This window comes from Idiotropiscis lumnitzeri, chromosome 18 (genome assembly GCF_059441095.1).
Source record: "Idiotropiscis lumnitzeri isolate Australia: NSW breed Sydney's pygmy pipehorse chromosome 18, RoL_Ilum_1.0, whole genome shotgun sequence".
NCBI lineage: Eukaryota > Metazoa > Chordata > Actinopteri > Syngnathiformes > Syngnathidae > Idiotropiscis > Idiotropiscis lumnitzeri.
The window spans coordinates 12,743,737-13,263,794 of record NC_142408.1 but is presented as its reverse complement, the minus strand read 5'-3'; the positions used below and the strand labels follow the sequence as shown (position 1 = coordinate 13,263,794).

The 520,058-nt window shown below is 39.9% G+C and overlaps 9 protein-coding genes and 3 long non-coding RNA genes across 18 annotated transcripts; 7 read left to right on the top strand and 5 right to left on the bottom strand.

Moving 5' to 3' along the window:
* Positions 1-4,141: 4,141 nt before the first annotated feature.
* LOC148319581 (uncharacterized) lies at positions 4,142-7,618 on the top strand. The gene is made up of 3 exons (XR_015839826.1): positions 4,142-4,251; positions 4,384-4,507; positions 7,182-7,618. It is a non-coding gene; the product is annotated as an uncharacterized LOC148319581 (long non-coding RNA).
* A 38,004-nt stretch (positions 7,619-45,622) lies between these two features.
* On the bottom strand, positions 45,623-367,311 carry dcc (DCC netrin 1 receptor). Of its 3 annotated transcripts, none has more exons than XM_088281223.1 (29): positions 366,779-367,311; positions 271,453-271,800; positions 262,882-263,169; positions 251,415-251,565; positions 248,620-248,756; positions 222,718-222,872; positions 219,629-219,749; positions 195,024-195,303; positions 179,565-179,719; positions 177,088-177,236; positions 173,190-173,328; positions 165,082-165,131; positions 144,387-144,528; positions 138,675-138,785; positions 137,393-137,587; positions 134,157-134,252; positions 126,702-126,940; positions 124,950-125,088; positions 119,801-119,908; positions 118,716-118,910; positions 118,500-118,532; positions 115,013-115,081; positions 108,357-108,519; positions 102,830-103,053; positions 102,512-102,628; positions 95,535-95,684; positions 88,928-89,236; positions 66,377-66,525; positions 45,623-49,518 (listed from the first exon to the last, which is right to left on the bottom strand). In XM_088281223.1, the coding sequence occupies exons 1-29, from the start codon at positions 366,897-366,899 to the stop codon at positions 49,429-49,431; spliced, it is 4,623 nt and encodes a 1,540-aa protein (XP_088137349.1). In that variant the 5' UTR covers positions 366,900-367,311; the 3' UTR covers positions 45,623-49,428. The 3 variants fall into 3 exon arrangements, with proteins under 3 accessions (XP_088137349.1, XP_088137350.1, XP_088137351.1); XM_088281224.1 differs by having other exon boundaries at positions 102,830-103,047; XM_088281225.1 differs by having other exon boundaries at positions 195,024-195,183.
* Positions 58,421-66,333, top strand: LOC148319580 (uncharacterized). The gene is made up of 3 exons (XM_088282038.1): positions 58,421-59,702; positions 59,748-60,238; positions 66,280-66,333. Exons 1-3 carry the CDS (start codon positions 58,421-58,423, stop codon positions 66,331-66,333), a joined length of 1,827 nt encoding a protein of 608 aa, XP_088138164.1.
* On the top strand, positions 85,225-87,290 carry LOC148319579 (E3 SUMO-protein ligase ZBED1-like). Its single transcript, XM_088282037.1, has 6 exons — positions 85,225-85,281; positions 85,418-85,538; positions 85,628-85,767; positions 85,858-85,935; positions 86,234-86,921; positions 86,974-87,290. Exons 1-6 carry the CDS (start codon positions 85,225-85,227, stop codon positions 87,288-87,290), a joined length of 1,401 nt encoding a protein of 466 aa, XP_088138163.1.
* Positions 367,312-422,015: 54,704 nt separating the features above from the next.
* mbd2 (methyl-CpG binding domain protein 2) lies at positions 422,016-452,481 on the bottom strand. 2 transcript variants are annotated; one of them, XM_088282125.1, is made up of 8 exons: positions 452,392-452,481; positions 452,071-452,253; positions 449,336-449,495; positions 440,440-440,580; positions 437,912-438,002; positions 437,664-437,841; positions 430,674-430,819; positions 422,016-422,569 (listed from the first exon to the last, which is right to left on the bottom strand). In XM_088282125.1, the coding sequence occupies exons 2-7, from the start codon at positions 452,178-452,180 to the stop codon at positions 430,702-430,704; spliced, it is 798 nt and encodes a 265-aa protein (XP_088138251.1). In that variant the 5' UTR covers positions 452,181-452,253; positions 452,392-452,481; the 3' UTR covers positions 422,016-422,569; positions 430,674-430,701. The 2 variants fall into 2 exon arrangements, with proteins under 2 accessions (XP_088138251.1, XP_088138252.1); XM_088282126.1 differs by lacking the exon at positions 430,674-430,819 and having other exon boundaries at positions 452,071-452,471.
* Positions 452,482-456,311: 3,830 nt separating this feature from the next.
* c18h18orf54 (chromosome 18 C18orf54 homolog) lies at positions 456,312-466,562 on the top strand. 4 transcript variants are annotated; one of them, XM_088281423.1, is made up of 15 exons: positions 456,312-456,403; positions 456,740-456,875; positions 458,838-458,988; positions 460,017-460,184; positions 460,966-461,083; positions 461,157-461,220; positions 461,299-461,485; positions 461,836-461,921; positions 462,564-462,672; positions 462,753-462,845; positions 462,973-463,030; positions 463,126-463,183; positions 464,271-464,411; positions 465,196-465,248; positions 465,571-466,562. In XM_088281423.1, exons 2-15 carry the CDS (start codon positions 456,741-456,743, stop codon positions 465,761-465,763), a joined length of 1,614 nt encoding a protein of 537 aa, XP_088137549.1. In that variant the 5' UTR covers positions 456,312-456,403; position 456,740; the 3' UTR covers positions 465,764-466,562. The 4 variants fall into 4 exon arrangements, with proteins under 4 accessions (XP_088137549.1, XP_088137551.1, XP_088137550.1 ...); XM_088281425.1 differs by having other exon boundaries at positions 465,558-465,746; XM_088281424.1 differs by lacking the exon at positions 464,271-464,411.
* A 1,366-nt stretch (positions 466,563-467,928) lies between these two features.
* Positions 467,929-470,934, bottom strand: spag16 (sperm associated antigen 16). The gene is made up of 3 exons (XM_088282194.1): positions 469,981-470,934; positions 468,935-469,039; positions 467,929-468,576 (listed from the first exon to the last, which is right to left on the bottom strand). Exons 1-3 carry the CDS (start codon positions 470,932-470,934, stop codon positions 467,929-467,931), a joined length of 1,707 nt encoding a protein of 568 aa, XP_088138320.1.
* Positions 470,935-471,497: 563 nt separating this feature from the next.
* Positions 471,498-487,198, top strand: wdr91 (WD repeat domain 91). The gene is made up of 18 exons (XM_088281156.1): positions 471,498-471,753; positions 474,304-474,440; positions 475,020-475,199; positions 475,283-475,490; positions 476,233-476,315; positions 476,555-476,664; positions 478,852-479,026; positions 479,154-479,336; positions 479,436-479,635; positions 480,941-480,995; positions 481,090-481,185; positions 481,340-481,434; positions 481,596-481,749; positions 482,904-483,012; positions 483,225-483,337; positions 483,428-483,535; positions 486,386-486,475; positions 486,660-487,198. The coding sequence occupies exons 2-18, from the start codon at positions 474,318-474,320 to the stop codon at positions 486,822-486,824; spliced, it is 2,247 nt and encodes a 748-aa protein (XP_088137282.1). The 5' UTR covers positions 471,498-471,753; positions 474,304-474,317; the 3' UTR covers positions 486,825-487,198.
* Positions 479,722-480,797, bottom strand: LOC148319574 (uncharacterized). The gene is made up of 2 exons (XR_015839827.1): positions 480,050-480,797; positions 479,722-479,973 (listed from the first exon to the last, which is right to left on the bottom strand). It is a non-coding gene; the product is annotated as an uncharacterized LOC148319574 (long non-coding RNA).
* Positions 487,199-488,024: 826 nt separating the features above from the next.
* On the top strand, positions 488,025-493,161 carry LOC148319572 (uncharacterized). Its single transcript, XM_088281157.1, has 3 exons — positions 488,025-488,898; positions 491,149-491,327; positions 491,412-493,161. The coding sequence occupies exons 1-2, from the start codon at positions 488,308-488,310 to the stop codon at positions 491,305-491,307; spliced, it is 750 nt and encodes a 249-aa protein (XP_088137283.1). The 5' UTR covers positions 488,025-488,307; the 3' UTR covers positions 491,308-491,327; positions 491,412-493,161.
* A 2,503-nt stretch (positions 493,162-495,664) lies between these two features.
* thap1 (THAP domain containing, apoptosis associated protein 1) lies at positions 495,665-499,306 on the top strand. Its single transcript, XM_088280572.1, has 3 exons — positions 495,665-495,890; positions 496,545-496,737; positions 497,718-499,306. The coding sequence occupies exons 1-3, from the start codon at positions 495,820-495,822 to the stop codon at positions 498,111-498,113; spliced, it is 660 nt and encodes a 219-aa protein (XP_088136698.1). The 5' UTR covers positions 495,665-495,819; the 3' UTR covers positions 498,114-499,306.
* Positions 499,307-500,444: 1,138 nt separating this feature from the next.
* Positions 500,445-508,965, bottom strand: LOC148319570 (uncharacterized). Its single transcript, XR_015839705.1, has 3 exons — positions 508,877-508,965; positions 502,423-502,506; positions 500,445-500,515 (listed from the first exon to the last, which is right to left on the bottom strand). It is a non-coding gene; the product is annotated as an uncharacterized LOC148319570 (long non-coding RNA).
* Between the last annotated feature and the right edge of the window lie 11,093 nt (positions 508,966-520,058).

Here is a 520,058-nt window from a genome sequence, read left to right as displayed (position 1 = left end):
CTTGTTGGCTTGCTCGGTCTTATCTTTACTTAAATAACGAATAAATGCAAGAGGTCAATTGTGGCCCACAATAATGTGGATTAAAAAACACCAGACTTCCATAATTAAGTTTGTGACTATGGAGATGTTAGTAGTCTTCCTTAAGCAGTTCAAATTGTTAGTACTTGTACAAGAGAGGTGGGGCACAACCTGGTTGCCAGCCAATCACAGTGGAAACGCAGACAGACGCCCATTCACACTCACATTCACACTTTACGGGCAACTGAGCGTCTTCAATTACCTTGCACGTCTTGGAAAGTGGGAGAAAGTTGGAGAGCCAGGAGAAAGCCCACACAAGCGCAGGGAGGACATGCAAATCGAACTGGGATCTCAGAATCTCTGAACTGTGAAGCAGCTGTACTAATGACTAATGCTGTTCACTATTACTAGTTAATAAATTCAAATTACAGCAGTGTCAAACAAATCTAAACATAACCATCTTGCTCCCATCCTTGGATAATGGTAAGACATAATCATGTGTGAGGTCTTTTGTGTAGAAGCAGTTATTTTTAACATCCTAATCCCCCGGTAATATGACTGTAATCCTCCTTTTGTTATCCACCCTTTCAGGGCAAGAGAGCAGTGTCACCACGAATGAAGTGTGATTTAAACCCAAAGATCCTATTAGAACTCCTGACAGGGTTTTCATCTTCATGGTTCACAGACAATCTCTACTGAAATGTTCTCACCAGTGCTAGATATTCTAACCTGAGAAAATGTATTTGGATTTAGTGAAGCAAGAATTCAAGAAGCTGCATGACATTTGTCAAAGCTCCCCACCAACATGTCTTCCCACTGGTGATGAAAAGATTTAAGCCTCTGTCTGTTGGTACCGCAATGAAGGAATTGTCTTCTGATTGGGGAAGATTTAAGAAGCTTCATGAGGCATCAACAGGGAGCGGTGAGGATTATTTGAACCATAGTGGAATCGTATTTCTTTTTTTTCTTTTTTTAAATTTTTTTTTTGAGTGACCTAAGGAAGATGTGAAAGAAGGGAGGCGTTTGCTTTTTGGCTCTTTTGACTTTAGGGGCGTCCATAAGTGCATCAATGTCCAACAACACAAAATCCTTCCTCTCATTGAAGCTCTTAAGATCCTTCTTAGGAGCATGCAGTTGAAACCATTGAACTGAAAGCAGAACTGCAGATAAAACGGTCAAAAGAATTAACTAGACAATTACCTAACCCAAAAAAGGAAATTGAATGTGTTTATCGACAGAGGTGGAATAACACAGAAGAGGAGTTGAGGGAGTTTCCAAAAATGTGACAGTGCCTTATATTGACACCTGCTGGGTGAACACTGACAGAACAAACGTGTAACCCAGGGGTGTCAAACTCATTTTTTTGTTGACAGGCCACAACAGTTGGAAGAAGTGCCTGGGGAGAGTGAAGTCTGAGCTTCCCTGCTAAAACTTCTGCCACCGCGACCTGACCAGTAGATAATGGATGCACAATTATAACATACACTACAAGTACCATCTTATTAAACAAAAATGGATTCTCTAAATTGGGCGGCACGGTGGCCCAACTGGTTAGCACGACGGCCTCACAGTGAAAGACAGCATCGGGCGTGGGTTCAATCCCGGCTCCGTCCATCCTGTGTGGAGTTTGCATGTTCTCCCCGTGCCTGCGTGGGTTTCCTCCGGGAACTCTGGTTTCCTCCCACATTCCAAAAACATGCATGGCAGGCCGATTGAACACTCTAAAGTGCCCCTAGGTATGAGTGTGAGCGCGGATGGTTGTTCGTCTCTGTGTGCCTGCAATTGGCTGGCAACCAGTTCAGGGTGTCCCCCGCCTACTGCCCGAAGATAGCTGGGATAGGCTCCAGCACCCCCCGCGACCCAAGTGAGGTGAAGCAGTACAGAAGATGGATGGATGGATTCTCTAAATTGCCCATAGGTGTGATTATGAGCGCTAATAGTTGTTCGTCTTTGTGTGCCCTGCGATTGGCCGGCAACCAGTCCAGAGTGATTCTCCAAAGACGTCTAGGATAGGCTCCAGCATGTCCGCGACCCGCGTGAGTTTACGGAATCAGATAATGGATGGATGGACAATTTATTGGTTCATAAATAAAAAGCCATAGATTCAAATTTACCACAATTGAGCTTGACATGTTGGTGTTGCTCTCGGGATGGATGAAGTGCTAGGCCAGTTCAACCAAATTGAGAATGGAATTAACCCGTTCATGAAGTGATTCGATTCATTACATTCACGATTAAATGGATGGAGTATCTGTTCACCAAAAATCTACCAATCTACCTCTCTAAACTTTGAGCCCAAGAAGAGTGCTGATCCAAGATGCAACTAAGAGGCCCATGATCACTCTGGGTGAACTGGAACTGGGTGGGGGAATCTGTCCGAAGTGGTAAGGGGGGAGGTAATAATGTAGCACGCCCCAATTTTTAGTTTTTAAATTAAGAAAAAAGGTTAAAATACCGTATGAATTCCATTCCACTTCATGATTGTGTCCCAAATAGTATGCACAAGATATGAAAATGTTATACCTTTATCCATAAAGTCTGAACTGTCACAATAAGTCATAACATTTAATGGGCAGAATATTTTGGTAAGCCACTGCGTGTGCACCTGTGCATCTTATATTTTCACAGGATTGTTTGTGAGTTAACATTTGAAGTTCTTGGTGTTCTTCATTGTGTGTGTTTTATTGTCGCATCATAGAATTTGACAATATAATCCGGTGGTCACTGAGGAATTGTCCATGCCTTCCACACGCATCCCAGTCCTGTCAGCTGGTTTAATCCCGGCCGTGAAGTTTGCGCTGTGGTGCTGATCAGCTGCTCGGAAGGATGTGACTACGAGTCAGTGCAGTGTGTGACATCATATTAAAGTTTTGTAATGCCTTCCGTCTGACAAGTCTGCAGAGGGATTTTGTCTGCAACAACCACAAAAACTTTTGAAAACACGTACACACACCTGTTAAAGTTGTCATTAAAACAAACTAAATCAGCCACTGAATAGGAAGTTTAAACTAAGCATTGCTACAGACATTTTAAAAAAGGCAAATTAAATTCATGAAAAATTATTTAAAATAAGTATGAAAGGAATTGTAACTCAGTTTCTTTAGCTAAGTACATTATGCGTACAATGTACGTATATTGATATGTATGTGCGAATGCATGTATGTGATAATCAGTCACTCTTGTGACCATGACTTAAAGTAACCCTCAATTTTTTTTTACTGCACAGAGTTGTTGATCATAACAGCGTATGTCAAGTGGGGCACCAGAAGTGTCCTGAGTGATATTTTGGTGGCAGAAATTTGGCCTAAACTGCTCAGATTATGTCAAAGGGCTGGCCCAGGGTAGACAGTTGGTCTCATCCATCCATCCATCTATCCATTATCTGATCCGCTTCTCCTCACAAGGGTCGCGGGGGGTGCTGGAGCCTATCCCAGCTGTCTTCGGGCAGTAGGCGGGGTACTCCCTGAACTGGTTGCCAGCCAATCACAAGGCACACAAATACAACCATCTGCGTTCACACTCACACCAAGGGACAATTTAGAGCGTTCAACTGACCTACCATGCATGTTTTGGGAATGTGGGAGGAAACCCGAGTACCCAGAGGAAACCCACACAGGCACCGGGAGAACATGCAAACTCCACTCAAGAATGGCCAGAGCCAGAATCAAACCATGCAACGCTGAACTTTGAGGACATCGTGCTAAACCAGTCATACACCATGCCGCAGAGTTGGACTCAATAATGAAATAAATATGTGAACAGACAAAATTAAAACCTCTGAAACATATTATATTTTTTTTATTTATTTGCAAGATGATGCAAAACACTGCAATTCTTCCATTTATATTTACAACAAAATAACGCTCCTCGCAGGGCAAATTTCAGAAGCTACTAAATTGTTTATCACCACCAAGCTTTCACTGACATTAATGACAGTAATACAATATTACTCAGTCTGGAAAAAAAAGTTGTTGCGTTCAACTCTATGAATGAGCAAACGTTCAGTAGAACATTTGCAGGCCTGGTAGCCAATGACAAGTGAGAGACAATGAACGAGAAAAGTGAAGAGGAGGGGAGGAGTTAAAAGAGCAGATAAAAAGACAAGAATAGAGAGGCATAGAGTCGCAGATAAGAGTCAGAAAAATAGAACAGAAAAAGATGAGAGAAGAAGATGAATAACGAAGAATAGGGAGAACTGAGATAGGGAGAGTCTCAACTCCTTGGAAAGCATGAGTAAGTAATTTAACCAATCGACTCTGGATTTAAAGGGCTCTCAATGCAACATTTCAAATGCACTAAAACAAGTAGTGCGATGACGAACAGATGTAAAGTAATATCTTCATGCATTTCCATGTTGCTGCCAAGTGATGAACGTGGCTCGGATCCACGACAAACAGAAGCTGAAGTTCTTCTGGGAGCGGAGGATCAACCAGCACATTCAGCAGATGGTCGAGGAGGAGAGCCGCAGGAAGAGCAGCGCTCTGACAAGGTCAACGCCGTCTCGTATTCATCTATAATCGGTTCATTTTTGGATCAGCATAAATTTATTCTCGATGGGTCATTAGGAAGATCTAATAAGATCCAATTGAAGAGCTTTAAGCAAGTTTGGGTTGTCGAAAATTGACAAAGTAAGTAAAATACCACATTGCACTCGGAAGTATTGGTTTAAAAATATCTCTATTGTGGTGGTTGAATATTGCTGTGGTGTCAATCTGGCAATCTGGTTTTTCTAATTTGTTTGTTGGCTTGGCTTGATTATTTAGCTCCATTTCACAACACCACTGGGATAAGGTAGGAGAGCCACATCTGATGAAATCTCAAGACTTTAGCATACACTCAACAGACATTATGTTTGGCACATTTTATAATCCAATCTGACGCAAGTAATGTATGCCCCAAAAAACATTTTTCAATATGATAATGATCTGATTTGAATGACATCGTCTGAAAAGTTAATGTGTGAATAAAATATGAGTACTATTGTGCTTGCAGTTTTCAATGATGGAATGCAAACTTATTTGCTTGTATAACAGAACAGAAATACTATTAATCCCAAATTTAGTATGCAACTTTAATAATTGCTATATTTAGTGTCATTCTTTACATTGTGCTGTTATGTGAAGAAGCAGCTGATGAGCATATTCATAAATACCTTTCAACAGTTTTTCAATATTTCTTTTGGAAATGTTATGTTTTCTTTCATAAACCTTGACATGATCATAAAAAATAAACCGTCATTCGAGCGTCGCAGCTCTATTGGTTTTAGAAATTGTCTTAGTGATGTTTACAGCTTGTCTGTCTGTCAGCACATAGTAGCCTGGGAATGTTGATTAGGGGCGCCGGGCGATACATTCGAATCCCCCAGATCAGTGCGAATATCCGAGGACAGATGAGTAGAATGATAAAGATTAAGTGAGATGTGATGGTGCGCGATGACAGATTCTCACTGACATAACAGTCACAACAACGTGGCTCGAGATACCAGTACCGTATTGACTTGTGCTTTTTTTATTTTTGCAAACTAATTATGCCTGACAGCAGTAACCTTAGATCAAGTTGCAGTAGATGCCTGTCGATTAATCTAAGCCCCCAACCAAGAGGTACTGTGTCAGGGTAGATGCGTGCCGCAATTCTTCTCCTTAAGCCCGTATCTCATGGAGCGGCGACTGCTTGTGAGCGTTTGTGCACGTAGCGAATGTTCGTTAAAGGTTGCATTGGATTGCAATGAAGTTCGCAAATACTTTCTCTTGTCGCAGACATTTTGATAATGTTCAAAATTTGATGCAGACAAGTAAAACTGTTTCCGAACTGCTTGCAGCTGTCTTTGCAATTTTTGGCAACCGTTAAGAACTCTGATAAAAAACAAAAAAAAAAGAAAAACGTTCAAACGTCATTGCTCAGTGAGATAGCACCAAATAATGAACTAAGCATGACAAAATTCTCCATTAAATCTGTGTAAAAATATTGACCGTTGATTCTTTACACAACTTAGTTACAGTATACATGTGTAACATACGTATATCGTTGGCGTCGGGCCAAAACCTGATATCTCAATTTGGTAATTTATTTTTACAAAAACCTATATTACCTATATTGCGCATGTGTGGGTGTTCTTTTTTCCATTCTTTTTTCCCCCCAAATATTATCTTAAATGTCTTACACTCTTGGACAATGCACTGTTAAAGTCCAGTGTCCAGAGAGGCGGCATATATATCTGATGCATTATTATTATTATTATTATTATTATTATTATTATTGATAGTATATAGCTGTTTTTTTTGTTTTAGTTTTTTTAGAAAAGCACAATATAATTTTGGGAAAATGTATAATGCAGACAAGCGCAACAGTAACTGTTGGATCAGTCTGAATTCCAGTATTATGCAATAAAAATTCCAAATCATTGGTCTATCAATCTGATTTAGAAGCCTGGATCTGGCAGCTCCGACTGAAATTTGCTTTCTGTTGAATTAGAACAAGGCTACTGTATATTTAGAGTGCTGTGTTACCCTCAAAGTGCTCAAGGCAAAGCACTTACATTGGACAAATGATAGCAATTGCGATAAGTCACGCTGTCATGGTTGACAAGTAAACAACTCATGAAATCGCAAAGAGCAACTTCATGCTCATGGATACTTCAGAATTGATATAAACTCATGCACACAAATAATAATAATAATAATAATATTCCCTTTATTAGTCCCACAATGGGGAAATTCGAGATTCGAACCCAGGCCTCCTGGGGAGACTGGGTCCTGAATGCGGCGCCTTAGACCACTCGGCCATCCTGGCATTATTATTATTATTATTATTAAATAAAGCAAAGAAACAAAAAAACTCTAGAAATGATGCAGGGAATCAAATATGCAGATTCTGTTTTCAGCAGCTTCCCTCGCTCCAACCCATCATCACCACATTTTTTTGTTTTTCAGCCAGCAGTGAGGTTTGCCACAGAGCCAAATCAATGTCTGTAGAAAAGTGAGCTGGCAGAGTGGAACAGTATCACACACATAAACGGCAAGGTTATTTCATGTGGTGCCACTGCAAGCTGGCCATTTCCATTTGCAGGTTTAGTGTTAACCAATGGACGGCCATATTGATTGCGTCCTACTGGCAAGGATTGTGGAGTCTGCGTGTTAAAAGAGCCTCTCTTCCGCTTTCTTCAGGCTGAAGGGGCAGTGGTTAGTCAAGTTGGATCAGAGGAACGAGCATCAACAAGGGTTTTTTGAGGAGAGAATCAGGCGATCTCAAAAAGCTCAGCAACGGTTCACAGAGCTTGATTCTCCTTCACCATGATCCTGAAAGATCCAGACTCAACCAAAAATACATCCAATGTGCCCCAGGTCAGCTTTGAAGTGGAGAAGGTGCCTGTCGGAAGATAACACACACACATTGAGCTCTAGCTGTCTCGCAGTTACAAGTCTTGTAAATTGCAAATTCTTTGTCAGTACTGGACTGTGCACTGCATTTGTAGCGATGAAAAACATGTTGATCCCAAGGATGTCAAAGATTACATAAAACTTGATGGCAAGGATGTCAAAGATGAAATAAAACATGTTGATGCCAAGGATGTCAAAGATGAAATAAAACTTTGAAAAATTTGCACCCTGTGTTATTTATACTTTTTATTTTTTCCAAGGTCATAACTGTTTGAGTTTCAGTGACTTCCTTGATTTGGAGTTGTATTCAATGTTTTTGCCAGAAATGGGCATTTCGTCCCTGGGACAGAACGGTCCATGCATCCGGGACCCATTTTTGGGGCAGAGGACGCAGGATGGAAGTTTTGTAAAAAAGACGGATTAAAGAAGGCCAGAAGTGGGTTATAAAATTAAAATATGTGCAGTCGGAGCAGAATGAATTCTTGTAATGTACTGTCTTTCTCACTCTCGCTCGCATTGCCAAACTCCAGCGGGCGAGCAAGCTGGAGATGGGCTGTGTGAAGAAGCAATTGAGAGCCAACATAAGCATTTCATTTGAGCAAAGGGATAAAGTTCAATAAATACAGCCATCTCGACAGTGTGACGTCCGTCCGAGCCCATCAGTGAATTTGCCTCACGTGACAACAAGAGTCAAGGAAGGTACAATGCACTCCCAGCATGCTTTGCAGCACTAAGGAGTGCAAATAGCATTTAAAATGCATGTTTTGTGTCAATTATAATTCTTCAATCTTTATTTTATTGTTTTATTATTTGTGAGTATGCTCTTCAGCTTGCTGTTGAGTCATAATTTCAGTTTTGACGTGACACCATCATGACAAATGACTTCCATACACCTCGTTGTTGAATGAATGTAACAAAACGTAAGCTTCTTTTGTTGCTTTTAATAATATAAGTGCAAATGTCCTACACTGTCTCATGAGCATCACAACATAGCAGCTATGGTTAAGTACAAATTCATTTCTACGGCTTAGTATAGCCATTGTGGCTTTTACTCAGGTGTTTTGTAGCAAATTTTGAACGGAATGGCTTTAACAAGACGAAGACGGAGGATGATTACAAAAAAAAAAGGACGAAAGTGTAAGAACAGAGGGGTATCCAGGTTGCGGACGGAGGACGTGGGACAGAATGGCAGAATAGGGTAAGTGCCCATTTATGGTTTTTGCCATCACATTATATACACTGCATTGTGGATGGGAATAGCAGAGAAACTTGTTAGCAAATATGTGACATTGGCTATTTTACATTGCAAACAACCAAACCATGATACAATATATTTGCAGATGATACAGTTTTATGCATCAAGCACACATAACAACTAAGTACAATACCCGTCAAATGTTTGTTCACGATATTTTCCATTGAATAGCAAGAACATGAAAGTCAAGATATATACAGATCGTTGAATATGATTAAAATGTGGTTCGCTAATCGAACTCCTCAAAATTAATCGAATATTATAAGCAATTTCAAAGTCAAACTTTTTTTTCAGGGTACACGAAATGTACACTTAACTGTATTTGAAAAAGAGAAGTTCAATTTCTAGTCAAATATCAGGAGTGACCTCGTTTATAATCACATCACACAAACATCATCAGTCATCCATCAATTCACAATTGTCACTGTACATTTTTAATCTCTTAAAATTTTTAAATGCTTTGGAACAAGGAAATTGAAGGCTGCAATTCTCTTATTTACAGAATACTTCTCTCAGCATTTAATGATAGAAGGCAGCAGTAGGAGTAAAACTATGCAGTAAACACTGTTTACTCATTTTTGGGAGCATCTGCAGCAATGAATATGAAATGCGTTGGGAAATAAATGTAAAAAAAAAAAATGAAGAAAGATTTGTTGCCTGCTTATAGTAATCAAACAGCGTGCATCATTTTATTGTGGGTAACTGACCCCCACCTACTCCCCATAAAATACATCTTTTCAGACTGCTGTACATAAAATCATCACAGGCACTTTTTGTGAAATCTCCACTGGAGGTCAGCATTGCATTAAATTGATCTCTGATTGAGACAATGTTGGAGAAGTAAAAACTGCAAAAGAAATATAACTTTTAAGGAGATGGAAGATTCAGCTACAATTGCACTACCTCAGCACTTAAGGAGTTTCTGTACACCTGATAAATAGACAATGAGTGTGACTCAGAGTCACAGGAGCTGGAGACTATCATGGCCAGCCAATAATACTGAAACACATTCACACCAATTGGCAATTTAGTGTCTCCAAGGAACCTAATATTTACACCTGGGGTGTCAAACACAAATGCACAGTGGGCCGGAAAGTAAAACATGAACAAAGCCGCGAGCCAGCATTTAATTTTTTAAAAACAATATAAATGCTGATTTTTTTTTTATTGAAAATCTTTATTATAAGTCGTTTTATTAATGCAATACAATGTTTAGTTGATAAAATTACTATTATAATTTTTAATGTTACTATTATTGTTTTGAAATGGTACTATTATCATGTAGAATGTAAAATGGCATAGTAGTCATTTGGTATAGCCTCGTGGGCCAACTATAATTATGATTTATGCCATTGGAGAGCCACAGCATATTGTTATGAAGGAGCAATATGAATTTTATATATATATATATATATATATATATATATATATATATATTCTCCGGGTACTCCGGTTTCCTCCCACATTCCCGAAACGTGCATGGTAGGTTGATTGCACACCTGAATTTTGAGTGTTCAATTGCCGCTAGATGCGACTGTGAGCGCGAGTGGTTGCTTGTCTGTTTGTCTGGGTTGAAATTGATTTTTGACCAGAATGAGCTTTTCAAGTCCTCACCGCTGCCATTGGTGAACAGGAAGGACAGAGATAGCCATAAAGGCTCAGTTGGGTAGATATGGATACCACAGAATGTGCTCTAACCAGTCATGCCTTCACCAGATAAAGATTCGTAAAGCCATTTCCAACATAGACAAATTGTAACTTCCCTAGAACAATGGCCCAAGTATATTTTTCAGAATACTTAAAAAAATGTTTTTACCTTACTCAAAAAGTTCATAACACCGTATATATTAATATTTTTATTTCATGAAAAGAATCGCGTAATGTGTTTAACTCAGGCTGTAGCCGATTTTAGCAGAGGTGGCTGGCATCATCCGGAGATGTTTAAGGCATATTTTTGTCAGAATATGACTTGGGCCATCATTTTAAAAAGGTGTCAATGATATCCTGATAACATAGTATGATTATTAACATTGAGCCCCTTCAGGATTGATTCCTTGGTTAGTATGATTCCTAATACTCTTGCCTTCACTCTGTACTATGGAAACAGGGTTTACAGCTAATGCGTCATACTGGTTTGCGGTAATGTCATTTTAATGTACTACTTCTAAAATTAGAGTGGTGAATATATCAACAAAGCTCAAATAAAAACATCACTTATCGCTATACTGTACATGCATTCTGTTGTTCGGAAATCTCCACAAGAATTTATAACATATCTTATTACACAGTTTCCAGTTAGTGTCAAAATGTACTTGCAATGTTGAAGCAGTTGGTTGCATCTTATTGTCGACTCCCCATTTAGGCTGCGTATTTATTACGTACTAATATTTAGACACAGTCTGCTATCTGCTTGATTGCCCTCAAGCAAATTGCATCACACAATTTTACAGTCACCTGCCCATTCGTTGCAATCAAATTAGTATTACACTTCAAGTCAACGGTTTTTACATTTTCCGGGCCAAAAGAGCAGGCAAATACTGTATCATCTAGAAAGGTCCAACACAAATACGGTTTCTCAATCGCAACAGTGCTGCCGCAAAATGACAATGCCACCAAGAATTTGGTTACAGACACGGGAGAATGCATACAATTCTGCCCAATTTAAAAAATGGCAGATGTCAGTTAGGTCTGCTCGCTGTTTCCTTGGCAACTTGCTGTTTCACACAATAGAAATGGGGAAAATGACCAAGAACACAATAGACATTGTTCTACAGACACACTTTAAGGATATTATTATGAATAAAAAATTGGCTTATTTTGCTAAAATTATTTTTGGGAGACTTTATGGGATTTTAAAATTCAGTCAACTTTCACAGAGGGGCAGCAAATATTGCAGCCTAGTTAAATATCACAATGACAATTACACAAACATTGCTTTCACTAAACAAATATTTTTTTATTTGAATACAGTACTTATTTAATGCATTATGACAGCTTAAATCAAGAGGACAACCAACAAATAAGCAAAATTATGTGACAACAAATTGTAAAACAGAAAGCAACAGAGAACACGAGAGATTGTATTCCTTCCTGCAATCAATTGTGACTACTTGATGCTAATAAACCGATGTCAATAGCTTAAAGAAAATAATACAGATAATTTGAAATGGTGATTTAGTGCAAAAAATAATTCTGGAAGGAGGAGGAGTATCTGTTAATTCTTCCAGAAGAGCATTTGTGAGGTCTATATCTGGTTTAGTTCACCCCCAGCAGACCTTTGTTGGATCATTTGAGCTATCTTCTCATTGCCTTTGATTTTTTTTAAAAAAGTGGAATAACTCGTTAAGTGCAAAAAGGAGGTTATCATTTTGTGATTCATAAAAAAATACTTCTTATTTCGACCGCTAGAGGGCAGCAACACATAGATAAACCACCAAACGGTAAACATGAGTCATTTCCGGGCTTTTATTTCCTCCTACAATACAATGACTTTTAACAAAGGCCATATGAAGTTCCCTCCTGTAAAGTGTGAGTTGCACAATACCATGACCTCACCTCAACCAGACCCATGAGATTACCGAGCATCAGTGTCGGACCACACTTGTGTTCTCGTGGCAGAATGGGAACATCCCTGCAGCAAGGTAAAATGCTGTTACAGGAGCAGAAAATTACAGACCAACAATGAAAATCACACGAAGTTGTTTTGATCTAGATTTCAGTATATCTTTGTCTCTCTGAAAAGGGAAACAAGTTATTTGGCAGAAAAAAAATCAACAATTTGAACGAGTCCCATCGGCACAATGTTGAAGTCCCCATTGCTCAAATGTAAATATATTATACTAACCCAAGATGTATTTTAATAAACCAGTGCTTTCTATTCAGATAATATATTTGGATTACTCAGCGAAAAACAAAAACCGATGCTTTCTTTCATCCTGTGGTGGAAATGTGTCACTTGCTGAAAAGGAAGATGTGTCGTCTGGTTTTAAGGATTTAAGGGATTTTCTATAGAGATGATCTACATACGATTGCGCATATATCAGTGTTTCCCAATGAGTTCAAATCTGCTTGAAGTCCTGTTATGGGGAGGTGGCATTTAGGCTTTTTCCAGTTTTGGAAATGACTTTTTCAAACTGAAATATAATATGCTGAGACCATCCTGATACCTGCCACTAGGGCACAAGCTGCTCACGAGCAAGGTGCACTAAAGCAGCAGGAACGAATTTGTGTTTCAGTTTTTCTCCAAGACATACCCTTTTATTTACTATGCTGGGTGTGGGGGAAAGACAGTTTATTAACAAATATTTTGTTATTGGAGATATTTCCAGTAAATGCTGTAAGAGCCTTAGGAGAATTGTGAAAAAAAAAAAAATCTATACAAGCCGCTCCAGGCTATAAGCTGCAGCTTTCTATGTTGAAAAAAATTAGTTGTACAGAATGATTTTGTATTGTGAATGCACATAAAGGTACATAAAAAGATTATTAAAAACAGTGCCTTTTAACACAGCAACAACTTTGCTAATTAAAACAGAACAGACCCAAGAGAAAAAAAAAAAATCAAGATTTATTTCGCGTATTCTCTGAACTATAGAGCGCCCCTACCAGTGAAAGAAAAATCAACAGAAAAGCTGCATCGTTGTATTAGCCGCACAGTTCAAAATCTACACGGACTCAGAGCCTCCCGAAAAGCAGAAAAAGACAGGCAGACATGGCACTCAAAGACGGGAAAGTTAAGTCTTTTGACATGTATTTTAGTTCCAAAAAAATAATATTACCAAAAATATTGATGTGAGTTTTTCACTTGAAGGTTTTGCAACATTGTCACATCTCAGTCTTTGCAAAGTTCTATTACCAAAAATGCTTATGTAAGGTTTTTATTTTACGTTTCTGCAGTGGGTGGCACGGTGGCCCGATTGGTTAGCACGATGGCCTCACAATGCAGAGGTCGTGGGTTCGATCCCAGCTCCGCCCTTCGTGTGTGGAGTTTGTATGTTCTCCCCGTGCCTCCGTGAGTTTCCTCCGGAAACTCCGGTTTCCTCCCACGTTCCAAAAACATGCATGGCAGGTTGATTGAACACTCTAAATTGCCCCGAGGTATGAGTGTGAGCGCGGATGGTCGTTTGTCTTTGTGTGCCCTGCGATTGGCTGGCAACCAGTTCAGAGTGTCCCCCGCCGGCCCGACGATAGCTGGGATAGGCTCCAGCACCCCCGCGACCCTACTGAGGAAAAGTGGTATGGATGATGGATGAATGGTGCTTTATGCCCCGCATGTCCTCACCGTGGACAGCAAAAAGCAATGTGCGAGTATATGGAGCTTTACCGGTGCAACTTCTCACTTCCACATTTCCTCATTGTCATATAAATCAGCGACGGAGATTTGAATGCTTTTGTTATGTTGAATTGGTCAAAGCTAGGTAGGGATGTCCACATGAATTTTGGTGCCAATTGATCACTGTTTTTGGACGTTATAAACAATGTAAGTACAATGATTTTTAATGGCGAGTTTGTAATCGGTACCTGCATGACTGCCAAGGAGACATAGGGGGGCGTGGCCATACTCCTCATTAAAAGTATGTTTTTCAAATTGTCACAAAATGAATGGATGAAAAGAAAAAAACAAATTTCAGTTTCCTGATCCAAAAGTATATATAAACTGATCTTGTTAGTGAAAATGAGGCCATCCTGGTGGCATGATCTCTTTAAGGGGAAATTCAATCAACACTCTCTTGTGTATAGTGGACCCATGCTTATTTGGGGTTCAGCATTAGCAAATTCACCTATTTGCAAATTTCTGTGGGAAAATGTCCCCATTACACTCAGCAAACCTCAACATGTCAAGATATTGTGGCACATGGAGAGAAAAAAAATCATGACTGGTTCCATGTATGATATTTGTTGTATTGAAGTGTGTCTTTAATAGACACCAAACAGTTACTGTCGGACGTAAACACCAAAAAAGTACAGAACTAATGTCTGCTCACCAAAACTAATGTGGCAGAAGGTTGTTGTATGCGCATTTAGCCGATACAGACTCTCCCATCCATTCACAAATCTAACGACAGCCGTGCTAGATTTGTGATTGAAAGTCAGCGGATGAGAACAAATTAGGTGGCGACAGCCGTGTAAACTGAGGCGGCATTGGCTCACAATAGATTTGGCAGATTTGGACTGGACTAAACATGGTATCAAATCTTGTGGACTCTGTAACAACAGCACACTAAACTTGAGCATGCACTAATTATCAAGCTGGTTACAAATTCTGAGAATTGACAATCATAAGGGGTCTATGAAATACAGTTTTTGTGCCACGGATGCCACTGCAGCTACTTTACTTGAAAGCGATCTGATATTTAAAAGGCCACATTTTATTTTCAAATATTGATGCCACGCTGAAAGTTTTTTTTTTCATTACATGTTTTTTTTATATAACAAATTCCATCAATTCAATATTAAATTGAGTTTAGGGGAACCACATTGGTTTTTAGATTAATTCCCATATAACCAAAAATAACAGAAAACCTCTTTAAATCAGCCATTAATTCAAACGATGCTACACTTGGAGAGTTTTGAGTTAGACTTTTAAGGCTTAGTGGATAACTTTAAAAAAAAAAAAAAAAATTTCATTAACTTTTTTCAAATACACAAAGTACACTAACCAATTCTTATCTGCACCTTTATTCTTTAATCCACATGTGAATTGGAGTAGGAGTTAAAGTGTGGTTTTATAATAAAAAACACGTCCAGCTTATTTGCTCCGACCCAACTCGGTCTGCCTTTTTTATAACATGCGGCTTCAACATCCGATGACAGCACAATATTGCCCCCTATTGGCACAACTGATAACAGCATATTGTTACAGTTGGAACGTCACAAAGAAAATTAGCTACAGGGGTATACAGGTCGCAAGGTTTAATAAAGCTTTAAAAAATGTTTTAAAAAATACCTATAGCAAAGAATGAGAATGATGTTTGCACAAGGAGATGGTAATTTTCGAGTCAGACAAACGTGGGACTGGAGCACAATTTTTTCTGTTAATTTCTGTATATTTTGAACGCACTGTTTGTCAGAGTTAGCACCAAATTGCAGTCAGTGGCCCGTATGGTTAAGGAAAAAGCGGGCAGAAATTGAAAAAATTCAAAAGGGAAAAAAAACAAAACATGGTCATTTGGCAGCTTGTGAGGTGTGGTGATCAGATAATCAGGAAGATCTGTCAAATTTGGATGATGATCCTGATCATTTGAATCTGTCAGGTCTTGGCATAGTAGTTGAGGCGGAGGACCCAAATGCAGCAAAGCAAGGCATGGGGTGGCTCTAACAAGAAAGTGTTTAATTTCCAAAAACTACAAGGCAAGTAACTAGGAAAATAAAAATGACTTAAGTTTAAAACATCCAGGATAAAAGTAACAAACAAACACGAGGAAACTTGGCATGGACAACTAAAATGAACAACGAACCGACAAAAACTGAAAGCAAGCAGGAAACTGAATACAAACAAATCAATGAGACGAGGAAAACCTGGACAAGACACAAAGGGATGGCGGGAGCTGACTCGTTAACACTGGGGCTTGCGTAAACGAACACAGGTGGACATAATAAGCATGACGACACAGAATACACAAGAACACAAGGCAAAACTTGAAACTAAAGTAAACAACATAAATCAATAAAACAGATCAAGACGGAATCGAGTGTGTGCAGCAGGGAGAGACGGAAAACATGCAGGAAAGCCGCCCTTGAGGAACCGATGGAGATAATGCAAGGTAAAGAAACCAAGCACACGCAGACATCAAACACCTTCACAATATTTCGTTGACTGTACTTAAAATAACATAGACAGGAGGTTTTCATTATTTAATTCTTCTGTGGCAACACAAAGACGTTGGCAGTCTTTGTGGTTATCCTTTTGGGACATAATGCTGATCTGTAGACAAATTTTCGACATTTTTGGTGGTCACTGTTTGATGTGATGTTCGCATTCCTGGAAGGGGGTCCTCATCAACCGGTCGTATTATGTCTGAGGTGCTCAGATAATCTCAATTCAGATCCCCACACACATATTTTCTGTCATTTGCATCTTAAATATTTGTGGGTGAAATGTGCATTAACTTTAGGACTCAGTTGCTAACACCAGATAGCCATGACACTTTTCATCCACGTTGCTTTCGTTGGCATTGCATATAACCCGGATTCACACAACTGCACATGTGTACCCCAGACAGACATACAGCCAGCGGGGTAAAGCACGAGACAAGGCCGTTTCAAGAGAAAAGCAATGCAAATATATATAGAAATAAACGACACGTCGACTACTTTAATAAATTGTCGACAATTTGGATCACAGATAATCGACTAAACTTGGCAGCCCTAATGCGCAGATAGTTGCTGAGTGCTTCTGAAGAAGGACCAGAAACGGGAGCCTTCAAATACCTTTAAAAATACTTCCTGCCGCTTTGGTAACCCAGATTTATACACCAAAAAAAAAAAAATTCGGGTAGGTCGCCTATCTCGCTTTCCCTCGTTTGATGTCCCAAAATGTCCCTCAATGAACATTACCTGCAGAAAAAGGAACACTCCATCTTTGTTGCTTTTATTTACCCAGAAGTACCTAAACACACATTAAAAAAGGTCGCCCCTCGCAATGGAACACAAAGCTTAGTTGTTTTTTTTCTTTTCATATCACCTTGGGGGTTCCGTACTTACCACCCGAAGACCGCTTGGACTGCTTCCAGCTCTCCCACGACCCAAATGAGGAATGATTACCAGTTTAGAAAATGAATGGACGGCTATGCGATAAGATATTACTCTTTTTTTATTTACCCACATTTGAGCTTCTTTTATTGGCTACATTGCATCACGTCGCAGTTTGCGATTCAACTAGCTTGAACTCGGCTTACCCGCCACACGCGAAGATTTTTGCTCGTAATTATTTTGCATGATCATTATTGAAGATTGTCGGTTGGTTTTGGGCCCCATTATCTGGAATAATCCACATCTCAAACATAATCTTATAAAACAATCTCACTAGACAATCTTATAAAATATAAGTGATCTGGCATTTGACATTCCTCGTAATGGGCAAGATTCGGACAAAAAAACAACAACCAAAAAACAAAAAAAAACAGCCTTGAGCTGGGCAGTCCGGGTTAGAACGCCAGAGGCCCTTTTTTGGGGCGGCAGTCGGGAGAGACACATTAAAAAAATGGGTTAGATTAGCAAAGGCCGGAGGTTGATTTTAGTCCGGACCATGAATCGGCCCTCGTGCGTGTGATGAACCTACTCCAGAAATGTGCAAACGACAAAAATTGCCTCATAACCCATCAATAGTATCACTACCAACCATTTGCGAATGAAGAGAGGTGAGGGGGCCGACAATTTTTTATGAATAAAGCAGGAGTGTCGAGGCCGGAACCGTACCGAGATAGCGGCCGGAGGGCGGGGGACTGAGTGGAAAAAAAGGGTCAAATGCCCAGCTCTGCTGGTTATAGTCATCCAGTCTGGTCCAGATTCCATTGCTAGTTGATCTGATTTTTCCTCAGCTCACCTAATCTTAGACTTTAACCGACTAGGGATGTATCAATTCAGTCAATCTCTGATCCGGTTCCATTTACGATTTTCAGTTCCCGATTTCAAGTCGATTCGATATTTAAAAAAAAAAAAATCACTTTCATGCTTGTCTCTGTGCGCTCGTGTGGTTCTGCACCCATCTACATATTGAAATATGCATTTATGTTTGACGCAACCGTGTAATTGTCTAGTGTATTTTAAATGAACCAAAAACTACACTATGTTGAGTTGCACAAATACTATTAAACAACCTATAAATACTAAATAAAATATATTCTTAGAAATATATTTTACTTTACTTGGGCTCCAATCCATTTTTTTTTTATGTCAACGCGACTGAAATCGTGAATACAATTGAGGAAATGTACTGTGCTGTACTGGGTGAAAACTGTCTTTGTCTTTTCCGAGACGCTCTCTTTCTTAGTCGGCATCGGCAATCAGCATTCACAAAAACACCACCGAAAATGTCAACTCTTGCTTCGTCATGTCCTTGGGCTCCATAGTAATCACGGTCTTCTCCCTCACTTTATTCTAATACCTGATCACCCTTTGCCTTGAATTGATAAAGGCTGAACAGAGAATCTCTTTGTTGCTCATAGATTTTAAAAACAACAGCACACAACCATGTTCCATCACTACACAGAATGCATTGCAATGTGAACAACGGTGTTTTGGCAAACGCAAAAGAAAATGAAAAAATATTTAAAAATCTTCCATCTTAAAGCTCAATGAAGTTTCGAGGCTGAAAAGTAAAATGACATTTTGTTTCTCGATATGAAGCTACTATTTTGTAGAACTCATGCTATTTTGTTGAAAAAAGGTCACTCCAAACATACAGAATTGACTCAACACCTCTGCACCTCCATCCTGGGGCTGTGCTCTGAGCCTGACCCCATCTAGCGCTTCTTCCATCATGAGTTTTAGGCCCCCGACACAAGGTCTGATCCATCTGCTGTCTCGTGCCAACGCCAGCGGTGCCTTTTGATTTAATCATGAGCAGTATGCCTCAGTGCCTCTTTGTGTTTGTGTTAACCTGTGTGTAATAGCCCGGCAGTTGACTTGGTGTATTTTGATGAGCTCTGCTTATTCATTTGTGGCATTTATTTGCATCTTTGAATTCAGGGAATTTTTGTTGCTGTTTTTTTTTTTTTTTTTTTAACGATTATCATGCATGTGCGCACCACCCTACATGAATAGAATGTCACTATCCGGATGTGGTGGCGCAGCCAGGAGGAAGGTCCGAATTGATCTTCAAGATGCCATATTCCTGTGACTATTATTTATAAATGTATTATAATGATTTTAAAGCATTGAAGAGAAATTCAACATGCACACTATATTTTGTGTTGCACACCACGCACAACCGTCATCATATCACAATCACTTGCTCAAGTGAGACTTGAACCATAACCCTGCGCATGCAACACACACACGCACGCACACGCACGCACGCACAGAGTCAAGCCGAGTCTTCGGCCACAGCTCGGTTTTTCATCCAATATTTAATGGTCTCTGTGTGCGTCCAGAAGTGTGCAATTTTCTAACAATTGAGTACTGTGTGGGTCACCTTTCTTTCTCATGATCATCCTTTTCCCACATGTTGAGATCTTGCAAGGAGTGACAGATTATGTTCACATGAGCCAATGGTGACTTCTGATGATGAGCGAAAGAGAATCTCTTCCTCCCACTGACTTTGACTCTAAAGTGAAGAACCAGCTTCGAAAATGGCCTGATTATTGCTATAAGTGAATCCTTCTTTGAGAAAACAAGCCGGAAAATTTTATCTTAAGATTGTTTCATGAGCCCCACTTCACTACGTCTTCCACCCTGAATGAGTCTTGGTTGGAATTGTGTTAGAATATAGATATCACGTAAAGAATAAGTTCAAATGGTATTTGAAATGTGTAAATATATGATCTGCATGACTTGCAATATTTACTCCCACAATTTGTATCAATACTCTCTTGCAATCTTCTCAAATGTTCTCACAAAGAATGTGGATTCACGCATCAACCAGGTAATGTTCTTGTCCTGCTGCAGCATATTCCTGCTGCTACCTAATCTCTCTGAAATGAACAGGAAGTGAATGTGACAGCTTTCTGTTCAGCAACTGACAGCCAATTAGCCCAGTTTGCACAATGAAATGAAAGAGACTCTATTCCTGGACCGTGAATTGATGTATAATGCCAAATTGTTGCATGCCTTAGGATAATATTACTCTACTTTATTTATGAGTATCCGGGATTGAAAAAGCATAGAAACATGGACGATAATTAACTATGTAAAATTTCCTGGTAATTAATTCAACTTTTTAGCCTCAAATGCATTAAAATATAATTGCAGTTGTTTGGTGCCTGTTGCTAATATATGGCATGCAAGGACAGAACAAAGTGAATGAAATCCCATTGTTAAGTAAGGGCGAGAACCAAGTACCTAATTACTCCATGCTGAAGAAAAAAATGAATAGATAAAAAAACATGGGTGAGGCCTCTGAGTTGACTCAATTGTTGTGCTCTAGTTCGCAGCCCTCCGTAATGTACATCAAGCAAGTTCCTGCTGACCCTGGCAAACCCGAATGGTGGTTGCCAGAGGGTTTGTTCACATTATACATTGTTTGACATGTAAAATTCTAGATACTGTATGTGTGGAAGGCAGCAAGGTGGATGACTGGTTAGCAGAATGGCCTCACAGTTCAGACGTGCAGGGTTCGATTCTGGCTCTGGCCTTCCTGTGTAGAATTTGCATGTTTTTCGCGTGCCTGTGTGGGTTTTTTCAGGGTACTCCGGTTTCCTCCCACATGTGTGTATATCAGTGGCAAGCTGTGCATTTCACACATAGGCCTTCAGTGAAGTCATGCTTAGTACTTAGTCACACTTGTCCCTCCTTTGGCCATTGTGGTTTAAAAAAGCATGAATATATTTTACATTTTTGGACCGTCGCCAGTTACGGGATAAAAATTCTCACTGAAAATTAAAAACTACGATATAATATGGCATCAATGTGAAGAACATGATCATGATATATATATAAATATATATATAACTTATAAAATTAGACTCAGCCACTGAGCCTCTCCCATTGGCTCCCAAGAACACTCCAGCAACATAAAGGTGGCTATCTTGTGACGTTTGGCTTCTGTGTCGGTCTGTGGCAATTGACTCGTTTTCGACATTTTTCATGAGGCAATTTTGGAGCGGTCACGTCGCATCGGTCTGTTTTGTGCTCCTCTCAGAAAAATTATTTCCTCGTCTATTTTGAGATCTTAAATGCAGTGGAATGTCCTCTGTTGCCTCATTCCCAATTTGATGATTTTCATGCATTATTTTTCTGTTTATCGCAATGCACGGTGGGATAACTCATCTTTGACTAGCCAAAAAGTGTTGAAAGCTAGCTTGCTATTTTATATCGACCAATCTGATGTAATTTTGAGGTATTTGGGGACATTCAGATGACGATTCATCAAATCTGTTTGATGCAGAAGAAAACGATACAATGCCAAAATGTGTGTCGCCTAACCGTGAATCGGAAGGGGGGGTGGGGTGCGGAGCCGTCCATCAGGATAAGCCAGCAGTCAGTTGCCAGCAATGGTGTGGGAATCCAGTAGCCAAATAAACAACAGCTAGATAGGGGTTTCACTGCAAATATACACTTTATGGCAGTCGAAATTGTGATGTTTTATGGTCTGTCCATGGCCACGCATCACATATTTGTAAACATCCAAAGACTTGGAGTTTTTCTCTCCCGTGTTCAGATGTGTGTCTCCACTAAGTACAGATGAATATCTGGCCTTTGGATATCGGACCACTTTGAAACGTCTTCCTCCCACTCTGTAATCCTAAAAGTATCGGAGAGCTTTTTCGTGATCCTTTCCAGTCAGTCCACTTGTGTACGTGATCTCAAACTTTGCTATTCTGCAGCAACAATGCATGTGCCTTCCGTTGGCGTCACATTTGTTTAAAAAATGGGTGTATATGTGCCCTTCGTTGACTGGCGACCAGTCAGGGGTGTTTTTCGCCCGTCACCCAAAGTCAGCTGCGTCAGGCTCTCGATTTCCACAATCCTTAACATGATAATGAATATACAGATGGATGTGCACAAATTAAAAATAAAAACGTAGTTAAAATGAATTGTTGGAGCTTAAAAATGTTCCTCCTTCAAATGTGGTTTCAAAAGTTATATTTATGTCTTTATTTCTTTTGCCATATCAAGTTAAGATGGTCTCAAATGTTTGATACCATTTTACAATTATTGATATCCTAACTTCCGCATGGCTCAACTTCTGAGGGTTTTGAGTTACAAGCTGTCCCTCTGTTGAATTTTGTGCTTTGCGTTACAAGCCAAAATTTAGTCAGCTTCAGATAAGCTTCCACTGGAATGAAGTGGGAAAAAAAGCCAGAGCCACAGTTGCTGATGCACTTTCAGACGTTTCTTGAGCAGGCCAAGTAATCAAGTGAACAAATACGAAATGAAAACAGTTGCAAGGAGCATGGAAGGACACGAAAGCTCTTCGAGGCACACATTAACACACAAATGGACTACAATGTGGGAGTGAATTTTAGCTTAAATACACCATTGCACTCTCTTATTTATTTATCTAATTTATATATTTGTCTGTATTATTGTTGTATTGCACTGGAGAGGGGAGCCCTCTAATCTCGTTGCACACTTGAGTACAATGACAATAAAGGGATTTCTAATTCTAATTCTAATAAAACTTGTTTCTTCACATTCTCATCATGTTTTTACAGACGTGTAAATGTAAATCATACAGAATTTTGTAATACTGTCATTGCGTGAAGGTTGAAGAGGAGGAGGACCCAAACGCAGGGAAGCGAGGCAGGTGTAACTTAAATAGCATTTAGTAAAAAAAAAAAAAAAAGTACAAAACAAATGGGAGCAACAATACACAACGGCTTGACTTAACTGGAAAAAAAGTACTGAAAGTAAACGGAGAACTAAATACCGTATTTTTACAGCCAAAAGACGCGCCGTATCAAAGTACCAGTTGAGGGTGCTATTTCTGTATTTGATACATAGATAGAACACACCGTATCATTGGCGCAAACAAAACCGAGCAACCGAACAGTCGTGCTGGCTGCTCAGTCGCGCAAGCGTGTTTTTAAAATGGCAGCGGGAGTTCGGTGGTACTTAATTTTAGCTTTTAACAACGTGCTGAAGTTGTCCTCATCCAAAAATGCACCAAGTCCTTGTCTTCTGTATCCAAGATAAACAGCTGGACAGTTCTCCATCAAACACGAGAGTCATTATCAGTCTGCCTCGCCGTCTCGTTGCCGCGCAGCCCCTCAAGTGGGATGCCGACACAATGCCGGTGTGAGCAAGTCACTAATTAACAAATGATGTGCGGTCACGGTGTTACATCAAAACTAAAACTATCACCCCAAATCAACTGAATAGCATAAGAGTGTAGGCCCAGCAAAATTCCGCCTCCCAGCCTACCATACAATTCCTTAGTTTACATGCATGCACACTAAAACAGAAGATAGCATGGCTTGCTGTTTTTAAAAAGGCAACAGGAGCAAAACTGAGTTTGGTTGTATTTTATTGAACTATTTAACAATGTACTCACATTATTATTAATCAGTCATCATCCACAAATCCATCAAAATCGTCTTCTGTATCAGAAATAAACAGCTGAGCAAGTTCTCCCACAAACACGCCAGGTTCCCTCTCGTCATTGTCAGATTCCCCGTGTCACGTGCGGCTCCTCATGATGCCGGCTTTTGCGAAAGCCCTAACAACAGAGCTAGCAGACACGTTTGCCCATATAGGGGCATTGGGGGCTGCTTTGCACTGGGGGCGTGCCTTTGCGTTGTCATTCACGCCCATCTCCCCTCTCACGTCCGCATACTGTCGTTAGCCACGCCCACCTTCTCTCTATATAAGCAGTGTGCAGGCAGTTAATGTTCGCAGTCAGCCCAGCGGTGCACTTGGTCCACATAATGGGCGCTCCGCCTCAAAAGGCTCCCTGGCTTTTTTGGACAAGTTTCAGGACGGTACAAACAAATTAACGCGACAACGAGGAGCACCTGGACAAGACGCGAAGGGTTGAAAGGACCTGATTGGTAAACACTGCGGCTTGGGTAGACGAACACAGGTGGACACAATGAACATGATGAGACACACCAAACACATGGAAAAAAAACATGAAACCAAATACTAACCCAAAAAACCACAAATACAGATAATGACAAATACTGAACTATTATTCTTTATTCACAACAACAAAAAAACCCTCAATTTTAATTAATGGCATTTCAATCAATTTCAATGCAGATATACAGATAAATTGTGTTACAAGATAGATCACAAATTTAACTTGCACTGTATATCGTTGATGGAACAAGCAGAACCCACAGTGAAAGTCCTTGTGAAGCGCATACGCTGATCTGATATGCAATATAGAAACATGACGGCCTATCACAGGTACACAAATATTTTACTTGCATTCCTACTTTTCCATGCAATCAGATATGACAGAACTGTTGGAAATATGTCATTTTTATCTCATGACAGTTACCCTGAATTCATCATGAGCTGTGAATAAAACCAGAATCACCTGAATGGTTCAGGCTTATAAAACTTAATTAAGTCCATTTGTCGAATTATGAAAATGATGAGAACGGAAGTAAAAGATATGCCAGAAAAGTAAGGAGAAAAGCCAGACAGAGACTGTATGCAGCAGAGAACTGATGAGGTGGTGGAAGCTGATATAATTTGCCTGTCAGAATTAATTAGGACTAAAATGGTGACACACATACACACCATGGCATTAATTCCAGAATCTCATTTCAGATCTGATTAATTACTTTCTCACGCTTGACGAAGGAAATCAGCACAAAACTGAGGGGATTAACACACACACACACACGCACACCCACCCCCACGCACGCACACACACGCACGATCACATGCACATGCAAGATGTGAAATAAATTATTCATTTAGTTTGGCACTTTTTATTTCAAATTGAAAACCGAACAGTGACATGCATGGTGTAGATGCACCAGAAAAAAAAAATGGCCAAGGATGCGGGAGGTAAGAAAAGGTAAAATGCCAGCAAGCATCCTGCTGCAAAATAACTCAGTAAGGAGGCAATTTTTGCGTACCTTTGCACAAAAAAGAGAAAAATACACAAGAATTTAGTCATTCTTATTTTAGAGGCCTTTGATGGAAGCATAACACAGACATGGTATCAAAACATCTTGAAATCATTTTAAATTGTCACTCAGGTCTGCTGAAAGCCAAGTTTGAAAGTTGCTGAGTAAATAATTTACTTAACAAATGTCAACCCCTTTTTAATTTAAATCAATGAAGTTGACATAGATTGCATCTGTTGCTCCAAGCTGCTCTGCCTCAACCTCGAGCCAAAAACACTCAATTAGCAAATAGTCAATGTCACTCTCTAAATGAGACAAGTTGTGTGTTCAAAATCCAAAATTACAATATTTATACATTTTCTCATTATTTTTTTTTTTAATTCAATGATGAAAACATAACCATAGAAATGCAGACAATAATTCACGCAAAACTCCACAGATGGCCTTTGGCTTATTTCTTAGCCAGCCAGACAGCCACAACCTTGCACCTGCTCACACTGTAATTGTTCTTCTAGCATTCTTTGTTTTTTTTTTGTTTTTTTTGCCCCACTTTTGACTCCAGTGGATGATTTAGAAGCGCTCATGTTGTATCTTCTTTTAATCTTTTCTGAAAGTGATCGACTCAAAAACCACAATCTGCATCTTGGAAAATGCATCTGGCAAAGAACTAGTCATGGTGCTCATGGAGTCCTTCCACCATCTGCTTTGGACACCGTGTTTGTACATACAGTACTGGCCCGCTTTCTTTCCTTTTGCGCTTCATCTTGAATCTTATCGAGAACAAGTTGATAGTTCTTCTTCCCATGGGCAGTCATACTTTGGGAAATGTGCCCAGTTCTGCCTACCACTATCACTATGTACTGTTTGTTTGCTTTCCTCTGAGCCAAAAATAATCAAATGGAACTCTCAAATGAATTGGTGAGACTCAAAGCAGGGATTTTCTTTTGTCTGCCTTGAACACCCTCTTGGCAGTCTGACGAGAGCAAACAAGAAGGGCTTGAATCATTCAGAGAAACTGGAAAATCAATTACGCACAATTTGATATATTTAAGTAAAGAGAGTCCTCTGGATGCAGCAGAATGGGATGTAGCAAGTTTTGACTTTGCTGGATAAAAATGGAATTGTTGATATGGTTGGAAAGTATACACTTAATACTTTTCACAGACTAACACTACCGTTGTTGAAATCTTCTTAAAATGCTCGTTTGGACCTCTTTTCAAATGTTCGCATTCCACTCCGAAACGCTATCATCATCTTTTATTTATCGAGTCATGACAATTGTTCATGTTGTCCAAGTTTTACCAAAAGTCAAATTTTAGTGACCAGGTAGAACCAAAAAAAAAGAAGGACCAAATGCATACATATTTTAAAAATTAAAACAGGAAATTAACAAAAGACTTCTAAAATAATGACACTACCCGCTAAAAGATTAATAAAAAACAGAAAAAGAAAGTCACCCAAATAATGAAATTGTGAGTGACTCCCTGACTTCAACAGCGTTGTCAGGAGTGATGGACAAGGTCTCAGCATCCTCTCCCTTATTTGTCCACTGAAAGTAAGCTTCACACCACTTCATTCAAGTCAAACGTATTGATGTTTACAACTTTAAAGTGAAGTATAGTGCTTGGAATGATTTTTTTTTTTATTCCGGTTTGTTCAAAGCAGTCTCCATGGTGGTGTTATTTGGAGTGTGCAGTGATAGGTCCTCTCTCTCTTTTCCTGTAGCTTCAAACAGTCAGCTGACTTTCGCACATCAGTCAAATAGAATCCGAAGGACCACCATAAAATCAATTTCCAATTTACCATGTGCCATTTACCAGGTGTTTGGCAATAACCAACCATAAAAATGGATTCTGAAAACTGCACGCATGCCACATTGCGACCTTGTGACCTCACGGCTGTCATCCCAGGAAATGATTTAGGGTTCAAATATTTGAATTGTATGATATCTGACTAAATCTGTGGTAATAAAGACTGCCACTGACGGTGTTGGGATGTGACAGAAAATATGATTCAGAGTCGCATAACAAGAAATAATGGCTGTGAGATTCCTTTAGCAATACTACATCCCCGATGGTAGTGAGAAAATAAGTAATATGGCTTCATATGCACTTTAGGGAAACACAAAGAGACTTGAAATTAGGGGGTGAAAATAGAAAAGAGAGTGGGTGGCACAAACAGACCCTGTGGGCATTCATAAAAATAAAACTTCTTTGGAAAGAGGAGCAGACTGAGCAAGAGAAATGACACTGGGTGGACAGAGTGCAAGATAGCATGCTAAGATGAAAATGAACCTCGCTACATTACAGATCTAATCAATGCCCGTGTCAATTTGGGACTGAAATCCAATTCGAACTACTATTTGCGCTGTATATCGAAAAAAAAAATCTAATACTATCATTCAATTCAAACACTGTTCTCAATGCTTTCTTTGATCCTTGGATACAATTCTTCTGTAAAACACAACTGTTGAATAAAACCATCAAAATTGACTTGGCGTAGAGCAAATAAACTGATGAAAATAAATTTGCCTGTCGTATGCGTTTGTCCATCGCATGTGCAGAGGTAAAATGATGTCCGCCACAGGTTGTAAATAAAACGGCATTCACTGAGATACTGTCACTTGAGGAGTTGAAATTGAACCCAGAAACAAAAATACAAACAGGAAGCATGGATGGCCGCAGAAAGCATGGAAAAAGGTTTGACATCTGACAACGGGTGACCAGCAGGCATTTTTGCTTAAAGTGTAAGTTATGTGATTTTATTGGCCATCAATCCTACTCAGATTTGTGCTCTATATATAATTTACAAGTGATTAAAGCAAAAATCACTTCAAGTCCTATCTTCAAAACGCTATTGATGATTGAAATTTGAGGCAAAATCTTGATTGACAATAGTGATGTGTGGTAGTGCATATTTTGGTATTGAGCCGATACCATAGCAAATAAAAGGCCAATATCGATACTTTTCAACAGTTAAGTTCCATCAAATTGCTGAATCTTCATTAATTTTCATGACCTTTAATTGTTTTTGTGTGATGTTTTTTTTTCAGTTTTAAAAGAGAAGTCAACCCCAAACGTTTCTGTACAAGAATATGCTCTGTACCAGGGGTGGGCAAACTTTTTGATTGGTGGGCCACAATGGGTAGCAAAATTTGACAGAGGGGCCGGACCAGGAGCAGATAGATGGAGTGTTTTGGTAACCTCACCTCATCGGAGAAAATAAATACATTTAATTTTAAATGAAAGTGAACAAAAGAATTACAACAATAAATATGTGTTTGAAAAACCAAATATTTAGAAAATAAAACATTAACAAGGTTTATTAATTACATTTTTCTAAGTTCCGCATGTGGCCCCTGTGCCGTAGTTTGCACACGCATGTTCTATACAGTCCCGCTAGTTAAAACATGCTGAAGAATATTGCGTTTGTGGAATACGATTTAAGCAGCAATATTCATAATTTTGTATCCAACTCAAGCGGCCATTTTGTCACTTGTGTCGTCTGAAAATGACATCACAGTTGTCCAGGGCTCTGCTAACGAGCAATCATGGCTCAGCTTCAGAAAACAGGTATGCCTTGATTGGTTGTTAACAGTGGATTTTGCTGCTTAACTCATATTCCACAAACACAATATTCAAAATGCTGTGTTTAGACTAGTGAAGGAGCATAGAAGATTTTATTGCAAATATTTTTTTAGGGGTTATCTTCTCCTTTAAATAGTTAAAATCCGGGACTTACTGTTTATATGACATCGTTTATTGGTTTTTAAATAGATGTGCAAAACTGCAAAGACAAGAACATCTTCATAGCAACCATGTGTGTTGGGCAATTTGCATGTGTCACATTCAAACTCTGCAGATACAAGTGCATAAATGATCCTAACTATTCATTAACTCCATAAAAGGGCAAACTCCCCCTGTGCCGCAAGAGGTTTGGGTACCTGTCAAAAAAATTTGGGTCCCACCACTTCAATGCCGCAAATTGGTCATACTATTTTCCAGGGCCGCTGACAGTCATGTGCGTTTAGAATAGTAATCACTTTCTTCCCCTTCGGTGCCCCTGAAAACCACCATTGTCAAAGCAACAAATACTTAATAGGAGAGTTTCAAATTGGATTACGGTGAAGCGACATGGTTGGTGTGATGAAGCCAAAGGTTGCAAAAAACTTTTGTCTACCAGGAAACTACAGAAAGACAGTTATGACACGTGGAGTATATTAGTGGTCCAAAGTGCGCCGAAAACTCTGAGTGGCACTGCACTCAAACGTGCTGCCCGTTGTGAGTGCATCTCAAAATGTCTCCTGGAACTTATTTGTTTAGCTAGATGTTGCATATTTCACACCTTCTGCACATTGTCGGCATACTTACTGAAGCTCGTCTTTGACGCAGCGAGCTGGACACATGCTCACACTCTTGGTTACAGGAAAGCTCCAAAATGTGGACACTTGCAAATAACAGTAGAGGTTTAGGGTCAAAAGTAAATGTTCAATTTGTAAATCAGACAAAGCCTCGCTATCTTGGTAAATAAACTTTTCTGTGAAGAATATATGGCATGCCCGTGACCCTCTTGAGGATAAGAGTCTTGGATAATGGATAGATGGATGGAAATGGAAAAGCCGCAAATTTATTGAAATTAGTTTTCCATATTTAAAGCAATTCCCAATTCATTTAACCTCACAACATCATTTGAGGCATACTGATCTTTTTTTAAATTTTTTTTTCCCCACACCAAGACTTTGAAAAGAAATTGTTCGGTGTGCCTTCAAGTTTAAAGCCCCATCAGACAGGAATAACCTTCCTCATTCTCTTCAATCAATAACCAGTTTTCATCCTTTCAAATCATCTTCATGTATTTATTGTCAAACATCCTGTTCTTGTTTTTGATTTCAATTTCTCACTCAACTCATTTTATTTGGAGATACTTTCTACCTACAGTTGTTGACGTTATATTATGTATATACAGTGCTCTTATGCCTTAAATTGTGTATGCTATACATGGAACATGTACATTAGTATTATAAGTGTATAAATGAATGTTATGAATTATTGTGGCTCGTGGGAGGTTAGGCTTAGGGGAGCGTCAAATGGGAGTGGTTAGGTGTGGGTGTGCCCGGTATGTTTTTTGAATTTGAATGTTTTGTATTGTGTTGTGGATTTATTCTGAATTTACATTTATATATTATATAATGGTATTTGTGTGTTTTATAAGGACCCCCTCGGAAATGAGATGATACATCTCAAGGGGATATTGTTTAAAGCAAAGCAATATTTAAAAAAAATATTTCTATTTTAAAAGTATTTTCAACATTTTATGCTGTTACAAAAACAAAACAAAAACAATTTCAATGCATTTGTAAAGTCCATTAAATTTTATACAGATTTTTGATAATGAGTCTCAGTCCCGAGCCCTCACAAATTGCAGGGGTCCACAGTATTTGTGAAAGCATTGATACTTCAAGGATGTCTCTATATTTGTAGAGTATGTTATACTTTCTTAAAGTGAAAAATTCACGGCAGGGTGTGTTGTTAGAAAGGCTGAAGCATATAAATCCATCAGTTCATACGTTTGACCATTATGCGCTTCACACAGCGATGCATTCACTCCTCTCTCTTGCTCGCTCGCTCAAAGCGTGCGCGCTAGCTAGAGAGAGTGTGATCCAGTATATTACAAGATTTCAATCTGCTCTGACGGCAAATATTTTTATTCTATGCACGTGGTACTTACATTTTTATTTAGTATTTTAATCTAACAAAATGTCCATCCATTATCTATTCCGCTTCTCCTCACTAGGGTTGCAGGGGGTGCTGTAGCCTATCCCAGCTATCTTCGGGCAGTAGGCGGGGGACACCCTGAACTGGTTGCCAGCCAATTGCAGGGCACACAAAGACGAACAACCATCCGCACTCACACTCATACCTAGGGGCAATTTAGAGTGTTCAATCGGCCTACAATGCATGTTTTTGGAATGTGGGAGGAAACCGGAGTACCCGGAGGAAACCCACGCAGGCACGGGGAGAACAACGCCACACAGTATGGCCGGAGCTGGGATTGAACTCACGACCGATGCTGTCTCTCACTGTGAGGCCATCGTGCTGACACGTCGCCCACCGTGCCGCCTCTGACTAAATGTGTCCATGCAAATATAGCTAATGGACAGCTCATTCATTCAAACCATATCTAAGAAGCACAATGACACAGCTACCTCTTTGATCTTCACAATTCTAATTCGTTCCTGTTTGTATGAGTGTGTTGAACAAGGTTGGTATATGTGTGCATTTTAATTCACAAAACTCTGACTGAGGACGGCATGATAAACAAAGACTACTCGACCATGAACACTGTGTTTAAAGATGTGGAAGTAACAATCATGGTTATTTCTCAATTCAAGTATCATAGATCCCATTGTAGAAAACATACTTTATATTCTGCATGTAGCTCAAAACACGTTTCGTTGAAGGATAATTTGAGTGTATGGAGGCATGACATTTCATTAGTTGCTTTTTGCGCTTCACATTCCGGTGGTCTTTTGGTTATTATGATATATCCTATTTGATTGCTTTATCTTTTTATTTCGCCCGCATTGTAATCATCCTTCGGCCATTCACCAATAAATACCAAAACCAAATAGAAAAAAAGTAGACTATGAATATGCATGTGTATATACTGTAGGTGTCCACAGCTTACGCCTTCACAAATAGATCATTCATCTTCCTCAGTGTCAGGTTCTCACTTGCGGGCTGTAGTCAATATTAAAGGTACTTCATTAATATTCCATTTTGCCTTGTCGCTGTGGGTTGTGTGTGTGTGGTAGGGTAAATCTCGGCAAATATACAAAAAATAATGTGCCGAGTTGGATTCAAAATGATTTAAGGCCACATTTTTTGCGCTACAGCAGTAGTGTCTGCAGCGTTAGCTTATTTCTATCACGCTGGTACTGTAGCTCGCCTCCCAACAACACTGACACAGGCGATTCTTGAGAACGAGCGATTATTCCTTTCACATCTTCTGCGGTGGTCATGACGTGCACACGCCATCACGGAACTTGCACACGCCGTGAGAACTACATTTATTATGCAATAGAACAGTACAAATGAGACGCACATCGTCGACAAAGTCAACAAAAAGCACAACAAATAAATACCTCGTTGGCTGCTTGCCATGAAAAGAGGTCAAATGTCCGGTAATCCACGAAGGAATTCCTTTTAGTCTTCTTTTAGCGTCCTTTTGACATCAGCCTAACTTTGAGCACGAGCATTAGCATTAGCAACAGGTGGGCATGCGCAGTTGAGTTGCAATTCATGTCCTTGGCTCTAAACTTCCCGTAACACCAACATAAGAAATAAAAGTTCCGGACATAAAAACAATGTGACATTATTAACTGTAATTAAGATATTAACATGTTCCCTTCTTGTTACATTTAAGTAACATATCACTTATAAACACATGAAATTATGTATTCATTTCCAAACATAAAATTACCCAATTTCTGACTTAACTAACAAACTCTAAATTTTTATTTTCAAATCTAAGAGCTGTGAGCAACACTTACATGTACATTTGTTCAACAATCAAGAGCAGGGGTGGGCAAAATTTTTGATTGGCGGGCCACAATGGGTTCTAAAATTTGACAGAGGTGCCGGACCAGGAGCAGATGGAGTGTTTTGGTAACCTCAACTCATTTGAGAAAAAAAATATATTTAATTTTAAATGTAAATGAACAAAAAGATTACAACAAAATATGTCTGCGACACACCACAGTATTTAGAAAATAAAACATTAATAAGGTTTATTCATTACATTTTTTTCAAGTTCGGCGGGCCGGATTAAAACATTCAACAGGCCGCATGTGGCCCCCCGGCCATAGTTTGCCCTCACCTGATCAAGAGGAACTTTGGACCATTGCATTTTACGGAACTGTTTCTTGTTTCTACATCTTTTGAGGTTGTATAGGGCATGTTTTGTTTTTTTTTTGACGCCAATCAATTGTTCATTTACTTCAATCATTGTGGTTGTTGCCCTGATGCATCATCTTCGGTTAAGTTTTAATTGCCAGGCAGAAAATATTTTTTGTTGTTGATTATAGCATCACATTCAGACCTTAAAAAGCAGGGCAGTGGATTTATTTTGGGATTTTAATTATATGAAATGCAATGCAGAGCATGTAAAAGCACAAGAACAGAAACACAATTTCATGCTTTTGTAAATACTTTGAATATCAATATACGGTCTCAAATTTGTTCTTTGCACCTCCCTCCCTGTGTCCTAATAGGAACTATAATTTTAATGGAATCCATTCAGTAACAGCCATGGCTTTAACGTTAACACTTGCACATGACACTCCATCTAGCTCTATGATTCGAAGTCAAAAAGAGAACAGTGATATTATAGCTCATCATTTGAAAAGTTTCCTGGCTAGAAAAACAAAACAAAAAAACCCCAAAAACAAGCATCTAACGCCTACCTAACAACAAACGATTAAGGATCAACTGCAGCAAACGAGGAATGTAATAATAATAGTCTGTTTAGATGTGATGTATTTTTATACAGTATGTACTATTTTATTTATTTTTTTAATTTTCTATTGATTTTTATTATAAATAGTCATATTATAGGTTTCTGAGAGAATTTGTAGTGTAAAAATAAATTTAAAAAAATTATAGAAAGTATACAGAGCGCACAAGTAATGATTTAGATTGTAAGGAGGACAAGATAAAATTTTGCTTCCTTCTTCCCCCTACTCAAACTTTATATAGAGTCTTTGTTTACTTTTGTTTAGATTTTTTTTTGATTATTGTAAATAAATAAAGATCCAATCAAATGTTACAGTTACATCTATATGTATAACGCTAACTTCGCAGTTCTCCATCAATCACTTCTTTCTCTCATATCGCCACGGCCACGGCCATCGCACGTTCGTATGCCACAAATGTCCATTGTGTCGTGTTTGTTTTCTCTGTTTAATTCATTTGCAGATTACACTGTGTAGCACTGATATGACGCCACACTATTTACATTGGACATTGTTTCCACCAAAATATCCCAGTGTATAAACACCAGATCAGGGATTACATTCTAAACAGGACAACACAGTGAGATGAACTGTCCTGCACCACTTTTTGGGAACACAGAATTAAGACAATGTACTGGCGTGTGTTACATGTATGCATTTATCCTGCTCGAAGCTAGCATCTCTGTCAGGTGACAGGAGAATAGCAGCAAACAAAATCACAGCAGAGAACCCAACGTCATTCAATTAGAAGCCACTGAAATGCGGCAAACGGAGACACTGAATTTTAAAAAACTCAAGAGTCTGTATTTAAAAGTAATGTTTCTTTACAATATTACCGTCTGTGTAGAGCAGTGCTTCTCAATTATTTTCTGTTACGCCCCTTCGAGCAAAAAGACTCCACCACCCACTCTCCGCCGTACCAATAAATAATAGCAATTTCGTTGCAAAACAAACCTCCACCGTAGAGTTAATACTCACTACGCACAATGGGCAATGAGAGCAGCACTGCCAACTACTGGAGTGGATGTGCAATGACACTTTGTAGTACAGAGTAAAAAAAAGCATGTTCCCCAGGGTCACACACGCCCACCTCAGCATCACACCGGTCGCCCCACTATTGAGAAGCACTGGTGTATAGTATTAAGATGCAAGTGCGAGAAGATTGGGCGACAGTCTTAAAAACTGCAGTATCCTGATTTTTGTGCCGACGCAAGCCTCAGTGAGTGCACTTATTTGAGAATTTGGTGGATCTCTCTGCACCATATCGAGGGTGTTTCATTTGACATGCACCTGGCATACATGCCAATTTGGAGGCTGAAAGTAGACTAAACATTTTGTCTGCTGGAACCACATAAGTCTTTCAGGTAGTGTCATGGGGTTTTGGTGAATTCCATCAAGGTGCAGGCGGACAGATTCTGAGCTCTGTGGACGTGGATGTCATCATATTTCATTAATAAACATGACAACGGTGTGCTTCAAACCCTCTGAATAACTGCAGAAATAAATTAAATGAATGCATTATTATGACTATCATATTAATTTTGTGTTTTTGAAATCAAGCCACTGGCTTTTAGAACTTTGGAAAGTCTGGGATCCGTCCCTTAATGGGGTGGGTGGACAAATGTCATGATCACTTTTGTTGATTTAGGTTTTTGACTTTAGTTTCATGTTTTGTCTTGTGTTCCTTTGCGTCTTCTATCTCATCAGGCTTATTGTGTCCACCTGTGTTCATTTTCCTAAGCTCTTGTGTTGACCAATCAGCTCCCTCCAAACCTTTGCGGCTTTTCCAGGTGTTCCCCGTTAATTTGTTTGTATTTAGTTTCCTGTTTCCTTTCAGTTTTCAGTCGGGCCATTGTCCATGTCAGTTGTCAAGTACCACCCCCCCCCCCCATGCCTACTCAAAGTTCCTTTTCTTGTATTAGTTTGGTTACTTTGATCCTTTTTTTAAACTTTGATATTTTTGATTTGCCTATTTCTTTGTTTGCCTTTAAGTTTTCTTTTGGTAATCAAACACTTTTTTGTTAAAACCACTCACTGCCTGGCTTCCCTGCATTTGGGTCCACCACCTCAATTCTCCACCATGCCAAAGCCAAAACTTGACACAAGGGCCACAAGAAGGCACTAAAGACAGGGCAGCCAACACAGGTACAGGTGGGAGAAGCGAGTGGGGGTTAGCAACAGAGTCTGGGTGAGGTTGCTGAGACCGCTGGAAGAAAAATTGCAACATGCATGTACACTGTCCTGTTTGAGTTTCAGTGCAGATGTGCATGAAAAAAAAATAGTGACATGGTTATGATTTTAGGCTGTTTATGATTTAAAATATAATGACAAATCCACTATTTACCAAATTACATTAATTTAAATTAAGTAAAAATCTGCTGAGAATGGGGGGTAGGACCCAAAGTGCTCCACTTCTTCCCACTCTCTATTGAACATGTAAACTAAAAAAAATCATCATCAGGCTAGATTAAGAAGACAGGGTTCGACGTTAGGAGTGGAAAATAAGAACTGGACTGCATAAGATTGAATTGGCATATAAAGACATAGACCATCGTTAGGAACTAATAATCCCGTAGCCCGAATCAATAGTCTGCAATAGAGGGTTGACCCTCAGTCCAACGATTCACAGGTCCAATGTAAGTGTTCAGAGGAAAAGTCCAACGGTTGGAAGGGAAATGGTTTGGATGAGTGAATGGGCTGTGAGCCAGTTGAATGGGGAAAAATGACAATAAAAGACCGGCTGCCCCAAACCGTAGCCTCCTACCAGCCCAACCACAGCAATGAAGGAAAGGGTGCGATTCTACTCGGGCGGCCTCCAGGCCTCAGGCCTAGACTAGGCTCGGAGTTCACAATCAACCTGGCCAATTTCGTCAATAATCAGGCAGTTTGCTCCTTTACTTCACTCGGAGGTTCTGACTGTTGGCCCATGGGCTGTCGACTATTTTTGTGGAATTGGCATCCATTTTTGAAAAAACTGTCTATTTCCAAGATAAAGTGTGATCTCACTGGCTTGCGATTTAGGAAAAATGTATTTGTATTCCCATACCAAGAGGGACCTTTGCATCATGACTTCAAGTCCAAAGCCTATTTTTGGGGCTGAACCTCATTACTACGTTCAACAATTAGAAAGGTAATTTTTACAGCACAATACAAATTGCAAACTGGCAAGTTCATCCATCTATTATCTGTACCGCTTGTCCTCACAAGGGCATGCTGCAGCCTATCCCAGCTTTCTTTGGGCAGTCGGCGGGGTACACCCTGAACTGGTTGCCAGCCAATCGCAAGGCACACAAAGACGAACAAGCATCCCCTCTCACAATCACACCTAGGGCCAATTTTAGAGTGTCCCCATTAACCTACCATGCATGTCTTTGGAATGTGGGCGGAAACCGGAGAACCCAGAGAAAATCAACGCATCCGCGGGGAGAACGTGCAAACTCCACACAGGAGAGCCGGAATCGAACCTTGCACCTGTGCACTGTGAGCCCATCATGATAACCAGTCGTCCATCCTGCCGCGGGAACCTAGCACGTGTTCTTTAAATCTACTTGTGATATTTCATTTTGTATGCAGGAGATATTGTCAAAAATTAATTAGGCCGTCAATTTACTACATCGCCATACCTTTAACTATAATTAATAAAAAAATAAAAAAGATTATGCACTACTTTATCAAGTGATGGCAGTCCATATTCTGTCTGGTAATGGGAAATTACTTATTTCATTGGTTGGTGATGCCAGATAATTTCATATCTAGGTCTCATTGTAAATTTAATCCAGTTACAGCTTCGATAGCTATTTGAGTTCAACACAAACCAAATGTGGGTTATCATTTCCAACAAGCATTTGCTTTGATCGCCGCTGGTTGTTGGTTTGCTTGGTTGGTATGTGACTCAGAAAAATTATGCATGTACTGTATTTGAATTAAAATGACTTCCATGACACTTTAATGAGCAGTGTCAGATTTAATTTTGGTGCAAATCTGGATAAAAATGCAGTATGATGAATTCATATATCTTTTGGCTGTTTGAGTCATGCCCTAGAATAATGAAAAAAAAAAAGTACATCCCCATCATTAATGTTGTCCTGCATGGACCACACAGTGATTATTGGTTTTATAGAGTTAAGATTGATGTTGAAGTGTGTAAATTGACTTATGTTCTTTTATTTTCACATAATTTAGTTAATCCTTGTTTAATCTTAACACACTAGTGATAGCTATTCTCGTTGTGTTTCTGTTCTGCCTTCTGCCTGTTAATAACTCTTGATGACAATAACAGTTAATCAGACAGGTGACTTGAGTTGTGTTGCCGTGACATTTTCCTCCTGGCTCGGCATCTTCCTATTATCTACCTTCACTCTGGCACAAATATCCAGGTGGGATAGTTAAGACCGTAGAGTCACATGGGTGAGGCAGCCGCCCCCTCTGTTGTCGGCGACCATGGCTGTAGTATAAAGAAAAAGAACCATTTCAAACAAATTACACCTTCTTCTGCAATCTTGCAGAAAATGCTCCATGGCCTTTTCTAGATCTTCCTGGCATTCATTAAATTGTTAAACTGTGAATATGGAGTCTTCTCGTACTTCCTGTTAAAATAATATTGCGAGCATTAAACATGGCAAAATGTTTGATGCTCTCAAAGTGTTGTCAGAGAGGTAGGTCCTTCATTTCCTTATGCGTCTCACTTTAATGTTATCTTGTAATGTCAGTCTTTAGCATTGGACTTCCTTGTTGAGTTTCTCTCCTTTCATCTTCATCACTGAAAGATGTCATTTCTGCTTCGCCATCATGGACCCATCTCAAACAGCAATGGCAATAATAACTCTCTAACAGGGTTATGCTCACATTGAAAGCTCCCAAATGGATAATAAAGAACAGAGTGAGACGTGCACTCTGCAAATATGATGTTAAGGGAATTGCACATTAGAGAGAAGCTGTTTTAAGTCAGAATCGACAGGTCAACTGGAATGGCACTTAGTGACGCACAGAGGCACCAAGGCCAAACCATCGTAATCTAATCCCAATCATACAGTCATAGATGCACACCATTTGGAGATGCTGGATTTTTATCATCAATATTAATGCATTAGATTAAAAAAAATACATTATTAATGAAAGAACAAAAAACAGTGACAATTAAAATATTAATCTGGAGCTGCAAAATCTGATGGAAAAAGGAAGCCATGCTCAAAGTTTTGTGTTGTCAGGCGAGAGTTCGGCTCTTCCTCATTCATTTATTGGTGGTTGGCAAACGTTTTAATGTGCATACCAATAATAGTCCAGAAGAGTGACATATCATCTTGCAAAAAAATGATTTGCAATAAAAAGTTCTATACCCCTTGCTAGTCTAATCATGGCATTCCGATTATTGTTGAATTTGTGGAATTTGAGTGAAGCAGCAAAATCCACCCGTTTTTAGCCATCGGCTTAAAGCGGCCATTTTGTCATTTCTGTATACTGAAAAAATTACATCACATTTGCTCTGGGCTCAGGCAACGACCAATCATGGTTCACATGTTTTTCATAAACGGAGCCATAATTTATGAAGGGATTATTGAAGCTTGGGCTAACCGTTAGCCATTTTAGCTGCTAATGTGTCTGCTTGCACTGTTCGAGGTTTCATAAAAGCTGGCATCATTTCTGATGAGCCGCACTGCAACAAGACTGACTGACACTGACGAGAGGAATCCTGTCATATTTAAGGAGGGGATGAACATTACAAGATTTCATTCTGCTCCCAAGTGCAAATATTTGAATTTTAGTGGTCAGACAAAAACCCACTTCCGGTCTTGCATCCGTCATTTTTATAACACTTCACATCTTCCGTCCTCCGCCCCACAAATCCATCCGGGAAGTACGGAGGGACCGTTCCGTCCCAGGGACAAAATGCCCATCTCTGCATGCCACTATAATATCATGCTGCCTGAACAGTAAATCCTGGTGGATCTTTTCTGTTTCTTTACTACTACAGAATAAGTGTCACAAATATGTTGCAGTAAATGAAGATACTTGTTGTGAACATGGTGTTGCAAAAAAAAAAAAACAACAACAAAAAAAAACATATCATTGGTTATTTGGCTACATACTTTAAACTCGGGGTGGGCAAACCTTTTGATTGGCGGGCCACAATAGGTTCTAAAATTTGACAAAGGGGCCGGACCAGGAGCAGATGGATGCAGTGTTTTGGTAACCTCACCTCATCGGAGAAAATTTTTTTAAATGAAAGTGAACAAAAGCATTACACCAATATATATGTCTTTAAAAAAACCACAGTATTTAGAAAATAAAACATTAACAAGGTTTATTCATTTAATTTTTTTCGAGTTTGGCGGGCCGGATTAAAACATTTAATGGGCCACATGTGGCCCCCGGGCCGTAGTTTGCCCACACCTGCTTTAAACAGTATATTCAGGAAAAGACAGAGAGGAGAACCTGACCTGTTTTTATTGCAACTTTCAGCTCATCTCATTTGGGGTCACCTCAGTGAGTCCCTTGCATGATGTTTGTCAGTTTTTAAAGCTGATGTACTTCTTCATTCAACAATTTTTTTTTATCTTATCTTGAAGTCTGCATGTGCTGAGTTATCGACTGCATAGCAATCAAACACTCGTAAAATGGTAAATATGGAGATAAATGATTGGACAGCAATGGTATGAAAAGTAACTTGTTGATGCTTTATTGAAACTGAATTAGAAATACAATAACATGTAATTCATCATAACCATCATCTTACATGGAAATAAAATACACAGAGTTATACACATTTTGCGCCCTGCATGGGAGAAAAATGTAAATGTGCAACTGGTGCCTTGCAAGTAATCACTTTTGAATAAAAAAATAAAAATAAAAAATAGAAAGAGCCCATCACATATTCCAGAGACATACTAAGTACTGTGGCTGCTGTAAATCAAGTGGCGTGCGTGTGAAGAAGAGTCCAAATTCAAAAACCAAGTGTTGGGCACATTTTAAGATTTTAGTCTAGATCTGTGGAGGTTAGGCCTCTATTTTTCACCCCCTCCCCCAAACACACAGAGCGTTTATTAGGCGAAATGAAGCCTAATTCTTTCCAAATCCAGTTGTAGTCCAATGTATTGTGGACAAACATGTGCTAGATTGATGGATAAGACCTGCAATTGCGGGCAGGACGCGCTACACATCTACTGGAAGCTCTGCTCACCTGAATTCCCTGGAGCAAATGAATTAACTCAAAATAAAAGGAAGAAATAAAAATGGTCAGTCTTGCTGTCATTTCTTATGAAAGAAAAAAAAAGCACAAGTTGTTTGTAGTGTAAACCAAGTTTTGATTGCCACTCAGATATGAAACTACACACTGATTATTGGACTAGTGTCCTGAAGTGGTGTTGATTGTTTTCCTGAGAGGTTTTAAACATGCAGAAAAGCTAATAATGTTGTTGTGTCCAATTGAGGTGCCACTTTTTCCTCCAGTGTAACTAAATTAAGAGTCGAGGCTGGTGGGCCAATTCCAATCCCTTTGGTACGCCGAGATTTGGTTTATCACAGAGGTCCATAAAGTCTCTGCATTTGTGCTTCAGTGCACGGCCTCCCCACGGCAGCGAGATCTTGAGCAATTTTGGCCCACAGGTTAGCCTTCAGCGCTCCCTGACCGTATAAAAAACAAAAAACAAAAACCTGCTCTTTACCTTCATACACACAGCAAAAACTGCTTAATTTAATCCCACTTGAAACATGAAGCATAAAGTGGAGCGAGTCATAAATCCGTCTCACAGACAGTTCATTTGTTAGGCGTGGCAATGACGTGTCGTCATCGTCAGTATAGACGTCCCCATAAAATAAGGCGATCGAAAAGCCTCACCTAGTATCCCCAAAATAGTTCTACACGAACCGGAGTTCCCTAACCCTGTTCTACACCAATCAGCAGCTTGTGCTTCCACTGTTTCCATCTGGACTGCTTGAGATATATATATCTATATATATATATATATATATATATATATATATATATATGGCTGTCCAACAAGGGTAGGTGGGGGGAGATGGTCGTTTATACCTGAAGTATAAAATCCATTTGGATGGAACAGAATTAATTTAATATTCTGATAATATATATTTGGTCAAAAATTCTCCTCTGTGTATAATTTTAGAGAGAGTGGAAAACAAATAACCAGCATGCATTTTTTTTTCTATTGAATTCTCCTCACCTATTTTCACACATGAAAAGTAATTAACCCCTCATGGTAGCCCCTGTAGCATAGCAACGGTGGCATACGGACCACTGACTTTAGCGCGACTGGGTCAGTCTCCACCCCGAAGCTGCTCCCCATTGGGAACACGTGTCCAAAGTGGAAGGAGACTCTTTGAAGAGACAGCAGATGGAGGCAGCTAACACTGATGCAACCCTCGCTACAGTTCAGCTGCATATTTCACAATTCTTGCACTACGTAATACCACTTGTCTATCAAGCCATGAGAATGGACGCTACAAATTAGTTTTTTTGCAGGTCCAAGCCAATGATGACACTTGATTAATTATTTCCATGTAGTTGTTTGGAAGGACGAGGTTTGAAACCATAGCAGAACACTCATTCTACAGATACAGAGAAAAAAAATCCACTCAATCTTCTTTGGAGTGATTCATGAAGGCTGGAGTAGTCGTGTCTGTTTTCCTTTCGACTTTTCAAATGGTGATTGAGAAATTGGATGCTGGGTATGACACTCATTATTGTAATGACTAGCATATTGTGAATGGCTGATAAGAGGCTCAATTTCTTTTGATCTCATCAGCAAGGTAAAACTCTGGGCAGAATAATTTTTACCTTTCAAGTTCATTAACTGTGTGCACCTTAAAAAAAATCTAATTCCGACATTTGATTGACCGCTGCAAAACTAAGGTCGCATTCGCATTTCACAACATCCAGCATTTTCTTTGCCGTATTTATCTAATGGATAATAATCTGCTTTCTTCACCTTCCCCACAATTTTAAGATTCCCATATCTCTCAAGGACATCTTTCTATTTTTTTTCAGGATATTCTCTGGCGCAACAAAAAAAAAATAATGTTTGGGGTGACAGAATTCCTTGACTTAAACATCAAGACCATTCTGTCGCTTTTCATAAAATCAGGTAATTTGTTCTTCATTTTGTTTATACCAATGCGTTTCTTATTGAATTGTTCTGTTTGATCTACTACATTTTCCACACTCTGAATCAAGTCAATGACCCTTCTTGGCTGATTTCCCTTCACGGGAGGCATTTCACCTCAATCTCTTCGGATCCTTGGACAGTTGTTGACTTTGACTCGGAAGACTGTCTGGGGTTTGCGCAGTCGAGATCCTACACAGCTGACCTAGACGTCTCCTCTCGTCTTTTCTCTGATCGTCTCTTGGTTCCATTGTAGACAGTGAAGTGCTGTAGGCTTAATCCTTAATCATGACAAATTCTACAGGTGATTCTGATTCTGTTGATTGAAGTTTTCGCAGCCTGTAACTCCTCAGCACAATGGCAAATTCAATTTTCCTTCGCTCAATTCTGTTGCCGATAACTTTCAGATGTTGCTGCTGTTAACGTCCTTACTCTACTCACCAGGAATCAGTTGCTCCGATGTTAACGCGACTCTCACGGAAGCAGATTTAGGTGCACCTTACAATCCTCCATGTCGGTGCTTTCAACAAGTGCTTCATCATCACTTCTTCCTGCCTTCAGGATTGCAGCTGTGAGCTCTCTTTACCGCAGGCATGCTTGAACAACAAAAAGTCTCTCACCTCTTTATCTTTCTTCGCCTCATCTGTTATTTTATTCAATTTCTCTCTTCCGATGTTTTTTAATTTTTTTTTTTTTTTTACCCAAGACAGCAATCCAATCCTGCCGTCATCATTTACTTCAAATTTCATCTTTAGGCAAGGTTAGAGCTTATTTAACTTTAACTTTAACTATTCTGTCTGCTTCTTTGCTTGTCTGGTGAATCAGCTTTTTGCAGCGGACTTCTCCGTTTTGACTGTCTTGCCCTGGACATTTTACGCAGTTTTGACCTCACAGACTTTACAGATTTACTCCAGTATGTCTACAGCTTTCCACCGGACTTCCAATGCTGTTTTCTACACACTCGTGTATCAACTGTGTGAATTATACACACGGCTTGGATTTACAAGAGTCGTTGGCGGTGATCGGACAATTTTATGTATCCTTCCACTTGATTGTTAATTTTCAGGTTACTTCTCTCTAAAATGGTAGCCAAACGTTAAGTTTGAAAGCAATCAGTTGACTTGGCTTTGCCATGAGATGCGTGTGCTCCTTCAACTTCCATTGTCATTATCCCACCGATAATGCCTTAAATAAAAACATACAAATAGATGAGAAAAATATAAAGTTGGTTTTGAAAAGGTGACACTGCAAGGGGAATATTAACTAATTTGGGTGATTATTACCAAACAAATCCGGAAGACCAACAGTGACTCTCAATGAGCAGAACATTTTGACTTTTGAAGATGAAGACTTGACCAGGTCACATTTTAACTCTATCTTTTTAAGTGTTCACACTTCTGCTTAGATCGTATTGTCATTACATTTGGATTGATTTACATGGGAGGAAAAATCATCATGACTTTGATAGAAAACCTTTATTTATTCATCAAGGAATGAACCATTGAAATAACATATATTTTTTTTATAAATATGTAAAATATATATAAAATATATAATATAAAAAAAAGACCATGGATCTGTTCTACAGTGATTTATAAAACCCGCAGTTGTATCCAACATCGTGGATAGAAACAACCTATTTCATCCAAAACACATCTCCATGTCGTCTCTTGTCCATTCAAATAAAGAAAAACACTAAACTATTGCAGTCACAAAGCTAATTTGGTTATAATGACTCAATGATTGAACTTTTAAAAGGATGACGTGAAACTATTTACTCAAAGCTGCCCATCTGCCAGCTTCTCTGTTGAACACTGATGTTCTGGATGAAATGAAGTAATTGTCTGTGTGTGAGGGAGATAAGCACAATTTTAATTTGGCCCTTTCACCATAGTGGAGTCCAATTCTTTTCTTTTCTTTCCTCTTTCTATTCAGACACATTTACTTTCTTCTTGCTCATCACCACACTGATTCTGTCTTTTCAGGGGCGCGCACACCAAAATCAGACCACGTTCTTTGTCCACCTCTGGCCAACTTGACTTTGTTAATGTGTTTTTTTTCCTTTGTATGTCTCCCCTTTGTAACAACTAACATCTTCCACTTTAGATTGAAGTGTCCAAAGGAGGAAAAAAAAAAAGTTAATGAAATTGATATTTTTTCTTTTTGAGCTGAGCACCCCTGTTCATTCAAGCAGGTGTTGGAGGCTCTCTCTCTCTCTCTCTCTCACACACATTAGTGCTGTCAAGTGATTATTTTTTTTAACTAATTAATCACAAAAAAATTCTCTGATTAATCGTGATTAATCACATTTCTCAACTACAATTTTTTGTGAAGCTTGTAACAGATATTTACTTGAATAATATCTTGGAATTGATGCAATATCACCGAATATGATTCTAATATATATATATATATATATATATATATATATATATATATATATATATATATGTATACACACACACACACACACACACACACACACACACCCACACAAACATCATGCACAAAATTAAAATAAACAAATAAATAAATAAAAAAAAAAACAATAATATACCCGTGACTGCAAACTTAAAATTCTTTTTTTTCCCCCCTCGGATAAAATATTAGATGAGGTATTCAATAAGACGAACAAAACATCATTTCGGGAGTCACACCGGTCAGGGTATGTCATTATTATACATATTTTATTGTTATAAAGGAAAACTGCATAGATGTGAACCTCAATCTACAAAGTTTAGACCAAAACAAACATAAAATGGTGGTGACTGTGTGTCCTCAGAAGGGACCACATTTGGGGCAAACCATTTTAAATTTGGAGTAAATAATGTTTGGAATATTAGATACCTTATAAGGCAATAAACAAACAGAAATCAACAAAACTCCAAAGGGCATTTTTTTCCTCTTTACTAAACAAAATGTACATTTGCAGAAATATCACATGGTTATAAATAAACATTTTAAGGATCACTCATAATAAAGTAAATGATACAAATAACAATAATATATTAAATTTGATTATAAAAAGTTACTGCTACTCTAGTGGAGCTATACACAGTAAAAAAAATAATCAGCAGAGGCCTGTAATGTACTTCTGCTGAAGCAACATGTATCTCTACAGTCAAATACACAAACAGGAGACAAAAAAAAAAGAATCAATCTTAATATCTGACTGATAAAGGGAAGCCTTCATAGCATGAAACAGACAGGTGTTCAATGTCAGCAACACAGGAAAAATTATGTTTCTTTTCCAAAAATAACTACAGAATCTATGATATCATCATTAAGAAATACATATTCGGGGCCATGTTTTTTTTTTTTTTTTTAATACATTTCCGTTCTATTTTATGTCTGCCATCACTACAACTACTGTAGTTTTTTTTTTTCCTCATCAGTTTAAACCTCAAAACTTCACTGGGGATTTCCTAATCCTCAACTGTCCTGACAGCTTTAAGTTTGGCTTTTCTTTCCTTTGGACTCTTCATGTTCACTTCAATGAAATCCATCGAAGAGACTTGACAGTCATTCAGTGTGCGGGTTCGATTGTTGTCAAAAATATAGCCTACAGTATGTTCCTTTTGTGCTGTGCTTCAAAGGTAAGAGATGATTCTCTTGGATTGGCCACAAAAGCTGAGAAATCGGCTTCTGTAACTTCTATTTTATGACAAGGTGAATATTGTCATTGGGGTTCAAGATTTACAAACTCAGAGAAGACCACCTAAGAGATCATTTTATCAACTGTCTGATGTGGTGTGTTGCAGCCTTTTTGCTGGGAAATAATTTTGAGCATTTATGATCATCTGCAGCAGCTTCTCTTTTCTCACAATCTAGTTTTAAACCACATTTCTCTCTTATGTAGGAAGTCCATCTACATATTTGGTGCCCTAAGCTTTCAGTCTGATCTCCAAACCTTTCAAGCACTTCTATCTGTAAATGTGAATTCTCAGCATTTAGATTTTTACAGCAATCGATATAAAAATTTAAGAGCCGCAGAAATGACGACCAAATAACAAAATCCATCACCCACAACAGACTCTTCCCCACCTTTTCTTAACATCTCGATAATTTGTTTTTTTCTTGTTGTTAAAATACAATTTTCCTGCACCGCTGTCAGACTGAAGAGGAGGCGGCGTATGACTCGGAGCGGAATGTAAGCGCTTAGCTTACACTGGATTCATCTCCCAGAGCAGGTTGATGAGTTTGATCCCCACACTGCCTGCAAGCCTGCCCTCTGTCACCTTTCATCCCCGCATCCATTCTGCAGAGATGTTACCTTTCTAACGCCTCCGTCCCTGGGACTTTTCCCTGCCGCTGTAACGGCCCAGTGAGCGTGAGCTTGAATCATAATGTTTGCAACGTCTTTATAATGAATTCGCCGCCTCGTTCCTCTGTGCCCCGCTCACACATGCGAGCCACCTCGGAATATCAATGCAGCTCCTCTGCCTGAGCGCACTCAGTCTCCCGCAGGATTCTCCTTTTTCATCACACTGAGATAAAGGTCTGTAAATTACAATATGGAGAATAGGGTGACACAGTCAAATATGGAGAATACTGATGGCTTGTTTTCGTCACCTCACTTGATTAATGAATGACTTGCCATTTTAAGTTTAAAGAGCTTTTTTTTCTTTTTTTTCTTTCTGGAGATATGCACTGAAAAAAAATGACTCCCCTTCTCAAGTTGCTTAATCACACACTCAAGTACCAAACAAATGTTCACTTAAAATATTTTGGGATGTTTTGAAAAATAGCCAAATTTTAAAGATTGCTGCAAAAACCCATGCCGAGTGCTTTTTTGTGAGACTTCATAAATGAATCTTCTCGGTGGCAAGACGAAACAAAAAGCCAGGCTCTGCTAATGACCCGTTTAATTGGACACATTTCCTTTCTGCTGTCAATACAAAGCAGTTTAAAGGACCTAAAGGTTGGATGCGCTCTGCTCTCCTTTCCTGGCTGACCTTATTTAATAAAGGTCACACTGAAACCAAAATACTGCAGAATGGAAGAGCAAGTGTCACTGTTACTGCATGACAAAAAATTGCACCAACAATTGTCCTTATGTTCTTTCTACTATTCATTTTCATGCCGTGTCATGACTAAGAAGCTGGGGGAATGTGTTGGTGAAAAATACAATTTGTGAAATATCCTTCATGTTTGTATTCAGATTTCATTTTTATCTTATTTCGGAAAAAAAAAAATTCTGGCCCCCTCTGAGGTGAACTCAAATTGAAATTAGTGACCATTCGGGCACTCAAGACTGATTGTGGTACAATGTTTGTTCATGTCATTCAAAATAAATTAATTAAGAAGACTCCAACGGAATATGCACCGACAAATGAGTGAAAAGTAAAAAAATAATCAGTCACCATATTCACACTCATCACTACTGTTTGGAATTAACCTTAGGCCCAATCGCCACATAACATTCAACTGACAGACTTGTGTTTGTCCAAAGTGAGAAAAACACCAAGTATCGTAAAATTTCCTCCATCCTGATGGGCTTATTGTGTTTCAGCAACGGCCAGTACAAAACTGTCAGTGAAAATGCCAGCCTCGAATTTTAAAGGAAGGCTGCCATGAGCTTCCTGTTTTTGGCAACAACACTTTACCTGTCAATCCCCTTCACCGAGTTTGTCTGGTCTCACGGGACTAAAGGCTTGGTCAAAAGCAGTGAGAGATGATAGTCTATAGATGCTTTAGCGACATCTTTCGGCACAAACAATAAAGAAAAAAAGTCCAGACGGATAAGAGTGTTGTGTCCAGCCAGAGTTCCAGTATTCAAAAAAACAAAAAGTGCTCCACAGTTGGAAGGGAATTGATCGATGAAACCAAGTCAGATGGAAAAAGGCCCAAAAATGTCAGCTGGCTTCCAAAAGCAAAAATAAAATCTCCAAAAAGCAGAAAGTTTTGGTGAAACTTGAAAGAGTATTTCACACTGAATGTTCTGTGAGGCAAACTGTATTCACATTACATAAATACCGTGTATGAAGGTGTGTTTGCGATCGTATAAAAAAAAAAAAAAAAAAGGAAAATGCTCCCGAGGGCAATCATGAAAAATAATTGAGGTACAGTCACAGTAACTGAGTTGCAGAGAACTCAGCAGAGGAGAATAACGAGGACTTAATAAATACCACAAAGAAGAAAAACAGTAAAGATCTTAGAATTGTCTTCTTTTTCTGTGATAATCCCCCGCCCCTCGTTTCTTTAAGTCAAGATGGTAGGCATCGGATTTGAAGAGTTTTCGGTTAGGTCAAAGGGAGTTTGAAGCCACTGAGGAAGCCCCTCCACCACTGTCTCGTTCCTCGAGTTGATGATGTGTGATGTGGTTTAATCCAGTACAAACGGAAGGTCATAGTCCCCAGTGGCATCTTCAAACTCAGATGCTGCAGCTGTTTGTGAACACACTGACATGACATCAAAGCTTGGAGAAGGGTTCCTTCTCTGGGGCCAAGGGCTGAAAATGGAGGATTTAGAAGGCCGAGCCGGTAATGGCATTTAGCTGCTTCATCAGCCCTTCTAAACTAGCCATCTGCTCCGAAAGGTCGTCCTGCTCATACACCTGAAAAACAGAACAGGAAAAAGAAATGCTGGATGACCGTGGACATGACACAAACTGTTGTTGGAGACAGTACGATGCAAAAGTATTAGGCCACCATTTGTTTAGTTAGACAATTCAATAATGACAATCCAGAACTTGAACGTAAAACACAGACCTCCTCCTCTCGAGGCTGAATGTTTAGTAAAAGTCACATCACAGCAACGTTTAAAGGTAAGGTAAAGACGTCTCAAATATTTTCAATCATTTGTTTACAATAGCTTTGAACTGTATTAGGTGTTTTTGGCTGCAGAAAAAAAGTCACGTCCGTTCCACCTGCTCCACTGTTAGAACGTTAAACAGAGTAACCTGTATAAAAGTGAACAGCTAATCCTGTCTTTTAAACCACTAAGAACCTTAGCATTCACAAGTCTACAGTGAGGATGCTTGTATAGTAGAGCAATAAGTTAGGTACACCTATATACGTAAATGTCCATACAAACACAGATAATCAACATTTAATATTTTTCCAATATAGTAAACATTTTTTCTTAAAAACCTTTGCATTCAGTGTCTGTTGTGTTTTGTGTTTGGGGAAAACCAACATCCACCCAACGGATCTATTTCCCACACTTTTGAATGCACCACGCACAGTACATTCTTTTGGAGGTCAGGCAGCTGTTCCCTGTAGCCTTTCCGCCTTATCCCCACTAGCATCACATGTCCTTCCAATTTTAACGCACGACACTACACTGAGGGCAACACAAACATGGTGGGCGGCCAATGATTACCTGACTGGTGTTTGCTGCGGGGACTAGCGGGCTCTCGCCATTGGTCCAAAATGCTGCTGCTTGCCTTTTGACTGGTACTCGTAAGAAGGAGCACATAACTCCTACTCTGGCGTCCCTTCACTGGCTCCCATGAACATTTTAGAGTTCTTTTTAGGATTCTATTTGTTTTCAGATCTTTCAATGCTCTCGCCCCTACCGTATTATTAATTACTTGTATATTAATTATTTCCTTTATTATTTCACAAAAGAACAAGTCTATCATTATGGCCTTATTGTTTTTGTGTGCTGATTAAAGTTTGACAGATACTAGTGCTACTTTTGCCACTTTTGGTTGCATTTAAAACAATTCATGTTTGTCCACAAGACTCAATATCGCCTAGTGTTAATTTTTATCAGCCATTTTTAAATTTAGTCTTAGCCTTAGATCAGTTTGAATCACACTTTTTAGGTTTTTATATCACATTTAGTGAAACTCATTCCACTTTTATTTAGTCAGGTTTTGTCATAGACACAAGCAACTGGGACATGCAAAAAATTACAATATATACAATATATATATATAGATTGGATAAAAGTATCAAAATATAAACTCTGCAAAAGAACTTGGGCTCAACAATGACTGCAGAGACAAACAAAAGCAACAAGACATGGGATGAAAACGAACCGACTCGGACTGCAAGAAAGTAGGGAACTAAATACAAACAAATTGACGAACCAACAACAAACACCTGGAAAAGGCTCAAAGGGTTGGAGGGAGCTGATTGGCTCACACGCTGGACCGGGATGACAAGCACAGGTGGACCCAATAACGTAACGAGACAAACAGACAAAGGAACACAAGGACAACATGAAACTAAATTCTTAACCAAAACCAAAATCAAACTCAAATTAGACAGAACATGACAAACTATCGGTCAAGCATGTTAGGCTTTATTTTAGTCCAAAAAAATGTTCTGTTATTTGTCTAAATTTGGTCAACAAAATAAGACGATATTTAGTCTGGTTTTAGACAAGACAATGAATTTTTCCCCCAGCAGATAATGTTGAACATTTCCGTGTATGACAACGTTGGTTAAAGTTGCTTTGAATTAAGTGCGCTTAGTTATTTCATTTTATCGAGATGTATTGATTGAGTTTTAGTTTTTATTTTGCATTCATGTTGAGCAGCCCAGAGATTAGTGTTACTTATAATTCATTTGCAGTTCCTAGATTAGCTCATACTTCTGCCTGCTTTAACTAAACTTGCAATCACAGTACAAGTACAAGTATAATAAAGATAAAGATAAAGATAAAGATGTCCTTTATTAGTCCCACAATGGGGAAATTTGAAGTGTTACAGCAGCAAAGATATAGATCACACAGAGTCGGCGGCGTAATGTAGCCGTTAATGTATAACATTAGCAGCAGACATTCATAAAAAGCATGCAAATATACACAGTATAAACGTATCTAAGTGTAAGGAAACACTCCTAATGCCTGTCCATTATACAGAGGGGGAAACACTGTAATGATAAAAACTACTGAATGATTGAAAATACTGCAATGATAAAGATATTACACTGATAAAAGTACTGTAATGGTGAGAGTACTGAAATGACAGGAAAGTACTGCAATGATAGAAAATACTGCAATGATAAAAATACTGTAATGGTAAAAGTACTGCAATGATAAAATATACTGCAATGATAAAAGTACTATAATGGTAGAAGTACTGCAACGATGGAAAAATACTGCAATGATGAAGTATTGTAATAGTAAAAGTACCGCAATGATAGGAAATACCGTAATTATAAAAGTACTGTAATGATAAAAGTACTGTAATAGTGAACATCCTGCAGTGGTAGAAATACTACAGTGATAGAAGTATTGTAATAAGAATACTGTAATGGTAAACAAAATACATCATTGGTCGATGTTTAAGTACACCCTTGGCTGAAAGTAAAGTAGTAGTGTATATTGCATTCTAGGACTGCACAATTGCACTAATGCCCTCCTGTTTGTAGGCCTGACCCAATGTTCTTGTTAAAAAGCCTGACAGCAGTCGGCAGGAAGGAGCGGCGAAATCTCTCTTTGGTACAGCGAGGGTGTAAAAGTCTGTCACTGAAGGAGCTGTAGAGTGTTCTCAGAGTGTCATTGAATGGGTGGGCTGGTTTGTCCAGCATTGATGACAGTTTTGCCGTCATCCTTCTGCCCCCCACTGAGTCCACAGAGTCCAGGGAGCAGCCCAGGACAGAGCTGGCCCTCCTCACCAGTTTGTCCAGTCTCTTTTTGTCTCGGCCCGAGATGCCTCCTGCCCAGGAGACCACTCCATAGAAGATGACTGATGAAACCACCGAGTCATAGAAGTTCCTGAGGAGTGTTCCCCGAACGCCAAAGGACCTCAGCCTCCTGAGTAGGAAGAGTCTGCTCTGACCCTTCCTATAGAGAGCGTCTGTGTTGTCGCTCCAGTCCAGTTTATTGTTCAGATGAACACCCAGGTACTTGTAAGTTGAGACCCTCTCAACGTCTGTTCCCTGGATATTCACTGGTGCAGGTGGAGAGTGCCGACGCTTGCGGAAATCCAGTTATATATATATATATACCAGTTAACACAAATTCAACTTCATACATATATATATGAAGTGGCTACTATTGCGACATACTACAAGCTAGTAAGTTAACCAGCATTGGCTTTGTGCCCACATTCCTTTGCCTTGACAAAAATCAATTAAGATTTTTTTCCTCCTCTTCAATGTAGCGAACTGTGTCCAGATATCAGTTCTTCCCTTTCTTGCGGGCACCGTACAAGGCATGACCATTCATGCTTTCTCCATGGTTATTTTGCCATAACTGGAAACTTGCCACCTAGCATTACTTTGCTGTGTATTACACAGGCACTCATCTCCGAGTTTTATTTTGCCGTAAATCACACGAGAACTCACCATCTGGCGTTATTTTGCCGTGAATGCGCGAGAATTTTGTGAGAGCGATTATCAAGGCCTTTTGGCGTCTTTGCTTGTAAAACTAAAATGTCCATAGATTTTAGTCCAGTCTTTATTAATGAACTTAATTTTTGTGTCTGTCAGACCCAGTTATGACTTATTAATGGGGTTTTTAGTCTGGTCTAGTTTAGTTTTTGTACGGTGAAAAATGTGCATTGATGAAAATGTTTTCGTTTAGTTTTCGTTAACGAAATTAACACTAATGAAGCCTTGTCTTTTAACATAAAGCGCATCAAGGTATGGTGGTATCAGAATTTACGATCAAGTCTGATAAGGCTGCTTTTGTATGCTTGAGGGGCAAAAAATAATTTTATAGCAGACAGTTTTTTAAAAGCCATGTTTCGTGTGGCGACAAAGGTCTTTTTATCAATCTCCTGAGTTTCTGAAAAATACCAGTGTATCTGAGGACAGACCTTTCACCACGAGCGGGCCATAAAGGGCCGTGCCCGCCCAAAAAGATGCTTGCAATTTTTGAGGCATTTATTTTCTAAATAGAAACACTTTTTATTCATATTTTATTTTATCACAGTAGCTATTTGTGTTGCGCTATACTACTGATGAGTTGCATAACACCAAAAAAATTAAAATATTATAATAATAATACTTTGGGAATAATTTTAATAATTTCTGATGTCAACATATATGTTGGTGACTATTGATTGCAGTTTTCGGCCATTAGGCGATTGGTTTCCTACACCACTGTTGAGACTCTTGCGTCACAGTACGGCAAATGAGGAGGGATTTTTTACATTAATGTCGGCAACTAAAAACACATTTAAAACCTTTCAGAAAAGATCCCAAGGGTGCCACAAAGTCTTATTCTAATTTTCTTTACTTTTTTCCTTTTAACCTTGGAGCAGACACCGGTTCAAATGCGTAAACCTATGGACGCAATGTCAGCGCATCCGCCATATTGGATGTGGCTATTTTATTAGCCATAAAATCGGCAAATAATATTCATAAAATTGAGTTAGAATGACGTAATATAATCAAAAGCAACAATTCTGTATTAATAATGTGAGTTCACATCTCCAAGAAGCAAGTCAACGAGGCATGTTCAATTAGCTTCACTTTGCCACATCCAAGACGGTTGCTGTGGCAACGTACTCAACAAGGCGTCCTGTTAACGTTGCGTATGATTATGCTTACAGTTATCGCAAAGGACGCCACTCAAGCGGTAGTCGACACAAATATATGGAGCAAAGTAAGTGCTGTCTGTAAGGGTATTAATAATAATTGACCCTCCATGCATTTTGCGTGCCCGCTTAAGGCTGAGCTCTGGTGACGGGTCTGTCTGTGAAAGTTGATTTCTACCTGCTCCATAATATGTGCCATGTGGTTGTGGACATCTTTCAAAAACAGAGCGACACACATTACTGCCAGAGTGACAGTATGACAAAACCAAACCACTCAGGAAACAGTGACACTGCTCTCTCTTAAATGGAGGTCAGCAGAGAATGAAGGAAAGGAAATTAACATACCCTGCACACCCTCAGTAGCTTGTGAAAATTCAGCTTAATCCATCGTCTCTTTTCTTGCCCAATAAACACACATTGGATGCCATTTTTACATGTCTTAGTTCCTGCTCAGACGTTCTTTGCCATTTAAAATTAAACTCACTGGGCTTTGAAAATGTATTCCCTCGCATACAGCACCATCACAATTGTTATTCAGTCTGTATATTTTTTTTTGTCAAAGTTCTAGTGGTGTTGGACTTGAAACAGCTCTAAGAAATATAATTGAAAAAAAGTTGACTTCATGCTGACAGTGATGGATGTTCAATCATAACAAAGGCTGAAATGAACCTCTGGGATTTTGAAAGAATTAAAAAAAAAAAAAAAACATTCAGAAATAGCACTTCATGTGTTAAATCACCGACACAATAGTAATCATGTCCATGAAGTTTGCAAACCTGCTGGAAGGAACGGAAAACGTTGGGGCAACCTACACTTCAAAACTCTCAATGTTCTAAGATTGCGTGTTAATTATGTGTCAGATTAAGCTCTTGAAATTGTCAATTCTGAGTGGGCTGGTTTAAAATCTGCCATCTCTACGTGTGCGTGTGTGTTTGTGTGTGTATAATTGTGTGACAGGCAAGTATTAATCACTTACAAATGCCGTAAGAGTGCAGTTGTTATGCCAATCCGGTTGTCCCAGGAAAGAAATGAATGTCTTCTCTACTATTTCCTAACCAACATTTCAGACTTTTGATAAAAGACTTATTTAAAATGCAAAAGGACGAGAATTCAAAATGCATGATCATGTCCAAGCACATCAATGCTCAATGAAGAGGTCCCTCATTATACAGCATGGATCTTTAAATAATGTCCTTCGAGAAATATTAAAAGTACTAGAGCTGGGAAATGATGGAAAAAAATATTCCGATTATTTTCAAAATTTTTGAAATCACTATTAGTAAAAAATCATTTCATCAATTCAACCACCAAAACTCAACTACTCAAACAGCCATCATACTCTAATAACTAGGCATCTCAAAATGTTTCACACTTAATGATTGAACACGCTATTCTTTTTGTCAAGTACAAAATGACCTCATAAATATCATGTGAAATTCAAGCCTCTTGCCTGTTTCATTCTTTAGCATCCACGTTTGCTGCATTGTATCTTTGCACAGATTAAAACCATGTGGAAGGGTCCCTTTTAGATCATTATCATTTATTTGGTCTCAATTTGTTATGTTGTTATTTTCATAAATCTTGGGACTTACTGGGCTAACCTGGGACCTCGGCCATCATATTCGGTACCATATTATCACATCAATGTGTTTTGGTACAACAATAAAAGATTCTGTGACACCTTGAAAGCTAAAATTTAAATATAACAAGAAAGAATGACCAGAAATACATTTGTTACAAAGTAAAATAATAATATACTAAAATAATAGCGATAAAAAGAAATATTCCTGCTGTGCGCGCATTGGCCTCTTAGGGGCAGTTCGGTGCCATTGCTGGATGGAGTAAACAGAACGAGATAGGAGTAGAAGAAAGTTGAGGTTTTTGTTGTGGTTATTAAGACACCTGGGAGCTGTTTAAGATATGGCAATGTTAAATTATTTGCTTGTTAAAATGACTTTCGAGAACTTCTTTTCGTTTCATCAAATAAAAGGACACATGTACTCTTTCTTTGTTTAATACACAGGGTGTGCCCGTTTAACCGTCCACCTTAGTGAGTGGCACTATAAAAAAAACCTCATGTAGTCTCGTGCCACTGTCATACATTGTCCACTTCCGATGGAAGTAATAGCAGTGTTACTTTTTGATTGCAGGTATTGACCCATAACTCATTATCGATTGGACAAAACGCCAAATCACTTTGTCTCTGATTGCCAGCTGACCTGGATTCACTTGCTGTCATCCAGCAGTGCAACAATACAAAACCTAGCGATAAGGTACGTATGAATAACTGGAAAAATTCAAATGGGCACATTTTTGGCGAACATTCATTTATCTTTTTTTTAATTTTTTTTTATAAAAGTGTGTTGTTTATTCATATTAATATGGCATAATTGTAATGCACTGAAAAATTAACATCATTCATGGATAGTAGCTCTTAAATATTCTAGCTAAAGCTCTGTACAAATAAAATCCAATTTAGACAAGGAACAGGGTTTTCAGCAGTTACTTTTTAAGTGCGTGTGAACCTGTGACCCCTGTTTGGATCATAAACTGAAGCACAAGCAATTGCACGCAAAGACAGAGAAGCTAAAACAGAGAAAGACTTTTGAAGTCATCCTCTCATGTAGAGAGGCCCACACAGTGTTCCACGTTTGCAAGACGTCTGAAATAACAGCAGTCAAGAGTTTAAACATTCATCACCTGCCAAATACTGGATGAGATCTAAATCACCAAATAGAGATAACATTGTGTAAACTTGCCAAGTTTACAATGGATTGGATAAGTGCTTATACTGAATGTCTATGTTTGAAATTGGTGGCAAATAGGAAATGTGAATTTGATGACACTTTGGATTTGGCTTGAAATGACTTTTTGAGTTTGAATTAGGTAAAAACTGACAAGGAATATAGAGTATCACTTGTGAAATCTAACATTTTTATTATTGTAATACTACTACTCCAATTGCTAGTACTACTGAACACAATAATTTGTAGAGCCCTTTCCTCAAACCTAAAGACACTCAACATATGTCTCACAAAAAAATAAAGAAGCGACAACAACAACAAAAAAATCTCAAGCCTGACACAAAGACCCAGCTACTCAGGGTTAACCACATTAAGTGAGGTCGAAGTCTTCCTTTGGCCATGGTGTGAGAACTTGCAGATGATAGCTGGCTTTATGGGCTAAAGTTTCCCTTTCTAATGCTTTTAATTTGTTTTTGCACAGCCTTTATTACTTTAAGTCTGGATATCCGACAATATAAAGGATACAGCACAGTGTTACTTCTCCCCAATAATGCTTTTTTTTCAATATAATGTACAGTTCTTATTTTTAAGGTGCAGACAATAAAATATAGTTAAAATAACTTGGGCTGGAACAGAATAATTGCATTATCCGTCATATTAATGTTTCAAAGAGAGTCACGTAATGGATTAAATTAGTAAAACAACGTCCCACTTCACAAAAACAAACAAATTGTCATGATCCGCGTCAGGCATGACAGGGGTTTTTGTATTGTTTTCGTGTCATGCGGTTTTGTTATTGTTTTCGTCACCTCCCTGCCATGTGCACTTTGTTTTTGTTTTGGTCAGCTGTGATAGCGCCTCCCCTCAGCACTCGTCCTCACCAGCCACGCACCTGTTCCCCGTTACCCTCATCACACACCTGTTTCCCATCTGCTCCCCTGATCACTCGGACTATTTAAGCTTCCCATACCGACAACGCAGTGTCGGGTCATTGCCGCACTTTCCGGACTTCCACGACCACGTTTGTTCCTATCAAGTTCATGCTTTTGTTCACGTCCTCGTTCCCGTTACGTCCCTCAGCGTTTTGCCCCGACTTCTGTTCCTCGTCCTCCTTTTCTGTTAGTCACGTTTTGGTTGCCCTTGTTCCCTAGCCCCATGCCACGTTGTTTGTCTTTGTTTGTTTCAGTTAATAAATTCCCTTCACGTTACTCACCTCTCTGCCTCCTCGCCTTTTGGGTCCACCTCCTCCTCGCTGTAAGGCGCACCGTGACAGAATGACCCGACCGAGAAAGAAGGACCCAGCGAGGGGCTCGCGGCGGCGTCATGGACACCACCGCACGGACAACCTCCCTCAACCTGCCGATCACCTCAGCGCCACGTCTGCTACACTCCCCTCGTCTCCAGGTTACGTCATCGATGGTTTACCCGTCATTCCACCCCATCTGATCATCGACTCGGATCACGAGGACGATCTCGAGTATTTCTACCGTCTTCCAGACGCCCAGCGCAACCCGGACTCAATCAGTGACCAGATTTCTGAACTTCAGGCCCACCTTGCTAAACTGGAAGCTCGCATGGCCCAGAAAGAGGAGGAGCTGCTGACTGTACTGGCAAGGAGGGAGGAGGAGAACCTCGCCCAGAAGAGGACCCAGGAACTGGAAGCTCAGATCTCGGAGCTGCAGGAGGATCTGGAAGCGGAGAGACAGGCTCGCAACAAGGCAGATGAGGGGCGCAGAGACCTTGGAGAGGAGCTGGAAGCTCTCAAGACTGAGTTGGAGGACGTTTTAGACTCAACTGCAGCACAGCAAGAGCTACAGGTCAAATTTGGAGAGAGCGAACAGCAGAGGCGGGAGATGGCTGACAAGTTGGCCAAGATGCAGTCGGAGCTGGACAATACCAACAGTCTGCTGACTGAAGCCGAGGGCAGAAACATCAAAGTCAGCCAAGACCTGTGTTCAATGGAGTCGCAGCTGCAGGATGCACAGGAATTGCTTCAAGAGGAGACCCGCCAAAAGCTGAGCCTCTCCACTCGCTTGCGGCAGCAGGAGGATGAGCGGAACGCTCTGCGGAAGATGCTGGCTGAGGCAGAGGAGGGCAAGAGGAACGCGGAGAAGCAGGTCTCCTCACTTCAAGCCCAGCTGATCGACATGAAGAGGGCTGACGCTGATCAGGTCCCCCGTCGTGGCTGCGCCCGGCCCGAATGCTGCGCCCGGCCCGCAATCACCTCCACGTCAGCTGCAGCAACCCATGTCGCCGCCACGTCAGCTGCGCAGACCATGCCGCCTCCACGTCAGCTGCAGCAATCTACGCCGCTTCCTCACCAGCTGCAACCTCCAGAGTCCTGTACCGGCTCCTCACCAGCGGCCGAGCCCCCTTCCGGCGCCTCGGCCGAGTCCCAAGTACCCGATCCAGCGGAGCACGCTGTGTGTCCGTTTCAAGTCCAGGTTCAGGCGGAGCACTCCCTGCGTCCGTCCCAAGTTCACGTCCCGGCGGAGCACGTCCTGCGTCCGCCTCAAGCTCATGTCCCGGCGGAGCACGTCCTGCGTCCGTCTCAAGGTCAAGTCCACGTTCAGGCGGAGCACGTCCTGCGTCCGTCTCAAGATCAAGTTCACGTTCAGACGGAGCACATCCCGCATCCGTCCCAAGTTCACGTCCCGGCGGAGCACGTCCTGCGTCCGCCTCAAGCTTATGTCCCGACGGAGCACGTCCTGCGCCCGCCTCAAGTCCATGTTCAGGCGGAGCACTCCCTGCGTCCGTCCCAAGTTCACGTCCCGGCGGAGCACGTCCTGCGTCCGCCTCAAGCTCATGTCCCGGCGGAGCACGTCCTGCGTCCGTCTCAAGGTCAAGTCCACGTTCAGGCGGAGCACGTCCTGCGTCCGTCTCAAGATCAAGTCCACGTTCAGGCGGAGCACGTCCTGCGTCCGTCTCAAGATCAAGTCCACGTTCAGGCGGAGCACTCCCTGCATCCGTCCCAAGTTCACGTCCCGGCGGAGCACGTCCTGCGTCCGCCTCAAGCTCTTGTCCCGGCGGAGCACGTCCTGCGCCCGCCTCAAGTCCACGTTCAGGCGGAGCACTCCCTGCGTCCGTCCCAAGTTCACGTCCCGGCGGAGCACGTCCTGCGTCCGCCTCAAGCTCATGTCCCGGCGGAGCACGTCCTGCACCCGTCGCAAGTTCCTGTCTCGTCGACGCTCGACGACCAGCCGCCGATCCACGTTCCTGTCTCGGCGGGGCTCGACGGCCAGCCGCCACTCCACGTTCCTGTCTCGGCAACGCTCGACGACCTGCCGCCAATCCACGTTCCTGTCTCGTCGACGCTCGACGACCAGCCACCGATCCACGTTCCGGTCTCATCGACGCTCGACGACCAGCCGCCGCTCCACGTCCCTGACTCGGCGGGGCTGGACGACCAGCCGTCGCTCCAAGTTCCTGTCTCGGCTGCACCCGGTCCGCCGCCGCTCCAAGCCTCTGCCTCGGCTGAGCCCCTCGACCCGCCGCCGCTTCTCGTCTTAGCCTCGGCGGCGCACTCGATGAGGCGATCTGGGCCTCCCGGACGCCCGCCTGAATGGCCACAGTCGGACTCCCTGGTTTGGCCTCCCGGACGCCCGCCCGAATGGCCACGACTGGACTTGCGGGTTCGGCCACCCGGACGGCCGCCTGAATGGCCACGAAAGGACGCGCTGGTCTGGCCTCCCGGACATCCGCCAGACCGGCTTCGATCACGGGTCGTTGACCCACCGCCCGACCCCTTCCGCCCACCCTCGTTTTTGGACATGGTTTTTCTTTTTGTTTTTTTTGTGGGACGTCTGGAATCCGTCCCTTAAGGGGGGGGTACTGTCATGATCCGCGTCAGGCATGACAGGGGTTTTTGTATTGTTTTCGTGTCATGCGGTTTTGTTATTGTTTTCGTCACCTCCCTGCCATGTGCACTTTGTTTTTGTTTTGGTCAGCTGTGATAGCGCCTCCCCTCAGCACTCGTCCTCACCAGCCACGCACCTGTTCCCCGTTACCCTCATCACACACCTGTTTCCCATCTGCTCCCCTGATCACTCGGACTATTTAAGCTTCCCATACCGACAACGCAGTGTCGGGTCATTGCCGCACTTTCCGGACTTCCACGACCACGTTTGTTCCTATCAAGTTCATGCTTTTGTTCACGTCCTCGTTCCCGTTACGTCCCTCAGCGTTTTGCCCCGACTTCTGTTCCTCGTCCTCCTTTTCTGTTAGTCACGTTTTGGTTGCCCTTGTTCCCTAGCCCCATGCCACGTTGTTTGTCTTTGTTTGTTTCAGTTAATAAATTCCCTTCACGTTACTCACCTCTCTGCCTCCTCGCCTTTTGGGTCCACCTCCTCCTCGCTGTAAGGCGCACCGTGACACAAATAAAATAACACTACCTTACTAACACACACATCTTTATCAGAAAAATGAAAAAAAAAATATTTAAAAAGTACATAAATCTTATCGTGGTAGACCTCCACGATCTTCGCCAGACCAGGGGTGAGCATTTTCCCATAAAGTCATGTCAGAAACCAAAAAGTTGACTAAGTTGACACCCACAACAAACTCATCTCAGAGGAGTTCAATATTAATTTGATAGTTTTATATAAATCATTAATATAGTACATACTGTACATGAGTGGTTCACACTTGTTGTCACCCTCGGATCAAGGTTATTTTAGTTAACGAACAAAAACCTAAAACTAACATTGAAAAAAATATTTTCGTGAAGGTAATAAAATAAAAACAAACCTGCTTTAAAAATACTGAAAACTTAATAAAAAAAGCTTAGTAAAGTAAAGTAAATCAATTTTTCATACATGAGCCTTTGGGGTTGATTTTAAATGCAAATTGAAATAGTATTAATTTGGCATTAGCCAGAAGGAGGACATTCGAACAGTCCTCTGGGAGTTAGTCTTGTTAATGTGTGTCGCACAGAAGCGACATCGGCGAGTTTGACTTTTGGCTTGAATGGCTCCCCTGGTTTTGTCAGTTAATTCATCCCAAACGCAGTGCTCGGAAAGAGGTGCATTCAGCATATATATCCATCCATCCATCCATTATCAGTGCCGCTTATCTTCACGAGGCTCCCGGAGGTGCTGGAGCCTATCCCAGCTATCTTCGGGCAGTAGGCGGGGTACACCCTGAACTGGTTGCCAGCCAATCGCAGGGCACACAAAGATGAAGAAACATCCGCGCTCTCACTCATACCTAGGGGCAATTTTGAGTGTTCGATCAACCTATCAAGCACGTTTTTTGGAATGTGGGAGGAAACCGGAGTACCCGGAGGAAACCGACGCAGGCATGGAGAGAGAACATGCAAACAAACAAACCCCCCAAAAAAACGGGTCTGTGTGCTGTGAGGCCATCGTACTAACCAGTTGTACATCGTGCGGTCGAATAATCAGGTATTAAGATAAAAATACAACTATTTTTTTAATAGTTGTAAGTACAAAATAATAAACTTGATTATGAACATCCAACCGGCTTTCATTCTTAATATTCAACATTTTCCATTAATATTTAAACTGCACGAAGCAGTACACTATTTTTTTCTTCAGAAAGATTCATTTGATTTTTGGACAAATCTCTCCCCATACCTTTTGGTCCATGAGACAAAGAGAAAACACGAGCCACATACTGTGTATGTCACAGTTTGTGTAGAGTTGTGCATGTGAGCAGTAGAGAGTGTGAATGGATAAAGGGAAAAGACAAGAGCAATTGTAGAGACAGAGCAGGAAGCAGACAAAGCAAAAAAAAAAAAAGAGCTGCTGACCTTTAACACTCCCCCTAAACGCTCAACAAAATCTTTTTTTCGACACCTATAACTTCGACTTTCTTTACCTTCGCAACACCTTTTTTCTCCTCTTCCTCACTCTTATCTGGCCCTCTCGAAGAGACCCTCTAGTCCTGTTGTCATGGCAACATACGCATTCTCTTTTTTTCCCCTCCATCATATCATTGACCTCCTACTTCCCTCCTTTCTAGACTTTCCTGACTTCCTTTTTTCCATCATTTTTTCTCTTCTACTTTTTGTCGTCATGGCAACCACTTGTCCTGTACTATCGTCATTGAGTAGATATGAATATTTAACAAGTTTCGACATCCAGCATCCCATCACTTCATCTTGTTATTTTCTCTTTACTTTTCGCTCTCCTCTCCCTTGTTTTCTCCTCTCTCTCAGTGTTTTCTCTCTCTCTCTCGTTCTCCCTGTGTGTGTGTGTGTGTCCACACACAGTATAAATGGTGAGTTACTTTTTAGGATTGATAATGATCATTCGACAAAGCTATAGGTCAAAACGATTTTGATAAAATATTTCATTATTAACATTAACAATGGCTTTTCAATCAATAAACAAATATTGATTAAAGGTGCATCTATTAAACAATGTAATTTTTTTCATTGGATTTTATTTCATTTTAAAACCAACTCACCTTTGCCGATTCAACGAAAAAACTTGCATTGCTATCAGAAATAAATTAATTCATATTCTTGCATGAACAAGCTATTTCTCTTTTTATACACTAATTTACCTTTTTATCAGAATAATCTGGTATTTTTTCTGCATGAAAGTATTAATGTAAATCCTTTTTTAAAAGTGCTTCATACATATACACAAGTATTAAACTTTTATATTTTCACATTAAATTAAACTGCTTCAGAGATTAAAAGGTATAAATATCAGCTGTATGTAAGGGAATTTTTTTTTTACCAGAGGCTTCCATGTACTTTTTCAAAAACATCAGTCGGTCTGATATGTTGTCTTGCAGCGAGACACTTCTCTGCGTGCTCTGCAATAATAAATTAGTCTTTCAGCAAGATCAGATTTATGATGAATTTTTGAATAAATAAGGCAGAAACGAATTTTTGGACTGTCACATTACATGTGTATGGAATCTGCCGGTGTTGATTCTTCACAGGTTTCTTGCTGTTAGTATTGCATTGCGCTGGTCGAGGTGCATCCACAAATTGTGTTTCTGTTATATTTCATTCTGAATTTGATCTCCTTTCTTGCAAAATGTTTCCACATAAACGAACGAATTGTTTTCCTCGCCGTCATGACCCATGTTGTGTGCTTGACATAAACGGCGTGCATAAACATAGTTTTTTAGTTTTTTTTTAATCTCTGGATTTATGTAAATCAAACAACATAGATTAAAATAAATCCACATAGATCATAGAAAGGAGGAGATTTTTAAACTAAAGTAATGTGTTACGTTCCGTGGAAACACTTTGGATTTTGTAAGAAAGATTGTCCTGACAGGACTGTTGCCGTATATGCCAGACAAATGCTGAATGAAATGTAAAGGGAACACGATTATGAATCAATACAAGATAGTGGCAATGACCAAAGAGGAAAACTCAATTATAAATCTTCTACTACAGAAAGAATTACTTGTTGAGAGAATGTTGAATAGTGTTTAGAAATATGAAATAAATGGTGTCATTGATGTTTTAATGTCCAAAAAGAATCAGTTAGTGTATAGAAAAAGAACTATCTTATTGTATTTCACTTTGTTTATGATAGAAGATTAAGAGAACTAGCTTGTTGTCATATCAGTTTTTTTTGTTTTTTTTTACATTTTGGAATTGGTAAAGCTAAATTGGTATGAAAATAAAATCCAATAAATGGCATTTCATTGTGTTTATTGGATTTATCTTTAATTCGTATAAGTTAATTTCCAGAAAAGCTGTTGTTAACGTATCAAAATCACCTTTATCATATCGGATTGTATTGTTCTAAAACAGCAATATGTCGCAATGTGTCGAATCGCCAGGCCTTATAATGATACGCATCGTATCGCCAAGAAATGTATCATTACATCTCTCTCTCACGATATATATATATATATATATATATATATATATATATATATATATATATATATATACACACACACACAGACATATATATGTATCAGAAAAGTGTAGTTTACTGTAATTACTTGAGCATGTTTCACTTGCCTGAGAATTATGGTGGTCTGCTGCTCTATTACCAACCAAAAGTAAACTCTTGGTACTTCTATGGTAGATGACATAGTATTTCATTCATAAATATGACAACTGTGGGAAAATCCCTCTGAATCATCGCACAAATCAATTTATTGAATGAATAATTATCATGATTATCTTTTTATGTGCAACCCTCCTGACCGCGCAGCACAATTATCGATGGTGGTGGGCGGGTTGCACACGGTCGCACGATTGGAAGTGCAAGGCGGTCTCCAATTACCCGCGTCACATGCGGCCAACTGCGACCCTTGTGTGGATAAGTGGTACGGATAATGGATGGATGTGCGGCCGACTATCATCTACAAGAGGAGATCTTGCATTTTACCTGTATAAAGGCACTTTTGCACATGCCAATTTTCATGCATGGGCCCCAGCAAGTCAATTTCTGCTTCACAATGTCAATGACTGCATGCGGCTCGAGCGCCCTGATTTTAAAGGGAATGAGGGGAGCCACTTCGATTGGCTGAGAGTCGTGTACGTTCCATCCCACAACGTCGTGTGACGGCACAAACGCCCCTTTTCCACCTCTGCGAAAGAAAGAAAACTCCACCTGTACGCAGTTAAGACATTTAATTTGGGCACGATAACACGGTGCTAGGCAAATTTGGCTTGCTCTGCCCAACCAATCAGAGAACAGCAAAATGCTAAAGTTAATGTCATAATGTGAGGATGAATTCAAATCTGATTGATTTATGAAACAGTCCCATCAGAACTGGTGAGTCTGAAGGCCCTGGGCATTTTAGATTAACATGGCAGCACAAAGAGGCTGAAATCGGATTGGACAAAAGTATAAATATATAAATAAATAGAAATAGCTAAGAAAAAAAAATATTATGAAATGAAGAGATTAAACTTTTGTGAATACATTGATAAAAAAAAGAATATAAGAATTCAGGCTGTAAATGTAGGTCACTTCTTTCGATAGCATCTCGGCCAGCAGAAAATGCCTTGCTAGTCCTGCTCGCCCACCACTGCAATAGAACCTCTCGTCTTTTTTTCTAGGTCTCTGCCTCTTTTTTGGCTCGCTTCTCAAGTGTACGCTCTCTTCCTTCCGCTTTATTTCATATTCTTTATATGCACTGTTTCTCAATTCATGTTCTTTAAGTCTTTTGGTCTTCTTCTTAGCCTTCACTACTCCTTTTTGCCGAAACCAACCTAGATTACCTCTCCAGGTTATGAGCCATTCATCAACATTTGTAATATTGCTTTGGTCTCGACTTACGTTAGCAGCTGAATCCTCCGTGGGCTTTGTTCCTCCTTCCTCTGGTATGCCGGGCGCTGTCGGAACTGACACTGGAAGCAGAGGTGAGCGAGCCTTTCCAGCTTGACCTAGAGAAGCTGTCTTCACCTGAGGCTTTGGAAGGCTTCCAGCTGTGTAAAAAGGGAAGATATTTGACTTCAACACACCACCTAGGTAACTCTGGCCAGAAAAATCAAATTGTTTAACATCTTTTATTTATGATATTTAGGTGTGTATGTTTTTGTGATTGCAAAAACAACAAAAACAAAGAATAAGTAGCAAAAGGTAGAATTATATCCAACGTGGGAACATGAAATCCCTTTTGAGTCAGAGCAATAAGTGCTTTGGAAACAGACTGATGAGTGAGCTACTTAAACTGCTTAAAAAAATAAAATGAAAAATATAATAATCAACAGAGCATAATGATCATACTTTCACGACCATAAGGCGCACTTAAGTCTTAAACTTTTTACAAAATGGATGGGGCGCCTTATGTGTGAACCAAGTTAGAAAATCTGTAAATGTTTCTTGAGCGTTCCGGTTGACTGACTGGGAACATTTTTGCTGCCTTATGTATGTGTTCAATACAGAAATAGCACCCGTAACTGAGATGGTGTGCTTCAATATGGTGCACCTTATGGTCGCAAAATATGATTAACTCACACTTTCACCGTATCCAAGTTGGGAAAACCAACAACTGTGAAATTCACCCATCCACACAGTTTCTGAAAATCAAAAGCGGCAAAACACTTTTTAGGAAAGACTTTGCAGACATTTTGGATGATACCAAAATTATTGTTGTTTCAACCTCAAATAGTTTTTTGGTAGTGAAGTTACATAAAGTCAAGTCAAAACTTTTTATACTGTATAGCCCTTAATCACAAGAAAGTCTCAAAAGGCTTCACATGTCCACATTTGACAAATATTAATGACATCCCCTGATTTTAACCCATAAAAGGTAAGGAACAACTTAAAAAAAAAAAAAGATCAGATTTTGTGATAGCGTCCACAGAAACTACATTTCCCAATGCAGCTCTAAACTTTCAATACATTCCTTCTGTTTGCCGTTACGTTCTTACCCATCTTGGAAGCTGGAAAGAAAGATGCCCACTAATTGTCTGATAAAGCAGTTGCCACCCCACAGGCTTGCATTGTGAGGTCACTTTTGTTCTCTCTTGGTACTTATGATTGTTCTTTTGCTTAAAAAGAAACACGGTCAGGCACTGTATCTTGCACCTTTTCTTAATTAAAAAAAAAAAATGTGACAAGTGCTGTAAGCTCGAGTGTATTAAGAGGTGGTTGGAGGTCTGCGTGGGGTCAGGGTTAATTACTCAATATAGTGATTTACCCGATTGTAAGATGATCATCGGACTTTGACCATGCATGTATATTTTCTCCATCCTAGTTTAACTGTTGTTAGTTTACGTAGTACAGTGCGCTGATTGTCAGTTGCTAAACTCTTGAAACGGTTTTCCAATGTGGTACAGATGGAAAATAATTTTTTTCTGATTCTAACGTCACTGCAGCATCATTAGCCAAAGATTTGAGTATTGTGTTTATTTATACACATTTATCCTTGTTTCCTTCCTTCTGTTTATCATTGCAGAAGCAGCCTGAGCATTTTTCCAAGGCTCTTAATTGCAACGTTCCTCACTCTTAGCACTTCATAACATTGAAAATGACCCATAACTTGTATTTATGCCGCCGTATTAATGGGCATCAGTTGTTTCAAATAGGCATCGAAGTGCGAGGATTTCCAGTGGGCATCTGATGCCGGTTCAACATCAATTGAGTGATTTTGATGTAGAAATGTCATCACTGGGTTGAGCATCGAGGCGGTTCCACAGGCTTGCATGAATCGAGGGACCCCTGATGTACAGTATCCTACGCGAAACATACAATCTGACGTGGACCAATCTCGATCATCTTTACATATTGATTATAGTATATTAAACTTGAATGTAATTCCACTTGAAACATAGGTATAAAAATATTATTTATATATTTTTAAATATATTTATATATATTTAATATTTTTTTCAGGATTTGTAAAAGGTTGCAAAGATGTTCACAGACAGTTTTTAATGTCGTGAAGTTTTTCTTCAAAGTTGTTCAACATTTCTTAGCAACAAGAAAAACTGCAACCTTTTACAAACCCTTACAAAAGCCCCAAATTTGCTATGTTTGCAAGCATGTAAGCCAGAGGTGGGCAAACTTTTTGATTGGCGGGCCACAATGGGTTATAAATTATGACAGAGGGGATGCGGATGGATGGAGTATTTTGGTAACCTCACCTCATGAGAGAAAAAAAACATTTAATTTTAAATGAAAATGAACAAAAGCATTACAACAATATACATGTCTTTGAAAAGCCACAGTATTTAGAAAACAAAGCATTAACAAGGTCTATTCATTTAATTTTTCTCAAGTTTGGCGGGCCGGATTAAAACGTTTAATGGGCCGCATGTGGCCCCCGGCTGTAGTTTGCCCACGCCTGTGAGATTTTAGCTTTAGGGACATGGTCAAACAACTTATTAAAGTCAACAAAGCACATGTAGACATGTAGAGCTGGTCCACTGTTCCATGGCCAGGACGAAAAGCACATAGCTCCTAATCAATCTGCGATTCGGTTTCCCGATAAAAAGGTCGGCCAATTCAGAGGCCCCGTCTCTTAAAGAACAATTACAAAATTTGTTAAAAAAAAATCTATGATGGAGTTTTCTTACTTTAATTGAGCTTGCTACAGTTCTCTGGTGGTTAGCTTCATTCTAGAGCATTTTTATTTCATTTAGAACAATTTGTATATTGCCAAACTCGCTCGACAGATATGGCCAGTAGGTTGCTCTGAGTCCCAGCACTGCAGTGGTGTGCGGGAGAGGTGGTGCGCAGGCACAGGGCATCGAAATTAGTAAGGGCACTCAATCAGCATGTCACTTAAAAAAGAAATTTCAATGGTGATAAATGGCACACCACACTACAGAGTTTGTGGATGTCTAAGGGAATGGTGCCCCAATGCACGTCGCATACTGTCCATCGCTGCATCGATTAATCATTCAAAAAGCAACCCGTTACAGTGTCACGTAACTCATCTTTTTTTCAATATTTTGCGCATCCAGTGGGGTTCTTTTATCTCATACTTGCCACCGCTAATGTGCAAGTCAATTGCACAAAATCCTCACTGGGAACATTGAAATGTATGAAAATATGGTTTATTCATCTTGCAAAAGCCAGTGCTGGGACTTGGGATGTTTTGTCATGCTGCAGCCGATATGAATCATGATGAATATTTTTTGCTTTATTTGAGCTTTGTTTGTTTGATAACGGGTCGCAATGACTGTTAACTTCTTCAGCCGAATTCAAGAATCGTGAAACGTTGCTGACCGCTGTCATAGGTGATAATTATTTAGCAACGATGGGTTACTAATGGTGACTCGAATTTATGCCTGCATTAAAACCTGAGTGCCGCTAAAGCAGGCGTGGGTAAACTATGGGCCGGGGGCCTACGTTTTAATCCGGCCCGCCGAACTTGAAAAAAATTAAATGAATAAACCTTGTTATTGTTTTATTTTCTAAATACTGTGGTTTTCCAAATACATATATTGTTGTAATGTTCACGTTCATTTCAAATTAAATGTATTTTTTTTCTCCGATGAGGTGACATAACCAAAACACTCCATCCATCTGCTCCTGGTCCGGCCCCTCTGTCGAATTTTAGAACCCATTGTGGCAATCAAAAAGTTTGCCCACCCCTGCTCTAGAGCCACCACATCTGTTTTCAGATTATTTTCAAAAGGCTAAACAGATGAAAAACCTCTTAAAGTTAGTCTTTCATATGAAGGACGCTACCTCTAGAGAGTTTTGAGTTTAGTTTTGAAGCTTAGACATTAATAGCACACACATTGCAGAATATGGTGTGCATGTCCATTTTCTAAATTCACGTGGAAATTGGAAGAGGTACATCACAAAGTAAAATAACTACGGGGACAGGAATTGCAAAGAATGAGAACGTCCATCCATCCATCATCTATACCGCTTCTCCTGTCACGATCCGTCGGCTGCGTCTCCAGCGACTGGGCGTGGCCCGGCGGCTCCGCTCCGGGAAGCGGCCACGAGCGAGACGCGCTCCCGATCGCCACAGCTGAGTGTCATTAGGACACCACTCAATGGACTACTTAAGCAGCCGACGCGGACATACCCGCGTCGGATTATTATCCTGCGTTGCTCATGCTCTTGCTCATGCTCTCGTTCACAGTTTCTTCTGCTCGCGATTTGCTCTTGTTCTGTTGTTTGCGTTTTGATGTTTTGTTTATCACCAGCTACTTATCGGCTCGCTTTAAGTTTCTCGCCTCAATTGGATTTTGTCTTCACCCTTTCGTGGTAAGCATTGTTTTTCGGTCTCTTGCGTTGCAAGCGTTTTCTGTTGTTTCGTTATCCTTTTCCTGGAGTGACTCGGTCTCCCAGCGTTTTGTGTTTCGCCTATCTGGCGGTTGTACTCATAGAACCCTTGCGGTTACTAAATTTATAGATATCTACCTCATAGTGATTGTTGTGTATTGCTTGACGTCCTCCAATAAACATCCTGTTAATCCCTACCTCCTGAGTCTGCGCTTAAGGGTCCACCTACCACCGCTTTCCAGCCTCGGCACACAGAGACAAACAACCATCCGCGCTCACACTCATACCTAGGGGCAATTTAGAGTGTTCAATCGGCCTACAATGCATGTTTTTGGAATGTGGGTGGAAACCGGAGTACCCGGAGGAAACCCACACAAGCACAGGGAGAACATGCAAACTCCACACAGGATGGCCGGAGCCGGGATCGAACCCACGCCCGATGCTGTCTCTCACTGTGAGGCCATCGTGCTAAACAGTCGGCCAACGTGCCGCAGAATGAGAACGTAATATATTAAAATAAAATACAATAATAAAAGGAACTAAAATTCAACGATCTTCATGTTAACTTTCTACAAAGATAAAAATGAGACTCATAAGGACAAACTAACCACTTAATTTAAGTACCAATTTGTAGACTATCGGGTAAAATCTACAAATGCTGCACACGCAGAGATGAGATGAGTTGTGGGAAGTTCGCCCTGCTTTGCGTGTCGCAGTCAGCATCCAGGTCGGTTGAAGAAAGATGGCAAGAAGAAGTTGAGAAAGAACAAGGGAAAAAAAGTTACACGTGGTCTCGCAGCCATACTTGGAGTTGCCGAGCAACTGGGGGATTGTGGCAATATTCAGAGACGTGCTGTGAAGATGACATTTACAGTTCTTGTAGTTGCCCTTTTGGTCACATGCCCCAGGAATTTTTGCATTTCACAGACTACGTATGCACACCGTCAATATTTCTGCAACATGTGGAATAACGCATATGCATACAGAGTTACTTGGAATATCCTGATTGAAATGACAACATCATGATGCAAACAAACTATATATATATATATATATATATATATATATATATATACACGCACACACACACACGCACACGCCCACGCACACACACTTTTCAGCTGTAAAAAGTGAAGAAACTGCAACTGAGTGGACCACAGAACAGAAAAAGAGGGCCACATTTGAAGAAGGGCATTAAATGTATGCATAAAAACAAGTAAATAAAACAGGGCAACATGGAGAAGTAAATGATGATGCGAGTACAGAGAATCATTTTTCTGTTACAGACTCAGGTCAGTCACAACACACTTTCCTCAGTCTTGTCAAGATGATGATACATATGAAGAAAAAAATGTATATATTTTTTGCTAAGAAAACAATTTTGTCTGTTTGAAAACATCTGTTCCAGATCATTTGAAGATGACAACAGAAAGGCTTTGCCCTAAAAGACATTAGAATAAATGTGGTACATTTGCTCAGATGGATGAGAGATCATTTTCCAAAGAGTGGTTTCCACAAAACAATTGTGGAGAAAAAGTGGTAGCATGAATTATAGTACTGGTCTTTTTTGTCTTCAAAGGAGCAGCTGTCATCTTTGTCTAGCATTGGAGAAAATTAAATCCATGGAGTTTTGATCCAAAAATGGGGTTCTATGAACCTTCTTGTGATCTGAAAGGACTTGGTTTTGAAGAAGGCTAAAATTATTCCCAATGCAATGTACAATTCCGCAAATGAATCAGAAATGTGGAAACTGGGCAATGCCAATCGCACAAGCAAGCAGAAGAAGATTGCCCGGAGAGTGAGCAACAGATAGTGGACTGAAACTACAACAGGAAATGAATAGAGTGACAATAAAAATGGTGAAAAGCATAAAAATGGAAAATAAAGACTGCAGTGTACGCCTGAAGAACTTGGTCACCTTTTTTAATTTCCTCCTAATTTGAATTTGGTCGTAATTGAAGATGATCAAGACAGACAGAAACTAAAAAAAGAATATTTCGACTTATTATAATCACAATAATATGAGCCATTCAATTATTTTTTTAGCCCCTTCAAGTTCGAAAGAATGACGATCCTAAGAAAAATATATCTCAGGTCACACACTTCCATATCATAAGAGCGAATGACCAATCTTAGAATTTATTTCCGTTAAAAATAATTATTTAGACCTTGTGACTGTGGAGGCTGTATCATTTTGGGAAAATATTGTAAACAAAATAAATAAATAAATAAATAATAAAAAAATGTTTTATCCCAGAATTCTTTTGCCCCAGCTGTTATTTCCAAGTGTTATTACAGTTGTTGTATTTCTTAGTGAGGATTGTACAACATTTTTGTGTCATGTTGATGGCTGCCAGGATGGCCGAGTGGTCTAAGGCGCCGCGTTCAGGACCCAGTCTCCCCAGGAGGCCTGGGTTCGAATCTCGAATTTCGGCTGCCAGGATGGCCGAGTGGTCTAAGGCGCCGCGTTCAGGACCCAGTCTCCCCAGGAGGCCTGGGTTCGAATCTCGAATTTCCCCATTGTGGGACTAATATAGGCATTATTATTATTATTATTATGTTTTCAGCGCGTGTCACCTATTAAAAAAAAGAAGAATATGCTTTGACGCAAGCCACTATAGCACTTGAGTGTTGTCATGAGTGTGAAGGAGATACCAGCAGCCAGGCCATATCATCAACTTGAATACTTCATTCATCGAGGTCGGGTGTTGCTTCAGTGATTCTTTCATCGAAGAGCAACTGAAAGTGTTCCAAATATTGCTGCTCTTTTTGTTCTATCCAATCATTTTCTGTTCTGCTTGTCCTCATTAGGGTGGCGGGTGAGCTCGAGCCTATCCCAGCTAACTTTGGGCAATCACAGGCTAAAATTCACATTCACATTCCCACCCAGGGATAATTTAGTGTCATCGATTAATCATACATGCGTGTTTGGATAATGAGGGAGGAAATGGAACACAAGAAATCTGAGACGAGATTCAAACTCGACCATTGTGCCTCATCCTGCCACTACTTATTTAGGGAACATTCTGCTCACTGCTGTTGAACGCCCAAGTCCCTGACTGTATCGGCAGGATCACTTTGATCTGATTCCACATAACTGACATTGATTGATCTAAACGACCATGTTCATATGCGACTAAGTGGACCGTCAAAAAAGAAACGGAAGTCTGAGCCCTGCAGTTATTTGTCTGACCGACTAACCGTCAATTCATCCGTGAGCACAAATGGATTTGACAAAAGAAAAAAAAAACAACAGGACAAACAGACAACACTGTATTAACAAGGATGACTTGATGATAAACATTTTCCACACATAACGTCAAGATGCCCTGCGATTGCAGTTTTTCAGGAATTTTAATGAATCTGAAGGAGATAGCCCACTTCTGGGTCTGTATTCATTTGGCACTACAAAAAAAAAACTTTAATATGTATAGAAAAGAACACATTTGTTCGATATATTCTGAAAAAAAAACTGTAAATGTTCATGTTTATGAATATTCTATGACGAACTGGGTTTGTTTTTTAGTTTATCTAATGCAACCACAAAGTAAGGAAAAAATATTGACTTATATGTTCCTGTACATGAGTGCAAGAAGAAGCACAAAGGCCTGCTTGAAATTGCTGCTCTGTGACAATGCAGACTTCTGGGATTATTCATTTTGGCAAGTCTTGTAAATGTAGCGTATAGAACAATGTAATTTTTCAAGGCATGGCGACAATTAATGAGATACTCGCGTAGGAATGAAAGCAAGAATGGAACGGTGACAGAGTAAATATTGAAAATCAAAGTCGTGGAAAAAAAGAGCCAAAACGGTTGGGATTTCTTTCGTCTTTTTCTGATAACCTGCACAGCCCCCTGATAGCTCAACAAATCCCCAGGCTTTTTGTACCCACAATCCCTTCCACCTCTTCCAGCACAACATTCATTCTCATTCTGATCAATAGACATCCATTCTTGCTCTTGCGGACAGTCTTCAAAACAAAGAAATACACCGACAAAGAAGATAGAGTTGGATTTTAGACTCCCACTGTCCCCCAAACGCGCAGAACAACAACAACAACAAAAACTGAAGTTGTCCAGGAGATACGGGCTTTATCACAGCAGCAAAATATCCTGTGAAAGACGATTTTCTGAATGGCAAAAATGATTCTAATACAAATTGCAATCCTAAATGGAATTTCCTCACTCTATTTTATCAGCTGACAACTTTTAAAGCAGCCACTGATGGCGTGTTGGTACATTTGAGTGACTTTGGTGCTGGCGGTGTGAGTTCCCCGCAGTGATGGTGTGAATGGGGGAGTCGCGAACTGTTCTCTGTTGACCAGTCCAATGTGCGGTCTTTCTTTTGCCTGAAGTCGTTATCTTGAACAGGTGAAGTGGTACAAAAAAATGGTTTAAGCTCTATAATATCCAAATGCTTGTGTTACTTGGTGCATTTTGAATCATACATTTTCACGCGTCTTTTTCATGAAGCTTTCAGACTTTTTTTTTTCCAAATAATTTCCTATGATGACACAGAAGGCCGGATGAAATAACGTAAATATTTGGTAACTGCTACACACACTGCATATATACCAGCCTAGTTCCCTAAAGCCTAGTTCCCCAACAAGAATTTAAAATTGTCGGCAGACTTCCAAAATCTGAGAGACCCCACACGTGAGGAGCAGAACAATTGGGGCTAAAATCGGACTAATTATCCTGCCGTGTGAACCAGGCTTTAGATGTTACACAGATACTGCGTCATCTTGATTTTTGCCTCATAATTTGAGTTTTTTATTGTTTAAAACAGGCTAGCCAATCGCAGTCGCAGTTTGACATGATGTCACATGGGTTACACAGCCAATTGGGTTCATTAACACGGGATTTCACATATTTTGGTACAAGTAGTCACCAAGAGCACATTTCTTCAGACTTATTCCTTTGTTTTCTTTTTATTTCACTCTGCTTGAAATACAGTTCATGCTAAATCCCGTGTATGTGTGAACATGTCGGAGGCCTCTACCGTGCCCTCCAAGGATATGCGGCCTGGTGAGTCGCCCAGCTGACTCCATTCATTCTAATGAGCATCATTTATCATCTCCTTGACATTCTCCAAAATGTTCTCACCAAAGGCCTCACCAACTACACTGTTAAAACTTCGTGGACACTGTTAAAAATAGAATGTTGGTATTGCATTAACACCACCCAGTAATAAAATAACCTGTGCTGTCACACTGATACGTCATTAAAATGGCTTGTCACCTGTATTCGACTCTGATTGGTGTCCATTTGAAATAATCCCACCCCTTATGTAATGATTGAAATTGTGTAGTTAGTCAAGAGAATATTCCATACCAAAATTTTTCGCCATACACAAGATAGAATCAAACTTTCTTACGGCAGGCAAAACTTTCATGACTTTGCAGTTTCTGACCTATTAAAAAAAAACCCTAATAACTTTTTACCACTTTAGTTTTTCCATGTCATATTTAATGTTTTAAGTTCAAAACAGATTGGCCAATCAGAGTTGTGTTTGTGCTAGGCGGCCAATCAGGTTCATTAAGACGATATTTCACATGTTCTGGTTGAAGCAAGTGCTTCAACTATATATTTTTTTTTTTGGACTGGCAAGTAACACACCTGACTGCATTCAGTCTAACGAGTGTCATTGGCAGCTACTCGGCAAGCAATATGCCTCTTCTTCAAAATGCAACGATGATATGAAAACCCAATAGTCTTTGACGGAATTTAATTTCATTGAATTTTTGTGTGAAAAGTTAATGTCTGCATTTTCTAAGTCCATGGAATTGTTACTTTCTTCCCCAGTCTGGAAGACAAGGCCTCACCAATTTGTGAGCGTATTGAGGCACACGTTACTTTGTCCTCACAAGTATAGCAGGGGTATCCAAAGTCAGGCCTCAAGGGTTGTTGTTTGCCTGTTATCCATCATCTCCTTGTCCTCCCTTCCGTCATTTGAATCAGGCGTGTTGAAGTAGGCAGACAAAACAGGAAAACAGGCAGGACAGAAACCCTTAAGAATTGAAGCTGGACATGCCTTCGGTGGAGCGTTGTCCTGAACACTCTCAAGTGTCATCATAACTGCACAGTGCACACTTGTGGGTTTTGAACAGTTAACACTTTTATAAATTTTAGTTTCCCACCACGTAGAGTGGGTGGCTATGGAAATAGCTCATTTGTGCAAATAAAACAGAACATACACACTTGTACGTATATGAATCATAAGCGTAGGTGAAATGCAGTGAAAAACAACACAAATGTATTCTTCCAAGGTTTGTCTTGTTTATTGTCTTATTTTTTTAAATATTCCCTGAATAAAAAAACAGAACATCTTCACTTTAAGTCTTTTTATATGTTGTCCTTCATGGCCTCCAGCTAATAGCTAAGTTTTCGCTCAAGTTTACCGCTCTCGTTTTTTCTTGTCTGAAGCAGAAGTGCAGTGCATCAATCAAAAGACCTTTACATCTCTGTGACTGATCTCATGACAAGGTTTTTGAGCAAAGTGGCTTTAGTATGAATGAGGCGATAGTGCTTGTGCTCATCAACTGTCTGCCAAGCTAAATAGTAAGTGAACTGTAGTTGCCAATATGTGTTCAAAATAATGCTCCATTGTCTGACAAATATTGATTTCTTTCCACAAGAGTTACTAACAAAAGTAATGAATAATGATTTTTATCCAGTCGCATGAATGCAATTTCGATTCAAAGGTCATATTGGCTACGTTCACACTGCAGGGCGTTATGTCCGATTCAGATTTTTTGCCACTTTTAACGTGAATGCAACACATTCATGTTGTGACATGATTGCGCCCAAAGCACGACGTCAAGTGACGTGCACCAAATAAAGTCATAAGGCAGTATTTTCAGAAGTAAATATGGTCATTTTATCATCTTATATCACCAGATGAGCAAGGCGGTATGAGGTTTAAATATTTTGGGGAACTGAAGCAACTCTTCTCAAACTCCACATTTAATGGAGATGTACAATACAATGCAATGCAACTTTTTTTATATGGCACATTTCACAACCAGAGCTGTAACAAAGTGCTTTCCTTATGGTGTCATTTAAATTGGCGGGAAATTAGCACACCTATTGAAAGACAAACAATAGATACCAGAAGAACAGCAGAACGACAGTCTCATGTTGAGTTAAAAGCTAAAGAATAAAAATGTGTCTTCAAACGAGTTTTAAAAGTGGACAGAGAGGGGCCGTGCCTAACATTTAATGGAAGCTCATTCCATAGGGAAGGACCGGCATCAGAAAAGGCACAATCCCCCCTGAGGCTGCGCTTAGTCCTCGGTACCTCCAGCAGTATTTGGTCCGCACACCTGAGGCAGCGGGCAGGTGGATAAAGGAGGAGGAGGAGCTCGGAGAAGTACCCTGGGGCGAGGCCATTTAAAGATTTGAAGATGAACCTAAGTACCTTAAAGCGAACTCTAAAGTGCACTGGGAACCAGTGAAGAGAGGCCAAGATTGGGATTATGTGAACCGTCTTCCGAGATCCAGTTAAAAGGCGTTCAGCAACATTTTGCAACAGTTGGAGGCGCTTGAGGGAGGACTGGTTGACTCCAAAGTAAAGAGCATTACATTAATCTAGCGACCCGCTAGATGTATTAGATTTTCTTCCTATTTCTGGTCATTTGTGCATTGCTCTTCCACCTCTGATTCATCCGTAATTATTTCAAGTCTCCCGTCTATTATCAGCAAAACGGGCATCCACCAATGACAGATTGACTGTACGTCAGTCTGACCGTATGCCATATTCGTATCTCCCAATGAACATAGGACATTGGCACAATCTGATTAAACGCTCAGAGCATACCTCAAAATGTAGCCGAAAAAAATGTGTTTGTATGGCAATTCTGCACCTGTTGTCAGATCAAAATTCACTGAAAAAAGCTCTAGAAAATAAAACACTTTCTGGGTAAATCAGATTGTATTGCAGCAATCTAGTGTTGTAGGTTCCACATCCACAGTAGAAAAAACCTCATGAAAGACAGTTTTATGGTGTCTGGCTGCGCCTCAGGGGATTTGTCAGTGAAAGGTGGAGGTGGGGGGAGATTGGCGGATCGTCTGCTAAGAGAGGTGGATATATTTACCAGACACGTCAGACTGAAGGTGTGAAATGACTGCCGGGGGTCACATCAGTGCTGTCTGTCTGTTTTTCTGGGCCGAGGTGAAAGATTGAAAGATACAAAGCACGATGAGGTGAGGATGGAGGGGGAGGGCTTATTGATCCTGAGGATGGTTTGAAGTAAATACAGTAAAAGATTAAAAGTATCTTCAAGAAGACATCGCGTCTCTCGAGGCACAGTCAGCTTCAACCGCTCACAGAGGAGTTTGGTATTTCCTTGTCCTCGGCTTCTGTGTATTTTTGTCTCTTTGATCCATCCATCCATTTTCAATAGCTCTTGTCCTCATTACGATCGCAAGGGAGATGGAACATAAACTTTGGTGGAAAGATGGAGTACACCCCAGTGGGACATACCATGTTGAAAATTGACTTTTGAACTTAGGTACAATTTAGACTTTTCAATTACATGCATGTAACATTTTGGACTTTGGAAGAACATTCTTTTCACTGTAAGGAGTTTAGAAATGTTACATGTTCTGTAACTTTACATTAAGGGGTGATGGAAATATTAATAGTGCCACAACAAGGCATTTATATTTATATTAGTTTTCCATATAAATCTTATTAAAGCATAGATGCGTTTTGTGTCACTTGACCAATCTGCCAGCAATATACTCAACAGCCTGTTTTCCATTAAATCTGTATCCTTTTTGCCAACAGCGTGCATGTTCATGTCATATCACTTTACATGATGATTCTAATAAAGCCCTGGTGTCAATCTACGTCACGTTGTACAATATCTGGCTTGAAGCATGTCTGACAATGTTTTGAATTCATGACAACAACAATGTAACTGGAAATGAGATATGCATGTAAACGGCTCTTGTCGTGCATGCGTATGACTTTGGGTAATTGACGAAAAACAAAGTCATCAATTGCCAGTCAGGAAAACAGGGGCATAATTTGCTATAAAAATTTGATATGCATATTTATGGGGATGGTGGATTTGCGGCCAGACTGATTTCCATAGCGTGTGGTTAGAATCTTCACTTTGTTACAAAATGATGAATATGCTAACCTCCTGGCCTTATCTCACACCCCCAGAACAACTGCAATGTTTTTTTTTCTTAGTATTGTGTGTGATTTGAAAATGTCGATAAAATGCATGTATATCCCGTGTATGTCAAAATGCTCCTCATAATTCTTCATAATAGCAGACTCAGTCTCCAAAGGTGGGAGGTGGGATGAAATTCACATAACAGCCTCTTGTTGTGTCTGAAAAGTCTTTCCAGACAGATTCAGATGATCCCATTATAGTTTCCAGCATTAAACTGCACTTTTGGCCCATGGTGAGTGAGCAGCTTCCCAACAATTTTGTTCCGCAGATGTTTGCTTTTGAGCAACATGTTCTTTTATTTCCTTCTTTAGAATACATACGATATGCTCCAGAACACCCACAGTCTGATAATGATAATGAAATGGATGGATGAATACATACAGCAAATGGTGATGTTATAGCTCTATGATTTAGCTAAGCAGACATTTTTTATAATAATGAATTTTATGGGTCGTGTTTTCATGCCCAGCACGAGTCTAGCCCAAAGTGCAGACTAGCTGTGCACGTTTTCTTTCTCATGGTATTTTCCGAGACGGGTGAAGGTAGAAAGGAGTGTTTGCGCCGCTGTGGGAAGTGACACTGCCCACTTGCCATCCAATGAAAGCGGCTTCCCTCATTCTCTTTAGATTCAGTCGACATGGTATAAGGACTTGATGGAGCGCAGTGGGCGGGTAAGGGGGCGTAGGGGGCTTGGGGGTGGCATTCACAGCGCCCGGGCTCACGTTGATCGGCTGATCAATAATAGATTAATGTGCATGTTGATGAGAAATTCTGTAGGCATAGAGGGGGCGTATACTTTGAGAAAGGTCCGTCCACATCCTGAATATAAATGTGTAGAACAAATGGCAGCCTCAGTTGTACCTTTCATTGTCATAACAGATTCTGCACACTGGTGGCCCGGACTTTTAGCAAAGTGGTTAGTGGTAGAATTTACAAAAATAGGGCCCAACATGTGAAATCAACTGGTACTGGAGTAAATGTCGCAAATGATGTTTCAGTACAACAAGTCATATTTGGTAGTTATCAACAAGCGTCTGGCATAATTATAGCGGGATATTTGAGCACTTTTCTTGACAAAATTGGGAGCTTTCATTGGTTGGTTTGGTGTGCGCCGTGTCTCAGCAGAAGGACATGCTCACACACGCAAGGACGCTGGGGAGGCGTTGGCATGCATGGTGGCACTTGAGCATTGTCCACAAATATTCAGGGCTTTGGAAAGGCCATTCCTGAAGATAATTATTACTTTTCTTTAACAAGTCCAACCCCAGCGTTGTCCGTTTAAGATAATTGTCACGTCGGAATACCCAATTGTGTCCAAAAAAAGCACCTTGAGCATGCGGCTGCTTAAGGTCATTTAAAGCCTCACATTGACTCATCCAAACATACTTTCTGTCCAAATTGATCAATTTGTGTCTTGTCTGGCCAAAGAACTTTTTGTCCCAACGACATTTGGCTTCATTTATATGGGCAGCTGCATAATTTGGTTTATCTTGGTAAAAATTTCAGAGCATGGGCCTTTTTTCTTGGTCAGCACCCTCTCAATCCATTGAGATGTAAAATTAACTTAACTCTGGACCAAACTCGGCAGCACACTTCTATTTCCTGGTTTGACATGAGCGCTGGCCGTCGACAGTATATTACAAGGGGTGGCCAACCAGTCAGAGGCTGAGAGCCTTTTTAATCTGTTACTGCAGAGTCACATCATTCACATGGGCAGACTAACTCCTCCTCCTATACTGTCCGTCCCTCACTCCTTCATGTTTTGACAAACGCCCCTTACAATGTAAGGTTTTTCAGCCTGAGCAATGTTCCAAAAAGGTTGATAGTGTGCTTCATAAATTTGGGTAACATACCATGTCTACTTTTCTGCTTGACCTTTCAAAGTGAACAACTTGTGCTTGAGAAGTTCTGTTCTCTTTGGAAATTTATAGTTGATGTTTGCATGGAGTGAACTAAAATGCCGCTGAAGATTTGAAGCCTTGAAATGCTCTAATGATACCTAACATATTAGGCAGAATGTCTTGCCATTATGTTCAACAACAACTGTGTCGTTTGTGTTAAACCATTGAAGCACAATTTTAATTTCGTACAGGATTTTTTGATCCTTATTTAATTTTATGTGTACTTCACTTTAATTGAATCCGTTAAGTCCAGACATTCTACCTCATTTAAATCAAAAGCCCCAAATTCAGCCTAGCCTAGCCCGAGCACATACTGCATTTGCACGACCATAGGGCGCACCCAAAAGTCCCACATTTTCGGCAAAATGGACAGGGCGCCTTATAATGCGGAGTGCCATATCTGTGTAGCAAGTTCCAAATCTATACATTTCTTGAGCTCTCCGAATGACTGACTGGGAACATTACACAGCGTGCGTTAGCACCCTCTATTGGTTAAGTTTGAGACCACAATCAGTTGACAACAGACTAGTTAGTACGTACGTGCGGAAGAAAGCTGGCTAAATGGGCGGCTGTCTACAATGTTGTAGTCCGTCTTATTATGGATGTTATTGCAAGCAAGAAACATCAAAGGTTAGCCCATTACACAACTGACCCTGCCGCCCCCCAGACCCCCCCAAAAAAAAAAAAAAAAAGGCGGTGCCCAGTGCACATCTCTCTAAACAGCCATGTGATTGGCTGAGGCTGAAGTACTCCCAGAATGCTTTGCGGCACTTGGGATATGAATGGCATGAGAGATACATGTATTGTGTTAATTGTATTCTTATTCCTTGTTTTGGTTGTTTCATTGTTTGCTAGTATGCTGTTCAGTTGATGTTGGGTGATAGTTTTAGTTTTGATATAATACAGTGACCGTACATAGATTGTTGAGAAAGTGACTTGCCTACATTGGCATTGTGTTATCATGCACTGCGAAGTTAGTGTGTCTGCTTGAACTGCCGGTTGAGTCGTCACAAAATCCCGCGTCATGTCTGAGGGGCCGCATGACGTGTTTGAAAGAGGACTTTAATTAAAATAAATAAATAATGTAAGTTCATTAAATACTTCAATAAAGTACAATCAATCTCAGTTTTGGTCCCGCTGCTTTGTTTTGCTAGCATTCATGCTAGCTTGTGGTTTAGCATGCAAGGTATATTTTGACATGCCTATGCTCAATAGTACGGCGTGCCCTATGTATGTTTTAAATATAGAAATAGCACCCGCAACTGAGACTGTGCCCTTTAATACGGTGCACCCTCGGGTGTGAAAATTTGGTAGTTTTTTGTTTATCTTCAAGTTTACTTGAAAATGTCAACTTCTAGTGACATCAGAAGAGAGTCCACCTCCCATTCAGGATTATTTTAAAAATGTCTAACCATGTTTCTCTTACTCCCACCTCTCCACAACAGTTCAATTAAACCGAAAAAAACCCCATCCCTTTCACCAAGACAGTCGTTCACCCCAGGATAAACATAAACAGGACTAAAAACAAATTCTGCTTTATTCTGCCTTGTTAGGAGACGTTCTGTGCGCTCAAGGATGGGGGGAGGTGTCGGTATTGGAGCGCCCAGGAGGGTTGTGGGCTGGTGGAGGCCTTTGATGGTCCTTCTTAGTGTCTTTAGACCAGATGAGAATCGCCGCAGGCTTGCCTTTTCTATGCGATGGGTTCCTTGGAGCTGAAAATCAATGTTAATCTGAGGCCACCTGGGCGTGTAAACATAACCATAATGAAAGTCCACGCCCACACACAGTTGTAATATACACCAACAGAATCCAGATATGTAATGCATCTATGACTGCACGGGTAGACACACAGTCCAGTGATTTCCGCTCACATGCAGCAGGTGAGAAGAAAGGCTGACAGCAAGAGACACAAAAGAAAAGGAATAAGATACTGTATTTGTTGAGGGAAAAATAAATAAGTCTAATGTTGAACCACCACCATAGTTTATTATTCAGAGTACTTTTATTGCCATTTAATCTGCAAATTAGCAATTGCACGCCAATAGACACATAATTCGGCTAATTGAAAGGCACAAATGTGTAACTTTCTGATTTTCCAAACAGAGCCATTTGGTTTTACAGAGTCAAAGAGGGACCTGTTTACAACATAAACTGCATTAGGGACCGCACTCTCCCTCCTCGAACACACACTATGAGGATAGTGCGCAGGCGCCATAGTAAATTACAGAGCCTAATGTTCATTTTCTTGACTGGTCCGACTTAGAACGAAGAAAAATTGCAAGAAAACCTGCAAAATAGCAAGGTAAAACTGCAATAAATACAGCTATGAAAATTCGTATCAGAGTGAATACACAATAACCGAAGCGCAACGTAGCGAGGGAACACTGTATATGCATTGATATATATATATATATATATATATATATATATATATAGTCTTTCATGTCATGTCATGTGTCATTATCCACACCGGTTATCCTGTACAGGGGTGCGGAAGGGTGCTGGAGCCTATCCCAGCTGACTACGGGCGAAAGGCGCACTACACCCTGAACTGGTCGCCAGTCACCCACGCTGCCCACACACAACTCAGGCGAGTGTACCACTACACCATCAGTGACATATATAGTCTTATTTACATTATAGTTATCGGTCCATTTTTGGTGATATCGGACTGAGGTGTCATCATTTATTCCCCAGTATTGCTCAGTTATCTCATATACATATATGTCATTAGTATTCATAAGAGTAGCGATTATCCTGTATGTCCTTTATTAAAATTTGTTTAATGAAAGTGGGAGAAGAATGAGTGAATGAGAGATTATTTTTCCACATTGCTTGTTACTGGAGAATGTGAGTCAGAAAGAACAACATAAAGAATGTACAAAGTCTGGGATCATTTCACACTTAAAAATATAACAACATAAATGAAGCCAATGTGCCAGGTGTCTATTGCAAAACACTGTCTCAAGTCACCCAAGGATAAGACACAAGCAGCCGGTGCACTTCCCTGAATAAAGGTAACAGAATAAACACAAACACAATAATCACACGGCAGCTGTCATTTGCCACGATTAACACCGAGTAGACAGCGTAGCTAAAGGATTATCCAACTCGTGATGGGTCCAGCGACACCGAGGCGTCGATGCGCGCGCCGAGCTTCCAGGGCAAAACCCGAGTCGGTGCGCGTACTGCTTTAAGAAAGTCACGTGACCACTACCAGACCCGTGTCGACACAGCGGTCGCGCGCCAAACTGAGAGTATAAAGACGCGCATCTGTCAACAGGATGGACGCTCAAAACAAGCATTGAGTTATTGGCGCGTTACTTTGCGTTAAATATCCGCAAGATGGAAGACGTCACTGGAAAACGCAAGTTTTCTGCTGTGTGGGACCATTTCGATCTTGTCTGTGAAAATAAGGTGTTGTTTTATGTTGACTTCCTTGTTTCACTGTCTTACTCTCATATTTTCTAAAAGTTCGGTTATTTCATGATTATTTTGAAAGTAAGTCTTAGTTTATTATTCATACTCTGTTTTTCAGGTGAAATGTCGCATTTGCGGCAGCGAACATTCTTACACCAACAAGAGCACCTCCACAATGCTGAGGCATTACAGGGCAAGGCACGAGAATGAAGTTCCTGGTAGCTCCCGGATAAATACAGGTATGCAAACATTATTTTGCTTTGTCTGACTCTCTTAATGGAGTGGTTAGGTATCAGTCATTATTAATGATTTGTGCTTAACAATCAAGCTTCCCGGAAGGAGCTGCTTGATAAAGCAATCCTGAACTTCATTCTCAAAGACTGCCAGCCGCTCAGCATTGTGGAGAGTGAAGGGTTCAAGGAACTTATTCAAGTCCTTGAACCCTCATATTCTTTACCATCCAGAAAGGTTTGTTTTTCCTAAAGTAGTAGTTGATAAAGCCAGTTATATTCCATCAGTATTTCTATCGTATTGATTTGCTTTTGTAACAATTTTCAGACCATCAAACAGATGGTAGACGAAAAATACCGGGAGGAACGGGAACGAGTGAAAGTGGAAGTACAGCAAGCTATGGCAGTGAGTATAACGGCTGACATGTGGACATCTGTGAACATGGAGGCTTACTTGGCGCTGACCTGTCACTACATTAATAAAAATATGCATTTGTGTACATCAGTGTTGGGAGTTCAATACTTTCCACAAAGTCACACTGCAGACAATTTGGCCCAGGTCAAGAGAGCTGTTATGGAGGACTGGGCCATAACTAACAAAGTAAAGTGTTTTGTGACCAACGCTGCTCCAAACATGATCGCATCTATCAAACAGCTCCAAATTCGGCACATAATTTGCATTGCACATAGTCTAAATTTGTTAGTTAAAAAGTGACCAGATCCCCGCACTGAAAGCCATCAGACAAAACGCTAGGAACATAGTCACTCATTTCCGCTCCAGCACGACAGCCAAGGAGAAGCTCATTCAGGTGCAGCAACAGATGGGACGACCAACACTGAAACTGATCAATGAGGTGCCAACGCGCTGGAACAGCACATATGAAATGTTGTCTAGGCTGCATGATGAGAGGGAACCAGTGTGGGTATCTCTGGCCTCTCTAAAAACAGATTTGACTCCACTGACTGCTGATGAGTTTAACACCGTGGGGGAAGTACTTCAAGTGCTTGCCCCATTCCATCAAGCAACAGTGGAGTTGTCTGGAGAGAGGCGAGTTTCAGGATCGAAGGTCATCCCGATGATTAAAATGCTCTATCTCGCACTTGAGCGTCATGCTTCTACCTTGCAGACACAGCCCGCCATACAGTTACATGACCACCTCAAGCGTCGAGTCGCAGACACTGCTTCCAATCTGGAGTCTTTAAGTGTGTTAACACTAGCAACACTTCTAGACCCCAGATACAAATCACTAGGGTTCCGTAGTTCCTCCCGGTGTACAGAAGCAGTCACTAGGCTGCGTTCAGAATGCGCCCGAATCATTGGGCGCACACAGGAGGCCCAGCCAGGACCTTCTTCACTGCTGACTCCGACACCATCAGGTTCTTTATCATTATGTAATTTTTATTTCTGGAAAATGCGCTAAAATCCTTTTTAATTTTTTTTCAGACGACCTGTGGCAGCACCTCGACCATGAAGTTGGCCAGATGATGCGCAACCCCACTGTTGATGCGCACTCAGAGGTGCAGCGCTATCTGTCAGCAGGACACATTGCATGTACGGAAGACCCTCTCTCATTCTGGAAGTCCATGGAGCCCACATTCCCTCACCTATTTATATTGGCCACACAGGTGTTGTGCACACCGGCCTCTTCAGTGCCTTGTGAGAGAATCTTCTCAAAGGAGGGGGAAATTGCCTCAAAAAAAAGAAATAGACTGAATAACAAAACGCTGGAGAAACTAATTTTTTTAAATAAAAATCTTTAATCACAATGAGTCCATTGTCATTCACAACACTTTTACTTGGGCATTCAGACAGATGTTCACTTAATTTATCAACTGCGTCTCGAATATCAAAGATTTTTTTTATGAAATTGCGTGTATGTAAAAATAATGTGAAAGCAAATGCCTAATCAGAATCAGAAATCCCTTTGTCATTGTACTCAAGTGTGCAACGAGATTAGAGAGCTCCCCTCTCCAGTGCAACACAACAATAATTCAGTTAAATATATAAATTATATAAATAAGAGAATAATTAGTGTGATGGAAAGTAATACGAAATAGGAGATATAAAAACACATCACGTCGCTAATCAATGGAATTGGATAAAATTAGTTTGACAGATCAGTGTCAGATGACCCTGTCAAATGTTTCCTGCAAGTCCACCAGGTGTCAGTATTCAGCAACACAGTGTCAACGCAGTGTCAATACATTGTGTCACTGTATCGAAACGATACAGGATGCCTCATCTACCCATCACTACAAGGAACTCTGAAAAACTAAAATATCAAAAAGTGCAAAACAACAGACACGAACAAAACACGACTGAAAAAACTAAACTTGACGAGACAGGCAGGAAGGAAGGACGCGGACCTGGACACTGACAGCGACGGGAAACAAAAGACAGGGACAGGGACAGGTGACAGTGACAAGAAACAATGGACCAACTAGAAATAAAATCAACCAGGGAACTAAATACAAACACAGTAACGAGACAACGAGGAGCACCTGGACAAGACACAAAGGGTTGGAGGGAGCTGATTGGTTCACACTCGGGAGTGAGACGACAGGCACAGGTGAACACAATCAGAGCACAAGACAAACACTCAACAAGGAAACACATGAAACTTAATACCAACTCAAAAACAACAAATATAAATCATGACAGGAACACCCATAAATGATACCCTATCCACGCATTGTCACTGAACTAGAACTAATCGTACCACAATTGAAAAAAAAGTGCTATGTTGAGATGATTTAAATCAATAACGCCGGGTCTCATACACAGCAAAACACCTGAAGTACGGCCTCCATATTTAGAGATTATCCCAGTACACACAATCACAAAAGGATGGCCGAGTGGTCTAAGGCGCCGCGTTCCGGACCCAGTCTCCCCAGGAGGCCTGGGTTCGAATCTCGTGGCTGCCAGGATGGCCGAGTGGTCTAAGGCGCCGCGTTCAGGACCCAGTCTCCCCAGGAGGCCTGGGTTCGAATCTCGAATTTCCCCATTGTGGGACTAATAAAGGCATTATTAAGAATTATTAAGAATTAAAACCATTTGCGCTCCCACTCACACCTCAGGCCAATTTAGAGTGTTCAATCAACCTACCATGCATATTTTTGGAACGGGGGAGGAAACCGGAGTAGCCGCAGAAAACTCAAGCAGGCACAGGAAGAACATACAAAATCCACACGGGAAGGTGGGAGCTCAAGATTGAACCCTGCACCTCTGAGCTGTGATGCAAATATGCTAACACATCAAAATCTGTGCCTCCTATTTTGGAGATTATTTAAAAAAAAAAAAAAAAAACTCCACACTGTGTACCTTCAAACACAGCGAGGATGTGTAGTAAAACAATAATAGTAAAATTAAACGTGCAAAAAAATATATTTGTACTCACTGGACTGTGGCAGCATGGAGGTGTACACCTTGGGGTCGATGGTACTCATTGGGGGTGGCAGAAGTGGATTTGTGAAGCTTCTAAGTGGATGAGTTGGTCGCACACACGCAGTTGGTATAGTCCGACTTGCACCAGCCTGGGATTCCTCAGATGCAACCGCAGTAGAGGCAGCAGGGGCCCCAGGAACCGGTCCGATACCGGGAACATGTTCCCCAGCACTCACCGAGGAGCCTGGTAAAAGGGGCGGAGGTTGTTGAGGTGGAGACTGCTGCTGAAGAAGAGGATTGGTGGAAGTATCCGTTGATATGACTGACGAGAAAGGAGATGAAGCAACACAGACAAATGGGGGGATCAGTGTAAGAGAGGAGGAAGGACAAAATATAAATGACCTAATAAGCACAGAAACAGGAAACGTATTTAAAAACAGAATTAGTGAATATATCAGTGCAGACTGGATATTTTGGTCCAGTTCCTGAGAAAAAATTGTTTCGTGGAAGTGGACCTTTCGTCCAAGGGATGGAAACGGTCCGTGCATCCGTCATAGATGGACGACCATATGTGGGATGAAGGGTGATTTTCTTTTTTTTTAATGATGGACTTAGCAAGGCCGGAAATAGGTTTTCGTCTGTCCCTTTAAATCTCCCTCAAGGACCACGTGTATAGAATTCAAATGAAATCTTATATTGTAATGCTGTTGCATGTACTGGCCCTTTAAGTTTAACAAATGCACATTTTCCTTTAATAATAATATTAATAAATTTGATTTATGTAGCACTTTTCAAACACCCAATTAAGGATTGTAAAAAAAAAAAAAAAAAAAAAAAAAAAAAAAAAAAAACCTTCAGCCGGGAGGACCGATGTGGCTCATTGGTGTACTCGCAAGACAGCCATTTAGAGTTGAGTGTGGGTCTCCCGGTACCAGTGGCGTGGTCAGTTAATGACACCTCTGCAATTGTTTTTATTGATATATTGATTGAGTGATTGACTGAAATGGATCTGGTTGACATGATCATCATACTAAGATTTGAATGAATCACTATGATTCTCGTATGAGCATTTGATTCCTGCCTTTAAATTTGTGCGTACGTGTTGCATGATGGCACTCCTGCAACTGCTAAAAGGCGTTGTGGATGGAAGAGTTGAAAAAAACAAGGAAGGTAGAGAGCGTTCAGGGAATGCAAAGATTTCCTGGGCCATGATTATGACTGAGTAATAAGCCAATTTAGATTCCCTAGCACGGTGCTCTTGGATTTATGTGCTCAACTGAGTCCAGTTTCAGCAACACACTGTTGATGGGCCACAATTCTTATTTTGGCATCTACTTTCAAGCCAGAACACTTCTTTAAACTTTCCTCCCTGTCGTAACCACTCCATTCACTGTAGCTGTGACCTCCTACAACCCGTTACGTTCCCTTTCACGCATTGTGACGCGACCGAGGCCACCAAATAACATGCCTTTTCTCGCATTTGCTGCAAAGATAAGCACATTGAATGTAAAGTTTCTTCCTTTTTATTTTTCTCTTCACCATAATTCAGCCGACACATTGTATTGATCAGCATTTATATGAGGGGAGCTTTGCCTTGGGTATATGGATGCGAGGGTGGGATATAAGAATGGTCCACGTGGTACTTTAATAAACGGGCTGTAACATATCAAGGTAAGATTATTCACAAGTGTGCATTGACACATTTTGATAGGTCGAATTATTTTTTGTTATGCACCATTTTTGGCTTTTGTGCATCCTCACTTGAAGGTGGTGAAAATACTGCACACTGTTCGTGGTGAGGATCGGTTAATGTTATTTTATTGAAAAAAAATACAGCGACAAGTGGCAATTGAGCTATAGTGAGTGAACAGTTATTCTGTTTTCTTTAGAACTGCTTTGGTTGTATGGCTAATTCGCACAGGCTGACCGAGGGTGGGTTTTTTTTTTGACATGACGCCGCCAGTGTGGCCAACATGGCACAACGTGGACTGCCAAATTCCCATACACGGTAAAACAGTAAACACTTGCCCCAGCACAAAACTGAAAATGCAATAGTTCAGCCTGCCGAACACCCAGCAAGGTGCAAATGCGGTCCAAAACATGCATGATGAAGCAGATTTGCTCCGACATGGGAATGAATTTGTGCCTGTTTTTTAAGCTTAGCGCACTGGCTTTTATTAAAATAGGCCCTTTAGAGTTTCTCACATTTTAGTCATCTTTCATTATTTCCTCAAAATGGTACCACTTGAATAAAATAAAATGGCCTGAACTATCAAACAAGCAAAACAAAAATATGACCGCTTTTTAACCACAGGACGAGCATCCACCTTTCACTGAAGCCCAAATCTCACTGAGCGGTGAGGGTTTGCAAGTGTATGTACGAAGCGGATGTTATTTCAATTTTAATCATCTTAAACAGTTTTGAAGTTTTGTTTAAAGATTTGATGCTGTTCAACATTTCCTTCGATGTTTAAGAGATTTACCAGCCCCTGCATGTTCACAACATAATAGTTGCTAATATAGCAAAGCTCATAAATTTACGTTAACACTACTTCAGCCTGATGCTAGCTAGCAGACGGTATGTGCCAGGTGTTATTTGGAAAACTTTATCCATACTATGATATTTATTACAAGCTGAGGGTCAAATCGTAATTATACAGTAAGAAAATATTTTTTCACCTACTGTGTTACATGTGGTTTATTGTTGTTGGGAATAGGTGATGTTCTGTTAATGCCGAGCGCTGTTATTTCAGAGTTCCTCAAGGTGTCATTCTGTGAACGGTGCGTGAATGGGAGAGAGCCTTGAGGCGGCCGGATGGGAATCGTTATCGAGTCAAACTGTCAGACTGGGCTGAAGGCTCTCAAACATTCCTGCTACCTTTTGAATTATCTGCATGTTGTCAGTGTGCATTTTGAACACCCGCGAAGATGTTCGTCCAGTTTTGTCAACAAAATCTCGCATAAAGGCTTGTGATCATTTCTTATGTTAAGCTCGTTGTCATCTAATTGTCGTTATGAAAAAAAAAGGGTCATGAAATATGTAGAGGTCAGCCCCCCCCGTCCTCCGGCTGCTATCTCGGTACAGTTCCGGCCTCCACTCGCCGGGCTTATTCATAACAATCGTCGGCCCCGACGCCGATCCGGCAACAACCACTCGACCACCCCCACCCCCCCCAAAAACATATTTTGTGAATGACGCCACCGCAAGAAAGATGCTTACGGCGGAGGTTTATTTAAACATCATTAGCTTGCTAATTTACTATTCAAAGACGCCTACCTTATTATGGGCTTATACGTCTTCTTCTTTGTCTCCATGAACATGCCCAATGCAAGTAAGCACAGTTGGGCTTGTAGCAATTGTGGTATTTTTAGAAAACAACTTGCCATCAAGTATAATTTTGTATTCATGTGTAACTATGCATATGAAAATGCACTTTTTGAATCCCAGAATGTTTTACATTTTGGACTAATGTTCATGTTCTTTGTACATAAATATATCGTGTACATATACGTTTGACATCAAATTTCTTTGTCACGATGACGTAAGCCATTTAAGAGTTCCGGACTGAGAGCCTCTGCTAAATTGCTAACGTAGCCGTCGTCTTATTTTATGTCTAGATACATATTGATTGAAATACAATATTTCTATTCATAGCTGCTGGCTTTCTGACCTAACGCGGTTCTAACCAGACTTCTGTGAAAAAACGACTGTACACCTAAGCACTTATTTGGGTTTTTTTTCCGACTCTGCATTTCAATTTAGCAATTAGCACGCTAAGGGACACGTCGTCCGCCTCCTTGGTTAAAACGCTCCGATTTAGTGGTGTAGTTTATTTGTCACGACGCAGATGATCCGCAGCTCGTTGCCGATACTGGACATGGACTTGCATAATTGCACAAATACAAATAAAGTCCGTACTCCTGTAGCGCAAGATAGCTTGGCGCCTGGCATTCAAGCAGCGGCAAAATAAATTACTTCTGGGATGCTTTTTTTTCCTTTTGTAATCAGTACAGCACTGGCTATTGTGACCTGCTTGATGAGCATGTGGCACAAGAGCCCTTTCAAAAAATGCAGCTTTGACAATCTCAAAATCGCGTTGTCTGAGATTGCAATTTCGGTAAAATTAAAAAAAATGTCCTTCATGTGGACCTGCTGTGGACTGTTAGCAGCATTTTAGCAGAGACATTTGTTGAAGGAGAAAAATCTGTGCCTTCATGGTTGCGCATTCTCAGCAGCATGCATGCACCCGCAACCGGTTTTGATTGAGGGAGCATCGCTGCTCTTTGACTGTCACCGCTTGATGGCTGCGGAGCACTTTTGTTTTTTGCACCGATGGGTAGTATTTTTCACAGCCCAGTTTTGTTCAACGGAGATGTTGTCGCTGTTGGACAGTCTGCATTGTTGTGACTGAATAATATCGTCGCTGAGTGCAGACGTGTATTTAGAACTGAGAGTTGTCACTTGGAATTGAAGAATGCAACTGGAGAATTGAACTAGTCATTCTGTATGTATCTTACTCGACAATGGATGATACAGCAACTTGTTTACTTCCACAGTTAGCTTGGAGCAGACGGGTGCGACATCATGCATGCTATGATCATGATGTCTCTGATCAACTGGTGAAAGGATCTCTTCTTTCATCTACAAGTTGTATAACCGTTTAAGCACGGCGTATGATGGAATAGTTAGGATTGGATTATAACTGTCATGTTCGGTGACTAACATTTGTTTTTTTCCAGTCCCTGGGCCTGGTGGATGGGCGGAGCCTCCAGTGCACACCTGCTGGTCATTCCAATCAGCAGGGTTTATAGGTGCTGGAGAAGTGGAAGTTAGTCGCCGGAATATTGTGGCTGCTAGTCTAGTTTTGCTTGGTAATCGTGTGCTTCTGTCGTTCGTCACATTACTTATTCCCACATGTGTAAATTCCCGGTTTTAGTACGCTCCCTTGGTTGAATAAAATTCAGTATTTTGCTCTTTTTTGTTTTGGCTCTGCTTTGGGGTTCGAAATTCTGTGCACACGATCGTGACAATAACGTCATTGTTTTGTTTTATCTTCTGTTGTATTACTGTTATTTTTTGCTATATATTGTGTAAAGTGCTTTGTTATAGCTGCAGCTGTTGTGAAAGCGCTTGATGAAAATTTCTGCCATGTGCACATATGTGACATTTGACCCATCAAAGCTAACACCCACTTTATTTGGTAGCTTCAAGGGTATAGATAATCATCGAACACAATATCCTGTGGGTCTTGAAAATGTGGGCATTTTCTAAAATTGCGGCAGTGAATTAAGAAAGATTTTATTAAATCGTGTCTGCTTAACCACATTGTAATATGACCATTTAATATGAAAATATACAAACAACCATTGCATTCTTCCTCCTTAGACTTGTTGAGCACTCAAACAAATGAATTTTTGTCTAGCTCTTTGTCAAAGACAAATGGGATTAGATAAATCTTGGTACAGAAAATTGATGGAGGGGATAGAGTAAAAACAATGATTATGTGGACAAAACGGAGGAAGTTGAAAAAATATCACAGACTGAATTATCCATTATGGTTCTATTTTCCGCAGATAATACCCCAGGTAAAAGAATTAATCAAATTAACATTACGTCTGTGGACTGCACGCTACGCACCAACCTACCTCAGGCTATTTTCCCCCCAATTTGACTCAATTAACATTTTTGTCAGAAATGTAAGTATTTCACTCAACAATTGTGAGTGGTCAACCCATCATTAAGATGACAGTATAAAGAAATGAATGAAAGGTGTCTGACAGAGCCCCCACACAAACATATCGGGGCCCAAATTGGGAGTGGGTACTTTCCATACCGATGTTAGTCAGCAAAAGTTGGAGGTTTGAATGAATTTATCAGCGGCTTGTGATATCTCCCACAGCCTGGGGCTTTTTATGTCATACAAGTCGTGACAGACAGAAAGCTCAAGTATCGTTTTGTGTTCCCCTTGACAGTTAGTTGAAACTGCGTTTTGTTGCCAGTGATCAGTTCTCCCAGGGTGTCAGCTAATTGAATGACTCTGTGGCTTCTCATTGTTTCTCAGCTGTCTCCAAGCCATTGATACAAGGTGACAAGGAATTAGGCAATTATTGAATTACTGCTCTCGACTGCCTCATTTAGCTCTACAGTAAAATTGTCCCAAATAAGATAAGAAGCATGATAGGAGGAACACTCTTCGAAACAAGGTTACTCATTCAATTCTATTTATAGGACTTTATTTGGCGCGTAAAATTATTGTTTGGTTTTGAATTGGTTGGATTTTGTGATACACAAATACAAACATTTTATCAGGTAACATTGACTCGTTGTTATCTTGAAATCAAAATCTGCCAAAAAAGGAAATTTCCTTCTTCAGTTTCAACATACAGTATAATAAAGTTTTTGGTTTTTTTTTTTTTTGTCAAAAAGCCAAACTGTATTTTGGAAATAAAGACATTCTGTAAAACACACATTGTCAAATACAATGTGCATTTTTCTTAAAGAACGTTGTCAGTAACGTAAATTGTTCGTAACAATGGTCAGTCATTACCTGAAGTTCAATTGTAATATTTTATAATAATTGGTTTGTGTTTTTGACTTTCATGACCTTTTGTGGTTTTACCTTGTGTGTATCCTCTTTCCACAGTCAGGCTGGGGAAAGGCATCGGTCTTAAACTGAATTTGGTGTGGGTGAAGCTGCACGAAGGCGAAGGAAGTATACCAGGATACTGAGAGGAATCAAGAGATGGCACTGGAATGGCACTGACCACCGCTGAAAAACAAAAGGACATTGGTCAGTACAAACTACAACAAACATAAGATGATGCAATATGTCTCATCCAGTCCGCAAAGGTTTATTGTGTGTGATACTTTTAAAATAGATATTTGCGATTCTGACTAAAAATTACAATAACTAATGTAAAAACAAATATTAAGCGAAAAATTATACATACCTCACTAAGTACTACTAGAATTATCAGTGAAGCCAGTAATGGTTTACTACCATATTATGTCGCGATTATTTATTTATTTATTTTGGTCACGAGAAGCTTATCGAGTTACTATTTAAAGAGCAGTAATCAGATTAAAATTACATATCATAGTCACTATGTGTTGGCTGGAAACACAGTCATGACTTTTTGAGATTGTGTCCGCTAAAGATGAAAATATTAAGATTCATTGTACAGTGTGCTCATAACAAAATGTTATTTAGTTAAAAAAAAAAAAAAACTACATCAAATTTGAAGAAACATTTGGAGTTGCAGTATGTTATATTCAAGCTCATAGAAAATGTTACCAGACTGTACAAATCAGAGACCTTCTACCACCTATCAAAGAAACAAAAATTAAATGTAAAAAAAAAAACAAAAAAAAAAAAAAAATTCCAGTGGCGCTGCTTTTCGGGATGACTGAGTTTTGGTGTTCACACTTAGAATAATCTCTTAATGAGAGTTGTAACTAAGCATTTACTTGCCTTAATTCACTGTTTTCCTCATAACATGCAATTACAACATAAGATTAGGTCAAAGTAACAAAAGTAGACCTTAGAGTTGAGGGTAAATGTGTGTTCGGAATTGTTTTAGTTTATTTTGTGAAACCACTCCTTGCTTCTTTAATGCTGTTACAACCGGTTCAGTGTTAATAAAACATGTTAAAAAAATCTAAACGTTTTATTTATAAACAAAGTTTTGGCATTAAAGTATTGATAGTTAAATATGTCAGTCAGGTCAAGAAAGATGCACAATCAAAGTGTTTAATCTTAATTTTTTCATCTTGTAATTAAAACTTGACTTTTAAACATAAGTGCTGAAAATGCACTTCCATTGAAGTGCAGGCAGATGAATATTGCCTTTGTGGAATATGAATTAAGAAGCAAATCCACAATCTTTCATCTGTCCATTTTTAAAAGTCGTTTGAAGACGCACTTTTTATTCTTTGGCTTTTGACGCAACTTGAGCCTGTTCACTAATTCTGTTGTTTTCTGGTGTCTGCTGTATTTGTGTTTGTATCATGAATTTGTATTTTAAATGATTACTTTCGCTGTTTTTTGTTATTGAATGATGCTATTTTATGCCATACTCTGTTAAGCGCTTTGTTACAGCTGCAGCTGTTGTGAAATGTGCTATACAAATAAAGATGTTTTGTATCTCAAGGGCCTTGTTCAGCCACTTGCTGTCGAACATTTTTGAGTTGACTTCCTCTTTAATTAATCAGTATAGTGACACAACTAATTATTTTATGACAAATCAGAAATGGAAAGAAAGTGAGCACTTATAGTACTGTTTTTGTATTTCTATCGAATTGGCACTGTTTTACAATTTAATCTAGACTACAAATTTAACATGTGAAGCACTTCCAATTGGATTTTTACGTATGAAAGGTGCTATACAAATAAATTGTGATTTGATTGGATTACTGCACAATGACGACCTGTTGGATGGCATCTGAAATGGATCAGCACGATAAAATGTTATTTAATGAGAAAATATATCTTTTTTGAAAAAGTCCCAAAAGGATCATGCCCAAAAAGCTTTTGCAATTACACTGTAAAGTGCAAGCAGAGGGGAGGTTTATTGGTCTCCAGGTCTGATTCCACTAAACTCTGATCAATACACGTATTGATTGGAAATGATTGATTATTTGAAAGCAGCAAGGCTGTGATCAGCAGCTTTTAAGAGATTGTGTATTGTGAGGGATATATTGATCACTTTAAGCAAAGCAGAGTTTGATTACAGCAGTAAAATGACCACAGATGTTATTGACTGAGATTATTGATCAGATTGAGACAGTGGGGCAGGTGCAGGTTGATGGAGATTTGTGCGTTTGTATGTGTGAGCGAGAGACATTGTCAGAGTGGGTGACTGAAAGCTTAAGTTAAACATGGAATATATCTTGGAAACAGAAAAATGGAAGAGAAGAGAAAGGAACCCATCAAATGAATTTTCTGCAAAGAAAGATAATGTGAATTTTTAAGTAAAAATGTATGAACTAAGACTTTTGGGTCTCTACTTGTAGAATTCACTGTTGTCGTTACAACTGCTAGATAATGATAGCAAATCTGCAAATAACAGTTGATTTGTCCCTCAAAAATATTGTTTTGATTAGAAATCATCCGGTATTGATTCGACTAAATGGCAAAATAAATGTTTTGTTGATAAATTGTTTCTTTGGGTTATTGTCATTGCTTTTTCTATTCGTTCTAATTCATATTGAGAAATTATGACAGTATGTTGTTCGGTACAGTGGACACTGGGTGGCAGCACGACGGTGGCCGAGGAAGGTCACAACAATTGCAAAAGCCAAAACACTACAATGAAATACACACATTTTTGAAAAATCCACGACGGAAATGCAAAAGCTACAACATAACAACATTGACCCACGGCGCTATTTCAAAATCTACAACACAACGGAAGTGAATGAAACTCCCGCGGGATGGGAAATTATACTGTAATTCTTAAAATGAACCTAAAAGTGTACATACAAGTATATATGTATACACGTTTAGAAAAATCCCTTTTCTTTTTTATTTGTTGTTATAAGCATGACAAATCCAGACCTTGAAGTCCTTTGTTCTTTTATCACCGACAGACTATTAGGTTGTTATTTACCTGACGTGTTTCGGCGACAGTCTTTCGCCTTCTTCAGTGTCACATGATGGTGTCTTGTGACTCGTCTTTATCAGCTGATGCTCGATGAAGGCGAGACCCACTTGTAAATTCTGACAAGTAGGTCACGCCCTCCACTGTCCGTTCAACCCCTCCAGGATGCTACACTTGGTGGTAGATGTTAATCGAACTTCAGCTGATAAAGACAAGTCACATGACACCATCATGTGATCCTCGGAAGAAGTCGGAAGACTGCCACTGAAAACATGTCAGGGAAAATAACAACCTAATAATCTGTCAGCGATGAAAGAACCAATGAGTATAAATAAGAGTCAGAATGTACCTTATTCAATCAGAACTCCAGCCCTTGCATTTTGGTTTGCGTGTTTGGCGTCAAATAATTTCTAAACATAACATATATATAATAAGATGAAACTGTAAGCATTAGTGGGATAGTCCCATATGCTTTGTATTTAAATGGTTTATGATGCTGCGTGCTCCATTTTTTTCCTCTGGAAGTTCCAAATACTTAATTGTTATTTATATAGTTGAGTATTTAGTTTACTAGTTAGTTAGTTTTACCAAGTATTTTTGATTCACTACTTGATTAAATGATAAAAAATAAAACTATGCCAGGATAATATTTATATAATAATAAAATAAAACAAACATAAATGACAAATGAATCAATTATTATGCCCATTACTAAATAATATAATACTTGTGATCAAAAATCTGTCCAAATAATACTACCTTTTGTGTAATCACCGCAACAGGTTTAAATGACAAATTGCTTCCAAGCCTTAATATGAAACAAAGCCACACGGTCATGCCTCACATTCATCAAACTGACGAGAAAAGCGAGGATATCAAATAAAAAGTCCTCTGACAGAAGTTTACTTTTGAGAAAAAGATAGCAATGGAATGACAGAATGAATAAGATAAGGGGAGGTTGAGGGCAGGTCCGCGTGTGGGAAGCCTCGAGGCTTTCCTACGTCTGGATGACCCACATATCACTGGCACACTTATACGAACAGCCAGTATGGCATGTCGCGTTGCAAAAACTAAATAAGTCACCCACTGAGTCACACATTGCAAAAATAACAGCATGGGGCTGTAACCTGATTGCTGATATAACCTGATTGTATTTCTTACAACAGCATCGAACTACAACAGCAAAACAAGATGGTGAGAATGAAAATGAGATACGGGAGGACAGGAATCTTTGAGGATACGCCGAGAAAGTGGGAACAACACGATTACGAGTGGAATTTGAAAGTGGCAAAGAGTGAAGTGACAAAAAGAGAGACAAGGCATGGATCATATATTCTATGAAGACTGAAACTTGATAGATAAGTGGAAGTAATGAGCGCGCAAGAAGGAATCCAGACAAGAAAATCTTGTCACCAGGGTGTCTGGCATAATTTTTTTAGTGCTGATTATAAGGATGTGAAAGGGGGTTCTGTATATGGTACACAACAGTATACAAATCGTGAACAAGGTCATAACTGGATTTTGAAAAGAAAATGTCCAACTTTCAAATTCACTGGTGAATGCAGAATAAATTGTAGGAGCTCCGTGACAGTAAATGACATCCATCCATTTCCTTATATAGCTTATCCTTGGGGTTGTGCAAGATAAAGCAAGACTGACTGCCTCAGATGTCAGTGTCATGGACATGCTTGAATATGTTTGACAACTTGTCTTCTCAAACAACAGCTTTGGACAGACTTACATAATAGAACAAAGTGAAAGGACACTTGAGCCGGCTGAACATGAGAACTTCTATAATAGGTGTGCTGCATGTAAAAATGACATCAATACTAAAATTCACCCCTAAAAAACTCTGTCTGATTTAAGAGCTTTTTTGTGATCAGATATGCGACGAATCTGCGAACACGATCACCTCCACAGAATAAAAACAACCATGCCAGTCGCTTCTTTACTTAGACAGGCTGACGTAGATAAGAGCATAAATGTGCAAACAAACCTCGTTGGGAGACTGCTTGTAGTTTTCTGACATTTTGCTAGGCTAAAGTTTTGTTCAGTCTCCGGAGGCAGCTTCCGGCCGCCAGCTGGCAGCCAGGCATGGATATTGCCCCTTCAATGGCAGTAGCCGTTGCGGTGGTGTTAAAAGTAACAGCACTGCTCAAGGCTGTAATTAGTTTTAGGCCGCTAAACAGACGAGGTTAGCAGAAGAGTTTCTTACCGTCGAGATATGCGGCTCGCTGCAGTTGAGTAAGTTCATCAGCGCTTGCAGTAGTGAGGGTCATGGTACGAGCGGGTGTCAATTTCGGATGAACACCTCATCAACCACGCCTGGGGGTATGTTGATTAATTAATTCATTGATTTTTATTAACCTTCTGCCTCGTGGTGCGGTGCTTCTTTTCTGGGCCGTTTCGAAGGTCAGGTAGCGAGATTCACGACAACCCTGGTTGAAATTTCAAAGATGACTTGAAAAATCCAGCACGCCAGTGCAAGACCCAAGTGATGGATGGATGGACATACTTAGAAAAAAAATCTTAGGTACCAAAGCTCCAGCGAGGTGGCTGACTCCACAGCCAAATCGCACTGGAAACTTCGTTTGTCTTTTTGTGTATACCCTGCTCAACTGTGTGCATGGGTGGAGTTTTCTTTCTTTTGTTATTTTCCTAGACTTTTCACAGGCAGTAATGGGTGTAAAGGTAATTTACCGTCATTGTGCAATACTTTCTAAAACCAATTTATCAAGTGTGTCGGGGTTGTGGCAGCTTTGTGCGCCACAACGCCCTGAGAGGCGCATCCTGGTCCTAAACATGGTAGACTAGACTTGCGACCGCACCAAAATGAAGATGCGCTCATTTTTCTGCCAAGCGCACACATGCCTGCCTAAGAAAAGAGGACCCTCTGTGTTATTGAAGTAATCAGCATCTATCGATACATGACTTTCATATTATTTCAGAGTGGCATCTCTGTGTTTTTTAAGTACACACCAAAAAATAGTATGATGAAATGGAACTTGTCTGTTGCCATTGACCAAATGAGATTGGAAGCCATGGCATACGCTTGTTGCCAATGACCTCCAGCCACAGTCCTCTTAAAATATGGAATGAGAAATCACCAAGGATACACTGCCTCAATCACTAAACTAAAATGGATTTCTTGTCCCCGTAAACTAGTGGCACAGGCGTACACATAGATGCCCTTTCCTTAGTGCCAAAGTTGATTTCTATCAGTTCTCCAGATGAAAACGAGACTCATGTAAACACGTCTAAGCTACCTTGCCAAGCACAACGTCAGAACAAATAACCCACAAAAGCATTGATGATGCAGAACTGCGGTCGGTTTTTCAGAATATGCATCTTGATTGGCCTAAAGGCTCAGGTCAACAGGATTATATTGTGAGGTTGCAGCTAGGTGACACCATCGGGATGCTCCTCTGATACAGCAGCTACTTGTGTACTTCAAGAAATAAGCTATAATGTCTTACAACCAAATACAAATATAGTAACAGAAAATATTAGGAATTTAATATCGTGAAACTTTCTCCATGAAAAAAAAAATCAACATCCTAGATAGAGAAGAACATTCTTACAGTTAGAAAACTAAATAATAATGAAAAATAAACATAGCTAAATACAAATTCAATCAAGAATCAGGCAAAAGACAATATTGCAATGCTGAATTCTGACACGATCAGAGAGCATTCCTATAAATACAAGTTTTACCGGGGGAAACAAGGGAAAATGCAATTGACAGACCAATATTGGAATACACTGTGTTTGTCGAGGGACAATTTTTTTTAAGTCGATATGGAACTGCAAGACATGGTTTTTCTACACCACTCCAAAATGAAAACATCAGTTATTTTACACCACTATCTCTCATAAAGAGTCACTTTCACTGTAAAGGCAGAAGATTTTAACGCAAGTACTGAATTGGATCTCATTTGAAAGCTCTCTTTGGTCACAAATAAATGAGCACAAAGCGAAGTTACATTACAGTACGTACGTGTGTTGCTCGGTTGAGAATCCATAGGAATCATCATTTTGCCTCGTGTTCCTCTCCTGGCAGCCAAGGATCTTTCCAGAGTAGAAATACAGCTTGACGTTTCATCACCGTCCGCTCCTGTAATGTTAAAACAGCCTGCTATATTTCCCTTAAAAGTGTTGTTTGGGACACAACATATTTTATCATTTCAAATCATTATCAAAGCTGATCCAGGATTATGAAATATTGAAATTGCTTTAAATTCAATTAGTTATCTTTTTGAAGTTTCCTGTGTTTTAATGTGCTTTAGGAGAAGTGCCAAATCTAATCGATATGTACCTGAGTGGCTACTCTTGCTGCCCATCTGGCTCTCTGATTGGCTGTGGGCAACCTGGGGAAGGTCCTGGCAAGACTGGATGGGAGAATCGTGCCCAGATGGGGCCACACTGGGAGCTTTCTCAATGTTCTTCATCTCCATCTCCTCATGATGGATCCAGAGATCAGGAGGTCGTAGATCCTTCTGGCTGCCCTTTCTCTTACTGGCACTGTGGCTGGCTCTTTTCCTCCAAAAAAAAAACATTTAGTGAATGTGGATGGCTGGAATGTCAAGTGGGAAATTGAAAGGATATTGACTTGAAAATGAGTACAGCATAACAGGGTGGATCAAAGATTACTCTGTAAATATTATGACAAAAGAAGCAGAATGTTATATCCAAATTGCTTTGTGCATACTAGGTGTCTTTATTGAAATGAGCAAATTAATAAAACAATTCTTAATACAGTGGTTCAATTTTTTTTCCAGCGCCACCCAATTGCAGTGGAATATATATATATATATATATATATATATATATATATATATATATATATATATGTATATATATATATTCTGTAAAAATATTCATGATATTCCCGTGCCCCTCATAACCCCGCCGCCCCCCCTAGGGAGGGAACTCCTCAGTTTAAAAAACACAGCCTTGATCAATAAATTCTTAAAAAAAAAAAAAAATCAAGAAAATTAATAGTCTGTTGCTTGTAAAATGACTTTCACATTTAATCCAATTAGGTACAAATTCAATTAAAAAAAATGTGTTACTTACTCCGTTATTTATTATACACAATAATGACTGACAAATGATGAACAACCATTTGGGGTGCAATTGGAAATTCATTCTGACCGACTCTAACTCTACTCTAGTCTTTGTAGCTCCTCTTTATACCCTTAGAGGCACTCTTCTTCTTGTTAAGCAAAGCCTTCAATTCAGGGGTCAGTCAGAGTGTGTTGTTGGTAAAAAACCTTAACTTCTCTGCACTGGTCAGGTTTTTCAACACAGAAATTAATATAGTCAGTGATGCAGTTGGCTAGACCATCAATAACATCCACATGTGAGCTGCACAATAGGCCTCAGTCTGTGGTGTTAAAACAGTCCCTTAGCTGCTCACATGCCACTTTAAGTGCTGGGATCTCACTTATCAATGAGTGCGTAGGATTCCTACTAAAGGTGTACATAAACCCGGATGTATGATAAAATAAAAAAATGTATATATCAGACCTAATCAAACTCTATCTTGCACACAGCTGCAAGAGATTTTCCTTTGATGAAACACAGAACGTTGTTTCCACCCTCCTCTACATGCCCAACTCTAACCATACATGATCAATGCAAAGCAGGATTGAAATGAATGAACCGTTTTGGCCAATGCTTTGTAAAGTGTGAAAAATGCCAACAATGCTAATCAGTGCAGCGGAAACAAAGAAGGGAATATTATTTGGTGGCCTTGGTCGCAAACAGAAAAAAACAAAACAACAGATGTGATAGTCAAGACAAGGAGAGAAAAAATTTGAACAGAAAACAAAGAAAAAGAGAATTGTAACCCATCCGCAGTGTTGCAGCTACTTTGGTGAGGGCGGGTGTAGGTGCACACTCACACACACGATCGGACAAATCATTCGGAACGCAAATGTTGCTGAACTGAAGAAAGTCTTCAGCTGACGTAATTTCTGTACGTCTGTTGCACGCGATTAAAATGTAGTTTAGCGACATGCAGTATATATTTCCATTATTTTCTGAGCGAAAACTGAAAATGATGTCAGATTATTTTAATCATGTGAGGGAAATGCACATTATCAAATTATGGGCCCCTATTCTCGTTGCGGGTGCAAGTTTTGTGGAAAGCACAGTCTAAACTCTAAAGGGTTTTTCTTTATGGTCCTGTATACGCAAGGGGGATAACGTCCACACAGCATTGAGTGAATGACGTGAGAAACTGCTAGAGCCATTAAAACTGTCATTTTTCAGTTTTGTTGCCTGTCCAGCTTTAGTGGGGGCATTTCCCTCCCGCGATTCATCCCGGTCGTGTCATTACTGGCTGGAGAGACGCACCTTCCAGCCACGCACCGGTTGCTCATCGCGATCATTAACCACGGACTATTTAAGGACAACCGTGCCGACTACTCGGAGTCGGATAATTCCACTTGCTCACGTTCATGTTGCCAAGTTTCAAATTACTAGACGTCGCGCTTTTTTTCTTCCCATGTTTCATGATCTTTGTTCTCGCCGTAAGTAATTTCATTGCTTATAGTTGTTCATCTCGTTCCTGCTAATCAGGTGAATTGGTATTCCTTGTCCTTCAGAGGCAAGTGATTTTCGTTCGGTTCTTTTTCTTCGTCCTGTTTTCCACCAGCGTCATTTGTTGTACTTTGTCGGTCTCGCGGCTGATTTATTTTTTTGTTAAATAAATATTTATTGTGAAATAGATTTTCTGTCTGCGTTTAAGAGTCTTGATCCTGTCCAGAAATTCTGGAAAACAGAACAAAAATGCAGTAAAATGCAGAGACACAGTCCGACTTGGTGTGAAACTTCAACATATTTTCAAAATAACACATGTGGGTTGAGTAAAAAGGCAGACTGCGTACGGCATTGCTGCAGTGACGTGTATAAAGAAACCCTTACTATGCGGTGGAGTATTTCCTTTTGGTATTTTGCTATCGCCAGTAGAGTTGGGTGTAACGGGGTATATTGTGGGTTGGAACGGAGTGTTTTCTAAACTAATCCTCGCTACATCCCAAATTAGCATTAAAATCAGGGCGATGCGGTGCGCATGCCTGAGTACGCCGTGCTTGACAAGCGGAAACATAAATTAGACTCTAAAGTTCGTGTGTGACATTGGCACGTATACTGCACCATCCCCCCTATCGGAATTGGCCGTGCGTGTGACCTGGGCAATTGGAGACCACCTTGCACGTCTCAATCGTGTATCTGTGAGTGAAAAGTCCCGAGGTATGTCGTATGACCGGCTGCTGATTGCTAGAGGCTCAATGTTTATGATTCAGAGCTGCTCTTTGATTTTCCCATGGGTTTTCTTCTCCCCACTTTCTGCCATATTGTGTGAAACCCTCCATGGTGACAATAGTGTTTGGTGTGTCCTGGTTCAACCACGTCTTGGTGAAACATATGGCACTGTTTTTTTTTTTTTTTTTTTTTTTTTTAATCCTGCTTCACCTTGATCAATGCTGATAACTCGTCTATCTTATTGGGCAGAGAGCGTGGTTTCCCAAGGTAAGAGTTAGTTGAGATGGATTATCTCTCTATCTCGCTCTCTCTCATTCTGCCTCCCTTTGACATCAGCCCTACGGCCTCTTATTTTCCTCATCTCCATCAGGATCTCTGATTTTTTCGGTAAGGAGAAGTCCAGTGGGTCAATAGCAGCTACGAGGAGTAAACGTTAGAGCACGGCTGGGCCAACTTTTTGATTGGCGGGCCACAATGGGTTCTAAAATTTGACAGAGGGGCCGGACCAGGAGCAGATGGATGGAGTGTTTTGGTAAGTTCACCTCATCGGAGAAAAGAAAAACCCATTTCCTTTTAAATGAAAGTGAACAAAAGCATTACAACAATATATGTCTTTGAAAAACCACAGTATTTGAAAATAAAACAACAACAAGGTTTATTCATTAAATTTTTTTCAAGTTCGGCGGGCCGGATTAAAACATTTAACGGGCCGCATGTGGCCCCCGGGTCATAGTTTGCCCACGCCTGCGTTACAGGAATGAGTAAAGCTGCAGGGCTCACCCAAACACACTAAAAAAAAATACAGCGTTAAAAGAATTGCATGAGTTTGCAGATTTTAATCCCTTATTTTAGAATTATTTACGACTATAAATAGGCAAATAAAACACACAAGCAAGGACTACAAACACATGAATAAGGATACAAACGATGGAGATGCTGCCTAATTGGTACCGGGCAAATTCTTTTTCAAAAAAATAATTTCAGCGTAGCATATATATAGAACATATAAGCCCTCACCCCAACGCACACAATCATCGTTACCTTCTGAAGGTGGATATACTGAAGACGAATATGCGTCTGAAGCATCCCCATCAGTGAATGATTGCCGTCAAACAAAATCATGTATTTGTATGTACCAGTCCGCGAGTAGAGGACCACTGAACAACTATTTGCAATAGTTTGAATTCAATAAGCATGTCTTTTCATATATAGCTACCGCACTATTACTTGTATCATAAACTGTACATGTAAAGAAGAACAATTAGCATGAACCAAAACAATAAACAAGTGGCTTTACCTGTAGCTTGCAATATTTTGAACATAATTTTTCATGTTCTCAAATTTGATTAATCAAGACTGGTTGAATCTTTGTAAATTATTTTCTTGAAATTAAAAAAAAAAAAAAGATTTTGTGCATCAAAATATTGGTCTGTCTGTGTGTCTTTTGTAAAGATTATTGTAGTTATTTGTCTGATATAGTAATGAGTTGCTACATGTTCAGCCATTTGACTGCGGGAAGCTGAAGGGCTATTCCCTGGATGATGCACAACATTGAATTTTACATGCTACAGTTATACATTATGTTGTGCCTGAAGGCAAATGCACCCAGGTTAACAGGAATATAGACTGTCAGACATTTCCATCCATCAGAGATAAAATGGGCCCAGATCATTGTTGTTGAGTAGAATGGATATCGGCAAGGATGGTTCTAGGCCAGAGAGATATTTTCTCTCTACTACCAACGGAAACGTCATTAATGCCATTAAAAATATGCTACATGACGTTCGTTTGGATAGCCAAAAGGAATATAACACCCCATTGAATGAGAATGAAATTCCATTCAGATTCAGTCTTTTTATTCTGATTGGGGTGTTCATATGGAGCATTTTCATTCCGTTTGGTCATTCGGATCCTTTCTAATCGGAATATATAGCTCCATATAAACCCAGCTGGAGAACAGAGTGGAAGTCAAACCGTTAACCCACTTCAGTTTGACAAAACACCACCATAATAAGCCCATCATAAGGTAATCGGATTTGAATAGTAAATTAGCCAGCTAATGATCAATAAATAAGCCTCTTCCATTAGCATCTCTCTTGCAGTTGCGTCATGCACAGACGTTTTTTTTGGAGGGGACGGGAACGGGTTGGGGGGGCGACAATTTTTACGAATAAGCCCGGAAGGGTCGAGGATGGAATGGTACGTAGGTCGTGGTTGGAGAGTGGGACATGGACCGGCAAAAAAGGGTCAAGGGTCTAGCTCTGCACACACACATATATACATATATACATACATACATTCATGCACACACGCACGCACAGAGAGAGAGAAGGAGAGAGACTTTTTGAACGAAATGCTAATGTTGATGGGGAAGTCCGAATAAAAGAGAATTTGCCAAAAAAGGATTGAACCAAAACCTTGTTTTGTGGATAAAAAACATTTGTTTGAGTCTGCCTGGTAAAAAGGGCAAAATAGCTACAGTATACAAAACCGTCTGGGCCTATCATTTGCCATCTGGTGTTTTACATTCACAGATGCTTGCTGACGTCTCAAAGATGAAATCAATGTCTTACTTGCGCTGTTGGGCGGAGGAGCGTCGTGTACACATGAGCGCCACAATAACCACGACGACCACAGTGATGGCTCCCACCGAAACCACAATGATGACCAAGAGGTTACTATTATTTTGCGGGGTAGCACTGCCATGTGGTGGATGCATTTGACCGATGGGAGAATCTGAAAAAGAGGAAGCGTACATTGACATTAATATAAGACCATAAAGAATTAATGCTGTAAATATTTCTATTGTAACTATTACAAGAACAAATACATACTTAGCATACAAATTATAAATAAATATAGTGTGGTTGTCATTCAGAATTTTTTTTTTGCTTTGTTCTTAACAACGCTGTAAAGTCTTTCAGCATCACAATACTCCAAATGACCAAGTGGACGCCTTGCATGGCAGCTCTGCATCATCATTCCCTCAGTGTACGTGTGTGTGTTTGTGTTTAAATGAGTAAAGTAACATCAATTCATACATTAATAAAAGTCAAACCGACAGAGAGCCACAACTTGACTGATCAAGCTCTGTTTGACTGTTTTTGGTGTTGCGACTGTCACCTTGAAAAAATGTATTTAGTCACTGTATGGATAACATGATTTGAAATGCAAAATAAATTCATTACAAGGTAATTTGTTGCATTCAGCTGATTTATGACGATCGTGCGTTACATAAATATGACACCCTGTTTTGACTCTTAATTTATTTATTTAAACATTTTTTTTCTTATTAAAAATCAAATAAAACAACCTTTTTGACTTAACAATTTCTCTTGCAATTTTTATCTGGCTATCACTTCACATAAATGGACTGTTTTTTGGTTGTTTTCTTTTTTTTATAAAAAAAAAGGAAAAAGCAAACAAAGAAAAAAAAACCCGTCTTTCCAGACTTTACTTATTGTAAAATAAATTTTTCAATCAAACGGAATACAAAGGCATCAACTATTCATGTTGTAATAGCAAAACTCAACCTGTATAATGTACATTGTTTCCAAATATAACAATTACATCTGACCTGTGATCAATCTTTTAATTTGATTTGACAGGCTTTAGCGAAACTAGATAACACTGTGGACAGCACAGTGTGCAACCAACCTTAATATTTGTGCTTTTTACCTAAAACTCAAAATAGTGACTGCATATCCAGCTTAATAAAGTGAATATCTCTCTGTCTATGTCGTAAGGCAGTGGTTTCGACCCTTTTTGTCTTGTGTACCCTCGAACCTTTTTGTCATATCCATGAGTATCCTCATACGTGTTGATGATTCTCCAAAAGTATTGATTATTAAATGAAAATCTCCTTGTTACTTTAATTTGAACATTCATGTCTTTATTGTCTTATATTTAACTCAAACGTAAATAAGTTGTCATGAAAATAAATACATTTAAAATATGATTCAAAATAAAGCATAAACCTGCTTTTGTTATATGTTCTCTTATGCCATTTACCACCCCAAAAAATGCCCTTCAAGTAAGTCCTCTATAGACACTAATCCTAAATATCAGGAACACCTGAACACTGAGCAATAATAATATTCAGACCTACAATAGTATATTACATTATTTTCATCAGACATTAGAGATTTAATGAGATACTTGAGTTGACAAGCTTTTGTTTTGACTTTGGCGTGATTGTGCCACAGGTTATTGATCTGAGAAATAAATTAAATGTTTCCACGTAGCGACTGCGATAGGCTCACATTCCCCCATGGCGTACCCCTTGTTGGGGAACACTGATGTAAGGTATATGGACACGTGATGAGCCGTCAACGCGCTGAAAATGTGACACAACACATACGTGATGTCACTCCCTCAGACGGGAATGTGAAGTTGAAGATTCCTACGAAGCCTCACTTTATTCAAGCTTTTAATATCAGAGTTTCCCTTTCTTGCATGTTGCACAGTTTTTTCTTGAGTGCCTTTAGTACTACAGTGTTAGGAATCACTGCGATTGGCTGGCAACCAGTTCAGGGTGAACCCCGGCTACTGCCCGAAGATAGCTGGCTGAGGCTCCATAGCGGTACCGTTAATAGATGGATGGATGTTAGAAATCAGGTGCCCGTTATTCAGGTTTAGTTCATTCTCTCTCATTATTACAACATGGAGGTGGCTAAATTCTGATGTGACTGTCAAGTAAAAATAAATATATTGTGTGGAGCAACAGTTGGTGATATTTAATGTGTAATCAGACGACAGGTCTGTCAGATGTTGCATTAGTCATTACAGGAAAATATGCATACTTTAGTGTATCAAAGTAAATAATGGACAGAAAAACCAGCTCATTGCAAAAACCTCCTTCCCTGTTGACATTAGAGTCTTAAACAGTTGACTTGTGATTCAATGGTGACAGTTGGCTGTTTTTATCTCCATAGTGACATAATTACTTTATTCATTGTTGTATCTCTGTCACGTTTGCAGATTTATTTTTTCTTCCAGACCAGTATTTCGGAACCATAGCACACTTTCGATTGCTTAATGATGGTCGAGCGGAAACTTGGTGCACACCAAACAAGAACTGAAGGTCTGGATGCAAATTCTGGTGCATTTTTGCTCAAGTTTGAAGGTGACCGATGAAATATTCAGGTTGGCACTAAAACAAATGTAAATACCAAGTAAATGTTCCCAAAAACTTTATACAATTTCATTACATTAACTTTGTCTAATTAGGTAACGTAGGAGGGACCGAGACACATATCGGGATGTTAAGGAGGTGATAGTAATCTCTATGTGTAGATATTAATTTACTTGGCCTTTGAGAAAAGAGAGATAAAATGAGAACACAACAATGAAATCCTTTTGGAAAGACATGAAAAGTATGCAGGAAAGTTCGAAAGAGAGATCAAGAGTGTCAGCAGAAACAAAGCATGAACAGGGTCAAAAACTGCAACTAGAATGAAAAGATGAAATAATCCAAAAGATAAAGAGGAGCAATGGTGGAAGAAGGGACTGAGAAAAGACAGAAATGATTGTGACGTGTTGAAGAAGGCAGTTCTACCTATTTCACTGTTTCCTTGAACCCTCCGTCTTTCGAAAGACACTTGTCTCTTTCAATGAAGACCACTATCCATCACATCTTACAACTAACAAAAATGGGAGTGCAATATAATGCTCAGGTCCTGAAAACAAGATTTCATCACCTTTTAATCTTAAATTGTTTCGACCTTTCATTTCATTCCAGAGCAACACAATGTAGTAAATGTAGATAAACATAGTAGCTAAAAATGTCTAATGCACAATGGTTACATTGCTATTTTTTTCCCACCAATACCGAATGGCATTTTAGCCTTAGCAATGCGTTTAGCCACCAAGTAAATTACATTTGTTGACAATTCAGAATCAGATTTGAAGGCTTCATTGACACATTGCAGAGAATATTGTGCAGAGCAAGCTTCGTTTGTGCGTGGGCATCACCTGTCGCCCTACATCCATATCTCGGGTAGGTCTGAGCTTTCAAGAGAAGCACTCTCGTGAGCTGAGGTAGTCCAGCACTCAGTAGTGCGCACGTGTGTGTCTGTATATTATTTCTCCAGCCGTGGTATCATAAGTGATGGTGTTATGAGGCATATTTATTCAAGTCAGACTAAGTAGGACTTCACTGAAGGCTTATGTGTGAAATGCCCGGCCCGCCACTGGTCTGTAAAATGCAAATTTATTTTTCTTCTTGGGCATATAGGCTCCTGTGTTGAATTCTCACAAGTTTTTACATTTTCCAAATATGTCTATTAATTTTTCGAATTTTGCTACCTTGTGGATTCTATTATTAGCGTTATGCCATCGAGACAACTTGACTTGGGTTGAGTCAGTTTAGAGCGATGTAATGGAGAGAATACGGTCACCTTTCAAATTAAAATGTTTTTCAGCCGAGGGTAATAAACTGGAAGTACTGTCAGCTGTTTTTTTTTTTTCAACTCAACTCAACACAACTGTATTTAAAAGGCACTTTAAAACAAGTGTATCTGAACTTCTGTACATGGAGCAAAAGTAATTCATACAACAACAAACAATTAACTAAATTAATAATAAAGACGGTAACAAAACAATAAAACCAAAACAGACAGCAGCGCATGTGACGTGGGCAATTGCGCACCACCGTAGTGTGCCTGTGTGTGACCCTCCCCCAATAGTTGTGCCACACCGTCAGAGCGGAGCTGTTAAAATATGTTCAAAATGAAAAAATGATTTTACATTCAGTGAATTGATTCCTATAATGGTTCAGAGGGATTTATTTATTAATAAAATACTATAACATCCACCATACACGCCATTGGCGCGCCAAATTTGTCTGCCTGCGCCTTGATGAAATACACCAAAATTGCATTACGCCACCTGCACCATGAGTTAAACCTGCTTTTCCAGATTCAAAAATCGAGTCCACTTTTTGTAACTACATTTGCAGATGCGCCAGGGGACGCGGCAGGAACGCCCGGTGAGGCGTAGCGCGTCTATCAAATTCATGCTTTTTTTTACGCTGAACACAAACTACTTTCTGTTAAATTATTGGGGGCAAGGCAACTCAGTGTGCCAGAATGTCAAGAGAGGCATAACACTGTCCTCAAACACGGTGGATTAGACTTGTGCTGGCACAAAAATGCCCGTTTTTACACCGGGTGCACAGGTGCCAGTCTATCAAAATAGGGCCTATTGAATAATTAAATATGAATGTAGCTCTAACGATGCAAAAATGTCAAATACAATACGGAATATGCATTTATAAATTATATCTATTAAGCTACTTTGTTGAAATTTCTTTTAGTGTTCTTCGGCTTAACATCATAATGTCTTTAATTAAAAATGTTCATGAATACATTTACCCTTCTACCTCAAGGTGATTTATTCCGAAATGTATTAGTTAATGGTCTCAGCAGTAAAGAGCTCCCGGATGTCCTGTGAATAAAAATTGGGAGAAAGTGAAAACAGTTTCGGTCACTCTGTCCTTCAGCAGAAAACTGTGCGCCTGCGCGGGGCTTCCAACACGCTCATATTAGAACACAACAGGTCAGATCACAGTGACTGTCACATTGCTGTGACCTGATAGAAACAGTCTGAGATGAACGTCTCAACTGGTAGTTTGTCAGCGAGAGGAAAGCTAAGCCACATGAAGACAAAGACGTGTTAAAGATGAAATATGGTCGACCTGAGGAATGAGCCTTTGACCTCAGTGACCTGGCATCCTCCAGGCGTAGGAGGGCTCCGGTCAGAGAGGATGGATTTATGATCGCCTCTGGCAGTAGCACCACCAACAAAACCGACAAAACATTTGTCTCAGGACACACACATACATGCGCACGCACACGCACACACACAAGCACACAAATCAGATCATTCTCAACAGCCCTGCAGTAATACTCTTAAAATAATACCAGCTACAGACATTGACTTCTGACCTCCATCGATTCGCTTGTTTTCAAGCAAGACCATAAAAAAAACAAAGCTCAAAATAACTTTTTTTTTTCTTGGAGGAGCAGTTTTGCTAGTCGATGACTTCATTTGAGGGGCACCTTTTCAAATTGGTAGGCGCAATTTTTATTTATTTTTTTTTGTTTGTAAATCTTGATTCACTTCTAGTATTGTACAGACAATAATCCTTAAGAAGGATTGATCAGCCTCCAAATAAACAGCTGGACTGACTTGGAATTCATGTAAATTGCACCACACAATGACCATCATACATTGTGGCAATGTGCTTAAATTATGCAGAGATATTCTCACTTAGTATCGGGGCTCTTTATCCTGACTGGACAACACACCATCTGCAGGAAGTGTGTCAAACATAGCACAATTACTCGACAACTATTCTATCATATCATACATCAATCTTTTTAGAATTGATTATCCTATCGATTAGTCCATTGATTACTCGAGTAATCGCCACCTGTCTTTAATTTGAGCCTTAAAATAGATTATATGTCACAGTATATGGTACTTTTTTTAATCCTACCACCCATACCATACCAACCTACGCTGTGTTTTGTGATTTTATGTTTTTAACTTAGCATTTTAACTGTCTTTTGTTTTTATGTGTAATTATTACTTTCTACACAGCACTTTGTATCAAGCAGTGGTTGTTAAAGTGTTCTATAAATAAAGTTGAGTTGAGTTTGAAATCCAGTGAGTAGTGATTACTTTGTAGAAAGATCAGCCAACGGCAACATTACAAAAAAATATACATCGTATGATCGTTAAGTCTGAAAAGGCAAAAATAGGATAATAACTGTTGCTGTAATAATCATTAAAAACATCATAAAATGATGACATTTACATACAAAATATAGTTTCAGAAACAAAACTATAATTTATAGCATATCGTATGATGTTGCTATTTCATTATGTTGATAAATTATTGGTTCTGCAGGTCACCACATTTCCTCCACTAAAACTTACAATGATAATAACTTGTAACAATTAAAAATGTAAATGTATGCAGTTAAATCACTGATTAATGAGATTTCATATGCCCCCCAAACTACCACTACAAATAGAAAGTGAGGCAAACAGATTGTAAATAAGCAACCATATAGTGCAATTCCAGCACATTTACAACTACACATAAAATTAGATCTGAGCGCTAATCCGAGTCTTAATTTTAACATTACACTGTGGGTCTAATTCAGAAATATTTTGGTTAACACAATCCAGTTCAGTCAAGTTCCTTGTGTATATGTTTTACCATTTATGCTGCTCCTGTCAATTAGGTTGCTATCAGATGGCCAGTAGGAATGGTCTCCGCCTCCTCGACCTGGAAGACCCAAACAAAACAGAAGAATTAAAATGATATTCAATTTCTGTTATCAAACCACAACGGAAATGGTGATTTATATTACCTAAAAGGGTTGCATTGTTGATTGATTAAGAGTTGCGGTCAGCTATATTAACGGATTTTTGGCATGTCTGTTTTTAATGCCCTACACTTACTTTGGATTTTTTGTTGTCATCCACACAATGTCAAAATTATAAATTTGGGGCTCTATTTTCGTGGACAGGTGCTCATGCCCGCGGTGTACACTGGCACATCAGTAGTTTTGTGCCGGGGCAAGTGCCGTTTACTGTGTTTGTGAATTTGGCAGACAGCGCTGCGCCTCGCTGCGCATTCTGGCAGACCGAGGACCTTTTCCATTACAGCCTGATCAACTCACAATTTGTTGACTGAAAGTATAATAGAGTTTAGATAAGGTGAAACCAAGTTTAAGTTGTGGTGCAGGAGATGGGTGGAAGGCTCTCTCCAAGTGGCGACTTTGCAGCAGCCAATTTTACATCATCTACAAGTGGAGATCTTCTTGCAGTTCCTTGTGAATGTACTTTGAGCATGCTGATCTGCAAGGAGTCCATTATGCTTCAACATGTCGACAGTGCGCCGCTAAGGAGCTGAATTTATTGGAAATGAGATGAGCCGCTTTGATTTACTATGAATCAGGTTGACTGTGTTCACTCCCACAACGGCGCAAAATAGGACCCACAGACTGAAACGTATACAAAGATTAATTGAAATCTTTGAGTAAGTAGTGATGTAGCTTCTAGAATTCCTTTCTAACTTGAGGCCATGTCCTATTAACTTCTAGTTACTGATCATGGTAGTCTGAAGTTAGTACTTTCTGCTTGCCAGCAAAAACTCCAAGATCAGTCAAGATAAACAAAAGAACTAAAGTTTGATAAATAATAATTTTATTGATTTCTAAATACAAAAGAAAAAGGCAACATAACTGGTTTGTTGAGCCAATTTATGGAATTATATAATGCCCAATGTAAGATAATCATATTATTTTTTGACAAGAATATTTTTTTTGCGACCAAGAAAACAAGAGTTAATGCAAAAGGAATAGTTGTACTGAATATCAAGTGTAAGTTACTGTATCAAATTAAGCATCATCTATTTTGTTTTGGATATGTTTTTCTATCAAAGGGTACATGGTGTATTATATAAAATAATTTAATTTGAACTCAAATAAGATCATATAGGTAGCAACCAATACCGGGAACAGCACTGAGAAATGTATTGTGGTCATGGCATTTTGTACAGAGCAGCTGCATGGCAGTTCTTTGAAGTGTAATCATTACGATTCCTTTGTTCTGATGTATAATGCCGACTCTAATCCATTTCTCTTCTGGGCTGAGAAGGAAACCGGCCATAAAAATTAAGCTCTGCATTTCAAGAGAGATTGGCATACGTGGTGGATCGGATTCTATGTTTTATAGCATGTAAACTGGATTATGAAATGGATTTCTAGCTTCAACTCAAGTAAACAGCGTAATAAAAACAAACATAGTATTGTGATCATTAGGTTTTTGCAGTCCATGTAGAGAAGGCATGTATCCAGAAATGAATTCTGTATGTGTTGAAGCACATTCAAAAAGTTTCAAGCATATAAGAGATGGCAAGCAGTGAAAAAGAGACTATGGAGAGTCAATCAAATCCAAGAACCTCCGGCATCCACAATATTAAGATAAATATTGGGAAAATGATGGCGGTCCTATGGTGTTGTCACTCGTCCTTTAGTAGGTGATTGGTTTCACCACACGAGAGAAGAAATAACGATACTTAATCATCATACACGACAAATTTATGGTGCATAATTAAATTAAGTTAATGAGAATGAATAAATAACTATGTGTGTGAATGCACATAACGAATACGACTACTTTAAATTCATATTAATTAACTTTTTTTTTTAAAAAGTGCGCCTCAAAGCATGCTGGGTATTCCGACTCCTTCAGATTATCTAAGGCTCAAAATAAGCATTTCGCGCCTCATCAAAATGGAGATGGTCCCAACATGCTTTGCTGGGCTGCGCATGCGCGCCATGATGCATTTAAACGACAAAGCACAAATAGTCTGCAGGTTGAGGTAAGATCAGTGCTACTTGGGCCGCAGCAGCTAAATTAGCAACAAGCTTTGGCAGGCTATCAGTGCAGCTTAACACATTGCAGTTTTTCTCTAAAGTAAGCAATCATAGCCTCCATAGCTACACTTCTGACAGATATTGTTCTCACATAGGGATTATGAGGAATAATTAGCAGAAGACAGAAAACCATGCTAAGTGCTAAGCTAACCTAATGTTATCGTGAAATACCGGAATTAAGTGCTTGGGTGATGGAGTCCACTTTTCACAGAAGTCTGGCTGGAATATATGCAACTTTAAACAACAAAATAGCAGACATTTTCATTGAAAGTGTCTGGAGACAAAATGCTAAAACATTACTACAAACATTGCTAAAAACGACCGGAAATTGTATTATATGTATGTATGTCAGATGGGAGGCGTGGCCTCGAAAGATTGGCCTGGATTAAAATGACATTATTATTTTATATATATATCAGTATTATGTTTTGACATGTTTTCACAATACAGTCCCAAGTTTAGATTTTTTTGTTTGAGAACTGCACAATAAAAATGTCAAAATATGTAGACAATCATGCCTTTTTTGGTTTACATTTCATGATTTCTATTTTATATAGCAGTTCTCATTGATACAGGTCTGTTTAATGATACCTCAAATAAAGTGTGAATTTTAAGCAGCCAAAATGTGCTGTATAATATTTTCTAGAATAATTGAAAATATCGACATTGTGGTATATTGTTATTGTTGTATAAAATGGCCTATAGCGTATATTGATTTATTTTATTTATTTTTTTTATCACCCAGGTGATATAGTTCCCGATTTCGGGAAAAGGCTTCATAATTTCTACAAACGAGTAATTCCACAGAATGTCACACAACATCGCAAATGAAAACACTATGCTTTTGAAGTTACTCCAGTGGGAGTCTTAAAGTTTAGTCTTGCAACATCGAAGAAGCTGCCTCATTAGCAGCACAACCCAATTTGTTTGCAGTTTTCTGGAGCTGATGAAGAGAACCCGAGAGCAGAGCGCCTGTTAAGATTGAGCTAAATTCAGCTCTCTTAAATTGTCTCCCATATATCGGCATTAATAATGACAAAAAGTTCTCCATCTACTTTTTAATCCTCCATGTTTGAAGAAAAAAAAAAACATTTCCCTTCTTCAACTTTCTGTGTATTCTATTTTTTGTTGCTTTCATTTTCTCAAATGATTCATCCTCTTATCTTATCTCCTCTTTGTGTCCTATTGCAGTTATCTTGACAATTTTCCTACTTGTAATCCTTCTGCATTCTCCTGAAGTCATTTTCTAAATCTACCTACCTTGATCATTGGCCATCTTGTCTGGATGCTCGACTAAAAAAAATGAACAAAGAGTGTTTTAAATAAAAAGACAGCAGCACATTCATAGCGAAAAAGTTTGTACTGTAGTTGCACACATGCCACAAATTTTCTACAGTTTTGTTGTCCACTGTAGAATGGCAAACACTGTTTTTCTTATCTTATATATGGATCCTCAAAGCTTCTATTTTGACATACCTTTGGCTGTCCTAAAGTGGACAGATTCCGACAAAGGCCCAACTCCTTTGGTGTTCTTAGCTTGGATCCGGAAGTAATACACTGTGTCAAGGTTTAGATCAACGACCTGATGAGTCAGCCGGTCGCCACTGATTATTTCCATTACCCAGTCATCTATTGGCATGTTTTTTTCCAGGGTATAGTACAGGATGTAACCTGCAATGGGTGAATACAAATGACCACATGTTGATCAAACATGGAACATATGATGTGGTTAACACACAAGTGTGTCCATGTGTAATATTTTGTACATTAACAGGTAAGAGAAGGATTATCTGAGCCATTTCTCCGCAGGTGTGCTGGAGCAAGTCCCAGCTATCTTCGGGCAGTAGGCGGGCTACAACCTGAACTGGTTGTCAGCCAATCGCAGGGCGCCCAAAGACAAACAATTATCCACGCTCACAAACACACCAAGGGGCGATTCCGAGTGTCCAATCAACCCGTGTTTTTGGAATGTGGGAGGAAACCGGAATACCCGGAGAAAACCCACACAGGCAAGGGGAAAACATGCAAATTCCACACAGGAAGGCGAGAGCCGGAACTGAACCCCGCACCTCTGCACTGTGCTAACCTGTTGGCCACCCTGCCGCCCGTAATTTAAAATGATACTCAAAATATTTTTTTCAGTGAGAAATACACTATTCTTTAAGAATTTAAATTGAAGGTAAACAATTTGAGGCATAATGCATAAAAAAATAAAAAAGAAAAGAAAAACTAAATTACCTGTTATGTGTAAATGGCAAAAATAATGATCTCAGGGTTTTTGCAGTACAGCGCTGCAATTTCTGGAAACAGTAATTCATTCAATGGAATAGTGCGGCAGAGCTCATTAAAACAGATTAAATTGTCCAGAGGAAATGTGTGTGTGTGCGTGTAAAAACACACTATACACAAAATGGCAACTGAACACTTGTACTCTCTAACAATGTTGATTTTTTGAGAAGTACTGTATGTCGGATCTTACCATTCTGTGGGCTAATCAAAAATCATAATAACCACTCCTCATAGACGTAATAACTATTTGTAATGTTATCTTGAACACTCACCTGTGATCCGCCCATTTGCCTCCATCGGTGGTTGCCAGCTGATTAAAATGGCTCGGGGCCGTCCCTCCCGACTGATCACTGTCAAGTCTTTGGGAGCAGAGCTCGGAGCTGCCAACAAAGCATGAACACATTATGAAATCAAGCAAGATAAAACATGTTTCACTCTCATAAATTCCATGCTTGAGCTGACATTTGATTTGAATAAGCTAACTCAAATTGAAGGAATACAGTACAATTGGTGGGCATTCACGTGATCATTTGAATTACCGTACTGTATAGTTTACATTAAAAGTAAACAATATCTAACTATAGCAAGCCGATGCTGGTAAATAGAAAAAAAAATAGCCTGGCTTTAAAACGCTAACAAAGAGCTGTATTTGATAACTGCTGTGCTTGATTTTTTTTTAGTTATGTTGTCTTTAGTCAATCAACCTTTTAGAATAAGTCTCTTCAAGGGGACATTCTTACGTTACGCTACACTCTGGATAAAGAATTACAGTACAGTTATAACTACTTGTCACACTCTGACTCAAACCAAAGTTTTGTACTTTTGTAAGTGTGTGTGTACGCTGGGTCAGGATCTCATACCAGTGTCATGCAAATAGAGAGTAGTCAAATGGTAAACTTGTGCACTACAATATTGTATAAAACACATACAGTAGTAAGAAAATGAAAAAACAGTTTTTGTCACACTTTTAGCTACATTGTGCTGCTCCTTTTGCAGTGCAAGCCTTGGCCACACAAGGGCACTTTAAAGCAGATATACACAGACAAATGAGTACTCCTCTGCACCAATATTAATATTTGTTTTTTTAAAAAAGAATAAAACATATGTCTCTGAGTCTTATATCTGTCTCCATGTGTTGCTCGTTATGGCTGCTGCTTGAAGGGTTAGAAACTGCGGCATGAATGTGTCAGTTAGCCCATCTATGACATTTTCCAGTATGTCTACATGACGTTTGTGGCTATGTGATTGTTTTAAAATACTGTACGGAAAATATCCACTTTGTTTTATGTTTAGTTTGAAAGTAATCTTCAAATGAGAGTGTGATTTAATAGCTTGAAGCCATTTTTGAAGTATTGTCCACTATCAACCAAACTGCTTCTTGTGATGTGGGTTGATTCGAGGAACAGCCATCATACAGTTCTTAAGTTTCAAGTTTGTAGTTGTTTCTGATCAACTTATATTGTGCAAATTTGAAAACAAACCCATTAGGTGCGAGATGATGTCCTGAAATTTCATCAATTATTATCAAACAAGAATCAACTAAACAGTAACTGAAAACATCTAATTTGGGAGGCATGGTCGCCCGTGTGCTCAGCGTAAAAACAGGGGTAACTTAATTTTTGTGCCGTTGCGTCAACTGTGCTTAGGGCGCATGACTCATTCTATAACTTGGTAAGAGAAAGTAGTTTGCTCTCAGTGTAAAAATTGGCGCATCATTTTTGTGCTGGGGCAATGGTCTTATTCAACATGTTTATGAATTTGGCAGACGTACCACGCCTCACTAGGCGTTCCTGCTTGTGACCCCTAGCAGATTTGCAAAATTGGTTCAAAAAGGTAGATTGGATTTTAGACTCATAAAAAGCAGGTCTAAATGTTTGCACTGGTGGTGGAACGTGATTTTGTTGCATTTGAACGAGACGCAAGCAGGCGCAGACGTGAAACGTGGATGTCATGTTATTTCATTCATAAATATGACACCAGAGTGGGATCCCAGTGAATCATTACAGAAAATAATTCATCCAACAAATAAGAATCAATGTCATCTTAAAAATAATTAAATGCAGCCCTGTCACTACTCGGGCTGGGGTCACACTTTGACCCACAATTGATGGTGCAAGGCGGTCACGTCTCATGCACGGCCAATTACATCATCCGCAAGGGGAGACCTTGCAGTTTACCTGCCAATGTCATGCACGGGCCGCTGCGAGTGCATTTCTTTTTCGGCAATGTCAATTCCGGTATACTCAGGCCTGCTGTGCCTTCGACCGACCTGATTTGGATGCAAATGAGGGATGCCGCTAATTTAATAATGACAGGGAAGAGAGTGGAGTAATGTCAAGGTTGCCTTCCTTCCCGGGCAAATCAGGGAATGTTGATTCAGGCTAAACAAAAATGTGTCTAAGGAGTAATTGTAACATAGTGGTGTCAGACTTTTACCATAGTGCCGCTGTTGCATGATTTTGAACATTTGACCAATTGGAGCAATGCAAGTTGTTGGAGATGCTCAGTAATCTGATTTATTATGGAGCATATTGGTCTGGCCTAAGTCAAGCATTAAGCAGTTAATCAGTGTAAATAAATATGTGACAAGTATATTGTTTGGAAACGTCTGTACCCAATTCCAGAATATGCAACACAAACTACTGAAACAGCACATCACAAGTCATAAAAATGCTTTCTTCATCGCAGAATTCTGCATGTCACAGTTCATCAAAAATGAATCGTGTGAATCGTCAAAACATGCTCATTAGGATTTCACATATGCTAGCCAGCAGAATCACAAAGATGGCATCACATTGAAATGAGGTCAATAACCCGAACACACTGCACTGAACACGAAGTCACATTAGCATGTCAGCAACCATACAGCATGAAGGTGGCAGACTAAGGCATATTCTAATGGTTGCATATATTCATATTTTATGATACTTAATAAGGGTCAAATGAAACTAGGTCTTAATATTGTAAAGTCAAACATGCCCTTTGCTCAGGCAATGTTCACTGTCTAGCACAGCACTTCACTGCAATGTCGTAGAAAAAGTACTGTCACCTTTTGTCCTCGACAGTGTATGAAGTTAAATAATCTAAACAAGTGCTGCCAAAGCAAATGTGTTACACTTCCACTTGTATATCTAATTTCCAACTACAAAGTGTTCAAATGGATTGACAATGACTCCTCATTTACCTACTGATGACGCAGTCTTATCCAAAGAAACTTGTAAGACACCACAATTAATAAATGAATATATATATATATATATATATATGGTCTACAGTTTTGTAATTGTTCATATTAAAAATACATATTCAAGTGAGAATAAATATATGAATACAATAAACATCAAATATATACAAATATATATTTGTTTGAGGAGATAGGCCTGCCGCTGCTCAAATCATTGATGACAAACTTTTAATCGTTAAGTACACGTTTTACCCGTCTATTGCCGGCTATGAGTTGAATAAATTCATTTTAATGGCATTTCAGACAATATTTGATCGCTTGGCTGATTGCAAATGGATCTTTGGAACAAGACCCCGCAGATTGATTCTTGTACTTTGTTTGACCAAATTACTGAATATGTCCCTGTAGCTATAGTGAGAACATAACTTTTTCGGGTCATTTGTTAACTCACGGGTGTGATCGATCTACAGTACACTAGTATAGTGTCGTTTGAGAAAAGTTGTATTCATAATATTGTACTGAATTTTGTATGAGGCACTCTGGTAATGCAGCGGAACAGGCTGCTGCCTTTCATGCAGACGGCACAGTTTTGATAAGTGGTCAGTGTGACAATATTGAGCAACTGCCTGACTCAAGCTTGGACAAAAAAAAAATAAGAGAGTTGTGTCAAGATGGACATCTGGCGAAAAGACTGCTATACATGCGATAGCATGTGGGCCACTCGCTGTAGTGACCCAAATTGTGATGAGTCGAATGGCATTTTCTGTATCAGACATCATATGTGGCAAAGGAAGCAGTGACAGATGAATTGGGTCCAAATTTTATAGCACCGTCAAATGTGGGACCCAGGCCTTTTTAGAAGGTAACTCCACAGTAATGTGGAAGCAAGGTCATCATCATCCAACATTAGCAAGTGATCGCAGGAATACAATTTTTACCATTTGAGATTTTTCAAACTCACGCCAGAATACTATCATCAATTTTATCGCACCCTAATAACAATTATGAACACGTGAAATGAGATGCAATAAAAATGCAATACTTCACATTTTGCAAAGATGTGACCAGTGAGTGCTTTGGAAGAGTATGTGCAGAGCCGGGGTGCAGGGAGTGAGTGTGTTGCGTCCATCTGCTCCTTCTGAATGTCAATGTATTCCAGCACACCCCACGGGAACTGGAAGGGTAATGCTGTTCACGCTTAATTGGGTGACAAATCCCACCAACATGATTGTAAACACCCTGAAAGGGATACCTTGACATTTTGATTTCAGTCAGTTCCGTGTTTCATTGTTGTAGACAATTGTCGTGCTGTTGCTGCAGGGTGGTACGGGGAACGCCAAACTCATGGTTTCTGTTAATCCTTATAACTAATCACTTTTCCGATGGGCAAACACAGAATAGGAGCAAGTTAAACATTTGAATGATAGTAGGAGCACTTTCTGAAGCTGCACCACATCACAATTTTCAGATAAAATCTTCAATAGGGAACCTTTGAGGCCTGATTATTCCCTCAGCGCTATTTCATTGAAATTAGGGGACACTGCAAATGAGAACAAAAAAATTACATTGCTCCAATTGAACTCAAAGTGGAGAGAATTAAAAGGTTAAAAAAAGTTAATGGTCCAAGGTGGATGCAAATGTTTTGAGAAAATTCTTTAGACTAATTTGTGCTTCAATCGTTAATGAATGTTATGGAATTGCCATCATCGTTCTTTGAGGAGATCTGTTGTGAAGTATATCGTCAAGACCAGGGGTGGGCAAACTTTTTGATTGGCGGGCCACAATGGGTTCTAAAATTTGACAGAGGGGCCAACCATGAACAGATGGATTACGTGTTTTGGTTTTCTCCCCTCATTGGAGAAAAAAAAATACATTTAACTTTAAATGAAAATGAACTAAATGATTACAACAATATATGTCTTTGAAAAACCACAGTATTTAGAAAATAAAACATTACCAAGGCTTATTCTTTTTTTTTTTTCTTCAAGTTCGGCGGGCCGGATTAAAACACCTAACGGGCCACATGTGGCCCCCGGCCGTTGTTTGCCCACCCATGGTCAAAACCAATGTTCCTCCCCACACGCACAACAACATCATAGCCCATTTCAAATCTTACTATTACCATGAGATGGACACATTGAATTGGTGGCTTTCTATTTTTTTTGGGTGGGGGAGGGCAAGCAAGAACAACATACCATACCTGTGTGTGGGTGCGCGCGTGCATATATGTAATGTACCTGCTTCATAGGTGGTGGCATGTGCTGTCATACTCCAAGTACTGGATTTCCGACCTTTGGTCACCATCACGGCAAATTCGTACATCGTGTTTGGTTTGAGGCCAGTGACGGTATGACTGAGGGTGGTGGTGTCTGCAGACTGGACAACAAAGGGAACATCACTTAGCCGTTGCGTTATTACAACACAATGGAAGAATGCGCAACATCACACAACTGGCTTCTGTCTGTCTTCTGGTGGTTATTGCCCAAATATTTGTGAATATCAGCCAGTGGCTGAGTGTCTTTTGGGGAGAATACAGATGAGAGGATTCAGTACTGTACAGACGTCCGAGGCCACCATTAGATGTATTGTTTTTGCAATGCTATAAATGAGAATGTTTAAAGTGCAGCATTTTCCAAGTCCAAGTGTTCCCATAATTGAAAGCAAATTATGTTGGCTACCTTGCCAAAGAACAAGTAAACACAATTTTGTGCTTTCAACTTCTCAGCCAGATTTAATTGATATTTACTGTCTACTGTTTACTTGAATAGAGATGGACAACCAAAATGTCGTCATTAAAAGAAAAGCCAATGCATAACTCTTTGTTGTTCCTGATTTGTGCATCAACATGAGAGAAGATGAGAGTGAAATCAAGACATTGATTCATCATACTTGAATGTGACGGCAACAAAGATCGATTAAGAGTAGTTTACTGTTTTGCATCAATAACAGCTTTTATTAGTTACTTTCCCACATTTGAGAAATTGTGTTTTTTTTTTTTTGTTACGATCAAGAGGAAGCCAAACCCCAAAGATTCTTCGCAATAAACTGTTCTATGTTCCTTCACTTATCTTAACATGGCATTCTGATTAATATTGCATGTGTGTAATATGAGTTAAGCAACAAAATTCACACTATTTCGCCATCGCAGGGGGCGGCCATTTTGTCACTTCTGTCGACTTTAAATTACATCACAGTTGATCAGTGCTCAGCTAACAACCACTCATGGCCCAGCTTCAGAAAACAGTTGGTCCTCGATTGGTCATTACATGAGCCCTGAGCAACTGTGATATCGTTTAACGGGTGGATTTTACTGCTTAATTAATGTACAACAAACGCAATATTGATCAGAATGCCATATTTTGACTCGTAGGCCTGCATAGAACATATTCTTGTACAGACAAATTCAGGGTTGACTTTCCCTTTAATATTGGCAGTATTGGAAAGCAATACACCATGTAAGTAATAAATGAAGCGCGTCCTTATATAACCTTAGATTCCACTACATGAAAATGTTTTATTTTCCGACTGAAAAAAACATCTTACAGAGAGAGAGAGACACATAATAAAGCGGCACCAATACCACCTGTTTTGTGGTGCTGCTTGCACACGTATTGGTGTGATAAGGATACAAACGCTTTGTTTTGTGTAGCGAGCCCACAAGGTGGTATCGGAATGAAAAATGTTTTGCGTCCATTGATAATCAATTACAGAATGTGTGCATACTATAAACAAAGCATATGGACAACTAAGCTCTCTTTGTGGCACACAGGAGCCTGCAGAAAGCATGAATAATGCCAATTCGGCTCGACAATGATCAGTCCCTTGGCAGAAAGCGTGAAATACGGAGGAGAATGTTTCATATATCACATGAGGGTTTTCTGCTCTGCCAAGTCTAGTGTCATTACAAGTCTGTTTTGATCACTCCAACTCAAGTCTGCAAAGATATTACACTGGAAGGAATGGAGAATTTCTGCACTGTGTGTGTTTACCTTGTACTTGCCGCTGGTGGAGTAGCTGGTCTTCCACTTGACGGAGTAGTAGCGGACCTCAGATGACTTCTGATTCTTGCTCATGGAATTGTCAGCCCACGAAACACGGACTGAGTCCGAGGATAGAGCCACAGCTTGGACCCCAACAGGGGGTATCATGGGTGTGCTGGTGTCTGGCATGGGAGTGGGGTATTTATCAAAGAGATGGAAAAGGTCATCCTCAGATGGGTCAATGGGGTCTGATGCGGGGTTGGTAATATGACCGGGTCGTTTGAAGTATATCAAGGGAATATGCAGTGTAATTAATGTTAGACAATGATTTATATGAGTAAGCCAGGCATATATTCATGGGTTTTTTTTTTTTGGGGGGGGGGGCAAAGGAAATACATGATTATTTGGTAGCAACATGTAGGGATGTTAGTTCAAGAAAAAGAAAAGGATGAAAAGGATGCAAGATGTAGATGAATGAGAGAGGGAAAGGAATAATGGAGAGAAAAAGACAATAATAAGAAGACAGTTGGAGAAAATAATTGCCATGATCAGCGAGAAGTAAAGACACACTGAAGACACGTATCAACAGTGTAAATTTTAACTTACTAAAGCGATATGACTCATCAGATTCTATAGTGGTGGTCTAGTTCCCGATTTTTTTTTTCTGATCGTAATATGATTAAAAAATAAGGTCAATGTCTGCTTCTGTGATAGCAAACAACAGCAGTGTTGGGTGATCGCAAACCTTTTAATTAGGCTTTGCCTTTCTTTGACAAACTTTGAAATAGAAGCTTTTGAAAAGAAAATGTAAAGCCCAACATTTCTTCACAAGGTTACATTAGAGCCATATCATGAACGATGAAAGGTTTGTCGTAAAAATATTGTTTTCAATCTTTAAAAATTCAATGTCAAGAAACTTCTAATGAAACACATCTGTTTGGATCCATGTCTTCAGACAGTCAAAGAGCATGCTTCCTTCATGTGCACTCAGACTACAGAAGCCATTTTTTTTAATAATAGAGTGATAAAATAAAATGTTGAAGGTGCTTCTGATTAAGAATCCGTTTTGTATTTTCCTAATTTCACGATATTATAAAAACATGTTTCTTTATCTTCCACATTTTATGTTTAAATCTTTCGAGGCTGTTTCTGAACCACCTGAACATTTTACAGGAGTTATAAATGTGACTTCCCAACGAGTAGTAAGCATCAGTGAGGAGCACCTGAAGGAAGCCGAATATAAAACAGACGCTATGACAGATGTCATCATAGAGCTGGAATGAGCAATGCACAGTGGAGAATAAAATATCAAATGGTCTGCTTATTCCAGCTCTTTCTAGCTCAGATCACTAGACAGTCAAACCTAGTGAAATAAGAAACACAGTTAGAGACAAAGAAAATAGCTATGAAAGGTAATGCTGGTTCGGGTTCACAGGATTTAATTGGTAATCGGGGTTATCACAAGAGTCTTTATTTATGCTATAGCTAAGAACAACAGAAACATTTTAAATGATACAGTATGAGAAAGAGCGTATTAAGCCGACGATTGGGGCAACGCTTCTGTGGCACAAAGAGAGGAGCTGAATTGATTAGGATAGACTTGAGCTTTTCTGTTCAACTCATCAGTGGGGTAGACTGTGTTAGTAAAGTCACTTTTGACATAAATGACCAATTTAGCATGCTGCCGAGAAGCCCCTGCATGTTATTTCAGGGCTCATTGTTCCAGACCACAACATAACAAATTGAAGTGGAGAAGCAAGCACACTGGCAATGCATTTTGGGAGTACTTAAACATTACTTTTTTTTTTGGTGCAAAAGTCTGTAGATAAACGGAGGCACTATGCTTAACCCAAGTAAACTAATTTTGGAATGATAGCCTGTACAGTATGCATTCGTGACTGAGACAGGAAAGGACTTGGCTAACCATAAATCACACGTGTATAAAATCCATGTTGTCATCTGGAACAATCAAATCATTTCATTAAATGCTGCTTGCTTCTGTGCATACAAAACTATATTCTCAGAAAAACAAGCGGCGTCCTCAGAGAGTAGTTTGGCAGCTTCCTTCTCAGAGGGAAGCTACACACATGGACAAAATAATAATAATAATAATAATAATAATAATAATAATAACAACAATAATAATACATGAAATTTGATTTTAAATTGTGATTCAACAGAATTATTAATTACCATAAAAAAAACACAAGAAACAGGCCTAGACAAAAATGATACCACTAACTTTTTATTTTGTTGTACGACCTTTTGAAGCAATTACTGCAATCAAATAAATTTTGGAAACTTAGATTGAGACTTCTGCACCTCTCAGTAGGGTGTTATGACCTACTCTTTATGATAGTGCTTCTCAAATTGTTTTCTTCTTGCTGGGGGGCCGGAAAATAAAATAGTTGAAAGGCACTGCTTTCTGAGCAATTGATCGATTTGAGTTAGCTCAGGTTGGAAGTGTTCTTTCTCTAAAACTCATAGAAAGTTACTTGAGAATAGTCCAATGTTTTGGTTTGAACCATTCTTGTAGCCTTTCCCTTGAACTAGTTTGTCTATAATTTTTCAAAAATAATTTTCCTTCTTATCTCCTGAGACAAGGCTCTCACTTGCTTCCTCTGGCCCATGTTTAGTGTGGCACACACCATGTCACCAAACAGCACAGACACTACTTGGCACCCTATAAATAGGCCGACTGACTTCATTTAAGTTTCAAGCTACCAGTGATGCTAATTAGCGGACACACATTGGTTGAACATGTCCTCATGGTCAAATCAATTTCCATCTTTTCATGGGGTACCACCATATGTGTTCTTGCCTGTTTGATGAGTGTATTTTTTTTAAATAATTAATTTGGACCACAGTTCAAAACCAATAACTGATTTTCAAAGCTTAATTCTCATTAACTTGTGATCTTTATGACTATTTTGATCATTTCTTTTCATTCTTTTATTGTTATTTTCTTCAACAGCGGGGTACCAAAAATGCTGTCCAAGTCTATCTATCTATATTGTAAAAATTGTTTATTTTTTTCTGCAAATCTAAAAAAAAAAAATCACCAATACAGTATTGGATATTTGATATGGAAAAATGCCTTCAAAATAAATGTTTCAAACCAGTTGAGAAATAATGTCATATGATGACAGCATCAGTTCTTGGACTTGACATTGTGTTTGTGATGTTAGTCCTGTTGCGACCAGGCCTTAAACCAAGAGGATCAACCTGAATCTGCAAGAGAGGTGTACAACACCAGACGTGACAGCTGACTCTGAAGGAGGTACACTCCAGCAGTTAAAATGGCCTCACGAATAAAGCTTGAGTCAGGACAGAATACAGATGAACACTGCACTCCTCCTGCTACTCCTCATTCCTTCTGCCACATCTCTCATTATTTTCTACATCGCTTTCTCTTGCTCTTGTCCCCATTCCTCTTCTCGCTGTTTCACCCATCCTTCTTTTCTTCCCCTATCCCTCGCTCACTACCCCTTCATCCAATCTGCCAACAACTAATTTTACACTCATCCTTATTTGTTCACTTTATATTTTAACTTTGCAGTCCTTCTTTCTCTTTCTTTTTTCTTGTTTAATGTTCTTTCTACATTTCCTCAGGTGACACAGCCTCCCTCCCCACCTGTTCCTCTGCCCCATCTTCCCTGCGAGTGCTTTTTAAAATGCTGTCTTGGTAGAGAGTGTGTGGTGAGGCGAGGACAAGACAGTCTATTAATGAGGATCCCACTGCAAAAAAAGACTGTTAAAGCCCTTATAAAAAAAATAATCATAAAAAATCCCCAGACACTATAAAGTGCTTCAGCTTGTCCTGGCATGACAGTATTAAAACTGTGCTTGTGTGTCTGTGTGTGAGTAAAAGGTGAACAGTTCCAATGGAACATTTGACAGTTTTTTAATTTTAAATGCTTGCTTATCCTAACATTATTAGCTGAACTAATTAACGCTTCCACACAGGCGGGTGATTTCACCTGGCCCATGTAACAATGCTTGACTCCAGAGCCTTAACTTAACTTAATTCAACTAGTAAGTGTGCCAAGAGTGCCATAGAAGACCAGGTAGAAGCAAATAGAAAAGTATATCATGATGTAACGGCCTAGCTCTGATCTAATAATGTGTGCCAAGGTGGCCGAATCTAACTGAAACATGTCTTTAATATTTTTTTCCATTACACAATAAGAGTAAAATGTAAAGCATACATATTTTGTTTAGGCTAACAGTAACATAGCAAGTTTTGGTGCCCGGTTGGGGGATTTCTGGCGTTAGGATCTGGCGAGTTTTGGCAATTTGGGAATGTCATAGACACAATTATTTGCAATCCAGGTTATATTTTGTTTTCGGTTGAGTGACATTGTATAGTTGAGTTATTTGTTTAGTTAGTTTTTTATTTGTATGCAACTGCTTGGCTGCAGTTTTCAACTATTTTATAGTTACATTTATTTTTTAGCCATACAGTCGTTTAAGATAAGAGAAAATCTTTTTGCTCCCCAATGTCATGCAGCTTGAGCTGTTAAATATGAACATAATTTAAAATATACAAGATATCAGCCATCACCAAATGGCGGCCCGCGGTCCGGATCCGGACAGACAGATGGTTCGGACTGGACCCATGACCAATCTATGATGATTTTTTTTCAGGGCGCATTCGCAAACGTTGACGCTGCAATTCTAATTAATACGGAAAAGGCGTCACTGATTTGAGCCAATCAAATATTTTGTTTACGATCCACTGCCAATTGCGCAGCAGACCGGAAGAGAGTGCATCTGACAGTATGCCTTGCTAAAAAGTTAGCAAGGTCGATGCGTGTTGTTTTAAATGAATGGACGGAGAAATTTAATTGCGTTCTGGCTGCAGCAGATTCAAAACCAGTGTGCATCATATGCTCCAAAACCGTCGCAACATGGCGAAGCACCACTACGAAACACAGCACCGCCCTTTTGTGCAAAGTTATCCGCTGAAGTTTGAGGTGAGCGCACGCAAAAACATCGAACTTCGAGTGCAGTATAACATATGTTTACATTTTCGTTTACAGCCCAGCGGCATGCAAACGAATGTTCACTAAAAATAAACTAAAACATTCAGCGATGGGGAAGTTGTGAAGGAGTGCTTAAATGCTGTTGCACAAACACAAAAGGAAAACACAAAGGCCAGATGTGTGAAATAATCTACAAAATCCCAATGGCCCTGACTCCGTTCCAACCCAGATTTAAGTCACTGGCAGGGCAGTCACAAACTAATTTTTCTCATTAAGAGAAGTTAAAAACATATTCAAAAGAAAAGGTGGTGTCAAAGCTCATTTTGAATTATTTTTTCATGAGGACAGCCATTTTTATTGATTGTGTACTGAACATCTTGACCTGTTTTACTTGGATAATTAGGCTTTCTGTTTTTTTTTTAGGCTGATAACTCTTTGATTTAAGAAAAAAAGGTAAAAGATGTTAACTCAGTGCTTAGCACTTGATATATTTCTGCGGGAGATATTTTACTGTTTTTTTCTGCAAGTGGCACCCTTAAGTTCCTGGAGCCACATTTTCTTGAATGTGAAATAAACGCCTTATATTTGTTTGACTGGCAAAGGTGTTTAATGGGAACACTGCTAAATATTTAGTATATAAGTGCGCTCTGTTGAAAATGACTCAATATTGAAACTATATAAAAATGTGAACATAGGCTAGACATTAAGGGAAGTTGGACTTTTTTTTTAATTGGAAGAAATTTCACTCGTGGACCTCTGTGACTTTTAATTGACTACCTCTGCATTATATGAAGGTATTGAGAGAGCAAATACACTTAATGTTAATGGGAAATGCCCAAAAATGATTGAGATGTAGCAGCTTCCACTCTTGTGTGAAATCTCGTCTAGTTTATGCCAGAGGTGTTTGATGGGCTTCGGTCGAGGGCTCAGTGCAGCCCAGTTCAGTTCTTCCACACCAAACTTCAAGCACATCATTATCGATACTGTTTGGTGGATAGTCTTGCTGTAGCAGAAAAGCGGCTTCCCCAAACTATTGTTACAAATGGAAAATTACAAATATTCTAAAAGGGAAAGAGGACAGCTGAAGTTAAAAAAAAAAGATTACTTTTACATGTTATCATTACCTATTAATAAAATTGACAAAATCTCCACATACGCTTCCAGTACTTTGAAATCTCTTTGAAGGAAAGGATCATACACTCTCAAAGTAAGTCGTACTTTATCAAAACAAATCGTGATCCCACTAAATTATATTTATAAAAAATGTTTCACTTTAAAATGTGTCGTCCTTGAAAGGTATTTTACATCTTGTATCGACTCCTTGTACTCTTGTTCCTGTAGCTCTGCGTGGGGTAAATCAAGGACTATTTTTAAATACATTTTAATGCAGTAATATTAATTACAGCAGTGCTTTTTATGAATCAATTTAGCATTGCTTCTAGACATATAAAATGTTCATTCATTATATTGTCACATTTTTATTGTTTAATAAAACCCTTGATTCAGTTCCCGGGGATTAACCTGCATACATTTTTTTAATTGCTCCATAAAGTGATAACGTTGCTTATCAAATGAGGTTGTTGATTCCCAAACTACTCAGCGAAGAAACAAAAAATATCTCGAGCCTTGATACATGATTGTATCGGCAAAAGGACTAGACCATTCAAGTGAATCAGTGAATTTGTTTCCTTCGGGTCGTTGTTTCTTTGTCTGAATTTAAACACGAGCTTCATTACTCAGTCCAAAGGAAAAAAAAACAAGTATGAGTAAAGGTCATCATAAATAATGAAATGTAATGTTAGGGACCGTGGCACTGAGGTGGGTGGCCTCTAATTATGTTTTTGTTTTCTCCAGATCATCCTACCATCAAGCTAAATTTAAATCCCCAAATGCGATTGTGAGCCTGATAAAGGACTTATTTCAGCTTCAGGCAGCTTTATGAATAGAGAACTGCTAGAAGCATTTTATGTTTCATGCAGCGCTTCTTCTTCGTTCAGAAACAAGGAAGACAAAAAGAAGAACACAGACTGCTGGTTATGTGAAGTAAAGAGAAGCATTTGAAAAGCAGCGTTCCAGTGTCACCATAATAAGTTGTCACTCGTCATTAAAGGAAGGGGAAAATGTCGTTCTTGGAGTTGACTATTAACATGCAGACATTATAATATTCTCATACAATTGATTCTCGAGATGTCAAATGTTAAATGTCAGAAAAACAAATTGCCTGTAATATGAAGAACGGTTTGATGAAGGAACAAACGGCGTCTCTGCCTTCTTTCTTGAACAAATTGTGTGTTGTTCAACATTGCACTGTACATTTTCCTGCTATAATGTAATTTAAGTTGCTGTGATCTTGACATTTTCACTGCCATTAATGCGACTGTTAGGATCCGCACTCAAGGTCCTCATTATATTTTTCTCAACAGCTAAAATGCATTAACTCGTACACCACAGTAAGCGTGATTATAAATATCCTTCCTACCTGTCAGAGATCGAGTGACAGCGCTCTCATACAGAGGAACTCCTTCTCCAGCGTTATTGAAGGCCTTCAGGGAAATCACATAATGTGAGCTCGGCTCTGTCAGACAGAAATAAGGATGGAGAGAGCGCTTAGGTGACATTCCGCTCATGCACTTATGGAAAACACTTTTGAAGTCATTTGCTTCCTTAGCTTTGATTTACTTTGTTTTTAACAGCAACTTAATACGACAATTTCTAGACTGTGATGGACAAATAATGGGCAATTCATTAATTAAAAGACAGCGGAAATGAAAATCAGCAAATTACTGATGGAAAAAAAATAGTGAGATGAGTAGGTTTATGGAGGTTATTAGTATTTGGACATATTTAGTTTTTGTATCCATTTTCATCATGAAAAGAGGCAATGAGTTTGTCAGTAGCATTGTAATTGATAGAAAATAGGCAAATTTTCTTCTTTAACGCATTTAATGACGTGCCTAACCACATGCAATTTGCCCAGTCTAAAAGTAAAGTCTTATTTGAAACATGACCTGTTTAAAACGCTTCCTTTGCTCAATATATCTGAGAGATGGCAGCACAAGCATGTTACGATGGGAACGAGTGATTGTCATGCAGTGTCTTATTATGGAGGCATGCTCATGAAGTGATGATGCAGCATGTTCTCTCCTAAGCGTCCAACACTTGCATCAGTTAAACAAACACCCTCTCGGCTCCCCGAGCGCTTCACTGCGTGCATTAATGAGCAACATGAATTATAAATGCCATGTACATACTGTACGTAGACTCCCTCCACCCTGCGCATGCAATATGACTCTTTCATTACTGTTCCATTATAGACCCGAGATGGGAATTTGCATCTGCGTAAAAGCATTCACACAATTTGTTAACGGCTTTTCGGCATGCAAATTGCTTGTTGCGTGCGAAGGAAGGGATGATTTCCACCTCAAGCAGCTCTCTTATTAAATTCCTCTAAATTATTGATTCGAATTAAATAAGTATTTCATCATCACACTTCATTTACAACACACTGGGCTGCTATGTCAATATTGGCACTTCTTGGCAGGAGCAGGTTGATTTATGGAAAGTGGAAAAACATTGTTGATTAAATATTTGCTGTTGATAAGTAGGCTGTTGTTGCTGATGTGTGCAATCATTAAATAAATCAATGATTTATTTATACAACAAAAGAAAATGAGAAAAGCATTTTGACTGCAAAGGCAAAAAAACACAACAACATCCTAAAAAACAAACTGAGTAAATCATATACATAAGTATTGAACACCCAGCCATCTCTGAGAGTTTCTATGTACATTTTTATAGTGCCTCTGCATCACATGGCACTTAAATGCAATAACACACAAAATAACACGCGCACACACACACACACCCATATACATGCCAACACAAGCTATCACTTTAATCACCACAGAATAGGAAAAAAAACTCATCAAAGTGGGATGCCCCAACAGGTTAAGTCTTCTAGAACCTGGCAGGCAAATGCTGTCAAAAATGCTACTAAAAGTATTAACAAACACAAACCACCACCATTGATTTTTCTAATGCTTACACCAGACCATAAAATTATGTATTAGGTTTACAAATCCTTAAATTATACACTCAATGTTGAATTTCATGATATTCTCAGTTGCTTCCATGATGGCATGAGTGGCGGTTCTGCAGTCAGAGTTAGAGAGAGAGCTAATCTTTAGTAAACCAAGCAAGTCCGCAACAGTATAAAAAAATATTTATAGGCTGGGTCACTTTAATGTTGTGTATTCTTACCATTTCAGGCCATTAGGAAATACAACATATGTACCATAAAGACAATTAAAAATGAGGCAGATATTGTGATAGGGCCAGTTGAACCATTTAAGTGAACTGAAGAGAAGCAAGCTGCGAGTGATACAAGATCCTTACCGGTTCCAAAGCAGCCTTGATTTTGGTTTATGCATCAATAAGCACTTGACCTTCAGGTTTGTTATGTAAAAAAATAAAAAAATTAAAATTAAAATAAATAAATCACGTTAAAATTAATATTTATTTAACACGGGAGGTACATAAAACATTGTCTTTATGAAGGGCAAAACGTTGTAATTTATGTCCTTTATGTCCAATTTTATTGGATACAATGGAAATTTATCTCATTAATGCAGCTAAAAAAATAGTCTGGATGCATCAACGCAAGCTAGCATTAAGCAGGATGCTATTAGAATTCATCACGTTAACCAACATTTATTGACCAGAAATCTTACCTTGCAACAGTGTAATATTGTTTGGGGTAATCGCTTATCATCAAGGTGGATGGTGAATTCAATGTAGCGTATAACAGTGTAATGGTTTTGGGGCTGCCAAGATTGGACCACTAATCACGATTACGTCGATGACCAAAATCGTCGAAAATTGATTTAATAGTTGAGGAGTTTTCTATTTTGTCTGTTTGTTACGCAGATAGGCAGTAGTGGTAATCCGCCAAATAATATATGGCCATCAATGCCTTGCTTTTATTTTGAAGTTGCTCCAGGCAGCGGGTCGCAGCGTAACGGCTGACTTGACACATCTTCTTGGGTGCTGGGTCGAGTTGGGACATTTAGATTCCCATCACAAACTTGTTGCCGCAGATATCAACAACACAATGTGGTCATGTAATCAAGTTAAATTGCTAATTATCCTAAATAATTACTTAATTACGCTGACATTGTGTTATACGGTACCAGTTGCCAGCGTTTTGTGGAGAACCCTCGCATGACTTTTTCAAAGGCAGACTGCTAATTTTGATGCTGAGAGCCGGACATAGTTGTCATTCCAATTATTTAACAAATCAGGTGGACTCATATGTGCTCTTTTAGCCGGCAGAATTACCACTGTGGTTCTAATGTCGCAAAGACCAAAATCTATGGGGAGGGTTTTGTCTAAAATCTCACATATAATAAATTAAGTCATAGTAAGTAAAATTTACAGAATAGGTAAAAAAATATGTCAGTAATAATACTTAAATGTACTGTGAACTTAATTGTCTTTATTATTAATTTGTACATACTGTATAGCAGGGGTGTCAAAACCAGGTTCTCGAGGGACACTGTCAACAGTACCCCCGTGCAAGCTTGCTTGGATTTGGAAGTGCTTGCATATCAGTCCATCAAAAAGTAACTCTAATGCCTTTTGCATCGTCACTGTATCACAAGTTTAATATAGTACTGTATCATCTTTGAGGTATGTCACCGTCCTCCCTCTTCTCACCTAAATTTTCAATGGAGTAGTATCTCTGCTTGCTGTCCACTCGAACCGTCTCTGCATAGGGACTTCCGACCCCGTAGCCAATGATGTAACCACGGACCAGAATGCTGGGACTGAGGGGAGGAGTCCATGACATGATGATGCTGTTGGGAAGCGGCCTGACATGCAGCGAGCTGGGCTGGTCCGGAACCTGACTCTCTGTAATAAACAAATACATTATCATCAAAAGTGGGGAAACGTTTTGGGTTCCTGTGGGTTTGCTCATCGTATATATATATATATATATATATATATATATATATATATATATATTTTTTTTTTTTTTTTTTTTTTATTGCGCTCACATGGTCTTAGTCATGGTTAGCCTCGCTCTGTTCATCCTGTGTTAGTCAATCAACTTCTTCCTCAAGTTATTAATGGAAATTTCATTTGTGTGATTAGTCTGATTGTATTTAACTCCTCTTCATGGCTTTTTTGCTCGTCTATTGGATCTGCCAGCAGGTAACACGCACTAGACAGATGTGACGTTGAATAAACACTGTATGTGCCTTTCTTTTATTTTGATTCAAAATCCTGGCTTTACACCTGCCTCCAGCTGCTACAGCGATCAGATGCTAACACTGTTAGCCGAGTATTAAGCCCCAATAAATCTTGTCACTTTGTGTTCAAACTCTCCATCAGGTCATATCACATTAGTCTTGTTTTGGGCAAGAGGGCCTTCTACTTCGTTGATTAATAATCCAATTAGATGTGTGGCTCCGCCCACCACTTTGGTAACACAGCTCCCTTGATTTTTATTTTTTCCCCACAACACTTTGCAGCTCACAATTTAGTCATTTTGATTCTGCCTTATCGCAAATAAAATAAAAACAAAAGTGATGCTCAAGCCAAAATAAACAACTCTCTTTGCAAGGGAAGCAACAGTAGCATTCGAACCAAAAGCTATTTTGTTTACATATAATGTCTGTCTGAAACAAAACTATTCCTTGGGAACACTTTTTTTTTTCTAACAAAGCAGCTACACCATCTCGTGCATCATTTATAAAACTCATTAATTATGTAGAATTGGGTTGGATTTCTCCTCTCCATTTCATTCATTCCGCCTCCACTCCCAAAGTAAAGATTCCATCCATTCATGTGTCGTGCCCTTTAAACAAGTATAAATATTTATGAGTGTGTTGGGATAGTGGCGGTATTTACGTGTTGTTTCACAGATCACTGAACTCACACAAACACCAAGACGCTCACAAACACACACATGCATATTAGCTTTGTCATTTCTCACCATCCAAATCATTCTCGGGGGTCTCAGCTGCATACCACTCACTGGATGGACCTGTTCCATTCGTGGTCATGGCTGCGACCTGGAAACTGTACTGACTGCCCTTATCAAGACCTGGAGGGAGAAATTAGATATGAAAATAAAATCATGCAAATCGATTAGATTTTACATGTGCATTTATTTGGAAAAACAGATAACGGAATATGTTTCATCACGAGTTTCTTGTTTTTTCCTTTTCCAGTTTGGGTCACCACAGTGTCCACCACATTCTTTTTGATCTAACACTATCTTCTGCATCCTCCTCTCGAACACCAACTGCCCTTGTGCCTTCCCTCAATATATCCATCAACGTTCTGTTAGGTCTTCTTCTAGCTCTCGTGCCTGGCAGTATAATCCTTCAAAGAATATATTCACCATCTCTCAGTTGGATGTGCCCAAAACTTCTGACGCTGCTGTTTCTGACTTTGTCCTTAAAACATCTAACCTTGGCTGTCCTCTGACAGAATTTCTAATACGACCCAACCTACTCACTCCTAAAGAAAATCTGAATTTCCGCCAGCTTTGGATGTTTCCTGTTGTCTCTTTAGTGCCACTGTCTTAAATTTCCTCCTAGCAGAGACACTTCTTTCACATTACACACTTGACACTTTGCTCCACTCATTCCAACATGCTTGGAATTGTTTCTTTACCTCCTTACCACACTCCCCATTTAAAGTCCTCCTCTTCTCTGTGTAGCCTCACTCTTCGACCTCCGTACATACATTGTCTTATTTCTGCTAATCTTCATTCATCTCCTTACTAGAGCATGCCTCCATTGTTTCTATGCTTCAAATTCGATCACAAAGTCATCAGCAAGCATCATCATCCATTGGGATTCCAGTCGAACAATCTGTCAGCCTATCCACTATTGCAAAAAAATAAGGGACTCAGAGCTGATCCCTGATGCAGTGCCACCTCCATCTTAAACTCCTTTGTCCCATTCACAGCCCATCCCATCACTGTTCTGCTAACCTAATACATGTACAGTACTATTCTGACATACTTCTTTGCCACTCCTGGCTTCCTCATAGAGTTCCACAGTTTCTTTCTGGGTACCTGAACGGAGGCTTCCTCGAGTGCTACAAAGACACAATGCAGCTCCCTCTAACTTTACCTGTAGTCCTCCATCAACACCCTCATGGTAAATAATGTGATTGCAGTACTCGCAGTATGCACAGAACCCTGGCAGAACATCCGAGGTATGAAAATAATCATCACTTTCATTACTGGAATATCAGAGCAGGAAATAGTTTAGAATCATGTCATTAGTCCTTGAGGCACAAGATACAATATATTCAAAGACGTATCCAGTGAAAAAGTCCGTTTCATTTCTTAAAGATGCATATTTTGTTGATTAGCTTCTTTGGAACGCTGAATATCACAAAGGCTCATAAATAGTAAGGGTGTATTCAGCCAAACAGCATGAAAAAAAATAAATAGATCATCAAACTTAGAGCAGCACCAACGAAACAGAAAAAAAAAGGAAAAACAGTGAAATGTTCACATGGGAAAAAATTGGGGATATCACGAGCTTCTTTTACAGACCGATTGTGCAATGTATCGAATAGCGTGTTGTTATACGTTGACACAAGTATTAATGGTGGCCCCCGCTGACAAAATGGTGAACATGGTGTCACATTCATCTATTCATTCCTTTTTCATCCTGCTTATGTTCACTATTGTCACGGTAAACCAGAGCCTATCCCAGCTGATTTTGGGTGAGAGGCAGGCACTCGGGCACACACTGTATAAAACAACCATTCACACTCACATTCACATCTAAGAGCGATATAAACGACTGCATATTTGTAGGAAGCGTACGTGCACTGGGTGTAAAAATGGCGCATCTTGATTTTCACGTCAAGGCAAGTCCAGTTTACCATGTTTGGGAATTTAGCAGCCCACACTGCACCATGTTGGGCGTTCCAGCGGATGAGGGCATTTTCTTTTACATGTAGCCTAGACTTTAGATCAGCTTGGAGCAGGTGGTGTAACGCGATTTTGGTCAATTTGATGGAGGTGCAGGCCGATTCTGTTGGTGGATGTCATTGCATTTTGTTCATTAATATGACAACAGCGTGCACTGAACCCACTGAATCGTATAAATAAATTATTTGAATGCATTATCGTCTTTAATATATTTAATATATTAATATATGGCACACTTTGCATTCTCTGCAAGCGGGGATCTTCTTGCAGTTCCTTGTAAACATAATTTGTGCATGTCGATGTCATGATCCTGTATTCCATTCTGTATTTTTTTAAGCCTGGTGGGTGGGCGGAGGCTCCAGCACACACTTATTTGCCATTTCTATCAGCTGGCTATTTAAGAGCTATTTAAGATGGTAGCCGGAATATTGTTGCTTGTTGTATGTTATCTTGAGGTCCATCATGTGTTTATATTCTACCGCTCTTTTGCTAGTTGTTGCCTTCTTTTTTTTCTCACCTAAAAATTTATAAAGTTCCTTGCCTTTCTTTTTTCCTATATGGCTAAGTTTAATTGTTGTATTTTTGCACTTTAGTTTTTTTTTGTTGGTTATCATTTCCCCTGCCTCATTTCGCCCATCCACCTATGTGAGTGCATATTTTCATTTCCGCATAAGCCTTTTGCTGACAAAGTTTTTTGTTTGTATTGTTTCAACTACAGCATGCATGGTTGTTAGTCTTTGTGTGCCCTGCGATTGGCTGGCATCCAGTTCAAGGAGTACCCCGCCTACTGCCTGAAGATAGCTGGGATAGGCTCCAGCACCCCACGCGACCCTTGTGAGGAGAAGCGGTACAGATAATGGATGTCTCAACTCCCTATGTTCACTAGCTCTCTTTTTTAAATACAAATACTGTTTGCCATAGGATTGTGTTCTGGCACTGCAATGGGGTGCAATATTCTGAGCACATGATCAACTCAATTCTAACAGTATTAATAAAGCACTTTAAGACAACCACCATAGTATGCAAAGTGCTGTCCAAAAGTAAGTCATATAACAAAATAAAACAAATAATGTAGACCGTAAAAAGCACAAGAACAGTAACCCTCCCCCAAAAAAAAAAATAATAATCCCAAATGCCAAAGAGAAAAATTAGTTTAAGAGTTTTTGTCAGGTTGTGTGGAGGCTGAGGAAGAGGAGGACCCAAAAATGCAGGGAAGCGAGGCAGGGGAACCTTAGATGGTATTTGGTAAAATACAACAATACAAAACAAATGGGAGCAACAAAACGCAAGGAGTTGACTTAACTGAAAATAAAGCGAGATAGGCAGGAGGACAACTGACGTAGACACTGACATGGACATCTGACAAGGACGATGTACCGAATAAACTGGAAAATAAATACAAACAAATTAACAAGACAATGAGGAGCACCTGGACAAGACACAAATGGTTGGAAGGACCTGATTGGTTAACGCTGGGGCTTGGTTTGACGAACACAGGTGGACACAATAAACATGACGAGATAGAAGACTCAGGAACACAAGGCAAAACATGAAACTAAAGTAAAAAAAACTAAATCACCAAACTGACATGACAGTTTTAAAGATGGGAAGGTAGGGGGCTTGCCTAACGTTTAGCGGGGAGGTTATTCCATAGAGATGGATGAGCAACGGAAAAGGATTAATCCCCTCTGAGTCTTCGCTTCGTCCTTGGTATCTCTCATAGTGTCTGGTTCGCAGACCTGAGGCAGGCGTGTAACGGTTGAGGAGTTCAGAGAGGTAAGGTGGGGCGAGACTATTTCAAGATTGGAAAACAAATAACAAATCTTAAAAAGATCTATTAAATGTACATCGACCCAGTGTCGGGACACTGGAGTAGGAATTATGTGCTCCCTCTTACAAGTATCAGTCAAGACACGAGCAGTACTATTTTGGACCGACTGGAGACCAACTGGAGACAACTGCACTAATTTGCCGGTCCAATCCAGTTTAAGATACAAGTTTGAGACTGTTGGCTTTAGATAAGGAGCCAGGAGACCCAGGTCACCAGGATGAGAAATACAAGGGCCACTGGGACCAAACACCATAACTGTTTTCAACGCCATCCAGGTCTTGATTTGCTCCAGACAAGAAACAAGTGGCTTCAATGATAAAGCGTTTTTTTTTTTTTTTTTTTTTTTTTTTGCTCAGCTGGACATAGATCTGACAGGAAATAAAATCTTTCCTGAAGATGGAACTCAAAGGGAGCAGATACAATGGAAAACGATATAGGCCCCGGAATTGAACCCTGTGGAACACCACAAGACAATGGAGCAGTGTGGGACTCAGAGCAACTAAGTCTAACACAAAAAGTTCTGTGAGCTAAATAGGCTCTAAACCACTCATGGGCGCTACCACTAATGCCCACTTGATGCTGCAAATGAGCCAACAGAATACTGCGAGCCACCATATAAAACACTGCAGTTAAATCAGCCAAAACCAGACCCACATTGTCTCATTTGCCAGGAGGATGTCATTAAAAAACTCGTAACAGGGCTGAAATCAAGTTTTTATGCTAGAACGGAGTTGTGTTGTCTCGAATATAGAGGGCAAAGTTTCTTCCAATTACATATTTTTACATAATTATTTTTTTATCGTTTTTCTTTTTTCCCAATATTTTTTTTCAATTGGATGGAATTATTATAAACATACTACATATATCTACTTTATACTACTCTATAATGTTGAATCTACAATCAGCAAATCTTTTGGGTGCCGAAAAAAGATTTGTATCCGGGCAGTTTAAATGACTATAGCCTATATTAATACTACACAGATCATAGAATAAATGCAATTTAAAAAAAAGCAAAAGAAAATCCCAGAAAAGTGGTCAATCATGTATTATAATTATGTAATTTTCAAATGGCAAATAATCCATGTCCACTTGGTTGAAATGGAAAAAAAAAATTGCAAAATCGAATAGTGCACTTTCCTCTAATGACTACATTGCCCTTTTTGATATTCATTGTCATATTTTCAGACTGTGATTTGAAGAGATAGTCATGTTTGTCGATTGTCTGTAAGGGGAAAAAACATCCCTCTCTGAAAAATAAAGTTAATCTCATTTGTATCTGTCGTTCTCTTTTTATGTACTGAGACAACAAAAAATGTTTTGAATTGTGCATAAATAGAGCATGAATAAAGTTTGTGTTAATCAAATCTAATCAGATGTCGCAGGTGTGATTACTGCTGATGATCACAAGACATACATCTCCCACCCACACGTAAGCACACGCGCAAACGCACACACTCACACAGCCACAAACATGACACCGGGAAATGAGCGTACATAATGAAGAAGATAACCTCAGTCAAAAAAAATAATGAAAAGGAAGATCAGTTTCATTTAAATCCTGCAAATCTAAATTGGAAAAATAGCTGGTGGCAGTATGAAATACACACACACACACACACACAATACACCTACAGTGTGTGTAAATGTATGCAAATGAATATATACTTCAAATGAAAAAACAAGAAAAAAGAAAAGCACATTGTGAACCCAATTCAAATTTCAGTAAGCCCGAGGCTTCTAAATGTTTTGTCGTAAATAGTTCCTTAGCATTTTTTGTTTCACATGCCTACGAGAAAGCTTAAAATGCTCACAACACCTCAAACTCCTCCAATTGTTATTTTAAGATAAAACTCTCGTCAATGTGTTGTAAGCAACACTTTTATTTCCAATCCTAGACAAAATTGATTGATTCTCACCTGTGAAAAGATACCAGAGGTTGTTTGGTTCAATGGCTTCCTGGTCTCCACGGCGACCGGTCTTCCTATATTTGATCTTGTAAGCGCTGATGAGGCCGTTCTGAGCGCTGCGTGGAGGTGGCTGCCATGACACTTTTATACTCTGAGAAAATTGCAAGACACAAGAAGAAGTGTGACTGGTCAACATGATCATGAGATGTTGTGATCTTTGTGAATCACTCAAAAACAGTTGCATTAAAAACAACCCCAAAATTGAAAACGCAAGAAGCTTGGTCAAATTGACCCAATTGGTGGATCGGTCCATTTTTTACCCACAATAGTGTTACTGTTTTTAGAGTGTTGGATTGCAGACACTCAAACCGAAATTAATTTAAACTTTCCATTTATTGACCTGATACCGCTAAAAGAGAGTACAGTATTACATTTAGACACTAACAAAGTAATATACCTTTCAATGACCTTTCAAATTTTTTATTATAAGAGTAACTGAGTCTCATAAGGCGTTACATATTCGGGACCACAACACACATTTAATCACGTAATTGCGAAGAAATAAGAGTCATTGTGCGTTTTAGATATGATTTTAATGAATTTTGTGCCATCACTGGCAGTATGTAAAACAGTGGGCATTCCGATTGGCTATTAGCAATCAGAATTAAAAAAAGTATGCCTTTCAGCCAAAGATGTGCAGTGGCTGATGGAGACAATACGCCACATTAAAGTAGAGTCAGATGCAGACTTTAAGGGGCGGCACGGCGGACGATTGGTTAGCACATCTGCCTCGCAGTTCAGAGGTGCAGGGTTTGATTCCAGTTCCGGCCTTCCTGTGTCGAGTTTGCAGGTTCTCTGGGTACTCTGGTTTCCTCCCACATTCCAAAAACATGCAAGTTAGGTTGATAGAATATTCTGAATTGTCCCAGTTGTGTTTTTGAGCATGGATGGTTGTTCGTCTGTGTGTGCCCTGCGATTGGCTGGCAACCAGTTCAGCGTGTACCCCGCCGACTGCCGCAACCCTTGTGAGGAGAAGCGGACCATGTAATAGATGAATGGATGCGCACTTCGAATTAATTTGAATTTTTTTTTTTTTTTTTTAATGAAAAAGAAAAAAATGTACTCAGGTCAGTTTTAGCGACTAAATACATATTTTTGCATTTATTACACATCCCCTATCTTTAGCTAGCTATTTTGCTAATCTAAATGAATTCAAGTATGTTGATCAGTTCTTTGCTATTTTGCAGTCTGGGATTATTTATTTACTGGACAAAATACCAGTTTCAATATCAATATATATATATATATATATATATATATATATATATATATATATATATATATAGCATTTTCTTTCCTAAGGTGTCAAAATAATTATTACATAAAAACATTCCAGATTCAAAAACAAAAAAAAAATAACTTCAACTTGAGTAACTCATTACTCTACAAAGACAGAAATATTGTAAGGAAACGTATGACTTTCATATGCATTTTATTACAATATATTACATTTTGGAAGTGACTTTCCCAATGCTTTTTGTTAGTAAATAAATCCATTTTAATGCAGTAGTAGTCAGAGTTTCACTTCCCATAATTTTATAGTGGACATATTCTGTTTGTTCAGTTATATGTTGAGTGAATGCTAATTGCTTCATTTGCATGTTAACAACACACCTCGACCTACGCTGACAAGTACACACAAACACGTGTGCATGAATACAGACACACAACCCCACACACAACAGATGTTTGCCAGGGCCCAAGTGTGCAATGCTTTGAGACAGCTGCTATCAGCCATCCCATACTCAACGGCTTGGGCACACTAATGAATTAAGACTAATGGATTACAAAATGTATTAATCAAATAGATAATTCACCCTTTACTCTGTGGTTCTTTATGCATGCTTCTCCTTTATTACAGTCTGTCTAAAAGGTCACATTTTCCATTTTATTAGAGTTATGCAGCTTCTACTTGGTGTAAGTGTGAACACATACCTAATCATAAACAGAAGTTGGAGGAAACGTGAAGTGAATATAAATAATTAAAGATGCAATACAGTGGTGTCCTGGGTTTTTTACCTGTTTTTTTTTTTTTTTTGTCGCCTCTGTTTCTCCCTACTGGGCTTGGGCGGCTATTCCTTCCTGGCCACGCCCCTGCAACTTTAGGATCCTGATCCGGCGCACCTGCAGCTCGACAAGCTCATTAACACCCAGATAAAAGCTCAGTGCAGCCAGGAGTCAGGCGCCAGATTATCCCGCTTCAACCGGGGTACTTTGCCTCAAATCTGCAATTATTTGAGCTTGCTTGAACTTCTGCCATCAGTATATACTAACTGGTTTCCTTGTGTTTCTCGCGTGCTTTTGCCACGCGTCCTGCCTGTCCGCCTAAGCCCCGTGTCTTCACCATCTTCGATCGTCGAATCTGGGTTGGTGTCTCCGAATCCACTTGCATTGACCGCATACCTCTGGACCACCTGCCGTCAAGACCTTCTCCAAAATAAACCCCTTGTTAACGCTACCACTGATTCCGAGAGCTCTTGGATCCTCCTCTCAACTCTACGGTTACACAAGTGTAATGCAATGCATCTCGTATACAGTATTTATACACTAATAAGTGTTTATAGCATCAAAATGATGAGATGGCAAATAATGTACATTCAGCAGAAACAAAATGACTAATCAACGCAAGGGCTTATAGTTGTAATAATTAGTGTTGTTCCAATACCGATACAAGTATCGTTATCGGTACCAATATTGCCTTAAAACACTGGTATCGGATCGCCGAGTACCAACCAGTATGGTCCTGATCCCGGCTATCGTCATTGGTATATGCTTCAAACGCTCCAAATTATATTTATATTTATATTATTATATTATTTATTTATTCTATGTACATTAGTCCGGAATGTGAAATATTCGAGGGGTTAAAAAATTGCATTTTCATATACACAATTAAACATAAATAGGCTTCAAATTTCAATCAAATGTAATCTTATGACCCTGCGCAGATGAAAAAGAAAACCATAAGTGATATAACGTGATCAGGGCATGTATCTTGTGATGGTGTTAGGTGGTCATATTGAAGATTTGATTTTTCAAAAGTATCGGTACAGTATCGTTGTCGGCCGATACTGCACAGCCAGTTAGCGGTATCGGTATCGGGACGTGGTATCCGAACAGCACTAGTAATAATTTAAGGTGACACAATGGCAACAGTATCTCTACTCGTGGAATAAAAAAAAGATAGTCATTCGATGTAGGCAGCGCTTTAGACCTTCTCTTCACCCAATTTACACATTTTATACAGTAGTCTAATCTGGTACTCTTCTTTACCTGGTGCAGTGAATTGTAAATGAGCTTTCACTTGTACAGTAATCCACCACTACTCGCAGGGTGCCAGGACCGTTAACAATGAAAATCTGCAAATTAATGATGACTACTGAAATGCATTGGGGGGAAAAAGAAATTACAACACCCCACAAATCAATGAACTGCACAAAAATCCCTAAAAAAGGACCCAAAAAAATTCAAAATTAAAAAGAAAATGGAAAAAAAGGTTATTATGCCTTCATCTGTTGACTGTAGAGTACTTTTCATTACTGACAATATTCTATATACCAAACAAGCATGTCCGCTAATCTGAACTGTTTTAGCAAATTGCTCTGTTTTTGTTATGTTAACACAGCCGGTTAGCTCAGTGTACATAGGAGTTTGTCCAAAGATAACTGGTTATTTATCCTCAGGGGCATCCACATTTTGAAGAGCCATATACGGTACAGAAATATCAAAGGAAGCAAGGGCTGCATTGACTACTTTCATGTAACGCTAAATTAATTCGTCTGTGTACATATAAATAAGTGGAACTGTATATATTTTTTTATATACTATGTAGTTGGGGGAAAAAAAAAAGCTAAGTATTTTTCTTTTAATTTCGTCAACACTCCTGCCTTGCTACTCAATATACAAGGCAGGCACTGTAGAACAATGCAGGCAAATAACACAAGCCGGGTCAATTGTTGTTTTAGTTTTCGCTGTGAAAGACGAAGAGAGTGATGCCTACATTTCTAATAAATACCATGCCGAAATATTACATAATAATATTTAACACGCCCATTGACAGTGCGAATGCCTGCATTTCACACTACAGTCTGGAGTGCAACCAGCGCGAGAAACAGAGAAACTGTGTATATATATATATATATATATATATATATATATATACACACATACATACACATACAAGATTTTAATTTGGCTTTGCAAGAAATGCAAATTATTTTTGAAGTAAATAAAACGGTCAACTGAGTTAAAATATTTAATCACGTCAATTTGTTTTTAAATTAATCTCGAGTTAAGGCTTTAATTTTGACAGCCCTAATATATATATATATATATATATATTATATATATATTCTGAAATTGATCTGAATTGGACAAGGTTTTTTTTTTTTTTTACAAGCGTATAAATGATGCTGTTGCAAACATTTTGTATATAACACATTTAATACTGTTTGCAAACATCTGTTTGCAGGTGTCTGGAAAAAAAAAACACACCCATGCAGAGTGATGGTGTCTGTTTCTCTCCATCGGTCCAACTAGCAGTTTAAAAATCCAGCCAATGTCATAGTGACAGGGGCCACCGAGGAATTCATTAGCATTTAGCGTGCACCTGTTCCCTGTGCGTCTCCTCACCCTGCTAATTGATTACAGCAGAACTGATTATGGTGGGGAGGGGGGAGCAGTCGAGATGAGAGGATGTTGTTTGCCAAATACCTCCATATTCGTCGGACCTCTGCTCCCCCAAACACACAAACACACGCACACACACGCACGCACGCCTCCTAAGGCCTGGCATCCCTGTGTGCTTCATTAACTAATTAGTCACTTTGACAGCACACAGTTGGATGTGTGGTCTCCATGGAAACAGTAGAGAAGTTAAATACATGTTGGAACAACTCCGACAGAGGGACGCAGTGGCAAACCATCCATGAAGGAGAATGGAGAGCATCTGTATCGGGAGACCAAACATGTCACGAGTGAGAAGAGGTTAACTCAATTTCTGACATAATTACCCATAACATAGCACAATACACACTCTTTGGCTACGTCAGGTTAACCTAGTCCCATCTATGCAGGAGTGTCTCAAGCGCCATTTGGAACACGTTTTTGGAAAGGAAATAAAATCTAGACCACATAGATTTAAAGACCTTAAATCTTCAGGACTGAATTGTTGTCAAACCAAATTAAAATGTGTAACAACTAAAGCTAATCCATTATCAGTTGGAGAAATGGCAGGCATTAGGGTTGCAGTCATTTTGGGTCATCATTTTGTACGCTAACAGGGAATCCTCAGAATAAAAATAATGTGTTTCATGACTTCTATTGAGAACTATACTCTACAACCCATGAAACCAAACCAAACAGAAACACTGTAGCTCTTTTTCTTGAATAATCTTGATATGCTGATTCTTCCAGAAGACCGACAGTAATGCTTTCATTAGAATCAACAGTTATTCTGGATAAGCAACTCAAAGCCTTGAACAAAACCTCACAGAAGTCACTTAGACCCGATGAATATCCATTGGATTTTAGGACTAATTGACTGAGTAGTAAAAAAATCCAAGCTGTTCCCACTGTACTATCCCATAAGAACAACGCTGTTATGAAAGTACAGTTCAGACCCAGTACTACCATTCAGTTATTGGCCACTGTTGTGAATTATTTCAGATCTAAATAATATCACCAAAAAAGCACTGGCATCAAAAATTACAAGTATCTGCCCGACAATACCCTAAATCAGGGGCGGGCAAACTTTTTGATGGTAGGCCACAATGGGTCCTAAAATTTGACAGAGGGGCCGACCATATACAGATGGATGATGTGTTTTGGTTACATCACCTCATTGGAGAAAAAAAAATACATTTAATTTAAAATGAAAGTGAACTAAAGCATTACAACAATATATATGTATTTGAAAAACCAAAGTATTTAGAAAATAAAACATAAACAAGGGTTATACATTTTAATTTTGTCATGTTCGGCGGGCCGGATTAAAACATTTAACGGGCCGTAGTTTGCCCACGGCTGCCCTAAATCAAACAATTGTTCATCCACTGAATAGAAATGGTATAGTGCTCACCCAAAGCTACTTCTTATTGTGTTTCTAAATGAGATAAGCTCCTCAAATGTTACCCCATTTTGCAGTATTTTTTTCAATCTTAAACAGAACCCTGGCTGATAAGACAAAACCCAAAGTTAATCTTTATGCAGATGATGTATTACTGTGCTTGTAAAATCATTCCATTGAACAGGAATCTTTTGAAATCTATTTCTAACATCTCTGCAGTTTCAAGTTGTACAATGCATTGAAATAAATCTGCTATTCTACCATTGGCAAACAAACTCTGGCAACCTGTCTGGAATCACAAGCCCATCTCCCTATATGCACTCGCAACATAAATTATCCAGGCATTTAATGTCTCCCCTAGCTCTCTGACCTATTTAGTCTCAGTTATACCCCACTCATTAAAAATAAAGATGCCTTTAAATGCATAACTGTTTGCCGCTCACTTTTATTGGTGGCAACTCGCAATAGCAAGTGTTAAAATGACAACTCTACCACGTTAACTACTTTGTTTTTGTTGTTTCTCACTTCTCCCAACTGATAAATTGTTCCAAGGAATCAATTAACGGCACATTTTATTGGAAAAAACAAAAAGCCGAAAATCACTCGCATCAATCAAACTTTATTCATACAGCACGTCACATACAAAAAAATACATAAAAAAATGCTTGTCGCATGAACACATACTCATGATATTGACCATAGAACGTAAGGCTGGGTACAAAGCATCCAGGTGAGGAGAGAGCAACTCACAGGGTCGCATGCAACAAGAACAGGTTGCAGCCGCAGGCAACCGGCATGGCGGTCCTGGCTTGAAAGGCGCACGGCACAACAACAAGCTCAAAGGATCGATTCATATCTGTTTATTGTTCACATCGATGGCTTGGCAGCCTACCAGGAAATAAAATGCATGCTTTTCCCGCTGGTTAGTCTTTTACGGATATCAATAGAAGACTAGATAGACCAGCGTGTTGTAGTAGCCCACCTAAGCAAAGCTAATTTTAGATGGGCGCAACGTTTTCATCAAAGAAATGTACTAACCAACTCCAACCAAAACTTGCTCATTTAGCAACCACTCTTTGTTTTTGAGCTATGAACACTAAAGATTTTTTAATTCTAACCTTATGAAAGGTGTTTCGCCGACACTTTTCCTACACTATCTTAGCATCGCTGTAGGCACTCTAAAACCCTAAATTTTATTACTCTGTATCCACACAAGTTGTATCTATCGGTTGGTTGTGTAAGAACGCTGATCAATTGAGTCGTGTTTAGTAGCGCTGGAAGTTGCTCATTGATGTGCAATTTGAGCTGGAGAAAGATGAAAGGAAAGCTTTCAGAGTAAATTGAAAAGTGATGAAACGCACTTGTATTTACTATTCAGTGTCAGGAAAAGAAAGACATGCGAGGAAACTTGTCCTTAACCTATTCGTTTTGTAGACACTAACCCATATTATTTACAACGTACCGTATTTTTTACGGCTATAAGACGCGCTGCATCAATGGCGCGGCACCAGTTGAGGAGGCTATTTCCGTATTTAATACATATACTAGGCGCGTCGCACAACAAGGCGCAAGCTATCTCGCGCAAGCTAAATCATCAGTGCTCATTCCAGTAAGAGATCGCTGCCAGAGGCATCACCTCAGACCAATGAGAGATGTCATTGAACAATAAGAGATCACTGTCAACAACATTGCCTCTATTAATTGATGTCATGGCAACACGTCTACTAGACAACATCCGGGGAGGGACTTCACTGGTCACCACTCTCCTTACAGTCACGGTTTCAAATCAAAACCAAAAAAACTCAGTATACAAGCAAACAATGAAACAAAGATGAATCTCTCATGCCATTTATATCCCCAAAAGAAATAAAAATAACACAAAACGATTACAGTAATGGCTTCTTGGGAGCCACTCAGCCTTAGCCAATTACATGGCTGTTTAGAGAGATGTGCATGGTGTGCTTTGGGCTTTTTGCAGTCTGTATTCTAAACCTGTGACGTTTCTTGCTTGCAATAACATGAATGATAAGACAGACTACGACATTGTGTACAGCTGCCCTTTTGTCCAGCTTTCTCCTACACCATCACCCAAACACCAAAGTCACATAATGTATTAGTCACAGTCTATTCGAGGCATGGAGGACTCAGACTTTGACCAGCGGGGTGTGCTAACATGCACTCCGAATACCCCAATGGGTAAAAGGGTCGATGGCCGAGAGCGATGCTCAGTCAGTCTGTATAATAGGTGTGTTGCATTACAAGGCGCCTCGTTTGTTTTGGGGAAGATTTGGGACTTTAAAGTGCGCCCTATGGTCCCGAAAATACAGTATCTGTTAAAATACCGTATCTGTAGTATTCATTGTAGTCATCATATCATGTAACAATATTGCTGCTCATGTTCGTAGTCTTGTCACTGCCTATTAGCAATATCTTATTTCATATTGTCTTTATATATTTTTAATATACTACTTTTACTGACATTCCATGACCCTTAAAATTTACATGCTGTACTTTTTGCTCACTTTACGCTTCTGGTCAGATGCTTAACGGCATTTTATTGTGTCAGTATGTATGTCTCTGTGATTACTGTAAAGTTGAATCGAAAAAAAAAAATAATAATTTGAAGAAAAAAAAATCATAATTGTGAAAAGAGAAAAACCCTAAAAAGAAGAGGGAATTAATTCAGTTTGGGTTACTACTCTGGTTTAGTAAGCAGACCTGCACTGAGAATGGCATGCCAAACACATCCAACCGACTGTGTGCCTTCCAAGCACATACACACACACACACACACACTATCAGGTGAGTAAACACTCAGAATTCAATCTGTGATTGTTTGTTCATGTCCTCCAGGTGAAAGCTGCAATCACACCAAGCATGTATATGTGTGTGTGCGTGCGTGCGCACGCGTGTGTGTGTGTGTGTGTGTGGGTGCGCGCGTGTGTGTGCACGTAGCTGTTTGTGAGGGTGCAAGTGCGTGCCTCTGGGTTGCAAGGGCATCACATGAATGGTGATCACATGGATGGTGGACACTTTGCACTGCCATTCTGCATTCATGAGGTTACACACAAAAATGTATGTTTTATGAGTGTAATCCTATTCAAAAGTACAATATCTACTTACAGTATCGGCCTGACTGTGTGGTCGAGATGATGCAACGAGTACAATATTTTCAGGAATCTATGTGGACAGGTAGGCGATTTAAGCACCTACTAAAAATACATTTCAAATTGTACAATTCCAAGAATTGAACATATTTCAGAACAATTAATGTAATGCGGAATACAAATGCTATTGTTTCATTATGCTTTTCTTTGCCAGCATGTCAAGGTGGCTGAATGGCATTCCAGATTATTAACAGTTTCAAAATGTTGGTCTCATGTTGATCAGGTCGGGATTTGTTGAGTAGTGTCTCAGATGGATTACTGTAAAGCACTTTATCTTGGAGTCAGCCAATCCTCCACTAAGCATCTCCAGTTGCTCCAAAATGCTGCTGCTCGCCTCTTGACTTATGCTCATGAAAGGGAGCACATAGCTCCTACTCTGGTGTCCCTGTACATTTTAGAGTTCTTTTTAAGATTATATTATTTGTTTTCAAATCTTTCAATTGTCACGCCCCACCTTAACTCTCTGAGCTCTGAGTTTTGTTCAGCATCTGCCTCAGGTCTGCAAACCAGAGGCTATTAGAGGTACCGAGGACTAAGCGAAGGCTCAGAGAGGATCGAGCCTTTTCCGTTGTCTGTCCCTCTCTTTGGAATGGCCTTTCACTAATTGTTAGGCAAGCCCCATCGCTTCCCATCTTTAAACCTCGTCTTAAAACTCATTTTTATTCTCCGGTTTTTACCTCAGCATGAGACTTGGTTTTGGGTTTTACTGTTTTGTCCTTTCACTGTCTGCCTTTTTTTATTAGTTTTATTGTAGGACTTACTTTTGCTCCATGCATAGCACTTGGCATACAGCGGTGATTGTCTTGAAGTGCTTTATAAATACAGTTGAATTGTGCATTTAAAAAAAAACAACAATTTGGCAATCCAATTTGGATTAGCAGCGGAGACAGTATCAATTAAAAAAAAGTTCATGTTGAGCAAAGTATATCATATCTGCCTTATCAAGCAATGACTCGAAGCATTGTGAACCCAGAAGCGTCTATTGCTGAATATGAGAACATCCACCAACTTGGATCGGAAATACATATACTAATGTTATGTGCACTAGAGTTGACCCACCGTGTGTCAATGTTCAAACTAGACGTATTTTATCATTTTAGTCTCTCGATTATGACTTCAAATGTCAGCACGCTGTAGGCTGAGACTTGGAGCGGGAGGGAGCTTGTCAGCTTGAGTGTTCTTTTTCTGGTCGGTGGACGAGGAACCACATTTTTAAAATTTGAATGATTCTGAGACAATTGAAAGGTTAGTCTCACTTAAATGCCTAACCCTACAGACAGCCATTCTTGTTCATCGCGGTGCAGCATGCAAAGACAATGCCACCTTCGTTCAAAGCTTGCTCACATTTGGAATTGCTGACATAAAAGCCGACCAAATAACGGGATGGCTTTTCCCGCTGGTTGATGTTAAAAGTAGACAGCACCTCACCAACATGTATTTGTCATTGCGGAAAAAGATAGCCCAGGATTTGCTAATTTAAACAAAGAGTAGAAGACAAGCAGCAAAAAAAAAAGAAAACCGGTGCCTCCCATTCTAACGGCAGGGCAGGACCTTGAAGAGTTTAAGCTCGGTCATGAGCTGTAGTTCCACAAAGGCTGCTTCATTTCTCTATTGGCCCACTCCTCAGGTCACCACATTTATTACTTCTTCCATTTTCCCAATGCCATTTACAGAACGAGGCGACCGAAACTGCACTCAAAGCCTCTCCTGCATCCTATATCAATGAGACGCCACTCTCAAATAGAGCGTTTTTCTATTCAAGGCCAAGTTGTGGCACTCCGCGACAAGGCATTCTGTCATCATACACCTATCACACCTACGTAAAAGATAGTCTTTTATTATCATATAAAACTATACATGTTGCTGAAACGTGTGAGGAAGCCAGAGTAGCTATAGAGAACCTACATGAGTGCATGTGAACCACCAACTGGGGGCACTCATGTTAACCACTGTGCTCACCTGCATGTTCAACATTTAATTGCTTCACTGATTATGCCAACCGGTTAATCATTATTCATCAATGCATAATAGCCCATTTATAATTAATTGTGCAGTGCCCTCCAGAAGTCTTTTTTTTGTATGACGTAAGGGTGAATTCTCATCTTGATGCCAAAATTGCCAAGACAACATCTTTTTGGGCCATTTTGGTGAGGTCCCAGGTGATGATGGTGGTCAGGAAGTGAGGCTGTGACTTTCTTGAAGTCTATGATCATCGCTGTTGCCTTCAGGGTATTAAGCTCCAGGTTACCGTCTGAATGAATATGGACGTTTCGCTTTCCTCACCTCTCTGGTAAAATGGTATTTTGCCTTCATGTTCAGTATGTGCTTCTGTTTTCACTTGTGAATGCTGCCTTTTTCTTGACTAATCCATCGAAGCTTAACTGTGAACTCTCGCCGCCCTGAACACTTGCTAGTTGGTTGTTTTCATAGATGCGCATAGCTCATCCTCAGTCCATCTCTTCGAAGTCCTTATAACAGCTTCTGAGAGGTTCCACCTCTTTTTGTATGCCGATCAGATGGACCATAACGCAGTGCCGGGCCGTGCATTTCACACGTAGGCCGACTTGTATAAATTTCCCCTCATCATTTATGACACCACGGCTGGACAAATAATACAGAGAGAGACACTTGCGCACGACTGAGTGTTGCACCACTTCGACTCACAAAAGAGCTTCTCTTGAAAGGACCGTCTTGAAAATGTCCTTGCAAGGATGATCATATGCAATCAAATCCACATTGTTCCCTCTTTCTGCCATTGTGGTTGAAAAAAAGCAAGAATATATTTTACATTTTTGAACGGTCTGCAGTTATGACGTTGATTCCGCATCACGCTGCCCCCTCACAAGTGAGTATCCAATCACAAGTCGCATTCATCACCTTCAACGGAAGGCCAGCGAGAAGGCGCACTGTAACCAACTCGTGATCTGATTGTCTATCACAACTATCAACTGTAAGAGCCGTTGACACACACAGCACAGACGCCTGCCGGTAAGAATCTGAAGGCTCAGTGAAAAAGAACGGGCCGCTATATTATGAAATCTGCCTAGCAACACATGATAGCTGAATTCTAATTGGACAAAAAATATCTTCTAAATATAGAATATTTAAATTAAATTATATAATAATTACAATTATTATCATAAAAATATAATGATTTATTGATTATGCAGAGAAGGCCTTGACCGCCCACCACTGCCATAACGTGATGTGAAAGTACGGGGCACAGCACAGTAGACTCCGCTAACTGTAGTTTAGCAGTGATGCTGCATGTTCTCCTCACTGGTTCATTGCGGTAGTTCAAGGCTAAGGTTTCTCTTGTTGAGGTTCACAAGTAAAACTATGGAGTCTGGGGAAGCTGCGCAAATATGCTTCGTGAACATGCAATCAGCCTCATGCATGTCAGCGTCCTGACGGATGTAAACAGGTGTGAGAATGAATGAGAAAGGCTTGTTGTTTATGAAGAGATATTTCAGAGCAGGAGAGTAGTGTTGGGATATAACAGTCGTCACAGGCACACATAGTAATTTTTCATTTTGCGGTACAGTCCACGCGAAACAGAAGAAATCCCAAAATATGTCTGGGATCTTCCCACATAGGCATCTCTCAGTGAGTCATTAAGCACAAGAAGAGGAAAAGTCTCTTGCCGGTTCATCCATCTAGTCTAAAGTGATTGGAGAAGTACATTCCAGGGAAGGACTTTCGTGTCCTTGGCTGCGCAGTTGTCTGACCACGCAAGCTCGCTTTCCTATTTTACAGCATTTTTTATGCTTCTCAATTGTTTTGTGTTATGCCTGTCTCTTAGTGTCATGGTCTGTGTTTGTTGTTTTTGATTCAGTTATTAGCGTCATGTTCTTCCTTGTGTTTGATGTGTGTCTCTTCTTAAACCAGATTGTGTCCACCTGTGCTTGTCCTCCCATTCCGGAGTGTTGACCAATCAGCTCCCTCCAACCTTTTGTGTCAGGACCAGCTGTACCTCGTCGTCTCGTTACTTTGTTTGCATTTAGTTCCTTAATTGCTTTCGGTCCATTGTCTCTGTTATTTGTCCTTCTGCTTGTCCCGCCTTGTCAAAATAAGTCTAGTCCTTGTGGTTTGTACTTTTGATATTTTAGTTTTCTTCCCCATTTCCTTGTTTGCTTTGTTTCTTTACATTAAATTTCCATTTGAGTTACAACTGGCTCGCTTCCCTGCATTTGGGTCTTCCTCTATGCCAAATCCCAAACACTTTGGAAGAGGCAAATATTTCGTGACCCCCAACCCAATTCTCTGCCGAGAGTATGAATAGTATTGAATCCATATCTCTATGGATGTTTTGGGCATAGTCAAGTTGGAACAGGAAAGGAGTCATCTCCATACTGTGTAGGTCCGTTGCCGCTAAGGAGAACACATTAGTATTCTGATGGCTTGCTTTCATTTAGTATTTGAAGACAAACAGGACATGATTCAATTGCACTAATTGATTGCCATGTGTATGACATTGCCATAATTGTGGCAATTAACCTGATATACTGTTGGTCTTCTTGTGGAAGACTTTCGTGTCATATTTATAACACATTACAGACTCGATTTTTAATGGCTTTCATTTGGTTAACCTTGCATTCACTTGAAGTTGTTTACCAATGTAAACTTTTTTTATTACTTCGTTATTAAATGACTCATATAAACAAAATTCAGACCTGTTATTTGCAGTATATTTTACTTAACATGCAAACACAAAAGCAAATTTGATGGTAACATATTTGTTTAATATATGGAAAGATGGTTTGTGAATTTGTCTTCTCTTCTGAATTATTATGACAGTGTGGGCCATCTTTTTGCAATTGAAATTATTTTTTTAAAGTCTGAAGTCAGAAAAAAGTAAATTTAAAATATAGATTTGTGAAGAAACTTGCCCAACACTGCTTTTAATTCTAATTATGTGCTTTCCATTATGAAGACGCCAACGTTCCAGTTGTATGGTGACATGTATCTGAAACACAATTTGTCAACTTTAATGCTCATTATCAGGTTTATCAAATATGAATGAGAGCTTGATATTTGCTAATTACTTTTGGGAAAGGCTGATAGGGACAAATAACTATCAATATTGACTTTATGTCGAATATAAAGGTAGATTAAAGTAATTTCAGTGGGATGTTTTCTTACTTGAAATGGGCTGAGTATCTCACAGAGAGTCGACAGGAAACCGATTAAACTACTTCTGCTTGGTCGTAAAAGTTGCTTCCCAGGGTTAAATTCATAGTTTAATAGATGTTTTCACAATCCCATCCTGATCCTGACCCTAAAAATGTCCAATGAGATAAATACCCTGTCTGGACTCCCCACGAGAATTCAAAGCAAATTCCCATAGACGAGCGTATTCACCCAAGCATGGAACAACAGCAGCCGCTTCAACCGTAACGCTCCACTGAGTAGAGAAAAACTTCGGCAAATGCCAGATTTGAAATTGATTTCTGAAAAGATGGTTTGATTGGGGCAACTTATAAACAGCAGGGGGATTCAAAGTTTGCTAACAACTGTTTGAGCTAAATAAGTCAACGAGTGAAACTGTTCGTGCTGCATTTGTCTTATTAGGAGTTGAATCCTGTCTGATGTTTAGTTGAGCCATGGCCTATGGGTGGCAAAATGTTAATACAGGATGCATTTCATTTTAATTCATATCAGCTGTGTCCTGATTAGTCAGGGTCCATTTTTGTGTAGTTGTCTTTGTGCTTGTGTTGATTAGCTATCAAAAGTCTGGCTCTCTGTAGCTCAGCTTCCATTTGTCAATACATTCAGAATTCTTGTTTTACAGTACACAGGCACTTTTTTTATTTTTTTTTGCAATTTTAATACCAAAAGAAGTGATCTGTACTGTGCTACTTTGTTGCAGCCATCCACCATGGTACAAACCTTAGTTTATGTCACAATTTGGCTTGGAGGATGACCCAGATGCAGTGAAGCAGGATTACCGGGTGGATTTGATTTAATTTAAAGTAAACAGGCAAAAAAAAAAAGTACTTGGATAAACAAAAGACTGAAGTACAAAACAATAAGAAACAAAGTATCAAAACGAACACTTGAAAACTGGACTTGATCTAAAAAAAAATAAATAAAAAAAATTCAGAGTCAGGGCCAAAAGGAAACAGTGAACTAAATACAAAAAAAAAATGAGGCAATGAGGAACACCTGGACAAGACACAAAGGGTTGGAGGGAGCTGATTGGATGACACAAGGGACCAGGAGACAAGGACAGGTGGACACAATAAACTAACGAGACACACAAAGAAACGCTAGGCTAAACATGCAACTAAAGTCATAAACCAAAATCAACAAACCCAGAACACGACAGTTAAGTTATTAAACAAATGCGTGTTTTAGACAATTACCAATGAAAAACCATGATGAATGTACTCCATTGCTGCTTTTTGTGTGCTTATTTAGTTATACTGCACACGCTGTTTTGCTGATGTGATGTTCAGATATTTTCATAGCTTCCACAAATTATCATCATTCTTGCTAAGGAGCATGAGGTAGACATGCAAGCCCAGACCTTCACACTGGGTTTAGATGGGGTAGACATGGACTGGGTAGCTGGATTAATACAAGACCAAAACATCAATTAGATATGTCATGTCCTGTTATTTATTATACACTGCAGGGCATAATGCAGTCCCCTCCAAAAGTATTGGAATGGCAAGGTCATTTCCTTTGTTTTTGTTGTATACTGAAGACACCTGGGTTTGAAATAACCCAAAATTAATATCACACAAAAGTTCAGAGTTTCACATTTTATTTGATGGTGTTAACCCAGGAGTGGGCAAACTTCTTGATTCCTGGGCCACAATGGCTTCTAAAATTTGACAGATGGGCCGGACCAGGAGCAAATGGATTGAATGTTTTGGTAGCCTCATCTCATCACATAAAAAAATATAGATGGCATATAGAGAAAACATATGCTTTCATTTTAAATGAAAATTAACAAAAACATTACAGCAAAATATCTGTATTTGTATTTTATATATCTGTATTTGATCTGTGTGGATTTTTTTTATTTTGAGAACACTCACCTGCGCATCACTTGAATTAACATTTAACATTGAAGGCTTATTGCAGTAATTAAAATAAAACATCAACAAGGTTTATTCATTTAATTTTTTCATGTTTGGCGGGACGGATTCAAATATCTAACGGCCGCATTTGGCCCCCGGGCTGTAGTTTGCCCATGCCTATATTAAGCAGTGGTGGACCTGTCTGTAAATTCCGCCAGCCTGCTAGTAAGTCATCATCAGTCCATCATTATTTATTTATTAATTTATTTCAGGCCGATCCAATCCCTCACTTATTTTAACCACGCTTCCATCATCGCTATTTTACCTCTGTCCGAAACAAACATTTACAAGGATAAAAGAATACAATTTTATTCATTTCGTATGTACATGCTTGAGTCAATATCCCATGGCATTATGGGAAAACTGCTGAAGGGAAATCACGCACTGCAGACATAATAAAACCCTAAAAATGTATTTACTTTATTTTCAAACATACTGGTATAATGTAGGCCTTAATTTGAATTGTTTTGTTGTTTTTTCACTTGCATGCACAAGTTAATAACCCTGTGACATTTGCAAATAGGTCAGTCAAAATTTTTTACTCCACATTAGCAGTTCCACGCTCCCAACATGTCGCAAAACAATATTATTTAGGTCGTTTTGCTTTTTGGGTTAGTGATGGTTCGGTTGGCAGCCGAAAATCGCCTTTGTTGGCGTTGATTCTGTCAGTTTTTCAACGATTCGACCAGTCGCCAATCCGCCAGTGAAACGGCAGTCCGTCAGTGACAGAGTGACGGATCTTCAGTCGGTTCTGACAGATTGGCCACCACTGATATTTACTACTGTAGATGGGTTAAATAATTCATGACATTGAAGTTTGTTCTTTCTGAGGCTCTCGTGACTCCATACAGGGATTCTGGTCGAAAACACTTATCTAATTTCCCGTAGCTAAAGTGCCATCAGATGATCCATCTTAAGATGCTGTACTTCTACTACTACCACCTGCTACATAGATACGATGCACTTGGAATCACTTCAGCATTTCATTACTTTTGATGCATCTGACATTGTTCTTTCAACAATATGGCAACATCTGCTGGGCCTCCAGACAAATATAGACAAAATTTGGTGCACATTGTGTGCATGTACGTTATTAAGGCTGGGACAGGTGTGCAAATCCCCTTTTCATTTTGGTTCCCAGAAGAAAAGCTTGCCACAGCGACATCGCACATGCATGAGCAGAGATGCTTGCAGTTTAAATATACCCAGGCCAGCTGGGACACTCTGGCTGAAAGAAATGCTGGTCCTGACCATTCTAGGAAAGCATTCCAAATATGATTCGCATATGGAAATACATGCAGTAAAAACAGGTTTTTACATTACACGGAAAACAAACAAACATTCTGAAATTATGTTAAGCGACAATCGACAAAAACACCTTCTGTATAACACAGTTTGAATTCTCATTACTTAATCAAAGCAACAATCTTGTTTTTGTTGATCTGAACTCAATCCTGTGGAAAGAAAAGCCCATTCACCGTTACTCCACATCAAACTGCAGCTCTGACATCACGCATCGATCAGCCCTTTAAGCAGAGAAATATCAATCACATGCAGGAAAGTAAGCGGACAGAAACTAAATGAGGTCAGCGCTCCACAGACAATCTGAACCTCCTCTTTATGGACATGAATTATGAGCCGTCCACATTATATTTGGAACCATTTTTCGTATTCTCTGATACTGCCTTGCACGGATTAAATATACCATTGTCAAAAAAAAAAAATACACGGTTGCAGAGGAAGGCCATTTATGTTTTTAAATTAGACCTCCTGTATTACGCAAACAGTTACCAGATAAAAGTACAAAAATATTGAAGAATTACAGCCAGGCATGACAACGGGTCAGATTTTTGGGGAAGAACATTTCCCAAGACTTCACATATTTAAAAGTATCAGTCTGATGTATTTTGAGCGAAAATTAAAGCATGTTCACTTTATGCTGTATAAGAAATGAGACTGCCACCTTCTCCCATGAAATGCTCGACAGTACAACTTTTATAGAGTTAATAATAAATGGAAGAGTAAATAAACAGTACTCAATAGTAGCAATCACAATAGTGCCCAAGAAGATATAGTGTATAATCCTCGCTGCTACATTCCAATTACTTTGCAAGGAATCAAAAGGAATGAGGATGGGAAGGAGCAACGGGGGTTTAAAGGGGTCTCATTTTTACTCTTTGCCTGGACGAGTGTCTCCAAGGCCTGCTTTGGTTGTTTTGCCATGGGTCTCAGGCTAGCCTAGAGTTAATCACTGTTTATTTGTTGTGATTTGCCGTTAGCTATGGTAGCCAAGTAGTGTATTTTTTATTTTATTTTTTTACCAGAGGATTGTTCAGATAATTACTCTAATAGATAATATATTTTGCTGTGTTAAATAACATTATGCATCTGCAAGTACAACACAATTGTTCTAGTTCTAATTTTGAATTCTTAATTTAATTATTAGTCAAGATTCTATCAACGGCGCTTCCGTGTAATTTAAAAAGACCAGAAAATATTGAGCTTCTCAACATCATCACTCACCAAATTCAGTCTGGAAAATTGTGTCTACTATTCCAACTTCTGAATTGGTGAGAAGTCTTCTTTTCACTTTCTGAATACTTTGATGTACGACAGCTAACTGCTCCTACACGTCACAAACCAATCAGGTAGCAGTATTTTAGTACCTTCCCAGAGAAAGGACTAGCAATGCATTTTTGAAAATTCAAGGCTCCCGTCAGGCATCCTCACATGTTTGCAGTTGACTGATAATCTCTGGTATATCCACATGTTCCATCCATTATACCCGCCCCAAAATTATTTTCACATTGGATCTCTACGATTCAGGTAAAGCCACCAAGTTGGGTTTTCAAAAAGGAAACATCCATTCCAAATCTGATTGTTTGTGCGGGGCGGTTCTGTCTCATTTACAGTAAACGAGCCATGGGTCACAATGCCGTTCAAGGCTTTTGATACCATGATGACCGGGAGCAAATCTTAAAGTCTTATGAGAGGGAAACTGTCATTTTCAGTCATGGAGACAGCATTTCACCACCAATCCGGTAAATTAGAAAAACTCCGAACGTTACAAGAAGCCACAATTGAACGTAACACATCCACAAAACATAAATACCGCACAGAATCCAGGAGTCAGCCACAGGGCTCACAGTGTGCGAAATCATGAAGCTTGGGAATTAACAGCATGATAACTCAGTGGATCTAATTGTTGCTGAAAAGAACGTGCGGATTTTTGGCAGGGTTGAGCATTTGAGCATTTCTGAAGAAATCAGCGTTTGTGGACAGATGCCCCTTGCATGGCCCAAGACCTCTAATCCACGTTTCAGCTACTGCGTGTCCGCCAAGAGGATTATTCCATTCCCTTTTTATTATGTCTGAGTTTGGCTATGAATGCTGATTTTTAGATTCCATCAACCTTCAACCTTATGCATCAAAGTGAACATTAAAAGTGCATGGCAACCTATGAACATTTGTGGTGGATATCAATCAGTAAAATGAGGCTAGTTCACAAGAGGGGAACAGTTGACAGATGGCAATGTCACACTTGTAATGTCAGAATAAACAATCAATCACAGCCTGTAAAATCATGTTCATCGTTTGTGTAGTTTACATCAAACTCAATTAAAAGCTCCTGTCAGCTGGAAGTCTGTCAACATACACACTAAATTTAAATAAAGTTCATGTTGAGACGCATAGCACAAATTTGCATGTTTAGCACATAAGTGGTGGTGCTAATTCTGTGTAGGATTTGACCTGATCATTCATAATTTGTGCGCTAAATGTTTCTTTGACCCATTTATCCATCCATCCATCCTTTATCGGAACTGCTTCTCCTCTCTAGGGTCGCGGGTGTGCTAGAGCCTATCCCGGTTGTCATCGAGCAGTAGGCGGGAGACACCCTGAATTGTTTGCCAGCCAATCGGAGGGCAGACATAGACAAACAACCATCTGCGCTCACACTCACACCTAGAGCCAACTGAGAGCGTTCAATCAACCTGCCATGCATGTTTTTGGAATGTGGGAGAAAACTGGAGTACCCAAAGAAAACCCACGCAGGCACGGGGGGAACATGCAAACTTCACACAGGAAGGTCGGAGCCAGAATCGAACCCACGACCTCTGTACTGTGAGGCCATCGTGCTAACCAGTCGGACCACCGTGAAGCGCTTGAGCCATTTATGGAGTCAAAGGTTCAAAAATCCAAGTAAGGTTATAGTTTTCACATAATAATACCCACACAAATTTAAAGAAACTGTGGAAAATAACGCATACTAGCAATATATTTAACATTTTCTTGAAAATATTTGAAATTGAATGTCATCTTACCCTGGAAAGCACAACTTCTAAGGTGATGTTCTGGGGAGGAGCACTGGGTACTGCAGAGGAGAAAAAATACAAGGGGTGAAAAGTTGAAATTATACAGTATATAATTGCAGCAAACTATTAAAAATCAATTCTGCAGTCAAGCATCTGTGCATCTAATTTTATAATTTCACAACAAAATAAGTTAAAAATAAAAATCCGGGGCTGGGGTCAAAAAAGTTATGAGCAAATATACATATGAAGGAGAATGATTATTTTCGATTTGTTTGAATAATTGTAACGGTGGAGATCTGTACCATCGAAGCCAGACCTACTCGTGCTTCGCCACCTCGTCACTGTCTTGGAAGTCGAGTTTTCTGACCAATAAGCTCAAAGCCCATGCTGCAAACTCAGCTGCCAGCACTTATATTTTGAAGGCTCCTAGGAATAAGGTTTTACTAACGTGCATTTGTGCCGTGAAAGCTGGCATCTATTTCATGATTGAGATCTCAATGACAAATTACTTTACTCGTAGACATGTTTAAAACCTCGACACTGATACTGAATTCTCATGAAATGATGAACACAAACGCAGCAGAAGCACATTCAACACATGACAAATGTAATCTCCTTGCTCTTCCATCCTTTAAAAAAAAAAAGCACATTCCAAGGTGCAGACATCTCCTGTTCATCATTATTCATGCAACATATCAAGAGAAGTCCCTTGTACCAGCCAGCTACAGCAGCGTGCAAGTGAAATTGCCTTTCTCGGGGATGTCGAGTGATGGTATTCCGTTTGCAAGTATGTACGTCCCTTGTGTCGAGGCCTCGTATAAAAGTCTGGTGTGGTGATGGGCTCTGAGGTTATGTTGGTGCTGTCACCCGAATACAAGTAAGGTTAAGGGGTTGAACAGAGTCAAGCAGATAGCACTGTAAGATTAAACCTCATTCCGTGACACCTTTAAGAGGAATAGCAGATAGCTACTTAAACTAATGGTTCCATTCTCGTTGCAATCTTGCCTGCCTCTAATGTCAGAGGCTGCGAGTCTGAGTCCAATTATGAGTCCACTGCAGCAATGTGCTGTGCAGCGACATTGCTGCTGTGCCTAGAATGGGAATGAGTGGGTGTGGAGCGATGCTGAGCGAAGTTTATTTACTGAAAAGAACTGAGATGAGAATGGATAATTTATTCTGTACACTGATAGAGAATGGATAGGAGCACCTCAGAAATGATATAACATCTGAACACTTCATAATATACTGTGCAACGAAATATTCATCTGTAACATGCACAATTACATTGCATATATAAAATTTCTTTGTTATCCAAGGAGAGAATAATGCTAAACACGCCTTTCTCGCAGTCAGGAGATGTCGGTTCACATCTTAGTTGTAATATGTCTGTGTGGTGTTTGTATGTTCTCCTCGTGTTTGCGTGGGCCTTCGCTGGTTATTCCGGCTTCCTCTCACAAGAAAACAAAACCAGACATGTATTTTAGGTTAATCTAGACTCTTAATTGATTCTAATATGATGGGATGTGGGTGGGAAAGTTTCTGATTTGTATATGTGTGCTGCGATTGACTGGCGACGAGTCCAGGGTGTATCGAGTCACTCGTATGCATAATGAGGACATGCGGTACATAAAAAAAAAAAAATGGCCGCAGACGTATTCAGGGGCTTTGTAACTATTATAAGTATTGTATTTTTATAACCATAAGGCGCACCTTAAAGTCCTTATGTGATTTTCATGAGCCCTCTGCTGACTTGCAGCATTTCCTGCCGACGCGCTGCTTATATAATGTCAATGTTAATCGGGATTTCCCGGCTATTACACAGTATGTTACCACCCTCTGTTGGTCAAAGTTTGAGATTACACTCACTTGACAATAGATCAGTGTACCGTATGTACGTGCGGGGAAATCTGGATAAAAGGGCCACTGGCCATGATGTTGTAGTCTGCCTTATCATTGATGTTATTACAAGTAAGAAATATCACAAGTTAGATTAACCATTACACAACAGACACTGCCCAAAGCACACCACTCACGACATGTCTTTAACCAGCCATCTGATTGACTGAGGCCGAAACACCCCAAGAATGCTTTACAGCACTTGGAATATGAATGGCATGAGAGAAGCACGTTTTGTGTATTGTATTTCTTTGTTCCTTGTTTTGGTTGTTTCATTGTTCGCTAGTATGCTGATCAGTTGATGTTGGGTGATAGTTTTGGTTTTGATGTAAAACCGTGACCATACATAGTGTGGTGACTAGTGACTTGTCTACATCAAAATCCATGCTTTGGTTAAAAATAAATAAATAAATAAATAAATAAATAAATAAATAAATAAATCCATGCTTTGGTTCAAATGTTGGATTTGTGCTCACGGTTTTTGATTTAGTTCACATTCAAATGGACTCAAACATATTTAGAGGTCAAGAAATTGAAGCTATTAACTCTGTCTCTTGACAATCCACAGCTGTGATCACTGTGAGCTGAAAGTCATGCCAGGTCATAAAGCATCATCCACATCATAAAGCCTTCTGAGAAAGTACCACAATGTGCAAAGCTGTTATCCGAGTGAAATGTGCTAACTTTGAAGAATCTCAATTATGAAGCATTCTGTTCTGATAACAATTTTTTTTTATTTACCAAATAAGTGTAGCAATATTTCTTTACAATATTGATGACTTATACAAATTGTTAAATCATAAAAGTCTATCTTTCTATCTATCTATCTATTTATCTATCTCACCTCAAAAAGATACACAGCAATGACATCGAAATGGCATTCAGACTAGATAAGTGTTGGCGAATGATATGTAGGCGAGGGAAGATAATCAGAACCGAAGGGATTGATCTACCTGAAGGCCGCATAGCAGATGTGCAGGAAATACAAATCCCTTGGAATTCCACAGGCAAATTGCAATCATGAGGAGGCTGCTCAAAGTGCGGCTACATCCAAATACATAAGGAGGGTGAAGCAGATCACGAATAGTCAGCGAATTGGCAATTATAAGATCCAGGCCATCAACCATCAACACCTAGGACTTGCCGGTCATCAGATATCCAGCTAGTATAATTTATTGGCCATTGGAATAGATGCAATCCACTGATATAGAGCCAAGAAACCTCCTTACAATGCACAGAGGGTTCCACCACAAGTCAGGCATTCTGAGGCTATATAGAAAGCAGAAAGAGGGGAGCCTTAGACGAGTGAGCGTCCAGTACACTATCCAGGACCCCAAGAATATGTCAAGATGGTGGCCCCCAGGGATGACCTGCTACATGAATGCCTCAGGCAAAAGACGCCCAGTAAGTAGAAGGAGCCAGATGGACTGTCATGGAAAGACACGCCCTTGTGTGGCATGTACCACCGTCAGACTGAGGAAGTGGCTGACCTCCAGAAAACATACCAGTGGCTGTAAAAGGCTGGACTAAAAGACAGCATGCAGGGGCTAATCATGGCAGTACAAGAAGAGGCCCTTAACACATCAGACAGGAGCCCAGGTGCAGGCTGTGCAAAGAAACCCCAAAGACAGCCGCAGGTTGTAAAATGCTGTCTGGCAAGCCATACGTGGAGTGGCATAACCAGGTAGCAGAAATAGTGTACCGGAATGTTTGTACCAAACATGGATTAGAGGGGTGGCACGTGGACAACTGGTTAGCACAATGGCCTCACAGTGCAGAGGCCGTAGATTCAATTCTGGCTCCAGTCTTTCCAGTGTGGAGTTTGCATGTTCTCCCCATGCCTGCGTGGGTTTCCTCCGGGTTCTCCGGCTTCCTCCCACATTCCAATAACATACATGGTAGGTTGATTGAACACTCTAAATTACCCCTAGGTGTGAGTGTAGATGGTTGTTAGTCTTTGTGTGCCCGGCGATTGGCTGGCAACCAGTTCAGGGTGTACCCCGCCTACTGCCCGAAGCCAGCTGTGATAGGCTCCAGCACTCCCCGCGACCCTTGTGAGGAGAAGCGGTACAGATAATGAATGGATGAATGGATTAGAGGTTCCAGAATTGAGATGACAGACAACTCCAAAGGTGGTTGAGAACAACCAGGCCAAGGTCCAGTGGGAATTGTAGATCCAGACTGACTAACTGGTGACGCCCAACCAGCCTGACATTGTGGTGGTGGATAAACATTATAAGACAGAAGTTGTAATTTATGTCCCAAATGATAGTAACATCAGGATTAAAGATCCATTTTTTTCCCCTTTTGGAGTCATTTAATCTTCTTTGCTCGATTTGAGGGTTTATATGAGTGGATGTCGGTCATATTTGTCATCTATGGGCTTATGAAGCAGCAATTTGAGACTCATTTATATAAACTCATTCACTGCCATTGACAGTTAAAGAAGCCAAAAAGTCCATTCATTTTACCTGGGCTGGTAGTGAACGAGTAAGAACCATAGAAATAAACTAAAGTTGACTTTCATTCAGGTCAGGTGTCATTTTCACCCAAATTATCACAGTGATAGATTTCTTTTCTGTTAGTCAGTAATGTTTTTAAGCAACACTTCAAATTTCATCACTTTAAATTTGATTTTGCATTCGTGGTGCTCTTTCAAATGTTCTGTGGTGAGAAATTTCAGAGCTATTTCAAGTGTAAAGCAGCAGTATCGACCACTTGTTCACCTGATACCAACAACATCAGCAATATGTGAGTGAGCACACAATTCGGGATCTTAATAAAATATTGCAATTTTAGTCACGCGCAATATCTTAAATGCCACTATTTGGAGGTGAATTGGGTCCTATGTCTCTTGGCTGGCCGGGAAACGCTGAGTGATTCCGGAGTCTGGGCCTCTCTGCTGCCCCTCGCGACCTTTTCATAAGCAGACGAAGATGGATAGACAGTTGAAATGAACACTGTCTTACCACCTACCTGATTAACTGTCCACAGCTTATCTATTGATTCAGCTGCTCATGGCATGTGTGTGTGTGTGTTGGGGGGGTTAGGTGTGCGTGTACAAGTGTGTGCTTGAGTGCACCGAGAGTAATTAGGCCACAAGTCATGGTTATCACAGAGCCACAGATGGGGAGATGCACAATACAACCACTCAGTATCTGTGCTCACTTAGTCTCAGATCATTGTGTCGTGCTACTGCAGCTGGACAGATGACTACATTATCTTTCACTGTCTATGCATGCAAGTTTATTTATGACAACATTACTTTCTAGGCACCACTTAGGTCTACAAATGTATGTCTGGGTCGATATTGTATTCATTGCAAATGAAAAAAAGCACAATGGCATTTTCCTTTATTGAATTGCAAAATATGAGGCTCTTATGCTATAGTATTCTTACAGTTAATTGTGAACCAATGACAAAAATAATATAATTATAATTGATATCATATTTTCCAGATCATTACGCACACCGTATTAATAGGCACAATATCAATTAATGATTTTTATTATATCATACGTACGACTCACCGCCAGATTAAAAGGCACATTATTTTTGTGAAGCATTGTATGTTAAATTGTTTATTCAAATTGAACCATGGGTTTATTTGATAGATTTATTGCTATTTTGGTCGGTTCAGAACAGACATGAAATACCGGGTAGCACCGCTTGTCTCACTTGCTTTTGTACATCATACAACTACATAAGGGTTACTTTGAGTGGAGGAGAAGATCCAACAGACAAAAAAAAAAAAAAACGAAAAAAAAATCACCTGTCAACAGTTGGTTGGTATGCTAGTTGACAATTCAACAGCTGCATACACGTCAATGCATTTCCATTATTCAGCCTTTTTTGCTCTGTCCCGCCTGCTGTTGGAAGCTGGCCGTGTCATTTAGCTCACGCTGGTCCGGTCTGACATTGTAAAATTGAAGATATGCCACCAGAAAAGATCCGTTTAAGTTGGTTTTAACCACTTAGTAGGAATAAGAGTACATTTCTCATGATTCATAGATTCGAAAGCAGAAAGTAGTTCAAGTTGTGGTATGACAAAAACGTACTGCTAGCGATTAGATGCGGATGAGAATAGAACTGCAAATATAAATGTTAAAGTAAATAGCAAAGAGATACATTACGTAGAACGAACCAGTATGACAAAACATATATAGACACCTTGGTATTAACTGCAGATAGGAATGACAACATGAACATAATAGGAAGTAATTTAAATTAAAGACAATACACTGAAAATCGACATTCTCCCATACTTAGGTTGCGCAGCATTACAAGGTGCACTGTCAATATTTGAGAAAATTAAAACATTTAGAGTATGCCTTATGGTCTGAAACAGAGAAAAGATTGTTTTTGAAACCATGCTTGTGAACAATGTTACTCCAGTTGTCCTGTACTGAAGACTAAAATGTACAAAATCCGTCAAGTCAAGTTAGGAATTGAAACAATATGCAGTAAATGGGGTTGTTTGGTTTTACACTGAATGCACATAGTTCTACATTTTAGCCTTAAAGTTTTGTCATGTCATCTACTTGTAGAGAAAGTTAGATGGTATTTTTTTCAAAACCATGTGATTATTTGAAATAAAATTAAAAATTACTCAGTGCACGAATTCTCTATTTGAATAGCTGCCACATTGACATTCATGAATGAATTTGCATGCAATCCCTCCATCCAGTATCAGGTCACAAAATCTAAGAAATCCACAAAAGACAACCCAACTCTGCACACTCTCTTGATTTAAAAAAAAAATGCCTGATACTGTGATACAATATACTGAAAGCTACTGGATTTTAAATCTTAATCATCTAAGAAGCTGCTTTACAGTTGTATTTGTGGCTAAATATTTCAAGTCTCTCCTATTTCAATATTCAAAGTCAGTCATTGTGAGAGTACAAAAATGTATATTCACTTTACTGTTGAATTTTTCATTCTTATTTTCATTGCTGACTTTTGTTGATTGGGAGTAAGAACGGTTGGTCTAGAACGGGGTGGGCAAACATTTTGATTGGCGGGCCACAATGGGTTCTAAAATTTGACAGAGGGGCCGGACCAGGAGCAAATGGATGGAGTGTTTTGGTAACTTCACCTCATCAGAGAAAAAAAATACATTTAATTTCAAATGAAAGTGAACAAAAGCATTACAACAATATCTTTGAAAACCCCACAGTATTTAGAAAATAAAACAATAACAAGGTTTATTCATTTAATTTTTTTCAAGTTCGGCAGGCCGGATTAAAACGTTTAATGGGCCGCATATGGCCACCGGGCCATAGTTTGCCCACACCTGGTCTAGAACAACTTAGCCTATCAAAATTTCTTCCTACCACTTGCATTCCAATATCCAAGTGTATTAAAGGTCAGCGACATTAATAATAGGATCGCAAATAACAATACTAAGTGAGAAAAAAAAATATTTTTGTTACAATTAAGAGAATATTTTCATCCATGTTGAGCAGGTAAATGCAGAGAGCGGGGCCGATGGGGCGGTGGCCCAAGGCTAAAATACCTCAAGGGACCCCCGCACCCCCAACCGCTTGGTCGGTGTAAATGTATTAGAGCACGACACCGGTTATGTCCCGTGAAATAAAATCAGAATGAAAATCCGCTTATGCGCAATAATCAATGTTTACACCTGCCACCCACGCCACCTGTTGACCCCCTCTCGAAATAAAATGTCTACAGTGGTTCACAGGCCCCTGATGTTCAACTGTCCAGGAATGTAATAACTTGACTTCATATAGTTGTATAACTGCTACCCATGTTCCACACGCATAAAATACTTTAAATCCCAGTTGTAAGCAATATTGGAAGGACATATTATTTGCATATAGAGAGGAGAACAGAGGTGCATGTGTGCATTTGGGTGTGAACTTTATGAGTGTCACACTGAGAGGTGCTTAATTAAGAATCCAGAGTCCCCAGTGAAACGACTGACAGCAGAAGAGCACAAGATTCAAATGTGCACGCATGCACACACTTATACATCAAGACACACATACACACACCGACTGACCCAAAAAATCCATCGACCGTGGAGCTCCATATGATGATACCTTGTACTGACACCAAAAGCTTAACGTGGGGTATGAAGGCTTCAATGGAAGGAATTCGAAAACAGCATGGATTGCGTACTTCAAAGATTTCAATAAAATGTGTAGTATATCCATCAGCAACAATAGATTAAAAAAAAACAGAGGTAAAGCACTCACCATCTGATTGAGTGGTGACAATGATGTTTTCGGAGGCAGCGCCGGGTCCAAAGCGGTTGATAGCCAAAACAGAAACTGTGTACTGTGTGAATTTATTGAGTCCCTCCATCTTGTAGTTTAGTCCATTGACATCGACACTCTGAACACACACAAATAAAAGTAATTGGACTTTTTTGGGTGGATTTAGTATTTACGGACACATTTTTGAAAAGAAGTTTGTAATACAAATAATAAAAGGAAATATGTCACTTGGGTCAGCAGTGATATATGCGGATACAAATCACATCTAGATTGTATAGTGTTGTGTCGGTCGCATCACGAGTGAGTCAAAAGAACCTTTTGAGCAATGGTGGGCAGTAAAGGCCTTTAAGGCCACCTCTGCTGGCCTAACATAATCACAAAATCATCATCATATTCTTCACATTGATGTCATATTATATGCGAGTGTTGAATTTTTAGGTGAGAGTTTTTATCCAATCAGAATCCAGGTAGCTTGTGTTGCCAGGCAGATTTCACAATACCAAGAGCACAATCTGTCCGAGGCCTTCAGATACAATTCTGCGGGCATCTGTTGAGTGTGAGTGAGGGGGCTTTTACAGTTGACAGACAGTTGCGATAACCAATCAGATCACGAGGTGATGACAGTAAGGCCTTCTCACTTGTCTTACGCTGATGGTGATGAAGGTGTTTTGTGATTGGATACTCACTTGTGAGGGGGCAGCGCTATGCAGAATCAACACACCCGGAAGTTGTAACAGGCGACCGTTCAAAAATTGAAAATATATTCTTGCTTTTTTTTAATCACAATGGCCGAAGGAGGGAAAAGTGTGGATTTAATTGCAGATACACTTGCGAGGCCATTTTCAAGACGGACCTTTCAAAGTGAAGCTAGGTTGTCCAACACTCACTCAGTGGTGCGTAAGTGTGTTTATGTATATTATTTGTCCAGCCGTGGTGCCATAAATGATGGTAATATGAGGGGAATTTGTCTTCATATCTCGTTGACCTCGTGGTACCATATGTTCCGTCCCGAAACCTTCGCTCACAAAATGCTGGTCTTTTAGTGATCCCGCGAGCCAAAAAGAAGTCCGCAGGTTCTAGAGCGTTCTCTATTCGGGCACCAATGCTTTGGAATGCACTACCCCTCAGGTATTAGAGGCGCCACCTCAGTAGAAATATTCAAAACACTATTAAAGACGCATTTATACTCTTGTGCATTTAGTTGAACTATTTGTTTACTGCCGCTTTTTTCTCTTTTCTGCCCCCTTTTCCCCCGGCTGGGGGATTAGGTGACGGTGACCCACTAGGAAGTTTAAGGCATTGACCAACTGGGTATGCACCTGTTCCAGTGATGTTGGCTTCCTGCAGCGCGTCATTTGATCAATTTATTTATATAATTTATAATCTTATTTAATTATTTGTTGGCCTGTTTACTGCCACTTCTTCTCTTTTCTGCCCCCTCTTCCCCTGCTTGGGAATTAGGTGATGGTGACCTGCTATGACGATTACGGCACTGACCAACCGGGGAGGGACCTGCTCTGCGGAAGTCGTCTTCATGCAGCGCCTTTTCTGATTTCCTTATATTTCAGCACTTCGTTGAACTACTTGTTGGCCTGTTTACTACTAATGTTCTTTTTTTTTTTCTGTTCCCAATTCCCCGGCTTGGGAATTAGGTGATGGTGATTCACTTGGAAGTGGCTGTTCTGAATTTACACTACCTGACCGGTACAAGATCGAAGGCTCATCCTTGGATATGCTGTCATGGAGATTACGGCCCTGGGTGAGGACCCACTCCATTGAAGTCATCTTCCTGCAGCACTTTATTTGATTGACTCTCACATTATCTCATCTAACATTGTATAGCATCATTGTATGTGTCAAATGTTGCCCACTTGGCATCCATTGAAGCCTGGTCATCCTGGGAGGGGGATTCCCCCATCTGTGGTCCCTTCTCAAGGTTTCTCACTTTTCCCCCAATGGGTTTTGAGTTTTTCCTTACCCTCCTGGGGGTAAAGATCAGTGGATGTCGATTGTGGTTATGTAAAGCCCTTTCAGACTGTCTGTGATTAAGGGCTATACAAATAAAATTGACTTGACTTGACAAGTCGGACTAAGTATGACTTCACTGAAGGCCTACGTGTAAAATGCCTGGTCAGCCACTGCTTTTGAGTGAACATAAAGTGATTAGAAAAACCAATAAAAAGCCAGCAACAGATGGGGGAGGAACTTGATTGCAGCACCAAAAATTTGAATCACGCGAATCGTGAATTATAGCCAATCAAAATGTATGGAAGCTTTCACACAGGTAAAAAATCATTTTTAGGGGTATAAGCGAGTGCAAATGCCCACCATGCACCACCAAGCAATAAAAATATAGGTAACACATTATAATATGTAGACACTAATAAAAGCATTAGCTAAATACTGAAGTCATCATTTATAAAGCATTTTTCTGACTTGAATAAACATAAGCATATAGTTTGTGAATACCTTATTATAAAGTTTTACCCCTCATCATTTTCCAAGGTACCATCTGCTATGTTCTTTTTCTCATGTCAAACTATTGTATACAGTGTGCAGTTGCACGCTGAGTGATTTTACAGCTTTCAATGTGTTGTGGATCTCAGCATGACCTTTGTTCTGTCGATACTATTTATCTAAATGACAAATGTAATCACTTTGAATTATGTGATAATTAGGTATTTCCAAATCATATGCAAACAATTATTCATGTCAGAAACATGCTTTATAAATGATGACTTCAGTATTTGCAAATGCATATTAGTGTGTGTTTATTATAAAGTGTTACCAAAATATAGTGCAGTACACATATATTGCTGCAACAATTCTTAACCGTATTTATAATTTCACATTTAACTGTGGATGCAACATAAACGAGAAGAGTAAGAACCGTGCAGGTTACATTCAAATGAATGTGAGCGAGATATTGATTTCTGCAATGATCCAGAGGGTTTAATGCCCGCAGTTGTCATAATTATGAGTGAAATCCGCAGGGTTTAGAATCTGCCTGTGGCCCTACAGCGCCAGATTTAGATGAGGTCATAGCATTGACATAGTTTAGACTACTTGTACCAAATTTGTATCAAATTGTCAGATGGGTTCCAGCACACACGCCTGCTATCCTCGTACGGAAGAACGGTCTGACAAATATAAGAAGGCACAGGGAGGATTGCGCCTACATGAAAATTAGGACATTCCAGGATTTCAATTCAAATCTTTGTAAAATTTTCATTTTAGTTGGCAATCAAAAAAAAAAAGTGACTGGTAATTAAAATTTTAATTACAACTCAAATTAATTGTAAAATTCCAGATCAGATAAAAAATTCAAAATAGATAAATGGCCCACATGACTAAATGTGATTTTAATATTTAATTAGTGGGCTTTACATGACCCAGAAGTTTGGTAACTGGCATGAGTAAAGATATGTTTCGTTGCCCGCACAATCAGTCGGGATCACAACCATGTTGCATCAAATGGTCAATCAGGCATATTAAACAAGAACAAATGTGTTTTAAGTGTTATTATAATTGGCCTCATGAATTACGTCTGACATGAACGATATGCGTTCACCGCTCTATGTGCGATCACATTGTTTTCAAAACATTCACATCTACATGGAAGATGAGTGGATTAGTACAAGGGTCCGGAAATATGCACGGGTATGCCCCGAATTCTAGCTTTTTTATTTTTTAGATAACTGTGTGTGTGCAACTATGGCTTGAATTCAAAAGTCCAACTTCAACAAATTCTTTGGGTGAAACACTCATTAATCATGAATGAATGTAAATGAGACACATAAGAGCAATTGAGTATTTCAAACTACAGAATAGGGTGTGATTTCTAAACTGAATTGCATGGAGAGTGTAAGGTGCTGACCTGTTCTTTGCTTGAGAGACTCTCAGTCCAGAGCACTCTGTAGCCCAAGATTGGGCCGTTTGGCGCTCTGGGGGTCTCCCAATTTATCTGGACGGAGGTTGGCGAAAGAGCTTCAGCACGTAGTGACTCTATCCTACTGGGTACCTGGACTGTAGATGCAAAACAAAGAACGTTGTTAAACTAAACAAAGAGTTACAATACACACTTACAATAAGATATTGCGCAAAGAAGGTTGGCAGGTTGAATGATGTGGATTACTCAACGGTAGTGATGGGTCCAGCGACACTGAGGCGTCGATGCGCGCGCCGAGCTTCCAGGGCAAACCCCGTGTCGGTGCGCGTACCGCTTTAAAAAAGTCACGTGACCACTACCAGAATCGTGTCGACACAGCGGTCGCGCGCCAAACTGTGTTCATTAGGAAGCGCATCTGTCAACAGGATGGACGCTCAAAACAAGCATTGAGTTATTGGCGCGTTACTTTGCGTTAAATATCCGCAAGATGGAAGACGTCACTGTTGATGCGCACTCAGAGGTGCAGCGCTATATGTCAGCAGGACACGTTGCACGTACGGAAGACCCGCTCTTATACTGGAAGTCCATGGAGGCAACGTTCCCTCACCTATTTATATTAGCCACACAGGCGTTGTGCACACCGGCCTCTTCAGTGCCTTGTGAGAGGATCTTCTCAAAGGCGGGGGAAATTGCCTCAAAAAAAGAAATAGACTGAATAACAAAACGCTGGAGAAACAAATTTTTTGGAATAAAAATCTTTAATTACAATGAGTCCATTGTCATTCACAACAATTTTACTTGGGCATTCAGACAGATGTCCTCTTAATTTATCAACTGCGTCTCGAATATCAAAGATTTTTTTTATGAAATTGCGTGTATGTAAAAATAATGTGAAAGCAAATGCCTAATCAGAATCAGAATCAGAATCAGAAATCCCTTTGTCATTGTACTCAAGTGTGCAACGAGATGAGAGAGCTCCCCTCTCCAGTGCAATACAACTATAATTCAGTTAAATATATAAATTAGATAAGAGAATAATTAGTGCGATGGAAAGTAATACGAAATAGGAGATATAAAAACACATCACGTCGCTAATCAATGGAATTGGATAAAATTAGTTTGACAGATGACCCTGTCAAATGTTTCCTGCAAGTCCACCAGGTGTCAGTATTCAGCAACACAGTGTCAACACAGTGTCAATACATTGTGTCACTGTGTCGAAACGATACAGGATGCCTCATCTACCCATCACTACTCAACGGAGTGTGTGTCTGATGAGCTTGATGCTTCCTCTCACTACAAGCCTCTAGTGCTGACTTTTGATTGAAATTTCCAAATTCAATTTGATTCGAGGGCGGCACCGTGGTCCGACTGGTTAGCACGATGGCCTCACAATACGGAGGTTGTGGGTTCGATTCCAGCTCCGGCCTTCCTGCGTGGAGTTTGCATGTTCTCCCCGTGCCTGTGTGGGTTTCCTCTGGGTATTCCAGTTTCCTCCCACATTCCAAAAACATGCATGGCAGGTCAATTGAACACTTGAAATTGCCCCTAGGTATGAGTGTGAGTGCGGATGGTTGTTTGTCTCTGTGTGACCTGCAATTGGCTGGCAACCAGTTCAGGGTGTCCCCCGCCTACTGCCCTGAGACAGTTGGGTTAAGCTCCAGCGCCCCCCCCCGCAACCATTGTGAGAAAAAGCAGTATAGATAATGGATGGATGGATGAATTTGATTTGATACAATTTGATTTTCAATTCACGATTCAAAGATTTCACGCAATACCAATTTTACTTTTGTATGGAAAACATTGTCAGGATAACTAATGCTCCAATTAGAACAAACTTCTTGCTGTAACTAGGAGCATTATTAAAAATATTAATATTACATTCAGGATTTAAGACAACAGAGTTCCATTAATCATGTACGTTTTATATCACTTGACCTTATCAAAACAATAAAATGTGCCTTCATGTTTGTTGGTGTGCAGCCTTCACTGCTTCCGCCGTTTTGTTTTGATACACGATTTCCGCATTGCGACAAGATCATTCGTGACACATGAAGACACAGAGGTTTATAGGGACAAAATATCGGTATCGATATTTGGCTATGAAAAAAAAATCGATTCAAATCGATATATTAATTTTTTTCAAACCAGCCCTACAAGCCTCATTCTAGAGGCTGCTGAGCTTCAGTGTTATGAGTTAAACAAGGAAATTTGTCTTTTGCCAACTCTGCCTCTAACAACTAAACGGGGGCGTCAACTGAAATTCAAATAATCAGCTAAAATTTGCTTATGTAAAGTATTTTCTACACCACGCAAGCATGTGTCCACAACAGCCACATTGTAAACACACACTGTACCTGCTGCTAATATCTGCGTTTGTCTTTCTGCACAGCAGGTTAGCCCCTCAGTGTAGTAAACACACAGCAGAAATAGTAACAAAAACTAAATAGATATTTTTGTCTTACGGTCTGGTTTGGTAGTGATCCTCAAAGGGCTGGAGCTTTCTCCTGGTCCAGCGTCATTGTAAGCGATGACTCTGAAGCTATACCTCTCCTCTGGCTTCAGGTTGGAAACCATCAGGTCCAAAGACTCAGGTTCTGACACATTTACTGACCTCTCCCTGTCGCAGAAAAATAATAAAGATAATTTTGTTATTAGACATAGCAAGATAAAATTTCTTCCTCAAATAAGTTTATGTCGTTTCCTGTGCATTTCGGGCGCAGGTAGGTGGCCTTGATTGTCTTGGATGATCTAATACACCCTTTAGCCTGTTGAAAATCACATAATCAATAAACGATTTTGAAATTCCATAACAAGACAGCTACATCATATTTTGGAACAAAGCAGTAATCAAGGCGTACTCTATTCAATCCCCCAGTAACTACAGTTAATCCAACAATTACAGCACCACTGCATTTGCTCAATCCACTAATTACCAAAGCTGAAATGAAGAAAAAAATAAAAGCTGCAAATGAGACCGTTACGGCTACAGGATGACTCAAACTGCACTTCTTGCACTGACTCAAGAAAAAAATGATTTATTCAGCTGATTCACTTGCAAAATTGTGGATCAAAAATACAAGAATGTTTTAAATTAGTAGATTGTTAACACTGAACAGCATTGTAATGACAGCGTAGTGTAAATGACTGCTAACAGTATAAGGAATTAATTTCTCAGATGTCACTGCTGACAAGAAAGTTAAGCGTTCATGTCGGTTGATGACACGTGAAATGAGAATGTGAATATCATCGTGACCAATCTATCTCAGTCAGCTAGCTGTCTGGACAGCACAGTGCTCAAGTCGAGAATCCAATAATACGATGATCTATTTGAAAGATTATTGGGTTGCAAAAGGCAAATAAATTGGAAATAAAAGACCAAAGACGAATAAAACTCTTTCATCATCACTTCATTACCTTCTTTATCTTTGCTTTTAATTTCTGGTGTAGTGCTTTATTTGAAACAAGAGTTGGCCTAGGAGTCACTGCACTAATTAGCCAATTAAACACAGGTGCGTTGAAAGAGCTAAAACAGGTGCATTGGCACACCCATTCAGTGCAGAGACATTGTTGCTGAGTAATTTTAGGTTGTTTCCTGCAGCTGTTACAGTTTTGAATTAGTCAAGTATTTAATTATTTCAAACATTGTGTGATGTTGATGATTTAAAATTTAATGTAATTAATTAAAAAATAACATTATTTGGGCATATTCTAAATGTATTCCGGACATCCTTTCTTTAGATGACACACTTTGTTTAGGTTTAGATGTATTTCAAAAAGCAAAATTACTTAACCTGGAAAAGATTCCCATTTCATTTCTTTAAGGCTCTCATGGTTTGTGTTTGCTCCAGTATTTAGTTTAATCTTTTTCCTTGTGTTTGGTGTGTGTCTCGTGTTAAACCTGATTGTGTTCACCTGTGCTTATCGTCTTACTCCCTAGTGAGAACAATCAGCTCCTCCAACCCTTAGTCTTGTCCAGGTGTTCCCCGTTGTCTCGTTACTTTGTTTGTATTTAGTTCCGTGTTTGCTTTCAGTTCTGGCTGGTCCATTATTGTTGTTTGTGTCTGTTGTCCAAGCCAGTCTCGTTTTCGCAAATTAAATCAAGTCCTTGGTTTCTTAATCCCTGTTAAATTGTACTTTTCTATTTTTTTCCCTTGTTGACCTTTTAATCTTTAATTAAATACAATGTATGTTACTCTTGTGTTGCTTCCCTGCGTTTGTGTCCTCCTTACAAACCTTGACAAAGGCTTTCAACCCTCACAAGTCAAAGCCGCAAAAAATTGAAAAACAAACCAACAAAAGGTTTCATAAAAGTTTGAAAAGCTGAGTTGGCCTCATGTCCTCCATTTTTCTTCCTGTCCATAAAGCTTGGACCAGCACTCGAAAAAGGAAAAGCTTGACAATTAGACAGGATGGTCTGGATTTATTTATTTTTTTTTTTTTCATAAATTCAGTTTTTTCAGGTTTTCCTTTTGTGCGGTGTCTCTTGGCAGGTGATTGTGCTCACCTGTGCTTGTCTAACTTTTGCAAACTTTTTAATTGATGGGACAGTGAGTTCTAAAATTTGACAGAGCAGTAGCAGATGGATGGAGTTTATTGATAACCGCACCTCATCAGAGAAAATAAATACATTTAATTTTAAATGAAATTGAACAAAAGCATTACAACAATATATGTCTTTGAAAAACCACAGTATTTAGAAAATAAAACATGAACAAGGTATATCCATTTCATTTTTTTCAAGCTCGGCGGGCCGGATTAAAACGTTTAACGGGCCGTGTGTGGCCCCCAGACCATAGTTTGCCCACACGTGACCTATAGGCTGCCCTTGTGTCAACCAATCAGTTTCCTTTGCCACTCGTCTTGTCCAGGTGTTACTCGTTGCCTTGTCAATTTGCTTGTATTTAGTTCCCCTTTTTTTTTTACGGTCCTTCATCTCGCCATGTTTTGTTTTCTTCTTTTAAGGCTTGCGTTCAAATTGTGCCAAAACAGATTTGGGGCTTTTCATTGAAAACATTATTATGGACTTCTAAAGTCAAAGCAGCCTATGTCACTAAATAGTAAAGTGTTAATTCACACTTATCTTTGCGCAACAAAAGTAAAAATAAATGACACTGATCAATGCAATATTTAAAGAAGGCTGTTAATTAAATGGATGAAGTTGCCATAAGAGTCTATTTTCATAAATATGCCGGACCGGATGTGTTCATCTTTATAATAATGAGAGTACTTGTGAACAAAAGGGCATGGATGCAATTGCAGGATTTTATTCCCCAAAAATGAATTGCTTTATTAAAGGTTTTGGACGGCTCCTCTTCACGTTCACTATTTTACCGGCAGTACTTGGTAATAAAGGTACAGTTCCAGACAATGTATTTAGGAGTTTACTTTTAAATTAAAGATTTATTTTGATCATAAAAAATGCAGATTACCATTTCTTGATCATAAATCACTTTTTTTTCCTCCCCCCAAAATTAAAATCCTGAAAAATCAAGGGTGGTAGGGCTACGGGGGAAATAGGTGAAAAGCAAAAAGGCTCGAGGACCGGTGTCCTGCATGTTTTCAATTTCTCCGGCTGCAACACACCTGTTTCAAATGAGCAGGCTACTTACCAGGCTTCATTTATTCAGCCTGTTCTCTATTTTTTTATTGTTACAACCTGCCTTCCAAGATAAAATGTTTTTGATTTAATATTTTGTCAAATAAATGACCCACAAAAAATGTGATTTACTCCAGTGCAACATTTTTTTTTCTACCTCATTATGCATTTTTAAGCAAGTTCGACATACTCAGGAGCAACTTGTAGTCCGGAAAATATGTGAGTTTTGTAAATGTAAACTGTAGGCCGAGAGTAGAAAAAAAAAAAGCACTGTCATTATTTAATTTCTTTTGCGAACATGTTTTTTCTATTTTAGTTTTAGTTATTCTGTTAGTTTTCATTAACTATGACAACCTTCACTGTACTGAAATCACTTTGTACTCACCACCTTAAAATATTTATTAAGTCAAACAATGATTAATGGGATACAGAGTAGTACCTCTTATGCCGGACAAGTTACACATTCTGAAAGTTTGACTCATATCTGTGAATATGGCCCCAAAGTCAAAACTCACCAGACCCGGGTTGTTCATTCTGCTGATGTGATTTCAGCACCCACTGTTATCGTCAGTAAAGGACAAAAAAAAAAAAAAAAAAAACACAATCTAAGCCCAACGATAGTCTTGGGTACACATGATCAAAGTGCATAAAAAAAGAAGAAACACGACTCTTACACATGAAATGTCATTATCAGAACTTATTAATGTGAGTACTGAGCGTCAAACGCTAATCGCTAATTGGATGCTGACTTAATATACTCAAATACAGCAGAAGCAGAGGAGAGATAGTGAAAATGTGAACATAAATCTCTAGGTTCCTGAACCCATATTATATTTACAGCTTTGAGCTGCAGCTCAAAGGCAAAGCTGCCAAGCTGAACGTGGCGTTAACCAGTGGATCTTTTTTGAATATAGCATGAAGTAAATTGACCTTTCAAAAGTGAATGTCTAAGGTCAGACCGCAACCTAAAAAGTAACCACTGACTGGCTGTTTGGATTTCTCACTTAAAAGTATGACTATAGTTCAATTGTCACCTCAATGCCGAACAAGTAGAGCAAGAGGAAATATTGTAACGACAGTGACTATATAATGACATTCTAATAAATTAAATGCACCCATTTAAGTAATTAATTTACAAATAAGCTGTTCATATGCATTGTACGATATGCACAAATATATTGCACATTGAATTTTATTTTTATTTTCATGCAATTTGATATCTCATGACAGGTTTGCAACAGGCAGCAAATCTGTAACATCTGTGATGTGTTCTACACATCCCTTCTCCACTTGCTCAGATAGAACAGGTCAAGCATCATGAAATGCACCGAGGTTGTGAATCAGCAGCTGATCATGAATATAATCTTCCCTCGCGAAGACGATGTGAACCATTTGCGCAGTTGAGAGGCCGTTAGCTTCCCATTATTCCGTTACTTCTCTCAGGCCACCTGCCATGTAGTCGTTGATTTGTGAGTCATGTTCCTTGTTTTCTGGAGTGAACATTTAAACTATGAATATTTTGAAGGTCAGTCAGTGTTTGCTTGTTGGTCTTCATCAGTGCTAACCTGATGAATACAGTAAATGGTGTGTTTATTTTTATTTTTTTGCGATAGCCAATCAGATGACAAGTTGGTAACAGTGAGCCTTCTTGCTCAGGGGGCAGCGCTATGCGAAATCAACACACCCGAAAGTTGTAACTGGCGACCATTCGAATAACTAAAATATATTCTTGCTTTTTTAAACCACAATGGCCGAAGGAGGGAAAAGTGTGGATTTAATTGAAGATACACTTGCGAGGCCATTTTTTAGACGGATGTTTCAAGAGAAGCTAGGTTTACATTAATTGTCCAGCCATGGTGTCATAAATGTGGTAATATGAGGGGGATTTATTCAAGTAGGACTAAGTAAGATTTCACTGAAGGCCTACGTGTGAAATGCACGGCCCGCCACCGAATTGTGCTAGTGCCAATAGTTGGCGTTTTCTCCAGCTGTATATAGAAGTATTCATATAAAAATGCTATCTGACCTGGGGCTTTTGGAAATATTCAACAGCTTACATTTTTTTAAAATCAAAATTAATAAGATTAATTAATGCAATGTTTTGCTTTTTCTTTGGTTTATTGTCCATTTTTATTCCAATCACACTATTTTAATGAACAACCAAACACTTGAATATTGATTGGACTTGTCTATGACCATTACAAGTGGGATATGAGTTCAGTATATTATTTTACAATATATTAACATAGGGCGGCATGTTGACCCGACTGGTTAGCACGATGGCCTCACAGTGAGAGACAGCATCGGGCGTGGGTTCAATCCCGGCTCCGGCTTTTCTGTGTGGAGTTTGCATGTTCTCCCCGTGCCTCCGTGGGTTTCCTCCGGGTACTCCGGTTTCCTCCCACATTCCAAAAGCATGCATGGCAGGTTGATTGAACACTCTAAATTGCCCCTAGGTATGAGTGTGAGCATGAATGGTTGTCCGTCTATGTGTGTCCTGCGATTGGCTGGCAACCAATTCATGGTGTTCCCCGCCTACTACCCGACTATAGCTGGGATAGGCTCCAGCAACCCGTGACCCTAGTGAGGAGAAGCGGAACAGATGATGGAAGGATGGATATATTAACATGGGACGCTATTTATAGATGTTTAAATATGTTGTATTAAACAATAAATTGTCCATGTCACAATGAACAGTTTCTCAAATTGATACACATTAACCGAGTATTTAATGGATTGCGCGTTACACTTTGAAACACTTCCGGTTGAGGTCAGCCACGCAAAATTGTGATTGCAGCGCATAATCATGCCAAGTCTCTGACTTGCGAGCTGTGAAGTGTGCATGTTGTGTTTTTTTTTTTTTTTGATTCATATTGTTTTTGATTCACTTGGATTATGCTGCCATGTTGCGTTGCTGACTTTTGTATGAACCGACTGGAGGAAGGCGTGTGCCTGTTTCGGTACTCCAAAGATTAAGTTTTATACCAAAAATAGGGAGACGTAATTGCACCTTCTGGGAGCTGTATCGATCGAAAGCTATTCATAAAAGAGAAAGTAAAAAAGGTAACAACAAAAATCTACTAACACACATTCATAGCCACTAATCATATTTTCAGGAGAAGCCGCAGAGTCGGAAATGAAGATGAACGTGCAGTGTTGACAGGCATGGTTGAGATTTGACGATGAGTACATGCCCTCAGCTGAACCGTCTGACTCCAAGAACTTTGCGAATCAGGACGTCGAGATCACACATCGGTGCACAGATCACAACATACAAATAAAAGTGCTGGACAAACTACTAGTACTAAATTGCACACATGTAGAAGAAATCATTATTATTTGTAGGCATAAAATTTATTCTGCATCATTGGATGCTATGAAAAGGCAATTTAAAAAAATGCTGAAATTGTAGCCATTGTAATCAATCAGTGGTAGTGACCTTATTTCTGACAACATAAAAGAAAAATTTACAGTTTGTTTGTTATGTATTTTAACGGAAGTATAACTGGTCAAATTAGTAACATGATGAATGCATTTGTTCCTGTTCTCTAAATAAACAAAATTATGACAGTTTGATCTTTTTTATAACTGCATACCAACTTTTTATTCCCCCTGTATATTTAAATTAGATCTATTCCAATGATTTCAAGAGAAAGAAATTGACATCGGGTATGCTAAACACGTATGTTGATGATATTACGATCAAGTATGCATTGGAAATAGCTCACTGAATACTGCTTTACTGCTAACGGACTCCTTATTGGGACAGATTCTGGCTCAGAATTAAATATTGACAAACTATAATGTGATGCATATAAAACAGTGACATTTCATGCTCGTTGTAGATTTTTATAATCATGTATGCAGACGGCAAAGTTATATGGAAGTATATACAACACACAACTCTATAAAAATATCCTCCTGCCTACAAGCATAATATAATGCAGTTATGAATAATTAACATTTCTACTACAAAATTATGACACTCTCAATCAATAAAATCTTTATAAAATGGTAAACCTCACTCCTCTCGTCACTACCTTTCAATATAAGCTTGCTTGCAGAAGAACTGAATCGGACTGTAATCATGTCTACATGATCCATCAAATTACAGGGCATGTTTTAATTCAGTTTTCTACATTAAACACTGCTATACCCTTGGCTTTTGAATGCTGAAAGATTCTTTTAATTAACAAACAAAAACAGAGCAACCAATACTTACACACAGATTGTCATCGACATCGTCATAGTCTGAAGACGACCCCATTGGGTCAGTAACGTCACGCAACGAACTGTGTCAAACTCGCCGGGGCGACCAGTGGGCTGACACAGCTCTCGAAAATATCGGGTTTTCGGCAACTTTACATTACATTGTCATCATCAGCATCCTTGGAATTTTTAGATTATTTTGGGGTAAAGCCTACTTAAAAGTAATAATGTTGCAAAAAGAAATATGATTGCACCATTAGTAATAACACTAACAATACTACTACTACTGTAGTAGCGAACAGTGTCAGGTGAAGCGACGGCCCGATGATACGGTTGTGTACCAAACGTCATTTAATAATGTGCGGCAGTTTGTTTCATCCCGGAATTCAAATCGCACAATTTTAAGTGTTTAACTGCGCAGGATCATTGGCTGCAAGTGAGGGGATAGCATAAACAGGGCCTATTTCTACCTGCTTGTTTAAGACTGAGAGCTTCACTGCTAAATTAAAAATAATTTTATAGTGGATATGGCTTTTACATGTATCTGAAACATGGATAATAGGTGGTACATTGTTTAGTTAGTGATTAATGTCTGTATTGGGTTTCGTGCTTTAATCCATTGTGTTTCTGTGGTTAAATGTATTTCATACATATATTAGTGCAGTTACATGGAGACAATGGAGTTAAAATCTGTTCAAGGAGAAAAAAAAGTAAAATTTCCTGTAGTTGTTAATGAGGGTTTGATCATTTTTACATGTTAATCATGAGTGCAGAGGGTGTGGGATTGATCCGGCCTTCCTGTGTGGAGTTTGTATGTTCTCTCCGTGCCTGCGTGGGTTTCTTCCGGGTACTCCGGTTTCCTCCCACATTCCAAAAACATGCATGGTAGGTTAATTGAACACTCTAAATTGTTCCGAGGTGTGAGAGTGAGCGCGCATGTTTGTTCGTCTTTGTGTACCCTGCCATTGGCTGACAACTAGTCCAGGGTGTACCCTACCCGAAGACAGCGAGGGATAGGCGACCCTTGTGAGGAGAAGTGGTTCAAATAATGGACGGATGGATCATGAGGTATTTGACTTTCAGGTCTTTTTTTCTGGGAAAAAAAAGACTGAAAAGAGTGAGAAAAATAAAAAAAAAAAATAAAAGGAAAATAATAACAACGGTCCAGAATCCACATTCGGAATTGGTACACCCCATTCACGCATGGGATAAGCACAGCAAAGAAGAAAACAATTTACAACTACTACTACGAATGATAATAAGTATAGGAAGAAAAAAAGAGTAATAATAAGAAAAATTGTCCTATTCATGACACTTTACACAAAACCAATAACAATCAACAAAAACAGTAAGAAGGCAGTTGAGCGTAAAGTGCCGAATCCATGGTTGCATAACCACAGAGAACTAGTGGAACTGCAAACAAGTTCACAGAGGGAACCATGGAAGACTCAATGAGGGATGGCGAAAAATTTGCTCCATAAACAGAATCCAATCGGCATGCCCGAGGAGCTGCACGGATATTCACAGCAGTGCGGCAAATGACGCCAGAAAAGACCCAGTGCTGGAGGTGGATGGCAACTGCGACTGATGAATGGGAGAAGGGTAAACAGGACTAACCACAGTATGGCAAATGATCAGAGCAAACCTAGAAAGGAGGTAGTAGTCCCGGCCAGGAAGAGTTAACTACACCAAGACAGATGTAAGCCTGTTTGGGTTCCACCAACAAATCCAAATTATCAACACTGAAAAATAAAAAAAAAATTGAAAAATACACACACACACCCACCCCCCCCCCCACACACCCCTACGCGTCAATTTTTTTAACAAGCAATTAAGACTCATCTTGGCCTAATAAACAATGTAGTTCTGTGACGTAGCGCTGACGCTGGAAAAACTCCAACGCCTTATCGGATCTTGCGAGACCGGAAAAAAAACATAAATCACGCGAAATTTAGGACATGCCTGCGCTTGCTGTGCGGAGTTTAGACAGGTTTATAGAACCAAAAGCATCATGGCGAGTGGTAAAAATGACGCAAATTAAATTCTGAACGGCAAGTTTTTTTTAAACTTACCTAATGGTGTCATAAGACCAATGTCATTTGTGTGTATTGCCATCGTGTACTGAACTACCATCACGGCACGTCCAGTTTAAAACACCATTTGATGGCCAAGCACACCGCTGATGCCAATTCTCCAGCCCCTTGTCAAACCCAGGCATCCATGGATAATTTGCGACAGAAACCGATGGATGGATCAACTAAAAAGAGACTCGTCGAAACCATAGCTAAGTGGGTGGCCACTGCGTGTTAGCATGGCAGAGGACGAAGTTCTGTCTGAAATAATTCGCACTGCGTCCAACGACTGCATTTACGAATTGTCCTCGAGATACACCATTGCAACCCGGATTCAAGACTTGCAGGAAGCGGAGAAGGCGGAAGCAGTCACGCTCACCGGACTTCTCTCAGTAACCACAACTACCTCGGTGTGACAGCCCATTATTTTGACCCATTTCATTTGCACTTTGTTGGCATTTTATATTTCTTCTATTACTCCAATTTGATCCCTTAGAAAGGTGGTGAGATGCTGTTTTGCATGACTTTCTTTGTGTGAGTCGAATCCAATGCTTTGTTCTTTCAATATAAAAAAAAGTATTTGCATAAAAACAAAAAAAATCAATTCAAATATATTAAATTCAATAAAATATTGGGACAAAAAAATAAAGGGATTTTTTTTTTACAATGAATAAAATGTGCGATTAACTACGAGCTTATTTTTTTATTTATTTATTTTTTTAAATATGGTCTATAATGATGAAACCAGTTTGAGGGGAGATTAAAAAGATGGTCTCCATCGCCACTTTCCATTGTGACACTGCACTATAACTAGAGGAGAGGCTGAGCACAAGTTTCTATGAGTAATTCAAGTGCATACTAAGTACACGTGCCTACATATCAACCATAGCACTAATATATATATATATATATATATATATATATATATATATTATTATTTTTTATTTTTTTGGGACAATATTATAAAGCCCAAGGCCAGAGTTACATTCATCACATGTGGAGTTAACATGCGTGGCTCGGAAAGTTGTATAATTAATGATTCAGCTTGGCACAGGATAATTATATGTAGCTGGTATAACCTCAGAATTGCACTTGTCAAGATCTTGCTCAGAACTATCGCATCCTTCTCATTAATGCTGAAAAGGTGAAGGAAAAGAGTGGACATGTGGAAGGTTCAAATTAAGGGGTAACACTTTTTTTCATCCAGGTCACAAAAATTAGGAAAATCTTAATTTTCATTGACAATATCATATTCACATTAAAATACATTTTTGATCATCATCAGAATGTATTGATTCAACCTGTCCTTCCATCCACGTCTCCATTTTCCATACTGCTTTCTTTTTATTTTTTACAATTTGTTCATTATTTTTTTTTTAGTAAATAAACATTCCCCATATTCTTTCTCCCTTTCTTTGTTCTCAAACAATTGTGGATTTTATTTTAATTAAGTATAGCATTTACACTCTCTTTCTTTCTTTCTCCCTCGCTTCCTCACTGCTCTCCTCTTTCAAGCAAGTTATTAATACTGACAAACGCATGTGTATCTTCTGCCAAGCTTTTGCAGCTGACAAACCCGCCCGTCTTTTTTCCACCCTGAATATTTACGACTGACAGATTTTGTGATGTTTCACAGTGAAAACTCAAAGGCTCTTCAGTCCACTCTAACGCTCAGATTCCTAAAATGCTGCAGGCTGTTCAGTCCCTCAGGTAACAAAGCTTAAAAGCCTGGATGTGAAAGCATTCAGCTGGAGCTCCAACTGTCAGAGGTTACCATTTAACATCAGCGGGGGACTTGCCAATGTCACCCAGAGGGTTTTTACTAAACGTTCAGAGCTGCTGTGTGCAGCAGAGCAGTAATGAAGGGATATAAGTACCGTCTCTGACAAACCGTTAATATACAACACTTACACTATCAGTTCTTTCTGTCAGCAGCTTTCAGACACACAGGGTTCATACACTTTCAAATGCATAGCACAGTCAACTACTTGTTGGAGCAAGCCAAAGTCATTAAAACCAGAAAGACCTCACAACTTTTCCCACAGTATAGTACTTTACAATTCCCAGGGTACATGAGCCATGCCCAACCACAAATAGTGAAAAAACTCAAGTCTGGACCGGTCCGCGGCATGGAGGTTGGGGGCCAATGATTTAATGGTGAAAAAAAATTAAATATCTACTGTAATGTCAATTAGAGAACATTTGTTGTGCAGACCTCAAAAGTCAAAATTAAATACTCTGTGAAAACAGATGAATAAGATCACTGCTATTATAAATATTTATATTAATACTTGGCACTTGCCTATCAGTCCCCCGCCCTGCGGCCACGACCTCTGTACCGTTCCAGCCTCGACCCCCTGGCCTTATTCATAAAAATTGTTGGCCCCAGACCCCGTTTCGTTGCCTCTGCTTTTAAGAACATAGACGGTTCCAGCCAAACTTCTATGAAAGTGAAATCCATCACCCAAGCACTTGGAAGCAATGAATAATGACTTTGGAGTGACTTCACAAAATATTTAACCACAGTGGTAGCCAGCTGAAGCTCACTGCTAGCTATCTGGTGAGAAGTACGTAACACAGCGCTTGCCTCGACCTCAACTCCCCATGGTAGGTGATGTGAGCGATGCGCATGAGTTGAGCCCAGTGAAGCATCTTGAGACATCTAGATGGTTGATTCTTAGTTTTGTGATGAGGTGCAAAATGCTAATTTTGCCCTGCAAACTGCAAATGCAAAACCGCTTCTTTAGAGCCTATCCATCCGTTCATCCTTCCATCCATCAATACATCTGTCTAAAAACGATACACTTGCTGCAGTATGATCAAAGTGTTAAATCAAAGGTCAACACTGTCAATGCTGGCCCAACATTCTTGGATTTTTCAGTATGCACCACAAATACTTTCCTCGCCCCTGCCTAAACCAGTACCCATGATCTCCAAACCAAGAGACTCAAACCATTGATATAAAACTTTGATTACCGTTTCATTTGCAGACTGCATTTATTTATCGCCCAATTAATTGAAGCTGTTAAGTTCTCCTCATGCATCCCAGCATAGCACAAGGCTCTTTTTATTGCTCTTTTGAACAGAGATGGTGGAAAGTCAGCATTAAAATAGGCCCAGGGGGGAAATCATCTGAGAACCGTATTGATAGCTCTGCTCTTGGCAAATTAAGACAACAGATTTAGTTTTATCAAGGGTAACATAAGCATTATCTTGTTTTCTTTACCTTACTGGGGAAGTAATAGTGTCATGCCTCCAAATCTGTGCTTATATCAGTGCTTCTCAATTATTTTCTGTTACGCCCCCCCTAGCAAGAAGAAAACAATTTGCGGCCCCACCCCACCACCCACTTTCCATCGCAACTATAAATGATACAATTTTTTTTGCAAGACAAACCTACAGTGTAGAGCAGGCGTGGTCAAAGTACGGCCCGGGGGCCACATGAGGCCCGTTAAACGTTTTAATCCGGCCCGCCGAACTTGAAAAAAATTAAATGAATAAACCTTGTTAATGTTTTATTTTCTAAATACTACGGTGTGTCAAAGACATATATTTTTTTGTAATGCTTTTGTTCACTTTCATTTAAAATTAAATGTATTTTTTTCTCCAATGAGGTGAGGTTCCCAAAACACTCCATCCTTCTGCTCCGGGTCCAGTGTCAGGCTCGCCTTGCGACGAGGAGGGGGGAGGACCCAAAAAGCGAGGAAGCAGGGGAAGGTGTAACTTAAAGGGGATTTATTGAATGGCTCAACAGGGACAAACAACGTGGCAGGGTGAAAAATAACAAAGGCCAACTAAACCTGACTAAACTGGCAGAAGGACAAGGAACAAAACGAGACGGGAACGAACTAAGCGGACAGGGACAGAAGACCAGGGCTGAGAGCATGAACATGGCAGGAAACAATCGCGGTCGTGGAAGTCCGTGAAGTGCGGCAATGACCCGACACTGCGTTGTCGGTCTGGGAGGCTTAAATAGTCAGAGTGATCAGGGGAGCAGATGGGAATCAGGTGCGTGATGATTGACGGGAAGCAGGTGTGTGGCTGGCGAGGGCGGGTGCTGAGGAAAACGCCCCCACTCAGCTGACAAAATAAACAGAAAAAGCACATGGCAGGAAGGAGGTAAGAAAATAACAACAAAAACACTGACATGCCCGACACGGGTCATGACATCCGGCCGCTCTGTCAAATTTTAGAACCCATTGTGGCCCACCAATCAAAATGTTTGCCCACCCCTGGCGTAGAGTTAATACTCGCTGTGCACAATAGCCAATGAGAGCGCCACTGCCAACTGCTGGAGTGGATGTGCAATTACACTTCATTGTAGTGCGATGGAAAAAAAAACATGTTCCGCAGGGTCACACGTGCCCCCCTCAGCATTGCACCGCACCCCGCCCCCACACACACACACTATTTGAGAAGCACTGGCTTAGATGGACATTGATTTTGAGGTTATTTTCATTCTGTTAGAGAGTGAAACTGGAAAATTTGCAGTCATAATGGCTTGATGTCAGAGGAAACATCAGTCAGAGGTTACTCATGATGGAACCTGGTTCACAATTCGCCCATTCTGTGTTCAATAGGTCAGGCCTATGTGTGGGCCAATCGTGTTCTTCCACACCAAAATTATCCAATCACGCCTTTATGGAGGTTGCTTTTCTGATGCACAGGCATGCTGGAAAATAAGAGCTTCCCCCCTAACTGTTCTTACAAAGGCCTAGCATTTTTCAACTTGTTCTGGAAGGATGCGTACAAAAGGAAATATGGTGCACTTTTTCCCCAAATTAAATTTTCACCTCCTTAGCAAATCTTTTTTTTTTGTTGAAGCGAGAGAGCTTATCAACTTACAAGAGTTGTCCCCTGACTGTTTGATCTGATTGTTATTCCTCCAAAGGACAGTGACAACTGAAATACTTTATTTGCTGAAAAACTGCGTGAGTCATGGAAAACTGTCGAGGCACAGCTCCACTCATCATCCTATGTAGTACGTTGGATTTCCCACCATACATGTACCACACACGTAACACATGATATCGACAAAATGTTGCTTAAGAATTGAAAATGACACTGAACTAAATCAAACTAAATTATAGATGCAGCATTTTTGTGTTCAAAGTGTTGTGACTTTCCCACTATTCCTATAAAATATTTCCCACAGAACTACACTTTTCTGAAATAATCCATTCAAGAGAGGGGGTGGGATTACGTTACAAAACCGGTCAATATCTGGTGTGATCACAAAGGTCCACTCTAAATCATCCAGTTTGATTGTTTGAGCGCAGGAGAGCAGTTTAGTAAATGAGTCAGTATCTCATGTGACCAACAATTGTTTCATGTAGTGCAAGAAATAATAATTTGCGTCGTCTTGATTAGCCATTCATCTATGACTATCACCATGTTCCAGCATTATAACGCATGGCCCCATGTTGCATAGATCAATACACAATTTCTATAATTCAAAAATGTAGTTCTTGCATGGCCAGCATGCTTTCAGACATGTTACCCAAATGAGCATGTGGGTGGGTGAATACGACAACTCTAGTTCCAGCCAGCAATTTCAACAATAAAGTAAGTGTTAATTTCAGCAAATTTATTAATAAAACGTGCAGTGGCCAGTGTATTGGTGACCCGACACAGCGCTGGAGGTAATGTTGGACACTGGATTTTTTTGTTTGTTTTTTTTTTTTTTTTAATATCCAGAACACTCTGCACTCCAGCCATGACGAGTTGCCGTTCAGTAGTTTCCGTAACAAAATACGGACCATACGTACCATTTAGCAGTTCTGCTAACAGATTTAGACAGATTTCCAAATGATATTTGAGAGAAATGGGATTTTTGTTTACCGAGAAAAGGGCTTGACTTTTTGAGTTCAGCAAAAGAGCAAAAAGTTAATGAACAATGGAAGCAAAAATCAATGTGTTCATATTTTTGTTGGGTGTATATAAAGTCTATGTGTTTATGGGATGCATATTAAAAGTACACAGGCTGGAAGTTACAAATGTAGAATCAAAGATAAACGCAATCAAGACAAATAAAGCAGTCTTACCTTTCAATGCCATCTTGGGAATAATAAACGCCATAAGTCTGTATAGATCCTCCGGTGTCCTCCGGGGGCCGCCAGCTGAGTCGGACAAACCGGCTGGACACTAGGACAGGGACCAGGTCGCGGGGGGCAGAGGGGAGGGCAACGCCTGGGCTGGGGGACACTGGTGGGGGATCAGAGGAGGAGGAGTAAGTCAAAGGGGTGCCAGAAGGAGCAGGCGGAGCAGGAGGTGGGCGGGGAGGAGGAGGTGTGTGGACAGGTCTATACTGAGTGGGTGTGGCTTCTGTGAACAGTTCATCCAGGGTAGAGGGAGGGACGAGATGCAGGGGAGGACGAGGGAGAGGACCACAGCGGGAAATGGAGGAGAGGAGCGGCAAGGAGGTGGCAAAGCAAAGTAAACACAAAAGGATAAAATAATGGATGAGAGGAACAGATCAGGAACATAAAAGACATGGAAGAGACAAGAAGGAAGAAAAAGGAGGAAGAAGAATAATGGTAAAGAAGAACCCAGACAAGAAAAACGAGTCGCAGAGTTTTTTTTGCATACAAACAATAGTTAGAAGATATTCAACAATTTAAAATAAACATACAAACATAGAATTGAATCATCTTTAAAATTGTCACGGGACATCTCCAAAAGCTATAAATGTCTAAAATTTAAAGATTAATGCAAAAGACAAAAATAACATTAACAATCATTGATAGATGTTCATTGCAAATATTTAACATCTGAATCCAGTTTTTAACAGTTCATTTAAACTCGACTTGAATATTTCTCATATCCGATGATACCGTGCTTATCTTTAGCATGCGCACATGCTATGAAATGAATGTAAACGAGTACACACTGGGAACAAACAAGTGACAACACGAAGCAGCATGATTTTATGCATGGCTTGCTATTCACTTCAATGCTGGCAGATATCCATTCCATACCTGATTTTAATCGACATATGGATGTAACCTAATCCCATGTCTTTTTTATTGATCTACGCCATCTTTTTGCATTTCTGAACTAAATTTAAAAAAATCCCAGTTGTGTCACTTGACTCTTGTAGTGCAAATCAGACCATATACGATTGAGACTTAATTCAGATCTGACCTGTTTCCATATTTTGCTTCTTTTTACGCTCATTACAATGGTTTGACACGTGTGATTTCACCTATTTGTAGATGTTTTAATAATTACTATTTATTCATTACTCATTTATTTATTTATGTAATTTCACATATTGTGCAGCCAAACCCCATTTTTCATGGAAAACGTTTAATGGTGATATATCATCGCGTAGTACTTCAATTTTTGGAGAAGAACGAGACTGCAAGATTGTCCGCACCATCAAAATCACTCTTCTGAAGCAGATTTTCCTATACGCTAATGTATTATGCACTTCTCTGATTTTCTGGAATCTATGCTTAAAAAAAAAAGCAAGTATTACCTGCAGATTCATTTTTTATGTTCATTCATCCATCCATAATCTGTACCGCTTCTCCTCACTAGGGCCGCGGGGGATGCTGGAGCCTATCCCAGCTGTCTTCGGGAAGTAGGCAGCGGACACTCTGAACTAGTTGCCAGCCAATTGCAGACACACAGAGACGAACTACCATCCACAGTCACACTCATACCTAGGGACAATTTAGAGTCTACAATCAACCTGCTACGCATGTTTTTGGAATGTGGGAGGAAACCGGATTACCCGGTGGAAACCCATGAAGGCACGGAGAGAACATGCAAACTCCACACAGGAAGGCCGGAGCCGTGCTGCCTTTATGTTCATTCAGTTTTTATTTTTTTATTCGGTGTTAATACTCGAACCCACATAAGAAAAGGAAGATATGACATGTCCTTTTTGAGCTGCTTGCCTATGGCGACACTAAGGAGGGTCAAATTCGTCAGCGCAGTTTGTGTGTGAATGACAAGAAAAACTACAAATTTTCAAATGTGATACACTGATAGCACAGACATAGAAGAATTGAAAAAGGAAACCTTATGAAAATCTGTTGAAAAATGTGCATGTTAAGACCCATTTTAAATGTCCACACATTGCCTTTGATGGGTCGGTCAACAGCTGGCATATCCAGTGTGCAATCGGAAAATCAATCCAACACCATAACGTGACTCTGAGTATAAATACACTTCGAGGGGCACTCTGCTGCACGCTGAACGTTCAGAAAGTGAGAGTGTTGTAGGAACATGCCATTCGGTTAATCCGAGTGCCACAAGATATGACTGGCCAAATGTGCTTTTGCCACTCCGACCGGGGACATGAAGGCGAAATAATAATGTGCAAGGAAGATTGTGATGAGTGTTGTGGGCTGAGGGAAAATGTAATCGAAAAATTCGCTATAGTAATCATTGTGACAGGCCGACTCAGAACGTAATTACATCACAATCCGCATCATTTTCTCTAAAAACTAATTGTGGTGGGAATCCAAATGCAAGTTTTATAGTAATGTTACCTTGTTGTGTTTTCATGCTGGTTGTGCTGGTGGTGTGCAAGTGACATCGGCAATTGGAGACTTCCTTGCACCCGCGATCGTGCGCCTGTGTGAGACCCCCCCTACCAGCAATAATGACGGTTTAGTAGTGATTTATTTATATAATTATAACTTCCCCAACGCACCTCTGCAGAGCGCCAAATTTCTCAGCCTGTGCTTCGATAACCACCTGCGTTTGTAATTAGACATGCTTTTTATGAGCATAAAATCTAGTCTACCTTTTGTAACCAAATTTGGAGACGCGCTGGAGGGCGATGGAGTAATGACAAGTAGCCCATTTCACAAACGTGCATTACTCCGCCACAAAAATGACAACGCGCCCATTTGTATGCCGAGCGCAGACTACTTTCTGTTACTAAATTGCCGGATAAGTTGGGGACAAAACAATTCAGTGCTCCGGAACACCCAGAGAGGTGCAACACGGCCCCAAAATTGGTAGACAACAATTGAGCTGTCACGTAAATTTTGTGCCCATTTTTACGCTGAGCACACGGTCCACAGTCTACCAAAATGGGAAGTTGGTGGCTGCAAGCGGTGTCGGACAACGCATGTGACTGCTTGGGAGGCAACCCCGAGACATGACAACGCAAGCTGGATGGTAAGGCCCTAAATTTGTTATACTAACACCTTTTGTTTCAACGGCCTGAAGCTAATTTTTGATATTAGCCGTGCTGTTATCCGACAGCCGGGGAGGGAAGATGGGGCGTGTGGTCCAGGGCCGCCTGCTGGCAGCCGCCGTCTGTCTCCTGAGAGTTGCGACGACTTTAGTTTTGCTAAATTTCCAAAATATAACTAGTCAGGGTTCATGTGCACATTCTTACACTGGTCCGCTTAAGCCTGTGTAAGGTGAGAAGAGTTGGGCACAGTATTTTGGATTTTGCATAGAGAGCATGTTTGATGTCAATATATGCAATCAAACTATTGTGCAGAACACTTTTATACTTTCACAGATTGAAGTGGGCAAGAGTAGTAATGTGCATTTACATTTTGGTGGCCTCCTCACAAGTGAGTATCCAGTCACAAGACGCCTTCATCCCCTTCAACGTAAGGCCTGCGAGAAGGCTCACTGTAACCAACTCATGAGCTGACTGGCTATCGCAACTGTCTGTCAACTGTAAAAGCCCCCTCACTCACACTCAACAGATGCCCGCACAATTGTATCTGAAGTCCTCGGACGAATAGTATGTGCCACTGGTACTATGAAATCTGCCTGGCAGCACAAGAGAGCTGAATTCTGACTGGATAACCTAAAAATACAACACTAGGATATATATAGGTATTTTTTATATGTTTTATTTTATATTATATTAACTTCTATTATAAATCGAATCATAATTTCTTGATTATGTTGGGCCAGCAGAGAAGGCCTTGGAAGGCCTTGCCCGCCCACCACTGCCCTATTCTCTTTTCCTGCATGGTGTAAGGAAGATGGGGATTTGCCCTCAATTATTTGGGAGCCTATTAGTTGGTGCTCATGTCAGCACAAAGAAGGTAAATATCATAATGAAAGTTGCAATTAAACACGTATATTTGTCTGTAACTGAAACCAATGACGTCTCCATCTATCTACCTATCTATTTATCTATCTATGACTTTCAATTATCTTATTTTTCATAGGTGCCCTTTGACACTCTGGAGACCAAACCGCATTCTACTTCATGTCCATAGCCAATTGGGAAAGGCTCCATCTTGCCCGTGACCCTAATGAGGACAAGCAGTACAGAAAATGGATGGATGGATAATTGTGTGGGGAAAAACAACACACACGCGCAAACCAAATGAAGCAGTTGAAGATAAAAGTGACATTAAACATCCCAGGGACTGCAAATCTTTTCTGCATCATTAACTGATTGAAATCCAATTTGCTACTAGCTTGAAAATGTTGCTTAATTTCATCTGAACATGACACTTCAATGCAACAGGATGAGGACACCAAGACTGTAATAGAAGAGAAGGAAAGAAAAAGTGATGAAAGTGACAGGAAAAAGGTAATATGGGAGAAAAGCTGTTTGGGATGATAAGACATAGGTAAAAAAAAAAAAAGACATTAATTTCAAAATAGCTTGATAAAAGGACAAAACAAGAAAAGACGGGAAAGAGTAAGTTGTGATCAGTGAAAATGAACGTTAACACCACACCTCGTGTTACTGTGAGAGGACACTGCAGGGTGTGAAAGGTGGATTTGTTCCTGCTCGGCGAACCGGCCACAAAGCCAAGGAGGCTCTGAGTAGCAAGCAAAGTGCCTCGTCCAGGAATGGATGAGTAAGTAAAATAAGAGTCAGACACAAGAGTGTGGAAAAAAAAGTCGCAATGAATGTTAACACAACACTGCAGTCCATCTGAATATAAACAAGACAAACACACACATGCACACAAACAAGATCCTGCTTTCCCATCAGTATGTTGACTTTCTACAAGCTACTCTGCATTTATATTGTTTCTGCTGCCTGAGTGAGATTTAGGGGAGTTTGCTTTCCATTGGGGGGTTCAGGATACCAAAATGTGTTACATTGTTTTAATTTTTCGTTATTTAAGAAAAACAATCAATGCAGTGAATAGATACAACATTCGCAAAAAATAAAAACAAAGCAGAACTGAATACGATAATAAAAATTGGATTCCCAAAACATTGTGAAGCTCAGCTGGAGAATGTTTGTGTTGTGACTACATGTGGTCTAGTGTTTTTTTATTTTATTTTTTAAATTTTTTTTTATATATAAAGAAACTAAGAAATTCTGTGATTATAGCAACTGCATACATAAACAATTTGATCCTCATGATGATTTTTCACATTGAAATAAGGTCCACTTATTTCTAACATACTGCATTACATATTTCACTTCAATGATTCACTTTCCATCAGCCTATCCATTTTTCTAAATCAGTTATTGAGATATTTACGTATTCTGAAGAACATATTGATTTTAATGTAAAATCTAAGTGCTTCTCAATTCATACTACTCAAAAGAAGTATCATTTGCTCATCTGGTGTTGGTTCTCTTTGTTAAGCTCTCTTTATGCAGAAGAGGCTGCTGCGCTTGTTCACTCTCCAACTTCACCCTGCTTCAAAATTCATACTTCTCTTTTTCTGCCTGCACTCAATTTCAGGGCTCATTTCAGCCAGCTGCCGTTAAAAGCCAACACACAAATGCACACACGCACGCACACGCACACATACCTAAATTCTGGTTAAATTCCGCTAACATATTTATTCCCGTAAATCTCCACCACTGTGGGTGACTGAACACCATCTCAGTGTGCGTGTGTGCGTGTGCATGTGCGTGTGTGTGAAAGTGCGTTTATATGTGTGTGTAGATGAAAGTTAAATGGATGTAAAATGAAAACGATTTCATCGCCTGGAGGTTGTTGGTCTGCACTTGTACATACGATTTTTTTCTTCCTTCCAGGATTCCTTTCCTTTGTTTGATGGTTTTTTTTTTTTGGTTTTTTTTTTTAAACAGAAGAATTAAAACTCAAAAAATAATGAAGAAAAGAATGGCCCTTCCTTTGTTTTTGATATGTGATTTAGAATAATTACAAGGTTATAGTTACTGTTGGAAGGCATTCAAAAAGTGTATAATTTTAGCTATTAAAATACAACAAAAACAAAAACAACTGAGAAAAAAAAACGTATATACCAGGGTTATTTAGAGATTTTTTTTTAAATATTAAAATAAAAGTTTTGTAATAATAGCACAGCTCAGCAGCAAATGGCTACGCGTCACATCAGTGTCACAATACCATCAACATGGAAAATGACTTTCTGAAATGTAAAATTTTCTCAGAATAAGTTTCTATTGTTTTAAATTATAAGATGAATTTAAGTTGAATTTACTACACTATGTTTTGATGATTCTAAATGTAGGTACACTGAAAAGTCTAATCCCTCAAACCCATCCCCTTTCTTCTTTTTGAATTATCTTTCCTGTGAATATTTTCCGGCCACTGATGGTGTCGAGTGACATTTACTTGACTGGCGCATGCCGTGCGGGTTCTATTGCCCGCTCGGTGACGTTGTGAATATGATTATGAATGGTTGTCTGACCCCATGTGCCACGTAATTGACAGGTGACTAATTTAGGATGTCGTCTGTCTTTTGCACAAAGTTTGCTATGATAGGCTCTAGCTCCTTGCCGTGAACAGGATAAGTAATAAAGAGAATAGATGGATGGCGTGCTGCAAGCTTTTGTTCATTGACCCAAGCAAAAGATGTTTTGGTCTGTGTGGCAGTAATTTTCCATAAAAGCTCTGGGCTTCATTGACAATGTCAGCGTCATAATTCCTGGCAAGCATCACGCCATTGTGCATCGGGACCCCTGATGCTATGACTCTGAAAGCAAGAATTGGAGGCTGCATCTTCAACCAGGGAAGCATCATCACCCTGTAATGATCCAAGCTCTCAGTGCACCGAATATCTTCATGTGTTCGAACTATTTTTTTGGTTTGGGTAGGTCGGTCGATAAAGTCGTCGGGCTTGACATGCATGATGATGACTATATGACAAGGCATTTAACAATTGAGTTCATTTGCAGGCATTTACATCCAGATTTGAGTAACATATCCTTTGTTTCGATCGATCCTGTTTTTCATGCGAGCGTAAGTATTGGAACACATGACTGACCAGTGTTTTTTGTGGCCCAGGTGTGTCCTATTATATTATTTATTCAAATAATGCTGACTGTCTAAAATCCATGCATCATTTGTTTCATTCAAATTCAATTGGCAATCACCAAATTCATTATATTGGTAAATTATTTTAAATCTAACACTTAAAAAGGAAACGCCGGTTGCTTTGTCATTTTTTTTGTCTCAGCTCATAAATAAATAACACAGGACTTGGGTTGAATTTAGGATTTAATTGGTGATGTTTACGTGAGTGGAAGTTTGAACTCATGAGGCTAAGATAGCTTGTAAGCCGGCACCCCAGTCAGTCTGAGCCACAACCACAATCCATCAAATGATCAATCAACCATATTACATCAAGGACAAACGTGGTTGAAACGTTATTGCAATCGTTGAATGCATTTTATCTCATACGGAAACCACTGCTGCAGTCAGAACCAGTTTGTGAACATTTTTCCGTCTGCTCGGTCCATTTACACCATTCCGAATGTACTGATTGTGTTCAGACACACCCCACACACAGAACCACGAAAAAGTCTTAACACCCCTCGAACCTTTTCACATTTTGCCAACTTCCAACAACAAATGATATATGGTTTTCGAAATTTTGCCCAAACAAAAATGTGGAGAAAAAAAAAACTAGTGTGCATTTGGATTGAGCCCCCTTGTGTCAATCTAGACATTGACATTTTTGTCTATTTTTCTTTGCAAAACAGCTCAAGCTTAGCTCAATTGGACGGAGAGCGTTTCTGAACAGCAATTCTCAAGTCTTGCCGGAAAAGCTCAATGAGATTGAAGTCAGAACTTTGACTGGGCCATTCTAACCGCATGAATATTCTTAGAGCTTAACACCATTTCCATTGCAGCTCTGGCTTTATGCTTAAGGTCATAATCTTGCTGGAAGATAAATCTCTTTTTACAGCCTCTGACAGGTTTTCTTCCAGGATTACTCTGCATTTAGCTCCATTCATCTTCCCATCAACTGTGATCAGCTTCCCTATTCTTGCTGCAGAAAAACGACCCCACAGGATGATGTTGCCACCACCTTTTTTTTTTACAATGGGGATGCTCTGTTGAGGGTGATATTTGTTTTTGCATCACACTTTGTTTTTAGTCCAAATAATTCACCATTGATCTAATACCTGTACAGTGCTTCTCAATAATTACTAGATACCCTCCATCCCCAGAAAAAAGAAAACATTTTCCCAACCGCACACAATTTCTTTATGGCCTTTATTTGTTCTTCTTTTGTATAACTAGCTACAAGGTGAAATTTAGCACCAATATTTTAACACTAGAACAATTCAGGGAGAACCGTAATGTTAGTCCCGGTTCCATGAGCCTCTTGTTTATCAACGTCGAACCCAGGGGTGGACAAACTTTTTGATTGTTGGGCCACATTGTGTTCTAACATTTAACAGAGTGGCCGGACCAGGAGCAGATGGATGGAGTGTTTTCGTAACCTCCCCTCATTGGAGAAAAAAAATACATTTAATTTTAAAGTTTTTAAATTTAAGTGAACAAAAGCATTACAACAAAATATCTGTCTTTGACACACCACACATTATTTAGAAAATAAAACATTAACAAGGTTCATTCATTTAATTTATTTTTTAGTTCGGCGGGCCGGATTAAAACGTTTAAGGGGCCGCATGTGGCCACGGGGCCGTAGTCTGCCCACGCCTAGTCTAACCCTATTCCCAGGTCACACGTACCGCCTCTGTCCCACCCCCTATTTGAGAAGGGCTGGTCTTGTATAATCAAAACACCTTCTTTCACATATTTCCCTACATGGCAAACGTGACTTCTTAGGGCAGGCCGTTCTTTCAAGAATGTCTTTCATCTTGTCACTCCGCCATGAAGGCTAGATTTGTGGAGTGTTCAATTTACAGTTGTCAGACTTCACCACCTGAGCTGTAGTTGTCTGCAGACTGCTTCTCTTACCAGTGTGTACCTTTTGCTTCATCTTTCAATTGATGTTAACAGTCATGCTTTGGTGGGTTGGTCTTGTGCCATGCTTTTCCATTTTGGAGGATGACTTGAATGGTACTCCTTGAGATCTTGGGTAAGACTTTATCGCTGACCTAGCTTGTGAGTTTCTTGGTCTTGATGATGTTTTTCACTCGTGTTCTCGAACAAACTATTGACGCTTTCACAGAACACTTACTGAGAACAAATTCCACACGAGTTGATTATTCACTAATAATGTGACTTCCGAAGGCAGTTGATAGCATTGCATTGTATTTAGGGGTATCAGGGCACAGGGGGATAAATACAATTGCACACCACACTTCAGATTTCAGATTTATATTGGCTTCAAACTTGGAACCCCTATATCATTCATGTTCCACTTCACAATTATTTTCTGCTTTTTGTTGGTCAATAACATAAAATCTCAACAAATTATAATCAATATTGTGAGTATAAGGTTACAAAACAAGAAAGAGTTTAAGGGATATCGATACTTTTTCAAGGAAGTGTACACACAGCTCAACCATGTATTGTTGCACAATGTTGGAAAGACGAATCAAAGAAATGGCCCAAAATGGGCGCGTCGGGTTAATTTTGCCGGACCGTCTTTCATCATCACTCACCTCCCTTCCCTCATCGTCAGTCCATCATTATTTCAAGCTGACCAAATCGTTATTTAAACGGTGCTTGCGTCATTACTTAATTCCAGTTCATCACCGCTATATTAGGACGGATAGCCAGTCCATCACTCCGTGATCGTTATTTGAACCAACAGCCAATCGGCATCGAGAACGTCCTAATTACGACGTTACACGGACAAATAGAGTAAAAGACATATTGACAAAAACACACACAAACAGTGTGATGATTGTTAAAATAAAAACAATAAGGGCCAATGTCATGGACAAAAGGTATATACAACACAGCCGCCGGCTTCCTTTACTAGCCAGAAAAAAAAGAAGAAAAAAAAGAGCAGTCTTTGAGAATGGGAACAAAGATTTAGCAGCACAACCAGACTGACTAGCGATGTTCAAACTTTTCATTGGTCGGTTGGAGGACGAGGACACCTTCCTCTGCTCCACGAGAAGCAACCCCAGTGTATTCGCTTCCATGAACAAACACTCACAAGAGACACAGCATGTGTTTCCGTCAGTCATCAGCAAAACTCAAGTCCATCAGATAGTGACCCGGTTATTGACGATTCCAGTGACGGAAGTAAACCCATTTCCGTCAGTGCTGAGTGCATCAGTTTTTCAAAGGTTTCCGTCATTTAAAAAGTAAAAGATTGTTTCAGAGATTTGCTTTTTTGCACATCCTTGTAAGATATTGATTTGTTGTAAAGTCTTGGGTTACATTTTAATAATAATATATGATAGTATAATTTTAGGAGACCTTTATACATCTAAAACAGAGGACAAATTAGTTTATAAGCCGTAAAACATAGGTCTGTTGTTGTTTACGTTGTTTCAGAAAATGAGCTTGGTAATTCTCCAGTGGAGTGTTTATTTAGATATAGTACCAGTGGAGACAGCTAAATATGCAGTGCTGCATAAATGAAAAGAAATGGTTTTTATAAAATTGTTTTGTTTTCTGTAATTGGATTTTTTTTAATGCAATGAAACAAAAACTGCTACTCGTCACAACATGACACGGCGTCCTATTTTTAAATTGGACATAAATTTAACATTCCACATTTAATGTTACGTAAATGTAAGTTGAAACGGAATGTGAATTGCAGTTTGTTTTGTCTGGTAGCAAATCATCCAGCATGTTTTTCCCCCCGTTTCTAATGTTGCTCAAATTGCAAAGCCTTTTCCTGTAACATGGCAAAAAAATAATGTAAGAATCATATCAACAAATGTTTTGTCTTTGTGCAGGAGGTAATTATGAAGGCCCACTATTTGGTGCGGATCCAAATTAAAAGTGTTTAGTTTTGGCAGAGGTTTGCACTCTACTTCCTTTAGTGCCAATCTGGCAAAATACTTTTTCCTTGTCTAAAAGCTGCATCCATAAACATTGCATCTCGAAATTTTATGCATGCATTAATCCTTTTAAATCCCCTCAATTGGTACTGACTGCATTATGTTAAAGATGATGTCGCAGTTTAATTATGTTGCTATGACAACCTGCAACACAATGTAAGGTTATTATGTGCAGTGGAATTCTGGCACAGCCGATACTGTCGGAGTTATGTTAATATGGTACCTTAATGTTCACATAAATCAAAGTGATTCACAATGTCTCCTCAGTGCTCATTCACCCGTTTATACTCATATTCACACACTGCTGGTGTTAGCTCGTCATGAGCAATTAGAAGCTCACTGCCCAAGTCAAACAGCCATGACATCCTGTTAACTGCTGTGTGCACAATTCCATACGAAACCATATGAAATGTTACCGTATAGTAACAGTAATGATTATTTGTTCATCTGTTTGGCAGTTAGCAAGCTACTTTCCGGTTCATGGAGGTTCAACTGCCCCATTCACTAGAGCAAAAAGTGAACAGAAATTCTTCATCCATGCCTTTATCTGAACAAAAAAAATAAAATAAAAACGAGTGCACCAACCCTCAAATTTAGTGACAACACAATTCTGCAACTCAAGTCACCGACCCACAACCACGTATCCAGACTTATGTTTGACATCCTTGCTATATTAATTAATTATGCCATATATTTGAATTGATTGTGTGTTAGAGCACAGAGTCATCCACAATGGGAGGTTTGTTTAGCTCTGGCTGGAGGGATGCTAACATGGGGGACGCCTCCGCCCGCCTGGGTTGGGATTGCCCCTGTGAGTTATTTATTTATTTTTATTTTTTTTCAAAGCACTTATGAGCAGTCAGGACCAGAAAGGTCCATCCATCCATTATCTGTACCACTTGTCCTCACTAGGGTCGCGGGGGGTGCTGGAGCCTATCCCAGCTATCTTTGGGCAGGAGGCAGGGGACACCCTGAACTGGTTGCCAGCCAATTGCAGGGCACACAGAGACGACACTCATACCTAGGGGCAATTTAAAGTTTTCAATCGGCCTGCCATGCATGTTTTTGGAATGTGGGAGGAAACCCACGCAAGCACGGGGAGAACATGCAAACTCCACACAGGAAGGCCGTATCCGGAATCTAAACCACAACCTCTGCACTGTGAGGCCATCGTCCTAACCAGTCGTCCACCGTCACCAGAAAGGTCTTCTGTCCAAAAGATTCCAGCCTTTAAGTGCAGCCATGTCAATGTAATCAGCCCAATGCCTTAAAAATCAGCACAGCAGACCAATGAACGTTATACTTTATTAACAATGGAACTGCTATTAAAGCTAATAAAATATCATATCTGTCCTCCCATGGCCAATGAGCTGGCTCTAAATGACTTCAGCATTTTCTACATTCTGATTAAAGCAAAGCTCAATTATTGCACCTAACAATCAGCTTCTCATGTGAGTTGGAATATTATGTTTTTTCAATGTTTATGTCATATGAAAAGATAAACATTGATTCAGAACTGCTCCAGATTAAATTTGTGGCATAGGTCCATGCTGCTGTGTCACTTTTTTTTTTTTTAATATTATTGATGGTTGCAATAATTGTGATGGGATTGTGGTGGTTAAATCAGGCACGTCCCAACTGAAGACACAGCAAGGCCTGCTACTGGCTTATGGCGGCTCAGCATTTATCAACTGACACTATGATGAATGAGGGTGGCATAGCCTGTTGTTTTATGACAAAAGAATAAGTAAAGTAAAAGTAATCAATTTGCAGTTCATTTGCACAGGATACCATTTTTTTTCTCCACACAGTTGGTTTTTAATTTTTCTGCAAGCACGTTCCAAAGCGTCGAAGAGCTCAGTGTGAACGACAGTGGTCAGTCAATAACTTTGCCATGCATACACAAACACTCAACATGCTGTCTTCCTCCCATGATGAGTGATGGAAGGGAATGAAGGCAAGGTGTTTCATCACAAAGAAGATCAATGTTGTCAGTGACAACATACGCACACACAATATGGTGACAAATTCAGGTGGAGGCAGTGAGGTACAAACCTTCAACCTCTACCCAATTGATTTTCGAGGACGCAAATTCATACACGTATACACACCCACACACACTCCAAATGAATGACCTTCTATTTACTACAATCGATAAAAGCAGGCATTGCAGAAACATCAGTCCCATGAAAGGGGGGAACATGAAAATTTCCCATCAACCATGGCTTTCCTCTTTGGTGTCTTTTGCAGTACATGAATGATTGGAATATAATGGCAGAGTGGCCTTGGCCTTTTATATATATATATATATATATATATATATATATAATAGTAGTATTTTTTTCTTGGTTATAAATACAGACGATAAAGAAATCAATCAAGAAATTTCCACTTAATAATGAACAACCAACTGTTTTTATTTTTTACACAATCCAAATTTAATACTTACTTTGAATCTGAGCATTGCAGCACACCATATTGCTCTCAACACATCTCTCCCCATATTTTGCTCTACAAGACCGAGAGACTCCAGTAGCGATTTTGCCAGCTTTGTTAAAAAGTGATCCTCATGAACGGCAACTGTGTTAGGCTCTCAGAATCAAAGTGAGCAGAGTCATTTAAACTGGCTTTGATCCGAAGGCCTTCGCTGTCTTGCTACTATCTAACGCTGGAGCGTCACTAAGCACTTGCAACAGGCGCCGTACAATACAGTGTCAGCAAAATTATAGTCGATTTCCTTTTAGCGGCCTTAATTAGCGATTGAGAATTATTTTAGGAAGACATTGTGTTGCTGAGGTCAGTAGGAGACGAGTCAAGTCAGCTGCACAACACGCTGCCGGGAAAAACTTCAAAATAAAAGCATTCCAAGGAATTATTGACAGTATATTATTCGCTATGGTAAGGTTTATTTTGAAGTTGGGCTCCTGAACCCGTTGCTGGCAGGTTATAGCGACGCATAGAGCATGAGCAGTCATTGCGACCAAACGTCTCTTTATAATGCCCCGTGAATAAAGATAATTCCATGTCGGAAGAAAAACTCTTTTGACTCATTATGATTCTCAAGTGGGATAGAGTGATGCTGACCACCCCAAAATCACCTTGACAAATTGGTCTGAGTGCTCAAGTCGGAGAATGTCAAAGTGGCCTTGCGTTCTTCCATTTTTTTGTATGCGAATGTTTTAACGCTCCGGACTTGAAATCATAAACTGAGTCAAAAAAACTGTACACGCAAAAAAATATATTTGTGGTTTTTATATTGGAAAATCAGACACTTTTCATGAAAATCAACCCCAAATCGCCATAGAAATTAAAATTGCAGCCTTCAAAGAAGAGTAGGTTGACTTATTGTCTGACTTTCTAAAAAAAATAAATAAATCCGATGAAAAACAAAACTGTCATCATTGTCTTTGGATTGTCATGGTCCGTTTTGTCTTGTCATGTTTATGTTTGTTTTTGTCCAGCTGGAGTGGGGGCGTATCCTTCCAGTGCTTCGTTCCGGGTCATGTCATCATGGCTGGAGAGACGCACCCACCAGCCACGCACCTGTCACTCGTCATGTTCTTTATTATGGGACTATTTAAGGACTCCATGCCGACAACTCAGTGTCGGAATATTTCTCTTGCGCATGCTCATAATACCAAGCTGCAAATTACTAGACGTCTCATTTTTGCCTTCCGTGATTTCTATCCTTATTCATTCGTAAGTCTTTTCTTTGTTAATTGATTATCTCGTTCGTGCTCTTTTGTGAATTGGATTTCCTTGTCCTTCAGCGGCAAGCGATTTTCGTTTCGTTTTTGTTCCTTGCCTTTTGCAAGCCTTTTTCGTTCCCGTCGTTATTTTTCTGTTGTGTTTTCCACCAGCGTCATTTGTTGCACTTTGTTGGTCTCGCGTATGAATTATAGTTTTGTAAAATAAATATCTTTGTTAAATTCATTTTCTGTGTCTGCGCTTTTAGAGTCCTGACCTTTTTCCAGAGATTCTGGAAAAACATAACATGGATGGAATAAAGGAGGATTGCTGTTTATAAAGACTTGAGGCTCTATTTCATCAATGGTGCACATGTGTTCAGGCTAAAAAGTGCATCTTTTATCTTTTATATATATATATATATATATATATATATATATATATATATATATATATATATACGATGGCCTCACAGTGAGAGACAGCATCGGGCGTGGGTTCGATCCCAGCTCTGGCCATCCTGTGTGGAGTTTGCATGTTCTCCCCGTGCTTGCGTGGGTTTCCTCCGGGTACTCCGGTTTCCTTCCACATTCCAAAAACATGCATGGCAGGCCGATTGAACACTCTAAATTGCCCCTCTCTGTCTGCAACTGGTTGGCAACCAGTTCAGGGTGTCCCCCGCCTACTGCCCAAAGATAGCTGAGATAAGCTCCAGCACCCCCCGCGACCCTAGTGCGGAGAAGCGGTACAGAAGATGGATGGATGGATATATATAGTAGATACAGTGGTTGTACTATAGTAGCTACAGGGGTACTTGAAATACTGTAGCCAGTGCACAGTCAGCAGCAGAGAATTGACTCCAGGTATGACCGTTTTTACTTTCACGCTTTGAAGACATTTTCTGTGTATATTCTATTTTGTTCTATTTTCAATATACGTGTACTCTCAGCTATTCAGATGTACCGTATCTGTGAAGGTGAAAGGAAGGTACAACTCAGTCTGACTCGCTAGCCGTATCAAACAGGTGTTATAGAGTGGGATTTCATTAAATCTGTCGTCTCGGGGTGCTTTGAAGCCGTTTGTGGGTGTCGCTGGGTGACCGCTTTTTGCACATTGAAATGACACTCAGCAGGCAGAGAGCGTCTTCAGCTCGCAATTTGTATTGATATTTTGGAGTCAAGTGTGACATTCAGGTGGATAGCGCACAGCCCAGCTGCATATTTAAAGGTCTTATTGTTTTAGTCTTTGCTAGTTGTATTACCAAAATTATTTGGGCAGCGATTTATAATTTTAAGCAAATGTCATAATGACTTTAATTTGTGTCGCGTTTTAATAAATAATATCTAATAATAATGATATATAATAATACATACTGTGCTATGTCAGAATGTGAAGTTGAGTCTGAGTTGCATGAGTTATGAGGAGTCTGCGCTGCATGCTTATATTTCTGCTCTGCTGAGTGGCTACCAAACAACGGAGGTGTCATTGCGTAACAATTGCTATTTTCATGGGTTGCACAGGTGGTATCATGCTATTGTATTTCTGGTTATTTTTTTTTCATCATATTTGCCACATACTGCACAGAGGGGGTTTCGTACATGGTCTGTTTTTGTTTACTCATTTTGCTAACTTGTAGGTTTAATATTAGCGTCACGTGACCGAGAAAATTAGCATTTTGACATGCGTCACAATCATGCAAGTAAAACATGACTGTACGACGGCATTAATAAGCACGCTAAAAAGATCATGTAGTCCTGAGACGGTTGGTCAGCTGCCATAAATGCACACTAAGAGAGAATACTTCGCTAAACGTTGATTGAACATTGAATGAAGGTTCATGAAACAAGCAACGGTGCTGATTTGGGCTAGCGTCTTGTGCAAATAAGCATTTGGAAGGAGCAATTTTGCACATTACACGATGGCACAATATAGCTACACACACAAAAAAAAAATGTTTTACCAACAGATATTTTGAATTGTATTTTTCCCCTTGTAGGCTTGCTTTATTTCATTTGAACATTTAACCAAGTGAATTATGTTTAATCAATGTATATATTTTTTTAAATTTGAAAGAGATTTTTTTTAAAAATCAATCAGTTAAGAAAAAAGACTTTTGAAAGAACGAAGGGAAAAAAATCAATAATTATCAACATTACACATTATTTAATTATTAATATTTTATTTAATGTCTATTGATCAGTTTATTTTATATTTTATTCACTATTATTATATATATTTTTAAATACAGTCAGTCTTTTTTCTATGGGTCCTGAATTTGAATTATCAAAAAATAATAATAATAATAATAATTTGCAATATAGAGCACAATGAAATACTTAAGTCGGGAGAGAATTTTCAGCCACATTGCTCAGCCCTACAAAGAAGCTAATTACCTGTATCTTCTAATATAAACCCTATCACAGGACATTAACTTGTATCTTTATACCATCGTACTATACTGCGGTCTTATCATCAAGCAACTTTAATATGATGTTCCTTTTCCAAACACACACACACAGTCAGTCAGGAAAGCAAGACGTCTTCATTCTCACACTGTCAGGCAAACACTTAATATGTATCACTACCTACACACACTAAAATGAAGACTAGAAGGTCTATTGTCACCATGGTAACAGACAGAGGGCCCACACCCCCCGTATATCCCATCCCCCTGCAGACGACACACACAAGCACACTCCCGTTGAAGATTGGAATGTTTATGTGCGTGCACTGTGTGTCCATGTATTTAGGATGACTGAGTAAAAGCATTTCCGTGTGTGTGAGAGATAAAGTGTGCGTTTGTGGGTGTGTGTGTGTGCGTGTATGCGATGGCTTTACTCAGGTCAGCCACTAACAGTGGAATACAAATCTGTCATGGATGACACACTTTCTCATCTCGCTCTCCATTGCGCTTAAACTCGTCCTGCCCTTCGCTTGACCCTCCTGTTTCGCTCTCTCATTCATTTCTCTTTCTGTCCATCTCCGTACCTCAATCGTTCCAAAATCCACATCTGAAATTCCTCTGTTGGGTCTCTTCAATTTTCTATGTGCTCCCTATTTTAATACTGTCCATTTATCTATTCAACCTGTTCCCCAAACAGACCACTTTCACAAACCACAAAATGATCTACACAGAGGTCCGTTTTACTTCTTCTGAAGCCACTTTATTTCCCTTTTTATGATGTACATTGCACACACGTTCAATTTGCAATTTTTGAGATTGCGCAGCTGCACCCAAGCATAAAACGTGGCGCATCGTGTAAATGCGAGCCTTGTTGCGCCACAATTTAGTGACTGAAAGTCCGTCAAAACTTGACCATGTCTAACTTTTGGCTCTACGTAGACAACTAATCGAACATTTTGATGAGTTAATCAAGGTGCAGGAAAACACAAACACGAGCACCGCTGACATGTATAATAAATATTTGATCAGCGTGCATTAAAACCTCGGAAACATTGTACTGTTAGAATTGAATACATCCATGATCTGAACAGCTAATCCTCACAAGGGTTGCACATATACATTAGGATTATTATTATTAAAGTTTAGAAATCATCCCACGAATTGCGGCACAGCTATGGCCTATGGAGGGGGTGACAAGTGCCCACTTCACACTGCAGATCTGTGATCTACCGGGCCGAATACTTCGTCATACGCCGCGGAGGTCTCTCACTTTGCTCGCTTCGACCTCTTGCCGGACTCAAGCAAATCAATTCCACTATGTGAAGGAATATCGGTCTGCCTCTTGTGCGCTGCATACAAAGGAAATAGGAGCCACTTCATTGGCAGCGAATCGAGTCGGTTGTGTTCTCAACAATGACGCAAAGTACATTTTTTCAAATGCGCCACGCTGCACCAGCATGTGTGCGTCTGTGCAAATATTAAGTCAAACCCGCCTTTCAAGAGGAAGTTTAATTGTCCATTTAGGTGTGATAATTCTTATACTTTTGTTTTAAAATAAGTAAGCTGATAAAAACATCCATTCATTATCTGTACCACTTCTCCTCACTAGGGTCGCGGGGGGTGCTGGAGCCTATCCCAGCTATCTTCGGGCAGTAGGCGGGGGACACCCTGAACTGGTTGCCAGCCAATTGCAGGGCACACAAAGACGAACAACCATCCGCGCTCACACTCATACCTAGGGGCAATTTAGAGAATCCAATCAACCTGCCAAGCACGTTTTTGGAATGAGGGAGGAAACCCGAGTACCCGGAGGAAACCCACGCAAGCACGGGGAGAACATGCAAAGTCCACACAGGATGGCCGGAGCCGGGATCGAACCCACGACCCCTCCACTGTGAGGCCATTGTCCTAACTAGTCGCCCACCGTGCCGCCCCTGATTAAAAACAAATAATAAAAATCAATATGCCATAATACGCATAAGTGCTTAATGAATGGCATCACTGTGCATTTATGTGAAAACAGATCATGGACTGTATGCATATCTTCTGATGAGGTTGGCAAAAGGAATCTACCACCCCTGTCAATAGGAATTCATTCCATTCATATTCTGCCCATTTATTCAGCTCGAGGTGTTTATATTCCATTGCACTTGGATTGCATTCCGTTTCATTCTAATCGTAATAAAAGTCTCCATGTACACCCAGCTATTGGGATCCCATTAAAAAAATTAAAAATAATACCCTTGATATTCACAAAGTCAACTGACAGTGAACAGATATTATCAAAGAGAGTCATTTATTTCAACCACCCGCCTCTGAAAATATATTCATCATTTGTCCCGCTTTTTTTTGTACCACTTGTCTTCCTTAGAGTTGGAGGGGAGCTGGCGCCTTTACATGGCGTTGTCACATGTTACTAGATAAGAAACAAGAACATGATTGACGCATCCACTGACCAGTATGAATGCACTAGGGATACTCAATTGTAATCTTTCGATCCCAGCATGCACAAGGTCACTCTCGTTGGCTGATGCAGTTCACCCATCGGCGAGTAACCTCACATTCCGCATAACGTGAGACGGAAAGCATAGTTCAACTTCCCTATCTCATTGAGTCCTTTGCCTCACTCTACTTCAATTTCGCACCAGCTCTCATAGCTCACAATATCTCCTGCAGGATGCATTCTTTTAAGCCTGGTCCAGATTTCACATTTCATCCAGACCAGGGTTTAAATGAGACTGTACTGCAGAAGGGTCAAGAGTGGAATGAGGAGATTGTAGAAGAGAAAAGAGTGTGGCTCCTATATGAATACATTAACTTGCACTTGAAATAATCTCTCTTTCTCTCTCTCTCTCGTTCTCTATCTCTCTCTTGTTCTCTCTCTCTCTCTCTCTCTCTCTCTCTCTCTCGCTCTCTCTCTCTCTCTCTCTCTCTCTCTCTCTCTCTCTCTCTTTCTCTCTCTCTCTCTCTCTCTCTCTCCTTCCCTCACTCGCTCTTCTATTTTTGGCCCATCTGCAACACCCACTAAATTCATCAGTAAATGATGATTACAAAAAAAATGGTACAGCCTATTAGAATTTATAAGATACTATGCAATTAGTCTCCTCGGGCGCTGACATACAGTCAGAAAACCATTTAGACTAAAATTTCCATTTATGGCCAAGTTGAACAATTTAATGAATATACATGCACTGTGGGCGAAAGCTAGTGTAGGAGCACATTTGGGCAGAGTTGTAACACCCAAAATCAGTCTTGGTCTTAAAACCATATTCTGAAGGTCTTGGTCTTGTCTCAGACTCCTCTCCCAAAAATCTGTATGAAGATAGTATTTCACAGCCCAAGTTATAACACAACCACCGGTGACAGGAATGACTAGTAATGTTCACACTTCTTTTTCGCCTGACAGAGGACCAATCCTCTTCTCCACTCGAAGCAACCCACATATAGTTGCGCAGCGAACTAAAGGATCCGGGACTGAGTCTAAAGCAAGCATAACACCTCTAAATCTATCAAATAAACCATACAAATAGAATAAAATGAAATACAATTTGACAAACAATGCTTCAGGAAGATTATCTGCCTCATAAATCAGTGCACCTATGAATAAAAATGTATATAACCAGACAGGTAATTGATATTACACCTAATAATCCAGTGCGTCAAATGGTCTGAAAAATCTGATAATAATCAATATTATAATGCTAGAAGAATACAACAAAGAACACATTAACATTTATTTTACAAGGTTTTGCTGACATCGCCGAGTCAGCTTTCAACAACAGTACATAAACAGATGAAAAATAGTAGCGGGGGGAATAAATAAAGCACAATGAAATTGACACAGAGATGCATAAATGTCACCTGCAACGCAATCGCACAGTGGAATGATGATGGATATCACCTTCGGCCTTGGGAAATACTGTATTTAGCTGCAAAACATGATCAGTTTAACATATATAGAGTGCATTTTTGTTCATAAAAATGTAATTGTAGTTTGGTTTAAATCAATTAGCAGAAGATGTTCTGAGTGCATGTTACAAATAAATGCAAAAAATATGAACACAATAATGGAGACTTATTTTTAATTACCAGTCTCACGACAGGCCAGCGATGTCACAGCTCTGTGTGTTTTATTCCAGCAGCCTGCACCTGCTGCTATGTGCCAGTGACAGCACTATTGTGCCACTGTTGCCATGACTTGACACAGTCAGGTGCAATATATTTATTACATCTGAATAAGGCGGCACAGTGGGCGACTGATTAGCATGATGGCCTCACAATGCAGAGATTGTCGGTTCAATTGCGGCGCTGGCCTTCCTGCGCGGAGTTTGCATGTTCTCCTCGTGCCTGCGTGGGTTTTCTTTGGGTACTCCGGTTTCCCCCTACTGTAATGACCCGTTCGGTCATGTCAGGTTTTTGTTTGTCCCGTTTCGGTCATGTCATGTCTTTGTTTTGTTGTCCCAGCTGAGTGGGGGCGTTTCTTCCAGCGCTTGTCCCCTTCTCGTGTCATCATGGCTGGAGAGACGCGCCCACCAGCCACACACCGGTTCCTCATTCAGCGACGCAGCTGTCTCACATTGACTGATAATCACCCGCACTACTTAAGCGCTCAGGACCGACGGCTTGTTGTCGGGACTTTGCTTCCTTTGCCTGAATGTCACGGCCGCTTCCTGATATCGGTCTCGTTCTCGTTCTCGTTCACACTCTCGCTCATAGAGATTTGTCACTGTCCCTGTTTCCTCGTCAGTTTTGTTCAGCCTAGTCGCGTCTAGTTCCTTTTTCGTTATTTTGCACTTCGTCACGTCTGTTTGTTTCTCCCAGCACCTGGTTTGCCCTCTTAAGTTCACAGTTCACTCATTAAATTCTCTTTAAGTTACCCTTGCCTGGCTTCCCTGCGTTTTGGGTCCTCCTCCTTCACCTCGCTACAAGCGAGCCTGACACCTACATTCCAAAAAACATGCATGATCGGTTGATTGGACACTCTAAATTCCATAAAGAGCGGATGCTTGTTCGTCTTTGCGTTCCCCGCCTACTGTCCGAAGACCACTGGGATAGAATCCAGCACCCTCCGACCCTTGTGAGGAGAAGTGGAACAGAAAATCGATGGATGGATGGATGGACATCAGCATAAAAGATCAGCACCAAAGAACACCTGTGAGCTCTTGTAGGACCCATTTAGGGAGGCACTGTGCTATCTGCCTCACCTTAAACGATTTAGCTGCAGTTTTATGAGATCAGCAAAACCAAATATGTAACACACAAACATTAAATACTATGGAAATTTAGAGTGCATATTAAAATTGTTGGAATACAAACACGCATTTTCCAATACAATCCTCCTAAAAAACAAAAAAAAATCTAGCAATTTAGACTATGAAATCATATAACTTTTTGGATGGGAATCATTATAAAAACACTGACCAGAAAACTAAAACTGAATAAATTTTATTTTATTCATTATTTATTTATTTTTATTTGGGGGGGGGGGCAGGTGAGGCATTGCCTCCTCCCTTGAGCGCATGTCCCTTCAGTGCAGAGAGGAGTCATTTCAGTTGGCATAACCTGCCGTTTAGGTCATTACATTTTGCAAGGACTGCAGCTGGCCCACCACTGCGTTTTAGGATATTTTATTACATTGTAGTTATGGTATAACTAAAGAATGTGTAGGCAATAGTAAACCTGAGGCGGTGAAGTCAAAATGTTGTGTTTGCATGGAGTCACAGGTCCGTATGTCTGTCTGTCTCAAGAGTCACTCAAAGGATCAAGTGGCCTGCAGTTGTCAAGGGTAACAAGGTGGTATGCTGACATTCACACAAACACACAGAAACACTGTGATTTCTCATGGGAACACTGATTGGGCACTGTGCAGACTGCTGGGTTGCGCGTTTCCCGTGGCGGTAAGAACCAAGTGATAACAACATCCATCTGACCCTCCTAATGTTTCCCTGTGTGTGTGCATGTGTGTGCGTGCGTGCGTGTGTGTGCATGTGTGTGCGCACACTTATATGTTGCCATCTGTGCCACTGGCTCAGGGGAACAGCAAAACACTGGAGAATTATGAAAAGGAAAGAAAGAAAGAAATAGTACAGACAATGCATGGAGTAAGAAAAAAAATATTCCTCGAGATGTAAGATCGCAGATATGTTATATATTTAGTTTAAGAAAACCTATGTCTATATAATAAAATAATAAAAAATTAAAAAAGCATGTTGTATGTGATCGGTGAGGTGCAGACGTTATAGTAGCAAAATACTGGACACTTTCTGATACAGTCCAAAAGCGGAGCCATGGACAGAAAAGCCTTGACACGGCACGTGAAAAATTACATATGTACAAACATATTTCATTCCTTCTGCTGCTGACAGCCCCCATAGATCGTATTTATGTGCTGTTTCATATGGGGAAGATAAAATGCAATATTTTTATTTTGCTTTCATCCCCATTTTATTCATTTATTTGTTTATGTATTTATATGTACTTATTTGACAAAAACATTTCTCTATCTTTGCACTTTATTTGATAGAGATTTGCACTCAGATCAATTTATTGAGATAAAGTTTGGTTGATGAAAAATAATCAGCAGTTTATGCATTGGCTTACAGTAGCTGCAGTTTGTGAACATATATTTTTATCGGACTTCTTAGTCAGCTACTTGAGAGCAAGAAACTGGATGGAAATAACACAAATGTGGCAAAACAGTTACGTCCTTGTGCAACTACTTGGAACTGCAGATCTTCATCCCTGAAGTCCAATTATTAAGTTCTAAGTAATTAAGTGGAGAAGTGGAGATAGCACATGTGTTTTTACGCAATGGCCTGAGTTGTTCCTGAAAAATGATGTGAAACCTCTAAACCCCTGGTACTGTTTGACGCAAAAGACCTTAACAGAGGAAACACACACTTGCATGAAAGTCAACCTAAGTCAAATTGGACGAACCAGCCACAATATTGAGTTCGGTACATTTTCACAATAATCTAATAAACTTAAAACAAGAGCCCCGATCCACCATATGATAAATATTTGTTTTAATCATACTCTGAACACTACAAAGTAGAACGAATATATTCTATATTTTGGAGTATGACTGAAGTTCTATTATACTCAATGTTCGGAATAGCTCTGACATCAGGTGGCCACTGAGTGCACACAATATGCCGAATAGAATGCACGAGTAGTTTACTTATGAAATAAAAAAAAAATAAATAAAAAAAAAGTTTGGTCTACCCTACCTACAATGTATTAAACTTTTTGAGATCATGCCTGTGTGATAAAGGTTCCACTAAAAAGTGTGAACAGTCTGAAGCACACTGGGGAAAAAACCTGAAATAAAGGTGAATTGAACAAATTGATGAGGAAATTATTCCAAGCTGGAAATTGAGATGACTAATGGTTGCGGCTTGTGAAAACACAGCTTTAATCATTTGTATGTTTAGAGTTCCTACCTGGCTCTCGGAGCAACAGTTGAGCCATGGCCTGTGAGCTGCCGGCAATATTCTCTGCAATGCACTGATAAAATCCTTCATCTGACTTGACCAAACCCAGAATTTGAAGGTTACTGCCATCCTAAATGACAAAAAAAAAGACAAAAATATAATGAACCAATAACGGATAAATGGAGCTTGTTAAACAATTAGACTGGAGATGGTGATGATACTAACCTAATAAAACAGAACCAAAAGATATTAATTCACCAAGCTACGAAATAAATTGTATTATTTTTCACTCTAAAATGACTATATTTGGTCCCAGTAAACAGAGTAAAATTTAAGAGTAAAATATTCACTGTATAATTGACTATGAGAAATGTTCGTCATTTTAGAGTAAAACGTACTTGTGTACTCTGTTATCCGCTCAGTATGCTGTAGTTGTCATGATCCGTCTGATTCTCGTTTCAGCAGTGGGCGTTCCCTCCGCGCGCTCCCCGTCGCACGTCACCGGGCAGACGCGCCCAGCCGCGCAGCTGACGCTCATCACCTTGCTGATTACCCTGACTACTTAAGCCGTCGCCGAGGATCGCTCGGCGTCGGATTATTATCCCGCAATGCTCACGCTCATGGTTTATGCTCACGTTTGCTCCTTGTTATTCCGTGTCTTGATTTCTCCGTTCATAGTGTTACTTTGTTCAGCTACTTTTCGGCTCGCCCTTGGTTCTCGCTCTCGTTATTTGGACTCATCTTTCCCTTTTGTGGTAAGACCATTTTATCGTTTAGTAGTTTATCCTTGCTGTGCAAGCGCTTTAAGTTAAATCTCGTTTTCTGTTCCTGGTGCGACTCGGTCCGCCAGCGTTTTCTGTTCCCGTCGCTCGCGACGCTTGTAATTGTGTATATATATTCCTAAATCTATGTTCTTCCCTAGTCCATATCATAGTGTGGATATGGATTGATTGTTCTCTGTCGGTCCCAATAAACATCTGGTCTGAAACTCTTCTTGTGGTCAGCGTTTGTGGAGTTAACCTTTCGCTTCCGGCTTCGGCCGGACAGCGACCCTATCAGTAGTAGTATGTACTGTAAATAAAAAGCAGTTTTTTCCACATGTAAATGTTATGTGACTACGTCCCCCTAAACCCCATGTAGTAGTTGTTACTGCTTTAAAGGGGACGTCAACCCCAAATTTTTTTACAAGAATGTGTTTTATGCAGTGCCACTAGTGTAAACACATCGTTCTGGTTAATATTGCATATCTGGAATAAGAGTTAAGCAGCAAAATCCACCCATTTTTGTACATTTCAGCGGGTGTCCATTTTGCCACTTGTTGACTGAATGTGAAATAACAGTTGCTCAGGGATCAGCTAACGGCCAATCGTGGCTCAGCTTCAGAGAACAGGTGAGCCATGTTTGGTCGTTAGTGGATAAAAAGTGAAAAGATGGCCGCCCTTGAACTAAAAATGGGTCGATATTGGTGCTTAACTATTTCACAAACACAATATTAATCCGAATCATTCATATCTTGTCGCGGTAATGCCTGATCCAGGAGAGGGCGTCATCTGTGACATCTCGAAGATCCTCGTCGGAACAGTGAGGACCAGACGGACAGTGATGCAGGATGTGATCCATCGTCTCTTCTTCTCCGCATATACATCTTGCGTCTGTCGCTATGTTCCAGCGTAATAGATTGTTTTTAGTCTTGCCTACCCCAGACCTCGCGCGGCTGAGCGTTACCCAGTCCTTGCGGGTAAGTGTGCTTCCTACAGGAAGCTGCTCTCTCACTTCTGGAAGTGCGGGGTTAGGATGATCAGTGACAACTTCTTTCGAATCCGAATGTCATGTTTAGACTAGTGAAGGCACATAGACCTCTAATCACGTTGCACACTTGAGTACAATGACAATAAAAGGGATTTCTAATTCTATTTCTAGACTGTATTTGTCAGGGCCGCTTCCCAGCCGAGGCTGGAAAGCGGTGTAAGGTGGACCCTTAAGCGCAGTCTCAGGAGGTTGGGATAGACAGGGTGTTTATTGAAGCCCGTCAAGCAACACACAATAATCACTATGGGATGAATATTTATCAATTTATTAACCGCAAGGGTTCTATGATTACAACCGCCGGGAGGGCGAAACGAAAAACGCTGGGTGACCGGGTCACTCCAGGAAATAGATAACGAAGGAACAAAAAACGCTTGCAACGCAAGGAACCGAAAAAGCAATGCTTACCACAAAAGGGTGAAGACAAATCCAATTGGAACGAGAAACTTAAAGCGAGCCGTAAAGTAGCTGAGAAGAAACAAAATACAAAATACGCAAACAACACCAAACGAGATCAAATCACGAGGAGAGCAAACTATGAACAAGAGCATGAGCAAAAGTATGAGCAACGCAGGATAATAATCCGACGCGGGTATGTCCGCGTCGGCTGCTTAAATAGTCCCTTCACTAGAGTCTTAATGACGGGCAGCTGTGGCAATCGGGAGCGCGTCCCGCTCGTGGCCGCTTCCCGGAGCGGAGCCGCCGGACCACGCCCACTCGCTGGAACCACAACAGCCGGATCGTGACAGTATTGTTGGAAATAATTTTTTTCTGGGTTGACTTCCCTTTAAAACCGGGGTGGTCAAACTACGGCCCGGGGGCCACATGCGGCCCGTTAAACTTTTTAATCTGGCCTGCAGAACTTGGGAAAAAATTTTTTTAAAAATGCCCAACCCTGCTTTAAGAGCAACAGAAAATTATTCAACACATCAGCACCAATATTTTCATTTAAGTCGTAGTAACAGTATTACTTTCAGTAGTTCTGTCAATTCCTCTATCCATCCCATTAATCCTCTATCGACTCTCTCTCTCTCTCAGGATAACCTAACCAGTCAAAAGAGACATGCCACATGTGATTACATTGTCTCCTACAGAAGGAGGTTTTTCTTATCTGATGTCACATAAATGGAAAGCTGATTGCTCACTTTGATACCTATCTACAGTAAATAATTATAGGGAGCTAAGCTTTACATGTAAAGTGCATTGATACTTTATGTTAATTTGTACTGTTCTGGTATTTTTACATCTATTCTAATTGAATGGTACATGTGTGTGTTTTCTTCTCCGCTCACCACTATTTGGAAATAGTCACTGGGGATAACCTCCTCTCCATTCTTCATCCAGCGTATTGTCGGTGGTGGGTTTCCGGTCACGGCACACTCCAGCTCAATGTCAGTGGATTCATAGGCATAAGTGTTGGTTGGATAGTTGAGGAATTGAGGCGGAACTGCAGAAATAAACACAAGCAAACAAACATAAGCAAGAGAAGAATACTAAAGCCCCTGGATAACACTTAGCTTGCAATCAGGAATATATGTATGATTCTGTATCTAATTTGCTGTCATTTGGTACCTTATTTACATCAGGTTATGCTTCATATGAACTAATCTGACAAAAAAAATATTGGCAGTATATCAACACAACTTCAGTGGGTCATTGCTCTTATTACTAAAGAGTTGTTTGTGTATTCCACGGTAATGACTTTCAAATTAACTGACAGTTTTTGAAGTATGTAAATGAAAACATGTTTCTATCTTCTATGACTTAAATTTAAAACACATTTTAATGTGTTGATTTTAACACTAGGAAGGGGCATGGAAGGTCAGTCATCAGTTTTAGCTTTTAGAATTGAAGCACTAAAGGGTAAAAATGACAAAGTTCACAAGAATGCAGTATTGGGCAGTAGTGGCATTCAGAGTAGCAGCCTCATTTAACGATATTCCTCAGTGGTCATTATGTTGCCGTTCAACAACATCAAATAGCTTTTCAAGAGTAAAACTACTTTTGTGATCAGATAACATTATGTCCACTGCGGCAACAATTTCCCAGGGTGATTCTACACCTTAAATGTCATACCAGCTTGCATACCAATTTGTGCAAGACTGGGTTAAAATATTCCCATGTCATTGTCAAACAATGCATTAGATAGTGATAGAATGCGCAAAGAAGCCGTATCACATTTGACATGTAGGGCTCTAATTTCAAGGCCAGTCCAAGGCGAACGCCGTGAACTCTGAGTGGAGGTAGGCTAAACAAAGTTTTGGTATTTTTTTACAGAAACTCAAAGATTTCCACAGTTAAAAATGGGGGTTCAGTGCCGTTGTGGGTGTGAACACACTTGATTCACCATGAATCAAAGCAGACTCCCTTTAAAATTGGTGGAAGAAATCAGGTGAGAAATAAAGTAATTAGCATCTATCAGGCTGGAAAAGATTACAAAGCCATTTCAAAAGCTGTAGTACTCAGCTAACCATAGTGAGAAAAATAAATCCTTGAATAGAGAAAACATGAAATAAAATAAATAATATGTTAAACCTTCCAAGAAGTGGCCAGAGCGATGACTCATACGGGAAATCACAAAAGAACCCCGGAAAATATCAAAAGAACTGCAGGCTTTCTTTAACTAAGTTGAGGTCAGTGTTCGGGATGAATAACATTAATAACCAAAAAGAGAATAAAGGCTTTTGAATGATTCTAAAGTGTTTGGTGAGAACATTTAACAGAATGACAAAGATGAGACTTGAACTTCTTGGAACTTCCGTCCATTATCTGTACCGCTTCTCCTCACAAAGGTCGCTTGGGGTGCTGAAGCCTATCCCAGCTATCTTCGGGCAGAAGGCGGGGTACACCCTGAACTGGTTGCCAGCCAATCGCAGGGCTCAAGAGACGAACAACCATCCATGCTCACACTCATACCAAGGGGAAATTTAGAGTGTCCAATCAACCTGCCATGCATGTTTTTGGAATGTGGGAGGAAACCAGAATACCCAGAGGAAACCCACACAGGCACGGGGAGAACTTGCAAACTCCACTAACTCCACACAAGAAAGCCGGAGCCATAATCAAATCCACGACCTCTGCACTGTGAGGCCATCGTGCTAACCAGTCGGGCCACCGTGCCGCCCCCCCCATATATAACAATGACCACTAATTGTCCAGTGAGCCCTGATACCCAAATACACCAGACACAAATAAATTCAGTCACACTGCTCCTAAAAGGGCACAAACAGGCTCAGTTGATCCAAAATAGGATTATGACACGATGCACTGCTGTCATTGAAGAGCATCAGACGACTGGGAACAGCCATGAGAGACAAAAAACACAGCAAACACAGCTGACATCCCGGAATGTCATGTCACTGTCACACCTATGTACAGGAGTCCACACTTTTTAAGCCTTGATACAGTAAACCAAAAAAAAAAATAGAGGAGACAGCAGGAAGAATGAAAGAGGAGTTGCAAATCCAAAGAAAAGAGCAAAAGGAGAAACCATGAAAGGAGCAGAGGTAGCCGAGATTAACATTTAATTAGAGAGATCTCAAAAATATCTTTGTAAAATGTAATCAGGTCGTGAACACAGGAAAAATGATCAAGGAATGTAAAGTAGAGCTTGAGTTAGAAATTAGTTGAGTTGTATTTGTTTCCCATCAATACATCATTATCTGGAGGTGTAACTTTATCACTGCAGTAATGCTCTAATTAAGGGATAATGATTTCCTTTAAACACAGGACTGCTGTAGCTTCACAACACCAACAATGACGCACTAGACACAACTCACATTGAAACACATGTCATGGAATTAGCCTGCAACACTTGAAAACAAAATATTCCATCTTTGAAACCGCGAAGTAGAAAGAACCTCAAGGAAACTCAAATTGCTCAAAAAAAGAAAAAAATATTCCAAAAATGCTGTAATTGCACATTTTACGACGACATTAACTCAACTCCATAAAATAATTACACTAGTGTCCCCCTCTCATATGGAGTATTTGCAAGGTAAATCAGCTGTGAATAATGGAGTTAAATTCATCTAGACCCTACAATAAATAGATAGATAAATAGAAAGAGAGAGAGAGAGAGAGATTTTGACTGATGCATCGATAGCAGACAATATCGTTTTAGGTTGTTTTGTTACCTGACATGTTTCGGCGAGTCTTTCACCTTCTTCAGAATGTCACATGATGGTGTCTTGTGACACCATGATGGGATAAGTCACCATCATGTGACACTCTGAAGAAGGCGAAAGACTCGCCGAAACATGTCAGGTAAAATAACCGAAAACGATATTGTCTGCTATAAATGAATCAGTCAAAATATAAATAATAAGAAGAAGACAAGGCGGCACGGTGGCCGACTTATTAGCACGATGGCCTCACAGTGAGAGAAAGCATCGGGCGTGGGTTCGATCCCGGCTACGGCCATCCTGTGTGGAGTTTGCATGTTCACCCCGTGCTTGCGTGGGTTTCCTCCGGGTACTCCGGTTTCCTCCCACATTCCAAAAACATGCATGGCAGGCCGATTGAACACTCTAAATTGCCCCTAGGTATGAGTGTAAGCGCAGATGGTTGTTCGTCTCTGTGTGCCCTGCGAGTGGCTGGCAACCAGTTCAGGGTGTCCCCCGCCTACAGCCCAAAGATAGCTGGGATAGGCTCCAGCACCCCCCGCGACCCTAGTGAGGAGAAGCGGTACAGAAGATGGATGGATGGATAAGAAGACAAAATTAACTTAATACAAATCCTCCAGTATATATTCTACTGACACGGTCTCATTCCCATTAAAGGGACAATGTGTAGAATTTAGTGCCATCTGGTGGTGAACTAATAGAATGCAATAACCTAAATTCAAAGCACGTGTCTTTTGAAGCACACCCTCTACGGTGGCTCAGAGAGACCACACTTAGCAAGCCTACCACCATTTTATTTTCAGTAAGGTGCAAGCAAAATGTCATCGCAAATTATATCTAATATTTCCTTAAGTGCATTACGTTTGTTGCACAGGATGTAGTCATGATGTTGAGGAACTTCGTTCGTAAAGTTTGACTCCTGTGGGTATCGGTAGCAGAAAGATGGCGGCGAAAGGTCAGCGTCCTATACAGTGAGTCGCCCCCATGTAATGAAATTAGTGATAACTAGCCCTATGATTATATAAAATAATGTATATTGATGTGATAGGACATGTTTGTTTTTATTATTGAAATTAATAGTGTGTTTTAAAATATTGGTATGCAAGCTGGTATGAAGTTATTTTTCCTCCATGCGGAAGCCTGAATGGGTGCAACACTGTGTGATTGTGGGTCAGCGGCGCTAAAGCATGATAGATCTGCCACAATGTCGTTGTGCCAATGGAGTCACATGACAGTGTTTTATGACTAAATCAGGAACTTATTGGATAATGCAAGTGGGTGATTTGGATATTAATGATAATTGTCACAAATACTATGACATTTCACTTCCCGTCGGTGACGCGTTGCAGTGCAGGCCTCTTGTTCTCTTGACCTCCATTTTTACTTTTTACCCTTGCCTTTATTTAAAATTTTAAAAAAAAATGAGAATTGTCCATTTAAAGCATAAACATGCAAGTTTGGATGCCAGCTCAGCTTATCTACTATTTTTCTCTCCAACTACCTTCTCGCTAAAAGCTCGAATCGGATAAATGTGAAAATGGACCTGATTGAGGGACATGTCCGTCACCTAGAGCGGAATGATGAATGTAATACAATGCAAGTATGATGTGTGTCAATTATCGGTATATGTGAATTTTTGCTATTCGCGGTTGGGCCCGGTCCAAATCCACTGTCATATGATGTGATTAATGGTACACACATGGCATCAAGTGCATCTTGGAAGGGTAAACCCTCCATCTGTGATCCCTTCCTAAGGTTTCTTCCTTTTTATTTATACCCAGCTCGGGTGTGGCGTTTAGATCACCGGTTGAGGTAGATTTTTTGTCATGTATGAGTTGTAAGCCCTTTGAGACTCTTGTGATTTTCAGCTCAAAAATAAGTATGACATTTACATGACTCAAAGGAATATTAATGTTAGCCTTTACATGAAGACTTATCTTAAAATTGTCCTAAGATTTTAATGGCTGTCATTGAAGGGATAGTATTTTAAAACATTGAACGCCTTAGGGCGGCACGGTGGATGACTGGTTAGCATGTTGGCCTCACAGTAAGAGACAGCATCGGGCGTGGGTTCGATCCCGGCTCCGGCCATCCTGTGTGGAGTTTGCATGTTCTCCCCGTGCTTGCGTGGGTTTCCTCCGGGTACTCCGGTTTCCTCCCACATTCCAAAAACATGCATGGCAGGTCGATTGGACACTCTAAATTGCCCCTAGGTATGAGTGTGAGCGCGGATGGTTGTTCGTCTCTGTGTGCCCTGCAATTGGCTGGCAACCAGTTCACGGTGTCCCCCGCCTACTGCCCGAAGATAGGTGGGATAGGCTCCAGCACCCCCGCGACCCTAGTGAGGAGAAGCTGTATAGAAGATGGCTGGATGAACGCCTTGGAATCATCTTTTTATTCATTAATACCCGGTGGAGTAAAGATGTCAGAAAAGTGCCAGATCGTAATTAAGAGGACCCAGAATCCTTTGGGGATAAAAATAAATAATTTAATAAATAAATACATACGTACTTACTTACTAAATAAACAAATAAATAAATACATACATACTGAATAAATAAATAAATACATAAATAAATAAATCCAGGTTTAACATTGATTACCTGGTCACTAGGGGAGAATTGTTTACAAAAGTCTTTCTTAGTGGCCCTTTGTGTTACAAATGACAACAGGCAAGACATTTATATGCTTCTGCTTCCTGAGGGAAACAGCTGAGGGGAGCTATTCACATGTTAATGTGATGCATCAACAACCAGCTGACCTCCAACACACGCAACAATCCAGACTGGCCTGTCTGGACAATGGAGACACACACTGTCACCTGGATACTGTCTGCTACTGATCATTTCACGGCGGCAACTGGTTAACAAAATGAATGGTTATTTACACACATGTATGCACACGCACATTTTATGTCTTAGTATCAATGATTCAGCCGCTCACTGCACCAACTTCCACTCAGCATTCAAATGGAAATGAGCTCTATCATTTATTCCATTGAGCATCTGCATGTGTGTGTCTGCCTTTGTGTGGAATGATAAAATCCACTGAGAATCTAGTAGAGGACACTCAGGCGCCATTTAGTTAAACCTTTACTTCTCCCCGTGCGAACATGAACTCGTTAGCAGCCTCTTTAAATCTACACTTAACTGCACCTTCACCATCAATTGCAAGCCTTTAAGAGCATTGATGAAATAATACTTACACACCCGAGCATTTGTGATGTCTGAACTAAGTCATGACGTGAAAAGAAACTATCATGCACGAATAGAATTGTTAAAATTGTTTTCAAATGGCATGGCGCAAACTGATTGAGAGCTGTGATATTTTGCAACAAAAATAACCTAAAGCTTGACCTTAGAAGAGCACATACTGATTGATTGATTGAACATATAAACAGGTAACAGAACCTAATTTAGTAGGAGGTAAAAGATTTAAAAAGGAAGACATAAATGTCATAAGCACAGTTTAAATGTTCAAGATTGAGTAGGAAACGAGTAAAGAACTGATCTAGCCCTCTTGCTCTTTGTGCATTTTGACTTGTTTCAAAATAATACAATAGATCATTTTGATTATAAATCCAAAAAATAAAAAAGTCAACATATAAACCTAATCATTTATATAATTGCACTAATTTTGAATTTTATACTGACATATCATGAGCATTTGTCTCACGCTTTCAATTAAATCAGACAACAAACATATTTAATTTATTTATTTATTTATTTATTTATTTTACGAGTACACACCAGACCTTCCACCACTCCAGTAAAGGGACAAAAAATGGAGCAATGATTGTGGTACTTCTTAGGCTTAAGGCTGTTTTTTCATGATTGATTGAATGATCTTATAAGATGGTCCAATAAAATGATCCTGATGTCTGAGGTGTGCTAAGACAGGGGCCAAAAGGAGTCAGGCAGACAATCTTAAATATTAATCATGTTGAACGTGTCAGGGGTAAGCGGCCTACTTTTGAGCCTTTGAATCTGTGAACTCCTTGAGATAATCGTAGCAGACCACACACAAAATGACCAAAACTGTTCATTGCCTAATTTTTTTGTAACTTTATGTGACCGCTAATATTTAAGATTTGGAAAATCCTCGTGTATACCAGGCCTTAGTGGAACTGCTTCACTATAAAAAAAAATCCGTTACCAGACAAATATTTTAGACAAATATTGCGTGGGTGTATGATGAATTCTTTCTGGCATCCTCGTAGAACACTCAGCGGCACGCGGTCTCACACAGCAGTCGTTCGTGCCTTGTGTCACGTATTTCAGTTGTTTTTGTTTTGCTGTAAATTAGCCCTCAGGATTGCTCCCGAGAAAGTCACCAGAACAGGCGATGGTGCTGTTACGAAGCCCTTGGAAAGTATCCCCTTTGCAGCACTGTCCACTGATATGTCCCTGGCCTGGATGCAAGTGTGCCGCCACATCATGTTTTATCCAATTGTTTCTTCCGAAGAGCTGTCAACTATGTACTTGGGTACAGGGAGACAAGAGTTTGCACAATAAACAAATATACTGAAGTGTGCATGTGTGAAACTTTCAGTTTGCTGTCATCACACTTCATAAAATCATTACCGTATTTAATTGTATTTTTATAATCAGATTATGCGGAGCCCCTTCGGCATATGTGTCAAACACCCAGCCCAGATTTGGCAAGCTATGCAATTACATCGGGAACCATTTGCTAAATAGCTTAAAATTGCATGCAGCAAGCGAAGTCTTCTCTGCAATACCTGTTGTACATTTGACATAAACAAACGCGTGGCTCTCCAACGCCGCACGAGACCAGAGAGTCATTAATTGTGCTAAAAGCACAACACACAGTGTGGGTAGGGCTTCACCCTCCGTGGGCAGCTGTATTTTGGGAGCAGGGACGAATTTGCACGAATGCACAGTGGATGTTGATGTGCACGGTGCGTTCGGATATGCTAATTAAGTGCACACAAGCACTGCTGCGGTGAGGCGCTCAAATTAGAACCAGTCGCTTCTGGAAAGAGACAGGCAATGATTGCGGCAATGACGAGACTCGCCCTCTGACCAATCAGAGGGAACGCTCAGACCTGCACTTGTAAAGCAAAACTTGAAGTGTCAACGAAACGATACCGCAAGTCAGGAACAAACAAGAGAAAGAGCTTCACTTGAAAGTGGATGTGTTGTTGAAATTAAACTTCATCCCTCAAAGCTGCTACTTGCTGCTATGGGAATGTCAATTCTTGATCTCCAGGATCTGCCTTGACAGAAGAATGACAAATCCATCGATCCATTTTCCGAACTGCTCCTGGAGCCTATCCCAGCACGCCTTGATCTGGTTGACAGCCAATCACAGAGCATACAGGCGGGCGGGGGCGTGGCTCAGTAGTAGAGTGGTCGTTTCCCAACTTAGATATAGGTTGTGTCCCAGTCGAAGTTTCCTTGAGCAAGATTCTAATCCCCCATTTGTTCCTGATAGTATGTCATCAGTCGGTAGATGAGGAAATAGTGTGAAGAGCTTTGAGTACCGTAGGTAGAAAAGCGCCATACAAGTGACACCCCAATTACCATACAAAGATAAACAACCAATCACATTCACAGTCACACCTTGGGACAATTTAGAGCAGGGGCGTCAAACATACGACCTGCAGGCCCGAACCGGCCCCCAAGAAGGTTTGATCAAGCACCCAAGATAATTCAAAAGTAAAAAAATAAAAGATACGGAATTAATATTTTTAATAAGATCCAATTCATGGATTATCCCATAGGGGGCACACTGTTTTGATCAGAGAAGAAGAAAACAGCAGTCTCAGTCTTTCACAGAGACTGACCCAACTCAGCACACGGTTTCAATGCGCCATCTGTTGCTTGTTACAATGTTGTTTTTACGCCGGTCTCTACCCCGCCCCTACACTCTCATTAGCCAAAATGTCATTATCCAAACAGAGAAAAGCAGATACGTAGTGTAGAATTTTCAATGAAAATGGAGCATGTCCTATTTATTTATAGAAATGCACGGAAAAACCTTTGTGCATGGTGTGTTTGCAACAAGTTTCGTGGAATATAATATTCAACGCCACTATGAGACTCTTCACAGCGAAAAATATGGCGGCTTGCAAGGACAACTGAGAAGAGATAAGATCAACGGATTGCAGGCGGGTCGGAGGAAACAGCAGCCAACAAGTCAGTGACACAGCGATAAAACCCAGCTACCTAATTGCTAGCGAAATAGAATTAGCATCAAAGCCGTTGTAGTGGCAACTCTTTCGGGTTTACTTGCCACTGTAGGAGCGGGTGAATAATAACTAGCCTGACGCGACAAAACTTCCAACTCAGGATCTTCGTTTCACAAGTTTACTAATATTTCCATAACTCAAACATGACGTGGTCGAGGTCGTCGATTGATGTGGCTTGAGGTCGCTGATCGTGGTTGCCGCTGTCGGCGCTCGTTGACCAGCGTCGGTAGTGTGGCTGTCACAGTGGCTGTCAGAGTTCGCTGATCGGCGTCGTTGTTGGAGTCACTGCTTGCGTCGAGGATTGAAGTCGCTGCTTGGCGTCGAGGGTTGAAGTCGCTGCTTGGCGTCGAGGGTTGAAGTCGCTGCTTGGCGTCAGTCAGAAAAACTTTGTCACCACCACCCGACCTTCTGAATGTGTGTTTTAGGCACGTCACATGACTACTATTTATACGGCATGTCACATGACTACTATTTATACGGCATGTCACATGACTACCTTCTCACGTGTGGCTCGTTAGGTAATCAATACCGTTTCTAAGACACGCAATGCTAAACTAAATTTTCTTCCTTCATAAAATACAATTATGCATCTCAGTAATATTTAAATAATAATAATGAATTCCAAATTAGAAAACATTCCTCAATATGGCTCTTACAGCCGTATTCTGCACGATGAAGGCGGTTGAACTTGTATGTCCGAGAAGCGACAATCTTTTGCCAATATTAGCCTGACGAGGAATGCTATAGCCGAGAGAATTTTGAACCCATCTGCAGACAATAGCCAATTGAAATGGCGGGTCAAGTCATTTATTGCATTTTCCGTTGCAATTGACGAGAGCACTGGCATCACAGACATGGCACAACTGGCCTTATTTATTCGTGGAATTGATGAGACGTTGACTGTTACAGAATGGACACAGTTGGAGTGGGCCTTTCTTTATAAATTTTGTTTAATCTATGCATGACTATATTTTTCAATACCAGTTACTTGTTAAAGTCGTGTGCCTTTGTACAATTAGTGGAATCAGTTGCAATGCATATATGTGAATGATAAAAGTAAATTGCATGTTTATCTAAGCCTTAGACGTGAAATTTCAACATTTTCCAATATATATTTTTAATGGCCCGGCCCACTTGACATCTACTGAGGCTGGATGTGGCCCACAATGGGAAATGAGTTTGACACCCCTGATTCAGAGTGTCCAATTAGCCTACCAAGCATTTTTTTGGAATGCAGGAGGAAACCCGCGTACCCAGAGAAAAATCAACGCAGGCAAGGGGAGAACATGCAAACTCCACACATCGCGGATGCATACCCACAACTTCCACACTGTGAGGCAGACGCGCTAACCATGCTAATAGGTGATCACAATGACAACAATTTTGGAAGTACAGGCCAAAGAGTCAAAATCAATAAACTAATAGGCTAATATTTTTTTTTATAAAAGCTGACCAACAAGCAGTCACGGGACAACAAGAAGGACGATGGTGTCTGGATGTCTGGACTCAGATGGTCTTGGGAGAGGACAGAGGAAGACATCAAATCCAAAACTGCTAGTTTATTTTACATCACGGGTCGTCAATCCTGTTCCTCAAGGGCCGTTGTCCAGCCTGTTTGCCATCGGTCCTTGCTGCAACACACCTGATTCAAATGATCAGGATCGTTATCGAGCTGCTTGTGCAGACCTTGCTGATTATCTGATTATTTGAATCAGGTGCGTTGCAGCAGGGAGAGATGGCAAACAGGCAGGACACCGGTCTTTGAGGAACGTCAAAACTACCTTTTGGGACACATTATTATATATTATCTATTATTATAATTTGCTGTTGACCAGTGAAGGGAAATTATGTTTGGGGGCTCAATTTGATCAGGAGTGGCCCTGCTGACAGCTCAAGGTAGTACACATAATTTAAATATGTCAAAATAACTCCACTTTAACTATTTAACATGTCTGTACAAAATAAGAGTGAAAGATGCATGACAATGCAGTCAAGCCTGATAATTTTGACTAGATCAATGCATGCTGAGAAACGCCTCCTCTTCTGATTTCATGGCACACCATAACATCTTTTTAAAGGCATGGTGTGATGTGCTGATGACACACAAACTACAAATGTGATAATGCACCGTAGCAGCTGCCTTACCAAAAGATAAGCTACCCAGAATAATCTTTTAGCTCCGTTTAAATGTGCATCGAATGCTGTGCATTTTTGTAAGGAATTCTTTGTGAACAGCTGTTCCTTGTGTTGAAAATGAACAAAGCATCAGTTTGGAGTCGCCTCACTGATGAGCACCTGCATTCCAATCTGAGAGTCTTTACGACACGGAAACTTAAAACAAACAAACCAAGAAATTTTGGAGCATCTTCATATTTTGGAATGATATTATAATCTGTCTAATTTGATGAACATTTACGTACAAAAGTGTTTAGTTTCAGGCTGTTCCATAATAGTTAAGCCAGTTCAGCCTTCAAGTGTGTTAAGAATTTTGACAACCCTGTCCCAAGGAGAAATTGGAAAATAAAAAAGCCTGGGGGTAAACAACTTTGAGAGATATCGTTAAAGTTTTCCATTTTTTCTTACAATGCTGGCAGTCTAGCAGTAAACTTAACCCCAAACCTTAATTTATGTTGTGCTTCCAGGTCAACCTTCGGGTAAAGAAACATAAGAATGAAGGAGCATATTTATTATTTATTGGCAGCCCTTGTAAAAAAGAAAAAACCTCTACTCTTTTACATTGAGCCTCATTCCATTCACTACTTTTACTTTTAACTATTTAGAAATGTATTGCTTTTGAGATCGATGTTTTATTTGTATTTTTTTAAGTGTGTCTGCGAGACTTCCTGCTTGGATGCCATTCAACAATCAAACATAACTACTATATCATTATTTTTTTTTCTGTCAGATACCATATATATATGCGCTGTTTTTATGTTAAATATCTGGGTCACATAATATTCCACTATCCTGTCATGCTGATGACTCTATGATGAATAAATTCCCTGATATTTGTTCTGTCAACAGAAAATCCTCCCCAACAAGCTGAATAAGTACACAGACTAAACAGAATCCCGCAGAAAGAATTTCCCCTTCTCTAATGAATCTCCTGTGAAGAATGCAAAAATCAAAATCAAAAATATCTTGGAATTTGCTGAGGATGCCCATATAAGCAGCAGCAGCCTCTTCTGAAGATGACTTCCTTGTATTTGTGTGGTGAGAAAAATAAAAAACTGCAAGATAACTTTCATGTCTGTCTGCTGGAGGTAAAAATCAATTCTTTCCACAGTCTCAAAAACTGTTGTTGAAAGTCAACACAAGTCTTCCATTGTCTGCAGCCTATCAGGTAATTTAAGTCATGCACGACTTGTATACCAATAAAAGATCACAGTGCCTCTGCAAGGACCTTGAAAGTCAGCGACCGTTGAAGCTGTTGGACAGTGGCTGAATTTGCAAAGAAATTTATTCTCACTATGTACTTATTTATTCTTACTAAAGTATATATTTGGAGGACTACATTTTATTTTTAGCATTATTCTAAAGTGACAGTGCGCCTACGTGAGTACAATGTTGGGCTGCTACACCCACCTCTGCTTGAAATTCAAACGAACATTAACAAAAAATCAAATCAAATGTAAAAGTTGCGGTTATGCAAGCACAAGAATAAATATAATTGTTGAAACATTAAATGCAATACACCTGACAAGAAATATTGCTGGAGCAGGTTGATTTGGCTGCAGAGGAGCAAACCAGTTAGAGGGAACAGATGGAGGACCCAGTCGACCAGAGGACGAAGAGAAGGTTATTCGAGAGCATTGCTTCAGCAGGGGGGCTTTCTGTGCATAGGACCCCCTAAAGTCAGTGATTTCGAGTAGAAGCAGTGCCAGCAGGGAGGCGAGTACCTTCGTCGCTCATCAGCTACCAACAAGCAAGGCGACAATCTCCGATCATTGGCTCGCTGTGGGCTCCAGGCCTGCGAACCTGGGAGCATAGCATTGACTGCCTCTGAACTTGTTCTTTGATCATGGATGGATGGATGGAACGAAGCTAAACCTTGAGTTCCATAACCATCATAGCTAGCTGTCCATTATTAATCATCAGAGGGAGTCTAAGTGGCTTCAGGAGATGAAAGCGCCATCAGGGCTGAGGCTGCCGTGATTGTAGGCAGAGAAACTACTTCCATCTTAGATGGTTATGCTTGTGAGAATAAGTGAAAGCAAGTTTTCATTTATATATTGTTCTATTACAGTATTTAGTACTAGATATTTTTCCTGCCAGGTCATTGCAAGTGTAGTGGTTGAATCGCATGAATTGTTACAAACAAGGTTCCGTGCTCCCACCAACAGATGGCACAGCAAATCTCGCAAATGTAGATTAGGAGCCTCGTTTACTAAGATCCTAAATAGCAATAAATTACCCATTTACTCAGATTAGTATATTGTGCACATAAATGGAATTTTGAGCGGTTAGAAATGTTGGGAGAGCACATGAAACCTCACACACACACACACACACACACACGACCACCCTTACCTTGCAGAACAGCGACGTAATGTGTTTTATTTATCCAATTTCATATTATTTTACATCACATTATTTATTCTCTTATTTATCTAATTTATAGATCTGATTAAATTAGTATTGCACTGGAGAGGGGAGCTCTCTAATCTCGTTGCACACTTGAGTACAATGACAATAAAGGGATTTCTGATTCTGATTCTGAATTGGAAGTGTTAGTGATTATTTTAGGGAAGCTAGCAACTTTGTGAAAGCCATCGTGTTTTTTGTTGTTGTTTAATAAAACAAAAACCTCTCATCGTAAGTTAAAAATATCTACATGACCTCACAGTCGAATGCCATTAAAATGATCTTTGGAAAAATGTCTCCTTGTGACTGGCTCCACGTCAGCACTCAGAAACCTCAAAATCGCATTGTTCCTTTCTGCTTAATTAGACTCTTCATTCTGTCACATCGCAGCAGGATTAGACTGTAAATATTTACTATGGGTGATAAACTCTGAAGCCCATGCTGTTTGACAGCCCAGTGTGGTTTGGTTCCTGCTGAGAGACACAACTGGGATAGGACACCTGAGGCCAGTCTTAACCGTTTGCCTCAGCCAGAGCCGTCTGTCAGGAGGAACAGCTCAAGTTTGCAGGAAGGAAGCCACCGCAGACAAACAACTGGAAGGAAAGCCGAAGGAACCTGACAAAAGTGACATCAATAAAGAGACGTGGAACCAAACCAGGCTGAGAGAGTTTAACAAGTAGTCAATCGCTGGCAACAGCGAATGAACTATGAATCTGTGCAAGGTCACAAATAAATTGGACCCACCCCAGTTGACTTTAAAGAAAAGGTGGACTGCACACTGAACAGGTCATCCGTCATTTACAGGAAGCCATGGATATCAAACAATATTTTACAAACTACTCCAAACAGCATTTACGACTGTTTTTATGGATCAGTTCATGTGATATTCATTTTATTTATTTATTTTACATTCATTTAAAAATTTTGATCAGATTCTTTTTCACAAAGGTGACCTGACCGAGTAGTCAGGAGCCCACGTCAACTTTCTCACGTATTTGGACTTTTCCACACTTTTTATTATCATTAAGTGCTTGTTTTGTGACAAATTAACCAGCTTTGAACTATTAACAGCATTTTAGCCAAGATATTTTTCTTGTCGTCATGTTTGCCTGTAAATCAAAACCCGTTTATAACAGCTATGATGTTAACTTTCAGCTTTGTTGACACTTTCCACTGTGTCTTTTTCACATTGCGCGAAACAATTTACACTATTTAACGGCAGCATTTGACACGGTGGACCACAGTATTCTTCTGGCTCGTTTACAGCACCAAGTGGGCATTAGTGGTTGTGCTCTCGAATGGTTTAGATCCTATTTGACTGGCAGGAGCTTTTGTGTTCGCCTAGGTTGCACTGAGTCCTGCTCTGCCCCTTTCATCTTTCATCAGCTTCTTTCATATTTCCTTCCCAACAGCATTGAGAAACAGTAATCCATGCATTCGTTACATCTAGGCTTGATTACTGCAATGCACTTTATTTGCAGACAGCCAGCCGAACTCCGCCACCCCAACGCACCTACCCGCTGCATCAGGTCTGTCGAACACATGCTACTGGAGGTGCTGAGGACAAAGCGCAGCCTCAGTGGGATCTCACCTTTTCTGTTGCTGGTCTTTCCCGATGGAATGACCTCTTATCAAATGTTAGGCAAGCCCCCTCTCTCTCTAAATTTAAAACCCATTTGAAGACGCATTTTTATTCTTAAGCTTTCGACTCAACATGCCACTGTCACTGTTCTGCTATTATTCTGGTATATTTTGTAAATGTGTTTATGTGTTTTAATTTGTGTTCTAATTACCTGCTAATTTATATGGCGGCATATGGTAAGCGCTTTGTTACAACTCCATCTGTTGTGAAATCCGCTATATAAATAAAATTGTTTTGTATTGTATTGTATTAGCAGTCCTTTCTCTCATCTCTAAAAAACTTCGCTCAACATGTTTGACTGTGCAATGAGACGGCTGCGTCTTCTGTATGATGCAAGTAATTTATTTATCACTTTATTTATTACTTTTATTATTATTATTATTATTATAGTAATAGTAGCATTTGTTGTAATTAAAATGATCTTATGTATAGCACTTAGTTATTGCTGCACAACTGAAGTTATTAAAGCGCTCGATCTGTATCTTGATTTGAGTCAAGTAAGAATTTTAAGAAAATTACAAAGAAGTGAGAGTAGGCAGTAAAAGAAGAGAGAATTTTTGAAGTGCAACAATGTGTTTTTACAATAAGTGCAGAAGCTATAACAACATTTAAAACTCGGGTACTGTTCAAAATCTCTATAAAGTCTACCCTCAGAAGAAAAGAAATCCCAAATATGGGAGGATTACAAATGCTGGGCAAGAGAGCAGGCAGACAATCCAAGGATTCAGTCCAAATATCCCGAAAGTCTGCCACTCCAAGAGAGACAGATGGTAAATATGAACAGATGCCTGTAACTGATGAGCACACATTTGTTCTGTTTCGGACAAGCTGGGCAAGATGTCTTTCCACAAGGTCACATTCAGCGTGCTAAGTCCATTTTGATCAGTTTTTGGGCTTTACACGCCGACAGCACATAATAGTAGCGATAACCAAGGTGATCTAAATCAGCCTGAGCCACGCTGAAAAGTCATGTAAAGTCCCTTTCAGCCCCCTCTGTAACTTGATTGCGTTCAAATCCTGGATTACAAAGCTAAAGACACAAAGGGACTCGTCAGGTTGATTTTATTCATCAACTGGGTGGATTGGACAGCCACATTAAAAACCTGCAATCGGACAGAATGAATTGAATAAGGGCAGTACTCTGGACAGACTGCGATGGATTAAACAGTCTGAACACACAAGACCAAAGAGGCATTAATCCGAACACATGCAAGACAAGGTGACATGGTGACATTTGGGGGTATGGTTTTAAAAAAACAGAGTTCTGTCAGACGACTATCAAGAACAGCCTGCTTCACAAGCAGCTTTATGGGTGTGACAGAAAACTGCGTTAACGCAGCAAAAGTGAGTCAGTTAGGGGACTGTTCATGCAGATGTGGCTTTTACTGCCGAGGCTAAAACAAGGTACCACTTTTAGGTAGCAAGCAGAAAAGAATGCAATCCTTGTTCTGGATGTTAGTCTGAATGCAACATCTGTGATGCAATTAAAGTAATTGCTACGATCGGCTGATACTGGCAAATTAGTGCTTATCTCATGCGTGTTTCTTTAAATGTTTTATTGTCCAGCAGCCATCTAGTGCACCCAAATGGTGAAATTCCTTGACGTGTGGGAAGGAACCAGGAACATTTTTCACTCCAGCAAAATATGTGATGCCTGGTATGAAATAAAAAAAAAAAAAAGTGCAAAATAGGAATGATTCTAGCCAAGAAGACAACAGATGATGAGCTAAAGCATCTGACAGAATTTTTGACAGTTTATTCTACCTGCTGGTTGGCCTGTTGCATTTTTTGGCAGACAGAAATCCTCCCTTCTGGTTACTAAAGAGGTCCCCTTCCCCGCAGGAGGTCTGTGACACTGCCCCCTTTTTCTTTCATGTCTTCTCATGTACGCCCCTGTTTCTGAGTAGTGGCAGTAGTCCGCCTAGCACCACAGCAGGAGAGTATTTTTCCAAATGGTTTTCAAACATAAAGTGATTCAGAGTGGATATAATATTGCAGAAGAAGAACCTCATAGCTGTTTTCACACTTGTATCCCAGTAAATTGGTGCATCAGAGATGTTACATGACAGTCACGATATCAAAGTGTTCATTCGTTCAGCAGCTGTGGCTTGACAGACTTATGCCCCTCACATCTGTGGCACACGTACATTGAAAATTCTTTATTTAAGCGGTAAACCCCTAGAATGCATCATCCTGTTTGCAAGGGGATCTGCCTTGCCCCTCGCCCACTCTCACATCTTGGATCTCATGCACAGTCGGGTGCCAGCTTCTACTACAAACTCAGATGCACAGGTGGGATGAAATGTGAAACTTCTCAGCTATGTTTGGGGAAATGCTAAACTAATTATACGAATGATTGTTGCACCACTGAAAACATTACATGGCTAGTGGACCAACCTTTTCTAAACACATCCCCTCCAAAAAAAAAAAGGAGAATCTCCGCAGAGGGGGTGGAGAAAGTGAGTAAGATGGAGCACAAACCACATAAATGCGTTGATGAGATGGTGAAAGTGTTTCACAGAATAAACTTTCCATCTCCATTGTAATAGCCACTCGTAAGCGTGTTAAAATAAAAAGCCGAGTTGCATCGCTTAACATAATGAGCGGCCCAACACAGATTGGCTGCAGGCGCTACCCCTTCTTTAAAAAGTTACAGCTTTCCACCTTTAAAAGCGCCATCACAGAACTACTGAAAATACCAAGTACGTAAGTAGAATTCGATTAAGCAATCAGCCATTTAAAGAATGAGGTTATTTGTCCTCCAGCTGGCATCCCAGACACAACCTCACATTTCCACTAGAGAAGCATAAAAAGGCCATGTCATGCTAAACAACTTTTTGGAGCCATGTTAAAAAGTTAATTCCTCACCAAAAACCCTAAATGGTATTTTCTACCATTCACCCATCTATGAGCGTTCCTACTCTTTCCTCCTCTCAAACCAACAGCGACACCCAATCCAAGAAAACACCTGGGTCCTCACTTTTATAGATCACAATGTGAGGAGCCATCCCTGCAGACGAAACACACGGCTACTTTCCTAGGGCAGCCATCAGTGAAGCTCTTACATTTTTGCTTTTGCAATGGTGGCTACTTTCACACACTGAGTCCCATTCACTGCAATATGGTCCATTCAATTCCTTTTTAACCCGCCATAACACATATTTCTAGACTGCCTTTTCATGCATCGCCAACAGTTGCCGCGCAGATGATAAATTACACGGATAGCAGATGAGAGGCTTCCAGATGGTCATGGCAGAGCTAAATCTTGCACAAGCAATGGAAGTTGAGTAAAACTATTACGAATTTAAATGTAAGAATGACAAAAATTGGTGACATTCACATTATGTGGAGTGAGTGGCTAATTTACATCAAATTTTATTTATATAGCACTTTTCATACATAAAATCCAGCTCAAATTGCTGTACAATAAAAACATCCCAACAAAAAACTACAACCCACGCCTGAACTCACATACACACAAAACACTCGCATTCACACAACCTAATAAACTGTCTTAACAGAAAGACAGAAAGACATGGCGAGGCACAGAGAAACCATATGAGGAAAATGTACCCAAGGTAGGTCGTCCGCGCTGTGAGGAATGTCAGCCCACGGCCACAGGAAGCTCCACCAGCACAGTGACCCCCGGCCCTGATTGACCGGGTAGACCCTACACATGGTGCAGAGGCCCCCGGCACCCGCGGACCTAAGGAGCCTCTGTGATAAAGCCCCCTGTGATAAGGCCAACCACATCTCCCAGCGCGGAGGCCCCCCTGGAGAAAAACTGGAACTAAAATATATAAAAAAAGAAATACATAAATAAAATAATTAAAAAAAAATTTTTTTTAATTATTTAGCTAAAAGACATAGTAGCTAAAAATTAAAAGAGAATAATAGTAGATAAAAAGACAGTCCTGAATTAAAAGAGTATTAATTAATTAATGTCCATGTTTGCCTATAGACAAAGGAGCAAATACTTGTTATTCAGCATACAAATAGTTATATTATTCGGGTTAGGTCATCACTTGATGCTAACGGTACATTATCAGAAAAATGTAATCCAGCTCCATCTACATGTAAATTTGAAAAATAAACGAATTTGATGCTTAACCAAAACATGTTTTACAATGCGTACAATACTTTATAGAACATATACACAATAGTTTATTGAATACGAAAATATCAGTTCATTATTTTCCAAGCTTTATATGCTGTCCTTAATGTGCTGATCAGATCTGTATTAATCATAGGCAGAGGCAATTATTCATTGTTACCCGCACAATATTTGAAGTCAACTTCAGTGTAATGTGGCCTCAGATTAAATGAGTGTGACAAAGAGTTTTATGCTTCAGAAGAAGACAATATTTCATTATATGAAATCAGACACCGAATACTTCACATGAATGTGAGCTCATTTTGCAAAACATAATTTAATTTCCTTACACACGTATAGCTTTTTATTGGAGGTTCCATGCAACATGTGGGATTTTATGATATTTATACATTTAAGTGAAATGGGCAGTGACATGAGTAATAGCACCTGTGCTAGTTTTGTTTGCCTTTTTCTGGGTTCATTAGCTTTCTAATAGGAACTAGCTAATGAGCCGGGCCGCTCTCATTATTATAGGACATAACGTGCATTCATTATCCTTATCATCTAATCATGGTCACTGCCTTGTGGAGTGAGCATCCAAATATTATCTCTAAGCCACGGCTAACCATCAGTCTTTAACAGCCTTCACTTGGATATATGACACGATAACTCTTTTTTATTATTTGTATTTATTTATTTTTTATTATTTTAGGGGGTTGTCAATTTATAGCGCGTTTGAAAAAAACACTTCAATAATTTCACAAATGGGAAATTTAATTCATTCTTATGTCGTGACATTTGGAGAGAATTCTTAACACGTTTTAATATACTGTAGAAGATAGAGGCTCCTCTTTCCATACGTAGCACACTTGCGCTAGGCTTGGCACATGTAAGTTTCGTCTTTTAATTTTCTTTTACACACCTCAGTTCACGTGACAATTTGGTGACGGAAAGTAGATTAGACATTAGACCACTTGAGATCAGGTCTAAATTGTGGCGCAAGTGGCATGTGAGTGAATTTGGTGGATTTGATCGAAATGCAGGCATTCTGCGCTCTGCAAGCTGACATATGTGATGGACGACCAGAGCTGGGCAGTCCGATCCCGGGGCGGACGTCGATTTTTGTGGCGGGAGGACCGGAGTTGCCGTGCTTTAAATTACATTACATAAATTAATATACAAGTAGAATTTTTTTTTTTTATAATATCAGGAATATTATTTGTTTGATTTCACAATAGAGTTTTGTATTTTGACTTTTGAGGTCTGCAACTAAATGTCCTCAAATTACATTACAGTAAAGCTTATATTATTTTTTTTGTTTGTTTTTTTTCAATCAATTTAGCATTTGTTCTAGACAAGTAAATACAATTGGCTGCAATGTTTTTGTGTTCATAGGAGATGCATCACCAATAATTGGTGAGCAGGCACATATAAAGAGGCGGTGGAAACACTAGTGGAGTCTGCAGCACAGTGTGCAACCACAGGTTGTCAGCATTTGATGGTACATGGAATTGTACTACAGATAAGCAGCATACTGTATGCTCAGATAGGAACCTCACAGAACAATAAATATGGAGTGTGAAAACATCAGTGGTAAAAGGAAAAAATGTTTATATTGAAGGCAGGCCAAAAATGGGTGCACTTCTCCAACCAGGGCATGACCTGGATGAAGATACACACCTATGTGGGCAATTTAGAGGCCACAGTAAATTTACAGTAACATACATGCCGTACTGCAAAATAAGAGAACCCACAGAACCACAAGAAGAACATTAGACCAAGTGCAAAGCAGACAGGCGAACACTGTTTTTGAAGCTGCCTCATTCACAGTGCAATTTTACAGTTTACAGTTATTAATTCCAACTGACACGGCATGAGATGAATCGCCTGCAACAGAAGGTCAAAGCGAACGAGTGACGTGCTCACACAAAATGGAACGTCTGAGAGACTCAGACACATAAATTGACAACTCACGCTGTATATTTGAGTTGTGGCAGTTCCACATGAACCCCAGAAGTTTCCAGAGGTGTGCGCATCAATACATTTTGCCATCCATCATTCGTGATGCGCCAGCAGCCGGGCCACTCGTTGTCATCATCAGACCATGACTATTTCTAACCCGAATAAATCTGTCATGGTCAGTCCGTCACTGTCATCATAATTCTAACAGCACTTCCGTCATTGGTAAATTACAGTTCGTCACCGCTATTTTAGCTTTGAGCAGGCTTGGAAAACGGCGAGCGAGAAAGTTGACGTATCTGGTGGGAGCTTTTGAACAGTCAACCAAGACAGCATTTAGCAGCCAACACACTCACCGGTCACGAGATTAGGAATGTTCAAATGGAGTATGCATGTACTTATCTGGCTGTTCGCCAACTTTGCAAATGAGAGTAAACCGTTCTGAGCTAGGCAAATGCAGTCAGAACTCTGCTTCTACCGTAAGAGATCACAAAATATGAGGTTGAGCACATTTTCGGCAAGCCATGAATCCATCTGAGGGTCACACCACCAGTGGGGAGATCCCAATTGTTGCTTGTGTCATTCTATACACTGCACGGCTAATGACCTGACCAAATTTGAAATTAGTTTTGATTCATAAATGAGTCAGGCGACTTAAAATTGGGCATGAAATAGACTTTATTCTCATAATACAAACCTAAGTGTTATATTTTCATGCTGCGAGAAGTCATTTCTATCCCACCTCATTTTTGATTCTGACTCCTAGCCCAGAAGTGAACTTTAAGAAGTTTTAAAAAAATTACCTTCAGCTAAATATTTTCAATCATTTTGTTCACATCTCGAATGTTTTAAAGGTGTTTTTGGATCCTTAAAATGTCGAATCTTGTATTGCGCCAGCACTGTGGACAAGCTTGACTTAGACAATCACTCTCAACAGAAGATTGATGCTGATGCTTCTTATTGAAAATAACATGGTTGTGTTTGCAGGAAGCGATTGACGACAGGCGCGTGTAAACAGAATAAGAATGTGATGCGGATACACACACACACAGACACACCCCCCCCCACACACACACACCCCCTCTGAGGGGATGCGAAGACGAAAGACATGAAAGGACAGAACAGTGGAGGGGCCCAGCTGGGGGGTAACTGCAAATACCCGAAGGTTAATTTGGAGATTCTCTCCTGTCCAGAACAAACAGCAGCTGCTTCTGTTTGACTTCAAGTCGGTTTGTCGAAACAAATCAGATCATCATTTTGATTGCAAGTGCATTCAATTTAAAGTCAAATCTGAGACAGGTATTGTCTGGTGAAATTGTGAAATATATGTGTCAGTTTGTTGATGAGACCAAACTCAAATCTATTTCCGATTCAAACGCACTTCCTGAAGCACAGTATTTGCCTTTTGCAACAGAATCAACACAATTTTTTTAGTCAATCACCAGTCGTCTTCCTTTGTATCAGCGCAGATAAACAAGAAACTGGATGAGAGTAAATTCGTGTCACTTGGGATGAAACCTAATTTTTGGATCCATAAATCACAGGTATAGTCTATCATTGGCGGGGTAAATTGACGTTTCCGACACTTATGCTCACACGGTATTTGATTGAAATTGATTTGTTTGTTAAGTTTCTTCTCATACTCCTCTTCCATAACACAAAGTTTATTCGTACATTAAACAGAAAGCACATTTTCTTAAACGGTAGCCTTGGGCATTTCATAGGAGCAGAGGAAGCATTCATTTGCACTAATGTTTGTAATAACGGTGGACTTTTAATATATAATCAGAACTACATTTACATATACAGTGTGTCTTTTCAAGTAAATCCTTCCAGTACAACTGTAAGAAGATACTGCTTTGTAATGTGCATGTTATTTTTCAAACCAGTTCCGATGGCTTGTTTTGTCTAAAAATTATTTTATGTTCATTTGATTGCACGCTATGTGGGATTTTAGCAGAATGTAGTGATATAAACATCCATCCATCCATTATCTGTGCCGCTTCTCCTCACGAAGGTCGCAGGCGTGCTGGAGCCTATCCCAGCTGTCTTTGCGCAGTAGGCGGGGTACACCCTGAAATGGTTGCCAGACAATCGCAGGGCACACAAAGACGAGCAACCATCCGCCCTCACAAACACACACGCAATTCAGGGTGTCCAATCAACTTGCCATGCATGTTTTTGGAATGTGGGAGATAACTGGAGCACCGGGAACCCGCGCAGACAAAGGGAGAACATACAAACTCCACACAGAACCAAACCCTGTACCTTTGAACTGTGAGGCCATTGTGCAAACCAGTCCGCCATGCCGCTTGGGGTATAATCAATTGTTTTTAAATGTGCCATTTAATTAACTCTAGCTATAAGGCCTGCACAATATGCGGTTTGAACATTGCGATCGCGATGTGCGCATGCGCAATAGTCACATTGTAGGACACGCAATGTTTCTTTTTTTTTTTTTTTAAAACACGGAAACTTTTGGTTTGTTTCATAAAAGCAGCACTCAGACTACACAGACCGTCTTGCTCACGCCACATGTCACGAAAGAGAGGTTTAAAAAAATGATCCGCAAGCTCGACAAAAGGTATAAAATGCCGTGGTGCACGTATTTCTATCAAGTGGCCATCCCAGAGCTGTATAATAAACAAAGCAAAGTCTTTCCAAACAGAGTTATTTGAGTCATCTAGTGAAATTTTATCTAGTTTCAATATCACAATACACATCGCAGCCTCCCCAAAAATCGCAATGTCATTTTTTTCCAATATCGTGCAGCCCTAGTAGCTATCCATTATGCAGATCTGGAACTTGTTCATTGGACTGTTTGGTGGAATTGCAGTTACCGAGAGGTACCACCTCCCATTTCTTTTCATGGGGAGGTAAAAGGGAGCGGTCAAGTGTTAGTGTACTGGTACACTCGGATGGATTCTGCTCAGAGACTGTGTGTTTGAATATGAATGGTTGTCTGTTTCTAAATGCAATCTCCAATTACTGACTGGTGATCAGTCCAGTATGCCGTCTGCTTTTAACCCTATCACCTGAGATAGGTTCCATCTTCCCTACATGACCCGGATAGGATCGTCAGAAAATGTATGTATGGATGAATGGACGGACATACGGATAAAAAAAAGTGAGGCATCTAATTGGTGGAACGCAATTATTTGTTCATGAGGCCGAATCACCGCGTGACTTATCATACAATAATCGAGCCATAACAAAAGCTGTCATCATAACAGTATCAAATGGAGGCTGCTATTTAAGCATATACTGTGTCCACAGAAATTTCTCTTTTCCTACCAGGATTGCGATGGATAGACAAGAAAATATGCCTCATGTAAAAAAGGTACCTGTAGGTATATATTTGAAGATCTTTATCCATAATGACAAACAAACAGTAGCCTGAGGCAGAGTAATTAAGGAAAATGTGCATGCTAATAGTGTTGATGGGGCACAGAGGCAACATTTTGAATTCGCTTACAACTGCCGTCCCATTAATGCAGGCAGTATGGGCACATTGCTGTGTATGATGAGATTTGTTTTGCCAGCCAATTCAAAGGCACGTATAGAAAAACATGTACACTCAACTAGTAGGAACATAAGGGTGTCAAAGGGTTAAAGCCACTTGAAAGCAATGGCATTGTGGCCCTTGATTCACTGTTTTGAACAACAATAATTGCATGAACGAAAATCCGCCCCTGGCTAATATGCCTCGGGCAAAAAGAGACAGGGAATAATAATGACTTTCAAGGGGATCCCAACATTTTTTTTTTTAATTTGTCAAAAAACAGTCGTCTACAACAGTTCTGTCACCTCCATGTCATTAGTTAATTTGCAATGATGTTAAACAACTAAGGTACATCTGTGTAATGTTTTGTCATATCAGAATGACTTGATGCAACTCAAGCCACAAGCTGCCATGAGGCAGTCAGACAATAAATGCAAACATATTTTATTTATGAAACCCTCCTGAAGCAAACACAAGGTTTACATTACATATTTTATGACAGCATTTGATTTTGGATGTGATTCTTTCCCCCGGGTTACTCTCTAGAGTGTAAGAGGAGGTTCCTCCAGTGGAGAGATAAGAATGACTTTTTGCTCTATTTTCCTTTCGTATTATTTTTGGGATGTATGAGTGTTAACAGTTTCCAGTTGGGATTTTTTTGGTTTCTTCCCGTGGGGCTTTCAAAAGTGGCAAAACGTTTAACTGAACACAGATATCCCTCTGACTTTTTCTTTCAGGTTTATGGATTGTTGGGTTCAGTTAGACTACCATTACAGAACTCTTTGGGAACAGACTTTGATTCCCTGATCTATTAGATTGTCTAAATGATCAATCAATCACTGCAAAGAATAGGATGTAGTTCAATGAAAACTTCCCTCTAATTAATTATAAAACAATACAGACATTTTACAGACCATGTTTCAGGGCAAATTCCTGTATGCCTTCTTCAGTGCTGTTGCACAATATCCATTCTCTTTTCCTGATATCATATTTTCCAGGCTTATCTTATGGTCAACATAAAAGATCAATATAATATAAATGCACCAAAAGTACACAAATAATAAGTAGTTCCTCACCCAGCACACTCAGTTCGGCACTTGCAGTGATGTTGTGGTCCTTGTTGGCAGCAGTACAGGTAAAACCGCCCGAGTCATCATCAGTGACACTCCTGATGATCAGATTGCTGCCAGCCAACAGAGAATACTTGTTATTCCTGCACGGAGAAGAGGGATTGTATTAGTTCATGGCCCAATGTTGCATATGCACGTTATCAAGTTGAGTTACTTTGTTTGTTAATATATTTTTTACATGTGTATTGTTCTTTTGTGTGCCATGGATGACACATAAACAGGATAAGAGTCAAAGAAGAGATGTCTTTCTTTTTTGGGTTTGCAGTGGGGGTGGGTGCAGAGCCTGCTCAGCTGGAGCAGGTTTGTGTAGCGGTCGCAGGACTTTTGCCAGAACAGGGACTGGTGGCGGCCACAAGTCAGGCGCCATCGGATCAAGAATTGGTGTTGACACGCGAGTTGTGCTCCGCTAGTACAAAAAGGGATGGGGCCGCGGGTGTGTCGTCGTCTAAGTGAGACAGAGACTAGTTCTTGTAGTCCAAGGGTAGGCAAACGTTTTGATTGGCGGGCCACAATGGGTTCTAAAATTTGACAGAGGGGCTGGACCAGGAGCAGATGGATGGAGTGTTTTGGTAACCTCACCTCATTGGAAAAAAAAAAATATGTCATTTTAAATGAAAGTGAACAAAAGCATTACAACAATATATATGTCTTTGAAAAAGCACAGTATTTAGAAAATAAAACATTAACAAGGTTTATTTATTTAAATTTTTTCAAGTTCTGCGGGCCGGATTAAAACGTTTAACGGGGCCACATGTGGCCCCCGGGCCGTAGTTTGCCCACACCTTTTGTAGTCGGACGGGGACTATTGGGTCGGAATGAGGGACTGGTTGATAAAATGCCCAGAGTTTCTACAAAAAAATGCAAATGCGCCGCATATTCCACTGGGCATGTTCCTCGTGGGAAAGGCGGGTTTTGCCAAGTTGCATTGGCTCTTCCTCTGCGGTTGTAGGTGTCTCGGGGATTGTGAAGGGCTGGGTGACCAGTGCAGGAGCAGCGGCACAAGGGGAGGAAGGGTAGACAGTTTTGGGACGCAGTGCTTTGATGCAATTGTCAATCGGAAACACGAGGGAGATTAACTGCACGAGGGACTCGGGTTCATCCCGAGTCGACTGCAGATCTTGGGTCTCCTCAGACAGGCCACAAACGTAAGCTGTCTTTTATACGGCTTCATTCCATTCACTCTCAGAAGCTAAAATCCTGAATTCAGAGCCATAGTCTGCAGCTGAAAGAGAGCCCGGATGTAATGCCCTTAGCCATTTGCTGGATGGCTGATGAAGGGCAAATCAAAGTCTCATGCATCTCCACAGAAAAATGGGCAAACAATCCCAATGTCTCTGAGGAATTTGCCTACCTTCTCTTTTTTTCCCAAAACAAGTGAATAACATAGGCCAACTTATCACAATTGTCCGAATAGACGCTAGGTTGATGCTCGAAGACAAAGGAACAGTTCAGCAGCAAATGGTCACAAACTCCTACCTCTGCGAAATAATGTTCAAGTGATGGAATGTTGGGTTCCCGGTGAATAGCGCTGGAGATTAGGTGGATGGCATGGGAGAAAGCTTGACGTTCTGATGCGTCACTGACTCAAGCTTAAATATTGAAAAACATCAGGTCATGTCAAATCCAACTGTATGATAAAAGAAAGGTGACAAAATATTGGACCATAGCGACTGACAACATCAAGCTCCCAACCCAAAATTCAGTCACAACGGGTCATTCAATTCACAACAAAAGTCAGCTGGATAAAGCTGCAGCACTCCCGCCAAACAAATGTGGACAAGAGGCATAGAAAATGGTTGAATGGATGGAAGAGATTTGTGTCAGTAATTCTTCTCTTGCTCAAGGAAATTGGATGACTCTTGACACCATTTATTGAATTTTTGGCACAATTATGTTCCAGCTTGACGGCTTTCAAATCGGGAAATCTACTACATCAATAGTGTACTGGTGCTCAGACTCCCTTGGAGGTAAGTTAATCGTCAGCATAATTTGTCAGGACTACTCATGTTTTTGTGTGTTGATTATCTAGACCACCCTCCATGCGACATCACATAATCGTGGTGACAAAGTTTTTGTGTCACAATGATCTTACGGGCTTGACCGGGGCTTTTTGCCCCTGGCAGGGTCACACAAGGCAAACAGGTACTCGGTGAGGGACGAGACAAAGAAAAACCCCTGTGACAAAAAATATATATATTGGATTGCCTTTGTATTGTATTCATAAATTTCCAAGTCTATTCCCTTCTTTTCATATCGTTTTTCTTGGCTGCACTATTTCCAGGACATGTATGTGGATCTTTGTCCAATCTGCTTCACACACAGTTACAGGTTGTTGTTCTATTGCACTTTTTTTTATAACAATGGTGCAATAAATAGATGCTTAAATCAGGTACAGTAAGTCTCCACTGAAAGACCCGGTACCAAATGCACAGCTCGCCATTGAGGATTTGCATATCCAAAGAACACAGGTGTCAAATCCGGGCTCAGAAAAACCATGCCACAAATTGGCTTCAGCCAAATGTGCTTCACAGCTCCCCAGGAGCTCGTTTAACTGCCGGTTGAGTAGAAGCACCTGTGGCAGGGTTTTAACACTGAACCTGGATTTGACAACTCTGCCATAGAACACTCTTATTCTTACCAGAGAGCACACAGTCAAGTAATTCTGCTAAAATGGAGAAAAAAAAGGATTACACGTTGACATAAATATAATTCTCGAATGATTGCTGCAATCAATGACATACCAGGTCTGGATCACTTCTTCACCCCTTCGCCACTGAATGCTTGGAGTGGGGTATCCAGAGGCAGAACATTCCAACACTGCGTCGGTTCCCAGCAGAGCTGTTACTCTCAAAGGACGCTGGAGAAACTGCAGGTTTCGATTTATGCCAGGCTCTGAGTGAAATAGAAGGAGAAAAATGTGAAAACTGAAGTGTGGACCATTGAGACTATTTTGCTGTAGAATATTTGTTCCACTATCCTAATGCAGACACGTTATAGAAAAAGTATGAATAGTCTGTATTATCATTCCTTCTGCTTTGGTGAAAACAATGCAATATTCAAGTTATAGAAAGATTTAATTAAATTTTTGATCACTCCTCTCTTTTTCAAAATTAACATTATAATTCCCTTTTCAAAGAGAGATTAAACCAAACTGTGAAGACACGGGAATGCAAAGGATGTTACTGTAGTCATGCTATGATGATTCTTTAACCCTTCTGTTCTGTTCATTGCTCAGGAACAGCAATTATGTTACAGGGTCAATTTGACCTGGTGCATGTTTAATTAACCAAAAGCTGTTTGAAAACCAAAATAATCCGAACAAGTACAGTTAATATTTCATTACTCACTCGACTACTAACAATTAGGGATGTAAAGATGAATCTAAAATCGATTTAATATCGATATAATCTGCTCAAAATATGCGTCAATATGATAAATAAAATAATTGATTCGCAACGCCATGTTAACCAGAGATGCTCTCTCATGTCTGTGCTGTAAACAAACTGCACACCTACGCTACTTAATACGATGTAAACATTCCTTTCATGGCAACACAGCATTGATAAACGAACATTTATAATGGGAAAACGTTGAGGCTGACGCCCGATTTAATTTACAATAACATAATTTCCGATTTAGTCAGCTGTAGTTGGCACGCACAGGCTACCGTGTGCGACTCGTGGAATGCTACACGCGATCACCTGTTGTGGTACGCTAAAATAACGTAGCGTCTATTGCGGATTGTGGCGGCATTGGTCAGCGAACTCACATGTATTAAAAACCAAAACATAGTTTTTATTTACGCGTGATTGACATCGAAACAGCTCGAGCACAAGTGCTAACTTGCTAACACGCACTGCGTGTTGCGTTTAAGGAGTCGGAAATTTCCATACCCAAAGTACACTTTTGCCCCAAGCCATTGATGGCAACACACAACAAAACATAACATAGCTTGGTCGTTATAATATACTAATTTATAGTGCTTGAAAAATATTGTGAAAAATGGGTTAACAATTGTGTTTTGCACAGCATTGTTATTTCCGTGTTTATGATATGCATCACGTTCGAGATTTCTCTCTTTCCCTCTCTCGTTTTCTTATTTTTACGCACATGTCACATTATGAATGTGCAGATGATATTATGCATACTAGATAAGCAAATCAAAACGTTTTGTATTCAGGTCAAATAAAAACAAAATAAAAAATAAATTCAAGTGATGATTTTAGATTTCTTTCGCAAGGCGCTTTTCCTCAATTTTATTCATATGATTTCTTTATTAAAAAAAATATTGGTGCTCGTGAAACGTGAGATATGTTTACAAGTATTTTTTAGTATTTATAGGTAGTTTAATAATAATTGTGCGACTCAGCGTAGTGTATTGTTATTGTTCCATTCAAAATGCATGATACATTTTGACGCTTGCGCTAAACATTAATACGTATTTCATTTGTGGATTGTTGCAGCGTCACACGAGAGCACAGAGACAAGTGTGGCAGCAATTTAAAAAAATAAATAAAATATCTAATCGAATCGAAACCGGGAACTGAAAATCGAAAATCTAATCGAGTTGGGGCTTGAGTGAATCGTTACATCCCTACTAACTATTCTATCAACATTTAGTGCAATGGTGTTCCTTACCTCAGGTAATGGTTCAATTAGGATAATTCACTTGTTTTTCATACAAAAAATACATGTTCAAACCCATTATAGGTCAATACATTGATCATGTTAGCCAGTCTACAGTCATTTGTTTGGTGCTATAGGACCCTTTTACTTTTTCCAGGTTGTCACACACACATGGCATTGTAATCCAGGATCATGCTTGGTTTCTGGTTATCTCTTGTGTTGATTTTTGTGCAGAGTGCCCATTAGCACAACATTTCTTCCCTTTTTGGGACCTGACCCAAGTTGTAGATGGTCAAAACCACATGTGTGTGCGTGTGTGTGTTTGATTGGGGTGAAACATGTCTCAGAGTTGCAAAAAAAGAAATACCTAGTTTGACTGCTGGGTCAAATTGACCCGAAAAGTATCTATGTGATATAAACATGTAGGGGAGTGGTTGCAAATATGTGAGATAAACCAATTTTCTTTTATATGTTGATAACGCTAAATAAGGCAAGAAGAGGAAGTTTCATTCTGATAAAATATTACAGATAAAAGTATTTTTCCGAGATCATCAAACTTTAAAACGGGTCAATTTGATGCATAACGTAACAGGAGGGTTAACACACCAGTTAAGAGTTTTTTGTTTGTGTTTTGTTTGCATAGATAAACTGATAGATAAAAAATTTTCAGCACGGCCTTTATATTATTGCTACAAAAGTAAATACTGTATTTTATAAAACAGCAAAAATTTGACTTGGAACAAAACAACTTTTATAAAAGCTTTTGAAAGACAATAAAAATTAATAATCAAGGCCAAAAGCACCAAGACTTGTCTAGCCTGTAAAAATAAATGTGTCAGCAGTATTAAATGTCAATTTAACAACGTTGAACCAATGTCCATAAATCCAATCAAGCTTGGCCAAGGACAAAATGTAATCATTAGATTTGACTCTTCTAATTGCGACAGACGTTTTTTTTTTTTAAATCAGTCATGCTTTGTCATTGTATAAAAGGCACGAGGCAATGCATGAAAGACGCATTAATACATTTATATGAACAAGTATAGCACCAATGACCCCATAAATGAAAATATAAAATATTAAAACAGTGCAATACGAAAAGCACCCCCTCCCCATCATAGGTTGAGGTACATTATTGAATAAAGGCAGAAGATGCTGGGAGAATAATCTAGAGACATTTCACTTGTATTAGATTTTTCATCCTGCAACTCTTTTTCATTATCGGGTGAAACTTCTTATATCAGGTGCATCCGAAGTCTCCAGTATTTTTCATGTAAACTTTTGACAGCTTTTCAGCCCTTTCACTTTCACACATCTGTTATCCACAGGAGAGAGATGCATGCTGGAATTTTCACTGACACCCTCCTCACTCAGCTTTCTAGGTATCGGCGTTGTTTTGGTTTCATAACATGCTCACCCATACACTCCTCTTTCTCCACAAGCACATATTCTACCAACCTAGCAGGCTTCTGTCCCACGCGACTCACTTGTCCTTTTCGATATATTCTCTTGCTGAATTATAGTTAGTTACCATGTTGGGTTTTGAGTCCACCAACATCTTAAACTGAATAAGGTGAACGCCAGACGATAACCCAGCTCTAGATTATGTCCACAAAACAAAAAAAAAAATAATTAAAAATGATCTTTGATTAATTGTAAAGCAAGTTTTGATTTGGATTCATTAAATCTCCCGCAGGAGACGTTTGTGATTGTTTCCATTGTTTCATGGCTTTGCATTGAAGGCTTGAACATTACAATTTACCACAATTCACTCATCGTCTCGCCCGATGACAACTGGGAAAGGCGCAAGCTCCCCTGTGACACAAATAACACGCGTTAGAGAAAATGAACCCTTACTATTTTCTTACTCTATGAAAATATTGGACGATATTTCCCTTCTCCTGTTTTGCTGTCTCATATTTAATATCCTAAATGCCAGTGTGGGGGAATCATGGTCCACTTAAGAAATCCTGTGCTGAAATTATCATCGTAAAAAATGGTTACTTAGTCGTAAAATCGATGAGACAGCGTTATCAAGTCATTCTGGCATCAAAAACTGTCCCATGAAACATGGTAAAAGACAAAAAAGGATTTGCTATTCATTTTGAAGTCCTGTGTAGAATGAAGTGACCTGGGATGAGCCCCAATTGGCCATCCATATGAGATTTTCATCATTTAACATCTTAAAATGTGTTTCGATACTTTTAGTAATATGGGTCGAGTTAGCTATAGTGTCCTAATTCCATTTTCTTTAGTGTATTTCTTTCATAGATAATAAAAATCTGTTACATGTGAGGACACAGTAATAATCTATCAGGAAAGATTTTAGATTCATGTTTTTATGAAACGGCAGCGCTGATGGAGCAGGTATTCTAATGGCATTTTGACATAGTGTAGTTGTCGCCGTTAGCAATCCAAGATGGCCGACCTTAGGCGCATGCATTACATTGCTGAATAAATAAATAAATAAATATAAATGTTTCCTAAATTTGAGAGGAATCACTTTTTCATCCCTCCCTAACCTGATGGCTTGGTTAAAGAGAGGTGTTGTGAAAGTTCAGAGCCCCTTAAAAGATTTGAAAAAAAAAAAAAGAATTCCACAGCGCTTGTGTCACATGCTCAAAATGAAGGTTCTAATTGGACACAGAGTAGATCAGTGTTCTGCAGGCAAATGGTCTTCCTAAAGTGCCCGGATCTTAGTCACGTAAACTGATTTTTTTTATTGGGAAGATTTAAATGTTTTCTTGTTAAATTGAATTTGAAAAAAATATACAATTTAATTTTTTCACGAGGGATACACATTTCAATTGTACAATACAGATTCAGTTTTTCAGTGCACTTATTCAAGTTTAGCGATTCAAATTCAAATATCAATTATTCAGATTCAGCTTCCGGTGGCCCATATTTCAGCTCATAAAGGGGTAATATGAAGTTTGCACTCTCTGAAGATATGTCTTTAACCTCCATAATAAAGGAGAATAATGGGAAATCATGCAAAAAATGCTGAAGGATGGCTAGCAATGAAGTGCAAAGCTCATGAAGACCCTTCTGAGACTTCTTTAAAAATGTATTAAATTGGTGAGGTAGGTTAAGAGAATATTGACATAGAAGTCAATTAACAATAGTTTTACACAAAATGAGATGCTCGTGCACCTCCTTTGTTCAGTCCCAAAAGAAATAGTTTCATAACAATGGAGCGAGGAAATAAGGGCAAGACAATTTAACGTCAGTGGAGGAAAAGAAGAGAGCAAAGCAGTGGTCCCGAGAAAAGGATTTCTGCGAGATATGAAAGGGATGGAATGTGCTTCATGTGTCTTGCTGGCTTACAAAGTGACTAGAAGATCCAAAAAACCAAGTTAAGAGAGTTTTGGTTGTACAGCTAAGCATATTTCCAGTTTAAGTACAGTTTACAATTCTTTATTTGCCTTGGTAAGGCAGGATTGGTCGGGCGATTCAGCTAATTATAGTTGGTAAATTGTCCGTGGGTGTGAATTTAAGGGTGATTGTATGTCTTTGCTTTAAATTACTGCATGCGGACCAGTCCAGTGTGCACGGGAATAACGCAGCTGGCATTGGCTCCTGCACATCCTTGACCCAAATGAAGGACAACTAGGAGAGAAAATGAATGGATGGCTACGAACGATAAATACAATGATTTTATTCCACACCTCTCAATTATGCAAACCTGGATCCCACAGCGTACAATGCAGGTTATTGACGAAAAAATAAAAAGGGTCACACATCTGTGAGAGTTTCAGAGTTTGGTACCTTGCTCACATAGTCACAAATCAGTGAAGTGTTCGAGTCTCGTGGCAACTGTCATTGTTCACATTTTCCTAAAACACATGCGGAAATTAATATTTTCAATTATCTACTCATTATACTTAACACGTGACAAATTTGACAATGAAAATATCTTCGAGTAACAGATGTGCATTTTTTCGAGGCCATGCCAATTTTGATATTTGGCAGTATAAAATTCTGATAACTGATGAATGTGTTGATTTATAATAAATAAATATACAGTAAATAGAATAACTTCTGTTTTGGTCCCTTAACCCTTGTGACGATAAGGATATTAATTACAGGTCAAATATTTTATTGTTTCACAATATTTTGTCTTTTGTTTAACTTTACAGTAGAGCGAAAAATGGGGTGATTTTTTTTTTTCATTTTTTTAGAAGGTGGGGCGGGGGTGGTGTATGACTAGACTTCGACTTTACATTACTGATCCCTTGGGATGACTCCAGCAGAGAAATTAAAGTTCCATCAGCGCATGGGTAATAAAATAGGCAAATATATGGCTATAAGTGGAATGTGGTTAAATTATTGTTAATGCACACAATTAATTTATTACACCCAAGGAAGGGTGTCCAAGTTCCAATTTCCCTTGTGTCCCCAATAATTTACTACTTTATGTACTCCAGAGTAGAGGGGGCTGGCATGGTATTAAAGGCACTGGAGAAGTCCAAAAAGAGAATCCTCACTGTGCCGCTTCCCTTATCCAGATGGGAGTGGGTTTTGATATTGCAGGTAATGGATGTCTTCCTCCACACCAACAAGCTGGTACGCAAACTGCAGGTGATCCTGGGTGTGTCTCCATCAGATGTCAAGTGAGCGCCACTGGTCATTCAGCTGGCTGGACTGTTTCTTTTTAAGAACAGGAATGACCCCGGATGTCTTCTAGAGAGTAGACACCCTCCCAATCTGCAGGCTACTGATCCATTGAAGTGTTTCCCCCAATTCAACAGCACAGGTTTTCAGTACTTTCTCCAGGCCTGCAGCTTTGCTGGGGCGGAGCTTCCTCAGTTGTCCTCTGACCTGTTCTGTGGTGTTGAGTGGTAACGATTGTTGTTGTGGTGTCTGAGGGGAGGTGTGCTGAGGGGAGAGAGGGAGATGGCTGTGGCGGGGGCGGGGGAGACAAGGACTTGTTGAACCTATTGAAAAAATTGTTCAGTTCATTGGCACTCTCCATTGTCCTCCCCCTTTGGATTTGATCTTTGTTTTAAGAGCTGTGATGGTCCCTCACACCATCCAGATCCCCCTCATGATCTTCTGCCTCAGTTTCTGCTCCACCTTTCTCCTGTAGCACTCATTCGCCTCTCTCTCACAGTGTTTCACCGGCTGCTGTGCTGCTTTCATGGCCTCCCTGTCTCTGCTCCTTCTTCCTGTTGAGGACAGTCTTGACTTCCCATGTTACCCATGGCTTGTTGTTAGCAACGAACAGTCTTGACAGGGGAGATCAAGTCTGTGCAGAAGTTCAGGTAATCCGATTGACAGTGTCCCATCCCCTCTATGTCTCATGGTATTGAGGGTCCATCAGCACATCCCTGACTGTGGTGTTGAAACAGTCTTTCAAGGTAATTTCCTTTTCCGGGGATCAACTCCTCACTGTTTGTCAACTCAGCTCATTTTGTAAAGGGCTGTTTTTTCCGATTTTAAAATTGGTATTATCGTCCGATTAAATCAGCCAGCCGATTAATCTGTCCGTCCCTAGAAAGAACAACTGAGTTGAAACGCAAAAGTCGTCAAGTGCCATTTAGACAAAATTCTAGCAGCCTGACAATCACAGCAACGTTCAATGGTGAATTTTCTAACGCTGTGTAGAGGTTTAAAGGCAGAACACACAAAGCACCATATGCATTTTGGTGTTGATACCGTCGTCTCCATTAAAGACAATCATGAGCCCCTACATATTTGTATCATCACAAAGACCTCTTTGAAAGAACTTTTGTAGATTTTTTCCCCAAGTTAGCCATTTAATCACTTAATATACAGTATATTAACTTAGAATTCGAAATAAAATTAATAGTTTTAACCTGGAACCTGAAAAAACAACCAAAAATACTAATTTTCCAAAAACAAGGGCTTTCTATTTTTTTATTGGAACTCTTAAATTGCAATGGACTCTATGCACGGGGGCTCGTTACCATATTTTCTGGACTATAAGCGGCTACTTTTTTCCTAGATTTTGAACCATGCGGCTAATACAAAGCTGCGGCTTTTCTGTGGCTTTTTCTTTCACCAGTAGGGGCGCTCTATAGTTAAAAAAATATGCTCAATAAGTCTCGATTTTTTTTTTCCTCTTGGGTCTGTTCTGTTTTAATTAGCAAAGTTGTTGCCGTGTTAAAAGGCTCTGTTTTAAAAACATGTTTATGTACCTTTATGTGCATTTACAGTACAAAATCCTTCTGTACATTTATTAAACAACTGATTGTTTCAAGACAGAAAACTGCGGCTTATAACTTGGTGCGGCTAGTATATCGTTTTTTTGTTGTTGTTGTTGTTGTTTGTTTTTCTCCCAAAAGGAGTTGCTGCTGCTTATATATAGGTGCACTTTATAGTCCGGAAAAAAAGAGTACTTTCTGATGAGAGCATTCTGTGGCGTTACGGTTTCCATTTATTCCAAGCTACAGGGACATTATCCGGAGGGAAAAAAATAACGTCATTCTTTAAAATTGTGTTGGTTTTTGTTACACAGTAATGCGGATACTCAGTATCTTCGAGCTGGTGCTTTTTCAAGGTGGAAATGTCTTGCGAAGTTCTGACTAACACAGGAGATAGAAAGTTTCTACATTTGGTGAGACAATTTAACGACTGCAGCATTGAATCGAAAATGGTAGTCTGTCCGTCTTTTTCGTTGTTTCTCAATGCTTGACTGCTCGGAGGCTCACAAAGCAGTACTCTTTCTAACTCGACTCTCCACCCCGCCATCCATGAGAGGCAATATCGGTGGCTCCGTCACGAAGCATTGTGTGAATATTTATCCTCATCCAGCAGTTAGTAGTATATGCTTGTCATTATCATTCGTTGATTTTTGTAATTTCATGATCTTAAATGTGTTGCATCAGCACAATAGAATGTGACAGAGGCTTTCTATTTGTTTTTGTATTCTCTAAACAAAGTTGAGTTAAGCCCGTCAAACTAAGCGGCGCAATTATTTGTTCACATGGACCTCCATGTACTGAAATCGAGCAAATGGCTCATTAAATTATTATGATACTTGTGTGACACTTGGATATCTGGAGCAAATAATAAGGTACGACGTCATTTATGGTAACTTGACACCATTTCATCAGATTGAGAGTTTGATGCAATTGTGATGCGTTAAACTAGCGACTGGAATTTAGCACACCTCCGGACTCCAAATGCAGAAATGAGGTGTGCATAGAGTCAGTTGTTTTCCAGAGTGTACCTTGATCAAATTGAATTTTACGGCCTTTGTCGGAACTTTAATCCGCTACATCCAAGAAGATGTCTTTACAAAAGAAACCTTAACCAATCATAAAACAAAACAAGACTGAACGCTGCAGTGCTATGACCAAAACCTGACCCCAAAATTGCAGTTTCTGCTCTCATTGGAAGATGCGTCAAATTCATCATCTGTTATGAGATTTTTTTTTTCTCCATTGGTAGGCAAGGACTTAAAACAACACATACACACACATTGATGAACAGGCACACAATTCAGTCTCCAGTGATAATGGGTTTGCCTTCAGGCAGTCCCGCAGGCTGCACAGTTCTATGAAGTGCAAGTTTCAAGAGAAAGGAGGTTTCATCAGCATTGCCGTGACAAATACACACCAGCCCACCAACCGTCATCCTAAAAAAGTTAGCACATACCAAATATGAATATGAGGTAAAAATGTGGTCTTAAAAATGTGGGTTTGAAAATCTTCAGAAAATACTCAAACTGGGCACAAGTAGTTGGCCACGCAGCAGATTCCCTTGTTTGTCGCAGAATAAGGAGTGAGGGGTCAAAGAGATAATCACAGAACACAGTGTGTCTGATTTCTTCACTGACTCACAGAAAAAGGGCACATTGGGTGACACTCTTCAAAAAGTCCCAGAAAAACTGCCCAAAATTATTCAGTAATTAAAAGGCTTTGTAAGAACATCTGATTAATGCAGCCTGGTTAGGAGGCTCATGTGGAATAGGATTCAAGTAATTTGTCTTTCCCAACAGTAAAACGTGAAGCATACACTTGGGAACCGTGGTCTGCTTTTTTACTGATTTTGCTAGCTTGTGGGTTTAATAATAACATAATGGAACCTAGACAATTCTCATCTTGATGTGCGTCATAGACCGTCCCAGACCGATGTAACTGAGAGAATGCGGTCACTTTTCAAATTGAAATATGTCTCAGCCTCAGATGATAAATAAACCTGAAGTACTTTAAGTGTTTTGTTTTTTTCTCAGTTTCATCTGTGCGGCCCGTTCCTAAGTGACCCACGGCCTGGTGGTTGGGGACCATTGGCGGATGTGGTGTGGCTGGTGTACAGCAACTATCTCGGGGCTGTCAAACTCCAGTCCTTGAGGACCCTGCATGTTTTCCATCCCTCCCGATTCCAACACACCTGATTCAAATGAGCAGGATACTTATCAGGCTTCTTCAGAGCTTACTGATTAGCTGATCATATGAATCAGGTAGGTTGCAGCTGGGAGAGATGGAAAGCATGCAGGAAAGCGGTCCTTCAGGACTGGATCTTGACATCTCTGAACGCGCGTTAGATTACGCCTCTTTGGCAGATATAATGACCTGAGCCAGACCGCTGTATCACCGTAACTTTTAATCTATCTTTGGCACATTTACTAATTGAATCCAATTAACACTGTGGAGTCATACATTGTTACACGAGTGAGGCAAAGTTGGCCCCCTATGTGGGCGCGGTTTAGATAGGATACTGTAAGTACAGGAAACACTTTGGACAGGACTGAAGTTAATGAAACTCAAGGGCGCAGGTCTGAGGCGGGGCATTACATTTGTACAAAGCTTTTGCCTCGTAGGCGGCCACGTGCACATAAGATATTGGATTTTTGCATGAACAGACCATTAGGCCAGTTGGATGGTGGAATATTCCACATTTTCGCCAAAAGTTCAGGTTTTCGTTGAGCCAGCCTGGCCAACAAGAAATCGTTTATTCTTTTCTGAATTGTCTGGTAAGATATTGTAGATGAATCAGCTGCTTCTCTGAATAAGCAGATATAATTTCCCTCAGAATTATTCAACCCATGACGGTAATTTGTTGATTTTCAAAATTTACTTACCTAAAGTACTTTATCGTTAACCAAAAAGATGGTTTACATAGAAAAGGTTTAAAACAATTCATGTACCAAGAAGTCACATGGTACAAGGCTGTAGAAAATAAAAGGAAATTCATAATTTTGAGTGTTACTGTTACAAGACTGTGAGCATTTTTGTCAAATAAAATGCTCAGAGAACAGCGCTGACAGTCCGGTAAAACTCATAGTGGTACTCTGTCCATCAACGGGAGCTGTCACGTAAATATTTTACACTAAAATGACAACCTTAATATTTGTCCAATGCTTTCTTTGTGAAGCCAACCAGAGACTTTCCCTTATAAATGTACGTAACATTTCCACATTGGATTGGATTACGATATACCCTCAGAACTAAATAATATAAAATAAATAAATAAATGTGAACAACTAAAATATTCTCACAAGATGTTATGTTTGACTTTGGAAATTTCACAATAATTATTGATTACAATTATTAGACGTGCTCAACCGAGGTGTCAATCAATGTATTTGCAATGCATCAATGGAAGGGGAGTCACCTGGGAGCACCCGCAGCTCAGCATCTGTCCCCGTCCTTGTGCTGCCAGGGTTGTCGGCCAGACAGCGATACGTGGCCGAGTCTGGCGGCTGGACACGGGTGACCTGCAGCGAACCGGATGGCAGCACCGCAAGGCGAGAGGAAGGGTCAAATGTCATCGGGAGATCGTCTCGGTTTTTCTGCCAGCGGATGACGGGTGTCGGTTCCCCCAAGACCTCGCATCGCAACAGTGCAGTGTCGCCGAGGTACGATGAGACTGACTCCGTGGGGACGACAACTCTTAGCGGACCTGGAGAGAAATAAGACAGAACAGTTCATAAAAAAGAAAGAAAAAAATAAATTAATTAAATTAAAAATAAATCAATATATATATATATATATATATATATATATATATATATATATATATATATATATATATATATATATATATATATATAACACAATATTAAGCATTAATAATTCGGGCGCAATAATAATAGTAATAATAATACAACCCTACATGATTCATTTGATTTTATACCATGAAGAAAGAAAGAAAAAAAATATATGTAATTAGGTCTAAGTAGTCATGATGGAACTTTCGTTTATCATATAATTCAATGATGCATTAATTCTCACTCTTCTTATCTGATATTATGTTAAAACTATTTTGTTTCTGTATAAATATTAATTATCAGTCTATTGCAATAAATGTAAACTCAATGACTTAACTCAACTGGACCAAATTAAAATGCATAAGGAGGCAGGAAAATGTCAATTTTTCTGGGGTGTAGTCCAGACTTTAATTGTACAGGATCCAATGCTTTAGTGGTGCCGCTTTTGCAATGACAAAAAGTATTACATATTAACAAGATGGGCTTTAGAGTCATCAATAGCGGCACTGTTGGGGCTGCTAATCAGTTAAAGTCCCCACAAAGGAACTTTGCTTTGGGCCCCCAGAAGACCACAGAGCGAACACGATGAAAAAAAAACGCATGCAGTGAGCTGAAAGCGAAGGGTTTACAGGGCAACAAGAATGAAAATGTACAAAGAAATAAAATTGTCACATAACATGTGATACAAGAACATTTCTATTTTTGAGCAACAGGAGTAAAAACACATCCCAGACAAAAAGAAAAGGACAGTTCAAACATTATGGATGTACACTTTGTAACAAGGTGTGTCTAGCACACCTGCCGCTTCCTGTCTGGTCAGATCCACTTCAAGAGCAAAGAGCCTGTGGCCAACATGAACACAGAAGCCTCTCCATCGGCTGGCTCGCTCTCAAAAGGCTGATCTAAGTGTTGTTTTAATTTCATTGGGGCTCCAGGGTTCACATGTCCCTGTAAGTCATTTTCTAAAGGGGTGATAAACTGTGAACATTTTGCCAGTTTACTGGTTGCACATCAACCTCATGCTGAGAACCTCACCATGATATTGGTGCTCCTGGCGACAGACAGTTCTGAGCATTTATTTTAAAAGATTTCTACGCTGCCACTCATCCATCCCTCCATTTTCACGGGTCATGGATGAAAGGCAGACGACACAGTGGACTGGTCACCTATCAAACGTAGGTTCTAAAAACTTCACAGTTTGAACAATTTAAAAAACGTGGTTGTGAAAATGTTATTTAGGTTCAAGTTGCTTGAATTTTGACAGAGGGAATTCTGTGAGCTCATCTGCCACATATGTATGTGTACAAATGTAAATGTGATTTATATGGAGGCAGGCGTGCAAAACAAAAATGTGTTTGAGATCCAAAATAACAATAAGGTACTCATTAAACACACACACACACACACACACCCACACACACAATATTAACAAAAGTCCAAAACAAGGATTAAAGTAATGAAATCACCACTAGATGGAAGAAAAAAAAAAGGGGGGGGGGGACTCTGACCAAAGATAACCAAACAGCAACTCAACATGCTAGAGGACAATGAACGAAAGAAAGCGGGGAACTAAACGCCAACAAATTAATTGCACAACAAGGAACACCTGGACACGCCACAACGGTTTGGAGGGAACTTATTGGCTCACACGAGGGAAGCACAAGCACAGGTGGACCCAACAGCGTAACGAGACAAAGGAACGCATGAAAATAATACTTAACCAAAACCAAAATGAAACTCAACCTTGACAGAACGTGAAATTATAGCCAGGGACATTCAATTTTAATTTAAGGCTTCTCGGGAATAAAAGAGAGAAATATTGTATGAATGTTGTTTTCTTTCATACACCTTCAGCTCAGTGTTTTGTTGCTGACACAAACAATGTTATTTTGTTGTTTTACTCGATGAAGCTTTATGGAAGGTCACAGCACTGCTACGACATCACCGGGAAAAGATGTGACAGTGAGCAATGTGAATTGAGATTGCTTGTTTTATGTAAGGTCTGCTGCTGTCTGTTCACATGTGGATTCTATCACGTTGCCTACATCTATCCTAATATAAACATAAAGCAAATGTCCTCTCCTCTGTAGACACACATTATTAAATAACTCTTTGAGTGGAAGTGCTAGCATAAAAAATATTGTTTTGTCGAAGGCAAACTTTTTGATTGGTGGGCCACAATGAGTTCTAAAATTTGACAGAGGGGCCGGACCAGGAGCAGATGGATGGAGTGTTTTGGTAACCTCACCTCATCGGAGAAAAAAAATGCATTTCATTTTAAATGAAAATGAACAAAAGAATTACAATAAAATATCGGTGTTTGGCACAGCACAGTATTTAGAAAATAAAACTTTAACAAGGTTTATTCATTTGATTTTTTTTTTCAATTTTGGCGGGCCGTATTAAAACATTCAACGGGCCGCATGTGGCCCCCGGGCCGTAGTTTGCCCATGCCTGGTTTAAGATAACCCTTGACAGCTTTAGCCAATATACTTTACAGCGCTTTCTCAAATTCTCATAAAGTACATTTTCACCACTTTTATGTTTACGATTACCAAACAAAGGTACATATCAGAAAACAAATTCTATTTATTAAGGAAATATAATTATTCCAAGCTTCCTTGCTAATTTCTCTGTAAACCAAATAACTAGTTGGGCCGCCCTCAGCAACAAGAACTGAAAAGTCTTTTCTGGTAATGATTCGTTCACATGTCCGTGGGGATATTTTGCCCCACTCTTTGAATTGTTTTAATTTAGCAACACTTTCGAGCATGTGCAGCCTTTTTAAAGTCATGCCCTATCATTTCCATCGGATTCATTCAGATTTTGTCCCCGTATGACCGTTCCGAATTATCGGCAGTAAGTCAGATTCATATCCAGTGAGGCTGCCCTTTGTCACCAATTTTTGATAACTTTTGTTTGACAGAATTTCAAGTCACACCCAAAGCACTGCTCCTTGCAGATGATGTGTTTTTGATGGCATCACAATCTTCAACGCTCATCGGATCGGATCGCTGCAATTGGAATGAGAATCAGCACCGGTAAATTTGAGACCATGGTCGTAGGTCAGACAAGGGTGGATGCCTTCTCCTTGTTGGAATGAGATTTTTCCCCTATAGACACAAGATACTATAGTATATTGTGTCTTGTTCAAATTTGAGGGAAGAATGGAGCGAAAGACGAACAGTCGAATCGACGTAACACCAGCAGTGATGTGGACTCTCTATCGGTCTACGGCGGGCCTGTTCTAAAAATAGCTTACATTGATGGGACATTGTGATTTCCTTGGACTGTTTTAAAAATTATCATTTAAAAATATTTGTAGAGAATAATACAAAAAAGGGTTACATATTGATATTTAGCAGTTTCTTAATTGTAGTGATATATCATTCACATGATCAGTATCTTCCCATAAACAAATCTCTTTAATAACCCAAAATATTTCAATAATCATATCCAACTTAAATCGTACTGAGAAACACATTTTTATCTGTGAACATAACGCGCTTCACTAGTAGACTACTTGTAGCGCTGATATGAACTAGTAACATAATCATAACATAATTAAAAGCAATTTGAGCAAATATTTCATTTCATAAATGTGCATTAAACTACTAGCCCTTTGATTTGATGAATTTGTTCTCAACATCTAAAATTTGGTGACCCCTGCTGTGAATTTATTGGATAGAAATTGATATGTTTACTTAGTTACTTATTTAATAACCAGTATATTGACTGAAGTTTATATCGTATACTACCACCATTGTTTTGGTCATTATACCATTATTATTTTTTATTTATCCGAAAAAAGGTCATCAGGGCTGGGAGATGCTGGCACGTTCAGAGAGTTCAAATGAGTTGTAAGTTTGTGCAACAAACTTTTATTACATCAAAGTCCAACTTCAAGTGAAACCCAAGCTTATTCATTTAGCCTTTTTTTTTTTTACCACGTACTTGCCCCCAACTCATGGTGTCTTTGAACATGTCAACTAACACTTTGATCTGCAAAGTGACAACTATAGCATCCCTCAGATGTCAGAGATATCGAGAGCTATCATCGCAGCAATCATTGCCTCTCTACTTCCTCGAGCGGATTTGGTGCTCTTTGTGCCGCGTGCGTGCAGTGCGCCTCATGGTAGCAGATATCTGCATCAATGGCACATCCATTGCGCATATGACAAAATGTTTTACCTCCTTCAAAAATTCTGCGTTTAGGGAGGGGCAGCTCTGAATGAAGTATAGTATTACACAATTTCTTTTTTTTTTTTTTACAAAATGACATGAATTAATTACATGAATCAGTGAGCAGTAATACACCTTTCTGCCGCATATTTGATCTGAATCGAGAAATGAATGAGTGTAAAGCATAAACATAACAAAAGACATGGGTGTTCGTTTTATTTTTCAATTTTTCAATTGTTTAACTCAGTGGTTCTCAAACTTTTTTCAGTGACGTACCCCCTGTGAAATGTTTTTTAGACAAGTACCCCTTAACCAACGCAAAGCATTTATAATAAAATTTAAAAAAGAGTTTAAACATGCCATCTGTGTCTGATTTATAAAACTTTAAAACCTTTCAAACTTAATTTGCATTGGTGCACAAAAAAATAAATAAATCAACAAAGTGTCTGTTTGTGGATCATAGAAGAAGTCTATTATCAGGTCTTCAGCGATAGTGAATGGCTTTTTGGCTTTAGCTAAGAGCAAAGACACCACATTAGAGGCTTCCTTATCATATCTTGAGATGATCTGAATTGAAAGTTTCCTCTTTGTACCAACGTGACAAATATGTTAATTCTTAAATTGGTGCTGCAGATGCGCTGGCTTCAAGCAATTGTTAGCAAGTTTCTCCCCACAAAAAAAAAAAAAAAACTGTGTCTTGGTTGGCTGGCAACGCTTCAACCACGACACCATTGTTTAGGTCTCCAAGTGATTGACAGGTAATGCGAGGTGGCACGTGACAAGTTGGGTCAAACCATTCTCGGTCGGGAGAGAATATGTGTTTTTAAAATAATGATGTTGAATAACCTATGGAATATACAATTTGTTTTACGACCTTATGTTTTCCTGACACATTTATTTAATTCAATAATTATTTTTTTTTAACATTCACTACCGTTGACGGCTAAAGACGTCAAAGATCCATTTTTTTTTTTTTTACTCAGCTGGCAGTGAATGAAGGATTTTTGCACGTTTGTTTTTATTTAAAATCTTGCGTACCCCCTGGAGTTCCTTCGAGTACCCCATTTGAGAATCACTGGTTTAACTCATGAATAAATCAGAAGCTCAGTTCCTAATCTGATATGATCATTGGCCATGTTGCCAGATTTGCATGATCCAAAGTGTGAAGCAGGGCATTTACTGCAAATGTCATTGAAAGATGAGCATGTGATCACACAGAATGAAAAAGCAAAGCAGCAAAGAGAATTGGGAGATAGCAGGAGAAACGGGTCAAATCAAAAATTGCGGCTGGGAAATGAAAGGAGGGACAGAAGAGGACTGGGGGAGAGAAAGCATCAAGGAGAAGGACGGAGAAGCTAAATCTGAACATGGCTTCACTTCAGCCATATTCAAACCTACATCCAACTCTGATAGGTGTTACGGCTCCGGCCTCTCTGTGTGGAGTTTGCATGTTCTCCCCGTGCATGCGTGGGTTTCCTCCGGGTACTCCGGTTTCCTCCCACATTCCAAAAACATGCATGGCAGGTTGATTGGCCACTCTAAATTGCCCCTAGGTATGAGCGTGAGCAAGGATGGTTGTTCGTCTCTGTGCCCTGTGATTGGCTGGCAACCAATTCAGGGTGTCCCCCGCCTGCTGACCGAAGATAGCTGGGATAGGCTCCAGCACCCCCCGCGAGCCTAGTGAGGAAAAGTGGTTACAGATAATGGATGGATGAAAAGTTTATATTCGTCGCACGCCACCTTAAGATGAAAAGAAGCTTCAGTACATTTGTACTGGTAAAATGCAATGTGAAACACTGAAACAGAGTGCTCCTTTAATCTCCACCATACACACCCACCTGGTGAGTGTTCAATGTCGCTAATTAATTCCCACTTTTCAGTCTGTTTGCATACACAAAGATGCCATAGCTCCTAATTGAATTTTTAAGCCTCCCCAGCTCATTAGCATTTTTGTCTTGTAATGTATTATTAGTCCCTACTGTTGCTTCTGTCAGCTTTTTTGCCGTCTAACAATTTTACCAAAATATTTTTTTACTGCCTGTCTCATCATTTTTTTAATCATGTCTCATATTTCAAGGCATGTCATGAGAAAAGAACTGGAAAACAAATTGCCCAGTCAAGCTCCAGTAAATCACGATGCATAAAATAAACCGGTAAATTAAGAAGAGAATGTTGTCACGTGGTTGCAAATGCTGATATGCAAAGTGGACATTCGTTTATATTCAACAGAGCGCGGGGTTATTCATTTGCCTGATTATTTTCAGCGAATCTGATCGAGGCACCTATTTTACAAGTTAAATGAAAGAACATAAATGAATGGATTTAATTTTATATTAAATAAAATTGCACTCAGAATGTTACATATATTGGCAGGATTGGCAGTGTCCCATTCATAAAAGCAAACTTTTTTCCCAAAATGCTACAAAGATGTGTAAATTTAATATTCAAATAAGATTATTTTTTTGGTTGTAATTTCACTTCCCTATACTGAGAAACAATATATCAGAGCACCTACTTGATGAGTATCTCACAGTAAGTAAAGCAGACAGTGCATAACTCGCTGTCTGTAATCTTCTACCGTAAATTGTATTGATTTTTAGACACTTTCTGGATTGCATTAAATTGATTTACTTTGTTAAGTATGAACAGTAAAGTGAATTAGGGGCGCTAGGAAATATTACATAATGTGGGTAAGTCAGTATAGTAACTATGAAGGACAGGTAAAGGTCTCTTGGAAAAAAAATTAAATGGAAAAAAAACCTCATTACTTTGAGTATAATCTATTTTAGCAAACCCACTAAGGACCAAGGAACGATGTGGCCCTTTTAAGTACCATTTTTGTCAACATTTACCTGGCAAAAGGAGGGGTGCTAGAGCGGTGCCCAGAGGAACACCACATTAGTCTTTAGGCCTGAAATGCATTAAGATTTACAAATGCATTTTATATGACTCATGTATCTTAATTTACACTCTAAATTAGACCAAACCTGCCATGATCTCTTTATTGTTGTTGCTTATTTGAGTGGTTTACAGTCACCTGCCTGCACGCAGACAACCGGGGTGTTCGCCTCCTACAACCCCATCATCCTGTCAATTTCCTTCTGAAGGGCAATATGCGTATGGCTGGGTGATAATATGATTGAGAATCAAATTATCTGGTGAGAGGTGAGTAGATACACTTCATCAGACATGGTAGAAATGTGCGCACCTGCAGCCAATCAGAGTCCATCTTTTCCTCTTAACATTGGTATACAAGTTGAGGGAAACGAAATCCTTTAATGAAGTAAATATTAATAATAAGAAATCCTCCCCATTGCTTCAGTGTTGAATTATTTGAACAAATGGCACCCAAGTGATGAAGCGGAAAGCATGAAAATTCAAGCAGAGTATACATAGCCTGCCCATGTAAACATTAGTATTTTTTTTTTTTATCATGCACATTAGCAAGTAACAATGATGTGAACGGTGTCTGATCATAACTTAAAAATTATGTTTACATTCCCATATTCATTTGTTTTTGAAGTGTTCATTTTTAGTAGTTCACAGTTATTTGCTATATATATATATATATATATATATATATATATATATATATATATATATTGAATAAAACCCTTCGAAATGAATGTCAAAAATATATGTTAGTAAAATGCTGAATTAATCAATAATTATCTTAACCAATGCATTAAAACAGACAAATTTAAAAGGAATGAAAAGTCAATTTTGTTACCCCCAACACAGAGCATGACATTACAGCTGCTTTTGCACATTGAAGCCATGGGGACTTATTTTATACAATATTTTATATCACATTTTCTGTGAAGTACTGTGATATTTTTTTCAATATGAAGGGTGCTACATGGTGCCCTCGTCTACTCGTTCATCGTAGGAAAAAAACAAGAAAAACAAAAGTATTGCATTGCATGCTTATGGAAAGGTTAGTTTAACCATATTTTCCTAATTTTCTTTCAAGATGCTGCAACCTTCTGGCGACCAAAAACATAATACCTCACCTGCCACAGTGACTCTTGCAGTCCGGCTTACAATACTTCCTAGTCCTTCGAGAGTGGAGAGGCACTGGTATTCCCCCTCATCAGGACGGTGGTGCCGCGAATGCACTATATTGTGAACGAGCAACGATCCATTGGCCAGCTCCTGCCGCCGTTCGTCCACCAGGGCACTGAGTAGCACCCCGTCCTTCCGCCATGTAATAGTTGGGGTTCCGGACGCCACGTCTGAGTGTGCCTGGCAATCAAGCTGGAGCACACCACCTCGTACCGTCACCGTGTCTTGAGGCTCCTTTGTGAATGTGAAGTCTACGAAACCTCCAGGACTAATTGAGGTTGATGATGATGATGATGCTGCAGTCAGGGAGAAGAACAGAGGAGAACACATGAGATATAATGAATTGGAAAACATGGGGGACGCAGAGAAATTCAGTGTGCATCAGTAAAACCAAACATTGTTTAATGAAACGACAAATCTCCTACCTAACTGCCTTCCTGTCAACATGTTTTATCAAAATACACTTGGTGCTCATTCCGTAGCACATTAATGTTTAGCTAAACTGCTCTGAAAAAGGTGTTGTTTACAGCCAAAAGCCAATTTGTATCCCAGAGGCCGCCTTATATTCGATCAAGCCACGATTGTAACGGTTGCGGACCATAAAGAGATTGTTAGACAACAAAGGTAGTAAAACACAAAGGAAAAACTATGGATGGGGTGATGGTTTATAGATTTTGCAATAAAAGCTGCAGGTGAATTGGAAGTGCAGTTTCGTAGCTTCTAATAGGACTCTGCTCAAGTGTTAAAAAGGGTAAATCTGACCCCAAATCAATGCACTTATCTTGTGTTATGTTTACATGAAGGCATGTATCTTTACTAACTTGGAAAGTATTCCTGATGTAACAAATCTTAAAATATACATCAATGAGAACATAATCCAACTGGAACCAATGAAAAGTACTAACACAATTAAACCTGTTAAAGTATGTCTGCATATCTTGAAATTAACTCCCTTACAGTGCTATAGTATAAAATTGCTAATCATAATTTAATAAGAAAATGAATGTCTTCAAGCAAGAGAAACACTCGCTGATTTGTCTATCCTTATTTGGAAATTCACCAACTCACAACACTTTCAGAAATATGCTCCTTTTTGCATTTAAAACGAGTATTTTTGCATTCTTTCTATAATGCCCTAAAATGTTTTGTTGAAGGCTTCTGGCAAACAGACTAAGCACTAGAGAGGGAATGGCCCTGGATACGCTCAAACAATTTAAAAAAAAAAAGGTATCTGTATCCATGTATAAGATTACAAAAAGAAAAAAAAACCTGGATGAAGAAGACCGAATAAGTGCCTTTGTTTAAACTTTTTATGAATAAAGTATGATACCCTCCATGTACCGTAGTAGAAGTCGTCATGGCAACTCATATTTCACATATGGCTAGTTTAGGATGCGGTATCCTCCACAAGGATTTACAATCCATTAAATGTTAGGCAAGCCGCCTCTCCGTCTACTTTTAAAACCTGTTTGAAGACATTTTTTTTTCTTTAGCTTTCAACTCAACATGAGACTGTCACTGTTCTTTAGTTCTTCTGGTATCTATTGTATATGTGTTTAAGTGTTTTAATTTGTGTTCTAATTACCTGCTAATTTATATTACACCACAATGGAAAACACTATGTTCGCGCGCCAGCTGTTGTGAAATGCGCTATAAAAATAAAGTTGTATTGTACCAACCACAGGATTCTTCAACCTGTGACCAAAATCTTGCATGAGATTCTAGTTCTGGTAAGCCATTTTCAACTAAAATGAAAAATATTTCTGTCGTTAGTTTCAAATCCAACCAGAACTTGTTAGTGAACGGGGATTTTGGGTGCCCGTCTGCAGTCGTGATTTTTGTAAAGTACAAAAAATGCAGTGTTTACTCCAGAGTGATTTAGAATCTGTGATCTGTAGTGCACTATTTCAGCAACATGACAGCCCATTGCTATAAACCTGTTTGTTTTAACTTTTTCATATTTAATGCAATCTTGCAAAAGGCTCAGATGTCAGTGCGCTGCAGTGACTACATCCCTCGCGTTTGATCCTGACGCCACTAAAAGAGCCTTTCATCCTGATCAGAGAGGCAGTTTGGATGGTCAAAGGTGTCAATCTGCGCCAACGGGGTTCCTGGGAAGTGATTGTATTTTTATGAATTTATTTATATTTTTTCAGAAGTCACAACAAGGAACACCCTCATATTTAAAAAAAAAATCGATCGCACAACAGAAGTCAAAAACAACATAATTACTTTGCAAAATTTCCCCGGTTGCATTTTACATTTGTGTGTTTTTAGACAGATTTTGGCACTCAAACATCACTGTTTCATATGTTGAATAAATAAATAGTAGCCACATTAGAATTTTCTTTGCAATCAAAAAAATGTAGCTAACCTAATCTCAATTAAACTTTCAATAACAAATAAGACTTGGCCATATTGTTTTAGTCGTATTCATTTATCCATCCATCCATCCATCATCTGTACCGCTTCTCCTCACTCGGGTCGCGGGGGGTGCTGGAGCCTATCCCAGCTATCTTCGGGCAGTAGGCGGGGGACACCCTGAACTGGTTGCCAGCCAATTGCAGGGCCGTATTCATTTATATTTATAGTTTTTCTGGGAAATTTTGTGGAACACAGGCCTACTCCCAGATGGAACATTTTTGTGAGAATGTAAAATGGGGGCAGTGTGGCTCAGTGGTTGAGAGGGCGTTTTCCAACTTAGTGGTTGTGGGATCGATCCCCGGCCATTTTGATCATGTCGAAGTATCCTTGAGCAAGATGCTGAAGCCACAGCTGCTCCTGATAGTATGTCATCAGTCTGTAGCTGAGCTAATAGTGTGATTACTGAAGGTAGAAAAATGCTATACACGTGTCACCCCAATTACCTCAAAATGAATACTGATACAAAATGCATACATAATAAATGTGAAGATTTACACAATTTCACAAAGACATGAAGAAAATGCAGCTTGCATTGTTAATTTTTTTTTTTTTTGTCAAAAGTTGAAAATGCAAACCAGTCGGGAATTTCCGTGCCTCTCATTCTGTTATGGATCAAACAAGCTAAAGACTAAACTCACTGTCGCTGGTAAACATCAAAGCAACAGGAGTCATTTAGTACTTATTTTATCAGAGCATTTCCTACCACTTCTAACATACTTTCACAGATGACAAAACACATTACTCCTTAGGGAATTTATAAGCAACTGCTATATTTTCTTCTTCTTTTCTTTTTTTTTGCATATCTTCTATTTGCTTCAGTGAAAACAATCCTGACTCATTTTTCATTTCAACTAGAATGTCTCAAAGCATGTTATAAAAACAAATGAGAACATCAAACTGGTTCGCAAAAATATCCCAAATTCAGAAAACAAGAAGAAAGAACATTTAATTTTTAATTTAAGTATCACAATTAAAGCAGTGCAATAAAGCCTACAGATTTATTTCAAATTTCTATTTTTTCATCTTCGTCGACAGTACGTCTCACGTCCCTCAATCCTCATCTGCGCATCCTTACCTTCTTCTTTCTTCTCTGTCCCTCATTTATGTCTCTCTCACTATCTTTTGCTTCATGGTTTCCTTCTTATTGATTCCCTTTCAGCAGTCCCCCTACCCTCGCGCTATCGGTAAATCACTATCTCGACAGCTCTTTCTCTACTCACTCCCACCGGTCGCTCTCGCTCTCTCAAACGCGCACACAGACACACGCACCCCCACACACATAAAACACACACACTTCATCAGTGTGTCCTTGTCCTAGTTGTCCTGCAGTTTGATGTTATCACTCTCTGTCTGCTTGCCATCTCTCTTCTCATCTCACTGCCTGGAAATCTTTTTTTGGCCATGTTTCATTTACACAGTGATCACTGCTGCTGCTTCTTAAAAAATATGTTTAACTGCTCCATAATTTACTTCCCGTTCGTGTGTGTATGCATACTTGCGTGCTTGTGCGTAATATGGCGGCCATGGCGACAAGGTTGGTTCTTTGGCAAGCGTCAAACTCAAGGCCCATGTTTTGTGTGGCCCCGGAAAGCATGCATGTACTGAAGAATCTAATTTATCGTATTTGCTGCTCAGGCCTTGATCCTCTGTTTACATGCTGGCTCCTGCGCCCAAACTCTCAGCGCAGATTCCATCAACAAATTAAGGAAATCATGAGGAGAAAGAAGTGGATGGAGTCACTGTCAAGATTCTCAATTTCAATTATTCATATCTCACTTGTATTCAGGATTATTGGTTAATAAAAAAAAAAAGATTTATGATGTAGAACAAAAGGCTTTGGCTTTCTGCTACATTTAATGCTTTGATGGCATGCAAGTTGCTTTTAGTTGGTATTGAGTCGTTACAAAAGGATGAGGTTTTTGGCAATAAAATGTATGAATGTTAATGCCCCGCAACATATATGGTCCAAAATCAAGAATAGAAAAAAGTTGCTTATGTGTTATACAGCTACTTATGTGACCTCAAACTATCATTAGCTATATGGCCTGTTAAGGAACAGTAACTTAAAGTATCTCAAGTTACCAAGCATAGCAGGCAAGGTGAATCCAAACTTTTTGATTGGTGGGCCACAATGGGTTCTAAAATTTGACAGAGGGGCCGGACCAGGAGCAGATGGATGGAGTGTTTTGGTAACCTCACCTCATCGGAGAAAAAAAAATACATTCATTACAACAAAATATACGTCTTTGACACGCATCAGTATTTAGTAAATAAAACATTAACAAGCTTTATTCATTTATTTTTTTTCAAGTTCGGCGGGCCGGATTAAAACGTTAACGGGCCGCATGTGGCCCCCGGGCCGTAGTTTGCCCGCACCTGCTCTAGTGAATCAAACTGGATGTCTTGGTTTCAGAGATACAACAAATTATCAAGCCAACCCTAAATGATGAGTATAAAAATATAAAATACATATATCAGACTCAGTCTATTATATCATCCATTTATGGACTAAAAATTGAGGATTATTTTTTCAATATTTGTATAATATTTGGAAAAATCTTCAAATCCAAATGTAGGTCTTTTTTTTAAGCTCTGACACTACAAAGCGGTGGTACCCTGTAACTCATTCTGTAGCTGTGATAGAGAGGTTGAACAGTATAGAGCCATCCGGGAGTATGAATAGAGCGATGCGAGTTGATAACAGCATTGTGGACGACAGCCAAACCCATTTGAAAACACACACCAACTCTCCCAGTGACTGACATCATGGGTTAGAGCCTGAAAGAAGGCTGTATTAAGACGCTGGGGAGCATCCAAGTATATGTGCGTGTGTCCGCGCGTGTGTGTATGCGTGTGTGTGTGCCTAAACTCCGTGCCAACTGAAGCATGCCAGGAAAAAAAAGAAATCAAAGGAGAAAACTGGAAGAAAGAAGAAAAACTGAGCTGAAGGAAGGAGTGAAAGGAAGCAGGAAATAAAAATTAAATAGTGGTAAATGAATATTGTTACCAAAAAGTATATTAAGATGACATCCAGTATTCTAGTATGTACTGTTTTCAGCAATTTTTCATTCGGACACAGGAAGCCATGAAAGATACTTTTTTTACAAATACTACGAATAATTCCAAATAACACACTGTGACATGTCATGTCCCATCATGGTCAAATGTCTCAATTTGCTCAATTAATAAAAATGAATGTATGTTCCACTTTATGACTTATTTAAAGAATTATGTGTAAAGTCCCTTGTTGTTAGGTGCTATAGTTACTTTGGCTTACATGGCAACAAACAATTTCATACAAAAGCTTGTTTAAGAATAAATATTTCCATTTTTATTTTAAGTATATTTCTCTAGGCTTTGGAAGTCACAGCACAATACTTGAAATCTACATTTCTATAAATATATAATATGAATAAATATGGAATAAAACTATCCATGTGTTGTTGTTATCCTGTCCATTCCAACCACTAATTCAGCATGAAAACCCAAATTACCACTCTGCGGTCAGACATATTTCCCAACCAAGGTCCCATCTGCACTGAGCTCACACACCAGCTGGACGGCATTGGGGTGTGTGTGTCTGTGTGTGTGTTTAGCATTTTCGCATTAAGCCTTCATTAACAAGTCTCACCTGTCAGCCACCCTCTGTGTCTCATTGAACTATAATTCCCACAATCCCTTCTGTAATCGCACATCTGAGCTTCACGAACCCTTGCGTGAGCGCTCATGCGCGCACACACGCACACACAAACACATACACTACTATTTACACAACTAGTTTTAATTCTTTGCGTAGTGAGTGAGAGAGATTGAGAGAGCGAGTGAGAGAGCGAGTGAGAGAGAGAGAGAGAGAGAGCGCGAGTGAGAGAGAGAGAGAGAGAGAGAGAGGGAGAGAGAGTGAGAGAAATGTTCATTATGAATTTAATTTTACTTTGGACGGACAAACCGACAGACCATCCGGGTGACAGATACCTTATTCAATCACCAGGATTTTTTTTCATCAGATATGTGGTGTTCATGTGTTTTCACTTTGTTTTTGGAGCTTCTGTTTTTCCATACAGAGGGCTTGGGCGGCTCCCTCTCGCTTCCTTGTCAAAGGGGCGTGACTTCAGGTTCCCGCGTCTGCGCACCTGCAGCTCACCAGGCTCATCAGCACCACTATTTAACATCGTGCAGCCAGGCCCAGATCCGTGCTCTCAGAATTTATCCCGTCTTGTCTTTAACCTGGTTTGTGCCAACCTCCCTTTCTGTGTTTTTGTTCTTCTCAACTGCCAGAAGCTTCCTACCATACCACCCAAGCCCTACGTTGCCACTGCCTGCACTCTTCAGATTTTGGATTAACCTGCCAGACTGAACCCTTTGTTCCAAAAGACTCTGTACACCTTGCCTCACCATTCGCTCCACAATAAATCCTTCCTCATTACCTTTTCTGAATCCACATTTTGCATTAAGGAGACATGCGTGCCACCTACACCCCCCCCCCCAAATTTTTAAAAAATTACTCATGTGCCTCAACATATTTGTTATATGCTTCGGTCCTAATATCCCAAACATCAAGAATGACAGAACACTTTTTGCCCTCCTTAACTAGTCCGTTTTTGGGGAGGGGTCGGACCTGTTTCAAGATAGCGCAGCACTTGTCCCCCTCGATGTGGGGTATGCCATAGCATGTACTGCTTTGCTGTTTTAAGTGTCTGTGTGTGTGCGTGTGTGTGGGTGGGGGTGTGTGTGTGTGTGCACATAAGCGCTGTTGTGGGAGTGAACAAAGCCAGATGGTTTCGCGGGCAATGGAAACATCTCCACTCATTCCCTTCACATTCAGTGCGGGAGAGAAGTATAGTGTCTCTGACATGGCAGAAGGTGAAATGGGCTTGTTACAGTCCTTGCAGAAGATTGAACCACGCAAGGCAAGTTTATTTGTATAGCACATTTCATGTACAAGGCTTTTCAACATGTTTTTACATAAAACCTTGAAAGAATTAGAGAAAGAGAAAAAAAATATTAAGACATTTCAGAAATCATAATAAAAATCATCGAAAATAATTTGATTCAAAGTATTAAAATCCAATCAAATGGAGATTAAAACAAGCGAATTACGGATAGATTTATGAGAGGTAAATCATATTTTCAGCCTAGATTTAAATGAAATGACTGTTTGAGCAGTCCTCAGACAGATCACAAAGTTGGTGCATGGTGGATGATGTAAAGTTGGCCTGGGTGACCACAGATCAGCATTGTAAAGTGAGCACTTGATTCCTACAATGATTCAGATGTTTCATTCATTCGAATGAAATACGATGACATCCACCATAACAGCGGAGTGCAGAATCTGCCTGACTGCGCCTTAAATTCACCAAAATCATGTTCCATTACCTGCGCCCCAACTTAGATCTGCTTTTACCCGCTCTAAAATCGTGTCTAATTTCTGTCACCAAATTGTCAGGTGTGCCAGAGGTGAATAAAAGAAGACGCCCTCGGTCTACCAGAATGCACGGCTGTTTGCTAAATTCTCAATCATGGTGATGAGTTTTCACACCGAGCACACGTTGTTCTGTCCACACAAATAGAATTCTTATAGTCTGAATCCATGCCTGTGGCGGATGCAGCAGACACTTTGCCAAACACAAATACTATCCACTTCTCCAATCCCACCTTCACCCTCAAGAGACTATTTGTAAAGAAGCAATTAAAAAGTCAAAACAAGTTAAGCCCTTACATTCGCAAAGAAGAGCAACTGACATTTAAAAAATACAAAAAGGTAGAAGTGGGAGTTGAGTATGAGCGGAGGCTGGTAGAGTAGCCAAAAATTGCCCTCAAGTAAAATTACTGTTACATTATAATTTTAATAATCAAATAATAGAGAGTCCTCCCTAGAGTTACTTATGGTCAGTATTAGTTGGAGTAAGTGAGTGTTCCGAGAAATAAAATACACAAGTTCCAAGTAACAGGTGAGTAACCTATGATTTATTTTTTACACAGTTCATGAACTTAAAATGGACAAAAATTCCAACGTACATTTAGATACAAAGTTCTTAATATAACTATTTATGGGAACAGGGGAAAGGGGAGATTGTTCATTGTTTAAAAATAAAAAAAGAGTCAAGAGCAGAGAAAAAATAAGGGCATATAAACCAACACTGTAAAGTCAGTGCAGTCTCAAATTGTCCACCTCCAGTTCATGTCACGCTCTTAATCGATTATTTGTTCTTTCATTATACGCCAGATAAATTATTAACGCTTCAATTAGTTCACAAACCTCCCTTAGCGTCTAAAAACTCCGATTTTGTTGCCTTAAATGGAACAAGACTGTTTACTATTATATCACTATATCTTATAAGTACATTCATATAAATATGTAAGGAACTCTGCTTGTAATAGTTTACAACAATATAATTTGTGATGTAGACTTTTTGTTCTGAAATTACACTATTTTGAGATGATTGGTGAAAAAAAATGAATGGAATGAAGTCGGATCTTGGTACACAAATGCGTCTGCCAACTCACCAAAAATACATGTTAAAATATATCTACTGTCAAAATAAATTACAGCAACAGTATAGAATATAACTGGCCCCAAATCTAAATACACGTGCTACAATATGTGTATTATTATATTTTCTGCTGTGTCAAGACACTGCATATCCCTGTTTTAAATGTGAGGCAAACTGGAGTCCCGTTCTAAACCAGGATGAGAGTGATGCCTCCTTGTTTGTTTGTTTTTTTCTAGAATGTGACAGCTCATTTCAATCAGCGTTTGAGCTGAGTTGTAAACAAGCCAACATAGCGGCATTTTAAGATAAATATTTTCAATAATTAATGTGTTTGGATTTGACTGACTGAATGATTGATTCTGAGGAGCAAGTAATATTTTCAACAGGTGCTAGGTTGAATCAAGAGTAGAATCTAACTTTTCACACAAGCCCTGTTTTGATTTGATTTTCCGCTCTTAATTTCAATTCAATTTTTTTTTTTCTTTTTAAATCATTGCCATGGTTTTCTCCGTGTGTCTGTGTGTCGCTGCAACCATCCACAAAAGCAATAAGCGTGAATGTTAGGGGGAAGCGTGGAAATGTTTAGTGCATTTTAAAATGGAACCAAAATCTATACATTATGCTGAGTTGCGCGAATTCGATGAAACTAAACTACCTAGAAATACAAAGACATACTTGAAAACACATTTCCACCTTGGGGACCAATCCATTTTTGTATAAGGGAGTGAAATCAATGACTACAATTGGGGAAATGCACTATTTTGAAGAAAATGAAAATAAACACTTGCATTGATTTTTAATTTTGTTTTTATTTGAGCTTAATACAAAAGGTTTTGTTTCACTTCTCTACTATGCATAAAATAATCTGCACATTCAAAATGTGGGTGTCTGAACCCCCCAAAAAATCTTTAAAGATTAGGAAGAACTGTTTTTCAGCACCCGCGGCACGGTGGATGACTGGTTAGCACGATGGCCTCACAGTGAGAGACAGCATCGGGCGTGGGTTCGATCCCGGCTCCGGCCATCCTGTGTGGAATTTGCATGTTCTCCCCGTGCTTGCGTGGGTTTCTTCCCACATTCCAAAAACATGCATGGCAGGCCGATTGAACACTCTAGGTGTGAGTGTGAGCGCGGATGACCTGAGCCGGGAACGAACCCACGCCCGATGCTGTCTCTCACTTGTGAGGCCATCGTGCTAACCAGTCATCCACCGTGCCGCCCCCAGCGGCAAATAATAAAATTTAAAAAATGCATTGTCTATTTAAACAAATTGACGTTTTTGATTGTCGATGCCGTCGTGATTAGTCCACTAACCTTGTCAAGTAATCTATGCATTTTGCGAATGCAGTTTGTTTACAGCAGAGACATGCCGTTTTTTTTTTTCAATTTGCAGAAATGGTGGCTCTTTGCACAGCCTGCTTCACTGGACAGACACATTTTCAGAAATAGGCAGCTAACTAAAGATTGTTTGATTTCATGCTTGGTGAGTGAGCAGGCAGTCGGGGTCCAACTATTTGTATTCAAACCACTAAGTAAAGTTTCCATAATAAGGCCGCTAAAATTGGTTCAAATGAAATATTCCAAGACAGCAATTGAATCAGACCTGCAATGTTTAAGCCTTCCGAGGCGTGTTGCCCGCTTGAATAATTCCTCCATTGGCTGAAAACTCCACAACATAACCTTGTTCCTTCGGATGTGAGATTGATCAAATTGTCTTGATCCATGTATCATGCCGACCCCTAGTGGGTGAGGACTGCTGGTTGTGATCACAGAAAAGAAAAAGCACTCACACAGAGATGGTGAGTTCACAGCAGGATAATCTCATGGAGCAAATCATTTTAAAAGGGAAAATTATGTCAAAGCGATTGTACTGGTCTTTGATCACGCTTTGACTTCCTTAAATTTCAAAGTAAAAAGTATATAGCAGCAACTAAAAGCGAAAAGCCTTACAAGGATAAAAATATAAGGCTGTAAAGAATAGGGGTGGGAGGAGATAATGTGTTTTTTTTTTTTTTCTTTTTTAAAAACCACTAATTCTCCATATTTTTTTCTTGAATCCTCTCTTTATTTGCATTTGACTATCCCCCAAAAACTGTTATGGCTCAAGAAAAAAAGTACGGGGCATTAATAAAGGATGTTAAAACGTGAGAAATAAACTATTTACAATGGCGTCATCTGCAGCTGTATCAGATATCATTTAGCTATAGTTAAGTGCACATTGTCTTTCTTAATTTTGCTTTTGGTTATGGTCATGTTTTGTTGTTTTTCTGTTGTTATTGTTTTTTTTTTTTTTCATCAATACCTTATATCAACTTAGATCTCTATTCCGCAATTGTAGGGTAGGAATTTTTATCAGAGTAATGCTATGTATATTTCCTGTCAAAATATCTTAAACCGTAACCATTATCCATTTTTTATCTATAGGTAGGCTTTTGTGTTCCATAGTCGTCAGTGAGTTTAAGCGGCAAGCATCGGCCTAATCCAGAGGAAACATAAAATTGCTTCCACCAGTTGAGAAAACGACTTCATCTGGAAACCATTTCCAGAGGTGGAAGGCCAAGTTATGAACAGCTCCGTGTGTCACCATGGGCACCAGCTCTGCATTGTTATAAACCACAAGCATGTGGAAGGAAAAGGTTAGTTAACCGTGGGGCCACAAAGAAAGGCCTTGATTTACAGAGAGATTTGCAAGGAAGGAAATGTAAAAAAAAAGAGTAAATGTTTCATAGTCTACAATTGCAACCAACTAAAACCCTAAGGCGACAACAAATGCATTGCAATAGCCTCGATGGAAATGTGAATTATTGGCCCTTCATTTTATAGATTATGTTTATTCGTTTTTCAATAAATCAAATCCTGCTTTGTGTTCTTGCATCTTTCTGGAACTTCTCTTTCTCACTCCTGTCGCTCTAACTCGGACCACCTGACAATGCGTCAGTCCAACCTTGAATTGTAAGGCCAATCTGGGATCAATATGATAACTACGAGTTCAACATTTCTAACTAACGGTGCCAAGTGTGCGTCTCAATTTGCATGTGGTGTAAGTGTTTGCATGCATATTGATTTCCTGTAGTTCATATTTTTGCATTCATTGACCTCTTTGCATATCATAAGTACATGTAAAATGTTAAGATTTGACCCTATTTATACACGCATGCAAACAAGCACATATACACAGCAAAAATGCAAATACAACTTGCTGTCTGTCTCTCGTGCGTAAATCATTTATGGAAATGAATCACTCTCACGGGAAAAAAGACTCCAAGCTTGTAAGGACAGCAGTCGTTACATGTGGCACATGCAGATGCCATGCAAGCTGAGTGAGGTGCAGTATTCTAATTCTGCCGTGTTTTCGAATGGTAGCAACATCTCATAAAGTACTTGACATTCAGCGTAAGGTGCAAGATTTATCAATTCCATGATTCAAACATTACAAATCACCAAATTATTTACTATTTAAAACCATATTGACGATCTATCTATCTAGCTAGCTAGCTAGCTAGATAGCTATCTCAGTGAAAAATCAGTTTGAACACTCTCATGGCACACCACCAAACAGAAATGCCACTGTAGTGGGTAAACTTATCAATGATATATTTTCCACAGGTGAATATAGGAACAGAATCAAAAATGTGTTCTATGTCATAAATCAATAATTTTGCGGCCATTTAAGTGAAATGTGATCATTTCTTATGGTACACATGAGCTCGAGCAATAATGTGCCCCGGCAGTGGCACTACTTCCATAAGAGTCCATCTATCTATGTCATTAACACATTTGATATTAGAGTAATCCAGACGCAATTAAACGTGTTCAAATTACATTACTTTATTATAGTGCTTGAATTATTTTCGAACAATTTTTAACAGGAGATGTGTGTATATATATATATATATATATATATATATATATATATATATATATATACGTATACACCTCCTATTGATTTAACATGAATTACTTCTGATGTAATTTTCTACCGTATGTACGCCAGAATTGACTGAGGCTGTACACTACTCCAATTGTTTTTCTGTCAAATCTTCAAAAAGAATGACTGATAAATACATAAAGTGGACTCCTGCATATTCTTGGTTTGGCATTTGCAAATTCATCAATTTGTGGATTTTTTTTTCTTTTTTTAAAAACCTATTCCCCACATATTTGTGAGTCTTGAGTGTTAAACTCCGCCTGCACACTGGCACACTCTGTTTGGTCTCTGATACGACTTCAGGAGATGGCAAATTGGTACTTGGCCGTGTACAAGGAGCGACTTCAGAGTTCCTTCTCTATCTTTAAAGTTCTGTCTCTTCGGAATCGTCACACCTGACCCGACTGTGTGAGCGGGCAGACGCGCCTGTGTGTGCGTGTACTTGTGTGTGTCTATGGCAGGATGGGGGGTGTAACTGTCGACAGATGAGCATTTTTATCGACTGACACCTTATCATATTTTCTGTCACATCTTGACATGTACTGCCAGACAGTATTAAATGGTCGATGAGGTGTGCGTGTATGTGTGTTACACAAATGTGTTACAACAATACTGCCTGACCAATGCATACTGCAAAATATTCCCAAAACCCTTTGTGGGCTAGTATTACCATTTAGTATATCCATTATTTCAGCCAAGATGGTCATATTTTGTACGTGCTAAAATGGGATGGAAGATTTAGCCTTAACTGGATATAAAATACTCCAACACACCTTACAATGTCAGCAGTTACATTTTATGACACCGTTCTCCCTTAAATTGATCCCTCACTTCATTTTTTGCTTTGTACTAATATACTGCTCCCCTCATGAAAAAATGTGCGAAGCAGGTACATTAATACCCCGAAAACTACACAAAGGACAGACTAACTAACCCGCTTACACATGGCTTTTATCTTCAGTGAGAAACGACTCCAAAAGTAGTCAAGGACAGGACATTATCAGCTCCCTTTGCAGCATACTGAACAGCAAGTTGGAGGCATTTCGACTGCAGCGGCAATGAGACTTGAGGTTTTAGTAAAGGGCAAACCCGAGGTGAGGATAGACAGAGCGTCGTGTTCCCAAACGCTGAGGATGCTTGACCTCCGTGTAATACTACTACCAATATTTTCTATGTCAAGTCTAGTCAGTGTCTTACATCTCATCAGTGCTACAGTGTACACTTCTAAAAGTGACTTTTGGAGCCAATCGCTGATGTCAACGAGTCATCGAACAGATTGTTTATTGGACTCCAAATGAGCGCTTTTGTCCTTTCTGACAGACGCTGAAGCCTCATCAACGCATAGTCACGTCTGTTGCTTTGAGGACAATGCAACACATTCGCCACACACATTACATGTCGATGTCTCAGTGTGTGTGTGTGTGAGGTGTATGGGTGCATGTGTGTCTGACATCCGTGACCAATCAAGACAGAAGCCACAGGCTTTCCAACTGCCGTCTCCTGAGACCGAGCAGTGGACAGCCAATATGTCACACACACACGTGCACACGCACTCCCACACACACATTGTAAGGCTGACAGATTGGTAGTTTATGGGTGTTAACAGACAGAGGGAACCTCTTTCTTTGCCATCATCCGTCATTGCCTTCAAACCAACCTCCTCTGCACACACACACACCCCAAGGTGTGTGGGGGTGTGTGTGTGTGTGTGTGTGTTCTTTATTAAGGGAGGAAACAAACAGGGAATAGTGCCATTCTGCGGTGGATCCTCACCAAACAAAACAGAGGCTGTGTGTGTAAAAAGAAGGAAATTAAAGGGGTGCAATTTAAGATTAGAGGTCAATAGCATGTTGACCTGGGTTGAGAAGTGAGGCCCTCACATTGAAAACAGCAAATACAAAAAAAACAGAAGGGCCACAAAGAGCAGCCTGGCGGACAGAAAAGCTTTTGCTAACGACCAATCAAACGTAAATGATTATAAATAGTCACCAGTAATACAGAAAAAAATGCAGATATTTGTGATTATTTTACTAAAAGCAAGAAGAATTTGTATTGAAAATGAAAAAAAAGAAAAAAATGAAAAACACAAACAAAAGAAGCAAACACCGTCTGTCTGTATTTAAATTCGACTTTTACTCTTCAGGAGAAGCACAATAGTGGTGGCTTGCCCATGTGAGACTTTAAGTGGTAAACCGAACAACAGTAATCAAATTCAGAGGAGGTCTGAATGATTGTTTGTGTCAATATGTCCTGTGGTTGGTGGTCACTCTATAGCAGTAATGGGCAAACTACGGCCCGGGGGCCACAGTCGGCCCGTTAAACATTTTAATCCGGCCCGCTGAACCTGAAAAAAATTAAATGAATAAACCTTGTTAATGTTTTATTTTCTAAATACTGTGGTTTTTCAAAGACATATTTTGTTGTAATGCTGGTGTTCACTTTTATTTAAAATTAAATGTATTTTTTTTCTCCCATGAGGTGAGCTTACCAAAACACTCCATCCATCTGCTCCTGGTCCAGCCCCTCTGAAAATTTTAGAACCCATTGTGGCCCGCCAATCAAAAAGTTTGCCCACTCCTGCTCTATAGCCCACACATAATTAGAATAGAGCCTGAAGATGGTAATTAAGCAATATCATACGGAAGGGAGAGATTTTTTTTTATGATACATACTATCATTTAGTCAAAAAATATAGCACCAAACAGTGGCATTAGCCATTGAGTTACTGAGCCAAGCATGGTGCAGATCTAAAAGAGGCTTGCACTGGCACGAAAATGCAGATGCACTCGTCTACAAAAATAGTGACCTTCATTTTACCAGTCCCACCATCTCTGTGTATACCCTACATGCCTCTCAAAATCAGCTGAAATAGTCACCAGCATACCCATGAACCCTGAACAGTATGCATACGGATAACTCTAACCCTGTACAAAAAAAAATAAATAAAAATACATATAGGCATTGCTTGGATGTAGTTTGTGTGGGAGAACCTGCGCAAAACTCTGACCTCAACCTCTTAGCATTTTAGGGATGAAATAGAATGGATTCGCTCATATTTAATATCAGTGACCTCTGACCTCACAAATGTTCTTCTAAGTAAATGGACCAAAAAAAATCTTTAAATACACTCCATCGACATATATAGGAGAAAGTATTTCTTTATTCAATCCTTCATGACGAAGTTGAACGCATACTATTTCGCAAACGTATTCGTCTTGCACACCACACAGAGAACCAGGTCATACACACGCATGCATGTAAGAGGAGATGCCAGAGTCAAAGGACCATACAAATAGTCATGAACCTTTGAAAATGAAAGTCATATAAATCTGACACACCAAGTGTTGTTGAACTCTGTTGAATTTGAATTAATTACATTTGCCAAGTAGAAGGACCCAAAATTGGAAAAAAATACAGTCCTCCTACAGTGCGTACTCTTATCTGTCACTCAAATAAGGTCACGTACGTACAGTTCTGTTAAATTGTCAGTTGTGTGAGCCAAAGGCTAAATCATGTGTGCTGTGACACAGTTTTTTTTAAAGTTAACTCTCAATTATGTGGACCCACACACAACACAAAACCGAGGTCGACTTTGATCCACGAGCTAGCGAGCTAGCCTCGTAGCCCGCTAGTTCATAAACCCGCATTTGATTTTCTGTCATGTGAGGGTCTGCATACTGTAAATTAGCAGTTTAGCCAGACAACCAGGTTGTCAGGAATTGGAAGTGCACAATTGCAAAAAAATAAAATAAATAAATAAATAAAAAAATAAAAATAAAAAAGTGAAATCGGACTAACTGGCCCCAAAATGACATTTGACTTTTGTCAGCTGCCAGACCAAAAAAAATGTATTCACCTTCAACAACCTTCAGTCAACGGCAACAGTGCTACGTACATTCTTTATTTCCTTACTTTCGTTGATATGCAAGAAATACATTCTATTAAGAGCCATTTTCATCTTATTTGTTTCTGCTGACACAAGGATAAGATTGGTTTGAATAATAAAAATCACGCGTCTCAACAAACTGAATAAACAAAAGTATTCCAGTATCAAGGCGAACAGGTAAGCGTAAACCTCAAAATATGCAAACATTATTGCAAATGTAAAGCATATTTATAGTTTCAATGTTGTTTGTTCGCTGGCTTTATCATCTGGAGTTCATGCCCACATCCGTGGCTAAACTGCACATGAGAGGCTCATGGTTTATAATTTTCAAACTGCTCCAAAGTGTAGCCACTCACACCAACACACGAGGAAAGCGAAAATATCTGGCGCCCACAAAGGCAGGAGGTCCGGGTCGCTGCTCCACTCGGGATTTCATTGAATCCAAACCATTTATAATGTGGTGTTTTGAAAGCTATCGGTCTCTCCCTTTGCAATCGAGCTTGTGTTTTAAAATCATTTCCACAATTTCTTATTTTTGTATTTTACAGTGTGCAAAGAAATACGACTAATAAAAATACAGATCACGCTTTTTTCGCACTAAATCATCTTTGGTTTAAAGGATTTACTGAGTCGTAATGTGATACCTTGGCAATGCATTAAAAAAAAAAGACAAATTCATTAAAATTAATCTAGATATGAACATACAGACAGGTGAATATGGAAAAAATGTATATATGTTATTATATACTTAGGGGTGTGCAGGTGCTTCCTATCAGCCAGCAATCAGCAAGACAGTAAGAGTTTTTGTTTACATTCAGCCTAGCCTCCAGAATGGTTAATAATGACATTGTTATGACACAAGCCCGAGCCCTATTCCCAAAAACATGCACGTTGGATTACGTGAAAACATATCATAGGTTTGACGTAACACTGGCTTTCTCCGCGCCTCTCACCTGAGGTCAGCCAGAACAGGCTCTAGTTTATCCGCGACTCTAATGAGGACAAGCCCTATGGAAAATGACTGGATAAACTTTCAGCAAGCAACTCCGCTCTCACATAGACACGCAGACACACACTCTTACTGACATGAACAAACACACACAGATAAACAACAAACGCCCATAACAAGTACTCAGAGGATTTTGAGGTTCATACTTGGTGTATATTTCGCCGCCAACGTGTACATTTGTGTGTGCGTGTGTGTGTCTGCGTGCATGTGCGTGTGCGTGTGTCAAGGGGGGTTGGAAGCTGTCAATCACAATCGCTGAAGCATGACAATGGAGGAGGGGTGCAGCCATTGGGAATGATGAGATCTCCTCCCTCTCCTTTTCCTCTCCTCACGCTATACTGTCACAAGATCCATCTTTCCTCTCCTTCATAGATTCCTCACTGTTCTTAACCTCAATTGTTTTGCTCAAGGTGCTGCCAAATGAGTTCAAGTCTGAAAAAGTGGACTGTGCAAGAGGATACAAAAAAAAAGATGTGGATGACAATACTTGACAGTAAGCTGCATCTCTTTCTCATCAACGATTTAGTGTTCACTCTGGTATCATCACATTAAAAGGACATTGATATAAAATATGTATTAAGGTAAACTGTTAGTATCATAGGAAGATCAAGCGATTCTAAAAAAATATTATTTGATTCAAAGGAACAAACATTCTCACGTTGGTTGGCAACCAGTTCAGGATGTAGCGGGTCTTTTGTCCAAAGTCGGCTGGGATGTGCAACATGTCACCAGTGAACCTGGTGAGAATAAGCCATACGTACGTAGTGGGAAATCAGATCTCAGACTGGATCCATTGTCAAAATGAGCCTCAGGAGTGTGTTTGTGGTCTCCACGTGCTTGTATGTACTCCCTACATCACCGTGACATTCTCCTATGACACCACGGATGTTCTTTTAAGGTTTCTCCTCCCAGAACGGAAAAGTTATGCTGCAACACGGCATTGCTACGTAGATGGAACGAGACATGATGTCCCAGATGTGCTCAATTGGATTTAAGTCTGGGAAAGTCTTTATCATGGGTGTGTAAACTTTTTGATTGGCGGGCCACAATGGGTTCTAAAATTTGACAGAGTAGATAGATGGAGTGTTTTGGTAACCTCACCTATTCGGAGAAAAAAAATACATTTAATTTGAAATGAAAGTGAACAAAAGCATTACAACAATATATGTCTTTGAAAAACCACAGCATTTCGAAAATAAAACATTATCAAGGTATATTCATTTAATTTTTTTCAGGTTCGGCGGGCCAGATTAACGTTTAACGGGCCGCATGTGGCCCCCGGGTCGTAGTTTGCCCACACCTGGTCTATATCATGAGTGTATTCATCATTCACAAAATACTGAGTCACTCCAGCCACATGTGGCCTTGCATATGGTTGTCCCTTGTCCAGCCTGTTTTAGACACATCCCTAATGCAACACACCTCATTCAAATCATCAGGATTGTTATCAGGCTTTTGCAAACCTTACATATTAGCTGTTCATTTGAATCAGGTGTGTTGGAATATAGATGCACCTAAAATAGGGCTGGATAGAGGCTCTTGATGACTGGACTTGGGCACCCCTGGACGAACACATGGAGGCCGATGCAGCCATCCAAAGAGAAGGCCCCCCCAGGCTATCAACGACCCGCCGACAAACCGCAGAACATTTTTCCACGGTCACATTTTTCACAGGTGCATGATGTGAATTTGCTTGCATCCAATTATGAATCTTACAAATGGCAATCGGGCTTTAAGTGACCTGTTGGAGGTCATTATGTTGGGCTTTGGCAATAGTCCTCCTGTTCCTCCGTGCACAAAGGAGGAGACAGTTGTCCTGCTGTTGTTCTTGTACTGCCTTGGCCCCCCTCCATGTCTTCTTTGGTGCTTTTCCAAGATGGGCTTGTTTGGCCCGGTGTGGTTGCTTTTCCATTCGACTTTTTGTAATAAACGTCAAAACGAAATAAAAGCTAACTATAATGAAAAATGCTAAACTTATTAAAACCCTGATGTGTGTCTACCTACTGTTGTTTCCATGGCAACACTGAGCCAAAACTTTGAGTTTGTCGTAATAAGGTTTATGCATGTCGAAAAGGAAAATGAAATAGTGGAATCGGAAAGTGGATGGGAAAAAGAGCCCAAATTGTGATGTCAGTTTTACAAAGTTTTAGATCAATCAGTGCCGTTAGCTTTAGCTTTCAATAGCCACCATGATCATAGAACATCTTATTACAAATACATCATTTGTGTCTGTTTCTTTTGCATCATCTGTGTTTGGCACTGATGGTAGTAGCAGTGCACTAAAGACTTATTTGTATTTCATGGTGTCTTTGCAGTGAGATGATTTCTAACATTTCTTGATATCACCAAGCCCTTTCCTTCATGCTTCTGTCTCACTTTCGAGATGAATGACTGCTGCTTTTGAGCAACGATGGCCAATTTTTTCCCCAACATTGCACACCCTTTGTATTTGAATTGTGCAGTGTACAGCTGGCTCCAATCCGACAAATCAACTTGTCTAGCTGTACATCCCCTTTAGCAGGAAAATGAATATTGCCATACACAGACGCACAAACATGCACAAACCCCGAAGCATATGTTCAGGGGTCAACACACCATCCACAGTGATCGTGGTTCTGTAGGGGATTATGGCGTAGCCAGAGAAAAAGCTCAAAGCAATGCGAGAACTCTGTACACTCATTCGCCCCCCCCCCCTCCCCCCTCCCACACACACACACACAAACATGCTACAATATCACAATGATATAATCAGGAGGCGAATCTCTTGGGTTTGATCTATGCAAGAAAAGGCTTCAAGTTTTATTCAAGATGTGTGTATGCGTGCGGTCTCTTTCCAGCAACCACTCAGCTGCATTTTGTGTCACAAGATCAGAATTTTGCGACGGTAAGCTGCCATTTACTGTGTAACAGATGAGAAATCACGCATACAGTATGCGTCGCACACCTTTGCACTTTATTACAACACAGCTATCACAAAATCAGAAGCCAAAGTAGAAGTATAAGCTTCCCAACCAGCTGTCTCCAGCAGAGTGCAAGAAAACAATTACACATCTGCGACAAGTCCCCAGGATCCTAAAGGCCTCAAGGGGCTACTGTGATGATGATGATGATGATGATGATGATGGTGGTGACTCAGTGTATGGGCTCATAACAGTGTAAATGAAAACTGAAAAATTAGAACTATAAATGTTTAGTCTGGTCTCCATCATTTGGTACAATTTACAATAAAAAAAAAATAGTGAATCAGCTGCTAAAAGGATAATGCATTTTTTGGGACACCCTATGTTAATTTTAGTAGTTAAGCCTTTGTCCCTTTCTTTGTCCGTATAGCTCCCCCCCACCCCTCCAAAAAAAATAAAATTCCCCCTCCAGAGAGCCATAAAAATAGTTAAAAGAGGAACTGGAAGCATGGTGTAAAATGCAAGCATTTGCCTTCTCCTCGTCATTCACTGTTCTATGTCGGGGGTAGTCATCGTCATTGCTTATAGTCGAGGATAATTTTTGGTGGTTGTCATTTCCTGATGACACAATTGCGTCTTTGTGAAGAGAAGACATGAGTAGCACATTGATTTTTTTTTCATGAAATAATATAAGACAACAGTGAAGCAAGTGAAAACAAACCAGTCATACCTGATGAAAAGAATTATTATCCAGTAGTCATATAAAGGAGCACACACTCCTTGTTTTTTTGTGGGGCGCCACACACATACCTTTACCTGTGTAAAATATTTTTTCCCAGGTTTTTCCCCAATTTGTATGCTGAACTTCCTTGGCTTATTGAGCATGTATTGCCGAAAGGAACATTTTCCCCAGAAAGGGACAAGATGTTCTTCCACTGTCACCTCTGGCCCTAGGTTGAGCTTCAGTTGGAAGGAGCTGCACCCGTCATCCCTGATGGGGGCAAGCTTGTCAGATCCAGCTCTGGCATCTGTGTTGTCAAATCTGAAGACGGTTGATTTCATTTGAAAGCTCTCAAGTGACATTGCTGCCCGAAAAATATTCCTGACTGTTGATACGTCCCCAAGACTAATAGTAGCCTCATTTTAGGATCTGCATTACACAGTCCAGAAAGAATGCATCCGCAGGTACTCCCTTATAAATGTATTTCTATGCCAATCTCTTTAATGGCATGACTGTTTTTAGTGAAAAAGCATAAACTTGTTTTGAAATGGCAGCATGGCCGATGACTGGTTAGCATGTCCGCCTCACGGTACAGATGTGCAGGGTTTGATTGCGGTTCCGGCCTTCCTGTGTGGAGTTTGTATGTTCTCCCTGTGCCTGCGTGGGTTTTCTCCGGGTACTCCGGTTTCCTCCGGGGAGGGGTTCACGTGGTCATGTAGTTATATTTTGTTTACTTCAAGCCCTTAATTTATTGTGGTACAGCTGTTTTTGTTTTTTTTTCTCTTTCAGTCATTCGGATACATGGGTGGAGTCTCTACCCTCTTCGATTAATGGACTCTGTATTTACTTCTTTACAGTCTGCCACTGTTTTTTTCCAAGTTTGATCTGCGCAACGCGTAACATTTGGTTCGAATAAGGGAGGGAGTCGAGTGGAAGACGACGTTTAATACATCTTTGGGTCAGTTTGCCCACGTAAGTAGTTACAGGCTCTCGTTATTCTCGGCCGTTTACTATCCTTGTGTAGGTTAGTTCTCGTCAAGTATTAGTAGTGTTCCCGAGCGGCTCAGTTTTTCTTTTAGTCTTCCTAGAATTAGCTTTGTTTTACTACTCTGCAAAGTAGTTAGTTTGTTAGTCCTGTTTTCGGCGGCTAGCTCCACTTGTTTCACCCACTCACTTTAGTTAGTTTGTATGCATTCCGGAGTACAATGACAATAAAGGGCTTTCTGAGTTCTGTTTTCTGACGCACGTCTGACATACTCCCTTGATTAAATACATTTCTGTTTTGGTTTGATATCCTCCCACATTTTTTGTTGGGTCAATTTTTCTACACATACAATCATAACTTTGTTGTTTAACACTGGTTAAATCTTTATACATCTGTATATATGTATTATTATCTCGTATATAGGAATATGAGCATTAATATACATTATATTAAGATAAAGTTCTGTACACATAACTTCATTGAGTTGAATGGCATTTGTCAAACATAGTTAGGAAGTACAGGACCCCTGTATAGCGCAGATGAAAAGTTGCTGCCTTCGCCATCGTTCAAGTCGCCCATTCTATTTTACAGAATGTACATTAAAATTAAGCGATACTCTAACCAAATATGTCCAAACAAATGTTTAGCATTCATCATCTTGTGTGTGAGCCCAGTTTGGAAAACAGATTTGAGAACAGATTTATTCTCATTCTACTGTAAAACCGTAACAGTTAACAGCATAATGCTTTTTTCACCTGATTAGAAATTTAAAACAACTTTGTCAGTGAACTCAATTTTTCCGCATGACACTTCAAGTGATTACTGTCAAATGAAAGCAATTTGACATTTAAATCCTGCATTGTCCAGAAACGATGTGACAGGCCCACAATGAAAATCTTGAAGAGATGGGCCTAATGTTCATCATTTTCATGCCGTCAGAACTCATTACCTAAATAGACCTGTTTCAGCTCCGTGGACAGGTTAGTTCTGCTTGGATGTTCAGCGGCATCAATGTGTGATGGATTCGATAAACTCCAACTTTCATTTGACACAAAAGTCCGTGGGTGATTAGATTTGTTCCATGTCTTAATGTGAGCCATACAGTGAAATGAGCAGGACGTGTGCGTGAGAGTGAAAATGTCTATTTGTATTGTATTTAGGTCAGATGCTGCCAGAAAATCTGTCTTTTCCTGCTCCTGCAAAGTGAAGCTGCTTGTTCAGGTTGCACTTGTTTGTCAGCCCACCAAGACATGTGCTCATTAAGCTAATTAGTAGTACTAAAGCAGAGGTGACCTGCATGGCGTCAGGGCCCAGGGGCTGAGCAGATGGGACGGTTACACCACCAACCTGTCAGCATTGTGCTCACAGCCAATGAGTCAACAGTTCTTGAACACAGAAGCAAAACTGTCAGCCATCAGGAGCTATTGCCATTTGTGAATTGTGTTATGTGACTATAATACAGTAATTTACATTTTGTGTACCGATGTAGGTACAGGACAAAGGTTTCACTATGGATGTAATACAACTTACAATTTGATGTAACATAACATGAACAAGTTTTTGTCGCTCCCCACACTGAGGCGCATCATAATAAAATTTTATTAACTTATGGTCAACATTTGGAATTTAGCTTCTCATTTAACTTACTAACGTGAAGTAATATACAATATTAAATATTTCATGAACATACTGAGTCTCAAAAGTAACAAAAACAACCCAAAAATAAATTCAGGTTCCCGGTATGTGAATAATATTTTCCCGAGAGTTTAATGAGACAAGCAATACCTTTGTGTGTGTCATTAAAGTCAGTCATTACCATTGGTAGAATATAATATAAATTGAGCAGCCACTAAAAAAATAAAGTCATTTTTATTCATATGTCCCCCACAGTGGGCACATTTATGCTTTTGAGTGAAATACAAGTTCAATGCTCATGCATTGATATTAAATATGATGTTGCTGTATCGATCAACGGTATTGTTCTGCACTTTTACAAATATATGACCTTTCTTCAATGTCATGTTGTCACCATTTTTTTCGCATGCCTCTATTTTGGTTGTTCTCGTAGATGTTTAGTTAGTATTATTATTCTCAGTCTGCATTTTGAAAATTTGTGAAGGTGCAGCAGGAGCAATTGTCTATTTAACCTTCAGTGTGTGCATGTGCGTGTGTGTGTGTTACCTCCATTAACACAAGTTAAAAAATATCTTGATTTCTTTTTTTTTTTTTTTTAGTTTAGCGTTTTTGAGAATTGGTCAGACAGCTCTGAGTTCTTTGACAACCTCCTGGTGCACCTGACAAAATTTGTAGCTGACATTACACCTAACTTTACACCTGCTGGAACCATGTATCGTATGTCAGTAGTGGCGCTGGTCTTGTAAGCCGATTTTGGTGAATTTCATGGATATGCAAGCAGGCCATCGTATTTCATTCTTGAATATAAATATGACAATTATCATGGGGCTAAGTGTCGTGACCGCGTCACACAAGGACACAAACGATCGGGTTGGAAGGTGGTCTTCATGTGCCCACCTTACAGCGGTGACCTGAACAACTTTACATAATTCGCCCATGGTCTGCTTCAATCGAGAATCAAGTCGGCTGTGTTCACCCTGACAACGGTGCAAAACGCCAGATTGTAACTGCGCCAAGATGGGTGCATCTGCAAAAATAAACACTTTGGTATAGCACACCTCCGCACAGTTATTTGAATGTTCCTGATGAGAATTATATATTTAAGCATTTGTTTGTTCCGTTACTGAAGATGTCTTGTGTTTATACCAGGCGCGGGCAAACTACGGCCCAGGGGCCACACACGGCCCGTTAAACGTTTTAATCCGGCCCGCCGAGCTTGAAAAAAAATAAATGAATAAACCTTGTTAATGTTTTATTTTCTAAATACTGTGGTTTTTTAAAGAAATATATATTGTTGTAATGCTTTTGTTCACTTTCATTTGAAACTCCACCCATCTGCTACTGGCCCCGCTGTCAAATTTTAGAACCCATTGTGGCCCACCAATCAAAAAGTTTGCCCACCCCTGGTTTATACACTGTTCACATATCAGGTCACGGAATCAGCAGTGACGATGACAATGATGTACAGTATTTTCCGGGCCATAGGGCGCTCTTTAAAGTCCCTAATCTTCCCCAAAACAAACAAAGCGCCTTGTAAAGCAACGCGCCCATTATATGGACGAAGCATCACTCGCGACCATCAACCCTTTTACTCATTGGGCTGTTTGGAGTGCATGTTAGCACACCCCGCTGGTCAAAGTCTGAGTCATCTATGCTTCGAATTGACCGTGACTTATACATTATGTGACTATGGTGTTTGGGTGATGGTGTAGGAGAAAGCTGGACAAAAGGGCAGCTGTCCACAATGTTGTAGTCTGTCTTATCATTTATGTTATTGCAAGCAAGAAACGTCCCAGGTTTAGACAACAGACTGCAAAAAGCCCAAAGCACAACAGCACATCTCTCTAAACAGCCATGCACATCTCTCTAAACAGCCATGTGATTGGCTGAGTCTGAGTGGCTCCCAAGAAGCCATTTCTGTAATTGGCTAAGGCTGAGTGGCTCCCAAGAAGCCATTGCTATAATCTTTTTGTGTTATTTTTATTTCTTTTGGGTATATAGATGGCATGAGAGATACATGTTTTGTGTTAATCTTATTTCTTTGTTTCATTGTTTGCTTGTATGCTTTTTTTTTTGTTTTGATTTGAAACCGTGACTCTAAGGAGTGTGGTGACCAGTGAACTCCCTCCCCTGACGTTGTCTAGAAGACGATTGTCAAGACATCTTTTATTGGTTAGAGTTATTGTTATTGGCAGTGATTCCTATTAGTTTCATGACATCTGTCATTGAAGCGGTGTGGTACCTCTGGCAATGATACCTTAGGGGATTGACTCTTGGTGAGCTGGCATCAGCTAGCGCGAGCAGCTGAGCTAGCGCCACCTGCTGAGCTAGCGTGAGAGTTGAGCTAGTGTGAGAGTTGAGCTAGCGCGAGCAGCTGGGCTAGCGCGAGCAGCTGAGCTAGCGCGAGAGTTGAGCTAGCGCGAGCAGCTGAGCTAGCGCGAGCAGCTGAGCTAGCGCCTTGTAATGCGGCGCACCTAGTATATGCATTAAATACGGAAATAGCACCCTCAACTGGTGTTGCGCCCTTTGATGCAGCGTGTCTTATGACCGTAAAAATACGGTACTCCTAACTTAATTGCGCTAACTTGCTTTTGAAATATTTCTGCTTTACTTGAACAAAATGCATTTGAACTAATCAGCAGTAGTGGAACCTTGAGAGATTTTCAATTTAAAATTGCTCAAAATATAACAAATCACCAATTCGGTCTTGGCAAAATGGAATGGTCTATTGCTACACTAATGAAATCAAACAATGAGAGTACAGTTTCAGGTCACAAAAGCATATGGTATTTTATGGATACTTTATCGCATAAAAAAAGACATCCCCAATTGATACATGACCCATGAAAATGAGCCATAAGAGTCAAAAACAACATCGATCATTGAATGATTGTAAGCATACGTCGTATCGTAAAGTGCCACTGCTGCTCGCTGGAAATGATGCATCAGTCTGACAACTGCAGTGAGAAGCGGCATATCAGTGTGTTTGTTTCCATGAAAATGCCAACTGAAATTGGGTGGCAGTTGTCAAAATGTCTCTTGGCAGGTTGACAGAGATGATTATTGTTCAGATTATTTGACTGTGACTTTTCAGTTCTCTCGTCGGAATAACATGCCGACCAAATGTCACTTCATTGACCCGACCTAATATACGCACATGGTCCACATGCCATCTTCAATTTTCTGAAACATATTTGTTTAGCCATCAAAGGCTTTCTATGTGTCAACCATACTTGTTATTATTTTCTTCCTTGATTCATGGGTAGGTTTGGATAACCCCTTAAATCAACAGGTTGCCGAACCTTTTTGGTGTAGTAGCGGTTACATTGGCATCACTGTAAGATACTGAAGGTGTTAATGTGAGTGTGAATGATTGTCTTTCTCTGTATATGACCGATGATTGACTGACAGCCAGACCAGGATCTAATCTACGTTTCCTAGTCTGCCTTTCCTTATGGATAGATTATGGCAAGATTCCTGCAACCTCTACAGCATAAATGGTGTATATATATATATATATATATATATATATATATATATATATATATATATATATACACACACCATTTATGCTGTAGAGGTTGCAGGAATCTTGCCATAATCTAAATCTAAATTTATTTATTTATTTATCTAGCAATCTGTGCATGTATATATGGAATGTTGAATGAAATCAGCAACTAAAGCTAAATTATTGAAGGCTGTCACCCAGCCCATTACCAATCATCTTGCCTAGACTACTCTAGATGGATAAAAAAAAAAAATCTTATTATAAATTTAGAAGGTATTACTACGAAACTTGAACACCGAGAAATAATTTGTTTCAAAAGTTTGAGTCAGACACTTCTGCCACGGTCACTGGGGAAATAGTGAAAAGCATTAGAGCTTGCTTTTTAAAGTCATGTTTGAACAGACAACCATAATCCTACCTCTCTAACTGTTTTCAAATGAATGTTGTAAATGATGCATGCATCTGACGGGTTTGGAGAGTGACGGAATACATGAAACGGCATTTTGTTATTGGGACACAAAAAGTTAACTATATTCCATTACAGGTACAGAAATAAACATTCAAAATATAACTATTTATATAGCAAATTTCACAACAGCTAGAGCTGTAACAAAGTACAGTACTGGCGGCCTTGTGGTGATTTTCGTCGCCTTAACAATGTGACTACGCATGACCGTTACCCCATTCCACACATTCAAGACTTTTCCACCCGTTTGGCGGGCACCACCATTTTTTCAAAAGTGGACTTGGTCCGTGGTTACCACCAGGTGCCTGTGCAGGCGGAAGATGTGCCCAAAACCGCGGTGATAACCCCGTTCGGTCTTTTTGAATTCTTGCGCATGCCTTTTGGACTGAAGGGGGCAGCACAGACTTTTCAAAGATTGATGGACTCTGTGTTGCGCAACCTCGACTTTGTGTTTGTTTATCTTGACGATATTCTGGTGGCCAGTCCTTCACCAGAGGAACATCTGTCGCACTTAACAGAGGTTTTCAAGCGTCTTGATTCGCATGGTCTGATCGTTAACCCAGCGAAATGTCAATTTGGTCTGGCTGAGATTGATTTCTTAGGCCACCGGATTTCAGCACAGGGCGCGGTCCCCTTGCCCGCCAAGGTGAAGGCAGTGGTGGATTTCCCCCGCCCGGCCTCAATTAAGGCGCTGCAGGAGTTTTTGGGCATGGTTAATTTTTATAACCGGTTTCTCCCGCGTGCGGCCCACCTCCTGCATCCTCTTTACAATGCCTTGAAAAATAAGAAAGCTAATGATACTGTCGAGTGGTCTGCACCGCGGGAACAGGCTTTTCGACAAACTAAGGACGCCCTGGCGAGTGCGACTCTCCTGGTCCACCCGATTGCGACTGCGCAAGTTGCCTTAACTACAGATGCTTCTGATATACAGATTCAGATTCAGATTCAGATATACTTTATTGTCATTCTTGTACACATGTATACAGAACGAAATGTCGACACATCTGACCCGCACAGGTTCCATAAATATACAGATATAACTATGTCGTATTTAGTAGGAATATAGAAAAGGGATTATGTACAACAGTGCAAAAAAATAGAAAGTTTGTAGAGTGAAACACGCAAGTGGGGGGGTAACAGCTGGGTAGGCTTACTATATGTGTGATTGACCGTTTAACAGTCTAATGGCTAGGGGGACAAAGCTGTTGCAGAACCTGGTGGTCCTGCACCGCACACTGCAGTACCTCTTCCCAGAGGCTAGCAGAGTGAACAGTCCATGATGGGGGTGAGAGGGGTCCCTAATGATGTTTTTGGCTCGGGATAGGCAGCGCTTCTGGCCAATGTGCTGAATGGAGGGGAGAGAAGTCCCGATGATTTTCTCTGCTGTCCTCACCACCCTCCTCACACTACTCCAGTCGGAGGCACTGCAGCCTCCACACCACACAGAGATACAGTTAGTCAGGATGCTCTCTATGGTGCTTCTGTAGAATGTGATGAGGGTGGGTGGGGGCAGGTGGGCTCTCCTCATCCTCCGCAGGAAGTACAGGCGCTGCTGTGCCCTCTTCACCAGTGATGCAGTGTTCACAGACCAGGTGAGTTTGTCTGTGATGTGCACCCCTAGGAACTTGGTGCTGCTGACCACCTCCACAGCCTTTTGTCAACATTCAGGACCAGGCTGTTGACTCTGCACCAGCCCACCAACTGCTCCACCTCCTCTCTGTAGGCCAGGTCGTTGTCGTCCCTGATGAGGCCCACCACTGTTGTGTCGTCCGCAAACTTCACGATGTGGTTTGTGGCTGACCTAGGGACGCAGTCGTGTGTCATCAGGGTGAACAGCAGGGGGCTCAGGACACAACCTTGGGGGGAGCCCGTGCTGAGGGTGATGACATTGGAGGTGATCTGACCAAGCCGCACTGACTGGGGTCTGTCAGTGAGGAAGTCCAGCAGCCAGTTCCGCAGGGGGGTGTTGAAGCCCAGAAGTCTCAGTTTGTCTACCAGGAGTTGTGGGATGATGGTGTTGAATGCTGAACTGAAGTCCAGGAACAGCATCCGCACGTGGGTGTTCTTCTCCTCTAGGTGTGTCAGGCTCAGGTGAAGAGCAGAGGAGATGGCATCCCCGGTGGAGCGGTTTGTCCGGTAGGCAAACTGAAAGGGGTCAAGTGAGGAGGGGAGACTGGAGGTGATGTGCTCCTTAACCAGCCTCTCAAAACACTTCATTATGGCAGGAGTCAGTGCAACGGGCCGGTAGTCGTTCAATGATGAGATCTGGGGTTTCTTTGGCACTGGGATGATGGTGGCAATCTTGAAGCATGATGGTACCGTGGCTTGGTCTAGCGAGGTGTTGAAAATGTCTGTTAGGACACAAGCCAGCTGATCGGCGCACTCCCTAAGGACCCGCCCTGGAATGTTGTCAGGGCCTGGAGCCTTCCGTGTGTTGACCCTTTTCAGGGTCTTCCTCACGTCAGTTGAGTCCAGGAGGAGTGCTCTTTCGTCCTGATGTGGAACCGCTTTCACTGCAGGGGTGCCATTTTGTGCCTCAAACCTCCCAAAGAAGTTGTTGAGGTCATTCAGGAAGTCCATGCCAGTGTCCCCCACTGGGGGGGTGGTTGGCTTGTAGCTGGTGATGGCCTGAATGCCTTTCCACATATCCCTGGTGTTGGTTGTGCTGAGGAAAAGGTCCTGGATTTTTTGACTGTGAGATCGCTTTGCTAGTCTGACAGCACGGTTCAGGTTGGCCCTCGCTAATCTCAGTGCCTCCTCATCACCAGATTTAAAGGCAAGGTTCCGTGCCTTTAGCAATTTGCGTATCTCAGCAGTCATCCAGGGCTTCTGATTGGCACGGCTGCAGATGGTTTTGGTGTTGCTGACGTCCTCTGCGCATTTACTGATGTAGGCTGACACAGACATGGCATACTCACCTATGTTTATTTTGTTGTTGTAGGTGGCAGCCGATTTAAACATGTCCCAGTCTGTGCATTCAAAGCAGTCCTGTAGTGCCTCCATTGCCCCCTCAGTCCACACCCTCACCTGCTTCACTGTAGGTTTTTCTCTGGTCAGCAGGGGCTTGTATGCAGGAATTAGCATAACAGAAAGGTGGTCTGATGAGCCAAGGTGGGGGCGGGGGGCTGCTCTGTATGCTCCTTTGATATTTGTGTAGGTTACTGAACCATGGTCGGCCCGTCAGCAGCGGCACTTGGCGGCCGTTTCAGAGTTTACGACGGACGTTCGGCACGTGGCCGGTAAGTGTAACCCTGTAGCTGATTGTTTATCGCGCGCGATCGTGTGTCCAGTCCAGCTCGGGGTTGATTTTTCGGAAATGGCTGCCGACCAGTCCGTTGATCCTGACATCCGCAACCTCAAGGCAGTGAGTACGGCTCTTAAGCTTGAGGAGGTGGTGTTGCGGGGCGGTGGCACTGCTCTCCTCTGCGATGTGTCCACGGGCCGCCCTCGTCCTGTAGTTCCGTTGGAATGGCGTCGCCGGATTTTTGATTCGATCCACTCCCTGTCACACCCTGGCGTCCGTGCATCGGTCAAGCTGGTTGGGGCAAAGTTTGTCTGGCCCGGGCTTCGTAAGGACGTCAGGATGTGGGCAGCGGCCTGTGTAGCATGTCAGCGTGCCAAAGTCCACCGACACACCAGGTCGAGCCTTGAACCTTTTCCGATTCCGGCCAGGAGGTTCGACCATGTGCATGTGGACTTGGTAGGTCCCCTTCCCCCTTCGCAAGGTTTTACTCACCTACTCACTATGGTGGACCGGACGACTAGGTGGCCAGAGGCGGTTCCTCTGTCCTCCACGACCTCGGTGGATATAGCCCGTGCGTTTCTGTCGTCCTGGGTCGCGCGTTTTGGCACGCCGTCCGATATCACCTCGGACAGGGGCCCCCAGTTTGTATCTGAGCTCTGGTCAGCCTTGGCAGTATCGTTGGGTGTGCGCGTGCACCGCACTACTGCCTACCATCCGCAGGCTAACGGTTTGTGCGAACGTTTTCACCGGTCACTTAAAGCTGCGCTGCGAGCTGCGTTATCGGACGGTAACTGGGTCGACCGTCTGCCATGGATTTTGCTCGGCTTACGTTCAGCGCCGAAGGAGGATCTTAACGCCGCTCCTGCTGAGTTGGTGCTCGGTCAGCCGCTTCGCGTACCTGGTGAATTTCTGCCAGACGGTTTGGACGCTCCGCCCTTTTCCTTTTTGTCAGGGGGGCCCCTGAGCCCTGCACCGGTTCACCACTGTGTTCCCAAGGTATTCGTGCCGTCCGCGCTTATGTCAGCCCGTTTTGTTTTTGTGCGCCACGATGCCCACCGCTCGCCCTTGCAGCCACCGTATGACGGCCCGTTTAGGGTGCTGGAGCGCGGCGATAAGAGTTTTGTGCTTGATATGGGTGGGCGAAGGGAGTGCGTCTCGGTAGATAGGCTAAAACCAGCTCATTTGGTTGCAGGCGATGTGCTGTTGCCGGCCCACGTCCCTCGCCGCGGTCGCCCTCCAAAGTCCACGCCCTCACTTCCGCGCGACGACGTTGTGTGTCGTGCTCCCGCTCCTGTCTCGCCTGACCCCCCTGCCCACCGGGTTTCAACTGCACCACTAAAGGATGGCCTGCGTAGTCGTTGTGGCAGGCCGGTGAAGCCCCCTGTGAGGTTTTTGTTCTGAGCGACCTTCTGGGTGTTCGGGGGGGGGGCTGTGTGGCGGACATTGGGACCATGCCTCTCACCCAGCAGGCATCCCGTTTGGGGGCGTATTCATGTTAATGTTTGTTGGCGCGAATTTGTGATTGTGTGTTATTCTGTTGTTGGCAGTCTTGGAATAAAGACGTGTTCACAGTCAGTCGTGTGTGCTCATTTCAACTGCCACAGTACATAATATAAAAATGCAAGTCAGGAAAGCATTGCTAGCAAGGGCGCTACACTACCAACACTACCGTACAGTGTAAGCTGTGCCACAATGTTTTTTTTTTCATTAGAAGCTACAAACAACTAGCTGGACGTCTTGAATCATATCTCTGGAATTTAGCTCTCTGTCTAAGCCCATACGTCTTTACGAGGAAAAGGGCATATTAAGCTTTAAATATCAAGAACAAAACTTCAGTTGACACACGTGGTTGTGATTTTAGTGTGACGTAATGATTATATGTATACATGTAACCCCTGCAAGTGTTCACCTACCCCTGGTTGGGAAACAACTAACATCAATTAATGTATCGTGTTGGATAAATGGTTTGATTAAAAATTTACATGGCAGAAATGACTGGATGAAATGCACATAAATATATATTTCATTGATATTTAGTTAATTTATTTTCATCATTCGCAAATTTGGTAATGAGTACTGAAGTAAAGAAGTTACTTTACTTCTATATGTTGTTGCTAGATCATGTTACTGACTGATTTTTTTTTATCACAGATAAAGAGGAAATATATGGTAATATATTTTAAAGTAACACAATATAATACAATTTTATTCTTATTGTGCATTTCACAACAGATGGGGCTGTAACAAAGTGCTTTTCATATGGTGTAATAGAAATTAGCAGGTAATACGAACACAAATAAAAAAACATAAACATATTTATGATAGATACCGGAAGAACAGCAGAACAGTCTCGCGTTGAGTCGAAAGCTAAGGAATAAAAATGTCTTCAAACGGGTTTTAAAAATGGACAGATAGGGGGCTTGCCAAACCTTTAATGGGAGCTCATTCCATAGGGAAGGACCGGCAACAGAAAAGGCGCGATCCCCCTTAGGCTGTGCTTAGTTCTCGCCACCTCCAGCAGCATTTGCTCCACAGACCTGAGGCAGCGGGCAGGTGCGTAGGGGTGAAGGAGCTCAGCAAGGTACACTGGGGCGAGGCCATTTAAAGATTTGAAGACAAACATTAGTGTCTTAAAGCGAACTCTAAAACGTGCCAGTGAAGAGAGGCTAAGATCAGGGTGATGTGATCCATCTTTTGAGCGCCAGTTAAATGGCGAGCGGCAGCATTCCGGACCAGGTGGAGGCGCTTGAGCGAGGACTGGCTGACTCCAAAATTAAAGTGCTTTGCAGTAATCTAGCCTAAATGTAACGAATGCTTAGATTACTGTTTTTAAGTGCTGTTGAGAAAGAAAAGGCTTCACCTGAAAGAAGATGGATCCAACAACAGCACTGATCCGCTGATCTAATTTAAAATCACTGTCCAGTTTAAAACCCAAGTCTGAGACTGTTGGCTTTAGATAAGATGTAAGGGGGCCAAGGCCAACAAGATTGAAAGTAGAACAGCCACTGGGACCGAATACCATAACCTCTGTCTTGTCATCCAGATTTTGATATCCTCTAAGCAGGACAAAAGTGGTCTCAAAGAGAAATTGTCTTTGCTCTGCGGGACATAGATCTGAGTGTCATCTGCATAGCAATGGAAGGAAATTCCATGTTTGCGTAGGATGGAACCTCGGGGCAGCAAGTATAACGAAAACAGCAAGGGCCCCAAAACGAAACCTTGTGGGACACCATACGACAAAGGGGCAGAGCGGGACTCAGTGCAACCAAGGCGAACACAGAAGGTCCTGCCAGTCAAATAGGATCCGTTCTAGAACGCTACCTGGTGCTGTAAACGAGCCAAAAGAATATTGTGGTCCCCTGTGTCTAATGCTGCAGTTAGATCTGACAAGACAAGGTGTTCATCGTCTCCAGTGTCGTTTGCCAGAAGATATCATTTAACACTCGTAACAGGGCTGACTCTGTGCTATGGATTTTCTTGAAACCTGACTGGAAAACCTCCATGACCTTGTGTTCATTCAAAAAGGATCGTAACTGCATGTGCACCACGTTTTCCAAAATTAAAAAAAAAAAAAAAGGCAATTTGGAAATGGGTTTAAAGCAGTGGTTCTCAAATATTTCCTGTCACGCCCCCCCTACCAAGAAGAAAACAATTCGTGCCCCCCCGCCCCCATTTTTTTTTACATTTCGTACTAATGTACATGTTCTTTGTATATTAATGTTAGATTGTCAATAGTATTAAGTAAGTAAGTAAGTAGTAAGTATTCCTTACAAAGCTAAATTGATAAGAAAATATCATTTTGAGAACGACTATCGTGAGGATCTCGAAACTCAGTTTTGTTGTGTAGATATTGATGAGCTGATAAATATTTACTATGTTTTTTATTGTTTTTTTTAATTTTATGAACATGAACAAACCAAACAGTTATTAATACGTACATAATATAGAAAAGACCAAAAGAGCCTGGGGGATTTTAAACAAAAATTCTATATAAATAACATCAAGCAACAGTTTTAATGTTTACTGTATGTTTTTTTTTTATGTTTACAATACGTTTGATGCCGAACGAACCTCTTCGTTGTGATGACGTCAGCCATTTCCGAGTTCCAGCCTGAGAGCGTCTGCTAAAATGCTAATGTCTCCGTCGTCTTATTTTATGTTTTGTTACGTAATGGTTGCAATACAACATTTCTGTTCAAAGCTGCTGGCTCTCCGTCCAAACACGGTTTCGAGTCAGACTTCTGTTAAAAGTCGAGCATACATCAAAGCAATTCATTTTAGCGCTTAGCGAGCGCCTTGCTCGCCTCCTCGTTTAGAACGCTACTTGTTTACGAAGTCGTTTATTTGCCACCACATAGCTTGTTGCTTCTGCTGTGCGCGGACTTACATATAGTTCAAATAAAGTCCGTTCTGCTGCGGCGCAAGATAGCTTGGCGCAGGGCATTTAAGTAGCTGCGAAAGAAATCACTTACAGGTCAACGGGCGACAGGGCGACGTTTTTTTTTTTATCAGTATTGCGTGACAGGGCGATGCTTTTTTTTAATTAGTACTGCATGACAGGGCGACACTTTTTTTTAAACCAGTACTGCGTGAACTAGGGGGACACACAGCTTTGACGAGCTCAAACTCGCGTTGTCTGAGATCGCCTTTTTCTGTCCCAAAACCATGCAAAAAAACATGTTCCCCAGGGTCCCACGCGCTCCCCTCAGCATCGCACCCCACCCCACTATTTGAGAATCACTGGTTTAAAGTAACTCAAAAGACACTGTCCTCTCTTTTACTAACTGGAAAATGAATTACGTACACAGTAAACAATTAATACAATACATCCATTCACATATTTACACTTCTGTTTTATTATGTTCCGTGTTCGATTGCCACAAAAACGGACTGAGTCTGATAATAGCCTTGGTCGCCACCATTAATTTCACACACACTGGTTCAGAGAACGAGAGAAGAGCCAAGCAGAGATAGAATGGGGGGAAAAAAGACGTAAAAAAAGGAAAATACGAGAGTCTCTTCATTCCAGTTTAGTCTTGACCCACCCACCCTCATCTATCTCTCTCTCTGGTGCATTTTCAGTGATATATGGCTGCCATCACAGAAAATAATGACTCGTCTGTCTGTAATCTTTTATTTCACAGCTAAGGCCGGGAGGGGGGAGAGGAGGATAAAGGGGGAAAAAGTACTAGAATTTGGTCTCTTGTTTAAAAAAAAGGGAGCAAGAAGAGGTGAAAAGGGGGGTGGAAGAAGAGCAAATGAGAAGCAAATGAAGGAAAATTAGTAAATGGGAGCAGACGATATTGTCTGAATGCGGAAGACGAGGTTTTTGGGAGTGTGAAAAGGTGAAGCGAGATGAGGATGAGCGGTTGAATTTACGAGGATTTGGGCGGGGGGTGGGTGTCGTCATTTTTATGGGAGAGTAAAAAAATCAAGAAGAAAATGACGAGACTAAAGAGGGATGTTGAAGTCATGACAGCAGCTTGAGCGTTTTCACTCAGCTTAGTGCATTTAAAAAAAAAAAGTCCATTTCATAACAGAACAAGCTGATTTTAGAGCAGATTTAGTGCAATACGTCCCTCTTTAAGCCAATGAAACCTCACCAAAAGTGACGATAAGAGGGCATTACGTTGAGTGGGATGGAAAGGTCAGGTATGTGAAATACAGGATATAGAACGGCCTTTTATTTGGATGATGTGTGTGTATTTAATTAAACAGAGTGATAGTGATGTCAAATGCCACAAATCAATGTGATTTGTCTTGATATAAACACCAAGTCAAGCCTGTTTGGTTCAGTTCTGCGTTGCCAAAGAGAGGCGTGAAATACGGTAGACCAAACGGCTAAGAAGAATAGACTGCTGGACCCAGGTTCTCATTTTAGCGGGTGCAGATACTTGAATCGTCCTAGTGTCTGCCAACCTGTTTTTTCCACTGCCACATACTGCACACCAACATGAAAATAAATCCAACCCATTCGATGGAAGGCTGCTTTTTCAACAAAATTAAACTTTGTCTGGTGATATTGTGTTTTCCTCTCTCAGTTAATCATCTATTTATTTTGTCACTGTTCGTTCCGCGTGGAATTCAAAGAGATGAGAAACAAATTTACAACATTGGCACGTTCTGTTTTATTTCATAGAAATCTTGGAAACATGAAGAAATATCTGGCATGATTTCAAAAACTTTTTAAAAAGGATTCATCACCAAGAAAATAAATATTACAGCACAAGCGGTAAAAGACAATCGCAGAAATGCACAAACACAACTTTCTGCGTTACAAATAGCAATTTTGAGTGGCTGGCGCGTTCAACCATCAATTGATGCATTTTAGACGGTTCAATTTCTGCCTTAAGCGACTGGTTCTTCCAGGATGGAATATTTTTTTTCTCTCTCTCTCCTTCGCTCTCATTTTTGATCAAATTGGGTCTGGTGTCTCCGGGCGATGCAATATTAATGAAAAATGCCCCAAATGAGAATGACCAATGCTATTACTATTCACTATCAATGGCAACATTAATGAAGGAAACCAAAAAAAAAAAAAAAAAAAAACATTCTCCATTATCCAACCAAACAAATAATTAGTGGAATCTTAGTTTTTGTTCACCTTATTTTTTCGTATTTCGTTTTTCTGATGTTGTTTTTTCCCCATACACTTATCACAGTTTTCGTACAGCCACACGATTATCGTACAGTTCAAAACAGCTTGAAGAGATGCACATAAAAAAAGCAGCCGATGCACATGTGCAACTTTGTTGAATGTTGTTTTGGCGAATGATCGCTCAATTCCTCAGTTATTATTAAATGTAATTGCACCAAACAACCCGACTACCCTCTTTGCTCCCTTTCATATATCGTCCTGAGTCTTCAGTCAGGGTAAGAGTGATGTTATTATATTGGAAGAGAATAAATGGATTCACATTATTTTCTATTGGAAATTCTTCGTCACACCATTCTGATTTAGTCAAACAGACATCAATGAGGAACACCGCGGTTCCACTTTATCTAAAAATCCAACCAAGTGTGAAGGTGTATTTTTTTTCCGTCTCTAATATTATATGATGAACATAAACAATGGAGGGTAAAACCATCTTTCATTTAGAAGAATGATCAGTTGCTCTGACCGCAACAACAGAGCAGAGTTTAAGCAGCTCTCAGAGGACTCGTTAACATGGTCTCCTTCATTAAAGATCCATCTTTCTGTTAAGGTCCCTAACGAGCCGTTGCCTGACCTTGAGTTGTGTGTGTTTTGTTTTTTGTTTTTTGTTTTTTGGACGGCGTGGGCTAACAAGCCAGCTCAAAGCATCCTGTCAACATATGGAGGGGCCGTCCAGGCATCTTGGATCAGGATGGAGACGCCACAGGATGAGCTGGAGTGACTCCAGATGGAAGCAACTCGGTGTAATTAAAACACATTAACAGTTTGTTGGTACCAACTGTGAAATTTCCCCGAGTGCACTTCTTTTATAATTGTCACAGAAAAAAATACCACACTGATTCTGTTGAGCTCAATGCATAAACATTATAAAGGCGTGCTTAGCACTTTCAGACCTTAAAACACATGATGAAACTATTTATACAGCCTTAAAGTCAGCCATTTTTATTTGTGTGTTCTGTTTTGTTTTTCCCTCTGGTCATCTAACTCAACATACACAGTTCTCTCTTACACGATACAAACACTTCAGGCTCTGGTTTGTTGGCTGAAGCTGTGCTGTTTTGTGTAAGTCTGTCAGATCCGCACAAAATTGTGCCAACGGAACTGAGCCTCCAGAGATGAGACAAGAGCCACAGTATAACCTTGACACGTAAAACCATATGTGCCTGTGCCACTTTAAAGCGGATGCTAATGCATGGTTCTCAGACAGTATGCTCCTGGGGTATGACAAGAGAGCCCAAAAATAAACTTGTTCAAAACTATGTAATAATGATATGTGCTTTAAATCAAACCTTCCTCCAGTGTGCTATGTTTAAGTCAAGATTGTTCACTCAGTCCTTTGTTGGCAAGAAATTGGCAAATGTTATCGTCAACTCTATTGTTTCATATTGGAGCAATTTGTACCTGATCACCAAGCACTGAGCACGCAAGTAAAAACTCAAAATGTAATTAATCATTTATTATACTTGAGCAGCTTCACTACGTTCAAACAAAGAAACTCGTACAAATGATCAACTGTATGTAGAAAATGAACTTTGACTGGTAAACAATGACCGCCATATAACGCCGTTACTTTGGAGGCACGATAGACACCAACAAAATGGCAAAATACGGCATGCCTGGACCAGAACTGTGCGCCTTTCAGATCCTTCTGAGTAACGCACTTGCGAAAGAAACTAGCCTAAAATAGTTTATCGATCTATTTCAATGAATGTCCGTTACCAATAAAACTGGACCCCACGCTTGACACGTAACTTAACCAGTCATTGTCAAATAAATGAAAAATGTTTTAAAAACAATTCAACATTGTATTTTGCAGGGAATCCAATGATGTTCTGGTTTAACCTATTTGTTATTAGTTGTTCAGTACAACACATTACAAGAGTGGATCATCACTGGCATTTGTGAACACAGAAGGAAGCGCACCTAACCTCTATTTTTTTTTTTTTTTTGGCGGCATCACATTATGGGCAGCGCACGACTTGATTAAGCACCATTATCTTGCATTGACATCCTGCCAGTTTATTGGACACAACTGTTTTGAAAGCTGATGCATTTTAAAGGTAGAAAGGGCTCTTAATTACATGGGTGTGTTGGCATGTCGCGAAGATGAAGAGGTCACAGCGGCTATTTTTCACCACTCAAAATACATTCACACACAAACCACGACACAAATCTGCGTCAAGTTGTTTATTTTATATCGGCAGGGAATGCAATATTGGAAGCATAGACGTACGTGTTACATCGTGGTGAAAAGGTCTACTGACTTGACTTATCACTTTGAACCAATATCCACTTCCCTGAAATCCAAACACTGCTGATGTGTGTGATGCTTTGTGCATTGTGCTCATCTTTGTGTATTTTATGTCGCAGTCGCTCTCCCTGTGATCAATGAATCTTGTCAGGCAGCAGTTGATAGATTATTGATTGTAATCAGGCTGTCTTCTGTGTGTGCAGACAGACTCTAATTCCTCTGTCAATCTGCCTGCATTCTCATTTTCTCTATCTCTCAATCTTGGACACAGAAAAATACTGTAATACAGTGATTATAATACATTTAATTTATTGATGTATTTGTTTTATATCACAGAGAACTATGTAAAATGTAATACATTCCTCTGAACTCTTTGGAATTGGACATGCACCTGAAAATTTGAAAAATGTCGAAAGAGCTACACCTTCATGTTTATTTCTTCATTCCAGATAAATACAAGGCTCAAAATATATATATTTATTTTTTGCTGCTTTGCTTTTGCAAATCAGTCACTTCATTTGAGCAGGAACTTTCTAATTTTGAGCAACATTTTTTGCAGGTTAATCACAGGGACTGTAAAGAAGGCTTTTTTTTTTCATAAAAGGAAAATACAATATAATGATTGAACAATTGTTTGTCTTTTTTTTCCATCAAATATTTTTTTTTTATTTCTTAAAATCTCAGGGTAGAGCAGAAAACTATTTTCTTGTCTAGAAACATTTTTAGTGAAGCAATTTCAAACACAAATGTAGATTTCAGTCTTGAATTTCTCAATGAGTTGCTTTAGCTTTGAGCAAAATTCATTATTTCAGGTCATTTTATTTTTAAAAAGATAAGATATCTACGACAATGTAATTTTGATGGCTAGCTTGACTTGACTTTTTATTGCCACTACAGAGTTCCCATCAACATCATCATCCTGAAATCATATTCAATCGCTAATTCAAGGCGCTAAGAAAACACTAGTTGATTCAGCCGTAATTGTAAGATACGATTTCTGTCGTTAGCGGGCATTAGCGCACCGCTAGATCCTAGCAACAAGTGCCCAACCGGCAACAGTAAGTAGTCCGACGTCTTTTGCCGTTCTTATTTTCTTTTCAATGATGTAGGCTAGTTTGTAATTCACTCTCTGCATTTGAAACAAGGGAAAGTCTATTAAATTGTCTTTTTCATTCACTAAGAAGGTATCCTGCCTTGTATGGCATTTCGAGTTATGTTTCTGAAATCGCAATGGCTTTATTTTACAATTTGTGTTACGATGGATCATGGCTCAGCTTCGGAAAACAGGAAAGCTGTGATTGGTCGTTATATGAGCCCTGAGCAGCTGTGATTTCATTTCCAGTCGAGAGAAATGACAAAATGGTCGCCTCAAGAGATGGCTAAAAACGGATGGCTTTTGTGGCTTAACTCACATTCCTCAGATGCAATATTAATCAGAATGCCATGTTTAGACTCATGAAGCCACATGTTATTGTAATTATTTTTTTGAGTTGACTTCCCCTTTAAAATAAAGAAGTCAATATGTGGGTAATATATAGTGAAGTTATCATTTAAATTCTTGAGAAGCTAATAATTAATTTCACCTCTCCAATATACATCTTCAACTTCCTCCAGATGTCAATATTCTAAAATCTCCATAAAGTTAATCACCTTTTCTGAGCTTATTATCAAAACTACCGCAACGGAAGATTTGTAGATGAATATATTTATGAGTTTTCAGGCAATGATTGTCAGTGGGTTGCGGAGTCCAAAAAATGATTTTAAGTAATTTAATGTGCAGGTGTTGGGGGAATTTTATTTTGAGGCAGCACAGCCCGACTGAATGCCGAAGTGCCATAGACATGGTCCACAACTGATAATATTGATGGGGAAAAAAAATAACAGCTCAGGAAATACATGCCCCTATGGGAGATTACTCTGGAGCAGAGGTATTCAATTAAAATTTAAAGAAAACAGGTTTTGTTTTTCATGATTTAAAACATTTCCCAGGTGTCAAATATTTTACACCCTCTCTTTTTAGCTCTGTATACTGCAGATGGTTTGCCAAGCCTGTCCTGTCTCATGCAAATTATTGTAACAAAACAATTCATCTTTCTCAGCGCTGTTTCTTTCTTCTTTTAAAGCTTCACTCCAGTCTGAACTTTGTTAATTAGACTCACTCAATCAGTGCAAAAATCGTTTACGGATCCATATGTTTTATTATAATGATTATTATTCTTTTTTTTTTTATGGCCGTTCAATGGCACCAGGGAGGAGTAATAATGCATCCGATTGGCCTGTGCACCTTTAATGTATTTCTACCACATTGCACAGAGAAACTGACAGAAATCTACATAAATGCAAAAAATCCTATCAAATATGTTCTTGGCGCTAGTTGTTGGACATGTCTATTTTTTTTTTTTTTTTTGCAACCTGAACTTTCTTCATTGGACACCCACTCACTGTGACGTGCATGGAGTGGGCACTCAGTTTGTTCATATGAGGAGCAAGGAACAGGATTGAAGAGCCCTGCCCTACAATGATTCAGAGGGTTTGATGGTCAATGTTCATATTTTTCTGAATAAAATGAAATACATAGTAGACTAGCTGTCTACCCGGCACCGACACCGAGAGTTGGTCTGAGGAAGTGAAAGGTTTATACCAACTTTCTTGCACCAAATTGTCACTAAGCCTGTGTATCTCCAAGACACTCCAGCCGGCCCAATTGGGGTAGAGTGGTCCGCCAAATTGAAAAATGTGCAGCAAGCCTTATGCTGATTTGAAAATCAGGATTGGCCACTATTTGCGCCAAGACGCATTTTTGGTGTCTATGAAAATGCAGCCCTAAGACTTTTGTTCAACTTTAGAGATGGATTTTTTTTTTTTTCTAAAACGTTTAGTCAAACTCTAAATCATTTATCCTCAGTTATTGGACTTACAAAAAAATCAATGGCTTTTTGATTCACTCTGTCTTCTATGACAAGGCAGCCACCTATCTGATCTAGTAGTTATCCATCAGTTTAAATAACAGAACTATAATTACAATTGCTGTCAAGCGATTACATTTTTTAACTAATTAATTGCAATCACTTTTTTCAACTACTATTTTTTGTGAAGCTTGTAACAGGTATTTAATCCATGTAAGATCAACAAATGTGAAGTGTATTTTAAAATCAAAGACTGTTCTAATAGCTTTCTTTGATTAATGAATATGATCCAAACAAGCCATGGGCAAACTACGGCCCGGGGGCCACATGCGGCTCGTCAAACGTTTTAATCCGGTCCGACAAACTTGAAAAATAATTAAATGAATAAACCTTGTGAATGTTTTATTTTCTAAATACTCTGGCGTGTCAAAGACAGATATTTTGTTGTAATGCTTTTGTTCATTTTCATTTCAAATTAAATGTATTTTTTTTAGGGCTGGTGATTAATCCAAAAATTTTTATCTCAGTTAAATATTTTAACTCAGTTAACTCAGTTTAATTTACTTAAAAAAAGAAATTTGCATACGATGCAAATAATGTGCCATAATAGCTGTCTTTAGCACGTCTCAGCACAAAACACTGTGTTTAAGTTACCACTGGGCCTTGCTAAACCAACACTGCTGGAGTGTGGCGCTTGCAGGCAGTTTTGAGAAATGTTTCGAAAATAAATGTCTGCAAAGATGTCTCCATTTAGACGGTATTCAAGAATCCAAGAAAGCTATTAGAACAGTCTTTGAATTAAATATACTTCATAGTTGGTGATTTTGCATCAATTCCAAGATATTATTCAAGTAAATATCTGTTATAAGCTTCACAAAAAATAGTAGTTGAAAAATGTGATTAATCATGATTAATCACAGAATTTTTTTGTGATTAATTAGTTAAAAAAAAAATAATCATCTGACAGAACTAATTTTTTTTTCTCCGATGAGGTGAGGTTACCAAAACACTCCATCCATCTGCTCCTGGTCCGTCTCTGTCAAATTTTAGAACCCATTGTGGCCCACCAATCAAAAGGTTTGCCCACCGCTGATCTAAAGGGAGTCAGGCATTTTTCTTACTCGCAATACTCGAAACGTATACAGTACATTTAGTTGCAAGCAACACACTCCAGCAGTGTTGGTTTGCAAGGCGCAGTGGCAACTTGAGCAGGGTGTTTTGTTCTCAGATGTGCTAAAGATGTACACGTAATGTGGTACAGTATGTGGATTTGGCTTTGCAAGATCTGCAAATTATTTTTGAAGTAAACAAAACTGAGTTAAAATATTTAATCGTGTGAATCATTATTTTGTTAATTAATCTCAAATTAACACTTTCATTTTGACAGCCCTAATAATAGTTACATATCTGCCAAGTTGCTTAAAAATCCCCGTGAGTCTCATAAGGCTACAGAAGTGTGTCATGGGTGGCCCTGTTGGTAGGGGTTCCTTCACCTTCAAGCCCTTTCATTCTCTGTCTCACTGAATCCATTAGAGTCAATCTGTGATATCTGTTACCATCTCATCAACACTCCGCATTTACATAAACATGCATAATTAAGGGAAGCAGCCAAGAGGCATGGGTGTGATTACAGATAAAGAGTTTGTTTATTTATGTATCCATAGCTTGATCCAATCAGAATAGACTTGACAAACAGTGGTTTGGGCTGATGAAACGCACACTCACACACACGGACACACACCCCGGTCCACTCTCTTTTCAACACATGAGTTGCAACGATGAATGAAGATTGATAATCTGGTAAGAGAGGGAGAACAAAGCTTGCCAGTCTTCTTAATGTGTGTGTGTGCGTGCCTGGCTGCATGCATGCGTGCGTTTAATATCAATGCTGATAACGGTTGACTGGTATTTTCAATTTAACTGCTTTATTTTGGTTCCTTTCCTCTGCCATCTCAGCGTGCCAAATAAGAAGCAAACCCAGCAGCCAGAACTCACTGCTGCCATGTGACTGTTAAGCAGCTGAAATACATCCAGGAACATGTGCAATGCCACATGGCTGTCTCAGTAGTAAGCATCTACTTTAATGAAATGACGCACCGACATTGATTACTGAAGAAACAGACACATGGGACCAAACCTTTTTTTTTTAACATGTCATGAACATTCATTTGCTGAATCCCTACCTGTCTATGTTTTAACAACCTACAGTGGGTTCCATTTATGTACCAATAGTTAGGAAGTAAAAATATGATGTACTGGAGGGTTCATGTTCTTCGAACTGCAGCGAATGACAATATGTATATTTATAGGATAGGCATAGCTTTTAAAGCATTTAGCACACTTGGGGCTGACTTCACTTCTGTTGGCAGCTTATTCCATTTTTGTGTAACGTAAACGCTAAATGCTGTTCCACTATTTCGAAGTCTCTGCACCACTAATTGACACGAGTAAAGTAACACAAGTGGGTTGGTCGTCTTATTTTGGTCCAATTTCAATGATAGGAAAAAGTTGGAAAAAATAAGCTGTTTTTTCTAAATGGGGTGATGAGTACTTCCTTGAGGTAGAGGGAGGTAGGAGACTTTGAATTCGATAGTGTTTTATGATCATGTTCATGGTTTTGACTGATAGTGGCAACGAACACGCTAATGTTGCTTAACTAATGCTCATAAACAAACTTTGGTTCATGTAAACCTGACTGGTGAGTAATTGAAGGAAATATTAACAAAAAACGCTGTGAAATGGACCTTTTTTTAAATATTGTATATATGAACTGAGCCAAAAATGATAAATACAAAATATCATTGTTTTTTTCTTTTTTTTTGCGTGAGCTTCTCTTGTGAGCTAGCTTGCCACAGTTAGCTGTCAAATGCTTGTCCTTTGTGATCAAATGGTTATATTTGAGATACATTTTCATTACTTTAGAAGTAGATTTTAGTTTACCGCATTTCTACGGCCAAAAGACGCACCGTATCAAAGGGCGCAGTACCAGTTGAGGGTGCTATTTCTGTATTTGATACATAGATAGAACGCACCGTATCATTGGGCGCAAACAAAACCCAGCAACCGAGCAGTCGTGCTGGCTGCTAAGTCGCGCAAGCGTGTTTTTAAAATGGCAGCGGGAGTTTGGTGGTACTTAATTTTAGCTTTTAACAACGTGCTGAAGTTGTCCTCATCCAAAAATGCACCAAGTCCTTGTCTTCTGTATCCAAGATAAACAGCTGGACAGTTCTCCATCAAACACGAGAGTCATTATCAGTCTGCCTCGCCGTCTCGCTGCCGCGCAGCCCCTCAGATGGGATGCCGACACAATGCCGGTGTGAGCAAGTCACTAATCAACAAACGATGTGCGGTCACGGTGTTACATCAAAACTAAAACTATCACCCAAATCAACTGAATAGCATACGAATGTAGGCCCAGCAAAATTCCGCCTCCCAGCCTACCATACAATTCCTTAGTTTACATGCATGTACACTAAAACAGAAGATAGAATGGCTAGCGTGGCTAGCTGTTTTTAAAAAGGCAACAGGAGCAAAACTGAGTTTGGTTGTATTTTATTGAACTATTTAACAATGTACTCATATTATTATTAATTAGTCATCATCCACAAATCCATCAAAATCGTCTTCTGTATCAGAAATAAACAGCTGAGCAAGTTCTCCCACAAACACGCCAGGTCCCTCTCGCCATTGTCAAATTCCCCGTGTCACTGCTGCGTGCGGCTCCTCATGATGCCGGCTTTTGCGAAAGCCCTAACAACAGAGCTAGCAGACACGTTTGCCCATTTAGGGGCATTGGGGGCTGCTTTGCACTGGGGGCGTGCCTTTGCGTTGTCATTCACGCCCATCTCTCCTCTCACGTCCGCCTGCTGTTGTTAGCCACGCCCGCCTTCTCTCCATATAAGCAGTGTGCAGGCAGTTAATGTTCGCAGTCAGCCCAGCGGTGCACTTGGTCCACATAATGGGCGCTCCGCCTCAAAAGGCGCCTTGGCTTTGAGGCGCCCTGGCTTTTTCGGACGAGTTTCAGGACTTTAAAGTGCGCCTTATGGCTGCGAAAATACGGTATACATGGGTTAATGTCTGCGAAAATACGGTATACATGGGTTAATGTTTGTAGTTAGTTGTTTTTGTCACTGCTTGAGCAATGATGATTGAGCAATTATCGTCGTACTTTATTTTGTCAAATTTTGCAAAATTGGTGAGTAAAGGCATTCACACACCTACTGATTGGAACATTATTAGCCATTTTTAAGTCAGGTTCAATGCTCTCGAGATAATAGATGCAAATTCCCCACACTTTGTAGGCAGAGTCAGAGACAGATAAATGGCAGACAGATTTCAGAAGACCAATATCAACAACCCAGAGTACGTCTTGTGACCTTGACAAGTACGGACATGGTCAAATTGGGCTGAAAGAACAGACTTCCCCAAAATTACTATTCTTTTTGTAATTATAACGCTTGTGTAGCCTAATTTGGCGTCTTCCAAAAGCCCGGTTCCACAGCTGGCTTGGCCCCGACTGGTCACTTTTCCATTCGACTTCCTCTGGGCCAAGCAGTCATGAGGCAAATGCTATTCAGAAGGATCTCGGAAGTGGTTCCGAAGCGCCGGCCATCTGAGGCAGTGTGGGGCTGGATGGAGGACAGAGTCAATGCAACGAGCTGTGTCGGAAAGGCGGCCAAATGAATGAGACTAAGCTCGCCATTGTGTGTGAATGAGTGCTGGCCATGAGCTTTTCATAGCACTCGCAAAATCATCATGGATTTAACATCTATATGTGAAAGCTTATGTGCATTTAATGGGCTGTACTTGGCGACATTGCCGCATCATGCAACGGAAATTCATATTTTGAATCACCCCAAAACAGTGGCCGAGACTCACCTGTTGTGAAATGTTAGCTGCGCTGTAAATTATGTCACTTTTGATGCAAAGTTGACATTGACCAATGTATCAAAAGTGACATAATTTCCCGAATGACACTTAGTCACTTAAGGATGACAGGTGTCATGTCATGATTATGACAGTGTTATGAACTAACTTCAAATAATGTATTACCAATTTATTCCACATCTTTTGCATTCCGAATGCATGTGCCATTATCACAATGACAATATTTTTTCAATGTCTTTTGCAGCTCTAATTTGAAGTATGCCTTTGAAGTATGGACAGAAAATTATAATAAAAAAACATAACTATAGCTCCCTTTTGAAGTCTTACTTGACAAATAATGTTCTAATTACTACCTCTGCTGTAGAAAATTCAGCTTGAACAGAATATTTCTTACTATCTATTCAATGCACCAATATAACTAATCTCACCATTTTATCACAACAATATTAATTTAACAAAGAAAAATGTCATTTCAATCTTTTGTTTTCTTCCTCACAATTGCTTTTCTCCACTCTTTGTCTAACAATTGAAGAACTCAGTCAACTTCGCACATCATACAGTTTTACTTTGAGATGTCTAACCGGCACCCTTTTTGACACTAAAACGAGCTTTACACACTGTTACCTTGTTTGTGTGTCACACTGATCTCAGCTCCGAATTGTAGGCAAGGGCAAACTGACAACTGTAGTCAGTTTGTCTTCAGCTTGTTCCCAGTTCAGCAGCAAACAGTTTTTCATGACACTCACGCTTGTAGCTCCACACACTCGCTTGTTGCCTTCAGTTCTGGGGTCTCCCCCACAATCATCCAAAAACACACACACATCTGTAACTTTATAGTGCTCTCTGTCTGTCATCTGTCGCGCAAAACGTCAGTCAAATGAAACACATGCTAATTGGTGCTGTGAAGAACAATTTAAACTGGACATTTTCATGAACCACCTCCGAATTCCCGGACAGGGGGTAAAAAAGTGGACATATTCAGTCACTCTAGCATGAACACATAAATGCACACTAGCAACTGTGGAATGCATACAAGTAATCGCTTACAGCCAAGACTGCATCCACAATAAAAGGAAATCTAAGAGGAAGGGCTCAAGTATTTATTTTTATCATTTACATCATGTAATTATATGTCGCCACCCTCACACTCTACACTGTTGTATCTATGAAATTTTATGTCGATCTGCCTTAAAAAGGCAGGCCTGGCCTGTTGTACAGTGTGAAACATACTAATGAGGATGTACAGCTGACCAGCTGTTAACTGACTTGAACCACTGAGTGTGTTTGTCAGCCGCTCGGCCAAGAACGTGCTCGTGGTTACTGTATTTGCTTATTGTTGTTCAATAAAGCGAATAAAAGAGCACACGCAGCTGTTTTCATCCTCCATTTATCCAAACCAATTCTAACGGAAAACAATTTGTTCTAACTAGCGGCAGTCGGCTATATTCAATTAGCTAACAATGTTTACTTTACCGTAGATATGCAGTTATTTCGAGCTGTGCTTTACAACCGGGACATTACACTTAAATTACTTTTATTTAGTGTGAAATGATCCCAAACTATGAACTTTCTCTGTCTTTTTACATGCTTATCTCCTACCTTGGAATTTTGGGTATGTAAGTTTGCAGAAACAGCAGGTACGGAAAAATAATCACGTTAAAATCTGGCGGTATTGTAGAGATTAGTACAATAAAAAAATCTGAAATGTATTCAACCTGCAAAAAGTGAGCCCCCATATAGCGCGGGATGACGATAAAAATTACAATTCAGGACTAACAAGGCAGTCCTGGGGCAAAAAAAAAAAAAAAATCTAACTGAAAAGTGTGTGCACAATTGAGAAACCATCCATCCATTTTCTAAGCCGCTTCTCCACTTAAGGGTTGCAGAGGTGCTGAAGCCTATCCTAGCTTTCTTCGGGCAGTAGGGCGGGGTACACCCTGAACTGGTTGCCAGACAATCGCAGGGCTCACAAAGACAAACAACCATTCACTCACAATCACACCTAGGAACGATTTAGAGTCGGGGTGCTCACACTTTTACAGCATGCGAGCTACTTATAAAATGACCAAGGCAAAATGATCTACCTGCTTCGGTGGCGGCTTTCACTTTTGAAGTAAGTTGTGTGAAAAATGACTGCTGTCCTGACAACTGGCTTTTTAATTCCTTCACCTTTCGCTTCCTCAGCTGGCTTTTTCGGTGGAAAGTCGGTATCATACTTTCCATGAACAGTCCGAAAATGCCGCTCCACATTTCCCTTCTTTGGTATTGCGATGGTAGACTGGCAGATGAGGCAAACGCACTTCGAAAATGTCATCGTGAAAAACAACTCCTCCTCCCATTCCGTATTAAAGTGATACGTCTTCTTACTTGGTCCAGCACCCCCACTCATGTTTATACCCCCCTTGAGTTCAAGAGAATAAAACGAGGGCTTAAAATTGGAGGTAACCAACTCGCTAGCTTGTTAGTTGTGCTGCACTTCGCTCCGTTGTTTGCGCATGCGTCAATCAAATGATAATGATGAGCTGAGGTCTATTTTTTAATGTCATGCGATCTACCCATACTACCTTGGCGATCGACTGGTAGATCGCGATCAACGTAATGAGCACCTCTGATTTAGAGTGTTGTATCGACCTGCCATGCATGTTTTTGGAATGTGGGAGGAAACCGGAGTACCCGGAGAAAACCCACCCAGGCACGGGGAGAACACAGGAAGGTCAGAACCGGAATCGACCCTACTACCTTTGCACTGTGAGGGTGTCATGCTAACCACTCAACCACCGTGCCGCCCAATTGAGAAAACTACAAATTAAATACATTCCTTGATTTTCTCGATGTTCCCTCTCCTCAACCACCTTTAGTCACATTTAAATGTTAAATTATATTGCCTCTTAGTGTAGCTTCTCTGTGTATGTGGGGGCGTGTGTGCGTGTGTGTGTCAAGAGACGTCCTGACTTTCATGTCATACAATAGCATCAGCAATGACAGCAGACTCACTATTAGCATGTGCGCAAATATTAACACTCCCCTGTGGCTTCTCAAGTGTCCTTCAGGATAGAATCTTCTACTTTATTTAATGCAGCGGCAGTGAATTTTATCTGCTTGATTTGCATGTGTATCCTGTATTCTAATAACATTTTTAATAGAATTATGGCCAAAGGGTTGAAAAGATTTTTGTTGAATATAATAGGTACACCTATTAAAATAATTATTCAAATAATTGTGATTTATTGTATTTTTCATGGTTTTTTTGTTTATTTAAAGACTGTGTACGCAACCTATGCCATTTCGACTTTACATGGGCCAAATCTTGTCTGCCTTTTTAGGTTCTGACTGGGGGCAAATGAGACCAAGATCGGATTTTTTTTTTTTTTGGCCCGTATGCAACTTGCATCAGATTTTTTTGTACGGCTAAATTAAGATTTTTGGAAAATCCATCCTAGTTGGATTTAAATGTGGTTTTAGATCGAATGCATATTGGATTCCAGCCTTGTGGGCGCCAATGGCGGGACGTCCTCTTTTGTGACGTCACGCCAAGAAATGAGATTAAAAAGTCTCGCCTCATTTCCCCCAAATACTGTATTTCTACCTCCTCCAGAATCACTCCGCTCTGGAGATAAAAAGATACGTCCGTGGCCCCTGCAAACTTGATCACATTTACTTCCATAAACACTAGGTTGCGACTGACGGCTCTTATTCTGTGCATGCGGGTCACTTTGGGAAGTGATTTAGGTAATTCTGGTTTCTGTGGAAATTCGGGTTGTGTCCTCAGTATAGGAATGGAAGGCGTTCGTAAACCGAGGACCGCCTGTATTTTGTCAGCAGCACATAAATGGGATCAAAATAAAACAGGAAAAAAGATAATTAACCTAAATTACAGGCTAATTATTATTTTTGAATTTCTATTATTTCATGTGAACACTGTATTAATGGGCGAACCATGTTGTTGAGTGCTGTTGATTAAAAAAATAATAATAATGCGGCATTACTGCTTATTCTGTTCAGGGTGACAGGTGGGCTGAAGTCTCTCAAAACTGATTTTGGGAGAGGGGGAGACAACCCCCTGGAGTGATCACAGCATGGATATTATTCCCACACAAACATCAAAGCGTTTGCTGAAGAGACAATTTGGACCTTATTTCTGACACTGTACAACTGGGTTTAATACTCCTCAATAAGAATTTAATCCAGAAATCCACTTTTGAAGTTGGCAATTTGGCAAACAAGGCAAGCTCGAGTTATTTAATTAAGGTGCATATATGCATCTAACAAAAGAAGTGTTATCATGCGTTGCCCTATTGTAATTTAAAGTCTCTGGACTGTTAAACTGCACCCCAAATTATAAAAATGTTTTAAAAATCCTATTTGTGTTAATTTGTTTTCTTACTATAGAATACTTACCATAATGCATTTTATAATCTTGTACGCAAGTAAAACACAAACTTCTTTAAAAATTAAAACTAATACTAAAACTAAAAAAAAATAGAAAACTGTTTTTGAAAAAAAATAAACGAATCAAAACTAACAAAGCTGCCCTGAAAACTAATTAAAACAAAATACATTTAAAAAACTAACTATAATCAAAATTCCAAAACTGTAATAAGATTGGCTATTACACAGTTGTTTGTTTTTTAAATGATGGGCTTAAAATAGTGCTGACGAAAAGTAATTTAGCGATGAAGGAAGCGTGTTAAAAATAAAGATTACGGACTTATGGACTGGGCCAGCCTGAAATAATGACGATTGACAACAACGGACTCTCGGAACCGTCGCTGGTGAATGAGGGAAGTTGACTGATGTGCCCACTTCTGATATAAAGCCGTTGTCCTCACCCATCAGACAAGTACTGCTCCGTGGCCCATTTTCATTTGGTACCGGGCCGCACAGAAACAGACCAAAAAAAAAAATGAATTACGCGTCAATCAACCCGTCAATTGTATAAGTCAAGGACATCTCTGCTTCAAAACTAACTAAACAAAATAAACTACTGTTGGATGTCCAGGTTATTCTGTTTGTACGTAGAAATTTAATTAGATTTTATCTTTAAAGCTAATGTAGCTGAATTCATAGAATAGAGAGAAAGAAAAAATAATGAAATCTTTGACTTAATGAGGTGAAGTCTACAAAAATTATTGTTGTGGCTCACTAATCTCTATCTACACTGCAGCAGATGGAGGCAAAAACAACAGTACCATTCATCTCTCTAAATAAAACGATTAATTTCTTCTGTTCCCCCTGTTGGTTTTCCTTGTGCGCAGCAGATGCGTTTAGTCTTGCCATTGTCGAACATGAAGCTCCTTGCTGGGTTTCAAACATGAGCCATAAAACACACATCAGGAGATGAACATCAGCTGCCTCATAAAACAGACATGTTTGTGCTGCACTGTTCCACTCACGCAGTCTTCCATCCTGCAAGGGATAGAATGCAGCACCACGCTGACACTGAGTCAGCCTTTTTTTATATTCAGAAGCAATGTAAGGTTTTTCCTCGCTGCATTATGGTTTTGGTTATTTGGGATTTTCATTTGGGACCAACGTTTGAAGTGGCCCAGTCAGAATAGTGAGGTCGCCCCAATTGAGATGCTGTGACATGACCTAAAAAATGTACTGAATTTAACAAGAGGAATGGGCCAGAATTCATCTTTACAGTTGTGCATGTCTGACCTTCAGCTGCGCTAAATATTTGGCTCAGGTTATAACTGGTTAAATAATCGCAATGGTATTTGCCTGAGCAGACTTCCACTATTGTGCAGTATTAGATTAAGATTAAATCACATACCCAATTTATGCAGCGATCCATATAATTCCAAACTGTATATCTAGAGAAATTCTCAAATGGCCCCTTATGGGTAAATCAGTAAATCACAACCTACACATGCACAGCCCATGCAAACGACACAGCTGAAATGTAACTGCCGAACCTCTCAATTGTGTACGAACCACAAATTCACCATGCTGCCTCTTGACCAGGGGTGGGCAAACTTTTTGATTGGTGGGGGGGGGGTCTTCGAAAATTTCACAGAGGGGCTGGACCAGGAGCAGATAGATGGAGTGTTTTTGTAACCTCACCTCATCGGAGAAAATAAAAAGTACATTTAATTTCAAATAAAATTGAACAAAAGCAAGACAACAAAATATCTGTGTTTGACACATGGGAATATTTAGAAAATAAAACATTAACAAGGTTCATTCATTTAATTTTTTTCAAATTCGGCGGGCCGGATTAAAATGTTTAACGGGCATGTGGCCCCCGGGCCGTAGTTTGCTCACATCTGCTCTTTACAATATCTTCATTTGTTTTTATAATAGCAACCGCACACATGACTGTAGTTCATATCCTCATTAAAAAAGAAGCTACGCAAAACTATCATATCAATATAAGGTCATAATAAATTCACAAATGTGTGACGGAATGAGTTTGTGAAGCTTGGAGAACATTTTGCAGTGTAATTGCACTTAGTGTAGCTCCCATGATTTTCAAATAATTTTACAAGCAAGTTTTTTAGGCAACATGCCACAGATTACCCATCTATGGTGGTATCACTCATATAGTTGCACAAAAAATGGATTTATTTTAATACACTTTTAAATGACTATTCTGCACCTCCACCCGCCTTTCAGAGAGCCTAAGAAAAAATATCAGACCAAACATTGCGCACTAATCGCACACGAAAATTCTAATTAAATAATCACAACAAAGGCAATTTCTGAATTATTTTCACACAAATTTAATTTCTCCTGCTAGTTTATATAGAACCTTTGAAAACTGAAAGTACAGATGGCCACAAAAACCTCCAGAGAATTGAAGGGGTTGGCACACTTACTGTGCCGAGTAACCTGCTGTCCTGCTGGGCTTTGTGAGGATCGAAAAACCCCTGCTGCTGTTTCTGGAGCTCCACCAACCTCAACGAACATGCATCTTAAAACATTTGGTGCGGAGGAACGTACTTTTGCCCCATAAAACAAGAAAATCATCCATAAATGTATAAATATATATATATATAACACTAATAATCACAGTATATGTCATAGTCTGGTGTATAACAGTTTTGCAAGATATAATGAAAGCCAATATGTAATATATGTAAAGTGCAGATGGTTCGAGAATCTCCAGAGGGATCAAGGGTCAGACTGTGCAGTGTGATGAGAGTCTGCTATCCTGCCGAGCTTTTTAAATCTAGTATCCCCCCACTTCCAATCCCCAAAGTACCACACAGTCCTTCATCCTATATTCCTGAAAATCCTTGAATACACACAAACAAACACACCCCACACACACACACACAAACATTCAGCGACTCTAAATGCATCCCATGCACAGAGTAACAAACTTATTTTGCGCTCACATGCTGCTCAGAATCGTACCCGCACGCGCATACACACTCATTCATATTAAAATTCCCTAATTAAATTATGATTTACATGAGATTAAAATGTTGCGGCGGTTTAAAAGCGTTTTTAGAGAGCTGTCATTCCGCCCCTATTGTCACGGGCACACACACACACACACCCCACGCACACCCCACACACACACACACACACGAGTTGGCTGCTAATCCCACCATACGCACACCCTTCATGCGGGCACGGGAAAACAAAGTGGAGTCAGCAGTTAATCCCTCACGCGCACGCACACGCATGAGCACGCTCACACACACTCAATAGGCAGCAGTGTTAAGGAAGGAGTGGTAGCACTTATAAAAGACTGAACAGATGTTTATTGTCCTGTTACCTCCCACGTCTGCATGTGCCTCCGCGCGTGTTCCTGTAATCTTGGAAAAGACCCGTTTAAATTAGAGTTGTCTTTTGATCTTTTCCAATGGTGAGCAAAGCATCTTAGCCTGAGCCAGTATTAAAAGCCTTCTCAAACTTGTGTTCCTGTCAAACAACTTCAGCTTTTAGAGGTTGCGTGTGACTAAAGATCCAAAGTAGTGTACAATGACTTTTAGTAAAAAGCTTGCGTTCTGCATTTTTGTATAGCCACGCGGATAATCAGCGCAGTGGAACTCTTTGTGGCAAGAAGCCCATCTGCTAAACCCACGGTGACCTCCTACTCTGCTTCTTCTTCTGTCCCACAACATCTGCCATGACCCCCTGACTGTGTGTGACTAACAGCACTGTATGAAGTCAGTATGTGTGCATGTGCGTGTGTCAGACAGATGGGATCAAGGGTGTTGATTGTCATGGAGATGAGGGCAAGCATTTTGAACACACATGCACACACATCGCGGCTTGTCTCAGTTATCCTCTTGATTTAATCTCAACACATACTTGCATGGCTCTTTACACAGAAGATGAAAAACTGTTTAATTGATCAGAATTCATAAATTCCCTTTCCACATCCACTGAAGTGTTTTCAAGAGTTGTTGTTTAAGCCTTTATATTTCTACAATGACAGAAACTTGAGCAATTGATACGCTGACTATCAGGGAGAAAATAATACTTTTGGTGATGCAAAATTATTTCAGGACTGACACAATCTCTTGTTTGTATTTATCAGTTGCCAGGAAGCCTCGAGAGGCTACCCCGGGTAAAGTAACACTTGGAATTGACGCAGTCAAAACTACCATCATCGGAAGGTGTCCATAATGCTAAAAATAAAAACTTTCAAACAAACAAATCTGCTATTGTTCATGTAACTCCCGTTTGCAGAAAAAATTCATGGTGGTCCGGTACGTCACAGTGTTAGATAAATTTAACTGAGGATTTTGCAAACATTACCACTGGGGTTGATAAATGATTGACAGTTACTTCAAAAGCAACAACGGGCACCGGCGGTGTTTCTGTCACCTACTGTGAGTGTTTCTCAAACAGAAGAGTGAAAAGAGCTTCTGGGTAAAACAGAACCTGGAGAGCAGCCAATGAGCTGCCAGGTCTGATGCCTCACACAGTAAACAAGACTGCAAAATCTTGTTAGGCTATCTAATTTATCATGAGGGTGCCGCATACGTGGGAACAAGTGCCTTTGAGATGTAATTGTGGAATTTTTCATCAATGTTTTAATCAATGAGAATTTGAGGTATACAATAAAATTTTACCAAGCCATTTTGAACGGGCGTAAAATGATGAGTCGTCTGACCGAAAACCTTAAAAATTCCAACAAACCCCAAAATCATGTTGAAAATTACGTTGAACGTTGGAAGCTTGACGCCATGCACATTTTCTTTGGTTTCACATTCGAGTTTGCGTATTGGCTTGAAGTTCCTATATTTTTGTCCATGTGGTGGATGAAAGTGAGTTCTGCAATTATTCATTGTCAGATGGAAAAGTACCCAGACAGTAAACACATGGCACGGAATTGTGCTATATATAATTGAGAAACGGATCGATTGCAAATTTCATGTTGAAAAGAAAACACATTTTCTACCTTCAAGGTGTTCAAAGCACTTCAACACCATCCCCTCATTTACATACTGAAGAACTACATTATGCTCAAGGATACTTCACCATGCTCATGGGGGTCCTGAAAGCAAACAACCTTCAAGATTTGAGCCCACGAGTGTAGCACCTGAGCCATGATACCGCATTCATTCTCCAGCTCGTCTCGACTACAAATCATAATTTTGGTTGTAAAAACACATTATCAGTTAAGGTCATATGAAAGTTACCTATGCTTCCACAATCTGAGCTCCAATTAAAATCAAACCAACAACAATATTTCATCCAAGGCCTAAATGAGGAGGAAGTAGCTGTCGGCTACTGCCAAGAAACAACCTTTAAAATACACAGCAACTATATCCAGATCAAAGGAAGCAGACTAACAGCCTCAAGTCTCAAAGATCTCCCCAAGAGCTTGCTGTATACTCATTAAATCTAAAAATCCCAGTCTTGCTCAGAAAAAAAAAATATTGGAATACTATGTTTTGGGCTACTCCAAGGTTGCATGTGAAATTGTTGAAAAGGTTTTTTAGTCGCTACTAAGCGAACATAATGTCTCTGTCAGTTAAGGTCTGAGAGTCTCACATTAGGGGCATCAACATAAAACGACGCAAGTGTCAATTATTCTAAATGAATTAATACATTTGGAATAAGAAAAAAGTCGAACTGCAAGTGGGCCAGCGTGACACACATAATGAGTGACGTAGTGCACATAATCTATATGGCAATGACATATCAGATCCACGGTACCACCAGAACTCCTATATATCTCATGGCCCAGTACCAAATGGCTTGTGAGTGGATCGGTGCTTGGCGACTCGCTGGGCTTCAGTTCACCAAGAAGATTGAAATAGTGGTATGAAGGATCATGGAAGGTATTTTTTTTGCTGCAATTTTCCTCAAACCTGTCGAGGAAGCCATATTTAATTGAGCGACCGTGGCATTCCTGTTTATTCATTCTAATTGTGTGTGTGAGAGAACGAGTCAGAAAGAGAGAGAGAGAACGCGACACTGACTACGTTTACATAGACACAATCGTTCGGATTAAAAGCCTGTTCGGAACAAACTTGTTCTTGTTCTGACCCGATGAAGGCCATTCCGATTAAGATTTTATTCCGAAGATGACGGGTAGTTTATGTAGATTGGTAATCCGATCAGGGCGCATCAAAACACTTCTTCCAAAATTTTGTAAGAATAAACGTCTTCACCACACCTGTCAGTGACATCGGTATACGCATTTCTGTTATTCCCGAAAGCTAGTCGAAACAGAGTGAGCGAAAGACGTGACGGGCGAATTGAACACATTGCAAATCCATTAGGATAGACCTTCTCAATTATTTTCTGTACCACCCCCCTAGCAAGAAGAAATAATTCGCGCCCCCCGCCGGAACTATAAATAATAGCATTTTTGTTGCAAAAAAAAACCTACTAATACTGGCTGCGCCAATGAGATCGCCACTGCCAACTACTGGAGTGGATGTGCAATTACACTTTATTGTAGTATGGCAGGAAAAAAAAGCATGTTACCCAGGGTCACACGCGCCCCCCCTCAACATCGCAACGCGGCCCTCCAGGGGAGCGCGCCCCACTTTTAGAGAAACACTGCATTAGGAAGTATTAAGTTGACGTAATGGCGGTAAAATGGAAAAATGTGCAAAATAATGCTAACGTTAAAAGTTGAAATGGATTGAGTGAAGTTTTGTTGACATTTCCGCTATATTTGGTCAAACTGCGCATGTCAAAATGATTTGTTCCGATGGAAAGTGTGATACATGAACACGCAATATTTTTAGTCTCCATGAATACAGTTCATCCAATCCAAAATTTTAGTCCAAACTCTTATAGGATTAAAGAAATTGTGTCCTTGTAAGCAGCCACTATCGCTATCTGAGAGCGCATGTGCAAGCGAGCGGTGCAGTGCATATGTGAATGCTCTGTTTTACAATTTTTGGTACAGGAGATGGATTAGTGAATTAGTCCTTGATGACAAGACCAGAAATCCAAAACAACTTTGACTGCAATCCAAGTTGTGTCACCATCAGTGGAAAGAATCAACCCGTGATGTCAGCGCTGCGTCATCCTGAAGCTGTAGTGTCACCTCCTGTTGCTGATGCCGTTTGATGTCGCCGCTCTAGGCAGCAAATTAACATCATGACCGGATGTTACATGCAGGAAACCTACTGATGTGGCTGCAGGCATCCCTCTACTCTGGCTGCATTACTGTAGCTGGTTAAGCCGTTGTGACATTTCTCTGAAGTTTGCTTCCGTTGAAACAAATTGAGACATGAAAGTTTTCCGGGTCAGTGAAGATGTTCTTCTTTTAAACACAGTGACCGGTTCTCTAAGGGTCACACTCTCGGTGACATGTGCTGGATCGTGATGAGGAGTGACAGATCGTGCTGATTGACACAGTGATGTCATTGCAGCTCATTTGAATCTCAGCTGAGGGTAAAAGAAATCACTGAGTGGAGTCTCCTTGAAGCAGTAACAGTGTTTACTGATGTAATAATTCACTTGGCGGCCAATTTCTGTCGAGCATTTTATAATTAGATGAAGGAACTGGAATCCCGAAAGACGGGTTGTTGAACACTAACTGAACTTGTCTGTGGCATAACTTGTCTTATTTTTTTTTTTTGTCATTTTACCATGTGGAAGCTTATGTAGAGACTTAAATACAACATTCTGCTTTTAAAAAGGTAAAGAGCGAGAAAATCCCACTGCATACACTACAACATAAAAGCAACAAAGAGCAATTCCTAAAAGAACTAGAGCGGTCAAAATTAAAACTCGAGATTTAAAGTTTTTAATGCAATTAAATATTTTAACTCAGTAAACTCAGTTTTATTTACTTCAAAACTCATTTGCATATCTGGCAAAGCATAATTCAAACATATTAGGTCAGGCGTGGGCAAACTACGGCCCGGGGGCCACATGCGGCCCATTAAACGTTTTAATCTGGCCCGCCAAACTTGAAAAAAATTAAATGAATAGACCGTGTTAATGTTTTATTTTCGAAATATTGTGTTTTTTCAAAGACGTATATATTGTTATAATGCTTTTGTTCACTTTTATTTTAAATTAAATGCATTTTTTTTCTCCGATGAGGTGAGTTTACCAAAACACTCCACCCATCTGCTCCTGGTCCGGCCCCTCTGTCAAACTTTGGAACCCATTGTGGCCCACCAATCAAAAAGTTTGCCCACCCCTGTGATAGGTAAACATCTTTAGCACATCATCTCAGAACATAACATTGTGCTCAAGGTACCACTGGGGGCCTCTCATACCAACAATGCTGGAGTGTAGTGCTTGTGGCAAAAACTAAATGTATAGGTTTTGAGAATTGTTTCCAAGGAAAACGCCTGTAAAGATGACAAGGATGAATGAAAGCTATTAGAACAGTATTTGATTTAAAATTCACATAATATTTGCTGATTTTCGATTAATCACAAGTTATTCAAGTAAATGCCAGTCAAAAGCTTCACAAAAAATAGTAGTTGAAAAATGTGCTTAATCGCAATTAATTATGGAATTTTGTATAGATTAATTAGTTAAAAAGTTTAATCGCTTGACAGCACCAGTAAGAACATTAAGTTTTGCAACATCGAGATCATTTCCACATGGACACAGATACGGATTCATTCCTAAAAAATATATAAATAAATAAATACAATCTCGTAAACACTGGATCAAGATACGTGTCTATCCACAGAAGATGCTGAAAGGCTGTAATGTAAAGTATATTTCAAGTGATGTGGCAATGTAGCGTAGTCACACTAAGTAAAAAAAAAAAACAGAAACGAAGAACCCGAGCATAGATGAAGAATAAGAAGAAAAATATTTCAGATTTCCGGAAAAATGGTTTAAGCCAATTAGGTATCCACTGGGAGCCATTGGAGCGTCCTAAATGCCCGCAAGAGGCACTTGTCCCAGCGAGAAAGAGCACAACAGCAGACAATGGCTTCTACTAAATTAAAATGTGTGTTTTTACGTTTATTGTACTTCTAAGTCAGAACTAGGGGTGCCCCAATCCGATTTTGTTTAGGATACCGGTCAGATAGCAGCCAAAAAAACAGGACCAGATTTTATCAGACTACATATAAAATGTCGGTATTAGCACATATAACACAAACTGTCCATTCGAGAAACTGCTCCTGGTTTTGTATTCAGCAGCGTCGAGCACTAACATGCAGAGTCCACCAGATCAAAACAACCACTCGTGTAAAGGAGTTAGAGAAGTTTTGGGAAAAAAATTAAATAAAATTCAGCCGTGCACGCACTGTTGTCATTTACGTGAATGAGATCCATAGCGCAGTCTCGCCTTGGTCATCACTCGCATGGGGTGGGAGCTTCAGGCTGCTGGTTGCCCGAAGGGTCGAATAAAGGAGCGTGAGGATGAATGACCGTGCCTTTTACGTAATTTATACCTTCAATGCTGGATATTAAATAAATTTATGTAACCCAATAAATGAATGTGCCATATTTTCTCATACCTACCGTTGCTGACTATTTCTGTTTAGTTTAATAGTATAACTTGATCAAGTCTGTTCTAACAATTCATATTTCAAAAAATAAATCAAAGCATGTATCATTCATGCGGATATCGAAATGGATGATATCAATATCGGACATTACTCCAGGCCGTAATATCGGTTTCATATCTGGGTGTGAAAAAAGTTGTATCGGGACACCCTTATCTCTTTTCTGGGAAGATACACTAATCACATGTGCTACCCAAATAGTTTACGCTTACTGCTAGTTCAAGAGCCTGGTCCTGTAAAGACCGAGAGTGTAAAACAGTGTCTGAGTTTTTCCACAGTGCTACATATTGCCTCTGTAGGCAATCGGGGATTAGTGTATAATGAAACTCTCCTAATTAAAAGCCTGTGTATGATCAAAATATTTTATCCTCAGAATCGATCTCAATCATATTATAAATCCACAAGAGAGATGAGATGTGCACTAAAATTCAATAACACGCCATTACATTTGAATTATAAAGCAGATCAATTTGAAAAGACCCTTCATAAGAGATTGTTGTTAAAATAACAACACAAAATATGACTGAACTGGTTTGACATGAATCTGTAGGATCGACAACACACCCCAAATGGCAGTTTTTACGGAGTAACGGAGTTCACACAAAATTGCACTTAAAGCGGCAATAAAGCGCCCTGTGAACCATAATACTAAATGTCATTTGCCAGCAGTTCTTAGAAACATTTTTTTATGCTCAAAAATATTCCGAAACCTTTTTTTCATAATAAGGGAAAATTATCATGAATTATGTCATGAAAGTATTCTGCTGCATTATCGACAATAAAAGCGAAGTGTACTCAAAACTTGTACCTTTTTACTAAACAATTTAGAATATAAGGAGAGAAGGACGGTCAAATAAATGAATAAATAAAATCAAAGACTTAATCAAATTAATCAAACTTTTTCCTTGTCAACTGCATGCACCGACTGGCTGGTGTGATTGAGCAGATTGTCATGTTACTCTTCTCTGCTGCTGGTGGGTCAGATTATTTGATGTTGCTTGCTCCTGTTGCCCTTCATGTTTCCTGTTCATAATCATGCTTTTTTTCCAAAAGTACTTTTTCAGTTTTTGCTAGTTGGCAGAATATGTATTCCTGTGTAGATTAGATTCGGTTTTGCTATTTTTGTTTCTGCCGTCGGCCTTTGGTTGGGGCTCTTTCCATCTCTTTTAGTTTAGTTTTTCTATTCAGAATATTTGTTTCATGACCACCTTCTGTTGACATCGTTTTGTTTGTACTTTTTGCTGTGTTTTTTGATGTGTTACATGCGCTTTTTGATAAACGGAATGCAACCTTTCTCCTTAGAAGAAAATACGACTAGAATAGATGCTCAGAGATGAAAATAATTTTAAAAAATCCTTAACAGGAAGTGTAAAGATTGGGCTGGCTTTTCACAACACGTGACACAATTCAATATCTGGAGCTCAAGTAGTGCAATTTGGGAATACTTCATGGCAGCGTGAAGAGAAAAGCAAAATTAATCTGTTTACTGCAGCGGAAATGGACAGATCGGACACACACAGTCAATGAAAAACTGAAATTTCTGAGAATGACTGAATTAACTGTAGTCCAGCACTTTGTGAATGGAATTTCAACAAAATCTTAATGACTCAACAAACACGGTTCATGCAGAAAGAATATCTAGGAACGTTTATATCAGGCAAATGCATCGGACGAATATAGCATCTGTTAAAAAGCCAGAGATCTTCCAAACGCTTACAGTCAAGCATAAAGTTGTATTCCAGCCACCCGTAACCAATCATACAAGGAGAAATGTTTGCAGTGGGCTCGTTTGCACTTTTATTCACTGATGAATGTCATGCAACTTTAGATGGGCCAGATGGGTGGCGTTCTGGATGGTTGGTGGACAGTCACCAAATTTTAACAAGGCGCCCACATCACAAGGACACAGCAGAGAGACATTTTAACATGGAGTAATGGAAGTGAGTCACGTGACCTATCCTGAAGATACAGAATTTTAAACTGACCACTGCAATGTTATAAAAAGAATACTCTATCATGCCCTTTGCAGTGAAACAATTATCACGCATGAGAATGCACCGCTACACGTCGTAAAAAATATAATTGAAGCTTTCGCTGCTATGGCAGGGGTGGGCAAACTTTTTGATTGGTGGGCCACAATGGGTTCTAAAATTTGACAGAGCGGACCAGGAGCAGATGGATGGAATGTTTTGGTAACCTCACCTCATCGGAGAAAAAAAATACATTTAATTTTAAATGAAACCGAAGAAAAGCATTACAACAATAGATATGTCTTTGAAGAACCACGGTATTTAGGAAATAAAACATTAACAAGGTTTATGCAATTTCGGAGGGCCAAATTAAACCGTTTCATGGGCCGCATGTGGCCCCCGGGCTGTAGTTTGCCCACGCCTGTGCTACGGTCCCAAATCTGACACCGACGGAGAACATTTTCTGCATCCTTTGATGTAGAGGTCACCAACATGGTGCCCAAGGACCACATGAGTATCCTGCGGGCTTGTTCTAAAAACAGCTAAAAAATGGTAGGACATTGTGATTTTTTGGAAAAAAATACAAATTCATCATATTTCTTGGGTCTTTTCTGAACACGCTCAAAGCATCTACAATGGTTAGATTGTTTTTGCACTCGATTAACAGCCTGGTGGCAGTAAACTACGTATGTAGCCAAAAACGACACATGACTCGGAAAGAGCGGGATTCCAACAGTGGCCCCTTCGGTTAACGGACGACCATCTTTACCGACTATGCCATGGCCTTTCTGTACTTTGACGGTTCTTGTTTTGTACCAAAATTGTGTACATTCTTGTGCTTGAGCCTACAAAAACCAACATGCATGCACCACTATTCACCTGTCTGTGCCAACTGAAAAAAAGTTGCAGGTTTAAGTGCACGTCCGACGGCCCATTTTGAGGTATTGATGGGGAAATGGAGCAACATTATACATGTAACATTATTTTTGTGTCAGGGAAACACTATTTGTTCAAGGAAAGTCTGTTTTAGCCACCCTCCCAAAATTATTATTTTTTTAACGGAAGTTAATACAAGTTTGATAAATATATGGTGTTCCCATCTTTGTGTCTAGACTATCATGTATTCGACAAACCACATGCTCACAATCCCCGTGGTTAATTTTAAGGCAAGGCAATTAATAAAGGAGTGGAATGCATTTTCTGCAAGCTCTGGAGATAATGTGGTGCCTAACTCCACCACTTGACAGAAAATAGGGATTGATGCCGCTAAATTGGTTTGTCATTCTTAATAAAGCATTAACTCTTAATTTACATGCGGGATAAATATCTAACATATTTTAGAATTATTTTTAAAAAAAACACACAAAGATACTATTGCAAAATCAGGAATCTAGTCACAGATTTTTTTACGTTAAATTCCAGTTATCTACTGTTCTTATCTTACTAATGTACTGTTAATAAACATGCAACGGCTCAGAAAATGGATGGATTGTCTTACAAGTATTATAAAAATTTATCAAAAAATTCAAAAATGTTTAAAGGATGAGGGTGGACGGCAACGTAACGCCAAACTATTGTTTGTAAGTCCTGCAATCATCAAAAGTGATACCGGCAGAAACTATTCATGTATTTGCGCTTTTAGTGAGTGAGGAAGTTGTGGAGGTAATAATCAGGACGGCTTCCAATGCTAATGTGTTTACTGGTTGTAATTGTCAGGAGTCGCCTTGCGGCGATGAGGAGGTGGACCCAAGAAGCGAGGAAGCAGGGGAGGTGAAGCTTTAAGGTGATTTATTGTGGAGCTTGGTGGGGACGAACAACGGGGCGTGGGCAAAGAAACAACACAGGCAACTGAACGAGACTAACTGGACGATGACAAGGACCAAACACGAGACGGGAACGAGCCAGGCGGACAGGGAACGAAGACAAGTGCAACAACGGGAGCGAAGCGCAAGTCGTGAGAGTCCGAGGTGACGTGGCAACAGGAGGCAAACAGGGTAATGACCCGACACTGCGTTGTCGGTCTGGAAGGTTTAAATAGTCCGGGTACTTAGGGGAGCAGATGGGAAGCAGGTGCGTGATGATGACTAGGAACAGGTGCGTGATGATGACTAGGAACAGGTGCGTAGCTGGTGAGAACGAAAACAATAACAAAGGCACATGGCAGGGAGGTGATGAAAACAATAACAAAAGGCACATGGCAGGAAGGAGGGAAGAAAATAACAACAAAAACACTGACGTGGCAGACACGGGTCATGACAGTACCCCCCCCTCAAGGGACGGCTTCCAGACGTCCCAAACGAAAACAGTCAAAAATTAAACCAAGTCCAAGAACGAGGGTGGGCGGAAGGGGGCCGGTAGGTGGGACCAAGGCCCGCGAACTAGGCCGGTCTGGCGGATGTCCAGGGGGCCAGACCAGCGAGCCCCGACGGGGCCATTCGGGCGGACGTCCGGGAGGCGGGACCAAGGCCCGCGAACTAGGCTGGTCTGGCGGATGTCCAGGGGGCCAGACCAGCGAGTCCCGACAGGGCCATTCGGGCGGACGTCCGGGAGGCGGGACCAAGGCCCGCGAACTAGGCCAGTCTGGCGGATGTCCAGGGGGCCAGACCAGCGAGTCCCGACGGGGCCATTCAGGCGGGCGTCCGGGAGGCCCGATCAACAAGTCCACCCGTGAACACTCAGGCGGACGTCCGGGCGCACCCGAGACCGGAACGTGGAGCGGCGGCTGGTCGTCCAGCCCCGCCGAGTCAGGAACGTGGAGCGGCGGCTGGTCGTCGAACCCCGCCGAGACAGGAACGTGGAGCGGCGGCAGGTCGTCGAGCCCCGCCGAAGCAGGAACGTGGAGCTGTGGCTGGTCGTCGAACGCCGGCGGGACGGGAACTTGGAGCGGCGGATGATCGTCGAGTGCCCGCGGGACAGGAACGTGGAGCGGCGGCTGGTCCTCGAACCCCGCCGAGACAGGAACGTGGAGCGGCGGCTGGTCCTCGAACCCCGCCGAGACAGGAACGTGGAGCGGCGGCTGATCCTCGAACCCCGCCGAGACCGGAACGTGGCACGGCGGCTGGTCCTCCAACCCCGCTGAGACAGGAACGTGGAGTGGCGGCAGGTCATCGAACCCCGCCGGGACAGGAACGTGGAGCGGCGGCTGGTCCTCGAACCCCGCCGAGACAGGAACGTGGAGCGGCGGCTGGTCCTCGAACCCCGCCGAGACCGGAACGTGGCACGGCGGCTGGTCCTCCAACCCCGCTGAGACAGGAACGTGGAGCGGCGGCAGGTCATCGCACCCCGCCGGGACAGGAACGTGGAGCGGCGGCTGGTCCTCGAACCCCGCCGAGACAGGAACGTGGAGCGGCGGCTGGTCCTCGAACCCCGCCGAGACCGGAACGTGGCACGGCGGCTGGTCCTCCAACCCCGCTGAGACAGGAACGTGGAGCGGTGGCGGTTCGTCGGATGCCGCCGAGGCAAGGGCGGCAGGCGGCGGCTGGTCATCGTCCACCGCTGAGGCAGGAATCTGGAGCGGTAGTGGATCGTCGGACGCCGCCGACACGGAGGCGAGAAGTGGCGGTGGTTCATCTGGCACCGCAGGGCCAGAGGCGAGAGGCGACGGCGGTTCATCGGACGCCGCCGAGAACGGGACTTGGAGCCGCGGCGGGCCGGGCGCAGCGGGGACCGGGACTGGTAGCGGACGCAGGGCGTGCTCCGCCGCGACAGGGACTTGTGACGGACGCAAGGCGTGCTCCGCCAGAACTGGGACTTGTGGCGGACGCGGGGCCTGCTCCGCCGGAACAGGGACTGGGGGCGGACGCAGAACGTGCTCCGCCGGGATAGGGACTTGTGGCGGACGCATGGCGTGCTCCGCCAGAACAGGGACTTGTGGCGGAGGCATGGCGTGCTCCGCCGGAACAGGGACTTGGGGCGGACGCATGGAGTGCTCCGCCGGAACAGGGACTTGGGGCGGACGCATGGAGTGCTCCGCCGGAACAGGGACTGGTGGCGGACGCAGGACGTGCTCCGCCAGAACAGGGACTTGTGGCGGACACAGAACGTGCTCCGCCAGAACAGGGACTTGTGGCGGACGCATGGCGTGCTCCGCAGGAACAGGGACTGATGGCGGACACAGGGCGTGCTCCGCCGGGATAGGGACTTGTGGCGGACGCAGGACGTGCTCCGCCGGAACAGGGACTGGTGGCGGACGCAGGGCGTGCTCCGCCGGACCAGGGACTTGTGGCGGACGCCGAACGTGCTCCGCCAGAACTGGGACTTGTGGCGGACGCATGGCGTGCTCCGCCGGAACAGGGACTGGTGGCGGACGCAGGGCGTGCTCCGCCGGAACAGGGACTGGTGGCGGACGCAGGACGTGCTCCGCCGGAACAGGGACTGATGGCGGACACAGGGCGTGCTCCGCCGGGATAGGGACTTGTGGCGGACGCAGGACGTGCTCCGCCGGAACAGGGACTTGTGGCGGACGCAGGACGTGCTCCGCCGGAACAGGGACTGGTGGCGGACGCAGGGCGTGCTCCGCCGGACCAGGGACTTGTGGCGGACGCCGAACGTGCTCCGCCAGAACTGGGACTTGTGGCGGACGCATGGCGTGCTCCGCCGGAACAGGGACTGGTGGCGGACGCAGGGCGTGCTCCGCCGGAACAGGGACTGGTGGCGGACGCAGGACGTGCTCCGCCGGAACAGGAACTTGAAGCGCTGGCGAGGCGCCGGAGCGGGGGTCAGCAGCTCTCGGGAGGCCAGAACAGGCCCCAGCAGCTCGGGGGGAACCGGGACGGGGCTTATCATCTGGCGGGGAGCCGGAACGGGGCGCGGCAGCTGGCGGGGAACCGGAACGGGGCTCGGCAGCTGGCGGGGAGCCGGGAAGGGGCTCAGCAGCTGGCGGGGAGCCGGGAAGGGGCTCAGCAGCTGGGGAGGAGCCGGAACGGGGCTCAGCAGCTAGCGGGGAGCTGAGACGGGGCTCAGCAGCTGACAGGGAGCCCGGACGGGACGCTGCGGCTGGCAAGGAGCCGGGACGGGACTCAGCAGCTGGCGGGGAGCCGAAAAGGGGCTCAGCAGCTGGGGAGGAACCGGAACGGGGCTCAGCAGCTAGCGGGGAGCTGAGACGGGGCTCAGCAGCTGGCAGAGAGCCGGGATGGGACGCTGCGGCTGGAGAGGAGCCGGGACAAAGCTCAGTAGCTGGCGGGGGGGCGACAGAGGGCCGGATGCAGCAGTCGGTCCGGGCACAGCCGAACCGGGGGCCCTGATCCCTATCAGCCTGCCGCCATAGGGAATCAGGGGAATGGGGAACACGCGGGACCAAGGTTACAGGGGCTGGTGAACGCGAGCTAGGGGGTGCCAGGGGAACGTGAGCAGGTGCTAAAACCAATGGTGAACGAGGGGAACGACGTGGCCGTGATCTACGTGATTTGGGACGTGAAGTGCGCGAGGTGGATTGGGAGGTGGTCTTGGAAGACTCAAACGAAAAAGGTGTCAGGAATGGTTCGGGGGGGGAAAAGTGACTGGTACCAACTGTGTCCGGGTGGCGCTGAGCGTCTAACAAGGCGTAGATGTGGTCTGCATCGTACTCGTGATCCGAGTCGACAAAAACGTGCGGGGCATAGTGCTCAGAATCATCTGCTAAATCATTATCAACTAAAGCGTGAGTGGGTGAATTGGCCTGGTGATCAAAATTGTCGTCGTAATCGGAATCAATGGTACAGTGTGGAGGAAGGTCGGGAAGGAAGACGAGGGCGTTACCGTGAAAGGAAGACGAGGTACGGGGCTGGTCGGCAGGCTGGTGAGGGGCAGGCACCGGAGGCTGCACGGTCGGTGCAGCTGACGTGGGGGCTGCATGGGTTGCTGCAGCTGACGTGGAGGCGACGTGGGTTGCTGCTACGGACGTGGAGGCGACGTGGGTTGCTGCAGATGACGTGGAGGCGGGACGCCTTTCAGCCAGCTGTCGGTCGGCCAGCTGTGCCAGCCTCATGCTCTCCACCATCTTGACCTCCAGCTCCACCATCTGAGCTGTCAGCTCCATGATAGTCTCCCGGGGTGGTACCGCGGCGGCGCCCTTCTCCGCGATCGAGGCCACCTGCTCCGCTATCTGGGCCAGTCGTGCGCCCAGCTCAGCGCGGCGGGAGTCCAAAAGGTAGGCGGTCTTTTCGAACAAGTCCTCGTAATCTGGGGAAGCGGGTAGCGTGGCAGACGTGGCGCTGAGCTGATCGGCGGGTTGGTGGGGGGGGTCCGTGCGGCGGTGTCCATGACGCCGCCGCGAGCCCCTCGCTGGGTCCTTTTTTCGGGGTCGGGTCATTCTGTCAGGAGTCGCCTTGCGGCGATGAGGAGGTGGACCCAAGAAGCGAGGAAGCAGGGGAGGTGAAGCTTTAAGGTGATTTATTGTGGAGCTTGGTGGGGACGAACAACGGGGCGTGGGCAAAGAAACAACACAGGCAACTGAACGAGACTAACTGGACGATGACAAGGACCAAACACGAGACGGGAACGAGCCAGGCGGACAGGGAACGAAGACAAGTGCAACAACGGGAGCGAAGCGCAAGTCGTGAGAGTCCGAGGTGACGTGGCAACAGGAGGCAAACAGGGTAATGACCCGACACTGCGTTGTCGGTCTGGAAGGTTTAAATAGTCCGGGTACTTAGGGGAGCAGATGGGAAGCAGGTGCGTGATGATGACTAGGAACAGGTGCGTGATGATGACTAGGAACAGGTGCGTAGCTGGTGAGAACGAAAACAATAACAAAGGCACATGGCAGGGAGGTGATGAAAACAATAACAAAAGGCACATGGCAGGAAGGAGGGAAGAAAATAACAACAAAAACACTGACGTGGCAGACACGGGTCATGACAGTAATAGTCCAATTTGTTTATTGTGAAGTGTTTTTGATCTGTTGTGACAGAAATATGTTTTTTTTTCACAGTTCTTGGTGTTTGTTTTTATAACTATTTGCGTAATAAAAGTGTATTTTGAGTAATTGACAACAAAAAATTTTGCATTTTTGTTTAACAAATAAGGCAATGTACAATAATTCGGAACACATTTTAATTACTTCATTGGAGGCAGTGAAGGCTGCCCTTATTTAAATAAATGGAGGGAAAAGTAAAGCCAGGCCATTTTTGTATTAATAATTTCAAATTGTTTAGCCACAGTGTACCTGCCCCAAATTGACATTTATGTAATCATTTACGGTGCTTTACATCAGTACATGTTCGGTCATTTCACATATCCTGTGGCTATGAAAAAAATGTCAGATATGTGTCGATTAAAATGTGCATATAAATAGTCAAGCAAGTAGTAGTAGTAGTTATAGTAGAAATTCTGAGTCAGAAAAGAACCAACGGCCAAATCAATCAAAAGGAAAAAAAGAAAGCATGAATGAAGAAACAAAAAAACATTTACATTCACATTGACACATATCAGACATACAAAAGCTGAGAATCGCAATGGCAAAGAGTAGTTCTCATCTTGAACTAGTTAATGGCGACATGTGTTCTCCGTTAGACTAGAAGAAAAAAAAGAAGTCAACCCAAAGGGGCCTGCAGATGAGGGGCAAGGGGCAGACACGTGTGCAAATATCTATTTTTTTTTTTTTGTGGCGATACTTCCTATCACCAGAAAGTAAATCATCAAAACAAGATTTGCATCATGGGGATAGAAGATTTTCATCTGGCGAGAGGTAAGTGTGTAAGCGTGCAACGTTCAGTAATGTGTGCGTGAAACGCCAAGAAAGGGCAAGAGTGTGTGTGCTGCATGCAGGACGCATCACTAATCTTTATAAGTGGCAATAAATCCAAACTGCTCGCCTGGGCGTTCATGGTGGGGGAGCAAGTTGGGTGATTTGGAGGGGGGGGGTGAAGCCTTGCTCTCTTGCATGACGCCACAGCTTGCAAAATTAATATTTATGAGGCGAAACCGCTGCAGTTGTTGAGATTCATCTCATCAGGTAGCGGTGCTGCACAAGAAGTGAACGCTTAAGCACTGGCGCTTTCTGGATTTCAGCCAAACACGGTGGACTATGTGTCATTTGCTGACCTCCGAGATGGATCATTCTGGTTTCAGCTCACCTTTGTTTGTGTGGCCAAGCTTCAATGCTGTCTGCTTACAAGAAGCTGTGACAAAATAGATACGTTATTCATTCAACCAATGCAGATTACAGTGGTTTCTTGAGATACCAGTAACCCAAGTTTTTTTTTTGACTTGTGACTACAAGTTAAGATACAAGTGCTTTATGGTGGCAATGAACTCAACGCATATCACAACAAATATGGTATTTGGTGAACAATTAATGGAAAAAGAGGTCTGATGTTATGATCTCTGTTTGTTGTTTTTGGTTTAGTATTTAGTTTCATTTTTTTTCCTTGTGTTTGGAATGTGTCTCTTGTTAAATCTGAATGTGTCCACCTGTGTTAGTCCACCCAAGCCCCAGTGTTAACCAATCAGCTCCTTCCAACCCTTTGTGTCCTGTCCAGGTGCTCCTCGTTGTCTCGTCAATTTGTTTGTATTTAGTTCCCTGGTTGCTTTCAATTCTTGTCGGTGCATTGTCTGTGTCAGATGTCCCTGTCAGTGTTCACGTCCGTTTTTCTTCCTGACTGTCTAGCCGAGTTTAGTTAAGTTCAGTCAAGTTGTTGTGTTTTATTGGTCGACTGTTATTTTGCACTTTGATTTTTTTTTTCCCAAGTTCCTTGTTTGCCTTTTGTTTTTGTCAATTAAATACCCTTGAATTTGTCCTGCCTCACTTCCTTGCTTTTTTGGGTCCTCCTCACCCTCAACCTATGTGGCGACCTGACAACTGAAGCTTTTTGAAGCAACACTAAAATCAGCTTTCCTGTCAAACAAAACATAAATTACTCTTTATACATTCCGATACAACATTTTTATACACATTACAAACAGTACACAATAAACTAGCAATAATACAACAACAAAGACAGCGACTGCAGGAAATGAAAACAATAATACACATATACAGAAGACAGCAGAACAGTGTTGGTCTCATGTTGGGTCAAAGGCCAAACAATAAGTCAGAGAGGGGGCTTGCCTAATATTTTACAGTAGGCCATTCTAGGCGGATGGCATATATATATATATATATATATATATATATATATATATATATATATCTCATATTTTTTAAAAATTAATCTCGGGTTAACGTTTTAATTGAGCTAAAGCACACCGTTGTGAGGAGATGCTGATCAGATAATGAATGACTATTATGGAGTTCAATTTTTGGTCATGAAATGGACTGCACTTATGTCAAGGCACTACTGTATATCTAAATAAATATGGGAAAATCAATGTAAAACCCGTTTGTGGAAGCAAAACAAGTTCCTTCCATTTGGCTTCAAGCATCTGAAAAAAGGTAAAAGCTGCCAACGGTGTGTACTCCCACTTAGCACCTAGGGAGTTCCGCTTCATTCTGAATGTGATGCTGTTCTGTTCTTTGAACATAGCTACCACTGAAAAGGTTTCAGGATAAACATTTTCACTCCACCTTAACTGATTTGGTCATTTTCATGTCAAAAATTGCATTGCTCTGTCGGCTATGTGGTTAAAATGTGCTTTCCAAAGTTACTCTCCAGTTAATCATTAAGAATGCTGATGTAGATACGTGACTTGCTCGCTACGCCACTCTGTGATTGTTGCAGTGTGATACACCTGATTCCAGAAGCCTGGACAGAACTTCAAATGTGCTCAGTGGAAAAACGATGCCTGAACTGAGAAACTAATTGTGACCATTATTTTCATCAAAGCATGACTGAAAAAAGAAAAAGTGTAAATTTGCAACCTCAGCTATTGCACAATAGACAAGCTTTTTTTGTTTGTTTGTTTGTTTCATCTTTTTCAATGATGAAACCAAAGACAGACTCAAAAATCAAATCATTATAAATCATGGACCAGAGCACTAAAATAGAAAATAAATTAGTGTAATCATTGTTAGGTTTTTGTTTGTTTTGTTTTTTTACTCTTCAAATGCAGACAGCCCCCCCCCACACTCCCCTCCCTACCCTGGCAGCATTTTCCTGGCAACTGTTAATTAAATAATTAAGGCACCCAATAAGATATTCATAGAATACAATACACAAAACAATTTTGAAAGCGACTGCTTTATGATCAACATTTATCCGGTGAAGTGTCATTTGCTTGTTGCCCAACAAAAACTTTTGGTGGGATGAGCAGTGGCCATCCATTGAGCTATTTTGTGACCAGAGAAATCTGGAAAAGGTTGTTTGGCCAACTGGGTTGAACACGTAAACAAATGTATCCCACGAAACAATCCAAATTTGAAAATAATATATGTCTAATCTGATGTATCAATGACAGATTACTGTTTAAAAATGAAAATGCTCCCTTTGCAAGAGCCTTGCTTGCATACAATAAAACGTGAATCTTTTCTCAAACTTGCGTGTCAAATTTGTCACAATGCAATCAAAAATAGTTAATCTAATGCAGCTCAATGTAACAAAGCAAAAATAGTGTTCTTTTTAAATCAAATATTTGAGTATGAATAAAGACTATGTTGAATTGAATATACTTTGACAACTGCCATTTTTCCAAAAAGTTACTCAATGAAATCGAATGAAGTAAATGAAGTATGTTACCACCTGCCCATTTACCAGAATCTAAACTTGATCAAATCTAGTTATCTATACCTTGTGTCAGGTTGTGGGGCACGTTGAGGAGGACCCAAACACAGGGAAGTGAGGCTGGAGTAATTTAAATGGCATTTAAATGGAAATAAAAAGGCAAAGGCACTGGGGAAATCAAAAAATACAAAAGTACCAAGGATCAACAAAACAAGAACTTGATTTGGGAAAACAAGACCGGCATGGAGAACAGACATGAACGCGACACAGGCAGCGACAATGGACCAATGCGAAGTGAAATCAAACAAGGAATGAAATACAAACAAAGTAACGAGACAACGAGGAACACCTGGACAAGACATAATGGGTTGGAAGAACCTGATTGGTTAACACTGGGGCTTAGGTAGTCGAACACAGGTGGACCCAATGAACATGACGAGACACACCAAACACAAGGGGAAAAAAAAACATGGAACTAAACCAAAAACCACAAATACAGATCATGACACCTTGCTGGTGATAACAAAGATTTAGAAGATTCAACTTCAAGATGATCCACATTCTTCATCAAAATGTGAATGATGCATGAGATTTGTATTTCATACTAACTTTCTCTGCAGAAAACTAAAGTACATTTTTGTTTCAGCATAGAAAGCCAAATGACGTCAGCCAAGAAGAATATCATGACAAATAATTCTTCTAAAAGCCTGTAGAGGTACTAATGAGAAGGAAGTAAAGGTGAGGGAAGCTGTAGCGCTTCTCCGGCAGGCAATGCGGGTTTTCCACCATTAATAATGGATGAGTGTCAGAGCCAAGTCGCTGATGTTAAATATAGACAGCTGAGAGCGCAAAACACGAACGTTAATGCCAAGAGCTTCGCAAAAATATTTCTCTGTAAATTACTCACAGGTATTGTTGAATGAATTTGCTCACTCATTCAGAAATAAGGACAACAAAGAGACAAGATGAAGTCAAATGTATTTGGCTACAAAATTATATGACATAGAAGAAAACAAACAGCTGAGACGGAACTGTCTAATTTCAGTTGGACAGGTTTTGGAAACTTTTCATTTTCGACCAAAACTCTGAATGCTGCAGTACAAAATGATGGTCTTATTTTTTTTTTGCATTAGGAAGCATTTGACTGAGGAACTTTTTGTGATTAACTTTTCCAATGCAGGGATTAAATGGTGTATTGGGAAACAAAATAATAATAAAAAAATTAATTAATTAAATATTGGATAACATCCATCTTGTCTTATACTCCTTTTTGTTCAAGATTACAAGACGCTGGAGTCTCACACAGGTGCTTTTGAGCTAAAAGTTGACAACGCACTGAAGTGTTATTTGGTTATGCTATTCTGTGTTATAATAAAACAAAATCATTTATTTAAAACGTTTATATTGTCTTAATGGAATATGGTGTCATGCTAACGATAATTTTTTGAAAAAAAATAAATAAGAGATCTAACATTCAGTAAAACATTTCCAATTGAAATGACAAAATGAACATGAACATTTTATTGACATAAAAAGTTAAAATAACTCACAGCTTCACTTTAAATTTATTGTGGAGAAATGTAAAACACGTAAATCTAAGGCTCATGCCTGATGTTTGTATTTACAAATGTGTGTATTATGCTTCCTTTTCCACCTAGTTAATTTCTCATTTTGTTTATGTGTTCTTTGGATTTGCTTAGAATCTTAAATTCTACCAAGTAGCAACTTGTTCATTTATTGGGTGAACGTGAACTGAACTTAAGCGTATTTAAGCCTAACACAATACAAAACAACTTTATTTATATAGCGCATTTCACTACAGCTGGAGCTGTAACAAAGCGCTTTCCATATGGTGTAATAGAAATTAGAAGGAAATTAGAACACAAATTAAAGATTTTTTATTCATTAAAGAATAACTTCAATGAACGTTTCAGAGAACGCGTTCATTGTGGCATCTGTGGACGTTTTTTTGAATGACAGTTTATTTTTGTTCTAGAGTGCGAGTTTTCGTTAAAACACATCAAAACAGACAAGCCTTCATAACGAAAAGTCGCATCTGGAATTCAGTGTGGGATGAATACATGGAAACAATGGGGAAATGTCGGTATTTTGAGGTTAATAGGTCATAGCAACATATGCCATGAACAATTTCATTTTGGGAACCATGAACTGAATTCAAATTAGTTTATTCGAATTATGAATTGAACTAGTTTATTTTAACATTTGTGAACTGAGACTTTCCCAACACTATTTAAATGTTAAACGATACCTAATTATTACCACAGGTGATAATATTAAAATATACTACGCCCCCTCACACCTTCCTCTAGCTCAGTGCTTCTCAAATAGTGGGATGGGGCCCCCTGGTGCGATGCTGAGGGGGGCACGTGTGACCCTGGGGAATAGGTTTCTTTTCCACCGTACTACATTAAAGTGTAATTGCACATCCACTCCAGTAGTTGGCAGTGACGCTCTCCTTGCCCATTGTGCACAGCGAGTATTAACTCTACGGTGTCGTTTTGTTTTGAAACAAAAATGCAATTATTTATAGTTGTGGCGGAGAGTGGGTGGTGGTGGGGGGGTGCAAATTGTTTTCTTCTTGTTGGGGGGGGCGTAACAGAAAATAATTGAGAAGCGCTGCTCTAGCTGATCTGTACTTGTTCGCTCTCTGTGGAGGGGAAAGAAAAATTTAGTCATGTTACTTCAGAGAACTTTAAACTTCCTGTCAATATATTTCTAGGATCTGTTAGGCTGGAAGCTCCCTTCTTTAATACCCCATGCCCCATAGAAGGAAGATCGTTGTCGATATACATCCGCCACCTGAAGGGCTTTATGCCCTTCTGTCCGAGATGGATGCCTCTCATCGATCGCTGGCTGGCGGCAGGAGATGGTGCGGTGGATGGAAGATTTTTCTGGTTGACATACTTCTGGTGTATTGCCCGGCATAAGACATTTTGCTATCCACACTGAAAAAAAATGAGTGTTGAAATTCCTAACATATACAGTGCCAGGGGCATGTCGACACTTTGCGTATGTATAAGTGGTGCACTATTTATAACCAATCCCACATTTTCTTCCCTTGCCTTTGTGTCCTTTTTTTTTTCTCCCCAAACCACCATCCATGTCAACATTATCAGCTGTGATTTTTTTAAGTTCTGCAAAAGCTCAAAACAAAACTCTGAATACTTTGAACACCCCAAAAGTTTGAATATTTTAAGTTCAATGGCATTTTTTGTAAAATATGTTTCCCATAGTTGAAACATTTTTTTAAAGTTTGAACCGTCATAATATCTGGCATCAGCATATCACACCGCCAGTGCACCGCAGTAGACCTGAATTGCATATTCGACTCTTGTGAGCTGATCTCTGCAGCATCATTTGTCAGGAGACCTCATTTCAGCCAGAATCAAAGGACTTTCTGTGTCTGTGTTTTGCCTCTTCCTTTGCCCTCCCCCCCACAGTGTCTTTTGTGACATTTTTTTTCTGAAAGCTTGTCGAGGAGAAGAGAAAAGGCATGTGAGAACAGAGGAAATGTTCCCGTTCCCGTTGACTTGATAGCACTCTGTCGAAGGCGGAATTGCGATGGAACAGCCTTTGGCTGGCAGAAAATTAAGTGTGCTGAGGTGCATGCATTACCCCAAATCTTTAAGTTAGTGTTGAATTGTTTTTAATATACTAACACTGATTAATACTGATTGCCTGATAAACCTCCTTTATGAAATGCAATTAACGGCAAAATGCTACTTAAGTAATTGTGCATATGGTTAGTAAAAGTGTTACAATTGCCAATTAGGAAATTCTATTTGGTAGATTATTTCTTTGTTGTAACATCCATCCATCCATTATCTGTACCGCTTGTCCTCACAAGGGTCAGGGGGGGGGGTGCTGGAGCCTACCCCAGCTGTCTTAGGGCAGTAGGCGGGGTACACGCCGAACTGGTTGCCAGTAAATCACAGGGCACACCAAGACGAACAACCATCTGCGCTCACACTCATACCTAGGGGCAATTTAGAGTGTTCAATAGGCCTGCCATGCATGTTTTTGGAATGTGGGAGGAAACCGGAGTACCCGGAGAAAACCCACGCAGGCACAAGGAGAACATGCAAACTCCAACCTCCACAACCTCGATACTGTGAGGCCATTGTACTAACCAGTTGTCCACCTTATGTTGTTTTGTTTTTTTACCCGTTTCTCTTTTAAATTGTTTGTAAGGAACATTCATATGTGGAATTGCGGTTTGTCCATGAAAAGTTTTGAGCCCAGTTTTAGCCCCAGTTGCTGTCAACCAAGTTCCTATGTGTTATAATGGATGGAGTTGTGGATTTTGGGTGAAGGGCAACCTTGTACCAACTAAACTGTTTCATCTCCAACAGAGGTCCCCCAATATTTTTTCCACCATATACAAGTGCATGCAAGTCCATAGCTTTTATGGACTGGCAGGGCTACGGGTTAGGGAGGGGTTACTGTTGGCTGACTAACACAATCCTACATCAATAAACGCAAATCAACTGTGTATTTTTATGTGCCTTTATATGGTCACTCTTCTAACGGAACAGACACCACAGAACAACTATCATGTGCTCGAACAAGAAACACACAAATTGGGGTATTTTGTTGATATTACAATGCAAACACAAATTTTTATGTAACTATATTAGCAGCATCCACCTGACATGTGCCAACATACGGCACCACAGGACAAAGTTTATGAACAAAGTGTATAAAAACTCACCATAACGCTTTATCTTTTTTTTTTTTTTAACAAATGTTGCTATTTGTAAGTTTAATATTAATGTAATGTGACCGAGACAATTAGCATCTTTATATGCGTCAAAGTCAATCATAAATGGATGCAACGGAGTGGATGCGGTCACTCTTCAAAATAAAATACTTTTCAGACTCAAATAATATATTAACCAGAATGACTGGGTTTTTTTTTTGTTTGTTTTTTCCCCTTTGTTTTTCTTTCATCTCTGGTCCAAATTGGTTGGGGACCACTGATCTACAAGAAGCTGGCAGAATAATATTTTGAGATGTGAGTTTCAAACTGTCTAATTCTGATATAAAAAGAAGAGCAGTACCTTATGGATAAAATAATCATCACGTCTCATGCAGAAATCTGATTAAAATCTCCTTGTGTATACGCCATCATCCACTGACCTTGACCCTATTGAGAACTTGTGGTCCCCAGTCAACAGATGTAGTTCAGAACAAACACAACAGTGCAGCCCCTCCAGTTGAAACGCAGCATTCTGATTAATATTTAGTTGGTGGAATATGAATTTAGCAGTCAAATCAACCTGTTTTTATACATCTAAGGGGGCGGTCACTTTGCCGCTTGCTGTCGACTGAAAATGACATCACAGTTGCTCAGGGCTCAGTTAATGACTGTTTATGGCTTTCAAAAAAGAGGTGAGCAGTGATTGTGGTGACCTGAGCAACTGCGATGCCATTTTTCGTAGACAGCAAGCGACAAAATGGCCACCCCCTGAGATGGCAAAAAACTGCAGAATTTTATCGCTTAACTCATATTCCACAAATGCCATATTAATCAGAATGCCATGTTTAGACTAGTGAATGTTCAAAAATTATATATATTTTTTGCAAAATGTTTTTTTTTGGGTTGACATCCCTTTTAAGTACACACTGCGCTAAATAGATTGTCCGCACGCTCATTCATTCTAAAAACATCTATGATCAAAGAATGCGCCATTAGGGGAAGGCTTGCGGAAAAAGTTTGAATGATTTGCATATCAATGTATTAATGTACATAAACATCCCACGACAGGTTCCATCTCTGCGTATTTCTTCAATCTATTTTTCTACAACACCCATCAAAAGGCAAACGAGCCCATCAGCCTGAAAGATTGTATTAGTGTATAATTTGTCTCATTTTACTTTTTTTTTTTTTTTTTGCTTTAAGTTGACCACTGACTAATGAACGATGCTGTGCAGCGCTCCTAATCACAGACACTCACATTAAAATCATAAGGTAGTAAATGACTTTCTGTCCAGCAGCAAGGTAAAGTACTGAATTAAACTTAGCTGAGCATCAGCTACTATGTCATTTTCACTTTACCATATTATTAATCTCTCGCTTCTGGTGCTGATTACATACACGGTCTTTTTCATTTGGCCCAGCAATCAACCTGCCAGACCTCAGTGGCACACACATCATTTGTTACAGCAGCACACTCTGGGTCCTGAGCAGCAGCTCATACAGCGTGTAAAGACTTGAAAGTCTCTCTATCCAAGCCGCATCGATGGATAGCTGGGTGGTCGTGGAAATTGGCATCTCTAAGTTTTAAAAGCCTGCTGGGTCTCCGATGGCTCATCGTTGACTTTATTCCGCACACTGCTTCTTAATGAAAATGTTTTGCAGCACTGTAATTTTAAGCTTTAATATAATTCATGATTAAATTTGACTTCCGATGCGTCGCAGTTTGATGTTTTTGCAGCAGTGCTTGCATTTTTCTGACTTCAGAGGTCACCCTTAATGAAGCACTCTTGTCTGCTAAATTAGCATTATTACAGCTCTCTTGTGTTCAGAAATTAAAAAGAGACACAAAATGTGTTTCTTGCAATAATGCTCAAGGTCTGAAACAAAAAAAGCACTCAACAAAGAACAACAAAGGCAAAATGAAATGTTAAATGTATTATTACTGAAGCGCAAGCGTTCCAAACAAGGCTTGGGGAAAAAGATAAAATCGTAATATTTTTGTTTGATGTTTTTAAAGTAACTGAGGCCATTCGTTTTTTTCATGTTCAAATACAACTGATGAGAATGAATAATGATGTTAATGTTGACTCAATGATTTCACCCAATAAAAATAATAATTCCACTACATGGTCCCCTCTAATACAATGACTGGGACACAAAGTCATTAAACGCGAGACAAGATCCCAATATACTGTACAAGCAGTTTTGCTATAAACCAATAATAATAATAATAACTATTATTAGTATTATTGTTGTTATTATTATTATTATTATTAAAACCTACACACTAATCACAAACAATATTCTTCAGGTTAGACTGTTAGGATGATGTATATTATTGTTTTGTTTTTGTTTGTAGCTATATTTCTAATTTTGTTATGCCACCTGGTTTAATATTTGTGAATGCAAAACAGCCATGTTTTAGGTCCCTAACCTTATTTCAGACCGGTTCATACAAGTCCATCGCTTTTGCGGACCAGCAACCAGGGGATCCTCGCAGCATAGCCCGAGCTTCATACGTGGTCTGTTTTTCACTCATTTTGCGAGCTTATGGGTTTAATATTAGTGTCATACAACCGAGATAATAAGCATCTTGACATGCGTCAAGAGTCCTTTATGGATAACGTAAAGAAGCCGGTAACTTTTCAAAATAAAATATTTTCAGCCTGGTATAATAAATAAACTGGAAGTACTGCAAGTTTTTTTTGTTTTGTTTTTTTTTGTCCAAAGTGGCCTATGAACCGATACTGGGCCGCGGCCCCGTGGTTGGGACCACTGCTTTAGGTTGTTAATGATATAAAACTCCAGGATATTAAACATTGTATGACACATATGTATCCAATTTGCTGACATCACTTGTTAAAGCTGATGAATCTGAACTTTTACTTGTGCTTTCTCCTTCTAATTGTGATTTCATATCCAATCACCTGTTTGTACTCAAGCGACTACGTTTGTACCACCATTATTTATTGCTGGTGTATTTCAAGTAAATTGTGCTTATTAAATTGCCTATCTTACTGTAATAATAATAATAATAAGAGTAATAATAATGGCTTTTATTTATTGTGCACTTTACATTCACCAGAATCTCAAACTGCTACAAGTGCAGGTAATTGTTGAATAACATTAAAAAAATGACATATTCTTTAAAAAGCACAAAGGCATATAAGGCAGTGCAGCTATGTAAAGACTTTACTTAAAAAAAGATGGCTTTTGATTCCTCTCTTAAACATTCGTTGGACTGTGGTGCGCTTAGGTGGGCTGGTAGAGCGTTCTACAGTTCAGGGGCGATGGAGCAAAACGCCCGGTCACCCATAGTCCTTAAATTGGTCCTCACAGGCTCCAGTAGTAAACTTTTTTGAGCTCAAACAACATTTTCAAGTTTTGCCGATTACAAGCACAATGGCACCACCTGCCAAAAATCTGGTTGAAACCAAATTGGCAGAGTGGAATCAATTGTTTTTTTTTTCTTTCTTTACAAGTGAAGTTCTACCAAGCAAATTGTTACAAAGCTTCACAAAGTCGGTTGGACTCGTTGAAAGATGTTGCAGTTCCATCTATGAGGTTAACTTGTCATTAGCCGCATAGTTAACCCGCTATCCAGCTGCTTTATTAGTCGATTGTGTAACGCTGACAGAGAAGCAGCTAGCCACAGACTTGCAAATTTGTGCACACATGTTTAGTCAGATCAGTGGTTCTGAAACTTTTTCCATCCAGTAACAATTACCACCTCAGAAAATGTTTATCCCTTAAAAAAAAAAAATGTGGCCGCAGTTTTTTTCTTTTTGTGATCTTGATGTCATAATCTGCATTTGTGGACTTACACATTGTTTTTCTGTATGTTTGTTTTTCTTTCATGTTGTTCTTGTTTACACGAGACCTTTTGTCACGTGAGGGCAAGAGCTGGCCATGCCTGCCATCAAGATGCTTTTGTATTATAGCCTGAGTTGTTGCATCAAAAGATCACATCATGGGGTCAACTCATTTCACGTGAACATGTTATCGTTACAGGTTACATGTATGCCTGGAGTTGAACAAGGTGCTTGTTGTTTTCTGGGTTTGGTCACATGACATTCACAAGCTGAGCCGTTAGGTCATTTTTTTTTCCATGTCATTTTCAGTCGACAACAAATGACTGTACAGGGAAAAATGGCAGCACCCTACGATGGATGATGGTGGATTTTTCTGTTTAACGCATTTTGCTCGGCCAGGAAGCAGCGGGATCCGTGCACCTGGAGGCCTGCCTGAGCTCCAGTAGAAAAAGGGTAGTGTACGTAAAAGCGAGACCGGGAGCAAGGCGCCTCCTTCAGATAAGAGGCAGCGGTTCATATTCCACAATTGCAATATCAGAACATAATATTGAAAAGAAATGTTTTGATTTGACGTCAACCTTTAAGGCAAAGATGGGCCTCACAAGGAAAGTTCTGGCTGACTTGACACTGCCAGCAAGCTTCGGTTGATTTTTAACTCGATATGTACTGCTGATACTTGAAATTAACATGTGTAAATAATATAACTCCTTGAGCAGGGAAACATAACTTCAGATTGGCAATCCGTTCTTTTGTTGCTGTTCAATTAAAAAAAAAAAAAGAATATTTAAGACTTTGACATTCATGAATAAACCAAGAATCTAATTTTATTGTGATGGAGTAATGGGTAACAAGCTTAGTTTCAGACATGGGTGAGCAGTAATTGTCATTACGTGGATATTTTAAGGCATCAGGTTCCTTGAAGTTTTTTCAAGTTAAGTCTCTATACTCCAGGGTTTCCATGTACTTAGGCAATTTAGTTAAATGAGTAGTAGAATCGATTTACACAGTTTTACAGTGTACTTAACCAGATAAATTAAATCAATTGTTACCTGAATTTTTTTAAGTAAACTATTCTTGTCCATATTTACAGTACAGAAGAGATGATCAGAGGTAAATGAATAAAAAAATTAATAAAACCTCAGATTCAAGTGCATAAATAATCCAAATTACTCATTGAACCCTTTAACTCGTGTCACTCCCTTTTTTCACAACATCACAAATTATGTTTTTTCACCGCCATCATCTCCTCAATCCATCAGGCACTGTAGCTGAGAAAAGAAGGTGAGAACAACCGTGTGAGCTGAGCTGACATCACGCATGGCCTCTCCAGCCGATAAATCCACCTGTGCATACGGCTAACGCGCAACGCAACCGTGTGCACATTGCTCTGCAGACTGCTTGACGCCCACTCAAAGTCTTCTGCAATGTCAGCCGCATGCAACAACTGCTGACTGAGCACTGGGGTATCATGCAGCCGACGGGTGCCATGTGTCCCTAGTTTGGATACATGCAAAATACTCAATAGTTAAAAAGCAACCAAACTCTGCAAACTACATCTTGTAAATTACAAATTCTGATTAGGTGGTAGCTACTTTCTTAAAAGTACCAACCAACGGAGAATCCACCATCAACCACAATAGTTAGCCATATAATCCATACAGATGTTTTTTCTTGCCCTGCGATGTGTGAACGGGAGCACGGAAAAGTCAATTCAACATGTCAAAGTCGAGTAAATACATCTACATGTGGGCATCCTGTGTCTAAAACAAACCATAAAAGAAATCAAACCACCACCAGATTCGTCTGGATTTTTTTAAACTGTAGTGTGGCTGTTTATATCTTATTGTTGCAAGTCAAAATTTAAATTACAATAAGCAACAACCAAAATGAGTGTACATATATACTAGAACTTGTGTGGCATTTATGGCACACTGGGTAATTCTCTTGAATTCACTTTTCATCTGCGCCATTTAAAAACATAAAACAGGCCCAAGTTTCTACCCTAATCTTCATAGGTTAAAATAAATAAATAAATAATAATAATCTTGCCATCATTTTGCTCTGAAATTTACACCATGTTTAATATGGTCTTTCTCTGTTCTTTTGCTATTACGGTAGTGACAATTGCTACTCTCAGAGACAACTAATACAGTCGTAAAGATAATTCCAATTTGAACCAGAAATGATAACCATTTGAGATCTTGACTACTGTTATGACTCTACCTTCAGTTCCGATTGCAACCTTAAACTCTGATGGAATAGAAATAGAGTGAGCTCATCGGTTAAACCAGGGGTCTTCAATCCTGTTCCGGAGGGCTTATGTCCTGCCCGTTTTCCATCTTTCCCTGCTGCAACACACCTGAACGATTGTTATCTAACTTTTGTAGACCTTGCTGATTATCTGATCATTTGAATCAGCTGTGTTGGAGCTGGGAGAATTGGAAAACCTGCAGGATACCGGCCCTCAAGGAACAGGATTGAGGACCCCTGGAACAGTCACACTCAAGGCCAGCATGCTTGCAAGTGTTGTTGTATTCATAATAAGTTTACAGTGTGTTTTAAAAATTGTCTTTTAATAAGTCTGAATGAGTTTAAAGCATGCGGGAAGGTTATTCTCATTTTCTTATTCAGTAAACTCTGAAGATGTTCAATCGGAAAAAACAATTTTAGGAATTTAAAAATTTCATACATAAATTATAATTTTTGGATGAATTATGTTGTGACGTGATTGAGTCGAGGCACCCATTCAGCATAAGAAAAATCTTATGGCACACCCCAAAAAAATGGTCCATTAAGTATCAAAGCTGAAGTAATGATGATCTGATGATGATATGTATTTAGTCATTGTGTAATCAAAACCTGTATATATAAACCTGTACCTCTTCACTGGCTGCCAGCTTACTTGTCTTTAAATCTTTAAATGGTTTCATCCCACCCCTTCGCACCTGCCCGCTGCCTCAGATCTGTGGACCACATGCTGCTGGAGGTACCGAAGACTAAGCGGAGCCTTTTCTATTGCCGGTCCTTTCGACACAACTTGAGACTGTCTGCTGTTTTTCTGATATCTACTGTGTCCGTGTTTATGTGTTTTAATTTGTGTTCAAATTTGCTACTTATTTATATTAAATCATATTGAAAGTGTTTTGTTACAGCTCCAGCTGTGGTGAAATGCGCTATATAAATTATGTTTTAATGTATTGCATTGTATATACCTGCATGAAGTCATGAATGATTATGTTGTATGCATGGAAACAGGTGACTGCACATGTTTTTTTTTTTTTTGTTTGTTTTTTGTTTTTTTTTAGAATTAGAAATCCCTTTATTGTCATTGTACTCAAGTGTGCAACGAGATTAGATTTCTGCCCTTTTACCAAATAATGGAACATTTCATTAATCTGCCTTTCGTGATACATTGCTGGCATTGTTCTTATTTGTTTTTGCAACACATTTTAAGTTTAAGAGTTGAAGAACTGAGAATTATTCTTGAAATACATATATCGATTGGAAATACATGATTCTTAGTATTTTCTGAGTATAAAATTACATTTGTGGTTTAGTCTGTTCGCAAGTTATCTTCAATGTTGAAATATTGTGCTGTGGAGGGAGCGATGGGGAACCAGAACAGAAGTCAAGTAGCGGCAGTTAGGACAAGTGTGTGGAGCAGGTGTGCTCCGTTACAAGCGTGAGTGCCATAGAAAATGGTTTACAGCTGAAATGGGTTGGAATGAAGCCACAGTTGAATAAGCAAGCAATGCAACATCCCGTTTATGCGTGTTTCACCGCTGTCGGTCACTGGATCGAAAGTTGCGTTTTTTTACCGGTTGACCAAGCCAAATACAACAATCAGTATGTTTTGGGGATTTATTTTCTACCCATACAGAAAAGGCATCATTTTAACTAGAGATGCCCAATTTATTGAAAACATTGTAATCGGGATATTTGCTCAAGCAATGCAGTTTGCAAAAGATATATATATATATATATATATATATATATATATATATATATATATATAAAAAAATTCATTAGAAATTTTATGCTTTAATCTGACTTTCTTACTAACACAAAATAACTTAAACACCAAATGTGATGTAAGCGTGACCCACTGTATTTTGAGTAATAAATCAATTTAGACCCATTAGCAACGCCCTAACAACGGAATGCTTTTGCTCGGCAATCTCCGATATTCTTCTGGAATTACGTCACTCGCAGAAAGACGAGTCGCCAGTTGCCATTGTACTATTGCTTTGTTTATTGTGTATCGTCCTTCCGGAGGCTGATTTGACAGTCGCACAATATTTTCGTTCTCCTCAGCATCTGGCTCGTACATAATAATAACAATAATAATAATAATATTCCCTTTATTAGTCCCACAATGGGGAAATTCGAGATTCGAACCCAGGCCTCCTGGGGAGACTGGGTCCTGAACGCGGCGCCTTAGACCACTCGGCCATCCTGGCAGCCATGTATGGTACATAACATAATTCCAAGAGGCTCCTCTTCCTTCAACTCTTTAAATACCTGGATCCCTTCAGACAAGTGAGATTTTTTCTTTCTGAGTCAATTTCTGACTGGCTTAATACACTTTCTATGTTGAGCTCTGCCAAAAATCCGTTGGAATGACGTCACACTTACAAGGATGTTTTTTTTTCATGCTTTATTAATTGTACCGTGTAATTACTTTGCTTGTGACAAAAAAGATTTAATTTACCATTACTTCACGCTAGGTCTTTAATTAGGTAAGAATCCATTTATATTTAAAATAATTATTTTTTTCATTAGATAAGAAAAATGTATTTATCAAGGAAATATCAGTACATATATAAATAATAATAATACATATTGTAATAATTTTGATGTTGTAAAAAGGAACACCCATATTGCATGTTTTTCCAATATTGTGCAGCCTGACTATTATATATTCGAGTCATAATGTATGACATCTATGAGTATCATTTAAGTATCTCATAAATACGGTCACCCTTGCAATAATATAACTTTAAATAACAATAACAGATATCTATGAATTCAGATTAGGCTAATCAATACAATACAATCGCAACCCATTAGAAAACATGGCATGTCTCGCTTAGTACCCAGCCGTAGCAAACATAGTACACGTGTAATCGGCCGTGTACGACTGAGTTGTGTTTCAGAATAGTGATGACACACAGTACGATTTTTTGTGTTGGTCGCGTATAATCGTCTCCATAGTATCGCAAAACAAAGTCGTCCTTGTCAAATGTGATACAACATGGCCCCTCACAAATTACATGGCGCAGCAATGTTTCAAAATACTTCAACTTGTAAATGAAAACAGAAAAGGTTTCTCCAGTTGTAAATGTGATTAACTCCTGCATTGACAACAGAAAAAGGGAGAGCCAAAAGCATGAACACAAATTAATATGTGCAGTGTCAAATGAATTATTGAAGTAGGGCAACGGTGTCAAACTAATTTTTTTGGACGGGCCACATCGTAGTTATCGTTTCCCTCAGAGGGCCATCATGACGGTGAACCCATATGTATGATCACCTTACATTATTATATACACACAGCAAATTGATGTTAAGCCAGGTTTGAAATCAGTAATTGTTTGTTAAACAATTCAATTTATTTTAAAAGGGGGAGAATTTGTAACAAATAAATGGCAATTTCTCACATCTCAGTGTTGTTAGAAGTGAAGAAAATGTGTTAGAAAAACGAAGTTCACACACTTGCCCTATGCGAGCCACATAAAATGAGGTCACGGGCCAGATCTGGCCCCCGGGCCTTGAGTTTGACATCAGTGAAGTAGGGGAACACATAAAAATTGTTTCCAACTGTTGATAGTGGAAGATAAAGTAAAAGCACAGTGGTTAAGCGCCATTCAAGTTGGACTTTTTGCACCATTCTGATACTGCCGCAGACATTCCGATATTACCGCTAGTTCTAATATCTCACACTCCATGAAACCCACGTCACACGGCTCTTTAATGAATTTGTAGGCCTACTAAATAATTTTATGCAACTAAAACGGGTAGCCTTCAGTGCAAAATTTGGATATGACATAATAATCATAATGGCCTTTACAAAAATGCTTTTACAGGAAATTATGTAGTTCATAATAAGCCCCTGTGATGTGTGGCAAGCTTTTGTCCTGAAAGTCAAGTAAAAAAATTGGGGGGTGAAGTGGATTCTTCTTAATTATTATTCTACAAAAAGATTAATCAACAACCCATGTTTAGACTATCAGTGAGGAAAGAAAATGTTTGACTTGACTTCTACTTCAATACCTTTCATTACTTTTACTTTTATACTTTAGGTAGTTATAAAAGTATTATATTTTTATTTAAGTAAAAAGTTGGAGCTCATACTTCAACTTCCACTGAAATATTTTTAAAACCCAATATCTCTACTTCTGCTTGAGTAATGAACCTGAATACTTTTGACACCTCTGCGAACAAGTCACGCTCAAAATTGTATTAACTACATCTGTAAGAACCACCGTGAATCGTGGGCGAGACGAGTGTGTGTGCATGTGTGCATGCCTGCATGTGAACGTGTGCGCTAATCGTGAAGGTGATTCGAAAGGGACGCTCTTAGTTCCGTCGAGTTCACGGTCCTCTCGTCAAGTTTAATGATGAATTGAGAAGGCTAACCTCACTGGACATGCACTAAGAACAAATGCTGACCAAGGAGATACTTTGTCTTACTCCCGCACTGGATTAAAAATATCCCTCAGCTGCCAGCATATTTTAGCATTTGTTAATCATCCATCAGCCCCGCTGATTCTCTTATGCATGCAATTTCATATATATATATATATATATATATATTTATATATATATATATATATATATATATATATATATATATTTATATATATATATATATATATATATATTTATATATATATATATATATATATATTTATATATATATATATATATATATGTATTTATGATTTAAGTAAATAAATGTGTTCGTTGTCAACCTGTCAACAAGGTAGCGTTCAGACATTTGGACGGTGCCCGCAAACCCCAACACGTCAGCAAAAGCCACAACGCAACAATATTGAACTACAGTGCTATTAAAAAAAGCCACAACGGAAGTGACCAAAACCCCCCCCGAAACGAAAAAAGAACAAATGCTGGAAAAGTAAGAAAAATTAAGTTGTTGTTTTCTTGTTGGATCTTGTGTCACTGTAGCAATGTCAGAATTTATTTATGCTATTTTTCAAATGATTTATTTGTGATGTTCCCGTGGTTTGTCCACGTGTACAACAGGCTCAAGGTGTATGAGAGGATAGCTGTCGCCGCCAGCCACGTTTTAGACTTTGCTAATGTTGAGTTAATGTTAAGATAAAAATAAGGCTGAGGTGCTAAATTGTATTTTTTGGAAAAATAAGATGAAGTGAAACTCTTATTTATTTACATCATGCTTTTCAAAGTATTTTAGCATCTTCAAAAGGCACAACGTGAGACGTTCATTTAGTTGTCTCATTTTTTATTGTTACAATACGACAAACCTGTAGCGTCATCATTACACAGTGATCTCCCTCCCTTTCTTTTCCGTCCACTTCTTTCCTTCTCCCACACCCATCCTGTTGAATTTGTAACAATATTTTTAACATTTCGTGGATAATAATATTGTGTGGACGAAAGGTTTACGTTACAATTGTTAAGGTTTAAAATTAATATTCAGCTCTGCGTCTTTTCCCATCCCGCGGGAATTTCATTCACTTCCATCGTGGTTTTTGCAATCGCACTTGTAATTCAATGTTGTTGTGTTGTGACTTCTGCAGTCGTGCCGAGGTTCAGTGTCGTTGTGTTGCGGAGTTTGCAATTATTGTGACCTTTCTCGACCATCGTACATTTGGAAAACTAAAGCCGTAACTGTTGGCAGCTCTGTCTTTACTATAACACAAAATATCAATTTAAAGCTTCACTATGCAGGAATTTGCCCTAAAATAATATTTCATTTAACCATTTATGACTCACGAATCGTATAAATAGCAGATTTACATGTAAGATGCTCACAACGGCTTTTCTTACAAGCCACTGACAAATAATTTTCAGACCTGAATCGGGTTGGAATTTCCTGTTTCTTCGAATGTGACGACAGGCGCGTTCTCATCGTTCTCACAGTGTTGAGACCACATAATTGAGCGGTGGAGAGTACCGAGATTGGACATGGGCTTGAAAAGTGACAGACAAATGGCTTTATTTCTACTCCAAAGATATTGTCATATAGAACGCGCATTGTGCGCGAGAAGAAAGCAGTGTGAAATTTCATTTTTCGGCTGCAAGTCGCAGTAGCGATTAGAAACTCAAAATTCTGCGCAACGCAGCTTTAAGTGCGCAGGTCATGACCCATTTCCCATCAAAGTAGAAAGATTGGCTTTTGTTGGTTTTCATTTTCTCCTAGTTTGTCAGGTGCTGATGTCTCTGGCTAAAGGTTACATAATAGAAATATTTGCAAAGAACCCACAGCCTGAACAATATTTTTATTGGTGCCATTTTTATACATTGCCAGAGTCCTATTCTTATTAGTCAATGAAGGACGGTTCAGATACATACAACTAAAAAATACATTGATCTTATTTAGAATGCTAAACCCTGATCTAGATTTCATTTCCATTAGATATGGCTGCTTCAACATGGCATGAATCTAGAGTGATGAAAGAATTTAACAAAGAGGAACGTGGCAAAAAAAAAAACATTTCAATTCATTTTGAACTTCGATGACACGTTCGAAAGAGCAGATTATTATTATTGTTTTTTGCCATAACTGAAAAAGGCTGTCTACATGGATACACAGGAGCTCAGCTTCCCATAAGTTGCACTCTGTCACATTTATTGTTTGGTTGGTTTGTTTTAAATTTCATTAAGCAATGTAGCAATGCGAACTAAAGTTGGATGGTATTGTATAATACTGGCATGGGTGTTAATTTGGTCAGCAATCATAAAGTCACACTCAATGTAAAAGAGACGTTGGAACTAGAAACAAATGTGATAACAGAGGACAATATGGGAGAACGCGTTTGAATTGCCACTCAAGTATGAATTGTAATTTAATGAAAGAATTTGACTGAAAAACAAAAGTCTGATATTTAGGACCCTGGGGATAATATCTATATTTATAAAGACCCAAAATCACCATTTTATTGGAGGAACTATGGAATGATTGGGAATCACACACGTCTTCTGGGATTGCCCAGCATTGAAAGTGCAGTATTTTGGACAATGTCATGCGATTGAAAAGATACTCAACATTGCTATCCCAATGTGGTATATGTATTCTGACTTGCTGAAAGATTTTGTAACGAGAGGACATAATATATACAAGGTGTGGGCAAACTACGGCCCGGGGGCCACATGCGGACCATCAAACGTTTTAATCCGGCCCGCCGAACTTGAAAAAAATTAAATGAATAAACCTTGTTAATGTTTTATTTTCTAAATATTGTGAGTTTTCAAAGACATATATTTTGTTGTAATGCTTTTGTTCACTTTCATTTAAAATTAAATGTAATTTTTTTCACTGATGAGGTGAGGTTACCAAAACACTCCGTCTATCTGCTCCTGGTCCGGCCCCTCTGTCAAATTTTAGAACCCATTGTGGGCCGCCAGTCAAAAGGGTTGCCCACCCCTGATATATACTTTGACTGACTGAAACAATTCTTATGCATGACTGCTAATGTTTTTTTTGTTTTCACTGGTGAAGGAAACAGTAACTACTTAAGTGGATGCTTAAATTAAAAATAAAAAGGCTTCGGTCAATGATTGTTCCAAAAAAAAAAAATCAATTTTGTCTCTTTTTTTGTAAATCAAGTTCCCAACAAATGACAAGAATCATCATAATCATGATGTGAAATTTTCACATCATCCATCATTATCCTCGACAGTGGCTTGCTTGAATAAAGATTTGCCAGACAGGATTTAACTCTTTTGGTCCCATGAAACTTCACAAAGTCAAGACAAGCCAAAAGATGAAAATGAAGCAATCAACAGGTCAAACAAGTAAACGACCCCAAACTTCTACACAAGCACTCACATTTCAACGCCAAAGCTACGAGTAGCAAAATATAAACCCCACTTTAGGGACAGATATACACAGGACATCTTGATTGCCGTATAAAGGACTGACTGAGATGGGATATGTTGACGGCTCTGACAAGGACATATTTCTGGGAGCAAGGAATGAAAAGAAGACGAAATGTTGTGGAATGGCTGCGGAGGATCATACATTCGCAAATACTCCTGCAGGGTTCATGACGGCTCAAAAACTAAGACATCGACAGGTAACAGAATGATGGAATGCTCACCATTTGCTGCACATGTGCCAGTCGAACATCGTGTTGATCTCCAAGCAACATACTGAACCTCCGGACGTTCCGTCAACTTTCATTCAACTTCCGTCCACGGCATCACGACAGCTCTACAATTATGGTGTGAGTGTACTGTATGCATGAGGCAGTTGAGTACTTTGAAAGTAGACAGGTGCCAAATGAAAACTGCCTGTTTGCCATTATCATTCCTCCCATGGTTACAGATTCCTGAATGCACCCTGATCACCATAACAAATTTGAATAGCGTATGAAATCACGGTATACCAACAAAGCATTGTGATGCAACTATGTATGCTCCAGCCTATAAATCATCGTAAAGACAAGCAATTCTTATATTTACTGGATGTAGCAAGATACAGTGGACCCCTGCTATTCTTGGGAGATAGAGACTGAGCCAACCCATGAATAGCTTTGTATACGTTGTTTTGAACCGCCTGGGGAAATATGTGGATATAACCACATTATGTGATCACAAAAGTCGCTTCCATACTGACATGCTGCTTGAAAAAAAAAAACACCGTTACAACCACGCTAATGAGAAATGTAGTTAAACTATTGACGCCGCTACTTGTATTGCCCAACAATGCATTTCAACATGTGTCTGGTGCACAGCACGTGTAAGGACATATTATGAATGAGGGAGAATGTGTGTCTCGGGATGTAGAGGCCATACAGATAAGTGCAGGCAGACTAAAACATGCAGCAGAGGATTTGACAGTCGAGCTGCAGAAAGAACATCACCCCAGGTACACACACATGCACACACATTCACGTTGGCAGAGAGGAGTGCAGCAAGAAGGGGTGTGCGTGTGTGTGTGTATGTCTGTGTGTGTATCCTCCAACCACCAATTAACTTATTTTAAGTGCTTGGACATAATTAATTGACACTAGAAGACTCTCAAAGAGGCACTCTCATTCATTTGTTGAAATCCCCACATTAGAACAAGCCTGTACTGATTGATGAGTTTTGTGCGCAGAATCAACAAGTTTTTTACCAAATGCATTATTTTGAAATAGGACACATTACATTTATTATGTAATTCTTAAAAAGGCTACTGAGTGTATTCATATTCAGTGTGACAGGATGACAGTGATAACAGCAACTTTGACTGAGTAGCCAAAGGCCCCGGTTTGATTTCCCTAACCAATTTGAGAGTGTAGATTGGGAGAATTTTACACTTCTTATTCTATCACTTCCTTCACAATTACGGCTCAAGTGCCCTTGGGCAAGGCATCTAGCTACTGACAATGCTTTATGTCACAATGTATGCTTCAAGTATTGAAAAAAAGACGCCCCAATGATTGATAAGAACACAAACTGTAGAAAAAAAATCAATAAATTGAACTACGTCATTCTCAATAAAATCCAAACTTAAAACAGAAACTCTGCCTCAGCAACTAAAAAAAAAACACCTTCAAATAGCTATTACAAACGAACCCGCCTCAAATGTTGGAACAGGGTAATAATATTGATTTTGTTTTTCAATGTATCACAAACAAAGCCCAACACACTAAGCCTGTTTCTGGAAGAAAAATGTGGTATAATGACAGTTGGGGGTGAACAGCAGGAAAAAGAAACATGCAAGCTCTGCAAAGACCTGCTGAAAACAGCAGTTTCGTTCACAGATTGGACCAATACAATCATCAAAACACAAGAGCTTCCAAAAATGGAATTCTGGTGAAAACCGTATGTTAAATGAATAAAAAAATAATAATCCTGAATAAAACTACCTGTAGTGTGCACTTAAATGTGGTTAAAAGCCAATGAAAGGTCTAAAAATAGTCTCAAATTGGATGATGCTGCACCATCTGCAGAATCCAATTAAAGCCTTGCAAATGGTCTGGATCGGTACGGTTCATTATAATGTACTTAAAATCAATGAAACACTGCATACTTCGTCTGTCTTGGTCTAACAGAGTGAGCCTGAAAAGTCGGAACCGGGTTCCCTAAATATTGTAACATTGCCAACAGTAAGATACCACTTACATTTGAATTTGCATTTGGTTTGGAGCAATCACTGTCTCACGCATATCATTATTTTTTTTCCTACTCACCGTGCGCAGAGTTGTGGCCAGCTAAGAGACAGCAGAGCAACAGCAGGTTGAGTCTTCCAATCTTCCTCAACACCGGCACCTCGCAAACATCCCCATAACATCCAAACAAAACCAGTTCCATGGTGTCCTGATCCAGTCCGGATGAGCCCCAAAGAACAGCAGGGACACCCAAACCTCAAATTCCGCAATCTTTAAAATCCCCAACGGGATCTAATTGCCACTTTAACATAAAAAAATGTGCAAAGGGAACACAAGATGTTGAGTTCGGCGGAAAAAGAGGAGAGCGAGAGAGAGAGGAGAAAAAGAACCTCTCGTCTCCTCAAAAATTAACCCACACCGGTTGGGCTGGGCTCCTCAAAAAAGAAAATATGAATCCCAAACAAATGTGCAGATAGTTAATTTCCTCTCTAGTGAAGAAGAAAATAAGTTCCAGAAACTATGACGGCGGAGTCTCCATCACTCCTGCACGTCGCGGCGGTTTCCCAGTTCAGTGCGGTGAAGAGAGGGTTCAAATCCACGGTGCCTTCCCGGCGGTCTGCTCCGTCTGCTGGAGAGGACGGATGGAGAACGCGTGAAGTGGAGGGAGAGAGTCGGACACCTCTCTGTCTCTCTCTCTCTCTCTCTCTCTGATTGCCAAAGAGGGTGGGGGGTGGTGGGGGGTCTAGAGAGAGACTGAGAGCCGGCACGCAGCCATTGATCTAACGTGGGTGGAGGTAAAGCCTGGAGTTAAAGCAGAGAGCAAACCCGGCGGAGCGAAGCAGCTGGAGCCCATGTGTGGAGGGCACAGCAGCGGGGAGAGATTAGCTGAACTCTCCTGCCCTCTCTGGTCACAGCAGGAATTAAAATTTTAATTTCTCAGCCAGCTGGAATGACAGTCATGTGTCGAAAAAAACCTGATTTGTGATGTGCTTGAAGAAAATGGAAATCGTCAATAGGGTGCATATGAACATACTGGCATCAGGGTGTAAAAATTCATTCTTTCATGCTGATTTTTTTTCTGACTTTACCAAAGCTGAAGCAAAACTCTGGGACACTGGATCTTCTGAACATTGACACCCAGTATAAAATGATATGTTTCCCCCCCACAGCTCACAAAAAAAAAATGCTGAAGGGGGGAAATTAGATTTCGGTAGCGAAATAAACAAGGTTAGCAGAACAGATTCTTTTACCATTTTTCCAGCCAATTTATTATCAGCATTGCGGTGAGATTGGTTTTTGGATCAACACTTTATCGCCGAACCCTGGAGGTGGTCTTTTTGAACGTTCTGCATCGCTGAGCGTCATGTCCTTCATCAATGTGGAATAGTGAGCGTCATGACAACCGGGGGTGAAAAGTTGAATTTGGAAAAATCCAGCACGAACGCACACCACCCTCGTGAGGATATGCTGTACATAAAACTGAATGCATGGATGGAAAGACTGAAAAATTCACAGCACCGAAGCTCCAGCGAGGAGGCAGATGCCACATCTGAGTATGACCGCACTGGATGTATCATTTTCAGATGAGTGGTGTTGGCGTATCACAGAGTGGCCTTGGTGAATAAAAGACAGTCAAGCTAACATTTATGATGGAAATTGTAACTTATAATGACCTTCTAACAATTAACCTTTTGAAAAGCTTCTGAGAAAGCATTGTGTTTGCGTATCTTGGTGGCTATTAAAGAAAACGGACACGACATGTCAGAATCTGCCTGGAAGCTGATCTTTTCCTCATTCTCTTGAAAGACAGACATGGACAGAATAATTGTTTGGTGATGTTATCAGAGGTTGAAGTGGGCCTAAGTAGAGACATCCACATACATTTTGGGTCCAGTTGGTCCTGTTATTTTGACATTATTAGCAATTTATTTACAATGACTTTGAATGGACAAATTTTCATCGGTCTCTGGCGTAACTCTCACCAAGACATGGAAGGAGGAGAGTAGGTGCTGCCATATCGCTTATTTTTAGGGGGAGGGGGGATAAAATCATTATCTATTCACAGATTTCTCAAAAACTAATTGATAAAATGGAAAATGCAAGCAAATAACAGATTTCCTGATAAAATAAAAAAAAAATAGTTTTTGAAAAATGCACCATCCTGACATGATGATCCATTTAAAATGAAAGAAAATGTGTAATTTTTGTAAACTGTTGTTTTTTTGGGTCAAATATAACTACTGTCTACACAATTTTCATTTGAAATTATTGTGGGAGTGTGTGTGCGTGTGTGGGTACGTGTGGGAGTGTGTTTTGTGGAGTTGGGGTTTCGTTGTAAATAAGTGAGGAGTGTGGTCTTCGGCCTGCTTTGTATGAAAAGTGCGCTGAGACAACTTCTGTTGTGATTTGCCGCTTTGTAAATAAAATTTAATTTAATTGATTTGAATTGTATTGCAAATGTACTGTGTGATCGTATCAACTATACAAATGATGCCCATTATCAGTGACAATGATCAATGTTGTGGGTAAATGGTAGATTCAATGTCGGATCCAGCAGAAAAATCATCACACGCTGTCAATATATGTCGGAGAAGTGCATTTGGCTATTTGGTTATTAGCCTACATTGGTAGATTAAGCACATTTCGTGAGTAAGAATGCAATGTTAAATATTATCTTATAAGGTATGTCTCCGAGTGCGACTTATTTGTCTTACTTATGTATTTGTCTGCATCATGTTGTCAAAACCATCAACAGAGCTCAGGATGAAATTTTCTGCGAAATGTATATGGTCGAAGTTCGTTTTTTAAGAGGCTCCCTTTACTCCTTGACAGGGATCTTGGGGTAAAACACACAGTCATAACATTATTTTCAGTTGAAAAAAAAAAAAAACAACAGAAGTTGTAAGTCACAATGGCAACGCAAGATGGCTGCCGTAGTGTTAGTCGATTCATATAAATTAATTAACTATTATTATTAAAGAGGAAGTCAACCTCAAAAAATATTTGAAATAAAAAGTTCTATGTGCCTTCACGAGTCTAAACATGGCATTCTGATTAATATTGTGGTTGTGGAATATGAGTTAAGCAGCAAAATCCACCCCACCCGTTTTTAGCCATCTCAGAGGGCGGCCATTTTGTCATTTGCTGTCGACTAAAAATGCTCATGGCTCAGCTAACGACCAATCACGACTCATTTTACTGATTAACTCATGTTCCACAAATACACTATTAATCAGTATGCCCTGTTTTGACAAGTGGCCCTGCATAGAATTATTAAAAAGAAAAAATTGAGATTGACTTCCCCTTTAAATCCAAATTCATCAAAACATAAGGAAAGGAAGAACAATGGAATATTCTTCCATGATTAGATGGCAGAAGGTAGAGTAAATACGTGTAGCACCAAGTCTTGACTTCCTGCAACTAAATCCGGTTCATCTCCAATTAAACAAGCCCAGATTTCACACTTAGTAAGCCAACTTGTAAGTAAACTCATTGTTTAAGTTGTCATATTTGTGAAATTTTTGTTTGGTGGTGTGCCATGAGATCTTTGTGATGTAAAATGGGTGCCTCTGCTCAATACACAATGGGAAGCACTGAGTTAGATGATGTTCTGGCCCTAATATTAAGAGATTATATATGTTTCTGCCTCACGATTTATCTAACATTGCCTGTGTTGCAGAATTTCTTCATCCAGGGGAGACAATACCTTCGGGACAACGAATTTTCATGTGCAGACAGAAGCAAGACCTCCCTGAGGATTTCCAAACCACTATGAGCAAGAACAATTTTTTTTTTACAAGTCAGCATTTCAAATGAGAATCCATTCTAAACTGTCTTATCTGAATAAATAAAGGTTAAATATATAGAAATTAAACCAAACAGTTTCAAAGAAAAAAATGGCTCTGTCTAAAGGCTTTACAATACAATACAGTACAGCTGTATTTATATTGCGCGTTTCACAACAGCTGGAGCTGTAACAAAGCGCTTTCCACTTTAGGAAATCAGTCCACAAAAATATATACAAAAAGCAATAATTCCATTTTATTTCATTTTGCTGTCAATTGCTCTCCACTAAATATGATGTATTCACATTACGTGTGTGTGTGTGTGCGTAAAAATAAAGATGACTGACTGATATGCCAACATATCCTTGATAAAGAATGGTGCAGTTCTATGCATGTGTTGCACGTTTTCATTTCTGAACGGATATTAATGTCTAAGGGGAAATTAAACAGGTCTGTATGGTGTGTGTGTGTGTGTGTGTGTGTCTGTCCTTTTTATTTGAGTAGCGTGAGGATCTGCGGTGGCCGCATAGTTTTGTCAGGGAAATACCAATCCTTCCCCACCAATATGAAACAGACAATGATGAATATGTGCCTCTTTTATGAAGCACGCCAATAGATGTGAATTTGCTTTCATTTTGTCAAGCAGTGACCCTCACAATGCACAATGGGGCTGTGTTGATGCACACCAGGCTGTGTTGCAAAGGCAGAGCCCAGTAGTGAGGTGAGCTGCTAGCCTTGCTCTTATCGGGATGCAATTGCTCTAGAGTAAAGCTCTTTAATGTGTTTGCGTCCACAGAAGCAGCATATCCCCAAAGAATTTCAAAAGCTTAAAGCTGCAAGCTTTCTGGTTAAAAAAAAAATATCCAAGGTTGTAAAGTGAAACCGACAAATAGGCTTACATGAGTTGGAAAATTCCAATACAAACGTTGAAAAAGGCAGCAATAACATGATTACTTGTAAAACAAATAGATAAATAAATAAATCCGAGACATGGTCAAAACCTAGAAATTCTTTATAAACCTTTCAGACACCTTTGTGATTCGAAATCATTATTTCCATGATTATTTCCCCTTATTCGACTGTTGCCAGGTAAGGAGAGTAATACAAATATGCATGTGTACACACACACACACACACACCCATATATATAGGGAGAGAGAGAGAGAGAGAGATAGATAGAGAGAGAGAGAGAGAGATAGAGAGAGAGAGAGAGAGAGATAGATAGATAGATAGATAGATACATAGCAGCACGGTGGCCCGACTGGCTAGCACAATGGCCTCACAGTGCGAGACAACAGCCACAAAAATATATAGAAAAAGCAAGCCGGGTTTGAACGCACCCCTGGGTTTAAACCCGGCTCCGGCTATCCTGTGTGGAGTTTGCATTTTTTCCCCATGCCTGCTCCGCTCTCCTCCCACATTCCAAAAACATGGATGGCAGGTTGATTGAACACTCTAAAAGTAAAAATGAGTGTGAGCGTGAATGGTTGTTTGTCTATATGTGCCCAGCAATTGGCTGGAAACCAATTCAGGGTGTCCCCTGCCTACTGCCCCAAGATAGGTACAGAAAATGGATGGATATATATATATATATATATATATATATATATATATATATATATATATAAGATACACAGTAGGCGGGGTACACCCTGGACTAGTTGCCAGCCAATTGCAAGGGACACAAAGACATCCATTGGCTCTCACACTCACACTTCTGAACTGTGAGGCGGACGTACTAACCAGTGGTCTATTGTGCCGCCCTGTATTAAAACTAAATTATATTTACTTTTGATCATCATCATAAGCTTGTTTAGGCTTATGGTTGACACAGCCAGAAAGGTGTGACAGCTAAATTTACTCATTAGCCAACGTGATTTTCTTTCACTATACGACTGATGTAAACTCAGTGACGGGCCGTGCATTTCACACCTAGGCCTTCCATTGAATTTCCCCACTGGATTCATTATCTATCACACTGCTGGGACCGGGCTTCCAATTCCCCCACTACGTAACGTTAATTGTTACTTCAGATCAATATTGGATGCAATGATGTAATAAAACACACACACACACACAAAAAAACCCCGCTTTAAATGCAATTAACATGTGGGGGCAGGGGGAACACAACATTCCAATGTATAAAAACAATCACATCCCAGTGGGCATCTCATGTCAATTCAACATCAATATGAGATCAAAATCATTCCATTGATGTTGTATTGATGTTGAATCAACATCAGACGCCCACTGGGTTCTGGCTACAATCAACAGCTAGCAAGCAGAAGGACATTTTATGTAGAAGGGATAATCAGCAATTTGCAGAAGAACTTGTTCCCTTAATTATAGTACTTACATAGACATGATTTTAAATTGTCATTCAATGAAATGTGTCCCGTCTGCGTCATTAATGTAATTATAACGAGCACATTTGTCAAGTTTTTAATGATTCATTCATTTGGTGATTTTCTTTAGTTAATATTGGGATGTGGGGACTCTTAAAGGGACAGTGTGTAGAATTTAGTGCCGTCTAGGACCGAAATTCAAAGCGCATGCATTTAGAAGCATCAACACTTTGCAAGTCTACCAGGAATGTCTTCAAGCAGAGGAGCAAGCAAAATGTCATCACAAACGACTTCTAGAATGCCCTCAAACGACAAAGTAAGTCCCTTGCATTTGTTGCACATATTTTATTGAGCAAATTTCTGATTGTCCCATTTGAGTCTCCGTAGCAGAAAGATGACAGTGAGACAGTGTCCTGATCCATGGTAATATAATTAGCATTGGCTATCCCAACGATTATACATTAAAAAAAAAAAACGTGCATTGATATGATAGAATATATATTTTCTTATATTATTGAGATTAAGTGGTTTTAAAATGAACTGATCAAAACATTCGACATATTGTCCCTTTAATTTACAATCACACTAAATTCTAGTCATTCTTTTCTTTTAACTATGCATAATTTATCACAAAATTTGACTCTTAAGTAAACAGAACCCACTGGGCAAATATGAGTGTTCCAAAATAATTTTTGATGTCCCCCTCATTCACTTTGAAGCATCTGACATACAGCTGTAAACATCCTCCTGTTGTCCTTGGGTCAAAATGATGTGCCACTGTGTTAAAATGACCCAAAGACTCCCCTAAATGATATATATTTTTTAACTTTACATTTTATGACTATTCCTAGACGGGCCCCAACAGTCGAAAAAGTGAAATGTGAAGCTAGTTATGTTGGGGGTTTTCGGGAAGATGGGTCATTTTGACCCGGAGGATACAGGGTGTATTCAGAAAATGAAGACGACAGGAGGGCTAAAGCCAGACCCACCTGAGTAATCTTGGTCAGGCAGCATGATAAGTAAGCCGGCACCGTGTCGCATACACTGGGCTGGGAAAGACACGACAAAGCCGACCAAGCAATGGTCAGAGGGGGCCGGATGAGATGGGGACAAAGATGGATGAGGTTGAGGGGCAGAAATGACAAAACACTGAGAGATACATTTAAGGCGGTGATAGCCAACCAGTGTGGTGGGGCACATTTGTGGCCACGGAAAATGATAATTTTCACTTCATTGGTCAGAAAATTATTTATTTATAACAAATAATGTGTCTTTCCTCAGCTGTCTATGCCAGCAATTTATTGCGACAGACAGAGCAAACAAAAATGATGTATTACAGCAATACAATTGACGTGTATCCACTTTTGGTGGTCTGCTGTGGTTGTTTTTTAACATAAAAAAGGCCAGTGTGACTTGGCTCAAAGGTTGGGAATCACGGGAAGGGGAAGTCGAGTCAAATATTTTTATGTGCAAAAATATATTCCCTGGCCCCCAGCTAGTCTAAACATTGTATTCGGATGAACATTGCGTTTGATGAATAAATTCATCAGAAAATTCAAATATTTTTTATCCATTTGAGGGGTCAGCAATTTTGCCTAGTACTGCAACTTGCTGTTGAATGAAAATGACATCACAGTGCTCAGGTAAAGACCGTCACGCCTCACCTGTTTTCGGGAGTTGGTCATGTGACTTTCGTATCGACGGCAGATGCAAGTTGACCCAAGTGCAGGAAACAAGTCAAGCAAGTGCTAGTGGAAAGTATCTTATTGGGAAAATCCTCAAGCAGTTAAAAAGGTGTAAGACACACGACAAGGCAAGACAAAACAAAAAACACAAAAAAAGTGCAGTGTAAACAACCACACTGTTCATACTGAAAATTCTGCTATCCCGATAATAACTAATCAGTTGTTCTCTGAACCCATATGCACTGCACTACTAATGAGTTCTTTAATGGAGGATAATTAACTGGGTCAGCTTCATTCTCATTCAGAACGCAGGCAGAAAATTTCTGTAATTTTTTTTTTTAATCAACCATGACGAAGAGAAGTAAATGTCAGAGAAGTTCAGTAATTTACAACAAGATGAACAATGTATGACAGTTCATTGAAAGCGAGTTTTAGCTGCCAATGACATGCATGACTTCAATAAAAATGGAATGATTAATTCACACTAAGATTCAAGGTAGGCATCTAAAGAGGACAAATCTTAAATTGTCAAGATGACTCTGATGGTTCATCCAGACTGTTTTAACCTGTGCAAGTTGACAATATGTTTTTTTTTTTTTTGGGGGGGGGGTAATAAGAGCGGTAGATGTAGATTTTTAAATTTCATTTGTATCTGTTGGATAAGTACTGTGATGAGTTACGCTCGGCTTGATTACTCTTATTTGTTTTGTTTATTAGTGTCTTACTCCCTGAGTGATGATTTAGTGTAGGGGTCTTCAATCCTGTTCCTCGAGGGCCGGCGTCCTGCCCGTTTTCCACCTCTCCCTGGTGCAACACACCTGAGGGATCGTTATCTAGCTTCTGCAGACCTTGCTGATTATCTTATCATTTGAATCAGCTGTGTTGCAGCATGGAGAGATGGAAAACCTGCAGGACACCGGCCCTCGAGGAACAGGATTGAGGACCCCTGATTTAGTGCATGATGACAAAATCATAAATACAAAAAGGAAACTCATGTTCACATACACTTGATTAGGAACGTCAACTGACTAATTGGTCTCCAGTCAATCTCAAGACCACAAAGGTACAAATAACCTTTCGGACTGCTGGCAATTAACAGTTGAATCTAATGTGTGACATTATGGCTGTCGGTTAAAAGTCTACCCAAATAACACTCTTAAATTGGTAAATCACAACCTAAGGTAGATTTTGTATGAATTCTGAATTGGAATTTATCTAAAGTGATGTCCAGTGGCTGTATAATACAGAATCTGTCAAAAAAAAAAGGGAAAATGAAAATATACCTGTATGCCTCAAAATCAACTTCAAAGATTGATGCACTACGATGCGTGACCTCGTGTAAAACACAAGCATGTCATGCAAAACCTCATCTTACCTCATGAGGAAAAAAATCTTCCTTTCACTTTTCTTTTTTCCCCCTTTTTTATTTTTGTTTACTTTGGAAGTCATTCCCAAAAGCGGAACAGCCTCTAGGAAAGACTCCAGTAGTCCATAATCTGATAGAAACTGGATTATTTATTTAGTCCAGTCATCCTCATTTGTGATTCTATTTGTAGTATTGATTTTTTTTCCATTTATGGTGCTTTAATATTATTGACATTTAAACCTTGTGGCTCACATGGTTATATATTAGTAGCTGTTTCATCCTCAACACTCACAAGACTGAGAGTGTTCTCCTGTTATGCTGATCTGGAATTGATTGTTTTGACTCCACAAACATGCGAGTAACGTTACAGAGGGAGTCTCTGCTTGTGAACATTTTTTATAGAATATTGGACACAATGTCGGGGATTTGCCTGCGTTGGAGCATGACGGACAAAAGAAGTTGGCCCTGTTCCTCAGAGACATCCCGACTTAACCGTTGCGGGTTCCTGCAATTCCTCCACGTCGACGCGGCTGGTGAAACTGAAAGGGCGTCTTAATTTCATTGTATTTCCAAACTTGAAATGGAACTACCCCACCAGGGCGCTTCCAGGATTCCTGACTGCTACTGGTCATCAGCTTCCCTCGTGAGCTGCGGCTCTGCAGTCCATGCCATTCATGCTTTCTTCAACGCAGGAGGAGATCCAGCTTCTAAGACTGCTTGAGTATGCATTATTTAAACCACGAAGGATAGACATAGGATTCATGTTATGGCCAGATAATTAATTACAGCATTTTAGCTATAACACACACCTGCATAAAAGCCGCAGCAACTCTTTTTGAAAAAATAAATAAATAAATAAAAAAATTAAAAAAAACAAGATACAAGTTGCATCAGGCTATAAGACGCAATTTTCCATGTTGAAAAAAATTTGTTGTTTACAGGATGTACAGAACGATTTTGTACTGTGAATGCTCGTAAAGCTACATAAACAGATTGCTAAAACAGTGCCTTTTAACACGGCAACAACTTTGCTAATTAAAACCGAACAGACCCAAAAGAGAAAAAAAAAAAACAATTGAGATTTATTTTGCGTATTATCTGAACTATAGAGCGCCCCTACCAGTGAAAGAAAAATCCACAGAAAAGCTGCATCGCTGTATTAGCCGCATGGTTCATAATCTAGGAAAAAAGTAGCGGCTTATCGTCCGGAAAATACGGTATGGAAACTGGGTCATCTGTTCGCAGAGGGTAGTCAAATGTCATTTGAAGAGGCTACTAATACATTTAGGCTTCAGAGAAAACATTTTTTTTAAATCTAAACTAATACCAGAGGGCGGCACAGTGGTCAACTGGTCAGCACGTGCGCCTCCGGAATTCCTGTGTGGAGTTTGCACGTTCTCCCCGTGCCTGATTCCAGGTTATTTTAACTGCGCTTACGTCAGTACATTTCATCGACCCGCCAGTTCGTCTATCGTCAGACCGTCCCAAAAAAAAGAAAACATCGTAGTCCTGCTAAACTAAATATTTGTTTCTGGATGGGATGAAAATGTAAACGTTCAATTTGAGCTCTGAGTATATACTATCCTAACCTAACAAAGCAAACAACAAATAATTAAAAAAAAAATTCAAATGCAGAGGGATCTCTTGCAAAAAATGCAAAAATGAACATTCACGGACAGCACAAAACTGCTGAAAGAGAGAATCCAACATTAAGTGCAAATATTTTTGTAAATATTTTTCACAAAATGAACTCTAAAATGTTTTATATTTTTGAGGTACTAGGTTTGTCCTGCATATCATTCCAAATGCAATCATCAAAAAATATTAGGGATGTTAATAATAATAATAATCATGTTGTAGGGCAGTATAAGGGCCAGTGTAACTACGAATAAGACATGTCTACCATCTAGTGGTGATTGGTGACAATACAACTTAAAACTACAGTAGACCCTGCACATTTTCAGATATTATATTTATTTATTTTTTTGCCAAATTTCACACAGTTACTCATTGTTGTACAGTAGCTGTTTAAGTATAAACTTTGTATTTTTTGTTTACTTTTATATAACTTGACGTACAAAGTGCATAAGAGTGCTTTGTTTGGAAAGAGATTGGAAGGATTGGGGTTTTACACTGTAAATGAGTGATGAATAAAATCAATAAATATACAGTTAAATAAAACAACACCGCTGCACTGCACCGTAGCCTCATCAATCACCAGATCAACTTGTTTTGTGGCGGGTTGTGCAATCCCTCAACTATGAGCAGTTGTTTATTGACCTCCCAAACACAATAAGGACTTTTTAAACGACTTTTCAAATTTACTTGCCGAAATCCTGCCTTCAAATGATCGAGCCCTTCTTATAGGGGATTAAAATATTCTCGTGAGCGCTCCTGGGAAGCCACTGCAAGGTGAAGGATATTTTAAGCCTTATTGATTCTTTTAATTTAGTACATTATGTCAATTGGTCGGAACCTTTTCTGCGTGTCGTTATACGTCTCTATAAGTAAAACACAACTTGATTATTAAATGGAAATAATTTCATATAATTTCCTTAACGTGAGCATTTAATGATAAGGCATTGTGTCATGGTCCTTTTCCGTCATGTCATGTTTTGTTTACGTTTGCTCAACTGGCGTGGGGGGGCGTTTCCTTCCAGCGCGTGTCCTGTCGTGTGGTGTTGGCTGGAGAGACGCGCCCACCAGCCACGCACCTGCTACTCGTTGACTCCTTGACTACCTCACTGCTGGAGAGACGCGCCCACCAGTCCCGCACCTGTTACTCGTTGACACCTTGATTAATTCACTATTTGAACGCCCCGCGCTGACTACGCGGCGTCGGTGCATTACCCTTTATTGGATTTCACTGGCGCTCTTCGTTCATCGTTCATCGTTCATCGTTCATCGTTCATCGTTCATCGTTCATCGTTCATCGTTCATCGTTCATCGTTCATCGTTCATCGTTCATCCTTCATCCTTCATCCTTCATCCTTCATCCTTCATGCTTCATGCTTCATGCTTCATGCTTCATGCTAGTGATGGGTATATGAGGCATCCTGTATCGTTTCGACACAGTGACACAATGTATTGACACTGTGTTGCTGAATACTGACACCTGGTGGACTTGCAGGAAACATTTGACATGGTCATCTGACACTGATCTGTCAAACTAATTTTATCCAATTCCATTGATTAGCGACGTGATGTGTTTTTATATATCCTATTTCGTATTACTTTCCATCGCACTAATTATTCTCTTATTTATCTAATTTATATATTTAACTGAATTATTGTTGTATTGCATTGGAGAGGGGAGCTCTCTAATCTCGTTGCACACTTGAGTACAATGACAAAGGGATTTCTGATTCTGATTAGGCATTTGCTCTCACATTTTTACATACACGCAATTTCATAAAAAAAATCTTTGATATTCGAGACGCAGTTGATAAACATCTGTCTGAATGCCCAAGTAAAAGTGTTGTGAATGACAATGCACTCATTGTAATTAAAGATTTTTATTCCAAAAAATTAGTTTCTCCAACGTTTTGTTATTCAGTCTATTTCTTTTTTTTAGGCAATTTCCCCCGCCTTTGAGAAGATCCTCTCACAAGGCACTGAAGAGGGCGGTGTGCACAACGCCTGTGTGGCTAATATAAATCGGTGAGGGAACGTTGCCTCCATGGACTTCCAGTATATCTTCCGTACGTGCAACGTGTCCTGCTGACATATAGCGCTGCACCTCTGAGTGCGCATCAACAGTGACGTCTCCTATCTTGCGGATATTTAACGCAAAGTAACGCGCCAATAACTCGATGCTTGTTTTGAGCGTCCATCCTGTTGACAGATGCGCTTCCTTAAGAACACAGTTTGGCGCGCAACCGCTGTGTCGACACGATTCTGGTAGTGGTCACGTGACTTTCTTAAAGCGCTACGCGCACCGACACAGGGTTTGCCCTGGAAGCTCGGCGCGCGCATCGACGCCTCAGTGTCGCTCGACCCATCACTACTTCATGCTTCATGCTTCATGTCTCCTCGTCGCGGTCGCTTATCCCCGGTTCCTGTCCCTGTGTCATAGCCCTGTTTAGTTCTGCCCAGCCGCGATTTGTTAGTCTTTGTTATTTTGCACTTTGTCACGTTTGCATATTCCAAGTACCTTCTTTGCCTTTCGGTTTGGTTTTGTTAATTAAATTTGCTTTAAGTTACCCTTGCCTTGGCTTCCCTGCATTTTGGGTCCTCCTCCTCCTCCACCCGCTGATCCCAACACATTGCCTTCTTTTAAACTTAAATTAAATATAATATGAAAATTTAACATGTTGTCTCGAAAATAAATATGTAACATGAATTGTAACAAAAAAAGAATGCCTTTATTATAAACAAGAACTCATAATATTAAACATAGAAAAAAAACTGGTGCTCCTTTGAATAAGTACCATTTAAACTTTAAATATCAGGAACATAACACTGAACATAAATAACATTTAGACACACTACAGTTTTTCTTTTCATCAGTCATCTGAGCTGGAATGAGACGCTTGAGTGAACACGGCGCCATGCCACAGGTAGGGCCGCAGCTATCAAATGTTCTGGTATTCCGATATCACAGTCGAGTCCAAAACTTCATAAGTCACATTTTGGTGAATTTCATCGTTTATCAAAAATCTATATCATTGGACAGTCAAAGTGGGAGTTATTTTTACACATTATTGACCAATCTAAAGTGTTGTAAATGGCTTGCTCGCTTTCATGAGCCAACGCTAATGGCTTTTTGGACATCCCATAAGTGTAATTTAAAAAAAAAAAAAATGACAATAATGGACATCCATCCATTATCCATGGCGCTTATCCTCATAAGGGTCGCGGGAGTGCTGGAGCCTATCTCAGCTGTCTTCGGACAGTTGGCGAGGTACACCCTGAACTGGTTGCCAGCCAATCACAGGGCATACGTCGACGAACAACCATCCACGCTCACACTCATACCTAGGGGCAATTTAGAGTGTTCAATCAACCTGCCATGCATGTTTTTGGAATGTGGGAGGAAACCAGAGTACCCGCAGGAAATCCACGCAGACACGGGGAAACATGTAAACTCAGGAAGGCCGGAGCCGAAATCGAACCCACGACCTCTGCATTGTGAGGCCATCGTGCTAACCACAATAATGGGAAATCATGTATTTTTTTTCACAAGAGCGTGACAATTCGATTTCTTATTGTACTTGGGTCGTCTTAAGTAGTCCCAAATGTAATCAAGTACGCCTATCGTTAACATATTCAAATAATTTGATAATTCGACATTTCATCAAAAGCATTTTAGCACACAATGTTAATGTCTACACAATGTTAATAACTAGTGTTAACATGAACCATCCATCCAGAAATTATCTGAACCACTTCTTCACAAGTATCTTCCCGGAGCTTTAAAGGTCTTTGAACACAGTTGTGCACCCATGACCAGTTGTAGCAAGAATGCTTAAAAACTTTAAAGAATTGCTCTCGCTCATTTTTCCATCCTCTTCCATCTTCCTTATTGAGCGCGCTGAGTAATATCTGTCCAGTGTACAACAACATAGAGCGGAACCAGAGGAAACTAAATCATTTAGAACTTAAATATAAAAGATTTTGGCAAACCTATGCAATTGTTTACACTAAAGGACCCAGGTTCTGTCAGAACAGTGATTGCCAAACTATTAAAATGTTTCAAAAGCAGATGAGCTCATTCTGCTCAACCACTGTTATACGACGCTGCTCGATGCTCGAGGCTTACAATGTTCCCATCAAAGGCAGTGCATGTGCCATGAAACCATAACCTCTTAATTTCTCGACCGATTTGCATGAAGTGTACTTTTTTGTCAAAAGCTAAAACTGTGCTACAGAACATGAATAATTGATATTTTCACAAGCATATGCTTATGACAAGTCTGGTCACGGGGGCAGCAGCTTTAGGGGGGAAGCCATACTTCCCTCTCCCCAGCCATATCTTCCAACTCTTCCAGAGGCAACCCAAAACGTTCCCAGGTCACCCAGGAGACAGTCTCCCGGTGTCTTGGTTTTTGGAGCCTCCCTACAGGGCTTGGGTGGCTACCTCTTCCCCTTCCTGGTCACGCACCTGCAGTTTCAGGCCCAGGCTCCTGCGCACCTGCAGCTCGTCAGCTTCATCAACGCCCTAATAAAAGCTCAGTGCAGCCAGCGGTCAGGCGCCAGATTATTCCGATTTGGCCGTGGTACTCCGGCTCAAACCAGCAACAAACGAACTTGTTCTGCTCTGACTTCTGACATCATTGTGCAAACCTGTCTCCTTGTGTTTTAGTCCTTATCATGTTCCTTCATGAAGCTTCCTGCTTGACTGCCCAAGCCCCGCCTCACTACAGCCATAACTTCACTTTACGGATCGTGGATTGTTTGGCCTGCATTATTCCGGACCCACTGCCTTCACTTCCTGGACTCCAAAATAAATCCTTTATTAGCACCACCTCTGACTCCGCTTGCTCTTGGGTCTTTTACTCACCTCTTAGGTTATGTTTAAACCGCAACAGTTTTCTTGTTCTATTTTTGTAGCAAAATGGTAGAATTGTGGTTGATTTCTGTTCTTCCTTTGTAGAGTTTGCATTTGATTCCTGTGCTTGTGTAGATTTTCCAAGAACATGCATGAAAGGTCATTTAAAGATTGTTCATTGTTGCCTAATGTTTGACTATATATATGCTCTGAGATGGCTGGCAACCAATCCAGGATGTACCTTGCCTCTCGCACAAAAGAGCTTCCAACTCAGCCGGTGAACACAAGCAGTCTTTATGGATATTCCATTAAATATCGCTTGTTGTCTTTTGCCTGTGTTAATTTAATTATGTATTTGTTTCCCGCTGATGATGTATTCTTCAAAAATAATTCATGAGTTAGAAGCAAATTGATCCTGCGGGGCATAGAAGGGGATCAAAGACCTACCAATAATTAAAAAAAAAAAAAAAAAATGGCTTTGCACCACCACTCGGAGCTGAACCATCATGTTCTAATTTTAAAAAAAATATGCAAACAATGAAAAATACATAAACATGAAAGTCAAGATAAGGAAAGTATCTGTTGAGTGTGTCTGTGTCTACCATGTCAAATAAAACATTCAAACAACAGAATACATAACGACACATCACAGATACAGACGCAGATGAAACATGAGGGATTCCTGATTTTCAGTATGGCCACCATTAACGCGACAACGTTAACAGGCGCCTCACCCCTCCTCCTCAGTATTCTGGCGGCAGCAGCACAGAGCGCTGCCAGCCTCTATCGATCAGACATTTAGCTGAATGTTCTCATCGAACAGCCGGCTGCTGCGGACGAGACGCACGTGGCCAGACTGAAAAGCAGTCTTGAGCTCACACGAAACACATACACAGACAAGAAAAGGAAGAAGCGAAGAAGGAAAATAAATGAGGTGTCAGCTTGGAGGATGGACCTAAAATTGCTGACCAAACACATTATGAAAAAAGAAAATATTAAATAGCCATTTACTCAACGTATGATGAAGATGACCAACATTCCAAGATGTTGGTTTAATCGGATATCGTAACACGGTTTATGAATTTCAATGAGATTGTATATCGCTTATAGGTCAGGGGTTAGCTATTTGTTTATTTATAATTGCTAAAAAAATTTTAAGACGATGATTGTAATTGTTTCTGCAATGATTTAGTGGTGTTGATGTGTTTATCGATGAAATATGATGGCATCCATCACGTCTGTTGAGCACCGAACCCTTCTGCCTGTGCCTCTATCAAAAATACCTAAATCACGTTTAGACCTGGTTTGAGGTCATCTAAAATGTAATCTACTTTTTCTCTCTAAATTGACAGGTGCGTAAAATAAAAAACGCCGGTTACCAAATTCTAAACTTGACTTGCCCCAGCACAAAAATGTAGATGCGTCTATTTTTAGGTCAAGTGCGGGCAGTCTACGTTCTGAGAACAAATTATGTGCGTCAGGGGTGCGGTAGCTCAGCATGCTGGACCGCCCAGTGAGGCATATTACATTTCCAAACATGCTAAACTAGACTTTGCCCGGGAACCAAAATTAAGTTGTGCTTGTTAATACGCCCAACTACCAAAATGAGCTCAAAGTGTCTCACGCTGAGACTGAAATGCTAAGTCTCACGACCACAACAGAAGGGTTAATTTACATACCAATTTGAAAAATTGCTAACACAAAGAAAACAAATTAAATTGAATGCTTATTAGCTCAGCAATTATTCAGGGTACCATACACATATTCTAACTTCAGAAATCGACTGTCCTAAAAATTCAGAATTGATCTATTTGAGCATTCAAGGATTTCTATCGAGAATATCTGTTAACATTTCTCAAGAAACAAATGGCACCAGATAAAAAATAGAAACAAACAAACAAAACAAGAATACTCTTAATTTCTTAAGAATGCCATGAACTACAATACACGCTTAAAATAGCTCTTTCAAAATTGATTTATCTTTGTACACACTAATACGATGCTACCCTGGTTTGCCGCTGGGAAAAATTATACAACGCAAACAAGTCCCAGAGAATCTCTCCCTTGAAGGTCAACACATTCTTGGCCATCTTCCGCACAGACATTTTCAGTCTACAGCCAACCATGAACTGTATTCCAACCCCAATGAATGTTTTACATTCTATTTGCACCTTCTACTTGAGGAAAATTGATACTGCAACCAACCGCCCACTGGAATCACAGACCGACTTTCGGGAGCATGAGCGCGCAAGGTTAGTTTAAGAACCTAAACAACTGAAAATGTGCTATCCATGATATGGATGCTCAAAAATGTTCGTATAATCCGTATACAATTAGGAGAAATTTTGCTTTGTACGTGGTAAGTAAAGTAGTTCCACATGGTAAAAAATGTATCCCGGCAATGTATTAGCAGCATGTCTGTCGTGGAAAACAGAAAAATGTGCAAAACATACATAAATTGTGCACATTTTGATGGCAGCAAAGGTGGCAGAGGGGCGTGCTAGTAGGAAGGAGGGACTCAAGCATTCAATTTGATTTTTCATTTCCCGATTTTGATTCGATTAAATAAAAAAAAAAATCTTTCCTTTTTTTTAACAAAAGGAATGACTCATTTTATAATCAAAATATGTTTTAATTTTAACATCTGCATTTAGTCCTTTTGTAACTGTACAAAAAACCTTGAAAATGAATTTATAATTTTGACATTTTTGTGACAGAACAAAACATTAAAATAATTACATGACCTATAGATATGACTATGACCATGATAAATCCTTTTGTGATTCTTTTATTCTATTTATTTATTTTTTTACATTGATGCTTATTTGAAGCAGTTTAAATTGATTTTAAATTTAAATTGATTTTCGATATATTGTTTCATCCCAAATGGGCAGAGTTTAGCCTGACATCCTGATGAATGAAGCTGTTTGACAGTCTTGAGGACCACCCCGGAGACTAAAGCACCTCAGCAAGCCTCATCAGAGTTTACCAAACCAAATTGTCCCAAGGCAAACAAAACTAATCTGTACTACTAATTGGAAGCAGGCTTTATGTCCACAAAAGGACGTATTGTGGTCCATCATGAATCATCAACATCTGGATTTGTACAAACTTGTCCTCTTGCAAGTTCATCCGATTTGCCAGGGTAGAGATTTAGTTTTTAAGGAAGGCTTACTTTTCTTTGTGCATGTGCCACCTAATGTGTGGGAAATTGAGTTGAAAGAACATCTATTTGACAAATTGAGTGAACGTGTATTGTACAGCCAGTTCCTTCAATATTAAATCTGGCTACTGCTCTCTTGCAATCTTCTTTAAGCGGTTGAGGTCAGAAAATGAGGTTGGAGGGAAAAAAAGTCTTACCTTAAGGCTCAAAGCTTGCAGTCAAAAGCAAAAAGGGAACGGTGAAAAAAAATTCAATGAGGGAAATACTTGTAGTCAATTTAAATGCTGTAAAACCTGCTTGGTGATTCTTGAAGCGTGTTCATAATTATGGACCGATATAAAGGCAGTCAGAGTAGAAACAAGGCCAGGTAAAAATAAATAAATAAAGAAGCCTTCTCTGGTTGGTGAGGAAAATGTAATTTCTTCCCAACATGAATTTAAACATCACCTCAGTGTATCGGTTACTATCTGATGTCATTCATGCTGAAGAAACGCGTGACGGTCTCTCCTAAATAAAACCCACATGCCTTGAGTATAAAAATTATAATAGACGTGTCTCCATTAATCCAGATTGCCTTCGGTGTTACATCAGGATTGCTCATTGAGTATAATCAGCAACATCCACATAAAGTGCAACACAGCAACAGTGCAGACACTTGGACAGAGAGACTGATCGACTGTTAGTTAGAGCATATTAATCAGTAGGAGAGCGTCAGCAGGCAAAGTGATGGAGAGCAACCTAATAGTCCACTTCCCTTCAGCATGTACGTGTGTGCGCGTATGTGCGTGTGACCCTGAGGTCAAATCTATAATGGAAGATCCTCTCCTCCATCTCACTGCTTTGCCCTTTACTCTGCTACCGATACATAGCCGCCCTTCTTTTGTGCACATCACATTTTGTGAAGAGGAAATCAAGCAGCTTTTCTACGGAACAGGAAATAATGACAGAAAGTACAGTAGGACCTCTTTGATGATCATGACGTCTGTTCTGAACCTGTCTTGGGCAAGTTACTTCCAAAATGTAAGATATTGCATATTACTACATACTACAGTGAGCTACTCCATTTTAAGTTACTTTTAAGTTACTCTTTTTTTAATCAAGGTTAATTCATTTAATAATGATTTCAACAAGGAAAATAAAAAAAACATGCTACCATATATTAGCTGGTAACGTTAACTTGTATTTCATTTCATTTAGTGTGGACTATAATATTAAATGTTTCTCTTGGAATGATTTTACATAAATTACCTCATATTTACACTTTCATATCAAGTGTTGATGTTCAAGGTTCGTCTGGAGCAGTCTGTGGTGGAAGGTTGAGTCCCTGAGACAGAAGATTACGTCTGGGTAACTCTTGAACAATGCAAGACACGCAACTTCACGCGCAAGCACTGTTTCAAATTGCTCACGTTGCTGCATGTTTTCCCCCACACAGCAACAGCTCTGTAACTAGGGACCTCCCTAAGTGACTAAAAACAGGATTTCGGCAGGATGTGCTTCAGAACCGGTTTGTCGCTGAGCCCATCTCTGCACGCTCTCCTCACAAGCAAACAAATCAAACTCTTGTCCTCCTTACTCATACGTTATTAAATGTTCAAGTTTGATTGAACCTGTTTCCACTCTATTGTGGGAGATCACACCCTTTCACCAATATTTATACCAATAAGATTCATTCCTGTTCATGACAGGTGTCATGACATGATTATGACATTCCAATGAAACCACATTCAAATAAAGTGTTAATGATTTTTTTTTTGTTGTTACTATAAATTTTGGAACAGAAATTTAGTCCAGGAATAGATAATCCCAGTCTGTAAACCATAAACATGAAATTATCAACATACGCAAATTAATTTACACACAAATAACTGTGATGGATCACATATAATTGATAATTGGTCTACCAACACATGGAGCTAGCTAGCTAACTAGCTAGATAGCCTAGCCAGCTAGCATCTATCTATCCATGATAGATAGATAGAGAGAGAGATAGATAGATAGATAGATAGATAGATAGATAGATAGATAGCTAGATAGATAGATAGATAGGTAGGTAGGTAGGTAGGTAGGTAGGTAGGTAGATAGACAGATAGATGGACGGACAGATTCATAAAGTCAAAGTTGACCTTTTTCTTTCAGCATTTTAAGAAATAACAGAATAATTCAAATTTCAGTTAGTTGTAATTCTCCAGTTAAAAGACAAGCAGCAGCAATTTGGACCAGTTGGAGGCGCTTGAGGGCGGACTGGCTGACTCCAAAGTAAAGTGCATTACATTAATCTATCCCAGATGTAACAAAGGCGTGGATTACTTTTTTTAAATGTTGCTGCGAAAGAAAGGTCTTTACTTGAGCCAGCTGCCGAAGATGAAAGAAGCTGTTTTTTGCCAATCTAATTTAAAATCACTGACCAGTTTAAAACCCAACTTTGAGAGTTGGCTTTAGATAAGATTAAACACAAGGCATTGATATGGAAGCTAAATTAATGTGCAAACCTCATTTCGTATCCAAAATACGGAAATACTGAAAGCCTTCAATTGTGCCCACATCGTTGAGAAACATCAATAGTAAGAAAGCGCTACCTGTGAGTGTGATGCCAAATTAATGTGATGGAACTCTCAAGAGAGAGTCCTATCTTTTGAAGCTGTTGGAACTGGAGATCCCATTAGTCTTCCTCCACTGCAGGTACACTGTCCTCTTTTCACATAGCTGAGATATCCCCAATATCCTCTCACATGGAACAAACCAAATTATCTCAGAATTAATTAGCAAAAGCCTTTATGACCTCATGTGTTGGGCAAAGTATAATGGCAATACGCAAATGATGTAGACAGTGAAAACATTGTTTTTATATATCTCTGGCAGTACTCTTCCAGTTTCATCGCAATCACATGGTAGCTGTGTCAGTTATTTTCTTCAATTTCACAATTTGTGCATATAATTTCAAGTTAAATGATCATATATGGAACATCACTGTTGCTATCCTTTGGTAGCGAGTACAGTAATGAAATATTGTGTACTCGAATCCACCCCTAGCCCTGATAACATCACTCACTCTGTTTGATCAGTGCTGATAGTGAACCTTCTCTTCCCTGCGTCCTTGGAGATCCTTAAAGAAAACAAGGTCATATTTTATCTACTCTGCCTTCTGACAACGTTCAGCATGTATGCCTGTTCTTTAACTACAAAAGAAATGTACGGTCTCTACATTGGCATAGCGCTGTCACATGTACATCTGTCTTCGGTTGCGAATCCGCCACTATGCATCAGGTGTGAGGAGTCTTTTGAACGTTCTCTACAAGATTCAATGCAGGATAGATTTAAGGTGATGGGTAAGGGCAATTTCAGACCCTTTTATAGGTGCTTTCTTTTATTATTGCCCATCTATTGTACATTTTGTGGCAAGCAAACACACACGAGCACTGAAATGTGTATGCGCACTTGGCCACGCATTCACACACTTGAAACTGCAAGTCTCAGAATGCGCAAGTATCCTATAATTGACGAAAGAATGCAAAAACTAAATACTATTACTCCCCTATATAAAATATGTAAAATTTAAAAAGAGGAAACACACATTTGTGATTGTAGCAATCAAGGTCAAAGAAAATCTGAGTTACAACTTCGTTATACGGAGCAGGCACCTTAAAGGGGACATATTATGGAAAATTGACTTTTTAATGGCTTCAACACAAATGGCTGGGCCTTCTGAGTGCCTGCCCAAGTGTTAAATTAAACAACCAAGTAAATCTTCTGTTATCTGCCTCTTTCTAAACCTGTCTCTGAGGGAGCTGTTTTGCCCTACTCTTACAGGCTTATTTACCTCAAATCAACCCCACACAATTTCTTCTACCATGACATTATAAGCAAGGCTGGACAAAGAGACAAATCCACTTTCAAAGAGCAGCGGGAATTCAGATGCAGGACTACACGGTCCGAACAACTATATTAAGACTCATTGTCTTGTGAATTTTGCAGCATAATACTCTGACCATTAGGTATATTGTTTATAACTAAATGAAGATATGATGATCTCATATCGCGATTTTTTATTTTTTCAGCCCATCAAAGGGGGAGTTTTTTGCAATGTATGAATTCTCCATCAAAGTTCCAGTGCTAAAAATCTTCAGGGCAAGATGTAAAATTTAGCACCGTCTGCTATACAATGTGTTAGCATACAACTGTTGGCGGCCCTGATGTAAGGTCAGGTGGCAACCGCAGGACGTGCGCCATCGAAACATGAACCAAGTGCAGGCTGCAGGATGTGCGCTGTCGGAGCAGGAACTGGTGGCAGCCACAAGACGTGCACCACTGATGCAAGGTTGAGTGGTGGCTGCAGGACGTGTGGCGCTGATATAAGCCAGGCCTGCAGCTGCTGCGTAGCCAGAGGGTCCACCTGCCGAGGAGCCAGCAGGAGTGCCTGTAGTTGCAGAGGGGTCTGGAGGACTGGAACTTGGACTAAAAACGGTGGTATGAGACGAAATGCATAAGCAGACCGAGGTCGAGGTGAGGAAAATTGCTGGGAACGAAGTGGCTTGGGAGGTTGTCACTCGAGGTACGAAAAACGGGAAAAATTACAAGCGGAACCAGAACCTTTCAGGAAGACCGGTGACGGGACGCATCGCTGTGTGCTTGCCCCTCTGTCCAGTGGTGGTCGGATCATTCTGTCAAATTTTCCATGGAGGTAGAACCAAACGCAAAGAAGCAGAAGTGCAAGGTAGACAGAACGATATTCAGTTACAAAAATACATAATAGCAAGCGTATTGTTGCAGGATCCAAATCCCCCCACCCCCAAAAAAATCAACTAAATCCTCAAAATCAAAACTCAAAGTAACAAAGAAACACTGGAAAACAATATACTCACCTCGACAAATAAAAAAGGCACGTGACATTGACAATGATCCGATGCAGACTGAATGATAGCAGGGCACTAAATACAAATTGATGACACCATGACAAACACCTGGATGAGACACAAGGGGAGGAGGGAGCTTATTAGAAGGTACCACAATGGCAAGCACAGGTGGACACAATAAGACACTCAAAGGAACACAAGGAAAATATTAAACTAAATACTAAACCAAAATCAACCTGAAAAGAACATGACAAAGAATTTCCTTTGTGGGTTATGCAGTCAACCGCGCTTTGATACTGTCATGACCCGTGCCGGGCATGTCAGTGTTTTGTTGTTATTTTCTTCCCTCCTTCCTACCATGTGCTTTTCTGTTTTTGTTTTGTCAGCTGTGTAGGGGCGTTTCCCTCTCAGCCGTCTCGTCCTCACCTCCTCAGCCTGTTCCCTGTTAACCGTCACACCTGATCCCCATCTGCTCCCTAACGACCGGACTATTTAAGCTTCCCATACCGACAACGCAGGGTCGGGTCATTGCCGCTACTTACGGACTGTCACGATCACGTCTCGTTCCCGTTCATGCTCTTGTCATCGTTCCAGCTCTTGCTCCCGCTCTCGTTCATGCTCCCAGCCCTTGTCACCTGTCCCTGTCCGCTTAGTTTGTTCCCGTCCCGTTTTGTTCCTTGTCCTGGTTCCAGTTGAGTCACGTTTAGTTTGCCTTGTTATTTTGCACCCTGCCACGTGTTTGTCCTTGTTTGACCCTTTCAATAAATTCCCTTTAAGTTACACCTATCCCAGCCTCCTCGCCTTTGGGTCCACCTCCTCCTCGCCGTAAGGCGATCCCTGACAGATACGGTCTTCAATTGCCCTTGCACCTCCAATAATGCGTCTACGTGTGACCCCACCATCCATAGTTGTGCATGGTCAGGATTGTGCTGTTAAACAATTTTTAAGATGATGACAATAATTTGTTCATGAATTGATATCTACAATGATTTAGAAGGAATGTCTCATGCAGTTGTGATATTTATAATAACAATATGATGACATCCACCACACCTCATCGGCACGCTAAATCTGTCTGCCGGCGCCTCAATTAAATCCACCAAAAATCACGTCATGCCACCTGCGCCACCACTTAGACCTGCTTTAAGCGAGTCTAAAATCTAGTTCACTCTATGCCACCAAATCGCCAGCTCCAATGAGGGTGTGCAAAAATATACGCCGTAACGTCTATCGAGGCTTAGCGCGGTCTGCCAAATTCACAAACAAGCTAAACTTGACTTGTCCTGGCATGAAAATGAAGACGCACCCGTTTTTATGTCTACGCGTGCGTTCTGTCACCGAAGTGTCAAATACGGCGGGGGCACGGCAGTCCGCCATAACACCCAACAATCCACAACCCAAACAGGGTAAACTACACTTACCTAGGCACAAAAATGAAGATCCGCCTGTTTTTACACTGAGCACACCGTTTATTACAATAGCACCCAGGGTGTTCTTACACAATAACATCGTATCAGTGTGGAGGATTGTGGATGTTTTGCTCTACACATACGAATTTCGCAATCGTGATAAAATATTGCACTAATTATGTTCAAAGCAGTGTTACAAATCGAGGTTATGGAGCCACTGCAGGGTGACAGCGCTGTTGTAAACACCTGTATATTGTAACATATCAACTGTTAACGTATTAGCAGACTTTGTATTCATCTCCGTACACTTTAGCATTACTGCAAATACACTTCTCATTCATGCATGAATTGATGATTTCCTTTGGTTTTCCCAAGGTGCTTTGTGAGTCACACAACACTAAATGCTCTTGACACTATAGTGCAGTCTTTTTTGCGGTATGTCAATGCAGGTAAAGCTGCTCCACTGCTTCTATTTTGGCTTCGTCTTCATTAAATACACTCTGTTGTGTCGGCCACGGAAGTGCATATGGGGCTCTGTGATTATTGGGGGTTTTTTCCCCTCAAAATAGATGTTTGTGCGTGTGTTGCTGCGCAAACCCAGTGAGGCATAGAGGACATTCTCCCTTAAGGTTTAAGGGAGACATTTTTTACAAATTTAAATATGTTGTATTAAAAAAAAATAAAATGTCCAGGTTGCAATCGTTTTTTTAATTGATACACGAGAACTGAATATTTAATGCATGATTGTGTGATGACTTTCCGATAGGCCTCCTGCTTTGTTTTTGTTTTCTTTTGCATGATGCAGTATTGCCCATTGAAGTGACTGTCATTGTACACGGCACACCAAGGGAAAGTGCAAGCTTCATCTTGAGTACTGAATGAACATTTTTGATATGCACTTCTGAAAAAAATACATTTGCTCAAATTATCTTGATAAGGGACAGCCACACGGGAGGCGAGGACAGACGCAGGGGGCTGCTGGAGCAGTGTTAAGGGCCTCCAGCTGCTGAGGTGCTGCAACGAGGACCTGGAACTGCTGAGGAGCCGGCACGGCGTTCTGCAGCTGCCGATTTGACTGCACGGGGCCCTGCTTCATCAGCCTGCCACCATAGAGGTTGGGGAGCACAAGAGACACGAGGAGCTGGGAGTACAGATAGTGGGGAAGGTGAACTATCAAACACAGTATGAATGGGACGAAGCGAAGTAGTTGATATATCCATCCATCCATCTTCTGTACCGCTTCTCCTCACTTGTGTCGCGGGGGTGTTGGAGCCTATCCCAGCTATCTTCAGGCAGTAGGCGGGGGACACCCTGAATTGGTTGCCAGCCAATCGCAGGGCACACAGAGACAAACAACCATCCGTGCTCACACTCATACCTAGGGGCAATTTAGAGTGTTCAATCGGCCTGCCATGCATGTTTTTGGAATGTGGGAGGAAACCGGAGTACCACCCAAGCACGGGGAGAACATGCAAACTCCACACAGGATGGCCGGAGCCGGGATTGAACCCACCCCCGATGCTGTCTCTCACTGTGAGGCCATCGTGCTAACCAGTCGGCCACCATGCCGCCCTAGTTGAAATATATGTATATATATATATATATATATATATATATATATATATATATATATATATATATATATATATATATATATGTATCTATATATATATTAGTGCTGTCAAGTGATTACTTTTTTTAAGTATTTAATCACAAAAAATTCCATGATTATTCACATTTTTTAATTACTATTTTTTGCAAAGCTTGTAACAGATATTTACTTGAATAATATCTTAGAATTGATGCAAAATCACCAACTATGAAGTATATTTAATTCAAAGACTGTTCGAATAGCTTTCTTGGATTCTTGAATACGATCTAAATGGAGACATCTTTGCAGACATTTATATTGGAAAAATTTCTCGAAACTGCCCACAAGCGCCAGACTCCAGCAGTGTTGGTTTGCAAGGCCCAGTGGTAACTTAAACACAGTGTTTTGTTCTGAGATGTGCTATAAAGACAGCTAATATGGCACAATATTTGCAAAGTATGCAAATTATTTTTTAAGTAAATCAAACTGAGTTCACTGAGTTAAAATATTTAACGCAGTAAAAACATTTTGGGATTAATCACCTGAGTTAATGCTTTAATTTGACAGCCCTAATATATAATATATATATAGATATATATATATACATTAGGGTTGAGCGATTAACGTGTTAATTTCGCATTAATCGCTAGTTTATTAATTACCACAAAAAAACAAAAATTTTATCGCACGTTAATGCCATTCGTACTATTACTTTAATTGTGAAAGTCATTTTATTATGTCACATTCTTTTGTAGGATCAGTATATAAGATCAAGGTACTCAGTGACACGTCCAGCTGTGTCTTCGTCAGAATGTCAGCTTTTTTTCCATGTCTTCTTTATTCAACCATGGTCTCTGTAGTTATTTGAATTTTTGTAGATAGACTTTTTTTGAAAATCCCATGTCATGTATGCTTCTGGGTCCAAATTCCATTCCTCATGTCAATAATGACATTGTTTTCCTCTTCCCAGCATTTCGCAATTTAGGGTAGACATTCTGGGATGAAGTGCTGACATATAGATCTCTTTCTTAGGAGACGCACTGAGGTAGATTGGACCTTAATTCCAACAACGTGGCAGTAATCAGCGTCCCACTTGTGTGTGATGTGTGTCTTTTGTTTGTCTCCCAGTACAAAAGTAGAGTGGAGCAGGAGTGTGTTTTGAAGAAACAGTTGTGGCAGTGAATTTTTAAACGTGTGGTGCAATGTTGTCATAAGTTGTTTCGATACCCAGTTTTAACAATGCATGCAGATGATCTTATTGTCTAAAAAAAAATACATTTTCATTATCACATTTTCATTTGTGACACAATTCTTTAATGTTACATTCCATAGTGTTTAATTTCCTTCCGGTGATGTATTTGGCATCCAGTTCATTGTAAATCTGAAAAAAAAATGTTTGTCATAGTTTGTCGGCATACAAGCATAGTTACAGTTTACAGTATAACGTAAAAGAAGATGGTGGTGGAAATCAGGTAATCAAATTAGGCAATTAAGGAATTTAAAAATGCAAAACACAAGTTTATAAAAGAGAAAAGTGTGAGTACAATTTAGTTATGCCTTACTGAGGAGTAATCTAGCACCTAAGAGGAAATCAAGTGTGTGGGATATCCTTGAGGGATACACTGAACACTCAGTTGCTCCTGATTGCTGCACCATCAATGTGAAAATGAGTTGTTAAGTTCCTTTAATGGCAACATATGCCACCATCATTAGTCACTGCATGAATGGTTAAATAAGGTGACATTGTAAAAGTGCAAAACAGCCCATTTGCCATTTACTGCAACATGGCATATTGAGATTACATGACAGTTAAAGTAAAGGTGTGCAAATTATTATACTTTTGGAATGAGGCCTGATGAAAATAGAGCATTTGAGAATGTTTGACTTACTTCCAGTAAGTAATGTTTTCCACAGAGATGGGCGGTCCTGGATGGTTCAGCCCGAAAGCCCAGCCTGATGTGCATTTTTTGGGGGGAACGGGAGGTGACATATTTTAAAAAAAGGGTGCAATTAATCACGGCTGGAGGTGGCTTTTAGTTGAGGCAACAAATTGGCCCTTTGGACATGTGATGTGGTTGCGGTCAAAGGCAAATGATAAAAACTACCACCGAATGCGTCAAAATCGCCACGGCCAACTGTGCATACTTACGAGCATTGGGTAACATTCATTGAGTTTATGTTTTCCGTGTGGTCCATTATCTGTACTGCTTCTCCTCAGGAGGGTAGCAGGGAGTTCTAGGGTCTATCCCAGTTATCTTCGGGCAGTAGGCGGGGGACACCCTGAACCGGTTGCCAGCCAATCGCAGGGCACACAGAGACGAACAATCATCAGCGCTCACACTCATACCCAGGGGCAATTGAGAGTGTCCAATCAACCTGCCATGCATGTTTTTGGAATGTGGGAGGAACCCTGAGGAAACCCACGCGGGCACGGGGAGAACATACAAACTCCACACAGGAAGGCCGAAGCCGGATTGAACCCACCACCTCTGCTGTCTCTCACTGTGAGGCCATCGTTCTAAGCAGTCGGCCCACCGTGCCGCTTAATTAGTTATTAGCATCGGTCAATAGCATTGTACAGAAAAACATGTAAAAGAACACATCAGGAAGACAATCCCTAATACTAATTTTATTGCGATTTGTAGTGGGTAGTTCTCAGCCACTGTGGAAGCATGAAGACTATCTATATAGATTTTCGTGAAATCGACCCTTGTGATGATCAAGCGGTTCAGATAATGAGCCAGATTTGGGCCAAACAACAACTTTGTGAGCTGCTAGAATAAATTGTTCAGAAGTTTATTCTAATTAAATTTCCCCATTAGAAACAATGACATTTTTTTTGTAAGGATGCAATAGAGAAAGGGTCTTCAATCCAGTTCCTCGAGGCCCAGTATGTGTCCTACCTGTTTTCCATCGCTCCCGGCTGCAACGCACCTGATTCAAATGATCAGATAATCAGCAAGGTCTGCAGAAGCTAGATAACGATCCTGATCATTTGAATCAGGTGTTGCAGCAGGGAGAGATGGAAAACAGCCAGGACACCGGCCCTCAGGGAACAGGATTGAAGACCCCTGCACTAGAGGTTGGTTAATTTTTTAAAATTTTTTTAGAAATGTATTCATTTTATAAAAATGTTGGTAAAATTAAGATCTGTTGAACTGCTAAACTGTTTGAGTCTTGCGTCCACTCAACTTACTTCCTTGTTTATGTTCAAGCCTTGTGATGGCTCCTTTACAAAGTACCTACTTAATATTTTTTTTGTTTTATTAGTATTGGTCCTGATTGTCAGGGTGATCAGAGATCCAATTCCGTGTCAGTCCCTGTAATTTCAAGAGTCCATGGACCTGAACTGTAAATGTCATTTTCTAAATTCCATGTCTGGTATCAAACTTCATACGTTATTTCCATCAACTTGTTGATCTGGCTCAGTAAAATATGATGCAGAGATCAAAAAGCTTTCAGCCTTCATTCTAAAGAGAAAATGATAGAAACAGAGATAGATCAAGAAAATATCAAACTGTGATCAGAGGCATTGCTAGTACGGGAATATCAACTACCACAAGTGTCATTGAGTGTCTACATAGAAGAAAAATGACCTAAACTTACAAACCATGCAAACATAAAAACATCTTTACAAACTGCTTCTCCATACAATTGATGGGAATGCAGACAGAAATCTTATTATGCCATAAAACAAGGCAAAATACTATTTGAAAAAAAACAATGGAGGGTTAGATAACTAAGATAACACAATAGGGATTTGAATAAAACATGCTTACATTCACAGACAAATTGTGTTTAATTTGAGCGCACGCAACAAATGATCGGGTGATAGTGTTGTTGATCTTGCAAGTAAAGGGAGTTTGAAATCCTCTCCGGAGTGTAAACACTGGTGTCATTGGGAGTAATCTGTCTTCCACACATGGTCGATCATCCGTTTGTCTGTGTCTGCGTGTGTGCCCTGAATTGTGGATGAGCTCCACAATAGAATGACTCTGCAGGCTAAAATCATTTACACACCAGCTTCCCAGTAAATTGGCGCATCAGTGGAAGTACAGTTAGAATATGTACAAAGGAAACGTGTGCATTAAAGGGGAAGTCAACCCCCCAAAAACTGTTGCAATAATATGTTTTACGTAGTTCCACTAGTGCAGGGGTGTCAAACTCATTTTTGTGGACGGGCCACTTCGTGGTTTCCCTCAGAGGGCCGTTCAGACTGTGAACCCATATAAATCTATGACCACCTTACGTTATCACATACACACAATATTGATATAACGCCACTTTTGACATCGAAAGCCAGTAAGTGATTGTTCAACAAATTTTCAATTTATTTTAAAAGGGGAGGATTGGTAACAAATAAATGGCAATATATGTTGTGAAAATGTGCTCGAAACAGGAAGTTCATGCAGATGATATAACCTTCGCGGGCCACATAAAATGAGGTCGCGGGCCCGATCTGGCCCCCGGGCCTTGAGTTTGACACCTGTGCACTAGTGTAAACATAGCATTGTGATTAGTATCGCATTTGTGGAATATGAGTAAAGCAGGAAAATCCACCAGTTTTTAGCATTGTCAGGAGGCAGCCATTTTGGCACTTTATGTCCAGTGAAAATGACATCACGGTTGCTCAGGGCTCAGGTAAAAACTAATCATGACTCACCTGCTCTTTGAAGCTGAGCCAAGATTGGTCATTAGCTAAGCCCTGAGCAAATGTGACGTCATTTTCAGTCGACAGCAAGTTGCAATGGACAAAAAAAAGGGTGGATTCTATTGCTTAACTCATAGTGCACAAACACAATATTAACCAGAATGTCGTGTTTAGACTAGTGGGGCTGCATTGAACATATCCTTGTAAAGAAAATATTGAGGTTGACTTCCCTCTTCCCTTCTTAAAAAAAAAAAGTTTAAATGTGTACCTTTTTTAGTTTAGCTCGATTTATTTAAGTATTTATTTTATTTCATCTGCTCACTTTATTTATCACATTAATTTAACAACACAGTAAATTTTGTAGATTACATTTTACTCTAAAAAGTTTAGATTTGGTCCCAGTAAATGGAGTAAAATTTTAGAGTAAGATATTCAGCAAAAAATTTCTCAGAGTACTGAAGGATTGTAATATGTTAACAGTATTAGCTTTAGCATTTACGTAATCGAATGTCAATCTGTAACAGGTTCATATTTGCAACAGGTGTTAAGCCTTTATTAAATGAAAATAGAAGAACCGTGCACAGTAATGACACATATTTGTGTTTACTGATTATTATATTATTCTCATATGCAAAATTCATATTACTTAGTTGAAATGTGTTCCTCACCTACACTCCATACTTGCAACGCACACACTTATCGTTCATAAACCTGCTCTCCAAAATTTTGCAACACACAAATCGTCAGCCTGCATTTGCAACTGACTTTATATTCTCGAAAAGACACTACAAAATCGATAAAGCACTGTTTTGAAACAATTCTGATACTGCTTATGATCAATTACAGCATCAATAAGAGTGACTAGTAGCGAGACTGATGCCCAATAGCCAGGCTACAATGGGTTAAGCTGTCTGTTATGTCCAATCAGACAAGCGTGAGCCCTTGAGTAGACACTGCTTACAATCAATTACAGTATCAAATAATATAATAGTCACAACTCATGATCAATTGCTATGACTTATTATTAACTTCAGGATCGCGGATCGTCGGCGACTTACATGGACAACAAACACTTCACTGCGTTAAACAAGCGGCACATTTTATTTAACCCACAGTATAAAGTGTACAAGCAAGCAAGCAAGCAACAATTGTATTTCAGCTCATAGATTACATGCAAGACATAAATCTCATTACCGTGTGCTGGAAGGACGGAGAGCCCCGGCGTCCTCAGTAATGCGAGCAAAAAATATGATGCTGGGCGTCCGCGCGTAAAACCCTCAGCCGACTCTACTTTCGTTTTGCCTTCGTCACATTCTTATAGCCAATATTTCATCCCAACCCCTCCCGTTCGAGTGCGCTTTGATGGTTCGCATGGCCCTTCGCACAACTTTGGCCTCTGCCAATCCTCACTCCCTTTTCGTTATCAACTGTACCTTTTCACATGAGTCAGACATTCCTGGTGCTTAGGCCTTGTACGAATCCTTTCCAATTATTCCCGTTCTCATAACACATAGATACAACTTGTGCAAATTCTCATAACACATAGATGTAGCCTGTGCAAATTCTCATAACACATAGATGTAGCCTGTGCAAATTCTCATAACACATAGATGCAGCTTGTGCAAATTCTCATAACACATAAACACAGACATCTACTAACGCGTGAATATAGGTATAAAATGGTTATTATGCAGCAGTTATGTGGTAAAACAACATTAATAAACCATATTTCACTTCAAGCACATATGCCATGTAGACAGTAGAGCCAAAGTCACAACGAATTTGACACTGGAGGGGTCACTAGAACTCCATTGCAAAAAACACATTGGAAAATACGACAATTAGAGATCTCAGCACATACACACACACACACAGTCAAGATTGCAGGTTGCCAGAAGACGGGGACCTTGGGCCTTGGGATAAGCTAAAGTTACAGTGGCCTTGATGGTGGCTTTGAGCCTTGGACCCGTGTTCTTCTTGAATATAAAAACGAACACGCATTGAGTACATTTAGTTAATTAAGGGTTTATTCCCTAGTAATTTTCATTTAATTGATGAATAAATTCCAACAATGCAATTTCACGCCAAATTTTCAGCTGAATAGTTTACTCTCAAATTTTACTCTGTTTAACCGAACCATATATAGTCTTTTTAGAGTAAAATGTACTCTCCAAAATCTATTATAATTTCTCCCCTTTTATTCTTTATTTTGGTCTTGTTTTTCTTTTAAGCCCTTCTAAGTGGAAATATTTTAAAAGCCCTAACGCCACTGTCACCTCATGGGTGCTTCCCATAGGGATGTCGTCTCTGTGCTGTCATCCTCTGTGGTTGTGGACTATGGCACCTCTCGGTAGGGCTGGCCGATATGACCTAAAATCAATATCGCGATAAATTCGGCAATTTTACCTCGATGACGAAAAATACACGATAAATTCCCCCTGAGGACCAAAATCAAAATAAATGCAGGAAATGCATATTAACTGCTTTTTTTTTATTGACCAACTGGTACACATTACTTTCAATGAAAAATAAAAGTACAAAAATCATTTGAATAAACATTCAAAATAGCTTGCTTTGCATGACTTGAACAACGTCACAAAGAACAGGAGAAAAAGGGTACCTCTCACAAAATCTTTTCCTGCAAATAGATTGTGCCGAGATGCTGTAATGCCATTTGCAAAGGCCTAGATTTGTGTAAAGGTATCTTGTAAACAATATAAATAATGCCATGTGCAAAGGAGCTAGTCGCCTGTAAACAAAATGCTAAATAGAATGGAAAAAAATGTCAATGGAATGCCAGTGCCAAATAAACAAGTGTGCTTCATCAGGAAAATGCTGTCTCAAGTACGCTGGTGCGCGGTCGCCACTTGTCGTCTTTGTAATGCTCATTCAGGCTCAAACAGGGATCCATGTTGCGACCCGACCATAAGTCGGATGTGGATGCAAAATGCGTGACATGTCTAAGCTCCCGTCCCGATGTTGTCCATATCGGGAAGTGCTGTTTGCGGCAAATATTTTCGTACCTCTTGTCGGCTACGTTCCTGAGGCGTTTAAATCCTGTGCGCTCCACTGTAACTAGAGGAGCTCTATCTTTAGCTATGTGCTAGGCTATCGCGTCCACCACTGAGACGTTCTCTCGTATGGTGTCGCCTCCGTTAGTGGGCTGTTGTCACTTGTCCAACCTTGCTTCTCACTTTGAACTTTTAGCACAAGCTCCAAGTCAACAGCATGGTTGTGTTGTGGGTGGTGAAAAAGAAAAGGTTGGACGCGCTGTTTCAGGTGCTTACGACGCACTTTGTAGTTCATGTTCTTTTGCTCAAACATCGTCTTTATGGAACCCAAAACATTTCCAAACAAGAGATGTCCTATTTCTTTTCGGGACAAGCGCGACAGGAACAATTTCAACTAACGTTACTTCGTCTGCAGCCGTGTCAGCCGCTTCAGGATTTGAATCGCCAGCTACGAACGCGTCTTCTGTTTACATTCTTCTACAGCGCATGAGTCATGTGACTACATGCGCTGTAGCTGTCTTAAAGATGCATGAACATCGCCACAGACAGAAAAGACTTTTCTTTTTCTTTTTTTTTTAGACACCGAATTTACCCACATGGGCAAAATGATGTCGGCCATTTCGTTAACGGTAAATTTTCGGTTTATCGCCCAGCCCTACCTCTCGGTTTGGATTGCTCCCACAGATTTCTTTCTTCATGTCTTCAGTTCCTTGTCATGTCTCTACACCTTCACTTTATAAATGTTTTGTGTGTTTGTTTCCACTTGGGTGGGTGTATTCATATAGGTGTGCGTATGTTTTTTTGTATTTGTTTTTGTTTGGATTTTTTTCTCCCTTTTTTCCTCCTCGCTGTTGATTTCCATTATTATTGTACAGCACATCGTGCTGCATTTTTAAAATAAGAAAAGTGCTATATAATATTTGACTTGATTGGGAAAAATAAAAACTGATTTTAGCCGTAACTCTCTCAGCCCAGAACATCCTCTGTTTCATCTCTGATACTTACCCTATACTTCATCTTTACCTTACACAAAGGAGTTCGAGCCAGTAAAAAGGTAGAAAAGCACGCTTCAAGAATGCTGAAAGAAGCTGTATCTTCTACCTCTCCAGCCATCAATTGTTCATGATGTTGTTGCTTTTTCAAATAATGAATATGTATATTATTATTGCAAATGAAAACATCTTTTGTTGTCAGCTTTGTTGCACGTAACAATTTTGATCGAGTCCTCAAAGGAGCACCAGAGGTTGTTGCTTAGTGCTCATTTTTTTTCCGCTACCCACCGACCTCATTGGATCAACTAAGAGACCCCATGATCATATATATATATATGTATATACAAAATGGTTGGGGGCCACAGTTCTAAACCACTGACAAAAAAAATGACTAGCGTACACACCTAAGTGAAAATGTCAAACGGATGCCGATATTTTGTGAGGTTACAATTTTTTTCACTATTCTTTGCATTAATGCTCTCAGGCATGGTGTTCACCAGAGCTTCACTGGTTGCCACTGGAATCCTCCATGACGTCATGGAGCCGTTTAGTGAGCTTGTGCTCTGCCTTCCGTTTGAAAATGCCTCAAAGAGAAATGCATGGCCAGTCCATCACGTTCTTTAGCAAGGCCGTAGTCACCTTGGAAGCGTGTCTGGGGTTGTTGCCATGTTGGAATACTACATGTTCAGAATTCCGTCAAGCCACTAATAAAACTTCTTTGTCATTATACAATGCCGAGTTTAATTTAGCTATTTTATTAGTGCAAAAAAATGGGAGTGAGCTGGACCCTCTCCATGGGTGACTTTGGGCAACAGCCTGAACTGGTTACCAGTTCTAACTCAATGGTTTTAGTAAACTTGTCGGAAGCTTCCAAACATCTGTGTTTTCATAAATTGTTTAAAGGCACAGTAAGGCTATTCTTTCAATTGAAGAAACAAATGTGGTGGAGTAAACAAAAGATGCTCCAATTTTGACTTTGACGGGATTGATGATACATTTTGCACACGGTACCTCAGGAAGTAAATGTAAATTGGTTAGTAAATTTGTAACCATTAACTGTACCTTTCAAATCAGCCAAAAGGCCCAATTATTTTTTAAATAAATAATAAATAAATCCATAGAGCCCAAATAAATTAAATTGAAAATTAAGCATTAGTGAGAGTATAGAATCCCATATTATAATCTTACAATGGTTGAGGTTGTTTCACATTTTTCCAGCAAATTCAAAAGATAATTAATTTTAATTTAGTTTTCAATTTAGCAAATTATAAATTGCTATAATCTCTAGCTCATTTCCTGTAAACCCAGCCAGGCTGTTGAGGTAGTAAACCGGTGTTTGGTCTGGGCCACTACGCTGTAGCTCAGTTTAGTATTGGCAATCTTTCTAAAGCCAAGGTTATCCTTCTGTAGATCTACAATTTTTCAGATGCACCGAGAGTTCTTTGCCAGGAAATGCCATATGAGAGCCAAATTGAATACGCTTGATCCCCCGAGATCTTGTAACACTAAGGAGCCATAGAACACCAGGAAGGGAAAATGGCTAATTGGGCAGTTGCGGTCACAGTCAAATATGCGACCGTAGCACTAACCTGATGTAAGCGGTTGTAGAAGGAATTGGCCTTGCTGGGACTAAAAATGACTATTGGGGTTTAGCTACAGTACAAAGCCAAGCAAGACGCTGCTTGAGTTCAAACCAATGTGTCTCAACCTCAATAATAGAGACGTTTCACCTGTATTAAAGATTTAAGTGGATGTATCCTTTTTTTTTATTAGAAAATGGAAAGAAAGGTCCAGTGAATTTAATCCTATTTAGTTTATTTTCGAACCACAATTTAACCCAAAATCGAATGCTTTTCAATCGCTGGTTTATGTTGTAAGAAGCAGCATCCCAACACAGCTGACATAACGCTCAATAACAAAAGTTGCCATGGAGTGACGGGTCAGATTGCTCTCCAAGAAGGCATGGAGGGCATAAAGGATGATGAAATGGAGCAGAGGGGATGTGTGCTTCATCAGCAGTCATCAAATCATTTGCTCATGAAATATTGAAGAGACTGTTTAAGATGCAATCCAAACACTTCAAAGAGACGATGACGACAGGGAAGAGGTTAGGCGGAAAACCAAGACAGAATTCAATTTGAAAAGGGTCACTTAACACGTACTGACCTACCAAAACAGTTTATTCAAAATTGCAACATGACAAGTAAACATGTGGTAGCCACAAAAAAAGAATCACCTTTGAACCTGTATAATTTGATAAGATTTAAATCACATTATGCCCAGAAATAATTAAAATAACAGCATTGAAAATGAAATCAGCATGTTAAATATTTAGCATTGTTAATCAGAATTAGTATTAATCAGGATGTATAATACATTTTATTACAGGCTGTAACTGATCACTATGAGATTCAAACATATATATAAAATTGTTATTTTATTTATTTATTTATTTTTATTATTTTGCAAGAACTCAGAATAATATTTTGTTACCGCAATCGCTTGCCCTCAATCATGTCACTCAACTGACTGACATAGATATAAAGATACCACATGCCCATTTTGTGGTGAACGCTCATAGAGAACTCTGTATTAAGCCTGAATTGTAGCGAAGTGAATAGGGGTTGCCATTTCGAACCGGGAATCCCACAATTTATATATTTGTCTAGTTTGGTTCGGCTTGAAATAATGACGGACTGATGATGGCGGACAGAAAACCCCGCCGCTGACGGACCGGCAAATTTCGCTGACGCGCCCACCTTTTTTTCCTTTTATTGACTACTGTCCAAATGTGTGCATGTGTGCACGTGCATCTGTGCATGCATGCTGGCTCAAGCTTCACTCGTACTGACCATAATTATACTGTATTTCTAATTTCCCACGCGTTACCCTGGGAGGAACGTTAAAGTTGAGAATCATTTTAACTCCAACTCTTAAATCTCCAGGAGTTAAGAACCACGATTATAATGGTGAGATTATATAATTTATAAAATTTTTGAGCTTTTTAATTGTGTGTGGGTACCACAATAAGCTTGATAGTATTTCATGCATTTTCTTATTGCGGATAACGAGTATTGAAAATTGTTTGCTATGCTTTAACTGCCATGAACAAATAAAATACAGATGTATAACTTTCAGTTATTTTTATGTTCAATAGTGAAGAAGTGTGTGCCAGAATTTATTTGACATGGATTTGCTCAGTTATCATGTCATGGTTTCATCCGTCCATTTTATATACAAGTGATCGTCATTATCATGCCAAGCTCAGGTCGGCGTGGTTTAAAAAAAAAAAACTTAAAAAAAAAAAAAACACCTTCATTCATTAAAAGTAAGATTACTGTTAGCCCTTAAAACGGATACTCTAACGGAGTGAAATGTAAACACTACCCCAATTTATACAACAACAAATGATGTAGTTATGAACCTCAGATCAGATTTCTGAGCCTATTTGTTTGTTATGCTCCAGTTCAAATTGTCTATAGAAGATTAATTATTTTAATCCTTGCTGCAGTTTTTAAGTACATATTATTTTATCATCATCGTTAAATAATAACATTGCCATTTCTTTTGTAAGCACTTGTAAATCACCAATGGAGGAGAATGCCACATGCAATACAGTAAGATAGGGCTGACTCTGCTTGAATCCAAACGTATCACTTTAGGATTTCGCCCCATGGTGCAATCTCAGTAAGGTGACCTCAGTACTCATAGCATCATATCTTACTACTGACCAGGATGGCCAAGTTGGTAGCATGCACCCTCACGCACACCCCCAAAAAAAATGTTTCAAAACCAAAAGGCCCACTCTTGAAAATTCACATTTTCCAACATTAACAGAATGGCTTGGCAATTTAAAGACAAATGGAGGATCAGATACACCAAGTAAAAAAAAAAAAAGGCATTTGTATGAGCTGACTGTCTATAATACTAAAATTTTGAATCCAAATTAAGAGGTGTATGCCAAAGCAATTGTAGACATGAGTTTTCTTTTTAGTACACGTTGTTAGACTGAAGTGAATCCGATATGTATCCATTTTTGCAGGGCTCATCTTGTTATCTTTCAGCTACGTTGTGTATTTGACTCAGGCTCTGAATATAGGACAGAAAGAGAACTGTGCCTGCAGATGACAGCTTGTTGTTTCGACTTGCACCATTGGGTTTGATTGAGCATTTCAGCCCAACCTGACCCGAATCCCAAAACCGCTGTTTGTCCTCTCTCAATTCAAGGTATTGTGAGTGCAATCTTATTAAGGTTTCATCATGAGCCTGCGTAGCTCACAGGAGCAAAACAAACTCACAAAACAGAAAGCCAGTGGTTCTCAATACATTGGATTGTCTACAAATAAACTTGGCAAATATAAACTTCAATTTTTTTCAATCATGGACTTCCAAAATTGTTTTCTAAGTAGAATTTTGAGAGACAACCTTAAATGAATAATCTGTGCAAACAAATGTGAGTTCTTCAGAGGTTGCCACAATAAGGACTAATGGTTAATCGCATATTTCAACTTTACTTCTTTCAATCACACACTTCCTGTAAATCAAAGTGAAAGACTCAGACTAGCCATCTCAAGAGCCAGATAATCTTGGTCATTTTGTGCTTTTTCTCAAATTTGCAACCTTTTTATGTCATTTCAATGTGAATGGCTGTGAATACATGACACAGGAATGTTAAAACACTCTTTTAATTATCCTTCTATAATAATGTATTATGCAAATACGTCCATTGTTTCATCGTAAGTACGAAGAAAAAAGAAAAATAGCCAGCATATGACTATTAATATACTATGAATATTCAAGATTTTTTGTTTTTAAACAAGAACTTGGTGCACAAGTTTGAACTTACTTTGAATTTGATCCTCAAATCAAAATTTTAAACACAGATCCAAACGTATACTATACATGTGTTTACAATTGGTGCGGAAGGTTCTAAGAATATCTTTTAACTTGACAAGGGGGCCTCTAATTGGCCACAGTTCTGGACTTAAAAATGTTGGGTGCATGAACAATGCATTCACCAGCTAAAAGCTCCTCTTAACATCATTCGGCGAGTTTGTGCAGTTTTATTTCCGCCTATATAAACATCTTTTGTAACACACTCATTTGCTTTGGTGAAATTAAAAGGCCGTTGGTTCGGTCCGTGGAATCGTGTGACCGTGGCTGCCTTGAAATGCAGTGAACACCAACCAGTAAGGCAACATTTTTGCACCATTTTAATCAATAAAAGTTATCAATTTTTTAAGATATTAGAAAATCTGGCTGGTGCCCGGATCCAAGTTGAAATTGTTTGCATACTCAAGTAGGATGGCATTTGTTTTTTATTTCCTGAAAAATTGTTAGATTGAAGTTGGGGGACACTGCCCGACAACGACGACATTAAAAATATGGAGTAAATTCTGCCACTTTATAGTATGTAGTACTTTATCCAGTGGCGGGCCGTGCATTTCACACGTAGGCCTTCAGTGAAGTCCTACTTAGTCCGACTTGAACAAATATCCATCATAATACAATAATTTATGACACCATGGCTGGAAAAATAATATACAAACACACACTTCTACACTATTGAGTGGTGGACCACCTCTGCTCATGAGAGCTAGCTTCTCTTGACAGGTCCGTCTTCAAAATTGCAAGTATAACTGCAAAGTATAACTTTCCCCTCCTTTGTTCATTGTGGGTTGAAAAAGCAAGACTCTATTTTAGATTTTTGAAGACTGTCAGGTGTGGATTTGTTGATTCTATATAGCGCTGCCCTCTCACAAGTGATTATCAAATAATAGAACGCGTTCGCACTTTCAACGTGAGCCTGTTCCCTGTTTTCTTTCCGTTCTTGTCGGTGCATTGCCCTTGTCGCTGTCCGTGTCAGATGTTCATGTCTTCATACATGTCTCGCCCAATCCAGTCAAGTTTAGTTAAGTTAAGTCAAGTTGTTGTGTTTTATTGGTCACTATTGTTTTACTCGTTTTGATATTTTACTTTTTCCAAGTTCCTTGTTTTCCTTTTCTTTTCATTAATTTAATACCATTTAAGTTTGGGTCCTGCTCAACCTCCACCACGCCACCTGACAAAAAATGTCAGCAACATGCTAGTTGTCCCAAAAATGAAAGTGAAACTCTGAACAACCTAGTAACTGGCTGTCTGTGTATCATTGGCATGGAGACAATCAGAGTATACATATGTTGACCCACCCAAAACACATAAAACATGGTTTTCATTGCACCATGGCTGACATTCGCAATAACTGAGTTAGTCGATGGCGTACTAAGTGAAGTTTAAAAAGGCCTTGACAGTTTGGAGGCCACAAATAGACGGCTGGTTGGCTGGATGGATGCCCCCCAGGCATAGGCTATTAAGGGCTGAGAGTCCAAGCTTACTCTGTAATTTGGCTTCACCTAGAGTTTTTTTTTTTGTTTGTTTGTTGTTTTTTTTACCACATGTATTTCAGGAGTTGTTCATCCATTTTTTTTGTGAGTGGAAGGCAGCTCACATTTCTTCTGTAATTGTATCCCGTTCAAAACTTAGCACTAAGTACATAGGATTTCGACATAAGCAAAAATGTAGATCTCTTTTTTTTTTAATTTAAAAAATATATATAAATGCAAGTGACTCGACAGAAGATTTGCTGACACTGCATTATAAACACAGTTTACATATCGTGCATGTAAAAGATTTTGGTCAAATTTTTATGAAAAAAAAACTCAATGGTGTGAAACAATTTACAACAGAAAAGACTCCAATGTGAAAATGCATCTAATATTTGACAGCACACCTTGCTCAAGGTCTGGTTTCTTAATTAAGCAAAGGTTGCACTACAGCATGTTTAAAATGTTACGGCACTACACCGGAAGACACGCTCCTCTTGATAATGGCCAAAACCGATTCATCAATACTCGAGAGAACCTCCTTCAAGAAGTGAGGAGGAACCAAATCCTAAGTGGAGCCGGATGTCTGAATTTGGCAAACCACATCTTCCAAAGTAATCCAACTCTGTGGAACAAGGACCATTGACAGAGGGGTCAAATGTAGCGTTTGAAACAAGTGCTATGGCTGTCGCAATCTTGTCAATAAAAAACTGCAACGGTCTATTGCAAATTGACTGACGAGGCATAAGTGCAGAATCAATAGTTTTGAATAGAGTGCGTGGATAGTGAAGCTTTATCTGAATAAGACTTGACAAGTGTTCCCTTTTGGACGCTTTCACTTTTCTTTGGTAACAACGGCAGTCTTTTAGGATTCGATAAGAGACAGCTTTTTTCCACCTGTTTTCATTATGATATTATAAGGCAGGAACAAAAAACATCCAATATCTTATTCTACACTCAATTACAAATTATTGAGCATAATGCAGCTTTGGTTTATTTTCCTGAATATATTTTTTTATCATTAACAATTATCTCATTTATAACAGGGATTTAATTAAGCAAATTTATCATGTAATCTTGGGCAAGATTAATTCCACAATGGGTTCTAAAATTTGACAGAGGGAGCGGATAGATGGAGTGTTTTAGTAACCTCACCTCATCGGACAAAAAAAATACATTTAATTTTAAGTGAAAAATGAACAAAAGCATTAGAACAAAATATATGTCTTTGACACATGAGAGTATTTAGAAAATAAAACATTAACAAGGATCATTTATTTAATTGTTTTCAAGTTGCGTCTCGTCTCTGCCTCGGCGACCGACGACCCGCCGCCGCCTCTCGTCTCTGCCTCGGCGGCGCCCGACGACCCGCCGGCGCTTCTCGTCTCCGCCTCGGCGGCGCACTTCATGCGGCTGCCTTGGCCTCCCGCAGGCCCGCCTGAATGGCCACGGCTGGACTCGCTGGTCCCCCCTCCCGCCCACCCTCATTTTGGACATTTTTTCCTTTTGTTTACGTTTTGGGACGTCTGGGATCCGTCCCTTAAGCCCCTCCCCCTTAACTGGCATGGGGGGCGTTTCCTTCCAGCGCGTGTCCTGTTGCGTCGTCATGGCTGGAGAGAGGCGCCCACCAGCCACGCACCTGTTACTTGTTGACTCCTTGATTACCTCACTGCTGGAGAGACGCGCCCACCTGCCATGCACCTGTTTCTCATTGACTCTACTGATTACCTCGCTATTTAAACACCCCGCGCTGACTACTCAGCGTCGGTGCATTGCCCCTTTGTTGGATGTCACAGTTGCCCTGTGTTCATTGTCCTAGCTCATGGTTCATGCTTCATTGTCACCGTCGCTTATCCCTGGTTCATGTCCCTGTGTCCTAGTCAAGTTTAGTTCTGCCCAGCCGCGTTTTGTTAGTCGTCGTTGTTTTGCACTTTGTTACGTTTGTTTGTTCCAAGTACCTTGTTTGTAGTGATGGGTAGATGAAGCATCCTGTATCATTTCGACACAATGACACAATTTATTGACACTGTGTTGACACTACGTTGCTGAATACTGACAACTGGTGGACTTGCAGGAAACATTTGACAGGGTCATCTGACACTGATCTGTCAAACTAATTTTATCCAATTCCATTGATTAGCGACGTGATGTGTTTTTATATATCCTATTTCGTATTGCTTTCCATCGCACTAATTATTCTCTTATTTATCTAATTTATATATTTAACTGAATTATTGTTGTATTGCACTGGAGAGGGGAGCTCTCTAATCTCGTTGCACACTTGAGTACAATGACAAAGCGATTTCTGATTCTGATTAGGCATTTGCTTTCACATTATTTTTACATACATGCAATTTCATGAAAAAAATCTTTGATATTCGAGACGCAGTTGATAAACATCTGTCTGAATGCCCAAGTAAAATTGTTGTGAATGACAATGGACTCATTGTAATTAAAGATTTTTATTCAAAAAAATTAGTTTCTCCAGCGTTTTGTCATTCAGTCTATTTCTTTTTTTGAGGCAATTTCCCCCGCCTTTGAGAAGATCCTCTCACAAGGCACTGAAGAGGCCGGTGTGCACAACGCCTGTGTGGCTAATATAAATAGGTGAGGGAACGTTGCCTCCTTGGACTTCCAGTATAAGAGCGGGTCTTCCGTACGTGCAACGTGTCCTGCTGACGTATAGCGCTGCACCTCTGAGTGCGCATCAACAGTGACGTCTTCCATCTTGCGGATATTTAACGCAAAGTAACGCGCCAATAACTCAATGCTTGTTTTGAGCGTCCATCCTGTTGACAGATGCGCTTCCTTAAGAACACAGTTTGGCGCGCGGCCGCTGTGTCGACACGATTCTTGTAGTGGTCACGTGACTTTCTTAAAGCGGTACGCGCACCGACACGGGGTTTGCCCTGGAAGCTCGGCGCGCGCATCGACGCCTCAGTGTCGCTAGACCCATCACTACTTGTTTGCCTTTCGGGTTTTTTTTGGTTAATTAAATTCCCTTTAAGTCACCCTTGCCTGGCTTCCCTGCATTTTGGGTCCTCCTCTACCTCCACCCGTCAACCTTAACACAAGTTTGGCGAGCCGGATTAAAACGTTTAACGGGCCGCATGTGGCCCTCGGGCTGTAGTTTGCCCACGCCTGGTCTAAAGCCTACAGAGACACTCACATCCTCTCGTCACATAATATAAATGCAAAATTGAATGTGGGCAAAAACAGATGCTTTGATTGTGAAATAGAGCAGCTTAAGCTCCCACAACCCAATGTTCATGCCACATATTCTCAGGTCAGGTTGTCTATTACAGTTTGAAATTTCCGTTGGTGGCCTGCTGACCCTGAGAATTCTGCTGCTTCAGAGATACCAGCCCTGAAATTAACAACTCGCCCTTGTCTCTTCCATCTCCTTGACCCGACTGCTTCCTCTTCTTCGTCGCCCAGCTCATCTCTTTATCTTTCATAATCACCTCTCTCAGTTCATTCAGTTCTTTTTTGAAAATCAAATCTTCTTGTTTTTGACCTCCTCTCTTCCACTTTTTCATCTTCATTCCAGCTCACATATCACATGTTAAACTTCACTGCATTGTCTTTGTAAATCAGGGCAGTGCTCCCGGTCTGTCCAGCGGAGCGCTCATGAAAGTCAAACATTTACATATTTTTGGAACCATATAAGGCACTCCACATTGTAAAGCGCATTCATTTTGGAGAAAATTTAGGACTTTTAAGTGCACCTCATAGACATGGAAAAAACTAATTATTTTATTAAATTTTACACAAATGTTCTATATACGAGCACTACACATGGCCTACGTCGCAATGCTATTCCATTTCTTGCCAAACGCTTGGAAAATTATAAAGATAAAGATGTCCTTTATTAGTCCCACAATGGGGAAATTTGAGGTGTTACAGCAGCAAAAATATAGATCACACAGAATCGGCGGCGTAATGTAGAATAGAAATAGAAATAGCCGTTAATGTATAACATTAGCAGCAGACATTCATAAAAAGCATGCAAATATACACAGTATAAACGTATCTAAGTGTAAACAAACACTCCTAATGCCTGTCCATTATACAGAGGGGGAAACGCTGTAATGATAAAAACTACTGAATGATTGAAAATACTGCAATGATAAAAATATTGCAATGATAAAAGTACTGTAATGGTAAGAGTACTGAAATGATAGAAAAGTACTGCATGATAGAAAATACTGCAATGATAAAAGTACTGTAATGGTAAAAAGTACTGCAATGATAAAATATACTGCAATGGTAAAAGTACTGTAATAGTAAAAGTACTGCAATGATAAAAGTACTGTAATAGTAAAAGTACCGCAATGATGGGAAATACTGCAATGATAAAAGTACTGCAATGATAAAATTACTGTAATAGCGAACGTCCTGCAATGGTAGAAATATTGCAGTGATAGAAGTCCTGTAATAAGAATACTGTAATGGTAAACAAATACATCATTGGTCAATATTTAAGTACACCATTGGCTGAAAGTACAGTAGTAGTATATATTGCATCCTAGGACTGCACAATTGCACTAATGCCCTCCCGTTTGTAGGCCTGACCCAATGTTCTTGTTAAAAAGTCTGGCAGCAGTCGGCAGGAAGGATCGGCGAAATCTCTCTTTGGTACAGCGAGGGTGTAACAGTCTATCACTGAAGGAGCTGTGGAGTGTTCTCAGAATGTCATTGAGTGGGTGGGCTGGGTTGTCCAGCATTGATGACAGTTTTGCCGTCATCCTCCTGCCCCCCACTGAGTCCACAGAGTCCAGGAAGCAGCCCAGGACAGAGCTGGCCCTCCTGACTAGTTTTGAAAAAGGCTCAATAGTGAGCCACGCTGCTGTAAACAGGCAGCCACTCGCGCAGCGCCGGAACCGAATCCAAAGCAGAATTGAACATGACTCTTTCTTATCAAATTCTCAGAGACAAAATGCCTTCTCCTTTCCAATGAATGACATTACGAGTGAATCGCAATGAAATCAGTGCAAACCATATTTTATGCAAAAAGTAAAAACGTCTATTATGACGTAACATAGGCCTGACAAGACCACGGCTGCAGAAATCTTGAAGATTTCACATCAATCACAACCATTTACACTTATGTCCCATTTATCTCCAATTGACCTGTCTGAAAATAGTCTTAAAATATCGAGAGACATGCCCACACAAGAATGGAAGAATATAAAAACTCCATACAAAAAGTTCAGAGCTGAGATTACAGGGTGCCGAGCACCATAATATGGGCTGTTCGGTCCTCTGCACCACCGATGTCAGAGTTTAGCCCGCATTGCCAGCAGTAAGTCGGGTTTGTTTCCAGTGACGGTTGGACTAGGCCACCCTTTGTCATCCATTCTGTTCATAACTTTGATGGATATAATTGCTGAGGCGTCGAGCGGGACCGATTTGGTGACCTCAGTATTGGAACTCTGCTTTTTGAAAATGATTTTTTCAGGCCTTGATCTCCAACTCTCAGTGGAGCTGTTCACAGCTGAGTGTGAAGTATTTGGGAAGAAAATTGTTGATGAAAAGTGTCACCCATGCGTTGTTTTCACTTAATATATTTTTTATTTTAAGATAGAAAATATTGAACCCATAATTGAGTAAAAACTATGATTACAAAATTTTCATTAAGTAATATTCCTGGACAAAAAAAATTTGGGCCAATTCATGACATAAAAAGTGTCATAAAATCTTCAATCTCTGACATTTTCTTACAAACTCTTACTCAATTTATTTATGGGACACTTTTCTATCCCATGATATAATTTCCTTACATGTATAGGTGGTTTGACTTGTTTTGTAACATTACCTCCATCCTGTAATTTATCATTTCCGGTTTTGGATACACGTATGGCCGCTGTGTTCAATCTGATGTTGCTCACTGTGGTCCAAGGAATGTTCAGGAAATGTGTGTGAATGCTCAGACGCATGGGAAATTAGAGGGAACATTATTGTAATGGATAATTTAGTTATAATAATTGTTAGTTTTAGTGAGTTTTTTAATTTTGTTTTGTAGTTCAGTTATGCTGTTAGTTTTTGTTGACTAAAATAAACTTAGTGTATACTATATTTAAAAAAATATATAAAATTTTATTCTCACTGTTTTAGGAACAATAAATATAAGTATGACATATTTTCACAATCAATAGCATTGAATAAAATAAAGGAAGAAAAAAAAACACACAATTACTCACATGGAAGACATTTTTTTCAAGTTTGGGAGGATAGTACTACAACTAGTCTATTGTGTTCTTGTCATTATATTGCACTCGTTAAATGTATTGCAATTGTGGAAGGAGTGATGGGGTTGTCGTTAGATGTCTCTGTGGGCAGGTGAATTTCAAAGCCTGGTGGTAAAAGCTGTTTTTGAGCGTCATGGTTCTAGACTTTATAGTCCTGTAGCGTCTTCCAGAGGCAAGTTGGGAGAAAAGTGAGTACGGGAGTGGTCCTTAGTAATTCCCCTTGCTTTCCACTTGAGTCTGCGTGTGTTTCTGTGGGGGTGGTTGAGGTTATTGTCAATCCAATCACCCACTCTGATGCTTTCACTACCCACTGCAGGTCCCTCCTGTCCTTCGCAGTTGGCTACATCAATGTTGTAATTGCTTGGCCTACACTGAACGATTGGTTGTCATTTGATAAACAAAAGCCAAAGAATGTGGAAGAGCACAGCCTTTAATTTCCGTCTAACATCCTTAATGGATGAACTTTGAATACTCCGCCCAATATTAGATTGTCTATCATGCAGGTCTTTATGAATGTCAGGATTTGTTGATGTCTCGCTAAATTACTCTGTTTAATTTAAGACATGCTGTGAACGCAAACATATTCCTGTTTGCCTATACGCACCACACTCGCAATTGTTTTTAAACATCCTCTTTTGACCTCCAATACCGAAGTGATGATTGCACGATGACTGACTTGTGAGCAACCCGTACAGACCACAGGGAGCACAAACACCCCACAACAGTGAATCATCAGGCTTCAACCTGAATCAGAAGATTCATTCTCATTCTTACCATTGCTGTATGTGCAACTGAATTGATTCAACAGTCGTCCCTTGACTTGTGTACTTATACTAGATGGGAAAAATTTAGGTTGTTTTTTTTTGGTCTACTCATTGCTCCAGAGTATTGCATTTTTGGAGGAATTTATTTGACAAAAATCAAGAACAACAGCAGTGCTCAGACTGAGCGCCAAAATCCCCGTTCAATAATCGTGGGTGCGAAATACATTCAGAGCGCACTCTGCTTCAATCCGTCCATTCGGACTGCGTCAGACAGTACGAGGAAAAGAATCAGTTTAAGCATTTTTAAGAACAATACAAAATTGATGCAATTCTTTTGTTTTAGGAACAAAGCAATAATATTCTGGAATTTATTTCCCCACTGATATGGGCTGCCTACACACCCTGCCTCAGGGAACAATCCTTTAACATTTTAGTGACTGACATAGTCACCAAAATATGTTGGGTGCCCGTGGACCCTCCAAGGAATGGACAAAGGCACAGCGGACGAAGGCCCATCTCCAGCCGGATAGCTGGGCAACAGCCCATTTTTAACCTCTTCCAATTGAGCTGGAGCGCCGCTGCCAGAAGGTAGACTGCTGTCCCTTGCTGCAGGCGGTGGTGAGTCGAGGCAGGAACTTGAATGCAACTCTCCTTTGTGTTCGATTGTGAGTCCCACAGATTGAGGGAACCATCGTTAGGAACAGTTGAGTTGAGGTCAAAGAAGACTCCACCGACGACCAGGAGTTAGCATGGTAGGGTTGGTAGAGCTTCAACTTGCTGTGGTGAACCAGTTTGGCTAAAGACGGTGAACGTTTTTTTTTAATCCAGTAGCCCAGGTCATTTAGTACACCAATCACATAATAGGGGCCCTCATAACCATTTCCAATCTTGTATTTGGCTTGGGCGGGGGGCTCAGCCCGCAAGGGGGTGCACAGTGTGTGAGTTTGTGCAACGCCGAAGCATGAAGATTCACAATCGGCTAAAGAAGGCTGATCATACCGTGTAAAACTTTAAAGTCAACATTAGATTTGTAGTGTTATTTCAAACTGTTTGGTTGTTTGTTTTTTTTTACTCAAACACACGAAGTATGCGTAAAATATTAATGACAAAAAGTTGCAACAGTGCGTACAAAACTGTATGCAAACAAACGCTGTTTGTGAGAAAGTAAGCAAAGTAATCATTTTCTATTGACAGAATATTACAGAGAAAAGTTTCCCTTTAAGGATGGATTTATTAATGTAATCAAACGGGTGGGAGCATTAAAGAATGTCGTCTGCTTTTAAGAGTGGCAAATTGTGACTCAGTGCATAGAAGCAAATGACATGACTTCTGCTCACATCACACTGCTCCAAAATACATTTTAAGTCGCCAAGATTACATTTCGGCACATATGCGGTGAAATGTTTGTAGGAAAACATTACTCAATGATATTTAAAGTAAATAATAAATGAACTAATTTTTGTTTCATCCGTCCATCCATGATGTAAACTGCCTTTTTCTCACTTGCTTTCCTCAAGAAAATTTTGGTCTCATATGCCTGAAATGTTTCATATTTCAGGTCCATATTAAGTTTGACATGATTCCAAGACTTTCTGCATCACGAATGGCTTCATCTGTGCAAACATCTCAACTACCACTTTTACTGTAGAGCGGGGGTGCCTCCACTTTTTCAGCATGCGAGGGATTTATAATTTGACCAGGTCCAAATGATCTACCTCCGCAATTCATCAGTAGCTCACGATGCATGTAATGGGCAACTCTGCTATAGAAACTTTTGTTTTTTTCCTCCAAAGGAAAGCAAATCAAAAGTTTAAAATCGTGCAGAGGTGTCAAAACTGGCACTCACCAATCTGTGTGACAAGCAGGTTTCGTACTCATTAGTGTAATCCGACCAAGACAAATAGCCTCGTGGCATGCGTCACCTGCTTTTTTTTCCCCCCCATCTGTGCGGCCAGCCCGTTTCAAAATGGCCGGTCCGCGGCCCAGTGGTTGGGGAACACTGGCCTAGAGAGCTTAATCACAGACGGCAATTGGGATTGGGTAGTATGTAACCTATGACTTGTGTGACATGTACGCAAGTGGCAGGAGAGAATGCGGAAAAAAGGCAGAGTGATGAGGATGTGTGGAGCAGGTGCCATGAGCTAAAAAACATTATACGTGTTTTCCCGCTACACAAGTGGCATAGCAATTTTTTTGCCGCTGAAATTGGATGGAATAAAGCCCCAGTTGAATAGGCAACACAATGTCCCTTTCATTTGTCGCTCTGCGCCACGATTGAAGTCACTGGACCCAGAGGTCCGTTACCGGTTAAACGAGCCAAATTACAACTGCAGTCGGTTCGCCCCTTACTATGGTCCGGAGTTGAGGACATTGACGACACCTGGACAGGGTGACATAAAACTATCGTGATTGGCAGCTCTGCAGTCCGTTCCAGTACAGAACAGTCCGGCCAGGCCAGGCTCCCATTTTTGGGGTGAGGGATGACAAATTAAAATAATAAAAAAGGTATCGATTAACAAAGGCCAGAGGTGGATTGTAGTCCGGCCCTAGTGCATGAGATGTGGTCGCGAACCGGCCAAAAGTTCATCTCAACCTACTCAACGAAATGGGCAAATGACAAAAATTGCATCCGAACGTGTCAAAAGCACCACTATCAACTATGCGTACTTACTTGCATTGGGCACGTTCATGGAGAAGAAGAAAGAAGAAGAATGAGACAGAGAAGAAGACGATGACGACGAAGAATAAGGAGACGAATAGGAAGGAGAAGGACACCCGGGAATACATGAAGACTTTTTTTGTCATTCTAATCGAAATAATTCCGAATGAAGATCTCTGGTCACCTGTTTCCATGTGACGTGATTTTTTCCGAAACGCAGTTTGCATGCTCTACCCCGTTAATCAGATCAGCCATGTTACAGCCGTGTGACATGCGGAGAAACATTACCTGATTTATCAAGATGGAGTTCATTCATCTATTTCGCACGGTATTCGCAATTGTTTTAATACTTTTAACGCAGCATCTTGATAAAAACGGGTTACCAGGACTTTAAAAATAGTTCTTGCCTGCCCATTCCGATTGAATTGTGTAACATGACGCCCGTTCCGATTGGCAAAAGGAATATACCACCCATGTGAATCGGAATGAAATTCCAGCGCACTGCAGACCATCCAATAAGCATCCCTTGAGTCTGTAGATTATGTCCTTTTTTTTTATCTGCCAGCCTCTGCCCGAAGTGTGGGGGTTTTCCATCTGTTATCACCAAAGCACTGGCCCTGACATGATGCATTATTATAAAATGGGTCGTAATCTCTCAATCACGAGGTGTGTAAATGCCTCTGCTCAGCAAAATGTAACTTTTATAGTACAAAGCATGCTCGGCGCTACACAGCGACTCGGGGAGGCTATCTCCATGTCAGCCACGTCGTTCGGCTATTCATGGTGCACCAAAAAACGGCGCTCAGCATTAGGCACTCCGACTGGGGACACAGTGCACCATTGCCGGCTGTGTTCGGAAACTGATGAAACAAGAGCTCAAGTGCACGAGCGTCAGAGTGAATTTCCGAATGCGCCTTAGGTTAGAGTTGCAGTCCATCTCAGCAATGGATCGCTTTGCTATAAAAGAAAGATCCACATTTCCCCAAAAAATCTCCCAGTCACCCGGGGGAGTACAGAAGAAAAAAAATCGATTGGAACAAGGGAAAACAGCGAAGCTGATGCGGGTGTATAATTTGAGCATTTTTGTTACACTGAGCAGTGCACATGGAAGGGATACAAAAATACAGTCAATTGCTACAATTGGACATTGAATTCTAATTTGGGGCAAATTCATACCATTTATTGAATACACGTCTCTGCCGCAAACCACTAGTGTGTATTATACTTTTATTTGAAAAACGAGAACCTCTCAAGTAAGTGAAGTTATGATAATGTGTTTTTTTTCTCAACCCCTCCACTTATCGGTCGAGCGTCTTCACCCTTAGAGAGAACAAATCCTGATGCCATGCCTGAGTAAAGTAAATATGCTCCATTGTATAGAGCACAGGTGTCAAACTCAAGGTGCGGGGGCCAGATCTGGCCCGGGACCACATTTTATGTGGCCCTCGAATGTATAAGATGTGAGATAACGTAAGATGATCATACATTTATGTGGGTTCACAGTCATGACGGCCCGTCGATGTGGCCCGTCCACAAATTTGGCCGTTACACCCCTGGTATAGAGGTTCATGTTTTTATCATCTTATATCGACAGAGGAGCGATGCGAGAGGAAGAAGAAATATTTTGGGGAAATAAGGCGACGTATTTCGAGCTCTTCATTTCATGGAGACGTCTACTAAAGAGGATGTCACGTCATTGCTGCGCATAATAAATGAACAGTTTGCTTGGCTGAATTACTACTATCACCAAATGTCAACTTTTCAAGTGGGATTAAAGATCAAAGTAAAATGTGAAGTCAACGGACAACACTGTTCCTTAAACCAATGCAGATTCAGAGATAATTATTGTCAGACTAGTGTCCCTCCCAAGCACTCTTGCTCACCCATACGGGGAGCAAATTGGGCTTTTGATGACGTATAGATTGGATGTGTACGGATGAGCGTTCATATTGCAGATGCTTTGCATACATGTCTGATTTATATTCACATATGAAAGAGGCACAGGTCGGATTTAGCCTTAGCTTCAAAATATGAGGGCATTTGTGGCTTCCTTTTGTACTTTGGGAGGCCTGGCGCATAGTGGCAAATGGGAATTCTGTAGGATTCCCAAACAGACGGTCCATTCCAGACCGCAATTATTACGCATCAGGCTTTTATAAATATTTGTTAATTCTCATAAAAATGTGATAAGGAGACTTATTTTGTCACCCAAGGAGCCTCTACAGACAATTTGTTGTGTATTTAAAGTGTCCTGGTCCAAAAATTCTGGGATCATCTCGCATTGAAGATAGAGGACGCCTCATCAAACCAATTGCACCACAACGTGCTTCTTTGACGCCAACTCGGACTTGCTGGACCAAGAGTGGCCCCAAGGGATGGACAAGTAAGCAGTTTTTATCCATCCAAATTATACATCGAAATATGTCTGAACGTACGCTTGTGTAATGTTTACTGTGGTTATCTCACTAACTTTGCATTGGTGAATCCATTCGACCATGCTCAATAATTTCCTGATATATCGGTATGTAAATTCTGATTGCATGAATTTTCAGGGCCAACGCTGATGGAAGAGATGTTCCAGCCTAGGCATGAACTTGTTGCAAATTATAAATTATGAACAGGAATAGGAATTTTAAGCAACCCCCCCCAAAAAATACTTCACGTCTGCCTGTCTGAAATTTATAAAAGTAATTCTTTTTTTTAACTCCTATTCCCCCCTGAAATCTCTCCCATATGTGCTCCTGAAAGCTCTCTTTTAAGATTACTTGAACTTCTCTCCTAAAAGTTTCTCTTTGAAAAAGCTCTCCTGAATGTCTCTCTCTAGAAAGAAAACCTTTCCACTTCGCGACCTCTTGCTTCCTGGCAATCATTATTTTTGCTTTCTCTTGTTTTTGTTTGTTCTCCCACGAGCGCTAAGTCTCCACAGACTGAAAGAGTCTTGCTTCAACCACTGGTGAGATCTCCAATGCACTTGGTTTTTGAGGTTCTCTGTCCATGAAACCAACACTCATGTAGCAGGTTCATTGCAACAATTGGACTGTTCGGAACACAAGCTGAAGCGAAAGCCGGCCCTGGTCCTTGTCCGAAGGCCATGGAAGCCACACATTGTGGTCCTGACGGAGCTCTGAAATCGCAGAGGATTTGGGCAACGAGAACCCTACCGAACCTGTTTTTCCGTTTTTTAGTTGTCTCTTCTTGGTCTGCAATTAAGTCCTTCTACCTGCTCATCACATGAGACACCAAAGCTCAATAGTAAGTGCCGACTGCAGTCAACCAGTGCTTCAGTTCGGTGCATGAAAAAATTGGTGAACAATAGCAAACTTTGGGTTTTTCATGAAGTCTGCCACCGTCATGAGTTAGCGCCTTCTTCCACATTGATATTAAAAATCTCATTTCTCCCTTAAATCCCATTTATTTCTCATATTTGTTTTTTTTCTCTTTATTCATTTAGGCTTGCTGGGATAGAAATGTGCATTGTGTCTTGTTTGTTACAATAGCAGTAGTTATTAAACATTGTCCATCTACATAATTAAATTTTATTTTTAATAATTCAGTGTGAATTGTGTGTTTGGATCAAAGTATCTATTTTGTTAAAAAAAAAAAAAGAATTATTCAATTGTAATCCCCTTTGTATTTAAAGAAACAATCAAAAAAGAGACTTGGGCCACTAGAGAACATGAGTAATACAAGCATTTCTACTCAGTTGCTATTAATTATCTACACTGATAAGAGTGAGGCCTGTTATTGCTATAATATTAAAATGAATAGAATTTAGAATTTATCATAACCATGTATTTTAAATTGTTTTCTTTAGATATACTTTGAGGTATCACATACGACCAGAACATGCACATGGAAATGACTCTCCACTGAGACAAAGTCAGGTGAATGCAGCAACGGACAAAAAACATTTGCGAATATAATCATTTATTTCCGCCAGTCTTAAAAATGTACATGACTATTGCGTAACGCTATAAAATTTGCATTAAATAAGTTTTTCTTTTTCATATTCATGTAAATTTATTATTTCATGAAAAACCCTGATTTATTCTGAACAAAATTCAGACATCACAAATCATCAGAGAGCACAGGAAGAGTTAAGTAGTTAGCAAAGGCCGTCCAGCAGTTTGCAACCTGATTTCAACTAATATGAGGGTGATGCTCATTAAAAAAAAAAAAAAAAAACTTGAAAAGTTTGAAATGGACACACAATAAGAGCTTATTTAAATGTTCATGGAACGTTTTGATCACTGAAACCTTCAGTGGCTCTTTCCTATTTCAGTAGAGCACTCTGTTGCTACACCTGCTGCTTTTCCTTGTGTTGCTGCACCCTTTGTTTTCCTGTTAATGAGCGGCTTCCCTAATGTTCTATCCGGAGTGACGTCACCCAGGGGAAAAACTTGTCTGAAGAGGAACATTGCAACAATTTTGTTGGTTTGTTGTTTCGGTCCAGATGAAGAGGATGATAAACCTGAGGCTGGTGAACAGAGGAACTCTGTAGAGAGAGAGACACAAAATGGCATTATTGTGTGTAATCAACCAAGAGTTCAAATTAAAGAAACATTGAACACACAATCACAACAAACATGATGGGCTGTTTTGACGACTGGTGCAAATTTGGAGCGGCACATGCTGTATCGCTACACAAAGGAAGACTAGGCATCATGTTGGAGGAACTGAGAGGGAGGGCTGGGGCACACTGGAAGTCGTCACAGCAGACTTCCATCATGGCTAATCAAAGTGACTTCTTTCAGTCCATTTTAATGTTCTCTGCTTGTTGCGCACACGAGTCTCCACATGGTGTTCGCACATTTGCGCTGTGAAGAGGGCACTTTGAGAGCCCTATGTGTGTTTTTCCACGGAATTAGTAAGATATTAAAACATTGCTGAAATACTGAACTACATCCATTGTTACACTTAACAGTGAACTATGGTTCAATATTTTGTTCAAGTGAAACGTATCATGGCAGACAATAGGGCAAGACTTAAAGGGAACGTCAAACCCATAAAATTCTTAACAAGAATGTCTTCTATGCAGCTCCACTTGTCTAAACATAGTATTCTGATGAATATTGTGTTTGTGGAATATTAATTAAGCAGTAATTTTACCACTTGCTGTCGACTGAATATGACATCACAGTCACTCAGCGCTCAGCGAACGACCATATGGCTCAGATTCAGAAAACAAAGAGCCCTGATTGATTGATTCATTAATGCAAATGATTTTGGAGGGGTTAACTTCCCCTTTAAACATGAAAGGATCGAGCCAGTGGTGTCGCCAGACCCCTTTTGCTGGGGCATTTGCTCCTGTTTTTACAACTTAAAAATAATTTATGGGAAGTTGTTAATATGTCAAAGCCAGCCACAGTGTTTCCCTACATTCATTAATTAGTGACCTGCTTGTGGCCGACGCTCTCTCACTTCCCCTCCCCTGCTCATTATGTGGCAAGCGGGGCTGTAAGGTGGGCCCCACCTCCGACAGGCAGCCTAAATTGGTCTATATTAACGACACAACCCTATATAATAATTTAAATACCAAAAAAAAAGCAGAATGTCGTTGTATTGACATGTTGGGTGTCAGTGAGCTCTCTACTAGAAAGCTTGTTGGAATTGTCAAAACAAGACTGTATGAAAATAACTTCGAGCATGGCATGCAAAAAGAAGAAAATCAAACCTAAAGCATGAATAAATGAACATAAAGACGGTGGAAAGTATGGTGTGGTTTTTGATATGTTGCATATTAAGCTTATCCCAGCATCACCATCAACTAAGGCTGTCACGATGTTGAAAAAACATGAAATATGCAATTTAATGTTCACTGCAGCAATATCGATATTGGTGCGATATTTAACATTTACCCAAAGAAATTACCTTTTTATTTTCTAATGAAAGAAGTACATTTTTTTCATGCGGCATAATGAGCAAGCTCAACGCATTATTAGCTACCCGGCAATTGTAATTCTGCTAGATCAGGCGTGGGCAAACCACGGCCCGGGGGCCACATGCAGCCCGTTAAACGTTTTAATCCGGCCCGCCAAACTTGAATAAAATTAAATGAATAAACCTTGTTAATGTTTTATTTTCCAAATATTGTTTTGCGTCAAAGACAAATATTTAGTTGTAATGCTTTTGTTCACTTTCATTCCAAATTAAATTAAATGCTCCTGGTCCGGCCCCTCTGTCAAATTTTAGAACCCATTGTGGCCCGCCAATCAAAAGGTTTGCCCGCCCCCTGTTCTAGATAATGTGCAACTATTGCACATTTAAGTTTGGATATAAAGGCAATAAACCTAAAATCCTATCGGTCCTTACTCCTGGACTGGTTGCCACTGCAACCTCATGCTGGACGCCAGGCGAGTGAACCACTACACGATCTGTGTTCAAAATTGGATATAAAGTTTGTGTACTGCATCTGAATCTGAATCTATGGCGGCAGTGTGACAAGAAGTGCAAATTTTAAGTAGCACCTAAGCAGATGTAGCCCCCAAAGGCTGAAATGTAAAATTCAGCCTACTTTAGGTTCCCATTGCTACATGTCGCACTTATAACCACTTGAAAACGTCTTATGCGTGGGTGTGACGACTAAATTAGCAATGTTTTTCAGATATCTACCATTAACATCAAATGCTAAACTTTCCTCAGAAAATAACTCTAACCCTCTACTTTTAACACTCCACTCGAGCAAAAATGACTCCTTCTGATGCTTTAAAACACACTTAATGAAAACACTCCATACAGACAGTCGAGCGACATACTGCTGAACAATAAACATTCACTTCTAAGGGGGGAGGAGGGGGGAGTAAAATGAATGAGGAGAGCCTTCCCACTAACCATTAGCATACCCATTAACCCTCTGACACCTCCTCCCTATGAGTGCCTTAACAATGGCGGTTGGGCTGTAATTATAACTGCTTGGCTCTGGGGGATCTTAAGAAATATAAAAAAAAAAATTGTTCTGCCTTCAGTGAAGTCACCCTTCTTTCTGATTGGCGCTATGTCAAACAATTTTCTCTCAAGCCAAATCTCTAAATTTAAAGTGGCCATTCAAGTTTCAATACGTCATCTGTCTAACTTTGAATTCCCTCGATATAAGTAGAGATCACCTTTTCTAACATAACACATCGATTCAGTGACTGATGACCATATGAGTGTTTCATTTTCAATTTCTCGTCTATGATGACCATTTTTTCCTCTTCGGTGAACTGCGGCATCCACTAAACCTGCTTCGTGGTTCTGTTATTATGCTTCATTGTTATTCTTTTGTAATATGACATTGTCTCTGCAGCATAATATTTCCTTGGCCTCGTGTTTCAATAATTTCACATTTAAAACCAACAATCCCCAGCTCAGTCTTAATTACTTCCTAATAATTACAAACCTCTGATAATCTACGGCTCAATCGAGGCAATTCAGATGACTGACAGCAGACATGCACTCAGTGGTTATCAGCCTATGAAAGGCTTTTGAAGAAGATAACTATTCTCAACAACCACTAATTACGAAGTGCTGAGAAATGCAGCGGGAGTCTGAATCAGCTTCTTTTGGAAATTACAAGATATACGGAGAATAATCTCCCTCTCACACAAACGCACTGAGCGTGAATATTTGACACTGTTTTCCTATCAAAAGCGTCTGTCTTTTCCAAGTCAGCAGCGGGCATCTTAGTCTCGATCAGATAAAAAGCCAGCCTGCACATTGAAAAGAAAATCCAAGCATTTAATGAAAACTTCCTCAATCCTCCTTTTCCCCGGAGTCAAAAGAAAAAATAATTAGCTTTATAGTCGTTTACGTACTTCTATATAACGGTAAATCCATGAATGAATGTTGATGAGTGTATGTTAAGGGTTTACTAATATCTTAGCAGACTCAATGGGTGTAAGGTGTACCGTATATTCAGTTGGACAATTTCAATAAAACCCTGGACTCATATACTGATAATGAATAAAATTCCAATTCTGAACTTTAATCAACTCAAGCTCTGAAATGATTGCAGTAATTCCCTAATTGCTGCTGCACCAAGACAAAAGGATGCAGTAACAATAGAAAATTAAAAATGTAAGTATTTGTACATCTGAAAAGTTCTGCTTACAGACAACAGCATCTTGCTTCCCTGCATCAGAAACACTTAATGATGTAGAAGTTTACATCAGTTTACAAAAAACACAGTAGAGCACAAAATAGAAAACAAGCACCGGACTGCTTTGAGCTGAACCAATAAAAAGGGCAAATTTCCTGAGTCGTTGAGATTTTATTGGATTTACACGTTGCACGATAAATATTTACACGACTTCATGATTTTTGAGCGATTTAGATTCAGAGTAGTAAAAGAGCCTCTATTCCAATTTGACTGAATAGAAAAGAAATATAGTATAGTACAGTTTTGGATGAATGATGGCACCTTTAAGTTGGCAGCTCTGTTAATTTTCTCGTTAATTTGTGTCATTAAATGTTCATTGTGTGCTATGTAAATCCACGGTGGACTGTTCAGCATGACATCAATGCTTGTTGCATGCACTGTTCACCAACAGCAAGTTTACAAAAACTCCATTTTTATTGAGCTTATTACTCCTTGTCTACGAGAAATGTGGAGTCAAAATGAAACCCGTTGGGATATAGAGAGGAACGAGAGCCAGCGCTGAAATAAGGTAAAGTGAAGCAAGAGAGATGACTAAATGAGACAGGAGAATACGACGTTGTTTCCCTTCAAACTCCGCTTGTAACAAAAGTGAGATGATGTCATGCACGCTGTGATTACGAGATTCCAATTTCTAAGCCATCGACATCTGCGATCCGGCGCCCGCATGGTGGTTGGAGACTTCAATATTGCTCTTCGCTCTCGTCTACGAATAGCTTCACACAGCAGCGTGCAACAGGAGGGAATACAATTCAGCACCTCCTGTTTGCTAAATGGCAATGTTAAAGGGAAGCGCTTCTACATTTTAATTAGAAAAGAATATTTAATTTTGTTAATTAAGGTTATGTTCGACACTTTTTTTACAGCTATGTTTGTTTAAATATTAATAAAGTCGAGTTTTACTTTTGTTGATACGAAATAATATTTAGTCCAAAAGTCAACTAATTGGTTGCTATTCCTACTGATATCTTAATCAGGGATATGAGCAATTTCTGTGGTAACTAAAGCTTTTTGGGGGGGTTATTGTTGTTATTGCAGAATTTACAAAGTGCTAGGCTGCCATTGCCACCTACTAACTATTTTATCCAAGAGCACACCATAATCAATCACAACAGATGGTAAGAAGCAACTGAACCTTAAAACCAACATAAATACTGTAAAGGAGCAGGAAGCAACAAGCAGACATTTAGCAACAGGATACAAGCAGTTTGTGATTACAGCCAAGATTTAAAACTCTAGCTACACAACCCAGGAGACACACATTAGCTGGCCACTGCCCACTTTGGTCCAGCTATAAAAACCCATTAGTAATCACTCCTCGACTCTCAGCGGCTCTTTTGCCCAATCGAATTCCAACCAGCCAATCTGCATAAATCTGCATTAATCGACTATTTTCCCTCCACAGAAAACAAATGTGCTTTAAAAACTCCTTCTTATCTGTCGACTTTTAGAGTAAACATCCGAGACACACACGCACACAAACGCAGACACACACCCGACCCTCCATTTACAACACACACACAGCTTCAAATGTATCACACCAGATGTGCCACAACATCAACAGCTTTTAATTAAATCCATTAAGGGGTGGTACAATAACCGGGTTGCATTAATTTGCACACCCAAAAACTAATACTGTTGTGCAGCACCTTTGGCTTATATCAATTCTCTAAGCCTTTCTGAGTCTCAGTGTGGCACATATTGATGTAGCAGTATTTACCCACTCTTTCTTTGCAAAAAACAACAAAAATCTCTCAGACTGCAAGGGCATCTCTTGTGCACAATCCTTTTCAGATCAGATCACCCGGAAAATGCTTGATGGAACTGTTCATATTTTCCTCCAAATTGACTAAGACCCCAGTTCCCGTTTAAGGAAAGCAGCTCCAAAGTATGATGCCGCCAGCTCCCATAAGTCACTGTAAGTATGTTGTTCTTTCTGTGATGCATTTGCGCCAAATATTTTGGGGAGTAATGGCCAAAAAGGTTTCATCAGACCATAACGCATTTTTCCTTGTGTGTTTGGGAGAATTCACGTGTGTTTTTGCAAACTGTAGCCGGGCTTCTGTTTGGCCACGCTACCCCATAGTCCACATATAAGAGGTAGAAAATGGGAGATTGTTGTCACATGTATACAGCCACAATTTGCCAGAGATGTCTGCAGCTCAATCTATGTTGCTCTGCATCCAGTGCTTTTTGGCCTTCTCCCTGTTTCTGTTGTTACTGTGACCCTGACGTGTATCATAAGCTATAATGATTCGGGTAATTATTACCAGACATGGAAACACAAAAGCCCATGAAAGCATACTGATAAAGAAGCACATACTAATATAGATACAACAGAGTGCTTCTTCTCTGTTGTCACACAAGGCATTAAAAGCTGAGGTCCGTCAATATCCTCATGTTGAAAAGGCACATTCTGTAGTTTATTATTATAATAGTTTAAGAGTCGTTGATTTACTAGTTCAGTAAGATAGCCTTCAAGTAAAAAAAGGGAAAGCCTTTCACACTGATAAATGTAAGCACAGGCTTTAGTCTGTGGTGCATGCCTTTACCTAACTACTATTTTGCGTCATAATATTAATTAGGTCAAGTGGTTCGGAGGCTTGAGTAGCAGCCAGAGAAGTGCAAAAAAAAAGAATTCTTAGTAGACGTCCGGAAATGTACAGGAAATGAACAATGGGGATTTGAATGAAAAACGTCCCATTTTTTCACATTTACAGAGGTTTTTATTTTTGCTTCCTCCATACTTAGTCCGTACAATCTCAAAACATGAGGTACGCGAGTACAGTTTTTTCACGGCCATAGGGCACACCGTATTAAAGGGCGCAGTCTCAGTTGCGGGTGCTATTTCTGTATATAACATATGCATAGGGCACACCGTATTATTGGGTGTACACTTGTCAAAATATAACTTAGATTAGCATGCAGGCACGCTAAAACATACGCTAGCATACATGCTAGCGTATGTTTTAAAAAAGGCACTCGGAGCAAAAATGAGTTCGGTTGTACTTAATTGAAGTATTTAACTCATTCACTACCAGCCGAGTAAAAAAAAAAAAAAAAAAATTAACTATGACGTCTTTAGCCGTCAATGGTAGTGAATGAGTTAATAAAGTACTAGCGGATCAGTCCTGTTACATCCATCGAAGTACTTGTATTCTGTTTCCGAAATGAACAGATGGGCAAGTCCCCCCTTGTCATTGTCTGTCTGTCAGTCAGTCAGTCTCACTGCCATGCGGTTCCTCAGATATGATGCTGGCTTTTGTGAATACCCGAACAGCAGCAGTGTAAGCAGACATAGCTTCAAACTCGCTTGATCACACAATGCCGATGGAGGCAAGTCACTACTCAACACATGTATGGTCACGTGCTACATCAAAACCAAAACTATCACCCAACATCAACTGAATAGCATACTAGCTACCAATGAAATAACCACAACAAGGAACAGAGAAATGCGTTTCATATCCCAAGTGCTGCAAAGCATTCTGGGAGTACTTCAGCCTCAGCCAATCAGAAGGCTATTTAGAGAAATGTCGCGAGTGGTGTGCTTTGGCCAGCGTCTGTTGTATAAGAGTTAATTTAATCTGTGATGTTACTTGTTTGCAATAACATCAATGATAAGACAGACTATGACATCGTAGGCAGCCGCCCTTTTATCCAGCTTTTCTCCTGCACGTACGTACATACTGGTCTGGCGTCAACTGATTGTAGTCACAAAACTTCACCAGCAGAGGGTGCGAACACACTATGGAAAGCTCCCAGTCAGTCCAGCGGCTCGCTCGTGAAAGTCACACATGTACAGATTTTTGAAACTCCTTACACACATGACCACACATTCATTTTGGAGAAAATTTGAGACTTTTAGGTGCGCTCCATGGTTGTGAAAGTACGGTAATATGTGAGTAAAGTTGAGTAAAGTCTCCATAATTATTGGCACCCCTGGTTAAGATGTGTTAAAAGCCTTAAAATTAGAAGCATACTCTTAGTGAGTAATTTGAAGACATGGTTCTCCAGACACAGAATCAAGCTCCTCCCATGGTCATCTCAGAACCCAGACCACAACCCAATTGAAAACCTGTGGAGGGGGCTAAAGAGGAAAGTGCAGAGGAGTTGACAAACTCGCTGAAAAAAGATGGGCAAAGAAGAATGGTCGAAGGGCCCTATTTTGTCATCTCCCACCATGTGAAACATGACAGGAGATTGGGTTCTGTTTTGCTGGCAAATTTGGCTTTACAAAGCATTAACATCAAGGGTGAGAATAATTGTGGTTAAGGTTTTTTTTTTTTTTTAAGTTTTTGAAATTCTACATTACTTCTTAATGTTAATTTTTTTCCCACTGAATAAACATACTTGATTTTAAAGAAAATGTTTCCGATATTATTAAGGAAAAAAATGAATTATTAAAAGCTAAAGAAAACATTTTAACCTAGGGACACCCATATAAACTAGGGAATGTTTTTACCTGTCTCTTATTTTCTTCTTCTTTGTCTTTAAGTTGCCTTCCCTTCCGACATCTCTTTGCTGTTTTCAGCAGCTCGTGCCAAGGTGTTTGCCATAAGTGCCTCCTCCAAACTCCTTCTTGCTTGCTGAACCTTCAGCTCCTGCTCCCTACGTTTTAAACAAAAATACACATAAGAGGGGCGTCCTATTATTATTCTTTGTTTTTGTTTTTTCAGATTAGCAGCAAATACACCAAGTTGAAAATTATACAAAGAGGAGCATTGACAACAATAAATAAACCACTCAAATATGACCTTTGAACCCAGCTAGGGCCAGCATCTTTGTCACATCCTCACTTGGGCTCTTCTCTTGCTAACAAAACAAAACCTGGAAGTTTGGTTGGTTACAACTTGTGCCCAGCAAAATAAATGTTACATTTCTATTTCAGTTCCTGCATGTCATTGTTTTTCACAGGCTCCTTGGTAAGCATTTGAGGGCAAAGCCACCTGTGTCACACCTGCGGTCAATGTCAATCATTTATACTGTCTGTGCAGCAGAAGCGCAAGAAAGATGCGACATTAAGGCATTGATTACCTTCTTCAATGTTTCCAAACAGTTTGTGATCATTGCTTGTTTCTTTTTTTTGTGATTTATCTTGTATCTGCTTGTCATGCTTACTTTTTGTTCATCCATTGTCAAATCCAGTACTTCTATGATTTCGGTGTACTTACTTCTAGTATTTAACTTTCGCCAGCTTGACAATAAATAACTATTTGCTTGCTGTGTTTTTTTTTCACCAATAAAACATTTATTTATTATGTTGAGCACAAATTTCCTCCATTTTTACTTATTGTAATCTACTATTTTTCTTTAATTCTCTCTAAGACCCATTTGAAGTTTTCCTCAATTTTAACAAAGGATGGCGCCAAGTTCTGGAGAATGTCCTGGGGCTGTAAAGGTTGAAAAACAAATGGAGTTGAAACTTAACCATCCCGTGGACAATTTGGTCTAAACAATTTAAACGAGTATCTGTCCATGGGCAGAGTAAGAAGAGCAGGGCAGGGAGAGAGAAAAGGAATGAGAGCGATTTAGGATGACAAGCACATTCAGAGGGAGGGAGAGAATTGGAAATTAATGGAGGAAAGAGATAAGAAAAGGGGGAGCACAGGAGGCATAAATGCTGGAGGGAGTGAGGAGATATCAGAGAGGAGACTGAGGGAGGAGGGGCTGAAAATAGGAACAGAGTGATGGAGATGGAAAAACAAAGAATGGGTGAAGACAAAAAAAATAGTGTATGTATTTGAGACTGATAGGTTATAAATGGAGGAGAAGACAAGGGATTTTGGAAACAAAATAAGTCAATGCACGAAAATGGGGAAACTAAAGCATTATTAGGAAATTGGAAGCCAGAGGTCAGAACACATCAAACGGCCAGGAAATGTCAGGAGGAAGAGATTGGGGGAAGAAAATGAGTGAAAAATTCAAGCCAGAGAGGAATGGAGAGACATTCCAACGAGTCTGCTCTGCAATGGCTTTAGCCAGCTGTTCCCTCTGGTCTGTTAGTCCACTGGACTGACAGATACACACTTGTAGACAGTGTCAGTTAGTGTCTCCACAGTGCCCCCTGTTGTCGTGCATGCATAGTTGAAGACCGCTTGAATAAATATTCTAATATCCAACTAATCCCCATTCACGTTATGCCTGCAACACAGTGCATACTTATTGGATGTGTAAAGTTCTTCACACACAAGCACGCACGCACACACACACCCCTGCTTGAATTTGACCCCATGCTGCATGATTTTGAACCACAACAGGCAGTCGTCATTGGCAAGGCTCTCAAGCTGCTCAACACACAAAAGTAGCAACTTGTAAATGGCACACAGTCAGACAGATTCCACAGGGATTAAAAAAGATGCGAAGGAAGAGTGCTTAATGCCAGATGCGCTCACTGATGCACCAATTGTTACATTCATTTGGTATTCTGATTAGTATTTCACGTGTTTTGATGATATGACAATAACCGAACCATCTGTTCAACAGAGTCTGACTTGAAACTGCATATTTCCTCTTGCTTTACTATTACATGTGTGATGGTCAATAATAATAATTATTATTATTAGACTACAATGTCGAAGAACAAATTACTTCTTTTAAAGAAGAGAAGCGAACAAAATGCTGACTGCATAATTGAGGTTAATGCATGCAGGCGTGAAATGCATTGCAAACAAGATGAAAGATTTAGCAGGTGTTTTTCTGTTGGCTTTTAGCAGATACTTGGATGTCATAGTGAATTGACAGTTTGAAATAAATTTCACAGGGTGACCATGGCAGCAACTGGTTTTCTCTGATATTTCCTCATCACTCACATCCTTCAACATCGGATTCCTTCCAGTTTACTAATTAAGATGGTTATCCAGCAGGCTTCAATCTACACACCATCTATTATGGCTGAGAAGTTGATGCTGGTTTTATCCACTTATTATTTTCTTTTTTGTGTTTGTTTGGTTACCTTCAATTAATTCAATTAATTATAATTAATTATAATACAACTAACATAAATTTTACTGGCCAAAATTAGCTATTTTAAAAGCAGTAAAAATCTGCCTATTTTGGGCGAAAGATAATAACATTCAAACAACCCGTCCCTTTCTACCCCCAAAAGAACAGGCATTTTCTCTGTTTTAAAGTGCCTAATTTTCTGCCTCTTTTTCATATCTTTATTGTTGTAAATGTTAAGGGACCCCAAAATAATTCATTTGTTATAATTAATGAAACAGCCGATTAATTGGAATTTTATTATCTAGAGAATCGGTAATGAATTTTAAAAAAAAATCTATCCATACCATTGATATCCATCTTCTGTTTTTTTTCATTTATTTCTTTTTTATCCAGCCTTTTAAGAACAGGGACAGATGGCCAACAGGATTTTAGGGAAAATATGTTAATTTTCCAGAACGACCGGTGTATTTCATGGCCATCACGGACGCTAGCAAAAATTTTAATTTGGGTATATAAGACTGTTTTCTTAGAGTAGTATGTAATGTAATGTCAAATATCGGGATATGGGTTACAGGTGCGTCGCGATGCATATTGTATCATGACACCATGTATCATGATACCTATGGTACCGTGAAGCTGCTGACAATTTGTTCAAGCCCATTAAATTTTATATTTGGAAAAAAAATGACAATTGATTCAATCATAATGTGCTACTTTTCTCTATAGGCAAGTGAGGAAATCTATCTATCATGGCGATCAATCACAGGAGGCACAAACCCAGTTGGACTGTACCTACTATATACAATGAGAGTCAATAAAAAGGTACATAGAAAAAGAAAATGAAAATATCTATTAAGACCGCCACCATTAATACATGACAATCACACTTCCTATCAAAAAAGCTTTCAGTACTATTCATATGTAAAAAAAAAAAAAACAAAAGGTCCAAAATTCAGATAAAATTGCAACAGACCCACCCGTGCATTTCTTTGTTGATCACCACCGTTTACAAACGTTCCACACCTACAACTCATTCTCCTCCACACATGCTGATCAAGCTCACAATATGAAAATTATAGAGAATTAATTATGAGATGACATACATGTATTGTGGTCTTGCTAGGTTAAGAGGAAGGTGAAATATGTATAATATCAAAGCATGAGCACAAAATACCATATTTTCACAGCCATAAGGCGCACTTTAAAGTCCTGAAACTCGTCCAAAAAAGCCAGGGCGCCTTTTGAGGCGGAGCGCCCATTATGTGGACCAAGTGCACCGCTGGGCTGACTGTGAACATTAACTGCCTGCACACTGCTTATATGGAGAGAAGGCGGGCGTGGCTAACAACAGCAGGCGGACGTGAGAGGGGAGATGGGCGTGAATGACAACGCAAAGGCACGCCCCCAGTGCAAAGCAGCCCCCAATGCCCCTATATGGGCAAACGTGTCTGCTAGCTCTGTTGTTGGGCTTTCGCAAAAGCCGGCATCATGAGGACCCGCACGCAGCAGTGACACGGGGAATTTGACAATGGCGAGAGGAACCTGGCGTGTTTGTGGGAGAACTTGCTCAGCTGTTTATTTCTGATACAGAAGACGATTTTGATGGATTTGTGGATGATGACTGATTAATAATAATATGAGTACATTGTTAAATAGTTCAATAAAATACAACCAAACTCAGTTTTCCTCCTGTTGCCTTTTTAAAAACAGCTAGCCACGCTAGCCATGCTATCTTCTGTTTTAGTGTGCATGCATGTTAACTAAGGTATTGTATGGTAGGCTGGGAGGCGGAATTTTGCTGGGCCTACACTCTTATGCTATTCAGTTGATTTGGGGTGATAGTTTTAGTTTTGATGTAACACCGTGACCGCACATCGTTTGTTGATTAGTGACTTGCTCACACCGGCATTGTGTCGGCATCCCATCTGAGGGGCTGCGCGGCAGCGAGACGGCGAGGCAGACTGATAATGACTCTCGTGTTTGATGGAGAACTGTCCAGCTGTTTATCTTGGATACAGAAGATAAGGACTTGGTGCATTTTTGGATGAGGACAACTTCAGCACATTGTTAAAAGCTAAAATTAAGTACCACCGAACTCCCGCTGCCATTTTAAAAACACTGCTCGGTTGCTCGGTTCTGTTTGCGCCCAATGATACGGTGCGTTCTATCTATGTATCAAATACAGAAATAGCACCCTCAACTGGTACTGCGCCCTTTGATACGGCGCGTCTTTTGGTCGTAAAAATACGGTACACAAAAATACAAAATGCAAAGATACAAATTACTTTCGTCAGAGAAGGCAATTTCTGTGACCGCTGTGAGTTTTTCTTTCATTAGCAGAGATCTCCCAAAAATGTTGCCCACATTCCTAAATGAATAGTGCTGACATTGAAGATGATAATCAACCTTCACTGAACAAAAGCTCTGCATCAACTGTGGATTTCTACTGGAACAAGAGCTGCAATGGCCAAAATAAATGGTGCACTTATAATAATGAATGTAGAGGCAGCATTACTACTTTCTGGTACGCATAATGTAACAGTCAATTGTTAAAAAAAAAAAGAAAACACAAAAATGAACAGTGACGACTTGGGGGCCTAATTTTCGAGCCCAGCACAAGTCTACCGCAAAGTACAGTCTAACTGTGCAGGAGCGGAGTTTTCTTTCTTTTGGCATTTTCGAAGATGGGCACAGATTAGAAATAGGTGTTTTGCACTATTGTGGGCCATAACACAGCAGACTTGATTGCCAGCCAATTGAAGCGACCCTTCACTTTCAAAATGGTTTGCCTTTTCGCCTAAAGTCAGCTTTTTGGTCATTTTTGCTTCACAGCAAATGCTGCCTTTATGTTGAAGTACTATCTTATGTTTAAACAAGCAATCAAAAACCCAACACCTGAGCAACTACAAACACCCACAGTCACATGTTTCAATACTTGAGCTCACTTTAAAAGTGGGGTTCGGTGAAATAAAAAGTTGGACTGAGGGATTGTTCAACTGTCTTCAGGGCTTGGGAATGCCTCAGGATCACCCAGAAGTAGTTGGCTGACGCGAGGGAAGTTTGGGCTTCCCTGTTTAAGCTATTGTACCTACGACCACACCTCGGATAAGTGCGAGGTAAAGAATGGATGGATGCTAACAATAATAATAAGAAAATTAATCGTAATGCATTCAAAGAAATGTTTTCTCCAATGATTCAGAGGGTTCAATGCACATACACTGTTGTCATATTTACGACAACATCCACCACACATTTCAGTTGAGCGCAGAATCTGTCTACCTGCACCTCAATCAAACCCACAAAAATCACGCTACACCATCTGCGCCACAACTTAGACTTGAGTTTACCTCTTCTAAAGTCACTTCTACTTTCTGTGACCAAATTGTCAGGTGCGCCAGGGGCATGTAATAGAAAACACCCACGGTCCGCTGGAACGCCTAGCGAGGTGCAGCGCGGGTCTGCCAAATTATTAAATGTGGTAGACTAGACTTGCCCCAGCACGAAATTGAAAATATATAAGATATGAAGATATTTTACGCCGAGTGCATGTGCGCTTGTCTATGAAAATAGGGCCTTAAACTTAATAATTGTCTCAGAAAGGACGTCACACTGTAATTGGAAATAATGTGTCCAAATGGGGGATAGACGGATTCTAAGGAACAACAGGTCATGCGCTATCATCCACACCGCTTATCCTGTACAGGGTCACAGGAGGGAGGCCTATCCCAGGTGACTATGGGCGAAAGGCACACCACATCCTAAACTGGTCGCCAGCATGTTGCAGGGCAGGAAGAACAGCTACAGTTAGTAAACCAAAGTCCATTTAAAGTATGTCTCCAATAAAATTATAGACCTCTGAACATCATTCATTTTTATTATTATTATTATTATACAAATGTTAAACAATGGCTTGTTCTAGATTCAACTTAGTCTGACTGATCCTGCATGAACATTTAGAAGAAGAAAAATATGATGAAGAAGAATCATTATTTGTCATGTGCACACATAGAATGGATTTGAGTAGTATTTGACCCATCACATCAGTGGATAAAGCAAACACATGGGAGCAGGGAACTACTTAAGCACTCTGGGATTTATTCTCAAATTGTATATGATTTAAAGTTTTGGAAAGGTTCCCTTTGTAACAAATAGGAATTCATGGCCTGCGAATGATTGGCAACCAATCCACACGCCTCTCATCCAGTCATCTGAAATAGGCCTAACCATCAACCTAATGAGGACAAGCAGTAAAGAAAATGGATGGATGAAGTTCTTCCAATGAAATGCTCTTCCACTAGATGGCAGAAGATCCAAAACAAACCTGTGTATCCACTTTTTGGGAGAGATTTTGAGCCTTTGTCTAGTGAAAAAAAATACTATTACTGCGTGTGCCCAAGCTCATTGAAGATTGGGAAACACTGTTGTAAAGCTTACATCATATATAATGCACACATGAAAAGCCTTTGACGCAGTAATAGAAACATTCCTTTAGCAAGATTGAGCCTCTTACCGGATTTGTTCATCAGTCACGGTGAACGCCTTACAGAGTGGCTGAGACGTGTTCAGCCAAATTGCTGGGTTCTTCTCAGCCGCCGCAGATGTCTGTCCCGTAATGGGAGCAGAGCTCATGTGTAGAGCACTAGCAATGGCGGACAGTAGAGTGTCATCACCTGAGCTTAGACCAACGCCTGCAGAGGCAGAAAGGTCCAAAGTCAAGGCAAAAATCGCTGTACTGGATTTGGGTTTATGTCAACTTACTTTGTAGGACTTTGGGCAGGTCCATTGTTCGTAGAACTTCCTCCGAGACATCTGATGACCGCAAACCTTTCAACCTCCTCTCCCAAAAGAGCTGCAAAGACACAGAGACAGAGTTGTGTGATGGTGAAAAATGAACACTAAAGTGTGCACAAGGGAAATTACGATGTTTGTTTTACAGTAAACATCACCCAGGAATGACAAATAAACAACTTGAAGCAAGGTCACTTGGTCTCTCATTTGGAGGACTTGCATAGGACGTTCAGGGAGGGTGGAATCAAACGCTGAGGCAATTATGCAATGTGAATGAATGATTATTAGGGTTCCCACGCAGAACATAATAGATGAGGGACAGGAAGTGAAACTGCCTCTCACTCTTGCCACTTGTCCGTAAACAAACACAGTGAAGCTCACCTTCTGGTTAGCGGATGCAAAACGCTTTTGATAGAATGTTAATCGTCAGTGTACAACATGGAAAATAAAATGAAACTTCCAGCAGTACTTAAAGACCAAGTGGTGGTACAACAAAAAAAGCATGAAAAAAATTATTTCTATTTCATATATTTGACAAGGTATTGTTTTTTTCCATGAGTGAGATCCTGGCAAGCGACAAACCCAAAAGTGCGACGTCATCAAGAAAAACAACGCTGAGCTCCACATGTAAAGTGTACAAAGCCAGTCAGATCGACTCAGAAAGCGACATTTCAGACTTATCTGAGGGGATCCGGGTGTTTGAAGAATGGAGGAAGAGGAGACCCATTATGAGTTGTAAGATATTTTGGCTGTGGATAATTGCCCCACGTTATAATTGTTTGAAATTCGATGTTGTTGAAATTACGCACAATGTTGGTCCACATTTATTCTGCTAGCACTGAGAGCACATGTCATAGTGGGTGGGTGTCCCACATTGTCAAATTAGCTTTATTTCTTGGCATTTTGAGATAGTACTAGTAGGCATTTATTTTTCATAAATCATAAAATGCAAGTGAATTCACAGTAATTTTTTTTGATTGCCTTGCGATTGACAGTTTACCAAGATGACATGGCATGTTCATTCATCGATCAAACAAATTCTATGACATCACAAGATTTAAAAAAAAAAATTATAATTTTCTCACAAACCTTTTTGCAAACCCTTTTCCTTGAGAAAACGGAAGTACTTGTGTGACACATGATTCAGTTGCCAATTGGAATTTTCATGTTTGTCTATTATTTACATACATTGTTTGGTATTTATAATTTTTTGACGTGCCACAATATTTTGAAGTTATATTGTATTGTATTGAGTATATATTTATTTATTTTCATGCTGCTTAAATATTTGTTCTTTTGCTAGCTGGTTTGGCAGTCACGTTGCATGAGCGCAGAAGAAAAGAAAGAGAGGTGAATTGGAGCGAGGCTGGCCATGTCTGAATAAAGACACAACGAAATACTGTACTGTCATGATATAGCACTAGATTCATCCCAAAATTACATAAGCGTAACGTCAAAAATCGCGGACGAAAACATGTTTTGGCCGTACAAAAATGTGTTTCGTGTGTAAAATAACCTCCACGCGTACGCACAAAATTCATTTTCCGCTTGTGGTTTCTCTCCACTACGCTTACAAAACGCTGGCAATTCAGGCGTGATAACTGTGCCACAATTCTTAACCAATAGGGAGTTGGACAGTAGGGCTAATAATTGCCATTATTAAGGTTTTTATATCACAAATTGGTTGCATACAGAAATGTAATTTTTGGCATGCCATTCCACAAAATCGTCGTGTCACTGTTATAAGCAGCACCCCATAAGAGCAACCACAACCACAAAGTGGTCCAAAATAAATAATGTTCAATCGTCAGACACTCTGCAACAAAACCTTTCTTAATGCTGCCAAACAATGCCTTGACCACCTGTTCCACTGCCTTCAGTGTTGCATTTCGATAACAGCATTTCATTGTCTTGTCTTCTGTACCGCTTGTCCTCACTAGGGTCGCTGGAGCCTATCCCAGCTATCTTCGGGCAGTAGGCGGGGGACACCCTGAACTGGTTGCCAGCCAATCGCAGAGCACACATAGACAAACAACCATCCGTGCTCACACTCATACCTATGGGCAATTTCGAGTGTTCAATCGGCCTACAATGCATGTTTTTGGAATGTGGGAGGAAACCGGAGTACCCGGAGGAAACCCACGCAAGCACGGGGAGAACATGCAAACTCCACACAAGATGGCCGGAGCCGGGATCGAACCCACGCCCGATGCTGTCTCTCACTGTGAGGCCATCGTGCTAACCAGTCGGCCACCGTGCCGCGCATTTCATTGTTCTCTCTATATTTTCTGATGTTTGTGTGCACGCACGCACAAATTACAATCTTAACTGGGAAAGGTTGGAAGGTTCCCAGTCTTGGGACCAGATCTTTACCCCCAAAAAATTAAATGCTTGATGCAGAAATGCGACTTATCTAAGGAAAGTGAGTGAGTTAGTGAGTGAGTGAGTGAGTGAGTGAGTGAGTGAGTGAGTGAGTGAGTGAGTGAATGGGTCTTTACCTGTCTGGGCTGCTCAGTCGCTCTCTGCAGGTCCGTCTTGACTTTGTTTCCTGGGTGACTTGTAACCTTGGTAACAGGCTGTTTAAAGATGGATGCTGTCTGTCTGATGGGCAGAGTCGTGTTCAGGTCAGGCTTTCCTCCCTATGGAACGAGGCAATGTTTGTGTGTCAGTGAGTGCTTCTATCCTTGCACAAGTCTGATAGATTTTAATCTGTTCTACTATTCACACACTTCCAGACTTATGTTTATCTGCTGTGGTTAGCAGGAACAAATCAAACTGTTTCTTAGAGAATATCCATTTTGAATGCAAATATTCTTTTGCCAACATCAATCAAGAACTCACTTACAATGCAAGGAGCAAAAATTAAAAACAGATCAACAATAAAAATACAGGAATCACCTATAAAGCAGTGCTTCTCAATTATTTTCTATTACACCCCTCACTGGCAAGAAGAAAACAATTCTCACCACCCACTCTCCGTCGCAACTATAAATAATAGCATTTGTCTATAAAATAGTTATATATGCACCTCCGCATAACATTGTATCCTTGTTAACATAAAGAAAACAAAAAGAAAGAGATATCGTTCAACTTACAAGAATGACCTTATTAACATTGTTTATTAGACTGGAAAAAGAAAAGATTAGAAGTGCATCAGTTTGCCTGAAATTCAAAAAATAATATCCTTGTTTAAGATGTAAACATTTTTGACAGACTTATTGCACCATTTGCTGCTGAAAATAAAATTAAACATAATCAATAAATAATAACAAACTCAAATCGACTACAGCAAAATTAACTCAGGAGCGAAATATATAAAACACTTTAACCTTCAAAACAAAAATGAATAAAACAATTTGTGCTGATTTTTTTGATCCAATGGGAAATGAGAGCACCACTGCCAACTACTGGAGTGGATGTGCAATTACACTTTATTGTATTATTGGGGGGGGCATGTTCCTCAGCATCACACCGCGACCCCCCAGTGGTGCCAGCCCCACTATTTGAGAAGCAATACTATAAACTAATGCTGTCAAGTGAAGCTAGTGACAGATATTTGCTTGAATAATATCTTGGAATTGATACAAAATCACCAAATATGAAGTATATTTATTTGAAAGACTGTTTTAATAGTTTTCTTTGATTTGTGAATACGATCTAAATTGAGACATCTTCACAGGCATTTTTCTTAAGCACATTTCTCAAAACTGCCCACAAGCACCACCCTCCAGCAGTGTTAGTTTGCAAGGCACAGTGGTAACTTGAGCAGGATATTTTGTTCTGAGATAATGTGCTTAAGATGTACAGCTAATATAGTACAATATTTTCAAACTATGCAAATTATTTTTGAAGTAAATCAAACTGAGTTAACTGAGTTAAAATACATAACTGAGTTAAAGAGATTTAGATTAATATCCTGAGTTAACGCTTTAATAAACCAACACTCAAGGTATATTAAACGAAAATTAAACTCTCATTACTTTCTAATACTCAGAAAACATAGTACTGAACATGTTTAATCTTTCAATAAATGTTTAAAAAAGACAGACCTAAACCTCTGGTTAAGTTTGGCACAGATATACTGTGATCTGGTCATTATCCAATGTTTGGAATAGGGTGGCAGCGACCACCAAAAAATAAGTGCAGTGTGAAAAGGCCCTGAACCGGCAGATCGGTAGACCATTTTGATTGTTTTCCCACATCTAGCCAAACACAACCATGGCAAATCAAAACTACAGAAACCTGACCAATAGATGTGGTCTAAATATGATCCATTAGAGGTGCAAGGATGATTAAATAAAATTGGTGGGCCACAGCAACCAGTCGAATAGTGCTAAGGTTACTTGGAATAAAAACGATAAAAATAAGTAATGTAATGTGTGACAGTGTATAAAAACGTGTATAAAAAATATGTGGTCAGAATATGTTATGGATGACTCAGACGATGCAAGTAATTGCATTCCACGTGCCTCTCGCCTCTCTACGGGTCTTAGGGGTGTCCCGATATAACATTTTCCACTTTCGATCCGATACCGATATTGCGGCCTAGACTAATGTCCGATTCCGATATTGTCCGATACGATATGAGCTGGAATGACACATGCTGTAATTTATATTTTTTTGTATGAATTGTTTGAGGAGATTTGATCAAGTTATCCTATTCAACTGAATAACAATAGTCAGCAACGGAAGGTATGAAAATATAAGACCCATTTATTCCAAACATTGGGTGTATCTGACTGTTAAATGGATACATACATCACTACACATTATACCAAATTATCGAATAGGGACGCCCCTAATAGGTTCCATAGGGTTGAAAAGTTATATGAAAGTACATAATTACACCATTGGGAGAAGTGTTCACTTTTAACTGCTCAACAAAAGCCGCGTATTTTAACGGGTGTCAGAAACACACGTTTCTATTTTTTCAGTCTTCAATTCCCTTATTGCTCTTGTTGTTTTAATGCTTGTGCAAGTACGTGTGCGTGCGCAGGCACACACAATGTGGTGCAGACAGAAAAAAAAAACAGTCCAGAAGTGTACGTGTTTAGATGCATGTCAGCACACGAGCCTGACATCAGAGTCGGAACTGGAACAAAGTGACAGGAAATGCTGCTTTCCGATTGGCTCCCCTTTAACCTTGAAGAATCATGTGTACTGGTAATAACATCTTATTCAAGTAGAAGTTGACCAATTGGGGTCAAACGCAATCAATTGACACTTTGGCACATTCAGCATGCACATGGAATATTCTCGAAGGATTCACAGTCAGGTCAGTAAATATTAGGACATGAAACACCAAAATGCCCAAAAAATAAGAAAGAACAGAAGACAGCTGCAACATATGCCTGGCAGAATATCACCAGAGATGTCCATGGTTTTGAGACTTCAATAGTTCAACTGTCCTTGATTACAAAGGATTCCTAACAAAGTATTGAAAAGTGACAAGTTGATGTATGATTATTTTTGCTTGTCCAACTATTTATCGACCTGACCATACTTTTCATATTACGTTTATAAAGTTGTACATATCCCTATGTACATGGAACGTGCTCCCTGGACGCAGCTGACACAGTGGGCTACAGGAGGATGGATGGCCCATACAACCCCCTCCAGGACAATCAGACAACATGGCACAGCTCTTTCAGTGACAGACTTTTACACCCGCGTGTGTGAAGGATCAATTCCGCCGCTCCTTCCTGCCTGCAGCTGTCACGGTATACAACCGGAACATTGGAAACAGTAGTTGGATAGATTGAATTGGATAGAATTATATTTATGTATAATCATATATTTTACAGCTTGAAACAGGCACACTTAGCATTTTTTTGTTGAACTGCTCATAATTAATGCTAGTAAAAATTAGGGCCGGGAAGTTAATTAAAATTTAATTGTGATTTTGGCATCTCACTATCATTGAAAAAATATAATCGAGGAAAAACGATTAATGTGCGTTTGAAAGTTCCCAGGATATAAGGTGCATTGCTGCTCATTAAGGGAAACAAACCAGCACAACAAATAAGTTAAACTGTTTTTCAACTAATTCTCAATAACTCTCAACAATGATCAACGTAACACAAAATATACAAAACACAGTTTTTGCGCTTCTTCATTTTCCATGAATCTTTCAAATTCTTCGTCATCAGTTTATGAGTTTAACATTTGGGCAATTTTGGTCAAGAGGCATAACTGTATCCCGCTCGTCATTATACGAGTCAGTGAAAGCTGAGATGACGATTGAGACTGATAACTTAGCCCAGCCATCCACAATCCATTGACAGATAGTGACCCAACTTGCCCGTCGTTTTCTCCAATGTTCCAATGCAGCTTGCAATTTAACTTTCAACGAACTGTTGACACCAATATCTAGTTTTTGGTGTTATTTGGTTAATGATGGCAAGCTGCAAATCAGCTCGCTTCACTTTTGCTTTGACAGTTTTGGTGAAATGGCCGTGCATGGAGTCATAGATTAATAGGGTCGGAGGCTCACTCATTTTGTCCTCATCCATCCAGCTCTTAGAGGTTGCAACATCTTCCTCTTGAAAATGACCACGGGTGATTGGTTCTCGCCAGTAGCTTAGCAGTCTTGAACCACAGTGAAAGATGACTTCTCATTCCCTGTGATGCGTATACATACTGCTTTTTCTACAGTATAATTCACACAGATGTCAAAGGTGAGGCGGACCTCGTCCAAGATTTTGCAATAAGGCCAGCTTTTCTCCCTTTGCAGTGGCTGGGAGACGATGGGTAACATTGAATTCTCTCGCAGCTGCTCGATTTCCATGTTCTACTGCGTGACTGATAGCCTCGAGTTTCAATTCTGCTTCGTAAGCATGTCTCGTAACAGGTGCTATTTTGTGGTCTTTATGCACACACCATAATATTACCTTGAAGTTTAGTAGGTATTACTCCGCAGGACTCTTAACTATAGTAGCTGCGATGCTCCAATAACACATCAAGCAAAGCAGCGTCGTTGCTTACCAACATCTTACTGTTATAACTTCTTTGTGAAGCGCAGTAAAGGATAGTAAATAGATTACCATTATCCTATATTTAGCCCTATTGAGATTGGATTTTTGATTCCTAGACACAGAAGCAGGAAGTAGTTGTAGTTCTGCTATGACAAAACCAGTTACGTAAAGCCGCAAGCAATTAGATGAGAATGAGAACGTGAGTGTGAAAGTAGCGTAAATAGGAAGAAATTTGATGAAGACGACTCACTGAAAACTTAAATCACCATCCATGTAGACGGCAGGGTTCGCGGTTAACCGCTTCCCGATTGCCCGGGGCAAGTGAAATTTGGCCACGGGCAAGGTAAAATTATGGGCAACTTACCCGACCGGGCAAGCATTTTTTAAAGCAGCCAAATATCTTTAATTTCGACGAGAACTGTGGTGTGATCTGTTTGTAGTCACTGTATGGTGATGGTTTAACCCAGACACCCCCTTATGTTGTGGTATGGTCCATTGGCCTTATCGGGGGCAATGGGCGGGCGCTACGGGGATCAGTTAGTTCAGTGAATGTCGAGTTAAAGTGAACGTCAATAAATCCCGCAGTATTGGAATTCGCTGTAGTTGCATCCTCATTTGAAGTTTGAAAAACACAACAAAAACCTTCGATATTTCGGCCGAAAATTGACAGCCGGAAGTTTTCTTACCTTCTGCGCATGTTTACAAGTGGCGACGAGTTCGTTCAAATCCGAACATTTCGGATTCCTCTGACATGACTAAAATAGCTCGAATATTTTTAAGTAGACAATTCAGTTGTGAGTAAGGGAGTAATATTTGATTATTGGCTGTTAATTCATTAGCTCCATGATGTGACCTGACATAGTGTCAGTGACTGTGTTCTGTTTATGCTATGAAATTTATGGAGGCAGCACCACAGGCACTGGTCTTAAAGGAATAGACAAATTTCCCACACTCATAATTTACTCATGTGATTACTCAATTAATAGGCTCTCCTGGATTTAAAATTGATAATCTGGATTGCTGTAATATCATTTTCCCAATTTAACATGCAGATTTGTTCATTATTAAAACTAGAATTAACATTTTCAATAACTGCACAGGATGATACATTTGCTGTTGTGAGCAGGGTTTCATGGTTGATGATGAAAACAAGATTAATTTATGTTTATCAGATTATATGTTTATTTGTGTTTACATTTGTGGAACACATTTTACAACCATAAACATTTTATTCTTAGTCTAGCTTTCACAGGATCAGTTCTACCTGCCAGCTGCCAGCTCCTAACGGACATATGCTTCATTGACTGTTTCTTAATGCCTGCAACGTCTGCAACATAGAAATCATAAAGGAATAACATAATCCTGGGTCAGCAGACACCTAATTAATGTGTTAATACATGATACATTTTTATATAAGCAACCCTTATGATTGTTAACGTATTTTTAATTCTTTCTAGGCAGGAACTGTCCGAACAAAAAATTCATGCAATTTGTAATTAGACACTTTGTCATACAAAAGGTCACTCAGGGCAAGGTAATTTAATCTTCGGGCAAGAGAAAAAAAATTGTCACTTGCCCAAGTTGGGCAAGTAATTTGGCCACTCGGGCAAGGCAAATTTTAGTGGCACTTGCCCTATGGGCAAGCAGTTTTTAAAGTTAACTTCGAACCCTGATACGGTGCACCAGGTTTTAAGGCAAACTCATCATTTTTGGGGGAAAATAAAGAATTAAAGTCTGTCTTATGACACTGAAAATATGGTACTAAAGACACAAAAAAAAGATCTGGGTTGATATAGTCCATAAACACATCAAATAGAGGTCAGCGCATTAGTATATTATTATTATTATTATTAATAATAATAATAATTATAAATATAGATGTACTTCATAATATATATACATTATAAATAGGCATCAGGGTATGTTAATAATGGTCATGGTAGTTTTGATTAATTGAGTTTTGGTAGTTGAATAAATACAAAGTTATGAAAAACTCATATGAATTCAAATCAATTCATATTTTTGTATCATTATTTTAATATCAATCAATATAATGGTGACTAAACAAAATTTACACAGTTGCCCATCCTACTAAATATGAATGTTATGATTTCATTTTTCCGACAGCAAAGTATCACACTAGTTTTCTTGCACTGGTATACTGGGGAATGCTAGTTTGAAGACAGAGAAAGAAGGAGGAAGTTAGGACTGTTTGACCAAAACCAAAAACGTAGACAATGAGAGCAGAGAGAAGGGTAGCTAGAAAATTTACAGTATGTGTGCAGGAGACGAGATGGAAGGGCTGCGAATCTCGAAGTGTCCGCAGAAGATCCAAACTGTTTCGTCACTGTTAGGCTAGAAGAAAGAATGGCGAAAGCTTGATTCTGGAGTATACAAAGAATGTTAGTGAAGTGAAACCAAAGACAGGGTGGTGATTGTGAAGCTACAAATTGAAGGTGTGATGATGAATGTTATCAGTGTTTATGCCCCACAGGTGGGATGTGAGTTGGAGGATAAAGAGGATGAGGTTATACAGAGTATTCAAAGAGGTGGTGATTGGTGAAGAGACCTCAATGGGCATGTAAAAGAAGTGATAAGTAGTTGAAAGTGCACTTAATTTAAAGTCATAACAGGTAAATTAAGCCATTAAAAAAAAAACACGATTTGGCAGCTTCACCGCATCTCAACATTATAATATGTGATCTTTGCAAGGAAAGGTGTTACACAGAAAATTTTTAATTACCTTAAAAAACTAGTCACACAGTAGCTTCCCAGAAAAGTCATTGACTGCTGCGTCTAGTCTGCATATTCTCTACCTTGGTAGTGTCGTCATTTACGCACTTGAAAAAGCCCGTGTCAGAACACAGAGCGCTTTTGTGACGGGAGAACTAGTTTTAAACTACTAGAAACTTGTTTTCATCAAGCTGTTAATTTAACAAATGAGTTAAAACAATCACAACTACTATGCTAAATGGATGAATGTACTTCATCATGTTACATCGCATTATATTTACATCGATCACCGCATGTCACATGGCTATAAAACGGCTCTTGTGATTATTGTTGTAGTGGATGTAAACAACAGATTGGAATATATTGGAATCACATCACATGTAAGCAGCATTGTCATTCCGTTTGGTCATTCGCTCTCTAATTAGAATACAATGACTGATATGAAGATTCAGTATGAAAACGACGTAAGACAGTTTCATTGGTCCACTGTGACGTGTTGGCCAAGTTTATTAGTCAGATGTGACAAGACTAGCAGTAAATGTATTGCCTGCATGAGGCTCGTCAGTAAACATCCATAAATTAACCATGTCACATTTAAAGCCGCACGGCTCAAAACATGGGGAAAATGTAGTGGTTTGTAGGACTGCATGATATTGGAAAATATATGCCATATGGATGTTGACTAAGCGATATCGATATGATTACAATATTTAATATGTACCTAAAGAAATGACATATTAATTAGCTGATCAAAGAAATGTTTTTTTTTTCATGCAAGAATAGCTCAATGTGTTCTTAGCAAATTCCTTTTACATCCACAATAATGTCCAACCATTTGGTAGCGATGCGAATTTTAAACGTGCATCTGACAGGTCAAATTCAGATAAAAGCATACAATTCCATGGGAAAATTATTGCATGTCTTATACATGCGATATACATATTGTATAGGCCATTATCGCGATATCAGTATTTTTTCCAGTGTGTTGTGCAACCCTAGTGGCTTGTATCCTGTAAATTATGGTACTCTATTTGAAATGTTAATGTGTACAGCTAATTGTTTAGATTGATTTAATATTTAAAATGTGTGCGGTCAATTTAAAGTTTATATCATTTCATATAGTCTGCATAACATTGAAGATTATTTCATGCTTCCTAAAACCTAAAATCATTTTCACATCATTGATTAAAATTTGTGCGCTTGCCACATGGCAGGAAGAAGAAAAAAAATTGAAGGTCATCGGTCACGCACAGGGGGCCTCCATCTCAAATATCCGAGCTGAATTTGGGTCCCTGGTTCACGCATGCACAGTAGCCATTTGAGTGTGCCAGCTCAGGTCACTCTCAACATGTACTCCTCAGTATTTGAAGGTTTCACCAGCTTGATGTCGTGGCCATGAATGTCCACGAGGCTTTGGTCATCCACTGCGTTGCGATAAAGCAGAATCTCTACAGTTTTAGATGGATTTATTTTAAGCAGTTGAGTGTCACACCAATTGACAAAATTATCCTCCGCAGCTTGGTGAAATCTTGATTTTATGTCTTTAGTGAGTTGACTAAGAATGGCAATGTCATCTGAGAATTTTAGTAGGTATTGGTTTGGTTCAGCACTAACGCAGAGCTAATCTGATAATCTGGTAGCATGCAGCGACTGAACCACTAACACCAAAGAGCTCAAGCCGAATTACCTTTGCCAGGCTGAGTTGGTCATGTCGGAGTCTCTGTTTGTTCTTCTGTAGTTTGCCAGGCATCATCTTCCCCGTCCGGAAGTCGAAACATGCCAAATCCACTTTGTTTCCAAGGTAACGAGACAACTGAGGTTTACTCCTGAACTTTTTCCCCGTAGGACTAAATGCATAAAAACAAATAGACACGGTTGCTTAAATACACTCAACTGTTCAAATGGAATTGTTCACACAATTGATAGTACACACATTTCTTGATTATTCACCAACAAAATTATTCACTCAGTTGTTTCTCAGAAGCAAGTTTAAATGAGTCATTTCGATTTGCATTTGTATTTGCAGCGGCATGTAAGCAGTATTGAAAGAAACCAAACATAACACGTTACTATTAAATTCATGCGTGCAATGAAAAGATGTCTAGTCTTTGATGAGTAGCGTCACTGATGGTTCTGGAAAAAGCAGTGTCATCAAAAGATGCAAACCCTTCATGCCTTTTCTGTTTGTTCTGTGTAAAAGGCAATGACACCATATTGAGGAACTCGGTCACATTGCCAATGTTCCGCCTTCGGAAGAAGAGACCCGCGAGGATGCCCGTATAAATGCTATATGCTAAAATAACTGACCAGACTAAAACTAATCCTCAAGCATGACCCATGCATGATTTTTGTCACCTTTCTGTGTTAAAAGTAATATCACTGTCTGAACATTATTTCAAAGTCAGACTAGACACTGCTGCTGATGTTGTCACACAATTAAATGACTGCTTTCAGCACACAGAGTTGTTGTTATTCTCAGTTTCACTGGGTTTGTGGAAAAAAAAATTAAAAATAAATTTTAAAAAATTAAATTGAAAATATAAGAGTGGCTTATGACTCATCTCTGATGTGACACTATTGTGAGAGTTCCGTGTAAAGAGGCCATAGATCCAAAAATCAGGTCAGGTATTGATATATAACCATTCACATTCACATGAATTGACAATTTAGAGTAGGGGTCACCAAGGTGCACGGTACACACGGGCAGCAAGTAGCCCCGAAGGACAACATTGAGAAACCCTGCCAGCCTACCCTAAAAATAGCTCACCGGTGATGGGACATTATGATTTCCTAGGAATGTCGTAGGACATTGGCTCAGATGCGCTGAAATAAAGTGTTGCACAATTGATATGCATCGGCTTCCTAATCATTGAGAGAAATAATATCATTCATATATATATATATATATATATATATGAAAATATCCATCCATTATCTTAACCGCTTGCCCTCACAAGGGTGGCGGGGGTGCTGGAGTCTATCCCAGCTCTCACCGGACAGTAGGCAGGGGACACCCTGAACTGGTTCCCAGCCAATCGCAGGGCAATATATATATAATTATATAATATATAAAAATAAATTAATATTTTTAATCATTATTAAATATATCAGATCAAATGTGTTAGTTTAGAAGCCCATTACGTTAATCAGAGCCTACTAAGTAGCTCTTCAAAAAAGTTGGTGACCCCTGATTTAGAGCAATTAACCTAACGAGTATGTTTTTGGAAGGACGCAAGAAACGCAAGCACGGCATCAACATGCAAACAGCACCTAAGAAGACCGGAGCCCAGATTAAGACTATTTACTGTGAGCCAGGCATGCTAGCCACTCGTTCACTGCTTTGCCCTCTGACAACATAATAACAAAAAGGCAAAGGGAATGGCGTTAAAGGCTGCATTTTTTTAATACTCCATCTAATTTAAAATCTCATGTCGTCACGCCTTTTTCTTGACACGTGACAGAAATGTGAAGAAAACATCTGACAATTCCATGAGCTGTGGTTGAGTTTCACTGCTCTTCCAGTAATTCAACCTGCTGACTGGTTTCCTGACTGGAACTGATGAGTCACATTACAAACCAAACTGAAAGTAAAGCCAAGGCACAGCTCATGATGTCCTTCAGGTTACAGACAGAGGAAGTGACGGAGCACAGATGTTTGTGACACTGAGCTCAGTCTGAGCAACAGGAAGTGACCCCAGTCGTCGTTTGCAGCTATTTTCCTTGTGTTTTATTGAATTTGTCAATAACGCTGTCGTTGTATGACAGAAGTAATTTGTGCTTGCATGAAAAGTGAGCAACCATTTTTAGATGACAACCTGGTTTAAGAAAGCTTCAGGCATGATTAGTAAATTAAGATCTAATTATAAATACCTTTACTTTACCTTCTAAAGGTTATTCAGTTGTTTTTGATTTTTACTCGCAGCAGGTTCCACACCTCAAAATGTGAAATAATGGTGTTTAAATGTAAACCTTGCTGCATAGTTGTATAACATTTTGTGTTTTAGAGTCACAAGCTGTAGGCGCTTCTACGAGAGGGGAAAAATGGGGCAACATGTCAGCAGCAGGGAGTATTGCACTGAGTCAGGGTATGACACCAAAACTAGGGTAGTACATTCGTTATTACAGTTTACTTTAGCGGTCATTCAATAACTCCATGAAAATACACAATATATACACGCACTCGACGCGTGTTGATCCAGAAGGGAGAATTTAAATAACAATATAATTTCGCAGTTATTACACGACTCATCATCATCATCGCTTGGGACTGTGGAGAACTACTAAAAAGCTTATTTTAAACACATCATGACGGTGGATAAGACTTTACTCTGTTGTAGTCGTTGACGAGTAAGAGCAGCTCAACCCGATCCAACACTTTGTCTGTTGCTGACCACTGAGCAGTTTTGAAACAGGACAGTGTACCTGTAGTAATAGATGTCGCTTTTCCCGGCGCTCAACCCGGACTTCCTGATCACTTCTTCCTTCTTCCAGCCAGGTGGCAGAGCCGGACAGTCCGACCTCCTCTTCTCCATCAGCGGACACTTATCAATCCCAGGATTGAGATCCGTTCAAGTCAACTGATCTCGCAGTGGCCGTGCAGCCAAACTGTGGAGACAAAACGGCCGACCCGGCGGAACAAGCGCTGACGTCACAGATGTTACGTTATTGCCGGGTCGGAAAAGTGCCCCGTGGACTGCTGCTGCCAATGAAACGGCCTTCTCTCTAGAATATGCTTCAGTTTACCTCCCGAAATAATAAATCAACGTCCGGTGAGGTCCGAGCTGGGCTAACGGTGGGCTGCGAGCCTGTGACGTCTATCTTGCTCGATCGCTTTCTCGGAGATCTTCTATTAAGACAGAAGATCACTTGGGAATTCATTTGATCTTATTCCAGTAGTCAACAAAGCAACAACCACCCGCCTTCAAAAGTGGAATGGATGAACAAGAAGGCCCTGTTGCCTTGATACAAAAATGCATTTCGAAAGGTTATTAATAATAAGCAAACAATAACAGCCCTGGGCTTTGTATACACGTATCCAGGACAATGCTAAAACATTATTTTATGAAGAAAAAAGTTAATAGTAATCATTTGACTTATCAGTATAGTGTACACCGGTCTAGAAGTAATCATGGCATAAAATACTTTGCATTTGTTTGAGGGTCCATACAGCAGAGTCCAATGGTGCTTGGACAAAGAGTCAGAGTGACCACATGTTCCATGTTTTGCAGATCTCTGCTTCAAACCCGTGACATCATGAGAGAGGTTAAAGGGGCCTACAGCAACCATGAACATTGACAGGACTGTCCCATCAACTTTCTGCATGGACTCTGAGAATTACTGTAAAGTATATGTCCCAAAAACTAACAAATAAATAATTACAAAACAAAAATCCTACATATTATTCCACTACACAATAACTTTGACAAACATGGTCAAGCCGCATTCAATTGATAGTATTACCACTCACTGTCCTTAAAAGGAGGACAAGACCCAAGATGGCCCATTTCTCACTTAAACGCTCAATGTATACATTGTTAAATAATTTTTTAATCAATTCATTTTGGAGAAATTGGTAAATAAGCGATGACTTGAAAAAAAACTAATTTTAATGAGGAATATGGGTACGCCCCCCCTCTGCTCTCTCCATATTTTGCAAAGTGAGTCATCAAAGGGACCGATTTCAAACACTTCAATGGAAATCATTGTGTTTTTATTGCTTATAACGTCCAAAAACAGTGATCAAATGGCACGAAAATGCATGTGGACACCCCTACCTATTATCACTTTGACATATCAAAAGGAAAAGAACTTCTCCGTGGCTGATTTATATGAGAATGTGGAACTGTGGAAGTGAGAAGAGATACATAGATTATGCTGTAAGGACGCTTCACAATACTTCTTTGCTGATCACGGTGAATAACCATGGCATAAAAGCACCAGTTAGGATATTTACAGAGACTGAAGTGGGAATGAGTAGATATGCGATTTATGAGCTGTTTTTTTTTTTTAATCATCAGTTTTTACACTGTATCGTGAGTTTTTTTATATATTTTTTTTATTTTATTTTGTCAAGCTCATAACAATATTGTCATGGCATATATTGGGCTCTGGCACTTGTTACATCCCTACACCTTACACACACACAAAAAAAAAAAAATAATAAAAAAAATAAACGGGCCCTCCCACATGGGCAAGTTGACTGAGGCAAGGAAAAACTCACTTGTATGGATGAAACAGAACGCAGCTGATTCACCTTCTGAGGTGGCCGTCTGCCTCGACCTGTTGGGGTCAGATGGAGAGATGGCAAAGGGGGACCCGTGTGGGCTCAGCAGTCATGCAATTATGATTTATTTTGTTTATGAAGGTGTTCATATTTTTTGGGTCTAAATATCCCATTTGAATTACCTTTGTATTACTGTAGGTCTTTCTGTTGAAAATTATTCTATACAATACAGAAGTAAGATTGTGTTTCCCCATGCTATACCGTCTCCCTATAAAATAATATTTGATTCGTACCAATGGGATAGTGCTTAAGTCTATCACATCTATCGCCATCTGGCTGACCTCGAGAACCTGGCTGTAAAACCCTGGTGCCCACATTGTGTCCATGGTGACTACTAGCTTTTTGCGTGTAATGTTGCTGTGCATTAATTCCAGCAGCCACTGTTAGAAACAACCAAGTTCAGGGGTAGGTGAAACCAACAACATCACCGCATATGGCTTAAGCTGAAGGAAGGCAGAAATTGTTAAGTGGTGGGACACAGAAAAGAACTGATGTCTCCCAGAGCAGCAGTCATGTTTCCCTATGCAGTACTTACAATGTAATTTAGTTTCCTTCATGCAGATCCGTGTTTCATCTGTTAAAGGATGGCTGGCGTTTCACTGGAAATAGTATAATTTACTAAATTCTCAACATTGAAATCATGATACTTTACTGCAATTACACATGTGAGCAATAAATGTTTGACCTGATGCCTGTGCTTATTGCCAGAGGGGAAGGAGTGACATGTCAAAACTAGCATTTGGTGACCTTGGGCCCTTTAAAGGCATTATACAAATCAAAGCTGTTAGTTTGCTGTTTGAAGTTAAGGTTTTGCTGAAATGATCCATCTTATTCCCAACAATGGCATGCAATACAGGCTGTAGTGTCATGTAGAACCACCACGAAATGATAATTAAATTTTTAACATGCTTACGTTTGGCTCAATTGTGTACTGTACTTTTATTATTGTAACATGTAAACCATGCACCACATACACCATCTTCCCAAATTGTAAAAGGTGACGAGGGAATCCAATTGCGTCATAAAATAGATGTGTTAAATTGGGATTTACTTTTGCTGTTCTATGAAGCAGGAACATTGATGTGCCACAAGGGAGAAGACTGAAACTCACAGTGCGTGGTTGAATCCCTGTGCCTCTCTGGGAAAATGAGGATTTCTAGCCGTGGAAAAAGAGCGGATGTGCAGGGAAGCGAAACAAGGAGGGAAGGCTCTCACTTATTGAGCTGGTGTTACTTTAGGGTAAATCCAGACAAGAGTTTCAGAAAGAGCTAAATGAGCAGCGGAGCACACAAACTAAAACAGGTGGGAAATTAAATAGGAACAGGTGTCGTTCAGAACGCAAAGTTGAGCTGAGTACGAATGCTTGAAGGTCCTGCGTGAAAATGACAAAGAACAATCTGGCAGTTATGCGAGATATGATTGTGAGTGATACACTGGCTTGATGGCAAATTAGCAGAGGGAGGGAAGTGGCTTCCAGGTGGAGTGAGCAGAGGAAGCCAGTGCAAAGGGAAGGGAAGACACACACATGTGGGGGCGCTGGAGCCTATCCCAGCTATTTTCGGGCAGTAGGCGGGGGAAAGCCTGAACTGGTTGCCAGCCAATTGCAGGGCACACAGAGGCTAACAATCTTTCGTGCACACACTCATACCTAGGGGCAATTTATAGTGTCCAATCAACCTGCCATGCATGTTTTTGGAATGTGGGAGGAAACCGGAGTACCCGGAGGAAACCCACGCAGGCACGGGGAGAACATGCAAACTCCACACAAGAAGGCAGGAGCCGGGATCGAACCCAGGACCGCTGCTGTCTCTCACTGTGAGGCCATCGCGCTAACCAGTCGCCCACCGTGCCGCCCCTGTATATATATATATATATATATATATATATATATATATATATTTATAGATAATTATAAAATATATTCTATATACTTTTTAAAGTTAAGAATCTTTTTTTGAAAATATCAAATTACAAATCACAGACAGAAGTTATTAAAACACACAGTAGATAAGAAGAAAGAAGAGCCATTATTTATTTATTTATTTATTTATTTATCTATGGAAGTAAAAACTGTACTGTACTGTTTGGTTTCTGTCTCAAAAAAATTATAAAATAATTTTTGAATAACTATTTAAAAACCTTTTATTTATGTATGTATTTATTTTTATGTCAAAAAGTTGCCCATGTGCGATAAAGAGCAAATGACGTCACGGTTTTTACAAGCAGCTCATTCCGCTCAAATCTAACCAATCGATGGAGGCAAAGTGAGAGAGAGACGCGAATGACTCGGGAGCTGAGCCAATAGGATTTGTTTCTGTATTTAATCTGATTCTGGACCAGCCAAGTAAATTTTCGTCAACCTTCCCCATTGGTTGAATGTCCTCCTCGGCGCCTCCTCGGAACAGCAACAAGTATTTTTTTTTGTCTATTGTTGCTGCAGAAAAAGTGAGAGGACGCCCGACACAGTTTAGCGTAAGTTATGTCGTTACATTGAGTGATGTTGTCATTAAGTGTAATACTTTATTATATTGTTGTAGTAATAATAATAATTATTATGATGCGCGAGTTTTGCCCGTACCTCGGCGTTACCTAAACGTTTATGAACAAAAAAAAACCTTGCAGTCATTTGAGAAAAGCAAAAACCCCCCAAAAATTAAACGCTTACCTAATCGACAATAAAAGCAAAACGGTTATCTTTTGATTATCGCTCCCAATTGTGAATATTATGCACAGCTTTCTAGCTTAATTTTTTCCCAAATCTGTTTTTGGTTTGGTCATTTATAAATTCTTGGAAATTGTTTTTCTCAGCATGGACTCTACAAGCCCTTTAGGTGACATTGTATCTCCAGAGTCAACAGTGACAACACTTCTGTCAAGTTCTGGCCACTTTCGAAGCAGCCTATTGTCACCGGAGTTCAACACAACCTTCAGATACAGAGATAAGGTAAATTCCGTTCATTCCATTATACAGCGCTTAAACATGATTTAAAAAGACATAATCCAGATTCATCACCAGTGGTAATGTCAAAATCTCGTGAGCTATGAAACGTGTTATGATGGATGACCCGTTGGACAATTTGTGGAGTAGAAAAGGAGTAATATTGAAACAACAATGAATAATACATTTATTAATACATTATGAATAGTTGTGAAGTATTAGTGTAACAGACAATACCCAAACACATTAATTCAACCAAAATACAATTAACTCAGCATCCTGACCAAGCGCTGTAATAAAGAGAGTACAGGCTAAATTTGCCTGTGAGACAGTTTATACTCTCAACACTGAACTGTGAAAGAAAAAATGAAAAGACCCACAAACAAATGACAAAGCAAAGCACAATAACATTTCAAACAACTTTCAACATAGCTGGCTAGAAATGCTAAGGGCCAAAACTGGCCTACAACTACTTGAACGGCACAGCAAAACAATCCAAACATTTAAGCAAGAGTATTTCAAAAAGCGTACGGTTTGCAAGCACAAGGAACAGGAGTTTAAATGTTTAATAAATTAAGAGGCTCACGGACGAACTGCTCACATTACATCACAGCCAGATGGAGAAGGTCCAGTCATAGCACTAATTGGTGGGTTGGATCAGAAGAGAGAGACACCAATCACGGGAGGCGGAAGTCATAGCCAATCCCAGAACAAGCACCAGGATACACAGATTTGCATGCATTAGTACTTTCGCAATCCAGATTGACAACAGTGAAAAAATATACCACAGATATTATACGGAACCTACATATTTTTTGTTAAATCTTAGTCCTGAATACTCAAGAGTGTGTCATGATCCGCGTCGGAATCTGTGTCATGCTGGGCATACAACTGGTCATAAATGTATGCCCAGCATGACACAGATTCCGACGCGGATCATGACAGAGTGTTTTGTTGTTGGCGATCCAAATGTTGTCAATGTGTCTGTTGTCAACTTGCTTGGCAAGCACATCCAAAGAGATTTTGGGGAGCAGGTATCCAAGCACAAAAATGGCCCTAATCCCCAGAATTGTTCCGAAAAAAAAAAAAAAATCTGAGGGATATATTTAAATTTAAATCTTTTATTTATTTATGTAAACAGAATCACCAATTTGAATAAATGAATGAATAGCTGGTCAAGAATAATATAATAGGCAAATTTCAAATTAATCAAAATTCTGCTCAGAAAAAATTACACAATAAAAAAAAAAACATCTAATATATTGTCTGCATCTCTCTCCCACTCTCTCTTCAATAAAATATGACCAATGTCAGTAATCAGCTGGATGAGGATTTGAAATCATGGATTTAATACAAACATGTAGGTAATGTTGTATTATGATGGAAGCTGTTTGTTAGAATTTCTAATGTGTGTGTGTGAAACGCCTGAATATCAACCGCCTTTTTTTTTTTTAACATCTTTTTATAAAATATCAGGCGATTGTTTTCCGGGCACACTAATCTGAAGTATCCTATAGTGATTACCTTTGCACCAAATAATGTCAGGGATTGCAAAAACACTGTCATTACCTGTCGGTCTGACGCTGTGGGTCCGAGGAGATCTGTTTGGCCTGGCGGCTGGAGTTTAGCATTGCAAGAGAGCGAAGTACCGGGGATTCAGCGAAGGACAAGGACACCCCTACATTATCTAAAATACTTATTCTGACAATGACATCCATACGTAAATGTTTTCTATACTGCTTATCCGCATTAGGGTCATGGATAAAGTGGAGCCTATCCCACTTGACTTTAAGCGAGAGGCATTGTGCACCCTAAACTTGTTGCCAGCTATTTGCAGGCACTAGCAAAGGAATTGATGCTGATGACTTAAATAACATCTTTTGTTGGCTAAGAAGAAAATTTATTGTTGGTTACACACGTGTATTACTCATTTACTTTCAAGAATTGCTCAACTTTTGATTTCCATAGGAATATGGGTCAGCCTCTGCAGCGTTGGACGCCTACATCACTGATTTTGACAGAAGTCGAAACATTGAGTCATCGGGAAGGTTGGTTTTGCCGCGGAGTCCACTGAGTACCCCGAGAAGACCTGGAATGAGCACACGCAGAAACAAATCCGGTAGGTTAACCGTCTGTCATCTGCTAATTCCTAATGTATATTTTGGGGTCTAGGGAGAAATTGATGGGGACATTTGTCCATTCCACTTCCAGGAAATAAAATTGAGTCAAATTGAGTGGTCCTTGTTTTGTAGATAAGAGATAAGAGTTTGTTGAAATTTATTTCCATTCATCCATAGGAATTTTTATAAAGTCAGAGGAGCAGATTACAATCTCAGTTTTTGCAAATTTTGATGGGGCTGAGGTCAGGACTTCCATACTCATCCAAACATGCCAGTATAGACCCTCCATTGTGCAGTGCGACACAGTCGCACTGGATTAAAAAAAGGCCATCTTCAAACTGCTGCTACAAACTTGGAAATGTAAAACTGTCTCAAATGTCCGTCTGTTGGATAGCTTAGATTGATCTTTTTCCATGTAGACTAATGTATACTGGCATTGTCATGGTAAATTTACACGCAAAACTGAACTGAACTTTTGCGTTAAATTGAAGGAAATCTGACTTTTGAAATGCATGTAAACGCATTGATCTGACTGTTTGTGTTTGCTTTTTCAAAAGTTGGATAAACACCCCCAGCCTATTCAAATGGAAACCAAATTCCACGAGCATGTGCTGTATAGAGTACGTAGTTTGCCAAAGATTGAATTTACTGGGACTTGACAAAGGAGTATGAAAAAGTGATGTGGATTATTTCAGTAAGACGATTAATATGTGCATTGAAATATCATCTACGGCAAATTGAACAAATAAATTCTGAGAAAATGGGGTAATCTGATTTGTTGTATTTTTTTCACATTTAAAATGTTTGTTTCTTGAGGTCGCAGCACAGTGTCCTAAAGTTTTCTTAGGAATGTGAATTTGAGTGAATGGTTTTCTATTTGTGGCCTTGTGATTGACTTGCGATCAGTCCAAGGTGTATCCTGCCCTGCATCCAACGTGAACTGTGATACGTCCCAACCTTAACTGAGGACCAACAATGTAGAAAATTCTCCTGACCTATAAGATATTTTTTGTCTTTCAACATCTAGTTCTCAGGGAACATTTAACAGACAGAGAGGTGGATTTCCTGACCCTCCCTGTCAGTTCCCTCCGTCACCGCGACAACCACGATAGACTTTCGATGACAACCGACGAACTGCTGTCTATCCCCCGTGATGGCTCCATGCCTGTTACCCACACAACTGCCTTCATTCAAGGTTTCACTTACACTTACACTCACGTTTACATGCACTAAATTTCTTTAAATCGATCGAATTTGGTTTAAAACTTTGATCGGATACACCGGTTTCATGGAGACTTAAAGTGTTGATCTGATAAGGATTTACGGGTTCATGCATCAGACTTGCGATCTCAACAAATTATTTTGACATGCGCAGATTGAACACATATCCCGTAAATAGTGGTAGAAGAAGTAGAAGCCGAACACGGCTTCTGTGTCACTAAAACATCACTCCGTCCACTTCTTCTTTGGATTATTTCACATATTTTTCCCGTTTGAGCTGTTTCGCTGTGTTAACACTCCCTAATGGAGCTGCAACACGTCCTCCAGATTTCACTTTTCAGTTCAATCTTGCGCCCGCTTTGTCTCGCTCACTCTGCTTCTATAGAAGAGTTAGTATACTAACTCCCGTGAATAACAGAATCACATTACAGACATAAAGACGGTTTGTTCTGATATTTCAGAATGTTTTCCTGTGTTCCGATCCTATTATCAATCGACATAAACCACCCCTCTCGTTCTTCTTTGTCGAAATTAACATGATCGGGTCAGAATATTCAGACTGGAGTGTGTATATGAAGCATTTTAATTCCAATCAGGCTTTAAATCTGAATAAATGTGTCTGTATAAACTTAGCTAATGTGATATGTGTGAAACTTTGATTGGATCGTGAAATTAAATGTTGTTGACTACCACAGTAATCACAGAATTTAACCGTCTATAACCTCAAGTGCGGTCCTCTCCTTGTGTGTTTGCAGATTCAGGTCGTTTGTCTCAGTCGGTTGCCTCTCAGACCCGTGTCTCACCCAAACCAGGGTACAGAGCAGGCGGTAACATATCCCAACCACATTTAAGCAGAAATTGCAGCATCTGCAGGTTCAATCTCTCACCCTCATGATTTCATTCTGTGTATGATTTGGGATTTTGACAGATGTATATCATCCACCAGGTGTGATGGCGAACCCGAAGTTTCCAGTTTGAAACAAGATGTTCCCTTTGTCAGATGCTTAACAGTAACCGCCATTCACTATTATCCTGAAGTCTTTAACTCTATTTTCGGAGCATACTCTAACGTAAGCTTCTTCTGTTAGTGTGCACACAGAGCAGCGAGGACAGACCAGGCTTTGCTGTCTTCACCGCCTGGTTTACAATGCAGGGACAGTGGGAACAAGGCAGACCTGGCCCACACTGGGAGGAACAGCGTGACAGCCTGGATCCAAGAATGTGACCTTAGCAAGCCACAACGCCCTTCAGAAGTCTACTTTTGTGATAAGCTTGGTACAACATTGTTCACTCATTATTAGCATCATCGATTTCAAACAGTTTTTCATCCTTTTTTTTGGTTGTCATGACAAGGGAAGCCTTACTTATTAATGACAGAGCTTTCCAGTTACGTTTAATTTTTTAACATTAACGCAACAGTCCTAGCTGACTTTCTAACAATTCCTGCAACTAAGAATACAAAACATTTCAGTTATTTAATTATTTTACCAAAATGATTTTCTCTTTAGGGTACAATATTAATTGTACCATGTCTATTAGTTTATGATGCATTGTGCAAACCCAAAGACTTTCCATATTTTTATTTTTATTTTATTTTAATATTATGTCCTTTTTTGCTCTTCAAGGTGTTGTTCCACCAGTAGCAACAATAACCACTGCACGCTCGTGGTTAGCAGACACAAAGGATGATCCTGGCAAGATACCTAACCAGGTATAAGATCCAGATGCCTTTTTTATCAACTATTTAGAGTTTCAAAATGCATTATATTACATGAGATTATATTTCCTGAGTGCTTTGGGTTTGTGTAATGGCGTTGATGCAATTTATCTTGACTGATTTGGGGCACTTTGCATGTGTGATCTGTTTAAGGAATAATTAAAAAAAACATGCACCATATATCTGGCCTATAAGGCGCACCCGTCTATAAGCCACAGCAACTCTCAGTAAGAAAGACATACAAGCCGCACCAGGCTACAAGCCGCGCTTTTCTATGTTGAAAAAAAAAATGTTGTTTACTGCACGTACAGAACAAATTTTTACTGTGAATGCACATAAACAGTGGCTTTTAACACAGCAACAACTTTGCTAATTAAAACACAACAGACCCAAGAGAGAAAAAAAATCTAGATTTATTTCGCATATTTTCTGAACTATAGAGCGCCCCTACCACTGAAAGAAAAATCCACAGAAAAGCTGCACTGTTGTATTAGCCGAGTGGATCAAAATCGAGGAAAAAAGTCGCAGCTTATAGTCCGGAAAATACGGCAATAAATTAAACTTTGACTTTCAGAAATTAAACAAAGGAAATGGAACAATGTGTGTTTTTATGTTTATATGTAAAAAAAAAATCAGGGTGACACCCAGCAGAGTCTCATGGATTTAAGGCTCCAGTTGGCTGAACAGATATCTTTGATCGCTTCAGAGAGAAAAAGCTCGGACTTCACAGAATCTCTTGAGAGAGGTATATAATAGAAAATGATAGTGATGCTTAAAAGACTCACTGTCTGTGTTGACTCTTTTTTTATGTTCTCCATTTGTCAGATAACCGGCTGGAGTTACTGATCCAGAAAGCGGATCAAGTGCTCAACTCTCTAAGTCATAGTTTTGGAAGAGCAGAAAGTCTTCCAGATTCAGGTATGATTATTGCATTGTATTCCTTTGGTTCTTATTACCTACAGTATGAGCAAAGCAAGTCATCTAACTCTGATTATCAGATTTATGTTTCTTCATTTTCCTACGGGTGTTTACTCTGCTCAATTAGAATTGCATAGTGAAGAAATGAAGCTTTGCTCGGCTTTACAAGGCCCCCCCTTCCCAATGTAAGATTGCCTACATTTACACTTTGGCTGTTATTACTTTCATTGATTAACAATAGATATAGTGTTGTATCGCTAATTGTTTATTGATGATGTAGAGACTCAAAGGGAGAAGCAGAGGTCATCACAAGGGCTCTGTCAGAGGAAACCAAGCAGGTATGGCTGACCCATGATTCTTTTAAAATGTAAAGGGAGAATAAAAACAAACAAACTTTGGAACAGTATTTAAGACACTTGCATATTCTGCAAATAATTTTTGTGACAAAACATAACTAATAAACTAGACTGTGAGTGGTTTCCAGTGGCGGGCCGTACATTTCATACATAGGCCTACTTAGTCCTACTTAGTCCATGTTGAATAAATTCCCCTCATATTACCATCATACATGACACCACGGCTGGACAAATATTAGACAGAAAGACACTTACACAGTACTGAGTGAGTGTTGGACGACCCAGCTTCTCTTGAAAGGTCTGTCTTGAAAATGGCCTGGCAAGTGTATCTGCAAATAAATCCACACATTTACCTCCTTTGGCCATTGTGGTTTGAAAAAGCAAGAATATATTTTAGATTTTCGAACGGCCCCCAGTTACAACTTCATGGTGTGCTGATTCCGGATAGCGCTGCCCCCTCACGAGTGACTATCCAATCACAAAACGTGTTCATCAGCGTAAGGCCAGCGAGAAGGCTCACTGTAACCAACTCGTGATCTGATTGGCTATCGCAACTGTCTATTAACTGTAAAAGCCCCGTTGAGACACAGAACAGACGCCCGCACGATTGTATATGAAGGCCTCGGACGAATAGTGCATGCTGCTGGTATCGTGAAATCTGCCTGGAAACACGAGCTAGCTGAATTCTGATTGGATAAAAACTCTCACCTAAAAATACTAGACTAGGATATAATATGGCATCAATGTGAAGAATATGATCATGATTTCTTGATTATGTTAGGCCAGCAGAGAAGGCCTTGGCCGCCGACCACTGGTGGTTTCTAAATTAGTTGCTACGTAATGATGGAAACATGTAAACCAGTTCGATATAGTCAATGCTGTACCAGTTTACAATGCAAGGAGATACAGATCATCCTTTGAAACCCTCAGATGTGCAAATACAGCGGACACATTAGACTGTGAATTTGTATTTCATTGAGCTTGTGTTGCTTTAATAATCACGTCCTGTCACATGATGTTTGATATTATCTTGTACCAGCAAGATTGCCTCTGTCTCCTCTTGACTCAGAATTTCAGTCATGATAGTAGCAGCATCTGCACACAGCCCGGTCCATTAGAGGCTCTGAAACAGATGATGTTTAGACTGCAGGCTGTGGAGGCGGAGCTTCAACGACTTCCAATTCCGACTTGCAGTAAAGAAACTCGTAGGGTTTGTAATTTGTTTACTCTCCCCATAAAGACCAAAATTGCTCAAATTGCATACAACTTTATAAAGCGCCCTGTCATTGACTTTTGAACCAGCAAACCTCAAAACTGGCCAAAATGCTCATCTTTATTTATATAGGGCTTTGATTATAAGCTTTTAAAGTCGCGGGCAAGGGCTGGCCATGACGATTTCGAAGTCACGATTGACGTTACAGTAGCAAATTAATGTACCATTAGAACGATCCTTTTGATACAATTATTATGTCCTGACACAATCGCACTTTTTGCACAATCCAATATAAGATCTGTGTTGTGCCCGTAAGGGGGGTTGGTAGTTCATACCTCACAAGATGTACCATTTGTGCTAATTTAGTTTGACACACAGCAGTGTAAACTTAAAAAAATATTTTCATGACTGCCTTTGCATTTTGCAGTGGCATAGATGCACCATCTCACTCTGAGAGCTGTCTGTAACTTTTGGTCAAATTTAGTTTCCTTGTGTATAGGTGAGATAATATCTCAAAACACAACGTTTTCCATGATGTATTATTTTAACCATTACATTAAAACAATTGGAAGAATTAATACTTCACCGAGGGCGTAAATAAAATTACCATTGTTATCATTACACTTTCAGATATAGCTTTTGTATCGTATCTCAGCAGGTTGTGCTGGAAGTAAAGTTGTGATTGGTTGGTTTATTGTGTTGATTTAATGTGATTCCCAAATGGCTTCTTTTGTCTTTTCTTGTCTACAACGCTTTATTTCATGGTGTGTTTGTTTTGCAGAGACTTGAAAGTGAAGCAGAACAGGGTTTATCTGGTGCTCCATCACTACAAAGGTACCGAAACTAAATACGTCAATCATATGATCTCGCACATTGAGTCATCAAAGAAACTTAAAGAAAAATAACTGGCGGTGAAATGCCCTAAAATTACAAAATCCAGTTTTGGATCTGCAGTTTGATAATGAAGAAACTGAAATGATTATTTCAAGGTGCAAGGCATTGTAAACGTTTGATAATGTATTTTTTGTAACATGCTTGCCATATTTCTTATGGTTGTAATTAATTTCCAGAAATTGATTGCGCTGCATTGTTTATAAAATGTAATGTTATAACCACTGTAAGCCAATTAATTTAAAAACACAGTTTCCACCCCCAGGGCTCTACATCACCTCAGTCGTCTTAAGATGCTGTTGGAGGAACCAGGAGAAAAACATGAGGAAGAGGAGAAGGATATAGATGAAGGACGGTACTCTTCTTCATCTATTGACAGACTCGTGTCTTCTGCAGGATTCCCATTAAACATAGAAACCATATCAGATAGAGACGTTCCTAGTCCGTGTCACCAGTAGTGAACGAGTGTCGCATACTTTTAGTTATGTTGAGCAAGTGTGGAGAAAAGCCATTGCCAAAAAGTGCAGATGTTGAAATTATATTTTAATTTTTGTTTCACGTAAAAGTGTAATAAATCAAAACTATGCCCATCAAGTCACAAGTACATAATATCAAAAGTGTATTAAGGCCAGTACCTTTTGGCAAACAAGTGACTAAACAACATGAAGTCTGTAAACGGAATGTTAGTATTTCCAATTTCGCACATAATATTGTGGATGTTGAATTATTTCCATGTACTGTGAAGGGGAGTAGATAAGTAGTTGTTGACAATAGACACATTTTCTATTTAAATCTTTTTCTGTGAGGTTAAAATGCATAAAATAGCATTTACTGTCCAGTATTATGTAAAACCTTCTTATGCAAAGGATGTTTTGCAGAAGTAGGCTTAGAAGCAGGCTAAAGGAGACTCGGGATAATCAACAGAAAACTCATGATAGCTTCACTAAGCAATCCATGGAGTCGTAAATAATCTACGGGCTACACTTAGACACCAAAGACTGTTCTTTAAATATTCTATGCATTTATTTTTTTTAAACATTTTGATGTTGTATTCTTTTATATACACATGTAAGCATGATGCAAGTTATATTATATTGTATCACAGATGTTCACAATATTTTTTCTTAAATGACACTGAGCACTACTAACAGCTCTGTAAAAGAGCCTCTTCAAAGTTCTGTAAGTTTTTCCCACCCAAATGTATTCCCAAATCCAAGTGAGTAAAGCCTTGTGACTGGAATTAAAATGACAAGTGCACGTTTTGTTTGTGGTCACGTTCTTTAAATTGTTGTGGTCACTATGTTGTGAGTTTATATCTGAAATGATCAGTACTGGAGTAACACACATTGCAGTGCCTCAACTTAGATGCGGTTTGCAGTCATTATGGACACAAATTTCTTGTACATTTAAAATTTTGAACATATTCTTAATCTGTTTCAGGTCTGGACTTTGGCTGTGCTTTTCTAACACATGAATATGTTTTGCCCAATCTCAAGTCTTTTGCCAACAGGTTGATGGGAAGATGGATAGGGGCAAATACAAGACTATGCTGTGTCTGATTCTAACCTTGCGTGGATTAGAGAAAATACAGCCCCATGCTTGTGCACACAATTCTTGCTGACTTATTAAACACATCCATTGTATAAACTATTAAAAGACCAAAATAAGTATGACATTCATGCCCATCCTGAGTGTAAACTTTTGACTCCAGCATGTGTTTTACGAATCTGTCAATTTATATATATATATATATATATTAGGGCTGTCAAAATGAAAGCGTTAGCTCAAGATTATTATTTCTTTTAAATTAACGCTAGATATTTTAACTCCGTTTTATTTTTTTCAAACATTAATTTGCATAACTTTAAGACATTCCAAATTAGTTGTAAATCTTTAGCACATGATCTCAGAACAAAACACCTTGCCTAAGTTACCACTGGTCCTTGCAAAGTTCAAACCAACGCTGCTGGAGTGTGGTGCTTACAACTAAATGTAGATTTTGAGAATTGTTTCTAAAAAAAAAAAAAAAATCCTTTGAAGATGACTCAGTTTAGATCGCATTGAAGGATCACACACTTCAAATTTGGGGATCTTGCATTAATTACAATTTGTTATTCAAGTAAATACCTGTTTAAAAGCCTCACAAAAAAATAGTAGTAGAAAAAATTATATAAATCGCAATTAATTATGGATTTTTTGCGATTAAAAAAATGTAATCGCTTGACAGCACTAATTCATATATATATATATATATATATATATATATATACATACATAGATAGATAGATTGATAGATATATCTATGTATATATAAAATGGCACATAATAAATTATCCCTTTTTTTTCAGATTCTATTGAAATTTTACCCTGTGCTTTGCGTCTATGCACACAATATAGTGTATGGCAGAGCTATTGAGGCTACATTCCCTGCAGAGCCGTTCACAGATTTAGATTTAATTGAATTGCTACGGTACTAGAATTGTATTAAGTTATTAATGTATACAATACAGTACAATTTTATTTATATAGCGCATACATTTGTTAATTTCAATCATTTCTGGAACTTGTTCGCTTTCATTTCGTATTTCATTTCATTTTAAGAATGTAACGTCTCCATTACTGTCTAAATCCATACATTAATGAGCCCATTACTCCCTCCAGACATGACGGTTTTGCCTGTATGGTCAAACGTGACACTCTGCACACTGTCCCTTTGCCCTGATAGGCTGCTGACTTTGCAGGAATCCACATCCACCAGTCGGACCAAACTGTCACTGCTTGCAATTGCCAGCATCTTCCTTGATGGACTGAACGCCACCTGATTGGCGCTCAGGGGCCCCGCATCTATCGTGCGAAGAGCCGAGGCGGGTCTCCTGATGTCCCACAGGTGGATGATGCCGTGGGTGTCACAGGAAGCAATGACTTCCTCAGCAAGGCCTAAGGTAGCATAATTGCAGGGATGCTGGTGTCCAATAAAGGATGCAGTGCACACTCCAAGTCTGATGTCCCACAGGGCAAGAGTTTTATCTGCTGAAGAAGTGAGGAGAGTGTTGGAGAAGGCCTGGAAGCAGACGCTGTTAACGGAGGCAGTGTGGCGACGCATTGTCAGCCGGCAGCGCTGGCTATTCAGGTCCCACAGTTTGGCAGTTTTATCAGAGGAACAGGACACCAGGAAGTGACCACATGAGTGAAAGGAACACCCCCAGGTGGGTTGGCTATGACCGGAGAATGTCAACACACAGCGTCCGCAAAATAAATCCCAGAGCCTTACCTGCATGAAGAATGATGAGGTTAAACGGTAGAAGTCAAAATAAGCACAAAAGGGTTAGACATGGCTTTGGCAAGATAAAATAATGATGAATGAAGGAGGAGTTTCTATGAAAAAAAAATTCTGACAAGGTGGATTTGTGAAAGCTATTCCACAAATAAAAGGGGGTTTGTTGTAGTGCAATACTGTACATACTTTCCACCTCGACTTTTGGTGAAAAATGGCTAGTACTTTTTTCATAAATCCTTCTAAATGTAAGTGAAAATTTGGTGGCCTCAACTAAGTGAAACATCTGTTCAGTGTAAAGAACATTCGAATGAGTTTCATGTGTCTTAAAGATGACAAGCAAATGTGAACTCACTGTAGTGTCTCCACTAGTTGTTGCCAGTTTAGTTCCTTCTGGGTGAAAACTGCAGCTGGACAGCCAATCAGAGTGTCCTTCACCTGTCAGCACCATCTGACCCACCTGACACGTGACATCAGAAAATAGTAAAACGGCCAGTAATTCTAGACAAAACACATTTGATTAAATTAGGATGTTATCATAATATGTCTAAAATGTCACTTTATATTGAGTATGTTGATAATATTTATGATTATGGTGGGAGCCTTCCAGAAGTTTTTGGAATGAGACAGCAAGTGCATTGCCCCTGGAGGGGATTGCTTTGACGTATAGGTGTCCCAAAGATGTATGCACACTTCAAATAATTGAAAGTGTTTGGTAAAATTCCTTTAATTTTCAATTACATAGTAATAGTATTTACAAGAGCTTTATTGAAACAATTCTCTTTCAATTTGTACTACAACTGTGTTTTCATATAGAAATTTTGCAGGGTTGACTTCCCCTGTAGGACTAATGGGGCAGAATAGAACATAGAACATTTTATGGCAACGAAATTTTGGGGGGTGACTTCCCCTTTAAGACTAATAAGAGCATATTGTATTGGACATATTTGATTTGACCTCCTCTTTAAGTATTGTACAATTTTGTTATGTTCTAGTGTTAATTTTCAAACAGCATAAAATTGCTGTGACTAATTACAATATTAAATATACTTTTTAGGATTAAAACCACCACCTTGTTTTTGATGAGCACGTAGACCTGCTAATGCTGGTCGTTATAGTGAGACTATTAGAGTCAGGTTGGGCTGCAGCTATCGCGTATTTTGGCATTATGCAAGCTTACTGAAATTCTATCAGATAATTATGGATTTAAGTACAAATAATATATATATAAATATTTGTTGCTTAGGTAAATATACAGAGGATAGATAAACACTTTCCCACTTAATAATGAACAACCAGCTGGTTTTCATTTTTGGATAATCAACATTTTTTACATGAATTTAAACCATGCTTAGAAGAACAGTCAAGTATTTTGTTGTGCCCAAGCAGAAATGTTATTACCTTCTCTCTGCTGGCTGGCAGTGCCCACAGCCGCCAACTGCAGTCATCACTGGCACTTGCGAGGATTTTTTTTCCTGGATGGAGGCTGATGCAACTTATGGGAAGAGTGTGGGCTTTGATGGAATAGAACAGTCTGAAAGAATTTGGGCTTTTCTGTTCACTAGGATTTCCCTGAGTCTGTTGAAGGTTCACTGGCCTGCTGTATACAGGAAATTCTGTATCTTTTGGGTGTCTTGGGTTGCTTTGCAAATGGGCTTTGCTCTTCTTGGTCTTTTTCTCTGTCTTGACTTGGGTTTTGTCCAAAATGATGCTTGCATGCATGTTGTTCTGTATCCGTTCACTTTCCAAACTGAGAAGCATCTTCTGCCTCAGGGCTACCTCATATTTGTCATCCAGCTGCCTCAGCGCTGGCTCATAGGCCGCCAGGCGTTTCTTCAGCCGCTTTATGTCCTCCATCAAACGGCTTTTGTCAGCAACAAGTCTCTGGAAATGCAGCCGGTGCAAATCTCTGTCCCTTTGCAGCCTCACAAGGATGTCCCCTGCAGACAGCACTTCCTGTTTGAACTGGTAGGTCTCTCTGTAGACCTTCTGAAGTTCAGACTGAAGGAGCAGCTTGTGCGTAAGGGCATCGGGGACTACAAGGGCGCCTGGTGGGGGAGGAGCTGACAAGAAGGGCTCTGTCAGGAGTTTCTGAGCAGAGCTGTACCACTCTACCTCAAAACAGTCCAGAGTCTGGCTCAGGCCAATTTTCTGGAGAAAGTTCCTGATAAAGTCGTCTACCGCCTCTGGGATGTTACTGTGTTCTTCTTTAAACGTTCCAAGAAGAGTAGGAGTGGAGGCAGCAGACGTCTTCACCGCCTCCGTAAAGTTCACCTCTGCATTGCTCTGTTTGCCCTTGACAATAGAAAGCTCACTAGTCCCTTTCATTTCTTTTTCACTGGCTTTTGCTGACATGTTTTCCCTTCTGGCGTCGTGTTTTGTGGTTGCTAAAGTAACTGTACACTCAGCAACTGATTAGAGGGAGCGCTAGTATATCCTGTAAATAGTTCACGTTTCTAACTATAACATCATTTAACTTTCCGAATTTTCCTTCTAATTTGCTGTCTTTATTCATGCATAGAGATAAAGTATAGTCAACTCAGATTTGATTTTATTCCCGATGGTGCTCTTGGTGACGTAATAGAGAGTTTGTTACTGACGTCACCCCACAATGTATTGCGGTTACGAGCCCCCATTTCACACTGACACTCACACACGTTGAACTGCTAGTGCTAATTAATGAATGAACGAATGAAAGGTGGAGGGACTTAATACACACTAATGAATTCAGACTAAAACGTGACAAAAACAATTGACTGAAAAAAGAAGCGTAGCCTCATTATTATCCCTCATTTACTTAGCTAACAGTTACTGTATAAGATGTCGCAGATTTCTCATATTTTTTTTGTATTTATTGTACATATTTTGAGTGAGCCGAAATGGTTTGGCACCACCAGGGGGAAACCTTGGCTTCAACACTAGTATGTGACGTCATGCGGGATTGTCACATGACTGTCGGGAGACAAAAACAGGAAGAGTTTGCTCTTTCGATGCGATGAATGTAGGGAGTATACATTCACAATATGTGAATTACATCTTCTGTGAATTCTCGGCAATACTTGCAGTAAAGACCTGTTCATTCCGCTTTCACCTGCACGGTGGCATTGGTCGCCCCTGTCCTGAGGAAAAACTGGAGATTTTGTTGAATTTGAGAAAGTCTCGTTGTGCTAAAAGGTACGTTGATGTTTTTGCATTCGTCGTATATCTTTCAGGATTATTTAAAATGTACACGAAATCCGGCGTACAATTGATTCCCCCAAACCAAATGTGAATAAAAGGATCTTGCTCCGCGTTCTTCCTGTGTGCTGCAAAAACAACAGTAACAACAACACGTAAGGCGTTTGAGTTGTGATGCTTTTGCTGATGTTCCGATTGACATCATGACCGTCAAATTTAGCATTGATGTTGGAATATTACGCAATATTTAATAAATAGTGTGTCAAACAAATGCGAGTGGCTCATTGTGCCGACTCTGACAGGGAAAAGCCGAAGCACCCCCAATTGAACTTAATTGCTAACAGTTAATTAAGTTTATGCAATAGTAGAGAAAGCTGGACAGCTTTAGCCTCTTTTCAAATATCTACAATAGAGCTACTATTATGGAAAGTGCTTTATTATAGCTCCAGCTGTTGTGAAATGCGTCATATAATTAAAGTTGTATTGTATTATATTGTACACATTCAGTGGAATCCACACAGATAACTGAGTGCTACACGTTATCGGAAAAATATGCGAGATGGGTGTTGATGATTGCGACATTGATGTTATTGAGATATTTATCATGTGCTTAATGAAATGACATTTTTATTATCTAATCAGATTTTTCATGCAACAAAATAAGCACGCTCCGTGTATTCTTAGCTAATTAAATGTAATTTAATTGCATTTATATATATATATATATATATATATATATATATATATATATATATATATATATATATATATATGAGATCATCTCTTATTGAAGGCAGCTAGTTTTGAGTCTTTTTTTAGGGGTAGTTATAATCCCACACTCTTATAAAATGGATATGTCATTATCGTATGTCAAATGACATAGCAAATATTTTTTTTTGTTATTCCAATTTGAAAGAGACAGATGTATGTTGAAATAAAACTAACACTACTAAACTCACAGTTGACTTTTTGCAGAATGCAGTCAAGTACAATTTGGAAGAGTGATGCTCTATAAGATTTTTCGTTAAGATCGAAAAAAACACTATGCTGATTTATGAACTGCTTCAGACTGCTTATGGATTGACTTGCATCGGCAGACCATTCGTGTTTTGTTTTTTTGGCCCAAAAAGTTTAAGGGCGGGAGAGAGTCTGAAAGAAGATGAGATGTGGGAGGGAAGTCAGGTTACCATAGCTCGTGGGGCAAATTCTTACTTTTATGGATGAGAACTACCAAGTGTCAATAAGTGTGCAGATTGACGTCAGTGTGGGAACTGTTGAACACAATGACTCGTGATGAAATGAAGATCCAGAAAACAAATGTGTGAAGTTTGTACCAAGGCAAAAGGCCAACGCTCTTCAATTCTTCTCAGCGGCATTTGCACCAGGAGAATACACCAGTCCACGTCAATCCGTGTTTCCAACTATTTGACCAAAATGGAAATCAAGGCAGTTGTTGACATTCCCTACAGTCCAGACTTTGTTCCTCGTGACTTTTGATTGTTCACCAAGGTCATGGAAAACTTCTCAGAGGCTTTTTTTGAGACCATTGAGGAGATGAAAAATGCTGTACACACCGGAAGACGAGACAGCAAGGGCAATGTAGCTTGAGGGGAGTGCTTTGAAGGGGACTAGAGTTTTGTGCTTGTCAAAATTGTGAAAAAAGTCTCAAAACTTATTGAAGGATCCTCATGTGTGTCTATATAAAGATCAATGTATTCTGAGCTAATTAATTATAATTAGCCTCGATACTGCTCGACTACTGGATGGCGATGAACATTTAAGTTTGCGTCTGACTGACTCACATTCAGATAAAAGCATACAGTCCCGTTAGAAATTAATGTATGTCTTTGCTGCGAGGTAACAGCAAATCTTATGTCTTCCATTTTTTCAAAACGCTCTCATTGATGAGCCCCCTTGAGCTTGGAGAAAAAAGGGGGAGGGGATCACAAAGACAAGCTGGGTGAACAGTGACTTTGCTCCAGTACAGTGATGTCTTTCTTGGCCAGTACCTGTTAACTCATTGCATTGTGAGCAGGTACATTGTCATGGTAAAGCAGCCAGAAGTGTCTTGCTAACAACTCTCACCTGTTCTCATTGCACCGAACAAAGTAAATGCTGCAGGATTTCCTTGTAGATGTGCTGGTTGATCAACTGGCCTACGCTGACCTCATAGTTACTGATGCGGGAAACTCATAGTTGTAGTTTAGTTTGGGTTTGAAATGTAAGATTTTTGAAAGCCATTGTGGTGTTATATAACTTTTATACACAATGTACTGTACTATAGCTACATGTAGTGTACGCATGTGTATGCATGTGGCATCTGTGTGGAGTTTAGTTCTCTGGCTACCATTACCATTCTCAAAAACTTGCATCTGACTAAAATACTGTAAATTGTTAACTGCTCTGAATGTTGGTGCACTGCAACTGGGGACCAGTTCTGGTCACTGCCTCTTGGCTGAAGTCAGCTGGGATAGGCTCCATTTACTAATGACCCGAAGATGCCTAGCAGTACTGAATCAATGTATTGATTTATTCTACTCTATCTAGGGTGTGACGTCACCATGGGTTCAGCAGTGGAGAGAACGGATGAACACGTGCGGGAATATCTGCTTTATCGTGGCTTCACCAACACTCTGAAACACTTGGACAGCGAGATAAAAGCTGACAAGGAGAAAGGCTTCAGGGTATGACTGATTAATTGAACTATGCATGTTTATTTAGTAATTCATTTTGTGCTGAAGCACAATGTGCAGTAGTAGACTATCATTATTAAATTTAGTTTTTTATACTGTCAACACATTTTTACAATTTTTTTAAATCAGAGATGCATCATGATTTAGCCCTTGGAGCATCAAGATTTTCACATTTTTTTGCACTGATTCAGAATCTGGCCTTGTTTGTTGTCTAGCACATCAAGTTGTAATAAACATAAAAATAAAAATAAAAAACATCTAATACAGTAATATTTATGAATGAAGGCTTAGCTTCAGAAACAGGTAGATTTCTTTTTTTTTAAATGGCATAGTTGCAAATTACAGCACATGGTAAAATCCGTATTGAAAAACAAAAAAATGAATATATCTAAAAAACCTCATGCGCGAGAAAAAAACTGAAGAGGTTTTTAAAATCAGTGTAAAAAATACATTAATGGGCACAAAGCCATCTGATTAAAATTACCCTTTGACCCCGTTTTTATTATTTCGTGTACAAAAGGATGCGTGTTAGTTCGGGGTGCTCATAGTGTACAAAATCCTTTCCTTCAGGTGGATAAGATCATTGATCAGCTGCTGCAGTTCATCCACAGTTTTGAACTGTCTGCCCTGAAGGACTACTGGCTCTACTTGGACCGCCGCCTTTTCTGCAGACTGGAGGATGTTTACCGATCCACTGTGAACAAACTAAGAGCAAGCCTGTACAGATACTACGTTATAAACACCATCCAGGTAACACAAACATACAAAAAATATGTCTTGACTCTATTTAAAAGTTTTGAAGTAACTGTGTCTCTGCTCCTTTAAACTCTCAGAGAGGAAACTTGGAGAAAACTCAAGAGTTTTTCCAGAAGCAGGCTATGGAGCTGCAGGGTCAGCCTGAGTGGCGAGACTGGTTCATCTTGCCGTTTATTCCTGCACCTGAACAGAACCCGGCTTTCGCTCAATATTTCTCCCGCCAGTGGTCTGACACCTTCTTGGTTTCACTGCACAACTTCCTTTCTGTGCTCTTCCAGTGTATGCATATCCTTCAGTGGTATACAGCCTTTTATATAAAATAAATGGCTGCCAACAGTACTTCTGTAACTGATTTGCTTTTTACCAGTCGTAGTTGTATATTAATTACAAAACTTCAAAAGAGAGAGTTGGCTCATGTGTAGTAGACACAGAAATGTAGACAATGATTTCTGATCACCATTTGTTTGTACAGCCGCTTGCTGCTTGACAAAACACATGGGGCGCAATCATTCTTGGCAACAAAGCCGATTTAAAAAAAATAAAATAAAATAAAGGCCAATTTATTCCACCATTTGCTGCAAGGCCAGTAAAATAGCCAAAGCTAGTAAGTCACTTGCTAAGGAAATGAATTCAGAATTTTCCCAGTAAAATCTTTGAGATAATTGTATTTAATGTACACATTCAATTTGCTCAATTGCTATAAAATGTATTTTGACAGCCCTTCAATTTTTTTTCCAATGAAAGTGGAAGAAACTGCTATCCCACCACAATTTGTGCAAAATGTAAATTACCAGTCATTTCAGATCACTCTGTTTTATTCTCTCTTAAGTTGCACAGGACAGTTATTTTTTTATTTTCATCTTCACACAAACTTGTAGTCTGTGCAAATGTAAGAAATGAGGAAGCATGGTGCTCTTGCAGCGTTCCTGTTGACCAGCATGTCTATGACTCAACATCAGTTTTTGTGATTGATTGGTTTAAGCTATGAACATTTGTTTTGTTTTTTTAATCCTTAACTGGGGTTCACCCCAACCAGTGTTGCTGAGTTTTGATGCGGAAGTCCAGAAGGCAACAAGCCTCACTGAGGAGAATGAGCAGCTTCGTCAACTGGTAAGTGCGTGGGCATATATTTAGTCATAACAACTTTAATCTGTTCTGATACTTTTGCTCACCTAAGAATTTGGTGTTCCATTTCAAATAATACCTGCTCCAAAAAGGCTGAAACATGTGCTGTAATTTCTTTATAAATTGTGGCTAATGTATGTTTCCTTTTAAGTATCAGCTAATATAGGCTACAGAGTCCATGTTTAAAGAATTTATTATTGTGTATCTCACCTCATCTTGTCTAGGTCTTCACCTTGCAAACAGAAAGTCGAGACCCGAGGGACGGAGATGAGGCGGTCCATCACAAACTGCCGCTGTATGTTCAGAACATGGACCGACTGGGCGATACTGAGCTGTGAGGCACTAACATCACTGTCTTTTCTGATGTATGACTCCAAAACTGGCTGCCATTGTTTCCAATTTTCTTCAGATTGCTGTGTTGCCCTAAAAGGTCTTAACTTACCTGTGACATTCAACAGAATAAGTGGAAGATAAAGAACATGCATTTAGGTCTTAAATTATGAGGTGCATGTTAAGACGTGGTTGGAAGTTTGTTGAAGTACTCAAATAGACAAATGGCAGCCATCTTTGACAGAAATGCTAATTTTCAATTTTTTCCTCTTTACAACCAAAAATGCATTTCAAATGTGAGTAGTTTTAACAAATTCTAACTTATGAGGCACTTATTTCTACTTTTATGAGTAGTTTGTTTAACATTATTTTAGATGTATAATGGTGTTAAATGTACGTTATTTGAAGTGATTGATTTGTTATCACAATGTAGCAGAATTTGCAAATCATCACTGGTACCAAATCTGTATTAAGCACTATTAGCCCCAGAAAACATGTTATGTTTGTTTTTTTTTGTTTTTTGCGAAAATTTCATTCAGAAATACACCGGACCTCTGAATCACAGTTTAAGAAGAATTTTCAGGCACTTTACAGCAGCATGCAAACTGCATTTTTTTTCTGTTTACATCCGAAATACTTTAAAAATGTTTTAATCAATTAAGTTATTTACTAAGTTAAATTAGCAATACGAGTCACATGCTGTGTTTACACTGTGCTGTGATGCGGTTGATGTTGCCAAATAAACAGTTCATTTTATGAATTATGGGTTTTTTTTGGTCAGTAAATTCTTTAAAAAAACATGGAACACGAAAGTGATGGACGGATACAGTTCAGTAGTTTTTATGAAGTCCTGCCATGTAATATTTCTCAAATAAAAACTGATGACGATTAGGCATGGGCTGATATTTAGATTCTCACTGTCTGATAACCATGAGCAAAAATGTTGCTGTGTTAAAATTACAGCTACAAAATTGACTTTTTGGAAGTATTTGGGTAGATTAGAAATATCTTTTCCCTCATTAAGCCTACTTTGTTTTTTCTAAATATATAGTATATTTGATAAAGAAGACATTTGCACCATGTTGAGTTTAAAAAAAATAAATGTGAACATTCTTATGTTTTAATTATTCTTAGTAAGTCAGAGTCCTATCACTGGTGAGCAGTGTTTAGAATAGACCCGTGTTGTCCTTGGGGCTAAATAGTACCCGCTGGCACATTTTATTTTTTTTAAGGACAATGCACAGGCATCCACGTTTGCAATGTCTTTGTCTCGCTCCCTCTTTCCTCCTCCCCCTTGTGTAATTGCTCACCAAGGAGAAAAAAAACAATTGGAAGCAATTAACTTCAAAGCGGCAGCTCGTTAATCAACTCTCCATGTAGCCAATCATATATTGCCCTGCTTAAATATCACAGAAAGAACTCATTACCCGCGAGAACCAGTATAAGCAATTATTGCAACTTTTGACTTTTAAAAACCACAGGAAACATCAAGATTGTAATCAGCCCACATCTACCTAGTGACAATGTGCTTGGCAACTATCACCACTGTAACGTTCTAACACAATCCCTCAGATGTATGAATAGCTTCGTAAAAGGAACAGCTCTATCCAGTATTGGATGTGTTTGCCAAAGCAAAACAAAGAAATCCAGTCATCCAACACTATGCTGACAGCTCAGCGTGTTTGTTTTAGCATTAAAAAAAAGAACTATACCTCAGAACCAAGATCTGAAACCTAATCAAATTTCTATACTTTTTCACTTACATTCAAATGTAGGCCAGATTAAGAGAACAGACATTTCCTACAATTATATTTGGATTGCTATCAACATATGTGAATGTTAAAAAAGTTAATGAATTTATATCTGTATACCAAATTTCACATAAATGGATTAAAAACATTTTGAGATGCTAGTAACACAAAAGGTACTGTAATTAGCCCTACATGGGCAATATAGACTAATGTATACTGTTCTTTAAGCAGTAGAAATGACTACTTTTGAGGTCTATGCTATTGGCAGACTGGCTGAGATAAGTGTGTTGCATGTTGAAATCATCGTTTAATTCAATGTTATACCAGCTTATGTTCAAGAACTTTTAACATCTCCAAAATGGCCACCTTTAGATTTCTAAAAGATTCATCTCACAATTCTTTTTCTACACCCAAATGGTGACCTAGTCTTCTGCTCTCAGTGACTTAGTGTCAAGCCAGCGGGCTGTCAGTGTTGCCACCACACCATCCAGGAACTTCTTCTCAACATTCCTACCACAAGGTCGGCGCACCCCTGGAGGGAAAGCGCCGCAGGTAACTTCGGTGTCTTCACCAAACCAGGCAGCAGTCGGCAGAAAGGACCAACCATCTACTCAGGTATGCGTGACAAATACATTGAACACAATTGACACCTTTACAAGTGGTGCTTTTTGCAGAATTGGAATTCTTGAATGTCATGTGTGTGAATAATTACTTGCTCTGTCTGTACCACCTTGTTTTCTAGTCTTCAAAGCCAAAGGATGCAGTCCAAGTGAAAGAAACAAAAGTAACCTCCAGTCAAGCATCAACCAGTGAACCATCAAGTTCTCAATCCCAACAGTCAAACCAGCCAGCACATTTACGGCACAAGAAAATCCAAGCGCATGAAAAAGAGCGGAAGGAGCTTTTCTCAAAACCATTGCCACAGGTACCTCTCAGTTTAAAGGGGAAGTTTAAAATTCTTGCTTGTCACAAAATAAATTGCATGGTAATTACAGAACAATCAATTTGCAATGTTTCTCTTCAGTTACAAGAGAAAAAGGGGGAGTTAGGAGAGGTGGAGCCTCCAAAGGAGACCTCTGGCGAAGCTCCTGACCCTTCCTCGTCAAACAGCAAGAGCGGAGGAGGAGGAGGAGAAGAAGGCGTCGGGCTATCTGCCGAACAGCCATTTATCAAACTCAGCCAGGAGGAATATGGAGAACATCATTCCTCCATCATGCACTGCAGGTAGACAGTCAGCAAAAAATACGCTCCCAACGGAATTTTGAAATTGACACTTAATTTTCCACCTCACCCCAATAACTTTCCATGTCTTTTGTTGGTACTTAGTTTTGCTTTATTTATCCTACACTAAATCTGCTAGCAAACTTAAATATTCTTCAAGTTCCCTTTGAAGGATTATATCCATCCATTCTTCCATCTTCTTCCACATATCTGGGGGTTCAGCTTGCGTGTGCAGAACCTTAAGCAGGGACACCCAGTCTTCTTTCTCCCGAGCCACTTCATCCAGATCTTCCCTAGGCGCCTCCGAGGCATTCCAAGGCCGGCTATTTATCGATCACTTCCTACAAAAAATGTAACTCAGATGAATACAAGTGATAAGTACAATAAATAGATCTTTAAAAACTAGGTAGAGCTTACCCTGTTCATAAAAATACATTCTCTGAAGCCTTGAGGTTCTCAGGCAGGGTATTTCACAAGTGGGGGCGTAAAACTGGATCGATGCCTGATTGTGTGTCTCTCCTGACTTTCGGAATAATTAAAAAGCCGGTGCCGGAGGATATTGGCGCAAACGAGGGTTCCTACAGTATAAAGAGTTCCGTAAGATAAATATGCCGCTAGGCCATTAATACATTAAAATTTTATAATTACACCTTAAAACCAAACTTGAAACCCACAGAAAGGCATTGCAGCAATGCACCAACCCAAAGCAAATTTTGGTAATTTTTTCTTCCAGAAATTTGTCTAGAATCCCATTTGTTCATAATCCTGGCTTTTCGTAATTGAGTTGCCACTGTACTGTTTACAGTACTGTAAAAGTTTTATTATTTAATAATTCAATTACCATCGAGTGCAAGAACAAATGCGATCACTTACATGCATCAACAGAACTCAAAATGTAACCAAGCGGACAAAAATGGTTTTACAAACTGTATCAAGTTAATTTAGTTTTGAAATTACTGTATGTAAAAATGTGAAAATAATTAAGGCAAACATTTAGCATTTTTTTACTCTTGTTTGTTGTCAATACTAAAAAAATAAATAATAATAAAATAATGCTACTTGAGCTGTTAACTAATTGCTCTTGGCTCCTCCCAGTAGTCGATGGGCACCATAGCGGATGCTTAGTTTGGTGAAGCCTTGGGTCTCGGTCTGAATGGTTCTTTCTCTATATGTACGTACCCTGTGACTGACTTTCAACATCTTCAATAGTCAGACTTTTGCTTAAAGTCAGCGAAGACAGACTCCAACTACTCGCAATCCTGAACTGGCTTAATCAGGACTGATGCTTCATGCTTTTCTTTCATTTAGGGTTGATTGCTCTGGTCGCAGAGTCGCCAGTTTAGATGTGGACGGTGTAATTAAGGTAAATCTGGATCCTTCCAATTCAAGACATGTAAAATAATGGATACAAATGATTGAATTTGTGACAACGCTGATCCACTTCATGTACACTTCAGGTGTGGTCGTTCAATCCCATCATGCAGACCAAAGCCACCATCATGTCCAAGTCTCCTCTGCTGTCCCTAGAGTGGGCAACAAAACCTGACAGATTGGTATGAATAGACATTACATTACAGAAAATGATCTCAATACAAATATTACAAAGTGAAATAACCATCACATTATCATTCCTAATTGTACTGGAGTCTATAAGATTCATGTAATTGCATACAAAAAAAAACCTAACTGATATTGGCGTCTGCTTAGTTGTTACTAGGCAGCGGTGTTGGCACAGTCCGGCTATATGATACAGAAGCTAAGAAGAATCTATACGAGATGAACATTGATGAAACTCATCCACGGTAAACTTTTTTCTTTTTGTCATTAATATAATGAGGTCAGTGGACAGCGGCATGCCCTTTACAATGTTCTTTTTTTTCTGAGAATTTTCTGTACAATGTTGTCGGTGTGATGCCAGAGCACATTAGATGGTATAACTTTTTTTGTTCACCCTTCCTCTCAGCATCTTGTCATTGGCCTGCAGTCCCAGCGGTTCGTCCTTTGTGTGTTCAGCTGCAGCTGTCCACAGAACTGGACCTGTTGAGCCTGCTCATCGTCTCCCCTTGCAGGTGTCTGGACAACTGCTGCTTTGGGACACCAAGACAGTGAAACAACAGGTAAAACTTAAAATTGAACACTTAAGAGAGCGGAGTTTCATCTTCGAAATACAGTGTGGCATTACCCGAGTAAGATCAGCTGTAATGTCAAATAATGGCAGAATGATACATTCTAATATGAAATGTGCAATTCTAGGAGCAAAGTGTTGTAATAAAAAGCAGTATGTCCAAATTTTGATCTCATTAGTTATTATATCAGAAGCCTCTGCACACTTCTTCATGTGCGCGCTGCGTACAAATATGCATTAATTTACAATGCAGGAACTTAAACACTATCTGTACCAAGAGATTCTTTCAACTTTGCTTTGTTAAAAAATTATGAAAAAGGATTTATCTGTGTCTCGTGTCTTAATTTTCGCCATCATTTGACTTTTATTTAATACTGCACAGATTAGGTGGGGGGGGGGGGCGATCACATACCACATTGACATGACATAAGTATAGGAAGTCTTTCCGTAATGTGAGGGTACTATTGTATGATTATCTCAGGTTACAAAAACACAACAATTTGATTAATAACTACTTTTGAAATCCGAAAAAACAAATATTACTTTATTACAATTGGTCACAAAAAGTTCTTGCGATATGTCAGCATTTTTAAAAGAGAAGACAATTTCCAAGTTTGGTATTTTAGCAAGAAACATGCGGTTGATGCACATAATCTTCTTTCTTGGGCCACACAAAATGATGTGCCGGGCCAGATCTGGCCCTCTGGCCTCGAGTTTGATACGCATGTTCCTTTTTTTTTTTTTTTTTTTTTTTTTTTTAAGTATTGTCATGGACATTAATTAGAAATGCAGTTGGATAGAGAACAGAGCAAAAACAAATAAAAGAATGACAGTATTAACATCATATGAATATCATGAATTTAAATAAGTGTTCAACTAGGAAGGCAACGGTCCACCCTTAGAGAAAGGCGTGGTGGGAGAGGCGATGCAGTGCCAACGTACCTTAAATGTAGGATTTTTAAAGTATTATTCTGGCATATTACTGTCTTCTACCCTACATTACTCTTGTCCTAAAATGGCATTCTACATTTATATTTTGAAGAGTTAGGTCATGCACATCAGTGACACAGTTGTCATGTTGAGCAGAAGTACTAAAGAATTAGTTTTGTCGCTTTTGGCGTACTCACTGTTCTGTCTTTGGCTTAGCTCCAGTTCTCTTTGGAACCTGAACCAGTAGCCATTAACTGCACGGCCTTCAACCACAATGGAAATTTGTTGGTAACCGGAGCCGCGGATGGAGTCATCAGACTCTTTGGTTAGTATTTTTTTATGCTGCACATTTTGGGGATGAGCAATGCAAAATATAAAATCTGTAAGCGTCTGTGAAAATAATCAAATTAAATTCTCTCTTTTTCTTACTGAAATAGCTGAGCAGTTGGTGTAATACAGGACACTAAATTGTGTACATTTGCAATGTGTTGCCTGCATTAAAAGTAGACTGTCTGAATTCTCTTCCTTTCCCTGTAGACATGCAACAGTATGAGAGTGCCATGAGCTGGAGGGCACATGATGGAGAGGTCTACAGTGTTGAGTTCAGCTACGACGAAAACACTGTCTTTAGCGTCGGAGAAGATGGCAAGGTGCAACTTTAAATGTACATTTTGTTTAGAAATGAGGTCCGCTCTTAAATTAAGTGTATTGATCTGGGTGGCTCACTTTTGTATCTTCAGTTCATCCAGTGGAACATCCATCGATGTGGAGTGAAGCAGTCAGCGCAGGTTTTACCTCAGGATGCCACTGGACCATTTGTCTTATCCGGGTACAGCGGATATAAACAGGTATACAGTCGTATTACACAAACTGTGAGTCATGGTTATTGTGTAAGTCATTTATCCAGGTAGGTTGTTAGTAATCTACCTCATTTTCTTGACCATCATGCGCACTTGAAAGTCCCAAATCTTCCCCAAAATGGATGGGGCGGCCTATATCGCGTGTACAGACGCTAAAAAATTGGTCCAAAAAAACACACCTTCAAATTTGAGTAAAACACTATTATTTCTCAACAAAAACGCTACAAAACTTCCTGTTAATGTACTTGGTGAGTTAGATTTTGGACTCATGAGCATACATTGCCAAAAAACTAAATTAAAAGAATGGACTGCGTCTGATATGTTTTATAGCTGGCAATGTTAAAGCGTTAACTTTTTAGATGAATTATATTTTATTTAAACAGTAGTTTTATTTACTTCCTGTGGTAGTTGATCTCTGCTCACTTTGTGACCAAACTTCACTGGCCTAAACACAAAGACGGACTTTTCCACAGTTTTATTTTAAAGAGTTGTTCGACTGCTCATTGTAGAAATCCAAAATAATTTGTGCACTTTGTACATTTTGTTCTACAGTTCTTGTTTAAAGGAAAAAACGTATATTCAAGGGTCAACAAAACCTATGAGAACAGTGTTTACACACAGAGATATATAAATGAAACACAAGTTACTGATTGGATAATCGATAGGAGAGTCCATAAATAAGGATGTATTGGATTCTAAATCCCTAATTCTGACCAAGAAAAATGGAACTCACCATGGAGAGGATGTTTCTTCTGGTGGGAAGTTGATCTTGAATGATTTTGAATTTGAAGTGATCTGCCTTGACATACCATTGTAGCAGCTGAGCTCTCTCAAGAAAGCATCCGAGGTAATCATCTTGTTGCCATACTTAACGTTTACTTGGACTGGAAGACGAGCAAGGATACTGTCTGTGACCGGCCTCATTATTACGTGATAACTATAACACAGCTCGTGCGTAATGGTAGCTGTCATTGTTCTTTTTGGATTTGTGTCCCCTGGCCTCATTATCACAACTTTTATTTTTTGCTTGCACAAAGCCGCTGCTGCCTTTTACCGTTTCCTTGCGAGTCTTCCTCAGGCGTAGCATTGTCTAGACTTGCCGGTTCAATTTCTGCTGACAGTACATGCCCATGTTCCCTTTTTTCAAGCAGTCCATTCCCCTCGGAGAAAGTCCTTGTGAAGGGATTTCTTCATTGTTCATGATGTGTTCACCTTGACAGAAGAGTTTAGTGTAAGCACTAACTGATCAGGAATCAGCATTCGTGTTTGATTTTCTTTCTGCGTTTCCACCATCTTCGTTGTTCACTGGTGTGTGAAAATGCCTCCTTTCTGACATCAGGATTACTGACTCCCTTGATGTGCTTGATGTCACCAAGCTGAAGATGATGCGCAATCTTACCCTGCATTTTCATCATAAAGCGTCTCTCTTCCTTTTGAAGACGGGAGTGTTTTGGCTGTAAACTGGAAAGACTTTGTTGTTTACCGAAAACTCTTTAATGACATTTCGACATTGCATAACTGTACGAAGTCTGTAATGTACCATGATTTCTTGATGTATCTTTGTAGCTGAGCAGTTTAGCTCTTCATTACTTGAATTGACCTGAGTCTTGTTATCCTTATTTTGGATTGCAATTGAGACAGCTTCTCCATGATTGTTTGGCTCGTTCTCCACGTTTGGCTGACTCTCACATGACAACACTTCTGTCATCATTTTGTGAAGCATCAGATCCCGCTTAAATAAATGCAAAGCTTAAGCATTGCATCAGCAACCAAATGAGTCAGAATATCAAGCGCTTACTTTTCTGCGTTCAGGTGAGCATCTGCTTCGTTAAATTTAAATTTTCCTGCTCCTCCAAAGCTTATTCCTGTCTAAGTGCTGCAGCCTGTGCCACCATAACATTTCCCAATTCCGATATCAAGCTCACAGAGGATGCTGACTGCGCGTCTTTTAGACTTTTTAGATGTTGTTGCTGATAAGCTATCGCGCGAGACATTCTCATTAATTTAATTTGCGTCTTTCATATGTTTGTGTAGACTTATCCAAGCATTAACTTGTCAAATCAAATCTCTGGACAAATGATCCTTTGGTTCAACCCAAAACCACTAATCATTTTTTGCAGAGGTGGGCACTTGACCCTTGTCTCGTGCTCTCCAGCCGCTACCACACTACAGTTCCGGCCTTGACCCTCCGGCCTTATTCATAAAAATTGTCAAAATCACCCAAAGAATTACAAAATAAACACTGGAATCACAATTGTTCTGTTATTCCGGAAAAATTGACTTTCAATGGCGGAGCTGTTGTCCTCTTCCCCTGCTTCCCTTTCTCTGGTAAAGTTTTTGAGCAATAAATGGTTATGTTTTTTAAGTGTTTTTTCCCTTTACACAATAGTGTGTTTTCACTTATTTCTACCTTGCGTTATGTTTATTTTTAACCACACACTGGTTGCAAAAAAAACCCAACTTAATTTGGGGTCTGGAACGGAGTAATTGGATTTTCATTCACTTCAATGGGAAACATGATCTCGGTTTAGAAACGTTTCAAGTTACAAACAGGCTAAAGGAACCAATTAAGTTCGTAACGTCACGTTGGATGTTAATTGTAGAGAACTAAAATCACCACTCATTGGTTAGTATTCTGGGCCTCGCCACACAACAGGAGAAACCAAAATATTCTGCTTATGCTCATGCGCAACTGGGGCGTCTCCAGCTCTTATTCCCGGGCCTAGTATTTCCCTGTGGGGACCACATACAAATAGAAATGTACATTTTTCAATTTCAAATTTCCCCATTGTGGGACTAATAAAGGACATAAAGGACATCTTTATTTTTCTTTTACAGGTCCAGGTTCCCCGAGGTCGCCTCTTCACCTTTGACTCAGAAGGACAACATGTCCTGACCTGTTCGAGCTCTGGGGGGATCATTTACAAAGTAAATACATCAAATTTCACAGGAAAGCAATATTTTACACCGCATTTCTTTTGTATGCTTTGTATTAATTGGTGTTTTTCTGTGCATTTATTTGTTGAGCTGAGATCATGTTAAACAGGTTGAATCAAATCAAGCGTGTCATGGTTCACTCTTTCGTTTGTATGTGCCCCTCCCCCTTGTCTAGCTGACAAATGGAGAACCTGCTCTGGAGAGCTTGCTGTCCCTGGGTGGACACAAAGCCCCAGTGGTGACAGTTGACTGGTGCTCGGCGCTGGACTGTGGTACCTGCCTCACTGCATCTATGGACGGAAAGATCAAACTCAGCACGCTCCTTGCGCAGAAGTCCTGACTCAAAACTTTGAGTACTACACATTTGAAGGGTGTGGGTTATACAACATGCATTATGAGGAATAAGACTTGAAAGACAATTCATTTCCTGACAGAAATTGGAGTCAGATGTCAATGTTAGCATTTTCACGAGGTGAATCTAACCTGTTCTACGTTCATGTCAGTACAATATTAAAGTCCAAGTGGAGTTTCAAGAAGTGGACACTTGTCTTGAAATTGTCCTCAGATGTGAATGTGTCTTTATGTGCCTTACTGTTGTAGTACAACTAATGAGAGGGTTTTGCCCCACCTTGGTTGGTTTGGCACATGTGTATCTGTTAACCTAATTAACAAGAGTACTATTTAATCAGCATCTAGTAAAAGAATCTCCCCACACTTTGGTCTTGATTTGTGAATATAGTTATTTTGCTAATCTGTTTAAGTTCAATGCAGAAATAACACTCACTACTCACAAATTGTTCGGGATATTTGACTTGGCTGTGAAATTTCAGGATGACCATTTAACTGCGCAAATATCTTTACAGATTAGCCTAATTTACCCTTTGAGACACATGTTCAACTTTTAGCACACTGTCCTCTAACAAGCAAAGCAGCAAAATTTGCATCAGATGTTTGGTCAATGAATCGACCAATATATTTTCTTATTCAATTAGAATTTTTATTTGAACCGCCAAAGATGATGCCTAACAAATGAGCAACAATATACATCGCCATTGTGACGCTTCAAGCAATATGTTCTCAGAGGAATATGGTTGCCACTGAGCTTAGAGTCCCACAAAGTCATCAGCAAATTGCAACAGACACAGATTGACTGGAAGAGTTACAGAAAGGCATAGAAGTGGACCTCTTTGGGAATGTATTGGTCGTTTTCTGGATCAAACACCTGTTGTGAATTTTGTTGTTGAGCTCCTGGTCAGAAAACAGCAAGTTGTGTAAAACCAACTGAAGTATTGAACAGTTGGACACATTTAAAAGTTTTACAAGGCCAAATTAAATTAATCTGTACATGTTAGAATGCATTTTAAGGTTTACATTTGCGTATTTCGAAGTAGTGGTACGTGACACAGTAGAAGCCATTATTACTCATTTGCAGAAATCGAGAATTTGTTTTTCACATAATGAAAGCAATCGTTGAAACAACTGACTGATTCTTCTTGTAATGTGAAAATACTCCACTTGGGGGCGCTCTGATGCTCTTCTATATTTTCCAGCGAAGAAGTGTGAGCCACAACAATAACAGTGCTAGCAGCAAGGGAATGTGACGCTCAGACTTAATCCATCTGGAAGTCATAAGCAATGACGGCTGCCTTTCGCAAGTAATGCAATATAAATTATTGCGCAACTTCAAGATTCCAATGTAGTGTAGCCTCTCAGCACAGTTGTACGCCTATATATAGATGCGCGGGTGATAGGTTAGCCTGTTCGAACTCTGTCGTACTCGTCTTTTTGTTTAATGTCACTGGTCTCCGGCCCCGTGTGCAAACATGGAGAGCTTGTACAAGCGCAAAATGTTCGCTTCGATGCGCAAAACCAAGACGGACCTGTCCAAGAAGAGGCAGATTGGTCTGCCTGCTTCCATTCTGGACGACACTGACGAGGGCTCCTTCTCATCGTCCTCGTCGTCCGGTTCCCAGTCCGATTTCCATAGCTCCCCGGAGGAGGACAGTGACCAGGAGGAGTGGAAAAGGAGTGATTCCGGAGCCACCTCCAGCGACGACAGTCGCTCCGTGACCCGCAGAAAGCGCTCTTTTCTGGGAGGCGACGAAACATCCTCCTCGTCGAGCACTGCGAAGGAGCGGGATGATGACGATGACGATGAAGAAGACGACGACGATGATGAGGATGATAATGATGGGGGAAAGAAGGAGGTCATGAGTCAGCCGAAGAGGATGGTGCAGCCCAGGAAGAGGTGCAGGGTCCAGCGGCAAGACGATTCGGACTCGGACCGCGCAGATGAGAAGCGGAGAGAGGAGGAAGAGAAGGCAAAGAGGAGACAGCGACACAACAAGCTGCTGGCTCTGTCGCGCAGGATGAAGGCCCGCGTTCCGAGTCGGAGGAGGAGCCGCGTGAAACAGGTATTACACCTGTGGAACGTCCTTACATAAAGTGACATTCGTGGTGTCCCTTTCAGCCCAAACCGTCATGCTCTTTGCTGCATTAACACAATGGAAAGCCGTTTGAGCATTCGTTCAATTTCCTTTTCATCCAGACCAAAGTACTCGTGACTTGTCATATTAGTCACACATTTTCCCCTAATACCTTTTTGTTTTGCATGTCTTGGAATATTCTCCATCTCACCCACAACCCAAATGGATGAGAGCTTTGGCATAAAAAGTTGCATGTTATTTTTAAGGCAAAACTACATTAGTTGGCATCTGCACATTACTTGTACCATTACTTAATTGCTGGATGTTGACTGGTAGATTTTTCGCATGTCACAAGTAGGCAGATGTCAAGTGCTGCAGAGATTTGCCTCATTAGTAAGATGTGCACGTGTGCAGTAACTACGTAACTGACTAGTTTCCCAAAGTTGGCCTACTACTACAAGTGAGGGCAAAAAGCCTACAGTACAAGTACAAGACCCTGTACACGGCCCTAAAGCTGGATATTAAAGATCAAATGCATGCGCTAATGCAATGGTTCTAAAACAATGCATCAAATGCAGTTTCAAAAAATTCCTGGTCCTGACTAATTAGCAGGGGGCGTGAGCAAGACGGTCTGTGTAGTCTCAACAATGTAGAGCATAGTGTAGCGTGCTGGTTTTATGAAACAAACCAAAAGTTTCCGTGTTCTAATAAAAAAAAAAAAAGAAAGAAACATCGCACGTCCTATGATGTGACTATTGCGTATGCGCACATCGCAATCGCGATGTTCAAACCGCATATCGTGCAGGCCTAGTCGGTAGGAAAACAAACGTTTTTTTAAGAAATATTTCACACAATGTGCTGCCATTAAATTCATGTAATCTTGCAGCCGGAGTGACCCAAGGCATTGTTGCAAGTTCGGCAGGTGAAACGTAAACGTTCCACCGCTGTTGTAGCAGCGGTTTCTCTGGGAATAGGCGGAGGTGACAAAGGAGCTGCCGCGCCAATGTTACAGTAATGCAGTTTTTTAATTTTATTTTTTTATTTAGTGAATCAAAATATGCAAATAGAACAGCCTGGGGTAAAAAAAAAGGCACGGGGGCAAAGAAATATCTTTGAGAAATGCGTGATTAAAGCAAAACGTCATCAGCAGGTGCGCAGCCACCAAAGGACCCTGATCGCATCTAGCAAGTCGATTACATCTAGTACCGACACCTGGACTGGCCCCGATTGCGACCCCCATCCAGTTTGAATCTCTTTGCGGCGATCGAAGGCTTGACGCTCAATGCTAATCTGAACGCTTAGTGTACTTACCCACTTTTTATCATTTCAGTAATTATTATTGTTTGCTTGTTTATTTTGAAGGCGCCAACACTTTGCCTGTACAAGCTTTAACATCGCCGTAGTCACCGATGTGTCATATCCTCCTAATTTGCACATTGAGAGTTCCAGAATGCATTGTGTGGTGCAATGCATTTTATGAACTAAATCATAAGGATGTTAATCTTGTCATATGTGTTTATGTTAGAAGAAGAAGAATGTGTTATATTTAACACATTTTTTCTATTTATGTAGCATGATTTTTTTTTTTCTTCAATCAAAACCGTGACTCAAGATTGTGTGTTAAATGACATCGGGGCCAGTTTCTTGTTCTTGTTGCCATTCTCATTTGAGCATGACTTGTTAATATCAATACAAACACTTTGGAAGGAAGGCTTACAGATCGACCTTTAAATTTAAATGTTTGGTATGAATGAAAAGATTAGATGCTAAACTGAAATTATATTGAATTAATGATTGAGATGTATATTCCTTGTATATGACTAACAGCCTTTTTAACATTTGGAGAATTTAGGGTGGCTGTTTAGTTGGGCCATACTTATTTTTATACTTTACCAAATCCTCTTGTGGGCCAGATTAAACCCATTTGCGGGCCTGTACGGCCCGTGGGCTGTATGTTTGACACCCCTGCACTAAAAGGAGATTGTGTACCTCTAGTGATACTTGTAATGCACTTCAATAACCACTCCTAATGGGTTTCCATAAAGCCGCTTATGCGTTTATTTGATATTGATTGTGTCTTACAACTAGCGTTTTTTTAAGTGCCTCCTCTTTGTTCTACAGTAGTAGCTTGCTGAATTGTCTTACTCGTGAGGACAATGTCCCTCAAGATGGATAGCAAGGATATTGAATAAATGCTGCAAAACAAACTACAAGTAATGTGGTATTTTTTTCTTCCAGGATGAGGAAGAATCAAAAGAAGTGGATGATGTGGCTCATGGGGAGGAAGATGGAGGAAATAATGGCAAAGCTGAGGCTTCAGGTGGGGATGGAGATGAGAAGGAAGGAGAAGAAGAGCAGAAGGTGGAGGAGAAGGAGGAAGAAGCGGTGAAGGAATAGCTTCAACCATGCAGCAAAGGGTACGACGTGGACTTTCAATGTGGAAATATCTTATTTTCAATTTGAAGCGGAACTTTTGGACAGTGCTTTGTCTTCTTCTGCAGCGCTTGTAAAACAAGCCACACGTGAACAGGTGGTTTTCATGATGAATGATCTGTTTCTATTGAGAATGGCATTGATAACAAGCACGGAGGTACGGGAGAACCTCACACACCTGACACGGCTCATCCTGCAATAGCAGTGGATCCTGAAATGGGACTGCAAGAGCATGGACGTGTTGCTTCTTTTTAGATCAGGCCTATCGCACCCCAAAAGTGAAGACAGAAAGGGTTTGATACCTTTATTTCCCCCATTCTTTTACTAATTAATATCAAGATGCCAAATTGTATTTGTTTTTCTGTAAAGAAGAACAATTTTATTTGTATAAGGATAACTGCTCCTTTTACCTGATGTGCAAGGCTAAAAAGGGTGCTTATCCTTATGACAGTAGAAAAATTAGTTATCGCTTGAAGTGCTCTGAAGTCAAATTAAAGTGGACGTATTATGCAAATGGTCAAGTCCATACTGTTTAAAAAAAACATCGATATTTTTTTTTTTTTTTTAGTTTACATGATCATTTCTTCGTTCAGCAGCAAATGCTGAACCTGCAGTATTTTGTATTGTCTGCTTTTACCACCCGAGACTTGCAGAGGTGAAAAAAAATCATTAATAATTAATTGATCGTTAATTTGGTAAAATTCATATTTTGCAATTTCCAATTGGTTTTTTTTTTCATATTTTAAAATAAAATGAGTTGAACCTTTTGTAGACTGCAAGATGCAGGTTACAAATTCTCAAGATTAACTTCTTGTCAGTAATGTGCTATTCTTTAAGTTGCTGCTATCATATTAACCTCCTTTAAGACACATCAATTTACGTTAATCTTTTAATTTAAATTGTTCATGCGTTATAAATTGTAGGCCACATTGAGGTTTGCTGGGTTTTCTCTCTTTCTGACTCAAGGGGTGGAGCTTGCCTATAGTTAAATGCCTGTAAATCAGCATTCGCATCAAGGAATCAGCAGCTGCCAGTGGAAGTCATCTCAGCATTGCTTGTGAGGATTTACAGTCCATCTACCGGATGGAATGCATTGTATTAACCTCTCCAAATGAGTCATATGTGGGGAAAAAAAAAAGAAATTAAGTCCTTTTCTTGGGTGAAAACTAAGATAATAGACCATGTGCCCGTGACCATGAAGAAAAAGCCAATCGCAGAGCTTCTCTGCCGTTATCTTTGTGTGCGTGTGTGTATACGTGCGTGCGTGAGTGAATGAGTGTTGAACTGCAGTATTAACAAGACACTTGAGTACTCTACTTGGACAAAATGTTTGTCTTTAGTTCCTTGAGTCTATGTTGAAAACAAAAGTCTAGGCTTGCAATGTACATTTGTATTTTTCCGCAGGCAGATAAGTCATAACTTTAGATTTGGATCAGTCGCTTTTTTGCAAAGACCTTAAAAGGGCATCTTTTTTTAAACATACTTTTCATCTGTTTGAATCAATCCAAATGGACTACTTTTTTTAATTATGTATTTTTCTGACAGTAGTCATTATTTGACAACACGTGCTTTGGACTGTGAGGCCAACAGATCGTTACTTGTCGCATCTACTTAAAGTAGCTGGACTTGGTGAAAATAATTAATCAGTAAAAATTATCTGGTCATTTTTTTTTTCTTTTTTAATTCCAGTCCCATGTCCACTTTGTCGGACCCAAATGAGTACACAACCATGTAAAAATAAAAAAGCCATTGAATGTATTTGCTTTCTTTCGTGTAAAAAAATAAAAAGTTATCTTTGGCTTTTTTTGTTTTAAACTATTTTACAGAATGATTATTTCGCAAATTGATTTTGATTCAGTGCATTTTCTTTTGTTGCCCCTCCAAGCTACTTCTTCCGTATCTCCTCTGTGCATGCGTGAGAAACGCGGTGAAAAAAAAGAGGCTACCTAATAACAATGATAATACATAGTTGTCTGCCTAACTGTGCACTTTAAATCTTGCAGGTATTGATTAAAAAGCTTTAAAGGGGAAGTCAACCCTCCCCCCCCAAAAAAAAAAATTTTCAATAAAATGTTCTATGCACCTTCACTAGTTTAAGCATGGTATTCTGATTAGTATTTTGTTTGTGGAAATATAAATTAAGAAGCAAAATCCACCTGTGTTTAGCCATTTTGTCACTTCTGTCGACTGAAAATTACATCACAGTTGCTCAGGGTTTGGTTAATGACGAATTATGGCTCACCTGTCTTCTGAAGCTGTGCCATCGTTTTCTGAGCCTTGAGCAACTGTGATGTAATTTTCAGTTAAAAGCAAGTAGCAAAATGGCCGCCCCTTGTGATAGATCAAAAATTGTTGGATTTTACTGTTTAACTCATATTCCACAAACGTAATATTCAGAGGGCCGTGTTTTGACAAGTGGGCCTGCATAGAAGAAATTCTTGTCGAGAAAATTTTGAGGTTGACCTCCCCTTTAAGTATAAGTGACAAAACATCAAGTGCACTCTGTACCACGTTCAACTGCTCCAATTGAATTTAGAGTCTTGATCTTGGGTGTAAAAAGACACCATTCCAAACCTCCATTCATTTTTCATAATTTCTCCACAGATGGCGGTCAGTATATGTAGTATCAAACGACCAAGCTGAAAATAGATTAAATAAAAAACATCAACTTTGCAGTGGTTGAAATGCTCCAAATTATAGCTTTATCCACTGACCCCAATTCAAAGCTGGTAGCCGAAAAACTTTCTTTAACCAAAATGCACCACGCGTCCCGCAGATCTGCAAGTGGCCTCGTCTTCCCTCTCACCGTTCGTGCTAATGTATATGAGTGCTTACAGAAAAGAACTAATATTTTGCTCACAATATATATATTTTTTAAACATTTATTTTAGTTTGAGATTGCTTTGCTTTGTTTTACACACTGCGCATTTAAGTCGAGTTTTGATTTAACTGTCAAAATTCATATTAGTTTAACATAAACTGGACAAAATGTTTTCGTTCCGTCCAACGTTTTTCAGTCGTAAAATTTTGAGGCCTTGAGTGTTTTATTCATTGTCACATGTACTATTAGTGCTGTGTATGTTTTCCGAGTGTGTTTCTGGTGGCTTTTCTTCTGTATCAAACTTTGAAAAACCAGCCTGCTTTCTAAAAACAGCTTCATGATTAATAAAATTTCTGGTTGATGACCAAAACATGCTTGCAGCTTTTAGTGTATTCTCCCACAGTACAATAAAGTGTCACGTAAAGCATTTCAAAAGAAAATCCCATTGCGTGTTTTACATTAAATCCATTGAAATATTTTTCTTGACCAAACAACACATTGTATTTGTACAGCACTTTTAACCGTGACGACTCATAAGTGCTTCACATACAGTAGTTTAAATACAGTCATGCACATATAAAATACTGAATCACAACATTTTACAATTAGTACAATCAAAGCAAATTAAAAACAATCTTGTCTTACTGGGAAGCCTGCCTGAGCAAATGTTTAAAAAAAAAAGAAAACGACAGTGGGGCAAAAGTACGATTATGTTCGCCAGTAGTCTGCTCAGAAATACTCTTTCTTGCTCCAGTCACGAAGCTGCGCTTTCTCGCTCCCTCTCTCCTGCTGTCCATGCAAGGCACCCAGTAATGAGAGAGGGCATGTCGAATGGGAATGGAAAGGTTCAGCAGAGGGGACACATTGCCCGGTTCTTTTATCTTGAATGCTCACTATGCTAGTAATAATTACCAGAAGACTGCATACTCTCAGTTGAACAATTTAATGTATGTCAGCAAAATTGATACACAGCATGGAGCCTTTTTTTTCCAAATTGCCGAAGGTCTAATCCGTCCAATATGGTCCCTATTCTTTATTCTCCCTTGGCTGCCCACCACAAGAAGGTAAACTCATGTGACTATGTGCGACTCGATGGGCTCAACTGATTCCAACCAGATATGTGCCAAGGGTGTCATCAAGAAGAATATGCTAAACCAGGAGGAAAGTTCAAGTCACCAATCTAATCATATGCGCAAAAGAGGCCTAATCTAACCCCCCCCCCAAATTTCAGAATTAAAATGTCAATATTTTAAGCTATAAAAACATTTTAAACTAAGTTAAGGTAACATTATGATTAACGCTATACGTCATTTATAGGGAACTTGGCGTCATTTCAGCAGATTGTGAGAATACTTTCAAAGAGTTTGAAACTATCGCGAAGCTTTCGACTAGCGAACGTAAATAAACGCGCCTCGTAGTCCAAATGCGGAAATGGTGCGTGCATCGAGTCCATTCATTGGATGGCAGACAATCCAAGTAGAAGCCAATAGACTCCTAAAAACATTTCCACGTGACGAAAACGTAACCTCGCTCTGTCCGCCATCATTGTTAGTGGCACAGAAGCTCGTGGAGAAAAAAAGCTGCCCCAGTAGCGCGTTTTTGTGAATCGTGGACACGCAGTCCGAGTGTCACTGAGAGTTGCCGAGACAGCAACTATGGTTCAGACTTGCTCGGCTTACGGCTGTAAAAACCGCTATCACAAAGATAAAGACATCTCCTTTCACAAGTGAGTTCACTTTAACTGTGTGCTGATAATTAGCACTAGCTATTCGGACATGATCGAAAATCCTTATAAACGAAATAATGGACAAACTGACGGGCGGCATTTCCTCACGTTATTACTCTTATTTGAACGTCATGGACATGTTTCTCCCACTTGACGGTAAACAAATATATGTCGTTCCCGTAACTTCTCGTGTGTTGTTGTTCGACTTCATACATCTACCGAATCATTTGCAATTGAATGTAATACTGCAATTTCTAGCAACCAACAACTCCCGTCATTGTTTAGTAATAATTGGTTGGCAAAGATACAAAATTGATATAGATCAATACAGATGCATTATTTGTTGTGAATAATCTTCGGACCAACTGAGTGAAATCGGATAATTCCCCACAGCACACCATATGATCTCTTACTCTGTAGTGTCGTTTTTAGTAGTTGTTCGAAGTAAAGATTTACTTCGCCTCCCTGGTGCAAGCAATGTCACACAGAACATGTACATTTGCATGCAAGGGAGCCAACATAAATGAGCTGTGAAGTTCTGCCCAGGTTTAAATTGCATTAATACCTCTCTACAAAACTATATATAACATTTTGTAAAGAAGGCAGAATTGATTTGTATTTCATTAATGTGAGCAATTGTCATTGCTTGTTCAGGTTTCCCCTTGCACGTCCAGACATCTGTGGTAAATGGGTGGCAGCAATGAGGAGGAACAATTTCAAGCCAACCAAGTACAGTAATATTTGTTCTCAGCACTTCACTAAAGACTGCTTCAAGAGAGAGTGCAACAATCGCGTGCTGAAGGAGAATGCTGTGCCTTCGCTTTTTGACTTTGACCCTGATATCAAGGTAAAGCAGTTCAGAACAATTCCAAGTGTACTTTTCTCTGTCTAGCTCGCTCTTTCTCTTATGTACATACATACAGGTGCAGTAGATTCGGGCGTCGAACAGGAAAAAAATAGTGCATTCAAAAAGTGAAACTCATTTGCTGCTTTTGCAGTTGCCCCAAGCTGCTTTTTCAATGGCCACGAACAGCCACACACCACCCCACCCCACTCTGCTTGGCTTGGCACCACACCACACGGCCACTGTTGTATTTCCAGGCGCGGGGTGGGATGGGTTTGGCACCAACTGAACTGTGCAAGCCTCCACTGCTCACGCAGTGCACACTTGCAACGTGTGGTTCTGCCGTTATATTTGGCGAGTCTCTGCCACGATTCAGTGATTCAAAATATGAATTGCTGTAGCATGATGTGCCAACGTTGCAAAGTAAAGCCCATCAAATGCACATAAGCTTCACAGACGAAAAATCGAATTCCGGGATAAAGCCAGCACAACACTGCTTACTGCCCTCCACCGCCGTAAAGACAAAAATAAATTGTAAACTAGGGATGTCCCGATTCCGATCATATGATCGGAAACCGAGCCCAATCATGTCATTTTCAGCTCATCAGAATTGAGGGGAAAAGATTTTTTAACAACTACAAAGCAACAAGATGATGGAGATGTGCACGCCAGTACTCACCTATGTTTTGCTTTCGTTAATAATGTTTCTCACATCCCTTTTTTTTTTCTTTAAGTTTGACAAACCTACTCTCATATTGCCCAAAAAATATGTTTTATACTACGTAACATCGCTAAAAAGCCAATACGGTGGAAGTAAACAGACCCAGTGGGAACGTTCGAGTACTTGTCTTGGGACGCTAATAGGAAACTAGCATCATTTAGCAATGGTAATGTCTGCAGTATGAAAATATTTTAATGTGAAGCGAGTGGAATAATGACCGCATCAGCCTACGATTATTTGATTGTGATTTTTTTTTTGACAGTCAGAATGTCTGGAGGATCCCTTCCCCACCGAGATCCACTTCCCCCTCTCCTTTCCTCTGACCTCTGACGTCATGGAGGAGGTGGAGTCTGAGCCTGTAAGGAGTCCACCTGACATCGTCAGTGACACCGTGATGGTCTCCTGCGACCATAATTACACAGCGGAAGACTCTGCGCGGCAGAAGAAGCGCATTCAGCAGTTGGAGGACCAGCTGGAGCTACTGAGGAAAAAGCTGAAAACAACACAACAAAAGTGTCGCCGTCAGGAGAGGCAGCTCAAAAGTTTGAGGGTCTCTTGCAAGACTAGTAGGACGGCGCGCGATACACCGACAGCTTTCAGCGAGGGCTATGTCATTTTACCAAAACACATCTACCACACGCTCAAAGGCATCGAGTAACTGGATGAAACTGACCAGTTGACCAACATGTAGGGCTGATCTTGAACAGTTGGTAGAGCTTTTGAGCAAAGCAATAGGGCTCCATGCTGTCAGCTGAAAGAACATGGAACATAAATGGAGTGGGTCAGTGTCACAACATGATGGATTTCTTTCCCAAACATGTTCCTGAGTGACTGTCAATGTCAAAGGGTAATTTCTTGGCGACCAGCAGGTTTTGCACTTACAGAAAAGCTTGTCGGTTGATTAAAGTCAGGCGTGATCTGCCTATGTAAAATGTGTGAAGGTTGACAAATGACATTTATTGTCATTAATTATTGGGTTTTATGGTCTGTTTGAACACTGGATAGAGTCAGGCTTGCCTTACCCTTGGTTTTTTTGTGCTCATGTCATATTTGCCTCTCTCTCTCTTTCGCTCCCTCAGAGCTGGGCTATTTAACGCGTTCATTTCGCATTAATTCACTAGTTTATTAATGCCGAAAGTAATTTCGTTGTGCATTAATGCCGTTCGTGCTATCTCTTCTATTGTGAAAGTCTGTTGCTTCCGACTGTGGTGTTCACACGTACAGGTGTTCGGTGTCCCTTGGTCGAGGGGGCACGCACATTTGAGTGATGGCGAAACTGGTGGAAAGCTATGCGCATTTCGACAGTTTCATTTGTCACAGTTTTACAATTAAATCGTTTTCATTGACGTGATCATAGTGAATTTCAAGTCATCGAACGCGATAAAAAAAGGAAGAAGGTCGAGGACGTGGGTTGTTTCCAGGTGGATCAAATTTAAGCGGCAAGGTACAGGTGGTAGTTTCCTGTTAGAGAACACGTACGGTTTTATTGTTTTTTATTTCTTTTGGTACTGTCGATGGATCGTCCACAAAAGGAAAACAAAGTCACTCGCGTTCTGCGTTGGACTCGAGATGCGTTCAAAGACCACCCACACAGTTGGACATCTGAAGAACTCGTGCAGTCAACGGATCGAACAACTATAAACTACACACCGCTGAAAATGCAGGCTTTCTAACTCGGTGCGCTATTACTAATACTGATGTTTTCATCCAAAGAATCTGCACGTTTGTGTTTATGTTTGATTTGCATTTGTATGAACATTTTTTTGGGGGGGGTGATGCTTGCACTTGTCAGTACTGTATTACATTCAGCGAATTATTCACTACAAATTAAAACGTTAGTTATGCACATTAGCACTTGATGTCTAAAAATGTTTTGCAAAAAATAGTTATTGTTACCATAGTAGTGAATGTTTTTTTTTTTCAGGCATACAGAGAAGATGCATATTCTGGCTGCATTAATTAACCACAGGTGAAGCCTAACCCTAAGTGACTTACTGTGTATTCCTGAGATATTTTTTGGGAACTGTTGAAAAATTAAACAAGATGCCCCTTTTTCCTATGTAAACTTAGTAGGGGATACTGATTGTAGCAGGCACCTGCCAGAATTTGTAGCCCCCCCCAGAGCAATGAATATATATAAGAAGCCTCCAATTGCACAGTTTAGTGCCTGCTAATGTGATGAGCTTTTATCGCTAATATTACAGTGTGGATTTTGGTGCTACCGTTATTTACTTTGTTTTTGAGAATTATCTATTTCTATGAAAGAAAATGAGTCCAAGGACTAAATAAAAAATGTAACCACAAATAAAATGGTAAAAAAATAAGTGAGAATTTCTCACTTATTAGTAAGTGTCATTCTGGGCGGCAGGGTGGGGACTGTTTAGCACATCTGCCTCACGGTAGATGGTGCACTGTTAGATTCCGAGCTCTGGTATTCCTGTGTGGTTGTTACTGAATCCGGAATTATTTCATGCAGAAAGTCTCATCTGGCTGTTTAGCACCCTTTGTGTAATAAATCAGGTAAGGCCATGTTTACAGTAAATTCCCAGTGGCCACGCAACCATATTTCAGGTCACTGAGGGCAAAATAGGATTCTTGTTACTTGTAAAACAAAGCTGGGGGACACAACAGGAAAAGATTATGGTCTGTGATTTCCAACATTGCCTGGTGACATTTTTTAACATTTGCCAGGGGCTTTTGCATGTTTAGGTGCATGAGAAGGATTAGTGAATAAGTAGATGACAGAAAAACTATAATCATGCAATTATTGAGTAGCAGTATATGTTCTGTTGGTTGGCTACACCGATTCAGGGTGAAAGTTCTCAGGGAAGCTTCAATTATCTAAATGGGGGGGGGGGGGGGGGGGGCTGCAAAAACTTGCTCCAAAGCCGTTGTTCCGCCCTTATTTTGTTCAATTTCAGTCGAGAATGAACCCATTTAGCCTCATAGTCTTTCTCAACTCAGATAGACTCCAACTCACCTACGACCCTTAGGATTATTGAAATAGATGAAGTGATATTAATTCAATTGCTTCATCCACAACTTGTTCCTCTCCTTGATCTGAAAAAAAGAAAGAGATATTGAAAATCAGTGTCTAAATCAAACAATTTCCATCATATATGGAACTGCGCAGATGTTTTTTTTGGTGGGGGGGCTGTAAGTACTTTTTAATAATTAAAAAAAAAAGTTGCTTCAATTGCAATGTCACACTTGAACAGCAGGTGGCGATGCAGACTCGGAGAGGAAATTCTGTCTCGCCACCGATCTGTTACCAGCTGTTAACGTGCGAAACTAAATACAACTTTTTTAAGAAATGGAATGTTACGGAGTGTTGGAACAAATGTTGTATTTGCTAGGACCAAATTTCAGGGAACTGCCTCAAAAGCAACTAGATTGTTCTGGTTGTCTTAGAAGACGTTGGGTGTCTCATCCAATCCAGCGTTGGTAAAACCAAGCACACACTGAGCAGGAACATGCAAAACAGACAGACTAGCTCCTCAAACTAATACTCAGCTTTCTACATCCTACCCAAAGAGAAAAAAAACATTCTTTTGAGGTCAAAAACGTACATTTTCTGTCCGGAGAAGACAGATAGTGTGAAAGAGATGCCATTTACGTTAAGGTTGAGAAACAGTGAAGGAGTTTTATGACACCACTTCTCTATCATAATACTCTCCTTTCAGACCTTCCTGAGAGACTCAATAGTTTGGACTCAAAGAAATAACAACACAGCCACGTTTGACCTTTAATTGCCTCTCTCACCATTTTTACAGCTGATTAGATTATTGATGATGTAAATCAGTGTTTACCAACTTTCATTAAACCAATGCACATTGTCTTACTTTGGAAAAATATTTAGCACAAAAACAACTAAAACTGTCACAAATAGTACATACCAAGAAATAATGCTCTTGTCTCAATTTACTCACAAAATTCCACTCAGTGTGAAAACTGAGTTGAGTTGAGCACAATAAGGATGATGTAATTGCAGGAAGCCATATGACTTGTTCTGTTGTATGAATCGCGACAGGTGGACACTCAGGTTGATTGTACCGTCCGCTATTAATTGTTTTCTGGCATGGATAGAAGTATTATTTTACTATTTTTAGTACATAAGTAATCTTCTGGCTAAGTGACATTAGATCATTTCTGGCTGCACACCTAACCAGACATTAGTGAATGTGGTATAATGATTGAGAATAAATGATCCCAAAAAGTATTAAGAGGTTTTTCGAAATTTATTTGTACTTTATTTTTTAAACATGATTCAGTGTCTCAAGGACACTGATTCAGCGTGAGAGACAGTGTATACCCTCAACGGACCACCTGTCGTCAGTCACCATTTATTAAGAAGTCACAATCAGCCCACACATCCACAGTAAATATTCATTCATACTAGTGAGCTGGAGCCGATTCCAGCTGAATTTGAACGTGAGGCGGGTGCACCCAGGACATTTAGAAAAACAATTTAGGCAATTTGGCATGGGCCATGGCTGCTTCCGTTTCATGATTCTATACTTTTTGCGGCCGTTTGGTTAAAAACATTTTATGATGTTGCCTCTTTTTGTGTACATGTAATAATATTACATTTAATGCATTAAACAAACCTTCATACCTTATTAAATTTTATTTACTATGAATAATTTTATTTTGGAAACACAATAACAAGAGATTATATTTAACAGAGGAAGTTACTGGGCATTAGGCATTATTTCTCATTTTTTTAGTATTCTGTTGTAATGATATCCAGAGCCTCAAGTGAGAGGTTCCGCCCTGTTTTTTTTTTTTTTCTAGTTGAGCTGCAGTTTAGACGGCAGACTTCACCTCCTCTGTGACCTCCCCTCAGGTGAGCTGACCTTTCATGAGATGAATCTGATCCAGGTGAACTGGTCTAGTCAAAACACAATACGTTGATTCGCCCGGCCTCCCCTGACTCCACCACCCCGACGGTGTAGCATCAAGGTTACCGTGTCGTAACTGCAGGCTGACTGCTCGGATGAGACAACACCTGGTAGACGTGTTGCTCCCAGCCTCTCTGCTCTCGCTCGCTCCTGAAAACAATTGCGTCTTAATAGATTAAAAAAGTGAATTCATTATTGCATGGTAGAATGAAATACACCTAAAACCTATGCAAATGACATATTTCATTTCAATTAGTTTTTCTTTTGTAATTTCATTTAGGCTTAGACTTTTTTTCTATTATATGATGAAGAATATGTCATATTTCATATATATATATATATATATATATATATATATATATATATATATATATATATATATAGTAAAAAAATCATGAGTAATTGCGATTAACCACATTTTTCATGAATAATTGCGATTAACCACATTTTTCAACTATTATTCTTTGTGAAGCTCGTAAGAGATATTTACTTGAATAATATCTTGGAATTAGGGTCACTGATGGTGTAGTGGTACACTCGCCTGAGTTGTGTGCGGGCAGCGTGGGTTCAGTTTCCACTCAGTGATTGGTGTCTATGTCTGCCCTGTGACTGGTTGGCGACCAGTCAGCTGGGATAGGCTCCAGCACCCTCCCGCGACCCTGTACAGCAGGCATCACCAAATGGCGGACCACGGTCCGGATCCGGACCGACAAATGGTTCGGAGCGGACCCATGACCAATCTATGATGATTTTATTTCAGGGCGCATTCGCAAACGTTGACGCAGCAATTCTAGTTAATACGGAAAAGGCGTCACTGATTTGAGCCAATCAAATCTTTTGTTTACGATCCACTGCCAATTGCGCAGCAGACCGGAAGAGAGTGCATCTGACAGTATGCCTTGCTAAAAAGTTAGCAAGGTCGATGCGACGGAGAAATTTAGTTTTGTTCAGGTTGCAGCCGATTCAAAACCAGTGTGCATCATATGCTCCGAAACCGTCGCAACATTGCGAATCGCCACTACGAAACAAAGCACCACCCTTTTGTGCAAAGTTATCCGCTGAAGTTTGAGGTGAGCGCACGCAAAGACATCGAACTTCGAGTGCAGTATAAGAGATTTTTACATTTTCGTTTACAGCCCAGCGGCATGCAAACGAATGTTCACTAAAAGTATCATGGATTTTGAGGAAACATAAAAAAGGAAGTTGTGAAGGGGTGCTTAAATGCTGTTGCACAAACATTATTTAAAGGAAAACACAAAGCCCAGATGTGTGAAATAATCTACCAAATCCCAGTGGCCCTAACTCCGTTCCAACCCAAATTTAAGTCACTGGCAGGGCAGTCACAAACTCATTTTTCTCATTAAGAGAAGTTAAAAACATATTCAAAAGAAAAGGTGGTGTCAAAGCTCATTTTGAATTAGTTTTTCATGAGGACGGCCATTTTTATTGATTGTGTACTGAACATCTTGACCTGTTTTACTTGGATAATTAGGCTTTCCGTTTTTTTTAGGCTGATAACTCTTTGATTTAAGAAAAAAAGGCAAAAGATGTTAACTCAGTGCTTAGCACTTGATATATTTCTGCAGGAGATATTTTACTGTTTTTTTCTGGAAGTGGCAAACTTAAATTCCTGGAGCCACATTTTCTTGAATGTGAAATAAACGCCTTATATTTGTTTGACTGGCAAAGGTGTTTAATGGGAACATTGCTAAATATTTAGTGTATAAGTGTGCTCAGTTGAAAATGACTAAATATTGAAACTATATAAAAATGTGAACATAGGCTAGACATTTCGGGAAGTTGGACTTTGGTTCGGACCCTTTAATTGGAAGACATTTTAGTCGTGGACCTCTGTGACTTTTAATTGAATACCTCTGCTGTACAAGATAAGTGGTGTGGATAATGACATGACAATATCTTGTAATTAATGCAAAATCATCATATATGAACAATATTTAATTCAAAGACTGTTCTAATAGCTTTCGTTGATTCATGAATACAATCTAAATTGAGACATCTTCACAGGCATTTTCTCAAATATTTCTCAAAACTGCCCACAAGCACCACAGTTCAGCAGTGTCAGTTTGCAAAGCCCAGTGGTAACTTGAGAAGGGTGTTTTGTTCTGAGATGATGTGCTAAAGATGTAAAGCTAATATGGCCCAAATCATGTATGTATGCAAATTATTTTTTAAGTAAACCAAACTGAGTTAAGATATTTAAACGAGTTTGAAAAAAAATACATATATCGTTATTTTTTTGTGAAAGATGCCAAATGAATGGCAATCAGTGAGCCTCTCCACTCTATCCTATCCCTGTTCAGGGGCACACGTGAGCTGGATCCTTTACATCAGGTGACTTTGGGCAAGAGACGGGGTACACTATGAAATTGTTGCAAGTAAATCACAAACCATGTTTAGCACTTTTCATATTCACGAGTGGTGCAATTCAGTCTACCCAATATAATAATACATGTTTATTGCAATGAGGGAGGAAAACAGACATTTTCTGAAGAAAACACACTATGCATGTAAACTCCACATATAGGAGACCCTAAACTAAGATTCAAACCCGGAACCTTTCTGCAGATGTTCTAACTCCTAAACCATTGTTGTAAATTAATTTGCGCATTTATTCTCGTGATTGTGTCAGATTTTTGTTTAAGGCATGCTTTTCTGTCAAAAACTTTGAAAACGTGCTTAAAAGGTGATTTGTGAATTAAAAATTATTCTTATTAATATTATAATGATCATATTGTGTAAGAGTCCATAATTTTGCGACTCTAGGATACTGTGTGCGTTCACGCCTTATACATTAAATGAAGAAATGAATGTGCTTGTTCACTTGCAAGTCATATCAACCATTTATGCTGTGTAAATAATATCATAGCATCATTTTTTTTTTTTTGACAAGCCACTTAGCATCACTAAATAGTACATTTAAAGAGGAAAGCGATGTTCGCACATGACGCATAATATCCCTTCCTTGATCACATCTTTTCTTCTATTCATACTCTGCTGATGTAAATCGGATGCTGATGAATCTGTTCATCCTCTGACCCAGATAGAAACCACACAGCTTCACTTTACATTCTCTTCACTTTGGACTCCCAGTATTCAGCCTGGAGCACAGAGCCAAGGATTGCTAGTAAGTGGAGGTTAGCAAACAAATGACGTTGTATATAAATAAAAACGCAGCCATTATCTAAAATCTGCCTGGCAGCGTTTATCAGATCTATAACACTGTCTGATCTCTCTGCCAATAATCGGCTACTTCCACAGAAACGGCAGCAAAACGCCTGAAGGGGGCTGGGGTGGGGGGCGTAAAGAGAGTGGGGAAGAAAAGAAAGGGGGAGGAAGCGCATTTGTGCTTGAGATGTTGGTTCAAACCTCAGGCAGAAAAAAAAATGAGTTCAGAGGGCGAATGAAGCACAAAAGGTTCCTGCCGAGGTGCTGCTGAGCAAAGTTCGTGCGCGCGGTACACATGTACTAATTTGTCTATCCTCATCCAAAGGGACTTCATTGAGAAGCTTTCATTTTTTTCTGCATCATTTTCTTTGATGATTTCTGGTGTTTCAAACTCATATTCTTAAAACATTATACCTCATCCTAACAACTCAGCTCCTCATATGGAAATAAAGTATGTTATTGTTTTGAGAATGATAAATGTCTAACGATTTGTGAATTAAGTTCTTCCGATGCATCATTCATGTGCACTAAATAGCAATTCATGTGGAAACTGCTCATTTTCTCAACACAGTGTATTAACTGCAAGCAAAAATGTTGTGCCAATAGTAGTCAACCCAATGTACTGGCTGTTTTGTCACTGATTAAATTATCTATTTAAATGATCTAAGACCATTTTTCTGGGCTTCCTACAAATTATGATATGATGATGAACCAATCTTTTGGCGCTCCTACCAATCCCAGTTTCTTTCGGATAGAAAGCACAAATACGCATCTTTAGACTAAATTAAGTTTAAATATCGTCTACAGTGAAACCTCAGAAATGTTCCTAAGATTGTAAATATGCCAATTTGACTAAGAATTATGCTGAGGTTTTTCAAAACCTTGAATCTGCTTCATACATGATTGATATTCAAAATGTATTCATTAAACAGTTCACTTTGAAAAAACATAAATGTTACACACGCAAACCCCACCACCACGTTTAGGTGACGCCACATGTGAGTATGTGTTGTCATATTAAATGTTCTTGTTGTGATTTTTGATTTTTGTTTTGGGGTGGCGGACAAAAAAAAAATCAAACTCACAAAGATGTTTTAAGCGTACCCGTTAAGCAGAAATGTTGCTAATTAGTCTTCATTTCTGAATCCTCTCAGCTGGCTGATGCCCCCCAACTCTGAGAGGCACCTCCTAAAATCATCCGTGTTTTGTCTCAAGATCTGTCCAATTCCTTCTTTTGTTGCTTGTTGCCCTCTTTTGCTTGCAAATGAGGCATAGACATTTTTTCTCTCCAGAGGTGGATAGCCCATCAAAGCTTCAACAAATCTCCTGAAGCTCAAGATAAAAGGTCAACATCAGGCCGGAGGGTTTTGCGTACACAAGCTATAATTAATACCTCGTTGGTCACGCCTTCGGGTTGTATTTCCTCTGGCACGTAGTTTTGTAAAAATCTAGAGGAACAAAAATGGGGCTTAAAGTGAGCAGATTTTTCTCCACAGATCACTTTCCCCATTCCTAGTTTCAACAAATATGCCAATTGTTTTTTTTCTTGTAAAATTGCAAACTCCATTTGTAACGTATATGACTCCCCAAAACATAACATATTTGGCATTTTCTGACTGTTAATTCAAAAGAAGTATCACCCATACAAACTGAAATCAGTAAGTTATATGATTCACATGTGCAACAGTCCACATGACTTCAGGGCTCCTTCTACCCACGCAATTGTGCCACCATTAAATTGGCCATTTTCTTACCATTTTATTACTAAATCTTTTTGTTGCTGACAAACCTCCTGTGCAGTGCAGCACCTGAATTCTGCATTTCTAACTGGTCAAAGAAGTAATGACTTAGTCTCAACCGGTCTTCATCAAAAATCCAGAGTCGGCCCTGTCTGAGACTGAGACAAGATAGAGTAAAAATGCTTTCTAGTCCAAGATGAGACAGAGACCCTTAAAAAGCCTCAAGACCAATCAATGGTGTTGGGCGGAAGCCTGTCAAAGAGAGCAAGCCATTTTCAACATTTCAGACTGGTCAATAATTTGTATAAATAACACCCACATGGGTGGATTGACCACTATATATATATCTATATATTAGGGGTGGAAAAAAAAATCGATATTGCAATAAATTGTTGCTAACTCTGTCGCCTGGCGGCAAGTATCGATATTTTAAAACAACACACATAATGGATTTATCTCGTCGTCACTATCCGTATTTAATCTCTCCTGTCCTGTCTGTGGGGGCGCTAATGGCGCAAACGGTTCTAAACTTGCCAGGATCAGCAGCCGGTGAAGAGTGTGAAGAATTTACCATAGAAGAACTAATGCAAGAATGGCGGAAAACCCAGAAAAACAAACCAGAGACCCACAGGCGAGTTTCCACTCGAAAGTGTGGCGACGCTTCGGCTTTTTACGAGACCGGTGACGGGCGAACACTAGATAAAGACTATGCAATCTGCAAGAACTGCTTTGCAAAGGTAAAATATAACATCAACACTACGAATCTGCAAAGCCACCTCGTTCACTATCACGATGAACTACTCGCAGGTGATAAAAAAGGTGAACAAAGACAGCGGACAGTCACTACTGCTTTTAAAGCAAAGTTTCCCTTCGGTGTGCTCTTACGTCGGAGCATGTTGATCAGTTAGTGTTCCTCAAGTAGAATATGCCTTGATGTGTCCACTGTGTGGTTTAACGTAAAGCACTTTTTTGACAGTTGCTACTGACATTTAGGTTCAGAAAGCAGTGCAGTGTCTTGGTTTACATAAAACATGTTATTAATGTTTGTGCACTTTAATATGTTTAGCTGTACAGAGAACTGTTATTAATGTCCATGCACTTTAATTTGTCCAGCCGTAGCTACAGTGTTAAGACACGTATCGGCATTGAATAAATGCATGATTACAGATGTTTTAATTTTTATGGGCATTTTTTCTTTTTCAGTCACATATCTCGTGATATATCGTTGAAGAATTTTCTAACAATATATTGAATATCATAGACATTGTGTATTGCGATACGATCGTTATCGTGGGCCACATATTGTCACAGTATCGAATTGTGAGTTACCCGTATTGTCCCACCCCTAATATATATATATATATATATATATATATATATATATATTTATATATATATATATATATAAGTATATATATATATATATATATATAAAAGCATCTTATCTTCACAAGGGTTGGGGGCATGCTGGAGCCTATCATAACCGTTTTCGGAATACACCCTGAACTGGTTGCCAGCCAATTGCAGGGCACACATAAGCAAACAACCAGTCATACTCATACCAAGGGAAAATTTCGAGTATTCAATCAACCTACCATGCAGTCTTTGGGATGTGGGAGGAAACCTGACTCCCCAAAAAAAAAAAAAAACATGGGGAGAAGACGCAAATTCCACACAGGAGGGCCAGAGCCCGGAGTCCTTGGTTGTTGACGTTCAAGAGAAGTCTGAAACAGTAAATTAAGACTGAGCTCACTGGGCTCTCCAGCGTTCATGTTTGGAATTTGAGCAAAGCTTTGTCTTGAGAAATCTCTAAAACTCACTTTGAGTGAACAATAAACATTGGTTAATGTGGAGAAACCAGATGACTTTTGAGTTTTTCATGAGCTCTGTAAACAAATTTCTGACTGTTGACATCACCCTGACGCAAACAGGGTGGAGGCCATGTGACATCACTCCTCTGGGGTTAAAGAGCGTCACTGTGACACGCTGTAACCATAACAACGTGGTTTTTCGGCATTTACACAGCTGAGGTGTGTGTTGTTGGTTTGAGTCATGTCTGACACTTTAATTCCTTCCTTTCCTGTCCTGGAAGCTTGCAAGAAAGCAGGCAGTCTGACTTTGACATACGGCACTCACTGGTTCATTAATTAAATAACATGAATTGCTTAATAGTGCCCTAAAATATAAGATGGTGGAAATTATCTTCATTTAAGTATTTATCTATTATATTAATAGGTGTTAGTATTCAGTGAGCATTTTAATATACTTACAAAGTTTGTAATATGAATATTTGAATGGAATGGCACATCTTCACATTTTGAGTGAATTTGAATGGAAAATATTAACATTGACATGGTGTTCCATTTTAGATATTAATAAATATCTTTAAACGCTTTTTAACAGATGTCCCCCCCCCCTTTTTTTAAAACTCAACAACATTTTTGAGCCCTAGAATTTGATATTTTTCAAAATATATTAAAGGGCAAAATCGACATAAAGTTTTGCAGGTCAAGGGTCCATCACCTCGAACATCCCCAATAAAAAAAAAACTTCCGGTTAAACATCTTTGCTTGTTGAAGAAGCCACCAAACAAACAATTTGTAGCTGCGTTCAAATATGAGCTCCCTTCGGACATATATTGATTAAAATATTCACTTCCTTTACAGGCAACTTTTTGTTTACTTTGCTTCTGTTAATTAAACACAATGTGACAATCCTGTTTAACCTTATGTTTTGTTATTCAATATTTGAATAGTCTCCCTTGTTTGTATGTTCTTATTTCCTGTTTGTCAATTTTCCAATCAGCTCTAAGCCTACCCTTTTGCGTACTACGCAGCAGCGTCTGTGAGAAGAACACCCCAAAGGTCATATTATTTGTAAATCGAACAATGTTGAAAAAAAATGCTGAAACATCATTGTGTGTTATGTCATACAGAGGATATAAAAAAAAAAAAAATAAATCAATCTTCAATAAAAGCAACGTTTCACGTGTCATCAAAATGTATTTTCATTTTAGATTTTATGATACATACGTAGTTCTTTTCATTTGCGACAGTCAAAAAAAGGTTTTCGTTCGCCTGGACAGTTAATTAAGGTTTCTTAGTGGTGGCAATTTTACTCAGGAGCTCATTTTTTCTAATGTTTCTTACGGGATAAATTGTTTAGTCTTTTCAAGCATTTCCTGTTGCTTTTAAAACTACAATTAAATAAAGTGGTAACACTTTGGAGTACATTTTCCTGAAGCACCTTCCTAAAATCACAAGAAAGCATCCGCAAAAAAAGATTTTTGTATCATCATCTTCTAAAGAAGCAATAACTGACTGAGACCCTATCAGCAAGGATCACCATTTTGTGTTTACTCTGCGGACCATCAGACTGTTAGTTTGGTCACGCTCCAATTAACTGAAGTGGTTTCACTTCATTTGCGCAATGGCTAAATTGACATATTTTCAATTTTTAATCTGGACCGTGATTTCAAAACCGCAAAGATGAAATGAAATCAAGTGGAACCCAAAGTAGAGGAATGCCCTGGTTAAAACACGAAGAAACCCCCAAAGTGAAGTCGAACATACAGTGCGTCTCTAACCCTCTCTGTATGTCTCTTAATATCAGGATTAATGTAAATTTGTACCTACCAAATTCATGAATTATTCATGTGCTTGTGTGTGTGCATGTGTATGTGTTTGCGTAAGCCTTCTGGCTAATAATAATCTGAAGGTACAGACAGTGGAACAAATCATCACTGAGAGTATGTCACCATCACGCACACTCATGGATGTCAGTCAGTCTGTCGTTTTGAATTTGTCACATTGAATTGAGAGCCCCCAAATCCATACTCCGTCGACTGAAAACAGACTTTCTGTGGTGATTGTGATGATTCCAATCTGATTAGCAAAAGCGTCCTCAACCAGCCAGGAGTTGTTGCATATTTTTGCACCAGGGAATCTGTTGTGAAAGGAAATGGAGAAGAAGCACACCATAGAAATAAGCATGATAATTAATAATTTAAATAAAAGGCAGCACGGCGACGTCAGGGTTAGCACGTTTTGCCTCACTGTCAAGAGGTTGAATCTCGGGTCTAATTATCATCATTATTACTATTATTATTATTATGACAACAACAACAAGAACCACAGGCCCAACATTTCGCCTATTTCTGTGTGGTCCGCTCTGGTTCACTTGAGTTCCTTAATGTGTCGCCATCAGTTTGAGCAGCCAGTAAGTTGGGGCATTTAGCCTGATGGGTTTTGCTAAATACCATGTTCTGCCTGGACTGAGTAATTGCTGCCCAGCAGTCCAAGCAGACATATGATGACATTTGATCTCTTTGTCACGGTGTGATCTTCTCTTATTAAATGATATAATAATTGGATTTAAAAAAAAACTCTAAAAATTAACTCATTCACTACTAGCTGAGTAAAAAAAAAAAAGACGTATTTAACCGTCAATGGTACTGAATGAGTTAAATACAAATGGACAGAAGTCATTGAATAGGACTGCATACCAACTGAAGCCATTCATAGTAATACTACCTACTGTATGTCGCGGGATCAGGATTGAGCATTTCTCTTTTATGAAAAAGGAACGACACTCTTTGTTTAATGTGACATGAACTGAGAGAACAATATTAAAAACTGAAAGGCTGCGGTAGATTCTGATGATAAAACATGTCAGACAGTATTCAAAAATGAGCTGCGACCACAACTGGATAAAATTAGTTCATGGCTCTATGAATGGGTCGCTACACACACACACGCACACGCACACGCACACACGTGACCACGCACGCACACCCCCACACGCACACACACACACACACACACACGCAGTCATGCACCGCTGGCCTCATCCTGAACATGACTCTGATCAGATGTGATCAGTTTCCGCTCAGCTTGCTCTCGCACAGCGTGAACGCAAAGAGGCAGCAGCATAAATTTCCTCATCGTGCTTTTCTCTGTAATTTCATGCAGCAGAGCAGCTGCGGGGGCTTTCTTCCACCGTGGCTCCATCCGAATATCTGACCACGCTCGCAGTCCAAGTCGAGCAGGTCGCAAGACCAACATCATGAGTTGTTTCCAAAATGAAGCTTAGGCCAAGCCAAACTGACATCACCGAATTGCTCAAATAAATAACAGACTTTTTTTTTTTTAACGCTTCAGCAGTGTAGTGCTAGTGAAGTGTTTCACTGGGCTTTGTTTCTTTCTAACGATTCTGACATTTGTCTTTCAAATTTTATAGCTTAATTTACCGGACAAACGTCAAAGGAAGCGCGCTCAAAACCTAATTCTGTTTAGTAGGGACAAAAAAATTATTGAAACTGTTTAATTGCGCTCAAGCACAATTCACCCCACCCATAGTGACTGCATGTCTGGTGAAATGTACAAGAACTTTTTTTTTTTTTTGGTCATTGAGTGTCAGTGTTTGCTCCAATCCAAAGTGTTTTTAGTCACAGATAAATTTATGGTAACGGTTGTTTACAGCAGTTGTATTTCACCCTTTCCGAGTACTTGTGTACTGACTGTTTTTTTTTGTCTGACTCCAATTATAAATGTACTATCAAGTTTAAAATGATTAAAAAAATAAATAAATAAATAATAAATATATATATAATATATATATATATATATATATATCAAATATATATATATATTTATATATATGTATATATATATATATATATATATATATATATATAATTTTCTTTAACTAATTAATCACAAAGGATTCCACGAATAATCGCGATTAATCACATTTTTCAACTACATTTTTTTGTGAAGCTTGTAACAGATATTTACTTGAACAATATCTTGGAATTGATACAAAATCACAAAATATTAAGTATATTTAATTCAAAGACTGTTCTAATTGCTTTCTTTGATTCTTGAATACGATCTAAATGGAGACATCTTTACAGGCATTTTTCTTCGAGACATGTCTCAAAACCGCCACAGTCCAGCAGTGTTGGTTTTCAAGGCCCAGTGGTAACTTCAACGCAGTGTTTTGTTCTGAGACTTGCTTACCGATGTACAGCTAATATGGCGCAATATTTGCAAGTATGCAAATCATGATATATCTCTTATATATATATATATATATATATATATATATATATATATATACTTCAAGAATAATTTGCAAACTTTGCGAAGCTAAATTCAAATAATGTACCATATTAGCTGTACATCTTTCGCACATCATCTCTGAACAAAATGAACAAAAAACCAACACCGCTGGAGTGTGGTGCTCGTGGGCACAACTAAATGGACTGTGATAAATTTGGAGAATTGTTTCTAAGGAAAAAGCCTGGAAAGATGACTCTGTTTAGAATCTAAACTTTAGATTGTATTCAAGGATCATAGAAAGCTATTGCAAAAGTCTTTGAATTAAAATATACTTTATATTTGGTGATTTTACATTAAATTCAAGGTATTACTAAATATCTGCTCCAGGCTTCATGAAAATAGTAGTTGAAAAATTTGATTAAACGCATTTAATGCATGTATGCTGTCGAAAGAAGTTTTGTCAACTCTTAGTCATGGTGACAAAAAAATAAATAAAAAAAGAAATTCATCAAAATGAAGACGAAAGCATCATTTTGTCCCATGCTGAGAGCTGAGTACTGAAAAAGTGACAATATACGCTCTGTGTTGATTCGAAAATCGCAGCAGTCCAGTGTCCAGCTTCGTTGCCATTTCACTACAGCCGTCTGGTTCTGCAGAGTCGGTGGCTTAATTGCTCAAAAGTATTCTTGGTGCTTTGACACGTTTAACTTTCTTCTGTTGCCTCCTCCCAAGAACATGCAGCTGGTGTTTGGCAGCGCTGTTTGGATTTAGTTAGCGTCTACAGATTGATCACACTGGTTTGTATTTAACCTACTTAGGCAGGGAGTGAACAAGCTAAGCTGAGCCCCCTGCAGGATTTAACATTTCCAACTGTCAGGACGAATTAACCGGCACTAATACCGCTTTCATCCCTCACTGGGTTCCTTCACTGGAGTGACTCACGGCTCTGTAACGCCGAACAGGAGGATGTTGGAGCGTTTCTGAGAGTGATTCTTTAAAACATCCTTGCTGATTAAAGTCTGATCTGCTTCCAGTGCCTTCAGGAAGAAAACAAATCAGCAGGGGTTGATTTCTAATACAATAATTGAGGAAAAGACAATCAATCCGAGGTACACCACGAAGAAAGTACTGTTGTTGCAATTATTTAAAGTTATATCCCCGGAATATCCTAACTAATGGTTTAAATCCAATCTAATTAATTATTGAAATATTACCACCTTAAAATAATACAATGTTGGGAAAAAATGACCCATTCCAAATGGCCATTATTTTGCATAGTTTCCCATTTTAATTTTTTTTTAATGCTCAAAAAAATGCAAATCTCCAACAAAGATAACCAAAGGAAACATAACATGCAATTTGTGCCACAGTAACAACCACTGCTTCTATCAGAATCAGATACAAGGCCAGATTTTGACTAAACCACTCCAGAAACTTCTTTTTATTTTTTAAAAGCCATTCCGAAGTTGACTTGCTGTTGTGTTCTGAACCGTTGGCCTGCTGCACACCCTAAGTTCACTTGGTATTCTTTTCTTTCTGAAATTCCTTACATTTATGCAATCTTAAACGGGACACCTTATAGCTTGACTTTCGACTTGTTAATCTAAAGAACAGTCAACCCAAAGTCTTGTGAATCATGAGAGCTGGGCACTTGACCCTTTTTTGCAGGTCAGTCCCTCGCCCTCCGGCCGCAATCTCTGTACTGTTCCGGCCTCAAGCCTCCAGCCTTATTGATAATAATTGCTGGATCCCGACCCACCGTTTCCAAATCCTGAACAAGGGCGACCTGCCGTTTTTTTGGTTTTCATTCAGGGTTCCATTGTGCCCTCCTGGATGAGTTTTTGCTGTGCTGTTGGGATAATTTCTGTCACCAGTTCACTCCAGGCAAAGTTTAGCACTGTTCTATGAATTCTCTATTTGTGGATAATGGCTCTCTCTGGTTGGCTTGACATTTGATACTTTAGGAATGAATGGACCTGTGGAGTTGCCCTCCTCACTCGAACGTTGGTGCTCTGAATTTTCCAGTCTGTCCATCCATACATTCATTATTCATTCAAATCCAATTTTTCACCAAGGCACGACAACCAGTGTGGTTGCGAAGCTCGTCATCCGACATTGACACTCCCGAAGCTGTCTCGGCTAAAAGCACATGCCGGTCCGCGACGTAAAACATTCAAAAAGACCACCTCCAGGGTTCGTCGATTGTGGTGGACGCAGATTTAGTCAATAGTACAGAGTGGTACACCCTGATCTGGTTGCCAGCCAATCGCAGGGCACAAAAAGACAGACAACCATCCACACTAACACTCACACCTAGGGGCAATTTAGAGTGTCCGATCAAACTACCACGCATGTTTTTAGAACGTGGGAGGGAACCACACAGGCAGATGGAGAACATGCAAACTCCACACAGGTGGCCAGAGCCAGAATCGAACCCACGACCTCCGCACTGTGAGGCCATCGTGCTAACCAGTCGTCCACCGTGGCGCCCTTGTCGTAAATCTCATCACAAAAAAGCCCTTGAATCACTACAAAGTCTTTTCGGGGGGTGATTTAGTACTGATGTCATTTTACACGAATACCTATTATATAATTGCCAATGTTCAGATGGATCAAAAGTGTCTTTTTAATTTGTTTTTAACATCTTTTGGCTGACTGAATTTTGTAAAATGGGTTCTATTTAATTCCTTTCTTGGCTGAACAGATCTGAAGGTAGTCAGGGTTGGTTGTGGTCAGTGAAAGTGAACTTGGGTTTCCAAAAATGTATTTGTCTTTAATAAATTAACTAAAAATAAAGATATTTGATGATGACTTGGGTTATCTTTCTCTGTCATTTAAATTGATCATCTCGGACATTAGCGTAGCAAAACTGTAAAAATAAAAAGAATTTGAGAAGCCTGGGTAAAACCAACTGGGACCTCTTTGATCATCAGGACCTTGATGTCTACACGCACTGTGTACTGGACTATATCAAGTTCTGCATGGAAACTGTGTCCCTACACAGGACCATACGGACCTTCCCAAATGCGAAGCCCTGGATGTCCAGCAGGGTCCGCTCTCTCCTCAAGGCCCGTGACGCTGCCTTCAGGCCGGGCGACAAAGCCCAGTACAGGGTGGCTCGTGTTGACCTGAGCAGAGGCATCAAGCTAGCCAAGGCAATTTACAAGGGGCGGCTGGAGGCCCACCTTGCCAGCAACAGACCACGGGAGGTGTGGCAGGGTCTACGGAGCATCACCAACTTCCGTGGCAGCAGCACGACCTCTGTAGACCCGAGTGCATCGCTGGCAGAGGAGATTAACTGCTTCTTCGCTCGCTTTGACTCGCCCCAACCGTCACACCCCCGCACTTCATGCTCCAACTCCCCCCCACTCACCGTAGAGGAACACGATGTGAGGCGCGCGCTCCTGGCTGTTAACCCCAGGAAAGCTACTGGACCCGACGGAATACCAGGCAAGGTCCTCAGAGAATGTGCCCACCAACTGTCACATGTTTTCTGCAGGATCTTCAACCGCTCCCTGGCTCAAGCAGTCATCCCCTCCTGCTTGAAAACGTCCACCATTATTCCTGTCCCCAAAAAGTCACCAGCCGTCCACCTGAATGACTACCGTCCTGTTGCTCTCACACCAGTCATCATGAAGTGCTTCGAGAGGCTGGTTCTCCAGCACATCAGGGACTGCCTTCCTCCCACTCTGGACCCCTACCAGTTTGCATACCGGGCTAACAGATCCACTGAGGACGCCATTGACACTGCTCTGCATGTTGTGCTGGGCCACCTGGAACAACAGCAGAGCTATGCAAGGATGCTCTTTGTGGACTACAGCTCGGCGTTCAACACGATCATCCCAGACATCCTCGTCGCCAAACTGGACATTCTCGGCCTCCCTGCCCTCACACGCATCTGGATTAAGGACTTTCTGACCAACAGACCCCAGACTGTGTTTCTCGGCTCCTACACGTCCTCCACCTGCACGCTGAGCACCGGTTCCCCTCAAGGATGCGTGCTGAGCCCTCTCCTATACGCCCTCTACACCTACGACTGCAGCCCGGCCCACGGCAACAACACCATCGTCAAGTTTGCTGACGACACGACAGTGGTCGGTCTGATCTCGGAAGGTGACGAGACAGCCTACAGAGAGGAGTTAAAGAGGCTGACGGCTTGGTGCGAGGGCAACAGACTGCAACTCAACATTGCAAAAACAAAGGAGATCATCATCGACTTCAGGAGGAACAAGACGGTACCGCCCCCCCCCTCTGCATCGAAGGCGTGTGTGTGGAGAGGGTCCACACGTTCAAGTTCCTGGGAGTACAGATCTCCGATGACCTTTCTTGGACTCACAACACCACAGCAGTGTTAAAGAAGGTCCACCAGCGTCTGCACTTCCTGAGAGTCCTCAGGAAATTCAACCTGGACAGGAAGCTGCTGCTGGCCTTCTACTACTCGTCCATCGAGAGCCTGTTGACGTACTGTGTCTCCACCTGGTACAGCGGCTGCACTGAGGCGGACAGAGTGAGGCTCCAGAGGACAGTCAAAACAGCGCAAAGGATTATTGGCTGCCCTCTCCCCTCACTGTCGGACATCTACACCGCCCGGTGCCTCAGCAGGGCTCTCAACATCGTCAAAGACAATACCCACCCAAACTCCCACCTGTTCGACCTGATGCCCTCTGGCAGGCGCTACAGATGCATCAAATCGAGGACCAATAGAATAGAGCCATCTCTATTCTGAACTCTCACACACACACGAGACCACCCTTACCTTGCAGAACAGCATCGTGATGTGTTTTTATATACCCTATTCAGTATTATTTTCCATTGCACTCTCTTATTTATCTAATTTATATATTTGTCTGTATTATTGTTGTATTGCACTGGAGAGGGGAGCTCTCTAATCTCGTTGCACACTTGAGTACAATGACAATAAAGGGATTTCTAATTCTAATTCTAATTTGAAATACTTTTCTTCACGGCACTGTGCTGTCATCAAATCATATGGAAAGTTAGCGGCTTTAATATTCATTGGGGATCTTTTATTTTTCCAAGTGGCTGATTAAATGCAATATTTTCCTTATCAGAATTATGTGCAACAAAGAGCTTTTTCAATTCAACACACCACAAAGCTGCGTACATCTGTAGAAATATATACTTCATATTTATGAAAGTCCAATGAATAAGCCTTAAAGGGGTTTTAATTGTTTTTCCATTTTTATCAGACTCAGATTTAAATGGTGTAGAGTTGTTTTTAGACATTTATAATTTTTTATTGTATTGCTCTGTGCAAATTTGTCCCAGTGGTTAGCAGTATGCAAAATCCTGAGATGAGAAAAAAAGTTCAACATTACCGTTTAATCACTGAGTGCCTCTCTTGAAACTACCACGTCCTCAATATAGTATACAATTCAAATAAGGTCCTCTCGCTCTTTCAAATCCATGAAAAAAAAACACCTCCATGAATTATAGATGAGCGTGACAAGGATTAATTATAGCGCAGTAAAACCTGTAGTTAATATGCTGCACTCAGGCCGACACTAATGCTCATGACAGACTTACAGAAACCTCGAATATCCACACAGGAGAGACTCAAAATAGTTTTCGTTCTCTCTCCAGGGGATTTGATTTTATCTGAGCAGAAAGCAGTGTTAGTCAATCTTCAATCCAACATTTTGTCCAGTTTCACCGCAATTCAACTAGTTCATTTCAATTTGCCTCTCAATAGAGAATCACAAAAATACCAGAGATTTCAAGCATCAAGCAATATTTTATTGACTTGAAATGTATTTTCATTTAAATGGCTAGAGTATTCATATTAATGAAATATAAAGAAGGGGCTATTTTCAGATATGGATGACAACACTGGCGACATTTCATCACCAAGCCACAAATTACAATTGCCACTAAGTTGTGCAGGTCTGTGATCCTCCTGACATCATTCTAGATTCTAAAACTCCAAAAGTAGTCCTGTATAGACATACGGCAAAACTTGGGGGCTTTCCTTTGATGTGCCGATTTATTCATGTTAGCTTTATTGCTAAAAGTCAAGTGGCTACTTTACCAGCCACGTTGGAGGCTAGCGTGATCTTTGTAAGAATTGTTCAATGATTCCTTCTTCTTGTGTGAAAAGCCTCCGTTTTCATTGTGTGGCAGATTAATGTCGCAATATGTTGTAATATAACACATTGTATATAAATTAGTGCTGTCAAGTGATTTTCTTTCACTTATTAATCACAAAAACATTCCATGGTTAATTGCATATAATCACATTTTTCAACTACTATTTTATGTGAAGCTCGTAACAAATATTTATTTGAATAATATCTTGGAATTAATGCAAAATCCCCAAATCAGAAGGATATTTAATTCAAAGACTGTTCTTATAGGTTTCTTCGATTCATATATACGATCTAAACGGTGTCATCTATACAGGCTTTTTTCTTAGAACCATTTCTCAACACTCCAGCAGTGTTGGTTTGCAAGACTTAATGGTAACTTGAGCACGGTGTTTTGTTCTGAGATGATGTGCTAAATATGTACATCTAATATGGTAAAATATAAGTATGCACATTATTTTTAAGTAAATCAAACTGAGTTAAATGAAAAATATTTAACTGAGTTTAAAAATTTAGATTAATCTGCAGAGTTAACGCTTTTTGACAGTCCTAATATAGATATAACAATATGTTGCTCTTCAGGGGAATAATTGCATGCAGCTACCCATCAA

Bases quoted from the DNA above. Each gene is read 5' to 3' on its own strand.
- LOC148319580 (XM_088282038.1), top strand. From the start codon at position 58,421: ATGACCCGACCGAGAAAGAAGGACCCAGCGAGGGGCTCGCGGCGGCGT. The intron at 59,703-59,747 runs GTCAAGTCCACG...GTCCGTCTCAAG, and splicing joins CGTCCTGCGTCCGTCTCAAG to ATCAAGTTCACGTTCAGACG. The intron at 60,239-66,279 runs GTTCACGTCCCG...TCTTCTTCTTAG, and splicing joins ACTCCCTGCGTCCGTCCCAA to CCTTCACTACTCCTTTTTGC.
- LOC148319579 (XM_088282037.1), top strand. From the start codon at position 85,225: ATGGAAGACGTCACTGGAAAACGCAAGTTTTCTGCTGTGTGGGACCAT. The intron at 85,539-85,627 runs GTATGCAAACAT...TTAACAATCAAG, and splicing joins TAGCTCCCGGATAAATACAG to CTTCCCGGAAGGAGCTGCTT. The intron at 86,922-86,973 runs GTAATTTTTATT...ATTTTTTTTCAG, and splicing joins ATCAGGTTCTTTATCATTAT to ACGACCTGTGGCAGCACCTC.
- dcc (XM_088281223.1), bottom strand. From the start codon at position 366,899: ATGGAACTGGTTTTGTTTGGATGTTATGGGGATGTTTGCGAGGTGCCG. The intron at 251,566-262,881 runs GTGACTCCCCTT...TATTTCACTCAG, and splicing joins TGAGCTGCGGGTGCTCCCAG to AGCCTGGCATAAATCGAAAC. The intron at 103,054-108,356 runs GTAAGACATTGA...TTTTTTTTGGAG, and splicing joins TCCTCCGCCCAACAGCGCAA to GAAAAGAGCCAGCCACAGTG.
- mbd2 (XM_088282125.1), bottom strand. From the start codon at position 452,180: ATGGAGAAGAGGAGGTCGGACTGTCCGGCTCTGCCACCTGGCTGGAAG. The intron at 438,003-440,439 runs GTAAAGACCCAT...GTGTCTTTGCAG, and splicing joins CGACTGAGCAGCCCAGACAG to CTCTTTTGGGAGAGGAGGTT. The intron at 430,820-437,663 runs GTAAGAGGCTCA...TTTAAAACGTAG, and splicing joins GTGACTGATGAACAAATCCG to GGAGCAGGAGCTGAAGGTTC.
- c18h18orf54 (XM_088281423.1), top strand. From the start codon at position 456,741: ATGGACTCTACAAGCCCTTTAGGTGACATTGTATCTCCAGAGTCAACA. The intron at 461,221-461,298 runs GTAACCGCCATT...TTCTTCTGTTAG, and splicing joins CCTTTGTCAGATGCTTAACA to TGTGCACACAGAGCAGCGAG. The intron at 463,031-463,125 runs GTAAGATTGCCT...TTGATGATGTAG, and splicing joins CAAGGCCCCCCCTTCCCAAT to AGACTCAAAGGGAGAAGCAG.
- spag16 (XM_088282194.1), bottom strand. From the start codon at position 470,934: ATGTCAGCAAAAGCCAGTGAAAAAGAAATGAAAGGGACTAGTGAGCTT. The intron at 469,040-469,980 runs GTAATAACATTT...GTCACGTGTCAG, and splicing joins TGCCAGCCAGCAGAGAGAAG to GTGGGTCAGATGGTGCTGAC. The intron at 468,577-468,934 runs GTGAGTTCACAT...TTCTTCATGCAG, and splicing joins CAACTAGTGGAGACACTACA to GTAAGGCTCTGGGATTTATT.
- wdr91 (XM_088281156.1), top strand. From the start codon at position 474,318: ATGGGTTCAGCAGTGGAGAGAACGGATGAACACGTGCGGGAATATCTG. The intron at 480,996-481,089 runs GTAAATCTGGAT...TGTACACTTCAG, and splicing joins ATGTGGACGGTGTAATTAAG to GTGTGGTCGTTCAATCCCAT. The intron at 483,338-483,427 runs GTGCAACTTTAA...TTGTATCTTCAG, and splicing joins GCGTCGGAGAAGATGGCAAG to TTCATCCAGTGGAACATCCA.
- LOC148319572 (XM_088281157.1), top strand. From the start codon at position 488,308: ATGGAGAGCTTGTACAAGCGCAAAATGTTCGCTTCGATGCGCAAAACC. The intron at 488,899-491,148 runs GTATTACACCTG...TTTTTCTTCCAG, and splicing joins GGAGGAGCCGCGTGAAACAG to GATGAGGAAGAATCAAAAGA.
- thap1 (XM_088280572.1), top strand. From the start codon at position 495,820: ATGGTTCAGACTTGCTCGGCTTACGGCTGTAAAAACCGCTATCACAAA. The intron at 495,891-496,544 runs GTGAGTTCACTT...TTGCTTGTTCAG, and splicing joins AAAGACATCTCCTTTCACAA to GTTTCCCCTTGCACGTCCAG. The intron at 496,738-497,717 runs GTAAAGCAGTTC...TTTTTTTGACAG, and splicing joins ACTTTGACCCTGATATCAAG to TCAGAATGTCTGGAGGATCC.